The sequence below is a fragment of the Carassius carassius genome, chromosome 49 (genome assembly GCF_963082965.1).
Source record: "Carassius carassius chromosome 49, fCarCar2.1, whole genome shotgun sequence".
NCBI classification, from domain to species: Eukaryota; Metazoa; Chordata; class Actinopteri; order Cypriniformes; family Cyprinidae; genus Carassius; species Carassius carassius.
The window spans coordinates 1,325,984-1,902,699 of NC_081803.1; the positions used below are offsets into that span (position 1 = coordinate 1,325,984).

The window sequence follows — 576,716 nt, forward strand, 5'->3', positions numbered from 1 at the left end:
CAATTCTCACTATTAATTAGTTGCTTATTAGCATGACTATTATTAACGTATTGGCTGTTTATTAGTACTTATAAAGCACAAATTCTTCACGACCATATCCTACATCCCTAATCCTACCCAATAACGAAACTTAACAACTACCTTACTAACTATTAATAAGCAGCACATTAGAAGTTTATTGAGGAAAAGTTTGGAGTTAATAGTTTGTTAATAGCAAGAATTGTACCTTCAAATAAAGTGTGACCGTTTTCCCCTTTTTGTTGTGTTTTAGAGGAAGATTCAAGGCACTAACATCAAGTACTAACATCTCAGGCAAAAAAATAAAATAAAAGAAGACAGTTAAACTGTTCACAGTACTCAGCTAACTTTAAAACCATTTATTTGCAGTCCACTGACACATATGTGGTGCATTTTGTGGTTTAAAGACTGCCGCTTTCTTTAAATTAATTTTTACACAAGCCACCTTGTGTTTTGGGCTGAGAATGCTTTCAACAAAAGAAAGCTGGTGGTTGGTGATGGTGATAGATCAGTGAACACATTCTTGTTAAGCAATGACAAAGCAAGTTCATACCACTTTTGTATCATTTATGCAGCCCATGTGTAATTTTGTAGTCATTTCCTGAGGCAGTGTGTAATCATTTTGATACTTGCATATATTTTAAATATTTAGCACATCTGCCACCAGGTCCAAGTTGAACCTGAGGTCCAAGTCCATGGGAGGACAACATGCCAAAACAGGTTCTATAACACTTGTTGTCGAGACAACTTCACAAAACGTAGAAGTGTTTAAGAGTCATATGTTATTTTAGACTGTGGATGTAGAATTGTGGATTCTAACAAATGTATAATGACAAAATGCATTCAATTCTATGTGAATTTTCAATCAATAGTTTTGCATGTAGTCTATATGACACATTGTTTGGTAATATATATTCAATGCAGAATAACCCTCAAAAAGTTTTTGAACATGAAAACGCAAAATTAATTCTTCCTGGATTGTTAATAGCTTGCAGATGCCTACCTTATTATGGGTATTAGCATCATTACGGTCTGAATCACATTGGAGTATTGCCTTTGCACCAATGTGAACAATTTATTCTTTGTAACAATACAGTTTCATTGCTTTTTTGACAGGATTGGTGCAGAACAATGCCTGTATTGTATTCTCAGACAGGCAGGAGACCAATACTGAAATGGACCTCTTAAGCAAAACTGTTTAAAATAAATATTTACTATCACAAAATGTTTCCTTGAGTAACGGTCTTGCACTGTGGTTTAAGCAGGAGATGCTGTGAAGATACAAAGCTATCAAATGCACCCAGCCAAGGCCTGTCTGGAATTTCCTTTCCACTGTCATTATCCACTCAGGATGGGTGCTACAATAATGCTGAAACTGTGGCTTTAAGCATTGCTTCAAATGAGACAGGAAGTTCATAGACATTTCTGCACAGACCACTCTTGTGCATTGCCTTTAGTTTAGAGACATCAGGGGCCTGAGGCTATGTGATAAAACACATTGACACACAATGCCAGGATCTGTCTGTCTGTATCCCAACACTATGGACCAGTGTGTGGTGATGATAGGTTTGGAAGCACACAATAACTGTGGAAAGGTCATCCACTCTCGCTTGGCATTTGAATTCTAAACAACTGATAGCATGCTGAGCCTGAGATAGCTAAATGTGAGCAGAATATAGTTTTGTGTTTTGAAGTTTTAGTACTGGTTAAAATAAACTGTTGTACTGAAAAAAGGTTTAACAGTTTTATTTATTTATTTATTTATTTATTTATTTATTTATTTATTTATTTATTTATTTATTCATTCAGTGTAGCCAGGTGTTCAAACTAGGGGTGCGCCGATCACGAATCACTGATCGTTATGCGCTTCTCGTCAGTAAAGCCGGTTATCTAATCAGCGTTAAATTCCATCAGGTGCGTGATTTCACATAGAGCAGCAGTTACTACACAGAGCCATTGTTAACTGAGAAAATGCGCAAATCAACGTTCATTTTCAGTGTTTATTTGCATATTTTCTCAGTTAACAACGGCTCTGTGTAGTAACTGCTGCTCTATGTGAAATCACGCACCTGATGGAATTTAACGCTGATTAGAGAACCGGCTTTACTGACGAGATGCGCATTAACGATCGGCCGATCGTGATCGGCACATCCCTAGTTCAAACTAAATTTATTGTTGTGACACTTTATTCATACTTGAATGGTGCGTTTGAATTATTTTTGAAGATTGAAAACTAAAGTCCTAATTCATTTCAATTGCTGGGAAAAGAGCGACCACTAGATTATTTTCTGCTTTGGTAAATGGTGACAATGTTGAATTAATGTTGAATTAAATTTCTGATAACTATATGAATGTAATTTAAGAACAAATGGTTATTGGATATTATATTAAATATTATAAAACAAATCTTACCACAGTGATTCTTGGGAGAAAAAAAAAAAAAAAAAACGTCTTATTGGGTTCTGGATATACTTTTGAATTAAACGATAATCCTTGTTGTTCACAATACAGACAATGTGGTTGCACTTTATTTTACAGTATGTGCACTTACAGTGTACTTACCTAAGAAAATACTGGATAATATACGGTAACTACATGGGTTAGGATTAGGTTTCTGGTATATTCACGGTTATAACTTAGTTATTACCCAGTTGCTATATTTACTATAACATGTACATATTATGAACATGTAGAACAGGATTGTATAATAAAGTGCTAGCCACATTGTTGTGGGGCTTATTGAAAGTTAATTAATGTGGATATGCCATGCACATTTTAAATACTCTTGTGCCTGGTCACAGATCATACATCAATACTTTATTTCAGAATAATTCAGTTATTGTGCTATTGGCCTCAATGTGTGTGTGGGTGACATGTTTACCATCAATGTGAAATTACAAGCCATTAATTATGCAAAACTCTAAGCCATGTGTGACTTTCATTAGACTTCATGCAATATTGAAACTGACCTGTTTTTTTTTTATCTTTTTCAATAGCATAATCTTTCAGGATGGATGACGGACAATGCTACTACAATGAAACCATAGCCTTTTTCTACAATCGTAGTCAGAAGTATCTGGCCAAGGACTGGGACCCCGTAAGCAAGCTAGTAATGGGACTTGGGATTACAGTGTGTATTTTTATTATGCTAGCTAACTTGCTTGTGATGGTGGCCATCTACATCAACCGCCGATTTCACTTCCCAATCTACTATCTCATGGCTAACCTAGCAGCCGCGGACTTCTTTGCCGGACTTGCCTATTTCTACTTGATGTTCAACACGGGACCCAATACGAGGAGGCTAACGGTCAGCACGTGGTTGCTTCGCCAAGGCCTCATCGATACGAGCCTAACAGCCTCAGTTGCCAACTTGCTAGCTATAGCCATTGAGCGCCACATAACTGTGTTCCGCATGCAGCTCCATACCCGAATGAGCAATCGACGAGTAGTTGTAGTTATCGTCATCATCTGGACCATGTCTATCGTCATGGGAGCCATTCCTAGCGTGGGCTGGAACTGCATCTGTGCCATAGATACTTGCTCCAACATGGCTCCCCTATACAGCAACTCCTACTTGGGCTTCTGGGCGATCTTCAACCTGGTGACCTTCGTGGTCATGGTCGTTCTATATGCCCACATATTTATGTATGTACGTCAGCGAACCATGAGGATGTCCCGGCACAGCTCGGGTCAAAGGCGGAACAGGGACACTATGATGAGCTTGCTGAAAACAACTGTGATTGTATTGGGTAAGTTCTGCTTTCATTCAATGATTCAACAGTAAAGTCTCTCACGCTTGAATGTTCAAACATTGGAGTTGGAGTTTTGCTCCAACTTGCAAACTTGCCTGGAATATTATAATAAAGGCTCCAGAAAATAGTGAGGCTCCAGGAGCAGTTTTGGACACCCCGACTCTAGCACAATGGATTCCAACCTAGTTCCTTGAGGCCCTCAATACTGCATGATTTTGCATGATTTCACAGTCAAACACATCTGATTCAGGTCATCAGCTCATTAGTAGATACTGAAATGGGTGGCATGCTAAATGTAGTGTTGGGGGCTACAGGAACAAATTTGGGAACCACTGCTCCAGCATATAGATCGGGGTAGCCAACCCTGCTTCTAGAGGGTCACTATCCTGCAGATTTCAGTTTCAGCCCTGCTCCAGAAAAACACTTGTCAGTTGTTTTCAAGTAATCCCGAACACCTTTATTAGCTGGTTCAGTGTTTGATTTGGGTTGGAGCTAAACTCTGTGCGATAGTATCCCGCGAGGAGCAGGGTTGTACACCCATAATATAGATGACCTCAAAGCTAACAGACAAAAAAATTAAAATCACAAATTTGTATTTCTAATTTTGTTGGGTATAAATAGAAATAAAAGTGCTTTATTTTGTTATTTTGGGGCAAGCTATAAACTGAATCATTTGTTTTTTGTTTTACATACTGTCTGATTAGGTACTACATCTGATGCGCAACAAACTTATTATTACAAAGTTGATTCTATAAACTATAGTATTAAAGTGTAGTATGATTGTAATCCAGACATAATGCATCTGTCATGTTAGCTTTGTCATGTGACCTGCGGCATCAGTTGTGTCACTCGCTGACATTCACAAATCCTCTTCAGTGGGCTCATGGGAAAGTAAAGTGTTGATCAGATGCACACCCCAGCATTTTAACAGAAGCAGTGGGTCATCCAGGCACTTTGCACCTACTGTTTTATGAATACTACAAATTCAGACACACTACTTATTTCACATACTGTTTTTTACCTACTATATGCTAGGGAAGTAAGCATATTTGGATGCATTGGCAGTATGTGACATGTCCAGTTTAGGTCAATTCAGACACTATTCCACTTGCAGATATATTATATCTACATAAAAATAGCAAGCATATCCTTTATTACAATCGTGCAACCATAAGCAGATGGTTTTAAACCACAAGACTTGTTCAACAAACAAACTGTCCTCACTCATTTCTAATATTATTTGAAAATGGTGGGAAACCTCATGAAGGTCAATTCTCCTGACTATCAAATCTAAAAAAATAAAAAAATAAAAAAAAAACCTTAAACAAGCATTAATCCTTTTTTGGTCTACCGCAAGTATCTACATTGCGGATATGAACATCATGGAGCCAAATTGCTCATGTTCTCTGAGAATCTGTCCATTAATGATGTCAGTATGACATAGAAAATTTGCTCTAGGGATCAGTTTATTCTCTCCAATTCACCCATTGACATTTTGGTGAGATTTAATTTGTCCGCTTCCTGTCAAAGTCCTTCAACACTAGTACAAATTATGCACCAGGCTCCAAGCTGTGGTTCAAAACCACTAAAACGCCCTACATACATATATTATCAGATTTACCTAAATGCTACATAATAGGTTACCCTTCGCTCTGTTGTGCTAATTTCAAGTAGATGAACAATGAAGCCCTTCAGTAGTCTACAGCTGAGGGCCCGTCATAGTGGTCTTGCAGCCAGTTCCACTGTTCGCCTTGCACTGCTGGCACTGCATCAGTGTCATGCCTCACCGCCTCACCGGAACCCAGTCATGGTGCAGCATCCCGCTGCACAAGCACTGAGCGGGAAACAGTACTGTTCTTGTTCGGACTGGTCAGGGCTTGTCTTGAACCTCTAGAGAGAATGGAGAGCAAGGGGTCTGGATGAAAGCACGGTTTGTAGACTGTTATCTCACCCTGAAGATAAGAAAGAGATTCATTTAACTATTCTTAACGTAGTTGTTACTGTGTGTAATTACTGTTTAAATAGTATAATCCTGTTAAAATATATTAGAGTTCTAAAATGAGACCATAAATAGAACAGCATTTATTTTATTAATTTTTTCACAAATGAGTGTTGTGCATAGATTGTTGGGTCAAAAAAAAAAACATCTGATAAAATAACTCAGGTTCTGTTATGCAGATAATATTAATTCTCGTAAACCTTTGCTCTGGCCATCTTATTTGGCTTATTTTGATCACAACATTTCACAACTTCCACCTAAAATGTATAGAAGCAAACTAATGCAGCAGGAAGTGCTGTATGTTTTTTGGTTACTAAAAAACATAAGGGACAAAATATGACAAAAGACTGCTGAAAAAGTGAGCAGATGAGAAAACAAGATGTTTTAACAAGGTAATTTCAGTATTTGTTAGACATCAGCACATTTATTTCCCGGTGCTAGCTGCATGAGAGTTCGTTGTATTTCCAAAATTCTCTTTAGTGCACTGCTTGTCTAATTATAAATGATCAAATGTGTCACACCAGCTTGCCTGTTTTTCTGGTGAGATCTGGCAACGTTGATTTCCACTATCACATCAGACATTCAGGTTTCCTTGTACTAGTATCCACCAAAAAGAACTTACTAGGAAACAATGAGGATTTATCTCCTCACTCTTATAACTTCCACAATCTAAAAGGCATGACTCATTACTTGTTGAGAGTTACTCAAGGGCGTATGAAGTATATTAGAATAACACTGTTACAGTGATGATGCAGTCATTGGAACAGTTTCCGCTCCTCAAGAAAACAAGATATCAGGGCTCATGTAAAGCAGGGTGTTTCATTCAAAATACATTTAGCCAGTGTTGGATTTTTATTTCTCTGGTTTCTTATTTGCATTAATGGATCACTAGACAAATTCAGATATGCCAAAAAGGCATACATATAATTAAATAATAAATAAAAAGAAATAAATAATAAGAAAAATAATGAATTTGCAAGTCAGTGTTTCTGTTTTTTTACTCATGATGGTTTCATGAAGGCAGTGACCATCTTTAAAAATAAAAAGAGATTATAATAAGCTGTCCATTGCATTTCCAACAGCGTGCATCTATTGCATTAAAATATCTGTTGGATATACTGGCATCTCGCCTCTTGTGAATCTCAGAAACTGCCAAAATCGTAGTTCATGAGAAATATAAACATCACACCCAAGAAGCAGCGTTGTTTTGAAGGTTATGGAAGTATATCAGCATATCTTTTCATCAACCATTCGTTAAAATGGGACTAAATCAGATTTCTTCAGCTCTGTCAGATATAAAGACAAACAACTAACTGTGTTTGCAGATGATGGCTTTAACATCAGCTTTACATTCACCACACTAATTCAATCATGAATAAAATGAATACAATATAAGTTACTAGAACGTTTTATATTTGAGGGAAAACATAGACTTAATTGTGATTACATATAGATTTCATAAGAGGATTGCCACAGACTTCAGTGTGTAAATATCCGGTTAGAAATCTGGTCTGTGTGCTGATTCCCAGGAAAGACATAGGAAAAGCTGTTTAAATGAGGAGGGCTGAACAAATGACCATGCATTTGCCAAATCCTTCACTCCCAAATCTGCTGTTAACTATGCAAAGCATGCACTAAGCACTTCCACAGGTGTTGCCATCTCACTGATTTCCCATCAACCTCCTGCTACTGCTGCATGTTTTTGACCACAAACATTTGGCCATGTGTTGTCAAGTTTGCCAAAAAATAAAAAAATAAAAATAGCACTTGTTTTGCAGAGATAGCTTTTACTGGTGGGTGGTTAATGTTGATAGACACTGATTGTTTCTGCATTCTAAATGTTTCTAAACATTCTAAACGAATCTCATATGGGCCAAAGTTTGTCATGTGACAGTAAATCATACAGTGTTGTTGTAAGCAGCTGTAAATCACTACACAAATCAATATAATTGCTGACTAGTTGCTCAAATAACAATTATGTTTGAATTCTCAAAAACTGTGAATGCTAAAAGTCATCATCACTTTTAGTTTAGACAGAGTATCAGGTGTTATTTTAGTAAGTCTTCAGTGCTTTACTTAGCTGCACATCCGACACACAAAGAACATTGATTCAACAATAGAACTGTTTGTTGTTAATGACATTGTCAAGCAGGTGAAGTAATAGCTTCTGCTAATTAACCATTGCAAATTCAAATCATGGCATCTGGACATTTTGAATGATTTATTAAAAATACAAGTTTATAAAAGCCTTTAATATGTTCATGAATTGGACTACATTGGTCATGCTGTATGCTTGTTTTTACGTGCAGCCAATGAAAACAACACTTTTTTTTTCTTTTCTTCTTTCCCTCTCTTTTTTTTTCTCTCCTTGCTTTACTTTTTCACATGTCCCAACAAACCCCTACAATGAATCAGTGATAGTTTTTATTTTTGCAGTCACAGAGGTCATTCACAAAGAATGTATTTTTCTAAAAAAAAAAAAAACACTGAGAAGTATAGAACCTTAGCACTGTCTTTATATAACATTGTGTCATGTACTAGATGCCACAAAATATGCGAAATGCAAATCCAAAACATCCATTTAAGAGCATCTTTACATAGAAGACCAATGGAAAATAAGTGAAGTGGAATGGAAAAAACACTTTCTTTATGAACATCTCCTTACATTTCCAGCACCAATCGAACACACTCAGTAATAAATAATAGTCATTATCATGTTATTTCTTTTTGGGATATCGGTTCCAAAACGTGTAAACATACTGAATAATTGGCAAAAACAATCAATCGCTTGACTTCCACTTTCCAAAACAATCAAGGCATGCTTTCCTTTAGATATGGCCAATTCGTTGCTGGTGTCAAGGAAAGCCATTAAGTACTTCCTTGACAAATCCAACATTCACACGACTTGGCAAAGTTATTTTGCATCTGGACCTGAATCTGAACACCCCAGTCATCGTGCCTGATGGTGTTAATAAGCCTTTGCGCAAGTAATAAATTGAAATCCTGCTCTAAGACGAAGCAAAGCTTTGAGCAGCTGCCAATTTACCGGGACAACTGTTTTTTCAGCTTGAAAGTGGAAGAAAGCTTTAATGAATGGTAAGGGATGTCTTTACGGGTTTATACGTCCATACTAGGGCCGACCAAAATCATATTATCCAAATGTGTAGCTACATTTATGGGATTTTTTTTTTCACTTCCAAAACAAACTGATCTTCACTAACCTCTGTTTCAAATTAGTTTCGTTCTCACAGCTGAACCCACAGTGAAGTGCTTGTGATGAAAACTATCTTCATTTCAAGTATATTTTTATTTAGAGATTCGTTATTCCGAAGAACAATGAAGCTGAAGTGGCATTGAGTTTTCAAGTAAAACAAACAGACAGAACGTTTTGAGCAGGGGTCTTTGTGGTGCAAAGTACAATTTTGTCTGAGTCTCTGACTTCAAACGCAGTCTTCAGTCCCCCTCGCTCACGCCTCTAGGTTTGTTCAGAGAGAGCAAAACATGTGGCAAAGCTGTGCTGGAAAGAGCTTGGAGTTTATCTAACTGCTGAGAGCCTCCACATAGCTTTCTAGTGATGTCAACCATTCAAGAGCAGCTGCGTTTGACTAAAAGAAGAGTAGTGCTCCTACAATAGTTTTTTATTTTATTGTATGTTTTTTTTTTCCTGGAAAATAGCAACTGTAGCCAAAATGTTCTTTTTCAGTAAACAATTTTTGGTTGTCAAAGTCATGTTGGAATAGATTCATGAGAAAAGTAGAAGTTTGGCACAAAGAAAATACACTCTAAGGATTGTTTAAGCACATGGATGCAACCCTGCCATTCTGTTAGTAATGGGAAAGACACATATTGCTGCCTTATGAGATGCAGGCTCTTTCAAAACTTAGTGCACTTTCTATATAGGAAACTACATTCTAAGGAAGCATCCCCAAAAAAAGACCATAAAATGCTGTCTGTACATGCACTGAAGTGAGAGAATTTTTTTTTTGAAACTTAATACATTTTACAAATAATTACAAATAAATGGCAAGTAACACATTGAATTAATCATTAACTTTTGAAGTAGAAAGACCAAAATATTATTTTCTTTTAAAACATGCTCCAATAATATTTTTGCTTAACTTACAGTTTACAGACTTGACTTGCAACTGTTTATACAATATACAATTGGCATATTGCTAAGCTAATATTTTAAACTGTGTCCTACAAATATTAGCTAAAATAGACCAGTTTTGAATGAATTATGAATAGTTTCAAGTGTGGAATTAAATATTTTTAATCACCTCATCCCACATAAAAATGAAGTATTTTTCAAGTATTTAAGTATGCTTAAGTAGGCTTACACTCTATGTTGCAGTACTAGTAATGTACATGTAAGTGCACTAAATTGAAAGTATACTTTCAAGTGTACTTCAAGTATATGCATGCTGTAACAGTTTTGTACTGTAAGAGTAGTAAACTCTTGAGTGCACAACTAGTTTACAGAGACTGTCCTCCAAAAAAAAAAAAAAACACCCTATGGGTCATTGTGCAAGCACCTTATTACGGCCTATATTTACGTTTTAAAGTTTAGTGCACTTTAGCGGGGATAAAAATAATGACAGTGTCATGAAATGACGTATCCATTATGACATGTCGGTCATACCAATCAAAATGCATGTTTATTTAAAGGAGCATTGCGTAGGTTCTGAAATTTCTAACCGTTACTGACACCAGTGGCCGTTAGAGGAACTGCAGCCAGTCTCGTGCTCGTTCTCAGTGCGCACGCTCTTTTTTTTTTTTACTTACGAGGAGTGTCCGTGGGTGTCTGAATTGTGCTGGAGGCTGGTCGCTTCTTTCCATCTGCAGAGTCCATTTAAAAACACTATTGCCGCTGCTTACTATAATGGCTGGCGTGCCGTACGGTTGTGAGCTCAAGTAGACGAGAACGTGCATGATGTCACATTTTGTGAATTTTCGCGCCAATTCGGGCCCGACTCCTCCACACACAATTGAGCCTACAGGCTGATAGAGGCAACCGTGGTGGACAGTCGAGGTGTCATTCTTTTTTTTTACATCATGGTTGGCTCATACATGTACAAATGAAAACTCTATTTTAAAGATTTTTTTAAGTAAAAACCTCCACATAGCTCCTTTAAATACAGTTTGTGGGGTTTTTACATGGTCCAACCCAATCTCACGGCAATCTTTATATAATTTACTAGGTGGCTAATTCATTCGAATTCATATTAATGACTACACCTAATCCCGCCCCTAAACCTACCCTCATAGAAATCATGCAAAATCATGATTTACAGTGCATAGACATTCTGGGATCAAACCCATGATTACATGATTGCATACTGTCATATAACACCATGTCCTATCAACTGACCTATACGAAAACCTAAATATGGTGCATAATAAAGAGTACAAAGCATTAATATGAAAGTGTCCTGTTGCCGATAGGGGCGCAATTTTAAAATATGCTCTAATAGGTCATCTTTCAGGGATTTGGACAAAAGACCTATTAGGGCGTATTGGTTGCACTCTACCTGCTTGGTTCCTACATAAGTATTAAATGTCTATACTTGAAATATACTTTAATTGTTCTGTAAAGCCCTTTTCACACTGCGATTCCGGAAAATACATGGGTAATGTGTCCCGGGTCACCAGATTTTGAACTTTCACACTGCCAGTGATTTCCCGGAATATGTGCGTGCTTTCACACACAACCCACAAAGGTCCCGTAAAGACACGTGACATCAGAATGTTACGTGTAATGTACGAGTCGAAAACACTAGGCACGTTAACTTTCACTGAAGCTGGTGAACGATCTCGGCGTCAGCGTGGAAAGTGAAGAACTAACTGATCTCTGCTTCATTACAGTTTGCACATATTTTTTCGTCGCGAACGTTGATCTGCCTTCAAAACACCTGGTAAAAGAGTTGCATGGGAACATGCGTCATCGCTACGACACGGCATTCGTTCTGGCTTTTGTTCACACAGAGCTTGTTCTGGGATTGAACGTTGTTACTAGGTCAGTCAATCCCGGGGCGTGTTTGCATTCACACAGAAGGCGATCCGGCAATGTTCCTGCAATTTTCTGGGACCAACGTGCAGTGTGAAAGGGGCTTAAGTAAACTTACATGTATGCTATTGATTTAGCTATTATTTAAATACATTGAGCTTTGTAAGTAATATCTTTAATGGATTTTTGCTTGTATGTTTTAATTGTAATTGTTTACTGTTAAGATAGTTTGGAGAGTTCATGGGATTACTCTTAATACTTAATATCCACATTATAGAAAATGTTGAATAATCCTAATCTAAGGAGGATAGTTGTGTATTGTGAGGAACTCTCATGTTACCCAGACAGCAAGCAGTTTCTGCATAGAACCGGCCCACATCTGGCCCACATCTGTGAAATGGATTTCACGCGGGCCGGACCTGGGCCGAAACTGCTTGCTGTCTGGGTAGAGTTATTGAGCTAGACTGTGCCTGTTAAATCAGTACAGATTTAACTTGACACTGTCCTCCAGTACTCATGAGTCACCTCCCATGTTCTCTTGTTTTTAGGAGCTTTCATTGTGTGCTGGACGCCTGGTTTGGTGCTTCTCCTGCTGGACGTGGTCTGCTCCAACTGCAATGTCCTGACCTATGAGAAATTCTTCCTTCTTTTAGCCGAATTCAACTCTGCTATGAACCCTATCATATACTCCTACCGGGACAAGGAGATGAGCGTCACGTTCAAACAGATCCTGTGCTGTCAGCGGCAGGAGAATGTGAACGGTACAGCAGAGGGTTCGGACCGGTCTGCGTCCTCCATCAACCACCCGGTCCTGAGCAGCACGCACCATAAAGACCATTCAGTGGTCTGAGGCTCAGCACGGGCCGGGATCTTAGCATAAGCGAGAAGAGACTTTGAAAAAGGCATTTTCATCAGCAAAAGACTTGTGGTTATGAAGTTGTCTTCATAAAGTTTTGACATAATATTGAACTATTTAAAGGCTAATCCAAGAGGATTTAAGTTTAACAAAAAACGCCTTGTTCCCGAAACGCCTTAAGTATGGAAAAGTTGGATGAGTATTTTGGCTAGTTGTAATTTTTTGGCCAGATTGTTGTAAATCGAGGAGTTGCATGATTTTTAGTCTTGTACAGCAGGTGTTGAAGTGAAGGGGCGCAGTGAAGTGTCCGGTGAATCTGTCCTCAGTTTGCACTAGAAATAAAGAGTGCATGTAAGGGGCCGCTGGGAAATAACTTCAGTGAATTATGCAAAGTACTTGATTGTTTGCTTTTTGTTTTGTTTTGCACTGCAGGTTCATCCCTATGATACCCAGCTGCCACCAAAATGTACACCTAAAAAAAAATACACTACTGGTCAAAAGTATTTTTTTTTTTTGGTCTAATAAGTATCAAGACTGCATTCATTAAAAAATACAGTAAAGCAATAATGTTGATAAATTTGGGGAATTGTATGGAAACTGTGATACATTACCACTCAAAAAGAAAGATTAAGAGAGAGAGAAGAAATAAATACTTTATACTTAATTCAGCAAAGATGCTGACATTTTTTGTAATAAAACATATTTTAAATAAATGTTGTTCTTTTTAAACTTTTTTTTTTCAAAGAATGAATTTTCACACAAATATTAAGCAGCAAAAAATTGTGAGAGCAAACTTAATTTTCAGAATTTATAATAAGAAGAACTGTTATTAATAACTGAGCACCAATAGTAATTGATAACAACTGAGCAGCAAATCATCAAATCAGAATGATTTCTGAAGATCATGTGACATTGGAGACTGGAGGAATGATGCTGAAAATTCAGCTTTAATCACAGGAATAAATTACATTTTACAATATATTAAAAAAAAAAATACATTGTAATAACATTCATAATAGTACTGTTTTACTGTATTTTCTTTTTAAAAATGCAGCCTTGATAAGCATAGATTGAGAAAAAAAAAAAATGTTTTACAGGGATCAAGTCCCATGCATTCAATATTTTTTATCTTAAAGTCAACCTTTTTGTTGTTGTTGTTGTTGTTGTTGTTTAATGAATTATATTTAGTTTTCTGTAAAAGGTATTCTTTACACTTTTCGAAAACAAAATGATAGTACAAATGAAGATTCATTTTATGAAGGTCCAATTTGTGGCCACCTAATTGATTCATTAATTTAAGTGATGAATCATACCTAATGTCATGGTCTCAATCGAAATCAAATATCATCATGTTGAAATAATTTAAACATTTCTTATGACTCAACATGATGGAAATTAAATGATCAAAAACGTCTTTGCTTCACATACCACCATATATATGTATGCATGTATATAATGTGTATATATTCATATGTTAGTCAAAAAGGGAATGTTTGTTGTTTAAAGTTACACATTTGAACCAAGGTATAGCTATTTTTGAATATTTTTCTTCTTTAAAATCTATTCCAATCATACAAAATAACATTTTGGCCAAACATGAAAGGACTGGTGTTTTAGTACAGAAGCTTAACACTACATACAATGGCCCGATAAAGTATTTGAATATTTAATCTACTTTTAACAATAAATATGACACTTTTATGAACTCTTCTGTATCTGTACCTTGTTCCTTTGTGGACTGAAGGAGAACTTCAGTCATTCGCTAAAATAGCTTTGACACCAGTTGACAGAATTACCAAGAAAAAAATTCTCAAAAAAATAAATTCATATAGATTAAGTGTGGATTGTACATTTTCAAAAAGTGCAACTATAATGCTAACATCTGTGAAATGAACAGTTTCATATGATGAAGAGTGGAAGTTTTTGTACTCTATGACATGTTTATTCATGTTTGAAATAGCATTGTATGTAAAGAACATTAATCCACTTTAAAATGGCTGAAATCCAAAGATTTGCAAACAAATGGAGGAGTTTTGGTTGAGATGCTATATTTCTAAAACATATCAGTATTATCAGTAGTCTTACAAAAACATACTAACATTGCCATAAGTGTTACAGTGCAAACATGCATTGATTCAATGTGGACGTTTAAGTTCTTTAAGAACTGTTCATGTTATTTGTCTTACCAGGAAAACTACCTATTAAACCTTTTTTCTTTTCTTTTTTTTTTCGCATCATCCGAGCAGCAAATGTTCCAGCCTTGTTGCGAGTCTTGCACTGTTGCGAAAGCAAGTTTGAAGCAGTCCAGTGCTTCAGAGAAGACAGCTGTGCTTGACAGGTCATGGGCCGTAGGTTCATTCTGGGTTGAAAAACGACAATGTTTCCTTTTACATTTCAGCAAATGTGACCATTTCAGAAAGATACTTGATGAAGTCTGAAATCTGAAAACCTGCATGGTAACATTCACTTAACAATGTTAGTGAACCTTCTTTAATAAATCTGTAGTCAAATCCTCATCTCTGTGGTGTGTCATTTACCAAAGATGTATTTGATGTTTTTTATTTCAAATTGTAACGTTCATTTGTTGTTTTGCAAAGGAAAAATGTGTCCGTTACCTTGTAGTGTCATGGCTTACAGTTGACAGATATTTTCCAGAATTACAACAAAATGGAGTTTTCCACATTTCCTGCAAACCGGTAGGAAATCCTCGTGTTCAGAGCTAGCTGATGAGTGATGGGGATATTACTCCGTCCATGCTGATGTCACTAATCTACAAAAAAACAGACCCATTTTTGGCCGCTATAAGGAACGTGTGTTACATCTGTAAAACAATCATGAAAATGCCTGGTATATGAAACATATGGCCAAAGAGACTTCAGTTTTTGCTTGGACATGGCCAAGTCTATAAACCAGAGCAGCTGGGCTCAGAATTCATCTGTGTGTGTGTTACTCGTTAGTCGTGTGTGTGATAGCAGACATGCAGTTTCTCATGAAGCTGTGAGGGAGAGAAGTGAACAATGGGATCCAATTGTCTACAGTTACTAGAGGAAAAATTTGGTAATACTTTAGATTAGAGAACACTGTTCACTGTTAGCCTGTTGTTTATTAGCATGCATATTACGAGCATATTGGCTGTTTATTAGTACATGTAAAGCACATATTAATGCCTTATTCTGCATGAACGTATTTTAGATGCATTAATCCTCCTAACCCATACCTAAACATACCTTAACTAACTAAGTTTATTGAGGCAAAACTCAGATTTCATTTAATAGTGAATACATGTTCCCTAATCTAAAGGGATTTCTGATGTACTTTTGGGAAAAGGAAGCTTAAGTGTACTGAATGTGCATTTTTAGCATACTTCAAATCATACAAATAATATAATACATTAATTAAATAAATAAATAAATAAATATAATTTAAAAGTTTCAACTTTTTGTACGTGTCATTTCAACTTAAATTGCATTGAACCAGTTAAACAAATAAAAAAATAAAAAAATTAATAAATATAAAAAATCTAATTGAATTTCAGATTTAAAAAAAGATAACATTGTTCAACTTATTTTGATCAGTTAATGTAAAAACATAACTTGCTATGCTTTACTGTTACCGTTTTTTACAGTGTTCCAGTACATTTTAAATTATTGTTTAATATTTTGTACCACATTTTCATTAAAATGCAATTAAATTTGCATTCAAATATACTCTTATTATACTTCCCAACTTTTTTTAAAGTACGCTAAAATGCACTTTTTTAAAATTATATTATCAGCAATAGGGGTGTAACGGTACGTGTATTCGTACCGGACCGTTTCGGTACAGGGCTTTCGGTATGGTGCACATGTTTACCGAATGACCGAATGCAATATTTTGTGTGCGGAACATAGGTACATTTTCGTGTTTCCAAACGAACATATTAAGTGGCGGAAGTCTCCGCGTTCAGCGCAAATCCCGCCCTGCAGCTGATTCTAAAATAGGGCCGGTGACACACTTCTGCATGGCGTGAGCGTGGCGTTTCTGCTGCGTGTCAGTTGCGTGACGGCTGCCTCACGTTTTCTGTGTCTTTATACACCAGAATCGTGCCTGGCGCGGCGCTGGCGCGCTGCTCCTTTTGTAGGTGGCATAGAGGGAGACCGCTGACAGACCAGGATCTTGTCTTCACGACAACAATATCTATACTTCATGTTGAGCATAAATATAAAGCCTACTGATAAAGGACACTGTCAACAGTATTGACGGTGTTTGACAGGTGCAAGGTTTTCAAAAGGCATCACGTGAGTGTGAACATCACTACAACTAGGAAAAACGATTGTAACTCAATCGCAGCTCCTGTCGGCATTTAAACAGACCTTTGCTCTTAATTCTGATCGGTCCAACGCAATAACGAAATCTGAGCAGGTCTAAAAACTGAACCTGTTCATGCTGCACTTTACACTTTGGAAAAGTTATGTTATATATTTTTTTAAATATGAGCAGGCCTACAAGCTGGGATTGGTAATGCTGCACTGTAATCATAGTTATTTATTTATATTTTTCATTATATTTTATTATATGATATTGGTTTGAGACTGAGAGTATTTTATTTAGTGGAGAACTTTGCAGCAGTATTTTATTTCTTATTCTTTTTTTATTTTATCTATATATTATTAAGAATAATTTTAAAAAAGAGTGTAAACAAATTGTAAAAAAGAAGTGTATAGTAATAAACAACCTGCAGTTTAATGTTTGCATTTCTTTCACTTACTGTACCGAAAATGAACCAAACTGTGACTTTAAAACCGAGGTACGTACCGAACCGTGATTTTTGCGGACCGTTACACCCCTAATCAGAAATAATATGAATCTATGAAAAGATTCTTTATAATATTGATGGTACTATAGTCCTGCAAGAAATACAAATATAAGGCAGAGGCTGTAGCTCATCAAATAACTAGCCTTTCAAATATTGGTGCCTTTTTTAACTTGGACAAAAACGCATAAATGCATAATGTGATGTTCATTAAGTAAATCAGTAAGCTTTTACTACAAAATGCAAGGTATCCAAGTACTACTATTCTGAAATGTAGGAGTCCACGGCAAAACTAAGTTGTGCTCTCAAGTCCAAAATAAACAAATCAAAATGGGAACAGTCAAGCAACTGTCCACTTCCCAGGTTTATAATACTCCACCCTCTCACTCAAAGACCCTGTGTCAGACCCCAAAACAGCCCAAAAACTGGCTTGTGATGTTTTAGACAGAAACTGAAGGATAAGAGCACAGCTTTAGCAAAAGATGAGAAAATCACAAAGAGTATCTCATCCGTATCTCGGGTTGTTATTTTTAGACAGCAGTGAGATTAGATGACGATCAAAAGGAGACTCGCAGGTCATTGTGGTGTCCTGCTTTCTCCTGAGAAAATGACCCCATGAAGCTCATGTGTCTCCACTAGAATTTATAAGATCCCAATATCTCAACATTTCAAAAAGAATAAAATAAGAACTATTATATTATAGCTATACCAGCTTTTTTATTTAGGCGTCTAGTAGGGTGATCAGGAATTTGGTGTTTTTCACCAAGTTACACTGTAAAAAAAAAATATCTGTAAAAAAACAGATAATATACTGGCAGAAAATTACCAGGACATTTACCATTAAATTTACGGATACTTCCTTCAACATTAAAACGGAAAATTCTGTAGATTAACATTTTCTTCCGTACCATAAACAGAAAATCTGTTATGCAGAGATTTAAAAACAATTATAGCATTAGGCCTATCTTTTGTAGCAAATAAATCCAGCACAATATGTACAATTTGAACATGGTTTATTTTTACCTCATGTGAACATTCTTAAAAAATGTGTTCAGTAGCTTTTATTTGCCGGTGAAGACAAACATATTGTGACATCAATTAATTTAACAATGTGAAAAGCACCATTGGACATGTTTGTATTATAGAACACTTTTTAGTTTTCTATAGAACACAACATTATTTAAAAGCACAAAATGTGAATTCTGACATCAGTTACTCTCCCTCATACCGTTCCAAGTCCATTCGATTTCCATTCATCTTTGAAACACACATGAAGAGTATTTTTAATGAAATGCTTTATGTCCCTCCACTGACAGCCTAAGCAACTACCATTTCAAGGTCCAATACAGTATAGCAGTCAGATTTCATTAGTTTTCCAAAAATGAACAAAAGTCGAACAGGATTGGAATTAGATTTTTCATATGAGATCACGTTGAATATTATGGGTGAACTAAACCTAGTTAGATTAACTAACCTCTTATTCATGCTAAATTATCTGCATCTACAATTGACATAAAAAAAACCCTTCCTTGTACAGAATTTGAAAATAATGCCTGACATTTCAATGTTAAACTAAGAGAGCTATACAATCTCAATTAAGATAAGGGCTACAAGTGTTTATTTGCTTTTAGTATCTCTTGCCATGTGCCTGTTTGAAGAAACCACTTTTTTTTTCTTTTGCTGCATGTTCACTCCAAGTCCTAAATTGAGATAAAAAAAAAAAAAAAACTTGGAATCTAGAAATAGTTCATACACGAGTCTTGTATTGCTCTTATCTGTACGATCAAAACTGAAAGTGTAATTGAAGTTCTTTTCTGGGTTATCAGGAGAAAATGCCTCATAACGCGTATACGCATTAATCGACTTCAGAGGGTTAAAATGAAATTTTGACAGAGACTATCTCTGTGAATAATGGCGCCTGCTCAAGCACTGGTTTCGCGACGATTGTCGACTGAGCTTCTTGTACCCACAATGCAAAGCGTATTTAAAAAATACGGAGAAACGCCTGTAAAAAGCGTTAAATATGGACAATTGCTATAAATGATTATGGTATATTGCACTGTATTTTTATGGACTTTTTTCACAGTGTACATCACGAGGGTCAGAGAGAGTGTACGGTTTGAATAGAAATCACTGAAGCCCAAATTCACCCGCTCGGTGGCCTCTCCGGCTTCCAAACGTGCTGGCAGGAGCCACGGCTCGTGAATCCATTCGTCACTTGTTTTTCCTGGCCTGCTACTATTGGGACATCTGTGGTTTTGCCTCGCTTACTCCTTGAGGTTTCTATGACAGCTCAAAACTCATGGCAAAGACTATGTATTTCTAGGATTATCAGATGTGACTCGACATTCTGAGAAGATAAATGCTGGAATAGAGAAACAGTCCCACACACATTGAAAGTAAATCCTTCACCATCCCTCTTCATTAAATGCCAGCGTGATTTAATACTGTCTCAGCAAGTTCCTGTTTTGAATGCTCAGAGCAAAAAGCAGCTCAAATGCAGAGAAAGGTAGTGCCATAAATCAGGCTCCATGAGGTCATTTTAGTTCCTTTGATCTGATACTGCCCCCTGTCTGCTGCCCGAAATAAACCACAATTTTAAACTGAAAAACAAGTGTCCAGTAGACTATTCCTTTCTTAATAACCTCATTATATTATTACATTTAATCATATTTGATGTTGGCAGTTTCATTTATATATACTATGAATGTTGCTTTTTGAATGGTGGATTGGTGGATTTTTCCAACCAGAGAAAAAAAAAAAAAGTTTAATTTCAAGCAAGTCATATCCAGCATATATTCATATAGCTAATGAAACCACTATATTAACAGAGCTGCTTAAAATTGTGTAATAATACAATAATGGCATAATAATAACACAAAAATATCATGATACGTGTGCATAATAACAAATTGCCAAAGCATTTTCAGATAGTGAAGTGTTCAGCACACATGGTCACTGCTTAAGTACAGTTTATAGGACATAAAACATCTCATAATGTACCAGGATGTTTAGAGATTTTAGTCTATGCCGCTCTACCATGTAGAAAAAGGGAGGCCAGTTATGATATATTTAACATTTTTTGTCACTACATAGTTCCCATACTCCCCAACTTTCATAGGTTTTATTGTTTGTTGATATGAAATGTGAAAAATGATCATAACTGGTAGAGACTAATGGGACCATCGAACAGATAAATAAAAGTTGATTTTAAGAAGATCTCTTTGTCTCAATTTATGATAATACACAAATAGTAAGTACCGATTAAATCATCATGAATTGCTAGGCATGATTTTAAGAAATAAAAAAATAATAATGATAATAAAAAACACACTTCTGTACAATATTTTCTTATACATTGTTTCAGTCACTTCTACTTACTAATATAACTTAGAACACACAAAGAAACATATTATATTGGAATATTAATTAATGAGAAATTAACAAAATTATTAAATTGCAACATAAACTGATATACCACTTTGGAATAAGCTATTCTACTAAAATGTTTTACATTTAAATCAAACGATGACAATGCTATTCAGCTTGAAGAACTACAACATGGGCTTGGATTTACTTGTTTTAAAGAATGTAACTAAACCATAATCAGATGCATGGTACTGTTAAAATTACTCACAAAATAGATCCAAATGTGAAGAAAAGTAGAAAAAAAAATCATACTGTATGTCTCTGCTCGCAGAGATTTCATTCTACACCTTATTACTAGATGTAACCTGCAATCCTGATCCTGTTTATCCAGATCACCTCAAACCTTAATTAGCAATCATCTGAAGTCTGCTGTACATCTGTGTCACTGAAAGAAAACAGTTGAGATCCTTTAGACAGATGCAGGCAGTCATCTTCAAAGAGTTTGAGGGATCAGTATTCCTTAAGGTGTGTCAGCCTTTTCAATCGTTTTAGGCTTAGGTTACCTGCCTCAATGTTCTTCTGGGTTCTTTAGTTTTTGTGGGCACTTTGCTTTTTGGATACCTTAAAATGTTTTATCCTTCTTCAAGATTCATCAGCGCTCTTTGGGATTCTAATGGAGCTTTTATGTTCTTTGAATTGCATTTTTAGAGATCCTCAAGAGAGGCCAGATTGGAGCATCTGGTCATGCATTCTTTCTAGGATGCGGTGAATGCTGGCAAAACTAGGCCGGTCTGTGGGATGAGTGCTCCAACACAAACGCATGAGGTTGTACAGCTCCTGTGAGCAGTTTTCTGGACAGGCAAGCACATTTCCATCCCTTACGTAGTAGATGACCTCCTCATGGGCCATGCCATAGTAAGGCTGCATGCCGTATGAGAAGATTTCCCATAATACCACACCATAAGCCCACACATCTGACTCGCTGGTGTAGCGGTTGTAGAAGATAGATTCAGGTGGCATCCAGCGAATTGGGATAGCATCATTTTCACCAGCTTTATAGTAATCAGCTGCATAGATGTTGCGTGAGAGACCAAAATCTGCAATTTTTACGACCAAGTTTTCTGATACCAAACAGTTGCGAGTAGCTAGGTCACGGTGCACAAACTTGCGTTCTGACAAGTACGCCATTCCTGCCGCCACCTGCTTGGAAATGGAGAGCTGCTCCAGGCAGCTGAGGGCTGGGTAATGCTCAGGTTCCAATATGAGACTGCTGTTTGTCAAGGTGTCCCGACTTAGACTGGGCTGCTGAGTTGGAGAGCGCCGTCGCAGGAATTCATTCAAGTCCCCATAGGCCATGAATTCAAACATGAGACACATGGGCTTCCCCACCGCACAGACTCCTGCATGACAGATACACAAACGACAGCCTTAGTTACACTTCAAATAGTTGATACCTAACCAAATATATCCTTCTGTTATTCTAACACTGGGTTGTGGCATTGAATCTGGTTCTGGAATGTCACAGAGGGGACAGAGAGTCAAGCTATTTTAAGGCTTTTTTGATTGTTGTACCCTTGAGGAAAGGACATACATGTAATAGGAAGCAGATGTGGTTCATTTTAGGAAAGTCATCAAGCAGATGTATTCTAAAAGTCAGAGCCTTTGAAGGCATAGAGTTGAGATACATTACCAAGGAGACGGACGATGTTGGGGTGATCAAACTCAGCCATGAGTGCAGCTTCTCTTTGAAAGTCATTCTGCATATCAGCTGAAGCTTCCTCCTTCAACATTTTCACTGCCACCAGGGTGAACGGCTCCATCGGCAAAAGACCAGGGGCTCTAAATGATAGAAGTCACATTGGGAACTAGTAGCTACAGTTTGCTTGCATCACATTGCACATTAGTTAAAATTTGCTGATCCTGCTGAGGAATTTGTAGCAATATAAACTTGGAAGTTCAATCATTTATGACTCTTTAGGCTACCTTCTACCCTAAAAGGCTACTTTAGGCTACCGTAGGCTAATAGGCAAGCTGTACTTAACTCAAACCACATATCTCTGTACTGTACTCTGTCAAAAATTGGCAAACAGGTAATAAAGCTTTTCCAGATAGTTTAAATGGTGATGTCAAACTGTGGAAACAGATCCACAATGGCTCAAGAACCAGCTTAGAATGCCATTAAAATTGCACTTCCTGTGCTGAGGCTCCGGTGTGTTCCTGGAGAAGTAAACACTTTTCTAATGAGCATCTATAAATAACCTCCTGAGCAGGACTTGCTCACACGATAGTGTCTACAGGGAAGTTTCATACTGAATCACATCACATGTTTACTAGACCTATCCAAGATCCTATTTCAGGAGACAGCCATATGGTGTATACATTTTACCCACTGATGCACTTCCCATGGGTCTCAATATACCTGATATCAGGACCACATGGCTGTTTGGTCTGTATATGTCAAACCTTTGCATGCTGATTCATTGTCGTTTTATGTTGTCTCAAATCTAACTGGTGATTCACTAAAGAGTTTAGTCATCATTCACATAGTATAAAATTCACTCTGACAAAACAATACACAATAAATTGTGTGATGGACTATCCATATATACATACATTAGCACCACTGCTGTTACATTTGCTTGCATCATTTGCGATTTCTCACCTTGCCTGAAACACCCTACCGAAGGCCCCTTCTCCGATGTCACGGACATATTCAATGTTGTTACGTGGATATTCTAAACTGAGGAGCTTGGAGTTAAAAAGTAGAGGCAGCCGTTGGTACATGGGGTTGGGATGAAGTCTGTCCAACAAGAGCTCTGAGGGGAGGGTGGTCAGAGTAGGCGTCTCCAGCACCCTACTGAATATAGATGAACAGATTTTTTGTTTAGATGGATTTAGCTAATAATTTAGGTAATGCAACTTCCAAAGCAACTTCAAGTATACTTTTAGTGAGAGTTCCCAAAAGTAAGGCTGTTTAAAGCTAAGTTCACACTACAGGACTTTAAACGTCGGCAGATCGCTGTGCAGTTCAGACTACAATACTTGATTGTCTGTCTTGAAGTCGCTGTGGAGTTCACACTACACTACATAAATGATCCGCATCAGGGAGTCACACACTACACGAGCTGACAACAACTCTATCACCCAACGACTCTATACTGTCCCCAAACCACGTTTTGTCACAAAAACACACGCGAGACAAACGTGATGAACGCGAATTACACAAAACAACAAGTGAAATAGGAGTTGTTTATTTTAAAATGAACATCGGAAAGAAATTAGTGCTGCAAGCTGTTTGCATAATGAAAAAAATAGCTCAGTTTCTTGTGTCCAAACTTTTCTTAAAGCCGTGTTGCTGCTGCTGTTTTTGTAGCTCATCATGACGCCTACCACAACATGATGATAAGTCATCCAACCGATCCAAATATTAAGCATGATAGATATTTGTTCGCCATCTGTGAGACGTCTGCGATGCATCAGTGAGCCTCTTTGATGCATAGTTGAGTTGTTCACAGATAAAGATTTCCGATCGTTGATCACCCGCTGAACTAAACTTTGTATGATGATGTACCTCCAAGAGATGGGTCAGCCAACCCTGCTCCTAAAGCATTCCAGCAGATTTTAGTTCCAATCCTGGTTCAGTACACCCTCATTTTCAACTAATCCTGAACACCTTGATTTCAGGTTTGATTAGTGCTGGAGTTAAACTCTGCAGGATGGTAATCCCACCAGGAACAGGGTTGACCACCCCTGTACTAGAGTAATTTAGATTATGTGTCCTGCTAAAGTCAGATTTGGAATTGGGACTATGATTATTTAGGAATATTGTTTCCGGAACTGATGCTGATACCAAATGCACTCCCTGCTTGGTACATCTTGGTGCATCAAGGGTGCCCAATCATGTTCCTGAAAACCCACCTTTCTGCAAAGTTCAAGTCCAACCCTGATTAAACAACTGAACCAGCTAATTAAGATTGTCAAGAGCACTTGATAATTACAGACAGGTGTGTTTGAGCATGGTTGGAAGGAAACTCTACAGGCACCCCGTCCTACATCAGCCCTCATGGATCACACTTTCTAAAGGTTTGAGCCAACCTTTTACCAGTGCATGTAATTGTATTGAGAGACTATATGACTTAAATGAGACTTGACCATTTTTCACCTTTTCCTCTTTTGCCACATTTTCTTTCGTCTGTGGCACATAAGGATGAGTATGGAAAAGAAAGCCGCCCCAGCGAAGCCAGAAATTATTAAGATGATAACGCTCATTGAGTAGGCTGTAGACACAGGAGGAGGTGGGTAAAACTGGACTGGTTTTGTAATCGACGGGACAGTCTTTACAATCATAACTGAAAAAAAAAAAATAATAATAATAATGTTGGAGCAGATGATGTGGTAAAGATTTCGGACAAATCAGATATTCAGAATTCAGTTTCTGACAATCTAGTATTAGTTACTACAGTCAAAAATAATTTTCTCAGCATTGTTCTAATTGGTCTTATTTATTAGTCAGATGTAAATTTATATACCTTCTCCACATTTGGGCACCAGACAGTACTCCCAGCGTACATTAGGGTTTGTGGTGTAGCACCATGGCCTGTCACTCTCTCCTCCTGGGTTACGACAGTAGTTTTCTGCATTTCGCAACTCAGGAATCACATCTACAGAGAGTCTATGTTGATGGGGATCCTGAGTGGGGGAAAAAAGAGAACGGTCAACCAAGAAACTCCAACTCCTGTGGTTAAATTCAATATTCCCATTATCCCTGATATTTCCAGCTTTGAAACCCACTGCATACATTAAAAGTTTCCACACTGTTTTGAACAGAGACAAAATCTTCTCCATTCAAAACTTGATTTCAAAGGAAACCTCTGGAATTGCATATTTTGACTCTCTATTGTTTTTGCTGTAAATACATGTGTTTCCTGTGTACATATCTTTTTAAGGTCAGTATATGCTAGCATGCAGCATTTGCATTGTTTAGGGATATGTTATTGTTAAAATGTATATTTGTTCATTAATATTCAGTTTGAACATTTTTGTCCAATACTCTAACTTAGCAATGCCGTATATATTTACAACTTTTCAATTAAACATTTAAGTTTTGTGTTTGTACAAGGTCAAATTCCCCTCAAGAGCAAATTTGCATACACTAATATCATATATTTGTCAAATCTATTGTTATTTGCCACAATTGCCATAACCTTTATTACATAATGCAGCATGTCAAAGTTTTGACAATGGTTAATGCAGTTATCTAGAACAATAAATAGTTCCTTGTCTAGCTACTAGCTAACATTATTGTCCCTGCTTGTGTGGCCTAGGTGACATCATCATCTATGAATAAGAGGCAAAACTAGTTATTAACAATTATTTTGATAAAAAGATTTTGAAAATTAAACATTCTTCAGAAAAACATGCCATGATCAATCACACAAAATAAGAGTCTGAACATTTATTTGTCGATTTTGATTTGATGCAGACTTTCAAACAAACATGTACCTGCTGGTTCCATCGCTGACAGGGTATTGAAGATGCTGTCATGTTGTGAGTTCCTTGGTAAAATCTTCCTTTGTCATTGTAACATTTTGCTAAATAGCATATAAACTGTAAATGGTCAAATATACTGAAATGTGTGCTTTTATGATCATTATTGCAGTTTAATAATGATAATAATCATAAATATGCTCTGGAGTTCAAAGTTATGTTTGTAAACATGCATCTGTTTTTGCCAATTTAAAATAATGTAACAATGAATAATAATTAGTATTATTAAACCAATTTACTTCGTAATTATTAATTAATTAATTCATTCATTCATTCATTCATTTTCAGTACTTCACATGCGTGCATTAATAAATACATTTCTATAGTCAAATTCTTACTTACTTGTAACTTGGTCTTTATTGATATCTGTTTAACACACACACACACACACTAATTTATTCATTTTACTCATTAAGAGTATTTTTTTTTCAGGTTTCTTCAAGATAAACAAAGCATAACTGTCGCATTCCTGCAGTATAGAATTAACATTTCATTGCTGTTTCCCACTACATTTCGCCACTCCATGAGCAAGTCAATTGTTTGCAAACATGGCATGGAAACTTGTAGATGGGAACATTTACTCAGCTGCCCAACCTCTCCAACTGATGCTTCCTCACGTGCTTTGGCAATAAACCACCCTAATCTTGTCCATACAGGTTTTCCATCCTCACATTCCTCACGAGGCATTTCACATAAAACAAAGAAATACAAATCTACAGCATTGTCCTGCCAAGAACCATTGTGGCATTTTTTTTCCACTAATACTCGTTAGTTTTCACGGGATGGATACTTTATGAACATCATTGACAATCAGCTCCAAAATATCACAGGATTTTCATAACTAAACAAAGACTGAGCCAAATGGCACACAATGGGAAAATGTGCATCTATATAATAGCATGTCACTCTTACCGACATAAGGAACCACTGTACATGATGATGGGTCTGCATGTTGGCTGGGAAGAGAGGTGCATTCTGGGAGAGTGATGCTGTGTGGGAAGCCTCGATGAGATCTTTCCTCAGCAGAACGCCACTCCTTAAAACAGTACAGCTCTTTCACTGCGACACAGTGCTCCCTGTGACACAACAGCACAGAGTATAATATACAGTATACTGTATATATGCTATATGTTTATATATAGCATGGGTGGTTTAGTGGTTAAGGCTTAGGGCTAGCATTTGAAAACTTGCTGGTTTCTGGGTCGACCACCATTGTTTGCTCAAGTATGATGAGCAAACCTCAGGCTGCTCCACTACTGACTTGCTTTGGATGAAAGTATCGACTAAATTACTACTTACTAAATAGTGATATGGGTCTTTTTCTGTTTGTGGTGCCGTTTCTGTGCCTGAGGAAAATCTTGTCATACTATACTTAAAAAAGGAGACTACATTTGATTGTTTTTAAATTCTTAATTTTAAATTCACACTTTTTTTCATTATTTACACACTATGATAAAAAAAGCTCTGTGTCTGCCTCAGTATAAAACAATTTGGTATAATTAAAAAAAAATAATATATATATATTTTTTTATTTTTACATAATACAGTGTGACAACTATTACACTATTACAAGAACTAAAGTGATGTTTCCTGCTCAGTTAAGATATGCTTTTGCTGATGCAATGTTAGGAAGCTGAGAATGACTCACGTGTGTTGTTTTGGCTTCTTGTTTATTGCATATTTTCTGGTATAAAGGTATCCATTACCTGCAGATGGGTTTGGGTGCTGGTCCGAGTCCAGATGGGTTGCAGTCTTGGAAGGTGGCGTGACAGAGCAGTGATCTGGCGGCGGGCCTGCAGAATGAGCTCACCCCATCCAGCTCGCCCCATGCGCTCTGGGCCAGGTACTCCTGCGCATCCTCTGGGTTCGGTAGAGAGTAGTTGAAAAACACCAATGCAGCTCGATGGAGCACGTTTTGACACACGTCGCCTCTGTATGTACTGCAGTAGCCAGCGCTGCCTTTGTACAGTCTAAATAAGAATAGAAACTTGGTTGATCAGTTGTTGCTTATGTACAGTATGTACCTTTGTGAAAAAGTTGTGCACTAAACTGTACTAAACGTGCACTTGCAGTGGTTATTTTAGTATCATTGCTACACTGTTGTAGTTTTTATTAAAGGGGACATCAGATTAAATTTTCACTTTATTTTTTTTGTTTATTTTTATTTTTTTGGATTTAGTTATGTTTCCAGCATGCCTGCTAGCTCAGAAAAGCTAAAAAAAGAAAACACGCAGCCAGTTTGTGATGCGCTGTCTGAGTCTGAAAATGTTGTGACCCAGTGAGCTGTTTCATTCTGGAGCTGGTTTCTATGTAGATAGCTAACTATTTGAATAAGACCACCTCCAAGCCATACACATGCAATTCATGTGTCTTGTGTCGACGCCCCACTGAAGAAAGGGGTGGGGTGAGCAGTAGCTCATTATCATTTAAAGAGACATGCATCCAAACGAGTCGCTGTGGACAGAGCTGTTTTTAACGAGGTAAAGACGGTGTTTTACATGACCATTGAGGAATTTTAACCAAACTATGTTGCTGATGTTTCATGAAGACCCTTCACATACATACCAACTACTGGGAAATGAGCATCCCACGTCCCCTTTAAATAGATTTTATTTGTATATTTTCTGTTTTCATTTTAATTTAAGTTAAAGTTTCAGAAATGTGGTTTTGTTTTGTTTGTATAATAACCCCAGTGTAAAAGTAAAGGTAGAAAAAGGCCACTTAAGTGTATTTGCGATGTTTCTTTTCACAATTAAATGTACTTTTTAAAAAGTGCACTTTGTAATAATGTCCAATTAAATGATTTTCTTTAAAGTACATTTTAAATAATTATGTTTTAATATTTTTGTAATGCTTTAAAGTACACTTATTTGAATGTGTTGACTAAAATATTAAGTCACATGTAAAATTACTTGTTAGAATTTACATATAGTGTGTTATTCAAAAATATATATTAATATATTTTTTTAAGGTAATATATTTGAAATCTACTAAATTGCAATTTGTAATTATAAATATGTAAATACATAACTTACAGGTTTTATAAAAAACATTATTTAATCCATATTTCAACATACATATAAGTAATTTAATTAAATATAAAATGCACTTACAGAAGTTGGTACAGAAAGGACTATATTTCAAAGTATTCAAAAATGTACATCCTTCAGTGTAAATTTTTTGCTAATTTAATAGTATTCCAGAAAAATGCTGATGCTGATGCTGATGCTTACCCTCGCATACTGTGTTTATGACATTTTGGCTTTCATCGTTGACTTTTACTAAACAGAATGACTGTTTAGGACTCAAATCATATAAAGATGTCCCCTCAAGGCTTCCATACATGACTGTGTCTCATGAGTATGTGCTGGCTCATGTACACACGACACAACTGACAGGAAAAAAGTGCTGTTCTCACAATTAGTTCATCCTGTTTAACTTCGCTGTAATTGCATCCAGATGCTGAATCTGAACTGTCAGATAATAGCTTGGTTTATTTAAGTTCATGTGGAACTTAGACCATATGGCGTGTCTGGTTTTACAGCATTATCCAGCACACATGTATGTTTGCATTTATCATTTCACTCAACAGAGACATAATGATTCCATTTAAGTGGCTCTTCCCAGTGAAACGAGCATAAACGCACACTTTTGACAAACTTCTGACTGACGTCATGAGTAGCCAGCTTGAGTCATCAATACACTTTCACATCTGTTTTTCATTCGTTCTGTATTATTCAGGTTTCTTATTTTCTTATTTTCCTAGCTCTCAGTCCAAAGACGACGTCATATTAAGAGACAAGACTAGCAACGTGACACTGAATCTTAGCGTGGTGAATCTCACAAAAATATTTCATTACAAAATCCAAAATCAGATCATTCATTTATACTTTACATCAAGAAAGGACGTTTTACACATTATTATTTACATCGTAACTGTTAAGCACACTGATATTTAACATTATTTATATGTAAAATATGTATGTACAGAGCACCATTCACAAGTTTGGAGTTTAAATGTTTCTGAAAGAATACTCTTCTGCTCACCAAGGCTGCATGCATTTGAATAAACATACAATAAAAACAATGACAGGACATTTTTCAATGTTAAAAAAACCGCTTATTCATTCATTCATTCATTCATTCATTTATAAATAGAACGGTCAAAAGAAAAGCAATTAATCAATATTTTTTATTTATATTTTCTTTTGTAACAATTTCAATTTGATACATTTTTATTTATTTATTTATTTATTTATTTATTTTTTAATTATTTATTGTTATTTATTTATTTATTTGCATTACAGTGAGAATAAATTGAGGTAATGTGCTTAAATGTCATACAAATAAAATAAAATAAAATAAAATAAAATAATTTAAACATTTTCTTTGTGTACAAATTTTTATTTTTTATTTTGTATTTTATTTTTGCTGGGGGGGGGGGGGGGGGGTCCATTATGACCCAGACATCAGTTGGAAAGTCCAAAAGGTCATATTGTGTGTTGAAGTACCAGTTAATATGACATGAAATACATTCTTACCTCCATTCTATGGGGAAGTTACAGGATCCAGAGTCCACCGCCAGAAACAGACCCAAGAAGAGAGAAGAACACAAACAAAATCTGCTTAATGTCAGAGAGTAACACGTCCACCCTGCAGGCCTGACCATTCTTCTGTGACACAGTGTTTGTGACAAAGAGAGGAAGACACACACAGAACATGGGGGTCTTTCTGGAGATACAGCAGGTGTGAAGATTAACGGTCCCCCCTGATTTGAATGTGACAGGACTCAAGAAGCTAGTCCAGTCAGACACAACACGTTTGGACTCAATGTCTTTGTTTGGACGCCACCTCCATAAGAAACTAATAACAATCGATATATTTCAGCAATTATGCTACATTACATCTGACTTTGCAGAAAGGTGAATAAGAATCAGTTGTACCACAGAGCCATGTAATAGGGAATTTTTGGTATTTGTTGGTATTTTTGTATTTTTTTTAACTTTTGGTAAGAAAGAGATCAATACAGACATACATGATTCAGTTACTTCAATAATTAAGTGCCATATTGCCTAATGGTATTGTGCACATTCTCTACAAAGCCAAAGCGCCTCAAGACGGCATTTGGGGCATGTTTGCGCAGGGGTGTGTTTTAGGGCTTCAAGGAGGCAAAAGAACAGCTATGCAAACAGAAGGGAAGCTAACTGAAATACTGGCAGCAGAAAAACAGCTGCTGAAACTTAGAGAGCTGTCGCTTCGTATTTACACAAAGCAGCCAGAGAAGCATATGGCAGAAACAGTCAGTCACGGCAGGTGTGTGTTTACAAGACTTGTTTCATGGACCTTTATTAACAGAAGCATTTCAAATTGATTATGCGAAAACATTATATCTGGTAACATCACAGCCTTACAATAATACACTCCAGTGGTAACTCTGTGCTATGACATGTAAACGGAAACGAACAATGGTGTTTTAATGATACACTACTGTTTAAAAGTTTTGGGTCGGTATTATGTTTATATCTCTTATGTGCATTATTTGTTTCATCAAAAATATACTTAAAACAGAAATTGTGACTCCAAACTTTTGAATGGACATGTACACCATTGTACTTTAGAGAATCCCGTATTATGCCCAGTGTTTGGAATAACGCCATTTAAAAGAACGGCGTTAGGTAACGACGTTATTTTTTCAGTAACGGGGTAATCTAACTAATTACTTTTCCCGTCGTTATAACGCCGTTAACATTACTGGACGTTAAATGCTGTGCGTTACTATGCATTGATTTAATAAACTATGTAATCCGAACGCCCCCCTGGCTCACACAGTGAGTAAGGAGGTGGGTTAATAATGAGATAAGCGATTATGATTGGCTAAGGCAGAGTCATGTGCTTCATGGTAGCCAATCATAGCCAGTGTTTTTACGCCAGCGGCGCCAAACACACACACACGCACGCACGCAACAGCTAAAACAGAGATTCGCAGCAGCAGAGATTGCGAGTGAGGAGCAATCCGATGGAAAGTTGCCATTTTCAAGGTGTAGATATAAGCACTACTTCAAATTAATTGTGGTCAAAGGCAAGAACGTGCATGTAATGTGTACATGTAATGTGTGACACACGCATCTACACAGCTAGTGGCCAAAAACACTTTTCTTACAAAGATAATACTTGAATTGCAGGATAAAACTCTTGCTGTCTGTTGACGTGCAATAAATATTGAGAGTTATGTACGAACACCTCTGTCTGTTCTACTCATTTTAACTGACTTGTGAAAACTGCTTTTTTTTTCTTAACAGTAACGCAAATAGTTACTTTCCCTGGTAACGAGTTACTTTTATTATAGAGTAATTCAGCTACTTACTCAGTTACTTTTTGGAACAAGTAGTGACTAACTATAACTAATTACTTTTTTAAAGTAACGTTCCCAACAGTGATTATGACAATTAAGTTTAAGTTCAAAGGCTCAAAATCATGACAACCTTGTTTCTCTTTTTTATAATTTAAGTTTTTTTTTACAGTTGAGTATCAAAAACGTCAGTAACTATGATATTTTTTGAGAAATGATGGGACTTTTAGAGACTAAACTTTAGCTCTAAAGTAGGAAGCAGCACTCGAACTGACCTGAAATGGTTATCTTAGCTGTGGCTTTGACGGTGTTGGCTCCTCCGCTGTGCTGGTTAGTAGCCTGACAGGTGTAGAGAGCTGGGTTATGAACCACCACACGCAGAACAGACACAATGACTTCATCCACCAGCGTCTCCTCCACTGATGCGCCTGAAATCTACAGACAACATCAGCTGCATCCTCACATCCTTTAACCGTGGTAAAATCACTGGAATGCGTGGCCTCTGCATTTTATAAAATGACAATATGAACAACAGAAAAGACACAGTAGACTATATAGGAGTCTTACCATTCAAGTTTGGGGTCAGTAAGATGTTTTAAATACTTTTATTTAGTGATGACACATTCAATTTATTAAAAGTGACATCAAATGCTTAAATGGTTCAAATAAATTATGTTCTTCTGAACTTTCTGTTCATCAAAGAATCCTGAAAACCAATATGAAAACCAAAAAATATGAAGCAGCACAGCTATTTTAACATTGAATCTAGTCATAGATTTCTGAAGGATCATGGGACACTGAAGACTGGAGGAATGATGCTGACAATACAGCTTTACATCACAGAAATAAATTGCATTCTACAATATATTCAAATAGAAAGCAGTTATTTTAAATTATGAAAATAGTACACGTTATTACTTATTTTTGATCAAATAATTGCATCATTTGTTAGTATAAGAGACTTCTTTCCAAAAAAAATAAATGAATAAATAAATTAAATACCAACGTCAAACATTTGAATGTTTGAATCAAAAACAAATTTCTGGCAAATGATACAGCCATGCAATATAACAACTTGTAGTTAATATTGCTGCATTAATAGAGTTTCCAGTATATGCATTACGTTTATGTACAGAATAGAACAGAAAAGATTAGAAGTGATGGGTCAAATGCAAGTCACATGATTATTCCAACAATTATAACAAATCCCTCTATTGATGGTTCGGATGTGTTAAGATGTCTGCTATTCTGCTAATGTGATTTGTTGAGTTTATGAGACGATCATGAGAGCCTGCAGGAATGTCGATCACGGCTCTATATTTGACGAAGAGCTCATGCAGCTGATTTTAGAAGGCACTTCATCAGGCTGAAGAAAACGAATGAGCTGCAAGTCCTGCCAGAATGACACTCAGACGGCTCGTTTTAATCAAGCGTCTAATATCATCAGAGGTTAAAATTCATCATCATCATCAGCTATGACAGCTCAAACTGTTTATCACAGCAATGCTATATGTATAAAATGCCTTTATAAACTTTAACTATTCAGAATATTATTACTGAAAAGAGATGCAAAGTTAAAGGACATTGATTGATGGTACCTAAACTCTGCTAAAAGACAAATAATTATTGTATTAAAATATGATTGCTGTGCAAAGGAAACAGAGATTGCACAGCTTGTTCAGAAGCCTGTGAAATCTGAATCTTGGGTTCTCTTGGGTTTAAAGACTTACACGCTTGTTTTCAGACAATATCTTCATGTAAGACTGCTGATCACTTTGTTTCTGTCTACCAAAATCCACATCAAAAAATAATCCCAAATAATGATAAGGGGTGTTTTGAATTCTTTCCTTGATCTCAGTATGGCTTAAACGGCCCGAGGAATGATTGTAGTTTGAATCCTGATAATAGTGGCACAGACCGAAGCATCTGCAGAACGTCATTGTACTGGCAGCGCATTTGAGAAATGCTGTCTGTTCTGCTCTCTGGTCTGGTAAGATGACATGGAAGTACAAGTAATTTGCTCCGTAGAGCCAAAGCAAGCACAAAGTTGAGAGGTGAAGGGTGTAGATGAAGATGGGAAAGAGAGAGAAATATGAATGTAAGAGGATTTACCGTATTGCCGTTTTCAAGCCAAGTTATGGATGGGATTGGGTTGCCAGTGGCATTACACTCCAACCTAACCTCCGATCCGATCTGAACTTTCTTCTCCTTGGGAACTTTCAGTATCTTGGCAGGAGCTACAGGAGAGTCAATGACAAATTAAAAAAAAAAGGAAAATCTTTTAAAAATCGAGCTTTATTGTCTTAAAGCACATCAGGTGAATAGAAATGTAGCCGTTGTGCACATGTGGTTTTACAGTTTTGCATTTTGAATGTAATAAAAATGAGATGTGGTAAAGCTATCGACTTAAAGCTAATACAATTTAGCCTATTATAATAATACACTATCATTGGCTAATAAATACATAGGTTTATTTAAAATATATTTTGCATGTATTTTGTTCAAATATCAAGAATTGTTAAAGGATAGATAATTAGGTTTTGGGGAGTTGCATCACATTACATTGCACAATCTGAACTAATCTTGCCTTGTCATAAAAAAAGGTCAAATATTATTATATTTTAAATGACTACTTTTTGCACAACACATTTCTTTTCTGACAATTATATTAGGATGAAAGGATTTTTTTTTGTCTTATAGATAATGATAACAGATTTCATCAAACTAGCCATTAATTAAATGTTTTTTTTTTTTTTTGTATTTATTTAATTTGACTTAATTTTGATAAAGACTTTATGTCCCCTTATTAATTTTTAGAAATAAAATCAAATTTACTCATCATGAAAGAGGTCTATTTTTTTATTTAAGAGGTCTATCATGTATTTTTAACTAAATTAGTAGACAAAACTAAAGAAAGAAAGAAAGAAAGAAAGAAAGTCATTGCATTAGAAAACCTGAAAATTACAAGAATATTTGAGTGAGAATGAAAGCTATTTCATGGCAAACCTTGCACTTCAATAGTGACTGGTTTGGAGTACACGATTCCAAAACTGTTCCTGGCCACACAGCGATACTGTCCAGCGTCCTCTTTCTTGATGTTGTTAATTTTTAGGGAACCAGATTCCAAAACTGATATACGACTATTAACCTACAAGACACAAATGACCGCACAATGATTGATTCATTTTAAATCCTATTACAGTCTTACTAACAAAGACTGGAAAGAAAACTGAATGTTAAAGAAATACTCCGCCCTAAAATAAATAATAAATAATACTATATATATATATATAATACTAATAATAAATAAAACAGCGCAGCCTTGTGGCACGGAGGACGCAGAAGAGCATACAGCACGGTGATATGGAGTGACACAGAAGAGACTGTCGACAAAGGAATTATTGAATAAGGTTGTTATTTTTGTTTTCTTCACTTACAAAAAGTGTTCCCATCGCGTTATATAACCTAGATTGCATGTCTGATGGCAGATGGAGTATTCTGACGATTCATTTTCATACCTTTTCTGGACATTGACACTGTTATTTACTTGGCAGTCTATGGGACAGTCTCAAGCCTCCAGATTTGTATCCCAAAATTTTGTAATTGTGTTCCGAAGAAGAACGAAGCTTTCATAGGTTTGGAACGACATGGGGGTAAGTGATTCATGACAAAATTTTCATTTTAAGTTGGAGTATCCCTTTAATTAATAAATCAAGACGTTCAATTTACCTTCATCAGGTCATCTCCTTTAATCCAGGATATTTCGGGTTTGGGATATCCTGACGTTAAACATTGCAACACTGCTTTAGACTCCACAATCAATGTCATGTTAGTAGGATGTCTTCTGATTTGAGGCTCTGAAAAAACAAAAACAAAAAAAAGCAGTTCATTAGAGAGTGATTGATAGTATCTTAATTTGGATATTCTATTATAAAGTTCAAATTCACACTTCTTAGCCACTTCTGCCAAAAATGTGGATAATTAATAAATCAAGCGTTAAAAATGTAACAGAAAATTCATTTTCAAACTTTGAAAATGAAAAGCAATCAAGTTGCATGAACAAAAACACTGTGAAAACAGATTGCATTCTCAATGCTCATAGTTGTGATATAATATCCTGGTGACTGTCTGTGAGTTATAAGAGCACATATGTGAACATACTCATCTTCAGCTGTAAAGCTCCACAGCTCTTGGCCGGTTCTCCAATCCCATTGCTAGCAACACAACAGTATTCCCCATTGTCTGAATCCTTTACATTGGGAATGATCAGCATTTGGCAATTTTCTTGTATAATGTACCTGGAATCGTAATTCCTGCATTCAAAAAGTAGATGTTGAACATACTTCACAAACCATACTGGTAACCTGAACGCAGTCTGAGACATTACTGACTACATAGGTGAAGCGGTTTGGTTTTTTTCATGGATGACATAAGAATCAGGTTAATGTAGAAATTTCAAACCGTATTGGGTAGTTATTCCGTGTCCATGTAATATCAGCTTGAGGGTACGAATCAACCTCACAGATGAAAGTAGCATTATGATCCAAAGAGGTGTCCACTGTCTCAAGCAGTGTTGTGATTCTGGGTGCTGAAATAGAGAGGGGAAAAAACATATTTTCATCCTCAGATCATAATAAAAATGTTAAGTTACTGCATACAACGAGGTACTTTTTATTCACCGTTCAGTAATCGTGTTATGTAATATAGATAGACTTACAAGGAATGCTGTTTAGCATTTGACCCTGAATAATTATAAATCAGACATTGTAACGGTTGTGAAACTACTTTTTCACAACAAAATATTTAACATTCTGAGTGCTGCTCAGCACACCGCAGACAGCTGAGGGTCATGACGGGAGGACATGTTTGGAAATAACTGTTAGAATGCAGTGCTGCCAACACTGGCCTGATGTTATCCCATGAATAAATCCAGCTGATAAGAAACACATCCCTCCCATGTCTGATGGCAGACTGGATTTTATGTATCATTACTCAAAAACAACAACAAAAAAAAAGGTCACATGGTAACATGAACCATGATAAACCATTTTTTTGCATGTTTGTCATGTTAATTCCATGTTTTTGGTGATGTTCTTAACATGATAAAACCATGTTTGATTGTTTTGTTGTTGTTATTTGCTTTTTAGTTGTGTATCATGTTAATTCCATGCTATTGGTGATGTGCTTACATGATAAAACCATGTTTTGTGTTTTTTTTTTTTACTGTTTGTTTGTTTGTTTATATATATAATATACACATAATATATATATATATATATATATATATACATTTATTTTAATAATATATATATATATATATATATATATATATATATATATATATGTATATATATATATATATATATATATATATATATATATATATATATATGTCCTAAGATAGATAGATATTTATTTATTTATTTATTTTATTATTATTATTATTAAGTGTACCATGGTAAAACTCTCTTAATTTTGATAGATGTATCTTGTTGAATATGTAGAAAAAAAAGGCATTCATTCTTTCATTAAAACAAGAATTTAAATCCTTATTATTTTGCTTTTCCAGTAAATGTATCATCATTTAAGAATGTTTAGTCATTTGTACTGGAAAATAAGAAAAATACTAAGTTAGAAAATCTTATATATATATATATATATATAATAATTTTTCTTTTGGGGATTGTGATATGGTAATACCATGGTATTCTAAACTTCAGTAAGATGGTAACACCATAGTATAATAGGTAGCATGGTTTCACTGAATTCTAAGAACCCTTATTTTGAACAAAATCTTAAGCAGATAGAAAAGTCAATTCCATAATACATTGTTCCCTTTCAGTCAGTCACTCTCGATGCCACGTCGGTGACTGATGCAAAATATCGTTCTGCTCAACCGTGTCTGCTGTGAACTACGAGTTCAGCACGCTCTCGGAAGCTTCATGTGTTGGTGAGACGGCGCTTCAGCGGCAGTCGTTCCTGTGTCGAGTGGATTGCACTCTTCAGGCTGCACTACCCCTGTCATGTTGCAAGTGGCCAATTCCCCTGTGCGCCTCAGCACTAAAAGAGCATTTACTAAAGAGCAAATTTCTCTAAAAGAACTTCAATGGTGCGTCTTTATAAAGACGATGGATCGTCCTTATAAGGATGCTGTTTCACCCGTGCGTTTCTGGGTGCGGTCGTTACCTGGCAACGGGTGATGGTCATGATCGCTGCTTCAGGTGTCTGGGCGTCGAGCACGCTGAGGTGGCTTTCGTGGATGAGTCATGTTCTCACTGCGGGAAGATGACCATCTCGGAGCTGCGAACCAGCCTCTGCTACCTTCAGGGGGCGGAGTCCCATTGCCGCGATCTGGGGCTCGTTCTGGCAGCTGACAGACGAGCGCCACTTCCGGCAGTAGCGTGGGTTGTTTGAGGATTACAGTGGTGGCAAACCTTGCAGGGAACCAACCCTTTGGGGACCATCACGAATGGCGACTCCATCCCCTGATGGTCCACCTCTCGACACGGACACCCTGGCACACAGCTGGCAGCGGGGCCTACGCAAGTATGTGTTTCTTCTCACACAGACACAGACAAAGTCTGGGAGGACGAGGAGCAAGTCTTGCTAGTGGTGCCGTATTGACCCACTCGGACCTGGTTCCCTGAACTAGTGCTCCTCATGACAGCCCCTTCTTGGCTGATTCCTCTGAGGTAGGATCTACTGACTACTGAGCCGGTATCCTCCTGTGTTCTCACCTCAAACAGGTAGTGGTACTGAGAGGCCCCGGTTAGTGTCGGCTTGCTTAAACTGCTCCAGAGTGTCCATACCGTAGACCCTGTTGAGATCCTCAATCACCCTAAGCAGCTGGACGCGGCAGAACGTCCGGCGTTAGACCTTCATGATGAATCCATGAGAACCATGGGAGGCTGGGTTCCATATTGAGACCTAAGCGGTACTTGTATGTGTATAGTCCACAGTATAGCCTTAGAGCCTGTGTTTCCCCTGCAGACTTCTGCCTTCCCAAGAGGTTTTTAATCCACCGACGTGGCATCGAGAGTGACCGACTGAAATGGAAAGTCTCGGTTACGTATGGTAACCCTCTTTCCCTGAAGGAAGGAATGGAGATGCCATGTCCCATGGCCATGGTTGCTGTACCGCCGCTGAGCTGCCGGGTCTCCGGCTCGGCTCCTCAGCGAAAACCTGGTATGCATTGCACCCGCTGCCTTCTTATACTCATGCTGTGATCAGCGGCAGCTGAATGCAATAATTGCATGCCAATGTGCATTGGCTCATTTAGTTTACACTCGACGTAGATTGGTCTATCGAAGCGATATCCCATTTTGCGTCGGTCACGACGTGGCGTTTCCATAGCCTCCTTCAGGGAACGAGGGTTACCATACGTAACCAAGACGTTTTATGGCTTATAACTGCTTCTCAGTAAACAGATCCTTCAGTAGGGCTTTCGGAAGCAATGTTGATTATAAATGTGATCAGTTAATTAGCCTTATACTTACAAAGATACCTAATATCAAAATCAACATTTGCATGTACTGTATATGTGTTGGAGTACTGCGTTGTTAGCTTAGCAACATGCTAATATCAGACACTCTTGTGCCAAGTCTCTTCATGAGTAGTGCTATTTGTATGCCAAATGGAGTAGCAGCCTATCTAGGGTGCTGTAGTCATTTATAAGGTCCTGTTTCATTTCATGCTGCCTTTTTATGCCACTAGGCAGCTCAGGTTTTTGGAACAGAATCAATGTAATATTTAGTCTTATTTTAATAACAGCAAGATAAGCCCTTTGTTATTAATTTGCAAAAGACATTTCAAGCAAACTTGATGTGTATGTGTCTGAATAATGCACATTTTGGGTTCTGAAATGTCTGCTATTAAAGTTAAGAGTGTTAAGAATCATTCAAACAGCATTTAACATCCACTTTAAAATTTGAGTTGCAGTTTGTTGAACTCCCTGTTTGTCTGTCTCATGATAAATATTTTAACTGGAGTTTAATTGTGTAGTCTGGCACTCTTATGTCAAGACCCACCAATTCCAGGAAGTTCTCATCTTTTCCTTTCTTTTGCAATCACACTTGAATTGTTTAAGATATTTCTTTAAATATTAGTTTTGTTAACACGCTCAAATTTCCCCCCCCCCCCCAAAAAAAAAGGTTTTCCAAATTTCTCCTTTTAGAACTGTAAGCATCTCTCTTTTCATTTAATATTTTTTATTTTATTTTAGCTTTTTCAATTGACAAAAACAATGTTTAATAGCTTTAGTTAAAAATAACTTAGCTTAATTCTGGGTTTTACTGGTTAACATTAGCCCTGCTGGAAGATAGCCTAGCTATACCATCTGGTCCTAAAAAATACTTTCTACATTTATGAAAATTCAATAAAATATTCAATGAACGATGATAAACAATTCAATAATATTATTAGTAAACAACATATGCACTAAACAGAGCTGTTTCAAGGTCACTAACATTATATTTAAGTGTATACTAATAATATTAATAGCATTGATTGCCATTGAATACTTTATGGAGTTTTCATCATTGGAGTTTTTTTTTGTTTTGGTGGGTGGGGGTGGGGGGTGGGGGGGGTTAGATGGTATATTTACATCATCTTTCAGCAGGAGCTAAAAGGGCCTTGCTAACCAGGATTTGTCAGGAGGGAATGCAAAGCTCTTGTCTTTTTAAGGTCTTTTATCTGTCTTGTATGCAGATGAGTAATAGCAGTAAAGCTGGAGCCTCATTAATTTAGAGAATGACTGAGCAGACCTCTTTTGCTGTCGGCTGTGTTTTCTCACGGGGATGCATTAGCACTCCACCTGCCAATTTCCAAAGTGTGAATCAACGGATATATCACCTGTTCCTCGCAACAGCTTCCAAGGCCATCATCATGCTGACCTGTTAGCCATAACTCATCTTACGATGCTGCTCAGAGTTTTATGTAACAGATTCACTCTTCAATTTGATGTAAACAAGATGTTGGACAAGTATTCTTTTGTCCAAATATTCGGAAAAGTGTGACATTCATTTGTTTTGCTAATTGCATTCACTTTGATATCTAATGCTGTGACATTAAGACATTTTTAAGTGTGACTCAAGTGCCCAAATATGTTTGGTCACTGTATTTATTTTTTTATTTATAGAAAAAGCCCCCCAAAAATGTGCATTCCACAGCTCATAGACAGCCCGATGATGTGTAAAACAGCTTCTGATGCTATTAATTTGATTGAGGTAGGGTGTATGTTAATATCAAATTCATACCTTACCATCTGATCGCATACCATTTTGGCAAAACCTATTATGAGTGAGTTTCATCTGGTTTTGTTCCAGCATCCAAAATGCACACTGGATATGGAGTAGCAACACTCCCAAATCTAACATACAATTAATGTAACCTGGGTCATAGGTTTTCAAGATGAAGCATGTCAGTGTTGGCATTCTGCCTTAATTCTGTCAAGATACAGATGCATTTAGGCCAAAATATCACAGAGTTTGATTAGAGGAAATTTTTTTTCTTTTTTTAGACTACATATCCAACTACGCAGAGTTACTTTATTTAGCAATTCACCCTTCGCCAGGAGTTTGATTGACAGGTGATGTGACCAATCATAATGCAGAAAATGCCATTTTGTAAGACAGGAAAAGTGGATTAGCATCGGTGGACTTGAACATAAAAAAAATGGTGTGAATTCGTGCTGTAACTAGTAAAGAGGAAGAAATGATTGATTATGCATCACTGTCATGGGAATTATGCAAATGTTTTACCCAGTGACACAAAACGTGTATGTAAAATAATATATATTTATATTTTCTATCGAGAATTCAAAATACAGAACTATGGCAAGGGACATATCGTTAGAAATGGCACTTTAATGTTAGATTTTGCATTTATGTTTAAGTTTTGTGAGACATAAATCATTATTGCTGCTAACAGATTGCTCATGATAATGTTTAGTAAAACAGATTTTTATATACGAGTTTATAAATAGAACCAAAATGTGTTTCTGCCTATATTAAAAATACAGATTCTATATCTGGAATTATACCTTTATCCAAATATTCAAGCCTTCCATATGTATCTAAGATGTTACCTTGTGTATCACGTCATACTCAAACAATCTAAATCAATATTTGCCATCTTAACCTCTTGGATTTTCTATAAATCATTTCAAGGTATTGCTGAGTTTGTTACAACAATTGATTTTAGCGTACTGTACTAATGACCTCACACATTATTTTAAGATGTCGATTAGTGACTGCAGGAGTGTATCTCAGGAGAAACTGTTGGCATACAGTGTATCTTCTCTATCTTGAGCTCTTTGGAGGCTTACGCAGGCTCCCAAAATCATCATAAGCATTTCCAGTTGGACGGTACTGAGGCTCAAAGCTCTGAGGTCACAGCTATGCTTTTCGGTTCTCCAAAAATCATATGTCACAAATTACAGTTTGGGCTTGACGTGACCTCACAGTTTAAATCATAAAGACACAAATCAAAACCCATCTGTCAGCGATTCTGAGACTGATACTGTAAAGCATTGTCAATATTCTACAAATGTTATCTTTATGCAAATGTTTTTCTCAAACAGTAAAGAAAACCAGACTGTAATAAATGATTATTCACTGTGGGTGCAAAGAAAATGTGAGAAAAAAATAATAATTATTTGACCAGGTTTGAAAATTATAGGTTAGCATTTGAGCATGGTATGGTGTGCATATTGTGGAACATGCTGGAAGTTTCCGTCCTCTGCTTTAATCTATGATGACATGAAGTATTTATTATGTGTCACCATTGATACTATTATTACAAAGCAGCACATGTCAGAAACAGCTCCTTTCACAACAGACTTTTGACACTTCATCCGTTATTGCCATGAATAAAACAGATATCTCATGTAGCGCTTTCTTAATGTTTATGTGCATTTCACATTTTGCTGAATTATGTCATTCGTTTCACACCTGCTTTTCTAAAAATTTTAATAATAGACTGTTTAATAGCAGGTTCAATTGTGCCAACTTAACCCATGTATTGTGACAATGGACTGTATGTTCTTCAATAGAGGTGGAAATGTTAGTTTTTTTATTTTTTATTTGCTTTGCTTTGTTGTGCTTTGTTTTGTTTTGCTTTGCTTGGTTTTGTTTTGCTTTGCTTTGTTTTGTTTTGCTTTGTTTTGTTTGATTTTGTTTTGCTTTGCTTGGTTTTGTTTGGTTTTGTTTTGCTTTGCTTTGCTGTTTAGCTGTTTTTTGTTGTTGTTGTTGTTGTTGTTGTTGTTTTTTAGCACATACCTTACCTAGCTAAAATACTTTGTGCATCTAAAGCACTCCTTTCCCAGTTTTAAAAGTGAAATAAAAAAATATCTTTTGTCGTTGTTGTTGCGTTTTAAGCAGAATACAAAGCAAAATAAATTTTATTCTGTAAAATAAGTATAATGAACTATGCAAAAAGCAACATCCCCAGCATGTTTTATAATACCCCCAAATCAAACACTTATAATTCACATTATCATGTCTTGTCGATAAAGGATGATAACATTACTAATACACTCTATTACACATTATTTTGTCAATATTAGAACTAGAGTGAAGATGCACTTGAGTTTTACAACTTCTTAATGACAAAAAGTTGCCATTTTTAGAAAAAACTTCATAATCCATGTTATCCAGCTTGATTTGAGAATGTTCCAAAAGAGCATCTTCAATAGAATCAACAATCTGGCCTTAGATACATCTCACTAACCTAGAAAAATTTCAGAATGTTAAATGGCATTACCATTTTTAGTTCTATATTTCCATTTTTAATTAAAAACAAAGCATTTTCGATGAATTCACACTGTGAAACTGTAATTCACCAGATCCGCAATAATAATATTAATAATATTGTCCTAATGATCCTCAGTTCACCATGTGGCTAATGCTTGCACAACACAATCAGAAGCCGCGACTCACCTCTCTGGAGCCCTTCACTCAGGCTGAAATACGCCAGAAAAACTATCAGTGGAATGTTTCTGAGCACCTTCATGTTCACCTCAGAATGTTCTGCTTTGAATCAGCTTTAAAATCCATCGGTCAGCCTCATGTCGAAGCTGTGAGATGCAGTCGCAGCAGATAGTAGTGTGTGTGTGTGTGTGTGTGTGTGTGTGTGTGTGTTTGCTGCAGACAGGCCCTGCGATCTGTGCACTCAGATCAAGACAGACAGGGCCAGCTGCTGGATACGCTTACAGTGAGATGAAGGGGACGAGACGCAGAAAGTGTCTAGAAAATACCAACAGTGCCATTTTTATAGAAGGGAACACAATGTGCACACTTAAAGGGTGTTGTTTAGGATCAGCAGTGTGTATATTTCCACAGAACATGTATTCCCAAAATTCAGAGCTCATGATTTAGCATGAAATTTATGATTTACGCCATGAAGGGAATTGTGTACACTGTGAAATGAATGGATAAATAAAATTATAAAAAGATTTTTCAAAGTAACAAATAAAACCGATTATTGTATGTTTTACAAGAAGATACTATTTCAGTTTTTCCACTTCAAAATGTAATGTCTAATGTGTTATTTGCTGTTTCTCTGTAACTGTGAGATTTACTAGTATTTTTTGAGTGGAAATTTTTACTTTTTTATTAATTAATTTATTTTTAGTTTTGAAAATAAACACCTGTCACAGAGCCTGTGCTAATATCAGTAGCGACATTCAATGTAAAACTTACATGTTCACAGATGATTATTTATTAAACCTGTTTCAGTGGTATTTGCATATTCACACAGCTCATTTGGGATTCATGTTGTGAACCCACTTTAACTGCTCCACTGCATATATATATATATATATATATATATATATATATATATATATATATATATATATATATGTGTGTGTGTGTGTGTGTGTGTGTGTTTATTTATTATTTTTAATTTTTTTTAAAGTCAGTTATGTGTTTCTCTATGTGAGTTAGACGTCACTCAGAAACGCTCGCCAGCCCTCCCTCACTCATAGCAATAGCATGACAGTCACAGCCTTTGCATTCAAGTCTCCTTTGCATGGAATGACCCACCTGTTGTTCACTGGCCTGTATGCACTGATTTATTTTAAGCTGGAGAGTGACATTTCCTAAAGTGACTGTTTATGTCCGCATCCTCTGTGCTTTTGCCTTGTATTGTTAATTGCAGTAGTACATTTTATTCTGAATATGCATTATGCATAAGACAGTGTTCATAGTCAGCGTGTACATTCCACCTAGCGTGAGTGCTAACGCTAAAGCTAACGAGCCACACGGTGAGCTATATGAGGCTGTTAGCGAACTTCAGAATTCACAACCTGATGGACTGTTTATTGTCGCAGGAATCTCAAGACAGTTCTCCCAAAATTCCATCAGTATCTGGACTTTGCAATGAGAGGAGCAAACGTGCAAACATTCCCAGTGCGTCCCACCTCGGCTACTCAAATCACATCTCTGTTATGCTGATCCCAGCATACAGACCACTCATCAGACGCACAGACCCGCTCTGAAGCAGGTTAAACCTGGCAACCAGGCACCATCTCTGCTCTTCAGGACTGTTTTGAGCACATTGACGGGCAAATGTTTAGGGAGGCTGCAACAACAGATGACTCTATAAACATTTACATTACATTACATTTACATTTATTTATTTAGCAGACGCTTTTATCCAAAGCGACTTACAAATGAGGACAGTGGAAGCAACAAAAACAACAAAGAGCAATGATATATAAGTGCTATAACAAGTCTCAGTTAGGTTAACACAGTACACGTAGCAAGGGCTTTTATATAATATAATAAATAAAAAGAAAACAGATAGAATAAAAAAGAATAGAGCAAGGTAGTGTTAGAGGTCTTTACACACACACACACACACACACAAAATTGCATAATAAATGAAAACAAAATAGAAAAAGATTAGAAAGGTAGTTAGATTTTTTTTTTTAATTATAGAATTAGAATAGTGAGTGTTAAAGTTAGAGGGTCAAATAAAATTGGAAGAGATGGGTTTTAAGCCGATTCTTGAAGATGGCTTAGGACTGCTCGGATTGAGTTGGGGAGGTCATTCCACCAGGAGGGAACATTTAATTTAAAAGTCCATAAAAGTGACTTTGTGCTTCTTTGGGATGGCACTATCGAGCAATGTTCACTTGCAGAACGCAAGCTTTTAGAGGACACATAAGTCTGAAGTAACAAATTTAGGTAAATGGGTGCATAGCCAGTGGTAGTTTTGTAGGCAAACATCAATGCCTTGAATTTTATCCGAGCAGCTATTGGAAACCAGTGCAAATTGATAAACAAAGGTGTGACGTGTATTCTTTTTGGCTCATTAAAAATTAATCTTGCTGCCGCGTTCTGAATTAATTGTAAAGGTTTGATAGAACTGGCTGGAAGACCTGCCAAGAGGGCACTGCAATATTCCAACCTGGACAGAACAAGAGCATGAACAAGGAGTTGTGCAGCATGTTCCGAAAGAAAGGGCTTGATCTTATTGATGTTGAATAAAGCAAATCTGCAGGATCGGACAGTTTTAGCAATGTGGTCTGAGAAAGTCAGCTGATCATCAATCATAACTCCAAGGCTTCTAGCTGTTTTTGAAGTAGTTATGGTTGATGTGCCTAACTTGATGGTGAAATAGTGATGAAACGATGGGTTTGCTGGAATCACAAGCAGTTCTGTCTTGGCAATGTTGAGTTGGATCACCAGGATGAAATGTGAGGTAGAGTTGAGTGTCATCAGCATAGCAGTGGAATGAAAAGCCATGTTTCTGAATGACAGAACTTAATGATGCCATGTAGACAGAGAAGAGAAGTGGTCCAAGAACTGAGCCCTGAGGCACCCCAGTAGTTAGATGTTGTGACTTGGACACCTCACCTCTCTAAGTTACTTTGAAGGACCTATCTGATAGGTAAGACTCAAACCATTGTAGTGTGGTTCCTGAGATGCCTTTTGCCAGTAGGGTTGATAGGAGGATCTGGTGGTTAACCGTGTCAAAAGCAGTGGACAGATCAAGAAGGATAAGTACTGAAGATTTGGATTCTGCTCTTGCTAGTCTTAGAGCTTCAACAACTGAGAGCAAGGCAGTCTCAGTTGAATGTCCACTTCTGAAGCCAGATTGGTTGCTGTCAAGGAGGTTGTTGTGTGTGAGAAATGTAGAGACTTGGTTGAACACAGCTCGTTCCAGTGTTTTTGCAATGAAAGGAAGAAGGGAAACTGGTCTGTAGTTCTATAAAAGAGATGAGTTGAGGGTGGGTTTCTTAAGTAGTGGAGTTATACAAGCCTGTCTAAATGATGAGGGAAAAACACCAGTGTGGAGGGATGTGTTGATGCTGTGAGTGAGTGCAGGTACAACTGCAGGAGAAATGGCTTGAAGGAGATAAGATGGAATAGGATCAAGCGGGCAAGTAGTAGGGTGATTAGAAAGGATGAGTTTTGAGACTTCTGCCTCGGAGAGTGAAGAGAAGGATGTAAATGAGTGTATGTTTGCTGGTGATATGAGCTTGACTGATTGTGGTGTGGAAAATTGTGTACTAATGTGTTTAATTTTATTAATGAAAAATGTGGCAACGTCTACAGCTATTAAAGATGAAGTAGGAGGGGGAGGAGGAGGACAAAGAAGTGAGGAAAATGTTTTAAAAAGCATGCAAGAGTTAATTTTCTAATGGTAGTATGTCATTTTAGCAGTGGAGACATTAGCAGAGAAGGAAGATAGGAGTGACTGATACACATTAAGGTCAGTAGTATTTTTGGATTTGCGCCACACCCTTTCAGTAGCTCTGAGCTTAGAATGGTGTTTGCATAGAACATTAGATAACCAAGGGGCAGAAGGGGTGTTACGGGCTGACCTGGAGGATAAGGGTCAAACAAAAAAATAAATAAACTTGTAGGAATATACAGCAACAGTGACCGGCTACATCAGCAAGTGTATCGCCAACGTCACTGACTCCAAGACCATCACACGCTCTAACCAAAAGCCATGGATGACCGCGGAAGTATGCACGCTGCTGAAGACCAGCGACTCTTCCCTCAGAACAGGTGACAAAGCTGCTCTAAGTACAGCGAGGTCCAAAGTGTCCAGAGCCATCAGAAAGGCAAAACGTGCACACGCTCAGAGAATCAACATTCACTTCAGCGACAGCGGAGACAACCCGGCACATGTGGCAGGGCATCCAGGCCATCGCTGACTACAAGCAAACACCATCTGCCTGAGACAATGATGCCTCCCTCCCAGATGCACTGAACCACTACGCACGCTTCGAGGCACAGAGCAACACGGCGGAGAGGAAGATCACCACCCCTCCCAAAGACCAAGTACTGCGTCTCTCCACGGATGATGTGAGAGTTAACCCACGTAAGGATACTGGTCTAGACAACATTCCAGGGGGAGTACTCAGTGGATGCGCAGACCAGCTAGCAGATGTCTTCAGCACCATTGTCCCTACGTGTCTCAAGACTTCTACCATCATCCTTATGCCGAAGTGTCCTGCCTCAATGACTATCGGCCTGTCACACTCACACCCATCATCATTAAGTGCTTTAAGAGGCTGGTCATGAGGCACATCAAGTCTCTGCTGTCCCCCACACTGGACCCCCTTCAGTTTGCGTACCGCCCCAAACGCTCTACTGATGACACCATCACCACCTCACTCCATCTGGCTCTCACCCACCTAGAAAATAAAGACAGTTATGTAAGAATGCTGTTCATAGATTTCAGTTCATCATTCAACATGATCATTCCTCAGAACCTTATTGGTAGGCAGACACTGCTGGGGCTGAACCCCTCCTTTTGGATCCTGGACTTCCTGCCTGAAGCCCATTTCACACTGCGATTCCGGAAAATACACGGGTAATGATTTTGCACTTTCACACTGCCAGTGATTACCCTGAATCTATGCGTGCATTCACACACAACCCGTAAAGGTCCCGTAAAGAAACGTGACATCAGGATGTGATGTGTAATGTACGACTCGAAAATGCTAGGCACGTTAACTTTCACTTAAGCTAGCGAACGATCTCAGGTTCAGCGTGGAAAGTGAGAAACTATCTGATCTCTGCTTCATTACAGTTTGCAGATAAATATATATTTTTATTTTTTTTGCAAATGTTAATCTTCCTTCAACACACCTCGTAAAAAAGTTGCGAGATAACGTGCCTCATCATACGACACACTAGTTCTGGCTTTTGTTCGCACAGCGCTCGTTCTGGGACTGAACCTGGCAATGTTACTAGGTCCCCGACCCAGGATCAATCCCTGGACATGTTTGCTTTCACACAGAAGGCGACCCGGCAATGTTCCTGCAATTTTCTGGGTCCAACGTTCTGTGTGAAAGGAGCAAAAGAGACCTCACACAGTCCGGATTAGGAATAGCCTCTCCAGTACGATTATACTGAGCACTGGGGCCCCCCAGGGCTGTGTGCTCAGTCCACTGCTGTTCACTCTGCTGACTCACGACTGTGCAGCCATGCACAGCTCAAAACACATCATCAAAATTCGCAGATGACATGACTGTTGTCTCATCAGCACTGGAGATGAGTCAGCATACAGAGAGGAGGTGTACCAATTTACAGTTTGGTGCAAAGTCAATAACCTGTCCCTGAATATGATCGTCAAGAACACCAAATTCCTTGGTGTTCACCTAGCGGAGAACCTTACCTGGTCTCTCAACACCAGCACTGTAGCAAAAAAAGCGTAGCAGCGTCTGTACTTCCTATGAAAGCTGAGGAAAGCACATCTCCCACCACCCATCCTCACCACTTTCTAAAAAAGTACTATTGAGAGCATCCTGAACAGCTGTATCACTGTCTGGTTTGGTAACTGCACCTCTGCAGATCACAAGACCCTGCAGCGGATAGTGAGGACAGCTGAGAAGATCATCAGGGTCCCTTTTCCCTCTATTTCAGATATTTACACCACATGCTGTACTCATAAAGCCATCAGCATTGTGGGGGCGACCCCACACACCCCTTTCATAAACTTTTCACCCTCCTACCATCTGGTACAGAAGTATTCGGGCCCTCACAGTCAGATTACATGACAGCCAAGCCATCAGACTCTTCAGCTCCAGATGACTGAGGGGTTGAGAACTCATTCACACACTGGACTGATCTGAACCACTTTCACACACATCCCAATCTATTAGCTACCTCCGCACAAACAATTCTGCACATTTTTGCTTTCTCTACTGTTCTCTCAGTATTGCACACATGCATTTTATGTAGTCCTGTGTAGTCTGAGTAAAACGTTAACAGTTCTATTTGATAGTTTTTTTTACGTCTTTTTAAGTCTTCTTAGTTCTAATTTAACCTTTACTTAGCCTTTTAAATATAATTTAATTATGTCCAGTTTAGTTCTTTGCAGTCATGTGTTCTGTGTTTTTTGTCTATGTAGCACCTTGGTCCTGAAGAAACACGGTCTCGTTTCACTCTATACTAACTCTATAGAGCTGGAATAACAATAAAGCTACTCTGTCTCTCTTACTGACTCTTATATGAAGAGAAATCTTATTATCACTTCTGAAATAACATTTGTTTTGACAGTTTTTGGTGGTGTTAGAACTGAGAATGCACTAAAGTACATGCGTCATTGAATCTATATTTTACTACGCTGTCTTAGACCTATGCTGACTTAAAACATCTGGTGATAAGATTACAAAAGGTAGTGTAGGGAATGTTTTTTTCCTTTTTTTTTTTTAAGGCACAAGTACTGTTTATTCCCATTGTTTATGTCCAGCAGTTTAGACTCTTTTTTTTTCATAAAGATTGTCTATAATATAGAATTTGTATTTATAAATTCTAAAGTCTGAGACCACACTAAACATTAAAACTTGAAAATAAATCAAATCTTTCAGGATTCTGCAAATTGAAAAACAAAAGACAAAATGAAGAAGGGATATTTCGATTCTGCAAGTATTTGAATTAGAAGTCAATAATTAAATGAAAGCAGAATTGTGACAGATTCCTTTGCTTCCATGAAGCACGTCAGATAAACAAAGTCTCTTATGATCTGTATTTACATAATCAAAAATACATAGAAAAACAGTAATATTGTTACAATTTGAAATAACTGTTTTCTATGTGAATATATTGTGAATAGTAAATTATTCCTGTTATGTGCAGCTGTATTTTCATCATTATTACTCCAGTCGTCAGTGTCACATGATCTTCAGAAATCATTCATATATTCTGATTTGCTCATCTAGATACATTTCTGATTATTATCAGTTTTTTAAAAAAAAGAAAGAAAGAAAAGAAAACATCCTTGTGCAGCTGAGGTTCATGAAATGAAGTTTATTGTAAGGGCAAAGTTAGGGAGGCTGAAGACAGCTGAGATTCCTCAGATGTTCTGTTCGTAACCCTAACAGTGTCACCCAGAGTTTTGGCAGACATTGAGATATTACAGCCAGTGATCGGCCAGTGAACACTCTGCAGTAAACCACGAGTGAGGCACACAGTGTTTCAGTGCTACACACCTCAGTCTGACTCCAAACATACCAATCAAAAATCCAAATCTATGAAGGTCTACCTGTCCACATGTGAGTCACTGAATTCTAGAAATACAAACACTGCTACACAGTGCCTTCATTTTCACGCATCTTCGTGTTACTTAGGCCACACTGCCATCTGTTGTAAAGTTAGAGAAGAGCCTCAACACCATGAGCCAGGCGTTCCTGTTTAGCAAGCCTGAAGATTTCAAAAGGCATCCCAAACTATCATGAACCCACTCTGGGTTGCACAACTGTTTTGTCTTTGTACATTTTAGCAGCTGCATGTGCGAAAAGAATGCACTGTAATATAATGTAGCACATCTCTAATTCATTTACAAGCATTGCTAAACAGAGATGGGCACAAATACGTCAAAACGTATTTTGCTACAAATTACAAATACTTGCTCGTCAAATGTATTTAATTAAAATACAAATAATTTGTAAATCTGAAAATACAACAATATGCACAAGCAATCATTTGAAGTGCCAGAGACAGTGTCATTACATTTAGCAAAACTTGAGTTAGATGCACACATAAGAGAACGAAAATTGCTTTCCCCTCCTTGAAAAACATATAAACAACATATTCTTTAACCCAAACACTAGAGAATATATCCAACATACTGATCCACATTCCTTTGAATTTCAAGCTTGTCTATGCTTTATTTTTTCATGTGTCTTTTTTGTTCCTTTATCGTTTGTTTATCAGCGTGTCACAGATTAAGATGTCCTGCGACACAAGAGGATGCCTTAAGCTATTTCACTGTCAACAATAGAGATTAATGGGTTTTTTTTTTTTTTTTTTTCAGTTGGAAGATGTAACAATGGATTAATTAAAGGGATAGTTCACCCAAAAAATGGTAGGAAAGACTATTGAGAGTACAGTAGATTACTCCATGTGACTCCAGTGGTTTAACTTTAATTTTATTAAGCGATGCAAGTTCTTTGTTTGCACACACACACACACACACACACAAAAAACCTTCAGAGCACTACAACACATTTGTGTTGTTCACACGATAGAAGACACAACACAGAGTACTACGACATTTGTGTTTGGATAAGATTTGTGTAAATAAAGTGATAAATTAAGTTTTTTTTTTTTCAAAAGCACTCCTCTTCATAAAATGTAGGTTGAACCACTGGAATCACATGGAGGGCTTTAATGATGGCTTTCCGTTATGGGTTTTGAATGTGTAAGTTGCATGGCTGAGTGTAGAGGACAGAAAGCTCCCGGATTTCATCAAAAATATCTTCATTCATGTTCTGAAGATGAACAAAGGTCAAAGAGGAGAGGAACGACACAAGGTAATGAACTACAGAAGTGTATTTTTTGGGGTGAACTTGTCACAGTCACGGACTTTCTGTTCCTTTTGTGTTATCCCTACTTGGTCATGTTCCGTTCCTCATTTTGTTAATTGATTAATCCCCACCTGTTTCCATTCCCCTGATTACTTTCCTTGTTTAAAAACCCTGTCTGTTCAGTTCCTTTTATCTGCTATTGATGTTAATGTGAAGTTAAATTCTAATATTTGAAGATTTGTGTTGGTTGTGCCCTTTTTCTCCCGTGATCATTAAAATAACTCTTTAGAGATATATTCTTCCTCGTGTGTTTGATTTACACACCCAGCTCGTATTACAGATCTATCCCTTTAAGAGTCCAGCAGGATGTCATCTGATTCATTTGCATCCAGCCAAACACTGGGATAGGCTATAGTTGGCAGTATAACACAGGTGAAGAGAGACATTGTATTATCTGAGCATAAAATGGCCTACTTGATTAAATATTTATTTCAAATACTGTCTCTCAAAGCATTCAATTTCATTGAATTATTTATTTGAAAGGGGAAAAAAAAAGTGAAAGTGACGTGACATTCAGCCAAGTATGGTGACCCATACTCAGAATTCGTGCTCTGCATTTAACCCATCCGAAGTGCACACACACACACACACACACACACACACACAGGGCAGCCATTTATGCTGCAAGCCCGGGGAGCAGTTGGGGGTTCGATGCCTTGCTCAAGGGCACTTCAGTCATGGTATTACCAGCCCAAGATTCGAACCCACAACCCTACAGTTAGGAGTCAAACTCTCTAACCACTAGGCCACAACTTCCCCTTTGTTCTGCAAAATACAAATTACACAACAGTCAAAAAAAATTCAACATGTATTTTAAATGCATTTCATTCAAATCTTGCTCATCTCTGTGGCTAAACCTCAAACATGGTGGGAATGTGGAAAAAAAAGAGATTTCAAAACGTGTAAACTGTGACTGGCTCTTTAAATGGCTGGACAAAGATTGAGGGTCAAAGTGCACTTGTGTTTGTCATTCTTTCTGAATATTGCAGCTTTTGGGAGAGTTACTATCACAAACACACACACACACACACATTTGAATTATTTAATACTCTTTGTATATCAGCAATACTTTTATTATATTGTTTTATTTATTTATTTTATATTAATTTTCTTATTTTTATTTATTTTATAATATTACGTTTCTATAAAAAAAATGATAACATTGCTTGAAAATTATAATAAATATTTATTGAGCATCAAATCAGCATATTAGCATGATTTTCTGAAGATCATGTGACACTGAAGACTAGAGGAATGATGCTGAAAATACAGCTTTGATCACAGGAATAAATTACATTTTACAATACACTAAAATATAAAAAAAGTTATTTTACAAATATTTACAATTACAAGCATTCACAATATTACTTTATATCCTATCAAATAAATGTAGCCGTGGTGAGAAGACTAATATTACCAACCTCCAAAACTTTTAGGACTTTATGAATATATTTCACTAGCATTAATATTGACTGCAGAAATGTTACTCTAATGGAAACCTCAGCAGATATGTCGCTCTGCGAGTAATTTTGTAAGATTTGTCAAAGCTGTCTAATGAATGAGTGTGCAACAGACTTCAAACTCAAACAAATCATAACTCAAAACATTCTGGAAAACTACAAGTGACATCAAAGATACTGCGTCACTCAAAATGCAAAACTTCCTTCCTGTTCCCCCGACACATTCATACCTGTGGGTGTGTTCTTACATTCATTGCATTGCTAGGCATTCCCAGAATGCACTTAGAAGAGGTGAGTGGATCAAGTTACGGCACAACATTGGTATAATCACCAGAAAAACACCTGACAAGTGCTCAAGCTCCTCATTCAGTCCCGGGCTCCTATTATCTGACCTGACGCTGCTGAAGCCACGGCTCGGGAAGAGTTATGTGACCTCTTCCTGGTAAAGTCCACTGACACTGGATCTAAACAGACAGCAGGTGAGCGAACCGAGGGGGTTTATATGCTGCTACAGTCTTGTGTTTAAAGTGTTACTGTAAATCAAGCTTGTTGATGTAAGTATATGTTTCTATCAGCTGCCCCATGAAAAAGTGACTTGTATGTGCTCTGGATGTTTTGAATCTAGCAGGTGCATGTATTATGGAGTTACCAACTAAATAAGGAAGTAGGAACATATGTTATGATTATAGGCAAGCGTCTTTAAATCTTAATATAAAATAAGTTCTGTACCTCACTGAACACACAACTGTTGATTTAATTTCCACCGTGATTTCTCTTGAGACTTTGTTGTGCCAGTGTTTGTTTGACTGCATTAGTTCATGTACTCAGCATACAGTAGCACTGCTTATTTACATACAGATGCACATCTTTTGTCAGTCAAAATCCTTTCAGCGCTGTGTTTGCAGCGGAGCAGGATTTGTATCTGTGGTTTTCAGAGAGCATGCTCCGACTTGAATAACCACCGCTCCCTCTAATGAACTCAGCATTTCAGCTCTGATGGAGTGAGGAAAGTGAAAGTACAGCTCAAGCAGACCTAAACACACAAGACCGGCAGGTTCTTTTTTATTATTATTACCGGCCACAGGCTTTAGTGTTAAGAGCAGAGCATTTTGCAAGGGTCTGTGCTAATAACACATTAACGTGGAGCATTTCATCTGCCTTCAGTCAAATACCAGAGACTATTAATACAGACAGAAACGTGTTTGAACAGTTGGGACTCATCTGAATTAATATCCTGAGAGAGAAACAGCAGTCATGACTTGAATGTATTTGGGGCATGAGTGTCAGTTATTAAATGCTGTAGGTTTTTATTATTATTTATTTATTAATTTTATGCGTTTCTTCGTAGATTGGGTTGGTTTGTTGAAATGAATGCTGGCCAGACAACTTCTGTTGTTCAGATTGGTGCTGGAAGATCTTGTTCCAGGTCAGTATTCATTTACGTTTTAATGTGCTATATTTAGACATTTAATTTGAATTATTATAAATGATTATTATATTATTATAAAATATTATTTATTTATTTTGAATATATGTGTTATATCATGTGGCATGTTATAATTATTACATAAAGTATGAGACTACATTAAATATCTAAGATTCAAAATCTGTTTTAAACCTGGAAAGGAATCTTAAAGTTAAACAGTTCTAGAAACATAGTTTATATATATATATATATATATATATATATATTATTGTAAAATAATCATAATAATGATATAGAAGCATTTCCACTATGGCCTTCTTAGATACTACTTTGCCTCTTATAATCATTATTATTTAAGTTTAAGTAAGTTATTGTTATCATCATCATCATCGTTTTCACTGTCATCATTTACACAGAAAAGAAGGTTCACTGCAAAATTAAATTCTTAGCTTAGAAGTGAAACACATAAATATAGAAAATATTATATATTTAATTGTGTGATATGTCTCTTTCTGATTTTTTTTTTCACTGATTTCAAAGGGCTCAATTTTTTTCTTTACTGAACACCTACAACTACTTTCTTAAAGACAAAGCCCACCTGCATCTCGCTGTCCACGAGGTAAAGCATCATTCTTGTATGTTTCTGGATGATAAAACATTTAATGAATACATGCGATTAATCTAATGAGTAATCGACTGCAGTGAGTGATTATAATTGGCTAAATATATAGCATTATGCTGCCCTCTGCTGGCACACTACAGGACATCAGCCCTGAAAGAACCTGTCACGTCTGCTTTCACAGAATGCAGGCAAAGTGACATTTGAAGGCATTCTTGTCATTTCCTGGGGAGTCAAGAGACCCATTCAGCTACAAATACAAGATGAGAAACCGATTTTTACAAATGAGTCTTCGGTCAAGTCACCAGACCCCATCAGTCCACTTGGAAACAAAAGGTAAGTGTTTGTTTTTACTGTGGATTTTGCTGTAATGCAGGAAATGGAAAAGTATTTTCTGCCTATATATATATATATATATAGAGAGAGAGAGAGAGAGAGAGAGAGCTATTGTGTGATAAATACAACATAATCTCTTAATGACAGCATCTATGGTATGAAAGTCATTCAACCTCCACCTCGGTTTATAAAAACAAAACACACACACACAAATGTGTTTACTGGAATGCACTTGCTGTACCAATGGACGTATGTGGCAAAAGACATTCCAGAGGGTTTGAAGAAGCCACGAAACCAGATGATCCTGTGTTGATTTACTTCCTTTTAAACTAAACTTGGAGTGGGGCATCTTATAGATGCCATTTAATATCTTTTAAGTTGAATTCATCTTTCACTTACATTATAAATGTACTATTTGCCAGTCAGGAAAAGGTGGATGTGGAGAGAGGGCCGTTCTAGAAAGAATTTGATTGGACGACGTGATGGAGTGTGGATGATAAGTCAACAATGGTTTTGTTTTCCAGGAAGACAATGACAATACACTTTAAAATACCTGCTAAAATGTTACTCATTTGACCTCGCAGCTAATTGCACTGAAGGCTTCAACCCTTGATTCCATGAACACATCTCATGGCGCAGCTGAGAAAGTGGCCTTTTGAGGCAAAAATGATGTTGCACCTTCTTGATAATAAATACAGTCTACACGGAAACAGTTGATTACACAATGATGCATTACATCTTCATTTATTTGGCGGTAGATCATGTTTATTATAACTATTTTGAGAGGAATTCGGTTCTCCTTCACTCTCAAAAATAGAAGTGCGTGCAAGAAGAACCGATAAAAGAGGTTTTTGCAGCAATGCCATATAAGATCCCTTCTGATGGTTACCCAAAGATATCATTATTTGATGATGATGATTATTATTATTGTGGATGTTGAAGGTTCGTTATGCAACCATAAAAGCTGGCAAAGAACCTTCATTTTTCAGTGTTGATCATTAATTTAGTAGGTACAAGCATGGCAGTCTCTTGTCAACACTTATAATGCACATACGGTTGCATTTTCTATTTCCTTTTTTTTTTTCCCACAAAAACTAAAGGACATTATTTTCTGTGTTGATCGATGTTCCCGTAGGGGTATGACACGATGGGGAGAGTTCGACGATCTCCATCATATTGATGAACTAGAGGAGGCTGAATCCACGGACCCTGAAGATCCTCCTAAAGGTTCGGTTTCTTTGGTGCAGTCAGTATTTGATGGAGTTAGTGCTCTGGCAACACATGTGGCGGCCTTGCACCTCTAATCAACACAATTCTACCTTGCTCTTCAAGGCTACATCGGTTACGAGAGCAAGACGTTAAGACCTTCCAGATCTTTGCCGATGGGTGAAGAAAGTTCAAATCTGATCCGTACCATGAGTGATGCCTCGCTGGTGAAGATGAGGGTGAAGAGTAAAAAGACGGTAGAATGTCAGAGGAACAGAAACCATCGCTTCTCCATCAACGGCCACTTCTACAACTACAAGGTCCCACATGTCAAGCTTAAAGCCTAATGTAAATGATCGATAATTATTATGAAGGCGTGACAGGCATTGTGGAATACAAGAAATATAGTTAATAATAATAAACGAATCTGAAAGAGTTCTACTTATAAATGTGTAATTATTGACATGAGACGCTGCACTGCCATCTATCGATTTGATTTACCATGAATGTCTCAATTGAGTAATTGATTTTTTTTTTTTTTTTTTTTTACTATCACTGCTCAGGATTCACTGCTTCTACTTTTACACTGTTGCCGTGGGTTGTTTTCAGCATGTGAAAAAAGAGAAAACACAACAGGTTTTGTTTTTGCAGATCTGGCAACCCTGACCACAGGTCAAATCATTTCAACACGGCAAAATAATGCACCATGTAAAATTACATCATTTTGTACGGGAACCTATTAGAAATGTGATTTCAGGGTTATGTAAGACAAAACAAGCTCTTTAAATTTCCCCCACTAATCATCATTAATTAACCCTCATGTTCAAACTTACATTCTTGGGATACAAAAGGGGATACTTTGCTGGTCATTTTTTTTTCATACAACAAATACAGCTATAATGGATGGACTTATTATATTAGTTTTATGAGTCATTTTTTTAGTTTGTTTTATAGTCGTTTTGTTTTTGCAGACATCTGTTTTCATACCGTCATTTGGCGCAACCACAAATGTGCACATTAGCAGCGAGATGACAACACAAGAGGTCGTTACACAGCTGCTTCAGAAGTTTAAAGTAGGTCTTATTCATTTCACTTCAATGCGTAAGTCCTTTAAGGATTATTTAAGTCTGTTCTCCTCGTCGATCATTTCCACCCTCAATTCTGAGAGAAAAATTCACTTTTTTTATGCAGATAGAAAACAGTCCACATGAATTTGCCCTCTACTGCATTCATCAGATTGGAGGTATGTCGAATTATCGATTCAGATTTATGAATTTCACCCATAGCTTAATTCAGTTCTGATTGTAGAAGTAGTTTCATTTCCAAACATAAGACCCCTTTTTGTTTTGCATGCATTGTGCCATCGTTGTTCCAAGTTTCTCCATCCTAGAAGTTTACAGAGCCACATTTCTGACCATTACATCTGTTGTTCACAGAGAAGCGACGGCTGAGCAGTTCAGACCTGCCACTGTGGGAGCGTCTTCTACAGGGACCATCAACCAGCATCATGAAGATGTTCCTCATGGATGCAGACGAACAGGAAATCAGCCTTGATGTGAGTCTAGCTCTTCAGACATTACAGAAATGTGTCTCCTACTCAAAGAAAACTAAATGAATGCCCCACTTCCACTGATTTGATTAGGTAGCTCAGTACCTCAATTTAGAGATGCCCATTCTGAAGGTAATTCTGCAGAAGCTGGAGGAGCAAGAGAACCAAGAAGTACAAAGAATAATCGCAAAGTAAGTCTAAAGTATTATTAAGGCAATTAATGCATTTGTTTTATTATAATGACATAAATGCCTTTTATACTTCTGAAGAAATGTGTTACATGAAAGGCTTTGATGTATTTGATCACATATAGATATCAAAAGGAACGGAGTGTCTTGTTGCAATGCTTGATAAAAAAGATGCCGGTTAAAACTGAGACAACTGTATAAATGAAGACTTGGCAACGGGAAACTGTTGTGACATCATCCACAGAGTAAACAGAGAACTGGAAACTGAGCCTTCAGGACGAGAAGCCAGAATCAGGATCGTGACATCCTCATATAGGACTTTTTTGTTTGTTTTGTTTTTACAATTAAGATTGACTGTTAAGTTTGTGGTAATGACGATGTATATAATGTAAAATAGTTTTCACATGAATGTAATGACACTATTTATCAAGTGAGGAAACCAAATAAACTACTGATATTTGATTTGCAGTTTGTTTGTGGATTAACGGTTGCTCTATGGCTGTACTGTGGTTTACTTTCTCAAGGTTTTATTCTTGGAAAAGTTTCAGTTTACATAAGTTCCACCTTCCTTACTGTAGCAGTCTGGAAAACATCTGTCAACGGGAGAGTCGAAACTCAAAAACATTGAATTAAATTAAATTTACTAATTAAATTAAATTAAATTTACTAATTAAATTAAATTAACTAATTTATGCATTTAGCAGACGCTTTTCATCCAAAACGACGTGCATTCAGGCTATCAATTTTTACCTATCATGTGTTCCCGGGGATTCGAACCCCCAACCTTGCGAGCTACAGGAACACATAACATAATTATGTATAATTATCATCACATAATTCGCTTTTGAAAAGTCTTATGTATAAATAATGATCTCACTTTACTATAGAATTTATTAATTTATTTAAAAAAAAATCAAATAAATTAATCATTAATAATAATCATTATCAAAATAAAATAAATTTCAAATCGAGTTCTTTTCTCCTTCAATTTTTTTTTTTTTTTAAATTAAATAATTCCATTTTGGATAAAATTAATATCAGAAAAAAAAGAAGAAAAAAAAAAGATAAAGAATATGTGGTCCGCTATCCAAAAGTACAAAACTGTCACAACTTGGAGTCCATGTGAAATTCAAGCAGATCTTCTGCAGGACATCTTCTGCACCTCATGGTCATCGGTCGTTGGGTTGAGGCTCACCTCAAACTTACATGCCAGTTGCTAATTAAAAAATGTTAAAAAGTACAGTAATGGTAGATAAGTAATACAGTAATGGTACATTGGCTACAATTAAATAGAAATCAAGTATAAAGAAAAGAAAAGAAAAGAAAAGAAAAGAAAAGAAAAGAAAAGAAAAGAAAAGAAAATGTACCTTTTTGGCCATGCCACAAGCCTTAATAATTGTATCGTCTGATTTGCTGCATTTTGTCTTTCCAAGAGTGGCCTCTATTTTGTAGTTCATCTTATTTGTCACCTGGACACAAAGGTTTCTTGTCGTTTAATGTGGATTAATACACATGACAACACTTTATTTTAAGCCCCAACTCTCACTATTAATTAGTCGCTTATTAGCATGCATGTTCCTAGCATATTAACAGTTTATTAGTTCTTATCAAGCACACATTAATGCCTTATTCTGTATCACCATATTCTAGATCCTTTAACCCTACACCTAAACTAAACAACTAACTATAACTAATCAGCGCATTAGGAGTTTATTGAGGAAAAACTAAAGTGTTACCATACACAAACAACATACTCATGAAACCTGTACCTGAGTGCTGGCATATGTGACATTGAGGAGTTTGAAGTATTTCTTAGCTTTGGATTTGGAGTTGAAGACCTCGACAGCTTCTTCAGCAGCCTCCTGCACATCTTCCCTCTCAGGACTGGCGAGAGTCCAGCCGCCGAGCAGCTCCACATTTCCTGCGAGACGTGGACCGAGACGATCAGAGACAGACTCCAAGAAACCCACTGAGCTCATGAGAGACGAGGACATCTCACCCACAAATGCACGCTGCTATGATAATACTAATACTTGCATTTATTTATTTATGTATTCACATTTTACCATTTCCAACTACAGCAGGCTTTTCTGTGAAGCACCATGCACTTGAATTAGTAGTTGGTGCAAAACACAAAGATAATAAACAATAATTAAGTAATATAAAAGAAGTAGCTATATCAACAGTTCAACAGAGTCTCTTTAAAATATTACAATGCACACAGACACACGATATACAACACAACACAATATAATAAGAACAATAAGAGCTTACTTGCTACAATGATGTCTTCCTGCACGGGCTGCTCAGCACTGCTGAAGTGAAACACGGAGAGAGAGGACACGAGGAGCAGCAAGCAGACCTCCATGACTCTCGGCTGTGTGATCTCTGAGAGAATGAGCTGAGCTCGTGGATGTGGAGACGGCTGTAAATCTGCTCCGTCTGACGCCCTTCCCTCCAGCGAGGGTGGAGTGAGGGAGGGAGAGTCCACTCAGACGCTGAGTCACGGGGAAAAACATGATTTAAGTCTCTCTCTCTCTCTCTCTCTGTGTGTGTGTGTTTAGTGTGTTTTAGGACAGAAAACGAGGAAACAAAGGGTAATCTGTTTACGCCGTAAGTACATAGGCAGCTTTCAGTGTGTAATTTGACTTCCTGTCCCTTACAGGTGAAGATCACAACGAGCTTAACTACACTTGAGGACAAACGTCACTGCTTATATTACTGCTCATGTGTATTTGATAAACGTGTCACTTCTTTGTTGGACAAAATTATATAGATTCCATAGTTTATTATAATTATTTATTTATTGTATTTTTAGTTATGTTGTATTTTTTTATGTTTGTGTTTTATTTATTTAATTATTTATTTAAAAGATAGTATAAAAGAGAAACAATTATTTTGCATTGGTCCTATCAATTTTATGTGATTTATTTGCAGTTGTTTATTTGGAATACAACTCGTTCATGTCCTCTGGGTGAATTAATTGGTGAATAATGTGAAACATTAAAGCAAATATCAATATTCATTAAAAAAAATACATATTCCTAATGAATTTTTAATTTATATATATATATATATATATATATATATATATATATATATATATATATATATATATATATATATATATATTATCACATGTCATTTCAATATTAAAAAAAGAATATATTTGGACATGGTATGATATATTGACATGATTTATTGATAATAAATTTGCATGTATTTACAGTATATGGTCGGACCTTATAGGTGCAAACCATTTTTTTTCAAACAATTTGACATTTCTGTGCCAAAGTGCAATAAATAAACATCATACATAGGTTATTTATAAGAATATCAATGTAAATTGAACCTAAAATGACGTTGAAATTGATTTCCGAATGAGAAATATTTGCTTATATATTGTCAAGTATAATGTCCTGTTTTCTTAATAAATAAAAAAATAACAATTGACATAAGCTGTTTTTATTCTAAACACTATAATGATTCTTTAAACACTATCCAAACCCTAACCACCCCCCCCCCCCCCCCAAAAAAAAACCTGTTTTGCTGGTGCCAGGAGCATAATCAGTTGTTTATCCTGAACAGTGACGTCCTGATAGCTCTCACTAAGGCCACATTTAAAAACAATCCATCTAGAACATGTGATACACAAAGGACACCCTCTCTGTGTAACAAAAGTCCAGACAAAACAACCAGCCCTGTCACAGAAAGCCCATGCTGACAGATGAGATTCTTCAACAAAATATCATCAGTGCTCTTTAAAATACAAGGCTGTTCATACTCTCTTGCCTTGTTTACGATGAACTATATTTTTTAGTAGCAGTGTGACAGTTCAGTCATCTCATCTGGCCTTAGGTCATGTCTGTGTATGACTACATTTCAGACCAGTGTTGACATCTTAGCCTTTGTAATTACAACATGTGACGTACTATGGTATTACAGTATATTAAGTAACTGTTTGTATCGTATTTGATCATATTACACATTAAAAAACAAATGGTTACAAATGAGCACTTATCAGGCCCAAGGATTTTACTCTGTCATGGAAATATCAGGGTGTAAATGAGGGTGTAAACACATCCTCTCATCAAGTATCAGATGATTACAGTCTCTTTTAAGGACTATAATAACCTCAGTTCATCTTCTCATATTGGTCTACACAGTCACAGTGCTAAACTAAGCCCAACAGGCCTCAGTGCTGTTCAAAAGCCCTTCTGCTCGATGAGATTCCTTAAGGACTCGAACTCTTAAACCCGCCCGACATACGCCGCCCGCATGTGTATTAGGTTAGTGAGAAACTAAAAGTTTAAAAGAGGGACAATCAAGTGCTGTATTTATCAATATTATCTGTCTGCAATACCGGAAGCCGCACTTTCAGGAACACATTTGAAGGACCACATTTCTAGGACCGTAGTTTTTGGACACAACGCCACCTACCGAGTCAGAGAGCAGCAGTCCCAGGAACGCATTTCCAGGACCCTAGATTTGGAGGACCGAAAAAAGTGCCACCAAAGGCAGTTTTTTCACCCAGTTTTAACTACGTAAGAGTTTTAGAGGTTTTAAAATGTTTATTTCACCCAAAAACTACTTTCTTTATTGCAATTAAACCTTCTTAGAAAAAACTTCATGGACAACATCTTCACTGACTCCTAAGAAAGAGAAAGAGAGAGACGTGAATGAAATAAGGATCATTTAGTTGAACATGTTCTCCTCTCTAATTTTACATTATATATTTAAAAGATCGTAGTGACCACAGAGCGCACACGCATATACAATACAAAAATAATTATACAAATCGTCATACCAATTAATGTTTATACTGTTATTGCACACTGTTCAAAGATTTTGAAAATATTTATTTTTATGTTGTGGGAACAAATGTTCTTGAAAAATTAATGTCAATAAAGCCCATCTGAACTGAGAAAAATAATAATAGAGATGCAAGAAATCTGAATAAAAATTGTATTATTATTGATATTATTGACATGACTTTTCCTGCCCTTTAAACATTTAAAGCACACATTGTGATGCATGCAGCAGCACTACACCTGGACTCTCTCTCCTCTTTTCTCAGTTGTTTCTCTATCACCCTATTAAATTCTTCCACTTCACTGAAATAGTAAATGGAGAACATAATCACTGCTGGGTTAACATAAATAGTGTTATAACGCTTAAAAACAGGATAGATTGGACATTGTGTAAAAACAGAGGCCATTTTCATTTCCACAGATCTGGCGAGGCAGGCCCTATAATCAACAAAAGGTAATATTAGTTATAGATGAAACATCAGCTGCTCTCCTCTTTATCACATGTCTTGTATATGAAATGCAGATTACGGGCAATCATATTTCATTGAAATATTTAATTATGCAATATATTATTCACCACAATATCATGCCCAGTCTTCTCAGTCCAGCTCCCAGGATCGATTTTCTGAGCAAGATCTCTACGCAATAACAAAAAATACAAATAAAAAATACAAATAATTTTAAACAGATAGACAACAAGTGAGACATTAGGTGTACAGGCTGTAGGAACGTGCTACAGTTTATTGTGCTGTCACCAAGTCAACACTGTCACGACTCGGGTATGATCTGCCCCCCCCCCCCCTTTTTTTCTACTGGTTTATTTTTTTTTTTTTTTCTATTCATTTTTCTATCTTTTTATTATTTTCGTTTCCATTTTTTCCCTCTCTTTGATTTGAATCTATTTTCTCTGGTATTTCTTGCCTTCGCTCTAGCGCCGGCTGATCCCGCTCTGCAATCAGGGCTGTGGCTCGTCTGACGCACCTGTTCCCTCTATCTCATTACACACCCTATTTATTCTGCTTGATTTCTCTACTCTTCGTCAGTGTGTTCTGTGATGTATGGCGTTTTGGCTTCGGCTCCGTCCTGTTCCTCCTGTCTGGTCTGTGCACTCTATTACTTGTCTGCCCAGTTGGTTTAACGTGTGCTTTGCCTCGGAGCCTTTAGGACTGTTCTTCTGGTTCCCGACCCTGCCTGTCTTTGACCCTGTTGCTGCTCACCGCTCTCAGCCCTGTCTGCACCTCGCTTGACCCCCCACCCCCACCCCACGTCTGCTCGACTACTCTCCTGTCTGCCATCTCATACTCTTTGCCCTTTCTGCTCCTGGCGCTTTCGGAGGCAGAGCGCACGACACACTCGCCGTGCTGTTGAAAGTCAAGACTGAGTTTTTTCCCGTATTGTTTTTTTTTTTTTTTTCTGGACATTAGGCCTTTGCCTCCCCTCTGATAATAAAAAAGTACTATTTTTCAGCCTCATCTGCTCTAGGGTCCTTACCTGTCCTGACACCACACACTGACCCAAGAATGAACCCAGCGTATGTCTCATGCTGGGCCGGCATGACATGGAACTGTCCTCCACTCGTCACTCTGTGGACTCCTTGGCGGCTCAAATCGTTGAATTGGTGGGTCGACTCGATTGCCTCTCCACCTCCTGGGCCTCTCCCGTCCACTTTCTCCTCTGAGCCGAGAGTGAATAACCACCCCATGTATGCTGGTGAGCCTACTAATTGTAAATCATTCCTTATTCAGTGCGAGGTGGTGTTTTCTCTACAACCTAGGACCTATGCATCAGAAGTCTCCAAGGTGGCCTACGTAATCTCACAGGTAGAGCACGGGACTTGGGTACCGCTGTGTGGGAATCGCAGGCCAGGTACTGTTCTGATTTCAGCTCTTTTATGGTTGAGATGATTAAGACTTTTGATAAGCCTGTTTTTGGCAAGGAGGCGTCACGACTGTTAGCTCGTCTCCAACAGGGCAGACATTCGGTGGCTGATTAATCCGTGCAGTTTCGCACCCTGGCCGCTACTTGCAGATGGAACACTGAGGCCCTTATCGCTTGGTGTCCTTATCGCCGACGATTTCGAGCAGACTTCGAGCCGAGTCCCTCTATCCCAGAGTGCCGAGGAGTATGAGCCGATGCAGGTTGAACGCTTGTGCCTCACACCCAAGGAGAAACAGCGCCGCTTATTGGAGGGCCTCTACCTGTATTGCACGGCTCAAGGACACCAAGCTCACTCCTGTCCTGCAAAGGCTATTCATTCACCTTAGAAAGTTAATTTGAGTGGTACTGCCATTTCCCCCACTCACAGGTCACGCACTCATCTTCCTGTGTCTCTGTTCACTAAACACTCTTTGTTTAAGGCTTCAGCACTCGTTGACTCCAGGGCAGAGGGCATCTTCATTGATGAGGAGTGGGCGCACGCTCAGTAGATTCCCATCCAACCCCTGCACTCACCTATAGTCGCTCATGGACTCAACGGCCAGCCACTCATGCAGATTTCCCGTATCACTGATTCAGTGAGTGTTCTTACCTCCGGGAATCACCAGGAGGACCTCAAGTTCCTAGTCTGTAGATCTCCGTCTGCTCCTTTGGTTTTGGGTCATCCCTGGCTCGATGTCATGGGCCGAACATCAACTGGACAGACAATTTAGTTTTGTCATTGAGTCAGTATTGCCACACACATTGCCTTTTATTGTCACGATCGGTGTTACAGAGAACACAGGAGAGAGAACCAAGTGCAGGTATGTGACTTTATTAAAGGGCAAATCCAAAGGGTTAAACAGTCCAGGCAGGGTCAAAACCGGTAAATCCAAACATAACATAAACAAGAAGGCAAGGCAAGGGCAAGAACTGACGGACATGAATTAACATTTAACATTAAACAAGGACTCCGTAACACAGACTCAGACAGACCGGGTATAAATACACAGAAGGATAAAGGGGAAACAGGAGACAGGTGGGGAACAATCAATTAACTAAACAAGGAGGAAGGTGACCAAATAAGGGAACAGGAAGTGATAAGGTGACAGACACCGTGAGAAAGGAGGACATCTAGTGGAAACCCAGGGACACAACCCAGACACTGTGACAGAACCCCCCCTCTACGGAGCGGCTCCCAGACGCTCCACGACAGACACAAAACAGACCAGGAGGGAGGCGGACAGGTGGAGGCTCAGGGGGAGGGACGGAGGGCCAGAAAAGAAAAACATGGGGAACAGGCACCAGAATGAAACACAACACGGAAAGACCAGGAGGGAGGAGGACCGGAGGAGGTTCAGGGGGAGGGACAGAGGGCCAGACTAACAGAAAGGGACAGGGACAGACATTAACACAAAAACAAAAGGAAAAAACAACATGAAGCCCCCCAGGGCGGAGCAGAAGACCACCATGTCCGTGTGGTCGGAGCAGAAGCCCCCCAGGGCGGAGCAGAAGACCACCACACCCTTGTGGTCAAGGCCAGAGTCCTCCAGGGTGGAGCAGATGACCACCACGCCCCTGTGGTCGATGCCGGAGTCCAACAGGGCGGAGCAGCAGACCACCCAGTGACTTGACTTGACTCTGAAAGTTCAACGGTGACTGGCCCTGACTCTGGAAGGTCATCGGTGACTGGCCCTGACTCTGGAAGGTCATCGGTGACTGGCCCTGACTCCGGAGGACCAGCGGTGACTGGCCCTGACTCCGGAGGATCAGCGGTGACTGGCCCTGACTCTGGAGGATCAGCGGTGACTAGCCCTGACTCTGGAGGATCAGTGGTGACAAGCCCTGACTCTGGAGAGGTCACTGGCACCTGACTCGACTCTGGAGAGTTCACTGGCCCCTGACTCGCCTCTGGAGGGTCAACTGGAACCTGACTCGACTCTGGATTGCCTGTGGAGACTTGAGACGCCTCGGCTTCGGGCACCGCCTCTGGAACGGACTCGGGCACTGCCTCGGTCACGGCCTCGGGAGCAGTCTCGGACACCGCATCGGGAATGGCCTCCACCTCGGCATCGGGCACCGCCTCGGCCTCCGGAACAGCATCGGGCACCGCCTCGGCCTCCGGAACAGCATCGGGCACCGCCTCGGCATAGGGCACCGCCTCGGCCTCCGGAACAGCATCGGGCACCGTCTCGGCATCGGGCACCGCCTCGGCCTCCGGAACAGCATCGGGCACCGCCTCGGCATCGGGCACCGCCTCGGCCTCCGGAACAGCATCGGGCACCGCCTCGGCATCGGGCACCGCCTCGGCCTCCGGAACAGCATCGGGCACCGCCTCGGCCTCCGGAACAGCATCGGGCACCGCCTCGGCCTCCGAAACAGCATCGTGCACCGCCTCGGCCTCCGGAACAGCATCGGGCACCGCCTCGGCCTCCGGAACAGCCTCGGCCTCCGGAACAGCATCGGGCACCGCCTCGGCCTCCGGAACAGCATCGGGCACCGCCTCGGCATCGGGCACCGCCTCGGCCTCCGGAACAGCATCGGGCACCGCGTCGGCCTCCAGAACAGCATCGGGCACCGCCTCGGCCTCCGGAACAGCATCGGGCACCGCCTCGGTCTCCGGAACAGCATCGGGCACCGCCTCGGTCTCCGGAACAGCCTCGGGCACCGCCTCGGGAACGTCCTCTGGGCTTTGAGGAACGGTAGACGCCTGTCTCCTTCTCCTCCGCCCTCTATGTTGGCGAGTCGGTGACACCTTGTCTGAAGACTCAGGTGTTGAGTCAGCCATCTTGTGCTGTGGCTCCAAGCTGGCGGCCATCTTGTGCTGTGGCGCTGGGCTGGCGGCCATCTTGTGCTGTGGCGCTGGGCTGGCGGCCATCTTGTGCTGTGGCTCTGGGCTGGCAGCCATCTTGTGCTGTGGCTCTGGGCTGGCAGCCATCTTGTGCTGTGGCGCTGGCTCAGCAGCCATGACGTTAACCGTCTTGGGAATCTCTAGGATCTTGGACAGCGTAGCGAAATAATCCAAGAATGAGTCAGCGGCCCTCTTGGGCGTTGGCGCTGAGCTGGCGGCCATCTTGCACCGTGGCACTGGACTCGTGATCGCCTTGGGTTGTGGTGCTGTGTTGGCGTCCATCCTGCCTCGTGGCGCTGGACTAGCGGCCATCATGGGCAGTGACTGTGGCGGACGTGCGCTTCCTCTCTCCTCTCCTCTCCGTCCGCCATGGTGAGACGGTGGCTCTAATCCATCCCACACGAGCCCCGGGTCGAAGGGCGGCCCTGGTTGAGAGCGGTGCTGAGTATCCTCTCGACCCCTCCCTCCTCGGTGACCTCCTCTGGTTCCCCGGAAAACCACCAGGCGAGTTCCTTCAAATCCACTCCTCTCCCGCACTGTGGCTGGGGAGGAGACATAAGCCGACATACCGCTGGCTCTTGGTGTGACGGAGTCCTTCTGTCACGATCGGTGTTACAGAGAACACAGGAGAGAGAACCAAGTGCAGGTATGTGACTTTATTAAAGGGCAAATCCAAAGGGTTAAACAGTCCAGGCAGGGTCAAAACCGGTAAATCCAAACATAACATAAACAAGAAGGCAAGGCAAGGCAAGGGCAGGAAGTGACGGACATGAATTAACATTTAACATTAAACAAGGACTCCGTAACACAGACTCAGACAGACCGGGTATAAATACACAGAAGGATAAAGGGGAAACAGGAGACAGGTGGGGAACAATCAATTAACTAAACAAGGAGGAAGGTGACCAAATAAGGGAACAGGAAGTGATAAGGTGACAGACACCGTGAGAAAGGAGGACATCTAGTGGAAACCCAGGGACACAACCCAGACACTGTGACATTTATCTCCTCCCTCTCCGGTCTCTGTTTCTGTTTCCCTACAGGAGGAGAAAGTGGATCTTTCTCGGGTTCTGGCTTGTTACCACGATCTGCGGGCAGTCTTCAGCAGGTCCCGGGCTGTATCTCTTCCTCCCCACCGACCGTATGATCGTGCCATCGATCTCCTTCCTGGTACTTCTCTGCCTCGCGGATGGTTGTACGCTCTCTCCGCGCCTGAGCGCGAAGCGATGGAGAGGTATTTACGTGATTCTCTGTCAGCCGGTATTATTCGTCCCTCTTCTTCTCCGGCTGGAGCGGGGTTCTTTTTCGTGAAGAAGAAGGATGGCTCTCTGCGCCCCTGCATAGACTAGCGAGGGCTGAATGACATCTCGGTACCCTCTACCGTTGATGTCATCGGCCTTCGATCTCCTGCAGGGGGCCACGTTTTTTTACGAAATTGGATCTTCGCAATGCCTACCATTTGGTACGGATCAGAGAGGGGGACGAATGGAAGACCAAGTTTAACACGCCTCGTGGGCACTTTGAATATCGGGTTCTTCCCTTCAGCTTTTCCAATGCTCCAGTGGTCTTTCAAGCACTTGTCAACGAAGTGCTGAGGGACATGATCGAGTTCATATTCGTTTATTTGGATGACATCCTAATCTTCTTCTTTTCAGGATCATGTCCAGCACGTTCGACAAGTGTTCGACAAGAATCAGCTGTTTGTTAAGGCGGAGAAGTGCGAGTTCCACGTTCAGTCAGTTTCGTTCTTGGGACACATCATCCAGGTGGGGGTATTCGCATGGACCCTGCGAAGGTGAGGGCCGTCTCCGAATGGCCGACACCTGATTCCCATTAGGCGTTACAGCGGTTCCTGGGTTTTGCCAATTTTTATCGGCGATTCATCAGGAACTTTGGGCAGGTGGCGGCCCCTCTGACAGCGCTAACCTCCACCAAAGTCAATTTCACTTGGTCATCGGAAGCTCGTACGGCGTTCAATGACTTAAAACACAGATTCACTTCAGCCCCTATCCTGGTAACTCCAGATCCCTCCCGGCAGTTCGTGGTGGAGGTGGATGCGTCAGAGGTCGGTGTCAGAGCCGTGCTCTCTCAGGTATCCTTCTTTGATAATAAACTGCATCTTTGTGCCTTTTTTTCACACCGTATTTCTCCCGCAGAACGAAACTACGACATCGGTGATTGTGAGTTGTTGGCGTTTCGACTGGCTTTAAGGGGAGTGGCATCACTGGCTGGAGGGGGCGGCTGTTCCATTTCTGGTGTGGATTGACCACAAGAACCTGGAGTACATCCGGTCTGCACGCCAACTTAACGCCAGACAGGCTTGGTGGACGCTCTTCTTCGGGCGCTTTGACTTCACTCTCTCTTACCGACCCAGGTCCAAGAACGTTTAACCAGATGCGCTGTCACGTCTTTTCGCTTCTCCAGGCGATCCGCCCCCCGACACTATAATTTCTTCGGGATGAGTGCTGGGGGCGCTTACCTGGGGAATCGAGAAGCTCATCAGACGGGCGCAGGGGGGAGTCGGGGTGCCTGCGGGGTGTCCCACGGGTCTGCTCTTCGTGCCCGAGTCGGTCCGCTCCGCCGTTCTCCAGTGGGGCCACTCCTCCAGGATCATGTGCAATCCAGGAGAGAGGAGGTCGCTGGCTGCCATCCGCCAGCGGTTTTGGTGGCCCGCCATGGCGGAGGACGTACGCAGGTTCGTGGGGGCGTGTTCGGTCTTTGCTCAAAATAGGTCGTCTAATTCTCCTCCCGCTGGTCTGTTAATGCCGCTTCCTGTCCCATCCTGCCCCTGGTCCCATATTGCCCTGGATTTCGTGGTTGGACTCCCTCCATCCAGTGGCAATACGGCGATTCTCACTGTGGTGGATCGCTTTTCCAAAGCGCCAAACCAGGATCTCGGTCGGATGCTTCGCTGCCTGGCATCCCATAACCCCTCCTCCTGGAGTCATCAACTGACGTGGGCAGAATATGCTCACAACTCATTACCGGTGTCATCTACAACTTATGTCCCTGTTCATGTGTTGTCTAGGTTATCAGCCCCCTCTGTTTTCTTCCCAAGGCACCGAGGCAGCTGTCCAGCTTTGCCCTCTCTCTGATAATAAAGTACTATTTTTCAGCCTCATCTGCTCTTGGGTCCTTACCTGTCCTGACAAACACAAGCTTACCAGTCATGCAACAGATTTGTGAAATGAATCAGAGGCTAATAAATGATGGCTATATGCATTCAAAGCTATTTAGCAGATCACGAATGCTATGTTGACTTTCCATTGAAATGCATCACAATTGTTTTAATATTGAACATATAAGAATTGATTCACATTTGATACTCACAATCTGATTGTCATCCATCTTCGCTGGTCCTCTAATTCAGTAGCCGGCGTTGTCACTAAAAACCTAGGGTCCTAGAAATGCGTTCCTAGAAATGCGTTCCTAGGAATGCGGTCCTGAAAAATGCAGCCTCCAGTTTTGCAGGAAGATGCTACTCGTATTGTCCACTGTCTATGTATGGTATTTATGAATGTGCATGTACAAATATTTCCCCAGCAGCTGGCAGCATCTTTGATTCCATTTATTGTGTCTATTAAAAAAATAAAATAAAATAAACACATTTGTGATCTGTAGTTAATATGAGGTTTAAACTGAAAATAGTGACTGAGAGGACAGATGGAGAGAGCACAGCCTACCTTCAGAGCTGATATATTCTATATATTCCACCATCTATCTGATTGAGATTAAAAAAAATAATAATAAAAAAAAAAAAATTGTCAAATTATTATGCATGGAAAGTCATTTACATTAAATTAACCCTGAAAAAACTAAATTTAAAAAGGGCTAAACAAGGCTGTAGATGTTGTAAAGACAACAAATAAATAAATAAAATAAAATAAACCTGAAGGGCTTCAGTAGTAATAAAATAAATAAAAATAAATAAATAAATAAATAAATAAACATTTGCTTTACATATACATTTATTCACAAAACAAATAATAATACAAAATTAAAATAACAAATAAAATCAAACAAAACTATGGTTACCTCCTGACTCGTGTTGGAATAATTTCAGTTCGATTCGCGAAGCAATTTAATGAACCGATTCAGTGATTCCTGAATCAGACGTCTCTAGGAACGAACCGTCCGTTGTCAGACCGGTGAGGAGGAGAGAGAAATGAGGTGAGAAGAGAAGACTGTGTGTGTCAATACTGCAGTCTTCTGATTTAGTGTGAGAACAGGACAGGTTTAGGTGTATTTTTTTTTTTTTGTGAATGTTGTTATCTTGGCAAATAAATGCAGTCTTTTGCCTTGAGCAGTGAATTAGCTGATGAGCTAGTTAGCCGCAAAGCTAATGCTAATTTCGTCAGAACATCCCTCGCTAGACAAGATGTCCGATTATAATACTGGTTTATGTATTCATTTCAATGTAAAATCAGAATTGCAGTGCAGTTATGCAAGACTTAAAACATACCATGTGAAATATCCCGACAGCTTGCATCACATTATAATTTAATGCAATGCTTTTATATTTAATGTCTTTTTTTTGTTATATAATAATATATATATATATATATATATATATATATATATATTGCCCGTTTGTTTTCAGGTCGTATATGTAAGTATATGTTTATATAGAAGTCTGCTGCTAACATTATTATGAATGTTTGATCTGTTCATGTCTTTATTGAAGATGTGCAAACATGATGTGTTAATTCACAGGTTTAAACTCTTATTTTAAGAGCACTGTCTGCTATCATAACCACATGAAACAGTCTCACATTGAGTGTGTGTCTGTGTGTTCCAGCAGATCAGGCTGTGGACCTGTCCATGGAAGAGGCCAGCGATGAGGGGCTTTTACTCCAAGCTGGACTCCTCATCTTCTCTGAACCTGGCCGTGGAGACTGAGAAAGCTCAGGCCCTGCTCCAGACCTTCAGCACTGCCTCTTTGTTAGCCAGCGCGGGCCTGGGAGCTTTCTGCTTCCTCGTCGACCCCTTTCTGATGCTCCCCTTCATCCAGCACCTGTGGCTCAGGGCTGTGCTCGATAACGCAGTCCACTGCATCATTGGACTCTGGTCATGGGCCATCGTCATTGGTTTGAGGAAGAAAAGTGACTTCTATGAAGTCGTCTTGGCCGGGTTTCTGGCTTCTATTATTGACCTGGACCACTTCTTCATGGCTGGATCATTGTCACTCAAAGTGAGGCCTTTTGTTTCTTTTATTAGCGTTTGAAAATGGATAACTGCACTTTTTTGCCATTTATTTCAGCAACTTAACACTTAACAGATAATGAAGCAATAAGCCAATACTGCTGTGGAAAGGCAAAGAGGAGTAGCTACACATCTGGTCAAAATTTAGTTAAGTCCTAAAATGGGCTTTGCGACATCTGTTCTGATTGTGACAAAGTCTCCTGGTTAATTTTGTCCCATTTCAGAGAAAGGAGAGTGTCAAAATTGCAGTAACTACAAAATCCAAACTAATACCAAGGCAAACCGCAGTAAGTGAAGTTACTGCTTTCTGGCTGTGTTTTCCTGTTACCCCCAATTTCCACCAGATGCGTAACGGCTGCGGAACGGCTCCGCTGCGTGACAGCTCCGTGTTCCGTCGTCCGTCAATACCCACCAGGTCCGTATTTGTTGCGGAACGGCTGCGGTCATGACTGACAGCTGACGTCACGATGCCCCATGTAATCTCGCGAATTCTGGTGTGATCGCGCGATATGTAGTTTCTATAAACAGAACTACCAAACCAGGAACAGTTTTCCATCCGAAGGAATATAGGATATAACTCTTTTCTTTTCTCTTTTCATTTCTTCATCCATCGTGTCAACGGGGTTAAAACCTCAACAAGCCTGTCTCCGCCCATTATGACGTTTTCAAGGTGTAGTTTAGGGAAATATGAGCGCGGTGTATTTTATTTTGAAAATTAAACGGATCTTTTATTTTATTTCTGGCTGTTCTGTTTTGTCACTCGACTTCCTGTCCTGCGTACTCTGCCCTGTAGTGCTGCAGAGCGCTCCGGTATCCGGCAAAAATAGAAGCTCTGCGTATCTGCTACGGAGGGCTGCGGATCGCCGGAGTCGGAACGCAGCTGTACCGCATTCAGTGGAAATACACTCATTGACTTTAATGGAAACCTATTGACTCCGCCGCCGTGCCGGAGCCGTAACGCAGCCATTACGCATCTGGTTGAAATTGGGGGTTAGACACCACAGGTACTTTGCAATCTGCCTTGGTATCCCGCGGCCAAATGATGGTTGAACTCATGTTTAAATGCAAATATCCAAAGACGGGTAAGGTAGATAAGTTAAAAAGCTTACTACGGAGTAATTTTAACATACACAACATGCAAACATCAATGAAACTATTATAGTTATTAAAAACAATCAACATGTAGTAAGAAACAAAAAGAAAGCTGAATGAACTAGTCTTTTATTAATATGATTAAGTTTGTAGATACTGCACTTTGCTTTTGCAATAGTATTTTAGTTGTGTAAGGTCATCAAAAGGTAGAGGGCAGTATCTGTATTTTAGTGGTCAAAGGTCACATCAATGGTCATGGTTTTTATCTAAAAAAAAATGTTAATCCTAAAAAGGCTTTAAATTAATGCATTGCCACTAATCTACCCACAACATGTTTGACTGGCTGATGTAAAAACTAAAGGTATTTTTTTCAGTTTGCGTAGTTACTGCACTTTGCCTTTGTAGGGCAGTATAGAGACATTAATTATGGTAATACAATATATTTGTTAGTATTTCTATGACTTCAGACAGATTGCAGGGTTTGACCAGTTTAATCCCATTGTTATTAGACACTCTTGCTTGCAGGATAAAATGATCATGGACAACAGCAAGTAATGCATTTATGCAATGGCATCAGTAACTCACTCTGAGGAGGCTGTCATGTATTGATCAGTGCAACATGCGGCTTTAACCTAGTTTGTGTCCTTATGTTGACGCAGGATGCTGTGAATCTGCCGCACAGGCCTCCGCTGCACTGCTCCACCCTGATCCCAGCGCTCTGCTTCTCCCTGCGCCTCCTCATGTGGGCCTGCCGGCTCAAGGACTCCTGGTGCTCGCTGCCCTGGATGCTGTTCATCTCGTTGGCGTCGCACCACATCCGGGACGGCATTCGGCACGGTCTCTGGGTGTGTCCGTTTGGAAACACGGCACCCATCTCTTACTGGCTGTACGTCACCATCACAGCCACTCTGCCTCACCTGTGCTCGGTGCTCATGTATCTGACCGGCACCAGAGACATGATCTCCACCAAACACGGAGTCGCCATCGACGTCTGAAACACTGGCTTGAGCGTGGATGTTTGTTTATTTTCCTCTCTTAATTTTTCCCAGCATTTCTCTTCGCCTCGTCGCCATTCCAACATAACTCGTCCTTCTTCCCCGAGAGATGTTTGATACTTTTAACTACTGTGGTCATTCAGGTATCAGTGTGAAATCAGGTTGTATTTACTGTGAAGACTGTGAGTATTTTAATATGAATGATGTAGATTAGGGTTGGGCGATTTAAAAAACCAAAATACATCTATTTTGCAGCCTTTTTGTACAATATGCTGTATATATTTGATATATAAATCCATTACAAAGCAAAAAGAGTAATTATAGTAGAATTTAAATATTTGCTGATTTGGATTTAGATTCTCAGTGCTGGCAAGTAGATGTTATTTAATTTTTCTGAATATCTAATAATCTATTAATATGCATCAATTTAACAATGTAAAGCAGGGGTCCGAACCGGTTCAAGGAACGAAAACGAAAACCGGAAACGAACGAAATTTTGACAAGAACAGAACCAGAAACAGAAACGAAATCAAATTTTATAGTTCCGAACAGAATCGAAAATTTGAAATGGCCGATAACCGGTTAATAACGTTATTTTATCGATTTATCCATTTAATATTTGAAATTTGCTGTCAGCCAATCACGAATTCCAGTAGACTCCGGCGTATGCAAATATGACGCTGAAGCCAATGAGTGAAAAGTCTGCTCAGCTGTGAACCAGGGATGCAAATTAACTTTTTTTTGTCCACCGGCCATTTCAAAATCTACCAGCCACTCAATGTTTTTACCAGCCACTTACTTGTTTTTAACCGACAATGTGTAACTGCAATGTGATGCTCAAAAATGCTGCCTATCTAGGCAGCTTACTAGGTTTTGAAACAGCCGACTCTTGCTGAAGTAGCTCATTCTCTCAACTGCGTAGCCCAACCGGATGATACACTGCACTGTTTTCGTACGCTTTAATAATGTTGTATTTAATTCCAAAGGAAAGGATTCGCCAGTATTTGTATGTGTAAGTGTATTTTTTTTTGTGGTTCAGGGAACACGTGGGGAAAAGTCCCCTGTTCAACACTGTATCACTGAAAGAAATCTCGGCTCGCAAACGTTTACACCATCGACAAACGAACGCACAGCGTTTTTAATACATCGTTTTTTTACGCATCTCGTCACGCCAGAGCTGCCATTAAGTGTTTCTGTAAAAAAACGGACAAAACTCCTGATAAGATATTAATAATAATATGATTCCTACTAATAAAAACTTTAAAACACACTAAAGATTAATGAGCTGCTGGATTTATGAATATTAATCAGGTTTTGTGTGTTCGCTCGAACTTGATTTGCTGAAATCAAAACATGGACGATGATAGGTGAGCGCCAGCCAATGAGATTGCCGTTTGCGCATTAACTCCACCCACTACCGGAAAACCCAGCTGTTCTTAAAAGCTTAAGTCTTCCATAGGAACGCCGTTATTTTGACATGAAAATACAACAAATAATATTGTTTAAATGTAGCACGTCAATCCCCTCTCTCTCTTTCTCTATGTGAGTGTGAGAGAAAGCGACGGTTATTTGTGCGCCTTAACACTAGAGTTCACGGTACATTAAACAGGTGCGTTGCGGATCCATTGAGGAAAAAAAGGCACAGATCGTCTTGACAGAGAGTCGTAGAGTGTTCGCGAGTGAAAAAAAAATCTGTGCTAAACTTGGCCTACAACTAACACACTGGCGAGTAAAATCAGAGAATTTATTAGCCATTGGCTAATATTAGACATAATTTAGTAGCCAGAAGGAAGATTTAGTTGCATATGAGACTGATTTACTCGCAATGTAGAGGGTTGACTTACTAGCCACAGAGCTAACTTCTGAAAAAGTACTTGAAGACTGAAAATAAAATGCATCCCCCGGACAGCAGTTATTAGACCCGCGACCGATAATACTGTTTGTTAGTTTGCTTATTATGCCATTAAAAACAATAAGATAAACACAAACTGTCCATATAATCTAAAATGTTGCAGAATGCTGGAGGAAAATGAACGGGGTCTGACAGAGACGTGACAGTATGCAGAAACTTGTGCACGATAACAAATTCAACTCTTCACGCGATCTTGTATATCATGAGCATGTGCTATAAAACGTTCTGTAAATAACCAACAATATCACTCCGCCAGCGGCACTAACTTCAGCTGCAAACACTGTACTGGGAACAACGCCGCTGTTTCGAGCCTGGTTTACACCACCTTTCTCCACAGAGCTGCTTCGGATGATATTATGCTATTTTTATTTACCTGCCACGGTGGCCGGTAGGTGAAGCGAGTTTACACGCCACAACACGGGTGCTAATTTCCATCCCTGCTGTGAACTCATCATAGGCAAGTCTCAATGACAATGCACCGCCTTCAGGGCCGGATTAAGACCAAATTAGGCCTGATGACGCAGCGCAAAAAGGGCCTTTTTTTCTCGGCGTTGGTGCATGTGCATTCGACACTCAAGCGCCAGCACGCTTAGCCTTTCCTGTCCAACTGAGGACCGCAGCTCTCCTTTGATTATTCCCAACTTTGAGAAGCTCCGCTCGCCGGGGGCATTGGACATCACCATGCACAGATAGATGCGCTAACCAATTTCGACATTTGGAAACGTCTGAGAAATATTCAGCGATGACAAAAGCTCGTTCAAGCTCTGCTGATTCATTCACAGTCACTGGTTTCTGAGTGTGCATGAATGCAGCAAACTGTATCAGCTCATTTTGACCGATTAATAATCAGTTAAATGGTTTAAAAAGTCATTTATTTATTTTCAGTAAATCATCAAAATGATGATCGCAATCTTATAATGTTTTTTTTTTTCTTTTAACAATGCAGCAAACATTTTTAAACATCTTAAAAATACTTTGTCTTTAAAGTGTTGATAATTTATTTATTTATTTATTTTTTTTAAGTAGCTTGCATTTGGCCAAAATCTAGAGATGATGATGCTGTAGCCTATCGGCTGTGACTAAGCGTTAGATCTCTATTTTGTCCTTTTCTTTTTGAGTAAAGAAAATGCTATACTTTATTATTATATTATTATTATTATTATTATTAGTAGGCAAATAATATTGTTTTTAAAAAATAACGTTATTAACCGGTATTTCTTCCACCCGAACCGGTTTCGGAATGGTAATAATATCAGAGGAACGCAGAATAGAAACGTTAAAATATCGATTCTGCACAGAGTGAACCGATTGAATTTTTTTTTCCGTTTTCAAGCCCTGATGTAAAGTAATAAACAGCATTTACCTGCCTTTATTCAAGCACCATACAAAGATGTCAATGAGCAATTTCAATGAACAAAACATGCTAATCTATAATTGTGAATTAACCCACATTAGCAAAATTTTGGGGCAAAAAAAGTCAGTTGTCAGTAGTGTCGCGATGCAGCTCAGTTATCGCGAAAGAGTCACATGACCTACTATTCCTATTAAAATGACTGGAGTTCACTCGTGAAAATTTGTATATATAAATATATATACAAATGCTTGCAGATTGTGAAACTATTATAAGTAACGTAATAGCTCAATAAAAAGTGCTTTTAAATCTAGTTCTATCATTTATTTCGCCAGCTAAATAGATGTTGGATATTATCGCCCAGCCCTAGTTTAGATGGTCTGGAATCACTCTTACTAACCCTACTTAAAAGCTTCAGCGATGTGGTGGCTTATTTAGCTTATACTTGTCTGATGCTAAGGAAGGAAGCCACAGACACAAGGTTGGATTCATGATGTGTCATGACGTGTGGTGTGTCCAGGAATAGGCTTTGAGAATGGATGCGTTGAAGGTCGTTGTGTTTGTGAGAGATCACCGTAGGGAAACTGGAAGGACCGTTTTCTCTCTGTAATGTATTTAAGCAGCAGAAAACACTGGTAGACCTAGTTTAACTGGGAAAAGTCTTTATTATAAACCTTTTAAAATGGTACAGAAAACGGAAATGCTTTTTATTGTTGCATAATATTATTGCTGCCTTTTATGCCACAGGCTTTGGAATAACTGTTAATATGAATTCATTTCATAACCACTCTGAATTTTACAAATGTTTAAATTAGAACTGTCTTTATCTCTCTTTGTGTACACTGCAGTTTAACTTCTTTGTAATTAATCAAGGTTCAACCTGGAAATGTCCTCCTAGATGTAGATGAGTTTGTTTCTTCATCAGATTTGGAGAAATGTAGCATTGCATCACTTGTTCACCAGTGGATGCTCTGCAGTGAATGGGTGCCATCAAAACAGCTGCTAAAAACATCACAATAATCCACACCATTTATTATTATTTATTATATATATATATATATATTTTTTTTTTTTTACTTTAAATGTCACTTCTGGCTAAGTCCGTAATCCATAATAATTGAAAAAAAGTCCATCTCCTTTTTTCTCATACTTCAAAATCCACTCACAAGTTTTGGCTTGGTCTGTGCAGATTTCTCTCCTGAATTAGATGAGATGTTGACTTCACTGGAGGAAGCATTGTTATGTTTAGGTTATGGACTCTTATGGACCTGTCTTTATGATGGATTTGTTTCAGGCAGCACTTTTGCTTCTCAAGACATTAATTGATAGGCTGGAGTGGTGTGGGTTACTTGTGGATTATTGTGATGTTTTCATCAGCTGTTTAGACTCTCATTCTGACGGCACCCATTCACTGCAGAGGATCCATTGGTGAGACACTGATGCAATGCTACATTTCTCCAAATCTGTTCAGAGGAAGAAACAATCTACATCTCGGATGGCCTGAGGGTGAGGACATTTTCACCCATTTTGGGGTGAACTACTCTTCCTTATATATAAGACTAAATACTCACTTTGGCTTTTCTCCAGGTCTAATTAAATCAGATATTGTTCAATATTAGTGTTTACAGTACAATATGTAGTTGATTAAGCATTGTGTATGTACTTATTTCTTTGTTATTTTATTCAGTATCGTACAGGGATAATATGTATTTTCATCTTTGTTGCCTCATTTTGTCTAGATTCACTGTTTCAGTACTGTTTGTTAAATGCTTACATGGGCACAATTTAATTTCCATTATAAACGCTGAAAATATTTTAATGTTGTTCTGTGTTTTCAAACTTTTGACTGGTGATGCATAATTATTATTATATTGTATTTATTTATTTTTTGGTCAAGCGCCGAGTTTAAACTGCAGCAGGAAGCCCTGAATTACAGCGGTTTGAAACTTGTGTGTACTGATATGGTTATTTTGAGAAGAAGTGATAGAATTGTGCATTTATTAATCTTTATGGTAATAAGGGAATGTTAAGTTCTATATCTGTGCTTAAATCAGTTGTAGAGGCCTTTTCAAACCTGCAGAGGGAGCTGTAGACCAACTCCAGCCATGGCCCTGGCCTTCACAGATTCATTTCGTTTTTTGTTAATTATGTACTGTTGTAAATATTGATTTTGTTTATATGCTTTTTTTGCACATAATTTCGATATGTCAATAATGTGGTGTTGATGCATCGTCAAGAAATGACTGAAAGCGTTATTTATTTCTGCAAACTGTCACCAGTCACACTAAAGATGCAGATGCACACTTCTGTGATTGATAAAAATTAAAAGTAAAATATTTTAGTTTAATTAGTGGACTTTAACAGGTTTTTTATGTTCCCTCAAACCTTTTAGACAATAAATAAACAAATAAAAATACTTGCAGACAATCAGTCTTCGTTCTTTTTTTTATTCCACTGTCCAGATGGCCAAAACTAACCTGATGCAGCCACTGACATTGTTCGAAACCTCATGATCCACATCTTGATCTGCAGCAGAAATGATTCAGATGAACATGTAAATATTAGGATTATGTGATCTGAAGTCAATATGACGTGTAAATCCCCCGACTACAAATGAACCCACTCAAATATTGGAGGAATATGTTTTCACCGGAGCCTTGGCCGAGTAACAGTGCTTTAGCTGAAGAACTTCAACTAGCAACTAAAGCCCTGGCCTGATTTTCATGATTAAATATTTGTCAATCGCTACGAGTGATTGGAAGCGAGTTGCTGAATTTTCCACTAAACAAACTTACAAACTCAGTGAACATTTCTGTCGTTTTCTTCAGATAAAATAACTTTTATTTCACAAAAATATAGACGGAAGAATAATGAAACAGCTTATATTGTACAGAAAAAAATATATATATATATATATATTATATACATTTACTGTGGACGCCTGTGTTCACCTTTCCCTTATATTTGACAGGCAACAGTAGTCCAATGTTACAAATACATCTGGATTTGACATCATGCATGCAGCATTATAAAAAATGCAAAGAGAAAACGGGAACTACACACATTTTTCTCCAAGAACCTGTCCTGCTTGACGTATAAAGTCTCTCCATCCTGCCAGTAACAGATGATTGCTGATCGATTGGCTTGTTTGCTTTGCTTGGCTTTTCTGGAATCATGCATCAGTTTCCTTCAGCGCCAGATTGAATTTCTCTGATGCAAGACTTGATGGTCAGTGCTGAGTGACTTTAACACACGCCAGGCCAATAACAACCCAGATGAATCACACGATAAGAGGTCTAAAAATAAACACTATCCGCCGTAAGAAGATACTTCCAGCATGTCACAGTGTTCAGGTGCTTTGCTGAAGCGCTTCTCAACTGGTCGTGACCCAAACATGCTGAATGAGACAAATTGGATGCAACACATCAAAACAATTCTGCATATTGCAATCACAAGATGCCAGCAAATTAGATGCCAAATGCATGGCACATGAGATATACATATATATCCTGTGTTCAAAGTCAGCAAGTTTTAGTCTAATGCAACAACATTAAAGTAGCATTTTTGGGAAGAAGAAAATCCTTTCCAGGTTAAAATGACGGGAACACAACATGTCGGACGTCCCAAGTAAAATCTGGGTCCTGAAGCAAAACCAGCTGAGAACCAGCGATTTACTGGATGTTGCTGATCATCAGGTCAATCAAATCCTAAACGCAGCCTAAATTAACAGACCAACCAAATCTACTTATTCTCCACACGCAGGACAACTTTAATCAAAGCAGGGAAAGGAGAGCCATTATATGACCAAGAGTACAGTCTCAAATATGACTGACTGACAAAACAAAACCAAACCCTTTTTTGGAAATGAATTATGCATAAATGATTCACTGTTCCATCATAATCTATCTTAAAGTGAAGGATCATCAGAGCATCAATCCCATAGGCCATGAATACTACAAAAAACAGAAACAGGCAAAACGTTAAGGCACATGAACGGCAGAGGATATGAGCAAATGGTGCAAAACTGCAAGAAATGTAACATCTGGCATAAAAAAATAACATCTGCCAGATATTCAATGAATTATAAAGATTATCAAGAATGATCACAGTGACATCTTTGTAAAAATTGTCCATTATTTTTAGTTGCACTTTTGGTCTTTATAAACATCACTGTTATCAAAAATAAACCCAAATGAATATTTAATTTGGTGCCAAAGCCAGAATAGGAATTTGCATTTTTTGAATTCGACTGAAAAAAAAGAAGAAAGAAAAACATGGAAACTTTTTTTTTTCTTTACAGTTTTGAATTGAGTTTATAGCTCACAATTTAGACTTTTCTTCTCACAATTTAGAATCGAGATACTTTATGCATTTAGAATTCCAAGATAGACACTAAAGCAATAAGCCCCAAGAAGCCGTGGTTTACAGTGGATTTATAACAGCTAAGAGACGTTCTTAGGCACGACGCGATCCGGAATGGTTATACTATATATGTACTATATATGTATATGAAGGTATACGAAACAAAACAAAGCAAATAAAATGTAATGATATTAATAAAAACATTATTCTTCGGCCAAACAATGTAGCTCCTCAGAAACGGTTGTGGTTGCAATAAAGTGGTTGCCGAGCAAAAACAGACGTAAACAAAGGTGTGTGTTTGTTGAGTAATTTACAACAGCTTCGAACGCGGCTCAGCCAATCAGAATCAAGGACTGGACCTATCCATTTTATAATAAGAATTGCAAACTCACACTTAAAAAAAAAAAAAAAGTGAGATATCTTTAATTCTGAGACGTGGGAATTATGAGATAAAAACTCGCAATTACCGCTTTTCTTTTTTTTTTTTTTGTACAATTGTGAAAATGTAAACTCAGAATTGTGAGAAAAAGGAATTGTGAGATATAAAATTAGAACTGTGAGAAAAAGTCAGAATTGCGGAAAAAAAAAACTGAATTGCGAGATTAAAAAAAAAATCACAATTACTGTTTTCATTTTTTTTATCCCACAGATAAAAAACAAAAAACAAAACAAAAAAGCATCCATAGATTCATATTCCAGACTTGATGATAACCACTCTAGGTCTCTCTTTGGACACCGGTGCTTATTTTTGTTGGTGTGTACCTATAGAAAAGGTATGCATACTAAAATCTTATAATTCAATAAAATCATATATTTTAAAAGAACTACAAAAACGCATGCACTGAGCTTTATGTCACTGGAGAGCAACGTACAACAGAACAGTATGCTGTATACAAACTATCATACAATATAACTGCATAAATGTATAACAATCTCATTTTATAAATGAGCATCAATAGAATTTTATATTGTGAATATCTATTAGCTTCAACAAAGAAACTATCAGCTTTAATCACCTTACAAATGTGTATATGTGACACCGTAAGACTGATTTACATTCATGTCTCGATTCAATGCAGACAACATGCCAAAAAAGTCAAGAGAAATGAAATGCATTTATTGCATTGAAGTCCAGTTTTGTTTAACGCCAGAAAGTTGCGTGTTTGTAACCCTCGCTGGCGTTTACGGTCAAGACATGAACTCTGAAGCTGAAGTCACGATGAAATGCATTTTACGGGAGTTTATTTCTGAGAACCTGATGCTTTAGATGCTACATCTGGCTGGAAACTAACCAGACGAAGCCAGTCAACTGCAGATGTTTCCACCTGTTATGAGCGCAGAGAAGAAATCTTGCTTTGTCTCTCCACAGAAAGAACACCGCGTCCATCGCCGGAGCGCCAAAGATAGCAGCTGTCTGAAGGTTACGTACGGATTGAGGCCTGAAAACACCACTTTCTCCATAATGCCCCGTATGCTGCGCACATCCGGCCAAATGCTGAGCCTTTTCACAGCACTGTTCGTGTCAGAAGTGGAGTCCAGTGGAGTGCGGGGAATATTGGGAAGAGAGAGTAATGCAAAAACATGTTTTTCATTGTCCAAGACTTTGCTGTGAGCAGAGAAAAGTAAAGGAGGAAGGAAATCCTTGTGTTTCTTCCATTGCATTGTGCTACATTGGAGACTGTACATGTTCACAGTTCTTGCCATTTAGAGCCCATCCTCTGAGAGGCTGAGAGGAGAGGTGGATTGTGGGTAATGGAGTCTGTCAGTGGTGATGATTCCCTAAACTGATGCCCTATGAGGGCCGAACTGAAGACATCCTTCTTCTCAAACCTAAGTTAGAGGTAAACAACAAAATGAAACACTTTTAAAGCAACAATTGTGTAAACAATGTTTTATATATACATACACACACACACACACACACACATACACACACACACATATATATATTCATTTATTATTCATTTAAGAAATTCAGATGTATGTATTTTAGAATAGTATGTGTGTGTGTGAAATAAATTACATTTTGCAATATATTCACATGGAAAACAGTTATTTTATATTGTAATAATATTTCACAATATTACTGTTTTTACTGTATTTTTGGTCAAATAAATGCAGCATTAAGGAGCATAAGAGACTTCTTTCAGAAACATAAAAAAATTGTACTGACCCCAAACATTTGAACGGTCATGTATTTTGTTGTATATTTTGTATTTGCTTTGAATATGATATGTTATACTGTCCTAAAACTTGTTTAAATAATACTAATAACAATAATAATAAATAAAACAATAAAAAAAAACAACAGTTCATGCCTTAATAAAAAGTTTATAATATCTTCTTCACACACACACAAAAATGAACTATTTGGAATGACATGAGTGTGAGTAAATAATGACAATGTTCATTTTCATTCAACTATTAATTATTACATCATGTGGAGAGTTAGGAAGATTGCAGGCTAATATAGAGCAGGCGTCTCATATAAATCATTGTGTTTACATCTTGAGTCACAAATTCAGATCTAAAGATGAGTGAAAAGTCATAAAGTTCAAAGCGAACAGATGCTGTTTATGTCTATGCCTTCAGTTTTTTTTTTTTTTTTAGTTTTTTTTTTTTGCTACAGCAGTCGAAACTCATATAATGTAGACTAGAAGCTAGCTATTACTGTAAAAGGATCATGTGTTTTTTTCCTAATCAATAATGGCAAATAACTAACTCGGACATACTGGTCCATTTCTACATGCGTTCACTATGATAATGTGGACTCTTTAGCTGCTATCGGCGTTAACATGACATGAATCGATATTTGAAACTCTTAATGTGAAGTTATTTGTGTTATAATAAAAATAGGTGTCTGTTTTAAACTTGACCAAGGTAGGAAGCTAGTGAAACACAGAAACAGAAGGATTTGTATTGACTTGTTTGTAAATGACTGTCTCCGTGGACGTTTCTTGCACCAGTCCTGCGGTCTATCTGCAGACCACATTAAACTACGGTTCATACAGAGTGCGCTATTTTAAAAGCAGTGACACAACACCAACATAAACAAGACATTCGCCTGCTGACGATAGTTTACAAACAATACAACATCTCGAGTCGCTAATATTACTTACTCCGAATTATCGGATTAAGCTGTTTCTTGCTCAGAGCCGCAAGATGCAAAACAGGAGTGACTATTTTATTCCATACACACCCGAAACAATCATTTAGGACATTCACTCGCACATTAATGTGCTGTTCTTACTCTCACAATGTGCAGTGTGTTTGTGACCTTTTGATGGTTTCCATTCAGAATGGACTTCTAAGGAAAAGTCTAGTAGTCTAGTTGGTTTTGTTGACTGCATTTTTGACTGAGTTTGTTTTCTGTGCAGTAAAAATAGAGGACGGCCAACCAATGGTATATTCAAAGTATCAACATAGTAACCATAAATGGATCGTTTAGCATGCTTTCTCCTCCAGACTGTTTAAACTGAGATGGGCCAATCACTGAAACAGCAGACGGAGGCCTGTGTCAGCTTACTTTAGATCGCTATGGACTTCATCTTCACCATGGAAGCCAGTTCTTCTTTCTTCACATTTTCCTGTTTTCTCTGTCTGACCCTATGACGGGAACAATTGAGATCGAATAACAGATTGTCTTGTGTCTCTGTCTAATTGTTGCAACCTGTTTGTATGGATTTAGGAATGAAATATAGATAAGTGTACATAAAGCATAATTTCTACCATAGAAGTGTGATGATGGTTAATAACACAGACACCATGACCGCTGCAAACAGACCCAACAAAATCAACAGTCCGAGGCTTCCAGTCTGGTGTAACGATGAATCTGAAGCAAAAACAAAACACAAACTGAAACAAAATGAAACACAAAACAAATTACAAACACACAAACAAATATAAAAAAACACAAACAAATAAATCAAAATAATTATAAAAAACACAGCAACAAAAATAAACAAAACACAAAAAATAAAACCGTACAACACAAAACACAAATAATTAAAACAAAAAAAATAACGAAACAAAAGAAATAAACAAAAAAAAAAACCACCACACAAATAAACAAAACAACACAAAATAGAAACAAAGACAAATTAACAAACACAAACAAAAGACAAATAAACAAAGCACAAAAAGAGATAAAAAATAACAAAATAACAACAAAATGCAAAAAATAAAATAATAAAACAATACAATACAAATAAAACAAAACAAGGCAGAAAAATACACATTGAAAAACACAGCACACACACACACACAAAAAAGAAAGAAAATTTGAAATTAGTTGGTGATTTTTTTTTTTTGGGGGGAAATATTACTATATAGCACTAAAAGTTAATTCATTTGAATTGCTTTTTGTCAATTTTTATTTCATTTATGCCATCTTAAGCAGATAATGCTCAAGAAATGAAGACGTTCCTTTGTGAGCAAAAGCTTTTAGAGTAGAGTCAGCTGTACAAACTTAATTCTTGATCTGATAAATATGACTCTTGCATCATACAGTGCAGTTCACATGCTAGATGAGGGGTTTTAAATAAATGGCCTGGAAACAGTTAGCTAATGAAGAGCAGACCGAGTCATGCTGGTCTGCCACATGACTGCATTAGAGAAGACTGGCACGCTTTGATTGGTCAGAGCCCGATGATGGGGCGAAAACTCCGCCCACCACAAACAAGACCAAACCATCCAGAAAACGTTTAGGGGGTAAAAAAAAAGCTCTGGCTAAGATCTCAAAAGCGTCTGATACCATGTGTTTAATCTGAATGTGTATAACGATCCCTGCCAAAACCTCTCAGTTACTATGAGTGAAAAGATAAAGCTGTCAAACAGAGAAACAACGTTGCAGTTTAAACAAAATTCTCCAAATACCTGGAGACTTGTCTGTGGTCCTCACTGGAAATGAGTTGAAAAATGGAAAGCTAAAATCCACCGGTTCCTCTGTTGGCTCTTTCAAAGGCTCTAAAATTGCAAAACAAATATAATTATATATATTTATACAGCTTCTGAATTATTCATGACCAGCTCTGCTCAAAAGGCATGTCAGAATAAGTCATGTCAGTTTTCCCTTTGACAATCCAAAGCCTGTTTTAAACTTAATCACTTAGCACATGGATGGGTGATTTCACTAGACTGGTTTATTTTAAACAGCCTCATGGTGTGATAAATTATTGTTTAAAAGTAGAAATATTGGAATATTTAACACTTTAATAATTACTTTTTACAGTAAGGGTCCATTCGTTACCGTTAGATAACATTAACTAAAAATGCATCTAAAGCATTTATTCATCTTAGTTAATGTCGACATTTACTAATTTACTAATTATTAATTATTAAGATCAAAAGTTGTATATTTTCATATTATGTATTAGACTCAGGCAAACATCAAAAATGAACAGTTGTATTATATATTAACTAACATTTACAAAGATTAATAAATACTGCAACAAATGTATGGCTCATTGTTTATAATGTTAGTTAATGCATTAACTAGTGTTAACTAATGAAACCTTACTGAAATATTCAATCTAGTGTCTCCACAATCACACTTTAGTTCAGGGACACATTTTCACTATTAAAAAACTTAACTATGAATTCACCTCAATAAACTCCTAATTTGCTGCTTATTATTAGTAAGTAATGAGTTGTTAAGTTTAAGTGTGGTGTGGATCAATAGATCTAAAATACAGTCATGCAGAACAAGGCATTAATATGTGCTTTATAAGTACCAATAAACAACCAATATGCTAGTAATATGCATGATAATAAGCAACTTTTTAATAGTAAGAATTGGTCCCTAAACTGTTACCATCTGAACAAATATGAGCTAAATGCAAAAATGCATGCATAATTATTATAACACAAACTGAAAAGATTTGTACACATACAAACATAACTTTTAAGTCTATTTCTGGTCATTTCATGCCTGCCACTGTTGCATAAAACTGACTGCATATTTAAATGACACTGGTTATGTTTGTCAGTGAGAGTGAACGTGTGCGTGTGCGTGCGTGTGTGTGTGTGTGAGTGTGTGTGTGTGTGTGTGTGTGTGTGTGTGTGTGTGTGTTCACTGACCGATCCACGGCTGGGCCTCCACCACATGACTCCACTCACTCCACTGGCTGTGGTTGATCAGGGCGTCCTGGGCTCTGATCTGGATCTGATGCAGGTGACCCACTAGAGCATCCATGATCTTCAGGCTTGTGTTCTCTTCTGTCTCCAGCTGAGGACAGATCAACACTTAACAGAGGACAGCGCTGTACAGACCGATTCAGAGATACATATTTACATACATACATATATGTATATATACAGCATATTAAATCATGCTAGATAACCAGACCATAAGGCCATAAGGTCAAGCGCAAGGTTGGGGGTTCGATTCCCCGGGAACACATGATATGATATGATATGGTATGTAAAAATTCATAGCCTGAATGCACTGTAAGTCGCTTTGGATAAAAGCGTCTGCTAAATGCATTAAAAAAATAATAAACAAAAGTGTATTTTTTCAAATGTATTATTTTTTTCAGCATCATTCCTCCAGTCTTCAGTGTCACATGATTCTTCAGAAATCATTCTAATATACTGATTTGCTGCTCAACAAACATTTCTGATTGTTATCAATGTTGAAAACAGTTGTGCTGCTTCATATTTTTTTCATGGAAACTGATACATTTTTTCAGTATTCTTTGATTAATATAAAGATTAAAGAACAGCGTTTATTTGAAACAGAAATCTTTTGTAACATTATAAATGTCTTCACTGTCACTTTTGATCAATGTTATGTTTCCTTGCTGAATAAAAGCATAAATTTCTTTAAAACACACACACACACACACACACACACACACACACAGATAGATCTGGAGACAGCCAACATCTGGTTGTCTGATGAAAGGCCAAGCATCCTGATGAAAGCAGATAAGATCAGCCCATGCAGAGATGACTGTGGGGCTCTGAGATAAGACAACACTGTGTGTGTGTGTGTGTGTGTGTGTGTGTGTGTGTGTGTGTGTGTGTATGCGCGTGCGCATGCGCTGAGAGGGCTGGACTACAGAACTGTTTATTGAAGACTCATATGAAATGAGGGTTGTATGTAGGGATGCGCGGTATACCAGTACTGCAAAAATACTGGTATATATTATATTTAAAACGCTACAATATCATAATTTTGCTCAATTCGGTATTTGATTCACTGCAGTTTCGAAGTTTATTCTAGTTAAATTCTACACGCCCGCAGTTAATCAAAAAAGAAGGCAGTAGGAGTGAAATATGGCATTACTTTGTCTACAGAGGTTATGAAAAAGGTAAGCTACAGACGTGAATGCCCCACTATGCAAACGCTGTTTGAAATCATGCGTAGCAACGGGAGGCAACACTTCAAATCTGACTAAGCATTTGTATCTAGCTCATCCTGACTTATTCAGAGATCGACAGATGAGTCCATCATTCAACTGATTTAATTTAGACTTTTATTCACAACACTGATCAGCGCACATAGCCTACTTATAAGATACGGTAAACACGAAAGCTCAGATGTGCTTGCATGACACGCTAGAACCAATGAATGAAATTAAAGTTTAGGTCTCATATTTTTTGCACTTTTAAACATTAATATATTAATTGAATTTGAATGAATAAAGAGATTAGTAATATCAATTTTACTATTAGTGATATTAAAATAAATGGCATATTACTATTACTGCCGCTGTGGCAACCTCTAGGAATCAGCCGGGAGAGAGAGAGAGAGAGAGAGAGAGAGAGAGAGTAATAGTAGTAATATGAATATCACTAATTGTAGGAGCCATTATGGGTAAGGTAAAGGTTTTTTCCACTGGGTGGTGCTGTGGCTATTTTTAATTAGAGCACCTGAGTAACAAGTGTGTGTGTTGGTATTTGGGAAGCACAGTTTTTGAGCGCACTGCAGAGTAACTCGCAAGGAGGATTCTAGTTGTATGCGAACCGTAAATTATGGCTTTGTCAATGTCAATGTCAATGTCACCTTTATTTATATAGCGCTTTAAACAAAATACATTGCGTCAAAGCAACTGAACAACATTCATTAGGAAAACAGTGTCAATAATGAAAAAATGATAGTTAAAGGCAGTTCATCATTGGATTCAGTTATGTCATCTCTGTTCAGTTAAATAGTGTCTGTGCATTTATTTGCAATCAAGTCAACGATATCGCTGTAGATGAAGTGTCCCCAACTAAGCAAGCCAGAGGCGACAGCGGCAAGGAACCGAAACTCCATCGGTGACAGAATGGAGAAAAAAACCTTGGGAGAAACCAGGCTCAGTTGGGGGGCCAGTTCTCCTCTGACCAGACGAAACCAGTAGTTCAATTCCAGGCTGCAGCAAAGTCAGATTGTGCAGAAGAATCATCTGTTTCCTGTGGTCTTGTCCTGGTGCTCCTCTGAGACAAGGTCTTTACAGGGGATCTGTATCTGGGGCTCTAGTTGTCCTGGTCTCCGCTGTCTTTCAGGGATGTAGAGGTCCTTTCTAGGTTCTGATCCACGATCTGGTCTGGATACGTACTGGATCCGGGTGACTGCAGTGACCCTCTGATCTGGACTCAGACTGGATCTGGTGGCCACGGTGACCTCGGAACAAGAGAGAAACAGACAAATATTAGCGTAGATGCCATTCTTCTAATGATGTAGCAAGTACATAGGTTGTTATGGGAAGTGTTTCCGGTTCCGGTTTACCTAATTAATGCAGCCTAAAAATCCTTTAACGGATTTGGATAATAAAAGCATATTAGTATGTTATGTGTATGCCAGGTTAAAGAGATGGGTCTTTAATCTAGATTTAAACTGCAAGAGTGTGTCTGCCTCCCGAACAATGTTAGGTAGGTTATTCCAGAGTTTGGGCGCCAAATAGGAAAAGGATCTGCCGCCTGCAGTTGATTTTGATATTCTAGGTATTATCAAATTGCCTGAGTTTTGAGAACGTAGCGGACGTAGAGGATTATAATGTAAAAGGAGCTCATTCAAATACTGAGGTGCTAAACCATTCAGGGCTTTATAAGTAATAAGCAATATTTTAAAATCTATGCGATGCTTGATAGGGAGCCAGTGCAGTGTTGACAGGACCGGGCTAATATGGTCATACTTCCTGGTTCTAGTAAGAACTCTTGCTGCTGCATTTTGGACTAGCTGTAGTTTGTTTACTAAGCGTGCAGAACAACCACCCAATAAAGCATTACAATAATCTAACCTTGAGGTCATAAATGCATGGATTAACATTTCTGCATTTGACATTGAGAGCATAGGCCGTAATTTAGATATATTTTTGAGATGGAAAAATGCAGTTTTACAAATGCTAGAAACGTGGCTTTCTAAGGAAAGATTGCGATCAAGTAGCACACCTAGGTTCCTAACTGATGATGAAGAATTGACAGAGCAACCATCAAGTCTTAGACAGTGTTCCAGGTTATTACAAGCAGAGTTTTTAGGTCCTATAATTAACACCTCTGTTTTTTCAGAATTTAGCAGTAAGAAATTACTCGTCATCCAGTTTTTTATATCGACTATGCAATCCATTAGTTTTTCAAATTGGTGTGTTTCACCGGGCTGCGAAGAAATATAGAGCTGAGTATCATCAGCATAACAGTGAAAACTAACACCATGTTTCCCGATGATATCTCCCAAGGGTAACATATAAAGCGTGAAGAGTAGCGGCCCTAGTACTGAGCCTTGAGGTACTCCATACTGCACTTGTGATCGATAGGATACATCTTCATTCACTGCTACGAACTGATGGCGGTCATATAAGTACGATTTAAACCATGCTAATGCACTTCCACTGATGCCAACAAAGTATTTAAGTCTATGCAAAAGAATGTTGTGGTCAATTGTGTCAAACGCAGCACTAAGATCCAATAAAACTAATAGAGAAATACACCCACGATCAGATGATAAGAGCAGATCATTTGTAACTCTAAGAAGAGCAGTCTCAGTACTATGATACGGTCTAAATCCTGACTGGAAATCCTCACATATACCATTTTTCTCTAAGAAGGAATATAATTGTGTGGATACCACCTTTTCTAGTATCTTGGACAGAAAAGGGAGATTCGAGATTGGTCTATAATTAACTAGTTCTTTGGGGTCAAGTTGTGGTTTTTTGATGAGAGGCTTAATAACAGCCAGTTTGAAGGTTTTGGGGACATGTCCTAATGACAATGAGGAATTAATAATAGTCAGAAGAGGATCTATGACCTCTGGAAGCACCTCTTTCAGGAGCTTAGATGGTATAGGGTCTAACATACATGTTGTTGGTTTAGATGATTTAACAAGTTTATACAATTCTTCCTCTCCTATAGTAGAGAATGAGTGGAACTGTTCCTCAGGGGATCTATAGTGCACTGTCTGATGTGATACTGTAGCTGACGGCTGAATGGTTGCAATTTTATCTCTAATAGTATTGATTTTAGAAGTAAAGTAGTTCATAAAGTCATTACTGCTGTGGTGTTGGGAAATGTCAACACTTGTTGAGGCTTTATTTTTCGTTAATTTAGCCACTGTATTGAATAAATACCTGGGGTTATGTTTGTTTTCTTCTAAAAGAGAAGAAAAGTAATCGGATCTAGCAGTTTTTAATGCTTTTCTGTAGGATATGTTACTTTCCCGCCAAGCAATACGAAATACCTCTAGTTTTGTTTTCCTCCAGCTGCGCTCCATTTTTCGGGCTGCTCTCTTTAGGGTGCGAGTATGCTCATTATACCATGGTGTCAAACTGTTTTCCTTAACCTTCCTTAAGCATAAAGGAGCAACTTTTTTTTAAAGTGCTAGAAAAGAGAGAGTCCATAGTTTCTGTTACATCATCAAGTTGTTCTGAGGTTTTGGATATGCTAAGGAATTTGGATACATCAGGAAGATAACTTAAAAAGCAGTCTTTTGTGTTAGAAGTGATGGTTCTTCCATACTTGTAACAAGAAGTAGAATTTACAATTTTGGCTATATGAATTTTGCAAAGAACTAAATAATGATCTGAGATATCATCACTTGGCTTAATAATTTCAACACCATCAACATCAATTCCATGTGACAGTATTAAATCTAGAGTATGATTTCGACAATGAGTAGGTCCTGAAACGTGTTGTCTAACACCAATAGAGTTCAGAATGTCTATAAATGCTGATCCCAATGCATCGTTTTCATTATCAACATGGATATTAAAATCACCAACTATTAAAACTTTATCTGCAGCCAGAACTAACTTGGATGTAAAATCACCAAACTCTTTAATAAAGTCTGTATGGTGCCCTGGTGGCCTGTATACAGTAGCCAGTACAAACATAACAGGGGATTTATCATTAACATTTGTTTCTTTGGATAATGTTATATGAAGTACCATTACTTCAAATGAGTTATACTCGAAGCCTGCCCTCTGAGAAATCCTGAAAACGTTGTTATAAATTGAAGCAACACCTCCACCTTTGCCTTTTAGACGCGGCTCATGTTTATAACAGTAATCTTGGGGGGTGGACTCATTTAAAATAATGTAATCATCAGGTTTTAGCCAGGTTTCTGTCAAACAGAGTACATCTATATTATGATCAGTGATCATATTATTTACAAAAAGTGTTTTCGTAGAAAGGGATCTGATATTCAATAAGCCAAGCTTTATCATTTGTTTATCCATATTGCTTCTGTTTTTTATTTGTTGAACCTCAATTAAATTGTTAATCTTAACTTGGTTTGGACGTTTTTTGTTTTTTCTAGTTCGGGGAACAGACACAGTCTCTATAGTGTGATATCTAGGTGAAAAAGTCTCTATGAGCTGAGAATTAACTGACCTCTGTGACGGGAGGCAGCTAGCAGACGGTCGGTTTAGCCAGTCTGTCTGCTTCCTGACCTGGGCCCCAGTTAGTCAAGTATAAACACTAAGACTATTTGCCATATTTCTAGAGAGAAGAGTGGCGCCACCCCAGGAGGGATGAAGACCATCTCTTTTCAACAGGTCAGGTCTGCCCCAAAAGCTCGTCCAATTGTCTATGAAACCTATGTTATTCTGTGGGCACCACTTAGACATCCAGCCATTGAGTGATGACAATCTGCTATGCATCTCATCACCACGGTAAGCAGGGAGGGGACCAGAGCATATTACAGTGTCTGACATCGTGCTTGCAAGTTCACACACCTCTTTAATGTTATTTTTAGTGATCTCCGACTGGCGAAGTCGAACATCATTAGCGCCGGCATGAATAACAATCTTACTGTATTTACGTTTAGCATTAGCCAGCACTTTTAAATTTGCCAAGATATCAGGCGCTCTGGCTCCCGGTAAACATTTGACTATGGTGGCTGGTGTCTCTATATTCACGTTCCGTACAATAGAATCACCAATAACTAGAGCACTTTCATCAGGTTTCTCAGTGGGTGCATCACTGAGTGGGGAGAACCTGTTTAATGTTTTGATCGGAACAGAAAAGCGGTGTTTTGACCCACGACTACGCTGCCTCACCGTCACCCAGTTGCCCTGCTGCTGGGGCTCTGTTTCCGGAACCGAACAATGTACAGGAATCCCTGAGCTAGACGCATCCAAAGCCGTATCTAGAGCCCTAACATTCTTACTGTCCTCAATTAAAGTTTGGATGCGTGTCTCTAATTCTGAAATCTTCTCTGTCAGCCTAACTATTTCCCTGCATTTATCACATGTGAATCCCTCATCAGCGACAGAGATAGATAAACTGTACATGTGGCAAGAGGTGCAAGAAACAATGATAGGAGAAGCCATTACTCACCGTGCTTGATGAAAATTCTTACTGCGGTTGTTTGATGAACTTGTGAAAAACTGGAGTGAGGGAGAGGAGAAAAGAAAACAGCGATAGGTTCGAATGAAAACGCTAATGACAAGCTAACGAGTGCTAACGCTTTGCAGGTGTACTGCACTCACGTAAATAAAATAAAAGTGAACGATCAAAGTTAATCTGATAAGATTGATCGATAATATCAGAAATATGGTGTGAATTAAGTTATATTTTACCACTTTAAAAAACAGAGAGTGATAGTAAGATAAAGATTCTAGAGAAAAAAATAAAATAAAAACAGCTACACGGAGCTACAATTTGCTACAGAAGGCCAACAGGAAGTAGAGAAAACACTGTCCAACAGCGACACCCGCAGGCAGTCCTTTGTGTGTACATGTGTACAAAAAGAGGACACAAGAAGTTTGAGATCATGTTTAATGGAGCTCAAGTAATAAAGAAAGACATTTGTTATGCATCTACATCCGTCTGCATGGTGTAAAGCCATTACACTAATATTAATGTTAGAATAACACTTTACAATTAAGCAAAATCAAAATTGAACCTGTTCCCTCTTGGTTTTTTTTGCTTGTTACATTGACAGGTTTTTTTTTTTTTTTGCACCATGTGATAAAGAGTAAAGACTGACAAGATATGAAGATATTAAACTATTTTAATAGTATCTTTTCAAAATTTAACCTTCTGTATTTTCCCTGGTAGTTTTTTTTTGTCTGTAAACATTTTGATACTTTTGGTTTGTACATTTGGTTCAGCAGAGTTTCAAGCATTGTTTTATTTTTTTTTTTTATAAAATTGTTTCAATTCATTTCACTTTTGAGGCTGGTTATTGGTCACATGTGGTATCGATTTAGTATCGATACCGAGGTATTAGATTCTGGTATCGTACCGAAGCCAAAATTGTGGTATAGAGCCATCCCTAGTTGTATGTTGGTTGCAAACCGAGAGAATGACCCTTTCCTCATACAGTGAAAGTCAAAAGGGGTCCAATGTGGTTTTAGACCACATTACATTTCATTATATGGACAAAAAAAAAAAAAAAAGTCACAGAGGTTTTACATAATGTTGGCAAACCAACTGTTGCTTGTAGCCGTTGTCTTTTTTCAGTAACCATAGACTTACTACTTTGGAAGTCAGTGGCTACTAGCAACTGTTGGGTTTCAACATTCTACCACTCACCACATCACTACCACTACACACACACACACACACACACACACATCCTATCTGATTAAGAACTAATTATTGACACTGATTGCTTATAAAATGTTCTTACCCTTGACCAGTAGTTGGAGCCGATCGGCCGGTAGCGCAGTAAGAATGTCAAGGGGAAAGCGTGCATGACTTCAACCGGCCAGGATGAAGGACAACTCCACTGGACCAGTAACTGAGTGGGCTGACCCTCCACCTGATGAACTTGGACGTCCTCGGGAGGATCTGGCTTCACTTGAACCACAAAAATACTGACATCAATTCTTATTACCGTGTTTTCCGGACTATAAGTTGCACTTTTTTTCATAGTTTGGCTGGTCCTGTGACTTATAGTCAGGTGCGATTTATTTATCAAAATTAACTTGACATGAACCGAGAGAAATGAACCAAGAGAAATGAACCAATAGAAAACATTACCGTCTCCAGCCGCGAGAGGGCGCTCTATGCTGCTCAGTGCTCCTGTAGTCTACACTGAAGACATAGAGCGCCCTCTCGCGGCTGTAGACGGTAATGTTTTCTATTGGTTCTTGGTTCTAAATAAATGCGACTTATAGTCCAGTGTGACTTATATATATATATATTTTTTTTTTCTTCATCATGATGTATTTTTGGACTGATACGACTTATTCTCAGGTGCGATTTATAATTCGAAAAATACGGTACATAAAACTGATTATAGAATCGGATTTTCGAACTAAATGCTACTCTAAAAGAGTCGAAGAAATCTTTAAGAAAGCTTTACAACCCACCCCCCCCCACCATTATAATATAAATCAAAATATATGAAATGAGTCAATGAATGTGCCAATGATATGCAGGCATATAATCTCACAGAGTTCATGAGCATCTATCTGGAGGATGGTGGAGTTGGATCCCAGCGGGTTGATTTCGGTGATGTTCACCAGGAACTTTGAGGTCCAGAATGGTGGGTTAGTAATCATACATTCATTCACCCCGATCTGCTCCTGCTCGCAGGGCTCCATATCTATGCCCTTACCACTGCAGAAAACAACAGAAGAATAGTGAAGGAGACAGACAGGTAAATAAATAACACATTTATTTACATTTACATAAATTACAATGCAAAACAACAGTTTTGTAAGTGAATATATTTCAAAATGTTAAATATTTCCAATTCATTTGTCTGTGTTCAAAGCTGAATTCTCAGCATCATTACTCCAGTCTTCAATGTCACATGATCCTTCAGAAATCAGTCGAATATGCTGATTATGAATGTCTGACTATTAGCAATGGTGAAATATTTACATCTTTTTTGTGGACATATTCAATATTTTTTGTATATATATATATATATATTAGGATTCTTTAATGAATAAACTGTTTAACATGTTCAACAAGTGCATCATATTCAAACCTTCAAGATATCTTTACTGTGACTTTTGACCAATTTAACATGTTTGCAGTATTAAAATATTAATTTCTGACTGTGCAAAATCTTACTGACCCCCTGTAGTGTACATACCAAAAATTAAATAAAATGCTAACATTTTGCATTAATGTCAAATTTACATTATTAACTATATTAGTTAACATATACAATACTTACAATACTTAAACAGCATTTATTAATCTTAGTTAATGTTAAATGCACAGCGCCGACCTCAAACATCATCAGCTCAGAACTGCTTCTGTGTAACTGTTGGCACAAGCTACATTAAAGAGATTATTATGTTTTGAATATGGATATTTTTCTTACAAAAATGCATTGCATTCGCTATAGAAAGCCTTTGTTCACCCCCTGGAGCCCGTGTAAGATGGATGGATGCTTTTTATTTAACTTCTTTTGGACTGATGCATGCAGCACCCGCTGATTTTTTTTTATATAACTCTGACTAGATTCATCTGAATGAACAAAGTCCTATAGACCTAGGATGACTTGAGGGTGAGTAATTTATGGGCTAATTTTCACTTTTGGGCAAACCAAACATTTTAAGTTCAATTGTTACTACATGCTGTCAAATATATTGTTCATTGTTAGTCCATGTTAGTTTATGCAATAACTAATGTTAACAAATGAAACATTATTGTAAAATAAAAAAAAAATATTTTTTATAGATAGATAGATTTTAATTGAAATTTAATAATATTATTATACACTAAACAAGACAAGACCGCACCTGTAGGAGGTTCTGTATAATGTGGGCAGGTGTGTTGTCTTAGTTTGTACCCAGGAGCAGTAGATGTTCATATGATTCGGCATACGACAAGAAACTCTGACAAAATGAGGTGGATCTAAAAGAAGAAGAAGACAAAAAAATATCTCATGATAACTTTAGACACAATACACTTTATCTATGAACATCCAAACAGACAGACTGCATAAGACAGCTCAAGTGCTGCCTTCAAGGACGTGAGGGTCTGTCACACAGTAGACTAAATTATACATACACACTAGATGCAGCAATCTTAACACTTCCTATCAGGAAACTGTGGAGCTGTGATTCGGGGACTTCCTGTTAGAGGAAGTGCCCTGAGTTAAACAGCAAGGGCGTACAACTACACACTTTCTTCATCCCTTAGGGCACAAAGAGCTTCACTTTTTTCCAGAATTTCCAGCACTACTTTGGAGGCATCGAGCAGTAACATTTCAGATGTTTAAACCGATGCCAATGAGTGTCCTTCTTTAAAGCATGACAAAAGATCATAAAACATAAGTATATAAAACATACTTTAAATCAAAATATATATATATTTTATATTAGACACTCTGACACTTTCCCAAAGAAGCACCATTTTAGAGGTCTCAAGCACACATATACACTTCCTGGATGTGATCCGAGATGAAGTTTGTAATGAGTCAAGAGCATGAATCAAAGATTATCAGACCAGATCTGTTATGTTTATGTTGCTACAACACTTTCAATTTTTTAAGCCAAGAATGTTCTTAAGATGCTGTTTTCAATCAGAAGCAATAGAACTTAGTCGTGGTAGATGCCATATAACATTTCAGTTCAATTCGTCGCACGGTGTTAGGGTTAGGAAGGAATGTCCTGGTTCAATACAAATTGAGATCAGCCAAGAGCATTTGTAGGGTAAACAAGTAAATAAGCATTATTAAAAGCATAATTAAATACATAAAAAAAAATTTAAGTACAAAAAAAATTAATACAATTATAAATAAAAAGATATGTAGACAAACAACCAAATAAATATATATATATATATATATATATATATATATATATATATATATATATATATATATATATATATATATATATATATTTATATATTTATTTATTTATTTTTTGGGCTAAGTGATGGACAGACAAGGTACAATAGTACATTGTCACACTTTATTTTAAGGTCCAGTTCTCCCTATTTACAAACCATTAACTATGACTTTTGCTTCAATAAACTAATAAATTTGCTGCTCATTAATAGTTGGTAAGTAGCTGTTAAGTTCAGGTAAAGGGTATTGGATTAAAGGATTTAAAATATGGTCATGCAGAATAAGTAATTAAAATGTGCTTTATAAGTACTTATAAACAGCCGGTGTGCTAGTAATATGCATGCTAATAAACAACTGGTTAATAGTGAGAATTAGTCCTTCTACTAAAGTGCTTCAATTACATCTATTCATTGCGGCCTATTTTTAATAAGCATTACATTAACTATGGCATCTACTTTAAGGCAATTCTTTAAACCCTTACCCTTAGTTTATCAAATGAACCACATTGTGAATCAAAAAAATGAAATAAGGGAGTCTTGTATCATTGAAGCTGACTTACATCCCAGGCGTAGTTTGATGGACTGCAGTAAAGTTCCTCGTTCATCATGGCAGCTGTAGTTGCCTTCCATCGAGTGTGTGGTGCTCAGTAGCGTAAGCGAGCCCTTGTGTGTTTGCCACAGCGGTACTGAGCTCCCATTGAACCGCCATTCCACTGGAGACCTGCCGAACCCATCCAAAACTCAGAGTCAACATCTCCGTCAAGAACCTTCACCTGCTTTCCTCACAAACCTGCGCTAATCAAAGATAGACCTACAAAATACCTCTAACCGCTATCAGCACCAACTAAACCTGCGTATCGTGTGTTGTGCAAATCTTATTTTTGGCACTGGGATTCTCTTGGATAGTGTCTTTACTGGCATGAAATGTGCATTTATTTGAAACACAAGGCTTGCCAAAATCTGAGGCTGGGGAGTCAAGCCCCCCTTACCCACAGTAAATAGCCTCGATGTGTCCAAACCCTATAAGGACTGGCCCCGTGCCCCTACAGAGGGTGGTTAAGCACACTATTACCACTCCTTCCAGGAAAGCTTAGCTCTGGAGTCTAATGGAGCTCTAGCAAGGCTTAATATAGACTGGAGAACGTACCCGCCGTGAGCGCCTCCGCATATGAGTGTGACCGTGGAGCCCAATCCACTGAACTGGACGTCTGAAACTGAAAGCAGGAGACATGTGATTTCATCAAGTGATTATATTATTTCATATGACTGTCATTACCAATCAAAATGTGTTTTTTATATAAATGCAATGTGTGGACTTTTTAAACCGATCTCACGGTAACTCGTACATATTTTACTAGGTGGCTAATTTGTACAAAATACCATACCTAACCCCACCCCTAAACCTACCCCTCACAGATATAATGCAAAATTATGATTTATAGTGCATATACATTACATTTTATGAGCATGTGCGTTCTCTCAGATCCGACCCATGATAGCATGATTACATACCGTCATATCGCAATGCAATAAAACAATAACAAGAAAATGTCCTGTTGCCGATGGGGGTGCAATTGTAGTATACGCTCTGATGGTTCGTATTTCAGGGATTTTGACAAACGACCAATATGGGCGTATTGTTAGAGGACAGGTTAAACACATGCAATTTATTTATTTATTTGGCCATTTAGGTTTTGAAAAATGTATACATGTATCAATTAATTATTTATGCACAAGTCTCAACTGAAATATAGTCCAAGTGAAATATCACAATAACAGTGTACAAACATAATCATGTAAAAACACCTTTACACATGTACGATTGAGACCAAAAAATGGTGGTGAAAGTGTATTTTTTGGCATAGATTGAAAAAATATATTCTAATTATGTTTAGATATATATAATTACATGGTAATTATACAGTATACAATTGCATATACCGCAAAGACTGACATAAACGCAGACTAATATAGATTTGTTTTCCCTTCGAAAAGAAAGTAAATGTGCTACAAAATACTACAATAAAATATATCCAGTAAATAATTAACTAAAATCTACAATATACAATATACTTGACCATGGACCACAAAACCAGTCTTAAGTGTAAATGTTTCAAAATTGAGATTTATAGATAAATTGAAAGCTGAATAAATAAGCTTTCCATTGATGTAACTATTAGGATCGGACAATATTTGGCCGAGATACAACAATTTGAAAATATGGAAAGTTATCCAAATGAATTCTTAGCAATGCATATTACTAATCAGAAATTAAGTTTTGATATATTAACAGTAGGCAATTTACAAAATACATTCATGGAACATACGTGTGCAAAGAATCATGGGTGAGAAAAGTGTCCATCAGTTGTACCCTTCTAAATCCTTAATTGAAATGACAAGCTTTGAGCACGTCGCTGCATACATGATTGTTCTCACTACAAAGTGCCCTTAAGAGGCAAATTTATCCCATTTGGAACGCAGTGAAAATCTGTGGTTGTTGACATCAAAAGACAGTCAGGCATGTTCTTGGCCAGAATGAGTTGGAAAAGTGGGCCAGACTTTGTGCTGATATCTAATAGTAAGGCTGAAACTATAATGCAAGTATTTTGCAATGTGAGCTTGACTGCATTTCAATGACTTTAAAATATATGCAGCTTGACAAGCTCCGGTTTAAAGAGTTGCTTCCTCAAAACTGCTGCACCGCTTCCTCCGCTCATCATTATACAGCTTGCAGCGACTCTATAGCAAGAATCAAGGTGTTTACATTACTGTGCTTTTCTGCCTAGTCAGGTTTCAGTATTTATATCAGACATTTACTGCCAAGAGTTAAACAAAGAGCAAACACACACACGCACAGAGTCACACACACAGAGTGGCGTCGATCCAGTGTCCAGGGTCTAACTGCGCTCAAGAAACGCTTGTTCTCAATGTCGGCTTTCAGGAAATATTGGCAAAAGCATTTTATTTGAAATCCCACCACATTTCTCAAATTTCTCCCTCCCTGGCCAGCAAAATCGCAGCCATAACACACACAGAGCTGCATGCATTAATTGAGCAATCCATACGCAGGGCAATGGAGAACTGGGGACTTTAAACAGAGATGCTTATTGTTCCACAAAACAAAGCCATGGCTATGTTCCTGCTTTGGATTCAAATCTAATTTTGTCACATGATAAAACTTTTGCTATCTGCTCTAGTGGTTCTGTATAATACCATCCTGTTTTGTCAACAAAGAAATGCTACAAAGACTTGTGATGAGGTCCATATGCTGGAACACAAATCCAAATACTAACGGCAACAACATTTGAATGCTAATGTGGTTTTATGCTATCGGTTTACTGTATTTTTGTAGTTTGATGTCTGTGGATAGAGTAAAATGAACTTTTTTAAAGCATTTTTACACGTGTATGTGTTGAATAGGATATCTAAACCAATGCCTTTCGCTGACAACTAAGTATTTTCACTGAATCATTAATTCAAGAGATCATTCACAATCACAGATTCATTCAACAAGGAAATTAGTCTTTATGAATGAGACATTGACTATCATTTCTATTTCCTATTTCTATTATTTTGTTCAAATTAATATATTTTCGGTGAAACCTCTATAAATTACATGTTATTTTTGCTTTGGCTGTTTTGTTTTCTTCCGATTTGTGGGATAATCATGATCTCAATTTTCATTTGGGGCCATTTCGTCCAAAGAGGCAAGGGAGGCAGTGTCTTCTCAAAAAACTGGAATAAATAATAAATAGTAATAATAAATAGTACAAATGAAAAATATGCAAATCTTAAAAAATATGAGATTAAAAAGCAGCTCTCCAGAGATGGAGGAAGGTTACATTAGAGAAGACAATGCCTCCATCGCGCTACGATTGGGTAATGCGATAAATCCTGCCTCTTGTTTGTTTTTGCATTTTGGGTTTGTATAAACTTTTGCATTTTGGCAGTTCATTTACACCACAAAGGTGTTTTGGTGGCCTGAAATGCTAACTTTTGAAAACGGGCAAACAATACCATTATCGTCTCTGTGTAATCCTGAAATTGTGAAAATGGTGACGTTGCCACCTACTGGCCTGGCATGAATAATACAATGTTTTTTTGTTGTATTTGTGGATCCATGTGAACAGGGGTCATTTTGACAACTTTGTCTGTAAGCAAAACATTTCAAAAACACAAAGGAAAAAAATCTGTTTTAGTACAATTGTTGTGGTGTCAACGTACATTTAGATATCATCGCCTTATTACATGTATATGGCACACAAAAGTGGAAACATTTCAGGAGTTTCGAAATCGTCATCGAAGCGTGACACTGAAATGAAACTAACTATGATTGGTTGTTTGACATGTCAGTCAAATGGCCTCATGGGTGGGCCTTGGCCAATGAAAGCTGCCATGGATTCCAGAAAAAAAAAAAACTCAGTCTGAAGGTCTGGCTATGTGAGACTACTTCAAAATAAAACTTGAAAAGACCTGAAACCATGATGTATTTGGGTCTTAGTGATCAATCAGCTTGGTGAATTCAAAGGTACCTCTCGATTTCCGTGAGCAATTTTTACTGAAATTTGATGACTGATGACCTAAAATTTATTTGACTCTTAAAATGAACAGCTAAACATCAGCTCACAAATAAGATATATCGTTTAAATTGTTACTTGAGTTCGTATTGCCTTGAGTTCTTATTTTGGAATAAATGTAAAACTGCTTGAAAACACTTAGGGTCGGGTGCATGGTCCAAAAGAGTTGTACCTATTCTCTTAATGAGTTGTACCTATTCTCTTAATGAGTCATGGGTGTGATTTGGACATAACGTGCAATAAGCCAATCAGAGTCTCATCTCACTTTCCCTTTAAAGGCCAGTTGCGCACTCGCCATGGCAGATTCATATTTACATGGTGGGATTTGCAAGAATGCTTCTCCAGAGAGGAAAGGAACCCTCTACGGGGCACAATAATAGAGCTGAAACAACGAATCGATCTAATCGATTAAAATCGATTATTAAAATAGTTGTCAACTAATTTAGTCATCGATTCGTTGCTAAATAACTTTTATTTGCCGTAAGCGGCTCATTTCGTGCATATTTCAAATCTGCGGTGACCAAAGTGTGGCAGTAATGAGCCACCGGAGGTTTTACTCAGCCAGTACAACAGGAGAAGTAGCGAATAGCCAATAGCTGGCCTTGTTTTATGTCACGTGCTTCCCGAACAGCGTCTCTGCAGCATTCAGCGTGATGTGGGAGTACTTTACATTGAGCCTTTAAAAAAAGAAGAGTAACCTGTAAACTCTGCACTACTGCACTGTTTAAGGGGACGTTCACATATCGCGTCTTTTGCGCGCTCAAGTTCGTTATTTCCAACACCGCACCGCATCGAGTTAAAAACATCTCAACTTTTCAGAATGCAGCAACCGCACCGCGGGTCATGTGACAAGAACTAACCAATCAGCTTCATCCTTTCCCGTAACAACGTTAAAAGCTCAGTCAAGATGAAAGGAACAGCTGATCATAGTTGTATATGGATTTCCATTTTGAAATAAATTTAGTAGCAGAGCTACTGCAAGCGATTTTTTGAGCTGCAAATCCATTTATCCTTTGCTGAAATTTCCGCGTCTTCAAGGAGAGAGCACGTCATGGTTGCTTAGCAAAGGCAGACGCCTCAGGGGCGCTTCTGCGCGAGCGCTTTGGAAAGAAGGAGAAAGCGGTGCGCCTAGCGTTTTCCACACGTTTTTAGGCGCGATTTGTGAACGGCCCCTAAGACTTTCATTTGTGCAGATTCTCCAGTACAATGTTGTTTGCAAATGTTTAGTCATAAAAGCTGATAACATTGCTTTTTAACAGTTAACATTTAAAGCTTTACAAACATGTTCTGTGATCAGTTTGTCGTTTACCAGTTCAAAATTCAGTCGTGCAGCCTAATTATGACTGAATGAGAGGTAAATGTAGATATTTGAAATGCACTTTTTTTCTAAGTATTATTCACTGCTCTTTTTCACACAGCAGGTTTTTTGTGTGTGTCCTATTTTTTTTTCTGGACAACCTTCTGATGGATTTTACTTTAAATTGTGAGTTCCATTCAGGTTTCATGCCATTGGCACTTTTTTTGAAGGATTGTTTACAATTTCACAGCAAAAGCTATAAAGCTGTTTCCCAGTAAATAATAAAATACAATGCACTGCAATTTTATTCTGTTTTATCCTTATTCTTCGTGAAAATATGTTCTGAAAGATTCCTTAATAAGCTTTGTTCGGGATGTTAAACTACTTTAGGAGCTCTAAGGACTGGCATGGTGAAAACGTTATTTGAAATCTTGTGAAATTTGCTAGAGTATGGGTCAGTGTTCTGATTGCAGAAGAGTTCGACAAAGGATTACTAACACAATAAAACAACTCCAGGTATATTTTTGATGAGGATATGACAGTGCAAAATGGTTAAAATCTCTTAAATCTATGCTGAATGATAAAGGCCATTTATTAATAATTTACTTGGGGGAAAAATGGAAAAAACTAAAATATAAGTACATAAACCGATTAATCGATTAATCGTAAAAATAATCGACAGATTAATCGATTATCAAAATAATCGTTAGTTGCAGCCCTACACAATAATAATATTTTACATAGTAATCATTTCATTTTTAATATTTGGCATTTGTGTGCGCTGCTGTATGTCCCTGTTTGAGTGTACGTACGTTGTTCACCTGCCTATAGGCACATATTACTAACATGCTCTTCAATTGACAAAAACAAATACATATTGCGCCAGACTTTAGACCAGGTTTCTGTTGGTCAAATGCGCAGTCTATTTCAGTTGCCTCAAAATACTAACTATGGTTGGTTGTTTGACATGTAATGTCCGCGCAAATGGGCGGAAATGCATTTGATATTTAAACAACCTGGCACAGAATGTGAAACTGAAAACTGCATCGTGCTGAAAAGAGTAAAAGACATTTGTGTCACGTCTGGCCTCATGGTGTATAATAGGGCCCCGTATGCGAGTTGAAAACTTGATGAGATACTTCTTTTTTTCTTTGCTTTTTCCTGGTATGGATTAAAATGAACCTTGCACATGCTAAATCTGGTGTAGTCGCTTGGTATATTTTCATTCTGCTTTGTCTAAACAAAGACATGCTACAGAGACTTTGAAAAGTTCCATATGCTAAAACACAAATCCAAATACTAGCAACAACAACATTGCTAACATGGCCAACTTTCCTGAAGCACTTTGGCCCAAATAAATGCAGATCATACCTTCATTGGTCCATATCTCTGACTGGACGTGGTCAGAGAACAGGATGATGATTCCAGTGACTATTAGATCGCCAAGGCATGACACTAAACTGGGCATCTGTAAGGGAGAATAAAACAAGAGTAACTCAAGGGGAAGTCCCATTTTAAGAGTTAATGAGTATCATTCAGTGTTAACGGTCCACCTGCTTAGCAACCAGCCAGGTTGTGAAGCAACATGATAATTCACCGCTCTAATTTGGATATAGGCAAACAAGACACCATGGGGATACATGCTTGATCATCGGATATTTCTGTATACACTGAAGTCTGGGAAGTTATTTTGCAAGTCCATCCGCATTCATTAACTGTTGAGGACATTCTGGGTTATGACGTCAACTGAAAAAGATCTGAAATATGGCCTCAGGGAGCCTTAAAAAAACAAACTGCAAACATTTTAAACAAATCCTGTAACTGAAAGGATTTATCTGTAATACAGTAGGTGTAGAAAAGAATCACATGTTGGTATACAGTATGCATCTGTCTCTACTACATCTAGACTTTGCAATATTTGCCACTATTCTCTGCAGAACTGCTCAAGTACAGTTCAATTTGCTGGTAAGTGTTTGTGGACTGCAGTCTTCCAAGTCATTCCACAGATTTTCTGTGGGGTCTGGGCTCTCTTTTCTGACATGTTGGAGTTATATCTTTCACTTGGATGTTATAAGATGCACTGAGTAAATACAGCTGGATGAGAAAAAAATCTAAGCCACAAAATGTGATTATTTAAGGGGGTGATTCTTTTGTATACCCACTGTATGTGCGGCTGGAATCTGGCCAGCAGGCATCATTTTATGAGAAACGGATATTTGTCATTTTATGAAAAGCCTGATGAAAAGCAAAGTAAATGCAGCAAACATCTTCACGAATCAAGACCCTTAGTCACTAAACCTCACAACAAGACTAGGAGAGTTCATTAATGGTGGAAAAGTATTGCCAAATGAAAAAGATAAAATGAAAGTGAGAGTTATGAACATTAAATAATAGAACTGCAAGTCCAGTTCTTCTTCTCCTTCTTCTTAAATTTTAAATAAATCACAATGCTAGAAGTTTTTCAAACTTTTTATTGAAGGATCGGTTGGCTTTAACTTTAAGGATTTTTCTGTCTTGAATGTGACATTTATCCATCTTACAAACATTTAAAACATCATTGTCATAACTCCTTACTACCAACAACATTACAGTGAAAAAATAATGGTGCTGAAATTTAAAGCAACACTATTTGGTGTAAGAATTAAAATACAGTTACAGTACACATTGTTCCTCAAAGTTGACCTCAATGCTTATTTTTTTACTTCACAGCATCACCTTCCCATATTTAGCCCCAGACAGAACATAATTTTGTTAATGAAATAACACGGTCTTAATGACTCACACGTAATGACACATCAACTGCTGTCAGGTTGGACAAGTGCTGTGCTAAACCACAATGTGTGGTGATTTACACATAATCAAAGCAAAAGGACAGCTTTCTATAACTGTATTTTTTAAACTGCAAAACTATCATACTCTTTTAAAAAGAGGCGCACAAAGACAAAGGTAATACAAATAGCATTTAATAGTAATACAAGATGATGAAGATTCATGCAAAACACAGGACAAAACAAGAAGCATTCACAACTTATAACTAACAGCTAACTGAACTGAAAGGAGAACTTAAGTAGGGTGAGATAACGAGGAACAGACAGGTGAGGAGGGTAACTAATCAAACACAGGTGAACTGAATGAACTAATCAAAGGCTACAGAAACTAAATGAAAAAAAAAAGAAGTCCACGACTGTGACAGTACTCCCAAAATATTGATGATGTTTCAATAATTAACACACATTTAACCCTTACGTAGTTAAGCCCTAGGTTTGTCCTTTATCATTATCGTTATCAGACACGGTGCATGAAAGACTCCTTAAGCATCTAGAGATGTGCGTTTCTTCACGTATAGAGGCACTGCTCAGAGAAATGCTCAGGAGTTTGTCAGTATTCCTGGCAGCTGGAACCCATAACTGAGTAGCCTGATTGTAGAAGATTATGTGTAGAATAACCAGGAGACACATATTTCAGTCAAAACGACACCTATAATTATCAATCCTCCACAGTAAATCAGTTTTCAGAGAGGAAAAATAAGTCTACAATCTACAGAGCAGTGAGAGCATGCTGGATTTCTATTTCCATTTGGTTTTGCCATCATTATTATCTGAAATCTCTCGGTAATTGGGAACATAGGAATGTGCCTCACTGCATCTGATAATGTCTGAAGCGTTTGGCTTCTCAAAACCACAGGCTGGAGTTGTTACCGTCACTTTTTATGCTACTTTATAGCAGGGCTGCACCGATCCATAATGTTTTTCGCTCACTATTGATCTGAAACACAGGCTAATAATCTCGTAAAAGTCTCATAACGCGAGTTGCAACTTTAATCACACAGTATGTGATAAATCCTGTACATTTAAGTCTTCGAGGTCCAATCCTGAGGGCAGCAGTGGTTATTCTTTTATTTGACGTAGTTTGTTATACGGATGGCCTCTATGTTCTCCACTCTCAAGAAGCTGTCAGATTCAGCAGCGAGGTGCAGCTTCTTTCACGTTCAGTAAAGAGCTTCTACGTGTTATCATCAAGCTTTTCCTAGAGTCATGTGTTTTTCTGCTGGTCTGGTAAAGGCCACTGACCTTAAAACCACTTAAAGTCTGTATGTGTTTTTAAACTGTGTTTGGACAGTGTGAACAGTGTGAAGCGGTTGTTTCAGGGATAAATATTGGTTAATACTAATGTTATTTTTATTTTTTTTAATGTTGGTATTGGTAAACAACAGTATAAACCTGTACAGTTTTGCCAATTTTTTTTTTTGTTGTAAGGATGGATTTTAACAAAACTGAATTCAAGGTTCCTATCCTAATAAAACAATAAAATTCACTAGTATTGAAGAGAAGATCTTCGGGAAATAGCACATGATAACAGTCCCCAATGAACAAAAAACTGAAAGTATGGGATTCTTAGAATAATAAATGATGTTGTATCTGTTATCATCTGTTATATCGAAAACATAGTAAAATTAAAAGTCATTCATAATTGGAGTCAGATTTAATTATACATAGAGTCAGAATAAATTTAGAAACCAAAATTGTATTTAATTAGTATGATTTTTGCAGAAGCACCAAAAGTCGTATGCAGGATATATTTAACCAGATCATTGGATTCAGTCGTTGGGCCAGTGTGTAGACCTTACACGGTCAACACTAAGTAAAACAACTTAATATCAGGCCTTAATTTCAATTCAATGCTAAATACACACACACACACACACAAAAATTATATTATATGCCAATACAATACTGCAATTACAATACTATAACACAGCATTTCATCTTTAACTTATGTTATTCGATCCTGCTGTAAGACGTGTTTGCCTTCCGAACCTCTCACAAAGCAGATGCACCTGCGGTTCTTTGTGACGGAGCCAAAAGAGCAGAGTTATAATTCCAGCTTCATCAGCCCCCACCAAACCCAATGCTTCGACTTTTCCTCAACCACAGAAATGCACCTTCTCCATGTCAAACCCACAGCGTGAAAAACCCAGAGCTAAACGCTGACCACAAGCCAGTGGTAAATTATATATCAGAGCAATACCCTTATATATTATTTAGTCTGTGGCCTGTTGTTGTTCAGGACGACTGGCTCGAACGCAACAGAACGATGGTGCATCTGGTGAAGATAAACATAGAGCTGATAATCTATTTTAAAAACAGCCCCTTCGTACCCATAAATCCCCTTCAGCGTTTCCCAACAATACAGCCAGTATGACAGTGCTATTGCTATTTAATAGTCTTTAAATAAAGAAATACAACATTTACTACTGGACATTTGTGAGAAATTGATACAAATTCCTGTTGTGTGTAAACCTTAGGCTATTATTATTATTATTATGTGTTTTATTATTATTTGATTACAATAACATTAGCAATATATGAATATTTAAAAACTAGTGACTGCTGACTAATAACATGCAACATTAATCATGCATGTAACCATTGTCTTTGCATTAAGTGCAGTTACAATACATATATAATAATAATGAATACTATGAATATCCTGCAGCAAAACTTCTACAGTGAAAGACTATCATTCAAAGTTTCACATTTTGTTTATATGGCATTACAAGACCGTATTACAAATTGGTACCAAATGTTGCTAAAATTACCATTTATGAAAATGTGATGGTTTCTGAGAATTTTGTCCAACCACGAGTTTTCATATATGGATATTCGGCGCCAGAACAAACACACACACACACACACACACACAAACGCACATATGCCAACCAGGTGTTGTGTTTGCATATTTGAGCGATTGAAAAGAAATTAAAATTTACGACTCTCTGACTCTGAAACCTAATGCTGAGGCGGCAGCAAACTAGCTTTTGAGTGTTAGTTAAGTATTATTTATATCCTATTGTAGTATTTATTTATATTTTTAATCCAGTTTTATTTGTATATTTTCATTTAGTTGAACTTAGTTGAGCAATTTTATGTGTTTTTAAATATATATATATATATATATATATATATATATATATTTTTTTTTTTTATTTAGCTTGTTCTTGTTTCATTTTTTTTAGTACTTCAAATTGAACTCATCTTATTTAATTTAGTTGATAAGACAACGTTTTCTGTGTTTTTTTTAGTACTTCAAATTGAACTCATCTTATTTAATTTAGTTGATAAGACAACGTTTTCTGTGTTTTGTTGTCGACATGTAAGTTTTTTTTTTAATCTAATACGTATATTTCATTTTATATCAGCTTTATTATAATTAATGAAAATGAGGTTCACGTTTTGAATGTATCAATAGTTTGCTAAGGTACAGCAGTTTACTCAGTTTTAGGGATGTAACGATGACCTGTTTGACGATAGATCAAGATAAAATTCCCTTACCTTTGAATTATCATTAAAACTGTATTAGATTACCACAATTTGAACAACTCGCGATAAATAAATACTGTCCAGCATAAATTACAGTTTTCAGTAACAGTCTCACTTGCGCACAGCATGCAGAGGAGTTTCGTTTTGAGTCAAAACAGGGCGGAAAAGCTGGGAGGTTTTAAAAGAGTGCTAAGGGAATTATACAAATGAAAACATGAATAAATTAATTATACGAATGTACCTCTGAAAGTTCTGACTGTCTTCAGAAACGATTCGAAGGCATTTTGTTTTTATCTTCGCTCCATGATGTAATACCTAAAGAAAGTGTTCTTAATCGCAGTGCTGCTTTTCCATAAGCGCCACCTGCTGTCAGAGAGTGGATTTACAGAGACTTATATTTACATTTAGTCTTTGAGCAGCTTCTGTCTGGCCAAAGAAGGGACCGAATTTGCATGCCATCCTGTCAATTTTGACCAGTTGATGCATGAAAAACAAGCTTATATGGATTCTACACATTTAAACAATTCAGATAAGTTATCTAGAATTATTTATGGAGCAGCTAAAATACATATAATAATTTACTAAGCAATTATCATTTTGACTTCTTTTTTATTTAAAGGCTGAAATGTGTGGTTCACCTTTTTATTAAACTTTTCCAAAGCTTTATTTGAACATTTACATTAGATATCTCAACATGCTATTAAACTGTTGTCAGTCAAGTTGTGATTTAAAATCCGGACATCATTGCTAATGATATTGTTTTAGTGACTATGCAAACAAAAAGTGATTTTATTTGTTGTTTGTTGATTTTTAAATATAAAACTAGGTGAAGTGATTCATGTGTCTGTACTTTTTTAACATCTCCAGCACATTTTAACAATACCACGATAATACTGATAACCGTGATCATTTTGGTCAGTATAATCGTGATAAGAGATGTTCATACCGTTAGATCCTTATTAAGTTCCTAAGATAGAGTCTAGTGTTAGATAGTGTAAACAACATAATCAGTATTGTCATTAATGGATGTAAACCAAAGGAAAAGACTGTTGCTAACAAACAAATGATAGTTTGGCATCAGTGTTAAAACAGCTTCACATTATGCAACACTGGAGTTAAAAAAAGCTGTGTTGTAGCTCAACAAGCATAAACAAACTCCATTTTGAATTGTATATAATAAAAACCCATCCCATTTTGACTTGTCTGGTATTTTATGCTGTCGATTTTCACATTACTGCATTTGTTGTCATCTTGTGTCACTAACTGTGATAATATAGTGGTAAGCCCTTTAGTTTTCAGTCACTAATCGTTTTGCGGGAAAGACAATGGAGAAGAAGAGAAAATGAGAGGCTAAGGAAGGTAAGGGGAACTTGGGGGACGCAAGTTGTCTCAAAGTAGGAAAGAGAGCAGAGAAAGTGCGAAGGAATGTGCAAGTCTCGCCAACATTTTATGTTTGTTTGTTTTTTCCCCTGAACTTCAGCATTTGCTCATTTACCTGCCAATAGTGAGGCCAACTCTTGAAGTGCTGTGATAACAAGTGATAAGAGTCCTATAAAAGACGTTTTCTGATATAATATAGTTTTCAGTGTCAGCTGAGCTCCAACAATTGTATCTCTATCAACTTCACAAGCTTATAAGCCATTACCAATGTTTGTATATGGAAAATTGAATTGAATAGGCATTGTTGATAAAAGGCGTAGAATAAAAGACATCCTGTGGCCTTGTTCCTTGCTTTAATAAGAATAATACCTTCTTGAAGAACTTTTGGTATGCAAACATTTCACAGCATCTTCTGAACACAGATCCAGGAAACAAGATTGTTTGTCTTTCTTTCCAGCACTAATTATTAAGATCCATTCAGAGCCATGCATGTCTGAGCAGAGTTTGCAAAGATGACTCATGAAGTAGCATGCAGTCTTTTTACGAGGAAAAATGCTGAAAATAGACAGTGTTCCCTCTTTGGCACATTCCAACTCATCCAACACGCTTGAATGGAAAGCAGACAGCCTGACAAATGGAAACGCTCACGTGAGGAATGCGATGCATATTTGCCCTGGTTTTGATGAATTCTTCTGTGACAGTAGTTTCCTATCCCACATGCATGCACAGGCACTCCACCATGAGCATTTTAGACTAAATAAATAATCAGTGTGAGAAACGTTTCTCTATTTGTCACTTTGCAAAGGGCAGTAGGACAGAAGAATGACCCTATGACGTTATGTTGACAGAGCTGATGGTGCACTGGACAAAAGTTAATGAACAGGAAAATAAAATGTGTTTGAACTTTAACACTTGAGCTGGCAGCATCTCACTTTGGCATCAGCTGCTTGATGGAAACTGAAAATAGATTAACAGAAAACAAATGTAGTTGTTCTTAATGCCTTTAAAGTTTACTATTATGAATTTGCATATAAAAAGACAGTATTTGTGTAATATAAGTCAATGCTAATATATAAAGAACTTTGTCTACCAAAATCAACCAACAAATGCATGAAACTAATATGCAGAACAGAATATATATATACTGTGTGTATATATGTGTGTACATACACACAACAGTCTTCATGGCTGTATGTGAACGTCTCTTAAAATATCAGATAATGTGACCTTTAAATGTCAAGGGAAGGTCAGTTGAGGCTGTACATGTGGTCTAACTGCCCAAAAACTCTCTTAAGTGAAAGAAAAATATGTTTTTACTTCATACGTTATAATTACACCACATTTTTTTTTGTCTTTCTTTTTTTATGTGAAACTTATATGAAGGTTTCATTTCTAAGAACTTGGCATGTGTTTTTTAGACTAGATTTTTTCCTTATTTTCCAATGACCCATCGCTATCCAACCATCAAAAGTAAACAACATACAGTTAGACTACAATAGAATACTATATTAGTTGGCAGATTAATCATTTCGTATTAAATTATTATTAATACACTACTTCCTCGTGACTTTAATGCAGTGGCACTTGTGAATAGCTGAACAATGTCTAAACATATTGTCAGTGCATTGTGTTGGCCAAGCTTAGCTTCTTGGCATGTAACTGAAAAAAGATCAAAGAAGCCAAAGAAAATATATAAATAAATGAAATGCATAAAAATAAACATTTCTGCAATGTCTTGCTAACGTAGTTTGACAAAACTCTTCTTACTAGCCATTTAGGTAAGTTTTGAAAAGAATAAAAAAAAAAAAAAAAGGTTTGATTTCCTATTTGTGTCCGAGTCAAAGTCTGAGATGATTGCATGTGTTTTCCCAGAGTTGCCTGTGGTGCAAGGACACTGCAGGTCTCCAGAAAAAGAAAGAGAGCGGTTCAAGCACATCTTCGCAACAAGAGACGAGTTTCAAGGGATTCAAGGAAAATAAAGCTGCAAGTAATCTTCCCTGTTGTTTGGATGGGCAGAGTTTGCTAAACAGTCCAGGATGTGGATAGACCGGGGACCGTGGCTTGTGCTCTCTCTTCATAATCTGATCGCAGACCACACAGGGCCCTTTAGATAAAGGTGTGGTTTACAGATAATAGACTGGCAGGGCTTGCAGAAACTGAGCCCGAATATACAGCATTAATCTAGGAGAACAAGTAGGGGTCTACTGAAACGTTGCCCATTTTAAGAAAGGGTTTTCGTCTCAAGATATGGACTTTGTCCAGATGTAAACCCTAGATACAAGATGAAGTCTAGTTGGGCTGGTTGTTTTCAGTCTTATAAAGACACTCTGGAATTTCTGTGTCTAGAGGAACAACACTGAAATCCAACCTGTCCTCCAACCAATACGCTCGTATAGGTCGTTTGTCCAAATCCCAGAAATACGACCCATCAGAGCGTATACTACAATTGCGCCCCTATCGTCAAAAGGTCGTTTTCATATTAATTTTTTGTATTCTTTTATTTGCCCTCTGATTTGCGTTTTGTATAGCTCAGTTGGTAGATTATTGCGTTATACCTTGATATGTAATCATGCTATCATGGGTTCGATCCCAGGGAACGGACGTGCACGAAAATGTATATGCTCAATAAATCATAATTTAGCATGATTTCTGTGAGGGTTAGGTTTAGGGGTGGGGTTAGGTGTGGTCATTCGAATGAATAAGCCACCTAGTAAAATATGTAGGAAATACTTTGAGATCGGTTTAAAAAGTCCACACATTGCATTTAAATAAACTTGCATTTTGATTGGTAATGACGTTATATGTCATTTCATGACGACAGACACAACGCGATAATGTCATTATTTTTACGCTCGCTAGAGGGCGCTTAACTTTAAAACGTAAATATAGGTCGTAATAAGGTGCTTGCACAAACTACCTATATAGTCGTTTTTTGTTGGAGGACAGGCTCCTGAAATCATGTTGTGTGCTCTGCCAGCCTGCCTAAGGCGAAAACTCAAGGACTCTAACTTCTTCTGGATCTGGAAGAAAAACCTGATGTAACTTTGACTATTACAAATCAGGCAGTCAATCTCCTTTTGGATTTCACTGTACTGTATATGCAGGAGAGATCATCAAAACACCAAAACTCACGTGGACTGTTCATATTGGATTAACCTGTGTAAAAAAAAAAGTAATGGAAACTTCAATGACTATTCCTTTAAGGAGATTATTCTGTTCGTATTTACTTACCTTCACGTAATTCCAAACCTTTTGCAGTTTATTTATTCCATGAAACACAAAGGATGTATTTTTTAAGAATACTCTGCCCGTTCTTTTAAATGGAACACTGTTTGTTTATTTGCTTTACTTTTGTTTTTAAAGAAGACAGTTTGACGCAAGCTTTTCAGAGAGATGGAAAGTTAAAGACGATGCAGCGCAGATTCTGACTATATTGGATCCAACAGTAATATCGCACACATAAGTTTGAGTAAACATGCTTTTACCACTATTTACCACATTGTCTGTCCACGACCGTTTGATATAAACTGAGTAGTATTTATACGTTTTTTAACCCAAATGACCCATATTGTTTTCAGAGTACGTTATAGCAGCTTAAATCTGTTATTTTATTTTGAATGCAGCCTGTCTATAAAATCAGACCGTTCTCAAGAGAGGCTCAAAAACAGGATAGAAAATAACTTGATACTTCTAAATGATGATGTTTTTGATGTAAAAATCTAGCTAATGACATAAGTTGACCTTAGAGAACATTATTAAAAATGCATTTCATGACCCATTTAATAAGGTTTGGAATGGTGACTGATGAAAAAAATACAAATCTTCTGGTGAACTAATCCTTTAAGGTTTAGCTCAGGCAAAAAGAATCTGGCAAACCGGGTAGACCAGATAGAATCCAAAACAATTATGGTTGTAGGATTAGTAATAATAATAATAATAATGCAGTCAGTATCCATAAATACATCAACCTTTCTGGAAGACTCAAGTGTCTCTAAAGAAGTGCAGCAGTAAATGTAGCCTGGGTAATGGCACAGAAAGCAGATAAACAAGCGAGCCGATGCATATTTGGAGTTGCCCACCCCCACCCTCCATGATATCCTTCTATATGAAGCAAGCTGATGATCTAAGAAGTCAAAGAAAGAAAACGGCATCTGTTTGCGGACTTCTCGCAGTCAACGTTTGTGCAGCTTGACAGATACAGCTAAAAGTCTTCGCAAAAGAGGCAAATTACGAGCGTTTTTGGACCTGGCTTTGAAAACAGACATCAATTTGGCGTGAAACTGGGATAAGGCTGCGGAGCAGTGCTCTCCACAAGAGCTATCATAGCCACTCAAGCCTGGAATTTCCTCAGGCACTGGCCAGAATAAGATGGCTACCAGATGCCAGCTATTCACTGAGTTTCTGGCTGGCTTCCCGGGGGAATTGCAGCCTCAGCCAGTTGTGCTTGAAGGTAGACTGTGCGTGAACACTTACCCTCATTTTACTCAATACAGGATTAAACAAAGAGGACAAAAGCGTCCTCAGCTGATTGATTGCCTTGTTCTGCAGTTCCAAACATGGCCTGAAGACTTGATTACAACTTATTATGGCACAAACTTTCTCTTGGAAGCAGTAGCAGATCATAGAAGTCATGAACTGAAGCATTCTCGTGAAGAACACCAGTCATTTACCTCCAACAAGAGGTTTCCGTATACCGCAATCATGAGTCATGATTACAAGCAAACTTGGAAACGTTCATTGACCCAACAACCTCAGCACCGTGTGAAAGCTCTTCGAAAGCAAACGCTCAAGGAATTAGAAGATCTCTCCGCAGATGGACCACATCGACATTGACAGCTCAACAGCAGCCTGGCTTGCCTGGCATTTCAAATGGCGCCACAGTCCCGCTGCATGTAATTATGGAGGCCGTACGAGCCAAAGCTCACTTCGAAAAGCTACCACATCATGAACGGCGCAAAACTCCACAAGGCCAACATGTCATTTCAGCAAACGAGCGAAAGCGAATAAATGTCAGACGACACTAAGCCCAGACCAACAGCCTGTTTCTTGAGTCCTGTATCTTGCTTGAGGAATATGGGACAGGATCCGCAGGGTCTAGTGTCTGGTTTCAATGTCCAATCAGCACCAAGTGAGTCATGGGAGTATAAACCCTAGAAGTGAACTGTCAAGTGCTCTGAATAGCTTGTTGAACGATCTCCGGTGTCGTTCATCAAGCGAGTGACAGTCTCAGACCGGTTGGAAATTGACACAACTCCCTGCAGAGCTGATACTGTTTGACCTGCTGCATGTGATGAAGAAAAGGTCTCACGGACAACTGAAGATGATCCGTCGGTAAAAGGTTTGCCAAGCATCAAACAGCATGACAGCTAGAGTATCGGATTTTGCCTGCAGGTATATGTATTTGTATATGGTTCTCAAACAGAGGGTAGCGCTCCAGAAGATAAAGTACTTCCTTTGTGCCTATGACTCACACCTGCTGGGAAACGGCACACATATTCTGTTACCACTGTTCCAACATGCTTGGCTCATAGAGAGCCAGTCTTCGGCATGAGAGGGGGGGGAGAAAGAATGCACAGCATCCAGACACAAGCACTGCCGCACAATCAAACCTTCTGCAAACAGAACTTTGTTTGACTATCCTTATTGCTAGTAGTCATATGTCTACCAAGCATTTACTTCCTCAAACAGATTACAACATTTGAAACTCCTTATTTTTAATCATTATAGAACTGATTTTTTTTCTTCCCACTTTAAGTAGAAAAAATGACTGCTAGCAAACTTTTTGCATTGCCAAGTCCAATGTGTCTAGTTTTTACATCAACTACAACAAAAACAACAAAAACATGCTATTACAAAACTCTACTTGCAGGCTGATTAAAGCTTTATTCCAGGGCATAAAACAAAGTTTCAAGACATTTAAGTTCCACTCTTTTGGAAAGACAAAAAAGATGTGCGCATATTTAGAAGATTCTGTCTGTTTTATTGCCTTTTGCATGGTAAATGCGAAAATTAAACATATTAGATGACTTTATGTAAGCAGAGTGTCTCCAGATACCATTTTGGGGAAAAGATCTGCGTCTCGTTAAAAACCATTTAGGCTTTATATAAAATGGAGAAAGATGAAATACACTATAAAATGTGCGGCTAGTGGACAACAAACTAAATGGAGCGTGTTGGGCATATTTTAACCGCTAAATGTTTTACAGAGTTGATTGTCCTAACAAAATCCCAACTATTAAATTAAAGACTTTTGTTTTCAACCAAAAAAGAATCCAAAAATGACTGAAAGATTTGCGAGAATGAACCCCATAACTAAAGATGGGCAGTTTGAGACATTCAGTCCTTGGCAGCTTTAAAATCATCTTTAAAGTTCACTCCCGCTATACACATTCAAAACATCTTTCATTTTTGCAAAATGGACAGAAATTGTTGTTGACTCTTGCCCTCAGTGATGTATACAAATTTGCACAGACGAAAAACAAAACTGTAAATTTGTGAAATATTACTACAATTTAAAATAACTGTCTTCTATTTGAATATATTTTAAAATGCAATTTATTCCTGTGATGCGCAGCTGTATTTTCAGCATCATTCCTCCAGTCTTCAGTGTCACATGATCTTCAGAAATCATTCTAATATTCTGATTTGCTGCACAGGAAACATTTTTGATTATGATCAATGTAGAAAACAGTTGTGCTACTTATTAGTCTCGTGGAAACAATGATACATTTAATATTTTACATATAGAAAAATCTGAACACATCATGCAATTGAAATGCCAGATGGAAATGTTTTCAGGTGACCATAGAGCACATATGCAAAAACCAATGTATGATGTCATTCTGTGGTTTCCAAGGACAGAGCATGTGCATCATTTCATTAGAGAAAAACTTAATGTGTTCTGACAGAACAAAAAAAGTGAATTTGATATTCAAAACACAAGAATAAATGCACTTTTTGCACAACGTGCGGTGTCCTGCATTGCACCAACTGGACATCAAAGACCAGGACAAGGGCGCTCTATTTCAGTATAATTACGGCATTTCCCAACTGCAGGGCTTCATTAGGCCTTGACACTTTCAACTGACAAACAAATCCCTAACGAACTTGAACTCTTCTGCAATGACTCACCTTGTCCTCACATTACAGTTTAATGGAAAATGAGAAAAACTAAAGCTTCACGCTGCATAATTAGTTACCCGGTAACTATCTAGTGTATATATATATATATTTTTTTTTCACAAGGAACCTAAGTTTGAGCAAATACATATGAAAACATTTAGGCAGCCTAGGCACAATGTATGAAATCCCTAATAAGGCCTCAAGCAAGCGAAGTCTTGGAGCACACAAGAGCCAAAACACCGTCAGTGTGCCAGCGAGATAGTCGACCACGTCCCCTTCGCTGAGGCCCTTTTCACCCGACAGAACAAAGAGCACTCAAGTTTAATTTGAAATTGATTACAGCCACTCATAATGCGTGCTGAAATATACGTTGGAAATGATTGTGCTGAATGAGGAACAGAACTTGGCGGGTCGAAAAACCAGAGAGGATTCAGTTAGAGAGAGGTGAGAGGGACTGGAACCACGCATTCCACCAAACTAACTTTGCAGGACTATTGCTTTCCTACAATTTGGAGGCTTTTGTTTTTCTCACGTTCGCATTCCGCTTCTACATTCAGTACCTGAGGCAGATGTTCTGCATGTATGGTTCAGCTTCTTGAGATGATGGTGTTCCTAATACATGGATGAAGCAAGGCCAGATGTGGAAATTAAGAGTGGTTTGTATTTAATGAGTTTTTCCAAGAGTAATCTATACATTTTGGACTGTGCAACCAGTGTACAGATGATCCAAGGTTACACTACGCAAAGCGATTCAGCACAAATGACTGGAGACACTGACTGTTCACAAACTATTTAAAAACAAAGACCTGTCCAGAAGATTAGAAGCACCGTCTGTCTTATTCTGCCTTATGTACAGACGTACAAATAATTCTATTCAAACTGACAAGCTGCTCTGCTTATGAAAGCACACTGGAGTAAAGTATCAGATGTGCTAAAACATTAGTCTAATTTAAATGCAGACTCAAAACTCATCTGTTTAGCTGTGCATTTATTAAATGAGCACTGTGCAATGTCTGACCTGATTGCACTATATTTTTTGTATAATCATTTTCTGTTCTTAAAATTAATTTTAAACCTTTTAAATCAAATTTTAAATCATTTTCAACGTTTTTAAATTCCTTGTTTTATTGTCGTGATTTTTATTTTTATTATTATTATTTTCTTTTCTTTTATGTAATAACTTTGAATTACCATTGTGTATGAAATGTGCTATATAAATAAACTTGCCTTTCCTTGCCTAAAGAAGCGTAAGAGAAACGGGACAATCGTAAGACAAAAAATTTAACATCAGTAACTTTTTGTAATACATTTTGCATAAGTTATTTGTCTTGCTTGTTTATGTTGTCTCATTTAACATTTAAACTCTTAAATCTTAAAATATGTCCATTAGACAAAATGCAATCTGAACTCGGATGGTTGTATAAAAAAAAATAATAATAATAATAATTGCGAAAAAGAATTACAGAAGTTTAAGTTTACTGTATATAAGGATGTAAACCTATTTTTAAGTGTACAATAGATATGATAATACATGGATATTTTGGAATTTAAAATTGCTAAAAATAAATAAATAATAATAATAATACTAATCAAGGCCATATGTCTGAGTTATGTTCCAAATTTGAAGTTGATATCACAAAAAAATAGGTTTCTGTGAAATTAGCCACCCAAACTCGATCATAATTTTTTTTTTTTTGCCTTTTCCTGTCACATATTTTGAAATTTCTCTCACGTGATTATTTCTATCACATAATAAACACCAAATATGGACCATTGTAGACATTTTCAACAATGTGTTTTGTCAAGATTTAGAAAACATTTTTGGGAACACTTTAGAATAGGGAACACAATATTCACTATTAACTAAGAGTTTTCCCAAACTCTCAATTTACTGCTTATTAATAATTAGCAAGGTATTTGTTAAGTTTAGGTGTGGGGTGGATTAAGGGATCTAAAATACAGTCATGCAGAATTAGGCATTATATGTGCTTTATAAGTACCAGTAAACAGCCAATATGCTAGTAATATGAATGCTAATAAGCAACTAATTAATAGCTCAAATATGGTCCTAAAAGTAAAGTGTTACTAAAGTTTTGATTATAAAATAGTGAAGCACATTTTGTAATATGGCACTTGACACTGCCCACTAGTAGGAGGAGCCGCTGAAATAATTAAAAAGTATCATTCCATGGTAAAGCAATGTCTGATTTCAAAACTCAGGATGAATTTAATGTAGCATTAGCCTTTATGTACGTTTATAGTTATGTATAACCGCACGTTTTACATTTAATTGAAAGGTAACGACTGCTAATATGAGTGAAAAAGCAGAAACTGTTTCACAATAGTCCATGCTCTCTTCTACAGTGCAGAAGGGATTTAGTCATGTGACACTGGGACAGTTAATGAGCACAACATTGCCCTGTGCACAGCATACTATTGTCAATGAAGTAACTTCTTCATATTTGGTTAAATTATTGATCAAGATGATTACTTAGATAAACATAAATGTTAAAAAATAGATTAAAAGTATAATGCAAGAAAAACAACTTTTTAAGACTTAATATTTAAAAATGTTAAAAATACAGATTTATTTTCCTGTCAATTTCCTAGTTTTTAACAGCTGCAGGATAAACATATTGAATGTAGTAGCCTACACAAATTACTGTATGCGTTCCTCTAATCCACAATCCTATTACTGTGCATTAAACATCATCACGTATTTAACAGCTACCAAGTGACGTTACACGACGATTCTTCAGTTTTTCAAATGTGAAGACTTAAAACATGTAGTTTTTTAACATGAGAAACTGTTAATCTTCTCTACAGCGGGCACATTTCCAAGCGCAGATCCCAGAGCGCAGTTATATGATCCTCCTCGGGTCGCCAAAACTTTTCTCTCACTTTCACTATAATGCAATTTCAAATTCAATAGACATTTTTTCCGCAAAGTGCAACTTTTCAAGTGTTTCTTGTCAAGGCTTACCTTACTTTTCTTCAAACATTACACGAGCATTTTGACGCGGTACCTCTCCATTGCCTTGGCTGCGCTTCACCTTCGTAGTAAAGTCAGAGGCTCGAGCTGCGCCTTCCCCTCCGCGGCACCCATTGGAGGAGAGCTCTGTCAGTCCTCACGCGCTCGCGCCAGCATTTCCTGTCACAGAACAACCCTGGGGCGTTCCCAGTGGCATTTTACCATTCTTTACGCACTGTTTTTGGAGTATGCAGTAGTATAGCTATATGTCACCAATAAAACGTTGCTGTAGTCACCACAAATCAAAACAAATAACAGACATATAACTTATTTCCACACACCTGGCAGGTTCTTTTACACTTTGTGATCCTATATTAATTATATTATTTTTTTTATAGCTCTTGTAGTAATTTCTGGCTTTTGACAACATTTGTACATATTATAATTGTAAAATGTATAAGCTTTTGGGTCAAAAGAGCAATTACTGTGTGTGTGTGTGTGTGTGTGTGTGTGTGTGTGTGTGTGTGTGTGTGTGTGAGTGAGTGAGTGAGTGAGTGAGTGAGTGTGATTTGCCACCATGGAAGCAACACTACATGATGAGTGTGGGGTTTCTTTTATATATTAACATAAGGATGTGTTTGGGTCTATGAGGTGTGATCATAATTTAGCATTTTAGATACACGTTTGTATATTGTCTCACATGCCTTGGCTTGTACTCAAGATCTCGCTGGCATAATTTCTCACAAGAGACAATCATAAAAGCAAGATAAAGTTAAGTCATCCAGTGTGTATCCTTTTTTAGCCGTCAAAACGTCTGGTCAGGATTTGTTTTACACAACGCACTTTCACAATATTGCAGAAATTTTATTATGATGTTATCACACCCCCCTTGCAAAGTTCATTTTATTTTGTTTCATATTACGAGTAGGTTACCTTCAGTTAAGCTTGAATAAAGTTAGATTAAATGTTTTTATGTCATTACTCTTGTATTTTTATATCCTTTTTTAAGCTGCAGAGAGTCAGAAAACATGCTTCCTGTCTGAGTCGTGTGTATGAACTTGTTCAGTCAGTCTGTCTGTACATAAAGCTTCTCCATTCACAAAGTTGAAGGAATGTGGATAATTACTTTAGTGTATTGTTTGGCAGTTGTCATAAATTGCCTGTTGTTTACACAGATTTGCTATTGTAAGCTGTTTGTTATTCAGTTATTCACGTGGTTTCATTTTGGTGCTTTCTCTGTTTTTGTAGCATGTCCAGATTATGCTATTTTCAATTCAAAATAAAAACATGCCACAAGCTTTGTAGCTCGTTGTTGTTGTGATAAAAATGTTACATTGTCATCTTCTCCAAAACTTTCTATTGTACATTAATATATTTGGCCGACGCTTTCAAGGCTGCATTCAAGGTACACTTCTTTTTTTATCAGTTCTTTCTTTCCCTGGGAATCAAACCCATGACCTTGGCATTGCTAGCGTTATGCTCTTGTTTGAGTGACATTTCAATTTCAGGTGTGGTTTCTAAAATGTGAAACTTTTGACGAAGGCATAACTTGTATTCTTAAGGCATTTCTCAGAGATGTCACTGCAGTAACAATAATGCTGTTTTGATGACGGTGCTTAATTTAATCTAACAAGCTGTTGTGCCAGCAACACCCAGATGTGATAAAGAGTTGTCATATCCTGTTAAATGTCATTTGCTTTATTCTCTGTGCAGATCTGTTTCATCATATCAGCATTTGGCGTTTGTCTGATGTCACACTCTGTAGCATCAGGTATGCTAATGGCCTTTAAGTTTTTAAAAGTTTTATATTAAAGTAATAGTTTACCCAAAAATTATTGCTGAGAATGTCCTTGCCCTCGGGCCATCCGAGATGTAGATGAGTTTGTTTCGGAGTTTGTTGTAGTTTTGGAGAAATGTTGCATTTGCTCACCAGTGGATCCTTCTGCAGTGAATGGGTGCCGTCAGTTTAAAGTTAAAAACATCTTACTGGTGGATTTGTTTTTTATACAAACACACAGCTTTTGGCTTCTCAAGATGTTTACTGATGGACTGGGGTGGATTATTGTGATGTTTTTAATAACTGTTTGGACTCTCATTCTGACGGCACCCATTCACTGCAGAGGATCCACTGGTGTACAAGTGATGCAATGCTACATTTCTCCAAATCTGATGAACAAACACATTCACAACTTGGATACCCTGAGGGTGAATACATATTCAGAAAAGTTTAACTTTAAAGGTGAACTATTCCTCAGAAAATGAGACATCCTCCTAATCAATTAACAAAACAAGAACAGGAAGACCAAATAAGGAACGAGACAGTTCATTAACGTAACAGTTCGCCCCCTCCCGGAACGCTGCGTCCTCGCACTGCAAGAGGAATACCAGCGGCGGGAGGGTGGAGGTTCTGGAGGCGTGCGTGGGGCAGGCAAGGGGCAGGCGAAGTGGGAGCAAGGAGGTAGGAACCAGGGCGGAGTGGATGGAGGGAGGAGCCCGGAGCCAGATGGTCCTCCAGAGACCAGCCAGGATGGAGAACCATGGTGGAGTCGACGGCGGGAGGAGCCATGGTGGAGAAGGGGCCGACGACACCAGGGGGCCGACAGGCGGAGACTGCACTAGTGGGTGAGGAGCCCAAGATGGAGCAGCGCAGCCGCAGAGCCAGGGTGAAGCCAAAGATCCGGAGGGCCTAGGTGGAGCAGAAGGCTCAGGCGACCAAGGCGGAGGCGGGGCCCTGGAAGACCGCTGCAGAGCCGGAATGACTGAGGATGATGGTGGAACCAGAGGGAAGGAGTAGCCTGACAGAGCCGGAGGGATGGAGTGACGAGGTGTAGCCAGAGGAATGGAGTCGACAACTGACCAAGATGTCAATGTCAATGTCACCTTTATTTATATAGCGCTTTAAACAAAATACATTGCGTCAAAGCAACTGAACAACATTCATTAGGAAAACAGTGTCAATAATGCAAAAATGATAGTTAAAGGCAGTTCATCATTGGATTCAGTTATGTCATCTCTGTTCAGTTAAATAGTGTCTGTGCATTTATTTGCAATCAAGTCAACGATATCGCTGTAGATGGAGCTGGAGGGACGAGGGAGCCCGGTGGAGCAGGTGGGATGCCAGGCCACGGTGGAGACGAGGGAGCTAAGAGCCAAGGCGGAGCCGCTGGGTCGAAGGACCGAGGAGGAGTCCAGGGCTCGGAGGCTGGGACAGGGATTTCACACGCCAAGGCGGAGCTGGAGACTGGCAGTCCAGTGGCGAACCATCGCGCCCAGATGGTGTGGACTGAGGGTGAGCTGCGGGACTGACTGGCACCAGCAGAGATGATGTCGAGGAACTGGCTGGTCTAGGAGGAGGAGAGAGGGAGGAAACACAGGAGGATCAGGGCTGGACAGAACCAGCGGAAGTGGAGCAAAGGAGGTGGGAGAGGGAGGCTGGGAGGGAACACAGGGGACACAGCAAATTCAGGGCTGGGTGGAACCAGCGGAGAAACAGCAAATTCAAGGATTACCTCCATAGGCCAGCCTATAAGATCCATAAGTTGCTCCATATCATTTCCCGAGACCGAAAACAGCTCACCCTCAGTCGCAGAAGAGTGAGCAGGGCTTTCCTCCACGCCCTCGATCTCCACTAAAACTCCCACGACGCACGGTGTTGCCGGCTCACACACCTGGTCAGTCGCGCTCTCGAGGTCCTGCGCCCTGTCGGTGATAGGGCTCTGCGGCTGCGGTGGGCTCTGGCTCAGTGCAGCGTGATGGCGGCTGGCTGGTCTCTGGGTCGGGAGTGGGGCTGGAGATTTCCTCTTCGGCGGTGCTGATGGTCCATGAAGATCCATTTTTCTCCAGCACCCACTCCACGAAAGCGACGAAATCCTCTCGGGGACCGTTCGCTGGGAGGCGTGCCTTACATTACTCGCTCAGGCCGGTGTAGTAGAAGTTGGAGAGTGAACGGTCGGGGAAGTGAGTAAGGCAAGCCAGATCTAGAAAGTCCCTGGCATGGTCCTCCAGCGAACGGTCCAGTTGCTCCAGGCATAGGAGACGGACTGCTGGAATCACCATTCAGGGAGAGGGAAGAAAACAAAAACCAAAAAGAAAGAAAAACGCCGCTAACTAAACTGTTTTGGTCCGTGATTCTGTTACAAGTAGGGTGTATGCTAACGAAAGCATAAAGAGCTTGAGGAGGATCTGGATCAAATGAGGAGTTTACTGGAAAACGAAGGAGATTACAGACTATATACAACACATTAACATCATAACTTCACAATACTACATCAGGTTAACAGTAACAGCATTACAACAGCATTTACAATCACGGACGAGGAAGAACTGAACAGACCGGGTATTTAAACACACAGGAGGTAATGAGGGAACTGGAGACAGGTGGGGAATAATCAATTAACAAAACAAGAACAGGAAGAAGACCAAATAAGGAAACAGAAAGTTCATTAACGTAACAGGAACAAGATATTTGGAGTTCGTTGCTGGATGCATTATACAGTCTAATGGCTATCCTTATAGAAAAAAAAGCTTTTGCAAAAAAAACAAAAACAAATTCAGTGAAGAGCTTTAATCGCGATGAACACACAAAACACTGATTGTTAAAAAATACTAGGGCGTGTCCTTATTATTTTCAAAAGTACAGTCAATAAGACAATAAGATAAAATTATATGAGTAGCTCATAGTGTGTCATTCTTCTAAATAAACTGGTGTTACACCACTTATTATTAAAGTGTTCACGTCTCAATTTATTCCAAGAAAGTCCCTCCTCCTCAAGCAAATATTTTTGTTTTCCCGTTTCAAAAGTACAGTGGCAGAAACCGCTGGTGGATAATAATCATCTAAAACCTTTAATCTGTGAAACCACGGAGTGGAGGAGAAGTGGATGAATATTCCCCTGTTTTAAACACTCTGGAACATGTTTCGTCTTGACATTCGAAGCAGCCGCACAGTTGATTTTTTAAGAGATATATATGGAGTGGTTTCTTCAAAATGTAGATGATGCTATTTTGTCTTAAACTTGTCCTGTACTGCATTTCAGAAGTTACATTTGAAGTCTGTAATCTTAGCAAGAGAACCAGATGCAGCAGATGTCCCGCCACATCAACATCCCCACAAATATGTTACCCAGTATATATTAATCTTCAACGATGTTGTGTTCTTTAACTGAAAACCCAGACATCACAAAGCTGTTGGCTGATCATACATTACAAATCATAGCACAGAATAACACAACACACAGCAGTTAGGCTTCTTTAAAATAATATCAGAATCTGCAGTCAAGACTAATTCATTTTGGCCTAGTCAAAATACTTTCCAATCAAATTCAGTTACATTTACAGAGAAGACTTGTGGTGTTGGTTTAATAGTTTCTATTTTCTGAATCTGAGGGGTTTTCTTTGGCAGTGCTGGAAGTGAAAGGTCTAAACAGCTGTTTGGTGACATCTTCTGGACTTACTTTATAAAACACTAGATTAACATTGGAGCGAACCTGAAGTTCCATTTCTTACAGTGGATTGTAGGTGAAGTGTTCAACAAATCCAGCACTGTTTTCTATGTTTCTAGTCTGTTTTAAAGGGATAGTTCACCCAAAATTACATTACCATTCTATATTGTGAATATAGTTAAAGCTAAATGGTATAACACACAACAGGATTTTAGGAGAGGAACGTTTAAAACAGAAAAAAAGAAGAAGATTTCAGAAAATTAGGGAGAAGCAGTAAATTCTTTTTTTTCTGTCATTGTGTGAATATGTAATCATGTAACCCATAAAATAAATAAATAATTAAAAATAAAATAAAATAAAATAATAATAATAAAACCTAACTGTAATCTGATTTTATTAAATTAAAAAATGTTATATATATTTTTTCTGTTAATAATACAAATTACATAAACATCAGATAAAAAAAATTCGATGTAAAATAAGTTTACAGGATTAGGTTAACAGGACTGCAGTTTTAATAAAATTTTATTATTTTATTTTATATTTTATTTTACTATATATATATATATATATTTATTTTTATTTATTTATTTATTTTATTTATTCATTTATTCATTTATTTAACTTAATTTTAATTTACTGTAATTTATTAATATTTTTCTTGCTCGAACTATCTGCTGAGGACAGATACAGCTACTCTTCTTGATACCATACATTTTCTAGGAGATAAATATTTTTTGATAAGGCATCTCGAGTGTGTGTCCAGCAGGTGTCAGTCTCTGTCTAGAGAATGTGATGAAGCAGATTTTATTAGGTACTAACTTAGACATGTTTGGATATAGGAGACAGTGTAACTGGGAAAGTAAAATTTAACTGTGTCTGCTTCAAGTGAGTGGCACGCAGTTATATGAGTGAGGACAAGTGAGTAAAACACACAGCTAATAAAGAACAACAAGCCATGCCTGAAAACATTCTTACAATGCAGTCATTTATCAGAGATTGATTACGTAAAATTAGACCAACCATGAAATTATAGTGACTTTAGTGACATTGAGGTTCAGATCTGAAAATGTCTTGGATAATACTGTATAATAATGATCACCATGATATTCTCAAGTGCAGATGCCCTTAAAAAAAGGAGGATATGCCAAGTATTAAGAAGCCCTGTGTGGATAGTTCTGCATATGACTTATTTATTCATTCATTTATTGCAATTTTTGTATTTGCTTATTTTGTTTTTACATGTAGCTATTATATTACAATAATGCAAATGGGAAGTATCTTTGGACGCCACTGTACATGTAACCACATGTAAGCAAGTAAATACATAGATACGTACATAAAGTCACAGATGAGCACATTCATTTGAAGTTCTGATGTGTTGAGCCATAATTATGGGGTGTCTTTTTAAATGTCTGAAATTAAAAGGTGAAGAGCTGTGTCTCACTAACTTCTCTAATGGCCTCATCAGCTGTTATTTGCTGCATAATGGGCCAGCAATCAAAGTTGATCAAGCACTCTGCCTCGTCTGTCATATAATTGCATGGTATATTATCCGTTTTAAGGCATTGTCTGATATTACTGATGGTTCACTTCCTCTGCAATCATTCTAACTGAACTTTCTCAGGAAAAGTTCACCTAAAATATGAAATTATGCCATTATTTACTCACCTCCTAGTGATGTCATACCCACTTGCTAATTTTATTTTCCATACTGGTGCACGTTACATTTGGTTTGGACATGCAGTGTTTCCACCATACTCTCTGCATGCGTCTTTGGCACTTGAGAGACGTGAACTGTCATTGTATTGGCGGAAATAAACCATGTGACCATTCTTTAAAACAGTACTGGTCCATCGGATGAGACCAGGGAGACTGAGCCTCCTCAAAAATGTTTTCACTAACAAAACATAACATAACATAACATAACATAACATAACAAAACAAAACAAAACAAAACAAAACATAACATAACATAACATAACATAACATAACATAACATAACATAACATAACATAACATAACAAAACTAAACTAAACTAAACTAAACTAAACTAAACTAAACTAAACATAACATAACATAACATAACATAACATAACATAACAAAACAAAACATACCATAACTTAACATAACATAACATAACATAACAAAACATAACAAAACAAAACATAACATAACATAACATAACATAACATAACATAACAAAACAAAACAAAACAAAACAAAACAAAACATACATACCATACCATAACATAACATAACATAACATAACATAACATAACATAACATAACATAACATAACATAACATAACATACCATAACATAACATAACATAACATAACATAACATAACATAACAAAACAAAACAAAACAAACCATAACATAACATAACATAACATAACATAACATAACATAACATAAAAAAACAAAACAAAACAAACCATAACATAACATAACAAAACAAAACAAAACAAAACAAAACAAAACAAAACAAAACAAAACAAAACAAAACATAACATAACATAACATAACATAACAAAACAAAAAAAAATAAAGAATAAAAGACTAGCCTTCCCTGAAATATAAAATCACCTGCAATTGCTTTGAATCTTATTTTCTATCCAAACAGCATGAGTTTGAAAAAATATGCGGGTGAATAAATAGTGACATAATTTTGAGTGTCGGATTATCTGTTCCTTTAAAATCCCAGACAGTTCCTTCAGATTCGTTGAGGTCCATGTACTTCCACAGAAGCGAGTAGTAGTTGTACACCTGTCACTTCGGCGGGAATCTGAACATGGTCACAGTGTGTTTTCTGTTAGACTGGCTCGTATGTGCCAACACGTGTGGTTTGGGGTTTGAGTGTGGCTGCTAGTATTTGTGTCTTGGCCCTGACACTGACCGTGAATCAGGAACACCTTAAACTTTACAGAAGAGTGCAATATCCTCCCGACAGCGGCTCTTTTTATGCCAAGTCATAAAAGTGCCAGTCGTGGCGCGCCTGGACGGGGAGAGTCTTTGAAGACTGTCACGGGACACCCGGCGGCCTTCTCTGAGGGCCCTCGAGCACCGTCTCCGCTCTGATGCCAAGTACAGACATCACAGTCTTGAGCCGGGCCGTTCTGGCAGGACTGGGAATGCCAAACGCACTTCATTCTGATGGAGTGGACTGTCAGTCAGTCTCGGTGAGACGAAAGCAAGGAAACTGTTCACATCTGCCTCTGGCTGGCCGAGCTGAAATCCAGCCGGTCACTTGGCCAAGAATGAAATTAATTAGCGCCTTCCCACCTTAACCCAGGCCCCCTCCTTCCCCGGCCCAGACTTGGCACTCAACTCCAGACATACAAGGGGAGCCACCTTCATCCGCATTGGGAAAGAACCAATTCATCGAACTCTGCTTCTGCTGTTGGGAGGTGCGGGAGTCAGAAGAAGATGAACAGGGCCCTTCTCAGCTGTCCCGGGACGTCTGTGGGGGCCAGGATCATCTGTCAGGGCAGTCGTGGGGTTCTCCTCTCTCTGCTGCTGATTACACAGCCAGAGTCACACTTGATGTGCATCAGATGTGCTCTAAATGAACGTTTGAGAGAGCTCCACCTAGTCATGTCGAAGTGATCATGTTTAGAAGATGAGCGCACATGAACATGACATATTTACAAAGTACAACTATGGATTTTCCTGATTCCAGGATTTGAGGAATGTCCATCAAATAATCTTGGTCGGGGCAGATGAAGAATAGCCATAAATTTTGCATGAAAAAGTAAAATAAATTGCCATTAAAATAAATAAATAAATAAAATAAATAAAAAGAATTCACAAAAACACAATAATAGTTCAAAAAAGTACAGTTAGTTCTGAGAAAATATCTATAATCATTTGTTGAAGATAAGACTGTGTTTGATATTTCATTATGTAATGCCACAGAGATTTGTAAGTGTGTTGTGATCATCTGAAGGCAGCACATACAGTACGAGCTCTCTTATTAAAGTTCCTGCAAGCCACTTAATATATTCTGGGTTATGACTGATGCATACTGCACACAGTACCAGTTTCAAAAGATTTAAAACATGCACAAAATATGCTACAAAAACAGTCAAATGAAGATCTACAATTAGAAGAAGAATAACACCCCCACTAAAAACCCAGCACAGGACGAGAAATATATCCAACAGTCGGCTCTGCATGAAAAGAGGTTTATGAGGTTTACCTGCTGCTCGTCATCTGCCAGATCAAAGTCTCCAGCAGTCAAGCATTCAAGAATCCACTAACTTTGCAACAATGACAAAAGCACACAAGGTGCACCACTTCAGACAATAATTTATGCAAAATCTACCATATTTGGGACAGGCCTGTTGCGTTTGAAACATTTCCAGTTTCAGACAGGCAGTACGCCTACAACAAATCTTATTTTGATATATCTACTTGTATGTCTATAAGAGAGAGAGAGAGATCAAATTCAAAGTGATTAGACTTTGATTAAAAAGGCAGTAACTGAAATGTACAATTTTAGTTGCTTTAAACTTCTATTGCTGATCCGTGACTCTAAATGTCAACTTTTGCTGCCAACAAACTTGCTGAACTCATCCAAACCATATTAAAATGGAGATTTATTTAACATTTATTCTAAGTAAATATCATATCTATTCCACGAGTAGATAGGCCACGCAGTGCTGAGCAGGAAATATTAAAGATCAGCCTTGAGATTATACCTGGATATTGAGATTGTATCTGCGTCAGGATTCCCAAGCCTACTGGAAACGGAGGGAGGGGCCAAACTGAATTTGCCCTGCAGTTATTACGTGTCATTCATATAGTTAGTGCCTCTGAAAGGTCGATGTTGTCATTAGACGGGCCGAGGTGCAGACAGGCATGCAATGGTCTATTGATTTTCTCAAATGCGCTGTCGGAGGCTTAAACTTTAGGCCTGACAGACGATGTCAAAATAGCAGACTGGAAGCCTAAGTACATTCAGCATTTGACGCAGGAATAACAGATTGAAAAATGTGTTCAATTTAAAAGAAGATTCAGCATTGCGATCATGATATTGCATTTTAAGGCAGCATATGTTTTGTGTACATTAATATAATGCTGTAGATAGAGATGCATGTTTTGGCTACACTTTAGTTTTTTAAATTCGATTGTCTCTATAAGTAACTTTGAAACTACAAGTCAACTAACTCTCATCAGTATTAGTAAACTGTTAAGTTAGGGTTAAGGTTAGTAGAATAATTTAACATATACAGTACTTGCGAAATTACAACAGGATTTTATTCAACATTTTTTATTTATTTATTTATTATGTTGTTGTTGTATCTTAAAATTCTAGTTACAGTCTTTTTGTTCCTTGTTTCCTTTTCCTTGTATTAAATTATAAATTGTAGATTTTGAAATAATTTTAATTTACAAAAACACAGGCAAAACTGTTTACTGAGAGGAAACTTGTTTGTTTTCTTTGATTTTACGTCGCTGTTTTGATTCCCATTATTTTGTACAGTTGTGCCGATTATTGAAGATTGTTGATCTTATGTAATTTGTAAACAACTGTAATACAAACAACAACGATTGTTTGGCTTTGATAATTTCTTTGATTTGGCTTTGTATATCTATATTGTTTGTAAACTATTCTAACTGCATCCACTAATACATGAGACACATTGGTAATTGCTTCTGTCTCAATGTTATATCTCACTTTAATGTTGCACTTTACATCAGTCAATAAAAAAAAGATGTTTGTTTTTAATACCTTTCATCAAAAATGTAGTTGGATCACACTTCTTTGGTATTGATTGCTTGGTTTCTCAAAGAAGTTCCCTCGTTCTCAAGAGTGATCTTGGCCTTCAGCCTCCGACATCCATTTTTCACAATCCAGTCAATTCCAGATAAATAAAATAAAACGTCCCACACTATTCTTAACCACCAGATTTCCAGATTCACGAACCAGTTACGAATTCAGTTTCATGTTAACAGAGTATAATGCATATACTATATAACATCCGTTGTGTTTTGAGTAAACATGAATAGATAATAATTAAAAGGATTACGATATGTGTTGCTCCTTGTAAATACGTGCCTCATTGGAATTCATTTGCTTCAGTAGTTGCAAAATTGATGAAAACCTAAATCATTTTTTATTCACTTCACAGACATTTTGATTCAACTCATTTACAACAAATCAGTGCTATTTCATCTGTCAATAAAGATGCCAACAGCGAGCCCCAGGAGCACCAGCTGAGTCAAAGACGTGCTTCTGTGCAAACCGACCGGAGTGCTTAAAAGAGCCAAAAAAAACTCCCTAATGTCCCAGGCTGGCAGCTGTCCATCAGAGAACTCCGATCTAGCCTCCATAACTATCCAAGCCTCTCTCGCTTCCCCTGAACGCTAACGGCCTTTGCACGACCAATCAGTCATCGTAATGCCTGGCTAGACGGCCGTTGGAGACCACAAGCCTGCGAGCCATTGATTTTCCTGTAAGTTACTCCTCTCCCTCACCAGCTAATAAGGGTTCTTGAGTCTAGACTTTAGAAGACTTTAAGCGAAGGGTAAGTCAACAGTGTGCCTCCGGGTGTACAGTCAGAGAGATTGATGCTTGAAAGAGATTTAAGGTTCTTCCAGACTTACTGTAGTAACTCTCATCTCAGTCATTCATGGACACACTTAAAGGAAATATGAAAGAAATGATAAAAAGGAAATGTTATTTTCTCTTAACACAATGGACTGGACTGGACAACTAGCTTTCTGTTTTGTCGTACAGAGAGTCTGTTCTAATCCAAATTGTGAGATATAAATTCGCAATTATGAAAAAAATTATCAAAATTGTGTGACGCAATTTTCAGAAAGATAAGGATGACCTGTGAGATACAAACACTGAGACATAAATGTATAATTGTGAGAATGCTGGAACTATGTTATAATCTCGCAAATCTATGAAAGTTTGATTTTTTTAATATAAACAATTAAAAGTCTAAATTGTCTGATTAAACCTGTGTGATTCCTAAGATTTGGGAAACAATGAACTCATAATCACGAGATATAAAAGAGTTGCGAGAAATTTCTCCATTGCAAATCTAAGAAAAAGTTTGTATTGCGAGATATAAATATATTGCAAGAAATAGACTTGACATTCGGAGAAAAAACATTGGTAGTGGAAGATTATTATTATTATTTTTTTATATATAAAATAATTCACAACTCTGTTGTCTCGCGAATCTTAAAAAAAAGGCTTTATGGTGAGATGTTAACTCAAAATTGCGAGAGAGAAAAAAGTCAAAACTATTATAAACTCGCACTATGAATTATGTTATAATCTATATGTTAAGTACAGTATATGCTATAACAAAAGGTCTAAAAAGTTAGATTAGCTGTAAACTTGCTATTCTAAGAAAAAAGGCAGAATTGTGAGCAATACTTATTTAAAAAGCATAATTGTTTACCCGAATTTGCGAGAAGTAAACTGGGAATTGTGAGTCAGGTTTCTCAATGTTTTTTTTTTTTTTTACTAATTGTTTTCTTATATAAAAGCAGCTTTCAGTTATCTTTTGACTCTTGTTGTGTAAAGTTTGATGAGACTCTACAGTTTCATGGGATCTTTCTTTAGTCACTATGGTAACAGGCGATAGCCATGAATAGAATTTGCAGACAGGAGCTGGCAGGACATATTTGGTTCCTCACAAAATAACTCTTGAAATGTAGTGCACAACTGTTATTTTAATTGCCTAATGGTGCTTTTTGTCATTTTAGACAAAGGTAAGTCCCGGGTGTGAAGTAAATGATAAAAATTTTCTTTTTTTGTGGTTAATTGTTACTTACACAGAATGGTATTGGCAAGTGTGCACAAACATAAAATACAGTCCACAAAAAAGATATGAAGAACAATGTAACAAGCCATTTATAGAAGTGCTTGGAACAGTCGGAAGGGTGGCTTATATCAGATCAGCGCTTCTCGACTGGAGGATCGTGACCCAAAATGGTCAGTTCTGTTGAAAACAATGATGAAAGTTTGTTAATGTTGGAAAAATAAAATAAAATTGGTTGCAAAGTCATATAGCCTCACTCACAAAATTCTGTACGTTTTGCTTGCATCCACTGATGGCTGCGTTTAGGAGTAGACCTTCATGCTTACTGTCATAAAAAAAAAAATGTTTTATGGACTATATTGTAAAGATTTTGGTTATTGTGTTGGATTGCCACTTGATGTCCAAATATAAAACAAGCAATGTACAGCATTCAGTGATAGACATGAACAAAAAGACAGACTGCTTCTACTCATTGTGAAATGGTCACATTTAATGAACAACTTCTCATTTTATATACATCTATAAAAAGATCCCAGATACAGGTTACAAGAATCTAAAGCTAATACATACATTATTAAATAATAAACTTTTCTCATGTTAAAGATACATATCATAGTTTACAAAATATGATCAAGGAAAATTAAGCAATTATGAAGGTTTGAAGAAAAAAAAGGTCGGGGGGCAAACCATAAAAAAAAAAAAAAATCTATGGTTCCAAAATTATATTTTATTCAATGATAACCAAAACAAAGCCACAAATATTTCTTGAAGAAGGTACTATTAAACTGTGATATTGACTAGAAAAGTCTGCAAAAACAGATGGTGAAAGGCAAAAAGGCAAAGAATAAAAAGATGTTTCCGAATGGTGCTCCATCTTCACATGGTTTGACACGACACGCTGATCTTCCTGTTACAAAAGGCGGTCCAGAACAGTCCAAACCAATTTGTTATTTACAGTTCCAACTTCTCTGTGTTCAGGGGCCAAAAAAATAAAAAATAAGAAAAAGAGGTAAACAAAAAGAATACAACAGATATCAAATGATGGCCTTCAAAATCAATGTGTTGCTCCTCAGTCTTTGAAGCTTGTGAAGATTTCGTACTGCCAGTTTCAATCGCTTACAGACACAGGCTTGGGGAAGCTAGGGATCATGGGAAAGAAGAAAAAAAAGTCCAAGTCTTTGGCATGATGAGTTAGCTGTATGTCGTGGAAATCGATGTTACACACAATGAGCCTTGTCTGCCCTTGGAACAGTTTGAATGATCGAAGTAGGGTGAAAAATCTTGAGACAAACAAAAATGAGGGGGATGCATTTCGTTTTGTTTGTTTTCTTCTTGTGCTGCCAGGCAGGTGAGTCTCGTCCCTCAAATCTTTTGCTCCCCTGGGGTTCGGTTCCCCTGTCTGTGTCTGGTCTCCATCAGCTGTCATCGTCAGAGATGTCGAAATTTTATTGTTCTTTTGTCTTCCTTTTGTAAATGTCAGCGTTTATTAATCTTTCTAGGTCTGTTTTCTTTCGCGAGAAAAAGAACTTGAATTAAATTATCAATGCACGATATCTATTAACATGTGCAAAATAGAAAAAGAAGACTCCTCTTTTTCCCTCCACAGCAATGAAGCTTACACATCTGAAAAAAAGAAGAAAAGAAAATACATGTTAGATTTGTGCTATCATACATATCTTTACTTCAAAGGGAAAATATATCTTGCAATTCTTTTTTAATGATAACCGTAGTATCCTCCGAAGTATTTTGTGTTACTATTTAATAATAATAATAATAATTTTTTATAATAAAATAATTAGTAATCAAGATAATAATAATAATAATAATTATTATTATTAGTAATCAAGATAATAATAATATTATTATTATTAATAATAATAATAATAATAATAATTATTATTATTATTATTGGTATTATTATTATTATCTTGATTACTAATTATTTTATTATAAAAAATATTGTTATTTTTGTAAAAAATATTATTATTATTATTATTATTATTATTATTATCTTGATTACTAATTATTTTATTATAAAAAATTATTGTTATTATTATAAAAAATACTATTATTATTATTAAAGTAAAATTTAATAAAATAAAAGGTGTAAAATACAGTAAAATAGTTGTAAGCATCATCTAAATAATAAAAATAAAAAAACTTATTAAAAAGCTGAATGTTTAAAGGAAATCAAATCATAAATATTTACGTTTTGACAGAAATTACTCTGTATTCTCTTCTCCGCTAAATAATGATAAATCTTAGTGTGAACAAAGTTTAATTTTAGCACCTGATTTTTAACAAACTGATTTTTTTGCATTCTGACATCCCTGCATGACAATTAAGCACATTTCCCCCCAAACTCAACAATATTGCACATTATAGACATGTTTTTTGTGTTTTTATTAATTTTTATTAATCCCAGTAGGGGTTTTCTTTTTATTCTCATTATCAAAGTAATGGTATATAACATTTATTTATTTATTTGTTTCTTTCTTTCTTTGCTATAATAGTACAAAATCAGAATGGCCGTAAAGTAGGCTTCATTTTATTTACACAAAATAGTTTCATATTTCTTAATGATTTTAGGGTGAAGAACCACCTGGACATACAGTTGACAGGTTTTGTGCGAATCACCCATATATATCTTCTGAATCCTGGGACGGCTGCCAGATTTATTCACCATGATAGTGTAACTTCAAATAAATGGCACAGTCGACTCCTTAAACCAATTTGAAAACATTCCCCAACAGTGCACTTTTATACAGCGGTCTGCCTACTATAGCATAAATTACCAACACAGTACTGCAAATGAGAACAAACAGGGGGCAATGAGAACAGTATCCAAGATGTAATTGGTAAGCAGCCACCCATGATGTTGCCTTTAATTTTGTCTTGGCCTGTTACGTACTGACCAATTAAATCTCGATCAGTGTGGAGGAATAAGGTGAAGATATTTCAGCGTGTACGTGGCCGTCTCGGGAGGACGAACACATCCTACCCTTGAGGCACTATCATACACTTCCTCCTGCCTTCCAGCTCCATGCATGAGCTTGCTTTAATTAGAGATAGGCTCGTTATGCCGTGTTGCTGAGTTGGAGATAACAGGAGTGCTGTAAACATATGCCCCGAGTGCTAATGAATCTCAGGATTGTTCCTCTCCTGCTCTCTGACTCGTGCAGGGGATCGATGAGGGTTATGTGGCTGTAAGCACCAGTAACCGGGTCCATCCCTCAGTTTCTCAGGGGTTCTGGGTGGATTGTGTCTAATGAGCCGATGGTCTCTAGTTGGGTGTCCTGAATTGTAACACACTGTCAACAATCTCTAAGAATGGAAGCCACACTGAAATGGTGTCTTAGAGTGTCCATTTCACACAATTACCAGAAAACCCAATAGTTTTGAAAGTGAAACTCTTCCAGTATTCTGCCAATATCTAGTCCATTAGGTGTAGTACTTATGACTGTCAAGAGCGATACAAAATCACATTTTAGAAGTACTGTGAGCACTTGGAGGATGCATAAGTCTGAGCGGGGTTAAGACCACCACCTCCAAGACTCAAACCCAGACCAATACCAGACCCTCTAAGACCAAGAGCAATACCAAACATGTGAGACTACGATCAATACCAGACTCCTTAAGTACTAGAACAGTACCAGATCACTTTAATACCTACATCACCACCACACCCCCGTTTACCCAGACCAGACCTCATAAGATCCGGATCAATACCAGAACCATTAAAGCCCAAAATATACTTCCCTTGTTGGCGTTCTGCTCGGGCACGCAGGCTGTTTACATGATTGCATTTTTGTCATCAGTTTTGTCTGATGATATCTGCGCACATCGTCCTAGTTTTTATGTCCACATGTTCTTGTGTACAGACAGCGGCACATGTGGGAGTGATTTGAGCCCTTGAAAAGAACGGTCAACAAGATGGAGCTTTAAGAGCCAGACCACAGGCCCTAAACTAATACCAGCCAACTGTGATCCAGACAAATACCACAACCCTAAGGTCCAAACCTAGACAAATACCAGACCCACTTAGATCCAGATCAATACCAGAACCACTAAGATCCAGACCTACACTAAGACTAGACCTCTCAAGGCCTGCATCTAGACTAAGGGTGCATTTACATGACACAGCTTTCTACCAAAAAAAAAAAGAAAATATTCCCCTAAGGATTGGGACACCACTACTATGCCATCACACGTCATCATTCATTGTCTAGCTCTTACAATACACACATATACTGGTGTGCTGGTGTGCATTAGGGCCTATTATTATATATTATCTAATTTTGTTCTGTATTAATGAGCTGCTTACTGACACACACACATATCGGAAATCACGCAGTTCACACATCAAGGAGAAAATAATCTTGTCAACGCTGCCCCACGACTTTTATTAAATACAGTTTAAATACTGAATCGTTACATTATATTTTCCAGCGACGAGAGGATACAATTGCTGTTTTTAAGTAAACTCACTCTAAAAAGATAAACGCACAGACGCGAATACACGCAACTTCCCTCTCTCTCTCTTTCTCGAATAGGCAATATTTGAGAAAATGGTTTAGCGATATCTAATTATTCTACGACAGTTATCGCCCTGATCAGACATATGCTGTGGCACTATCATGCAGTCTGTAATATAAAGTTAGCAAATATTAGCGATTTTTTTGCAAACATTTCTTTGAGTAACATGACCATTAATATGAACTCACAATTGAATGTAACATAAAACAAATTATTACTTTTCGCTAAAATCTTTATTTATGCCAAAAAAGCTTACATTTATGTGTCTTTTTGTTCGCTGTAGCAGCCATGTTGCCGAGATAATTCATACCCCTTTGTTTGAAGTGTGGTCCCGAAAAATCTTCGTTTGAAGGGCTATCTGGCCCTTCCCCTTCCCCTCCAACAGAAAGTAGAATCGAGACACCCCTACCACTTCACGTGAACGCGCGAAACTGAGCGGTAGGGGAAAGGGGAAGGGCTAAGGGGTAGAATTGGGATTGGGCCTTAATAACCACTATTAGTATCTTGGAAAGAAACTTAAGACAGTTGTGTCTTGTCTCAGACCCAGATCCTGACTAGAGATGCGGTCACATTTACCTTTATAAAAATGCAGTCATTTCAATAGGAAACGACTGGGAATTTCGGATGAGGGTGAAAGATTTCCCCATGCAGATTTCACAACGGGCTCAAGTTGGTCTTGTTGATTCGTCATGTTGTCCAACAGACATCGGCCTGGTTGAAAATGATTATAGTTTGAGCTGTGCTTCATGCCTTAATACACTATTGACAATGAAACTTTTTGTCTGCAAACCTTTGCCAAAGGTGACCACGATTCAAGAGTTATATAACATTTATATGTTTTGGTGAACTTTGGTTACCCACTGAGTTACAATATCTCTTCAGTAAACAATGTGCATATTAGTTAGGTATTGCTGTCGCAAGTGTATTGTGAGCTTGAATTGTACAAAATTAGGAAAAGTGTAGTCTAGCTGCATGAATAAAGTATGATTTATAAATGCTACTTCAGAGATTGTGCTCATGCATTGCTCACTGTTCATACCTAATGCATTGTTTCACTGAAAACTCATGATCCTTTCTCACATAAGAAGAGTGAATGAGATGCATGGAAATAGCATTGCAGTGAGGTCACGCACCACATGATGGACAGCAGGACGCAGGCCAGGAGGAGGTGGGTTGACCAGAGGAGGGTGGAGCAGGCCGCTGTGGGTTCACCCACTCGTGGTGCGGCTGAAGGCGGTCCAGGGGTGGTTTCTGCCAGGGGAGAAGAAAATGGTCATTATTTTAAGTATTTTAACAGGGACGGGTTTGTACATCCATAGTTCAGGTACTAAATATAGATGAATGACATGAAATTAAATGCTATTATCTATTAATTTTTTTCAAAATATTAAAATGCTATTCATACATTCAATGAGTTGAATACAACAAGCATGCTTTTAAATTTATTATCATTTTTTATTTCTATAAAGTAAAAAAAAAAAGTCAAGTGGTGCGACCAACTACAACACCCTACATATCCTCATGACTATGTGTTAAGGTCAATGTCTTTTAAAATATTGAATAGTTTGACATTTCTTTTATCACTAGGCGAGGTAAATTCAAGGTAATTAAATGTCATGTGGTGCAACCATGGCAATGCATCCACAAAAAAAAAAAAAACATTTATCCACTACTAATTCTGAACCTTTAGGATTCTTAGTAATAATTAAGATACAGTATATAAATTAATATATTTTCATAGTGTAAGAAATTTATTGTATTACTTTTTTACTTTGACTATTCCACTTTTGCTTGATGGTGTATAGACATTAAATGGTAAAACAATACTAAAAGTTAATGAATAAAAAAAAAAATTAAATGGATAGATGTTGGAAAACTTTAATAACATGTAATTAATATTCACTCACCCTTAACAGAACACACACACACACACACACACACACACACACACACACACACACACACACACACACACACACACACACACACAAATAATCATCATTGTCTACATCGGCTGGCCTTTGCTTAACTATTGAAACAGATTTTAAACCAAGAGTCAAGAGTCTGGTTACATGAGAAATTAATTGCAATAAAATAAACTTTATATCTGTAACTCTGCTCTGTTCTGCTGTTTTAACCCGGAGAAAAGACAGAAGAGACTTTTGACACACGGATTTCGAAACTAGCGTGCGATTCTGCTGACTTTTTGGTTCATTCCTCCGTTCCAAGTATAGTGTGGATTAAATACGCTGAGAGCATGGAGGGATAGAAACTCTAGACCGTCTGCTGGATCAAACCGAGCAGGGCAGCCGTCACTAGAAATTACTTCTAATAACAGTCATCAAGTTGTCAGTGCTATTTATAATAAAACATGTAGATAGGCTATAATTGGGTTTTCAAGTCAAGATTCTCTTTGTCCACCCCAAAAGGACCACAGTATAGGTACTCTTAAATCCCAAATGGGACGCAGTGAAACTAATATTGCCATCAGAGCTTGAACTTTAAATATTGTTGTGCCAATGAATCACAGAAAACACAAACATAAAGGAGTTTGTAATCATACATGTGCAAAAGCATACTAAAATGAATGACTGTTGATCTGCACTTTCTGCAGACTGGGTTAATTAACACTATGGAATCCCAAAAATGTATGTGACTTTTTTTTTTTTTTTTTTAGTTTTGTTTATATTAGTCATGCCTGATGATGAAATTTTTATTTATTCATTTTAACTAGAGAAATACTTCACACTGGTTATTGTAGCATGGTAAAAACCAAAATGTTTTTCTTCTTATTCAAATTAATTATAAATTATATAGTCTAGCAAATGTTACACACTCCCCCAAAAAAAAAAAAAATGATATATATATATATATATATCATCTGATAATCACTGATGGGTTCTACACTGCAAAATAAATATATTTTTACATTGTATCTGCACTTTATTTTTTAAATATGCACTTTATTTTATTTTTTATTTTTTGCAACACCCATAATGTTAATGATGTGACTTTGAAGGCTTCTGTAATTGAGGAGATAAGAAGTGCGATCCGAAAGCCATTTACTTCTATCATATGATAAAAAAAATTAAATTAAATAAAAAATAGCATAATTTTATTCCAGAAACTTATATGGATGGTGAAAAGTGGATGTAGAATGGATTGTACAAGCAGGGCCGGCCCGAGGCATAAGCGAACTAAGCGGCTGCTTGGGGCCCCCTGGCCACCAGGGGGCCCCCTAATCGTTTTTTTTTTTTTTACAATTAAATAACTTAAACAAGTGATATAAATTAATGAATATGAATGAATGAAGGAATAATTCAAGAAAATAAAAATTTGTCGACAACTGCTGCTGTGCCTGAGTTTGAGTCATGCGCATACACACTAGACACCTCACGATGGCTGTCACGACAACTCGCGCAGGCGCGGGCGCACACGCGGAATTGCACGTCACTCGTCACGAATCTAGCCACCTGCCATGTCACAAAAAAGGACGTATCCCTCAGGTGCCGAAAAAAGAAAAAAGAAAAGGACCGAGGAGGAGAAAAAAGAGCGAGATAAAGGTATGTTTGCATGATTATTTACAGTATGTTTTGTGCAGCAGCAGCACAAATTGTGCTCACGTTACTTGAGGTAACGTGAGCAGCTAGCTAGTCATGACTCATGATATTTATAAGCCATCACCAGAGCTAAATCCCCGCCATCAACAGTGAAATGTTATTAATATACATTTATCTATCTAGGTAGCAGCTAGGTGTGTATTTCACATTGATAGATATCTGTTTAAGTTGGAGAAAACACTGATGCCAGCTTAACCAGCTTGGCATGAGTGAATGTTCCAGCTTCATAGGCAATGCACGTGCGCTCTCTGCTCTAAGATCTTTGTGAGAGATGCGGTATTTATCTTTATGAAAAAAATATACCAAAACCATGTTGGTGGGTGGGGAGGGAGACTTCAATTAATATGGTGGCGATTGATGTAATGTTAGCAGTGCTATCCTTATAATTATAGGCTGCAGTGTAGTAGATCACCATGTTAAGTTTTCACCATACTGCAATTATGCCTCATTTGGCAAATAACATATGAAATGTTAGGTGTGTTGTGGAATTGCTTGTTGTGTAAGTAATGATGGCAAAATAAACTCATTCTGCTCGATCAACTATGCATTTATGAAATGCTATTTTTTTTCCCCAGGAACACTGTTGAAGTATTTTGGAGCACAACCAACCCTACCTGCCCCTAATGTTTCATCAAGTGTCAGAGCCTCCTCAGGTGATGATACAGCAGGTGAGGTTTTTCTTGATGGCAAATGGTTACATAGCCTGTTAAAGGACAATTACGGGGTAATTAACACATTAACACGTTCCCTGGAATGCGTTTTCATGATAATCGAATGTAAAGATTTTTATCTCTAAAAACAGATGATCTTATAACGCTAGTATATGGGGCACAGAGTAAGTAAAAGTAAATCGCTAGTTAATACCACTAACAAAGCTCAAAATAGCCTCACACTAACACGGTAGCATAATGAGGGTCCCTACATGCAAACCGAAGTATTGAGAACTTTGTAAGTGTACAGACAGTTTAATAAGAAGATACTTTATAAAGACTTTAAACGATACTTTATACTTACTATGTGCCCCATATACTAGCGTTATAAGCTAATCTGTTTTTAGAGATAAAACTCTTTACATTTGACCATGTGTTAATTACCCCTAGGTTCATTTTTCACTGGAATTGTCCTTTAATATGACATGACACATTTAGCTTTTTTTTATTTATTTGTTTGTTTGTTTATTTTATCATTGCTGGTTCATCCACTGCAGAGTTACATGCGACTGAAAGCGTTGTTGTGTTGTCTGGTGTGACATTTTGTCTAAAATTAACATCACGAGCAAGCTTCTACAATCAACCAACATGCAGCTTGATGTAGCGGTTAACCTTGTAAAAAAGAACAAAGGCGAACTGATCAGTTACCGAAAAACAGGCTTCTGTGATGCACAGACATCTGCTAAAGAAATTTGTGAGCGGATGAACACAGAAGCAGTGCTGAAAGAGAAGCGATTGCGTTCTACAAAAAGGCACTTTGCCTATGAGGCTGCAGATGAGCCAATAGTGGATGCTATGAAGAGGCTGGAAGTGTCATTTTTTAATGCTGTAGTGGACTGTAGCATTCTGTCATTGGAGGATAGATTTAAGTCTCTAAGTGAGGTTAAAGAGAACTTTGGAGTGCTGCTCAATTTTAGGGAGCTAGATCGAAAGGTCCAGAGGGAGCAATGTGAGCTTCTTGGGGAAAAACTCTCTTGTGGAGAGGAGGCTGATATTGATGGTAGCGCACTGGCAGTAGAGATAGAGAGTCTTCCTGAACTTCCCCAAACTATGATGACTGCCTTTGAGCTTCTCACATTCCTCTCACAAAATGAGATGTGTGAGCTTTACCCAAATCTTTGGGTAGCTCTCAGGATAGCCTGCACTCTGCCTGTGTCAGTTGCCTCAGCAGAGAGGAGCTTTTCCAAGCTCAAATTGATAAAAACATACTTGAGATCATCAATGGCCCAGGAAAGACTAAGTGGACTTGCAGTCATTAGTATTAATAACAAAGTTGGCCAAGCAATACCATACAATGATGTCATCAGTGACTTTGCCTCCAGAAAAGCAAGAAAGGAACGATTTTGAGGTCATTGTTGTACAGTTGTGAGGTGTCATTGTTGAACCCTTGCTGTTCTTATGTTTGCTTTCATTATTTAAGGATCTTTTTTTTTGTAACATTCTATTTTTTATTATATTGATGTCTATTTTGGTTTTATTTAAAAGATTGCACATTTAATGCACATTTGTAAATAGTTTATTTAATGTTTTGTGACAGATTGTATTCAGAAGTTTTAATAAAAGAGTGGAATATTTTAAGTATCGTTTTTTTTATTTATTTTGTATTATAACCTCACTGTATACGTTTATAATATTCGCTATAACATTATAGCGTGACATTTGTGTCAATAATCTAGCACAGGTGACTCTGTGTGGTGGGAGGGGGGCCCCCAAATCAAATTCTGCTTAGGGCCCCCAAGAGGCTCGGGCCGGCACTGTGTACAAGACAACTCTCGGTTCTCAGGAGGCTTTGTGACTGGAAGCCGAAGGTTAAAAGTTACCAACACAATCTTAGTCTATTTGATTTTGTTTTCTGCTGGATCAATGGACTGAAGAACTGAGCAGAATTTGACCAGGAGCATGTGCTGAGAAGGTAAACAGGGTTGATTTGAGTTCATACTGACTGAACGGACTAAACAAGGCTTTTGCTGGTGTCAGAATAAATATGGCATCTCCTTTTTTCATTTTCATCCATTAACTTAACAGTTAACCTGATATCAATTGCTTATTAACCTCAGAGTGCATCAACTATTCATTTGTTGTCGTAGCTCTCTGACAGCAGAGGGCAGTGTGACCTTGAGATGCAGGGCTACAGACACTGTCTGCTCATTATCAGCCACTATTATTGTTTTATAAGAGAACAGAGATCACGGGGGGGCAGACAGGACCACCATTACAGTGAATAGGAGAGTAGGTGTGCGTACGGTTGGCAGCTCATGCATACCTGGGATAATGTCGCTCTCTGTGGTGGAGGTGATGGGCTTGGGTTCCTCCATCCAGGGGGTGGCATGGACCGCCACGCTCCAGTCGCTCCAGGTTCCGATCTCCATGTCCTTGGCCGCCAGTTGGATGATGTACTCTTTCCCTGCGTAGGCGTCTGTAATGGTGTGGGAGGTGCTGTCAGAGAGCTCCACCTGTCAATCAATAACAAGAGAGCCAATCAGGGATATGGAACTTATGGGAACGATGCGTGCTGCTGAGATGATTACATACGAGATGCACGCCATGAAGGATGTTTCATTAGAGGTGTTTGTGGTGAAAGGGCTGATCAGCAGTTTGTGGGTGAGTGAGGGGGCCATAGCTTACAGGAAATGATAGGTACAGGGGTGGCTTGAGTTTATGATGCAGGCTGGATTTGAACATCTTATATATACACACACACATAGCAATTTTATTAATATTGAAATTATTACATTATAATAATACATACAACATTTTTATCATTTTTTTGTTATTGCTGTACTAATTTATACATTTTATATAGAATGTTTATTTTTATATAACAATAGTTATGATACAATTTATTATTATTATCACCATTTCTTACCACTGTATTTACCACTTAACATTTGTATAATGCCACTTTATAATTAGATTAACATTTCAGTTAAAATAAAACAGTTTAGCAAAAATGATAATCTCATAGAAAATGCAACATGCCAGAGTCCTCTAGTTTGTTGATAATCCACTTCCTCTTTGTGTGCTGCAGTGGATTTGCACACACCTGAGGACCACCTGCGGACTCTTTGGTGCCTGTGGGTATTGAGGGTCACTTGACCACAACAGAGGAGGGGGCACAAAGAGGCTGGGAAGTCCCGTGCATGTCTTGGCTGCTTTGAGGAGGGGGAAATTTGACTAATGCACTGCAGCTGAGGCCTGTGGAGGGAGATGAGTGATGGTAGAGACGGCCCAGCGTCCATGACTCATCCCGCGCATCCATCACTGGCCTGTCCTGCACTGCTGAAGCTCCGGTCTGGAACTCAAGATCATGTGTGGCGCAGTCGCTCAATCTGTGCTTTTCTTGCTCTTTATCTGTCACACAGCAGGACTGCAGAAAATTCAGCTTTCTTTTTCAATTTATGAGTGGGAATGTGAATTGAATTGGCCTTGACCCACATAATGCTGAATTGCATTTTTTATTTTTTATGTAATAGTCACATGACAGAAAGACGTTTCGTGAGTCCAACACAAATGTTGTGACAGAATGTGACTAATTTGCATTATTTCGACTAATATGTTTTCTCTGATTGTCACCTGATAAGACTTAGTAGTTAACTTGTTGTCAAAGCAAATAAAACTGCCATTAAAAGGGGCTTTCATTTATCAGAGCAATGCAAAATACACATAATTACATAACATAATTATATAGAAATATGTAATGGTACCAGATATTGTGTGTTAACAAAAAAATAATTAGATATAAAAGAAAAAGAATACTGCTGTATATTTATAAACATTATTTCTTCAAATGTAAAATAATTAACTTTCATTTTATGGACCATGGCATTAGAACACTTTTTTATTTCCACCTTCAACTGTTTTCTAACTGCACTTAAAACTAATTCAAATTCAGGAATTCAGTTCAAATGTAAAGGCGTTCTCAATTTAATTCTGAATGGTGCACAGACCTCTCGCACACATATGCCGCTAGAAGAGAAGAACAGTGGTGGCAGAATTACTTCTCCAACAAAGCGAGATCCTAGTGCACTATACAAAGTGCAAAGCATATTTTCTGAAGAATTTATTATTACCCCCAAGTGCATCTGTACAACACAGAGAAAGAGTGAGCAGGAAAACTGGAGTGTGTATGCTGTGAGATTTAGAGAATACCTAATCTACACCTGAGCTGCTCACAACAAAGACCAAAGAGCTGTTTCTCTTTTTCAGTGAATTTCCACTAGCAGCGTCTGCAAGTCTTTCTATCTAGTGTATGTAGACAAACGCTGCATGTGTGGTGGTTAGTCTCCGCATTTACATTTTAATTGAACTTTATCTTTCATAATTGGAAAAGACAGCATTGCTCATTTCCCCAAGGCTCCTCAAAACCCACAAAACAAAAGCGGCATCCTTTTCATTTCAGATTCAACCGCATTCTCTGCGCTTTCCCCATAGCCACTGAGCACCTGGGCTGTGAAGTGTTTGATTCAATTACTATCAAATTACAGTATTTCGACCATCTATTGCACTATATTTTGAGCTGAAATAAAATAAAATGGCTTTGAATTGTAAATGTGTGCTTTTCGATTTCTCAGCTGGTGTGACTGCTTTGGAATGGACGTTATTGGAGAAAGATCGGTATAGATCGAGGCTCATTGGAAATACGTGCCTCTACCTACATCTCTGCAAATCTTAAAATAATCAAATAAACAAAAACGCATCCATACGCACAAATCACTGCAGTTTCCAGTTGAAATTAACACTAGAGACAGTTAAAGTTTGACAACTTGTATGCCTTTTCACAGAAAGTATGATTTACAGGGCCAGAGTTTCAAACAATTTTTTCGACATTATGACTTAAAAACTATTTTAACATGCATGATATGAGATTTGATAACTAGACTTTTTAACATCATCATATGGCCATGTATTGAACATGCATTTTAGCACCATTCACTGGACATTTCACTTTGAAAAGGCTGTGAAACATGCGATAAGGTATATGATATGGGTTGGAAATGTGTCTAGTAACAGTCATTATCTTTGCAGTTTAGTTTGTTCACTGATTTTATTTACAAGCTAGTTTAAAACTATGAGGACATGGATGGGCCAAATCAGATTGGCTGCAGCCATTCAGAGAAAGGTCAATGGACATTTAATGTTTGGTTCCACCTGCAATTCTGTTCCACAAACCATTTCCCAATTGCTACACTTTTGTGAAAGCTGTCAAAACCCGAGAACCGGGGTGGGAGTCAAAATGTCCTTTGCAAGCCCTGTAATTTGAGGATACATACTGTAAACCCTCAAATAAAACACTACCATCAGTTAGAAATAACTAGCTGGTGGAAACCCCTAGCCAAAAATGAGCCTTAAAAGCTAGAAATTTGAGCATCAGCTTCCTGTTTATCTCCTTATGGATCAGGTAACATTGCAGTGTTCCGAGAGAAACAGGGAGGAAGACAGATAAAAAAGAAATGAGACAGACAAGACAGTATGCATCTGATGTCTGAGACATATTATTAGAGAGAGCTATTTATACAGCCGTATCATTATGTACCAAACACGCTCTGACCCTCACACATGGATACGCCTCGACAATCCCGGCGCCTCGCTGCATTCTGGGCTTCGTTCAGTACGGCCAAAGCCCATAAATAAGATTAGGCATAAGTCGTGTCATTGGAAAAGCAAGGAGAGGATTTCTGTCCTACATCGCATATTGCAGTGAGTGAAACAATGAAATAGCTGCACACAATATCACTGAGTCCTCATGAGACAAGATAAAAGAGTCTTTCCATGTAAATCTGAGCTTGATCGGTTTCTATTTCTGTAGTGTTATGCTGAGTAGCCCCCCCCCCCCCACGATGAGATTTCACTGGTCCCAAAACCCAGCTACATATAACTGTATAGTGAACAGTAAAGTCAAAATGACATAAAAATTGCAACATTTACTTTCATAATACGTTTCTTGTCTTATTGCTAATTATTTGTGAACTGCATGTCATGATGACTGTGATTTATTTTTTTGACTTTCTTTACTAACTACAACTATATATATATATACATATATATATATATATATATATATATATATATATATATATATATAGTTGTAGTCAGAAAAGAAAGTAAAAAAGTCATGTTGCTTTGGCAACTAATTGAAATAAAGAGTAAAATACAAAACAATACATATTAAAATTAAGATATGTATATGATTATTAAAAAAAAATACAGAAGAAAATGAGGAAATGACTAAAAACGTATTACTAAAACCAAATTTAAAATGAAAACCTAATTCGAAATTTTAATAAATACTACACTATAATACAAACAATAATATAATGACACTGCATTATTAGGTGATTAATATATTACAAATATGGTTGCAATTATTTATTAGAACATGGAACTGATTATAATGCTTCATAAATGCTTTATAATAGATTAATTACACATTTATAATACATTATATATAAAACTATTACAATATAGAATAGCCATTATTACATATATATTTAGGATATTAAAGATGCTTAGTATACAAATATTAAATACTTATATTATTATGAACCATATAGTAAACAAGAAAAAAAAATGATTGATTGCGTTTCAGCATATTTTAGACCTTCTTTGTGCTAAGTCACTACACCTATGCTGACATATGTTTATATAAAGTGAAAGTGAAGTGACATTCAGCCAAGTATGGTGACCCATACTCAGAATTTGTGCTCTGCATTTAACCCATCCGAAATGCACACACACAGAGCAGTGAACACACACACACACTGTGAGCACACACCCGGAGCAGTGGGCAGCCATTTATGCTGCGGCGCCCGGGGAGCAGTTGGGGGTTCAATGCCTTGCTCAAGGGCACCTAAGTCGTGGTATTGAAGGTGGAGAGAGAACTGTACATGCACTCCCCCACCCACAATTCCTGCCGGCCCGGGACTCGAACTCACAACCTTTCGATTGGGAGTCAGACTCTCTAACCATTAGGCCACGACTTCCCCCTCATAAGCTCTCTAAAGCTAAAGCTAAAGACTAAAGCTCTCATAAGCAATTCCGACAAAGATACAGAAAATAACTCAAGATCTCTAACTTGCATGTAGACAACTGAGCAGCAAATGGAGCTGCCAGGCTCCCAGCGGTCACTGTTGGCTGATTACTGTCACCATGCTGTGATATATTCTAAGTTCTGCCCACCTCCCTGCATTCATGCCTCCAGCCCAGCTGTGCTTAAAGCTGACGGCAGTGGAGTGCGGCTCACCCCACCTGATGCCTGCTTGACCAAACATGAAAGGGCATAAACAGCTTCTGTTAATAATGTAGCAGTGAAAGCGGACTAGGCCAAAGAGATGTAAGCAGGATTTTGCACAGTATTCTTTCAAAGTGCTTTCAGTATATTGCAGACACTTTGACTGAATGGAATCGGCTGCAAAAGGGAGTTTACAGTGGACATACGGAAGGCCAGGGTGGGATACTAGCTTCTTCTCTCATTCTTTTAACTCGTTCATCTCATGTTTGCTGTGATTTCTTCAGATATTTGTTTCCAACTCAGTTACTAAAATTTGAAACCCTGACGTTGCAGAATCTTTGAGATTTTAAACTAGAAGGTGTATTCAGTATTTAGTACATTAGTATGCACTCTAAATACTTAAACCTTAATTAGAGATGTATTTGAAAAAGATATCAAATCTCCATGTACTTGGATTAACATAAACAGACTAATAACTTCATATGATGCATATTTATCAGTCATACATGAAAGGTGTAACATTTCTGTAATAGTACTAATAACTAATAACACACAGTGTTCTTGTGGCTCAAGTTGTAGAGCATTGCGTTAGCAGCGCAAGGTTGTGGGTTCAATTCCCAGGGAGCACATGTTAGGTAAAAATGTTAGCCTGAATGCACTGTAAGTCGCTTTGGATAAAAGCATCTGCTAAATGCATAAATGTAATGTAATAAACATTGAAAGTTTACATATAATTAAGAAATCCAATTTATCTTTAAGTAATTTCAACTAACCGAAGACTGGTTGTTCCATGGCTAGCCATATTTAATCCGTTTATACTGAATAAATGTAATTGTTTTCACAATGAAGATTTATGCTGATTTGAAGCAATTTCAGTAAATGCATTTTTAAAATGTGATTGTTTAAATGATCAAATAGATGCAAACATTTAATAAACTATGCCATGATTTTTTTTTTTTCTGTTGAATGCAAATCTTATTTATTTATTTTTTGGGATGTTTCTTTTATTTTATTTTATGACAAATTTGCATATACCTCCCCTGTGCAATCTAAATGATCATATATTTAAATACATACAGTTCATAATAAAACATTTATGTTTTTGAGATATAATCACAACAATAAATATTTTATGTGTGTGGCCCAAAATATTAATGTAGCGCCAGATTTAAGTCTTTAAAGTCTATACAATTGGCCTTTATGATGAGATTCAAGGGTTCTCTGTAGCAAGTTCACACTCACAAAAACATGCTCTTAAACATGCTATAAACTCCATAGCACCAGCTCAAATAAATACATAAATACATAAAAAATCACTTCCATTTCCTGAACTAAAACCTAGTGTGCTGCACTTTAATTTCTGCTTTTTTACCTTTAAAAGCTGCACTCTTGAAAAGGAAATGTGTGTCTGTATCTGGACTCTTTAGCTCTGCATTTGCAGGACTAATTTCATTAGCACTAACAACTTCCCTCATTTTGTCAGCTCGCTTTTCTTTTTTCTTGATGTGTCCGTTCCTATCAGTACAGGAAGTCTAGCAGAACAGGAAATGTTAGCATCACAGATCATTGACCACTAATTTCAGCTGATGGCTGAAATTAGTCCCATCTTCAGCAAACGACGGCTCATATCACTGAGAGTGCAAACAAACAGAGTTAATTCTCCAAGTAACTGATTCAGAACTTGCGGTTGGCCAAGTATGCACATTAACCTGAATTGCTTGGAATGATGGTTTGAAATACACACAGAGGGAAGTGTTTGCATTGTTCCCAGAATAAACACACACAGATGCGGACTGCATTTTCGAGGAACAAATGGGAATAAACTAACCAACTGATTAAAGTCATTCCTTAAATATTTTTTCTGCTGGGTCTGAACACAAAGACTATGAAGTTGTCTATAGGATTTAATCTGTAAAAAAAGAATTAGCAAAGAATTAGGAGATGGCAGGCGAAAAGCTAAAAAAAGCAGTTAAGACTAGCTCAATAAAAGAAGTGCTAATGTGGTCCAATTGAGTTTAATCCCTGAGTAAACACACGCTTCTCTCAGAGGTTTAAATCCACAATTCCAAGTTGCAAAATTCAGGCAAAATACCAACGCAGAGTCTCATTTGTCTCTGCTATTCATGCAACATGAGCACTTATGAAATATGCAAGAGATCTGAATAGCCCCTCAGTAAATAAATAATTGATATTCTCCCCCGAATGGGCAGAAGAAGACAGACAAAAAATAATGACTCTGTTTAATAGATTCTAATGTCTGTTTACTCTGTGTCCAGTGTGTTTTATGCAGTGCTTTTTGGTTTGTTTTGTTTTACATTTTAACTCAATTAAAATTTCTTTTCTTCTAAATTAATGCATTTGAAAGACCACTTGATATATTTTGTAATCTGTTCTCATATCTGTAAATAGCTACAAGCAAATGGGAAGGTTATTTTAAATTTGTATTCCAGTAAAAAATTACCAATTGCTTCGAAATTGTACTGAATTAAAGGAATAACTCACCCAAAAATGAACTTTTTCCGAACATGTACTCACCCTCAGGTCATCCAAGATGTAGATGAGTTTGTTTCTTCATCAGATTTGGAGAAATGTAGTGGATCCTCTGCAGTGAATGGGTGCCGTCAGAATGAGAGTCCAAACAGCTGATAAAAACATCACAGTAATCCACAAGTAACCCACACCACTCCAGACCACCTGTTAATTACATGTGAAGTGAAAAACTGCCAGTTTGTAAGAAATAAATCCATCATCAAGACTTTTGTGTTGCTTCCGACTAAAATATGAGTCCTCTATCCATATATCATTGCTTTTTTCAATGAAAAGCTGTTTTGTCTGAATCAGGAGAGAAATCTGCATAGATCAAGCCCTGTTTACGAGTCCAGTTTAAAACAAATATGTGAGTGGATTTTGATGTCATAGGAAAACAGGAGATTTACTTTTTCACTGGAGGAAGTTTAATTGGCTCAAACTCTAGTTAAATGGTCACTTCTGGTTATGATTTGAGTCAATAATCCAGAATAAAATCATCTTAATGATTTATGTTTTTCACTTCACAAGACATTAACTGATGGACTGAAGTGGAGTGGATTACTTGTGTATTATTGTGATGTTTTTATCAGCTGTCATTCTGACGGCACCCATTCACTGCAGAGGATCCATTGGTGAGCAAGTAATGCAATGCTACATTTCTCCAAATCTGTTCCCATGAAGAAACAAATGCATCTAAATTTTGGATGTCCTGAGGGTGAGTAAATTTTCAGCAAATTTCAGCTTCAAAAAAAAAAAAAAAAACAAGTTCTAATGTCTGTATATTTTGTGGCTCTTTTTCTATTTCATTATCCAAGACATTTTCATGTATTTTCGCTCTAAATTATTTTCACTATAAGCTTAATTAAAATAATTGTATCTATATAAATTAATACAATTGAAAGACAGCATGCCAAATTGAGAAAAAACTAAAACAATTTTATTTGTGACAACATAAGGATAAGCAAATGATTACAGAATTTGGGACCCGTCCCTTTAACTTGACAGTATTGTTACAGTTACAGTTATTGGGTTACTCCTCAAGCCTGGATAAAGCCTGCTCTTGATAATTCACAGAGTATAACGATCTCTTGATCTATAAATTGCATGTGATAGCTCCAGCTTTCAAGTTCACCTCGGCATTAAATGCTACGCAATAGCACCTTCCTCATCTGTTGAGCTATATCAGCGGGGACATTATAAATTCATCCCATTTCTAAAAGTTGCAAAAAGCTGCTCAAAGCAACAGCGCTCAGAGCCTCCGCTCATTGTGTATTATATCTACAGTCTGTATTTTCATCTTAGTATCAGAGAAGACTGTTGAAAACCGCTTTACCTACACCGTGTGAGAAGGGGAGGCCCGGAGGAATGGGAGATTTCTACATTCTTGAGAGATTACATAAGGGAGGGCATGGTGACCCCTTTCTTCTCTCAGTATCCTGTCCCATTTAACCGTAACACCCTGTCTTGACTTAAGGCTTTTGGTGTGGAAATCACGGCTTTAAGGGGATGTTGTTTTTTCTTTTATCGGGGCCTTAATTTCTTGGACTTTTTACTTGCCGTTGTGTATCCAAGGACAATTCCATATAAGAATCCTAGGAAGAAGGAAGGCAACTTTTATTTAACTTTTTTTTCATATTTAGGATCAGTGGTTCTCAATTGGTGGCTCAAATAGAACATCAAATGTTCTGATATGGTCAGAATAGGGTATCTCATACTGTGAGTTAATTTTGAGACAACATTATAAGAAATAATGTCACATTTTAGAATTCAAGTTCACAGTTATGACAAAGTCAAATTGTGAGATTTAAATACACAGTGTAGGATATAAAGCTGCAATTAGAAAATATAAAATCACATTTTAGGATATAACGTATTTATCAGATTTAAAGTCAGACAACAATAAATCACAGGCTGGTTGCAATCTTAACACAGAGGATAAGTTTATGCAACTGGCCCCACATTATGAGATATAAAGTCATAATTACAAGATAATCAACTCACACTGACTGAAGGACATAAAGCCAGGATTATAAGACAAAGTCACATTGTAGCATATAAAGGCACAGTTACGAGATATATAATTGTTTTGTAGTGTCTTATGAGGTATATAGCCATATTGTAGAATATAAAGTCACAACTGTGAGATAAATCACATTTTTATAAAGTCGCAGTTACGATATATAGTTATATGGCAAGAAATCACATTATGAGATATAACATAATTTTAAGAGATATGAAGTCACACAATGAGACATCACATTGTGAGATAACTATATAAAGTCAATCACATTTTAGAGAAAATAAGTAATAAAGTTACAATTGCATGAAATGGACTTTCATGGAAAATACTTCCCATGTCTTCCATTGTTGTTAGAAGCCAAATTTGACAATTTCCCTATGCAGTGTATGTCATGTTAACAACTTTGAATAATTATGGGTTGCCACTTGATTTCCAATAAAGAAACCTGGTCCTGAAGCAAAACCACTTGAGAAGGACTTCTTTAGACAAACACGAGTCCCATACCCATGCACAGGAACATTAGCATACTTAAGGCTACAGTAGATAAGAAAACTCTCATTTGAGTATATAGTGCCGCATACTCCTCCTCGCCCTACCGTCAGCGAATATGAATACGCCCAGTTGGAGAGCATGTCTACTGTTGTGGAAAGAAAAAGCAATTTAAGTGCCACTTCCAAAATTCACATTTGACTTTCTACTGATGGTATAAAAGAAGCGGGCCAGTGCAGACTCTGTCACTCAAGCTAATGAGAGCTCAGTCCCCCTTCTGTGGGATCGCTTCTGCTGACCAACAGCTTTAATAGATAACTGTTCGTGGTTCCTGACCCCCTTTGACGCCCAGCCAACATCAGTGCAATTAATATCAAAGGTAGTGGAAAAACCTTGGCGCTTATCACAGAGAACTGACTGTGTGAAACTACAGGAATTCCTTCAGCGCTCCTGTTTTAAGTGCGTGAACCGCTTTATGCTATTTAAGAGGAACCCACGCAAGCTGGCACTAATGAGATGTGTCTCATAAATGGATTGAATATCAACAAAGAAGATGGGTCACATTAGAAAAATATATGCACGTAAACATCCACTGGAAGCAAAAAATATATAATATATATTATAAAATACAAGCTGAAGTAGTGAGTAGATCACTTGATTTTCATATGTAACACCGTCAAACACTGATCTGACTGGATTTTCATTGAGGTGGCATGGTGTGAATGTGAAATAGATAAAGCAGTCTCATGAGATAAAGTATGCTACTGTATGTGAAATCAGAATCTTTAGTGGAATCTATTGGATTAGAACAATTTTGGTCAGAACATTTAGTAATAAGTAATAATAACTCAAAATGCCCATCAGAGAGCTATATTTTGCCTACTGCTCACATAACAGTTTCATTACAGTCTCAGTCTTTGTGTCATTACATTAACAGTTGTTTTGGGATGTTTTCATTAGAGCGAATGAATGAATGAATGACTGAATGAATGACTGAATGAATGAATGAATGAATCATTGACCAGAAGATAGTTATAAATAGAAGATGCATTAAACATTCTATGGTTTTATTGCATTTTAAGTTATGTAAAAAATTGTGTAAATGTTGATGTCAGTTCATTTTATTACTGACTAATTGTTTATATATCAAAATGCATTTTAAGACTAAATTACTAAGGGTTGTTAAATTATTGTGATAATCCATGATACACTTCTTTTGAAATCATTATTAGTTTTGTGCATAACAATGCGATTAATCACGCATATAATAATCATATATATTCACAGGTGCATCTCAATAAATTAGAATGTTTTTTCAGTAATTCAACTCAAATTGTGAAACTCATGTATTAAATAAATTCAATACACACAGACTGAAGTAGTTTAAGTCTTTGGTTCTTTTAATTGTGATGATTTTGGCTCATATTTAACAAAAAAAAATCACCAATATCTCAACATTATTAGAATGTTACATAATTAGAATACTTCATAAGACCAATATATATATATATGGAGGTGATCAGTTTGTGGCACTGCTGAGGTGGTATGGAAGCACAGGTTTCTTTGACAGTGTCCTTCAGCTCATCTGCATTGTTTGGTCTCTTGTTTCTCATTTTCCTCTTGACAATAGCCCATAGATTCTCTCTGGGGTTCAGGTCTGGTGAGTTCCCTTTCAAGGGAACTTCGAACTGTGTCCTATAGGGGTTGCTATGGGGAACACCTCGTCGTGACCCGTGTCTGAAGCATACATTGAAAAAACACCAACTTGCTGGCCGGCGGCAGCCTCTGACGTCACTACCGACTATAAACAGGCAGCAGGAGAACACGTCATTCTCTTCTTCGTCTTCACTGACTGTTCTGTTTGAAGCATGCATCTGAAAGAAATGGTAAGAGCGATCTTTCTCTGTCTATCATGGTGACTACTAGCGAGCGTTTAGACAATGCGTGCATCCGTGTCTGTGTTATTTGATACATGATGACACACACGATCTTTGCGTTATTTGTTTGGGTGAAGAGCACGTACGCGATGTCTTTGAGGAGGCAATCGGCGTGCATTGTGAGGGTTTTTTCAATGAAAAAGCTCAGCTCTCATTCGTCTCTCTTTCCGAGGAAAAAAGGCAGCCATCTGCTTCCTGCGGTTCAGGACCCGCCGCTGTTGAGGCACGGAGGAGAATGAGCTTGTGAGAATAACAAGTGTATCTGGCTGAATGGTTTAGAGAGGGACTTTCCCTTTCGAGCTCGTCGGCGGCGGACGAGAGAGAGCCTCAGGAGGATGATGTTATATCTTTAACACTTTCTGATACTGAGGTTAGTGCTCTGCTCTTCCACAGACTGTGGAAATGTAACACTGGACTTTGGCTATGAGCTTCTCCACCCTTCATCCAGACTCTAGGACCTTGGTTTCCAAATAAAAATACAAATCTTGATCTCATCTGAATAAAGGACTTTGGACCACTGGGCAACAATCCAGTTCTTCTTCTCCTTAGCCCAGGTAAGACACCTCTGATGTTGTCTGTGGTACAGGAGTGGCTTAACAAGAGGAATATGACAACTGTAGCCAAATTCCTTGACACGTCTGTGTGTGGAGGCTCTCGATGCCTTGACCCCAGCCTCAGTCCATTCCTTGTGAAGTTCACTCAAACTCTTGAAATGATTTCACTTGACAATCCTTATAAGGCTGCGTTTCTCTCAGTTTGTTGTGCATCTTTTCCTTCCACACTTTTTCCTTTCACTCAACTTTCTGTTAACATGCTTGGATAAAGCACTCTGTGAACAGCCAGCTTTTTTGGTAATGAATGTTTGTGGCTTACCCTCCTTGTGAAGAGTCAATGATTGTCTTCTGGAAAACTGTCAGATCAGCAGTCTTCCCCATGATTGTGTAGCCTAGTGAACCAAACTGAGAGACCATTTTGATGGCTCTGGAAACCTTTGCAGGTGTTTTGAGTTTGCTGATTGGCTAAAAATTTTAAACCCTAAAATGTTAACTAAAATTTAAATGGTAAACATAATTATTATTAGACGAGTAACTACTGATATTATCTATTATAAATTAATAACTTTTTTTTTTTTTTAAATGACAGTTAGAGCCCTAGTATTAATAAATTATATTACAAATAAAATAATTGAAGCGGTGGTTTATATCACATTTCCTTCAAACAAATAATGTCTCTTTCTATGTCCCACACAAACTGATCCAGTGCTCCAGACAGATGCTCCCCTCGCTGTGCAGAGTCAGATCATAAGACACTAGTCCTTAGGGGGTTGAGACACTGAATAAGGCGTGTGAATACACAAACTTTTATCTATTGACATCTCAAGGATGCCCCTGCTGATCCAAGAATCAATATGGGTGGCAGAGCCAAGGTGCATTTTTCAATTTCTACGCTCCAAGCATCAAGAAACAACTTACAGCGCCCAGAGGAAAAATAACCTTAGAGCTGAACAAACTACTTCATCATAGTGTTCAAGCTGTCAGAGGTGAATGTTAATGTCTAATGCACTATAATGCAATAGGAGAGACATGCAAGGGATGACTAAAGAGCTTTAAGCTTTAATTCTGCCATTGGCTCATGTTTGAATCGTTGACATGCAAGCATTTGATGAATCTGTAATATAGGTAACATCTTGTTTATGAGTTTTGCAGGACTTTCGTTTATTATTAATGATCATATCGATTCCTTAACCTAAGGCCTACAATGAACCCCATATAAAAGAAAAATCAAAAGTGAAATATATCTAAATTTTTCTCCTGGACAGAAATTAGATTAATGAAGAGCAAATCAAATATTTTTTTTCAGTGTAACACTGAAAGAGCTGGATGAGTTTTACACACAATAATAATAATAATAATAATAATAGTGTTTATTAATATATTAAAAAAAAAAAGTTTTTTGAAGAGGTGGTTTCATGGTGTTGTTGATTTCTTTAAGAGAAGAGGAGAGGCTGTTTGTGGGGAGAGAATAATGGTTTTCGACGCAAATGTATTAAATGCAGCATTGAGGAGGAACGCCTCGAGAGTCAGATCCATCAGCACTTACTCATGTGTGTACTTGAATGTGTGTCCATTTGCACACTAGTGGCATCACCATCCTGATGACAGATAATGATGCGTAATATCACTTGTCTCCGAAATAATCAGAAGTCCAGCATCTCTGATGACAGGCCTGCAATGGGGCAATTACAACCAATGAGATGAGCATCTGTTCAGCGGAGCCCGGAGCATCACATGCATTTGAGGATCTGTGTGACACACAATCCATCTCCACTGAGAGCGAGCATCACGACTCAACTGAGCCAGACCTGGGGGGATCAACAAATCCATCTACACCTGCAGTGTAATTATGCTTAATACATTAAAAAAATAAATAAATAAATTGATGAGATAGTTAAAAGGTGTAAAGATGCGTTTTGAGGTATGGAAAGTCAAGTGTGAATACAGTGGACTGAATTTCAGAGAGCACACACTTAAATATATTAGCCAAACTTCAGATTTTGAGTTTGAAGCCACTGATCTGAGAAATTTGTGAAGAAATAGACTAACTGCTAGTCATCGGTGTGTTCAATCCGATTTTATGGGAAGGTGGCAATTTTGTATAAATACATAAGATGTGATAATATTTTTCAGGAAAAAAAAGTAAGCACGAAGGTCCACTCCTTAACCTAATCATCAGTGTGACATAAGCAGATCACACAAATTCATACACACTAGCCACCACTTTCCCAAAATGTAATATTGTTATGAAATGTCATTGCATTGGTCTGTCTGCATGTTACAGAAAAGAAAGAAAGAAAGAAAGAAAGAAAGAAAGAAAGAAAGAAAGAAAGAAAGAAAGAAAGAGAATAAGTGAATCAATTAATATTTTTATATTTTATTTAATAATATAAAAAACTAAAGAATGGGCCTGCATATTAGATATTACATACAGTATATACATTGCACGCACACACACACACACACACACACACACACACACACACACACACATTTACATATATATATACTTTTTATTTATTACAGTTCAATAGTATCTTATAGTTAAGATTAAATGGTTTCTTAATTTCTACAAGCAAATGCATCCCATTGTTGGTAAGCCAATGTTTTCATCAATTTGTTGCTATGGGCCAGATGTTCAGTGGTTATTTCTGATAATGCTTGCACAAAATGAGCAGCAGGATGTGGGAGATGTGTAAATGTTTGTCTGGTGTGTGTGTGTGTGTGTGTGGAACAGACGGGGTCTGGCTTGGGGTGGAGCACGGGACTTTTATGAAAGATAGTTGAATACCCCTTTTTCTCCCTCTAATGTCTATTACCATGCTAACGGTACTGCAATGCCGGTGCTATTGATTAATCTAAGTGTGGCTGGAGGACGAGAGTCTCTTTTGGCAGATGCACAAAAGGCCATTAAACGTGGGGCAGCCGGGGGGAGCCGGGGAACGCAGTGCGTCAGGACAAGGGAGAGAGAAATCAAGGGGTGCATGAATGAAAGAAGGGAATTGTGGAGAAATAAGCACATGGTAAACGAGACAGCGAAAATGGCTGCTCTTTCTGCATAAGAATAAATTTGACTATTGTAAAGTGGTTTGAAATTGTGTGAAAAACACAAAGCAGGCTTACAGGAAAAGTAACTTCAAAATTTTGAACAGTAGAGCACATATGTAATATATTTAAATAACATATAAATTGCCTTTTATGGTAATGAGAAATAGGCTCGATCTTAACAGTTCCAAAAGTAAACTCTGTTTACTTTAACAAAATATAATTTCTTACCATCTTCTTTTGAATCTGCTCTGAAAAATAACCAGGACAGTTTTCATGAGATCCACTCATCTTTTATTCTTTTTTTAAAATTCTTAACTCGAATATGAAAACTGGCAGAAAGGTTCAAGGCTGAGAGCTACACTTAAGAGCGCATTAAGAAGTGATTCAAACTGCATTCAACAACTCTGTTGTGATATCAATTTCAAGTGAGAACTGCAAAAACAAATGCCAGTTTTCAACAAATCAAACATAGGAAATACAAAAAAGCTCAGCAGAAGTCAATGTTTCCGTTGACATGAAATAAACCTCAGTGATAGAAATGTGTGTGTGTCTTTTAGGGAACACATCCAGGCATTGTAAACTCTGAATTCTGATGAGATCCATAAATAAGAAGGGAATTGGTGGCTGCGGCCGATGGGACCGTGAGAAGGGACAGGTCATGATAGCTTTCAAACAAAACGCCGCACCACAGCGTGACTGAGCATACTTTCATAAGACTTACACATCTCCGAGTCTCCAAACACCCCCCATCCTGCTGGTTAATTTGCTGTAAGCTGCCTCTCTGCTATTAACCAAGCCCTGAGCTGCTGTCAGATACAGCGAGATCTCGGCTAGGTGATTGGGAAGTTCATAATGGCTCGTGCACATATGCACACCCAAGTGCACAAAACTGCAAGGCAGGCATCTGATTTCCCCCGGCGTAAAGCAATGACTCACTGCCGTTTGATATCTGCAGCACGGACAGCCGTGGATGATATCATTACTATGACTGCTAACTGATATCACACGCTAATGGCTAATGGGTCATATGAAACACAGTCTATTAGTCAATAAATCAGCATAAGTGCACTGTTATTCGAACCTGTCTTTCCATAAAAAAAAAGAACAACAAAGGAAAAATAAGAACAAGGCAATTATTGCACCACTCTGTTGTGTATGCTTGCAGTTTCTTCATGAAATTAGATATTAAAGACATTTTTTGTAAAACGTGAAGAAAATTTAGCAAGATTGCAATTTATATGTAAATATAAACAAAAACTTTTGAAATAAGCAGGAAGATATAAAAAGGAGTGTGCTGTTTGCACTCAAGGACACATGCATATTGCAGAGTGAAAGCAAGCAATGTTTTGTTCACAAGAAACCAGTCTGATACAAGGAGCGTTCCAGAGGGAACTAGTTTGCTGGGTTTGCCAACATTTGCAAGGACTATGGCTTCAAATCTTTGAAAGATATGTATGATTTTGCTTTAGCAGCAAGCAATCAAGATTTTTTTGGTAATGTCTACAAATTCATAGCAAGTTATTAATTATGAATTGTCAGAAATGCCAGTTTAGACACCGTTCAAGTTTTGGGTTGGTAAGATTTGTAAAAATGCTTCTCTTATGTTCACCATGGATGCATTTATTGGATCAAAAACGCAGTAAAAACAGTAATATTGTGACATGTGTCAACTGTTTTCTATGTTAATATATTGTAAAACATGTTAATCCTGTGATCAAATCTGCATTTTCAGCATCATTACTCCTGTCTTCAGTGTCACATGATCCTTCAGACAGTTTTGCTGAATCATATTTTTTGTGGAAACGGATATACTCTGTTTTAAGGAGTCAGCACAACATCTGCACATTACTGAACTTCCCATTCTAAAAAACAGTAACCAAAATACTTGTAATGCTCCATCCACACCAACAGGTGTCAATATGAAGACAAAAAAATCAGGACAAGACAAGGAAATAAATAACATGTCACTCTTTTAAAGAAGGGTATTATGGCATCTACTAGCAGAGGCCACCAAGACTATCAACCAACAAAACAAGTGACACTTGGCTAGAATAATATATGATGTAGACCAGACTTTATGCTCATTCAAATTTCATTATTTCTGAAACCTATTCCATTTTGGCACCGTACACTCCTGCTGCAACTTCAATCTTGTCCGTCATTGTGATTACCCAAAGCAACAGTAAGCCAAACCCCATTAGATCTACAGTCACATATCAGTCACCTGAAACTGGATGGTGCTCTATGAAACCTGGCCTCTAACACAGTACATTCATTCTGTGCAGTGACTCTCAGAAGCCCCCACTGGTCAAAAGGAGATTGTTTCTCATTTGGCTGAGTGGCACCACAGCGGCTTGTTAAAGCTTAAGTTTAAATACATCATTTCTGGGAATGAAAGGGGCGAAGAAGAAAAATGGCCCACATCATAATTTTTTCACCTCCGCACCCCCAGCCACCTTTCTTTTTTTCACACTCCATGCTGCTGCTTTCCTGGACAAAAGACAGAGCGTGAAACATTTGTAGTCATTTCACAGCTGTCTCGTGTCTTTTGGCTTCTCCCATATTTCAATCCATCATTCACATCTCTCTCCAGAATAATATGCAATTAACAGGATTTCACCTGTTCTTTAAATGCACGTTCTAATGGAATGCATGCACAACCTTAATATTGCAACAATTCTTTGTTATCTTTAACCCAAGGGGACATTAACAAACATCTGCACTTTTTAGTCTGAGGTATTTACACACAAAACCTGCAAAAAAGGCATTTAGCCCCTGCTGATTTATGATGTAACTACACCATTTTGTAAGTAAAAAATAATAATATATGTATATATATATATATATATATATATATATATATATGTTTTTTTTTTAAATCAATTAATCTTTCGATAATTTTTTCAGTTAGTCGATTATTCTAAGGATTGCTGAATAGAGCATGCTATCAACAGCTCTGTTTGAATTCACCCACTCAAAATACTGATATTTACAGTATAGATATATTCCCACTTTAAAATAAACATCTAATATTTTCATCCTCACATCTTTGAGGCAATGAAAAGCTTCAAAGATCATCGCTCAGCAGGTGTGAATGTATGCATATCTTTCTTATAATGACCCCACACTTCCATTGCTCTTTGAGTCATCTGTTAAATGTCAGGGCTTTTTAAAGCTCTGCTGCACCATGTGTCTCTTCAGCTCAGCTCCATCAATTACAGCTGAGCAGAAACATTGATCCATTGAATTTCTCAGTCCAGTCATTTATCTGAAGCCGCTCCACAAAAATGACATTTCTACTTTATAATCATGTATATGTCAATGTGAGGCCACACATTTTGGATTCAAAGTTATTTCTAATCATAAGTTTCAATAGATAGATCAAAATGTAACTATTAATTATGGTACAGGTTTAATGTTTTGTAAATAGAATTAGCTTTTCTGATCTTGAAATATAGCTCTGATATTTTAAAAGGATAGTTCATATAAAACTGAAAATTCTGTCATCTATTCCTCACCCGCATGTCATTACATGCATTTCTTTCTTCTCTCAAACATCAAAATAGGTATTTTGAAAAATGTTACACTTATTTTTTTCAATAGTGCACTTTAGATATTCTTAAGTACATGCAATAACATGTCAACTAATTAATTAATCAACTAATAGTGTTCCTGTAGCTCAATTGGTAGAGCATTGCGCTATCAAGGTTGGGGGTTCGATTCCCCGGGAACACATGAAAGGTAAAAATTGATAGCCTGAATGCACTGTAAGTCGCTTTGGATAAAAGTGTCTGCTAAATGCATAAATTTAAATTTAATTTCATTTAACTAATTCTCATTAATGTGCAACTACAGCTCAGCTTACTCTCATTAGACTATTAGTAGAGTACTGTATATTGTGGACTGTTAGGGTTAGTAGGATGCACTTGCAAAGTGATCAGATGAATGTGTTTTTGGGATCATCAAAAGTGTTGGCATATTAGTCGGATAGTCTGCTAATATTCTAATGACTGCTAGTTGACATGAATTCGCAAAGTTTCTTACGGTTAGTAGAATGCCTAAAGTGGAACATCTAAATAAAGTGTTGCCAAAAAGTGGTTTCGTCTAGACAAAGTTTGGACCCCAATGACTTACATTATATAAATGAAAACCATTAAAAATGCTCTTCAACATATATTTTGTGTTCCGCTGAAGAAGGTCTTGCAGGTTTGGAACAACATGAGGTGACTAAGTGATAATTTTTTTTGGGGAGAACTGTTCTCTTAAAATAATGAACATTTCCAGTAAGCATCCAAAACAGGTCTTAATTTAGAGGGTTCACTGTGTTCTTTTAATGCGCTAGTTCCGAATAGATGGTTGACTAGTTTTTTGTAAATTTTTTATAGACAGTTCTGGGAACACCGTAATTGGAGATAGGTTAGGTTTGTATACCTGCACCTCGATACAACTGGAATCAACGTTTTTTATATTACAAAAGTGATTTATTTAGCATGTCCACTTCTTAAATCTAGGGACATTGTCGGCTAGCCACAAGTGCTTGATTGTTTCCATGCCAAATTTTGCCATCAGATCCCAGGCAGCTTTGAGGCATCCATTGCTCAGCAAGGACTGCTCCAGCTGCCATACCCTTATTCCTCAGCAGAATGAATGGCTTCCCTACACCACGCTCCCCGTGCTGAGCTGGCTCTTTCATCTCTCTGAAGCCCTCTCACCGTGATACGCTACGTGAGTGCACATATGAGGCGCAGCTGAAACTCGCCCTGGCGGAAGACTGATGAGGTTTCCACCTTGTCGTGGTGGAGCTCAATATGGTCTTAGCTGCAAGCTGATATGAGCTGGCGTTTTGGCAAATATGAATTGTTTCAGACGAGTAGTGGTCTCAGAGAACTCAAATAGGATTCATACGGCACTGAGTAATAGTTGTTTTGGAAATTTAGTTGGATTCTTTGTAAGGAGGGAGGAGAAGTGTGGCACATAACACTGGTGTTTGCATGTACATTGATTGACAACTTTAAGTTTAGTTGCTTTACTTGCTTACTGGAAAGACATCCTTTTCAGTGCGCACATTCCTTTTTATGCAAATTAGCCTCATTATAAAATGCAACCTATTCACAAAACTGGTGCTACTTTATCTGCCTCGCGCAGTTAACATCAGGATGAAATGAAAATTTATTTTGTAAATGACTGTTATAGATGTCATTGTGAATGATTCTACATATATGCACTCTCTTAATCGACACTGTAATGTTTACCGTATTTTCCGGACTATAAGTCGCACTTTTTTTCATAGTTTGGTTGGTCCTGCGACTTATAGTCAGGTGCGACTTATTAATCAAATTGAATTTGACATGAACCGAGAGAAATGAACCAAGAGAAAACATTACCGTCTACAGCCACGAGAGGGCGCTCAATTCTGCTCAATGCTCCTGTAGTCTACACTGAGCAGCATAGAGCGCCCTCTCGCGGCTGTAGACGGTAATGTTTTCACTTGGTGCATGGTTCTAAATAAATGCGACTTATAGTCCAGTGCGACTTATATATGTTTTTTCCCTCGTCATGACATATTTTTGGACTGATGCGACTTATACTCAGGTTGGACTTATAGTCCAAAAAATATGGTAATTACAATGTTATAACTCAATCTTCCAACAGATTTCTCTCTAGTAACGTAAGGAGAAGTTATCCAATCATTATGGTCTGCTTAAACCCCACCCCTCCACAACTGACTGCAAGCTCACGTTTGTTTATAATGCCACGCCCACATCTCAAAATCCAATCAACAAACAGTGAATAGAACCAAGTCCCCTCCTTACTTTTTTTTCCCTTTTTTATACATCAGAAGACATCTGTTTCAATACATTTTTTTTCACAGTATTGATAAAATTATATGAGCTGTGCATTCTCAATCTCCATTCAATCAAGTTCCAGTATTATGAAAAAAAAAAGTCTAATTTCAAAAATTTCGAATAGATTTGTAGTCCTGAAACACTTCATTTTCTTAGTGCCAGGCAGTAACTAGATTATAGAGTGAGATGTGCTCATCTACTTAAAGAGCTTAATGGAAATAAACATGACACAACATCTACTTTCAACCTTGATATGTAAGACAAATAAATACAATAATCCCAAGGCGCTACTTAAGATATATTCTCTGACTGACTGGCTGGTGCTCTCTCATTCTGTAGTATGGCAGTGTATATGAGCTGAGACTATGGGATATAAATCACCCATTTTCAACTGTCCAAAACTCTGACTGACGTCTTGGTGTGCAAATCAGTTTCTAAAGAACACGTCTAGTCTCATTCTGTAGAGCTGAGGGACACAATTGGACTCATGTGGAGAGCTGACAATGGAACCAAATCACAGTCGCCCTCTTTGCCCCCCTATATTCTTGTAGAAAATGAGACACGGTTGCAAACACTATTCTGAAGTCTGCAGAAAAGACTATCATAGTCTGGTTTCCAGAATATGCTATGTTTTGTGCAATAGGAAGTTTGATTTGTTGGCTTTATCCCCGCCGGGATGCTGAGTCATAGAAAAATGGCTTGTTGAAGTAGCAGGAGCTTGTTAGTTGACCAGCAAGACAATGCTGTTTGATCAACTTCGTCAAAAACACCTAGCTGGTTGGGTGCTCTGCATAAATATTAAAGATGCAACGGAGATGACAAGAAGCTATAAAAGCGGTGATCCACACTTACGTGCTGCCACTGGTCTCGGATGAGTGGCCGGTAGCGCAGGAAGTACTTCAGCGGGAAGGTTTCCACGTCGGGCCACGTACTAGGACTGTTCCAGGTCACCTCTAGTCTCCGTGCATTGTTGGCTACGGGTTTAGCCACCACCTTCTCAGGGGGGTCAGGTTTCACTGTTGGACCAAAGAGATCTCGATGTAAACCCATGACCAATTGCAGATATCATATTCTAAGTAAATTAATCCCCCCAAATTAATTCTTTCATCAGAATTACATTTCTTTCTTCTGTGGAAAACAGAATTGCAGAACTGCATCCACACATGGCCATCTTCAAATGGGCCACGTCAAAACACGTCTGATGTAATTGACATAAAATGGTATTTCTTTTCATGTATCTCATAACAGAATCTGGTGTGTCTGAATATGAAAAAAAAAATAATAATAATAAGAAAGGTTTAGTCTGGTTCTTGCACGAAAATATAGTATTGCTTAATAAGTAATATAGTATTGAAAATAATATGGAAACGTACTGTAATACTACTACAATTGATAGGGTAACTAATAGATCTCATCACACTTTCCCTATGTGATTAATGACAGTACATTAAGACATTTGTTTTGTATTTCATGTTTTCTAAATTCTATGTTTAAATATGCAAATGATACATTACAATATTAAGTATTCACTAATTTGCATACAATTCCAGAACAGAAATATGAACAGTTTCATGAACAGTAAACAGTTTCAAAATTAATTAAATTATTATTATTTATATCATTATTATTATACATATTAGTTAAAGGTTTTCTGCATAAAATAAATAAAAATAAAATGGAATGAATAAATGAATGAATGAAATCACTAACTTCAAAGGAATAAAATCTTATATATATTAGACAAATACGGGATAAAGATATAAATTCATATATAGATATAGGAGAAAAACTGTGAAGTTGTATGTATGTAAGTGCTTCTGAAGTAGCGATTTCATGCTAATATGAAGAAAATGGCATTTAAAATATGTATTGTAATTAGGGCTGCACGATTATGACAAAAATCATAATTGTTGATAATTCCCTTGAAATTGTAATTGCGATTATTAATTACGATTATCACAATTTACATTGAATAATGTTTATACCATTGTTTGATGCAACTGCATGCTGTATTTTAATCTGAAAATAAACAAGCTGAAAACACTTTAACTGAAAAACTTTGTGCTTTTCTAGAGTATTAAGCCTCAAATGTCAACTATGCATCGGATTGGTTTCTTCTTTAAATTATTAAAAGGTAAATTGTATTATAATGTTATACTAAAACTTATATTAAAATAATGGGGAAAACTGTTAAGATAACATGTAGAAAGAAGAAAAAAAACACATTTTAAGCACACCGAATAACATAAGTGGACTTTGAACGATTAATTACCGCTTTGAACAATTATGTAATTGTGGCATCCATAACTGCAATCGCAATTAGACATTTGATGAATTGTGCAGCCCTAATAGTAATTAAAATATTCAGATGCAAATAGAGAATGTTATAAAATTACATTTTAATGTGTATTTTTGGGTGTTTTGTTTAAGCTAATTTGAAAGAAGACGTTATTTAAACAAAATCTCAAAAACTGACAGGTGCATGAAAAGGTGCATGGGTTTTCTCAAAGAGGATTGGGAAGCTTAATTTTTAAGGTTCTTTGTCTTTTTGGAGTTTGAAGCTTAAATTCATTCGAAGCTTGCTTTCACTATATGGAAAAGAGCAACTTGAACATTCTTCTAAAATTCTCATTTAGTTTTTTTCAAAAACAACCCCCCCCCTCAAATATATGAGAATATTTCACGCGTTCCAATTTTTTTTTTTATAAAAAAACAATACAAACATACTGATAAAGAAAATTATTTTTGCAGTGTAGCTGAAATATATATATATATATATATATATATATATATATATATATATATATATATATATCCTTTAATTTTTTGCATTTAGTTCTCATGTATTTTGAAGTTGTGGTTAACATCTAATAGTCTGCATGCTTTAGTTTCAATGTAAGGCAGGTACTTTCATCAATATGTTCCCTACTTGTCACTAAAATGTATGCTAATCACAAGTAGATATTTTTTCAAAATAAAATCAAATAGCTATCACATATGAAATGCATTTTTTTTTCTAAAGGAATCCATTTTCCTTAAAATATACACTAGAAACAGAGGGACAATATTTTGTTGTCAATCCAGTGATCCAGATTGCATTAGCATTTTTATTACTATCAAGCACACATGTAGCCATGCATGTAAGCATCCTATTTAGTTGCCAGAAGCCACTTCAACAATACCTCCTCCATCAATCAGACGATATATGTTGGAAATATTTTCCTCAATTCTGTTTGCCAGCATAGGTGTTGTTCTTTCAGAACAGGAGATGATAGTAGCTTACCAGAGTGTCTGATAAATATGAGCTAGATGTTTTGGTGAGGTCTATTTGCTCAAACCCAGTATATCATACAAGGCTAATAATGAATAGGAATGTTCTAAATGACTCTGCGTATGAGCTGGTTTGTTTACATGCATGGAGAAAGTGTGGTCACTTCCTGTTTGTTGTTGGCGGCTGTACTGCGTTTGAGCTCCGTCACTATATTCTTTTCATTGACTATTTTTAACTCAAAAATCAATTGTATACATCATCGTTTCCGTTTATATAACGTGTGAATATATCCTCTATTGTATTCTACAACAAAAACAATCAGAGCGCCTCGCTATCACTAGTTTTATTTTGATCTCCCGGGTCCGCTATTAGCTTTTAGCCCGTTAGCATCAGCGGCGTGGTTGCAGCTAACTGCGCTAACATTGCTAATACTCTATTCACACACATTACCACTGCTGTACTCACTGTTACTTGCTTTAATGGCGGATGAATGTCTCCACTCTGTGCAGCTCGAGCTCGAGGCCGTGGGAAAGCAGATTCGCGACCTGGAGGTGAGGCAGGCCCAGCTGAGAGAGCGGAGAACCGCGCTGGAATCATCCCGGGCTGACGCTCACAAGTCCGGGGTAAGTATACAGCGATCTGTTAACAGTCCCACCACGTCTACTCCGTGTGTTTCTCTGCACAGGCCCGGTGCACCCAGGACGCGATCTTCTCAGATGTCCTTCACTGCGACGCCGGGACACCACGGACCCTGGGTGCATCCACAGCGGAGGATGCGAGCCGGGTCCCGGGCGACGACTTCTCCCCCTCCTGCCTTCGACATCTCCATCCGGAACCGCTTCGCTCCCCTCCGCGAGACAGGACGCGACGCTGTGATCATCGGAGACTCCATCGTCCGACACGTAAGTGCTACGTTAGCCGAAGGTAAAGTGCACACTCATTGTTTAGCTGGTGCTCGTGTTCTCGATGTTTCTGCGCAGATACCCGCGATCCTGAAGGTCGACGAGAGCCCCAGAGCGGTCGTGCTTCACGCCGGGGTTAACGACACCACGCTGCGGCAGACGGAGAGGCTGAAGAGGGACTTCAGCAGCCTGATCGAGACGGTTCGCAGCACGACGCCCGCGGCGACGATCGTCGTGTCAGGACCACTGCCCACGTATCGACGAGGACACGAAAGGTTCAGTAGACTTTTTGCTTTAAATGAATGGTTGTTGTCATGGTGTAAAGAACAGAAACTGCTATTTGTTAATAACTGGAATCTTTTCTGGGAGCTTCCTAGGCTGTTTCGCGCTGATGGATTACACCCCAGCAGAATCGGAGCGGAGCTGCTCTCTGACAACATCTCCAGGACACTTCGCTCCATGTGACTAGTAAGACAATTCTCTAATAACTATTATGATGAGTTTTGTTCCACCTGCTTAAATGATAAAAGTACTTGTGCTGTAAAAACTATTAAGACTGTGTCTGTTCCCCGAATAGTGAGGTCAAAATATAATGTAGGATCTAGAAAAAATCTTATCGTAATTAAACCAGAAAACTGTAAAGTAAATGAACAAAAACAATTTTTAAAGTTTGGGCTCATAAATATTAGATCACTCACACCCAAAGCAGTTATTGTAAATGAAATGATCACAGAAAATAGTTTTGATGTACTCTGCTTGACTGAAACCTGGCTAAAACCAAATGATTATTTTGGTCTAAATGAGTCTACTCCACCAAACTACTGTTATAAGCATGAGCCCCGTCAGACTGGTCGTGGAGGAGGTGTTGCAACAATATATAGTGATATTCTCAATGTTACCCAGAAAACAGGATACAGGTTTAACTCTTTTGAAATACTTCTGCTAAATGTTACACTGTCAGACATGCAAAAGAAATCTAATGTATCTCTTGCTCTGGCTACTGTGTATAGACCACCAGGGCCGTATACAGAATTTCTAAAAGAATTTGCAGATTTCCTCTCAGACCTTCTAGTTACAGTTGATAAGGCGCTAATCATGGGAGATTTTAATATTCACGTTGATAATGCAAATGATACATTAGGACTTGCGTTTACTGACCTAATAAACTCCTTTGGAGTCAAGCAAAATGTCACCGCGCCCACTCATCGTTTTAATCATACACTAGATCTAATTATATCGCATGGAATCGATCTTACTGCTATAGATATTGTACCCCAATGTGATGATATTACAGACCATTTCCTTGTATCGTGCATGCTGCGTATAACTGATATTAACTATATGTCTCAGCGTTACCGTCTGGGCAGAACTATTGTTCCAGCCACCAAAGACAGATTCGCAAATAACCTGCCTGATCTATCTCAACTGCTATTTGTACCCAAAAATACACATGAATTAGACGAAATTACTGACAACATGGGCACTATTTTCTCTAATACATTAGAAGCTGTTGCCCCCATCAAATTGAAAAAGGTTAGAGAAAAACGTACTGTGCCATGGTATAACAGTAATACTCACTCTCTCAAGAAAGTAACTCGTAGTCTTGAACGCAAATGGAGAAAAACTAACTTGGAAGTTTTTAAAATTGCATGGAAAAACAGTATGTCCAGCTATAGACAGGCTCTAAAAACTGCTAGGGCAGAGCATATCCACAAACTCATTGAAAATAACCAAAACAATCCAAGGTTTTTATTTAGCACAGTGGCTAAATTAACAAATTACCAGACGCCACCTGATTCAAATATTCCACCAACGTTAAATAGTAATGACTTTATGAATTTCTTCACTGATAAAATAGATAACATTAGAAATACAATAGCGAATGTAGATTCTACAGCGTCTAACACTTCAGTTTCATCCATCGCACCCAAAAATAAACTGCAGTGCTTTACAAATATAGGACAGGAAGAGCTAAATAAACTTATCACTGTATCTAAACCAACAACATGTTTATTAGATCCTGTACCCACTAAATTACTAAAAGAGCTGTTACCTGTAGCCGAAGAACCGCTTCTCAATATCATTAACTCGTCGTTATCTTTAGGTCACGTCCCAAAACCATTCAAGCTGGCGGTTATCAAGCCTCTTATTAAGAAACCAAAACTAGATCCTAGTGTACTGGCAAATTATAGGCCTATTTCAAATCTTCCATTTATGTCTAAAATTTTAGAAAAAGTTGTGTCTGCTCAATTGAGCACCTTCCTGCATAAAAATGATCTGTATGAAGAAATTCAGTCAGGTTTTAGGCCCCACCATAGCACAGAAACTGCACTTGTTAAAATTACAAATGACCTGCTTCTTGCGTCAGATCAAGGCTGCATCTCATTTCTAGTCTTACTTGATCTTAGTGCTGCGTTCGACACCATAGATCATGACATACTCATAGATCGATTACAAAACTATACAGGTATTCAAGGGCAGGCTCTAAGATGGTTTAGATCCTACCTGTCCGATCGCTACCATTTTGTTTACTTAAATGGGGTGTCATCTCATTTATCATCAGTAAAATATGGAGTGCCACAAGGATCCGTCCTAGGTCCCCTTCTATTTTCAATATACATGTTGCCCCTTGGTAATATTATTAGAAAATACGGAATTAGCTTCCACTGTTATGCTGATGATACTCAGCTATATATTTCAACGAGACCAGATGAAACTTCCCAATTATCTAAGCTAACAGAGTGTGTTAAAAATGTAAAAGATTGGATGACAAATAATTTTCTCCAATTAAATTCGGATAAGACAGAGATATTAATTATTGGACCAAAAAACACCACACAGAATCTTGTAGATTACAATCTGCAACTAGACGGATGTACTGTTACTTCCTCTACAGTCAGAAATCTGGGTGTTATATTAGACAGCAATTTGTCTTTTGAAAATCATATTTCCAATGTTACAAAAACCGCATTCTTCCATCTTAGAAACATTGCCAAGCTACGAAACATGTTATCTGTTTCTGATGCAGAAAAGCTAGTTCATGCTTTCATGACCTCTAGACTGGACTATTGTAATGGACTTCTAGGTGGTTGTCCTGCTTCGTCAATAAACAAGCTACAGGTAGTCCAAAATGCAGCAGCTAGAGTCCTTACCAGGTCAAGAAAATATGATCATATTACCCCAATTTTACAGTCTCTGCACTGGCTACCTATTAAGTTCCGTATCAGTTACAAATTATCATTACTTACCTATAAGGCCCTAAATGGTTTAGCTCCTGCGTACCTAACTAGCCTTCTACCACGCTACAACCCATCACGCACCCTAAGGTCACAAAACGCTGGACTTTTGGTAGTTCCTAGGATAGCAAAGTCCACTAAAGGAGGTAGAGCTTTTTCACATTTGGCTCCCAAACTCTGGAATAGCCTTCCTGATAATGTTCGGGGTTCAGACACACTCTCTCTGTTTAAATCTAGATTAAAAACGCATCTCTTTCGCCAAGCATTCGAATAATGTATCTCTTAAATTGTGAGTGTAGTTGCATCTGCATTTTTATTCTTTAGCTTGGGTTAAACTAATTTTACTTTGTTGGATCAGCAGCTATGCTAATGATGTCTCTATTTTGTTTCTATGTTTTGCCACGGGATTTACATCCCGTGGTAACTCGGATTTACACAAGCTCCAGTCTGGATCCAGAACACCTGAGAAGAGATGATGCTGACCCTCAGAGGACCCCAGATGATCCTAACCTTGAATCAACAAACAGAACTAACAATTATTGCTACATGTGTGACTGCATCCTATAATTACTATTAATTAATAATATTGATAGTTCATCATCTAGCTGACTACGTCTTGTATTATTATTATTATTTTTATTTTTCTAAAATCTTGTCAAACGTGCACAAACTACTAGCTACTACTAAATATTGTAGAAACATAATTTTCTGTAAAGTTGCTTTGTAATGATTTGTATTGTTAAAAGCGCTATACAAATAAACTTGAATTGAATTGAATTGAATTGAATTGAAAGTAAGATAAGCTATTTAAAGCTATTTGTGAGTGAAAGTGGAGTTTAAATGAAAATCCTACACCAATTTGTTGTGTAGTATATAAACTGTACCTATCGAGGACTCCTCGAAGCTGATGGCGTTGGAAGCTCGACCCAGGGAGTTCACTGCCGTGACGTTGACCCGGTAAGGAAAGCTGGAGAAAAGTTCGGGAAACTTCACATGACATCTGTTCTTATGAACTTCATCCCTCATCACCTCCAAGGGCCTCTGGTTGTGTCTGAAGAAAGATAAAAGATTTATCTTCTGAAGCATCGAGACATAAGTAGTTCACTTTTTGTAAGAGAAAATTTGAAATAAATTCTTGTAATTAGATTAATTTTCATTTTAAAATAAACATAATCAGATTTTTGTTGACTATATGATTACATATTATTCACACAATAGCAGTAAATTACTCATAATTTATTGATTCTCTCTAAGTCGTATTTTTCATCTTTTAAATTTTCCTCTCTGAAATAACCTACTGTTCATATATATATATATATATATATATATATATAGAGAGAGAGAGAGAGAGAGAGAGAGAGAGAGAGAGAGATAGAGAGAGAGAGAGAGAGATGCAAGAGTATCATATTTAAATTGATGTGTTAATCCAGTCAGGTCAAACGTAATCTAAAAGCAGAGGTGGAAAGAGTACAAAAATATTCTACTCAAGTAAAAGTACCATTACATTAATGAAATTTTACTTAAGTACAAGTAAAAGTACCAGTCTAAAAATCAACTCAAGTAAAAGTAAAAAGTAGCTCATTTAAAATTTACTCAGAGTAAAAATTACTTAGTTACATTTTAACAGTGGGAGGGAGTCAAAAATGGGACAGGCCAAGGGTGTCAAACTCAGTTCCTGGAGGGCCACAGTCCTGCACAGTTTAGATATAACCCTAATTAAACACACCTGATCCAGCTAATCTAATCATTTAGGTTTATTTGAAAACTACATGATATGTGTGCTGGAGCAGGGTTAAAACTAAACTCTGCAGGGCTATGGCCCTCCAGGAACTGAGTTTGACACCCCTGGGATAGGTCTATTAATCTCAAACTAGTTGTTTTTAATTAAAGGAATCAGTTATTTAGAATAATAAAACATTTGGGCTGTTACCAGGCAAATCAGTATCAACAAACTCATCTTTTAATGCAGAGGAAATGCAGAAGATTCATTGGAAGTGGCATTTAGATCTATTACACTAGTGCAGGACAAGAATGCATTTAACCTGCAGTTACAAATGCATGAATAATGTTTTGATATACAAAACATAAAATGTTGAATACTCATTTGAAATTATAAGAAATTAATTATTTAAAAAAATCAAAAGATACTTTAAATGTGATATTAAAATGGCCAGTATGTGTCAGCAAGTCACTGTTAATAAGTGAGTCATTGCGATTGAACCGAATCATTTAAACGGTTGATTCATTCAGGAACGAAACACTGTCACGTTGCTCAGAGACGCAAAACTGTGCTTTGGTGGCTGTGTTTGGAATTATTTTCTGTTTTAGAAATAGAGCTAAAAAAGGCAATATGGTGTCTAAAACGCAAGTCTCTTAATTAACTTGTTTACTGAACTGTTATATATATATGTATGTATGTATATATTCATGATGATTTTTGGAGGAAAAGACGGCATTCTTTGTGTGATTTTGATTTAATGTATGAAATTATATAAATATGTGAATTTTCTGCCCCTATATCTTCAATTTTGTGATCATTCTAAACATAGGCGCCGATTTATGTTTTTCTCCGTGGGTGCTCAAGGGCGCAAGCCATTTAAAAAATAAAAAAATAGACTAGGCTATTAAAAAAATATTGCATTTCAGAACCTTAGGCTAATGGACAGCGGCCGATACAAACAAACACAACAGCGTCACTTCTCAAAAATACAAACAGGATTGGAGATGAAAAGTTTAACTGACACGTAACCGCTAATGCGTTCAGCTTCTTGGGAAATTAATGTTTTGTAAATATTGATTAAAAGACTATTGCGAAAGGACAGCGTTTCCATTAACCGATTGTTGCGACTAAAATAATGAGTTTCTGGGAATGTCTACCTCATTTATGTTTCGAGGTTTCTTTTGATAGTGGCATGGCTTTTCTTTGAGGTTTCGAATCCATTATTCATATAGGCTAAAAAAATATTTTTTTATTTTATGTATTTAACAAAGAACTTGTATTCTGTCCAAAAGTAGGCTACTTTTGTGTCCATTAGTTTTTCCTCTTTTAAACCGTATATAGGCCTATACTTGAGCAGAAAAATGTTCCCATTTAAACCCTGTTACGAACTTTAAGGAGTCTAGGGAATGTACCGTAACATTTACATATTAACGTACTGCTGGGTATGAAATGAGGTGGAAGAACATGACAGACAAAACTTTGAAAGAGAAAAAATACTGGACGTTTATTCACAAAAAGCCAAAGCCACTAGATCCAGTAAAATAATGTCGATATATCAATATTAATAGGTTTGGCTTTTTTTATAACAAATCTGTCCATTTTAGTCTGATTAATGATTAGTGATTACGGAAAGCAGTAAATGATTACATACTCGCACGGCACTGTAAAGTGGGGGATGGGACGTTTTCAGAAACGCTGTGATTGGTGGATAGGATATGGAACATGCATGCGACTGGTTATGTCACTGTCACTGACAACAACATAACCAATCACAGTGTGGCAGACGCTTCATAGCGCCAACTGCAATGTTTAATTTTAAATAAATGTAGCCTACTGGCAGTCTGGCACTGGCACACGTGGGTGCTCATTTTCCGTGGGTGCTCGGTATTTTCCGTGGGTGCTCCACGGTATCGGCGCCTATGATTCTAAATGCATTTTAGGAGACTGAATCACACAGTGAAAGAACGCACTATAAGCGCGCACATCATTAAAACAAAAAATATGATATTATCGCAGATGATATATATAGCACACTCCTCACCACTGTCTTTTTGGCTAATTTGTGCAAAACCTCTTGCTAAAATGTCAAAGCTTCATTTTAACCACCAATGCAACGATGCAATTATTTAGCTTACCTCTACATTCTTGCGAAGGGTTGATGTCTTGTCGAGATTTTATAAGCTGCTAGTTTGGTCTTCCTAGGCAAGTACAGCTTACACTGCATAATAGAGCATACATATGGCCAGGGGTTCACTTCATTTCCTTCGAGTTCAACTTCAGAATATGACGGGGTTTCGTTTTCAGCGGTGTCTGCACCACTAACGCCTGTTTTGACCGTCTGCATCTTTCTTGTGATTTTAGCCCGAGTTTGCCCTCCTGCCCATTATTTACTGACGTAGTTTCCAGGGAGCGATTTTTTTTTTTGTTTTTTTGTTTTTTACTCAGTAATTAATGTGTTTTAAAATGTAGCGAAGTACAATACTTTAAACAAAATATACTTAAGTAAAAGTAAAATTACAGATTTAAAAAAATACTTTAAAAAGTATTAGTACACAAAAAAGCTACTCAATTACAGTAACGCGAGTAAATGTAATTCGTTACTTTCCACCTCTGTCTAAAAGTAATCAAAATGTAGTCAGATTTTATTCCCTAAAATATGTAATGTAAAGGATTACATTTCAAACTTCAATTTTTGTCATGTAATTTTGAAACAGTAATGGTCTATAATTTTGTAAGTGATTTACCCAGCACTGGTTATTGTTGTATTGAATAAATGTCATTGCTGGATGAAACAAGCAAACATTATTATTCCATTTGATGTTCACCATGTGACATGAGAACAGCAGATATGTTAAATTAGGGGCTGGCATTTGCTTGCCCCTAGGGTATATCTTGGCCGAGGCCTTGTAGCTGACCTTTAAACCTCCTGATATCAGCTCTGCACATGCATTGCAAAATTCATTTATTGGGTTTTGATGAAGCTTTATTGAGGTTATAATTCAAAAGCCTTGCAGCATATGTTGATACATAAATCACTTTTCATGTAGATAATGTCTAGTCCTGACACAATGCTCTAGAATAATGACCCCAACTGAACAATACAAAACTTATGGATTATTAATTATTATAAAGTTAAGAATAGAGGTTAATCAAAGTCAAAGCTATTTGATTAAAGTTAACTATGTATATATATATAATTTTTTACATTTAGTCATTTAGCAGACTCTTTTATCCAACGCGAGGACAACAGAAGCAATCAATTGTAGCAGTAAAATAACTAAAAACTACGGTGGCCGGGAAAGCTCAACGCGCAGCAATTTAAGAAAACACATGCAAATTGAAAAAACATCAGCAAATAAAATAAAAAAAACATCCTCACAACACATGCATATAAAGAAACGCGCTGCAAATCCTTCACAACACATGCAAATTAAGAAACTCTGCATATCCTCACAACACATGCAAATTAACAAATGCGCTGCAAATAGCACTGACCACAATGGAAATGTTTCAAGGAGACCCCAAAAAGTGTCGGACCTGGCTGGGATTTTCAAGATCATATTTGTGAAAAAAAAAAAAAAAACACCTCACATTTTGACGGATTATTAGGATTTAAAATAACTTTTCTATTTTAATACATTTTAAAAATGTAACTGATGGAAAGCTGTCAAATAGACTTTTTAGAAATCATTCTACTACGTTGATTTACTACTGCTTGTAATGGGTGTGGTTATGACGCAACGTACGAATGCGGGTCACGTAACTTCCGCTTAGATTAGTTTAAATGCGGTATGGTGCGACACGGGAGAGAGGTACATGGCAGAGGTGGAAAGAGTACAAAAATATTCTACTCAAGTAAAAGTACCATTACATTAATTAAATTTTACTGAACTACAAGTAAAAGTACCAGTCTAAAAATCAACTCAAGTAAAAGTAAAAAGTAGCTCATTTAAAATTTACTGAGAGTAAAAATTACTTAGTTACATTTTAACAGTGGGAGGGAGTCAAAAATGGGACAGGCCAAGGGTGTCAAACTCAGTTCCTGGAGGGCCACAGTCCTGCACAGTTTAGATATAACCCTAATTAAACACACCTGATCCAGCTAATCTAATCATTTAGGTTTATTTGAAAACTACATGATATGTGTGCTGGAGCAGGGTTAGAACTAAACTCTGCAGGGCTACGACCCTCCAGGAACTGAGTTTGACAGCCCTGGGATAGGCCTATTAATTTCAAACTAGTGGTTTTTAATTAAAGGAATCAGTTATTTAGAATAATAAAACATTTGGGCTGTTACCAGGCAAATCAGTATCAACAAACTCATCTTTTAATGCAGAGGAAATGCAGAAGATTCATTGGAAGTGGCATTTAGATGTATTACACTGTTTAGTGCAGGACAAGAAATCATTTAACCTGCAGTTACAAATGCATGAATAATGTTTTGATATACAAGACATAAAATGTTGAATACTCATTTGAAATGATAAGAAATGAATTATTAAAAAAAAATCAAAAGATACTTTAAATGTGAAATTAAAATGGCCAGTATGTGTCAGCCATATATATGATATCTATGGTGTCAGCAAGTCACTGTTAATAAGTGAGTCATTGCGATTGAACCGAATCATTTAAACGGTTGATTCATTCAGGAACGAAACACTGTCACGTTGCTCAGAGACGCAAAACTGTGCTTTGGTGGCTGTGTTTGGAATTATTTTCTGTTGTAGAAATAGAGCTAAAAAAGGCAATATGGTGTCTAAAACGCAATTCTCTTAATTAACTTGTTTACTGAACTGTTATATATATGTATGTATATATTCATGATGATTTTTGGAGGAAAAGACGGCATTCTTTGTGTGATTTTGATTTAATATATGAAATTATATAAATATGTGAATTTTCTGCCCCTATATCTTCAATTGTGTGATCATTCTAAATGCATTTTAGGAGACTGAATCACACAGTGAAAGAACGCACTATAAATGCGCATGCACATCATTAAAACAAAAAATATGATATTATCGCAGACGATATATATAGCACACTCCTCACCACTGTCTTTTTGGCTAATTTGTGCAAAACCTCTTGCTAAAATGTCAAAGCTTCATTTTAACCACCAATGCAACGATGCAATTATTTAGCGTACCTCTACATTCTTGCGAAGGTTGATGTCTTGTCGAGATTTTATAAACTGCTAGTTTGGTCTTCCTAGTCAAGTACAGCTTACACTGCATAATAGAGCATAAATATGGCCAGGGGTTCACTTCATTTCCTCCGAGTTCAACTTCAGAATATGACGGGGTTTTGTTTTCAGCGATGTCTGCACCACTAACGCCTGTTTTGTCCGTCTGCATCTTTCTAGTGATTGTAGCGCCAGTTTGCCCTCCTGCCCATTATTTACTGACGTAGTTTCCAGGGAGCGATTTTTTTTTTTTTCTTACTCAGTAATTAATGTGTTTTAAAATGTAGCGAAGTACAATACTTTAAACAAAATATACATAAGTAAAAGTAAAATTACAGATTTAACAAATTACTTTAAAAAGTATTAGTACACAAAAAAGCTACTCAATTACAGTAACGCGAGTAAATGTAATTCGTTACTTTCCACCTCTGGTACATGGTGGTTTGGTGCTGTACTGCGTGAGCGTCTTTGCACTGCAGTTTGAATTCTCCTTTCGTCCGGATCTGTGCTGCTGATGGTTACTAGCAACAAACTTGGCATTGCAGTTATTGATTTGGAGCTGTACGTCTCTTATCGTCTTTCTGCTGTTCGTATTGTTGACGATATCCGGGTAGGTCGTTTGATTTATTATGTGCTATAAATAGTGTGTATTTGCCCATAAGTATGCGATTTGTTTTATGGTAGGGACGAACTTGGCAGCACAGTTGCTTTATTGGTGTTAGGAGGCATTTCATATAGGAAACATTGTGAAGGTAATGTAGTTTTTTTTAACAAAAATGTAAAGTTACAAGCAATATGTCTAAATGTAATGTGTAGTTTTTTTTATAGTGTATGAGATGTATTTAAATTTGTAATTGTGTCTTTAGCAGATCTACCTGGGAGCTAATATAGAAGGCCACTGTTGTTCCCGGTATTGGATATTATAATTTGTTACATTTTTTTTTGTTTTTGTTATTTTTCGTTTCGTTTTCATTTGAACATTGTTTATTTTGGGGTTATTTGATTTATTTGATTCTGTTATGTGAATTACTTTGTTTTTGTTTATGATGGATTTTATGTGATATTGTATATTTTATTTGTTTTGTTAATCTGGGGGCCTTGTATCTGGCGGAGCAGTATTCTAGCTACCAGTGTGTGCGGTGTGATGCAGTGATAACACTAGTGGTCGATTTGTTTGATGGTATATTACGTTGTGGCACAGGTTTTATTGTTGTATTAGAACTAGCTGAAACTGCTACGTCCAGTTCCAGGGCTTATATTCTAGCTTAGCCATTTCGGTCCCCGGTTTGTCCTCCTGTTTTGGGTTTTTGTCTGTTTGTTATTTTGCATTTAGTTTTTGTTTGTTGTATAGATGTAGGGTTTATTTACTTTTTTTCCCTTTTTCTTTTATGAATAAAAGGACCATATACTACACCAAGGCCTAGACATTTATTCATTTAATTGAATAGCCTGAGTGGGTTTACTGCCCTTTATTGGGTATTTCGGAGTGGGTGTATCGGCCCCTGTTACATACTAAAGAAACATTTTTGTTTATTATTTACAAAAGCTGCGCTGCTTAATACTTCTGTGAGTAGAAAGTTCAAAATACGTTTAGGCAGCATTTTCACTTTTGGTGAATGTGTGATACAATTAACATTTTGGCCAGGCCAAGTACAAATCTGAACCGGTTCAGCAGAAAAAATAAATAAAAATAAAAATGTAAAATATTTTAAGCAAACCTTGGCTGGGATGTCTCCAATCAAGCCAAACCTTGCTTATCTTCCAAGATGAGATTGGATGAGGACATGGTTATATGGCCATAAGCGTGATTCATATGAATTACAGGTTAAATAAATAACAATATCATATTTCATGTGCTCCGAATATCCGTTTATATACCTTTAGAAATTGAATTTGTGTATTCAACTAATAATATGCTGGATATTAAAATTTGTATTCTGTCAAAGTGATCACGTTAGTGTTTGTAAGTACCAGCGTGGATTCAGAAGTTTCCATTTTATGACTGATGAGAATAAAGCTACACTTTGGTTGTCCAGACAGATGTGTATAGATGAGGAGATTGGGATTGAGAGAAAGAGAAAGAGAGATGGAGCTCTAGTAGGTTTATTCCTCAGGGGCTTTCGACTGAGAGTCCACTTATACTGCCTTGAGTTCCAGCACTCAGAGTCAGACAGGCCTAATCAGCTCTCAGCAGACAGCGTCTGACCACATAGATCACTGATTCAGATGAGCTCGGTGTGTCTTAAAGCCTCCGCCGAACACGAGAGGGCATGACATGACAGACAGAAGTTGAACGGGAAGCGAGGGTTGACAGACGGAATTGCAAACAAGGGGAAAGGCAGACAGGAAAAAATCTTACTGAACATCGATTTCGAAGTCCGTTGGGATGTATGTGGCATGCTGAAGGTGCCAACTGCAGTAGAAGCCTTTGGGATAGGTGTTTGATCGACACGTCACCTGCGGTTCCTTTGGAGGAACTGTGAAGAAAGCAGAAGGGTGGAAATGTAAGTACTTTGTCAGCAACAACACCTTCGGAAATCCATCAGCAGCCCAAAATACAGGTCCCCATGAGGCTTTTTTTATGATATCCCCTGCTTCTTTGGCTGTGTAACCCCTTGAGCCTCCCTTATTTCAAGCATCAAGTGGGAAAGGAAATGTAATAACCGCCCATGCCCTCCTTTCAGATTAGAGTCCTTTTTTACAACACCACTGGACCATGCCTAACGCTGCCAGAACTGAAACTGATGACTTGGACCGGCTGGCAGGGTTACACATAATATTACCACTTCTCATGTGTTCCTGTGTGTGAAATGGAGAGTGATTTAAGTTCCGTTGGCTGCCGAGCACCGCCTTCTCCTTCCTCATCTCCATCGGCTCCCGGGGGCCTGACAAACAAGAGCCCACAAGAAACAAAACCACTTCTAAAGATCACCCTGGGCTCCCCTTTGAGCTTTGATTGCGCTAAACACCGCACTAAGCTGGCAGCTTTTACATACGTTCTCTCCTTACGTGATTGCGATGAGACTGGCTTTGAGATTTTTGATCGAGATTTCGGCAAAGTATCTGTGCACTTGTGGGAACGTGCGGTTCTCCTAAGGCCTGAAATAATAGCACAGCCTAAAGAACATTTGAAAGTGACTTTAAGCCCTTTCTGAACCATGTAAGTAGTGGTGCTTGCTAAGGTAAGCACCATTATCAAGGGAAGTCGTGGCCTAATGGTTAGAGAGTCGGACTCCCAATCGAAAGGTTGTGAGTTCGAGTCCCGGGCCGGCAGGAATTGTGGGTGGGGGGAGTGCATGTACAGTTCTCTCTCCACCTTCAATACCACGACTTAGGTGCCCTTGAGCAAGGCATCGAACCCCCAACTGCTCCCCGGGCGCCGCAGCATAAATGGCTGCCCACTGCTCTGGGTGTGTGCTCACAGTGTGTGTGTGTGTTCACTGCTCTGTGTGTGTACATTTCGGATGGGTTAAATGCAGAGCACAAATTCTGAGTATGGGTCACCATACTTGGCTGAATGTCACTTCACTATTCACTATTCACTTCACTATCACTATTATTAAGGCAAATAACCTAACCTATGTCAAACTACGGTATACAACTGACTCTTTTTGTGTAACACACATGACTGATGTCTCAAATTATATTCAATTATTTTAGACAATTGACTTGGTGGACAATAAAACAAAAAGGGACCCAAATATAGAAACTAAAATTGACAGAGTTGATGGTCAGCTCTTTTGATTTGGGCCAATCAGCAACCACCAAGAACACCCTAGCAACCAGATATTTTTGTATTTTATAAAAAAAAAAAAAAAAAAAAAAAATTTATTGCAGTGGTTTAAGAATTGAAAAAACAAGTGAAAAAACAAACAAATATAATAATAATAATAATAAAGCCAGTGATATACGACAAATCATACTTGCATTCTAAATAGATTGAGAAAACAATCCCTAACATCATATGCAGTTTTTCTTTTAAGTTAAATAAATCATGTTGATATATTTTTCCAATAAAAACAAGACGAAGAATATTATTTTATAAGTGCAGAAACAAGAATTACCTAATAGTCCATCCTTTAATAACCTCTTACACTGACCTCTCCACACTTTTACTTTAAGTCTTCTTCCTTAAGTCTTTCAATTCATTGGTCAACAATGAAAAATCAATTATGAATTGAGTTTTACTCTTTTGCTAGGAATTAAACAAGAATAATGACAAAAAATCGGGTAACTGCAAACCACACATTGCTAGACTAAAATTAGCAGTGTGAGAAAACAGGATGCAGGAGATAGGAGAACACTTGTTAGAGGAGAGGAGGAGAGCAGAGCATGATGTGTTTGACCTGACATTCCATCCATGAGCTACGAGCTCAGAGTTTAGACAGTATCTCCTAAGGAGGTGCATTCCTCCATATAGTTGGGCCTGCAGGAGGCCTTCCTCAACCTCAGACCAAAAGGGCATGCTGACAGCTCATGGACCCACATCCCCATTTGTACTAACAACACCTGAAACCTTCCCTTTCACTTCCCCACCCTTCCCAAAATAAAGTGCATGGCCATCCTCACAGTGGAAGATCTCAGGGACATTCTCCAAAAGATGAAAGTGGCAAAACAAAAGAAAGTTGCTTTTCTGAGAGAATTAGCAACCTAGCAACACCTCTATTGTTTCCTTTATGCCCCCCCCCTTTTTTCTAGGACAGAATGTTGCAGAAGTGACAAAAGAAATATCTCAGTGTCCTTCCTTACGAGTGATTTCATCTACGCTACCAGTGCCAAAAGAACAGCTTTAGACAGAGATGTGGAGAAGCTAAACAAAAGTGTCACTTTCATTACACGCATTGTAGGAAATGAAAGGGAAATTTATTTAAAATGCTTAGTTAGAAGGGCTGAATCTCATATAGAAAGTTCTAAGTTATATTTCAATGGAGAATAGGAATAATATAAATAATAATAAGTATATATATATATATATATATATATATATATATAGGTCCTTCTAAAAAAATTTGCATAATGTGATAAAGTTCATTATTTTCCATAATGTAATGATAAAAATTTAACTTTCATATATTTTAGATTCATTGCACACCAACTGAAATATTTCAGGTCTTTTATTGTTTTAATACTGATGATTTTGGCATACAGCTCATGAAAACCCAAAATTCCTATCTCAAAAAATTAGCATATCATGAAAAGGTTCTCTAAACGAGCTATTAACCTAATCATCTGAATCAACTAATTAACTCTAAACACCTGCAAAAGATTCCTGAGGCTTTTAAAAACTCCCAGCCTGGTTCATTACTCAAAACCGCAATCATGGGTAAGACTGCCGACCAGAAGGCCATCATTGACACCCTCAAGCGAGAGGGTAAGACACAGAAAGACATTTCTGAACGAATAGGCTGTTCCCAGAGTGCTGTATCAAGGCACCTCAGTGGGAAGTCTGTGGGAAGGAAAAAGTGTGGCAAAAAACGCTGCACAACGAGAAAAGGTGACCGGACCCTGAGGAAGATTGTGGAGAAGGACCAATTCCAGACCTTGGGGGACCTGCGGAAGCAGTGGACTGAGTCTGGAGTAGAAACATACAGAGCCAGCGTGCACAGGCATGTGCAGGAAATGGGCTACAGGTGCCGCATTCCCCAGGTCAAGCCACTTTAGGCTACAGAGAAGCAGCACTGGACTGTTGCTCAGTGGTCCAAAGTACTTTTTTTGGATGAAAGCAAATTTTGCATGTCATTCTGAAATCAAGGTGCCAGAGTCTGGGGAGAAGGAAATGCCAAAATGCCTGAAGTCCAGTGTCAAGTACCCACAGTCAGTGATGGTCTGGGGTGCCATGTCAGCTGCTGGTGTTGGTCCACTGTGTTTTATCAAGGGCAGGGTCAATGCAGCTAGCTATCAGGAGATTTTGGAGCACTTCATGCTTCCATCTGCTGAAAAGCTTTATGGAGATGAAGATTTCGTTTTTCAGCACGACCTGGCACCTGCTCACAGTGCCAAAACCACTGGTAAATGGTTTACTGACCATGGTATTACTGTGCTCAATTTGCCTGCCAACTCTCCTGACCTGAACCCCATAGAGAATCTGTGGGATATTGTGAAGAGAAAGTTGAGAGACGCAAGACCCAACACTCTGGATGAGCTTAAGGCCGCTATCGAAGCATCCTGGGCCTCCATAACACCTCAGCAGTGCCACAGGCTGATTGCCTCCATGCCACGCCGCATTGAAGCAGTCATTTCTACAAAAGGATTCCCGACCAAGTATTGAGTGCATAACTGAACATAATTATTTGAAGGTTGCCTTTTTTTGTATTAAAAACACTTTTCTTTTATTGGTCGGATGAAATATGCTAATTTTTTGAGATAGGAATTTTGGGTTTTCATGAGCTGTATGCCAAAATCATCAGTATTAAAACAATAAAAGACCTGAAATATTTCAGTTGGTGTGCAATGAATCTAAAATATATGAAAGTTTAATTTTTATCATTACATTATGGAAAATAATGAACTTTATCACAATATGCAAATTTTTTGAGAAGGACCTGTATATATATATATATATATATATATAAGATGACGAGTTTTTAATATATAATAAACTAATAAAGATGATACACTAAATAAAAACACACTGCTTTACGTAAAAGCAACAACATGGGACTGTTTGCCTCATTGATGTGAAACTCAAAAAGTGATAAGATTGCTGACCTGACCATATGGTCACCAAGACCTCACTTTATGTAGCCACAACCCTTCAGAGTGCTGTCACATCATATCCAGGCCTAGCAAATGATACCTTCCAAACTCTTGGTACAAAAAGAGAAACTTCAGTACTATTTGTAATAAAAGCTGATAATTGCAGAAGTCAATGAAGAGGTGCAATTTAGCTGTCAGACAAAGTACACTTAATGGTGAAAAAAAAGTCCTTCTCAGCCTTCCGGAGTCCTGTTTTTCTATATTGATGCAATTTAAATATAACATGCGAAAACATTTGCCTTTGACCTTGGCTGCTTATTCTTTAACCCCACTTTAAATCTGAATTCTACTTGTCACTCAAGGTGCTGAAAGCATCATGCGTGATTTTGACAGTCTACGACCCTAGAGACATCAGGTAAACTCTTTACGCATGTTTAACAAATCCAGCTGGTCATAAAAAATACAAAAAAATAAAAACTAAATAAGGCTGCACTATTGGCCCCCTGTGTTGCTGGCTGTCTGCTCCCTAATCTGTGGCCATTAAAAGGCTAGCATAATGAAAGACGTGGATTCAGGGGTCAGTTGACAAACGTCAAGCCACCAGCCCAAATGAAAGGCAAGTAAGTGAATCCCAGGCGACCAAAACTATCATCACTAACTGCTGATCTGTTAAAGCTGGGTCGGAGCCCCCCTCCATAACACTTCTGGAATGTGGACTATGTACTCGGCAATTGAAAGCAGCGGTGAGAGCGGTGCTGCCGGGAGGGGAATGGGGATCAAATTGCATGGACAGGCTCTACCTGCTACATTTTAAACATATTCTGGTTCACTGGGCTGCATAATCTAAATGAATCATGATACCTGGTCCACACAGGTATTTATGAGTTGGTTTTTATATGAATTTTTAAGAATCTTCTTTGGGCATTATATTACAGTATAATAACTATGTTATAAATCAATTATTACCACATTTGTTGTTTATCTATACATGTTATACTACAGTGTATACTATAACTCTTTATTTTCTATTATTTAGTTATCCTAAACTGTGCTTTTAATATTGCAGCTTGTCTAGAAGAACGGTTTTAGGGGGTGGGGTCTTCAAACGGCAAAACCATCATCATAAATTAGTCACAGTGCTTGTCCTGTACAAAAAGTGCCTGGCTGGCATCTTTTCAAAGAACAGCTTTGCTCTCTCTGTGCATGCATGCAAATTCATCTTATGCCTTGGATCCTAATCGAAAATCCAATAAAAAAGCCCCATAAATCCTCGACAGAGGTACGTGAATTGGAGTGAGGGTGATTCTGGCCTATAGTATACCACTGCTATAGACCAACTAAATGAATTGTTTTCTCACAAGAGCCAATAAATCATCAATCTCCCTTTTGAGTATGTAAATCTTTCCCCCTTTCAAGAACAAAAAAGACGACACTTTACTCATGCTGTTTTTTGTCGATAAAAACATTTCTCCTCTCAACCATATGTTTCGGTCCACCGTAGAGACAAACCGAGCTGAGTTAATGGGACAGGAAAAGCCGGTCAGCAATCTTTGGCAAAACAATTTCAAAATGTTGCATGAGCGAAATCCACCTTTGTATGGTGACAATAAATCTAAGAGTTAAATACTGTGCAGAGTTAACAGTCCATGGCGTAAACAATCTGTTTTAACAGTAAAAGCTGTCAAAAAAACAACAACAACAAAACTAAACACATGGGATACACTTTGTTTTTATAAATCCTGGTCTCAATGGCTTTGACAGGGTAGGTGATGTTGTTTTCACTCAACGTGTTTGGTCAAGGTGGCCTAGTAACGTAAACCAGCTCTCGATAGCTTCAGATAACTAAAATTACACTTCTTACCTATAAAAATAATAATTTAGCATGACTTGTTCCCATCTCTTTAAAGTCTATATGTAGTATTTAATGAATACATTTGCTACAGGTTAAATGTATATCAACATACAATTAGTTTAATATGTAGCACCCCCACCCCCGCTTTTCAAACAGGTTGCTATAATTGTCTCTTGCTAACAGCTAAGCTGTGTGATGCTGCTAAAACCAACAGGCAAAGCTTAAGAGACTGGTTAGAGCTTTCCCAGAAATCCACATCACATCTGGGTCTACATTATCACCGGTCATGCCTTTTAGCCCTTGGTGACCAAAACAACCAGTCTAAGATTGAGATCCACTTCATGTCTAAGATTCACTTCAGTGAAATTGCTCTGAAAATACTCCTAAATTCTATGAGGTAAACTTCAATGGTACCGAAGATGTACATATGCAGTGACTAGAGCTGAGGCCATTTGTAGAGGGGCGAATAACCTTAAGGCAGTAATTTTATATTGAAGCTATTAGTGTGCATTGGAAAAAAAATAGCAGTTCTATTTCCACAGGCCCTCTCCTGCACTGTCCCTTAACCATCCAATTATTATCGAGACAAAGGGATGTTTGAGAGATTTTGAGGATGTTAAATGTTCTGGTCACTCCCGAGGGAATTCCTTGGATAGGGTTTGGTTCTGTAACCTAGTTTAGTGAGTGAATCCCAACTTGGGATACAGGATTACTTCACATCGTAGTATAAGAAAATGGATGCAAGTTGGAGTTGACAAAGAAGACTGGTCTGTCCTGTGTCCACATCTTTGCATTTGCAAGGCATGCACACTAAATATTTTTCAGCAATTGAATTTTACCAGTCAACATTTTAGACCTAAAAGAAGTCTGCTGTAATCATGGTTTACAGTCTTCTGGTGGGCGTTATTCAAAATGTAATCATTGTGCTCCTGAAGGCAATTTTTCTGCAGAGTTGATCTCCAACACACTTACCTGATTAGCTGGTTCAGGTGTGTTTAATTAAGATTAGAACTAAACTCTACTGAAAGTTGGACCTCCAGTAGCAGGAATAGACACCCCTGCTTAAATTGACTAATGTATTACTTCTATTGAACACAGCAGGGGAATTTATGAGCTATAGGCTGATCACTGAGGTACTACTTGGGCTGTCAAGCTTCAAAATGACCCCAAAAGAATGCAAAAAATATCATATAAATAATGAATACATTGTCTAAAGCCATATGATAGCTGTCTGTCAGGAACAAACAGAAATCTAAGACATTATGCACTGCAAACCTTGGCAAATATTTTCAATAAATCAGTTTATCCAGTATTTTCAGAGAAGTAGCCTGATTGATTTGTTCATGAACCAAACAGATTCTCGAGATCAGCTCGCTGACTTGTTCCAGATACAGTGTTTAATAGCCAACAGGATGAGAAGACTATCAGTGAATATTAACTTCTTTTTTTCATCACACAAAGTTATCGTATTATAAGTTTGTATGACAAGTTATTATTTTACAGTACATTAGTTATTTTAACTGTTCTTTATAATACTTATGATGATTTTGGGTTTCTTAAACTTGAAGGTTAGAGTCTATTGAGATCCACGGGACTAGACTTGTAAATATTTTTGTCTCTTCCACCCATTCAGTCACAAAGTTGAAATAAAATCACAAAGAACCCAATGCTTCAGACAAATATCTGATGGGAACAGGGAGGGGGTAAGTCATCAGGGAGTGTTAGCCTCTCAAGTGGGCCATCATGAGGGGCTAATTTGACAAAAATGCAGTGAGGAAGACTGATGAATTCTGAGCATATGGTTGAAAAACAAAGATGGGGCTGATGGAGGAAGGAGGGGTGGAACTGCCCTTTTAGACAACAGCATAGAAGAAGTAAAACCTGAACTGAGCAGTGTTTGGGTGGACTTAGAGCCACTGTGGACACCCATGAGAAAGGTGTCTCTTTCTGGGAGCTATCCTTTGCTCTACCTTAACAATACCCTGAAATCCAAGACAACTGTAACTTACTTTATATGTGAATGTGTGTGTACGAGGAATTTGTTTTTATGACAGAAGTTTCCGCAGTGCAACAGAATGAGAGTGACAAAAATAAATAAATAAATAAATAAATTGAACAAATAAATAAGGAATAACAATAAACAAATTTACAATTGTATGTGCAGGTATATTACAAATGACAGTTTTGTATGTACAGGTAAATTATGTGTAAATTTTAAGTAATAAATAAGTGTATAAATAGTGTTGTATGTTCCACAGTTATTGTAAAGGGTTCATTAGATGGATTGCCTGAGGGAAGAAACTGCTTCTGTGTCTGGTGATTCTGGTGCTCAGAGCTCTGTAGCGATGACCAGATGGTAACAGTTTAAAGAGGGAGTGTGCTGGATGTGAGGGGTCCAGAGTGATTTTACTGGCCCTTTTGCTCACTCTAGATGAGTACAGTTCTTGGAAAGAAGGCAGGGTTGTACCGATGATTCACTCAGCCGTCCGGACTACCCTCTGTAGTCTTCTGAGGTCAGATTTGGTAGCTGAGCTGAACCAGACAGTTCCTGAAGTGCAGAGGACCGATTCAATGATGGCATAGTAGAACTGTTTCAGCAGCTCCTGTGGCAGGTTGAAATTCAACAGCTGGCGAAGGAAGTACAACCTCTGCTGGGGCTTTTTAACAATGAAGTCTATGTGAATGTCCACTTCAGGTCCTGGGAGATGGTGGTTCCCAGGAACCTGAATGACTCCACAGCTGTCCATGATGGTGAGTTAGGGGAGAGCAGGGGGGTTTCTCTTGAAGTCCACAATCATCTCCACAGTTTTGAGCGTGTTGAGCTCCAGATTGTTAAGACTGCACCAGACAGCCAGCTCCTTAACCTCCTGTCTGTAAGAAGACTCGTCACTGTCCTGAATGAGGCCGATAAGTGTGGTGTCGTCTGCAAACTTCAGGAGCTTGACAGAGGGGCCTTTAGAGGTGTAGAGGGAGAAGAGCACTGGGGAGAGAACACAGCCCTGAGGAGCTCCGGTCCTGATCATTCTCATTAAGCGAGAACACTGGGAAATGTGTTTGCACTTACATTTATTAACAAGTCAAATGCCAAACTTTGATGGCTCTGTGTCCAAAAAAACTAAACAAAAACAAAAAACACCCAAAACATATTATATAAAAGCATGAAAGTTAACACTAATGAGAAGCCCTAAAATTCTCTATTTAGTGTTTAAGGTCGCTTTATAATTATAGTCAAAGGTAAAATCAAAGAAATATTACATATGCACTTAACAAATTCCCGTTAGGTAAAAAAAATTGCTTACACCAGCACAGTTTCATTGGTGTCCCAGCTTGGCCAGCCTGGTTTTCAGATGCTTTGGCTGGTCTCCTAATCTGACAAACTGGTTATCAAGTCTAGATAAACTCCCAAATTGGCTAAGTTATTATTCAAAATGTTTTACTGATTGGCCAGCTGGTCTGTCTAAAACCCATCTAAAACCATCAAAATAAGCCAGCCGAACCAGTTGACCAGGATGAGGGAGCTAAGATTTACTTATTTTTAATTTTATTTATTTATTTATTTATTTAAGCAGGGAGAGAGGAAAGCATCAGGTTGTAACTCACAGACCATATCATATGTTTTTTATGTTTATGAACGGCTGTGAAGAGCTGGGAAGTTTGGTCCCATCTACAGTAAGATGGGTGATGGTGGACAGCCAGTGTAATATTCTATAGAGAGGCAGGGGATAAATGGTGTTCATTGTGTGGATGGAGCTCCCTGTCATTCCACAGTCATGCTAATGGCTCTAATCTGACAGTGGGCTGTGGCAGTCGGCTCTCTGCTCCTTGCCTTTTCCTGATGCCCCCCCCCCACCCCCCACCCCCAGCCCTTCACATTCCTGTCCCCCGTGTCATTCACAAGGAATGGCCGGTATTACATGCCTGTTTGTTCCCTTTGTCATACAGCCTTCCCAGCTATTAAGGTTTGAGTCAGGGGAGGCAGTGGTTGGGGGTTAACGACTGAGAAAAGAGGTTGTTGTGAGGGGGAGGATGGTGGGTTTCTGCCTGAGACCACTAAGCTCAAACGCTGGCCTACATTCACTCTACCCCTGCTGATCACTAGCCATTGTTTCTGATCAATCAGGAATTTGCTCATGCAGTTCAACATGTAAGCTAGAAGCTAGTGGTGGAAGGGAGGGCAAACTGCAGAACGTTGAGTTTGATCCATTGAAAATGACACCAGAGATTTTTCTTAGTCTCACTTTGGCCATAGGGTAATGAACCTACAGATTTTTAGCAACCTTGGTCTGCAGTAGACACCACAGATATGTACAGTATGGCTACAGCCTCCGCTTTATGCGAGCAGCCTGAGCATTTGAGTTGAAAATTGGTACGCCAAGACAATCTAAAGCCATGTGGGTCGAGCAGGGATGAGAGTGTATCAGCTTAAAAAACCAATTGGAATTAAACACCTCATGGGTGCTTCAGGAACCCATGGATATGCAGGATTGTTTTCATCCTGTTGTGGTCCATCAGTCAGGTAGACAATTAAGAGGGTTGCTAAAAGTTTAAGAAGTATCTTCAGTGAGGTGAGGTGAAATAATGGAATATAATACAGTATGCATGTCAGGAAAGTCATTTTGCAAAAAAAAAAGTATTAACCCAATGACACTATAGTATTTGTAGACAGCTCAGTTCCTGTTTGGCAAATTGAATCCTGGCACAGTTTTGGTCTCCAGACTTACCACTTGTGTTTAATTAGCGAGTGGGAGGATTAATCCAAAATACCAGTCTAGGCTTTGGCAATAGATTCAAGGCTTTAAATGCATGGCATAATTTATCTCTATTTTTTTGGGGGGGGGGGGGGGGGGGGGTTTGGGGGGAGTGAGAAAGGTGTCATTTCAGGCAATCAGTTCTGGGTGGGCAGTTCTTACGGATGCTGGGACATGAATGAATTGCAAACCCCTTGCTTGCATTTGTCAGTAAGATTACTGACACAAGCATGGCATGACAGTTTCATTTATCAATCTGTTAGATGAACACTGCTCCCCAAAGATGGAATGCCTAAATTTCACCAAGAATTTCAACAGGCCTGACTGCTCCAGGGCTTTTGACCTGTGGGGTAGAGATTCTATTACTACAAGGGCAACCCCAGAGTTATGGTTTGCCTAAGAAAAAACAGCTTCAACCGAGAAACACTTGCCAGATGAAAAGTAATACAAGGGTTAAAAAAATGGGTGGAAATGGTTCTAATGGGGGCAGCAGGAGCACAAAGTGCTCTCTAATTACAGTCTAATTTTCTTTGAGAGGAAAATGACAGGTTAAGTTGAATGGTTTCCCTTAATATTTACCATTTTCTTGACATTTTCCTCCAGTGTTCTTGTGAAAATATCAGGCAGATTAACATTTCTGATAGGTAAGCCAAGAATCCTTGCAGGAATCACATTGGGGACTTAATTTCTATACCGCAACGACAGCATAAACGATCCCTCTGCTTATAATTAGATATCGGGACTCTGTTGTTACTTTGGAACACGCTCAGGCCAAGTGAAAATTAGTCACAGTTCAACAGATGTCTGTAATTTCTGTAAAAAGGATATGAAGTTAAGTAAAGGTTTTCAAGCCAGCTTCAAACCCAACGTAAACATTCTGTCCCACAAAGGCCCAAAAGCAGAGGACGCTGTGCTTAGTCTTCATTCCCGATCACAAAGAACTCTGGGGTTCGTCCCAAATGACAAATCACACACTGCCGGGAGACAGTGGCTATTTGGGAATGTGTACCAGGGTTGCTCTGGGTGCTCCAGACATAGGAAAGAAGGAATTCCATTGAATCATTAGACCATGAATAGACTTCAGAGAGTTTTTTCCCCACCACAGCCTCCTTGCACCCAAACTTCCCATTGAGCTAAACACCCTTTCTTCCATAAACCTTGTACACTCAGAAATAAGCTGGTCCCTGTTTTTGCAGGAAAATTGCATTTTGTAAGACTAATGCAAATTGAAATGCTTTTAAGTAATGGACATATGCACAACTGAAGTAACCACAAAAATGATTGAACATGTTATTACAGTAAATAGTAATTCCAGAGGCATTCATACGGTGAACATAAAATGTAGGGAACATGCTAAAGACATTAATAATGGATTATGGCATCTTTTATCTGTATTCTAGGCATGTTATCCTCACAAATACAGGCATTCTCATCCTGATGAGCCCAAGAGACTGCCAGGGATCTCAAGGAGGAGATGATGTTTTAGAAAATTCCAAAAAGTTTGTTGACACAAAACCTCACAAAAAAAAAATAAAAAAAATCTGTTCTGTCTCTGCATTAAAATTGTAGTGCAATATGGTATGCACTGTTACTTGTGCATATTAGAGCATATAAGTTGGATTTTTATATTTATTTAATTATGAATGTTATAGACTAAAATCGATATTGTATCTGTTGCATTTAGCAATATGGAAACTTGGAAGTTGTGCTTATATAAGACGTATATAAGCACAATTACTGGCATTTAATGCTTCAACCAACAGCTCATTATCTGTATGCATGCTCCAATGCATTTCACTATATATGTACATTGAATGTTGCCTCAGCCTGCACAAAACTCAGGACTGTCTGGATCAGCAAGGCAGTATGCAATTTGGACAAAATATGCAATTCTCATTAGGGTCTGGTGTTATGGGCTAGCCAGACCCACAATCTCTGTCTCAATTAATGGCATTGACATCCACAATGAGAAATGAGAACAAATCACCTGGGCTCTCCAGACAAGTTGGCTTCTATCTCCGGAGAGTCGGACAGATTCACTTGCAGACATCTGGTCCATTTACAAATTGGAAAATGCAATTTAAGGAAGAAAAAAAAAAAAAAAAAAAAAAAAAAAAAAATTACTTAAAAAATAAACATCAAGAGAGAATTCTGTGCAGACTGAAGATTCTGCAGGAATCAAACTGAATTCCCTGCTGCACTTCTGTGTGTCTGGCACATAATTAATACTGTTTACCAGAAGCAAATGAGGGAAGTAGGGGACAGTAGGAAACCATCTATCAAATACAAGCTTGTTATTTTAAACTAAATTTAGCTTCTTTTATTAATTGTTGCATTGCTGTTTCAAATCCCCTGTCCTCATGTAACAAGAGCTGCCTTTAATCCGAGAGTAAATAAAAACAGCCTCAACATAAAGCTGGGCCATAAAGTTTTAAAGTAATCAGGCTCTGGAGAGAAGACTAAACCATCTGTAACATCATAATTTTAGTTTTATAGATTTTCACAATATTTGCCAATATGATTTTTGTCCATGCACATTTTTTAAGCCGTTAAGAAAAAAAAACAGTCTGGGGGAAAAAGGGACCCTATTTACTTGCTTTATAATGAATGAATGAATGAAAGGGGGCCTCCTTGCTCTCAGCGATTATTTAATATCAGTTTAATTTTAGATTTTGACCAGCAGTGTTCCATTCATTTATGCGGTGCCCTATCGCCCTTTCTACATAACATCCAAATAAATCTAATTACATGACATGACTGTCATATACAGTCTCCTTCCATTCTTGCTTGATACAAAAAATATTTGTCCATGTAAAATGTCCATCTTGTTGAGTTTTCACTAAACGCAGTCAGTTATGTCTTTAGTGGAAATAAACAGTTTGAAATGTAATCGAATGTTAGTCAGTATCTATGCATTCCATCATAAATCTGCTGCTGTCTGTCATCATCTGTTAATCCAGGGGTTTTCAAACTTTTTTGACAGCCGAAACCCCTTTGACCGAAATTATGTACTTGAAGTACCCCCTGAGATTTGAAGTAAATATTTCAATTAGTCAATGGCACATTCGCATGTTTAAGTTTTCGCATGTTCTAAAAATTTAAGTTTTAGTAGTATTTACATAGCTATTGTTATTATTACACTCAAAAAATTAATATTAATGTAATTTACAGTGTAATTACACACACACACACACACACACACACACACACACACACACATACATACATACATATATACATATATATATATATATATATATATATGTGTGTGTGTGTGTTAATACAGGGAAACCCTGTGTTAATCAAACAACAAAAGAAAATGAGAAAATTATTTACTGCTCTTTACTGAATGTTGTACAACTTTATGAATTAATTTAGGTTTAATTTATGGTGAAGTCTGTGAACTGCTTTATTTTTTACATTTGATTACTGTAATCAATTTATGTAGTATGCCTTTATAAGCTAAATTGTTAAATTGTTAAAATAGTTTATTTTATGGATACACAAACAGCACCCCCCATCAATCAATCAATCAAATAAGGAAGATATCACATAAGTGTTTCATCACGGTAATAACAGTCAAAAACACAATAGAAATGCCTTAAAAATGTTGATATACTCACATTATTGTCAGTGAGATACATTTCCCATCACAAATGTTCCTTATTAACTATTCTTTTAAGTACACTCACTACAACTGCTACAACTTCAAGTTATGTAGCCCTCAGGCTATGTATATTACTTCATTGATATTTATTGGTCTTATGCGGTTCATAAAAGATCAGACTAACAACAACAGAGCTGTTTTATTTTCCAGTCCTAAAATGTTTATTCTTGAATGAAACAACTAGAATCAGCTTCAGAGAAGTGGAACACCTTAGAAAAACAGCCTATTATTTGTTTTTGCACAAGATCACAAAAATAAAAAGGAGGAAAGGTTGACTTCCATTCCGGTGTTGTTGTGTCTCTGAATGGATTGGGTCTTGTGGGGGGATTACGTTGCTCCCCATAATGACTGTGTGTAATAATTAATGGGATTAGGAGATTACATAGCATTTCTGCCAATCTGTGCCCAGGGCAGTACTCTAGACTTATCTGATGGCATGATCTCAGCACTGTGTTCCTATGTGCTAGAGCAATGTCTTATTGTGGGCAACAGGCACAGTGTTCAGATACAAGAAACTCAATGCTGACAGATTGGAAATAAGTGATAAGCGATTCATCAGAAATCACTGCTCATTTTTTATTTTTATTTTTTTGTCATGATGTGTTACTGGAAAAAAATGTAACTTCATTAATTAAACACATTATGCTAAAAGATCATTTGCATTGGGTCAGATTGTGTTTTATTAATGGAGCAGCTAATCAGCTAATTAGAAGGTGTTGATTATCAATATGATGCAATTCAAAATATTTTGGACAGCTGCAATAAGGGAAGTTTACAATAACTAAGGACATGTGAATAGCCAAGATGAGTGCATCAACTGGAAACCCATTCAGTACTAATTTGAATGAAAGTTCACGGTTCTATACAAATTAGGCTGATCATCGAAGCACTTGACCCCATTTAAAATTGTGTGAATTATTTGAGCTGTGAACTTCTAAAATATCTAAATACTCTCTGATTTAGGACTTCTGAACTTAGTTATTCATTTTGACGGCGTTCATTTCGGTTTACATTGTGCATTGTGGTAGGCTAATCGTTAAAAGTCTACCAAATTAATAAAATAACTCATTATTTCCAATAATAACACATCTTGGCACAATTAAATACGTTATTACTGACAGTCTTTAAATAATGCAGAGGGCTCTCAAATGTAAACCCCAGAGAATATGTTAAAAAAAGAAGTCAAACAAATACAGCTATGAAAATGTTAGCTTGTCATAGTGTTAAGCGCTAACATGCTAATAGGCAGATAACGGGAGGAATAAAGTCTGTCTGAAAGCAATAAATGTAGCCGGACATCACTTAAATGAACGAGGCACAAAGGGAATTGAGGCACAAAGGGGACCTCACCACATTTCTTCTGTTACTTCTCCACACACATAAAAGCAAATTATCAGTGTGTTACTATTCTAATTTCGGTGAGGCAATGGAGGGAGAGTAAAGAAAGAATCAAAAGACGCTGCGCTATGGATAGGGATGGAATGTGACAATGCTAATCATTGCGTGCAAAGCTACACGAACCACAATTCCACCTGACAATTGGAAGACTTTTTGCTTTCAAAAACTCCCACTAGAGTCTCTAGTGTGAAAATCAGTCCCACATTCCTTTAGTTGGATACGTTTTTCTTGGTTTGTCAAGCAAAAATATTGTTTAAGCAACCTCAAACATGCAATAAGTGCATGTTTAAAATATCTTAATCACAAATCATAATTTGTGTGTACAACCCGAATTCCGGAAAAGTTGGGACATTTTTTAAATTTTAATAAAATGAAAACTAAAGGAATTTCAAATCACATGAGCCAATATTTTATTCACAATAGAACATAGATAATGTAGCAAATGTTTAAACTGAGAAATTTTACACTTTTATCCACTTAATTAGCTCATTTAAAATTTAATGCCTGCTACAGGTCTCAAAAAAGTTGGCACGGGGGCAACAAATGGCTAAAAAAGCAAGCAGTTTGGAAAAGATTCAGCTGGGTGAACATCTAGTGATTAATTAAGTTAATTGATATCAGGTCTGTAACATGATTAGCTATAAAAGCTTTGTCTTAGAGAAGCAGAGTCTCTCAGAAGTAAAGATGGGCAGAGGCTCTCCAATCTGTGAAAGACTGCGTAAAAAAATTGTGGAAAACTTTAAAAACAATGTTCCTCAACGTCAAATTGCAAAGGCTTTGCAAATCTCATCATCTACAGTGCATAACATCATCAAAAGATTCAGAGAAACTGGAGAAATCTCTGTGCGTAAGGGACAAGGCCGGAGACCTTTATTGGATGCCCGTGGTCTTCGGGCTCTCAGACGACACTGCATCACTCATCGGCATGATTGTGTCAATGACATTACTAAATGGGCCCAGGAATACTTTCAGAAACTACTGTCGGTAAACACAATCCGCCGTGCCATCAGCAGATGCCAACTAAAGCTATATCATGCAAAAAGGAAGCCATATGTGAACATGGTCCAGAAGCGCCGTCGTGTCCTGTGGGCCAAGGCTCATTTAAAATGGACTATTTCAAAGTGGAATAGTGTTTTATGGTCAGACGAGTCCAAATTTGACATTCTTTTTGGAAATCACGGACGCCGTGTCCTCCGGGCTAAAGAGGAGGGAGACCTTCCAGCACGTTATCAGCATTCAGTTCAAAAGCCAGCATCTCTGATGGTATGGGGGTGCATAAGTGCATACGGTATGGGCAGCTTGCATGTTTTGGAAGGCTCTGTGAATGCTGAAAGGTATATAAAGGTTTTAGAGCAACATATGCTTCCCTCCAAACAACGTCTATTTCAGGGAAGGCCTTGTTTATTTCAGCAGGACAATGCAAAACCACATACTGCAGCTATAACAACAGCATGGCTTCGTCGTAGAAGAGTCCGGGTGCTAACCTGGCCTGCCTGCAGTCCAGATCTTTCACCTATAGAGAACATTTGGCGCATCATTAAACGAAAAATACGTCAAAGACGACCACGAACTCTTCAGCAGCTGGAAATCTATATAAGGCAAGAATGGGACCAAATTCCAACAGCAAAACTCCAGCAACTCATAGCCTCAATGCCCAGACGTCTTCAAACTGTTTTGAAAAGAAAAGGAGATGCTACACCATGGTAAACATGCCCCGTCCCAACTATTTTGAGACCTGTAGCAGAAATCAAAATAGAAATGAGCTCATTTTGTGCATAAAATTGTAAACTTTCTCAGTTTAAACATTTGCTATGTTATCTATGTTCTATTGTGAATAAAATATTGGCTCATGTGATTTGAAAGTCTTTTAGTTTTCATTTTATTAAAATTTAAAAAACGTCCCAACTTTTCCGGAATTCGGGTTGTAAAAGAATACAAATATTTGGTGTTATACTGTCACTAGTGGTCTTTTCAGCTAAAAAATTGCAATGAATTGCATGTATAGGTACATGTTTTGGAGTAGGTAGAGATACAGTATATTTTTCCAATGAGACCAGATTTGATATTTAGCAAAAGAAACAGCAAGAAAAAGGTCGACTGAAAGACAAAACACTCCTCTAAAAGAAACAAAAGTTGTTTTTTTGAAGGCTTCACAGTTGGAATGTACAGAAAGATACAGTGAATATATGGTGCCACATCAATGGCACCATATATTCAAAGAGCAGCAAACAGAAAGAAAATGAGGTACGAGACCAGAGGTAGTTGATCCCAAACATGCCGGAGAACCTCTACATGGAGCGTACTGATCTGATAGGATGAAATCATGAATGATGTCCCACAAAGCCGGATTTATTCACTCGCTGTTCTTCCATTGAAGTGGCTCCTCTGGCTGCTCCTCTTTTCTTCTGACACTAAGAGACAGCCACTGACTGAAGCCTTTCAGCACACATCACCATGCATTTGTGGAGCATAATCAAAGCACATGAATGTGTGCTACAGCTGTAATCGCCAAGATTTCTTCAAGCATTGAGTCTGAAAGGACAGGTTTTACCACATAGTTGGTTACAATGACCACAAATGTTTTGGAAAAGTGTAAGACTTGGAACTTTAGAGATCTGCATGAAATGATTCATGTAAAAAGATTTTAATAAACCATTTATTTTTATGTTTTCTAAGGTCACTGTAGCCACTGTTGGCTGATTTTCCATGCGAAGCACAGAAAAGTCAAGGTTTGGTTTTACATGGATTGGTTTAATTGAAAATGCTTGTGTCCTCATGTGACCTAACAGTATTCAGAACAACAAATACTTTGGCTTGCCAGTTCATTTGCTAAGAAAATCTTGGTCCCTTGTCATTATACTAATTAAGTCATCCCGGTTTTAAATTAAAGATTAATTTAAGGCCTTAAATTGATCATTGATAAAATACAGCATGAACCATTGGGAATTTATGAGTCATCTTTCATGCAGATGTTTCAATACTGTTGTTCATCTCAAAAATAGTCTGTTTCTGTATTCTGGGTTATTGCTGTGAGTGGGGTTACATGAGATCTTGAAAACAGACAGACGCTTCTAATGAAATATTCATCATGCATGCGAATGTATGCTTACCACATGTGTGTGCATCAAATAAAGAGCCCAGTACAGACTTTGAAGATATATACAAGTGCACAAAATGTAACAAAGTGCGTATAATAAAGCAAGACTACCAAAAAGTCTTAATCAGTACTTGTGACTTATTAAAAAACAAAATAAATTTGCAAGAGCAGCAAAAAATAATAAAATATAAAGACTTGTAAGAGTACATAATATATTATCTTATATATAAAGTATATAATATACTGTAACGACTTAGAGTATATAATACACTCACTGGCCACTTTATTTAGATACACCTTGCTAGTACCAGGTTGGACCCTCTTTTGCCTTTAGAACTGCCTTAATTCTTTGTGGCATTGATTCAACAAGATGTTGGAAAAATTCCTCAGAGATGTTGGTCTATATTCACATGATAGCATCATACAGCTGCTGCAGATTTGTCGGCTGCACATTCATGATGCTAATCTCCCGTTCCACCACATCCCAAAACTGCTCTATTGGATTGAGATCTGGTGACTGTGGAGGCCATTTGAGTAAAGTGAACTCATTGTCATGTTCAAGATTCCAGTCTTGAGCTTTGTGACGCCGGTGTGGTCTTCTGCTGCTGTAGCCTGTCTGCTTCAGGGTTCAACGTGTTGTGCGTTCAGAGATGGTATTCTGCATACCTTGGTTGTATCAAGTGGCTATTTGAGTGACTGTTGCCTTTCTATCATCTCTATCATCATCTCTATCATCTAACCAGTCTCCTCTGACCACTGACATCAACAAGGTATTTTCGTCCACACAACTGGCACTCACTGCATATTTTCTCTTTTTCGGACCACTCTCTGTAAACCCTAGAGATAGTTGTGTGTGAAAATCCCAGTAGATCAGCAGTTTTTGAAATACTCAGACCAGTCCGTCTTGCACCAACAACCATTCCACGTTCAAAGTCCCTTAAATCCTCTTTCTTCCCCATTCTGATGCTCGGTTTGAACTTCAGCAAGTCGTCTTCACCACATCTAGATGGCTAAATGCATTGAGTTGCTGCCATGTGATTGGCTGATTAGCAATTTATGTTACCAAGCAGTTGAACAGGGGTAAGGCTGTAAGCTAACACAACAGTTTCAGGTTTATCGACAATTACATATTATGTGATTCAGTGGTGAAGAATTATTGAGATCGCAATTCTGTTTTATTACATCGAGCAACTACTTAACCCCGGGAACCATTCCATAATAGATGATACTGTCACTCCAGATGAACAGATTTTGCTAAATAGCATTTACCAAGGTCAGCTACCGATGAATGCTTGCATGTGTGTGTGCTTTGTGTTTTGCATGATGATGTCATCAACATGATCAATACTAGAACGACTTCTTCACTCCTCCATTGTCAAGGGTCTATTGCCATTTCCCTAATCACTGACATTATGAGCATGCCGAACAATTTCCCCATTAAAGCACCATCAAGGGTCTATTGAGAAAACAATCCGACCACATAATCATCACTCCTCTGCTAGATCACTGCCAAACCCAAATGAGAAACAGAATATACTGAACAGTAAGAGCTTATATCTGAATAAACATGAGTCTGAGCAATATGATTTGTAATTAGGTTAAACTGAGAAATATTTGCTTATTTAATGGCCATGTGTTTTTGAATTAGACATAATTAGTATGTCAGCGCTTCCCAGAGAACTGATTTTCACATTAAAAGTCATTTAATTGTAAAATACTACTAGATGCCTCACCTCAATGTATCCTAAAAGAGGCAAGGTTCATCAAACCAGATGCATTTCTGACTTTCTACTTTGTAACCATATGTATGTGTAGGAAAACTAATATTTAAAATGTATGGAACAGACATATATATACAGTACTCTTTCTTTACACATCAACGTTAAAGTAGTAGGGTGAGTAAATGATAAGAAAATTGTCATTTGTCAAGTTATGCTCTATTCTTAGCTCTTAATATCACACAGAACTGCAAGTAAACAGGCAATCTGAGCAACATTAAAACTTTCACATTTAGCGACTAGCAATTACATCTTTACAGTCTGAGAAACTCATTCAATCTTTTATTTCTAAACTTGTCATTTACTTGTCAAACCCTCTTTTTAGCCTACAAACTTTAAAATGAACTCAATCTTTATTTAAGAATGTAGTTAATTCACAAACCCATGAAATCACAGAACTAAATTGGGATCAAACAGAGGACAGTCAAAGCAATTTGCGATAAAATCTTAGTGAAGTTCCAGTCGATTTGACTGACTTTCTAAATTGTCACCAAGTGCCGACAACACTGCATTGACTGGTCATTCTCACCAATTACTCTCTCCGTCAATATCAAATTGTGTGGCATGTTAAGATCTCCTGCATTCAAAACAGATGCTCCTTTTCTGGATTTTTATGCAATATAATAAATAAACTAAACTTGTTTCCACTTACACTAACAGGATTTTTTAAGTCTGGTAAACAAAGACTCCATTTCAAGGTCCCTGCCTTATAATTGCCTTCATAATGAACTTTCACATAATGAATATTCATTCACTGCTTCACACTCACGGTCTTCTTTGCTACAAGGCCACTAATTGAATTGCTCGTGTGCAGAGGACAGCCGACTGCAGACTGCTCTTCATTTTTTTTCTCCTTCACATAATTATGTTCTCGGCTGCCAATCAAACCTGCCAGTTCTGTTTGTTTAGACTGAGTCAATTTGTATCTCGTGTAACCTCATAGATCTAATTTACAGTTAGCTGTATTGAATATACAACCGAAATTTCGAGTAATTAAAAGTGCACACACACACACACACACACACACACACACACACACACACACACACACACACACACACACACACACACACACACACACACACACATAACATTCACAGTTTCAAATAAAACTGATCCATCACTGCCCTGTATGTGCTTTTCTTGCACACTGAACTTTACCACACAGCGACGCATTGATGGATTTATTGAAAGCAACTAATCAAATCTCCTGCTGAGTCACTTGTGAATATCACAAAGCGTGCAGAGTGTGCTTGCACTGGAGTTATGGAATCAATACGACGAGATGACAGAATATAAAACCTTGCAATGTTAGTTTTCCAAAGCTCTTTTTTAATAAATGAGACAAAAGAGAGGTGTATGCATGTTTATGGGAGCTGGGGATGTATATATATATATATATATATATATATATATATATATATATAATAAAAAAATAAAATAAAATACAATTAAAATACAAATAAATTAAATAAGATTTAATAAAATAATTAAATAAAAATAAATTTAATTAAATTAAATAAAAAAAAATCTATAAAGTGAAATAAAATAAAATAATAAATTTTGTGTTGATTCCAGAATGAGGACACAAGGGTCTCAAGACATGTTTTTCTATGCTGAACTATCTGAATGCAGCAAAATGACTGCTGTGGACTGCATGTCAGTGATAGGCTTATGTTAAATAAATAAATAACAATATATAGACTTTTAAAGTTATTTTGTAATGTCTATTGCCTTGTTTTTGTCTGCAACAATAATGCAATATTTTTCAATTGTCTGCTAATTGATAAGCAGCTCATTTGTAAAAACAAAAAAAAACATAAAAAAAAAGTTGACATCCCTTGTTTTAAATTATTATTATTATGAAAATTTTATAGCCTAATTGAGAGCCTTGTAGCAATTACAATAGTTCAGCTTGTCTTCTCTGAAAGAAATTAGTCTTGCTCTTGTTTGGTGGTTCATTTGAGCACATGCTCTGTGGATACGGTGTGATTTCAGATAGATCACTTACATGTTGGCTCAGTCATGCGCTGCTTATCATCATTTATCATCTTTCATCCAGACCTGATTTGACTTCCATGCTGGTTTATGAGGTTGGATCATATGGAGCCAGACAGACGCAGGAAACGTCTAACTGCTTATTACTGCTTGTTCTGAGATGCATACTGGTGTTTAGCATGAACAATAACAAGCTGAAGATGTTTAAGTACAGAGTGGGATGTTGGGGTAATTCTCTCAAAATGTTGAAGAGGGTGTCTGTACTTTGAATTCTGCGTTTTAAGAGCTCGGCTCAATCTGAGCCCTCATTTTGGGCATCGAGTAGAAGCAACTCATCAGAATCTTGCGTCAGTCTTGCATTAAATCTTTCCCATGAACATATAAAGTGAGCTTGTATACGGCTGTTTCTCAGAAGAGAGGGAACTCTAACCTCATGCCGTTACTGTACACAAATTAGAGACACATTCTTTCCACATTTTGCAACCGTCTACCAATAATTTCTTTGGAAATCTAACTCCAACAAAGTAACCCAGACCTGTAAGGTTAAACCACAGAATGTGCAAATCTAGCCACTAGGCATGAAAGTCTTGACATAGGACAAACATCAAACATCAAGTTAAGCTCTTCCTGCACTTAAAATTGTGCATAGATGCATACAGTATATACAATTGCATTGTTCCAAAACCTGGAACCATCTTTACCAAAATGGAACTTCAAATGAATGTGTGCTCCTCATATGACCGGATTAACAAGAACAGAGAGTTTTTAAGGCCACAATTCAGTAAACAAGAATAATTCATGCTAGGAAATCAAAAGTTGACTGGCGAGCCTCTTTAAGAGCAGAACATAATCAGAGCAAGCCAGTGCCAATACAGCTTATGTTAACAGCCATTCTATGGCATGTAGTGTAATTTTTCTAATTGCTTAGAGTTTTAATAATTCACAGTATGAGGCCAGCACTGCCCTCATTACAACTGAAGTGAAGCACAATACTGGAGATATACACCATTATTCCTACATTATTTATACACTTGGCTAAGAACCTAATCATAATGAACACTGTTTATTTTTCATCTCTAAATGAAGTGTAGTGATTACTAGGTTATCATTTTGACGATGGCCCTTGGAAATTATTTAAATCCAGACTTAGGGTTTGTAGAGACTATATGTGTTGAACTGAATCATATCCAGTGCATGATTAATCTTTTGTAGGTGAATGAGGTGTTGTATAGTGAGTCACTAGAGTGTGACACTGCATTCCATTATTCCATTTCTGATGAGGCAGTGAGTTGAGACGAGAGAGATTCCCAGTGGAAATGCACCAAAATCATTTTTCCTTTTGGAAAAGCAATTACGCTAAGAGACTTAGCTGCCACACCTGTACATTTTTTTTTTTTTTTGGTGGGAAGTAATTGTAAATTATTCATAACATAGTAATTGAATTATTCATAATTTAATCCAGCTGTTCTCCATAATCAGTGAAAGGGGAAACCATTTTTTGTACTTTTCTGCAAACAGAGAACCTCTGAACCTTTAGCTGTTATCTGTTAGCTTTAAGGTCATCTAGTATATGTACAGGGCTTGACATTAACCTTTTTTGCTCACTAGCCAATGTGGCTAGTGGTTTTCCAAGGTTACTAGCCACACAGCATTTTTACTAGCCACATTTTTGTTGTTGTGAATATACTCTCATATCATATACCAGCCATTCTCGACCTGACTTCCACTTTTCATTGAAAAGTATTTTGTTTTTCTATGTCACTTCTTCACTTCTTTTTGGTTTCATCGTCCAGTTTTCTTTTGTGTGTTGTCTGCTCACCGGGTTTTGTTACACCTTTTATATGTCACCACATAGCTCCACCGGCGGCCAACGACGTAACACCAGCAGGGCAGCAAGCTGTCTCTTCGTTTCTGTCACTACCACGCAAGCACAAGGCAACACAGTGTCCATTAGTGATGCGCGGGTTCCGCGGGTAAAGAAATTGTCTCTTTATTTGCGAGGTGGGTCTTTAACAACAAAACCAAAAAAATCCATATATGTTGTAGTGTTGGGCGATATGGTCATTTTTCAAATCAGATCAGATCGACGACACACGATATTATCGTGCATGGGTGGAGCAAGAGAGAAACTCTTTGTTCTTGTCATAGCATAACTATTTGGTGTTTTAAACCCCGCAGGTGTGCGAGAGAGAGCCTATGGAATCACCAATAATCTAAAAAATATATACTTTCAAACATACTGATAAACTAACGTTAAATATAAAATACTGTATTTAAAACAACAATTTCATATATAGTCAGACGCAATTGTCATATTGCGCATCCTGTGACAAATTTGCCGCATCTGCACATGGAAGTTATCAGTCTAAATGTTCTGCAAGATCAGTCAACAGTGAAAATCAATAGTAGATTTAATTTAAAGTACAAGTTTAACAATATTAGTTTAACACTAATTTTTGGCATAAACAAACACGTTAAATATAAAGTAGGCCATTTTCAAAACAGGTAAGTTCATAAATTTGGAGTAAAGTTGAATTGAATTGATGCATCAGTCATACAGCGCTTGGGACCGCGCACCTCATGACGAGCTCAACGCAACGCCTCAGAAACAAGAATGAGACGCATTCTAACATAACTGTGGCATTAAACTCAGTTAGTGAGGGCTCGTTTAAAATATTGTACATATATAGGCCATTCAGATTACTTGTTAAAGTGCAATGAAATAACTTATATCTGCAGACGATGTACGTCTGTTTGAGGATGGAGACTTCACCGGCTACAGTTTCTAATCCTCATGTGTGTGTGAAATGCGGTGCTGAAGTGAAATAGCTGGGCAGTTTAATAGCTTAATTATAATAGGCCACCTCATAACCTGTGGATCGGGTTGGGGCGGGTAAGGAAATATGACTTTATTTGCAGGGCGGGCTGGGGCGGGCCAAATAATTTCATAAAAGATGGACCCCCGGGTTGGAAAAATCCTCGACCCCGCGCATCACTAGTGTGCATGTAATACTCATGGGAGTTGTAGTGTCGTAGTGTCACAGTGCAATATGGCTTGTATCAGATGTCTTTTAAAAGTCACTACAATTCTTCAACCCACCAAAGTTGCTAGTTGTTTATTGTCTTTAAAGACAGCGCTGGAGTTATTTAGACCTTCCATATATTATTATCAAACTTACTCCTCACATGCTTTACAGCTGTTTAATTCCTGATTTGAGGAGATGGCACACCCAAGGCATGTGCCATACTGCAGGGAATAGGAAATGAATGCTGGCACTTGTATCTTGCTCAGAGTGAGATGGTTCCTCTGTTGAGGCCACATTCTGTTGTCAATTTCAGATGCAAGCAGGTGTAGTGTGTTCAGGCTCTTTCTGAAATTCTTAATTATTCAGAGCCAAAATGTTGATGAGAGGCAGTCTCAAAGAGCATATGATCGAGGTAGACTCGGCTGAATAATTAAAAGGTTTTTGAGTTATTGGGTTTAAGGTTCTCCTGGGTGTGAGAGAGGTTATCCCATGCCCATTCATCATAGCTGAATAAGCTGCAATTCCAAACTACTGAACAACAGTCTTTCTTAAGTGGGGAACAAATAATATACTTTTTGTGATACTGAAAGGAAGAAGGTAAGTACAGGTTGGGTGTTAGTTAGGCTAGGTTCGGTATGAAGTGGGGTCAAATCTAAGTAAATAGCTTTGTGGCTGTAGGGTGGGTTAGATTAGGTTAGGTTAAGTGTGTGTGTAGGGTAGGGTTCATTGGTAGGTGGGGGATTTGATTCAGTTAGGTTAAGTAGGGTCAGTAGGTGGGTAGGTAGACATTGTAAGGGGTTAGAATTGGAAGGTGATTTAGTGGGTGGTGGTTTTATGTGGAACAGGTAGGTAGATATGTATGTTAGGTAAGATGTAAGTGTGTAGAATAGTTGTGAGCACAAGTAGGTTAGGTAGGTGTATGCTTGTGGTTATGCTATGTATGGTCAGTGAGTGAAAAGGATAGGTATAGGAATTAGAAAGGGGTAGAGCAGATAGGTGATTTAGTTAGCAAAAGGGTGGTTCAGTGGTTAATGAAGATAAATAGGTAAGTTAAGTAATTTAGGTTATGTTAGTTTAGGTAGGTAAATGTGTGTATGGTAGGTGTGTCGACAGGAAGGGTAAGTGAGATCAGCTGGATAGACCTGTGGGTAAGGTGAGTTAGTTAGGTAGGTAGGTAAAAGGGTTATTTAATAGGTGTTTTAATATATATATATATATATATATATATATATATATATATATATATATATATATATATATATATATATATATATATATATATATAAAACGTTATCAGCTTTGCTTTTCACCAACATGTATGAGCTGTAGCATATTTATTTGGATTTCCCGGATGTTCAGCTATGACAGGTGTCTAGGGTATCTGAACCTTCCACTACATATAAACAAACACACACACATAACCCCAACCGGAGTGTGATGGCATGCATGTGTGTGGGCTGTCTTTTGAAGTTAAGCCTTCACAGATAAACAGCTTCAGCAGGTTTTCAGCGTGATGAGCTAACTCAATGTGGGACACACACCGTGTTGACGGTGGATGGAAAAAAGCGAGCACCCACCACTTAGTATTCCGATCGAGCCAAGATCAATAGTGATATGTTATTCTGCAATAAAACAACCTCATCCGAAAGAAGCTGCTCTTGTGTTTTGTCATGTTTGATTTATTTTATCTAGCCGGAGTACTTCTGCGTGGGCTCTGAGAGGCTGAGTTCTTCTTGTTTGTTTGGACAAAAAGAGGGTTTTAGTCCATGGGCTCCCATTGTTACTCTGTTAAGATTACGCAGACCCTACACAGTTGCTAATCTGACATGGTTCATCTTGGTGGCAGATGGGGTCCGTTATGTAATGTTTAAAGCTCAGCTACTGTTTTCGAGCCAGTCCTGGAAATGTTCTGATGGGTTGAGTGGATGCAGATGTTTTGGTGGAGGGTTTGCAGATGGTTGTCAAATCCTTTTTGTCACATTTTACGTCAGCTATGTCTTCTACAATGGATTATTCGATGAATTTCTATAAACTTTTTCCTCACTTCATTTTGCCGCAATTCCTCACTTCAATCAAAACTCTGATTAAAAACATAGATTCTGATTTTCAAGGTATAGAGAAATCTCCAGTTGCTATGGCCATGTTTGGTCTGCACTGACATTGTCTACTTCAGCTATAAATAACAACACTATTATGTTACTACAGAACAAGGTTATGCCTGAGGAAATTAACCACAAAAAAATGTAAATTACTTATTGATTTTCTTGCTTTCCAGACCCACATCCATCTTAGTTTTGAAAATATGTTTGACAGTAACCATATTCAAGCTGAATAACGTGGAAAAGCTTAGCTAGAAATTACCAATGGTCTGGAATGGGTAAGTATTTACCAATATGTTATTTTTCCCTTTTCTTATTGCATCTGTCTTTCTCTTCGAGAACACACAGACAGTATGTAAAGAATGGGGGAAATTTGATTAAAGAGAAAATCCTGGAGAAAGCTTGTAAATTACAGCTATCCTTCCTCCCAAAGGATGAGACAAGCTGCTAAACAGCATAAATCTGCTGGAGTGAACTTCAGCATGTCACGTCTCTATAATTCTCTTTCCTTTCCCCCTCACTTCTGTGCAGTATAGCTGATCAGCATGGATGATGTCAGCAGCAAATCTGATTATGAAATGTTCTCCATTTATCCAGAAACTTAAATGATTTAGTCATATGTTTCTAGAGGATCATAGCAATGGAATTCAGGTCAAATGTTATAATATATTTATGTTTTCTGAAAAAATGTATTTGAAAAATTCAATAATATCTACACCTTTCGTAAATATCTTTAATTAACATTATCATTCTAAAATAATTATCTATTAATAATAATTAACGTTTTCTGTAACATTATGGACAATACAATAGACAGTTTACAAATGTTTATTTCAGAGGAAGTTTGTAGAGGGAATTGGAGGTATGCAAGACCTTTACAAGAGAAGGAAATCTTTGCCTCTCATGCTGGTGAGTCTTGTCTAGTTTAGTCTCACAGTGCTTTTCTCTGCAGCTCTGATGTAATTGCTGTATTCTACATTTGGCAAACCCGTTCTCCACAATCCCAGAGGAACCCAATGGTAAACAAAATATCAATCACAGACAATAAAGCTGGCAATGGAAAGGAGCTCAGCCTTAACAAAACTAAAACAAGAACTGGGGACATCTCTCATAGAAATTAAGCAAAAAAAAAAAAAAAAAAAAAAAAAAAAAACATTTTTGACCAAAGCAATGATCAGAAGTGGCCAGCCCATGGAATTTCAGGCATTTTAATAGGGCATGTAGTTGAAAGCAATTTTCTTTTCACCGTCCCTTGGCCATGTTTCATGCAAATGACACAGAATTGGCCTAATAGTCAACATTTTAGTTGAGCACAAATATGCAAGCATGTGAAAAATGTAAACTGCATATGGCACTACATAAGGTGAGCCAGGCATTTAATTTTCATTTTGCTGAAATGCAATATTTTAAACATATGATTATTAGGATGTTAAAACAGCTTTTTTTTGTCAAATTCTCATGCAATTCTATCATTTGTCTTAGATTATAGTGTAGTTACTCAGTTTTTAAAGTTAACTATATTGATAACTATATTAATGCCACATCAGTGGACAATGGCATTCTGTCTGCAACTTTAAATGCTCAAGTTCTTCAAAGTCTTGTGAACTCTGATTGGCTGTCATTGTTTTTAACACTTCTTCAGCTGGAAAACATCTTTCTAAAGGTTCTTACAACAATATTAGTTCTGTGTCTGTGTAGAATTCAATTGTGTGACTTTACCATTATAGTTATGATTATTATTGTTATAGTTTCAGTTATCAACCTTGATGCAAACAGGCCTTGATATTATTATTATTATTATTATATGATTAATTAATTGTATGGAGGGTAAGTACTTAACACAAGGTATTATCAAAAGTGGAGTAAAGTTAAAATGGTATCTTTCCCAGGTTTAACGGCACACTGTTGCTGTGGCAAGTAGTTTAAAGCTATTGTCTGCAGTAAAGTATAAAAGTTTCATTGTTATGGAATCATAGGCACTCAAGTTAAGCAGTGATGACCTTGACATATGTCTTCTCTCCAGCTTCTTCCCTGACAACCACCACAAAGCAGCCCAACATGAGCTTGCTATCTCTGACAACGGCACAGCTCGCTTCTCCTTGCATGCTTTGTGGTCCTGCCTGAACCCTCAGGAAAGCAGCTCTATCCCAGGGCAGACAAAGCATGCCAGTTTAATGGTTGTCTCTTGTATCTCACAGCTAAATGGAGACAGACCATAAGCAACAAAAAAAGCCATGCAAGCAGAGAAAAGGATGGTGCAAGTTTTGAACTTTGCAAGGGGTAACATATATATACAGTACAGAACAAAAGTTTGGACACACCTTCTCATTCAAAGAGTTTTCTTTATTTTCATGAAAATTGTAGATTCACACTGAAGGCATTAAAACTATGAATGAACACATGTGGAATTATATATGGAATTATATACATAACAAAAAAGTGTGAAACAAATGAAAATATGTCATATTGTAGGTTCTTCAAAGTAGCCACCTTTTGCTTTGATTACTGCTTTGCACACTCTTGGCATTCTCTTGATGAGCTTCAAGAGGTAGTCACCTGAAATGGTCTTCCAACAGTCTTGAAGGAGTTCCCCGAGAGATGCTTAGCACTTGTTGGCCCTTTTGCCTTCTGTCTGTGGTCCAGCTCACCCCTAAACCATCTCAATTGTCTGGCATTCCTTTCTGTAAAATGTTTTGCTTTAGTTGTTATCTTGGCATATCACTGAAGGCCAACACTGCCTGTTTCTTCATCTTTTAAAAGATAACTTCTTGGCAGGTAGTCATTATTTTTGTGCAATGGCAAGCAGGATTTGACCTGTCAGCAATTTCAACCCATTGACACATTTGGTGCACATGAGGGAATTGGGATTGGGTAATTTCCAGAAAGATTAAGTGAAATACCAACATTTAAGCATTTAAGAGGTAAGCTTCTATTAGTAAACTTCTCTATGCTTATGCATCATATTTCCTGCCAACCAATAATGGAAACGAGGACCATATTAATCTTACTGAGTGTTTCAAGACAGCGTTATGAAAATGTGATAGATGAGGTCATTACTTATCCCAAAATCAAGGGGGTGCATGTACCCAGAGATTGCAAAAGTTAGAATCTAATACACTGTGCAATATAACTTCAAGAAAATCTAGTCATATTTGAGCAGCTTAGTTGTAGATCTTGTTAAAGGTTTTTAAAGATTTTTCACTTTTACTTAATTTAATGCAACCGTTTGCGGGGCAAGAATGTGGAATGGGTTATTTTTCCCGAGGTCTTGTACTGAGAAAGGGTACAAGACCAACAAAAGAACACCATAGTCCCTTGGCACATATAAAGCAAACTTAAAACATGGGTCCTTCAGACAATACTTTTTCAGACAATACAATTTGTATTGGTCATCATCTAATTTGAGTTACTAATATTTTATATTAGACAAATTGCTGAAATAGTTTCATGTTTAAGCAAAACGTACTGGATATATATAGCTCTTTTCCAATCATTTAGTTTTCATCAACCTTACCACAATCAACTGCAAACTCAGGATATTTTTTTCAGCACAATGCCCACATCTCAAAATCAAAAGCTGATGGATAGAACCCACTCTTTTTTCTTTTGAGACAGGCTGTTACATTGAAATATATGTTATAATACAGATTAAAAGATTTGTCACTAATTAAATTTCAATGTGACTTTAACATAAAAAAAGGGGCTCTTGCTATTTGCAGGTAAGATGCCCACAAAGACGAGCCCAAGGGCCTTTCAGAAACTCGATTCCATCCTGACTATTTCGAGTTGTGGTGCTATAATTAATGCAAATATGCTTGAGAAGTTAAGCCATGTTGCTTATGTGGGTGATATAGGTTTGAGTTCAGTTAACCGATTCCACTCCTCTTCTCTCTTTGAAGATTTTTTTTTTTAAATTCCCTCTTTCCAGCTACAAGTTCACACTAAAACCAGAAATTCTGCCCAGCGTAACAGAGTCATGGACAATAAGAACATATTTGATATGTGCACACTGGGGGTGAGGCTACCTAGTACGATGCTGAAGAAAAACTGCAACTGGACCCAGCTATCTTGAATCATCCGTGGGCACAAACAAAACCATAATTATCAAGGAAACCATAACTTATTTCTTATGGTTTCTCTGTGAAAGTTATGACAGACCACTAAACACTGTTTAGAGGAACTACAGGAATGCTTGTAAATGGCCAGACTTGATTCTTCCCCTCTAATTCATGGCAAGCGTTCCTGTCACAGATAGGCAGAGTGTTTGACGTACTTGCGGAGGGGCCTCTCCCTGTCTGTGGGCTTGAGACCATGCCATTCTCATTCAGGCACTTAGCTGCAGAACTTATCTTGTTAGCTGAGCCGGCGTGCCCGTGACCCAGCCGCTGTGAGAGATAAACTGTGGCCACACGCCACCAGCCACCAGCCCACAATCTGTTTTTGTGCAGCTAAAAGTCATAAAATGAAATACTGTTTGCACCTTCAATCGGTCAAGGAATTTTAAGACGGGCCCATCTGCTAAACTGTGCTGAGCCTTTGAAAAGAAAGCTGATCACAAAAGGGTCACAGGAGATGCATTTAGGATGTTACCATACCAGGTGTAAATGGCAATCTGTCTCGGCTGATCACTTGTGTTTAGATCACCTGGAACAGATGTTAATTCCAGAAGTAAACATCGGAGACATGTGTGGGATTAATGTCTTAAAGGGATTTCAATTCTGTCATGATTTACTCAACACTGCATCTTTCCCAACCTTGTATGAAAATGATTCAGGCTTGGAACGACATTGGCTAAGTAAACTATCCCTTTAACTAAAGTCTTAATTTGCTCTCCATTTCACCTTAGGTTTGCAGATATAGAATAGGAAACTAAGTAAAAATTTGTTGTAGTTTATGCCAAGAAGATCTGTAAGTCATGCTCTTTGAAATGTTGCATTATTAAAGCATGTAAAAAATAATTCCTTCAGAGGAATTAGACCGTTTTTTTATTAATCATGTGATCTTATTTACATTTTGATCAGTTGTTTTTTAGGAACCAATGACGTATGCAGAGCTGGGTGATGAAGCACATTACTCATGGTCTCATAAGAGGTCTCATCTCCATTTTTCCCCTCTTCATTCATTCATTTGATAAGTCAGTGAAATTGCTGTCAGGCTGTGTTACGGGTAACATCTTGTCACATAATATTGATTATGGTGCTTTGCAGCGTAGCAGTTCATAATTTAGCTTTTATGAATTGATACGAGAGTTGAGGAAAAGGATCTAAGTGCAAGTCACACAGACCACATCTCCAAACTTGTTCTGCATCTTCATGAAGTGCACACTCTACTAGTACATACTTGATGTTTGATATAGAGCTTTATAAGAGATTGTCAATGTTTATTATGTTTATAATGTTTATTATGATAAATCGACCAGAAACTGTTATTTTTGAGCCCTGGAAATGATACCAGTCTTTTTACAGTACCGGTAGTACATTTTCAGTTTAGTACTCAACTGCTGTCTCATTTACAACACTACTTCTTCTGAATGCTCTTTGTTTTTTTATTGTTTTTTTTAGAGTGATTGAATATCCAAGTAGTTTTTTTGGGCAGGCCACTCAGAAGTCCTACCAAATTACCCTAATGTGTTGCACACACCTGGACATCTACTGTCTTCTCTCCAATCGTGCTGTGTGTCCTCATAAAAAAGATCTAGCGTGACAAATTAATCCAGTTGACACATATATAAGACATAAAACTTGCACCCCGGTGACTCCCACACAGACAGAAGCAGCTGTTTGCTGGAGAAGACAAGATTTGGGATCTGGGGCCGGACGAGAACAGAGGAGCGGTCAGGGTCAAACAATGACGTTTGTTGTTAATAATTAGACCCTTCAAATACTCAAAGAAGACATCCAAACAAGAGGTTACTGGCCTCTAGCAAGTGGCGGAAATGAGCGCAGTGCTTGTTTAGAAAAAGAAGTGTCGGGGTAAACACTGCAGGGCTATTATTTCTAGGAAGGATGTAGTGAATATGAGGAAGAAGAAATCGGGATAAACAGACACTACTTACGTCCGACGCGGAGATTGATCTGATCCCGCCGCTGGCCGTCGGGGTTCTGGAAGCAGCTGTACAGGCCGTTGCTACTCATGTTCACTTCCATCAAGATGAGCCGTGGTCCTTCTTCCCGCCGACGGGCCTTCACGTCCGTACCGTTCACCTTCCATGTTACCGAGGCGTCGTTGTCCAGCAAGCCGCACTGCATAGTGACATCATTTCCTATCCTTTCATACTGAATCCTGGCACCTGGGGAAATGTAACAGATGGTCAAATTCAATTACAATACTTACTTTATTTTTCCTAAGGTGAAAAATTCAGCAGCTCTTGAGGCGCAATTTCACACACACACACACACACACACACACACACACACACACACACACACACACACACACACACACACACACACACACAAACACACACACACACATATATATATATATATATATATATATATATATATATATGTACTAGTTTTTCAACAAACATCGTAAATGCATGGCATTCATCAACTGCTCTCAGACCACAAACTTGTAGAACACTCAACATCACTACTTTTTTACTTCACACCCTATTTAATGAAATCATAGCCTTTTAATGCTTAATAATCACATCCTCCACCTTATTTTTCACATTAGGATGGCTGCAGCCATTTGTAAATTTAATGTGTCTGGTGATTTTAGCTGTACAAAACTACTCATTATGCTGCAAACTGGTATATATATATCATTTTTTTTTGTTGTTGTTTTAACCATATTATTTTAACGTATTGTCTTGATTACAAACACACAGATTTGTATTACATACAGTTTTGCGGTTTATTGCATATCGATATCCTTGTCATTATTTCCATATTGCGGCTAATGGAAAGAAAAATCTCACACATTCACAGAAAGCAGCTTACTTTTGCGTTGCAAATGAAGGTGGAGAGGCAGTATCATGATTCCCCCTATTTTAAAATGTAATAAAATATGAATACTTACTTTACAGTTTTAGACCATTTTAGACTTTAGAAATGTTCCCTCGCCCCAATTTTTTTTCACACGCATCTACTTTGAGTTGTGAAATGCTCACACTGTCGAGCTATGCAGCATACTTTTAAGACAAATACAGAATTCATTGTTGTATTCCATTGTGCTGCTTCTCCATTGTTTTTTTATATAAACATGCTCTAGAAGGACACTCTTGACCTTTGTGTCTCTGTGTCACATCTTTTGAACTGTTTTGCATATAACACACTAAAACAAATGTGGTGCTCAAGTTCACGTCTCAAGACCATTTCCCTTCCCCATTCCACAGCCCACATCTCACAGTTTTCAATGCAACAACACTGAAATGGCCCATAACTCTGATTCAGCCATTCTTTAATCGTCAACACTCCCACTCCAACTGGTATTTAGACATTTTGGTGGTGTTAATGTTCGCTCATCTTAAAAAGGATCATTCCTACATGACTTGAAGGCAGTTTGTGATCGGGGGTGTGGAGAACGAGATTCTCTTGGAAGTTTATTTTTGTTTTTATCACATTGGATTTTATGAGATTAAAAAAAAAAAAAGAATTGGCTGTGAATATCAAATCAAATATCGAATACAATTGGGTGTGGTTTGCCTGTGATGAGAAAATAACAAGGCTGTTTATTTTCCTACTTATAATCAGTTACACAATCATTACAGTAATTTCAACGAAAAAAAAGGAAGATGTGGTTGTTTTCTTACAGAATCTTTTTTACACCCTAAGGCATGCAAATAATATATAAAATACATTTCTTCATGTCGCAACCACGAGTAATGCCCTATAGATGTTTTCCATCATACGACAGCTGCGACAATGAAAGAAACATAAGAAAAAGTAGGTTCAGAATGCACAAACAGGCAAACAAACAAAACCCAGAGAACACATCAATGCTCCTCTTTGACTTTTATTATGGTGTCGTGACTCCCACAGCCACAGAGGTCGGAAAATGCAATTTGTCTTTCTTCCCCTGACCTGACTAACTACCCCTGTACCTTAATCCACACGCTCTGGGCAAACCAAATCCATGAATTTTACATTTACTCTGATGTCAAAGACTCACGGTGTTAAGTAGAATAGAAAGCGGAAGTCTGTTGTGTTCAAAAGAGGAGAATGGCAACAGTGGCAACTCAAATAAACACAGATATGCCAATTAGGATGTATCCAGTTCAGAAAACATGACATGCAGTTATCAATTTGGCTGCAGTTTTTCTACAGAAAACTAGTTTCTAACTATCTTTGAGATAGAAACACTGTTGATGCACAGAAAAACTTCCCCTGCCGATAGTATCCTATAAGTATTTTTATAATGCAATCTATCATTTTATAATGACAGAATGAAAGTAGAATATATTTTTGAATAAGTTCTGTATCACTTTTATTCATTTTAGCTCAAAGAAAATTGCAGGTCTCCTTGTACTGTGTGAGCTAACTTGAATGTCTGCTGATTTCATCATCCTGACGATCACTCTATAGATTTTTTTTTTCTACTTTAAAATTCAGGGTAATTATATTCTATTTGCTTTATCTAACATGTAATGTATTGCATGCAATCTTTTTTTTAATATTCAGCACATCTCCCCCTACACACTATAATTTCTTTGAACCAACTTAATTGTGTCTATTGACTAAACATAATTATCAAACTCAAACACATGTTAGATATCAAAAAAAGAATACTTGCAATGAGTTTAACTTCCTGAATTCAGGCTGAACTTGTGCTGTTATGGATCATCAAATAAAACCATTTCTTGTACCCTGCCTGCTTATCTGTTGAGACGGTGGGCAGGCGGCGATAGAGCACGTAAACGCTGGTGCATTGGCACAACACAACAAAGCCCAGGAACAATTGCTCATATCTGTTACCTTTTGATAGCTCAGAATTCCTAATTCCCATTATGTAATTAGAAGGTGCTTATTTTATGGCCCTATCAGATCTTAGGTTTGCTTTCTAAATATGGAATGAATTTAGTTTTGAAGTTTAAAGGTCCCATTAAGAATAGGATGGAAGGAAAATATGGTTGAAGTTTAAAAAAGTAGACAAACTGACACTTGATAATGTAGATGTAAACTGGCTGCAGAGGTTAGTGGAAGCGTCATGTAGAGATGAGAGGAGAGGGACTTTACACCCACATGGAAGTGCTAAAGGTTTATGAGCAGGACATATGCAGTGTTGCTTGTGGAGGGAATTCTAGACCAGCCAACAGAGGACTGGGTGGACAACTAGAACTCCTGGCTTGATGAGGAACAGCTGTCCTTCCGAAACATGCAGCAAAATCACAAAGCAGCTAATTGGCTCTGCAAACAGAAGCTGTCTGTTTAAGTGAGTGTCATTTGTTCTCAAACTCTCAGAGAAAAGACAGTACATGACAGTAGAGTACACATCTATAGCCTTATTACTAGCAGAAATAATATTGTTTTGTGAAAATACCAAATGTTTCATGCCAGGCATTGCCTTCTAAATAAAACCCCAGCAAACCTAAAGTACTGTCAAGTTTGGGATACTAGTGCCCAGAATGGGATGCTGGTATGCTGCTGTCCCAAGAGGATTCTTAAATTAACTGGCAAACCTTACCCAATGTTCCCTCAATTTTTTTTCTTGATGAGCAAAACTTTTCTCTAGTAACTTGTATGATTTGACCTTTGAATTAACTCAATAAGGCACATTTTATGTTACCTGAGATTTGTATTTTTTTAAAGTGCTGTGTTAGCAAGCAAAAAAATATATATATTAATAATAATAATAATAATAATAATATATAGTTCTTCCTTGAACTAGCAACCTTATCGTGGTGGAAGGGTATGAGTACCGAAATGATCCTAAGAGCTAGTTTTGTTGTCAGGGGCTATATGCCCCCGGTAGGGTCTCCCAAGGCAAACGGGTCCTAGGTGACGGGTCAGACTAAGAGCGGTTCAGAAGCCCTTTATGAATTCTTTAAAAACGAGGAGCTTGACGTCGTCCGGCATGGCACAGCCGGGGGCCCCACCCTGGAGCCAGGCCCGGGGCGGGGGCTCGAATGTGAGAGCCTGGTGGTCCCCTCATGGGGCCCGGCCGGGCTTAGCCCAAAAGAGCAACGTGGGGCTGACCTCCCGTGGACCCACCATCTGTGGGAGGAATTGTAAGGGGCTGTTGCATTGTGGAATGGGCAGCGGTTGAAGGCAGGGGCCACGACGACCCGATCTTTGGACACACAAACTGGAATGTGGAATGTCGCCTCATTGGCGGGGAAAGATCTTGAGCTTGTGTGGGAGGTTGAGAGGTACTGACTGGAGATAGTCGGGCTTACCTCAATGCACAGCTCGGGTTCTGGAACCACGCACCTTGAGAGAGGCTGGACTCTCTACAAATCTGGGGTTGCCCAAGGTGAGAGGCGGCGGGTTGGTATGGGGTTGCTCATAGCTCCCCAGCTCAGTCGCCATGTGTCGGAGTTTACCCTGGTGAATGAAAGGGTCGCTCTACTGGGTGACTTCAACTCTCACGTGTGCAGCAACAGTACCACCTGGAGGGGTGTGATTGGGAAGAATGGCCCCCCTGATCTGAACCCGAGTGGTGTTCTGTTATTGGACTTCTGTGCAAGTCACATTTTGTAAATAATGAACACCATGTTCAAGCATAAGGGTGTCCATCAGTGCACATGGCACCAGGACACCCTAGGCCGGAGGTCGATGATCAACTTTGTGGTCATTTTGTCTGACCTCTGGCCATATGTCTTGGACACACTGGGGTAAAGAGAGGGGCGGATCTGTTAACTGATCACCATCTGGTGGTGAGTTGGATCCGATGGCATGGGAGGAAGCTGGACAGACTTGGCTGACCCAAATGTTTTGTGAGGATCTGTTGAGAATGTTTGGCTGAGCCCCCTGTCAGAGAGATTTTCAACTCCCACCTCTGGCAGAGCTTCGACCAGATTCTGACGGAGCCTGGAGACATTGAGTCTGAGTGGACCATGTTCTCCACCTCCATTGTCAATGTGGCCACTCAAGAGTGTGTGGCCGTAAGGTCTCCGCTGTCTGTCGAGGCGGTAATCCCCGAAATCAATGTTGGACACTGGAAGCAACACTGGACCAGATATATACCCTTGCCTGGGTGCTGGGGGGTTCATGGGAGTTTGCCCAACGAATCCACATGTGTTTTGTGGATTTGGAGAATGTGATTTCGACTGTGTCTGTAAGTCAGACTTGTTCCCGGTACATGTTGGACTCCGGAAGGGCTGCCCTTTATTACCGGTCCTGTTCATTATTTTTATGGACAGGATTTCTAGGCGCAGCAAGGGGGCGGAGGGTGTCTGGTTTGGGGAACACTTGATTTTGTCTCTGCTTTTGGCAGATGAAGTTTTCATGTTGGCTTCATCAGGCCAGGACCTTCAGCGTGCACTGGGACGGTTTTCAGCTGAGTGTGAAGCGGCTGGGATGAGAATCAGCACCTTCAAGTCTGAGACCATGGTTCTCAGCTGCAGAAAAAGGTGGCTTGTCCCCTTCAGGTTGGTGGAGAGCTCCTGCTTCAAGTGGAGGAGTTCAAGTATCTTGGGGTCTTGTTCACAAGTGAGGGAAGGATGGAGCGGGAGATTGACAGGGGAATAGGTGCAGCTTCAGAATCAGAATCAGAATCAGAATCAGAATCAGAATGAGCTTTATTGCCAGGTATGTTCACACATACGAGGAATTTGTTTTCGTGACAGAGCTCCGCAGTGCAACATAACAGCGACAGAACAAAAAACACAATAAGGAATAAAAAATACAAAAAAATACAAATAGGTGGGTAAGGATTGACAATATACAAATTGACAATGTATGGCAGGTATATTAAAAAGAGCATTTATGTATGTACATGTATATTATGTGGAAAAATTGTAACTGTACGCTAAGTATGTGTGTTTGGATAAATAAGTGTATGTGTATATAAATATAAATATAAGTAGTATAGTGTCTTCCATGTATGTACATGTATATTATGTGCAAAAGATTTACGTGTACGCTAAGTATGTGTGTTGGATAAAAAGTGTAGTGTATATAAATATAAATAGTGTAGTGTGTCCCACAGTTATTATCAGCTGTTCATAAGATGGATTGCCTGAGGGAAGAAACTGTTCCTGTGTCTGGTCGTTCTGGTGCTCAGTGCTCTGTAGCGTCGACCAGATGGCAACAGTTCAAAGAGGGAGTGTGCTGGATGTGAGGGGTCCAGAGTGATTTTAACAGCCCTTTTGCTCACTCTGGATAAGTACAGTTCTTGAATAGATGGGAGGGTTTGTACCGATAATTTGCTCAGCAGTCCGGACTACCCTCTGTATTCTTCTGAGGTCCGATTTAGAAGCTGAGCTGAACCAGACAGTTACTGAAGTGCAGAGGATGGATTCGATGATGGTGGAGTAGAACTGTTTCAGCAGATCCTGTGGCAGGTTAAACTTCCTCAGCTGGCGAAGGAAGTACAACCTCTGCTGGGCCTTTTTCACAATGGAGTCAATGTGAATGTCCCACTTCAGGTCCTGAGAGATAGTGGTGCCCAGGAACCTGAATGACTCCACTGCAGTCACAGTGCTGTTCATGATGGTGAGTGGGGGGAGTGCAGGGGGGTTTCTCCTGAAGTCCACGATCATCTCCACTGTTTTGAGCGTGTTAAGCTCCAGGTTGTTGAGACTGCACCAGACAGCCAGTTCTTTAACCTCCTGTCTGTAAGCAGACTCGTCACCGTCCTGAATGAGGCCGATGAGTGTGGTGTCATCTGCAAACTTCAGGAGCTTGACAGAGGGGTCCTTAGATGTGCAGTCATTAGTGTACAGGGAGAAGAGCAGTGGGGAGAGAACACAGCCCTGGGGAGCTCCGGTGCTGATTGTACGGGTGCTGGATGTGTATTTTCCCAGCCTCACTAGCTGCTGCCTGTCTGTCAGGAAGCTGTTGATCCACTGACAGACGGAGGTGGGCACGGAGAGCTGAGTTAGTTTGGGCAGGAGGAGGTTTGGGATGATCGTGTTGAAGGCAGAGCTGAAGTCCACAAACAGGATCCTCACATAGGTCCCCGGTCTGTCTAGGTGTTGCAGAACATAATGCAGTCCGATGTTTACTGCATCGTCCACAGACCTGTTTGCTCTGTAGGCAAACTGAAGAGGATCCAGCAAGGGTCCAGTGATGTCCTTCAGGTGGGCCAGCACCAGTTTTTCAAATGACTTCATGACTACAGACGTTAGAGCCACAGGCCTGTAGTCATTTAGTCCTGTAATTTTGGATTTCTTTGGGATGGGGATGATGGTGGAGCGTTTGAAGCATGAAGGGACTTCGCACAGCTCCAGCGATCTGTTGAAGATCTTTGTGAAGATGGGGGCCAGCTGGTCAGCACAGGATTTCAGACAGGCTGGTGTAACACAATCTGGGCCTGGTGCTTTTTTCCTTTTCTGCTTCCTGAAGACCTGGCGCACCGCATCCTCGCTGATCTGTATTGCAGGTGTGGGGGAGAGGGGGGATGCAGGAGTTGTGAATGGTGAGAGCGCTTGATTGGAGAGGTGTTCAGGGTGGGTTGCAGGAGTTGTGAGTGGTGTGAACAGTTGTTTGGAGAGGCATTCAGGGTTGGTTGCAGGAGTTGTGAATGGTGAGAGCGGTTGATTGGAGAGGTGATCAGGATGGGTTGCAGGAGCTGTTAATGGTGTGAACGGTTGTGTGGAGAGGCATTCAGGGTTGGTTGCAGGAGCTGTGAATGGTGTGAACGTTTGTTTGGAGAGGCATTCAGGGTTGGTTGCAGGAGTTGTTATTGGTGTGAACGGTTGTGTGGAGAGGTGTTCAGGGCAGGTGATGGGTGTTCTTTCAAACCTGCAGTAAAACTCGTTCAGATCGTCTGCCAGTCGTTGATTTTCCACAGTGCTGGGGGGTGGTGTCTTGTAATTGGTGATCTTCTTTAGGCTCTTCCACACTGATGCGGAGTCGTTCGAAGTGAACTGAGTCCTTATTTTTTCAGAATAATTCCTCTTTGCCACTTTGATCTCCTTTTCCAGTGTGTATTTAGCCTGTTTTTACAAGACATTGTCCCCCTTCACGTAAGCATCTTCTTTGGCCTGACGGAGCTGTCTGAGTTTTGCAGTGAACCACGGTTTGTCATTGTTGTAATTTAGTTGAGTCTTGGTAGGAATACACATATCCTCACAGAAACTGATATATGATGTTACGGTCTCTGTGAGTTCGTCCAGATCGGTGGCAGCAGCTTCAAAAACACTCCAATCAGTGAGGTCAAAACAAGATTGTAAATCCTGCTCTGCTTCATTAGTCCATCTTTTTACAGTCCTTAATACAGGTTTAGCTGATTTTAGTTTCTGCCTGTAGGTCGGTATAAGATGAACCAGAAGGTGATCAGAACGTCCCAAGGCTGCTCGTGGAACAGAGTGAAATGCATCCTTTATTGTTGTGTAACAGTGATCCAATATATTACTGTCTCTTGTGGGACAAGTAACATGCTGTCTGTATTTTGGCAGTTCACGGGAGAGATTGGCTTTATTAAAGTCCCCAAGAATGATTAAAACAGAGTCTGGGTGTTGTTGTTCTGTCTCTGTGATCTGCTCAGCGAGTTTCTGTAAAGCTGAGCTCACGTGCGCTTGAGGAGGGATGTAAACACTAACCAGAATGAACGAATGAAACTCCCGCTGCGAATAGAACGGCTTGCAGTTAATGAAGAGCATTTCGAGATTTGAGCAGCACGTCTTCTTTAACACAGTTACATCTGTACACCACCGTTCATTGATGTAAAAGCATGTCCCGCCGCCGCGCGATTTCCCCGTTGATTCTGCGTCGCGATCCGCTCTAAACAGCTGAAAGTCCGGCAGATGGAGCGGGCTGTCCGGTATGGCGTCATTCAGCCAAGTTTCCGTGAAACACAGAGCAGCAGAGTGGGAGAAATCTTTATTTGTCCGAGAGAGCAGAAGCAGTTCGTCCGTTTTGTTGGGTAGAGAGCGGAGATTTGCCAGATGGATGCTAGGCAACGGCGTTCAAAATCCGCGTTTTCTGAGTCTCACGAGCGCTCCCGCTCGCTTTCCCCGCCTGCGCGTCCTCTTGAAGCGTGTGATCAGGGCAGCCGCTCCGCCGACAAGAATGTCCAGCAAAACATCAGAATAGTCGAAAACCGGTGAAATATCGGGAGATGTGTTTTGCCGAATATCCAGCAATTCGTCCCTGGTGAAACTGATTGCAGGAATATAACTAAAGACAGGACAAACTAACAAAAACACAAAAACAACTGCAGAGCACGTCACGGAGGCAGCCATCCTGTATCGGCGCCACTTCTGCAGTGATGCGGTCAATGTACCTGTCTGTTCTGGTATTTATTGTCTGCAGCCATGGGTCCCCACTTTATATTAAGTGGCCTTAAATATTATGTACTAGCATATAAATGAATCATTTGGTACAATGAACTTATTGTGTAAATACATGCTCTTTGTACTAATATTATAAAATTACTGCATGTAATTACATCTGTAATTAATTTCTGTTATTACATTTGTAACTACACTGTTGACCTATTTCTTACATCTTAACCCACCCTTAAATCTACCCATTCCACCAAATCTGTCCATAACCAGCAAATGTGTTTTGCAGTACAATATGAACAAAATGAGTACATTGTAAGTATATAGTAGTTAAGACCACTAAATATAAAGTGGGACCTTTGATTACTACTACATTCAGCGCACATCATTCTTTTTCTATGAAACCTGTAAACTGCATTTAATGGTTCTAACTCTATACCGACATCAAAACGATAGTTTGCTCAAGCATTGCAATTATTTTGCATTGACTAGAATACAAGCAAATGGCTTTCCTAAATCATTTATTTATTTATTTTGCATGTGTCCTGTGCACGGCATATTATACTTCTGAGTGGCCATAATGTAAAAAGTGGGTACGCACGCAGATTTGAGGGAACGTTGACTTCCCCAGCCAGTTTTACAAGCTCCAAACCATCATTGGCCAGCTTAAAAAGATGTCTAGTGCAGCCATTATTCAAAAATGCCAAGTAATAAGGGGTTTTGAGTGAGTGATTCTTAAAATTTGATCCCCCAATTATGAATATTTGTTTCCATCCTTGATTTTGTTGCATTAGCATGTGTTCAGAGCTGTCAGAGTTTACAAGGACTCATCGCACAGTAGCCATGCCTCGAGGCTGTGGGTGGGTTGGGCAGAACTGCGGCATATGGAAGTTTTCCCTCCCTGGCTGATATTGTATTGTAACACAGAGTGGTTTTCACACAAACAAAGGTCATGAAATGGTACATAGTCGGGAAAGGTCAATAGGATTAGAAAGTACCAGATTGATATTACATGGATCAGACAGCTTCATCATTGGGCTCCTGGGCTTAGATGCTCTACATTGGGAATGTGAGTTTCGGCTACTTGGTTTATTTTCTTACACTTGTCAGGGGGGATGCTAGCTTACTCATAGCCACTGGCGCTGATCCTCATTTTCTCTCTCCTCCCAGACCTCCCGTGATGCACCACATGCTTCAAAGACTTTAGTTTAAGACCAACACTCTTTCCACAAGTTTGGCTTTAGCTTGTGACCTACGAAAAAACCCTATTGGATGTTTACTAAGCATACTAAATAAAATTAATTATTATATAATGTAATTATTGCTCAAAGCATGTTCAAAGCCAATGGTCGATCCTGTCCCACAATTTACTGAATTACTGCTTTTTGATTTCACTGTAAAATTGCTGCTTTACGCCCACCAGTTGATTTTCATATCAATATTATATATTTTTTAATCCCCAATTGCATTTTGTTGCATTTCTTGATAACAAATCATCACAAAGAATATTAAAATGAATTCAGAAATGTTGTTATGTGTTACTGCAATATAAAACTAGAAGAACTGTATATTATTATCATTACTTATTAAACATTGGTCATATTCTTCTGCTTAGTATCATGTCTAACAATGCCCTTCAACTGTAGTCAAATCACTATATCTGTTCCAGGGATTGTGCAAAGCTTGGTTTTGTACAGCTATGATTTATTTGTAACATTTACATAATGTCTCTTTGTATAACATTTATATAATAACTTTAATAGTGAGAAGGAAACTTAGTAGGACATAATGATGTGGGCAATGTACTGCCCTGTGCAGGTGTGTGTTAATAAACAAATGATTCATAGCACTAAAATAGTCATATTACCAGATTCCTTGTATCATTCTATTTTTTTTTTTTTCAAATAATGGCTTGCTATTTTCCCAATTCATTGCACAATGGAACTTTTGATAAAAACTCAGTCTCACTTTGTTTCCCCCAGACACATGAGGAGCCAGCCAGAGGAGATGAAACAGGATGTACAACTCAACAGCCCCTTGTGATGGAGAGCAGCATGAGGCAACGCTCCAATGCAAATCGGCACCAGAGGAGATTAAAGCACCCTATCCCACTCCCACCTAAAGGCCTAATACACAAAGGCAACCTTGATTGAACTGGATCCTAATCTCAGAAATGCACTCCACAGCAACAGCACCCCCCTCTTAATTTGCTAATACACAGTTACATACAACCTTAGCATTCCTAAAGTCTAGCTGCTGCTGACAGGCTGTGCAGATATATGGATTTGGATTCGCTGTGTTCATGCCATTGATTTGGTGCAAGGTTGGGAATTTCAGGAATCACATATGTAATATAAGACGGCCTATCAAGTGGGTAGATTGTGTATCTCAGAATCTGACCTACACTTTTAGAGCATGGCTCTGGCAGCATCAGACTCTTGCAGCAACTGGTTCATTCAGAATGTTACCATGGTGGTTGTGATGCTATGCTGTGATTATCGTGATTGCAAAGTATGCAGTGAGCTGGTCTCGTCTTTCATTGTGTCCCAACCAAATGGGTGTTTCCAGTGTCAGGTATTTATGCTTTAATGCAAAAGCCACTTAGAACATACTTAATGCTTAATGCTGCGTTTTAAGTTTATCTCTCCTCATCTACTTCCAATCATAGAGGCATTCCAATGACTAATGGAGGTGCCAATGATGTACAGGTAAACCATTTACATGATGCGTAGAAGATGATGTTTGAGTTGCCACTCTTCCAATTTAGACAGTATTGGAAGTTACTATCGACACAACTCAAACAAACATTTGTGTTTACATAGGAGAGTTATGTAGAGAGTTTTACAAACTTTAAAAACATATTTGCAAAAATAAAAAAAACAAATAAAAGGATGGATGGATGGCCAATGGATGCATTTGATTTGCAATCAGTTTCCAAGTTGGAAGTCCAAGTTTAAGTGAGGTTTTTCTGTTGTTCAGTGGCTGTCTTTGTATGGATTTTGTACCAGTGAGATTGTGAAGCAGTGGTCCATCTAAAGGCAAATCACTAATAGCAAGCGGATGGCAAATATCATTAGTGGCAGATTGTAGCTTGAGAAATGTAAAATAATTTTGTCAGGGAACTCCTATATAACCTCTGTAAAGATCATAGCTTATCCTTTTAGAAGTAGAACACAATAAAACACACCTATACTGCTGTGTAGCTAAGATTTCAGAGGGATGGATTTTCCTTCAAGCCAAAAATAAGCACAGTGTACAGTAAAATAATATCTGTTTACAAACCAGGTTTCATTCATATTTGAAGGTTGACCATGGGCCATGATATCCCAGAGTCCAATGTTCACTGGTAACAAGCCAGATCAAAAAGCATTAAAAATTAACTGACAGTCTTCAGGTATGTCACTGAGGCCTTCTTGTGGTGCCACTGGGATGTTATCAAGTCCTCTAGCTTATAAATATTTGCATACTCGGACTAACAACTGATGCGGCACAAAAAAATAAAGTGTGGCAGAAATAAACTGATTGTAAAATCTAGTTTCGAGAGCACTTTGTTGCCTGGCGACTCTGAAATTATTTTCTAATCCATTCTTTGTATGAAGTAAATGGCGTGAACCTGCTGCATTGGCCCCAGGCCCCTGGAGAAAGCATGCTGTTATACCCAGATTACTTGCACATTTACTCCAGCACTCTACCTTGGCTCTGCTTTAAATGAGGGAATTGCATTGCCTTGCTGGTGGAATGTAAACATCCCGTGGCAGGCCTGTGTCTGCGGCCCCCTGTCTTCATCAGAAGGCGGGATGGAAATCTGCCTGCTCTACTTCTCCCTCTCGAACTACATCTCCACCAGCACACATGTCCTCCAGCACTGATCACAGATGAGCCGTGCAAAATGAAGAGCAAACATACCTGGATGTCATTACAAAGCACTCCCATCGTTTACAGAAAGTGCACTGAGGCCTAAAACCAACAATCGCTCCTTCCCTGTTCCCATTCCCCTTGCAGGGTGGCAGCAGGAGGGAGAGGGAGCTCCGTTAGGGGTCAAAGAAAATAATTTTTTATGTCTTTTTTGACAACCACTCAGAGCGCCAACAATGCTGGGCGTAATCTGTCTTCATTTGCTCAGCCGTTGTTATCGTTTCCCCCAATCAATCCCAATGCAAAGGGTCTTTTGAGATGTTAATGGGTTTATGTCGAAAGGGGAAATTCTTTTGACTGGAATTAGATGACTTGGTGCAAAGCAAGTATTGTGATTTGAAAATGTTGCTATGTTGAAGGGAACACATAGCATTTCTGAGAGAATACCAGTGTCCTAGCCAAAGTCACACTTTAAGATCATTTATCATGTCAGGCCTAGGCATGTCTCCAAAAGAAAGATAAATCATACTTCTAATGAGAAAAATCACTTTGACCAGGGTTTACAAGATCTCTCTGGATCAGAGGATGAAATGGCCTCCGGTGAACTGCAATCAAGAATATTCCTATGTATACCCATAAAACAAGGCACAACAAGGGATGACAAACAAAACATTTTCAAAGAAGATCAGACACTAGGTTGTGTGAACAACAACTACTTCACTAGTCAACCTTAAGGACAATCTGTATAATTAGGCTGATTTAGGGTCATGTTTATTCATTCAGAAGTGAAGGAATTCCTTTATTCTTTTACACTAGTTATTCCTTTACACAAGCTCCAATCTGGATCCAGAACACCTGAGAAGAGATGATGCTGACCCTCAGAGGACCCCAGATGATGCTAAGCCTGAATCAACAACAGAACTAACAAATATTGCTACAAGTGTGACTGCATCATATAATAATTATTAATTATTAATAATATTAATAATATTCATCATCTGGCTGACTAAGACTTGTATAAATTTTTCTACAAATCCTGTCATACGTGCACAAACTGACAGTCACCACTTATAAGCTATTACTAAATATTGTAGAAACATAATTTTCTGTAAAGTTGCTTTGTAACGATTTGTATTGTAAAAAGCGCTATACAAATAAACTTGAATTGAATGGAATTGAAAGTGAATGGGCAATATAACCAAATTCCTTTATCACACTGAGGGGGTCTACTGATTGTGAGTTTACAACTTATCTGTGATCAAAACCTTATACCTTCACTATAGCATCTCTACTACAGGTTTCTTTAGAGAGAGCAATTGAGATAACAGGGCTTGGGTTAGTGACTGTACACAGGAAACTGCAGCTATTTGCTGCGAGATGCTCTCGTTTGCGAAGGGTACACAATCTGGCAGGCCAACCGGCTCTTCTCTGATAAGCCTGCTTTGTATTCCACAGTATTACTCCCCAAGAGAACACCTTTCATAACACCATCTTATGCTCTTGTGTTTTCTTGTGCTTCTCCCTTATCTGTTCTACCTCCTTTCCCATCTACTCTTCCTCTGTTGTATCCATCTCTTTCATTCCTGGCTCCTAACAGCCCCCACTAAACTCACACCCTGGGTTGGAGCCTTTCACTTCAGGGCGAGCAAAAGCTGCTGTGACTTCATCCAAATTCTCTTGTTACCTCAGGGTAATCCCAGTGTGTTTGCCCTGCTTAGTGGCCTTTCTTGGTCCCACTGGTGGCACGCTGCTCTCCAGACACTGCCACTTGCGAGGAAAACATGCAAGTCTTGTTTGGATAAAACTGTAGGATAATCTGTCAGTAAAACCTGAAAGGGAGGGTCTGTTCATGAGTGTCACTGGAATAACAGATCAGTTTGAAGAAAAGAATATTTGAGTGGTTCCTCCAGCTACTAGGGACATAATACCAGAGAATATTTCCAGTGGTTTAAGGTCTTTGTAGAGCAAGGTTGTCAAACCTAGTTCCTGGAGGGCCCCAGCCTTTTCAGAGTTTTGTTCAAACCCTGCTCTAACACACATTCAAATTAGCCTGAAGGATTTGATTGGATGGATTAGTTGAATCTAAACTCTGCAGTGCTGTGGTCCTCCAGGAACTAAGTTGTAGAGGCAGAACATGTGATGGATTGTGCCGACCTGCGATTGAGTGTTAGATGTTCTCTTGGATGATCTTGCAGCCACCGACCACGTCATCAATAACACATGAATAGTTACCCTGAGTTTTAAATTCCTCATGTTTCTGGTCTGATCTTGATGGGTTGTGAATGTGAGGGCATTGCAGTTTTCACCTTGCCTTTTCTGTGCATCGTGAGCTGATAAATTTAAGGAGGACCAAGTGCAGGGCTTTCCGATTTAGGACCTGGAAGACCAGCGTCCTGCAGAGTTTAGCTCTAATTTTCACCAACATTGGTCTAAAGAGAAGCTGAAAACCACACTTGAGTAGAAGTACAGAATTACTAAATTACTTTACTACAAGTTACAAGTCACTGATTAAAAAATGACTTTGAGTATCTGACTTTACCAGTACCCAAGTATGTTTATGTTTTATGTCTTTTATGTATAGGGTGGTGTTGGCGCAGTGGGTAAGACACATGCCTTTGGTGTGAGAGACCCGGGTTTGAATCCACTGTGAGACACCAATGTGTCCCTGAGCAAGACACTTAATCCCTAGTTGCTCCAGAGGCGTGTGACCTCTGACATATACAGAGGTGGGTAGTAACGAGTTACATTTACTTGAGTAATTTTTTGGGGTAACTAATAATTTTCGGAGTATATTTAAAGATGGGTACTTTATACTCTTACTTGAGTAAATTTTTGGGGAAAAATCTGTACTTTTACTTCGTTACTGTGGGCGACGCTCCTCTCGTTACTTTATCTTAATGCAATAAATGTTATAAATGCTTCAGTTTATTCCAAACGCGCCGTCTACTTTTCTCTGGGCAATGAGCGATGCCCATTCGCGAATGATTCATTCTTTTGAGTCAATTCTGTTCAAAGGCTTGATCAAACCAATTGGCAAACGAGTGAATTGGTTCATGAATCAGTTTGAATGAGTCGTTCAGTTCGCACGCGCTGAGCGTCTGAAGTGGTTCACTCGGAGTTGTTATGTTTAAGAACAGAAAGAGCGTTGAAAACGTGGCTGGAACTGCACTGAATTGAAATCTGCAAAGGCTATTATTCTTTATTAGATGTACACCGCGTGTGCTGTCTACTGTTTAACAGGTAATAACTTGGGCTACAATCGATTACAGTACACGATACCACTGTGACATTAGTTTGTTGTACGTGTGTGGCTTATAACAGAGGGGAGTCAAGTTGAATGCAGCTTCCAAAAGACAAAAAATAGCCGATTAAGATTTTATTAATTTTAATACAATCACACCGGTGCGAGTACATTCAGCAAGTCATATTATCAGCTGCTAAATTCAGATCTGTGATCGCTTGCTGGCGCTGAGCCAGAGATAGAAGCGTTTATACAGCGCTGCGCATTATAACCAATCACACATGATTCTTTTGAGCTTATTAAAGCATTGGCCAAACAGAGGCGTTCAGATGAGTCATCGCCAAAATGCCGGTGCTTCCTTCACTCGCTCACTGACTGAATACCTCTTTCTGGCGAATTCTCTCATCTGAAACAACAAAGTGCAGATGTGTGTACGAATCTTTAATTAAGATATTGATTTCACAGTGTTAACAGTTTCAGTGATTTTAATGGGAGTTTCTGAGAGTGATTGAAATGTAGACTGTCAGTGAAAATTATCTTTAATAATGTAAATGTTATTTGCTCTCTTTCTGAACAATGAAAGATTAGTAGCAATATTTATATCACATTAACTTTCAATGTTAAATTCACATTTAATATAAAGTCAGTCGTATTAAAAATATGTTATGGCATGACACCTATATCTGTTACTTAAGTAAACAGACAGGGTTTTATAATAAATAACATAAATTGGAGTAAAGGCTGATGAAATATATACATTTATACACGCACACATACATTACATATATTTATCTATATATCTAAATAAAAATAGGCTTAGTATATATGACCCAAAGTAACTAGTAACTAACTACTTGAGTAGATTTTTTATCCGATACTCTTTTACTCTTACTCAAGTAACTATTCAAGACTAGTACTTTTACTTTTACTTGAGTAAATATTTCTAGAAGTACTTTTACTTTTACTTGAGTACAGTTTTTGGGTACTCTACCCACCTCTGGACATATATAGCAATTGTAAGTCGCTTTGGATAAAAGCGTCAGTTAAATGAAAAAATGAAAATGAATAAAATGTATTTACTGAATGTATGCTTAAAGATGCATAAGTCTTTAAAACCTGCTGTAAAAGACGTGCCAGTGAAAAACATGAAAGTTGATTTGTAAAGACAACCATCACGTTTATTTTATATAATCTAAATAAAACCCGAACACCTCAAAATTCCAATAAATCAAGGTCAACACAACTGCCTCTTAAATGGCTAAAGACATTCAAGTCTCAGTGAAGTACATGTGCTCAAAAAGGGCATAAGTAAAACAGTATCCTTAAATAAAAAAGTTCAATTAAATATGACAGATAAATTAATTAATTTGAAGTAAAATTCAAAGCCTTCTTGCACTAGACGTATTGGTTTTGGCTTCATCACTGGCTGCAATAGTGTCTTCATGGAACACTAGCAGTACACAAGCTTTCACATAAAGAAGCCTTGTTGGCAAGTTTCAGTGTGTATGGGCAAAATGCACAGGATATAGTAAATTTATTGTCTGTACATAGCAAGATTGGTTATTTTGTAGCAGAAATAAACTGCTGCAGACAAAGTTAGGTGACATGCAAAATGAAAAGAGTAATTGCATGACTCATTACAAATGTATTGGAGTAAAAAGTATACATACCTTTTTAAACAATTTATTGAAGTAGAGAGTAAAAGTTGCTAATATCTTTGATTCTCTGTAAAACTACAAAGTAGGCAAAAAGATACTCAAGTACAGTAATTAATTACATTTACTCAAAATACTTTTCACCACTTCCTGACACACTTGCCCGTAGGTTTCTATTAATCTTAAGAAGTGTTGCATTGTGGTTTGCCACAACTTTACAAATTCAACAAAGTGCATACTATTTATTTAATTCTTAGAGACATTGATTGGCTGGCTCACGTGTGTTGAATTGGGGTTAAACCTAAACCCTGCAGAAGAGTGGCAACACATTGGTCACATTTTATAATAAGCACCAGGGACATCAAAAACTTATAACTAGGGGGAAATGTCCTTCACATTTTCAGAAATGTTAGCTTCTCTCTTCTTTTTGGCTAAATAATCAATACATTTTAAGTTTTGTTTTGAGCTTCTTTTTTAACGGCCACAAGACACACAGGAAATTAAAACTTATTCCAAGTATTAGTTTTTTGAAACAACCATTCCACTCCAATGATTGCTACAATCTGAGCACACACTCAGAAACTTGGAATCAAAGAGAGCAATCTATCAGTAGATTTACCGCCACTGCCCCACATGCAAACAGAGACATTAAATCATGTACATCATTCATGGTGATATTAAAACGTAATTATCTTTGCACAATTTATCAAAGTATACTTTATTCCCATACTAAATTGCAGGTCAAGGAGCGGAAGCTCAGATTGACGGCATGTTTAAACAACACAGGTGTTTTTTATGCATCTTCTGATGTGCTAATTCAAGCAACATTCATTAATTGTGATGACATTCATAAATACAACATATTAATATGCACTTGACATGGAATGTGACCTTCAAAGGCTCATTTAGAAGCTGCTAATTGTGTATACTTAGTGAAGGCCATATCATCTGTAAGCCTGGATGACAGCTATTGACCTCTAAAATTGTGCTTTTCTATTGCACATTGTAAAAAGGTTTTGCATCAGTATCGTAGCACTGAAAAATGCTGGTGAGAGCTGGTAATAAAGGTTAATACTAACAACTGTGAATTTCCTGAACCAACTGCTTCAACAAATACCTTCTCCGAGAGTATGTGCAGATGGAGACATTGAAGATTAATGCCCAGACTTTTCCGCTTGACATATGTGGGCTCTCTGGACCTTTGCGTATGCCAATACCCTCCTTTCAAGTTAGGCCTCACGCAAACACAATGCTAGCTTCACTTTGATGAAGTAGTATATGGCTAGATTGAAATAAAATGTTGAGGTAAATATGAGGACTGTTCTTTAGTATCTTTAGAGGAGAACACACCAATAACTGAGTTACAAAGACAGTGAGGGTGTATTGTACAATTATGAACACAGCATTCGATGAGTTTCTATGCTTGTGGGTGTAGTGAATGGGACATATATATGTATATATGTATATATATATATATATATATATATATATATATATATATATATATATATATATATATATACGCTTGACTATATCACTTAGACTATATCACTTTTGAAATTCAAACACATTTTCTTCATAGAAAAAGTGTATTCAAGTCATATGTATGAAACTAATTTGTAATGTATTTTTGATTAAATTTAGGCAATCAAGGCAATACAATGCATTGTGTCAATGACACATTAGCACACCTGCATATACTTTCAGAATCAGCTTTGCAAGAATGCTCAAAGTTTACAGCCCATGCACAATCTGCAAGGTGCAACCAACATTTTATTCTCCAATGAATCCACTTGTTAGCAGCTTTTATCCTCACTGGACCACAAATAGCATTTTTTTTTTTTCTTAATAATGCATTATAAGACGATTAAAAGTCTAGCACTTTCATCGAGTTTAGCATCGAGTAATGCCTGTCTCGCATAACTAATTTGATGTTATACTTGGGAAACAGAGCGCAAAGCTCAAAGTCATTTGGGGAATGTTTTTGTCACCATCAACATCTTTTGAAGGATTAATGAAGGGCAGAAATAGTACGTTTCACCAGACGGATCACAAATGCTTCCTTTAATGTGTTCAGCTTAATGAGCTGATAGAGAGTCAACAGCAGAGACGGAAGAAAAGAAAACGTGTGAAAACAGAAGTGACACTTAGAGTCACTCACAGGGTATTTTCTGCTATTTTCCCATTTGGTTTGATTGTTAGTTTTCCACTAACAAAAAAATTAAGTTATTATATAATTTTAATTTGTATGCACCACTACATACAGTTCACAGTAATAGAAACAGTAACATCAATTATTAAATAATAATAACATACTATTGTTCACTGTTAAAGTTAATTTAGGTATCTTTCATTGAAAAAAAGTAGTTTTTTTAAGTTGTAAAAAATAAGCATTTAACAATATCAATCAATTGATCGATTGATCAATGCAGTGAAAATAAAACAAATTCTAACCTATTAAACCTTATTGTAAAATGTTACCAACAATTAACACTCTTATTTTAGTCAAATATCAAACTTTAGGAAATGTATGGAACAAACTGAAAGTGTATTCAAAATCGTATAAGGTTACGTATGTAACCCTGGTTCCTCGAGGGAACGAGACGCTGCGTCGAGAACGTTTGGGGAACGCGTCCAGCGTGACGTCTCTGAATAATGTGTATAATCAGTCCAAAGGAAGGGCGAGACGTCATAGGCGGGTGACGTCAGAGACCAGGAAGCATAAAAGCATGAGCGGCGAAGCCGGTATCAGCCTCAAAGGATGAAGCAAGCGGCGGCCAGAGATGCCGGAAGTGTGGCACTGCGACGCAGCGTCTCGTTCCCTCGAGGAACCAGGGTTACATACGTAACCTTATACGTTCCTCTTCAGGAACTCGAACTGCGTCGAGAACGTTTGGGGAACGAGAATGCCCACGCCGCCAGACTTTCAAATCTCTGCCTAGTGTGGAAGAGCACAGCTAAAGCAAGAGAAGGAGCCTGACAGAACTCGGGGACAACCCGTCCAATGGCCAAACTCCAGAAGGAGTGAGTCTTGACTCCCAGGAGAGGGGAGATCAGAGAACTTGAGGCTTAGGATTACATCCTGATCACCGCTTAGCATAAGCTTCTTCTGTCCGGAGGCCTCAGCCTCAGCGCACCAAGGAGGAAACATGTAACCAGAGGGTTGCTGCCCACTGACAGGCCACCGAGAGGGGCGCGGTAGGCCACCATGGCCGCCACGTAGACCTTCAGGGTGGAGTGGGCCAACCCTGCGGAGAGCCTGCAGGAACTCCAGCACTGTACCATACGGGCAGTTAACTGGGTCGAGCTGGCGGTCTCCGCACCAAGAAGTGAAAAGCTTCCACTTCAAGGCATACAGTTTCCTCATTGAGGGAGCTCTGGATTGGAGAACGGTCTTACAACCTCGGTTGAGAGACCGGAAGCTAAGAGGTGTGCCTCCTCAGAGACAGCACCTACAGCCTCTAAGCTCCATGCAGGGGCGCACCCCCGCCTGCGAGAGGAGATCTCTTCTGACGGGAACCTCCCATGGAGTGCCGTCAAAAAGAGAAATCAGGCCCAGGAACCATACCCGGCCTGTCCAGAATGGGGCTACTAACAGCAGCCGGACTCCGTCCCGGCGCACTCTCTCCAGAACTCCCGAGAGCAGAGCAATCAGGGGAAAAATGTACAGATGAAGCCTCGGCCATGTCTGTACCATGGCGTCCAGCCCCAGTGGAGCTGGATGAGTCAGAGGAAGCCAGAGGGGACAGTGCGATGTCTCTCGAGTCGCAAACAGATCCACCCGAGTCTGGCCAACATCTCTAACTCTGCTTCATCACCTCAGTGTGAAGCTGCCATTCCCCGGGCCTCGTCCCCTGCCTCAACAGGATGTCTGCTCCCATATTAAGATGCCCAGGAATGTGAACTGCTCTGAGTGAGAGGAATTTGTCCTGGGCCCACACAAGGATCTGGTACGCTAGTTGTATAAACGGCGTGAGTGCAGACCTCCTTGGTGGTTGATGTTAGAGACCACCGCTGTTGCTGTCGGTGCGCACCAACACATGGTGACCTCTTAGGTCTGGGAGAAAATAACGAAGTACACGAAGCACGGCCAGCATCTTCAGGCAGTTGAAGTGCCATGTCAGATGGCGACCACTCCACAGACCACGGGCAGGGTGGCCACTCATGGTCGCACCCCAGCCGGTGAGGGACGCGTCCGTCGCTAGCATCATGCGGCGACAAGGAGCTCCCAGCACCGGGCCCTGGGACAAGAACCAAGGCTTCCTCCACATATCCAAGGCACGTAGGCAGCGCCGCGTGACCTTTAGCATGTGAAGTGGGTTTCCCCTCAGGGAGAACCCCTTGGTCTTGAGCCGCCACTGTAGGGGTCTCATGTACAGCAGGCCAATAGTATTCACGTTGGACGCAGCTGCCATCACACCCAGCAATCTCTGTGACTGCTTGACAGTGAGTGACCAGCCTTCTCTCACTCTCGCGACTGCAGTGAGGATCGACTCGATCCGAGCAGGTGACATACGTGCCTGCATGGTGGTCGAATCCCACACCATGCCCATATAAGTGGTTCTCTGAACTGGATAAAGCACACTTTTCTTGGCGTTAAGTCTTAACCCCAGCTCTTTCATGTGAGCGAGAACGACACCTCGGTGCCGAACCCTCATCTGCTCAGATTGAGCTGATATCAACCAATCGTCAATGTGGTTGAGTTGTGAAAGTGTGGGGTGAGAGTGCAAGGCCAGTGGAAGATCCGTATTGGTAGGCTTTTGCCCCCAAAAGCAAACCTCAGGAACTTCCAATGAAGAAGGATGGAGATAAGTGCATCTTTTGATAGATCGTGACACACCAGTCCTTGGACTTGGCCTGTGCAGGCGTGCTAAACTTCAGTCCCCTGACTGAGAGGTTCAAAAGCACAGATAGAAAAGGACACAACACCTCATCCTTCCTTTAGAACAGTGAAGTACCGGCTGTAGGACCCGGACTCTGCAACCCAAGGAGGGACCACCTCGATGGTATCCGTCCTCAGAGAGAGTCTACTTCTGTTCCATTACCAGAGCCTGCTTGGGGCCCACCAGAACTGGATTCTGTGGCCTCTCACTACAGTGTGCAGGACCCACTGAGACGCATTTGGCAGTAGTTTTCACACTGCAATATAGTCTACTAAGGGAATCAGCCTCTCAAGACTGATCTCTGGTTGCATCAGAGCAATTAGCTTGGTGCCCTGAAGCGGCGCACCTGCAGGAGATGGTCGAACTAGCTGCTCTGGAAAGCTCCCAAGAGGTCGCGAGCCTCTTAGCACCGCTACGGTTCCGGGCGGTAACTGAGAGAAGCGCTCGCTGGAGACCACTGCGCCCTGGAACACCGGCAGGGTTGGCAGATCGATCTCCTGAGGGCACTGAGGGGAGACGGGGCACCGTGTAATGCGGTGTACACCGCTCTTCCCCAGAGGGGCCTGCCCTCTGAGGTCCTGAGCTGCAGCATCAGGACTCTCGTAGCTGAAGTCTCCTAAAAACGACGGTCCTCAGACCCACCTCGTCTGCTAGGAAGACTAGACCAGAGCCTGTTCGGGGCAGGACCCCGTGAAGTACATTGGCAGGGGCTCCCACACCACCATGTGACCTCCTAAGGGAACCAGTCTCACGAGACTGGCCTCTGGTGCGCCTAGAGCCACTAGCTCGGTGCCCTGAAGCGGTGGACCGGCAGGGGACGACCGTACTAGCTGCTCTAGAGACCCCCGTAGAGGTAGCGAGCCTCTCAGCACCGCTACGTTTCTCCTCAGAGAAAGATGGATTCGCGAGAAACGCCAGTGAAAGCTCTCTCCTCAAAGAGAGCCTTCTGAGAGTGAAGCTAAGGCTCGCATCGCAGCCGTCAACTCCCTCGAGAGCTGACACTGCGTGCTTCACTCTCAAGCAGACAACACACGAGCTGCGTGTGTCCCCACCTTTTTTTTTTTTTTTTGGCAGGGAAAACTCACAGCCTGAACGCTGCCTGCTCTCGCCCAAAACTTCTCTTGATTGAAGCTTTGACAATGGAGTTTATCAGTGGACAAACGACACTAAATAATACTCACAAACAGATAGCGACTGACACACACAGAGCGCTTGCTGAAGACACAAGGCTGATACCGGCTTCGCCGCTCATGCTTTTATGCTTCCTGGTCTCTGACGTCACCCGCCTATGACGTCTCGCCCTTCCTTTGGACTGATTAAACACATTATTCAGAGACGTCACGCTGGACGCGTTCCCCAAACGTTCTCGACGCAGCTCGAGTTCCTGAAGAGGAAATAAAGACTTACACATATTTGCCTAATTTTGTATCCAACAAAATCGCCTTGATTATAAATACATCTGATTTCAATTGGACTCTGTTGCAGTTTATTTTGGGCGGGGAAAAAAAAAATCACACCAACCAATTGAACAAATCTCTAACATCATAAAGGCTTGGGCCCACATCAAGAGCTGTGGAGTGAAATTGCTTTCAGTCTGATCTGCTTACAAACATGACTTGTAGCCTACAGTGTCACCTTTAATAATGGATGACTATTGAAATGAATATTGAACATACCACCGAGGTGTTGTTCCTTTGTTTTCCATCCGCAGACAGAATGAGTGGAACTATACTTGTTAAAACTGTTCAACTAAGCAGGGGCATTAAACATTCAGGAAATCAAAATCACAGCATGATTCGCATCATGATGCACAGCTTGAGTTACTGCTCAAGTCTTTGCCAGAGGTGACTTATATTTAAAATATGCACTGTACTAATCTAATTATGCACAACACCATCAAAAGTCCACATAGACTATTTTTTGACAGACTAAATCCCATGAAAAAATAAATAAAATAAAACACAATCAGTGTAAAATACATTAATTGCATGATTGCACAACAAATTGTGGATGATATTAAATTAAGTAGTCAAAAACAGCTAGTTTAATTCGATTAATTTAAATAAACTCCAGAAAGTCATGTAAAATTAAAATGGTCCAAGAAACCATTTTTCACCATCCTGATATAATGTGATTTTATTTAGTTTATATACAGTTTCTAGCTAAATTGTACTTAATGGTTTTCATTTACTCTACTGTCTGCTTGTTATCTAGTCTGATACATTTTTCATTTATTAATTTATTTATTATTATTTTTTAATCAGCTAGGCTGTATGAATTTGCTATGGGTTAAGCTTACACCAGGGCATTTTTAAGCCTTGATTCATTTTTCCATACGAGACATAAAAATGTTGTGCTAAGTGTGATATAGTTTGCTAGCTAATGAATCTCAGTTCCATGTGTTTTGCCGCAATGACTGCATTAACAGTGGTAAAGCCTCTTTTATATGTTTGCCGGCATGATATCTCGATTTCAACAGTTTTGTATAATTTGAGCTATTAATTTAGTGTGATTATATATTTAAAAAAAATATAGGCCTATACGTAATAAAAAAAATACCTACAGTAGATGGAAATTCTGAAATAAGAAATGTCTTTGTTTTTGCCAATCAGCAGTCATTGAACCCACTTAACTGGCAGCAGATGTTTTATTTATTTATTTATTTATTTATTTTTTCGCAAAAGCGATATACAGTATGAGATTAATTTAAAGTAATCAGCATTTCATATAACTTACTCAATTAACCCCTTTTTAATAATAGCATATTAATAAAAAATCTGACTCGAAAAATAAGAAATTATTGATAGAAGTGTAATGCATGCATTGTTCTTCAGGACAGTAAGAGCTGTCACACTGATGGTTTCCACAGTCAGTGTTGGTAACATAATGCTCTGAAGAATGAAGAAAGCATTAAGGCAGATCGCACGGGCTGGAGGAAGAGAGAGAGATAGAGTAAATGCGTCAGTAAGAATAAAATGGTCTAGCTGTCCCAGAGAGCTTGCTGGATCGATACACCCCAGAGGATAAGCAGCCAGCCTGCACTGTTTTAGATAATAAGTCCCCATCACCTGAAATCAAACACTGAAACACTGAACATGAGATCCACTCAGGACTTCAGGAGACTGCACTCCACACTCAACTCATCCTGGGATCGCATTACACCAGGTCAAGATTTATCTCTATTAGGACTCTTAAACCTGCGGGTTACTGGTGTTCTCTCTGGTTTGCTTGTGTTGTCATGTTCTCAGGAAATGCTTCATTTGCATTTGAGTTTGAATCATAGAAGAGAGTTTTTCTAAGTGAGTAATAGCACTAAATGGAGTGCAAGTCGAGGCTTTTGTGTAGAATATGCAAGTTATCATACGTTTCCTTTTGTTTTAAAGTTTACCATTAAAAATAAAGGTTATTTACTGACAATGATGGTTCCACGAAGAACCTCTATTGAACAAAACGTTCTTTATAGTGCAAAAATAAATAAATAAATAATAATTAAAAAAACAGTGATTGGTTAGCTGGTCCAGTGCGTGTTGTGATTTGGCTTCACTCTGTGCCTGGTCGGGAAATGTCATGTCCTTTACCATAGCTGCCTGTGAGCTTCAATGTAAATATTGCATCAAAATCAAATCAATTTAAGCACGATTTAAACCCATATGATAAGTTCTAAGTTCTTCTGCCTTGGGAAAGCAAGCGTGTCTCGTACATAGTGATAACACTCATTACCTTCTCTAATCCAGCTCAGCCAGGTCTTGTCCCATTCGTCGTTATTAGTGATATCACAAATCCCAGAAAATATGCGTAGTAGTCCAAACGAGTCATTCGTTGTAGTTTTTTAAAAGTGATTTCTGTTAAATAAAATATCTCCTTCTGAAGTGGACTTTGAGCTTTGTAACTTTGCAGATCTGTTTTATTCTCAAACAGCAATATTACAGCTAAAGTTGAAAAAACTAAAGTTAAAAAAAAGTGCAAAAGCATAATAGAACCCCTTGAAATAAATAAATAAATCCCCGTAAGGAAGAATCCATGAACAGAGGGTGCTGAAGGAAAGGAGCCTCTGCTCTGGCAGAAAGATGGACATTTCATTAACCTTCAAGTCATTAAGGTCATGGAAGAGCAACAGACCCAAACAGACCAAGACGATGTGGCACAGCTGGAGCTGTGTGCAGACGTTAAGAGGCCCTGTTCTATAAAGCACGGACAGAGAGCTTGAGGAAACAGGTAATGAGTTGAAGACAGGTCAAGCTGTCTAAAAGTGAGCTGGGATGGGGATGGTCACATAGTCAGGAGGATCCAGGAGTAAACTGTGTCCCGGGGTAGAATATCTATATAAATATTTCCTATTAGCATCACCAATCCTGTGGACACATTTTTTTTTTTTTTTGCATATATAGAAATCAAATTCATTATAACAGTATAAATGCCTTTACTGTTTCTGTGTGCTTGTTGATTAAATTTTGTTCACATGAAATGTGGAGGCTGGTTGACCAGCACTATGTCCCTTATAAAGCTTATTGACCAAGAAGGTCTTGCTGATTAACTGTAACTATCGTTTAGTTTCGCTTATTGTAGAAATGCTTATAGTGGCTGAGCTGAACTGGCTTTCTTCAGCTGCTAGAGGTGTTGCCTGTGTCTCAGAAATCTCTTTAGCCCAACGAGCATGTTTAAGGCAGCAGTATCCATCCAGGGTGCTGTAGTTTGGAAATCCAATTCCACCTTCCGTTGAACCAATTTCCTACCTTGAATCACTTTTGCCAGTTTGGCTGAAAAGGTTACAGACAGAGCATGAGGGTGTTTTTCTTACTGTGATAGCTAACAGAGAGTACAGAGAATATCACAGCAAATCAATTGCAGCAAATCTTAAAGAGCTCCACTTCCTGTGCAGCAGTTTATATCTGCTACAAAATAAGTGATATCGCCAATTACAGGTCACTGAAAGTACTATATCTTGTGTGTTTTGCACTTACCCAGATTTGTAAACAAGGTTACTTTAAGTGAATGTGAGTTCCTTTGCAATGGCAATGAGGCTGAAACCAGGTCATCCAGTGCAAGAAGTCTTTGACATTTTCTTTTTCATTTTTTTTTTCACTATTATCATGTATTCTTATCCTGTTATTATTGTAAAAGTTCAATTAACAAACAAACAAACTGATAAATATAATTAGCGCGATTGCTCTCGTCACAAATATATATATATATATATATATATATATACATTAGAGGGATAGCGATTGACGATATTGACGATAACCGTGATATTCAAAGCAACAATTATCAATATCATGCTAATTTTGTGTGTGACGATATACCGATATTAGCGATAACCGTGATATTTAAAACAAACAGTTCTCTTATGATAACACCACATGTAAATAATCCACCGCCAGTACCTGGTTGAGTTCCCTGGTGGCAGTATCGTGCATTAACACTGACACCTGTCACACAAAAAGAAGAAGCTACTCCGAGGAGAGCCGTGTTAATCAGAGTAAGCTGTCATTATTTTACTGGTCATAGACTGGGAAACATATTATTTAAACTGTTAACAGCGGTTCTAAACATTAATGCACTGTGAACTAACATGAATAATGAATGACTGTTTTTATTAACATGAACAAAGATGAATAAATTGTGTAATAAATGTATTGTTCATTGTTCATTGACTTTAGTTTACATTAAAGTTAACAAAATGACATCGTATTGTAAAATGTTACCATTGATATTTATTCATCATACTGCTGAACTTGACAGTATTTTCTCTCTTGTTATTTCATAGGAGCTTTAAAGAAGATGGAGAAAGCCAGAGTCTTGTGACCTGCGTTTATCAGTATCCTTATGTTCGTTGAGTGAAAAATTAAAACTCAATAAAGTAAAAAGTAATTTGACTGATATCACCCCCCGCCCAAGCTTTCTATAGATATCATGAGATATATATAGTACATATATATATATATATATATATATATACACTCACACACACACATACACACACACACACACACACATATAATTTCTGTAAAACCACCTGACATCTGACAATCTGCATATTTTAAAGTGGTGATCTGAGTTCAACAGCAGAAAAAACACTCAAATGTGAGCAGGGCAAAGGAAAGTTAATCATGCAATTACAAAAACGCATGTGGAAAATGTCTGCATGGCTAGAGGTTGAAAAATACCTGGTAGATTATTAAAGACACTGGGGATTGAATTTAAAGAATCCCTTTTAATACTCACTTTCTGGCATCCTGGGACCTGTTTATAAATGTTTTGTTAGGGTTGTCTGGGTATGTGTGTATGCAGTGAAGCAGTAATGCACTTAAAGAATATGAGATCAGAAGGTTTAAGCGGATTTGCACCTTAAAGGCAACACAGTCTCTCTCCAACTCGTCACATATTGATGCTTGGTCCAGGACACTTTGGTGTCATTTCTCGACATCCAGCATCCTCCATTGCTTTAAATAAGGAACCTTAGCGTCAATATGCCAACGCAAAAGGCTTATCATCATGAATAAATTAGATATTGGGGAAAAATATTGCCATTATTGCATATATGTTGGGGTGTGATTTTTCAATGTAAACAGTCACACCATTTTTATTTATATTACACTATTTACACATTTATGAGCAGGTAACCCTATCCCAAACAGAAGGCAAGAGGGACGCCGCCAAATTATTTCCAGTGTGGAAAATTGAAACAATTTCAAACACTGCATGTGTACCTTCACTCACCATTTTACTTACACAATACAGATGCCAGATTTTATTTCACTAGTTGCATCTGTTATAGGCATTTAATTTCCCACTAATTCCCGCAATAGGGAAATAACAGTGGAAAGCCATCCATCCAAACCAGAAATATATTGCTCATGTCCTCCACATTAGTTTCTATTTACAAACAAAAACATCTGTGTGTAATTGTGGGTGATTTGAACAGCTGTCTGGATAGGCCATGAAGTAGCCTTTGGAGATGCACTGATGTGCTGTTATACATAATGTTTTTAGGGAGAAAGAAACATCACAGAGGCAGGATGGAGTGAAGACTATTGGAGCATAATTCTGCATTACTCAGAATAATATTTTTTTATTTTTATTTCTCTCTTTAATGCAGACTGCTAAATTTTTCATTGTAAAGATTTTAACCATACTGTTTGCAGGCCATTATGCACAATATGAAAGTGATTATATTCACTTTATTTTACTTTTTAAATATAAATAATTATAAAACTATAAACTATAGGTGTATAATTTAATTATGTTTCTTTTTTTTTAGTCAATTTAGTTTGTTCTGTTGTGATGCCACTCTGCGGCAGGGATTGGAAAACTCATGAAGACAAGGAAAGCTGGATGTAGCAAACAATGGAAAAATCATGTAAGGAAATCGTTATCTGCTATTGCTCTTGGGGTTGAACAATTATTCGTTTTCCAACAGGGTGATGACCCAAAACATTGGGCAAAAGCTGCTAGTGTGGTTTACTGGAAAACCAGTGAAAGTCCAGACTTCAGTCCAATTAAGCATGTGAAATGACTAAAAGACTGCTGCTCTCAAACCTTCTTGATGGCAGCTAAGCAAATTTGCCAAAAGGAACGGGCAAACATTTCAACGCCAAGATGTGCAATGCTGTATAGAGACTCACTGAAGGAAGCTGCCAAGAGTTTATAGGGAGTCGGGGAATAATGAACAGAGTAGAGTTAATAATCTACATCTAAAAAAGCAATAGCAATAAGACACAAGTTGGGAGATATTTCTTCATGCTCTCTGAAAAAACTGAGCAGTTTAGTGCCTTTTATAACCAAGCAAGTCATGGCTAGGCACAGCTGCTTGCTAGTAATAGTGCTGAGTAAATAGGAAATCTAGGAAGTCTTTATTTAGCAAGTTAGTTTTAATCATTTAATTATTTATTCGATCGATCATCTATCTATCATCTAAATTTAGGAAGCAACTATATAATATTTTTATTTGTATTTTATTTGTTTTTGGTGTAATTTTTGTATATTTGGAAGCTTAACATTAGTAATTATAATTAAAATTAATCTGCATATAAGAAAAAAGACCAAGAGAAGCAGAAGCCATATATATATATATATATATATATATATATATATATATATATATATATATACAGTACAGAACAGAACAAAAGTTTGGACACACTTTCTCATTCAAAGAGTTTTCTTAATTTTCATGACTATGAAAATTGTAGATTCACACTGAAGGCATCAAAACTATGAATTAACACATGTGGAATTATATATGGAATTATATAAATAAAAAAAAAGTATGTAATATTCTAGGTTCTTCAAAGTAGCCACCTTTTGCTTTGATTACTGCTTTGCACACTCTTGGCATTCTCTTGATAAGCTTCAAGAGGTAGTCACCTGAAATGGTCTTCCAACAGTCTTGAAGGAGTTCCCAGAGAGATGCTTAGCACTTGTTGGCCCTTTTGCCTTCTGTCTGCGGTCCAGCTCACCCCTAAACCATCTCGATTGGGTTCAGGTCCAGTGACTGTGGAGGCCAGGTCATCTGGCGCAGCACCCCATCACTCTCCTTCTTGCTCAAATAGCCCTTGATGCCTTCAGTGTGACTCTACAATTTTCATAGTCATGAAAATAGAGAAAACTCTTTGAATGAGAAGGTGTGTCCAAACTTTTGGTCTCTACTGTATATATATATATATATATATATATATATATATGGCTTCTGCTTCTCTTGGTCTTTTTTCTTATATGCAGATTAATTTTAATTATAATTACTAATGTTAAGCTTCCAAATATACAAAAATTACACCAAAAACAAATAAAATACAAATAAAAAATTAAATAGTTGCTTCCTAAATTTAGATGATAGATAGATGATCGATCGAATAAATAATTAAATGATTAAAACTAACTTGCTAAATAAAGACTTCCTAGATTTCCTATTTACTCAGCACTATTACTAGCAAGCAGCATAACTAGATACATTTGACATATTTTAAGTATTCAGAAAATCGTTTACAGAATACTGTAAAAATGAAACCCAATTATCTCTTGGAATAACTCCTGATCTCACGAAGTTGAAATAATATCTCTCTTGTCAAGCGCTGTTCACTATACTGAACAAGAACACTATGCATGAACTCACGCAAATCGAGAGTTCAACTCTGCCTCGCCAATTAGATTAATTTAGACAAAGCAGAACTCTGAAACTGCAATGCATTGTGCAACTCCATTAAGACTTCCAGCCCAGTGCCCAAATCCATATTAAGAACTGCACTGACCTCCATGAGTAAACACTCCCCATTAGCAAGCACACAAAATCCTAGAATGGCTATGCTATTTGGCTCATGACCAAGAGGATGGACACTTAAGCTCTGTTCCAAAACCTAGTGAGTGGCCTACCAAAATGGTACTTTAAGCATTTTAGATGTGCTCCAGACACAAAGAAAAATAGTAGGGGGCATAATTTTAGACTAACAGCTTAATTTTGGCTAAATTGTAAGGTAGTATTACTTGCAGAGTACATCAAAAACAATGCTACAAGCTCACTGAGAGAGAGAAATGCATTTTAACTTTTTTTTTTTTACACATTACGGTATCAAGCTGTTATCTTGGCAACATGTTAATACGAAATGCAGCTAATTTCACATTTTAAAATGTCTTAAGCTTGAATGTTTATTTTTTATTTATTTATTAAAGGAAAATATTCTATGTGACCTCATACTTATGGACTGTCACATATCTGTGGTGGTGAAGAGTGTGGAACGAGGAACAAGGAGACACAGAGAACACATCCACATGATTTTAATCAGATTATCCACCACAAGGGAACCAGGAAGACACACACAGCTGATGACATGAACAAGTAGAAGCGACAAATACAAACTGAACAGACTGGGGTGTATAAGGTAGGGAATCAACTAATAATCAGTAACACCTGGAAACAACAAACAGTCAAAAACATGGGAAAACTTGAGTAACAGAGCACATGGGGAGCAAAAACAAAAAACAAAACATGGAACAGATTCTGACATGGACACTGGATAAAGAACACAAACGGGATTCATAAAAACAAGGCCCCAAGGGTACAGAGATGAAAACAGACAGGAAGTAAAGGCATAACTTCCTGTCTCCCACAGAAATAAGACTACAAGATTATAGTTAATATAAAAGTGTCATATGATAAATGATGATTCACAGACTATTTTCTGATCTGATTGTCTTAATTTATATTTAATTTTTTATCATTCATATTTCACCCCCAAATCTGATGAATAATATTTATTATCTCATTATTATTTATTAAAAACATACTTTGTTTCTGGACATGCCCTTGATGGGATTCAAGCGATTTATTGCCTAATTTCTACAGTTTAATGAAAGGAGGATAACACTGGAACTACGGAAGGGAAGTACACGGCCTGCATCTGTAGCTTTACACGAAACAGCTGTTTCCTCAGCGCTCTGTGTAGCCATGCCAATTTTATGCTTTCCGTGTTGGGATTTCCGTGGAGAACATCTTAAGCATTGATTGAAGCTGGGAAAAGGAACTTTATTGACAGAGGAAGTTTGAATGATTTATACACTGTTGAGAGAGGTTTATTTTTGCACATCTTCCGAGGTAAACAGTCCTCTACATGTTTAACAAGCAAATGGTAAGGCTGAAGCTAATTTTCCTGCATAGGTCTTTATCGTCTGACACCCAATGTAAGCTGTGTTTAGTTTAAATCTTTGAAGTGGTGCTAGAGCACCTTGAAAATTGCAGTGAAAGAGATATGTATTCCGAAGGGTGCTGACAGTTCATGCACGTGGCTTCTTTGACGTGCTTGAAAATCGCCACCGCATTCACTTTTATTGTCTCTTCAACCTTGCTGATCCAAGGTATAAGCATGCGAGATGGCTTACACTTTTGAAGAAAACATAAATGCACGATTGCACCACAAAAACCCATGTAAACTCTCTAGGGAGGCAATACGCACACACTCTCACACCTCTAACAAAGCCAAAGTTGTTGATGAAATTCACACTGGTTTTCTCTCTTTAGGGAGGACATCTAGTAGACAGCTTCCAAATTATTTGTCCATTACCAAAGAAATCCCTCATCCATAATCGCAGATTACCACATTTTCTTATTATTTTTTTTATAACACACTTTAAAATGCAAACATCTGAAATCATAAATTTTCCTTAGATTTGTGTGCCAACTTTATAATCCAGCAGGTCTGGACATGAGATACATCACTCAGCAATGCACACAATGTCATTCATCCCACATTGCTATCCTCGATAACGATTCGTCATCAAACAGGGTATTGTGAGGCCCTTTAGGCCACTAGAGACAAACAAGTGATAGATTGAATTCAACAGCCTCTCCACACTGAGACGGATTGGAAGTGACCAGGACAATGGAAGTTCTGAAATATATTTGCTCTTATTCTCACTTAAGGTCTCCTGAATAATTAAACTGTCAGAGATGGGCTTGTCTGGACTCAATCTCACTGACATAAACTGATGACGTAAAGCAAGGCCTGTCTGTCAGATGGAGGGATGGGTTGTGTTCTGAGTTTAATTCTAAAAATATCCCTCAAATTAGTCATCATTTCTGTTCAAAAGGATACTGTTTACATTTCAACCGTTCATTTCTATTACTGTTATGTGCAAAACATTAAAATCTAATGTTTAATGAGGAAAAACACTGAATATGATATAGGTGGCCATATGGCTTTCTTACTTTAATGGGTCATTAACAAATTAAATAAGGTGCCAGAAATTAAAGGTGTAAGATTTTAAAGGAAAAATAAACAAATAAATAAAATAAAAAATTATATCATCATGCGTGTTCCAACTCATTATAGCAAAATAATCAAAGAAATGTCTTTTATATATAAATGAAACTATTTCCAGGTACTTAACACTATATTAACATTCCATTTACATAAAATCTTGCAAAAAACTGTACCAGATGTATACTGACACTGCATGTGTTGTCATTTTGTCAGTTTACATGCTCATAAATTGCAGTCCATATTCCCAATGTTATGTGCAGAGCTGGCCCAAGGCATAAGCGAACTAAGTGGCTGCTTAGGGCCCCCAAGGCCTTCAGGGGGCCCCCAAGAGTACATGAAATGTCAACTTCCCTATCTGTCGGTCACTATGAGTTATGTCGAACGACATATGGGGTCTCACTTGGGAGGCCAATCATCTCTGAATTTCAAGAGAAAACACCAATGAAAATTGGCTAGTGGATTAACATACCTGAGCCACTCCCCGGGCCAACGGGTATAAATAGGGCGACCGGTGCATCCACTCATTAGATTTTTGCTTCAGAGCCGAGTAGTTGATGAGAGCAGTCACTACAAAGCCAAGTCATCTTTGTTTTGAGGAGCTGTTCCTGGTTGGTGTGACGGCGCGGTACAGCGGTGTCCCTGTGACGGCGATTCCCCTGGGCGCTTCGGCTAAAAGAGACAGTTTCTAAAAGAGCAAATCACGGACGATTCGTGTCTTTTTCAAGATGCCGTTTCGTCCGTGTCCTTCTGGATGCGGTCGTTTATTGTCTTCGGTTGACGGTCACGAGCGTTGTCTGCAGTGTCTGGGCGTCCAACACGCTGAGGCTGCGCTCGTGGATGATTCATGCGTCTACTGTGGCCGTATGAACATGGCAGCGCTGCGATCGCATCTCTCACTCCTCAAGGGGAGTGCAGCAGACCCCTCTGCCGCCACCCGTCCCGGTTTCTCTGGCTCGAGCAGAGGACAGCCGGCTGGCGCTCTGGGAGATCTGAGGGTTACAGTGAGAGCTTCTCCGCCGGGCCACACCCCATGGACCTCTCTCTCCTCACTGAGAAGACCCCCGGAGATGCCCGGTCAGAGTAGTGCTTACTTTCCTGCAAGAAAGGTTGGAGCGTGGGCTGTCATCCTCCACCCTGAAAGTGTATGTGGCTGCCATTGCAGCCCATCACGATGCAGTGGACGGCCGGTCCCTGGGGAGGCATGACCTGATCTTTAGGTTCCTGAGGGGTGCCAGAAGGTTACATCCTCCTAGGACACCCCTGATTCCCTCCTGAGACCTCTCTATTGTCATGGCGGGACTTCGGAGGGGTCCCTTTGAGCCGCTGGATTCAGTCGAGCTTAAGTTCCTGTCTCTCAAGACTGCGCTTCTGATCGCGCTCACTTCCATCAAGAGGGTCGGGGACCTCCAAGCATTTTCGGTAAGTGAAGAGTGCCTTGTGTTCAGGCCGGCCTACTCTCACGTTGTCCTGAGACCCTGGCCTGGATACGTTCCCAAGGTTCCCACCACTCCCTTCCGAGACCAGGCAAGCCATGCCCCCTAGGGGTGAGGGCCCACTCCACACGGAGTGTGGCCTCCTCCTATGCGCTGGCGCACGGCGCCTCTCCGGCAGACATCTGTCGAGCTGCGGGCTGGGCGACACCTAACACCTTTGCGAGGTTTTACAACTGTGTAGAGCCAGTTTCTTCCCATGTGTTGGGTAACAGGTAATTGATCGGGAGGGCTGGCTCGGTGTCAAGCTTGCTGCGCCATTCCCCCTAACACGGGGATGTGAGCGCCTTTCTTCTCCCAGTACAGTTCCCCGGTTGGCGTACCCTGGTCGAGCATCTTCCAGCACCCTCGGCAGTTAGACTTGGCATAGCAGTCTGTCGCCAGGCCCAGTACTGGCGTTAGCATGTTGCCGGGACACGTTCTCAGCTCCTCAGCGTAAAACCTAATGAGTGGATGCACCTGTCGCCCTATTTATACCCGTTGGCACGGGGAGTGGCTCAGGTATGTTAATCCACTTGCCAATTTTCATTGGCGTTTTCTCTTAAATTCAGAGATGATTGGCCTCCCAAGTGAGACCACATATGTCGTTCGACATAACGTCTCCGTTCCCTCCATCAGAGAACAAGGGTTACATACGTAACTGAGACGTTATTTATTGTATTTATTTATTTATTTATTTTGTGATATATTGTGTCAATGGACAATGGTAACCATACAAAAATGCAATATTAAATAATTAATATAATAATTGCATAATAATTGCATAATGGGGTGGTGTTGGCGCAGTGGATAAGACACATGCCTTTGGTCTGAGAGACCCGGGTTCGAATCCACTGTGAGGCACCAATGTGTCCCTGAGCAAGACACTTAACCCCTAGTTGCTCCAGAGGCGTGTGACTTCTGATATATATAGCAATTGTAAGTCGCTTAGGATAAAAGCGTCAGCTAAATGAATAAATGTAATGTAAATGTAATAATGGCAAACGCAAGTGTAAAAAATGATGTGAGTGAATCAGCTGAACTATAATAAATCAGACTACAGCTCTAGAACACAGGAGGACATAAAGACATATACAGGTGCTTCTCAATAAATTAGAATGTTGAGGAAAAGTTCATTAATTTCAGTAATTCAACTCAAACTGTGAAACTCATGTATTAAATAAATTCAGTGCACAGAGACTGAAGTAGTTTAAGTCTTTGGTTCTTTTACTTGTGATGATTTTGGCTCACATTTAACAAAAATCCACCAATTCACAATCTCAACAAATTAGAATATGATGACATGCCAATTAGCTAATCAACTCAAAACACTTGCAAAGGTTTCCTGAGCCTTCAAAATGGTCTCTGACAATCATTGACACCCTTCACAAGGAGTGTAAGTCACAAAAATTAATTGCCAATAAGCTGGCTGTTCACAGAGTGCTGTATCCAAGCATGTTAACAGAAAGTTGAGTAGAAGAAAAAAGTGTTTAAGAAAAAGATGCACAACCAACCGAGAGAACCGCAGCCTTATGAGGATTGTCAAGCAAAATTGATTCAAAAATTTTAGAGAACTTCACAAGGCATGAACTGAGGCTGGGGTCAAGGTATCAAGAGCAAACACACACAGACGTGCCAAGGAATTTGGCTACAGTTGTCATATTCCTCTTGTTAAGCCACTCCTGTACCACAGTCAGAGGCGTCTTACCTGGGCTAAGGAGAAGAAGAAATGGACTCTGAACATTGGTGCTAAGTCCTTTTTTCAGATGAGAGCAAGTTTTGTATTTCATTTGGAAACCAAGGTCCTAGAGTCTGGAGGAAGGGTGGAGAAGCTCATAGCCCAAGTTGCTTGAAGTCCAGTGTTAAGTTTCCACAGTCTGTGATGATTTGAGGTGCAATGCCATCTGCTGGTGTTGGTCCAATGTGTTTTTTGAAAACCAAAGTCACTGCACCCGTTTACCAAGACATCTTGGAGCACTTCATGCTTCCTTCTGCTGACCAACTTTTTGAAGATGATGATTACATTTTCCAGCAGGATTGGCACCTGCCCACACTGCCAAAAGCACCAAAAGCTGGTTAAATGACCATTGTGTTGGTGTGCTTGACTGGCCAGCAAACTCACCAGGCCTGAACCCCAGTCAGAATCTATGGGCTATTGTCAAGAGGAAAATGAGAAACAAGAGACCAAAAACAGATGAGCTGAAGGCCATGGTCAAAGAATCCTGGGCTTCATACCACCTCAGCAGTGCCACAAACTGATCACCTCCATGGCACGCCGAACTGACGCAGTAATTAAAGCAAAAGGAGCCCTTACCAAGTATTAAGTAAATGTACTGTAAATGAACATACTTTCTAGAAGGCCAACAATTCACTAAATGTTTTTATTTAATTATTATTTTTTTATTGGTTTTATGAAGTATTCTAATTTGTTGAGATTGTGAATTGGTGGATTTTTGTTAAATGTGAGCCAAAATCATCACAATTAAAAGAACCAAAGACTTAAACTACTTCAGTCTGTGTGCATGTATTTTTTTTAATACATGAGTTTCACAATTTGAGTTGAATTACTGAAATAAATGAACTTTTCCTTGACATTCTAATTTATTGAAAAAGCACCTGTAACACTGGACACTCGAGACAAGGAAACATAAATCCACAACACTGACAATAATATAATATGATATGATATGATATGATATGATATGATATGATATATGATATATGATATTTTAGCTAGATTTAGATGAAAGTTTTCATCATGTGGTTTTATATTTTTGTAATAAAACAATTCTGTTTCACAAAATTGGTACTGATAACAGCTTAATATTATTTCCCTTAGCCTACCTTTGGGGTCTTTGCTAATATATTCCAATATCATTATGCCTCAGTTAGCTAATTATAGATAAAGAGTTATTGTATTTTATGTATAGATGGCTTGCTGCTGTGTGTGATAATTTATGTTGTTAAAATAATAAATCTCTTCTGAAGAATTTTTTTTTTTGCTACTTTTCAGTACACCACATTAAGTATGCCACTTATTCCTGTAAGACTTTGAATGTTTAAGTGCAAATTAACACCTGACCACTCTTGTGGGTTTGCTACTGTTACAATTAAAAATCATAGAAGGGTAAATCGTTGGTATGATGCAAGCAAAACAGCTGCAACAAATACAATTGGTAATGTGTGTGTTGGATTTATAGTGTGCAAATATTCAAGCACTGACAATAAAATTCTGCTCAGGGTCCCATAAAGGCTTGGGCCAGCCATTATTATGTGTTAGAGGCTCACTGAATATATATATATTCTTTGACATTGACTCAGATGCAAAGTGTCTATTTGCAAATTACTTTCATCAATATTGTTTTCAAGTAGAGTATATAGTTCATGCTGATTTAACTACTAAATATATTTGAATGTACTCAAAATATGCATGAGCTAAATGTCCAAACAATAAAGTGTCCAATGTCAGTAGTTATTGTGTACACCAGGGATAGGCAACTTCAATCCTGGAGGGCCACTATCTTGCAGAGTTTAGCTTCAGCCCTCATAAAAACTCACTTGCCTGTATCTAGTAATCCTGAAAGCACTGATTGCCTTGTTCAGGTGTGTTTAATTAGGGTTGGAGCTAAACTCTGCAGGACAGTGGCCCTCCAGGACCGAAGTTGCCTATCCCTGGTGTACAGCATCTGCAAACCCATGCACATTTCAAATTAATTTTTTAACTCTTTATGTCCTGTATGATTTTATGTTACATAATTAAACTATGTACAAAATTAAATACAATTTGATATGGGATGCATGATGTACGAGAAGAACGTGGAAAGTCAAAAGTGAACCGCACTTTAGTTCTCTGTGTGCCACTATGTCTTGTGCAAACTATGCATTACATAAATTTCACATGTGCACTTCATTATCAGCAGTAGTGCACATGTACACAATGAAGCAGACTGTTTACTGTTAATTATCTTGGATAAACATCTTGGTTCAGCCAGTCAGATATTAGGTTTAGGCTCTTGCTATGTTTCATTCAACTTGGTAAGTAGAAATTGTCTTTAAAGAATACAATTTAAAACCACTTAAAATGAAACTTGGAACTTGAAAACTTTGTAAGATATGTGGGCGCACAGCACCAATAAATAAGCTCCAACACTGTATGAATATTACACCTACTTAGCAAATGTTTGTGGAGACATGTGGGCTAAACAGTGCAAATAATCCACTATCTTTAGAATCATAGACCTAAAGAACATATGCTAACATTATATAGCATTGTTTATCCTGTGTAATTAGGATGGCGATGGGCTTCTTTGTTTTAAGTTGAACACCTGCAAAGCTAACAATAGCATGCCATTCATGAGCATCAAGTTATAATAATAATAATAATAATAATAATAATAATAATAATAATAATAATAATAATAATAATAATAAAAACACACACAGAGATAAAAAAACTAAAAAAATTAAAATAATAATAATAAAGTAAAAATACTTGAAAAAGTGGCATGATATTAGATTTATGATTAGTAAATGAATGGCAGAATACAAATAAAGACTGTTTGCACTTGTCTTGGTTAATTTTAAACATATTCATAAACAATTACATCTACCCTAGTGATGCATTAAGCACAAATCTTGTGTGAGTATGTCTGTGTACTGTAATACATTTTTTTTTTTTTGGTCCATCTGTACATCAGTCTGTCTGTATACTAGCATTCATTGAGGCCACTTTAAAGTGTGTGTGTGTGTGTGTGTGTGTGTTTGAACAAAAGGCTTGACTGTCATTGCATGGTTTGTGTTTGTGATGACTGCCGTCTAGATTAAACACGATCAGCTGACCAATCAGAACACATGTGGAAACAGATAAGCAGCTCTGCTGATAGATGACGTGGTGATGTCATCCCACCATGACATCATCGTATCAGTGCAGCTGCTCTGCCAATGAAACACATGCCAGTGACTAGGCATTATAGCGATGTAATCAGCTTTAGTGAGAGCCTTGCTTCAACAAAACGTGGGCCACGGCAGGGGTGTGGGGGGATGAAAACAGCATGAGACATACAAGAAGATGCTTTATCACCCTCAAACAGTGTTCCCAACTGAAGCTACAGTACATCTGCAGTTTTGGCTGGTGGAGAGTCAACAAACCTTCTTTAGTAAGTAGTCAATTAGACAATTTTATTGAAAATTATTTAAAATGCAATATAAAGTACAAATTAGTCCCTCTGGAAAAACACAGATGTTCTAGACCATGAGTGCCCAATCCTGCTATTAGAGGGCCAACGTCCTGCAGGTTTTTGCTCTAACACACCTGCCTAAAGGACCTTAACTAGCTGGTTCTGGTGGGTTTAATTAGGGTTGGAGATAAACTGGGTGCTTCTCAAATGGCAGGCTGCATCCTTCCTAGTTCAGTCCTTCAGAGTCTTGTAGGCTAGAGACATCCTCTTCATTAAACGCTAGAATGAGACACTCTAGTAAATGCACGTGGTTACGTCACATATGTGAACCTGGACCACAAAACCAGTCTTCAGTTGCACAGAGATTTTTGTAGCAATAGCCAAAACATATTGTATGGATAAAAATTATAGATTTTTCTTTTATGCCAAAAATCATTAGGATATTAAGTAGAGATCATGTTCCATGAAGATATTTTGTAAATTCCCTACCATAAATATATCAAAACTGAATTTTGATCAGTAATATGCATTGCAATATTTTTAGCTGATTTTTGCATCCGCAGATTCCAGATTTTCAAAAAGTTGTATTTCAGCCAAATATTGTCCTATCCTAACAGACCATACATCAATGGAAAGCTTATTCATTCATTTATTCATAAATCTTAATTTAGAAAAAGTGACACTTGGGAGGTCACATATATGTTCCTATCCTCACCGTCACAGCATAAAAAACAAACAAACAAAAAAAAAAACCTTTGTATTACAAAACTTTATATTATTTTGCCTTCTATTAATGCAATACAATGAATCAGTCATCTAGTCTCCCCCTGGCTTAAATGATTGTCAGTTTAGCAATTAGTGAGTAATTTACACCAAAACAAAAGATAACCTCTATACTTACTTCTCATAATAAATTCAGAGAAGCTCTGTACTGATCCGTATTTCGTCAACTTATTTTCATTAAATGGAACGGTTACAAAGGATTGTGGGTGATTCAAGGTCACGGACGATACATCCCATGCATCCTTCAAATTCAGCTGAAGGAAGGACACAAAACGAAGGCTGGCTTCCAAGGATCCTTCTGATTGAGATGACCTTCACCGACATTTGATGACATAGCTGCCGAGATATGCAGCCTTCGTAGGATGCAGCCTTCCATTTGAGAAGCACTCTCTGTAGGATGTTAGCATCCAAAAGCAGTTCTGAACACACCTAGTCTGGATCAAAGTCACAATGGGGGTAGTTTGGACATACAAGCTTTCAGTTATGAGAAAAAGTCTTTAATATCTACAGTATACCTCATCCCATTCTCATCCCACCCTCATTTTTTGGTTATAAGCTATATCTGAAGGTTCAGCGGGACCATGTTCATCAACAGTCGAAAAGTAAGGTTGGTTTGCAGTTATTGCAGCCCTTCCAATTTTTATTTTTTATTTTTTATTTTTTTACCCAAAGCTAAAGTCAAGTTGTTTACTTTGAATCAAAGTATGCTTTGAATCCATTGATTTCAAAGTGGATGGTGCATCATAAGGACATAGGACATTGGGGTGCCAAATTTTGCTCCTAAAGTGCCACTATCCATAAAGGCTCTAGCTCCAATACACTTGCCAGGAAGTTATCCATAAAGCCTAAATTATCTGGTTAACTGGGGTTAGAGATAAACTCTGCTAGAAGGTTGCCATCCAGGAGCATAACTAAACATGATTGAGACAGAGGGAAAAATGCTAATGTATGCTAACTTGTGATCTTGTGTCATGCAACCAAAAGTTGAGAAACACTTTTGCTGCAATGTACTCTGACATAGTTCATCCATTTAGCCGTTCCTTCTTCATTTTAAACTGTCTCACAATTTCTAAACCTTAAAATGTATTGTATGCATTCCTTTCCATCAAACACTTTCTCCAGTGTGCAAGCACCATGAAATATTTTCTGATTGGCTGTGATTGTGTAGGCGTTGCATAGCATTTTGCCTTCACCGTGGACAGACAAATTACTTGCTGAAGGAAATTTGAGTTGCACCTGGTTAGGAAAGCGTGTAATATGTTGTAGAATCCAGCTTAAATAATAACTCAGAAAATGACAATAGCTTTAAAGTAGTAGCTTCTGACGAAACAAGAATGTCTCTATAGCATTTCCATTTCACTGTCTCACAAAATGACACTGAATTGGAATGGAGAAACAACATAGCTGCTTATTCACCCAAGCATGAGAGAACCCATCACAGCCAGCAAGATAACATGTCTGGTCTAAACTTAAACACATTCATACACACTCCGAGGATCGCTTTGTTCTGGAGCTCTAGTTTTTGACTCAGTGACAGGCTAGTCCCTGTGTCTCCGGGCAGCTAGGCCATGCGTTAAGCAACATTCACCCAAAAACACACACACATTCACACACCCCTCCCCACAGTCAGGTGATACTGACCCTCCGCTCACAATGTGACTTCTCTGTTACACTCCGACAGACAGATTGAAGGAGGGACACAAAGATAATGACAAGTCAAAAGAAAGAAGACAGGACACATAACTAGAAAAGATCAAACTGATTCCTAAAAAATAAATAATTAGCTGATCTCATTATGTGTCCTTCCGGTTTAAACACATACAACGAAGACCCGCAACAGATGGAGGAAGTATCCAAAATGCGGACTTACCTTGCTGGCTGCGCCTCTGGGCATAAACCACCACCACGGCTGCAAGCACCACACAGCAGAAGGACGTCACAATGTTGGCCATCTGCGGAGACACACACAGAGGTAGATCGTGAGGCTTATGGCCTGCCCGAGAGAAACTGGGTGGCACCGATACCAAAACAGCATGAGGACAGTTTCCTCCTTCCCTCTCTCTCTCTCTCTCTCTCTCTCTCTCTCTCTCACTCTCTCTCTCTCTCACACACACACACACACACTTGCTTGTTTTCTTTCTTCTAGTGTCTCTGCCTCCTGATTCCCCGCCCCACTTCTCTCTATCTCTGTCTCTCTCTCTTCCCTACTTTACAGCATCTCATCAGTAGAATAAATGTCCTCAGGGACTGATATTCTCTCTGCCCAACTGGCTGCGGGATAGACAGACCTAGATGAGAAATAGGAAGAAGGAAAGACAATGCCAGACTGTTGGGATCCAGGATTGACCAACATAAAGTCCTTCATAGTCTCTCACCATCTGGACTTCTATCTCTCTTTTTTTCTCTCTCTCTTTCTCACAACCAAACTCAGGGGAAATTTTTTTTGATAAACGATTGGTATTTCAAAACTCCTTGTAGGCCTTACATGTTTAATATGTCTTCCGTATGTGACACACACATTTCAATACCTGACAGGTAGTTTCCAAGCTAACATAATTTTGTTATATGAACGTTCGGTAATACTTTAGAATTGGTAACACCTATTAGTTGCTTATTAGCATGCATATTACTAGATTATTAGCCATGTATTAGTGCTAATTAAGAACATATTAATGCCTTATTCTACTTTACCTTATTCTACATCCCTAATCCTACCCAATACCTAAACCTAACAACTATCTTACTAACTATTAATAAGCAGCAATTTAAGAATTTATTGAGAGAAATGTCGTAGTTAATAATTAACAAGTGTTACCTATTCTAAAGTGTTACCGAACGTTCTCCAAAATATTCATAGTTGGTTCTGGTAACATAAAAAATGTCCAGTTTGCTTGATGTTAGAGGAATGTTTTAAAAAGGTATGATGGTCCCCAAATGTTCTTTCAACTTAATTTTGATTTAAAATTCTACATTTTTGGAATGTTGATTCGTAACATTCCAAGACATAGTTGGGCTCTTGACCCTTGACTTTTGTTGAGTTGCAGGTGTTTTCAGAGAATATTTGTGCGTTGATAAAGCAGATTGTCATGTCTGTTTTAATAACGGACAAATGACTGCATTAAAGTAGCTTAAGTAACTGCATTTTCTGTTGTTTTCCTTTCTTGTAAAATTAAAATGTTATGTGAGAAGAAAGAAAAACTCAAATGTGGGAAAAAAAGAATATTTTGTAATACTTCAGTGATTTATCTAAAACTGTCCAATGGTGACAATAAAAATAAATTAAATAATAATAATAATAATAATAATAATAATAATAATAAATGGCAGCAGTGCATGCTGGGAGCCATGAATGTGTTTTGTACGCTGGCATGAAGTATGTCACAACAAGAAAGTTGTAGTTTGTGTTCTTATTTCTATTTCTTTCAGTGCTTGTCTTTCAGAATGTTTCAGGAACATCATACTAACCTTTAAATAACATTCTAATAACATTAAGGAAACTGGAAAATTGTATGTTATTGGAATGTTACAAATCAACATTCCTAGAATGTTGAATTTTAAATCAAAATTAAGTTGAAAGAAAGGTTGAGGAACATCATGCCCTTTTAAAAATGTTCCTCTAATGTCAAGAAAACTGGTTTTTTTTTTTCTCAATGTTACCAGAACCAACACTGAATATTTGGAGAACGTTCTTATAAAAAAATTCGGTAAGCTGGATTAGTTCCAAACTCAATGTTTGAGCCAATATTGTTGGCCACTCAAAGAAACAGCCTGACTGCACACAACCTTATATCACTGAAATATGTGTCTTGATCAATCATAACTGTTTCTGTGACAGCCCTAGATTTTGAACAGCAAACAGCCTACATTTCTACACTTCTAACCAATCAGAAGTACTCTAGGCCTGTCAATCATTTTGAGAGTTCATGGATTTTTGAGAGACACTGAGTTGGTTTTGTCTTTGGAGGGCAACGTTTTGGAGAGAGGGCATCACTAATAATCACTTTAATGGAGTACCAGTTTCGTTTAAATGTGCAGTGTGCAATTTGTGTGTAAATGGATTTGCAAACAAAAAATAAGTACCATTTGCATAAGTACCAAGTTTCAAAAACTCCCTTGCCTGCTGGTTGTTGGAGAACGTGTGGCAGAAGCTTGGTTTTGGAAGAATTGGTGTGTTGAGTTCAAAATAATATCTCTGATGAAAGACTTTCATATCTTAAAAAAATCTTAGCACAGTTTGAGACATTGCTAAAATGAGAATATGGAAAAACCTGAAAACTTAAAATCTGATCTCCACTTAATCTAATTTACGTTAAGGAGAAATAATTGAAATGTTAAAAGGATTTCTTTAGTGATTTTATTTCCTATGGGAAGATTCGGAGTGAAACATTTGAAATCTAATCCAAAAACAACACATTGTAGGGTCACGAAATCAATTTGTCTTCCTAAGCACACCAGAGTGTAAAACATTAAAAAGAGTCCACGGTTATAACAAACACAAAGATTCATCAAAACGAGGAAGGGAAAATTCATAAGCAGACAATATTTTATTTTGTTTTATTTATTAATTTTTTTTATGGATGAATGCACACATAAAGCCACAGATGGAATACAAGCATTCGTTGTACACTCATTTGTTAATTGTCTCCCATGATCCCAACAACAGTTATTCATTAAAGTTAAACAGGAAATTATAATACGTCCCATTATCAGGATGGTTAACTTACTAAGAGGAAATGTATACTCACTTCATTTATATATTTAGCATCACAATCACCATCTTGCTAATTGTAAAGAACCTAACTCACTAGCTCACAGCAAAAGTTCTTGTTTGTTTTTTCTGGCAAGAACGTCCTCGTCTTGGCTGGCGTCGAAGACGTAAGTGGGAGTGATGTGCATATAATATTTTCACAATAACTTTATTGATGTGGGTGTTTAATATTGTGGATATTTAGCTTTTGTCAGCTACTTATTAGGTTCTGATTCATTGGACTGAATACTTAGGGTGTCTTTTATCAACACACTGCATTTACCCAGCATTTGTCACTCACTAAGCACAAGGTTCATATACATACAAGTGTTAAGATGAGAGAGCAAACTATTTTCTTTGTTTGATCAATGTCGCAGACTAAAGTCAATATTGTACATTCTTGCTGAATAACGTCCTTGCATTTGTTTGTCTCTTCGTGTCGTTCATCAAAAATCCATCATAAACATTGCATGAGGTCATCATTTACATACAGATGACATTAAACCCTTTGAAATCAAGCATATGTCTGGATTTTACTCAAATCGCATTGCACACCACATTATCTTTATAGGGTAGAGCTGATAAATCTTTCACATTCAATTAATTGTAGCTTTGTAAGTATATCCAAATTTAAAGCATATCCAAAATTACTTTTCAATATTCCAGTTATCACAGCTTATAAAACCAAAGCTTTACTCTATTTCATTGAGATTCCTAAGTAAAGCAAATAAATGCTTTCGTCTGTTGACTGACACTTCATATTTATTCCAGCACTCAAAAAAAAGAAAAAAAAATGGACTGACAGGAGTGACATTAAAATTGTATCTCTATGTCAGTTCTTCAAAAACACTCCTCTTTCTGGCGGTCATAAGTAGTATTTAGTCCATCAAACTAGAGAACAATGCATTTGATATCTGACAGCTCAGGGTCCTTTTCTTAATGACATCCCATGGCACTGCAGATTTTATAATAATGATGCTCAATGAAACTCATTTTGCTCGCTTTATCTTCTGTCTTATTTATTTATTAATTCCTTATTTATGGCCATTGCTGCTGAATAGATGCATTTCGCTCACTGGTTAATTAAAATATATAATTCATCGTTGGTGCCAAATAATTTTTTGCACCCGTCTCAGGTTCCTTGTGATGTCCTGTAAAATTAGCATTTTAATTGGAAAGCCTGAACTGAATCACAAAAACTACTCACAAGGAAGTTATGAAGTATCACAAAATAGTACCAGCCAGGAAAATCCCACCACACCTTTGAGTGACAGATTGACGGAAATCGCAAATAAATTTTATTATCTTTTTTTTTTTTTTTCCAGAAAAATCTCTCAACTTGCTAAAGCATCCAACAATATGAATCAATGTGGCCTAAAGGATATGGAGATTGGTCTACACACTGAATACAAATAGTATTCAGTGGACTCTGAAAATCTTCAGTAGCATATCAATGCTTTCTAGCAGCGAAAACTGTCTCCCTAGAGTTGCAAAAACGAGACATAACACATTTAGCCTAAATAGCTCAGCATTACATGTATGAAGTAAAATTTGTAGCCCAGCATTAACAAGTGTTACACTGGCAAATCAGTTTCAAAATCCCAATATCACTTCTGATACACTGGAAACAAATTAAAAGGATTTTTCCATTTGAAAATGAATGAATGAATGAATGAATGAATGAATGAAATTAATATAATTTGAACTTACCAACCTTAATGCCATTTTTACTTATGAAGTTAAAACCAGATGCTGCATTAAAGCATCTCTTAATGTCTTAATCATAGTCATGAGGCGAGAAAGGATTGTGAAACTAGACTAATGACACAGCTTTAAGAATGTTAATTGCCAAATAAAACGAATGAAATGAAAATCATTCCAAATATATCATTAATATTCAATATGCAGCCCTAAATGTGACCGTACATCCAAAAATCTAAATAAATTTTCCACAAAGGCTAAAGTTTTCTTACTGATACACACACAAACTCTGAGGTCATATCCTGTAATTAAAGATTTGCATGCAAGACCCCTCCTGACACTAATTCACTCCATCAATCCAGTCGTATCAGAGATTTCTCAGATTAGCACCCATGCAATAGCACACTCGGCACACGGCCATGCACACATACAGCCAATAGCCCTGACATTTCAACCCATCACATCACCCATAATCGCATGCAAAATACAGTGTCAATCCTGTCAAAGCCTGGGGGGGCGGGCAGTGATCTTCAGGCTGCTGTGCTGGTGTTATTTTAAAAACAGGCCAATGAACAATACTGGATCAGTGCTTTAAGCGCTTTGCTACACACATCCAGTTTAGTTGGCTGGCATCTGTGTTCAGTGGAAATGTGCATAGAGGAGCGTGTTTATATGAAGGTATGGGAGAGATGAAGGTATAATCATTTATTATATCTTAGTGAGAATAAACAAATAATATACTAATAAATATGTTTCACTGCTCATTATTATTAGAAAAACTTCTGTCCATTGTGTGACCAAAGTTATGTGGCAAAATCAACACAAAAAACAGGAAATGATATCATAGAGGGACCCCTGCAAACCCTTCTGAGTGTGTGAATTGCAATGCATGTGAATGCAATGTAACATTTCATATGGTGTGATATCATCAATGATTTGAATAGTTTTTTTTATATATTATTTATCTTGTAAACTTTTTTAGTATTAGTGTTCTGCTTGCTGAATATATTCAAAGCACACTTTTTGCAATTTATTTACGGACCCAATGTGTTCGCCATGCCAAGTTAGCACAGCTGTATTTTTAAGCATGCAGCATAAAGAGTTTATCATGCATATGGCACCTTTAACAATTTTATGATAAAATAGTGCAGATGGACCTATGCAATGAATATTCATCTCTCAATGCCATTAAGTGCTTTATGACTATATAACCCAATGTGAATACACAGGCCATCATCGGAATCAGTTTATAGGCTGTAATGTGTGATTTTTCACTGTTTTTCTCTGCCATTACTCGTCTGCATGGCATGTATCAGTCCTTGTGCAAATGTAAGTAAAAGGTCCCACTGCAAACAGTGTGCTGCTGGTATTTACCTAGAATCCCACTTTGCAGTAAATATGTAGCTCATATGTTAAATGAGTTATTGAAGAGAGACTCATCTAGCTGTAAACAGAGCTCTATGTAGGAGCTAAAAACACTATTTACTTTTTTTTTTTTTCACAAGGACCTAAAAATGCAGCACCCATGAATAGACCCTTCCTGCTTTGGGGCTCCTTACCCTGGCCACCCTGTGTGCTAACCACACTGAACCAACTGGGACATTACAGGGAGACTAAATAAGAAAACACCCTATAGTGGAATGCACACAGGATGGTTTTACCCTCTGTAAGAGGTTTGTGTGTGTGTGCACTGACTGTGTGCGTTTGTGAAGTACTGGATAAGGATAGTGTTGTTTACATCATTTAACCAACGGATAAACAAAAGAGCAAGTGTTAAGTTACTAGTATACTCAGTACTTCAAATATATTTTAAGGGGTGAATTAAGATTCCGAGAAGCGAAAAGGCAGATTTTATTGGAGATTTAGACACATTCAGTATTACTGAATCATGAAGTTTGGAAATCTCAGTCTTACCCTTTGAAGCAGATGGACCTGAATGACTAAAATGTACCTTGGCGGCCACCAAGTGGACTGGCTATAAAAAGAATTTTGATATCATCAAGTGAAGTCATAAACTCCCATCTCATTTTTGGGAATGAATATGTTCTGCAGGCATTACTCTTGCTAATGTCTGTGGGCCCAAAACACATCAGTCTTTAGAAAGTCTTCACTGAGCAGGAGCGGTACGGGGTCTCTTGACAGTGACTCAGTGATCTGTGACTTGTGATGTAATTATCCTTTTTCCAATGGTTTACTGGCCTAAAGAGGACATCAGTCATGCAGAGCCCTGGCTAATGGTCTAGGACACTCTGTTTCTCTCTTTCTCTCCTCAGAATCAGAGACAAAGACAGAACTTTCAATCTTCAAAGGCTTCTGGAAGATACATGGATCGCAACTCATTAACTTCCAACTGACTGTCCAATGAAAAAGCAGAATGCGTTCTATTGCTCTTCCCGTCCATGGCACCTCATTCTTCTGATTGGATGGTATTTATACTTAACCACAGCACCCACAGTCACAAGTGAAAAAGGTTAATTTGTCAATGTAACAAAGGCTATAAATAAAAATAACAGTGCTTGGAAGGGAAACAGATGTTTGACAGTGACAGCCATTCAGATAGTTTGGGTTCAAAGGTTCCAGCTGGCAATTGGCGGGCGGAATGCCCTGTGGTGGTATAAGGGTTTGTCTCTGCCACCTCTGTGCAAAAGCAACATATGTGCCTCAGACAAACTGCTGAAACTGAAGCCAACTGTTTACTATGCTCTTCTGATGTGAGACACTGAGCAAGAAATGTGAAAAGTACAAAATGTAAGGATCTCTTGAGCTTTAAAGAGAAGACAAGGAAGATAGAAGAGAGCATCAAGAGACTTGAAAGGTGGTTAGCCCTGAAGCCAGAGCGTTTTTCTGCCCACTCGCAAAATAATTATTTGCCTCCATTTGTGAGTCCTTCAAACCAAAATACCACAGTTGTACTGTCCTTCTCAGATCATTTCTGTCCATGGGCCTGGCAGATGTCAACCGTGAAACCTCACCACTTACTCAGTTCTCACGCAGTGTACCGCAGCTCTCTTTTTTGTTCAGAGGACCAAGGAGGCCAGAAACCGCCAACGAGTTAAATTTGAGTGTAGGTACAATTTAAAGAGAAATAAATTTCCAATTGTATGTAGGCTGGGGAGGTTGAAGATCTGATCTGGGAGCTTAAAGGTTGAAAGATGAAACTCTACATGGTTCTGTTATCACCGTGTCCATAACATCAAACTTAACTCTTGGTTACTTTTTAAAGATGAGGGTATGTCACACAACATGGCCTTTATATATTTGCAATTTTCTGCAAGGCACAGATGACTTTGCGCAAAAACATAATAGAGTTTGTTTGGAAACAACCACCCTATCAGAAAAGACCTACAACTTATATCTATGCTGCGACCCATCAGCTGAGAATGCTAAAAAAAATTAAGAACATTAGTGTGGATGCTGTAGTGTCAGGTGTACCAGGATGTACTAGAATCTGTTTGGTGAACTCTCTCCTTTCACACCTTCATGTTCACTACCCAGAGGCTGTTGTCCAACATCTAGCGGAAATCATTGGAAATTTGCCCAGGGGCCTTGTATGAGCTGTAAGGCAGGGCCCTGGTGAGGTGCTCCTCTCATAACTACTCTGACAGAGTCGTTAGGATTCCATTCCCAGCTTGCTTCTCCTCTCAGTGCTCATTAGCCATTCAATCAATTAAACCCAGTCTACACTCACATCGTCTTTCCTTGCCAGGTACCTAAATTACACATGTGGGAGAATATTACAATGAAGGGGTTGTTCACTTCCCTGCACTCTAAAAAGGTTTTTTAGATTCATGAGATGAAGGAAAGGTGAGTGGATGCAATGAAATGAGTGGAATCAATAAAAGTTGCAGCGGTTTCTACTAAGACTTGATGAAAGTTCAGTAAAACCATCAAAAGAGTTGGTCAAATGATAACTCAGACAAAGGCCATGACCAAAATGATGCCCTTCATGTGACCTGACAACAATGGTTGTTTCCGTGTGTGTCAATGGGGTCATAAAGACCACTGGGCATCCCAATTGGTAATTTGTGGCTCAAATGGGTGCCTACCAGTGTCTCTGTTACATGTTTGGTGCACCCACAATGTGCTCTTTTGTGAAGATTGAACTGGTGCGAACATTGTTGTGTGAAGTCAAATGAGAACCGCATGAGCCTAGGTCACATAGGAGGTGGCCTAATGGTTAGAGATTTGTACTTGCAACCCAAATGTTGTGGATTTGAGTATCAGGTCCTGCAGGAATTGTAGGTGGGGGGAGTGAATGTACAGCACTTTATCTACCCTCAATACCACGACTGAGGTGAGACACTTGAGCATGGCACTGAACCCCCAACTGCTCCCTGGGCAATGCAGCACAAGGCTGCCCACTGCTCTGGGTGTGTGTGTGTGTGTGTGTGTTGTCCACACATCACTTCACTTTCATTTGGTAAAGTTTGCTGATGTAAAGTAAATACAAATTGTTTTTCAAGCCATTGTGTATGGTCTTTGCGGACAGTAATTGAACAATGCATTGAGCTTCATTTCCAATTTCAAGATCACAAACAACATCCTACTTGTTCAACACAATTACACCACCAACCTGGGAATCGGTGTATGTGCACTTCTTGCTCTGACAGTCTATCGATTTGTGCTGAAAGAGACACTGAGTGCAACTGCTCTGGGTCTTTTCATCTTGATGGGTAACTACTGACTCGACATTACATAGATATTCATCAGAAACCTCTTCGCTGTGCTGGACTGTACAGTAGAGTGAACTACCGAGTCTGCCGTCAGTTAAACTGTTGCCATAATAAACAATGGATTTGAAGCATGCTAGAAATGTATTGTGCCGTCTTGCTTCTGGAAGACAGGAGGCCACAGAGCAGGAATATTCTGAAAGTAAAGGCCATTTCGGCACAAAGTAACCTTAAATTCAGTCACTGAAACATATTAGAAGTTGATTCAGTAGACACTGACAGTTCTTCCTCTAAGAAAAAGAGACCCAGATCGTGTCTTGCAGTCCTCCTGTCCCTTTCAGTCAGTCATGCTGCATAATAACCTCCCTTTTTTTGAGTACCAAGCCTTCCCAAGTGACAGGTGTTTGACTTAATATACCCACTCCAGCTGAGCTCCGGCTACCCAGAGTGCAATTGACAATTACATTTCACACTTATTGGAGAAGGCCTGTCTGAAAAACTTAGAATTAGGTTATTGATCCGCTAACTCTTATTGTCAAGCCGGTGGTGTAGTCTGCCATTTATTAACGGCCATATCATAGAATGGAACACTACATAACACCACCAAAATTGGAAATGACAACATGCATCAGAAAAGTGAGATCATCAATTTTTATATTTTCTTCCCACAGCTCTGTTGAGTTTTGAGGAGTGTCAGTCCACTTCTGTGATCTTGTTCTGCCATGTATATTACAACTGAACTTAGACAAGGCACCTATCATGTTTGCATTCAACCAGTGGGATGCAACTCAGCAAAATCTATAATTGCTAATAGCATGCTAATAGGGAGGGATAATGAAGTTTATTTCTGGGGCCACTTCTGTGCATCTATTGACTACGTTCGGCAGGGATAGCCATGCTAGCTAATCCTTACACCACCTCCCCTCGGCTGCCTTCAGTGTGTAGATTAATAAATAATTAGCTTCAGTGAGTTATTGATCTTTTGTGCTCTCTCATGTTACTCAGAAAGGTCTTCTTCAGAATAGGAAAATTAGAGCGAGTGAAAGTCTAAGCATTTCAAACAGGAGGGATATTAGCATTTTGATGGTTTGAGGTTAAGGATTAGCCTTTCCTTAGGGGAAATCCAAAAGTCATAGATTAGGTATCTCTTATATCATTCATCGCAAAAGACTGATGCTTAAGGCACAACATGTTCGATGCACAGAATAACTTATTTCTAAGTAATACTTTTTAAATGCCTTTTTTTGATGCAATTACCAACCATGCGGAAATGACATTGATTACAAGGTATGTAAATATTATAATAACCGAACAGCTCTGTTATATTTGTTTACCCTGATTGTCTAACATGTCAGCCATTACTGACAGAAAGCCAAGAATATCTGAATAAACCTTTTCCCCTATTTCTTACTGTTTGCTCAGTAATAAACACCACACACAAGCAGAACTGGTGCTGTCATGTTGAGCAAAATCAGCTCACAGTGCATTAGCTGCTCTATCGGAGAGAGTATCGATTCTTCCGAACATGGTTTACAGCTACAGAGAGGGGACGAGTGGAGGGGGAGAGGAAATGCATGCATTTTGCTTCATATCCTGGCTTAAAGCCGGTGACTTGGCTTGCCTGTATTGCATAACTATAAACATTTGTAAACAAAGTTTCTGTGAGTGCAGAACTATGTAGAAAACCATTTTTTGTTTTTTTTTGTTTTGATTGGCTGTTTGATACCATATATACAGCTATCTTAAAAAAATATATTTATACATTAGATTTAGTTACTCAAAGTCATAACATGGCTCAAGTACAAATAGCAAATAGTACAAATAGCTAGGGTTGTAAAGGATGCCAAAATAAACTTTCTTAACAGCCAATATCTGATTAAAAATGTGCACACAGATATGTTAAATCTCAAATCTGAGACTTATTTTCAATAAGATTTTTTTTTTTTTTTTTTAGTAAACACCCAAAACTCGACTGTATGTCTGTAAGTACGCAGTGTAATGCACATTAAGTGATATGCTAAGAAAGGAAATGAATTAATCACAACTCTGCTCTCTCATGCAGACATCACACTGAAACACACGTTATTGCCAAGCATGCCTTCAGCATGCAGGCCATTTTACTAAAGTAATGTGACTAATATCCTAGTGCAACATAATATTCAAAGAGTTAAAAGGAGGTTGGTACTTAAATGTATCCATGGGGAATTTATTGGATTTATTTATTTATTTATTTGGAATAGTGTGACCTAAAGAATTTGTGTTATTGTTGACTTAAGTCTAAAACTTAAGCAGAATTTTAAATTTATTAAAGGCGCAATATGTAATTTTTCTGCTTTAAAAATAGCAGATATCACTATATCTATGTTATATATATTTTTTAGTTGTGTACTTACATTATCCTGACAGTTTCCACGAACTTTCAAATCCGGAGAAAATTATAGTTTAATTAGAAGACACGGCACGTTTCTTTATTTCCGTTTTGTCGCCCGTCTATGGCGTCATATAAACTTTGACCCCTCTAGTTTATCTAACTTCCTGCGGAACCGCCAAATACAAAGGTGAACAGAAGCAAAGACGAGACGAAGAAGAAAAAGTAGTAGCTAGCATTGAGGGAGACTATTATATTTTATATGGCCGGCAGCCATATCACCCTGGAGCCCAAGACCGGTTTCCCACTGAAGCTAAGCAGGGCTGAGCCTGGTCAGTACCTGGATGGGAGACCTCCTGAGAAAACTAGGTTGCTGCTGGAAGAGGTGCTAGTGAGGCCAGCAGGGGGTGCTCACCCTGTGGTCTGTGTGGGTCCTAGCGCCCCAGTGTAGTGATGGGGACAATATACTGTCAACAAGCACCGTCCTTCGGATGAGACGTTAAACCGAGGTCCTGACTCTCTGTGGTCATTAAAAATCCCAGGATGTCTTTCGAAAAGAGTAGAGGTGTGACCTCGGCATCCTGGCTAAATTCGCCCATTGGCCTCTGACCATCATGGCCTCCTAACAATCCCCATATCTGCTGATTGGCTTCATCACTCTGTCTCCTCTCCACCAGTAAGCTGGTGTGTGGTGGGCGTTCTGGCGCACTATGGCTGCCGTCGCATCATCCAGGTGGATGCTGCACACTGGTGGTGGATGAGGAGATACCCCCAGACTATGTAAAGCGCTTTGAGTGCCTAGAAAAGCGCTATATAAATGTAATGAATTATTATTATTATTATTATTATTATATTTATATTGTTTATATTAGTTTTTATACCTCAATCAATAACTTAGTTATAGATCATGATTATGCTTTGCCTGCACGTTCTGTGAAGCGCAAACGTACAGGTGAAATAAATGACCTGAAAAGGTTTTGGGACAAGAGAAGAAACGAGACACGGGTAAATATTGGAGTTGCATTTCCAAGATAGAGAGAGCTTTGTGACAAGCTGAAACTACAGAGAGATGCTTGCATTCCAATAAAAAGGTATGCATCCATTCAGCTAACTATATCTATCCGTATATTTTGTGAAACGATGATGTCTTGTGTAAAACGCAGATGGACTAGCTCTCACGTAGAGTATAATGTAAATCTACATGTGTTCTATATCTAGCTGGATAAAGTAGCTTCAAATGCAGTTCACTATCTTGTTCGATATCATAGTATAAACGTAATTATAATTATTAACGAAAGGCAACCGTGTTTTTTTAACATATATTACTACTAGCTAGATGGAATATTGATTTGATAGGGGTCTGATAATTCATATATCTCTCCGTTCGAAAATACGTGATTGTCAAAATACTAAGGCCGGCGACACACTGGCTGCGTGGCATCTCTGCTGCGTGCCAGAAGCGTGGCGGCTGCCTCGCGTTTTCTGTGTCTTTACCATAGGTCTTTACACATCAGAACCGTGCCTGACACGGCGCGGCGCGCTGCTGGTGCTGTAGGTTACATAGAGGGAGACCGCTGACAGACCAGGCTCTTGTCTTCACGACAACAATATCTATACTTCATGTTGAACATTATTATAAAGCCTACTGATAAAGGACACCGTCAACAGTATTGACGGCAAAATAGACTATGTTTGACAGGTGCAATATTTGAAAATCGATAATTATTTATTTATTTATTTTTTACATTACATTTATATCTGAATTTATGTCAACCTATAGACTTTCAAACATCAAAATGTCATTAATATGTATTTGTGTACAAAATTACATATAAACATATTTTCCTATTATATTTTGCCTGGAAACGCTTCCAACACGCTTGCGTGTCGCGTGAAAAATAGGCGTCGGTTCTATTTCTAGCATGCACACGTTTTCTGCGTCTCACGCAGGCAGTCTGCAAGCTCTAACCTATTAACATGGGAGCCGAATTAAAAACGGACACGCCACGCGGCTGAGATGCTTGCGCCACGCATCCAGTGTGTCGCCGGCCTCAGTTAAAATGAGTGAGGAATGTGGGGGAGCGACAGAGCGCGTGTTCCAATGAACAACAACTCCCATGAGCCTACGCTCTTTCCCGACGTCATCAAAGTACGTCTTATGTTATTATTTTGATTGAGTGACCCCTGGTGGCCAAAAATCCCATACTGTACGTTTAAAGTAATATTATTAAAATAAATTTACAAATATTATAAATAGTACTAAAATATGTGTTTTAACAAAGCAAAGATAGGTTGATTTTGCTCTCATGTTGGCTATGTCTGTGTAGACAATAAACAAAGCACATTTTACAGAACACTTTTTGTATTTATTGCGAACTCCATATATACAGCTATCTTGATAAATAAATAAATAATAATAAAAAAAAATCCTCAAGCTTGCTAAAGCTAGTCTATTAAAATCAGTGCTTTTTGATGCTTAAGACTGCATATAATGTCAAGTTACCTACAGGTTGGTTCATTTTGAAACTGAATTGTTGTGGTTTTGAATGCTATGGATAAAATATCAGTATTTAATATCTGTTTGATAACATTAGAAAATAGTGTTATCACATAAGGCATTACAGATGGAGAAGAATATTTTTTTAAAGAGGGATTTGTGAGTAACTCAGTCTTCAATTACTCTTTCACCAACTTCCCGAGGGACATTGGGCAAAGTATGACATCAATTTCAACACAGTTAGAACTATCTACAACATTAAGTTTTAACCACACATCTCTCACGAAGTGTTGATTGAGATCAGATGTAAGCCTAAATGATGAGGAATTTAAATGACATTTTAATCAATTTGAGATTAATCTGTCCCTGTTCCATTTACTTAGCGGTATTCCATAATCCACTACGGAAGATTAGCATACAACTCATTAAGCAGCCAAATAAGTCATTTTTTCCCTGTATAACAACTAATGTACAGTCTAATTATGCAAAAGGAACTGATTTTAGTTCTCAATTGCTGCTTTAAAAAGTGATATTTGTTTAATCACAAGGAAAATTCTCACTTGTGTGAACTGTGAGTGGACTATAAAGGTGGAACCGTCAACTTTCCTCCGTGCATTTAGAATAAAGGCAGGCGAAGCCAATCGAGATCCAGATTTCATGGCTGCTTTTGAGGGATTAGACAGCAAGCCCCTGCCTTTTGCATCCTTGCCTTTCAGACAAACAAATCCCTTGATCTTTTTTAGATCATGTCGCGCACCATTCATCATTCTGACAAGTTTCAGAGAAAGGTCTCCACTCGCAAAGTTTCTTTTGTTAAATGGAAGATTATATTGGAGAAGGCACAATAATGGCCTTTACTATGTACACCAAATTAAGATCCTGTGAGCTGTCTGCCTGTCAAAAAAAAACCCCCAAATGATTTTCTGCTATTGGCACATGAGTCATTTTGTAATTTGTACAAATCAGTTCAATGTGCTGCAACGGTACACAGCTTTGCATGAATTAAACTTGCCCTGAAATAGCCTGATTGTTTATAAGATGGCTTTTGGTTTAAAGTCAACATGAAATACTGTTTGCAAACCATTTTAACTGAGGGAAATCAAGGCATGAAATGGGACAAATGTTGGGCGGGACTACCAGAATGGAGCCAGATGGTTGGAGGAGAGGGGTTCCAAATCGAGAGATTCGCAACATCTTCCAAAAAGTGATGCATTTAGAGGAGGACACTATTTTGATGAGATATTATGAAGAATTTTAGTTTGAATAATGAATAAGTCAGTGATAATAATAGGTATTGATTGTGCAATTGTAATACACTTTGAATCTTAAAATTATGTATACTCTATAGTGTACTTTTAGATAAAATAATATTAATGAAATAAAATAAAATGAAATAAAATGTATAATTATATATATAGTGTAGATAACATAATATTAATGAAATAAAATATTAAATATTATGTAAGTGCATTTTAAAGTGTGCTTTGTAATAATGCCAGTTTTTTAAAATTGTTTTAATCTTGTGACATATTTTAATTTACACTAATGCACAAGTTAAGTACTTCATTATAATTTTAACTGTACTGTGATTTAATATTACATTTAAATTGAAATATAAATTCATTTAAAAAATATTTCAAATGTACTAATTGCTAATTCATCAGTGCAAATGTGTTATCACAAATATATTTGAATGAAAGAGAAAAGAGTTTCAGTAGAAATTACATTAAATATAGTTTAGTTTGCCTGTCAGTACATTCAAAAGTACAATATTCACATACAAAATAAGTAATTATGTAATTACATATAACAATTTATTTAAGTCTTATTTTAGTGGGTCAAAACACTCCTAAGTTAAATTATATTAAGTATATTATTTTAAAATGTATTAGTTTCATAATAAGTACTCATTTTAGAAGAATGCAACTTCTGAAGGAAATTATGCAATATGATGCAAAACGGATGCAAATTTTGTATTTTTATCGTTTACATCAAAGTAATAACCCAGTATGCGGCCCAGTAAAGTGTTTTTATAGATGTGCCTTGGTGAATGAATGTCCCTTTGTTGCATTATTAAATAACTTTTTGAGTTATGACCTTTACTCTCACATGGGGCTTGGTTTACACTCAGGCTTATTAGAGGACAGCCCATGGGTGATATGAGACCCATGATACATAGAGAGCATCATCGAAAAAAACAGTAAGGGAGGCAACCACTGCCAAGACAGCACTCAGAGAGACTGATGCTAAATCCGGTTTCATATTATCATTACACATCCCAGGCACGGATGAAAGGGAACCCTCCTTTAAATGGGAGTGAGATGGATCCTTTGCCATAAAGGACCACTTGGTACCAGAGACAAGGAAAGCAATTACAGGTTTACAGCGTGATGTTCCGCAAGTCATTGTAAGTTAATGCTGGGGAGGGAAGGAAGATGACCTGCGACGGAAGGTACTGTAGCATGTGATGGGAGAGCGCAAGAATGGAGTTTACAGCCACACTGGGCCGGCCTCCCATGTCTGTGCTTTCTAGATTTACAAAACAACCAAAGAGCCTGTGGCTAGACCACTCTTTCCCAGCCCTAGCAAAATGGTAAGCGTTAAATAAATGTATGTAACAAAGGAGCATGGGAAGCAGTGGATTAAAGACATGAGGGACATTAATTAATTTAAGACATGAACAGCCCACAAACTTCAGCCGGGACTGAGAGTCTGGAAAAATAACTGCAGGGGATTAGCTGTGAAAAAAAGGCAACCGTTTGACCAAACTAATTAAGTTAAAAGTGTGTGTGTGTGTGTGGGGGGGGGGGGGGGATAAATTACTAAATTGAGAGCCATTCAATCAATTCGAGCAAAGAATTCATGGGGTGTTCTTGAAAAGCAATATTATTTGCCTGAGCTTTTTCACACACGAACAGAAAATAAATAAATAAAATACAAATCTATTGCTTCAAAAATGTCAAGATTGCGTGTGCAGTCTGAAGAGAGAGAGAGAGGGCACTGATATTTCACGCTAATGTCAGCAAACCGAGTCCCCGTTATTTTAGAAGTAGAATAAAAAGTTTTATAATATGGCAAAGACAATCTAGTTTGCGGAAAATATATTGGCTTTCCTACACTTAAATTGTCTTGTTTCTCTTCCAAGCAAGCACATGACAATAGCAAGGCAACATTAGCATTTTTCACAAGGAAGCGATGAGCATTAAAAACCTCCCAATAATGAATATGGTGTCACAATGGAGCAGCTTGTTGTATAGCTTTATGGCATATTAATACGCCATAAAGCTAAAAGAAAGGCTTACACTGAAATATGCTTTTAAAACTGAATAACACTCATTGCATATTGTTAATATGTCCCATACTGTAATCATTGTTTTCAAGAAAGAAAAGATAGAAAGAAGATAGAACAAAGATTAAAAAAAGCAAAGAAAAAAAGCAAAGACAAAACAAAGTATTACTCTTACTATTCAGTGTTTTATGTAGAACATCAGAGGCTAATATGGTATATTTATCTTCCCATGTCCCAAATCTTGTTACATGAGGTCATTATAGCATTCCAAGTAATGGCATTCATTTCTTTATCCATTAAAACTAAATATTATCCATTTATATGTATGTTTTTGTTCAGTTATCTTCTTTGGTTTCATTAAATGCTATGGGAAATTGTATCGAAACCACAACAACACACACTGAGCCCAGATGTCTTCTAATGTATTATTTCTGGCAACCCGAGGCCATGTTCTGTAGTTTAATCTAGGATCATTTGAGATATCACTGTAGAAGAGGAGTAAAAAAATGTCAAATTAAAGTAAGCGGCATGCAACAAAATGACTTTTCTTTGAGCATTGTCTTGACGCTCTGTCAGAGAGGCAAATCAAATCACAAGCCAGATGAAGCCTGCTCATGAGTTTTCACCAATGACTATTTGAGCTGTGCTTACAGTAGATAATTAGTCAACTTAGCAGCACAATAGTGTTACGTAGGACAGAAACAGGATGTAAATGCAATAACGCTCTTTATTAGTACTCAGCACAATGGTCAGAAACACTGAACAAAGACGGCTGTCTGCACAGCAGAACAGACGGGCGGACACAACGCAGGGTGGAAACTGTAACGCAGGGACCTCGGTGGACAACTGGTGAAGGTGCTCAGTCCAGTGATGATCCCTTGTGAATGGTACTCCGGTCCAGTGCAGTAAACCCTCGTGGCAGTGCTCGGTGATTCAGTGCAGAGCATAGAATCCAGGAATGAACACGACAACGACACTGGGAATCCAATCCAACGAACAGACACAGGAACAGGTACAGGAAACACACCGGGAAGCACAACGATCTGACAACATGAGACACTGGTTACTGAACTTATAAAGGGAACAAACAATTGAATCCAGCTGGCACTACTGATCACCGCTGATCAGTGACCACGCCCACAGACAACAGCACACTAGACGAGAAAGAGACAGTGAATTCATGAACCGTGACAAATAGTGCATTAGCATCTACCGCCACATAATTACCAAGACAACCTGACTATGAAACCCATTAACACTCCAAAAAATCCTTCATCATATTAAAAGAAAAAAAAAAAACAGCTTTATGCAATTAAAAATGACAACACACCATCTGCATTTCACAACATTATAGCTTACAAACTAAATATCTGGCCCTGAAACTGAAAGGCAGAAGATTCAAACTCCAGAAGGATCGATCGAAGGATCGCCATGATGTCCTTGATCAAGAAACTCAGGACTCATTGTCTCTGTATTATTTCACGGCAGCTAGCCTTTATCTCTCATCACATTCAAGTACAACAGCTAAAACATCTATTTATTTTAACTGCACAAGAATGCAGATGTTCAAGAACCGGATAGGAACCTGTTCTCAATTCCCATTTGATTACTAATTGCTAAATGTATATATCTTAGCTGACAATGAGGATGGTCCACTTTACACACACACACACACACACACACACACACACACACATATATATATATATATATATATATATATATACTGGGATGAAAACAACTTGGCCTCTCTCATCTCCTGCACTTTGCTCCATGAGCCCATGCATCTGGACTGCCATTGTATTAACACACAGTCTTTACCATACAACAGCCATCTGGAGCTTTCGCCTGAGCATAATTGACACGCTCATTAAGAAGTAGTCACAGAGAACATTCTGGAAAGGAGAGCCATGGAACCAATGGCAGCGCTGTGTTTGGTAGGAAATAGGCAGCCGTCCATTCATGCCCCATGCCAGAGAAATCCACAAGCAACCCATCTGGACTAAACTATTCCGCTGTGCAGCGATAGCCTTCAAACTTCATTCGTTTAACCACCACAATTTGCTGGCTTGTTAAAATGTATTGGGGTATTTTGCGGTACAGAGATAATGCAGAATATTCCACAATAACTGCCTGTGTTGAATTGGAAATTGACAAGGCATACCTGGCATGCGTGACATGGCAATCGACACATTAGCCCTGAATTATGGAATGGGATGCACAGAATATTTGCAGATATAAACAGCCACATGCATGCAGCTGGCACAAATTAAGAGGAAACAACAAATGCAAGGTTTCTGAGAATAAGAACTAGGGAGAATTCCTCTAGAACAGCACAGAGCACTCAACCCTTACGGAGAGCTTGAAAGATAGGCTGAAGAAATGCATACAAGATCTTGCGAGCATCAGAAAGCGAAAGTCTAAGACAACCATAGATCAGATTTAGCATCTTGTGCATTGCCTGGATACACATTTTCTCGCAGATGCATTAGACTGATTGATGGTACTTTCTTCTCTGGGCTTGCATTCTTTTGAACTTAATGGCATACAACTACTCCATTTGTGTACAAAACAGAATAAAATCCCCTTTCATGCAGCTGTCTTGTTTTACAGTAGCTTTGAAGGTAGACTTACACCAATGCACAAAACAACAGACAGGATATGTGAAGTATATCCATTTTCCAAATGCAAAAATAACTTTTGACCTACACCTTTAACCTTTTCTTCAAAGGATGAAAACCCACAACTGTCAACATTAAGGGTAATGTGTTTTTTTTTGGCAGCTTCTCTCAACAATATAAGCTTTGACTTTGAAATATCTCTGATCCCAAATCTATGCTCTTAGCACTCATAGGCAATGGGAATCCAGATGTTTTGTTTGTGATAATGTGACTTTAATTACCGTCCCTGAAGTGTGATAGTTTAAACCGTGTGTCAGTCTACCCTGCTTACCCCACCTATTTTACAGTTGAGTGGGTCAGCTGTACATCTCAAACTAAGTAGCCTGTCAGGTAGTAAGCCAATCAAGAACACCTAAACCAAATGCTGCTTTTCCCTCTAAAAAAAAAAAAAGAGCCCTTGCCAATCTTGGTCAAAGCTGGTCGAAAAGCAGTGCACCTCACCTTATCTTTAGGCATTTTCTTGTTGTTTGATATTAAACATGTCTTCTATACAGAGGCTTGATCTGATAACTCTGATCCTTGGACCCGGTGTAGTTTGTGGACAGAACTCAGATAAAAGAATGTCCAGTGCCTTAAACAATAAAACCTGTATCTCTGAAAGCTGTGAAACGACTTGCCTTTAGTATAGCCCAGAAGTGATCAATCTTCCTGTCGAGTTTACTCGCAACCTTAATTAAACACATTGAACCAGCTAAATGACCTTATGCTTCCACTGAGATTCTGAAGTGTGCATCAAATGGATGCTTTTCTATCCTATGAGCAGGGCCAGAGAAAGCGATTGCTTGGGCCATCAAAAGCTAACAAAAAGTTCACTTTTCACCCCATTTCAGCTGCCCTGCCCATGAGGCCAGGTAAGGAGAATTTGAATAAATTAATAATAATATAAAATATAAAATAATAATAATAATAATAATAAATGTGTAATGTACAACAGCATGTGACTGTCGCAGTATTCTAATATTTCTGCCTTGTTAACCCTTAAAACGTCTGCAAAAAGGTGTCCCACCAAGAGCAGGACTGGATGCTCCTGGTCTCACTATCTGTCTTTCAAGGTAGGATAAAGGTATCATGATGCCCTTGGGCCTGATGGTGCAAGTGGACAGCTAATATTGTATGTGCCCAGGACCCATAATGGTCATGCTGCAATTTATATGCCAAGGACTGTGTGCCCCCTTTAGATGTCCCTGGTAGTTTGAGGGGACGGGACAATAAATTGGCCTATAATGTAATCCTATTCAACAAGTGACATCAACAAGTGATTTTTAAATGCGTTCTGTAATTTTATTCAGATTCCATCACTTTGTTCTTTGACATATCGTGACATATTGAGATATATATTACATGCTTCTAAGTAAATGGCTTAAAACAGAGTAGCACATATTTACAGGACAAATATTCCTAAACTGTATTAATCCTGATCGCTCACACAGGTTGGGTCCGTGTCCTCATAAGCTAAGCTCAATTATATTCCTTTCCCAATATGGTTCTACTTCTGGAGGAATTATTGTTGTGGATATGTCATTCCACTTTTGGCCGCCTTTGTGCTAACCTTATCCCTTGGATTTCCTCCACCGAATTTGGCCCTAACTGAGACCTTTTCCAGAAATGAATTCAGCTGAAGGGCCTGATGACCTTTTACAATAGAGCGAGCCATGAGACATTAAAACCAGGCATCTGGTGGAAAGGGTACAGCTTTCGCGCATTCTGGGTTCTTGTGATTACGCCGATATACTCCATATTACAACAACGCCAATAAGTGACATTTCTGGTTGGATGTGATGCCAAATCACAAAACATGGCAAACTGAACCGAATAATTTAGAGACAAGGTGTTATTTTTCAATTTCATATGAAATTTTACATTTTCTCTATGCTTTAGTGGCGAAAAAATCCACTTGTTTATTCTTGGTTGTGGAGTGTTGTAGCTTTTCTAACTCTCAAGAATGGTCCACCTTGTACGGATGAGGGAAAGTCTCTGGCACATTTAAGTAGAATTGTTCCAAAGACTGTTTAATTGATTTCACATTTTGTTATTTTCAGGGATTTAATCATTTGAAGGGGGTGGCTGAATAAAACATAATCATTATTGCACATTTAAACCAGCAGAGACATATTATGTTTCTTATCTATCTACTTGCTTGAATAGTATCCAAGCATATTTACCATATTAGCTACTGAATAGAACAAAATAAACTAGTTTAGCCCAAGGGGTAAGGTATTGGGAGGCTAGCTGATTCTTTTTTTATTTTTATTTTTTTATTTTTTGTAAAGCCATATATGTCGCCAATATTTCATTACATTATAATAGATATTTTGCCAATAATCAGTTTTATTTGGAGAGCTCTATAAGTGTGAAATGTGACACTTAAATGTGACTGCCTTTTCCTATTGTAATTCACCTGTGAGTGATTTGCCAATGAAAAAAGATAGCAGCAAGCAGGTTGTGTATTTCCAGTGGGTCGAGAGTAGCTGTCATCAAGATGAATGGGGAATGTACTAGAAAGATTTCTCCAGGTATGATAAACCTCCTTGGTTTAACCCTGTTCCTATTATCAACTCCCAACTTTTGATTCATGCCAACCCTAATGCAAATGCGATGTAAAAGAACTGCTGATGAACAAAAGTGGATTGCTAAACTGAACAGCATTTTTCACGAGCTAGCTCATTCTTGATTTGAAGGAGCTGTCGTCCCCTATCTGGTTGACAGACATGTGTGTCAGACTTGTTTACTGGTTGGCGCGTGGAGCTGTCCTAACGGCTGATGCTGTTGAGCCAAGGCAGGCGTCCAGTGTCTGTGGACCCTACAGTAGGAGGGATATCTTAATCATGTAGGCACAAAATCGAAATCAAGGCTTTAACTGAGGGGGTCATTACATAAGGATGGCTTAACTTTATGTTGCTGCATAGTTTGTTATGCTTTTTATTACTACATTCTACTAATAGTGTTGCAGACAATATTAGTAGAATGTATTCGCAATCTGACTTGTATAAATAAGCAATTGGTACTTTCAACTTCATGTCAAATGACAACTGGCAGAATGAAGGATCTCAGAGCTATCCTGTTTAAATGATGAAAAATGGTCATAAAAACATAGATAAGTTAACTTTGTATCATAGACTCAAAAGCTGATTGCATTGCAACACCAAATTTTTCTTACACCTTGTCCCACACCAACTCATCTACACGGCAGATCATATCATGTCTGCAGGGCTATACAGTTTTTACAGTGTCTTGGAATCGATTATTGATAGTGTCAGTTATGTTTTATCTGACAGCAAGGCTTTTCCTCCTCAGGATGTGGAGAGAGGGGAGCGTTAAGAGGGTCTGAAAGGGGATGGTGGCCACTCAGGCGGAACAGGAAATAGATGTATTGAGCAGGTCAGAATTGGCTGTATTTGAAGTTCTGGTGGCAGAGGCGGAGCTATGACTGGAATAAACATGAATAAAGCAATGGGGGACAGTGGTCATATTGAGGTTCACAGAAAAAGAAATATATGGAAATACACTTGGAATAGAAAGATAAAAGGGTAATGAATTTAGGGTATTGTGCTGACATCTCAGTGCTGGATAAAAAAAAAATAAGGATAGACCTGTCCTTTTGATAAATAATATGCATTTATTTGGTTAAAAAAATCAGTTGAATGACTAATTATTCATTGGGGATATAATTGAATGATTCCGTTTAAAGATTACTACAAAGGATTATTTTTGTACTTAAGGTGGAAAAAAGCAGATGTGTGTGTCCGTGTGTGTCCGTGTGTGTCCGTGTGTGTGGTCTGGGTTGTTTATGAGGACACATTTATATAATGACATGGTTATGACAATGTTATTACAATACAAAGGTGGTTTATGAGGACACTACCTATTTCCCCCCAATTAAAAAGGCTTTTTTTAAGGCATAAAGTTTAGGGCAATAGGGCGATAGAAAATACAATTTGTACAGTATAAAAACCATTACGCCTGTGGATAGTTTTAATTAAAAAGGGTTTCCTACCGTCATTATGCTGAGTGTTTCAGTTTCTCCTTTCCATACTTCAACAAGTCTCCATCTCATGTCTAGCTATCATGCTACTGTTACTCTTTGCTTCACAGGCAAACACACATAGCCCTTTACTCACATGCATACAGTCAAATTATTTGCACACACACAAACAGCCATCCTAACGTCCATCTACATCAGGCCCTCCACGCGTGTTCAGATCTGCTGCAGAGTTCGCGGGCAGCCTCTCAAGTTTAATGACGCGTAGCAACAGGATGGAGAGAGGATGAGGGGGTTAGGGCACTAATGTCCAAACACATCGCCAGAGGATAAGAGACTTCCAGACAAAGGACATCAGAGAAAGCCTCTCTTTCCCCAAGCACATTTCTGACCTCTCATATCCTCAAAGAAACCCATTCACAACTTTTTCTGCTGTGATTCCAGTTCTCTAAATAGAAGACAGATATGATGGATACAACCAAAATGCTGATGGCAAGGTATAAATTGTCTTTTCAAATGCATTGTCTTCCATATCCATCATACTTTTGAGATTTGTCCTTTGCTGTCAGAGAAGGCTCAGATATCATGATGATGCGGTTTCCTGCAGTACAGCACATATATATTTAAACTTGAATATTGCAAATCACTCTTAACCACATGACTGAAATGGTCAAATCCATCAGTATTCAAATATCCATGCCAACTAGCTTGTCAGCATAACCTGATTCTTTGGTTATTAATGCAACAATTGCAAGATTATTTCCCATAACTCTTCATGTTCAGTCAAGGGAAATGCCATATTTTTTGTATTATCTTTAATACGCCTCTTTAATGGCTCCTTATATTATTGAAGTCCTTGCTAGAATTTGGCTAATTTTGTAATGTTCAGCATGATTACCTAAATATAATCAGAGCATGTCGAAAAGTGAGTGATGACCAAAGCTATTACGCATTCACACTGCAACTTAATGTTTTGTGTTTCACAAGGGAAAGTTGTTTCAGCGGGGAGAATGTCAAGTTATACTTGACTGGATAACAGTGTGTCATTTCACTCTGTTGTTAACCTGATGGTGTTCAACACACTTATGACTACTTATTAGAGGAGGAGAGTGACACACACACAGAGACAGAGAGAGAGAGAAAGATAGAGAGAGCATTGGAAAGGAAAACAAATAGCGGAGTGAGACTTCAGCCCTTAGGGAGCAGCACTTAAGTAATTAATGTTTGAAATTGCTTAAGTTCAGCACGGAGACTCCCGAGAGAGCCAGTATCAGTCATGCACATGCACACACATGTAAACCACACAGAGAGCATGTGAGAAAAGAGGAAACCAGTTCTATTTCTCATCTGTTAGATTTCCATTATCCACTTCTTTTCTTGCAGTACACTTTAATTGACAAACGCACTGATGAAATGTACTGTATCTAAAGTGAACTGTTCGTTCATTGGATGATGGGAAAATTTGTTTGACAAATTGTGTCAGGTGTGATAGATCATGTTGATAAACTGTATCTAACTGATCTCTTCTGATCATTTCTGAAGACCTTAGGGTTGAAATGTTGTGATTTTAATAAACTTCATTTTTGAGAGCATTTCTTTATTGACAGTGAAGTGCTCCATGTGATCGAGCATCTGCCCAAAGTTTGTGGATGTGTGCATATTACACTTTCCAGACAAATAGACATGTCAGGAAAAAACTTGATTCATACACTATTTATATTGGTTAATATTTTAATATATATTCATTTTTGGGTTAACTATTTTCCAGGATTGTTTATTATTGCTTTATAAATGAATAATTTTACAATTATTATATGCGCAATGCATTTTTTTTTACACTAATAATGATCATACTAAACCAAACAGTCTAACTAAACAGTAAACTAAAAGTCATCAAATTTTATGTTAAGAAATTACCTAAAGAAATTTGAAATTTTGTGACTACATTTTACTAGTTAGTTCACTAACTAGTAGAAGCAAAGGGAGCTGAAAAGACAAGTCTCTTGAATGCTGCCCTAAATCTGGTCAGACAGTAAAATTTCCTCACTCAAACCTGCTCAAATAATCATTGTCAAAATTACACACAGCAAGAAAAATCCATTTAATTTGGTCATTTAATTGGTTTCTGTTAAAGGTTTAATGAACACTCTAAAGTCTTGTCTGCATCATCAAGAGCTTTAGTGAAACCCCTGGCTGTAGTCTTTGAACCCTCTCGTATGAGACTGAAGGGACTCTTCAAACTGTCAGTGGTAAAGCACATGTCTTACTGTGCCTAAACCTTGCCGTAATGGATTTCTTTCACATGTTCAGCGTAAGCATGGCCACTAAGCTAGATGCAGCCACCAGCCAGAAGTGCCTGAAACCCGACTCTTCTCTCACTGTCCCTTCTCTTAGATAAATTGAGGTGGAACGTCTATTGGAGCAATGTCAGTTTAGGATGCCAGCTCATTTTTCAGTGGAACTGAGAATCAGACAGTGACTGAATTTTAAGAGTGTAGATAAATGCATTCTCTTAGGACAAGACATACGATTCCTGTCCTGAGGGGAAAAAAAGGATGGCAAAAAGGAACTTTTAAGTAGATCGAAAGGATGTGTGTTATTATTGAATAAGACTCTATCTATTTGTTTTACTTAATGCTAATTAAAATATACAAATAAACATAAATAAACATAAGGGCTTTCATTCCAAATTTGAATACCCTTATACAACAGTTTGATTATGTTGTGGCCTAGCAGCTACAATAAATGAGCTGTGGTGTTCTTGTAGGTGTCACAAGGTCAAACATTTCCTAAATTCGTAGCCCATTTTATTTCCTGTCATTTTGCTTCTATATGCTTAAAAAAAGGCCATTAAGTATTTAATACTTAGATTTAGCAAATGCAGACTACAGTTCCATCCCTGGTACAACACAATTTCCTGTATTTATCAAGTAACCCCAGGCACCTTTATTAGCTGGTTCAGGTGTATTTGATTGAGGTTGGAGCTGAAATCTGCTGGACGGTAGCTCTCCAGAAGCAGGGTGGTAGACCACCAAACCAATGGCTGCGGTCTTTAGAGGTCTTGTTAGTGCACCCACCTTGCATGCTTGTTGACGTTGAGTTGAGTCCCACTTGGAGTGGAATGGGACCAGTTAAACTGGTGCCGGCATCTAGTTGAAAGTGAGGTTTAAGAGGGGAGGGGGTTAGTATAACAGAGGCCAGCTAAGAGCTAGTCTAAACTAGACTTTAGAGTCATTGACACGTACTTCTTATGCCAGTTGACATTGCTTTGAATACCACTCGAAATGGTGCCAGTAGGATCTGATAAATTGTGATCCAGATGGGAGTGAGGTTTAGGGAGGTGTGTACAATAGCTAGTAAGACCTGTGCTGGTAAACCTCACATATCTGAACTCAAAGAGCACACTAACTGATGCTAAAGGCAGCGGTCTTTAGAGTCCTTGTTAGCATGCCTGCCTTCCATGCCAGTTGACACAGATCCCACTGGGAGCAGTGGGTGTAGGACCTTGCCTTTTCAAACTCACAGCCATAATGCCAGTGTTGTGGGAGGTTGCCAAAACATTGCAATTGTCCTATGGGTATTTTTCAGCATGTTGCAATGCAGCTGCAAGGGTGTTTGGATGGTTGCTAGGTGTACTGGCAAAAGGCAAAAGAGTTCAGTCCACCTGCGAATATTGATTTATTTCTAACCATGACTCCTGTCCCTCCTTAAATGAGACTTTCTTTTGCTAATTTCATCATCCGCCAAGCAAAAATCGTGAACTTCTTTTTGACAAATGAGGTATCATGCCATGTCTGCAACACAAACATTTCAGAATTGATGTGTCATATCTTATAAGTTGGAGGTTTCCTCAAACACCTTCTCTATGTATGAGCAAAGAAAAAGTCCTGTTTGTCCTCAGCAAGCACTACTAAAACTATTAGATTTTATCATCTCAACTACATATCCACTGAAAGGTGACAAGATTAAACCTTATATGCAGCCTCTTTTTGAATTTCATCAAATCTTCTGTAGATGACATGACATGTTGTGCGAATGCTGTTTTGCAATTTTTGTACTGCCCTTGTGGCTGTAAATCACGGAATCGGAAAAGGGAGGCTACAGTTTTTCTCCAGCTGTTCTCCTGTAGGAAGGTGTCAGAGCTCACACATGGCAAGAATCAAACGAAATGGAGACAGAGCGAGAGAAAGAATGAGAGTGAAAGAGGGAAAGCGAAACTGGAGAAAGCAAATCACTCAAGAGGTCCAGCAGACACCAGAGAGTCCAGCTCAGACGCTCAGAGTAAATGACTTCCTTGTGAGCTCTCCTCTCTGGTATGTATTTTTAGAAAATAATGCGTAGGATCACGTTACTGCTGCTCATGTTGTTTATGATGTGCCGAGCTGGACAATAGGAAGAGCGCGGAGAAAGAATCCGCAAAGGAAGCATGTTCGGAATGGTCAATTAATGGGAGTGACTGTTTTCAAAGTTGATTCTACTACATGTTTCCACATTTACATTACTCATTGCATTTTCAGTACATTGAATAACAAAATATTCACATTATTTTATGTAATGCAATTACGTTAATACATTTTAAAGCATATGTTTCAAAACACTTTTAGGGGTCACCAGATCAATACAGGACCATCATGTAGAACTTGATTACGTACAATGTACTAATAAACTTTAGGTAGCTTTAAACCTATTTCAGTCCTTGAATTGATATTTCCTTTTCACAACCAAAGGGAAATAAAATGACTGTAGTCTAGACCTGTGGAGAGAGGGGACGATTCTGATCAATAAATGTAAAGCGTTTCGAATCCCCCACAGCCAGAGGACACGCGACTGCCGAGACTCCACTGGATATCATTATAGCAAGACGTAGAGGTTGAGGGTTGAGACAGAGCAAGACCCGTGACGTGGGCAAGAGATGGATTTTTATTGACAAATTACAGTTCTGAGGGGTTTCATTTTTGTATTGTTTTGGAAGCAGCAATCATTAAATGTTGTACTGCTATAGTAGTAGTAGTAGTTGTAAATTTGTATATGATAAATTAGAATTACATCTATCATTATTACTATTATTATTATTTTTAATCGTATTATATTATAAAACATTTTACATTTTTATATTAGCAGTTTTTGCAGCAAAAATGCCATATCTATTTTACTGATTTCTAAATCCGACTATCATACACATGGTATAGGCAGCTGGCTGGCATGCAGAGAGTGGATGGCATGCTAGTCAAGCAATTATTAACATTACTGAAGATCTGGTGAAGCACTGGGGATCCTACATTTGCCAGGACATCCCTTGGGAATTGGCAGCAACCGTTATCAAGGGAATGGGATCATTGTGTAAAGGAATAGACTGAGATAATGGAAATGGTAGTGAGTGCTTTTCCTCTTTCCTTTCTCTCTCTCTCTCTCTCTCTCTCTCTCTTTCTCTCTCTCTCTCTCTCTCTCTCTCTCTCTCTCTCTCTCTATATATATATATATATATATATATATATATATCTGGTGTCTGGTTTCATTTCTCATTGGAGGAGCAGACCTACTGACGTCGGCCGCATTGATCTCAGGGTGCTGGTGAAAAAAAACCAAAACAAAAAAACACACATACACAATGTACTCAAATCAAATCTCTTTTACTTGCTATACATCTATAGTGGCCATTGTGGAAGTTATCTGATATATATATATATATATATATATATATATATAAATAATAATAATAATAATATTGTTTAAAAAAAAAGTTAAAAAGAAAATTACAATTTAAAAAACAATTTACTGTGTGATTTCTGTGTGAATATATTTGTAATTTAATTTAATTGTAAAAATTGTAATTTATTCCTGTGATATAAAGCTGAATTTTCCATTTGTTTCTACCAATACATATAGTATTTACACATAATTGTAGAAATACTACAATTGTGTTAAATACCCAATTTCAAAAGCACAATTAAAATGATGTGATTCTCTATTTAAAAAGGATAAAATGGAGTGTGTTCTCTAGTGTGTTTTCTCTCTCTCCTCCACCTTGACAAGTCACGAGGGCTCAGGACACAACAGCACTACCTCGCTGGTTTTAATTGCAATCAATTAAAAAAAAACTTTCCAAGCGTGAAATACGAAGGCTGACACAGGACATTCAGAAGCAGGCCGAGGTGATGAGCCGCGCAGCTTTGATTAAAATCAATATCAAACTCCAGCAGGAGCGTGCTTACAGACAGACCTGACCTTGCGCCTGTAATATTAACTGACAAAAGAAGAAACGCAGGATCGTTTGGCTGTTGGGCGGATAGATGGGCAAAGAGAGGGATGCAGAAAGACAAAGTGCCTCCTTGACACCCTAACCAATGCCTCCGAATGCTGCTTTATTATTTAAATTCTTGTCGCGTTGATATTCATCTCCAGTTCTCCATCCCGCCGCAGTCTGGCCCTCAGTAATCAGAGTTTTAAAATTGTTACCATTTTCCTTGATGATTCGCAATGTGACCGCGGTTAGTATTAATACAGGTCGTGGAATAATAAACAGCCTGTCAGCACAAATAGACTGGCATGTCTGACTAACATTTGGTTATTCAGTTTATCTACAGTGAACCAGCTTCGACTGGAGGACAGAGGTCATGTGTTACCTGTTATTTAAAGGGCAATGGCTCTGCCCACAACGGCAAAATCACAGCCATCCACTTACAGTAGCTGAAGAAACATCTAAAAAATTATTATTATTATTATTATTTCTAATGGGATAATGGCACAGGTCTCGAGATGCTCAAACATGATGACAAATAGGCCACTGCAGCTTTATAGAAAACAAGACAATATGAACCAAATAATATGATACAATTCCTGAAATTTGTTTCAAACAGGGGCTTGCTTAAATTGTTGTGCTCAAGTAGTTATGTGTATTTACATATTTAAAATTATAATGTATAAATGAAAGTTGAAAGTACAAACTCTGTTATTTACAAATAAAGCACTGATATATAACAGAAGACTGCTGTGTTAGAACCATCAAATCAAGTAATAATAATAATAATAATAATAATAATAATTAAAAATAAAGAAAAATAGATTAATATGAAAAAGAGTTCATAATAAATGTTATTTTATTACTAGACATACATATACATTCTCATATGCATGATAAACATTGTCTTTACATCTTCACAATTCCATATTTATATCATTTCATGCTTCTCCTTAAACTTGAATCCAATGTTTTTGGATTGTGGTGAAATAAAATAAATTATTATTAGTCAAATTATTCTGAATAGCCTTTTACTTTAAATATATATTTAGAAGAAAAAGAAAAATCACAAAATACTGTTTTTAAATATTAAATTGTCATACTGAATTGTATTTTATTACTGAATGTGTTATTAACATTCTCGTATCTTCGCCATAAAAAATAATAATACAAATATAATAATAATACTACTACTACTACTAATAATAATAATAATAATAATAATAATAACAACAATCTCCTAAATTGTGGTGAAGCTTTCTAAGCTGGCTCACTGTTTGATCAAATACCGGCAGCAGCAAAATGATAAAAGAGAGCAGCGTGTAATTTACAGATGCATATATAGTTCATTATCTTGACAGAATTTTTGTGACTGTACAGGACATACAGTAGCAACCTGTAAACGTGCAGACAGTTATTCATCGTTTTACAACACCAAAAACAACACTGATCATCCAATCAGAATTTCCTTTTTCTATTGCAGAAACTATCCATTGTTATTAATATATATATATATATATATATATATATATATATATATATATATATATATATATATATATATATATATATATTCAGCAATATAGACCTTTCAGCCAGAATTTTCCCATCCTTATCCGCTCCGGCCTAAAACACTTTTAAGCTTGAATCTCAGATGCACTTTTCCTATGTCTAAAGCATGTAAGTGCTCAATAGATCTGATATCATACAATGACATTTTCTGCTTATCGCAGAAGCTCTGATGTGGCGTGAGTGATTCTTACCCCACTAAAGAGCCTGAGAGACGACCACGGCCTTCAGAAGATTAGTGAGCACTTTTAAATGTGAGACAGGGACAGTGCATTATCAATGACAGTGCATTACTGTAGCATGGCTGTGTACAACAGCAGACTTACAACTGTTAGCATACTGCAGAGCAGATGGTACGAAAGACTACTCAAATGGTCAACGCAGCATGGCCACACAAGACTGATGATGCATGTTTAAATAAATCCAACCGTATTTGCATTATTTCCAGGAGGTATAGTTAGCTCTTTATTTATGTGTGATGGACTGCAGTGCATATAGGATCTATCGTTGTAATGGAGCCTCAATATTCATAACTTCACACATTTGTCATTACTCATGCTCATACATTGTTAATGCAAAGCCTGAACTATACTCTTTATTTAAAGTGTGATTGTTAATAGTGAGTGCTTTTTATTCAATAATTGATTTAATTCATGATTTGTTTTCTAATTATATATACTTTGTTTTGTTTTGTTGTTTCATTTTCTTTTCTTTCGTTCTGTTTTTATTTACAAATTGATAAATAAAATAATTCTGCTTAACTATTATTATTATTAGTAGTAGTAGTAGTTGTTGTTGTTACTTTAATAAAAACATTAAGGCTGGCTTTATTATTGCATTGTTAAATGTATTTATTTTATTTTTATTATTATTATTATTATTATTATTATTATTATTATTATTATTATTATTATTATTATTATTATTTTTATTTATTTTTTTCACATTGATCTTCAAAAGTAAAACAAAATAAATAAATAAATAAGCCTTGTTCTTTTGAGCATGTTGGAAATAGGGATAGGGTTGTGCTGAAATTGTGATGTAAAGTAGAAAAGCTGGATACAATCAAACAAGCTTTGAATATCCAAGTTGCAGCACAGTGTATGAAGAGGGTTTCAGACAAAATATGTCTCCTTTTCCTCTGATACTCTCGTCCCCCAGCACGACTAGCAACTACAAAGACCCCCGGCGAACTTTGCTGTGGCATTTGGGACAATTAGTCATGGCGGCGGGAAAAGTGCCTTAACTGAGTTTTGCTAAAGCGAGGGAGACAAGAGCAGGAGGATGGATTACACCATGTATCAGCACTCGGGACAGAAGGCCTATCAGGCTCAGGATGTTGTAGATTACATGCTAGAACACCGTAAACCAACAGAGCCAGATGGAGTCACGCAGGCAGTAAAAACGGTCCAGCAGACTTTCCCAGCTTACAACAACTAGCCATTTTCTCAACTAGACATTTTTCTCAATAAATTCTTAATTTGCTGCTTATTAATAGTTAGTAAAGTAGTTGTTAGGTTTAGGTATTGGGTACGATTAGGGATGTAGAATAAGGTCAAGTAGAATAAGGCATTAATATGTTCTTAATTAACACTAATACATGGCTAATAATTTAGTAATATGCATGCTAATAAGCAACTAATAGGTGTTACCTATTCTAAAGTGTTACCGAATATCCAAACATTATGTCACAAATTATCTGCTGACTTTCGTTGTAACAACCCTGCTGAAATAAAACTTCTGAAATGTACAGAAAAGTTCCTAGCTAGTGTCCTAGCTGTTGTTTAGCTGGTCAACCAGCTGATCTCCCAGCCTGAGAATGATCCATGACACTCTCATGGCAATTTTACATTTTAGCAAATTGGTGGCCATTTCACATGAAAGTGGGCAATCTGAATTGTATTTTCACGTTTATTTTTTCTTTAAATTCTAAACATATCTATACATTTCTGTATGATGTAATTTGCATAAAAACCAGAGGTGCATTTCCCTAAATTAACTAGCTAAATTAATTAAACAACTCTGTCATTTAAACCACAATAAAGGACACCACAACACAAGGCAGATTATTATAGTCTATTTACACAAAGCAACAGAAATTAAATTTAATTGAATTGAAATTGAATTTAAATTTAAATGAAGTATGTATTAGTAGAAAGCTTTACTCCTGTAGGCTATACTTTATATTCATTAGTCTATATGTATATATGTATGCATCTGATAACAATATTTTTGCTCCCAATCATTTAGTTTTGTTTGATATCGTATTCACCATTGGTTCCCAGAAATACCAAACTGTGTTCTTTACAACCAAATTTTGACCATGAATTGGTTAAAGACCACTGGATGGCAGACCAGCTAACCTTATCATAATCTACAACCATGAATCCAACACAACCATCTCAAAAATGTGTACAAATGCCACCAAGCCTTACCCAGCCCAGAAAACACATGTTTAGCGTCATAAACACAGAGCGAGCACACAGAGCAGCCCTGGTGGCAGCCGGCCGTCACTGTCATTCCTCTCATTTCAGAAACGCAATACTCCGTCTAAGTGCTTTCATCACTTGCCAAGGCAACAGACATAGAAACACAGCCAAACAAATGTGAGCACGACATCACTTGATGTTGGCTTGTAGACAACCATGTAACGACAATCTTCCTCTCACCACCAGCTTTAAATATCAACACTGTCTGGTGGTCTGTGAACGAAACCACCCAGCAGATTTAAATTTATGTTAATGGAATCATATATTGAGAGCATGTTTTGGAAATATGTTGGCATACTTATCTTTCAGAAGACATAAGCTCTAAGGGCTTGCTCTTAACAAACAAGCTCTGAGCTCCTTTTACATTATAATCCTCTACGTCCGCTACGTTCTCAAAACTCAGGCAATTTGATAATACCTAGAATATCAAAATCAACTGCGGGCGGCAGATCCTTTTCCTATTTGGCACCTAAACTCCGGAATAACCTACCTAACATTGTTCGGGAGGCAGACACACTCTTGCAGTTTAAATCTAGATTAAAGACCCATCTCTTTAACCTGGTATACACATAACATACTAATATGCTTTTATTATCCAAATCCGTTAAAGGATTTTTAGGCTGCATTAATTAGGTAAACCGGAACCGGAAACACTTCCCATAACACCCTATGTACTTGCTACATCATTAGAAGAATGGCATCTACGCTAATATTTGTCTGTTTCTCTCTTGTTCCGAGGTCACCGTGGCCACCAGATCCAGTCTGTGTCCAGATCAGAGGGTCACTGCAGTCACCCAGATCCAGTATGTATCCAGACCAGATGCTGGATCAGCACCTAGAAAGGACCTCTACATCCCTGAAAGACAGCGGAGACCAGGACAACTAGAGCCCCAGATACAGATCCCCTGTAAAGACCTTGTCTCACAGGAGCACCAGGACAAGACCACAGGAAACAGATGATTCTTCTGCACAATCTGACTTTGCTGCAGCCTGGAATTGAACTACTGGTTTCGTCTGGTCCGAGGAGAACTGGCCCCCCAACTGAGCCTGGTTTCTCCCAAGGTTTTTTTCTCCATTCTGTCACCGATGGAGTTTCGGTTCCTTGCCGCTGTCGCCTCTGGCTTGCTTAGTTGGGGACACTTCATCTACAGCGATATCGTTGACTTGATTGCAAATAAATGCACAGACACTATTTAATTGAACAGAGATGACATAACTGAATTCAATAATGAACTGCCTTTAACTATCATTTTTTCATTATTGACACTGTTTTCCTAATGAATGTTGTTCAGTTGCTTTGACGCAATGTATTTTGTTTAAAGCGCTATATAAATAAAGGTGACTTTGACTTTGACTTTAAGGGTTTGTCTTACCTAGCAACTTGGGATGGGTGGTATGACCCAAATGATGTTGCAGGGAGGGGCCATGGTGGGGGATTATTGACAAAACCATATAATTAAAAAGCCCCAAACTCTTATAGATTAACAAACAAATTAAGATGTATATGCAAATTAATATATACGATGCATGATGATGCAGTGGCTATGGTGTTTTAATGATTGCCATGGTATATATATATATATATATATATATATATATATATATATATATATTGTCTACCAGGCACTAATAGTCTACCTGAAAAGCGATAGTCTCTCAACAAGACACATGGTTTTATGTATTGATCATATCTGTATCACAGACATTTAATACATAACATGACCCAACATGTCAGCCTATTGCTATTACACACACCATCACCCAAGGCCACATAATCAATAATAGAAGGAACATGAGATCAGTTGGCTCCATGTATGACCTGTGCAAGGCTGAACACAAGCAGACAGGACAACAGTGTGAACATAAAGAGTGCTCTGATCCAGACACATGCAAGTGATCTGGTCAGCAGTCGCCCCACTGTGAGGCCAGAGAAGGTCATCTGGACATGTAATTGATAGCCAACGCCGATCTGCCCTGCGCAAGACATCCCTGTTCGGCAAGTTTATGAGATCCCCTGATTTAATAGGAACATTTACAGGGTGATGCAATGTCAGTTAGGTCACGGCTGCTGAGCCGAACCGGTGGGAATCAATTAATGAGAATACAGGTAGATGCCAAGTCTCTGATCAGCAGAGATTATGCAGCAGCGGTGGGTGAAAAATGCTATTGCGCTAAACATCTGTGCACTGAGGGATTCCGGGGGCAATTGACCTTTGCTGTATTTTAACTCAGTAATTTTTTTTTTTTACTGAGATTAAAGTTTTAAGATCTTTCAGCAAGAAGCCTGATGAAGCAAAACGATTTCAAAGTTGGGCAGTTTTTGATCGGAAATGGTTTGGTTTTGATGCTATGTGATACATACCTAATACATTGTCAGACTGATGTCTCACAGCCGATATTAGTTGCTTTGATGATTCGCTTCCAATAAGACAGACTTTTCTATACAGTACACTCTTTTTGTTTGACATTTTAGTTAGCCGCCGCAAACCGTGACATCAAAGAAGCAAAATTTCCAAGCATTATTTCTAGTTTGTCACATCATATTTATATGATTAATTTACTGGGAAGTTAAAGGGGTATTTCAGGTTCAATATACATTAAGAAGCCCGATGAACAGAATGTTTGATATGATGTTAATAATGATGAAAAATAAATTCTTGTCAAGAAACAATGGGGCCATTTTTTAGGAGATTTAACAACAGACATGAAAGTATTGGTGATTGATGTAGGTTCAAATTAATTTTAGTCATGATATTTGGCAACATATTTCCCCTTTGCTTAATTTTGCTTTCCAAACATATAGGAAGTAGATCTGGGAAGAAACTTTAATGGGAAGCTAATGGGCCTGTTCGATGGTATTAAGTGACACCTTTTCAGACAAAACTATTTAGCTGCTCATCTCTGTCGCCTCTTATTCTCTTCTTCATTAACTTCTCTGTCGTTCTTTGTGCAAGCTAAATAAGCCTGTTCTCTTTCCCCCATTCTTCTCTACAGTTTCACCTCAATGTTTAATTGCTCCCTGTGAAATTGAGGTGAAATGTGAGTGTCAGAGATCTAATTGGGTGGAGACGGAAAAATGCCCAAATTGGCCCCAAACTTACGCTGCTAGCCACATTATTTTGCCAATGTAACTAATCTCAATCTTATTTAAAATGCTAATGAGAAAGCTAATACTGATCTTCAGTTACAGCTCTATCCCAGCGCCTGCACTTTAATTACATTGGCACCATGACAAAGAGTCTGATAGGTTCACTTTCAATATGACCATTTTGACTATATGCCATTACGCTTTCAGTGATATATGTGCATTGCCATTATATGCCGCAATAAATGGCAGTTTTTAGTCTGTTTCTGTAGTTGTGCTACTGGCTTGTTTTTTGATTGGTCAGTGTTTACAAGGACAGCAAAATGTGAGGCTGTCTGCAATGTCCTTCATCTAGACAAAGCATTCACCACCCACTATATGGTCGACGCAACAAATGAAGACTCAGAAAGTGGAGGATATGCTCAGTAAGGGGATTTTAAGGGCATATGAGAGGTAGGCACAGGACGTGCCCATGCAAGATCATTACAAAGTGCATTAAAATGCTATTTAATCTGCCAGAGCTGCATTCTCTAAAGTGGTATTCATTGGTCAACCCCAAATCTACACTCGCACCTCAGACTGACGTCAGAGCTTTGAAAGCTGGTGGAAATAAATAAATACACAACACAAAATATGTTACATTGTAATGTAATGTTTAGCATGGAATATGTTCTAAAAATCTTTGTGTGTGTGTGTGTGTGTGTGTGTAAAGTTATTTCCAAGTTAAAAAAAAAACACAAAAAAAAACATGAAAGTTTTATATATAAGCAGTATGTGCGTTTTATATATATAAAATTAAATAGGTTAATTATTACACAATGAAATTACATAAGCAACCTTAAAAACCACATTAATGTCATTTTTTTTTTTTTTTTTTTTATAAACATGAGCAAAAAGCTAATTAAATCTTTACCATCAACCATGCCATATTTTTAAATGCAAAATTATGTTACAATTCTAAACATTCACATACAATTTTATTTTAAATCATCATTCAATTTATTAAAAATTAAAGGGATAGTTCAAATGTCTTTAACCAAACATTTGCTGTTAGCCATTGACTTCCATATTATATGAAGAAAGTAAATGGGTACCGTCAACTGTTTGGTTACCAACATTCTTCAACATTCTACATTTTATGTGTGACGGAAGAAAGAAACTCCTGTAGGTTTATAATGGCTTGAGGGCGAGTAAATGACAGAATTTTCATTTTAAACATTATTATTATTATTATTATTATTATCTAATAAAACTGAAAATTATATAAATTTTACTTATTGTGCCAATAACTGTAAAATCAGAAGAAATCTAGGACAAGACAAATATCACACGCATTAACATCATGTAGGATGCATCTTGCATATTCCAGTTTGCGGTGTGACCTAATCGGCGTCTTTTTTCCCTGTATGCACTCTTTTGACTTCCTCTTATCAATGTGGGCATATCTCCATGACTCATTTTCTTCTCATTAACACAATTCTCCTCCCAAACCACCATCCTCAGCCAGCATAAAATGTCAGTAAACAACTAATTTATCATAGTTTGTCAGCACTGCCTCCTGCTCTGCTGAGAACATCTAACCTTGCTTCAAGAGTTCACATGTGATGTGGAAAGTGATAAACAGGTTTGGCTTCCGTCGGTAACAGGTTGCTGCATTTGTAGATGCAGTTGGAGTTCAAGGCTTCCTCTTTGACACAGCAGCAGAGAAAATGGAGATTGAGGTTTTGGGAGCAACACTAAAGTAATCAGCACTTTATGTTGAAGTTTAAGGTTGTAATTAGGGTTGCCAACCATTCTGTATATCATTCAGTATTTAAGGGAACATAATTGCATTCTGGATTAAATCCAAATCGACACAGTTTGTCCAGTTAAAAAGCATTTGAATTAGTTTCACATTCAAGTGTTTAAGTTAAAAATTACAGATAAACCTGAAGAGAAAAATGATAGAATAGATTTGTTGCTGTTATTGAAATGCAGGGGTAAAAATGAGTATGTTTAACTGTGAGTCTGTTGATCTATAAATATTTATATTAAATATAGTTGAATATTAAATTAAATCTTGTCATTTATGCAGATAGCAAACTAAAGTGATAGTAGTTGACATTGCAGTATGACATAATATATATATATATATATATATATATATATATATATATATATATATATATATATATATTACAACAGATGCAATAAAGCTGTATGTCAGTAAGACAATCATTGTGATGAAATCTCATATGTTTTATGTTTTAGCACTTAGTTCAGTCTAGTTCTTTGTTTTTTTTTCCTACACATATCACTTATTTTCTCAAACTATCCCTTTAATTTTAATATCAAACTATCCAGATTTCATGAACATGTTACTATGCAAACTCAATCTATAGCTAAGAAAATCCATATGTGATTTATATTTCAACAGTTGTAGGTTTATACATCCGATTACATCATGCACCAAAATTTGATATCAAACACATCTCCGAAGGCTGTTTCAAAGGTTGACAAAATCCCTCAATCCCATCTTCAAAACCATATTGATGTCTCTCCAGGACCTTGGAGGTGAAGCAAACTTAAGTGTAAAGTCCCCTGTCTGCCCCTCCTCTGTCTCTCATCCTCCATACTCGTGTCGTAATGTGCTGCTGTGGCAAGTGGGGCGGGGCCGAGGGACGTGGGAACAAGGAGTGAGGCCGGCAATGATTGGGCAAATCAGTGGCACCTGCGGCCCACCGCCGGTCTCGAGTCCCACGTAGGAGATGGAAGGATATAAAACTGGAGCGACGACAGTGAAGGACGAGAGAGGACCAGGCCTGGGCATTAGTTGTGTTTTGGTTTTTATTTGAGCGCACCAGTCGTCCGTGAGGGGCTGGTGCGCTGTTTTGTGTTTATTTTGGATTATTAAAATGTTATTTGATTGTCCGCCGGTTCCCGCCTCCTTCTTCCGGATGAATATGAAGGTTTAATTCATTACAGCTGCCTTAATGTTAACCAGGATAAACTTGCCATTTGCATGCCCTCGACTTTGTTCACAGCCATTTTTGGAAGTGAAGTGTTGAGCAGGGGTGTCCAAACTCAGTCCTGGAGTGGCAGTGTCCTGCAGAGTTTAGCTCCAACTTGCCTCAACACACCTGCCTGGAAGCAGTGTTGTGCCAGTTCATACTTAAAAAGAACTAGCTCAAAGTTCAGTTCACACAGATGATAATGAACTAGTTCATGTTCATTTGTTAAATTCATACAAAACGAAATTCACTTTAAAGAAAGGCTTTCTATAACAACTTCAACTGTCAAAATCATGTCTGACCCGCTCCATGTCTCATATTGCGCATCCTATCTTACTCAGTCGTGCTGTTCACTTTTCATAAATCAACATAAATGGAAAAAAAATAACATAATATTTTAACAAATATGAAACACGCTTTTTTTAATGGATACAACAGTATAGTATGCCTACATAGCCTACCCTCTATTTGTACAAATTTCTGCACATTAATTTAATTCTGAATTTTGCACACACAAGTTGAAAGGCATTTGTTCAAATCAAGTTCACGGATAATTGTGCGTGCATTTCTTAGCCTAATCGTTATGATACTAAAATCCTAACAAATAGGCTATGCTATGTACAAAAAATCAGATGAGCCCATAATATGAACGGTTAAGCATTTTCCTCCCATAGAAAACCATTATAAGAACGCTTAATGCAGATTAGAATGTCCCCTTATTATGTCGAAATAACGAGATATCGATACTAGGCTACTGTGTCCACCGTGGTCTCCTTTTTGATCAGCGGAAACGATTTTTGCTTTTGCCAAGGCAAAATGGTTTTGGTCTTAAGACCAGATTTAAAATGTGGACGCTACTTGTTTTTAAGTTGGTGTACATTTATTGTTTTGATAGAGAATGAAAAAGGCACTACAAAACAAGCAAGAAACAAAGAAATTAGGTTTAAGTAAGGTTTATGAAAAAATAAACATTGAAGATAGATAGATAGATAGATAGATAGATAGATAGATAGATAGATAGATAGATAGATAGATAGATAGATAGATAGATAGATAGATAGATAGATAGATAGATAGATTTTTGCTTGTTTGGGATCTGACTGTCCAGCGTATTTGAAAAAGTTAATCAAACTTTCCTGTCTTTTTTACATTTTCCCCTGCGTGAAACGATCGAGGCTAACAGCAATCTCAACTAGTACAACAAGCGCACAAGTCATGTGTCACAAACATTAAACACTACACAAACAGTATTTTTTTTTTTCATTTAGGCAATTAATTTTAGTGACACAGGAGGTGCCGGATCCAATGTCGGAGGTGACGGAACATGTTCCGGCTCAAATTAAGCCCTGGTAAAAACTGCGTTTTCAAATGAGCGTGAACGTGAACTGCGCGTGCTGTTCATTCCTGTCAGAGTGAGCGCCGCTCTCGTTCACGTTCATTGTATGAAAAGTGATTCGTTCAGTTCAGCGTTCGGCGAAAATATGAACGCGTTCAGTGAACGTCGTTCAGTGAACGTCGTTCATTGAACGCGTTCATGCACAACACTGCCTGGAAGTTTCTAGTATGCCTAGGAAGATGTTGATTAGCTGCTTCATGGACTATATGACTCACAACTGATTTCAGGAAGAGTTAGTACACTACCAACACTCTGAATGTAAAAATACATACTTTCTACATATGCAACATATTTTTGCCTACAATTTTTTTCTTTAGAATTTGTTATTGTTATTATTATTATTATGTATTTATTTATTTTTATTAATTGAAAGTGCAACATAACACAATATATATATATATACACACACACATACACACACACCTGCTCTAAAATGCCAACACTACGGAGCTAAACAAAGATGAGGGCATGTAAATGGTAAGTTATTTATGTATAGATAGATAGATAGATAGATAGATAGATAGATAGATAGATAGATAGATAGATAGATAGATAGATAGATAGATAGATAGATAGATAGATAGATTTTAACCTCACAATCTGTCTGAGGACAGCTGCTTTTATGATTTTAAAGCAATGCAAATTGGACAGACATCATGTGGGATGCATCTTGCATATTCTAGTTTGTGGATTGATCTAATCATCTAATCATCTTCCCACATGCGCTCTTTTGACTTTCTATCCTGATCTAAAGACTGTTCTGTAAGACAGACCGCTGTCTGCTTTTCAGAATCAGCCTTCAGACTGAACATGTACCTGTGATGACTTCAAATGCTGCCTATGTAGAGAGTTTACTAGGTTTTGAAACAAAGCCTGCATCTGAGCATTACCTTATCAAATCAGCTGAGGGACTGGAAGAAAAAAAATCTTTGATAGAACATTTGTTAGTCTTAATTAGTCTGATCACTTTTGCATCATAACTTGCACGTGTTGAATGTGCGCTTGATTACCTGAGAACCCAAGACGTTGAGTGAAGAAAATCAAGCTCTTGCTGTTGATTGTTACTACAGGCTTTTCAGATGAAGTGCACTAACCAACTGTTCATGTTGTGATTCCTTGTTCATATACGGTGTATGTGAGCCATTTCCCAACAAGGCTCATTTTTCACTAGCTCTGCATGGCCAGACTTTCGCTGCCATCAAGTCATATTGGAAAGATCATATTCATGAGCTGATTGAACATGAATACCATCGAAATGTTGCAATTATCAGATGGAAATCCAGGATTTTACAGGATCTATTAATATTTCTGAAGCAAAGTATTGGTATTAACAAAGATACAATTATTAGTTAACTGATGCAATGTTGGTGCACATTTTATATTTTGCTGGATACGATCAAGGTACACTATGAATGAAAGAAGGAAGAAACAAATCTTACCGTCTTATTATCATAGTCTTTTTAAATGACACCAGAATGTATTTTGTGAACACATTTTATGAAAGCTGTTGGGGTTGTAAATAAATGAATAAATCAATAACCAACACATTTGGTTTTGGTCTTAAGACCAGATTTTAAATGTGAACGCTACTTGTTTTCAAGTTGGTGTACATTTATTGTTTTGATAGAGAATGAAAAAGGCACTACAAAACAAGCAAGAAACAAAGAAATTAGGTTTTAGTAAGGTTTATGAAAAAATAAACATTGAAGATAGATAGATAGATAGATAGATAGATAGATAGATAGATAGATAGATAGATAGATAGATAGATAGATAGACAGATAGATAGATAGATGTTTGTTCTATGAAATGAATATGAAATGTCTAACATTTCTAAGAGTATTTTATTATGTATTTTAATAATTTTATTATTATTATTTTTTAAGTCCGCTTCTAAAGGTTTTCCCAAGGTTTAAATATGCGCTGCTCTCTCTCTCTCTCTCTCTCTCTCTCTCTCTCTGTCTATCTCTCAGGTAAACTACATGCTGATATATTTTCTACAACACCAGCACCTAAGCTGACAAAGCGCTTAAATTACACACGCTTTAATGCAGTTTTATTTACAGCCACCATTAGCGCATTTGTTCCTCACTATCTTCACCACTTGTTATTTAATCAGGATGTCTTACTATTTTGGGAGATATACAAAATATACAAAAAATGTTTTGCAAGACAGCTAGTACATTCAGCCCAGATTCGCACCGTCACCTGAGTTTGTCAAACCTGCTGATTTTTGGAAACAAGAAATCAGTAGGAATATGTGGGGAAACTATCTGTGAGATAAGTGTTACAGTTTGTGTCATAATTAACGAAAGTCTTAAGGAAACTTCCTCCCTATGGAGTGAAGGAGGAATGATTATGACTGTAGAGATGGAGGCCATTTCTCAAAGCACATGAACTGCTTTTAATCATACTGCCCTACTTCATTATGATGATTAAAATGAGATGAAACAGTAAATAATCATTTAGTTTGTTCAGTGCAAAGTTTGAAGAGGCTAAGAATCAATAGAAACAGACAGTGAAAGACATAATAACTATTTTAAAAGTTGATCAAAACTGATCTTAGTTCTGACCAGCTACTTTAGCACATTTTTTAATTATTAAATTGCATCAAGTATATAAAAAATGGTTTATAAAAAAGCATTAAATATGGAAGTGTGTGCAGTTGCCATACTGTATTAAAGCTTTAATCAGGATAAAACCGTAATTTACAAATAGGTGGGTCTGGACACCTCTAATACTAAAACACACACTATGAATGGTGACTGCATAAAGCAAAAGCCAAATCCCAGATATTTTGGCCAGTTTAGAAATCCCGGCCGGGCGCATATTCTATTCTGTTCATTATATTGTTTCTATTTGTCTCTATTAGTAATCAATTTATACCGAACAGCATAGTTTATTTTTATTATGCTTACATTATTTCCCCTCACACTTGATTCATTTGTACATTCAACTCTACTCATTTTACATTTAAATTGATATTTCCAATTTCTGGTTTTTCAAAAATTCCTGAAACCTACCTTTTTATTACTTTTTTACAACCCGAATTCCGGAAAAGTTGGGACGTTTTTTAAATTTTAATAAAATGAAAACTAAAGGAATTTCAAATCACATGAGCCAATATTTTATTCACAATAGAACATAGATAACGTAGCAAATGTTTAAACTGAGAAATTTTACACTTTTATCCACTTAATTAGCTCATTTAAAATTTAATGCCTGCTACAGGTCTCAAAAAAGTTGGCACGGGGGCAACAAATGGCCAAAAAAGCAAGCAGTTTTGAAAAGATTCAGCTGGGAGAACATCTAGTGATTAATTAAGTTAATTGATATCAGGTCTGTAACATGATTAGCTATAAAAGCTTTGTCTTAGAGAAGCAGAGTCTCTCAGAAGTTAAGATGGGCAGAGGCTCTCCAATCTGTGAAAGACTGCGTAAAAAAATTGTGGAAAACTTTAAAAACAATGTTCCTCAACGTCAAATTGCAAAGGCTTTGCAAATCTCATCATCTACAGTGCATAACATCATCAAAAGATTCAGAGAAACTGGAGAAATCTCTGTGCGTAAGGGACAAGGCCGGAGACCTTTATTGGATGCCCGTGGTCTTCGGGCTCTCAGACGACACTGCATCACTCATCGGCATGATTGTGTCAATGACATTACTAAATGGGCCCAGGAATACTTTCAGAAACCACTGTCGGTAAACACAATCCGCCGTGCCATCAGCAGATGCCAACTAAAGCTCTATCATGCAAAACGGAAGCCATATGTGAACATGGTCCAGAAGCGCCGTCGTGTCCTGTGGGCCAAGGCTCATTTAAAATGGACTATTTCAAAGTGGAATAGTGTTTTATGGTCAGACGAGTCCAAATTTGACATTCTTGTTGGAAATCACGGACGCCGTGTCCTCCGGGCTAAAGAGGAGGGAGACCTTCCAGCATGTTATCAGCGTTCAGTTCAAAAGCCAGCATCTCTGATGGTATGGGGGTGCATAAGTGCATACGGTATGGGCAGCTTGCATGTTTTGGAAGGCTCTGTGAATGCTGAAAGGTATATAAAGGTTTTAGAGCAACATATGCTTCCCTCCAAACAACGTCTATTTCAGGGAAGGCCTTGTTTATTTCAGCAGGACAATGCAAAACCACATACTGCAGCTATAACAACAGCATGGCTTCGTCGTAGAAGAGTCCGCGTGCTAACCTGGCCTGCCTGCAGTCCAGATCTTTCACCTATAGAGAACATTTGGCGCATCATTAAACGAAAAATACGTCAAAGACGACCACGAACTCTTCAGCAGCTGGAAATCTATATAAGGCAAGAATGGGACCAAATTCCAACAGCAAAACTCCAGCAACTCATAGCCTCAATGCCCAGACGTCTTCAAACTGTTTTGAAAAGAAAAGGAGATGCTACACCATGGTAAACATGCCCCGTCCCAACTATTTTGAGACCTGTAGCAGAAATCAAAATAGAAATGAGCTCATTTTGTGCATAAAATTGTAAACTTTCTCAGTTTAAACATTTGCTATGTTATCTATGTTCTATTGTGAATAAAATATTGGCTCATGTGATTTGAAAGTCTTTTAGTTTTCATTTTATTAAAATTTAAAAAACGTCCCAACTTTTCCGGAATTCGGGTTGTATTTCTATTGGAATAAAGCTTGAGATAACAGATTTCCATGCAAATAAGTTTGAACACACTTGAATGAGTTTGTTTCTCATGATCTTAACAGCCTTCTGATCCAAAAGCTTATGCCTGAATGTCCGAAATAAATTTTGTAGAAAAATATGCCTGCATTTCTTTACAAAATTAACATTTGAATGAATGAAAATAATCAAAAAAATTTTGGTTGCTAAGTATTTTCCATATCTGCATTTTGTTGTCATAGTTTTCCCTTTACTACTATTCTAAAATTTGTAGAATAGTAATAAAAAAGACTGAGTGTGACCAAGACAAAGTATATGTTTCACTGGACTAAACTGAACTCATAAAAAAAATAATAATGATAATAATAATAATAAATATAGCTGCAAGCAGCAATTACGGGGCCAAGCACTCCACCGGCAAATTTAGGAGGTATAGCATGACTTGAAGGACCACACCAAATGCAACAGTGTGCAATTACAGCAATTTAGAATGATTGTAATTGAAATGGCTGAAAAATCATAAATAAAACAATTAGTCATATGATTAAATGGCTTATCAAGTTTGACCAATAGGTGTCGCTGTTATCAAATCAATTTGGTGTACTCTGTGTGACTTGTCAATGACACACACAAAGTTTGGTGTCAATATACCAAAGCATTACAGAGATACAGCCTCAAGTGTCATTTTGGCATGATGCCTCAAATTTGTCGCTGTGGTATGCAAAACCGGTTTTGTCTATCGACACAAAATCCATAACATTTTGTTATCACAGTCTGAAGATGATCTGATCTGAATTTGGTGAAAATCGGACCAACAGTTGATGAGGAGTTTGAAAAAGTAGATTTTCAACATAAATCAAAATGGCGGACCGGAAGTTCAGCTTAATGTGGCAAATTTGTTATCTATGTTGTCGGCATAAGCCAGGGAATATTTTGAGACCACTTTCATTCCAATAGACTAATGCATTAAAAAGTTATTAGCATTTTTAAAGAGTAATTATTCATGGTTAATGAATGATTTATTACTCTTGACCAATAGGTGGCACTGGTATCAAATTTATGTGGCATGGTCAGTGTGACGTGACAATGACACATACAAAGGTTGGTGCAAATATGTCAAAGCTTTGCAGAGATACAGACTCACATGCATTTTGGCACCCTTCCAGCAAATTTGTTGATGTGCTAAATGAGAACCATTTCATATATCGACGCGAAATCCATAACTTTTTGCCAGCATCGTCTGAAAATTATCTGCCTCAAATTTGGTGAGAATCAGACTAACGGTCTAGGAGGAGTTAAAAAAAAGTAGATTTTCAACATTAATCAAAATGGTGGACAGGAAGTATGGCCAATTTTCGCATAATTGGTATCGATGTTCTCGGCATGACCCAAAAAAATATAGGGAAACCATTTTCATTTCAATAGTCTAATTTATTCAAGAGTTATTAGCATTTTTTTGATATTTCATTATAACTTTTGACCACAAGGTGGCGCTTCCACCAAACTTTTTGGGTACCTTCAGGGCATGGAGCCGAATATTTTTGTAATTATTTTCATAACGATACGATGATGCATTAAAAAAATACAGCATTTTAAAACATAATTCAAAATGGCCGACGCCTAAAATGGCTGAGACGGGAAAATTGGATATCATTCGACGCAACATGACTCACTGAATCTAAGAGACCAGTTGTGTGATTTTTGGCCAAACCATTCAGAAGTTATAAGCCAAAATATGCATTCTTCATATCTCCTGACCACTAGGTGGTGCTGCATCGAAACACTGCAGGTAGTCTCAGTTCATGCTTATGATACACACCAAGTTTGGTCTCAATATGCCAAACCGTTGCCGAGATATAGCCTCACATGCTTTTAGTCAAATTTGTTCACGTGTCATTCGACAACGGTTGGACAAATCAACTTGAATTCCATAAATTTTTGCCAGCATGGTCTGAAGATGATCTGAGCAAATTTTTCTTGAAAATCGGACTAACCGTCTAGGACGAGTTCGAAAAAGTAGGTTTAATGAACAATAAAATATAGCAAAAAAACGAAACCTTGCGATTGAATTTGATTGAATTTCGGTTTTCATTCGACTTGGCATGTACCAAGGATTAACAGGAAAAAGTATTTTACTTTTCTGGCTTACGGTTCAAAAGTTATTGGCTTAGAAACATTTAATCTTTGGACAAGTGGTGGCGCTAGAGAGTTGGAGTGAGAGTCTCTAAACGTGCTGTGGTTAATGTTGATATTGTCCTCTATGGCCCCTAATAATAATCATTACAGAACGACAAAGCTAGAGACTGTTCATGCAGTGCAATTCATTATCACACAATCGTGTGGAGTGTCAATAGCTGTTCTATTGGACACACAACAAAGAATAAGATTTAACATATATCCTGGCATCCTGTCAATAATGCATATACAGTACATACTATATATGCAATATTAAAATTCATTTACAGTATGTAGACATTTTTTTTTTGTATTTTTAAAAACCACACTTACCGTGTGCGTTTGCTATGTTAGTCAGTCAAACCCCTAATGAGCAAACAGCAGGGGGTCCTCATTTTGAAAATATCGTCAGCTGATGATGTCAGGGAGCTCAGCATGACATTTCACTGTAATCACAGTCCAATTATTTCTAAAAACGCAGCAAAGACAGACTCAAAGTAAATGACTTTCTTTTAGCGTTCGCCATCTGGCGAAGAGATATAATCATTTGGTGTTCATTAAGTAGGCAGTTAAGCCACCTGGACACCCGGCTCACTCCAGTCCTTACATGACCAACATATCGGCTGCACTGTATATCAGCCATGTGTTGTGTTTTGATGGCATTGATTTGTCTCAGGCCTGACGATTCAAACTCCATTGCTTTCAGAACAATAGAATTTCAGTAATTATCTGTGAATCTTTGTAATGCATGCAACTGGAACATTAAATGACTATGATGGAACCATTAAGCAAACAGCAAAAGCATTGTAAACTGTAATTACCTGTAATTAACATTAACTTGGAAGTCTTTTTCTTCTTCTTCTTTCCTTAAATAAGTCATTGCATATTTTATTTTATTTTATTGTATTGCTAAAATTGCAACGTTTTACATTTTAATGCAAAATTATTACCTTTGATGAAGGGGAACATTATTTTATTTTATTTTATTTTATTTTATTTATAAACCTCAACAATGCCATTTGTTTGTCATTTGTATTCATTTATTGATTGACATACAGTACTGTACATCATCAATATGTTGCTTTTGATGGCATTGATTTTACTTGTGTCAGACAAGTGGAAATCCATTGCTTTCAAAGTATTAATAATAATAAATAATAATAAAGTACATTAAGTAAATTACATGATTATGTTGGAACTACTAAGCAAACATCTAGATAGATAGATAGATAGATAGATAGATAGATAGATAGATAGATAGATAGATAGATAGATCTATGAACAATAACCTTGTTAACCTCAAAAGATCAAGGACAATTTAATTCCTCTTGAGGTGACCCCTTCAGAAGGTCATTCAAGGAATCCAGGCAATTTTCCAAAGCAGTCGTGACTATTAAGCCACATTAAAGAAATGAAAGTATTTCTCTTGAAGGAAACAGCTCCTTGATGGAGACACTAGCAGCTGCGGGCAGCAGGGAGCACATCTAATTCAGTATGCTTAGTGAAAACAATCATATCACACCCAGACTGCTAGGATTACAGGGCAGATCGAGTCCACCTGCAGGGTTTCACAGCACTGTTAATAAAGCCACCGGTTTCTATTGAAAGCCTTTTAAACATTATAAATCTAATCATGCTTGCATGTGACAATACAAGTTAACTTGGCATGTTAAGTTAAGAATAAGAAAAGAAGATTATTTTTAATGGATTTCACAATATCTTATCATACTGGTTTGCCGATTGAAAAGCTGCTGAGCGAAAGGGTAGACTTATGCGATATTAAACAGTATTTTCTCGTCATTAAGACACTTTAATAGTGTGGTTCATTGTTAAGATGCATAGTTGTACTTGAGCTGCCTTTTAAAGTCACAATTTGCAACCTTGTTGTGGAGGAAACTAAATGTAATGCGCGGTAGTTCTGTATGTAATGCTTGGCAGTAATGGCAAAATCAAATCAAAAATGATACATGGAAATTTATGTCGTTCAAAAGGCTGCATTCAATGATCAAAAATACAGTAAAAACCATAATATTGTGAAATATTTTTTACAATTCAAATGAACTGTTTTCTAAATGAATATATTGTAAATTGTAATTTATTCCTGTGATGCAAAGCTGAATTTTCATCATCATTACTCCAGTCTTCAGTGTCATGTGATATGTATATATATAAATTTTTATTTATTTATTTATTTATTTATTTTTCAGGATTCTTTGAGGAAAATAAAGTTTATTCAATTTGGAACTTGACTGATGTAGCTCAAATTCTAAATTCGGATTAGACTGAGCAAAGTTTGAAGACATTGTAAAATAACCGACAAATGCATACCATCAACTGAAACCTATATTAATACAGTAAGTCATATCCACAAACAATCTCAAGTCTGCTTTAAGTTGATCTTCCTTATAACAATGTCACCTTCATCTTGACTTGTTTGACACACGTCAACTTCTTTATTTTATCATTTCTCCAAATTTCAGTTTCACATGCCCATATTAGTTCACTATCCCATCAACAGGTTATGAAAGAGGTACAAGATGTTGAATTTGCAAGAGGATCTAGGCAGCTTTTGCAGGATGTTCAGGACTAAGGCATTGCAAATGTGGCGCGTCCAAGGACCCTCAACCTTGAAAATCTGCCAGGGTTCATGGTAGCCCATGCCCAGGCGGAAACAGAGAAATGAACCCTGGCATTTTCCCCAGTCCACTCCAATCAGAGGCCAAATGGGGAATGGTAATGCAATGAATGTTTCCCAGTCAACACAACACCTCCCTCCTCATCCGAATTCTGCAAGTCCCTTCCCTCATAACTTAATAACTTAATAACTACCTTAATAACCGAGTGTGCTTGCTATCAAAAGCAGTGGCACTAATAATGCAGACATGCCATAAAAAGCCAAGGGGATGGAAGGAAATTGGGCAAATAACTCTACCCCAGAGCACTAACGCGATTTGCAATGCACACACTAAGAAGAGGTCCATCTGTGATGGTTTTCCAAGTGAAGGAGGCTGGCCACTCTGACGGCATGATTTATTTATTCATTTCCCTTTCTCGTTTAATGGAAATATAAAAGCCTGCATTGATTAGAGTTTAAGGATCAGCAGTTAATAGATTAAAAGCTTGCGACATGGCCAGAGAAGAGCTCCAGCATTTTTCTGGGTTGCTCTTTGCTTGGAGGTATTCAAGGGTTGTTATCTGGGTTACTATCTTCTGGTCGTCATGTATTTTGCACTGTGCCTGGAGGTACGAGTTACCCTTGTGCTCTGACCTTGGACCACCTTTCCGGCCTTAAATCTTTATCAACTGGTGCAAAAGCGACAGAGGTGGTCGGTAAATGACACTCGAAAGCCCAGAAAACAAATTTACCTCCAAGGCGATGGCAAAAGTGTCAACTCACTGACCTATTGAAGACATGCTGGTGATCTTATGGCCTTCAGCCTGTAAATAACCATGTATACTCAGTGTTTACTTTGACAAGGGTCAAGATGTGCCTCTAAATAGAGTTTGAGATGGAGGAGCTGGATCTGGTGTCATAACACCCCATGAAAATCTCATCGTCACCGAATAGGAAGGGAAAGTTAAGCTACATGCTTGCGTTAAATGGGTTAGTTCTGATCCAAGTAGCTATATAGCCTGATTGGTTAATAGAAGACGCTTTGTGGAAAGGGTTAAATGAAAGAATAATAGATTTAATGCAGCCAGGGGATTAATTCGTTTCAAACAGAGACAAGACTTCTTTGGGAGGGAGGGGCATCAGGGTTGGGTGGAGTCAATGCATTTGAATGTCCATAACAGGAGGGATACTTTGATCCGAGGTTGACTTGGAGCCTCGAAGGTGTCAGTGAACAAATATACAGATGTATTTACAACCCCTACATGTGTTCAGCCCTCCTACGGACATGAAAATGAGTTGAGACATGGGGTATCCATGCAACATGCAGACGGATTCATCTAAAGCATATAGCACATCATTTCCACATCCAGGCAGAAACAATAGAATTAAATCAGAGCAGCAAGGTGCAAATACACATTTATAATTAAAATAAATTTGTATGCACTACAGTATGTTCTAAACTCATTATCATGATTACTATGTTTCTGTAAGTTTAACCTGAATTGCTTAGTCACTCAATTCAACCTTTTTGCTGTAGATGTTTTCAAGCTTAGATGTGCAGATTATTTTTAATGTAACGCGTTTGAAATGTAGCTGGCTGTGATGACAGCAACACTTGCAAACTGTGTTCCTATCGGTCCTCACATTGTGATTTCATTCTGCTATACAGCCATCAGAAAACACTGTCATTTCATTTTTTTAAATCCTAAAGCTGAACATGTAAACACTACGGTTTAAGGCCAAAATTTACTTCAGTATTGGTGCGAATGGTTAGCGTATTGGTGCGAATGGCTAGTATACTAGCATACTGGCTATTTATAAGTATGTAAAGCACATATTAATGGCATATTATGCATGACCATATTTTAGATCCCTTAATCCAGCCCCATAGCTAAACTTTACATTGTGAATTTTTTGTTTTTTTTTAATCAAAGAAATGGTTTAAAAAATGAGATTGCGTACAATACAAAGCTGATGACAAAGTTTGTGTGTCACACATCTTTAATAGCCTTGGTAAAAACCTAAATATGATCTAGGTTTGCTGCCTTGTAAAAGTACGAGTATTTCCATCAGGAAATGCAAATGTATTACATATTGTCTCTCTCTGTATAAAAGTGATATAAATATTCATTTCCACATTAAGACCCATGCAGAACTCAAGTCTTCTCGCATTTAAATGTATTGTAATGAATACTAATACAGTGCATGGGGTTGGCGGCATTCACATTCTCCATATCAAATGGTGGCAACATAACATTAGTTTGCTCAGTGAAGGGCTAAATTGGAAGAGTCAAGAAAATATCAGAACTGCTCATCTCGAAAATTCTTATTTACTGCATAAGAGACTCAGGCTTCAAATTCACACACAAATGAAATGATAAATAAATCAATCAAATGTAATTGAATAAGCAACGAATTACCAACATATCACAACAAGTTTTAACAACTCAGTTCATAAAGATTACAGACTATTTCATCACAGTGTGGTCCTGGCTCTGTAAATGAAAACAGCAGCATGAAGTGGGGAGCGTTTTCCTGGCGGATTCCTCAAGCACCAGCTTCTAATTTGTAGAATTTGTGTATTTTGGGGAAGAACGCATCGGCAGCCCCCGTTGTCTATGATCAGCCGGCACTCTGACATTTGTTTAAGGATGTTTATCCAAGGGGTAAGTATGTTAAGGGAAATATTATGTTGGTGTTATTTTACTTTTCTTCTGTTTGAGTCATAAACACAGCTCTAGGGGCAAGACGAAGAGATTAGAGTGAAAAACGCGAGCATGGGGTCTCGAATCACACCCCTTGAGACGAATCCGTACCGTGATCCCAGACTTAAAGACATCCTGCTTTATTTGCCAATAGGAGTGTATTAATTAAACAATGCCTAAAGTAGCATGTGCGCCACAATTTAGCTCTTTTATTGAGCCTGCAACATTTTATTTACATCCATATGAGCATCCGGACTGGCGCGTGTTGCTCTTTTACTGCGTTTGTGTGGACGGAGTCAAACTAAAACCAGGTGCCAAGCTACAGGCTGCTCAGATGACAGCGAGAGCCCCTTTACTGAAGGCTTTACAAACTGAAACATTGCACAGAGAAAGCAGAGACCCTCATTTAAAAAGAAAAATAGGTGTCCAGCAGCCATTCAGTCACCGCTCTCAATAAGGCATGACACAGGGTGTCATTAAGGCAGTGTCAACCCTGCCAGAGTTAAGCTGACCCCCCTTTGAGCTAATGTGAGGAGGGCAGAGTCATTAAAACCAAAGAGAAAGAGGTTTTCCCCCTTAACATGTCCCTGTGTTATAGATAAAGAGTTTTAGCCCACCACATCCCAATAAGTCAAAAAGACCAGTAAATATGTAAAATTGGGGTGAATCTCATGAAACCTGTCAAGAACATGTCCAGGTCATAATTTGACGAGCAATCAAAAGAAAGTGATAAGAAAGGATACCTTGCTTAATGAAAATGGACATTTTGCTTTGGGACATGGTGCTAATAAAAACAAATAAATAAATAAATAAATACTGCCAAATTGCATAAAAATACAAAATTAAAAGCTATACCCAAAATGATGTATAATATTTGTAATATTTATTTTAAATACAATATTTGTCAATATTTGTTTTTACATTTATATTTCTTACTTTTAGATTTAAATAAAACAAAACTTAAAAAAAATATTGCAAAATGCAAAATTAAAAATGAAAATATTATATATATATATATATATATATATATATATATATATATATATATATATATATATATATATATATAAATAAATAATACTAATTATAGTTTTTTTTTCATAAAAAATATTTTTTGAGAAACATTTCCATGAGATGTACACCTACAATGAAAGCTGAAGAGAAAGATAAATAAAGTACAGGCAAGATACAACCCCAGCCAAAGAACAAGATGAGATGAGGAGATTTCCGCTAAAACTAATCAATCAGGTCCTGATAATGGCTTCCATGCAGGAGTGTTGACACTGGGTCAGCTCTTCCCTTGACCTGCACCTGCAGGGCAGCGGCTACAGAAAAGGCACAGATAACAGAAGCCGGGGCTAATTGTCTGCCTAGTGTCAGGGTATTTCAAAGCCTCTCCACTTTCACTTGGTCGCCGGTCTTTCTCTCCCATTCCTCCGTCTCCCGATCCTCACCCCCATCTCCCTCTCTCCGATGAACTGGCCACTTTGTTTGCCTCCTCTTCCTGGAGCGAGGCTGTGTGAATCACATTTCTTGCATGGTGCACGGCTGTCTAACAACGCTAGCTCGCATCCTTCTAACACGTGCATAACAGGCAGCGGAGAGCCGGGAGACGCTGTGGCTACGTGAACACTGACACCAGGTTCAACCTCAAGCAAACAGGAAATAATCCATTAGGTGCATTAGGTGATCATCAGTTGTTGATCCCAACAGCTTCCAAAATAGGAGCTCCAAAAAAATATATCTTTGCATGTCCCTCGAAGCACAAAATCAAATGGCATCGCATGCAACAAAACATGCCCATTAAAAATGACTGACAGTCATAAAGAAGAGATAGAATCAAGGTACTTACTTAAAAGTGATTGCTTCCGTCTCTTGTCGTATCTTTCTCTGCTCCTTAATGCCTGTGTCTTGCCCTCTATAGCTGCACACAGATGTGAAAGTGTGTGTGTGTGTGTGTTTGGGTAGATCAGAGAAGCTCCAGTACAGAAAGTTGCTGTTCTGTATGCAAAAGCGTGTAGTGTGTGTGTGTGTGTGTCTCTCAAGCAAAGGCTCGCACTGCACTGGCTGAAGGGAAACCAAAGCACTTTTAAACTCGCACTGGCTCCCCATGTGACCAGCTCACAGCAGCCAGTGAGGAATATATTAGTGTGGCTTCCTCTGTCCACATGCACCCCCTAGCCACTGTTGCAGGAAGTGTGCGCTGCCAGAGACATGCCCACGGTGACATATGCTTGCAATACTCTGGGCACTATTAACAAAAACACAAATGCAACCACCCAAAGAGAAATTTCTGTTGCTCAGAGTTTGCTCTTTTATAGCTATACATCTAGTTATGCCTTATTTAAGTGGGCACTTGTTCTCAGATGTTTTCTTAAAGTTTGGCAAAAATTAGACATTTGGAACAACGTGATTAAATTTTTTTTGCAGACTGAGCAAAATTTAATACATTGTTGATATCTCTGAATTTAATTGTATTATTATTATTATTATTATTATTATTATTAATACTTTTTTTTAATCTCCTTTTATTAAAATTATTGTCTAGGAGAAACAATTGAGACACAAAATGGATCTCATTAGCCATATTCCCTTCCTCTTAACACTCATTAGAATATTTTTTAACATAAGTTTGTGGTTATTTCAATTCTCCTGACTGGTTTTGGGGTTGTTATGATGAATTGCTTGCTGGAGGCATATAAAAGTGTCTCCTGAAAGAATAAATATTGATGATTGTAAAGGTTTGTAAGATAATGTTTTTTTTATTTTATTTTTATTTTGACGTTTCTACAAATGTTTATATACAAATTAAAAATCAAAGGGTGCTTGAAATTGAAAAAAAAATAACTAAAAACAAACAACAAATATAACAAACAACACACAGAAAAAACAGTGCACACTAAACTTAACAAACAATGCACAGCAAACATAAAAACAACAGATATAAGATTCAACACATAAAATGCGACAATCAACAAACAACAAAACAAACATAAAACAACACATCCTAACATAAATATAAAAAAATTGTACACACTAAACACACCAAACAGCAGATGGCAAACATAACATACAAAAATAAATCTAAACAACAAACCATATTCAACACAATAAATGTCACACATAAAATGCAACATTCAACAAACAAACATACCATAAAATATACGCTGCCTGTATAATAAACAGTGCACACCAAACACTACAGACAATGCATAAAAACAAACAAACAAAACAAAAAACACCATTAAGTACACCAAACATAACAGCAAACCACATGTTCAATAATCAATAACCAGTTAGAGTACTTGAAATGCAAAAATTAACACACATCAAATATTAACACAATGCACAACTCGTAACTCAATTCCTTTATCTGTCTATCTCCAATTTTCTTTTTTAAGCACATCCGAAGTAAAGCTCATCACCACTTTATGCCCCTTCCTCTCTCTCTCTCTCCCGGGCTCTTGCTTTTATGCAAATGTGCTTTCTGAAACAATGGCGAGAAACTTACACATGGCGTACATTTACAAATCAATACTCAGAGCTCAGCAGGGCTCTGCATTAAACATGAGCTGCTCCACAGAAAAGCAAAGTCACTACTAGCCCTCCTATCAGTCTGCTCACTGCTCAGCCAGTGGGGGAGACCACCCACAATGCACTGCAGGAACACACAGACACAAAGATGAGCTGGCATCGACAGTGATACTGCTAAGTGATTACAGAAATGGCTTTCAATTCAGTAGCTCAAATACTCAAATACCATAAAAAAAGAACAAATACCATTAAGTCATTAATGAACATTATACAGTACAATGCATACCAGATCAGTAGTTATATATTCATATATGGATGGGTATGAAAAATTCAGAGTTAAACTTTTATGAAAACTATTTGAATTTAAATGATCTTGTGATCATTTATGCACTGTATATTACTGTATTTTTAAAAGAAAATGGTGTTTGACCATGCAAAAGTCATAGCCACCAAGTTGCTAATCCCACTCTTACCTCTAAACCTCACCATAACTACTTCTTAAAAAAATAATAATAATAATTAAATAAACATGACAGACATGTAGAATCGCAATAATTTATTTATTGCAAAAAGATTAGAAGCAGTACCAAAAGTAATCCAAATGACGATGCACTGCAGCCGTAGTCTTCTCTGGTAAAACACTTTTGTATCAGGTGAAGCAGAATGTATGTTTTTAATTGCTGAAAATATTAGATTATGATCACAAATCCCAAACTTCTACTACTACTTCTTTTTCTTTTTCTTCTTTTTTAGTTTTATGGTGAGCTACAGATCCCGATCCACTCGGAGAAGGTGCGCATTTCTCATTAAAAACACCTCACCAGAAACACAGCATCTAGCAAACTGTGATGAAGCAGGTGAGAACCAATAGCCTCTTTCAGTCAGTAATACCAGTAAATTGCCGTAAAATTACCGGAACGACTTTACCGGTAAATTCAAAAATGCAGTTCACACAGTCAACAACATTCCGTCTTTTTTCCGGAAAAGCACCATTCACACATCCATTCCAAAATACCGGTTAATTCTGTGACGTCAATAACCTCTAAACAGCTGCGCTTGTATTTTTAAACATGGAGGTTAATACGTGATCAGTATTTCTGTTGATGGTTTCATTTTTGTTTCAAACTTTAGTATTCATGCAACAGCTTTTGTTACAGAGACATCGTATTAGACGACTGGTTTAAATAATTATACTCACCATTAATAAAACACCCGATGCTGTCGGGAGCTGACCAATTTAGTGAAAATTGTCTTGAAAGGATTAATAGCACAATGAAGTTGCGATTGTAAAATGCAGTCTGTAAGACGCGCGACAATTTCGTCAATACGCCAGTATTGTACGTTTCGTTGTCTGTGCAAACGTAAGTATATGTACACTTTGCAGAACCACACTTTACATAAAATATCGATGAGATCACTTTGAAATAAAAGTTCCTAATTGGCATCTATAGTTCCACGATGACCTTTTAACATACATGGAACCTTTGCAAACTTATTTCACACACACACGCACGCACGCACATACACACACACACACACACACACACACACACACACACACACACACAAACACAAACACACACACACACACACACATATTATATATATATACATGTTTCACAGTATAATTGTTTCCTTAGCACACAATAAAATTATGTTACATTTTTCCCCTTACAAAATAATTAAATAATTAATGGTATTTGAACAAGATAATCACAGAGTATTGTATATTAAAGTACCACACACTATATAATCATCTAAGGTAATTCCTGAACCAGGCACATAACTTTATTTCTAAAGTTATGAAGTGTTACCATTATTTTTATTGGTTTCTATCTGCAAAGGCTTTGGTTTAAAGTTAAAGGCGTTCTCACTGATTAGTTCAAACACTGTTGTGTGTTAATGTGTGTGTTTTGAAACTATCTCCCTCAATCAAACCGCATCTGTTCAATCAAATACAGTTTTTTGTTTGTCCAGCTTTAGATATAAACTTTCAGGATTTGCTAATTATACCACGTTTTTGAGAAATAACAAAAGAGTGAGACATAATAATCATGATAGGTTTTGTAAACTTGGCGATTACCTGGATGAAATTGCAATGCTTGCAAGGCAGCACTGAAATGACATTTCTTCAATATTCTGTTTTGGGTTTGTTCTAAACCTCTGACCCAAACTAATAAACCTCAGCGGTTAGGTTCATCCAAATCATTTAACATGCAAACTGTTCAAACTTTGTTTTGCAAATAATTTCAGCCTTTTTCAATTGCTATTTAAAATGTAACTAACAGCAGTGAAACTTTTTTAAAAGCTAGTCTTATAAAAGCTCCCAGAGGAACCCTGAAGACGCAGAAAGTAACTATGAAAGTTTTTACCTTCTCCACTGTGATTGTAAGTGCTGGTTTGAATAATCCTACTTTTATGCGAGTCTCATCATAGCATGTTGTATTTACGATATGAAAATGCTAATATGAGTGAGAAATCCCGTAGAGACTCGTCTCTGGTTCATGGACACTGAATGGAGTGAAAACTATGAGGCTGTTTCTCAGAACAAACTTCTGAGAGGAGTAAGATCACAGGCAGACGTTCCCCGAGGCATGTTTCAGATGACTGGAATGGTCAGTGAATATGATGTGTGTTTACCAAAGAGGAGATTACTTTTAAAGAAAAATACAATTAAAATACATCCTAATTACTAGTTAATAATTACGTGTAGTTTTGAAAATTAAATTAAATTAAATTAAATTAAATTAAATTAAATTAAATTAAATTAAATTAAATTAAATTAAATTAAATTAAATTAAATTAAATTAAATTCTGTATTTAGGGACAAAACACCTCTCAGTCTATTATACAATTTATGAGCAAATAATTTTTCAATTTTATAAACACTGCCAATGTTTATCTGACAATAATAATAATAATAATAATAATTATTTTAAAACCTGAACACTTAGGTATTTATTTATTTATTTTTATTGTATTGTAGTCTTGTGGTTATGTACATTATGTATGTATTTATGTAGGTATAAACCATTAATCATTTTAACTTCCCTTTATGAAATTACAGGTGCATCTCAAAAAAAAAAAAAAAAAAAAAAAAAGAATATCACAGAAAAGGCCTTTTTTTTGTAATTTAATTTTAAAAAGTAAACTTTCCTATTTTCTAGATTCATTGCACACAAACTGAAATATTTCAAGAGTTTTCTTGTTTTAATTGTTATGCTTATCATTTACATCTTAGGAAAATGTAAAATTCAGTATCTGAACAAATTAAATGTTTTTGTTTTATTTTGTGACTGGTATTTCAGATGTAAGGCTTTACAAGGGTGTATTAAATGCCAATGCCAATGTCATGTCATGCGATCTTCAAGTGTGATTTAAGACATTTCTTACTTGCATTGTCATTGACATTTAGTCTCTTCTAAATCCACATCGCCAACACTGAATGAACTATGACACTTCGCGAAAACACATCACTACTAAAGTTAAAAAACCTCTCATTTTGACAGCAGTCACTTTTATAGTATGCGTTATGTCAAAGTGAACGCTTTGAACTTTTCCCTAAAAGGCTTGTGTAATCACACAGGGCACATCACACCTCATTTCAGTTCATGTTGTCGGCTTGTTATGACAAGAGCATCATCCAGCTAACACACTTGGCCGTTATCCACAACTTTGATAAGGTGCACCTTAATACGTTCAAACCCTCGCTGGTGTTTCAGCAGTGTTGCATCATCAAAAATCTTCACCACAAGAGAAAACAATAGCTTTTTGCATGTAGTTCAAGAACTTTGCAGACTGGCATGTTAAATACAGCATCCACTGAGAGTTTGTCTGGTTTGTCTAGCTCAGGGACCTCTAACCTGAGGGCTACTAGTCGTGTGGTGCACTTTATCAGTTATGTCAAATGGATTTTGCAGACATATATTCTGACTATAAACAGTTACCTGTATTGATGCATGACAGGTCTTTTCAGAGTTTCAGAACGACTCAAACCCAGCACACCGCTCTGCAAGCTTAGGGAACTATTGATGCCTGAGATTGTGTGTGGATACAGGTCAATTAAATGAATTAATACAGCAAAGCAGATCACGAAATGTATATATATATATATATATATATATATATATATATATATGGTGGCTTGTTAGGGAAATCTGACAAGCAACTTTGTTTCTTTATTTATGTTTGCCGTATTTTCCAATGCATTGAAGGAGACTCAGTCTGCTCATAGTTAATAGTCAACCAGTGCAATAATATAAAAGTACTGCAGTGTAATTTTGCCAAATATTCCATCTCTCCAATCGTATTCTACTCATCGGTGACTGGACATGGGCTTTGTTCTCACTTTTGTTGCAGTTTGCTGATTTTTGTAAAATAGCTTCTGTTTTTGTTTATTCGATGTAGGAGAGATAATAATCATAAAAAATATATTGGACTTGTTTTGGGCTTGTTTTTGAAGCTGTGGATGCTTATTTGTCTCGCGAGAGTTGGCAACAGTGGGGAAGAGCGCGTCAGTCAGCACGGGCTTTGCGGTTTACGGTCACTGGACTTGATGCTCAGAATGGAGATGAAGATCGCAAAATAAAGGATTGGATTTGGGTCTGTTTTTCACAGTCGTATGGATTCGTAAGATTTGGATTGCAGCGCACAAATAAAATTGTTTCATTTTGTAATTATGTTGTGTTTTTTGTGTATTTTATAGTTCTGTTGTCAGTAACAGCACATCGGAGAAAATGCCCTTTGTGGCCCATGGCAAACAAGAAACATTACATGACAAGTAAAGGTTAAAAGATTGCAGACATTTTACTTAAACCCCTGGTTTCACAGACAAGGCTTAGGCCTAGTCCTAGTCTCTAAATCTGAGCTGTTTCAGCTGAAAGAATCTTGCACTGACAGATCTTTAAAACGTCTCAGTGCCTATGTTTTGTCTAAAGATGAACACCAGTAATAAATGTCCTAATTTAACTATTTTAATATTATATACAGTACAGACCAAAAGTTTGGAAACATTACTATTTTTAATGTTTTTGAAAGAAGTTTCTTCTGCTCATCAAGCCTGCATTTATTTGATCAAAAATGCAGAAAAAACAGTAATATTGTGAAATATTATTACAACTTAAAATAATAGTTTTCTATTTGAATATACTTTAAAAAAAATAATTTATTCCTGTGATGCAAAGCTGAATTTTCAGCATCATTACTCCAGCCTTCAGTGTCACATGTAACATCCAGTCTATCACATGATCATTTAGAAATCATTCTAATATTCTGATTTATTATGAGTGTTGGAAACAGTTCTGCTGTCTAATATATTTGATGAATAAAAGGTTAAAAAGAACTGCATTTATTCAAAATATATAAAAAAAAATATAATATATATTCTAATAATATATTTTCTTTACTATCACTTTTTATCAATTTAACACATCCTTGCTGAATCAAAGTATTGATTTTATAAAAAAAAAAAGAAAGAAAAAAAAAATACTGACCCCAAATTACTGACCAGTAGTGTATATTGTTATTACAAAATACTGATATTTTAAAAACATAGCTTCTTTTTTCATCAAATTATCCTAAAAAAGTATCACATTATCAAAGTTGGAAACAGTTCTGCTGCTTAATATTTTTTCAGAACATGAATCATCATATTAGAATGATTTCTAAAGGATCATGTGATAATGATCCTAAAAATTCAGCTTTGCATCACAGAAATAAATGATAATTTAAAGTATAATAAATTTAAAAACAATTATTTTAAATTGTAATAATATATCACAATATTACTGTTTTTTTCTGTATTTTTGATCAAATAAATGCAGACTTGATGTGCAGAAGAAACTTCTTTCGAAAACATTAAAAATAGTAATGTTTCCAAACTTTTGGTCTGTAATGTATATATATATATATATATATATATATATATATATATATAATTAAAATAGTTAAATTAGGAAATCATTTTCTATCTATCCATTCCTTTCCATCCATCCACACATATATAAGCACAGTTTCTGAAGGATCATGATATGAAAGACTAAAGTAATGATGCTGAAAATTCAGCTTTGTATAGCAGGTAAAAATATATTTTAAAACATTGAAATAGAAAACAGTTGTTTTGTTGATATTTCACAATATTACTCTTCATATTATATAGAAATAATAAATAAAATCAAAAATCAAAATGCAACCTCGGTGAGAAACTTATTTTAGAAACATATAAAATAAAATAAAATGAATGAAAGAATCCTACTTTTTTTCATCAAAGGCAAAACCAATATTAAGTATAACATGATTTGCGGGTCAAAAGATACATCTTAATATATAAGTGGCCGTAACAGACTATCCAGGGCAGTTCGAGACCTCTAGCTTAGTTGCTGTGTTAGGTATGTGAAAGTCTGGCTAGACTTTGAACAATGAAGTAAACAGTGAAACTCATTACCCAGCCTTGAATCTGACAGTATTCTCTTCTGTCATAAGACTAGAACAAAACATGCATCATATATTAATATAGTGATGACTGATGGGTAATCTCAGCACTGGTGTGGGCAACAATGCATTCATTCTCAGGGGAAAAACAGCTTTATCTAAATAACAGGCCATTTTTAGTGACCTTGGATCAAGATGAAAACTTTTAGATACACTATCTACAGAATGAGGCAGTTCATCTTACTTTGAGGCCTGTTTCCCAGACAAAGATTACATGAAAACTCAGAGGAAAAAAAGTGTTTAATGGATAGACACCAATGGCAGGGCATAATTTAGTCACGGATTAGGTTTTATCCATAAACAGGACTTTATCCAACTTCCTTTTTATGTGAGCCATATTATGACCGAAGGCTAGAACAGACTTGCCTGAATATGGCTGGGCACACGTCCACTTCACCTTGATTCCCTGCACCATCTGGTGATGGCTCAATAACTTCTGGCTATGAATTGAGTGAGCATTACAAATTCCAATCTAGTTATACAGAGCTGGGTACTGAAGGCATTTTTACAGGAAGAATATTATCAAATACCTTATGAATATCTTTCATGTGCATCAGAACCATCCAAAATGGTTTAGGAATGTCCAGTTTGAGCGAAATAATTTGCTTCATAAACCACTAGTCCATCTGTGCCATCTGAAAGCTTTAAGGAGATTGTTAGATAACAAGCTTTTGAATTTTCTAAAGAAAATGGGTTGATCTTGAATGGGTTGAACTTTTTACCATGTTATTTGCTTTCAAAGATGGAAGTCATGCCATTTTTCTATTCAAAGAATCCTAAAAAAAAATGCATTAAAAAAGTTAACAAAGACTAATGTATAGTGTTTTACAAAAATAAAAATAAAATGACAATTTCACATTTGATTCAGTGTGTTACTTGCGGTTTTCTTTGTAATTATTTGTGAAATTTAATCAGTTCTTGAGTTCCTGAATATATTTATATCTAAGTAAAAAATATTAAACAGCACAGTTTTCAGTATTGATAAACATGTTTGAGCAGCAAATCAGCATATTAGAATGATTTCTGAAGGATCATGTGACACTGAAGAATGCTTCTGAAAATTCTTGCTATTACCGAAATAAATGTACAAATATACTGAAATAGATAAAAACCTGTTTTAAAAACTGGATTGGGTTGATATTAATCACTTCATAGTATCATTTTAAATGTTTTAAAATCAGGTGCAGTTACTGTTTCCTTATATTTAAAAAAAAGTAAAAAAAACAAATCACATTTAAAGCATCTTTACCTTTCTGTACTATTATAAAAGGCAAGACACTGGAGAAATCTCACATCCAAACTCACCGAAAAGCTTCTCTTGGCATCCAAGCGGTCTGTATATGACAGACACTGCTCTTGTTCATTCCAAGGAGAGCTCAGAAACAACAACGATTAATAACAACTAAACCCCACTCATACAATGTCAGACAGAGACAATGATGTTTTACCCAGTGGAAATAACTCAAAATTATGTTTATGCACTGTGTCCTTGGATGATGAGAGAGAAAGATTAATGTATGCAAATGTCATCATAAATTTATTGACTTTCTGGCTTCCAGGTAAGTGTGTTTACAACGTGACAGGTTTGATTCCAAATGTTAACCTTTCCATCCAGATAAGGACAGTTCATACAAAGGAGAGCAAAATGTCAGGTTTTAGATATGTGACTTATTCAGTTGGCATTCTACAAACATTGTGTTGAAGTTTATTTGACTAATTCTAAAAAGTAGATTGCTTTTTGGATGTAATAGCTATTTTATTACACATTTACAACATCTCAAGATGTACATTCAGGAGATTTGCATTCAGTTAAGTCAGCCATTGTGATTTGTTAAGTTTTATATATATATATATATATATATATATATATATATATATATATATGGACACAATTACATTATTACACAATTACAATTACAAAAACATTATTACATGTGTTATTATTATTATACTGTTTCATTAGCCGACATCCTTCCACTAGAAGATATATTCTATAGCTTATAAGCTAAAGTTAACTGGTAATCTTTATAGATGAGTGACAGCAGCTCTAGGTAAATAGGTGTTTAAGGGTTTAAAATGTTATTGGGTAACAAACTATTTCTCTCTGCATGATGAAGGTAAGACCCAATAAAATAATAATGAAGGGAAAACTAAATGCATGAATGAATGTAAATACACATGTAAATGTTCTATGATCGTTTGATTGTGAAGGGTAGAAACACTGACAATATAGACTGTGTAAATCACATGCTGGCCCTCAAACTGATTTCTCATATTTCATCTTATGAGAATGTAACAGCCAAAACAACACTTGTTCACATCCTAAGTAAAATTTTTGTAGCATGGAAGTAATTATCAAATAAAAATGTTCTCATGACATAAGCACAGTTACAGCTCATGTAGCCTGTAGTCTAACCACAATATAAACTATGTCTATACTTCACAATGCTAACCTCAAAAATCATTTAAAACTCTTTTAAATTTAAAAAATAACTAAACAACAAATTTTAATATATCTTTCCCTTTACCAAAAACATATTAAACAGCACTTTATTTCAACATTTATTCTCCTGGTCTATCCCTATGCAAAGCATAATGGGAACTAGAAATCCACTGCCCAGATTCAGTCAATGCAACACAAATGATGCATGTATGCCCAACTTAACTTCAATGGTTTAAGTAAACATATTACAATTGTAATTTGATTTAATTTATTTAAATTGAGTGCAAATGACAACTGAATAAAAACTAAAAAATTATGTTATTTTAGATTATGGTCAAAATAAGAGGCCAGACAAACTGATGAATGTGTATTTAGCTCCATTAACAAGCTAGGATGAACAGCAATAGTACCACCAAACATTTAACACCTGCTAGGTGTCGACTTCATAAAAAAAGTGTAAGCATCACACTGGTTTCCTCGACAAATTGGAATGTTTTTCTTTGGAGTGGATTTTTGCTGAACCTAAGTTCTGTGACCAACAAAAGATTTAGATTCTTACACATTTGGTACAAGATCATCTTTACAAATGAACACAACTTTTCTGATTACTGAAACCTAAATAAAAAGCAAAAAGCTAAATTTAAACGTAAAGGTGATAACAAATTACACCATGGTCACATGACTTGAAAGTTTTAAGACTACAGAAGTGTTTTAATAGCAAGTGGCTAAATGGGTCTACAGAATTTGTTGGGGACATTAAATGTCATCACGCTGAAGAAGAGAACTCATCTACTCATTTGTCGCTTTCACAGCCTCAAAATGTTTACAACTCGTTTACTGTCTTTCCAACCTGTTTGTGTCCACATTATGTCAGAGATGCACGCTTATGATCAAAAAAAAAAAATGCAATTTATATATATATACATATATTATTAGGGATATATTTTCCTGTGTATTCCTAGTTGGACTAATTAGTTCAAAGCATGGGTAATAAAATGGTTCCGTATAGTCTGTAAAACTGTGAAAAGATGGCTGTAAAACCGCTAAATGTGGAAGTTGCATAATCAGGTGGATTTCTAGATAAAACAATCACTTATGCGATCCTGTGGTGAGCGCAACCAGACCAAGGGTTAGTGATGAAACTTTAGACAGAGCAATAACTTTCGAACCAGTCACGGGACACAAAGGATGGCCTAAATACACATATGGTGGTGCGGCAAGGTCTGTTTTCCATTTGTGCTGCGTACATGTACTGTATGGTTTTATAATCTGCAAATCATTTATGTGAGTGTACAGACATATTATGAAACATCACACCACTTTTTACGTGAAGACCTTTGAAGAAAATTCAGAGAGTTTCTTGCTTGCGATATGTCTGAACGTGGTGATATCTTTTTCTTGATCTGCTTTAGTGGTTAATTTCACTGATAATATTCGGCTGCGGTTGTGATGGGAAAGAATCAAGTTTTGTGGAGTATTTTAATAGCACTGAGCACATCTCGAAAAGCTGCTGTAAAAGATTAAATTCTTGTTAACATCGAATATGAAATAAATCTTTGTCAGGGGTGTTAACACTGAACAGAATTGCTTAAGGACAAACTTCTGTCTGTTTGCTAAAGGCAATTAATGCCCTCTGATGGCTAATCCTTTGGCAATTAAGTTTCCAATTAGAATGGTAATAATACTTAACTGTACATGCTGCACTCATTGGCAAAGAAAAAAAAGGAACTGTCCCACAACTTTAACAAAATATTACATTTTTTGTAAGATGTAATTTGACAATTAGAAGGTTTGCTGAGGTGATTTTTGGGGGTACTAGGGTATTCTGACCTTTTGCTTTCTCTGGAATTGCAACACAGTTGCTTAGGTGCTCTGGTAGTTGATAGGGTGTTGGTAATGTGTGGTTAGATTTTTCTGGGTGACTGTTAGGGTGTAGAAAGATCTTCTGGGTAAGTGCTAGCATTTACAAAGTTGCTGTATTGCTTGCTGGTTTGCAAGAGTAGTTGTTATCAGAGATGTATAAAGTACTAGAGACCCAGACTTGAGTAAAAGTACAAGTGCTCTATCAAAAAAATGACTTGAGTAGAAGTTGAAGTGCTCTTTAAGCACCACACTTAAGTAGAAGTACTAAAGTATTCAACATTTTTTGTACTTAAGTATTGCAAGTAGTCTATTTGAAAATTTACTAAAGTATTGAAAGTAAAAGTACAAGTATTGTGTTATGTAGTTATTAAAGAAAGTAGTCAAAAGTTTGAACATATTGTTTTTACTATTTCAAATGATTAACCTAAAGGACAATCACAATTCCTTTGACTGTAACTTTTTGTAAACAAAAAAAAACAGATTAAAGGGTTGGTTCGCCCAATTTGCTAAATTATGTCATTAATAACTTACCCTCATGTTGTTTCAAACCCGTAAGACCTCCGTTTATTTTTGGAACACAGTTTAAGATATTTTAGATTTAGTCCGAGAGCTCTCAGTCCCTCCATTGAAGCTGTGTGTACGGTATACTGTCCATGTCCAGAAAGGTAAGAAAAACATTATCAAAGTAGTCAATGTGACATCAGAGGGTCAGTTAGAATTTTTTGAAGCATCGAAAATACATTTTGGTCCAAAAATAGCAAAAACTACGACTTTATTCAGCATTGTCTTCTCTTCCGTGTCTGTTGTGAGAGAGTTCAAAACAAAGCAGTTTGTGATATCCGGTTCGCGAACGAATCATTCGATGTAACCGGATCTTTTTGAAACAGTTCACCAAATCGAACTGAATCGTTTTAAACGGTTCGCGTCTCTAATACGCATTAATCCACAAATGACTTAAGCTGTTAACTTTTTTAATGTGGCTGACACTCCCTCTGAGTTAAAACAAACCAATACCCCGGAGTAATTCATTTACTCAAACAGTAAACTGACTGAACTGATGTGAAGAGAGAACTGAAGATGAACACCGAGCCGAGCCAGATAACGAACAACAGACTGACTCGTTCACGAGTCAAGAACACTGATCTATATATATAACTTATATTATAGATCAGTGGTCAAGAACCGTTTCTGTCAGATGTGTCCGATTCGAGAACCGAGGAGCTGATGATACTGCGCATGTGTGATTCAGCGTGAAAGCAAACCGACACACAGAGCTTCTGAACCGAACTGATTCTTTTGGTGATTGATTCTGAACTGATTCTGTGCTAATGTTGTGAGCGCGGGTAAGCCGAAGGCTTGCAGTCAACGCCAATGATGCCATTACGTCGAGGGCAAAAGAACCGGTGAACTGTTTTCTTCAACTGGTTTATTGAATCGAACTGTCAGAAAGAACTACTGGTGATTCGAAAACCGATGCAACCGGTTCTTTACTCGTGAACGAGTCATTATCTGGCTCGGCTCGGTGTTCATCTCTCTCTTCACAGCAGTTCAGTCAGCACGCACAGTCTTCTTAATCACTTGATTCGCTCAATGATGTGCCAGCTTCATCAAACCTGCCATCTACAGTTCTGTTTGTAATGGAATGATTCGTAACATTTTTATAATTGTAACGAGTAACGATGCAGCACATAAAAAAATATCGGAGTAAAAGTATTAAACTCATCGAAAATATGTACTGAAGTAAAAGTGGAAGTAGGAGAAAAAAATAATACTCTAGTAAAGTACAGATACCGCCTTTTAGTACTTAAGTACAGTAGTGAAGTAGTTCTACTTCGTTACTATACATCTCTGGTTGTTATAGTATCTATTGGGTCATTATGGTATTCAGGGTGGTCGCTTGTGTATTGTTTGGTGGGTAGGTTTTCTGGGTAGCTGGTAATTTGTTACCAGGGTGAATCTAGGCCAGGTATGTCCAATGATCTTTAGATCCAACCCCAATTAAACATGTGAACCAGGGGTCGGATCCACAAAAATCTTAAGACATAAGTTAAGAATTTTCTTAAGCTAAATTCCAAGAAGGTCATGAGAATGTTCCTAAGTGTAATTCTTGAAAAGTTATTACAGTAAATATGTTCTTAAGAAAGAAGAAAATGTCTTTATCAGCTCTTGCTGAAAACTCATTGATTAACTAAATGAAAGCACTTCAACTGGTGTCTTTTTGCAATTCCTGCAGGTAACCATAATGATCATAATAAGAGAGCACACTATTTTAATCAAAACCAGCTTGAGGGGCACTCAGCTTCACGTTTTCATTGTGTCGAGTTTTTGAATAATTTATTCTAAAGAGCCTGCCTCAACATGGAGCAATTGGTTTCATTCATTTGTGTGTGGTCTTTTTGCACTCTCACTACAGTGAACGAGTCCGATGTAGATGTAATATGTAGCTATTGTTATGTTGTAATGCTTAGTTAAATAACCCAATAAATAAAATAGCCCAATAAATGTATTAAATAATTCTTACCCTTGGGCAATTAAGACAAGTCTAAGGCCATCCTAACTTTAAGAAGTTATTTATGAAGATTTGTTGAGAAGATTGTTTTCAAGATTTGTCTTCAATTTTGCCTGTGAATAACCTAAAAAAATAAAATAAAAGAGCTAGTGTGTTAGCACGGCAGTTGGTCACTAGGGTGTTGATGATGGTGGATAAGATTTTAAGGGTGGTTGTCAGGCATTGGTAAAGAGTTACTAGGTCATCATTAGGTTGTCTGGGTTTCTCTTGTGTTGCAATGATTTTGTCTGTAGTGTTTACTGATGCATTACTAAATAATTGCTAGCATACATTTATTTACATTTATTTATTTATTCATTTAGCAGACGTATTTATCCAAAGCGACTTACAAATGAGGACAGTGGAAGCAATCAAAAACAACAAAAAGAGTAATGATATATAAGTGCTGTAAAAAAATTCTCAGTTAGGTTAACACAGTACACGTAGCATGGGCTTTTAAATAATATAATAAATAAAAAGAAAAACAGATAAAAAATAAAAAAAGTATAGAGCAAGTCTTTACACACACACAAACACACAGACACATACACATACACATAGACAATTGCATAATAAATGAAAAGAAAATAGAATACAAAAAGAAAGGTAGTTAGATTTTTTTTAAGAATAGAATAGAGTAGTGTAGTGAGTTTTAAAGTTAAAGGGTAAAATAAAGATGGAAGAGATGGGTTCTCTTACGAGAGCTCTCTCGTACTGCGTCTTAGCTAAGACGTTACGGGAAAAGTCTCTTTTCACGAAATACTGAAGCAAAAAATTATCCTTAATTTTGTATTTTTGTAAAGCGCATTTGCAGCAGTACACAGCCATAGGCGAGACGGCTCGCTCGCTCACTGGCTTGTTCTGCGGCAACTGCACAGCCTATCGAGCGCAGGCTGATGCAACATCAGACCAATAAGGGCGCTTCGCGCCCTTCTTGCCACTTCCCGCCGAAACGGGTGTGGCCCAACCTATAAAAGGAGCTCGAAAAGGCTGACTCACCTGATTTTTCATCTCTTCAGCGAAGCTCACGCATCGCTGGATCACGAGGAAGCAAGCGCCGTCTGGAAGAGCATATCAGCAGGACGAGCCATCCTGAAGCCGCTGGCACCGCCGCCTTCCACTGCCGTTCCTGCTGCGCTATCCGGCGCCCATATCCTTTATAATCCTTGTTCTGTGATACTCTGTGTGTGTGTTCGCCCTGCGACGCACATTCACAAAAGAGCTGCGTCTTTTTAAAGATGCCTTCGTGCGGCTCGTGCAGAACCCCGCTCAGCGAAGGAGATCGTCATGTCATCTGCGTCTCCTGTCTGGGTGAAGACCATGCAGCGCTCGCGCTCGCTGATGGCGGATGTCCTCATTGCGAGCTGATGCCTATGGTGACTCTGAGGACTCGCCTGGCATCCTTCTCGAAGCCTGCATCATCCGCTGCGCCGCAGCGCCGTAAGAAGCGCCGCTCGCAGCGCCTACCAGAACCGCCTCCAGCTCGGCCGAGCTCGCCGGTTCCCTCCGCTTCGCCGGTCTCCCCTGCATCGCTTCCCGATGCTCAGTGTCCGCTGCTTGCCGACGCGTCATCGGAGGAAGTGGATCTCAGGCCCGCGTCGGAGGAAGAAGACACGTGCTCTCTGCTTGCTTCGGGCAGTGAGGGTTGGACGAGCTCCGTGGATCTCGCGCCAGCTGCTCAGAGGCCCAGCAGACGGGGGGATATCGATAAGGAGCTGATGCGTGTACTCTCGTTGGCCGCGGCGAGCCTCGGCCTCGAGTGGTCTGCACCAGCGCCCCCTTCGCGTTCCCGGCTGGATGGTAGCTATCTTCCGGATGAGCGCTCTTCCTCAAGCTCAAAACACGCCCCTTTTCTTCCTGAGCTTCACGAAGAAGTGGCGAAGGCTTGGGACGCTCCATTCTCGGCGAGAATCCGCTCATCTGTTTCGCCAGCATTCTCCACACTGGACGGTGCTAAGAACAGAGGCTACCTGTCACTTCCGCCGGTGGAACAGGCTATAGCAGCGCACCTTTGCCCGCCCTCTGCTGGACGGCGGACTAAGGCGGCGTTGCCATCCAAAGCCTGCCGCATGACGTCATCGCTGCTCACACGTATATTCTCTGCTGCTGGGCAGGCTGCGTCTGCGTTACACACCATGGCGACGCTACAGATTTTCCAGGGCGATCTTCTCCGCAAGCTGGATGAGATGGGACCTGAAGCGATCTGTCTCGCGGATCTGAGGAGTGCTTCGGATCTCTCCCTCCGCGCTACTAAGTCCGCTGCACAGGCCATGGGACGGGTTATGGCTTCCGCTACGGTGGCTGAGAGGCATTTGTGGCTGACGCTTTCTGACATCAAGGAGTCTGAGCGCGCTGAGTTTCTTGACGCTCCGCTAACTCCTGCCGGCCTCTTTGGATCTTCCGTCAACGAGTTTGTGGAGAGATTCGCCGAGGACCAGAAAGCTTCACAGGCGTTCAAGCACTTCTTGCCGAAGCGCTCCAGTTCTGCAGCTAGCCGCTCTAGACCGGCCCCACAGAGCTCTCAGTCACGCCCACCGCCTCCTGCTGCGCCATCACGACAGCGTCAGCAACGCAGCTCGGGACCCCGTTCTCGCTCTTCGAGCCGTCGCCCCGCACCGCGGGAGCCGCGGCAGAGGATTGCGGTGAAGCCAGAAGCCCCGAAAGCATCCTAGCACTGCTGGGAAAGCGCCGGTGTTCGAGTTCCGCTGCGGCCGAGCTCTCACCCAAGCGCGCCGCTGTTGCAGTTCCAAGAGTTGCGACTGCCTCAGTGTCTTCTGCAATGCGCAAGCCTGCACGAGTGCCCGCTTGCCTGCACACAAAAGCCGTTATCACGGCTACCCAGATGTTTCACAAAAACAGCGTTTTTTCTGGTGTCCCGGCCACGGCCGATGGTGCTATAAATGTTGTGACGATGCCCACTCCTCAGTGCCCATCTCCACATGTAAGCACAGCCCTACACACAGGGCCTGCGCTCATAATGTCGACTCAAGTCGGTCGCGCACACTACCTAGTAAACGTGCCCACCCCTCAGTGCCCACAATTACTATGTCACACGCGTCATGCGGTTTCTGTAAAAACGAAACCCGTGCACGCTCGTCCGGCCACGGCCGATGGTGCTTTAAATGCAGTGACGATGCCCACTACCCAGTGCCCATCCCCGCATGTAAGCACAGCCCTGCACACAGGGCTGGCGCACATAAGATCGACACAGATCGGTCGAGCGCGCCGCATAGTAAACGTGCCCACTTCCCAGTGCCCACATACACTATGTCACTTACGGCGCGGGGCTTCTGTAAAAACGAGGCCCGTGCACGTACATTCTGCACAGGCAGACGGCGAGTTGGAAGTGGTAAAAGTGCACACATGCAGCCCACGGTTACTCGCAGATATATTGAGTCCCACGGGACCCGCTCAGCCTCCCTCCAGTCGGTTAAGCGCCGGAACGGGGTCGAGGATGAGCGATCTGCCCGCTGTGATCAGCGCGCTCCCCGCCTCAGATGCGCAGCACACTCGAGCGCCGCCGTTGCCCAGTCAACAGAGCGCGTGTCACATCCAGCCCTTAGCCATTCATGCAGATGCATGGTCAGCGCTTCCAGGGGTTTCGGATTGGGTGCTAGGCATTATAAAGAGAGGCTACTCGCTACAGTTTTCTCGACGCCCACCGCGCTTCTCAGCACGCGTCGAAACTACGGTCAAAACAGAAGTAGCACACATACTTCGGGCCGAAATATCGAAACAGTTGAGCAAAGGGGCTGTAGAGCCTGTGTCTCAAGCTCAAAGCGAGGGGGGGCTGTACAGCAGATACTTTCTGGTGCCCAAGAGAGACGGGGGTCTCAGGCCCATACTGGATCTAAGGCAGCTGAACAAGGCATTGATGAAACGCAGTTTCAAAATGCTCACGACCAGGAAGCTCCTCGCGCAGATTCGCGGAGGGGACTGGTTCATGTCAATAGATCTGAAGGACGCGTATTTTCAAATACAGATAGCGTCAAACCACAGGCGGTTTTTAAGATTCGCCTTCGAGGGCCAGGCATACCAGTTTGCAGTCCTGCCATTCGGCTTGTCCGTAGCTCCTCGTACGTTTACGAGGTGCATGGATGCAGCGCTCGCTCCTCTCAGACTCAGAGGCATACGAGTGCTGAATTATTTGGACGACTGGCTGGTTCTGGCCCAATCACGAGCGGAGCTCGTGGACCACAGGGCTGTTTTACTCGATCACCTCGAGAAGCTCGGCCTCAGTGTCAATTGGGCGAAGAGTTCGCTGAACCCCAGTCAGACGATCCTGTTTCTGGGTATAGTTCTGAACTCGTGTTCCATGACGGCGCGACTGTCACCACAGCGCACGATGGGCATTCAGCGCGCAGCGAGTTCTTTCCGCTGCGGCGCGACTGTGTCGCTCAAACACTGTCAAAGGATGCTGGGTCTCATGGCCTCAGCATCTCCGGTTCTGCGGCTGGGCCTGCTCCGCATGCGCCCCCTGCAGTTCTGGCTGAAGGCTCGGGTGCCGCGCAGAGCGTGGGCGTCTGGCCGGCTGCATTTCAAGGTCGATCAGAGCTGTGTTGCGGCTCTAGCACCTTGGACAGCGAACGGCTGGTACCGATCAGGTGTAAGCCTGGGGACTTCCCCGAGTGTGAAAATGGTGTCGACAGAAGCCTCCACTTCGGGATGGGGAGCGCTGCTCGAAGGCAGACCGTCCTTTGGCCTATGGTCAGAACGGGAAAAGCTCCATCATATCAACTGCCTGGAAATGCTGGCAGTGGAGAATGCGCTGACGCGCTTTTGTCCCCATATCAAGGATCACCACGTCGTAGTCCGTTCGGACAACATGTCCGTGGTGTCCTACATAAATCGCCAGGGCGGTCTCGGGTCCCGAAACCTGTACAGGCTGACGGAACGCCTCCTGATTTGGGCTCAACGCAACGTGCGCTCGCTGAGAGCGGTGCATGTGCCTGGACTGCAGAATCTGGGTCCAGACAGGCTGTCCAGAGGCAATGTCCCTACGGGCGAATGGTCTCTACACCCGCAAACAGTTCGGCTGTTGTGGGAGAGATTTGGCATGGCGGAGGTGGACCTCTTTGCGTCCCACGAAAACGCTCACTGCCCCGCATTCTTTTCCAAGAACGAAAGCGCGCTGTCACGGAAATGGCCGTGCTGCCCGCTTTATGCGTTCCCTCCTGTCTCCCTCCTTCCGCAGGTGATAGAACGGGTGAGAGAAACGAGATGTTCAATACTGCTTGTGGCACCTCTTTGGAAGAACCAACCATGGTTCCCAGATTTGATGCAATTAGCAGATGTCGCCCCATGGCCGGTACCGTTGAGGAGAGATCTCCTCTCGCAGGCCAGGGGCTCGATTTGGCACCCTCAACCAGAGTTGTGGTCCCTCCATGTATGGGTACTCAACGGTTACCCGCTGATCTCGCAGTGGGAGTGCTAAATACCATCACTCAGGCTAGAGCTCCGTCGACACGACGTCTGTATGCCTCGAAGTGGTCGGTGTTCTCCAGCTGGTGCACAGCTCGAGGTTATTCACCCCTTAGTTGTGAGGTGACGGAGGTCCTCTCCTTCCTACAGGAGCTGTTGGATAAGGGCAGAGCCCCATCCACGCTCAAAGTTTATGTGGCGGCCATCGCGGCGTTTTCTGAAACGGCGTCCGGTCAGTCAATAGGAAGGAACGATTTAGTCATCCGGTTCCTCAGAGGAGCTAGGAGGCTGAATCCTCAGGTTATTGCCCTGTCTGCCCTGCCGGTGTCAGGGGAGGATGGAGACTCGAGTCTTCTTTGCCCTGTCAGGGTTTTAAGAGCTTATGTGTCTCGCTCTGCTGCCTTTCGGCAGACGGAGCAGCTATTTGTCTCATTCGGTGGACGTTCCAAAGGAATGGCTGTTTCGAGACAGACTCTATCCAGATGGATAGTTGACGCCATAGTGTTAGCTTACGCTTCCAGGGGCCTTCAGTGCCCGTTGGGCGTCAGAGCACACTCCACAAGAGGCGTCGCCTCATCGTGGGCGTGGTCTACTGGGATCTCCTTGCAGGATATATGTATGGCGGCGGGTTGGGCCTCGCCGTCTACATTTATCAGGTTCTATAACCTGGAGGTTCCCGCCTTGCAAGCAAGGCTGTTGTCGGTATAGAAGAATCAGGGCCCTGAGGGGAATTCTGAATTCATGAGCGCTAGGCGCTGCCGACTGTTATATGGGCAGTATTGCGTAAGACCCGCATTGCCACATTGGTCAGGCCTTGCCTCGGCTGTGTGATGTCATATTGCCGCATCTACGGATGCTGCTAGATATGGGACGGAGGGTTTTTCCCCCTTTTTTCTGTCCCGGACTCTCTGTGAGTCCCTCAGGTGACTGTGCACTGTAAATCCTGGGCGTTGCTTCAGGTTTATCGGTGTGTGATCCCTGCGCGCACGGCGTTTTACATCGGGTTCCCGTAGCGTCTTAGCTAAGACGCAGTATGAGAGAGCTCTCGTAAGAGAACGTACTCGGTTACTAAACGTAACCTCGGTTCTCTCTAGAAGAGCGAACGAGTACTGCGTTCTCTGCCGTGCGTACGATTCACTCTGGTTCGCTTCAGCGATTAAATAAATCAGGTGAGTCAGCCTTTTCGAGCTCCTTTTATAGGTTGGGCCACACCCGTTTCGGCGGGAAGTGGCAAGAAGGGCGCGAAGCGCCCTTATTGGTCTGATGTTGCATCAGCCTGCGCTCGATAGGCTGTGCAGTTGCCGCAGAACAAGCCAGTGAGCGAGCGAGCCGTCTCGCCTATGGCTGTGTACTGCTGCAAATGCGCTTTACAAAAATACAAAATTAAGGATAATTTTTTGCTTCAGTATTTCGTGAAAAGAGACTTTTCCCGTAGCGTCTTAGCTAAGACGCAGTACTCGTTCGCTCTTCTAGAGAGAACCGAGGTTACGTTTAGTAACCGAGTACGTTTTAAGCCGATTCTTGAAGATGGCTAAGGACTCAGCTGTCCGGATCGAGTTGGGGAGGTCATTCCACCAGGAGGTTAACATTTAATTTAAAAGTCCGTAAAAGTGACTTTGTGCTTCTTTGGGATGGCACAATCAAGCGACGTTCACTTGCAGAACGCAAGCTTTTAGAGGGCACATAAGTCTGAAGTAACAAATTTAGGTAAATGGGTGCAGAGCCAGTGGTAGTTTTGCAGGCAAACATCAATGCCTTGAATTTTATGCGAGCAGCTATTGGAAGCCAGTGCAAGGTGTGACGTCTATTCTTTTTGGCTCGTTAAAAAATAATCTTGCTGCCGCATTCTGAATTAATTGTAAAGGTTTGATAGAGGTTAATGATAATAAGGTTTGATGAATGGTCGAAGCAGAACTGTGAACACTCGAGAGCAAGTTGACTGTATGTCTGCAACACTAGCAGTAATGCTGCTAGAGTGTTTAGTTGTTGTTGTTTATTCTCTTTTTTAAAAAGTGCACTCTGAACATTTCATTACATCATTCATGCTCCTTAAGATTCTGTAGGTCATTACACCCCGGAAGGTCCCTGCTCCCTAATTGGTTTTCTCCTTTGTTTTAATTGCATGACTTCATCTCAGACAGCCAAAAAGGGAGAATTTTCAGACCTATTTGCTGTCAACGTGATAAAAGCACACAACTTCACGCTTGGCTGTTTGAAATAAATGGAATACATTAGCTGGAACTGTTCTTCTGTTGGTTACACACTAACCAGTCTGCATAATTTTTCCCCAGGATGAACCAGGATCTCGGAGGGTCATTGCATGCAAACAATGAAAAATATATTAGAACCGGAAGTGGACAGAGGAATATATGAAGAGGCTTAGTGGAATACAAATATATTTCAGCAACTTCACACATTCTGAGGCATGAGTCTTGTGAAAGGAAGACGGACAAGAAAGAGAGTTGTGTCTGAAAATATTTAAAGTTTGGTCTGAGATAAAACGCAGGGCTAACCTCAACAGAAAATCAGGGGGTTGACAGGCGGGAGAGATAAATGCATGCAAACTACTCTTGAAGATCAGATCTACCAGAGACTTGAGTTAGACAGACTTTATTAGCAGACTGACTTCCCTTCCTACAGAGCATATGAATCCAAACGCAGAGTTCTTTGATTTGAATTTGTCTTATGAATGTCAATGTTTGGGTAGCTATGACTAAATACAATGAGGTTGTTTTGGAGCAGGTTTGTGCATCATTGAGAATTGAGTTGAGATTGCGTTCTACATTTCAGTTCAGTTCTAGATATTGAAGACCTCAATTAATACAATGATGCTTTGGCTGCGGGTGGCAAGGACAAGGGTCACGATCCTACACATGCACATATTAAAAGTCACACCAAACCCTCAATAAGAGGCATGTACTATCATCTGTTAGTCATGTTATATGAGTAAAACCATGTGTGCAGTATTGGTCGTACAAAAGGAACTCATGGGGAAGATCATTATTTGGAAAAAAAAAGGGCTCTCTAATTTTTCAATTAAACTAAGTGTAGGGTTAGAGGCTGTTGTGAGCATTTTTGGCTGGGAAAGTAAGGCCAGTCTCTTGCCAGGTTCATCTGTGGCCAGTTCATATGTGCTCTGGAATTAACTGAAATGTAGAGTTTTGTAGGTTTTGACGCCTCAAAACATGATGAGTGACAGAGTAAATCGATCTTAATATATATAAACTGCATGAATATTTAATTAAAATGCTCTGTGGATATAGTCAAAAAGCAAAGTCATTCACTCGAGTAGCTATTCTCTTTCACATCAATGGATATTGAGGTCAGAGATTTATAAATCCTTTTCTTTCTTTTTTTTTTTTTTAAGGAAGAAAAGACATCCCATCTGGATGCTATTTATTGATGAAGAAAGCATTTTTCATATATGTTCAGGCTTAAGTGCAGACAGTTGGCACCTCAAATCTTTTTAAACATAATTCCATGGCTTAGAAAGTACTCTGTTGTAAGACTGCCATGATCTCTTTTTTTTTTTTTTTTAATTCAAGGGAAATGCTTTAAGAAATAAGAGGATGCAGAAATATAAGGAGATTTATTCAATTTGAAAGTGGCCATACATCTTCCTTTTTCTAGGTCCATAACAAACAATGTCCTTGGGTCTAAACTTCTGTTTTCAATAACTTTAAGAAGATAATATAATAGACATGCACTGAAAAAATGAATAAAGACCTAAGAATGGCCATTTTTTTCTTAAATTAAAACATAGACTCCATGGAACAGACTGTTAAGAAGCCATTGAAAGTACAGTCACCTGTATTTGAATAAGAAAAATAACCTTGAACCACTTCATGGACTCACAGTTTAATATCATGCACTATTTATGGGGATCGTGTCATTACACACATATGTTGTAGTCACAAATAGCCAGGTGTTCTAGATAGGGCAACAGTGAGTTAATACAGAATGACAGAGCATGTAGGCCTAAATGCATTTTTAATTCTCAGTATGGTCACATTAATCTGCACGCTGCTACTTGAGTGAATCATGGGGGTCTGTCATTTTTTAAAAATATACAGTATCATAAAGTGTTTTTTTTTTTTTTTACAAAATGTAATCAATATTTTTGTTATTTTTATTATTTTAAAAAAGACTCTAGAGTAGACATTGTGCACGGAACCTATTGTGCATTCTGTGCAATGATTGTAATCAGCTGAATAATTCCTGAATTCAAACGAATTGTTGGCCTGTGATTTACTTGATTTTGAAATAAAATGTGAGGCTTGTGGCAGAATGTGAGGTTACATATCAGCTCTGAAACTTGTAAAACTATGCATACAATATGGATATTGTTTTTATTATTGCAAGGTTACACTGTGGTCATGTTCTAAAATCAAATCATTTTGCCTATTGTATTCATGGGAAAAAAGAAAGTGGAAAATGGAAAGTGCTGAGACAGTAGGCTACGTGGTCAAATAAAAGCTAAATAATTAAATGCATATATTATTTTTAATAAACTGACACAATTAAATCACTGTCATTAACCCTTGCTTTTTTTCAATAATGAAAATTCAATCAAATTCAATATATTGCATTTATGTAGTATAAATAAAAATCTCTTTTTGAAGGTCTTTTGGTTTTTATTTCTCTTGCTATTGTCACATTTTATAAAATTTTATACAAGCACACAGCAAAAGAACAAATTGTCAGAGAAAGAACAGAACAGAGTGAAACAGCACAGAAGGTGAAGGTACTTACTGACCATTTTCATTGTGACTCCAGCGCATTTCTCTGATGGATAAAGGCATGTAAGTTCCTTCGGCCTTTATAGAGTTCCTCAGTAGCTTCATTCTCCACAGGAGATGTTTCTTTTTTTTTTTTTCTCAGCAGGCTGGATGGCACTTTCTGGGTTTTGAGCCTATTGGTTGATAAATTCAGTCATTAATATATGTGTGTGTGTATGTGTGTGTGTGTGTGTGTGTGCTTTTAGACCTATGTGGGTAAAGCTTGTATGTGTCATGTTCAACTTGATTTTGACTTCACAAAACATGAAAGTACTGTTTGACATAAAAAGAAAAACATTAATCACTTTTCTTTATTATTATTATTACAGTGTAAACTTATAACAGTTCTATATTCAGAAATATTCAAATATTAAAGACTATTCCCTGAATATTCAAATAGCATAGCATAAAAAAAAATAAATGTCAAGGAGCAGCTCCACATATTTCACTGTATTTGAGTATTATGGTTTGTTATTCAGCAGCCACTAGAGATAAAAACACTACTACCCGGTCTACATTCATTGGCTCTTCTACATGGTAGAAAATACATTTTGCTTCGGGGCATTCACACATGTACATAATTGCCTTAAGGAACAACAGATTTTTGTGTGCGTGTTAAGGATTAGGCAATCATGGGAGGTGCCTTTTTGTAGTGCCTGCTTATAACGCTGGCCTCTCTTGGCCTTTGAAAAACAGCCTACTGTGTTTAAAATCCCATTTTTTGCTTTTTAACATTCAGTCGGGCTGCTATGAAGAAGCACAACCAATCAGAGAGCAGCACAACATAGTCAAACCAAGGATTTTTCTTGGAACACAATTAACCAAAGATTATTCTTCGTCTAAACCATGCTGTATAGTTGTTTCATTCTGTTTGAAGCCATTATTCATTGCTGAGTGAATTACCAATGTGGCCCAGTGTTAGGAACAATTATAAATCAAACTGTTATCTCCTTCCAAATTAATTTACATGTGTTTCCACTCATACAAGGTGAACAGATATCTTGAAAACCTCCTCCGGTCTGTTCTGGGGCACCGTAAAATCACTGCAGTTTTCTTTGTGCAGAGACCTCCAAGTTTGCAACGTAAAGATAATAAAATAGTTCCTCTTGAGATGACGAAAAGCCTTTCGATTTTAAGAGGCCAACAGGTTTACTGTGCAGTTCTGAATAATAAAATACAGCAGCTTTATGTTCGCACTGAGGAACCGGGTAACTTGCAAGAAACAGATGTGTGTGTGTTATCAAAATATTCCAGATAAACAAAGATGCTAATTAAGTCTCGAGAACAAAACAATGGGTTTCTAGAGGCATCTACGGGAGAGAGTGCAGAATTCAAGGAAGAAAATATTTACATACTACTTATTTCCTGTTTAAATCCACATGGAAATAAACGGAAAACTCTTGGCACACTTATTGGGCTCTGGCACTCCAACTATAAAGCACCACCAACTGAACAAAGGTCACAGATTCATCAGCTCAATTTTATTTATTTGTTTCTTCATATTTAGTTGGTCAAGTTGAGTACATGAAAAGCTATTTGCCAAGTTGAATGGCTGCCATCTTACTGTTGTCAAGTGTTCACCAAAATCTCAGCACTCTGCTGAATTGTTTCCACGTGGAGGACCGACCAATGATAGACCTGGATATGAATCTTCGCTCCACTTCCAAAGAAGAAATAAAAAAGCTGTCTGGAAGACCAAGTGTGGGAAAACACCTGGCAGCAGGCATCAATAGATTCAGGAGAAGGAGCAGAATGGAATGGAGTACAGGCTACATGGACAAGCCTCCTACTATAGCAGATGTTCAGACAGACGTGTCAGAACTGAAGAACAGTCCAGCTCATGTTCCTCCCCAGCAAGGTTTTCACCAGGATGAAACCGGAAATGAAGAGCAAGCAGGATTCTGAGCTAGAAGATCATATCCACTCCAGAAATCCACTCTGCATACTATTATTGAGCAGTCTACATCATTTGCAGTCAAGACAGGCGTTAGGCAAGGGTGTCTTCTGTCAATCTTCACCCCTGCAGCTGACAATAACGAAGACAACCACAGCGTTACGGTTGGTTGTTGTGAGTGAAGCATGTGACAAAGGAGAATTAATAATCTTTAACAGATAAACCCACAGGAAAACCTCAGGAAACTAAAAGACTTAAGGAGAACTGAGGGTTTATGTGCAAGATCCAAACAAAGGAACTAATGAGATAATCAAACAATAGTTGAACAGAATGATTAATTAAACAGACTGGGGGAAACTAGGACAGACAGGGCAGAACCAAAAACACACAGAGAACATATCTTACATGTTACACACCAATGAACCAAAGGGAATACAGTGGACCCTCACCCAGAAGCTGAAAGACTTAACTTTTAACCTTTTATTGTCGCACATGGATTACAGTCACATACTGTATACATACATATAATGAACAATACAAAACATCAGTATTAAATTAAACATCATACATAATAATAATAATAATAATAATTAGTCTAAAATGCTCCTTCTTTCTATTGGAATTGAGCAGGGCAATAACACATGGTACAAATTAGCATCTTATTCTATTTGTCTTAGCTAAGGGGACTTTAAAAAGAACCCTGAAGGCAAAGTTTGAAATGCGTTTTGAAGAGAATGAGATTAATCAGATATAATTTGATTGCTTCCCTAAGCACCTGAGCAGTAAATATGCCTGACAGCCCTGGGAATGTCCTACTCCTAGCACTTTGCTGCAGTTATTAACAACTTTTGCATGTGCATTTATTTATTTATTTTATTGATTGATTTTACTTTCAGAGAAGCAAACCAACAAATAAATAAACAATGCAAGCCTTATAAAAACAGTAATTAATATATTGTCAATATTACATATGGTTAACTTACTCCGATCTCAGTGTCACACCGGACTGAGACTATTCAACACAAATGTCAAATTGGTACTGCTATACTCCTGGAGAACAGAATCCTGGAGACACACCAAGAACCTGGACCATAGGCTGCAAATCTTCACCAACATTTGCTTGCAACAAATCCTATTTGTTAGATGTCCTGAGTCTATTTAAAATCAGGATGTCTGGCATCGCACCAACCAGAAGACCATTGTAAACACCACCAAGTAGACTGGGCAAACCAGTATTGCATGCCATTCTTTAAAATGGAACTCCAAGAGAAAAGGCTGAGCTCTAACCTGGAGAAGAATCATGCAAGCAGAGACCATCAATCTATCTTAGAGGAAGTTACAGCAGGCAGCTCAAGAAAGAGATGGAGATTTGTAGTCAAAGCCTTATGTCCCAACTGGGAACAAGGGGATACCATAAACAAGATAAGCTACATGTTCACTAAAATTGGCTCAGATCATCTTAAGCCAAAGAACATAAAAGTCACAGAATAGAAACTGTTAATCAACACTACTCCTAAATTAAGCCACAAAATTACCACAAAAAATAACACATGGAGATATGTTGGTCATGTGTAAAAAAAAAAGTGCTGCAAACTCTATATTCTGATGGGACACGTCAATTCATTCGGTTTGACAGTCACAGTGCATAGGTAACATGGGCTGTATTTATGTGCACTATATAGGGGGTGACTTCAGACTCAGTTTACATTAATGCCAAAAGGATATATTTAATTATTTATTGATAAATTACTGTTTTCTGAGTCAGTGTCGGCTGCTTCAACAGTTGTTGTGAACCTGTGAACTTTTATCGCTGTGGTGGGTAGCAGCTTTGAGTAAAGCTGCAGATGTCAGACTACATCCTTGACACCACCCAGCTTTAGGAGGCACTCATGCCATATAAACAGAGCAGGACAGAGCCAATGGTAAGCCACGGTTGTCACAAACAAGACTAGAGCAATTCACTGTAAAGGTCAAGTGTAATAACAGTCATTTTGGTCATTGACCCAAACGATTTGCATACCATGTTGGACACAAGCTGTCTGCTCCTTGCATAAAAACAGATCTGTTGGCATTGCCAGTGATACTGCCAACGTGATGGACAGTTTAAGCCTGTAATTACTTCACTAGTTATCATTTTGTTGTTACAGTTTGTGGGGGCTGGGGGGTTAGTGGGCTTAAACTTCGCCTGTAATTTTACGAAAGCAAAATAAGTTGGCCGCAAAGACTCATGAAACAACACAAATAAAGCAATAAAGCTTTGCTTTCTATGAATCATAATGCCATTTCGATTTGCTTTGACAATATCCTGTTGACAAAATCCACTGTTATTTATATTACACTTCCTCTGTAGACAATAACCCGCTATGACCTTTTTCTTTTCAGGTTTATTTACATGCTCAAATGTCAGCTTTACAGGCAGGTGGAAAATGGAACGACTGAGAGTATTGTGTGCAGTTGCTTTTAGTTTGTGCAACTTGCCATCTCTTCACCGTGCAGGCAAAAAGAGGCAGAATGTGCCCCGTTGGAGTTCAGAGTCTTTGATCCATAATATATTTTTATTATTTGTATGTGACACAAGAGAACAAAAAGATTTGTTTAGGTATATGACAAACCTTCTGTGTTCTCAGCTTGGCTTTCTCATGAATATTATGATCACAGTTTTACTTTAAAGTCAACATCAAATACTAATCATAATAATAATAATAATAATAATAATAATAATAATAATAATAATAATAATAATCTATTTGCTTTATCAATGCACATTTCTGATCTTATTATGCATGATTCATTAGTGCACATTATTTTAAATAAACAAAACTACTTTCTATTAGCCATGTTGGCTATTGGTTAATGTTAACCAGTAGCCAAATATGGCAGAGTAAAACGGGCTGGAATGCCATTTAATGCTCATTTTAAGTAGTAGATGTTATTGACAACCTTTTTTTGGGTGTGTTTTGACTAATACATTTTTGCATTAATGACACCTAATTAGCTTTTCAAATATCTGCAACCAGGCAAAATATTCCAATCATGTACTCGCTTGATAAGGATACTGAAAATCTTTCCAAAAAGAAAAAAAAAAATAATAATGTTCCCACTCAACTCAGAACTTACCCTTGATGAAAACGTCCAAGTGATTCTGTAAATAATTGGCTGGTTAAATGTCCACGCATGAATTATGTTAATTACTGATAAATGAATCATGGAAATGAGACTACAACACCACTTGAGGTCTGAAGCATGAACTGACTTTGATGGAGTGCCATCATCACCAAATATCAACCATTAGCATTAATACTGGCGCTCATCAGCAGCTCATCTGGGAGGCCTGTCGCGCTGCGACTTAAATCCAAATGTTAATGCTTGTTTTTTTTTATGCATGTGGGCAACTTATTTATTCTCAGAGGACTGTGTGTCCTAAATTTAAAGCCTATTTGCCTCTTGATGACTGTCGATTTCAAACAACTTTTAAAGGTTAAACACATTTTGAATGTGTTTTCTTTTTGTTTACTCAGTCATCTGCTACTGACATTATGATAAACTGTAGATTTGGAACACTACAAATTTTCTTAAATGACAAAATGTCCTTTCTCTGGGAACTCGACAGATAAAAATGTGCCAGACTCTGCAGCAACTCTCAAAAACAGATGACAGCTTTCACCCTTATTCTATTTTTCAGAGGCTCTGAACTCAGAATCGATGTTCGTAGGACAGTCTAATAAGAAAAATTTGCTGCAGTGACTTTTATCCTGGACCACCAAAATGCTGAAATGACATTCTATATATATATTGTTTGAGTCCCAACATCCAAACCTAAGCATCCTACAACAATACAAAAAAATTCTGAAATATATATAAAAAATATATAAAAAAGTGGTGATTAAATATTAAATATTAAAACTTCACAACAATGTAATTACCAATTAGCTAATCAAATGGTGTATTACAGTGTTTGTACAACAGTATAACATAAAAAAAAAAAAAAATATATATATATATATATATATATATATATATATATATATATATATATATATATCTTGCAAGCACTACTAGCAAAGAATCGGCAGGATTAATAAGCTCCGCTGTCTGCCGCTTCTCTCCTGTTGAAGATGAACTGAGCTCTCGTTGCTGCTTGTCGGTGCAGAACAGAAGGATGAAAGGGGCGTTTCAGTGCCGCCAACACATTCAAACAAATATTAAAGCGTAATAATCTCATTTTTGACCCATTAACAAAAATACGAAAAATCCAGCAAAATTTTTGTTTTTCGTTTCTTAAACAAAACAAAAAAACGAAAATCAAACTGTTTCTCATTTATCTTTATTTCTTTTCAAATGAAAAATAAAATGACCAAAAGATACACGGACCGAACAGCATGTATTCATCACTGCAAGAACATCTTTATTTCAGAATTATCAATTTTCTTAAACTACCCAATAAACTCTAAAATTTAAGCAATTTAAAAAAAAAATTTGTGAGTCTGGGGTTTGTTTTCGAGCATAATATGGCCTAATCATTAATGCATAAAGTGCTATTTACTTTTCTTCATGACTCATTTACATTAAGCATACAGTACCAGCCCTTTGTGGTCATGGAGGCAAAATTAATTTGCCATACTTGCGTTACTTTAGTTAATTTGTCCATCCCTGCAGAAGAAAAGATGCACAAGATCTGTTTTGATTTTGGGGAAGTTGCTAAACTTGTGCAAACAGTGAGGCACATTCACCTTTTTGATTATCATATTAATTAATCTTGCTTACCTAGTCATGTAATTTAAACATTTGAAGCTTCCATCCAGAAAGGCAGTCATCTGATTTAATTAAGTTAAGTTAAATTAAGTCAGATATAGAAAGCTTATTTGGCGGATGGTTTAGCAAGGCAGGACATCTTGGTCGATCATTGCAGCTTCATTAGGTTTATTTGTACAAAAGATCTTGCAGTCATTAATGCAATATAATATGATTAGGTCAAAGAGTAAACAAATACAACTCGCAGTGAGGAAACATCAATCACAACTGTTTCTTGCAGACTGTACTGGATTTTGAAAATTACAAAGTAAAATTCTGGCTAGTTCTTAAACGGCTAATCAAGACTAATCCAGCATTGACATTTGCAGATACTGCTTCCAGTAGATCAATGTATGATGAAGATTTCCACAGAATTTAGAGGAGTTTTGTTCCAAACCTATATGACTTCCTTTTTTCTAACACAAAAGGTACTTATAGTATATATATATATATATATATATTTTTTTTTTTATGTTTTTGTTTTTTTGTTTTTTAGCTGAAAGGGGTCATATGATTATTTTTTGTATTTGGTGTAATGAAATGTGTTAATGCGGTTTAAGGTTCAGAAAATACATTATTTTCCACACACTGTACATTACTGTTACTGTCACACACCTGGACTCGTTTTGTGTGTTTTTGCCCCTGTGACCCAGTTTCTGTCTTCCGTGTTCGGTTTTGATTAGTTCCCAGGTGTGTCTATTCTATTGCCCCATGTGTTCCATGTCCCGGTTAATTTAGTCATGCCATCCACCTGTGTTTTCCCAATTATCATTTGTACTTAAGCCTTGTCCTTTCAGTTCTGTTTTGTCGGGTCTACTCGTCTACTCGTCTACTCGTTACGTGTCAACTTGTCTACTTGTCACCTGTTACTTGCCACTTGCCATTTGCCACCTGTTATTTTGCTACTTACCTTGCCTATGTTTGAGTTAATAAATCCTTGTTTCGTTTATCCCTCGGCTCCGTGTTCCTTCCAGCAGCGTAAGCCCGTGACAGAAGACCCGACCTAAAAAGTTATAAACTGCGTGTTTTCCCTCCGTTTTTTTTTCGTTTTTTCACTGTCTTTTTCTTTCCGTAGTGTGTCATGGATCCCCTCTATCGCCCCGAATACCTCCTCCTCCTGCTGGAGCAGGAGGGACTGTCTCTCGAGGACCATACCAGACGGTTTCTCTGGATAGCTAATGCCACCAGCTACCCGGACCACGCGCGTTGTCGCCCGACCAGCGTTGTCGCCCGAAGATGGTCCTCGGGAGGATTTCGCCGCCTTCATAGAGTGGAATCTGGTGAGAAATGGGTCACCTCTCACGGTCGGCCCAATGGAGGATCTCGCCAGGTCCACTCTGGACCCAGAGCCCAGCCTACAATCTCCCCACGGTACGAGGCATAAGCCCGAGCCCACCGATGACGGAGAGCCAGAGAGCAACCCGTCAGACCAGGTGCGAGAGCCGGCGACACTGCCCACCACGAGGGAGCATAATGTGGAGCGCCAAATGGGTCAAAATGAGGGGGTTTCCAATGCACCTATGCCAGATCCTCCTTTAAGCCCAGGACGGGCTCCTGATCCTCCTGTAAGCCCAGGACGGGCTCCTGATCCTCTGTTAAGCCCAGGAAGGGCTCCTGATTCCCCGTTAAGCCCAGGAAGGGCTCCTGATTCCCCGTTAAGCCCAGGACGGGCTCCTGTTCCCCCGTTAAGCCCAGGACGGGCTCCTGATCCTCCGTTAAGCCCAGGACGGGCTCCTGATCCCCCGTTAAGCCCAGGACGGGCTCCTGATCCCCCGTTAAGCCCAGGACGGGCTCCTGATCCTCCTTTAAGCCCAGGACGGGCTCCTGATCCTCCTTTAAGCCCAGGACGGGCTCCTGAACCCCCGTTAAGCCCAGGACGGGCTCCTGATCCTCCGTTAAGCCCAGGACGGGCTCCTGATCCTCCGTTAAGCCCAGGAAGGGCTCCAGCCCCAGAGCTTACTCCAATGCCTGCTCCTCCAAAATTCCCACCCTCCCACCCACTCCTGCCTCCTCCTCCGCTGTCGTCTGGCTGCCCCTCTGCTCGCCCTCAGCCTACCATCATTGTGGTGCGAGCTCAGCGGGACCGCCATCCTCCAGCGACGCCTTGGTCGGCGTCTCCCTCACCTCCGCCTCCAGCCTCTGAGGCCTGGACTCCGCCTCGGCCCGTTGACCCGTCGGCTCCACCATGGCTCCTAGCTCCTTCCTCTCCGCCGTGGCCCGGCAGTCCGCAGGCTCTGCCTGGCTCCCTCGTCCCTCCGGCTCCGCCTTGGTCTGGCGTCGTCCATCCTATGCCTCGGGACTCCACTCCTCCGGCTTCGCCTCATCCCTCCGTCCCTCCGGCTCCGTCAGGCTCCTTCATCCCCTCGGCTACACCTCAGTCCTCGGTCACTCTGGCCTCACCGCGGCCTTCCGGATCCACATCGCCGCGTCAGTCACCAGAGCCATCTGTTCCGCCTAGGACCTCCGGCTCCTCCCCGTCACCCTGGCTCTTCGGCTCTCCGTCTCCGCCTCGGGCTCCTCCTCCACTTGCTCCGTTGCCGTGGGTCGAGTCCCTGGAGCCAGTGACCATTCCTCCTCCATGGCTCCTTCCACCATCGGCCCCACCTTGGGCCGTTATGGCTGTGGCCTGGGTCCTGCTGGGTACCTCCTGCTTCACATCCTTCCTGTCTCCTCCCTGGCTCCTCCCTCCGTCATCTCCTCCCTGGCTCCTTTCTCTGTGGTCCCTGTCTGCTGGCCTCCCTTTGTTGTTTCTACGGTGCGAGGACGCACCTACCGGGAGGGGGGAGTACTGTCACACACCTGGACTCGTTTTGTGTGTTTTTGCTCCTGTGACCCAGTTTCTGTCTTCCGTGTTCGGTTTTGATTAGTTCCCAGGTGTGTCTATTCTATTGCCCCATGTGTTCCATGTCCCGGTTAATTTAGTCATGCCATCCACCTGTGTTTTCCCAATTATCGTTTGTACTTAAGCCTTGTCCTTTCAGTTCTGTTTTGTCGGGTCTACTCGTCTACTCGTTACGTGTCAACTTGTCTACTTGTCACCTGTTACTTGCCACTTGCCATTTGCCACCTGTTATTTTGCTACTTACCTTGCCTATGTTTGAGTTAATAAATCCTTGTTTCGTTTATCCTTCGGCTCCGTGTTCCTTCCAGCAGCGTAAGCCGTGACAGTTACTCCTACACAGCAAAATTGCAAGTGTTAATTCAACTCTAGCAGAGTCAAAATCAAGTCCGAAAAAGTGTGCATATTGTCCAACCGTGGTCCAGTCAAGGTGCCTTTGTTTTGCAGAACAGGGGTACAACGACGCTACTCACTGATAAACCACCAAAGTACGATGCATTGTTGTTGAAACAAACTATCTAGTCACGACTGTTTTTCCGAACATGGTCGCATCTCCATCGTTTGAACCACATTAGTTCAACAACATCGGGCCATTGTTAATGATGTCACATGCATGTGATGGAGGAATAACTTTTGCTATTTAAATGTTTAGACATCTCTAAGATGCTGCTGTATTGAATATGGCACCTAATGACTAATTTACAATTTTTGTTCCATGTAATTTTGCTTTATTTGATGTTTGATTCATCGCGGGTTCCCTCTTATGTTATACTCCGGGGTTCCCTTAGGTATTTGTGCACATGTACACTCTTCAAAAACAGCACTTTTAGAGCATGCGGAAAAATACATAAATGAAAATGCATTTATATTTGCATAGAATGGAAAATAGAGATTGTATTGCATGTTAGCTTGGTTTTTATTTTAATTTTTTTTTTTAACCATTTGTACAAATTGTGCACAAAATGAGTGACAGCTAAATATTCTGTTGGTCACTACAATTTGGTTATTCAAAATCACTGTATGTTGAATGATTTTTAAAAAAGTCACACAAAGGACACAAAAAGGGGTGAATTTAGTGAAATGGGGGCCCCAGGAAAATATAGGAATGGGGCCCTATGCATTTGCACACATTTACTGTACCTACTGTAGATCAACCTTCAGGTTGCTTTTTTGCCATGGTGCTTGCTTCTGCACAGTGGTGCCACATCGTTGTATCCAATGTTACTACATGTTTTATGTACATGTTCTAATGGGATTATTTAGCAGACACTTGTTGTAGACCACGAAATAGCATTTGATTTACCATTGAGATACAAGTTTTAACAAATATGAATATACATTATAAAATGATAAACCTCACAATTAAACCTTTAAACCATTTTTTTTTTTTAGAAAAGGGATGAGTCAGAAGTATAAATTATTCTATTATTAAAATGGATTTATGTGGGTGAATTTTCGCATTGAAAAAACTGCAGACTGGATTATTGAAAATACACATTAATTCTTTGCCAGTAGGAGGTGCTTTTAGAACTTCCGAAATATAGTGGTTTCCCTGGTAACGGCTGTAAACAAAGCAGCACTCAGTTCATAAATGATACTTTTTATCAGGTAAAATGAAAATGTGATTGAAACTTTTCTATAGACAGTCAGTTCCCTTCAGAGGTTCATCCATATAAAAACTTGAATTAGTAACTTGAAACTTGAAACTTGTTCAAAATTTACCTTAAATTAATCCCCCCCCCCTCCCCCCAAGTTTCAAAGACAAGGCTTAAGCTTGTCCCAAAATGCATGTTTGAGCTGTAGCAACTGAAAATATCTTGCTCTGACATATCTTAAAATATGTTCTGTAAATGTTGCTTAAATATCTTAATTTAACTAAGACCTAGTTCTTGCTTAAGATAAGCCCTGTTTCTGGAATCGGGCCTTCAAGTTTTTAATACTTATGGACATTGACAAATATGGATGTTTAATGCAATATATGTTTATTATTATTGAAACCATAGTTAACATAGAGCATGAAGAGTAGACATCTTTCCTGTTTACATTTTCACACAACAGGGCAGCTCACTTCTTCTGAGCATGCAAAATGTACATGTATTATTTATTATTACATTTGTTTGCCTCTCTGTGCCACATACTGTATTTTGATGCAGCTAAATTCTCAAAACGGTTTTCATTTATATATTTTACTGTTTCTGTTGTCAGACAATGGGATGAAAATGAAATGGTGACTGAAACGTGACCCATTAAGACTATATATCCAGCTCTCCCTTCCAAGATGTTAATTTGCACAAAAATCCTGATTTATAATCATCACGTCTACTGATAAAATCAAATAGGCTACATATGGGATAAAGACAATAGCTGTGATATAGGCTACACTTGCATGTAAAATTAGGGAATCAAAATATCTGTGTTTTAACTGAAAGTACAGCTCCTTTCACCCGCTCACTGAATAGAGCAGATGCAGAGAGAGAGGTGTGTGCGCACGCTGGGAAAGAGAGACCTCGTGCTCATGCGGCAGTCAGCCTCAGATGCATAATATTTAAATTTGCTACAAGCAGGATACACAAGAAGCACGTTCAACTCAGACACGCAAATGGTTTTCGTGGTAATAAACATTGTAAACAGCAACCGTTCGCGTGTCCGTGTTTAATGCGCATTTCGTATATGACAAGCATTTTAGTGGGCCCTTGGCTTTTGGGGGCCAGTAAAAATAAAGAAATAAAAACAACAGAAAAACTACAAATAATAGTAATTTGCAGCATTATTTACATGACCACCATTTACAACCCTCTATGCACACTTTGGGAATATAGTTTCCTTTCAGTTGGTTATAATCAACGTCACATCGGTGACTGATGAATTGAGATCTCGTTTGGAGAGACGATTTACTTTGAGTTTTAACTAAACAGGCCAATGGACATTCTGACAGGTTAACTCTGAGTTCTTTTTTTATATTTTATTACCATTTTCTAAACTATAGCAAATAAATTTTGATAATGTGAGAATGAATACATTTTGGTTTGACTTTGGGTTGACATATATATATATATGTGTGTGTGTGTGTGTGTGTGTGTGTGTGTGTGTGTGTGTGTGTAAGGGAAACAGGTCAATTTAGCTCAAAGGGAATCATTTAAGAATTTAAAGAGAATTTGAACAGAATCACTGTTTCACGACTTATCACTGAGATGGCCAGGGATTCATTGAACAAGCCGTATTACATAAACTCTGCAATGGATAATGATATACAAAGTATAGTGAAAACACTATTAATTAGCACAGTAACAAGATCAGCAGTTTAAAACATTCACTTGTAAGCACAAAACACAAGATACTTCTCTTTCCAATATGAATAAGGCTTTATTAGATAATTCTAAGACATATAAACTAATCTAACACATAAGCACACGCACTCAGACATTCATACAAGTTGCAGGAAGAGAGAAAGTTAGGAAAGAATGAGTTTAAGAGAATGAAAATGTGAAATCCCAAGTTTACAGCAATACGTGAAATTGCATAGAAATGGACAACCATCAATCACTTAATTAACCCTCGCATTGAGTTCCTCAATGAGGTCAAAATTATAAAAGATACACCAGTACAGATCAGAGTCTAGAGGTATGTTACTTGCATTGCCTGTGCAAAGGGGGTTCCCTTTGTTGTAGTTGGAAAGGGGGTTTCCCAAAGTTGCTGATTGGCTGGAAGTTCAATATATATATATATATATATATATATATATATATATATATATTACAGTGAAGACTATTCAGTGGTATTTTACATTTATTTTTTTTGTTTTCTGTACACGGACATCCACAAGCTTGAAAAAAAACTTAAACATTCTGTAAACAGCACAAATAAATAAACAGAGCGAACATACAAATTAAACCATTTCCAACAGGGCCCACTGGTACTACCTGCACCGGGGCCCCGCAAACCCCAGCTACGGCCCTGGAGCTGAGCGATAACATTGTTCTACTCCTGCAAATACTTTTGTGTGTGACGATGAGTTCAGCGTGCTCTAGCTTAATTTTTTTTTTTTTGGTGGACAGTGCTTCAGAAGTGGTCATTCCTGTGTCGAGTGGGTTGCAAACTTCATGCTGCAAGCGGCAGTTTCCCCTGTGCATCTCAGCATGTAAAAGAGCATTTCCCTGAAAGAGCCAATTTCTGCAAAAGAGTGCACAAGTGTGACTTTGTAAAGATGACAGATCGTTTTTTTAAAGATGCCGTTCCACCCTCGCAGTTCTGTGCATTAAGTCATGTTCCCATTGCGAAAAGATGACCATCTTTTACTTTTACTCCACTACATTTTCTAATTAAAATATATACTTTTACTCCGATACATTTCCCCAACAAGTACACAAGTATATTTGTTACTTACTACAAAATAGTCAGAAGAACACAGACTGCAGGAAAGCAGGTTTGATGAATCTGTGGTCTGGCTTTAGCAATTTAGACTCCTAAAAAACACCTTTGCTCATGCACAAACAGACATGATTCGCGAATCATTCATTTCCCACTCAAGTCGAGGCTGGGGTGTGCGATACAGCATTGTCTGCAATAATATGGTAGAAGGTGTTGTAATGATGTGCAATCTGATGTTATCATGTAGGCTATATCACTAAATCATACACAGAGTACACTCACATTGATTTATTAGTCTATTAAAACTTGAAGTTCTCTAAAACTTCCAGGTATACGGCTGTGTTGACCTTGAACCTCAGAAAACACAGTGGACAAACACCAGCAGATGACATGGCACCCCAAACCATCACTGACTGTGGAAACTTTACACTGGACCTCAAGCGACGTGGATTTTGTGCCTCTCCTCTCTTCAACCAGACTCTGGGACCATGATATCCAAAGGAAATGCAAAATTTCCTTTCATCAGAGAACATAACTTTGAACCACTCAGCAGCAGTCCAGTCCTTTTTGAAGGGAGACGCTTCTGATGCTGTCTGTTATTCAAGAGTGGCTTGACACAAGGAATACGACAGCTGAAACCCATGTCTTGCATACGTCTGTGCATAGTGGTTATTGAAGCACTGACTCCAGCTGCAGTCCACTCTTTGTGAATCTCCCCCACATCTTTTAACGGGTTTTGTTTCACAATCCTCTCCAGGGTACGGTTATCCCTATTGCTTGTACACTTTTTTCTACTACATCTTTTCCGTCCCTTCGCCTCTCTATTAATGTGCTTGGACACAGAGCTCTGTGAACAGCCAGCCTCTTTTGCAATGACCTTTTGTGTCTTGCCCTCTTTGTGCAAGGTATCTTTTCAAGGTCATCTTTTGGACAACTGTCAAGTCAGCAGTCTTACCCACGAGTGTGTAGCCTACAGAACTAGACTGAGAGATAATTTAAAGGCTTTGTGGGTGTTTTGAGTTAATTAGCTGATTAGAGTGTGGCACCAGGGGTCTTCAATATTGAACCTTTTCACAATATTCTAATTTTCTGAGATACTGAATTTGGGATTTTCCTTAGTTGTCAATCAAAATTATTTTCCATTTTCCATTTACTTTTACTTTTACTTCCAATACTTAAGTACATTTAAGATTAATGTTTTTTTTTTTTTAAATATATACTTTTTTTACTTAAGTACAATAAATATCACATACTTTAAGACTTTTACTCAAGTAATATTCTAAACGGTGACTTCAACTTCTACTGGTAAGATATCTGTACTTTTACTTGAGTATGACTTTCAGGTACACACCACTGATAGTTATCAAATGCATTTTAAATAATTGCTAAAAGCTTCATTTGGCAAAAAAAAAAAAAAAAAAAAACTTTTCACACGCACACACACACACATGCACACACACACACACACACACACACACACACACACACACACACACACACACACACACTATATATATATATATATATATATATATATATATATATATATATATATATATATATATTTATTTTGATGACTATGAAAATTGTAGAGTCACACTGAAGGCATCAAGGGCTATTTGACCAAGAAGGAGAGTGATGGGGTGCTGCGCCAGATGACCTGGCCTCCACAGTCACTGGACCTGAACCCAATCGAGATGGTTTAGGGGTGAGCTGGACCACAGACAGAAGGCAAAAGGGAAAACAAGTGCTAAGCATCTCTCGGGGAACTCCTTCAAGACTGTTGGAAGACCATTTCAGGTGACTAGCTCTTGAAGCTCATCAAGAGAATGCCAAGAGTGTGCAAAGCAGTAATCAAAGCAAAAGGTGGCTACTTTGAAGAACTAAGAATAAGACATATTTTCGGTTGTTTCACCCTTTTTTTGTGATATATATATATATATATACATATATAATTCCACATGTGTTAATTCATAGTTTTGATTCCTTCAGTGTGAATCTACAAGTTTCATTGTCATGAAAATAAAATAAATTTATATTATTGTGTATTATCAGCACTGACATTTTTTACTGACTTTAAATGACACACCAAGTGCTGTCAAACCATTTCACCTCAGAATAATAATGAGTGGAGGTCAATTTTGAGCGATCACATCACCAAATATCAAATGCAGATGTGGTACAAGTTCAGGTAATCACACATTTTTAGAGAGGTTTTCTGCATGAATGCACAAAAATACCAGACGATGCAGATGATGGACATTCAGAAAGAAAGTTTACAAATCATCTGAAATGGGCTTAGACAAGCACAGCTGGAAGGCAATTCATTCTTGGCTTTTGAATATTTAACAAATAATCACATCTGCAAATATTCACAACAGAGCTTGCATTAACACACTCAGACATGAGAGGATTTTCAAATGCAATTAGGTACTTCAACTAATAGAGAACACTAGGCCAGAATTATAGTAATACATCTAAATATGTAAGTGATAAAAGTGTTGCCATGGTGCAAACATGCACAGGAGAAAGCTACATTTACATTAAATACATTTATGTATATACTGTATTTATGCTTACTATTTTAAACAGATATTAGGGAGGAGATGGATATATTTCAAAAGCTCAAGCTCTCACACATACTGTCCAAGCTTTAAATATTTAAAATTCTGTGCTATAGAGCATCTCGTCCTTGAACCATAAGTTGCTTTTCCAGAGGAATATAGAAATCTCTTATTCCAGTAACCCAGCAAAAATACCAACTTTGAAAACATCTAATAATTTTTTACATCTCTTTTCTTCATTTTGAAGAGGAATGAAAACATCAGATTTAAGTTACAGTGGGGAATTTTTTTTACTTAACCTCCTGCTGATTTTGAAAGTTTGCCTACTAACAAAAATAATGAAGGGTCTGTCATTTTTATGATAGGATTATTTTAACATATTGAGAAAAAAAACATTATATAAAGGTTATAAATTGATTTGCATTTCAGTGCATGAAATCAGTATTTGATCCCCAAGCAAAACATGACTTAGTACTTGTTGCAGAAACCCTTGCTGGCAAGCACAGAGGTAAGATGTTTTTTGTAGTTGGTCACCAGGTTTGCACACATCTCAGGAGGGATTTTGATCCACTCCCCTTTACAGATCCTCTCCAAACCCTTAAGGTTTCTTGGCTGTTGTTTGGCAATAAGTTTCAGCTCCCTTCACAGATTTTCTATAGGATTGAGGTCTGGAGACTGGCTAGGCCCCTCCATGCCCTTAAAGACTTATCCATGACTCATCTTCAGTGTCTGGGTGAGGTAAGGAGGTTCTCATCCAAGATTTTACTGTCCATTTGACCCTCAATGTGGTGAAGTCATCATGACCCTTCACCCTTAGCAGCCCAAAGAATAATGTTTCCACCTCCATACTTGACTGTAGGGATGGTGTTCTTGTAGTTATATTCAGGATTTATCTCCCTTAAAACACGTAGGGTCCAGTTAATGCCACACAGCTCATTTTTGGTCTCATCTAACCACAGCACTTTCTCCCAAGCCTTCTATGAATCATTTAGATGTTCTTTGGCAAACTTTAAATGTGCCTTTGCATGTGGAAGGCATGGGAACCTTACGAGCACTGCAGGATTTTAGTTAATTGCGGTGTTCTGTGTTCCCATGTAGTTCTGGTCTGATCCCTCATGTTTCCCATGAACATCCTTACCCCATGAGGCGAGATCTTGCATGGAGCTCCAGACCAAGGCCGATTGATGGTTGTTTTGTATTTCTTCCATTTCCGAATAATCGCACCAACAGTTTGTCTCATTCTCAACAATTGTTCAGATCTCAGCCTTGTTCAGATCTACAGTCTTGTGTCTAACATCCTTTGACAGCTCTTTGGTTCTGCCCATGGTGGTGGGAGAGGTTGGAATGGAAGATACAGATTGTGTGGACAGGTGTCTTAATCACCTGATGAGCTGATATTAGGAGTAACTTCTTAAAGTGGCAGTATTAAACTGTTTTCCACAGAATTCTTACTGGTTTGTAGGGGATCAAATACTTATTTCACTCACTGAAACGCAAATCAATCTCTAACCTTTATAAAACAAAAAAAAAATTCTGGATATTTTGGTTTGTCTTGTGTCTCTATCCATTAAAATAATCCTACCATAAACATTTTAGAAACTTTGTTTCTTTGTAAATTGGCAAATTTACAAAATCTGCTGGGCATCAAACAAATATTTTCCCCACTGTATGTCATGTTAAGAAAAAGTTCAGAGAGACTCAATTTGCAGCTTAGTTTTAGTAAATTATTATTTTGGACTTGTGAAGAAAGTTTGAGTTATGAAAGTTACAGCATTTTATTTTACTTCATTCTTTTTATCTCGAAAGATAAAGGGCAAACTTATTCCATGTGGCATAGATGCTATAAGAGATATCACTACATCACTGACACACTTCACCCTTTACAATGTTCATGTTGTGTTGCTTTGCAGCTTTTTACTCCTGGATATAAGCTGTATATAACATCCAGGTGAAAGAAATAACACCAACATGTCAGAAAAAAATTAAATGAAATCACCCCCTTGTGTCAGTATTTTGTTGAACCAGAGATGTCTCCTTGATCAAACACACCTGATTCAACTCATCAGCTCATCAGTGAAGACTCCAAGACCTCAAATATGTGTGTGTGTGTGTGTGTGTGTGTGTGTGTGTGTGTGTGTGTGTGTGTGTGTGTGTGTGTGTGTGTGTGTCAGATAAGAGAGACACCAAAACCGTGCAGTGTTGCGGTTCTCCAGGACCAGGATTGGGAAACACAGTCATCAGGTCATGAAAAGTTCGACACACACTTGTGGTCATCATGCACACTCGAACACTAGGCCAAATACAGGAAAGACGTCAAATAAGTAATCAAGTGGTCAAGTGCAAAGATGGCAAGTGTGGGTATTTGGACAGTGCAACAGTTTAAGAAACAACAAATGCTGTACAAATTATAACTGCAAGAATGTTTGATAAAAGATACAAACTATCACAGACTTACTGCTGCAAATGTCTGCCTCCGCAGCTTTCTGTTTTCTCCATTTCTGAAGGAATACCTCTCCAGAAACACCACTGGACTGACTGCTTCCTTTACGTCTTTTCAGCTCAAAATAAAAATACAAATAATAAAAAATAAAAAGGGGAGAGAAAATAAAATAGAATTATATACAGAATGTTAATAATGATCTGTGAGCAAAATATTTAGATATAAACTGATATGAATGAACTGCAAGATGAAAAAATACATTTATTATTATTCATTTATTTTTAATTTGTTTTATTTTTTTGGGGATTTACAATAAAAGGTATTAAAAGCATGGTACAGAACATATGATTACTGTGATATCTGTCATATAAAAGCACATAAAAACACTAACATTACAGTGATACAAACATAGCTGGTTTAGTGATTATTCTATTGTTGTATCGATTACTAATATATCATAGTAAAACTACAGTTACTGTGGTAAAAACATGGAAAATGTCCTGTTTACTGTGTTTTAACTTCACATTTCATTTATTACAATTGTAAGTGTCGTGATTACCATGATTTTACTACAAATACAACTTACATCATTGAACCTGAAATTAATATAAAACGGATCGAAGGTCTATGGCACGTCACGTGACAGACAGAGTTTAATCACACTAATTTGCAGCTGTGTTCATTTATTTAAACACAATGAAACTCAAAGACAGCCGCGGATGACCGATATAAAACAGCGATTAAACATATGGCGCTAATCTGATTAATAAAGAAGACAGAATACATTTTATAAAAGGCATTGAAAGAGCGTTTTTACGACTACTCACCCAAACTGTTGAACTGATAGCAAGTATCACGATGTGTGCTGAATGAGACTTCTTGAACGTGATTTCATAGCGATAAACATCTCATGCCCTCGCGTCGAAATTCTGACGCCAAAAGTTTCCCACTGAAAGCAATGAAGGTCGTAGTGCATCGATATTTCGACACCGAGAGGCACATTTGGCGTCATAAAAGTGACGTTAGAGGCGCTTGACCATGCTTCGGTTTTTGACGCCTTTGGAGTGAGAATGGGTTGGTCTACGTCACTATGCGGTTTCAGTAACCGCAGTTAGTGTTGAAGCAGTCATGTCAGGGAGATGCTGTGTGTATCTAGGAGAAAGCAAAAGTACTTTATTTGACCTTCCAAAAGTAGATGCATTTAGGAATCTTTAAGATTATTTCCAACAGAACAGCAACACATTTTATAGACGACCGTTTCTTGAATTTAGGAGAGGAGGTCATTCTGATTTTGCTAAAACAATCTGGCGCTTCTGAATCAGCTACTGTAAGTATGTTTTGTTATTAAAGTATTTGCTATTCACTGTTCAAATGCGGAGTTTTGTTCATCGTGTGTGTGTGTGTGTGTGTGTGTGTGTGTGTTTGTGTGCGTGTGTGTGAGAGAGTGAGAGGGTCACACAGTGGAGTCAGCTGTCTTAACCGTCCGTGGCTTGTGTACTGCTGTCACGCTGTCTAGTCTCTGTTTCCCTGGGTGTCCACTAGTGGGCTCACTTCCCCTTAGGCACTTCACCGTAGGCACTAGAATCCCTCTAGTCTTGTCCTGTCATCACAGTAATTGCACTCCTGTTAATTGCACCAGGTGCATTCACTTAATTGTCATTAGCCTCCCTATAAATACCTGTCTTTCAATGTTGTCTGTATGGAGTCCTTACCCTTCGTGTATCCAGCATTCTCGTCCCCCGAGATTCTTCCTGGTCTGCTCGTCCTCCGAGTCCTCTCGTTTTCCGAGTTCCCTTTCCTGTCCCTTTCCTTTGTTTGTTTTGTTTTGGACTGATTGTTTGGTTTTGACCTTGGCTTGTTGACTACGATTTGGATTATCCCTCATTAAAGACCTCTGCAATTGGATCTCTCTATCTCCCTGTGTCTCTCTGGTGCACGATCGTCACAACTGCAAACACACACATCACTGTGTCTGTCACGTGACTCTGTTCCTCTTTCAGGCTTGAACTGATGGGAAACTAAGGATATTATTAACTGCCTTTACATTTATTTTGAAAGATGAAGCTTGAGATTATGGAAAGGGGAGTTACATTTCCGACGAGTGCTTGCGGTACTTGGCCAATCACAATGCACTGGGTCAGTTGGCCAATCAGAGCAGACTGTGCTTGTCAGAAGGAGGGACTTTGTAGAAAAGGACATGTTTGAGAGACACATAGAGGACCTACAATAATCTACAGTATTTGAAAAAATAAGTATTTTTTTTTACATTAAAGCATGTCAACATTCTGTTACACTAAATACACAAAATAATGATCTTTAAAAAAAAAAAAAAAAAAACATCATGTTCAACAACATGACCCCTTTTGATTTTATATATTTATTTGTATATTCTTTTTATCATTATTATTATTATTATTCTGAAACATTTTGTTGTGTTGCATACTGTTTCACACACTATTCTTTTATAAACAATAGGCAGTATACACTGTATACTGGGCAGTAGGCAGTAAGCAATATTTTGAACACAGCCATAAACTAAAGGCTGTAATTAAAGAAAAAAGTGGTTCATCTTAATACTGACACAAGGGGGTCAAAACATAAAACATATGTTAAGGATAAAACATAAGATGCAACCATCTTCATTTCAGTTTCCCAAGCCACTAAAATGTGATAATTTAAAGGGGGTGAATATTTTTGATCCCCACTGTCTCTTTAGGGGAAAAAATGCACCTGGTAGAGAAAATGATTGAAACGAAAGGAATAGCCTATCATGGCACAAGTAAAATGCATTTATAATCTCAGATGATCCCCAGAAAGTTCTATAACTGTATAATAACCACACACATAATTAACTGTCACATGTATCCAAGGAGTTCAATCCAATAGTGAACCCACACTTAATTCATAAGAATGGCACCACTATGTTTATTATCAGAGTCAGATATGTGCCACCTTTGTTTGTGTCTAAATAACAGCCGAAAAGGTCACAGAGCCTATAATTGCAGACTGAAAAAGCCTTCAGCTGTAAACTGCCGCTCAGATTGGATTATGCATTATTGTGTCATTGCCATTTGAACATATACTAGAGCCTGAGGGAAAGATAATGCTTTAATGCCTTGATAGCACAGCAAATTCAGCCAATTAAATTTGAGACAAAATAATATTGAGATAATAGTGTTCATTTTGTTTTAATAAGATGTGGAATTAGGGTCGCTTATTGATAAAAAGGCAATCAAATGAATTACATAACATAACATTAATCACAACTAATCACACATTTCAATAACATGATATGCTGAGAAAAGTCACCTAATGATGTCATTCAAAGACATTCTGTGTCATTTCATGTGAAAGTACAATTTGCTGTGTAGTGCTGCTACATAAGGTATTTATTAAAATATATGAACTATAATGTGGAATGTATTTATTTTGGTTTTAATATAAACAGTAGTAGTTATATCTGCTGTCCATGGTACTGAAAAATGTCGAAGTAGAATTAAATATTTGTCTGCGACTGCATCTCAGTAACAGAAACAAAAGATGAGCGTTCTGACAGTTCACAGACAGAGATAAATCTACAAAGCATTTTCACACCAGTCAAAATCAACCGAACACTGTAAACAATATTGAGATTTCCACAAGAACCAAGTGAGCTTACATTCAGAAACTCTTTGAAACAATCCAAATGTGGAAATAGGGATTTCCTACAGCTCCGTGTGAAAGAAGGTAAGCAGGAGTATGTGTACCACAGGAAGTATTTAAAGCAGATTCAAGATTTTGCTTTGTTAAACCTGTAAAACGGAAATTAGGACTTTAAAAAAGTGGCTGTAAAAATATGTTACAGCATAACATATATATATATATAATATATATATCATAATATATATTTCATAATGCTGTTATTTTGACATTTTTATTCATCAAATAATCAAGGAATATAAGAATAAAAAAATGTCTCTTTATTTTCATCCATTTTTCTCAAATCACTCAATTCATCAAATTGCTATTAAACTAAAAGTTGATTGCCTTTAAGTGATCCCCACAGCCCAAAACTGTCAAACATACATTGCTAGGCCATTGCCTATAAGCAGCATAAGAAATACTGACTTAAAAATATGCATCCAAAGTGCAGCATCATTACCTATTGGCTGAAATTATTCCAGTTCAACTATTAACAACAAAGAAGACATTAACTGAATGTAACGCAATCCATTTGGTCTTAATCAAAATGGGTGAGTGCAAGGTTGACTTTGAAAGCTAACACATACACCCCAAACTCATTTACCATTAGCTGTTGATAATTAGCTGCTGCGTAAAGTGGTGTGTTTGCTGGGTAAATAAAGTGTGCCATTTGCATAAGCCACCTCTCCCTCTGTCAAAGTCATTTAGCAGGTCAGCTAAGCAGTTAATGGTTTGCAAACATTTATATAAACGTCCTGGTTTCGCACTGCTGGGAGTCAAAGTACATTTATCTGAACTTGGCATATTCGTGTAAAGATCTAGTCAGCAAATATGTTTGGATTTCAGAGCTCCAGATATTAAGTTTCACTTTATGTTTTGAGACTAGATGCTGACAGAAGAAAATATCCCACTGCAGGTGTCCGTGCATGCCAAAACATCTCATTTTGAAGAGCCTCACATGTCAATCTAGAGGATGGTGTTTAAATTTATATATATATATATATACACTGATTCTATCATAAGTTGGACAGGTACTTGGTTGTATCCATCGGTTGATAATTGCATGGAGGCAGATCTAAATCTGAACTTGCAGTTGTCTGTAAGAAGTTTGGCATGTGCCATCACTGAGAAAATATCAATCAATAAATCAATTAATCAATCAATCATCGTTTCACATGAACCCTGACTTGGCAGTTTGAAAAATTATGAGATCAAATCAAATCAAATAAAAAGTATGAATAAATAATTTACATTAAGATTAAATAAAAAAAGATATGGTAAATTTATATTTCTATAATTTAATTTATAGATTTATAAATAATTTCTATAATTTCTATAATTTCAAAAATGATTTATAAATAAATATAACCATATATAGGATAAATAGCGGCATGAGACATGACTATGTATAATTAAGTAAAGCTAAGTTGTCACAATCAAGTATGTGTTCTTACTGAAATATCACTAACTAGTCAAATAAGTCAAATTTACTTTAATGCCAATCTTTAAAGATTTCAAAGCAAAGCAAATGTGAACATTTCTAGAATTATACTTAAAAGGCCTTTTACTTGCTAATAAAATATAAACTATCAATCAGATGACAGAAGGCATGTAGCAGATTGTGTAAAAGAGGCTTTTCAGATCATGTTGATCATTTAGAGGCTTTAGAAATCAGCGTAGCAAATGTGATACAATGTGGTTAATAATGTGAAATAATCCTTTAAACATTTTGTCTGATTTACACTCTGTTCAATATTTGTTCCATTAACATTCCATGCCTCAAGTGTTACGGCATATCAAATTACTTTTAACATATTAGGTTTTAATTCATCTAATTATATTAAGACCAAAAGTATCAGCACCTTGGAGCCTTTTTTCAGAGGAGATAAATTAACATCTTTTCAATTGTTTCTCATGACTATAGAAGGCCTGTTCAATGTTAACCTTAACCCTGACAGCTAAATTACATTTAATGAGATTTTCAAAAAGGTACCTGAATCTTAATTTCAAATAAGTCTCATTTCAAAGTAACATTGTTCTAAACACTTTGTAATTCTTTTCTTAGAGCACCAAAGGCCCTTTTATGTGATTCGCGTCCATCATTCACCGTTTTGTCTTCCACAAGGAAAGCACTGCAGACAACATCACGAAGACAGCGATTGTATGAGGTAGAAAAGGAAGGGGACAGTAGTATGAATTTTTAGGAATGATTTGAATCCAGTTTATGATTCAATCTACAAGTAGATCTGTGGATATTTGGGTTTATCACAAATCAATTTGATTAACGATTCAGGGTTTTAATTTATTTATTTACTTACATTTTATATATATATACATATTCACACTAAAAACTATTTGATTCTATTTAAATCACAAAAAATAAAGTATTATAATCTGAGTTAGATACTTCTGTGTGATAGTAAAAATAAAGAAAATATGCGGTATAACATGCATTTCATTCCATTTTTACAGCATTGTACAACATCTTTGAATTTGAATGTTAGCCACATGGCACAAACATTAATTATGTACTGATTGACCTTTCAGCCTTTAAATTCAATAAGCATCTCCACATGTTCAAGCAACAGCAAAGACTCTCTCTTTCTGATTCAGAAACTCTCAAAGAAAAACATGCAAATATAAAGATCATGCAAGACTATGACTAGAGGAGATCATAAACAAAAAAAGAGATTGTGAAAGCATATTTTATTATTTCTGGATGTCTAGAAACCATCAACTTCATCTACAGTGTATTTGAAAGAGGAATGTGAGCCAGTTCGGGTGACCAAGATGTGGGAAATATTGATATTCCGATACATATTGATATTGAATTTTTTTGAATCGATACAATATTGAGTTCACGCACATCAAAATCCTACATGTCTGCGCCTCCTGTCACTCGGCTCATTCCGTCCAGTTGAAACATTCCTTTTCATTTTTGGCAAACAAAGTGCTGAACCACAGAGGTTTACAGTTTTAATTAAAAAATACATCACTTAATTAATCATATTGCCCTAGAGGAGTGATTATATTATCAATATACCATGACACCAAACGCCTTAAAATATTAAATTGTAATAGCAGTTTTCAAACTTCTTAATGCCAAAGAACCCCAAATATGATGATCCACTTGCATTATGACCATAAATGGGTCAATGACAAAAAAAGGATCAAATTGAAAAAGAAAAAGGATGAAACTGAAATGACGATAAGGATAATTATCATCAATAAATATATTCCTGTATGAGACACAGTATGAAAGAGAGCAGCACAGTTACTGTTTAAGAGTAATACTATTACTTAGTAAAACTAAGAAATGAGTTTCATATGCAAATAATCGCTGTTTCTGTAACCACTGTATTTTTGTTTCCCATGTGTTCTTTCTATTTTCTTTTTTTTTTTCATGCTTTCTTGTTCTTGTATATATATAATTAGATAAAAGGTTTAAAATGTCATTTACAATGGTCTTTTTCATCTCAAAATAGTTTGATATGGAGATAAAAGGAAAGAAACACTCTACAAAGCATGTACTGTACATTGATTGTTAGAAATTATTAAACGACAAAATATAATAAGCTAGCCAGGGGAAAAATGGCAAGACCTGTCTGAGATCACCAGTTCCAACGAGATTCTGACTAGCTGAACTCTAAACAACTTCATTCAGGATATGCAGATGTTTATCATGTATATATATTTATAACTGATATTTCCTACATGACACACTACAGCAAAATATAGAAATAACTTAAACCATTTTTTGTTTGTGAAAATACTAGTGGCCTAAAACTTTTGTACAGTATGTATATATATATATATATATATCTTCCAAAAACAAACAAAAAAAACCTTTTAGGAAGTTTAACCCCTTGCGGTTTAAATGTAAAAAGCAGCTGTGATTGGTTGCTACATGTCAATGTGACAGGTCCTTCCCAATTAAGTGGGAGGTAAAAAGGATTTTTATTTTTCTCTCAAAAGCTTGAAGTCGAAGTCAACACAGCAGTTTGGACTTCATAAATTTTCTGTTGCTGGAAACTTGTTCAAGACATGAAAAATCTTTTTAAAACACAGAATTTCTTGTTTATGCGGTGGTAGCTCATGAAAAAAATGTCAGTCAATGTTACTTTTGGGAGTAAGAGAATGTCTTTGTTCTGTTTTCCTGTTTTCCTTCTTTCCATTCTTTGTGATACATCAGCTTCTCCAGTAGTTCCATTGTCATGAGCTTGTTTCGGACATGCTTGGGTACGGCAAGTTCTTGGTGTCTCTTTGATCTTCCATACACTTAAATATTCTTCTGAAGAGTAGAAACTGGCTAAATGTGAAAAGGGAAATTTTTTCTCCTATTCTCACCGTCTTTATTCTTTCATTCTCTCTCCTTTCATCAGTGTCAGTCTGACAGGATGTTCTAGCTTTAATGCGTCAGTCCTTTCCAGAAGACCAAATAAAATATTTAAAGTTATTGTCCCAGTTTCAGGCACAGTTAAGGCCTCCTATTAGGGCCAAATGTGGGCAAGGTTGTTTGATCACGGCCCATTTGTGGTCACAGAGACTTTTGCTGGACTGAGCTCTTCTGACATGTTTAAATATATAAATTGTGCTGCCAGGACAGTGTTGGCCACCGTTAGTTAGGGGCTATTACAATCAGTCAATTGGATCAGCGCTTCCAACTCCTCAAAGACTGATGAGCCGACATCATTACCGGCATGAAAAACTTCAGCTGCTGCCACTGCAGACTGGTGTGACAGACTGCCAAATTGTATTATTTATTTCCTAAACAAATAAGCACAAATAGACCAGAAAGAATGATTCAATTTTGATGGATAGCTTGGAACTTTGAAAAACTGATAGCACAAAATTTTAGTCATTTATGTTGTGGATGTAGAAGGTGAATTGTGTCATTTCTGCACACCTAACATCATCAACAGAATTGCATCTCACATAGCCAGACTTCTTACTTGTGGCGTAAATAATGATCCAAATTTCAGATTATTCTACCCAAGAAATCCCCACTTAGAAAGATACCACCTGGCCAGATGTTTCCTTAATACATGCCATTTAGCTGCGTTATAAGGATAGTTGAGACATTTTTTTTTTATTATTATTATTTGTTATTAAAATTTGCTCAGGCCATCCACAATGTAGGTCACTATTTTCTTGAGCAAATTAAATGAACACTAAATTAATACCAGAGGCTCCTGATGATATATTGAGTTCTTTTGATGTTAAAAGATTGATCTGGACAAAATAAAAGAACATTATTTAAAACATTACCACCTGTAATCCAGAGCCTCAGACAAACAGTCGGGAGTGATGTCAGGTTAAAAAACAAATCATTCGTTTGAGCCAGATCTTTTTGGTGAACTAGTTGAACCATTTTACCAAATCGAACTGAATCCTCTGAAACAGTCTGCAGGTAAATCAGCACAGAAGTTACTTAATCAAAACTCAGTCACTTAGATTCGAAATGAACCAAAGTATGGCATATATATTTATCTATCTATCTATATATCTATCTATCTATCTACAGTATATATATATCTATATATCTACAGTATATATATATATATATATATATATATATATATATATATATATATATATATATATATATATATATATATATATATATATATATCTATATATATATATATATATATATATATATACAGTACTCTACAATTTTCAAAGTCATGAAAATAAAGAAAACTCTTTGAATGAGAAGGTGTGTCCAAACTTTTGGTCTGTACTGTATATATATATATATATATATATATACAGCGCTTCCGTTCCTCCAACATTTACTGAACTGAGAAACCAGTCAGACTCAGGCCAAGGACGAATGAATGATATGCACAAGAAAGAAGGGAAGAAATATGAAGTTTTTTATGGTTTCTCGTGGTTTATGTAAAAAGGTGAGCTAAGACTTGTTTATTCACTTTATATGCTTTAAACATGTAAAACCACATCCACTTTTAACATAATTATTGTGAGCTTTCATATAATTGGATACTGTATGTGATATGTCATTGCATGACTATGTAAACAAACTAAATTGAACCAGTTCATTAAAATTAAATGTCCAAAAGAACCAGTTCGCAGAAAATTGTGTTTCCACATTGCTTGAGGCTCTGAATTGCAGGAAATAATGTTGTAAAAATGTTTAGTTTCTTGCACAGACCGTTTGTTTTGCTTCATAAGGCCTCTGTATATATTATGGATGCACAGAGATAACCGCCAAGTGCATCCAGAATTTTCGGTTTCAATCCAGGATTTACATTTCAGTGCATCCCATATATTTATGTATCATCAGGAGTCAAAGGTATTAATTTTATGTTCCTTGATGTGTTTTATTTTATTTATATATATATATATATATATATATTTTTTTTTTTTTTTTTATTATTATTATTATTATTATTATTATTCAGCCACTGACTTTTATGAATCCCCAAGGACCAGGGTTTCAGCTAAAAATCTTCTTTACTGTTCTACTGAAGAAAAAAGGTCACCTACATTTTGGATGGCCTGAGGGTGAGTAAATGATCAGCAAATGGGCATTTTTGGGTGAACTATTCCTTTAATCTGAAACAAGTGAAAAGAACCGAACTCAAAGTGGCGCAAGAGAACACTTGTAGAGAAATCTATAAATGTAGAAGAAATGTGCAAAGACTTTTCAAAAGTCATTTGACATTTGACGCAGACATAAAGCAGAATATAGAGTTCTGTTTAATGGACTATGTGAAAACACACCACAAACCAATTTATCAACACTGTATTTCGCAATATAGGCACAAAATACTGGTGCAAACCACTCATTGTTTGAAAAAAGACATATGGAGTACTTGGTTCAACACAAAGTGACAGAATCCAGAAGATTTAAGTTTGAAACTACATTTGGAGGTAAATATGGTCTTTCTCCTTATGCAAATGAGATTTCACCACGATTTTATAATAATTCTTGAAGGGACACTTACAATAATTACTTTACAATTCATGGTAGCTGTTAAAAGAAATATTGAATATAATTACTGTGTTGCACAGCAGAAACACTGTTAGCGTGACACGAGAATGCTGCTTCTCTTACCCCGATGTGAACCAGTACTTTTGCACATTAAACTGAGATAAGAGGACGCATTTTAAAAGCAATAAATTACACTCAGCCACTTTGACATAAAACACAGTAAATTACAGAGATTTGTGTTTTGTGTTTATTTGCATAGATTTATATTGCACAGCAGGGTGTTTTGCAGTCTTCCACGGTTTTGACAGAGCGAGACGAGCTGATAGATATGAATGAACACACAGATACACAGATAACTGAATCTGACTCTCAGCATTGTAATATGGTTTCCAATTCATTTTCATTACTTTACAGCCTGCAAGAATGTATGTGTAAAATTAATTACTTGGGGTAGCCAAGAGTGTCTGTGGATTTGGTGAATTTTTATGCCACTAATAATTGCCCGGATCTATAATTTGCATATAAAAATAAAGACATAATTGTAAGCCTCGGGTCAGGAAATGAAAGGATGGCTCCCACTAATTTATTTATATGGAGCCACTTAAAAAATTAATGATCAGAGAGCTGAAGGAAAATAACTGTACATTTTTTGGTGTGCATTATGAAATTACCAGCCACCCATTCAGTTCAACAGATATTTTCAGCTACTAGGGATATACAAATTAAATTCATCTCCTGTAATACATGTTGTGTTCTGGCATGAGAGGAGTTTGATCAGAGCTGATAAGAGTACAAGAAAAGACAAATCAAGCACAAACAAATGAGGAAAAATGTCCAGTTTTATCTTTTTCAATGAGATTAAATCTTGAGTGAAATCTCTATGATGCACATAAGCAGGTTTTTGATTAGAGATCAAACAATCCGAGAAAATATTATTTATTAGTGATGCTTCCTAAGGCTCAGAATTTAATATCGTCCAATATTTATGGGCTTATATCATAGAGACTCGAGGGTGGGTTTTTCTGCCTTGGGGTAGTACGTAACAGCTTAATAAACACCCAGAACATCCAATTGCCTAGCAATGCCCTGATAACTGCCCAGAACACCTTAGCAAAAGTCTGGCAAAAACCTAACAACTTTTTTGGAAAGTGCCCTAGCAAATATCAACAACAGCCTAGCAAAATGTCGGAAGTTTTGCACAGTCAAGCAACTCTTACATTTTTTCCAATTTATTATTATTTTAATAATGTACTAAAATGTAAATTATTCAACTAGACTAGCATTTGCATCTTAATTACACTATACAGACCGATCGGTGTGTGACACCAAAGTACCGTGAGAGTGATTCAAAAGCACAAGGAGTCGTCTGCTCTCTAAAGCTCTTGCGGTACTTTGATGTCACACACCGATCAGTCTGATGGTGATGATCTGCTTCAAGTCGAACAAGCCTAATGATTCAATGAACCATTCAAAAAGAACCATTTACTTCACTCCTGATGAATCAGTTATAGTTCATAATGCTATGTTCATAAAGTTATGACAATTATGTCATCAGTTCTACTCAGCCATCAGTCATTGAGTCTGTACTGTGCACTTCAATAACTGTCTGGTTTGGTTCAGCCACAAAATCAGGCATCAAAAGACTACAAAGAACTGTTTGGACTGCTGAAAGGATTATTGGTGCTCCCCTGCCCACCCTTCATGAACTGTATACATCCAGAGTGAGGGAAAGGGCTCAGAAAATCACTCTGGATCCCTCACGTCAAAGTTACCCCATCTTTGAAATTTTGCATCTGGCCGGCGCTTCAGAGCCGCAAATACCAGGACAGTCAGGCACAAGAACAGTTTCTTCCCCCAGGCAATCTACCTCATGAACAGTTAAATGTTCCCCACTTATGCAATAAAAATATGCAATATCCTTATATTTATTTGTTACCCCTTCATCCTAGTACATCCCTGCATTTTACGTAATCCTATTCCATTATCATATATAGCACAATTGTTTATACACTTATTTACTTGCGAGTATTTTTTTGTCTGTGTGTTGTTGTCTCTGTGTACTGGAAGCTTATGTCACTAAAACAAATTCCTTGTTATGAGCAATCATACTTGGCAATAAAGCTCTTTCTGATTCTGATTCTGATAATTTACTCACATGGTCCAAGAGTATATGTAATACAGTTTATCAAACAAAAAATATTTCTTGCTGAACCTACTTTGTGTAATCTCTGTTTGATGCTTTTCACAACAATGACTTTAAATTAGTGTGATTTCTCCAGTAATTATATATATATATATATATATATATATATATATATATATATATATATATATATATATTATATATATATAAACATATTTTAGATTGCATTGATTAACCCATCACTGTGTCAATAAATAAATAAGTAAATAAATAAATGCAAATGCAAATGTAAATGTATTATTGTATAAACCACAAACTCCTAGGTTAAAATAACCCAGCATGTGTTCTGTCCAATATTTACCCAGCGCTGGGTTTCCAAATGGGTTTCCAGAAATAGTTGTTTTTAACCCAGCATTGTTTTAGAGTGTAGCTTCAGTATAAATAAAGTATATATTGCACTTTTCTGATGTGTTCATGATTTCAGCACACCTCACTTGATGAATGAACGATCTCATCTCTATTTTTTTTTTTTTTTCTGCACAAAGTTCATTTGCATAAATAGAAAAAAGTGTGGGTGGCCTGCTTCCTCCAAAGGAACTATAAAATTAAATGCCATCAAATGTATTATCAGCTGTGTAATTACATTTGTGGGTAATTCATTTTCAAGCTGACAGTGTTCTACTATGTATAATTACAATTAGGGGACAATTTGCAGGCAGAGAAAAAAATAGTTAATTAGCAGTATGTCAAAGAAGTGTAAAATATGGAAGCAACAAGAATCTTTGTTAAGAAGAACGCTGGACAAAATTCACTTCATTGCTTTACAACATTTACCACACAGCAAAAGCATTGTAGTAGGTTATCCAAGTATTTTATGAAAATGCACATGTATATCTTAACTAAAATATAAACAGAAATAGTCAGTGTAGTATGGTTGTATGCTATTCCTAACTATTGACACAGAATACAAGAGGTGTTACTTATGAGATTTTTACTTGAAAAAGGCTTCATTAACTTGGACCTTTCCTAAAAAGAACTGTGAAATCTGTCACCAATAAACTGCTATATTTACAGAAAAATTTAGTAACAAATCTTAGGATTTCTTACATTATTCGTGCCTCATATGCAAAACGTCTCAGAAGTAGACTTAATGGGAGGTCCGTTAAGAGTGGTGGTTTGGCAAAGCCAGACCTTTCATCCTTTTTTAACCGATAAAGCTTACCAAAGTCCTATAATTTGTTACCACTGAAATTTAGTGAATGTAGTCCTCAAGGCGGGTTTCCTTTTTTTATGCTGTCATTAAAAAAAAGCCAGACTCTGTGTGTGTGTGTGTGTGTGTGTGTGTTCTAGCATGATCTGTTTCCCACTCTTCATGCAACAGGCATGTTCACCAAACCACACAGGTCTTCAGTTCTAACTGTAACATAGTCTGCCAAGGAAACCACTGCCCAAACCAATACAAAGTATATCCAAAACTGACAGTTAAAGCGAGAAGGGTCTGGCTGCAGACTTGCACTTGCACTCTCAGACACTTGTGCTGTCTTGTTGTTGACTCAACGTATATACAGACCAGAAAATATTGTAGACTTGTAGACAGTTTATTCTATATGGAAAAATGCTTAACGCAAAACTTTGCATGTTGCGTTTACTCTGGGCTCACCTGCGTGCCTGTTTATATTTTAACAATATAGAGAAGCATATTGAGTTTGGCCTTTACCATCTTAGTCCATTATGCCACATTTTGCGGTATGTGAGGAAAATACTATATACATATTCATTAAAATAATGAACTGTATATTTAATTTGATATTTGAATAGCATCTTAATACATTAAGCCATGTTAAGTGTTTGTTTTTCTACGCTTAGTGAGAGACTTTGTGCATTGCGTTCATATTCTGGTGTTCTGTGGCCATGGATTTGCCAGTCTTGTCTTTTTCTTGCAGGACCCTGTACATTATAGCACTAAATTAGGTTTAATCATTTAATCACCACCACAGCGTCTTGTCTCCATTGGCAACACGCACGATTTGTGTTGATTGCAAGTGACGTCACAGGTAGCGGAGAGTGCAAATAGCGATTGCAAGTGATGTTGTAATTTAGTTTCTTTTTTCTTGTCTTCGCCACCTGGCTACTGTTATAAGATGTTTGGAAATTCAAACAAAAAGTAATCAAAACAATTCAACAAAAAGTAAATAAAGACTGCAAGTGATGTCACTAGCGGAAGTGCAAGTGTCTGAGAGTGCAAGTCTGAGAGTGCAAGTGCAAGTCTGCAAGCTGAGCTTTGAGACACATCAAGTGTTCTCTTGACAGAACACTAAAATAATTTCATTTAAGCTTGACCACATTTCAACTTTTGTGAAGACAACACAAATTAGTTTTAATTAACCAAGCAGATTACAAACAAAATTCACTCAAACCACTTTTTGACTAAATGTCCAATCATTTAGACAGAAACAGACTTATTCACTAATGAATTAATTGTTATAAAATAATTTAAGATGCTTCAAATATCTGTTTTTATAGTAAAATTTTCATCAAATTACCCCTGATGACTCCATTTCCAGACAATCTTTTACCCTTAAAAAATGTAATCATTATATACAATGATTTGTTCTTGAGACCTTGAAAAAAAAAAATCCTTGTGTCACAACATTAAAACCACTGAGAGCTGAAGTGAATAACACTGATTACAAGGCACCTCGGTTACACCTGTGAAGGGGTGGGATATTTTAGGCAACAAGTAAACAGTCAGTTCTTAAAATTCATGTGTTGGAAGCAGAAAAAATGGTCAAGCAAAAAGGTATGAGTGAATTTGACTAGGGCCAATCTGTGATGGCTAGATGACTGGGTCAAAGTATCTCCAAACGGCAAGTTTTGTGGAATTATTCCAGTATATAGTGGTTATACCTGGTTATAACAGAAGTGGTGCAGCCAGTGAACGGGGATCAGGGTCACTGATGGAGATGGGGAGCCAAGACTAGCCCGTCTGGTCCGATCACACAGATGAGCTATTATAGCTGAACTGCATCAACATCTGTGGAGCCTCAGACTGGTCAGAGTGATCATGATGACCTCTTGTCCACCACAAAAGAGTCTACATTGAGCACATGAGCATCAGAATTGGACTACAGAACAATGGAAGGAGGTTGCCTGGTGTGATGAATCACATTTTCTTTTAGATCAGGTGGATGATCTTTATCTTTATCAGTGTATTGCTCTTAATAATGTTCTGCTATAAAACTTTGGGTCCTGCATTCATGTGTATGTTATTTTACTCGTACCACCTACCTAAAGATTGTTGCAGACCACTTACACCACTTCACGATAATTGTGTTCCCTGATGGCACAGGTTTTTCATTTAGGGGTGGAAAAAATGAATAAACAGCTTTTATATTCGATTTCTATACAGGGACAGAAATGAAACTCCCGTTTATGCTGATTGGTCAGCCAAAGATCAAACTGGTCTCCACTTCTTCTTCCTCAAGTGGCTGCTGCAGTTTTATGGATTCTTAATGCATGTATTGCAACTACATTTCTTCTTTTCTAATTAGACAACCAGATCAACCCGTGAGGCAGAACTTAGGACTTTCTTCTGTTTAGACATAAATTTACCTATGCGTTGCATTAGTTGGCAGGGTTTGATGGCTGTCACTCATATACTATCCTAGTTGCCCAGTAAGTAAAAATAAATAAATGAATAAATTAAATAAGTAAGTAAATAAATAAATAAATAAATAAGGGTTAGTTCACCCAAAAATGAAAATTAACCCATAATTTACTCACCCTCATGGCATCTCAAGTGTATATGTCTTTTTTCTTTTAGATGAATTGAATTGGAGTTATATTAAAAAATGCCCTGGCTCTTTAAAGCTGTACAATGGCAGTGAATGGGTGTTATTATTCAATGGCACAAAAGATGTCCAATAAAGCGCATCCATACATAATATAAAAGTATCCCATACAGCTCCGGGGGGTTGGTAAAGGCCTTCTGAAAGTGTAAGAAAAATATACATATTTACAGCTTTATAAACCACAATCTCTAGCTTCTGCTTACTGCCACACTCTCATTCACAATAACACTGTTCCAGCACACTCTGTTTATTTTATTTGTATCTTTAATCTATTGTATTTATTTGTGTTGTTGCTTGTAGTTAGATGTTCTTATTTTCTTTATTTTTATTTGACAGTATAGTCCTTTTTTCCCCGCTAAACATAGACCATGCCGAAACCATGACTCTAAACCATGATACAAACTGAACCATGAGAAATTTGAACCGTTACACCCCTAATATTGACCGCATTTAATGAGAATTGTTTTTATTTATTTATTGTTTAATGTTGTTGAATACTTCAATGGCTACTAAGAAAACTAAATCACTGTTTCAACCTTTCAATCAAAGGTTGTGCCATACCATACAGAATGGTATGATAAAAAAAAAAAAACTCCATACACTATACCTTTCAGAGACTAAATAAGTAATTCATTCCATAAATCATCTTTAGGCAAAGAAAGAACATCTTCAATTTGTATAGTGCTGTGTCTTTTTTTTCCTACCTACAGTAGAAGCTTGGTTATCTCTTCTAAGAATGTCTAAGAATGTAATACATCAATCTGCATTATTTTATTGTCTGCGCTTGCACAAAACATTAACACATACAAATCTGTGGGGTTTAGTTAGACATGTCAAAGGAGTGGCTTTGATGTCAAGAGATGACTTTGATATGCACAATCCCTAAAAGTTTATATTATTCCCTACGAACACAAATCTCTTGACTTTGGGTCTCCACAAACATCGCCTTTGTACATTCTGCCTCCCATTTATCTAGAGATAAGACCACAAAAAACTCCTCCGGTCTTCAAACGTTCATCTGCAGACTTCAAAGAGACTGGTGCCAGAGATGTGCTAAAGGTAGACTGATCTTCAAAGTGTAGAACACGCCTTTTGTAGTGTGTGTACTTTGTTAACTGATATGAAGAATCGTTGTTACTGTCATGAGGACCTGTCATCAGTAAAAAAAAAGGAAGTCAGATGTCACTAATCTCAGATGCCTCGTAGTTTTTTTAATTATTGATTCTAAACCACAGATAACCTCAGAATTGCCTCCGTAGGATTACATTTGTTCACATTAAGTGAGCTTTAGACCTATTTGCATGACACCACGAGCTTAAGTTTCTTAAAATTACCTAATAAAGCCCAATTTGGCAAAAGAACAGTAAAAAAACAACAACACTACAGTACATTTATATATACAACAATAATATTTCCTGTATTCATGTACCACAATATTTACAGTACAAGGCAAAGGTGTGACAGTGGGGTGAAGGAAAGGCTGGAAACAAATGCGAGTTAACAGTTTTTAATGAAAATAAACAAACACGAAGGGACAATGATGCTGGGAAGACGACAATCCAAGATGGTGGTGAGGAGATGAGGAACCCGGATGATGGCGGTGAGAAGGCAGCAGGAGAGGATGGCACAGGAACTGCGGGGAATAGAGCCGAAGGTAAGTGTTTGTAGCTGAGTGGAAGTGCGTAGAGTGGATGAGGTTCTGGGAAAACACGGACATCCAACGCAGACAACACTGAAGCCGACAAACAGGGTAAACGATATTAAACAACGATCTCACAAACACAAGACGTGAGACAAGCCAATATATAGCGGATGAGTAATGAGTGACAGCTGCTGCTGATGACAGTTAATGGAGACGCCCACAAACTAATCAGTGCAGACGCGAAACACACAGACTTCACCACAAAGTGCAAACACCCAGAGATCACGGTTTACCAACCGTGACAGTACCCAGTCGTTCGCTCATTGGCTTGTTCGCTTCGCGCCCTTCTTGCCACTTCCCGCCGAAACGGGTGTGGCTCAACCTATAAAAGGAGCTCGAAAAGGCTGACTCACCTGATTTATTTCATCGCCGAAGCGAACCAGAGTGAATCGTACGCACGGCAGAGAACGCAGTACTCGTTCGCTCTTCTAGAGAGAACCGAGGTTACGTTTAGTAACCGAGTACGTTCTCTTACGAGAGCTCTCTCGTACTGCGTCTTAGCTAAGACGCTACGGGAACCCGATGTAAAACGCCGTGCACGCAGGGATCACACACCAATAAACCTGAAGCAACGCCCAGGATTTACAGTGCACAGTCACCTGAGGGACTCACAGAGAGTCCGGGACAGAAAAGGGGGAAAGCCCTCCGTCCCATATCTAGCAGCATCCGTAGATGCGGCAATATGACATCACACAGCCGAGGCAAGGCCTGACCAATGTGGCAATGCGGGTCTTACGCAATACTGCCCATATAACAGTCGGCAGCGCATAGCGCTCATGAACTCAGAATTCCCCTCAGGGCCCCGATTCTTCTATACCGACAGCAGCCTTGCTTGCAAAGCGGGAACCTCCAGGTTATAGAACCTGATAAATGTAGATGGCGAGGCCCAACCCGCCGCCATACATATATCCTGCAAGGAGATCCCAGTAGACCACGCCCACGACGAGGCGACGCCTCTTGTGGAGTGTGCTCTGACGCCCAACGGGCACTGAAGGCCCCTGGAAGCGTAAGCTAACGCTATGGCGTCAACTATCCATCTGGATAGAGTCTGTCTCAAAACAGCCATTCCCTTGGAACGTCCACTGAACGAGACAAATAGCTGCTCCGTCTGCCGAAAGGACAGGGCAAAGAAGACTCGAGTCTCCATCCTCCCCTGACACCGGCAGGGCAGACAGGGCAATAATCTGAGCCCGAAACGGTGTGTTGAGGGATTTCGGCACATAACCGTGCCTAGGTTTGAGTATGACCCTTGAGTCATTGGGCCCAAACTCCAAGCACGACTGGCTCACCGAGAGCGCGTGCAAATCACCCACACGCTTCACAGAAGCGAGAGCCAACAAGAATACTGTCTTGAACGACAGATGCTGAAGGCTAACCGATTGGATAGGCTCAAAAGGGGGACCCTTCAAGGCCTCCAAAACCGCCGCGAGGTCCCACATAGGGACTGACGGAGGTCTGGGAGGATTTAGCCTCCTAGCTCCTCTGAGGAACCGGATGACTAAATCGTTCCTTCCTATTGACTGACCGGACGCCGTTTCAGAAAACGCCGCGATGGCCGCCACATAAACTTTGAGCGTGGATGGGGCTCTGCCCTTATCCAACAGCTCCTGTAGGAAGGAGAGGACCTCCGTCACCTCACAACTAAGGGGTGAATAACCTCGAGCTGTGCACCAGCTGGAGAACACCGACCACTTCGAGCCATACAGACGTCGTGTCGACGGAGCTCTAGCCTGAGTGATGGTATTTAGCACTCCCACTGCGAGATCAGCGGGTAACCGTTGAGTGCCCATACATGGAGGGACCACAACTCCGGTTGAGGGTGCCAAATCGAGCCCTTGGCCTGCGAGAGGAGATCTCTCCTCAACGGTACCGGCCATGGGGCGACATCTGCTAATTGCATCAAATCTGGGAACCATGGATGGTTCTTCCAAAGAGTGAGCGTTTTCGTGGGACGCAAAGAGGTCCACCTCCGCCATGCCAAATCTCTCTCACAACAGCCAGACTGTTTGCGGGTGTAGAGACCATTCGCCCGTAGGGACATTGCCTCTGGACAGCCTGTCTGGACCCAGATTCTGCAGTCCAGGCACATGCACTGCTCTCAGCGAGCGCACGTTGCGTTGAGCCCAAATCAGGAGGCGTTCCGTCAGCCTGCACAGGTTTCGGGACCCGAGACCGCCCTGGCGATTTATGTAGGACACCATGGACATGTTGTCCGAACGGGCTACGACGTGGTGATCCTTGATATGGGGACAAAAGCGCGTCAGCGCGTTCTCCACCGCCAGCATTTCCAGGCAGTTGATATGATGGAGCTTTTCCCGTTCTGACCATAGGCCAAAGGACGATCTGCCTTCGAGCAGCGCTCCTCATCCCGAAGTGGAGGCGTCCGTCGACACCATTTTCACACTCGGGGAAGTCCCCAGGCTTACACCTGATCGGTACCAGCCGTTCGCTGTCCAATCTGCTAGAGCCGCAAAACACCGCTCTGATCGACCTTGAAATGCAGCCGGCCAGACGCCTTTGAGCTTGAGACACAGGCTCTACAGCCCCTTTGCTCAACAGTTTTGATATTTCGGCCCGAAGTATGTGTGCTACTTCTGTTTTGACCGTAGTTTCGACGCGCGCTGAAAAACGCGGTGGGCGTCGAGAAAACTGTATCGAGTAGCCTCTCTTTATAATGCCTAGCACCCAATCCGAAACCCCTGGAAGCGCTGACCATGCATCCGCATGAATGGCTAAGGGCTGGATGCGACACGCGCTCTTTTGACTGGGCAACGGCGGCGCTCGAGTGTGCTGCGCATCTGAGGCAGGAGCGCGCTGATCACAGCGGGCAGATCGCTCATCCTCGACCCCGTTCCGGCGCTTAACCGACTGGAGGGAGGCTGAGCGGGTCCCGTGGGACTCGATATATCTGCGAGTAACCGTGTGCTGCATGTGTGCACTTTTACCACTTTCAACTCGCCGTCTGCCTTTGCATAATGTACGTGCACGGGCCTCGTTTTTACAGAAGCCCCGCGCCGTAAGTGACATAGTGTATGTGGGCACTGGGAAGTGGGCACGTTTACTATGCGGCGCGCTCGACCGATCTGTGTCGATCCTGTGTGCAGGGCTGTGCTTACATGCGGGGATGGGCACTGGGTAGTGGGCATCGTCACTGCATTTAAAGCACCATCGGCCGTGGCCGGACGAGCGTGCATGGGTTTCGTTTTTACAGAAACCACATGACGCGTGTGACATAGTAATTGTGGGCACTGAGGGGTGGGCACGTTTACTAGGTAGTGTGCGCGACCGACTTGAGTCGACATTATGGGCGCAGGCCCTGTGTGTAGGGCTGTGCTTACATGTGGAGATGGGCACTGAGGAGTGGGCATCGTCACAACATTTATAGCACCATCGGCCATGGCCGGAACACCAGAAAAAACACTCTTTTTGTGAAACATCTGGGTAGCCGTGATAACGGCTTTTGTGTGCAGGCAAGCGGGCACTCGTGCAGGCTTGCGCATTGCAGAAGACACTGAGGCAGTCACAACTCTTGGAACTGCAACAGCGGCGCGCTTGGGTGAGAGCTCGGCGGCAGCGGAACTCGAACACCGACGCTTTCCCAGCAGTGCTAGGATGCTTTCGGGGCTTCTGGCTTCACCGCAATCCTCTGCCGCGGCTCCCGCGGCGCGGGGCGACGGCTCGAAGAGCGAGAACGGGGTCCCGAGCTGCGTTGCTGACGCTGTCGTGATGGCGCAGCAGGAGGCGGTGGGCGTGACTGAGAGCTCTGTGGGGCCGGTCTAGAGCGGCTAGCTGCAGAACTGGAGCGCTTCGGCAAGAAGTGCTTGAACGCCTGTGAAGCTTTCTGGTCCTCGGCGAATCTCTCCACAAACTCGTTGACGGAAGATCCAAAGAGGCCGGCAGAAGTTAGCGGAGCGTCAAGAAACGCAGCGCGCTCAGACTCCTTGATGTCAGAAAGCGTCAGCCACAAATGCCTCTCAGCCTCTTGTATGCAGGAGGTAGTTTGAGGCGGACTGTCACCAGACTAATGATCTTGGTGATAGTAAACGGGCCAATAAATTTGGGAGCTAATTTATTAGAAACGGAACGCAGAGGAATGTTACTAGTAGAAAGCCACACCTTTTGACCCACGATGTAAACGGGAGGCTTTGACCGGTGGCAATCGGCCTTAGCCTTAGTGTGCTCCCTCATCTGGAGCAGAGTCTCGCGGGCTCTGGTCCAGGTGCGGTGGCACCTCTGGACAAACGCGTGAGCGGAGGGAACTGCGACTTCAGATTCCAGACTGGGAAAAACTGGTGGCTGGTACCCTACACTACACTGAAACGGAGAAAGGCCCGTTGCTGACACTGGCAAAGAATTGTGGGCGTACTCCACCATAGAGAGTTGTTGACTACAGGAAGAAGGATTTTTGGAGACCAAACATCGCAACGTCCTCTCTAAATCTTGGTTGGCTCGCTCAGACTGTCCGTTACTTTGGGGATGATAACCCGAAGACAAGCTAACTAACGCTCCTAGCAATTTGCAAAACTCTTTCCAAAATTTGGATATGAACTGAGATCTCCTGTCAGAAACCACGTCTACCGGGAGGCCATGAAGCCGAAAGACGTGATCTAGGACAGTGACCACTGTCTCCTTGGCTGTAGGTAATTTGGGCAAGGGAATGAAATGTGCCGCCTTCGAGAAGCGGTCCACTACGGTCAAAATGACCGTCATGCCATTAGAGGGCGGTAACAAAATCTAGAGCGATGTGGGACCAGGGTCTCGAAGGGACAGACAGCGGTTGAAGAAGCCCATCAGGAGGTCGGTTAGATGATTTACCCCTGGCGCAAACTGAAACTGAAAGAAGCCAAAACAAAATCGCTGATGTCACAAGCCATACGTGGCCACCAGAATCGTTGTCTAACCAACCCATTAGTTCTACTTATCCCTGCGTGACAAGCTACATTAGAACAATGACTCCACTGGACAACCTCGGACCTTAACTCCTCCGGCACAAATAAACGGTTCGTTGGACAACCGGACGGAGGCATTACCCCTTGTAAGGTCGTCTTGACCTTCGACTCAACCTCCCATACGAGTGCTGAGACCACTATCTTCTCAGGTAAAATACACTCGGGAGTCACCGGGCAGGCAGAGGGATTAAAAAGACGTGATAAAGATTCGGGTTTGACATTCTTGGAACCCGGGAGGTACCATAAAGTAAACTCAAAACGACCGAAAAAAAGTGCCCACCGAGCCTGCCTGGAATTGAGACTCTTGGCAGTTCTAATGTACTCTAAATTCTTATGACCGGTCCAAACAATAAAAGGAACCCCTGAACCTTCCAGCCAGTGACACCACTCCTCTAATGCTAATTTGACGGCCAACAACTCTCTATTGCCAATGTCATAATTATGTTCAGCAGGAGATAGTCGATGAGAGAAAAACGCGCAAGGATGTACCTTATCGTCCGAAGCAGCACGTTGGGACAACACTGCTCTTACCCCCACCTCTGACGCGTCGACCTCCACCACGAACTGCTGTGTGGGATCAGGGGCCACAAGGATGGGAGCCGAAACGAAGCGGCTCTTGAGGTTAGCGAACGCACCACCTGAACGGAGTACTGGGGGAGGTCAAGGCTGTCAGAGGTGAGGCTAGTTGGCTGAAATTGCGAATGAAACGCCGATAGAAATTGGCGAACCCCATAAACCGCTGTAGGGCCTTACAGGAATCTGGGGATGGCCAATCTATCACAGCCTTATCCTTGTCAGGGTCCATACGTATTCCCTCGGACGAGACGATATATCCTAGGAAGGGAACAGACTGTGCATGGAATACGCATTTCTCCACCTTGACAAAAAGCCCATTCTCAAGTAACCTCTGGAGCACTCGTCTGACGTGTTGAACGTGATCCTGGAGAGATGAAGAAAAAAATCAGTATGTCATCCAGGTAAACATATATAAACTGATCTACCATATCTCTCAACACATCATTAACGAGCACTTGGAAAACCCCGGGCGAGTTGGAGAGCCCGAACGGCATCACCAAGTATTCAAAGTGCCACCAAGTATTAAAGGCATTTATGTTTGGTTAACCAGGGGTGACCTAACACAATGGGAGCAACAGAGGAGTCAATGAGAAAAAAGGATATGGTTTCGCGATGGTTTCCAGACGTGAGCAGTGTGATGGGTTCAGTATGGTGAGTGACGTGAGGCAGTTCCTGGCCGTTGAGTGCAGTGACATGGATGGGGAGAGACACAGGAAGGACAGGAATGTTCAAGTGATGTGCAAGTGAAGAATCAATCAAATTACCTTCAGCCCCGGAGTCCAGAAGGGCGTGACATTCGTGAGATTGATTCCACCACCGCAGTTTCACCGGAAGGAGGGTCGATGATGTAGTTGAGGACTTCCCAGCGGAGATCCCACCCGATAGTAGCCTCAAGTTTACTACCGGGCTGGCTCTTTTACTGGGCATGAATAGATGTTATGAGCTGAGCCTCCGCAGTATAAGCACAGTCCTTGGGACCTCCGCCGTTCCCTTTCCCTCCGGGACAGCCGAGCTCTACCCACCTGCATGGGCTCGTGATCGTCAACAACCGACCGTGTTCTCTCGACTCGAGCGCCCACTGACAGGAGAGATGGTAGGGCGTGTTGGACTGGGCTGGCGACCCAGGCGGTTAATCCGCGTGTCCACTCGTAGAGCCAAGTCTATGAGTCCGTTGAGTGTGGGGGGCAGCTCGAGGAGGCAGATCTCCTTTTGAACAAGGTCGGATAACCCATGCAGGAATCGATCCCACTGCGCGGCCTCGTTCCATTGGCACGCGGCCGCCAGGGTGCGGAACTCGATGGAATAGTCTGTTACCGAAGATGAGCCTTGACGGAGTTCAGAGAGTTGATGAGCGGCTTCCCTGCCGGCCGCGGCAAGGTCGAATACCCTTCTCATTTCCTCTGAGAGGGTGTGGAACGAGGCACAACACGGATGTTGATTCACCCACACTGCCGTCCCTCATAGGGCGGCCTTGCCCGACAGTAACGTGAGGGTGAACGCCACCCTTGATTCCTCGGTGGCGAAAGTGCAGGGCTGTAGAGCAAAATGCATTGAACACTTGGTTAGGAAAGTTCTGCAAAATGCTGGCTCACCAGAATAGTTTCCAGGCGCCGGAAGTCGCGGCTCTGGCCGGAAGGGATCCTGGGGGGTCTCCCGGGGGACGGGCGGCGCAGGCGGTGCGATGGGCGCAGTGGGAGATGTGAGCTGATGGATCTGCTGGGTGAGCTCGGACACCTGTGCAACCAGCGCTTGGACAGCGCATCCGGTGTTCGAGATGCTCTCCTGCTGCTGATCCATTCGTTTAACGCTGTGGGGCATGAAGTCCGTGAGGGTGTTGGTGCTCGCTGCTTCCATGACTGGTGAGATCGTTCTGTGACGGTGGGGTGAAGGAATGGCTGGAAACAAATGCAAGTTAACAGTTTTTAATTAAAATAAACAAACAAACACGAAGGGACAATGATGCTGGGAAGACGACAATCCAAGATGGTGGTGAGGAGATGAGGAATCCGGATGATGGCGGTGAGAAGGCAGCAGGAGAGGATGGCACAGGAACTGCGGGGAATATAGCCGAAGATAAGTGTTTGTAGCTGAGTGGAAGTGCGTAGAGTGGATGAGGTTCTGGGAAAACACGGACATCCAACGCAGACAACACTGAAGCCGACAAACAGGGTAAATGACATTAAACAACGATCTCACAAACACAATACGTGAGACGAGCCAATATATAGGGGATGAGTAATGAGTGACAGCTTCTGCTGATGACAATTAACGGAGACGCCCACAAACTAATCAGTGCAGACGCGAAACACACAGACTTCACCACAAAGTGCAAACACCCAGAGATCACGGTTTACTAACCGTGACAAAAGGTCCAAAATAATGCTAATGTTTAGCTTTTTTGTGTATTTTGTTGCACTTGTGGATATAAATTGTCTTTACCTGCAATACAGACATTCACAAGCTGAAAGGTTGATGCTGAAATTGTTTTTCCTATAGTGTACTGTCTCCCTCTGTATCTGATTTAATGACACATCTTATTGAAATGAACCTTCCTTTAGCCTCGTTTGTTTTTTAGTTGCATTTTGGATGGTAGCAAACAACTTTGTGTTATTTCAATTAACATTCTAAACCTTAATCCTGTCAGCTTCCTCTAACATCTGTACAAATAAAACTATCTTTTTAATTTAATTTTTCTTCTTTATTTCAAATGAGTGTCCGATGTGGAACATCCTCCATAATTATTTTATTTATTTTTTGTGTGTTTGTTCTGTTCAAATATAGCAACCGAAATTGGCTTTTAAAAATCTTGAGAAAATATGCACTTAAGTAAAAAGTGTTACAACTAGCCCCATCAGTCTTACTTACATTTTCTAAAATACAGCAGAAAATCCATTGAAAAGCATTCATGACTCATCTCTCACAAATACATGTCTATGGATCTTTACTATCAGGAACGATACAAAAGCAGCTTTATTGCAACCGTTGGATATTTCTGGTTGAGAGTACAGCAGGTGACCTTTGGAGCAGCACAGACAGCTGCGTTGAGGTTTTTTACTCTATATGTTGAGATCATTAATCAAGTGCTGAATTATGGTCTATATTATGAACTTGAAAATGATGCATATCACATTAAATGTCATTTAAATTCATATTTTTATGCTGACATGCTCTTAGGCACAGGTCATTAATCTGGCGACTATTGTAGGTCATTAGTTATCAGACCACAAATTTAACAAGGCATCCTGTTTTGCTGAAAGTCACAGGTTTCTCAGTTTACCGGTATCATTCACATTACTATCAGCCATATGGCTTCAAGTTTTGCCTAATGCAGGAAAACACACACTTGCAATTTCTTCTCACAGAGGGAAAATGTGTGATCTTTGCCTATGGGGAGAATTAATGAAAGCATTTGCTGTACAGTCTGGTTTAACATTATATAAACAGTCTGAAATATTAATGTCACTTCAGGTGATTTAAAGTAATTTTTCATTCAGGCATATGAGATATGGTGTTATTCAGTTAAATTTGTATCTGTGCTTTGTTTTCTTTGCTGTATTGTGATGATGGTTGAAACCATTCTTTCTCATTCTTTTCTAACATCCTATGCTCTGGTGATGTTGCAAGAGAAAGCCGAGCCTACACAAGTATTGCTATAGATTTGCTAGGTTAAATGCCAGCTCCCCAATTATCAAAAACCAAAAATACAAACTTTATAATAAAATAATGATTGCACATGGTATTCAAAAATATATAGCTCATTTGACCAGAAAGAAACAGAGAGGGTTAAGGTTTTGGAAATTGACCTTTTACCTTGTTGTCTGGCAGGAGAGAGCATTGACTTGTATGATTTTCAGTGAATTGAGGTAGGGAGGTGCTGTAAATTGAATAGATTTATACATGCAACAGTATCACTCTAAAAAACGCTGGGTTGTTTTTTCAACCCAAATGCTGGGTTGAGACCGTTGGGTAGGACGTTGGGTTGTTTTAACCCAAGTTTGGGTTGAAAATTGGTCTCGATCATAACCCAGCGGTGCTGGGTTGAGAATGCGGACGTGAAAGAGAGCACGCACGTCACGTTAACATCGGACGACGCCAGTGCAAGCAGCCGCCATTTTCTCAGTGTGAAAGAAGCTAGAAACAAGTGAAAGACATTTTGGTAAGTAAAGATTCAAAATGTAAAGTTTTCATTCATTGTTTATGTCCGATACTGTTTTGAGGTTTCATGAAAGGCGGAAATAAAAGAGCTTATATTGAAAAATACGTGAATGGGGTTTTCGCCTCAGAAATGGAGATCTTAACGGCCTCTTTTACTGAATGGAAGAGGTAGCATTATTTTTAATATAAAAAGTATTTTTATATTTTTTTTACTAAGACTAAAATAATGTTTTTGTAGATGTTGAAAGCAATTATTTTGAGACTGATGTGAGTTATTTTGAGAAAATGAATGTTTCTTTTGTGTCCTGCCTGTCTACTTCACATTTTGATGCAACATCAGTGTGATTATGTGCTCATATTTCATGAAAACCATTGTCTGTGTTTTTCATTGCAGAACTCAAACCAACTTTGGAGTTGTCTGATTTGGAGGGTCATCATTCTTATTCTTCCCTTTTAAAGAAATTGTTCACACAAAAAATCATTTACTTGCCCTCATGACATTACAAATTTATAAGACTTTTGTCTGTCTTTACAACACAAATGAATATATTTTTAATTTTCTCATTATTTTTTGTTAATCATTTATAGTCTAGATCAGTATTTCCAAACCTCGTAAATAGAGTTATTGTAGAAGTAATCCATTCCGATATTTATATATAAATAAATCTTAAATTATATGAAAGCAAACATGTATGTTCAAAAGAAAATATTGGTCTCCCAGACTAGCAATGGAGGAAAAAAAAGAGAATATTAAATATATTTATTTGTGTTCCAATAATAAACACAGTTTGTATGGGCCTGGAACAACATGGGGGAGAGTAAATTATGACCACTTTCATTTTTTTTGGTGAACTAACACTTTGAAGAGCAGCCACAAATTTGTGAAGTATGTGAATGTCATGTCTGTTTTAATGTTTCAGGAAAGAAGTAGCTTTCTGAAAGCAATATATTTATTCAAACAATATGACATGCCCTCACACTAGTGCTGCCATTATAGCATTCTGGAGCGCTGTGGTAGACACAGACATTAAACAACCACACAAAGTGTTGAAATTTTAAAACTGTCTCAGGTTACGTATGTAACCATAGTTCCCTGACTAGGGAACGAGACACTGCGTCCTCTAGGGGCCGCTTTGGGGAACACCTCGTCGTGACCCGTGTCTGAAGCATACATTGAAAAAACACCAACTTGTTGGAGACGTCACTACCGGCGGTACTATAAATAAGCACCGGGAGAGCACGTCACTAACTTCTTTGTCTGAAGCTTGCGTCCGAAGCATGGCAGGGAGCTAGAGGACACAGTGTCTCGTTCCCTACTCAGGGAACTATGGTTACATACGTAACCTGAGACAGTTCCCTTTCGAGGGAACTTCGAACTGCGTCCTCTAAGGGCCGCTTTGGGGAACAGTATACCCACGCCGCCATTCTGAGGGGAGTGCAGGCCAGAATCATGGCGAGCACTAACTAACAACTCTACCATTTCCATGGGAGTTGCCCCTGGGACGTTTAGACGGCTGTCTGTGACAGTACCCCTTACGGCCAAAAGGCCTAAGCTACATACCCAACTTAATTGTTAGAGCCTCGGCCCAGGGTAGAGCTGAAGGCTTGGAATCATGAAAGATTCCTTTAAAGGGTTACGGCTTAGAACCTAGCATTTCTACCAAGTCTTGCCTGTCACACAGGGGCTACCGCTAGCTTACGCATAAGCTTGCTGAAAGAGCTGTCTCTACAGTTCTCTAGTAGCAACACCCTGTTTAGATAGGTATCCGAGGATACATAGGTGGAGTGGCGCCCAAGATGAATGGGGCTTTTACCAACTCAAGAAAGGGCACGAAGCAACTGCGCGAAGCCCTCACCATATAGGATTTTAGAAAGAACGCAGAATACTAGCATGCGAACTTACCACAGTGTGGATTTCAGAAAGTGTACAAAGATTCACGTGCACACTTACCATAGCATGGATTTTCAAATACTGTTCTAAGGAGGGGCTCTTGTGGCACTCTGATAGAGCAGCTCATAGATGGAATGTTGCATCTCAAAACAGTATGATTGAGAGTCATCAACTCGATCTATGGAAACAATACTGGAGCACTCTGGGAAAAAAAACATAGAACTCAGTCTCATATGAGAGGAGAACTCCGAGCTCAGAGTAGCGCGCTCATAGGCGACCCTTTTTTTTTTTGGAAAAAAGGGGAGCGCTGCTAAATTACCACGAGAATCATCCAAATAGCCCCTCATGTTGAGGGAAACAATGCTGGAGGTGTATAAACAAATACACACTGGTTGAATGGAGCCCAAGGAACCAAGGTCTAATCATCTCAAGAAAGGGAACGAAGCGGAGCGCGTAACCCTTATCGTACAAGATTTCAGAAAGTTTGCAAAGTCTTGCGTGCAAACTTACCACTTGTGGATTTTTAGAAAGTGCGCAAAGTGTTCACGTGCACACTGACCACCATGTGGTTTTGAGAAAGTACACAAAGCTTAGCGTGTGTACTTAAAGGTTCCCAAGCATCGCAGAGGTGCTGAATCTCACGGGAGAGGCAAACTCAATTTTACAAACCTCGGGTGATCTCAGCCGCCTAATACCGGAACATGAAGCCGGATGGCTGGTGCTGGGGAGTGTTTAGTAAACACTGTAACTGAGCACTGCAAAGGAAACTCACAGAGTTTATTAGTAGACACGTAACCACCAGCAATTAAATGCACATAAGTATATACAGAGAGGGTTACATTTACTCACCCACCCTCCTGCGCTGGAGCCCCGCTCAAGGGGCGCCTCCTTTTAGTCTGGACCATCAGTCAGGTGGTTGCTATGAACATAGAACCATAAAAACATTATAGGTCCAGCATAGGAGACTGTTATGCGAGAGGTTTCCACCTAACCTCGATCAGGTGGAGAGCTGGTGGTTACAGGGGATTTAGGAAGGGGAGGATAAAAGCAGAAGTTAACCCTCTGAAGTCGATTAATGCATATACGCGTTAAGAGGCTATTTTCTCCTGATAACCTCTTAGACTCCAGAGGGTTAAAAATCCCCAAAGGGAATGAGTAGATACCTTGGTATCACTCCGATTCGGACGAGAACACTGCCTCGTCTAGATCATACCCCTTAGGTTCTGCTTACCTCCTCGTGACCCACGATTCCTCTTACCCCTGCCCGCAGGTGGGGGAGGAACGCGAGTTGCGACACTAGCCTTCTGTGCCCGTCTTTGATCCTCAGATCGAGACAGGCCAGGACCCCTATGTTGTTCGGGCTCAGACCTGGACCTTCGTGGAACGAAGGATCTGAAAGCAGCAGAGTGCGCCTTCGTCTCCCTGATCTTCTCAAATCGCAGTCTCAACGGAAATACCGAAAAGTTCAGAAGGTGAAAAACCTGAACATCGAGAAGAAAGCATTTTCTTTCCTCCCGATGTCTGCCAGGTTCATCCACAGACGTCTCTCCGCTGCCACCATGGCCGCCATAGTCCTGCCCATGGCGGAGGCGCCCTGCTTGGTAGCACGGAGAGAGATCCGTGGTGCGGCGCAGCTCAGCTACCAGATCAGAAAAAGGCCCCTGCCTCTATCCAGGTCTTTTAGCAGATTAGTCTGATATGCTTGAAGCACCAGCATTGTGCTGTAGTAAAGCCACAGCCTGACCTGCTACTGCATATGCCTTGCCATTTAAGCGAGATGATTTTCTGAAGGGGCTTAAATGGCAAGGAGGGAGATTAAGAGAGGAAGTTTCCCCCACAGAAAGAAAAAATGTTCACAGATAAAAATTATTTCTAAAAAAATGTTGCTCTTTCCAAAGGGGGCATTCCCTCATAGCTGTTTGGCGCATCACCTTGATGTCGGCAGATTACTTTAATGCCGAAACCGATGGATGCGAGAAGAAAACGGCATCTTTCATTTCTTTTTAATCTCTGTATGGAGATCATGCAGAAATAAAAGGCTCACCTGAGCTGGAGGGTTATGGTCAAAAGGTAATTGTCGCTCAATAACCTCAACAGCTCTACATATGCAGGGCAGGAGAATTGAGAAGGCTCAGCCTCAGCTTTTTTCACCATCCTCAAATATCTCCCAGCAGAGGAGATATTTGCACACATCGTCTAAACGCTTGCTAGTTGTCGCCATGATAAACAGAGAAAGATCGCCCTTACCGGTTCTTTCAGATGCACGTTTCAAACAAAACGGTCAGTGAAGATGAAGAAGATAGTGACGTGCTCTCCCAGTGCTTAGTTATAGTCACGCCAGTAGTGACGTCGGAGGCTGTCGCCGGCCAACAAGTTGGTGTTTTTTCAATGTATGCTTCAGACACGGGTCACGACGAGGTGTTCCCCAAAGCGGCCCCTAGAGGACGCAGTTCGAAGTTCCCTCGAAAGGGAACTGATTATTTACCTATCCTTACTGATGTGAATACACATATATCAGAAAATGGATAGAGTCTAATTAAATGTTTTCTTTTTTCAAATGTTTTTTTTTTTTTTAGGCCACTGGTGAAGAACAGGCGGTGACTGGGATGAATGCTGGTCAAAGAAGAGAACCTCCTTTCCCCTAAACTGTGGCAGCAGTGGTTTTAAAGGAGGACGCTGCCCTGGATGATGTAGATGTCACATGCTGTGCTGATGGGGCTTCTTCATGACTACATCAATTATGCTAAAGAGATCATGAGAATTGACTGTGATGTTAAATGCTTGTTCTGTTTTGTTTAGTAGAAGAGTTTACACTCTTATCATTCATACACATGCTCACATTCTTTCACACACACATGCGTCTGTTAAATGTTATAATATCAATGTTAATGTTGTGGTTTATTTGTGTACCGTCATGCCAGAATAGTTTGTAAAGAACTAAACTAATAGTACAATTATTGTATAATAGTGTTTTATACAATATATAAAATTTACTAAAAAAAATTACAATTTGATCTTAAAAGTTATATTCAACAAACCTCTGTAGCTGTTTATTCCGTACTTTTCTGCATTTACATGCATGCTACTTTTTGACTGTTTCTCTTGTTTTTAATACATATGTACCTTTTGATTATTATTATTATTATTTGATTTTAAAGTGATTTTAAAATGAACAAGATTTGTAAGTTTAATTCCTAGCTCAATTTGGGTTCATTTTAGCCTAGCAATGTAGTAACTTTAAACCATAAAAAGCAACCCAGCAGGCTGGGTTAAACATAAAAAAACGACTTGTTGGGTCAAAATAACCCAGCGTTGGGTTCATCCCTTTTTGACCGCTGGATTGCCAAAATAAACCAAATTGGGTTGTTTTCAATTCAGCAGTTTTTAGAGTGTATATGTTTTGTATATAATAATATTCAAAGGTATGAAATATTCACAATTTTGCTTTTAACTTTAAAATGCTTGCATTTTTGTGTACTGTATAATGTGTTGATGTGTAAATTGTTGTTGTATTGATAAAAAAAAAAAAATATGTATATATATATATATATATATATATATATATATATATATATATATATACTTTCATGTACCATAAAGTACCAGAGTACCACAAGTACCAGAATTAGGTCCAATTGCCTTTCAATTCTTAAAATATCAGAAAACCGAGGTGGTATTTGATCAAGGCCAGACTGCAATCCAAATCACAGATTGTTTCCTTTGATCCACAGCAGTCTGTGTCCTCTATTATGTTTTAATGGCTTTTGTTTCTGCTTTTGCGCTATAATCATTTTATTCGCAGTCCACAGGTTGCCCAGAGTTCATTCACTGACCATTTAATCCATACTGTGCACAAAAAAAAAAATAATAATAATTATAATAAATATATGTTGAGAGTTAATTGGAATCACCAGTTGTATTCTGATTGCTAAACAACTTCCTGAGTGTTAACAAAGTAAAAAAAAAAAAAAAAGTATTAAAACATTTGCTACAACAAGTCCTTTAGAAGGGTTTGAGACTTTTGTAATGGTTGTAGCATCAGATGATTGTATTTTTGTTTTGTTTTTGTTTTTAGTGCACTGTCCTTTTTAATGGTATCACTCATTAAATCCTTAATGTATTTTTTTATTCATGACTCAGACGTTACATTTGACATTTGTGATGAAATGAGCTCAGAATGATTTTTTAGAGACATGTTGCAATGGCTTGGCAGCAGTAGGCTGCTATATGACCTGACCTTCTACAGCAGGAGGGAATATGAGACAGGTCAAAAGAGCACTTTGATACAGTCAATGTGAATTATGCCTTATGTAGGTCAGAGTAATTATGGTGATATTACCAATTTCTTATTAGCTTAAAGCTATTTGAATCAAAGTTGGGAAAGGTTGCTGTGTCCTTGCACCGACATATTGGTATTACATGCCATGCAGGGCTCTTACCTGAATTTTCTTGACTTATTTATAGTAGAAAGTGCCTGAGTGCTCTAATGTTATACTAAGTAGGTGGTTTTATAAGATGCTTTTATCTAGAGTGCTTACCATACCCGTATTAGATATAATGATCCTTAAACAGCCTGGGGTTAAGTGGTTTGATCAAGGCTAAAAAATCTGGGGTACACATATGTGGCGAGTGGGGTGGGGCCGAGGGACGTGGGAACACGAGTGAGGCCGGCAGTGATTGGGCAAATCAGTGGCACCTGCGGCCCACCGCCGGTCTCGAGTCCCACGTAGGAGATGGAAGGATATAAAACTGGAGCGACGACAGTGAAGGACGAGAGAGGACCAGGCCTGGGCTTTTAGTTGTGTGTTGATTTTTATTTGCGCGCACCAGTCATCCGTGAGGGGCTGGTGCGCTGTTTTGTGTTTGTTTTGTAATTAAAGTTTAATTTTGATTGTCCGCCGGTTCCCGCCTCCTTCTTCCCGACAATTACAAAGGATATCATTACAACATACATTTAACATTAACAATGACATTCGGGGCTGTATGAAGAATATTAGCATGATGTTAGTAGTATACGTAAGTGTTCATGCACAAGTCATGGCTGTCATATAATCTTTTAATATTACACTGATTTATACAGTATAAACACATGGGGCCCTATTTTAACGATCTAAATGCAAAGTGTAAAGCGCACGGCGCAGGTGCACTCTGGGCGTGACCAAATCCACTTTTGCTATTTTAATGACGGAAAAATTGTTGGCGCGCCCGGGTGCATGGTCTAAACGGCGCATGGTCTTCCATATTCTCTTAATGAGTAATGGGTGTTTTTTGGGCGTTACGTGCAATAAACCAATCAGAGTCTCATCTTCCATTACCTTTAAGAGCCAGTTATGCTCGTGCCATGACAGATTTGCTATTTACACAGTGGAATTTGCCAAGCGCAAAGACAGAAAGCATCTCCGAGATGATATATATTTAACCTACAAAAAAAATCACAATTTTTTATATTTGGCATGTTTGTATGCTGCTATGCATCCCTGTGTTTCATAAGCATCGTGTACGCTCTTTAAATAACAAAGAAAAAAACATTGCACCAGACTTTAGACCAGGTTTGAGCTGGTCTATGGCGCAGTCTATTTTCAGCTCCTTAAAATAGTATTGCGCCAGCAATGCACCTGAACACACCTCTTTTTTTAGACCAGCACGCCCATGGGTGCAAAAATGAGCGCAAATGCATTTGCTAATTAAACAACGTGGCACTGCATGGGAAAATGTGAATGGCGCCGGACTGAAACTGCCTTGCAAACTCACCAGTCCTGATCCCCATAGAGAATCTACGGGGTATTGTCAAGAGGAAAATGAGAAACAAGAGACCAAAAAATGCAGATTAGCTGAAGGCCACTGTCAAAGAAACCTGGGCTTCCAGACCACCTCAGCAGTGCCACAAACTAATCACGTCCATGCCATGCCGAACTGAGGCAGTAATTAACGCAAAAGGAGCCCCTACCAAGTATTTAGTACATGTATACAATAAATTAACATAATTCCAGAAGGACAACAATACACTAATGTTTTTTTTTTTATTTTGTTTTTGTTTTTTGATCTTATCATGTATTATAATTTGTTGAGATTTTTGTTAAATGTGAGCCTAAATCATCACAATTAAAATAACAGCACAGACTGTGGACACTAAACACTGGACTTCAAGCAAATTGGGCTATGAGCTTCTTCGCCATTCCTCCAGACTCTAGGATCTTTTTCTTCCACACTTTTTCCTTCCAGTCAACTTTATGTTAACATGCTTGGATACAGCACTCTGTGAACAGCCAGCATCTTTGGCAATGAATGTTTGTGGCTTACCCTCCTTGTGAAGGGTGTCAATGATTGTCTTCTGGACAACTGTCAGATCAGCAGTCTTCCCCATGATTGTGTAGCCTAGTGAACCAAACTGAGAGACGATTTTGAAGGCTCAGGGAATCTTTGAGTTAAGCTGTGTCAGAAATTGTCCTATAGCCCCTCAAAGTTAAGTCACTTTTAATTAAATAGTGCTTTTTACAAAACAAATAGCGTTAAACAGCTTAACAGTATTAAACAGGAAAATAGTGTGTCAATAATGCAAGAGTAAAACAATAGTAAACAACGTTTTCATCAAAGTCATTCATCATTGATTCAGTGATGTCATAGAGCTCAGTTCAGTTCAAATAGAATCTGTGTAATCAAGTTGACAATATTGCCAGAAATTAAGTATCTACAACCAAGCAAGCTAGAGGTGATAGTCACAAGCAACCAAAACTCCATCGGTGACAGAAATGAAAAAAAAAAAAACTTGGTAAAAACAAGGCTTATTCTTGTTGTTCCAATCCTGTGTGAGTTGTTTTCTTATGTTGAACATAAAATAAAATATTTTGAAGATTGCTGGTAATCAAACAGTTGGTGGTTCCCATTGACTTACATAGTGGGGGGGGGGGTAATGGGAACCACCAACTATTTGATTACCAGCTTTGATTATCTGTCAAAGTCTCTAACTCTCCATGACTTCCCCTATTTAGCAAGATTTTTAGCAAAATTTTTAAATGTATAAAATGTTTAATAAGGAGCCAGTGCAGTGTTGACAGTTTTGTTTGTTTGTTTTCATAATTTAGCAGTAGGGAATTACTAATCATCAATTTATTATTTTTTTATATCAATTATCTATTAGTTTTGCAAGTTGAAATGCTTCATCGGACCGCAAAGAAATATAGACCTGAGTATCATCAACATAATGAAAGCTAACACCAAGTTTCTTGATTATATCTCCCAAGGGTAACATGTCTAAAGCTATGGTCCTAGTGCTGACCCTTGTGGTACTCCATACTGCACTTCTGATCAATATGATACGAATTAATAATGGTCAGATAAGTATGATTTGAACCATGCCAGTCTCATTATTATGATACAGTCTAAATCCTGACTGGAAATTCTCATATATACCATTTTTCTCTAAGAAGTAACAAACTGTGAGGATACTACCTATTGTAGTATATTTGGCAGAAAATGGAGATTTGAGGTCAGTCTGCAATTAACTAATTCTTCAGGACCAAGTGTGTGTTTTTTTATTATTTATTATTATTATTATTATTATTAATGAGAGGCTTAATGACAGCCAGTTTGAAGGTTTTGGGGACATATCCTATTGGTAATAACAAATTAATATACAGAAGAGGATCTATGACTTCTGGAAGCAAATATTTTAGCTGCTTAGATGGTATAGGCTCTAAAATACATGTTGTTGGTTTAGATGATTTAACAAGTTTATACAATTCTTTCTGTCCTATAGTAGAGATTGAGTGGAACTGTTCCTCAGGGGGTCTATAGTGCACTGTCTGATATGATACTTTAGCTGATGGCTGCATGGTTATAATGATTTCAAATAATTATTAAATATCAATACATGTTGTTGTTTTTTATTATCAATTTGGACATTGTACGGAATAAATACCTGTGATTGTGTTTGTTTTTTTCTAAAAGAGACAAAATGTAATCAGATATAGCCATTTTAAGGCTTTTCTGTAGAAGGAAGTACTTTCCCTTCATGCAATATGAAATACTTCTAGTTTTGTTTTCTTATAGTTCTGCTTTTTGCACACACACAGCAGTGAGTAGTGAACAAACACACATGCACATAAACCGTGAACACACACCTAGTGCAGTGGGCAGCCATTTTTGCTGTTGTACCCAGGAGTTCAGTGCCTTGCTCAAGGGTCTCACCTTAGTCATGGTATTGAAGATTGAAGAGAGTGTTGTACATTCACTCCCCCTACCTACAATCCCTGCCAGTCTAGATACTTAAACCCGTGACCTTTGGGTTACAAGTCTGACTCTTTATACATTAGGCCACAACTGCCCTAATTCCAGATTTCTTGTGGGGAGAAGTCTATACTGTAGATAGCAGTGTAGCAAGTCTTCAGCAGTGATGTTAGCTTGTTGATCTACAAAGTATCTTAACTTTATTACTCTAGATAATATTAAATGAAGCACCATTACTTCAAACTAATTATATGTGAAACCCAACATCTCAGAAATACTGAAAATATTACTATAAATTATAGTAACACCTCCCCTTTTACCTTTTGGATGCGGTTAATATTCTAACATACAGGCTAATAGAATTTTAACACATTGTGCTAATGTGACAAATTCGTTTGATAGATAATAGAAATATGGTGAGAATTAAGTTATATTTTAGCAGTTTAAACAACAGAGACTAATGGTAATACAAATATAGTAAAATGGAGACAAAGCTACACAGAGCTACAACTGCAAACCAATTATTAGCATGGCAGAGCTCACTAGGTTCAGTCCTAGTCATTCACTATTCCCTGTATAGTTGATATGATATACTGAAGTCCACTGTAAGAGAAAGGAGTATGCAATTTTGGACAATTTTGTAAATATTATGTACCTGAAGTGGGCTTAGGAGCTGTCACATAAACATTTGTCACTAAAACAGTTTCATTCAGATTTCACCAAAACCCGCTTCAAAACACCTGCCTGGATGTTTGTAGTAATTTTGATGACCTTGATTAGCTGCTTCATGTGTGTTTAATTAGGGTTGGAGCTGAACTCTACAGGACATTGGTCCTCCAGGAACTGTATTTACCACCCCTAGACAAGATTCTATCAGGGTGGATACTGTGCAAAGATTGTACACAACAACAATAATAAATAAATAAGTAAATAAATAAATTAATAAATAAAAGTAGAAGTTAAAAAGCACAAATAAAATGAAAGAGAAGTATTTTGTTTAATAATTTTGAATCATTATCTTTATACAAGAGGAATTGTATGAACTATGTTGTGTGACATACACAGAAAGATTTTGTTGAGGGTGGAAAGCAAAAGAAAATGCAATGGTTCAGAGGTCAAAAACATCCATCCAGTGCATGTTTACATGGAACAACAATTGAAAACCAGCACAATAAACCACAAAAACACATTGTAATTAAATGGCCCTTGAACAATGAGATGTGATACAGAGGCCATAAACATATTTCAGATAGATTACAGGAATGTCAGGGATCTGCAAGAAATGGGACCCAAATGCAGAATGAGCAGTCAAGGGTATTTTATTAACAAAACAGACTGGAACAGCTGGGGGAATTTGCAGTGAAACGGATCAAACAGATGGGCAGGGCAGACAATACGGGCAGGAGGGATGACCACAGAGAGAGTCCAAAATGACCACGGGCTTGAGCACAGAGGAGGCAGCTCCAGAGGAAGGGCCAGGCAGACACAGGAAACCCGTAGCTTCAAGAGAAACTCAAATGTCACCAGTCTAGTCGCCAGGTAGAGACTCACGAGACTTGACACGTGAGAGAGTTGAGCTGCTTCCAGGCAGTGGGGTTCAGTGGCCAGGAAATCTGAGTGGGGGCAAGACAGGACAATACACAAAACAAGACTAGACTCAAAATGACACACAGACAATAGAAAACAAAGAGTGAACAAAAGGCAAAATAACCAAAACTATCCAAAGAAATCAACCAGTTTAAAACAAAAAGCCAGGATCCAAAAAGGAACTGCACTCTCAAACTGAGTAAATGAAACCCTAAACCAAAAAGAGAAAAACAAAAACTAGATTAGGATGTGCACAATCAAAAAACAAGAACTAGATAAAACTAAAAAAGCCCAAAAAAGGAACCAAGGATATAGACTAACTAGACAAGAGATCAAAAACAACTTGAGCAAGATCAAAAGGATAAATTCTGGCCCAAGAAGCAGGTAAACACCAAAAACGAACCAGCAGAGACACAAGGAAAGAGAACCCGATATATAGAGCAGTACACATGAGGATCAGGTGAAAACGATCAAGCAGACAAGGGCTAAACAAGGGGGCATGACCAGGGGTAACAAGGGGGTGGGACAAGGGGAGCACGTGGCAGACACGAACAAAGACAGAACCATGTGCTTAGACACAAAACAAACAAAGAAACATGGAACAGAGACAAGATGGACAGGATTGTCAGGGCAGGATCCTGACAAGGAATGTGTGTTGAGTTAGCAAACCCTTAATCTTCCTATGTAAAACTGGCAAACTAAACTGCTTAAAATGTGTTGCCGTGGACTGTAAAAGTTAAATAAATAAATCAATTATTGGTATTGATATAGAATTAGAACATACTACAATTAATTTTAAAGCCACTGTTTGTGATACCTATTCATCACTTGTCTACAAAAACAACTGGATATTTGGTTGTTTTTGTCTGCAATTTCTGATATGTGATTAATTAATTAGCAAATTATATAATTAATTTGATTAAAAAAAAATGACTCCACAATACGTACAAAATCACAAATCCACTACCTTGTAAGAACATCAATAATTATTTACAAAGAATTTGACATTTTATAATGAAATTCCAATTATATTGATTAATTTGCAGTGTTTTGATAGTGACCGCTAACATGGATTTTTATGTAAAAAAAAAAAAAAAAGAAAAAGAAAAAATCACTTTGACTTACAAGGAACCATATCTCTCAACCTCGGAGATCATAAAAAGTCTGTCTTAAAGGTTCTTCGAAAAATGCAGTTAACTTAAAGTACATTATTTTTAAATAGCACTTGTGTAAAAACAATTTCCCCAAAATAACAATTAAGCCTTAAAAAAACTAACCTTACTTTTTTAAAAAGGTTTAACAGAAAGGTATCAATGAAGATTAGTTTAGTTGTTCAGGCTGAATTAATTACAGGGGGTTGCTAATTACAGGTTTAGAACAAACCCTTACCAGAATGTTGAGAAAGATCAATACCCTTACAGGCACAGTAATTAAGGTGGCACATTCTACCTACACTTTAGTTTAAGTAAAAAAAAAACGGGCCCTCTGATCAATTGATCTCTACACTTCGATCAATTTCACCCACAGCTCTTACAATCACTAGGATCTTGTTGTAGTAGCAGCCCGAGTCCAGTGAGATCAATGGAGCTGAGCCAAGCAGGCACACTCCTGGTACCTGTCTCTCTGATTGGCATCTGATGATTTTGCTCCAACCTGCTGATCTTTTCTGATAGTGTGGGTCTTATCGATACCCACCAGTCTTAGATTTCAGTAATTATGCAGTCTTGCCTGATTGATCAACCAGTGAGGCCTCATTCTGAAGAGTCAAACACCTTTAGACCAAATATCTCAGCTGTACCGAGGAGTGAAAGAAACAGTTGCTGTCACAAACTGTCAGCTGGTACTTTTATTAGTGGTGCTTGATACATTATGAATGCTGGCACCTCAGATTGTGCAGCCTGTTGAAGTAAAGTGTACTATTATATTCTAAGTTAATTGTTTTTCACCTGGTAGATGATAAACAAGAGACAAATGCTTAGACTTTAGCCATACATCAAGACCAGGATATAATAGAGACTTGGTGGTGAGGCCTTCTGATTTTGGCCATTAAGCAACCTCCCAGACCACTCTAGCAACCACATAGCAACATGCTAAAAACAGCTCAGAATACTTGAGTAACTTCATAGGAACACCTTGACAATCACCTACAACATTTTAGCTTTGAGACTGCATTCATGTCCGAAAACATGAGTTGGTATCAACACACATAGAAACATGGTTAAATTAATGAACTACTAAGTGTTGTTTAATATTCTCACTGAAAACCACAGCGGTAAAGCACTGCCATAGAAACCTTAGCAATCAAATAGCAACCTGACACGCCCTGACAACCACACAGAATAATGTAGCAATCACATAGTAACATCAACATTACTTTTTATTTGTTAAAAAATTGTATGTACAGCACACACAAGAGAAATCATGCAGAATTTACAAGTAATGTGGTCCAAACCTACACACTGTTTCTCAAGATACCATATGTTGCCTTTCAAATTCACTTCTCATTTTATAGAGCTTGACATTTGCTCCATTATGAAATCATATCTTTGTCATTTCCAACCCATAGTTCCATAATGAGGGCCAAATCCTTGACTACAATGACTCCTCAAACTCTTACGAAACCGAATGTTTGCAATATCTCATTCAGCGGTCATTTACTTGGTATTTTGAAGACTCCAAGAGCTGTGAATGCTGAGATTAAAGGTTTTTGTTTCAGTGAACACAGAACACACACACAAAAAAAACTTTCTCAAAAAGTTTGCAAGAAAGGTTTTGAATACTCTACATAAACAAAACAGCTGCCTGCATTTCCATTGTTTGGGGCTAAATAAAGTATGAAAGAATGAATGAGAACCCTACAAGGATACGCTCAAATCCCAGAGCCTTGTGTATGTGTCTGGCGTGAATGGTCAAGCTTACACTTACGGTTTCGATTCCATTTTTATTCTCATGAATGCTGCAACACAGCATGGTACATAAAGCCACCGTTGTCTTTTTATAAAGCAAACCTCCACCTCAGTCTAGAAAAGTCAGCAAGCATGCTGGGTAAATGACTAAATTAGGGAAGCTGACAGCCCAATCCACTGCACCTTAAACACTGGGTTTTTGTGTGAGTGGCAAGGACAGGCAGAGATAAGCTAAGCCAACAATGAGGACTGTTGTTGTTATTGCTGTTTCAGAGTTTGCTGTAACTGTAGGAGAGAAGATAGGAGAGAAATATAGTGCCAAATAAGCAGTGGAGAGCTGCCTGATCCACAAAGTTACCTTAACCTGACCTTGCTTAAAAAGTTTATCTGACTGTATTTGTTTTATGGCTAATCCAGATTTTACAACGTCACAAAGGAGCACATATGTGACATCATCTGGTTGGTGATAAAACAGCTGGAAAATCTTATGGACTTACACTGAAGGAGGGACCCAAGCCCTAGCAACCAACCAGGACACCCTTTCAATCAAAGTTTAATCACCTTAGCAACACAACAGCAATACCCTGGCAACCCCCAATAATACTCTATCAACATGCTAAAATGCATAGCAATTTCCACGCAACCAAACAGCAGTAAGCTAAAACTCACCTTAAAAGCATAGCACTGCTTTAGCAAGTATGTTCCAATAAATGAGAAATTCCCCAGCAACTATGAAGTAGTAAGTTAACCTTACTCAGAAAACCTTAGCAGTTAAGCACTGCACTAGAAATCCTGACAACACATCAGAAATCTGTATTTTTCTTACCCAGCCCTTGAAGCCATAATTCACTCAGAAAAGCTTCCATTAGCAACAAAACAGCATTTCCTTAGCAACAATGACAAACTTTCAGCTGAAGTTCCACTCACAACATGCTAGCAACCCTGAATCATGGTGGCAGCTTTCACACAGACAGCATCATCCAGAAAATTAAAAAATCTAGTCTAATGACTGCAATAACTGTGTAGTTGGAGAAAATTCGAACCACATTCTATTATGATCGATGAAGATATTTATTTGCAGCTGTGACTGATTATATTTCATTTATAGCTGTTACTAGCATTGATTATAAATTACACATATAAAAGCAATATTTTTTCAGTATGAATATTGATTGAGTGCATAAAAAGAATTTTGACTGAATATTCTAAATACCATCATGACAAGGAGCATTAATGTCAAGCGGTGATTAAGATTTGTCTTGGTATTTGTGAGCTGGTGAACTGACGTCTGAAATCCTGCTCTGCCTCTGGCCTCATTACCACCACATGCTTTTAAGATGTGCAAATCTTGCGCACTCTCTCTCAAAATTAATTTTCCCCTGGCGGTCCAGTGGCTGTTTCCCAATCAGGTGTCTTCTTTAAATGCTTACTAAGAGGAAGTATTCATCATCTGGGAAAAGATAGAAGGTGAAGAGAGAGGAGATAGAAGAGGGAGGAGAACAAAGAGCATTTTAGAAGTTCTCAGCCCACTGTTCTGGCAAAAAGAGCAGCATTCTTCATAGACACAGGAATATGGGAGGTTATTTGCATGAACGGAGACATGTCCATGCCCTAGGTGAAAGACTGAATTTTGTCTGGCTGAAGATATGACAGGAAATAATAGATGATGGGGAATGGGAGAGAAGGAACTATATATTTTAGTGCAGTTTTTCTTTAATGCAAACATTGTTCACTGCACACGTCTTTGAGAACGTTTTAAGTGGATTTCAATGTATTTTTGGATTTGTTCGAAAATAAAACACTTGCACATGTGTCATTCCAGAACAGCACATGCAAAACAATTACAATTACTCCCTGACAGAAGCTTTGAGAAGATCTTGACAGCAGGATCGTGGCAATCTTTTGCGTGTACTGTTGTGATGTCTCTCGCTTGCAAAATGTAATAAATGCTTTGGATTTACTCACAAGGCATGTTATTCTGGCTTTCCCTTTTAAGGGATTTTCTCATCCTTCCAAAAGTCAGTGACTACTATCAACTGTTTGGTTACCAAAATTCTACAAAATATCTTTGTTTGTGCTCAACAGATTCGAATTAATTATATATATATCAATAATTATATATATATGAATTTGATCTATATAATTTAATGAAAAAATCTAAATCAATTTGTCAATTAGTTTGCTTCATGATCCAAATTACTCAACCTTAGGACAGCCTCAATATGTTGTTTACTAATCTCCAAAATCAAACAATCGTTGATTTGATGTTTTGTGCAGATAGCAGCTAACAAGTTGCCCACTTCATTCTGTGCTGGAAATGTTGAGCACTTTCTAGGAATTAATTATTCAGCATCTGACACATGAAAAAATAAGAAACATGTTGTTTCATCTGCATGTAATTTCTGTAAATTAATGCAGGTTGTCTCAGCTTGTGCACACAGATGATGGGAAAATGACTGAGACATACTGTAATGATTAGAACTTGAACGTAAGTTCATCAGAGGAAGGACTTGAAACATTAGGGCATTTCTTTAGAAAGAAACTTTAGGAAAACAGGTGCAAAACCTTTAACTCTTTTCCTGCCAGCATTTTTGACTATTTTAATGATGACTTTCTGGGCCTTGAAAGTGTCAGTTGCGTTGTTGTCTGTGCAGGGTCAGAAAGCTCTTGGGTTTAATTAAAAATATTTTAAAATGTGTTCTGGAGATGAAGAAATGTCTTACAGTTTTGAGATGACATGAAGCTGAATAATTAATAACAGAATTTTCATTTTTGAGTGAACTATCCATTAAAGAACATATATATATATATATATATATATATATATATATATATATATATATATATATATATTTTTTTTTTTTTTTTTTTTTTTTAAGGAGCAAAAAAAAAAAACTAAAAAAGAAGAGGCGTAAAACTATTTTTAGCTACAGTACATTCCATATTCAGGGTTTTTCTGTTATTAAATTTTCTGCCTGCTGATGTAAATTTATTTATATTCACCTCACATGTGCCTCTTTTATGAAGATCTGTAATGTGCTACACAGAAGATTATCTGTTCAGGGTGACTGAAGCCTTGTACTGTGCAACCAGCAGATGTTGTGCAAGGCTTTAGATGTGCATGCACACAACCGTCTTCCAGAGACCAGATAAGATTTAAGCGAGTGAGCTATCGAATGAGCCACCGGACAGAACAGCACAGCACAGACCACCCAGCTGGTGCAATAGAACCTGTAGATGGATCTTCAACTGGGATTTTATACTTTAAAGCTCTAGAGGAAGTCAAACATTGATGTTTTAATCTGCAACAGCAAAAAGATGAGGAGAAATATATAATGTAATATTACTTGTCTTTTTAAACACATCACCACCCTTAACTTTGCAGGAATAAATTATATTTCGAAATAGGTTTTAGAAACCTGTTATTTAAAATTTTAACAATATTTCACAGTATTACTGTTTTTAACGTATTTTTGAGCAAATAAATGCAGCCTTGGTGAGCAAAAGAGACTTCTTTCAAAACCATTAAAATATCTTGAGGGAGAGTAAATGATGAAATTATTATTTTTTTTTTTGGGGGGGGGGGGGGGGTTAAGTTTGATGCAGATTGTGTGTCTGAGAGTGAGAGAGAGAAATATTCAGCAAGAAACAAAAATTGATTGAAAGCCCTCCAAATATAAAAATTTGATACTGCAATACGTATGAGTAGGAACAAAGAGAGCAGAACCACGAAGCCACTATCATTCCCAATATCATTTGATGATGAAATATTAAGGGCCACTGCAAAATAATTGAAAGTGAGCTGCTTTTTGGTGGGAGCTGTATTGACAGAAATATGCAATTATAAAAAGCTATAAACAAACAAAAGAAAGGGCATGCTTGGCTAGTCTACATTGATCTCAATTTAATCTGTATGGTACAAATATCTCGATCTGCCACATGGGATCAGAAAGAGATAGAGGTAACAAACAAGCAAAGATGAATCTATTAAATAAATAATGAGTATTGCATTGAAGAACATGGGAGAACAATTCTTTAAGAAAGAGCATTCCAGGTACTATTTCAGATTGTGAAAGGCTGTATAGGGCAACGTTTCCCACCCCTGTTCCTGTTCAAACACTACACATTTTTTAACTCTTCCTAATCAAACACACCAGACTCAACTCAACAAAGACTCCAAGACCTGAAATGTGTGAGTCAGATAAATATCCAAAATATGAACTGTTGTTGCATCTCCAGGATATCACATCTCACTTGTGAATGTGGCCTCTTATTTACATTCTGTGTTTTTTTTTCCAGGTTTTTAGAATGTTCTTGTTTTATTTATTTGGTTATTCATCATGTGCATGTGTTTCACAAGGTGCGTATTATTTACCCTTAAAAAATGTTTTATATTTTAATTTAAATTTATTATAAACCAACATAATTGTATGGTTGTCACACTTTTTAATTTTCACGATCATTTTCACAAAATTGCTAACTTGGCCAGCACATTTCGCCATTATTATTATTATTATTGTTATTTTGGAAATCACACCACATGACAGTTTACAACCTTGCTTTGTCATAAATAGAATAAAAAAAAGGGATTAATTTTTAGGTTCGGAAAGATGGTTCTCTCTATGATTTCCTTTTTCTTTTCTTTTCTTTTTTTCATTTTTTCTTCATTTCAACAAGTTGGTTATACCACATGAATTTGTTGGTTGAATTGCTTTTTTATAAATAACTCCATACAAAAATAAGCATCATGTCAGTGAATGGTCATGGAAGCCTTGGTTTATTTCTGGGAATATTTATCAAACATGCGTTCTGTAAGCTAATAAATAATTGATTAGCAAAAGACAGGCTTAGGCATTTCCTTTGTTAGCTAAAGACTGCAAAGTACAAAACACTCAGCGTTTTAGAACACCAATTTGCTTCCTTTGTTCTGCTTGCAAAGGCCTCATTAACAAACTAATCCACCCACTGAGCACTCTTTAAAATGAAACGTAACCTCACGTCCTTCATCTATTCATGTAAAATCATGAAGATAGTCAACCACTTTTTTTCTCAAACCGAATACAGATGTCTGAGCCAACTTAATAAAATACAAGTCATTCCCTCACATAACTGCCCTTTTGCATGAAGGCATTTCTGTGCATTTAATGAAGTGTGTGTTTTTCATTTAACAAAGTGACTTTATTGGCCAGGTTTTCATGGCTCCCTTGTCACAGATCAGTTGTATGACCATATGAGAGCTTCTTTTAATTTTTTCTCAATGGTATTTATATATTTTTAGTTTCCTTTCTAAAGCCTTCAAACCACTGCACTTTCATTTTCAAACAACAGGTAGCCTTAGTGTATTTAATATACATGTATTTTTCAATTATTATAACTATGATCAGTATTTTAATTATACTGTAGGTCCATGTTCATCTATTTTGAATAAAACAGAACCTGTGGAGTTTACTACTAAGCATATTGGAACATTTACATATCAGCATTCTCTGGGAGTAAGCTAGCTACAAATGTATGAAGCCTTAAGAGATTAGGTTATCATCATTATGTTGCTTTCTGGCTGCTGTGTTGCAACACTTTCAAAGCCAAATGTCCAGCAATGGGTGTTAAAAGAATGTTCAGTTTTATCTGAAACACATGACCATGAGTCTGGCAATGTTTGGTTGTTGTATGTATCACAGCATTTAGGAAAGATCTGGAGAGTGGCACTAAAAGGTTAGTTCTATAACAATAAAAAAAGGTGCACAAAACCCTACCCTAAACATAACTGATAGTGTTATAAGCAAATGTAAGATGAAAACATATTTGCTGAAGCAACCATTCTAGCTTGCCGCTTTCGCCTCTGGCTTGCTTAATTGGGGACACTTCATTCCCAGCGATATTGTTTACTTGATTGCACAGATACTATTTAAGCTGAACTGAGCTGGATGATGACATCACTGAATTCAATGATGAACTGTGTTTACTATTGTCATTTTGCATTATTGACACACTATTTTCTTAATTAATACTGTACAGTTGCTTTGACACTATCTGTATTGTTAAAAGGGCTGTATATAAATAAAGGTGACTTGACTACAAGATGTGAGTCTATATTGTTGTGACTGTGCTAATGCAGTGCTATACAAGGTGTGCTACCAAGCAATTTCACCTTTATCTTTCAATACCATGGCATGTGACCTGACGGGGCTGGGTCTTTCCATTGGCCAGTGAAGTAATATAAGCATTTCTTTACTTTTTGAATGCACAAATGTTATATTAACACAGAGATATTTTGGTTTTCACCATCATTTGGATGAATATTTAACATCAAACTGTATACATCACAAAGTTTTAATCATGGTATCACAAACATTTGTTTTCATAAGGTGAGGCGCAATGTAAACAAACAACGCTTCACACAATATCATTCATGTGGCATCTTTATTTTTATGTCAGTGCTTTCAGACATATTTACTTTGCATTGGTTAGTTCACCAGTAGTGGTATGTAACATATTTTGTTTACCTACGAATTCAATTAGTTAGCTTACCTACTGTTAACAGGAAGCTAAAACTAATTTACCTATCTGAACAATTTCACATGTCTGCATTTTTATTCTTAGTTTTTCTGTACAGTACATTGGTTCCACTTGTGGTGTTGAAAGTGCTATATAAATAAAGTTGAGTTGAGTACTTATGCTTATGCAAAGAGCCGCAGCTCTGACGTGAGTACGAAATTAAGTTATCTTTCTTGTCTTGAATAGAGATTCTTCTGGAAAGCCTTAAGAGAGTTTCTTTGGATTAAAGGGTTCCTGTTTACGTCTGGTTAGCCAGTAAATGGTTTGGCCTTCTCATCAACACGTGTTCCCGTAGCCCACGCTCTCTAGTAAACAATGTCAGCTGTGCTCATGACACGGTGAAAGAAGGCTGAAAGTTTCATAAACACATTCTAAGAATGTCAAGTCTCAAAGCACTTCTAATGAGCAAATATTTACTATAATTAACTAATTCAACTACATAGCAACAAACAGACGGCAGTCGTAAGTGTTCACACACTGCAAGAACCCTTACAGCCCTCAGAAACTTGGCCAGCACATTTCTGTATGAAGTCCTCACTTTAAGTGATTAATAATGTTTGATAGCTATCCATAATGTTGATGTGTGTAACTCTAGAGTCTTTCATAATTATGTGGAGGGAAGCAGCTGTGAAGGACAACACAGATGACTTGGCCCGAGCATTACTTTAGACACTTTGAACCCATACACTGTTGTAAATTACTAATTTGGAGAGGGCAGCATAATAAACATAGAACAAACAATACAATTACCAAACTGAATTCATCTTTGGAAGCAGATTGCTGTGTTTGCAATACAGTAAATGGTGCATTCACGTTCTCTTGGGAGGTTCATATTTACGAGTTGAGAAGTCAGGGGTGTGTTTTTCAAAAGCATTGTTAGCTAACTATGGTCGCAAGTTTCAATGAACCTAGGTCACTTAGTCTCTGATGGTATGTTACGTTCCCTGTGCTCATGAATAAAAAAGGTTGGTAGCATTCGTTCTGTATTTCCAACTGAGCAGCTGCCATCGAGATCAGTGCTAAAATGCTAATGTTATCTACCTCCATGTATTATAGTCCTCTTTGGTATTGACTAAAATTCGAGCTCATGTAAAGAGTCACAGAGACAAAAAAGAATAATTCTTACAAAAGGTATGTTTTATGTTACAAGTGAATTTATATGTCACATTTGGTCGGAGTAGATGCTGCTTTTAATTTATAAACAAATAAAACAACCTAGGTCAAAGCGTTAGCCTGTCAAGCTTGCAGAATTGACTTATCAGCTTCCTACAAACGTCTCACACATCTGGACGGTCCAATTAAATTGTTTAAAGATGGTATGAACACAAACAACATGATGATGTTCTTGTATGCTTGCTAACAGTTGTGGATTCCACTGTTTACTGCCATAATACCAATGCTGGTGAATGGTTTGCATCAGTGAACTGCTAGCTGAAGTCTTTGCCTAAATATAAGTAGTTTTTATTAGCCTTGAAATTTGATGATTTCTCTAAAAGTTAGATGATAACCAGTGCATGTTTCCTGTTAATGATGTAGTGATATCATGTTTGCCCTAGAGCCAGATGTTTTCAAAGAGATGAGGATGAATGAGGGTCTAGCTTCTAGAACATGAAGTATGCAGACACTAGAGTCATTCCTGTCATGCAAAACAGTCTTCATTATAAATGTCTCAAAATCTCTCTTGGAAAAAAAAATGTTTACTGGACATAGATGGCCTTTTAGTCTTGTTAGCTTGGTCTGTTAGACTTGTTTTGCAGGGGTTGTAGGTACATGGCCAAACTGGAAGACCATCTTAATCCAGCTAAGGGCAGCAAACATGCTTAAACTGGTTTAGCCATTGGTGGGTTAAGATGACTTATCAGTCTAATCAGCTGAAAAGTCCCTAAACCCCTAAAAACCTACCAACAGACCAGCCTGACCAGTTTGGGAGACCAGTCAAGATCAGTTTAGGCCTTTTTTTTTTTTTTTACAAGAAATAGTATCCACATTTTGAAAAATGTTTAAAAATACCATTCTTGACTTCGAGTTGACACTGCCATGCAACCAAACTGTTAATCCCTCATTCTTTAGCTCTTTATTTCCATGCTGTTCATTTCCATGTAATTATAAAAATAATAAATAAAGTTCTGATAATAAAGTCCAGGTGCCTGAGTTAAACCAGAGTATACTTCTGACATCTCTTTTTACACAAATACTCCCTTAAATCACATCAAATGCATACAGTACATATTTTCAATTACAGAGTTCAAAAGGTACTACATAACAGAAATGATCCTGTAAATGACAGGAAATAGTTTGAGTGGCTACAGGACTAGGCCTACAACTTTTCTTGGAAATGTCCTGCTCAAGTTGCACACCTAAATGGGCAAATGAGGTGCATGTGTGCAAGACTGTGGATATTAAATGTAACATTAACCTGCTCTATTTAAAGATGTCTATCAATGCAAGCAAGTGTCATTTGGTCAGTACTTGTCTTTTGAATATCTATGGATTGTGCTGAAAGGTGCTCCACGCATTCTGTTTATTATTATTTACAAGCCTCCAAAATACTCTCCAGCCTTTGTTGAAGAGGTCACAGAAATGTTATCAATGATTTCCTCAGAGTTTGACTGTTTTGCTGTTGCAGGGGATTTTAATATTCACATAGATAATGCAGAAAACAAAACTACAAATGAAATGATAACGTTTCTAAACACTTTTGACTTGACTCAGCATGTGCATGGACCCACACACAAAGGTGCACACACTCTAGACTTAATCATCAGTAGGGGTCTAAACATTTCATCCATTGTTATTAAGGGCATAGCACTATCTGATCACTTCTGTATTTTCTTTGATATTTTGATGTCTGAATCTAGATCGGTCTCTGTCAGAAGGAGATGCATTAACGAGAACACAAGTGTACTATTTATGGAAGCTATATCTTTAACACCAAGCATTTCTGCAGACTCTGTTGATATTCTCCTTGATTCCTTCAACTCAAAAGTTAAGAATGTTATTGATGATATTGCTCCAATAATAGTCAGTAAGAAAACAAACAGACAGAAATCAGTTTGGAGAAGATCAATGGCTGATCAGACTTTGAAAACACAAGGCAGAAAGGCAGAGCGGATGTGGCGGAAGACAAAACTTGAAATTCACTATAGCATCTATAAAGACAGCCTTCATGCTTTTAATGTGAAACTAGCCACAGCTAGACAGAATTTCTTCTCAAACCTTTTAAACAGTAACTTAAACAACACTCATACCCTTTTTGCCACTGTTGAGAGACTGACAACCCCCCCAAGTCAGATTCCCAGTGAAATGCTCTCAGACAGCAAATGCAATGAGTTTGCATCCTTCTTTTCTGAGAAGATCATCAATATCAGGAAGGCGATTAGCACATCCTCAAGAAATGCAGAGGTCAGACAGATAAGGCCACAATATCAAAAAGATACTATGTCTATTTTTGAAGCAATTGATAGCAAAATTCTGGAAGACCTAGTGCAGCACCTAATATCGTCAACCTGCTATTTTGACACACTTCCCACATCTTTTTTTTTCAAAAGACTGCTTAGAAGCAGATCTTTTAGAAGTGGTGAATGCCTCACTTCTTTCTGGGACATTTCCAAACTTCTTAAAAACTGCAGTTGTTAAGCCCCTCCTGAAAAAGAGCAATCTTGATAACACCATTTTGAGCAATTTTAGACCAATATCTAATCTAATTTAAAAAACATTGCAAGAATTAGATGTTTTTGTTTCCAGCCAAGACTTGGAGAAACTTGTTCATGCCTTTATCACCAGCAGGGTGGACTATTGTAATGGGCTCCTCACCGGCCTTCCCAAAAAGACCATTAGACAGCTGCAGCTCATCCAGAACGCTGCTGACATGATTCTGACTAGAACCAGAAAATCTGAGCATATCACACCAGTCCTCAGGTCCTTACACTGGCTTCCAGTTACATTTAGGATTGATTTTAAAGTACTTTTACTCATATATAAGTCACTAAATGACCTAGGACCGAAATATATTTCAGATATGTTCACTGAATATAAGCCTAACAGACCACTCAGATCATTAGGATAGAGTCAGTTAGAAATACCAAGGGTTCACACAAAACAAGGGGAGTCCGCTTTTAGTTACTATGCCGCCCGTAGTTGAAATCAGCTTCCAGAAGAGATCAGATGTGCTAAAACAATAGTCACATTTAAATCTAGACTTAAAACTCATCTGTTTAGCTGTGCATTTATTGAATGAGCACTGTGCAATGTACGAACTGATTGCACTATATTTTCACTGTTTGTTTTATTTTATTTTATGTAAAATCATTTTCTAACTGTTTTAAATTAATTTTAAATAATTTAATTTTTTTTATAATTTTAAAAGTTTTAAAATTGCTTGTTTTATTCTTGTTATTATTTTTCTTCTTTATTATTTTACTTTCTTTTATGTAAAGCACTTTGAATTACCATTGTGTACGAAATGTGCTATATAAGTAAACTTGCTTTGCCTTGCCTTGTCTTGCTTTGCCTTGCCTTGCCTTGCAAGCAGTGAGGATGACATCCCATCAGTCTCTCCGAGCACTGAATCAGAATGGTGATTATTCTGAAGACAAATGTGGCAAGACTATGGCTTGATTTACATCTTGGAGAACATTTAACGTATATGACTGCGTAGGGTTTTTCTTCAGATATGTTGTGCTCAATTAAATATTACATTTGCCGTGACACTCCTGTCTATTCAGTCATCTTGATACATATTTAAAGATGGCATGAAATCAAAATTCACTTAATTTACTTTCTCAGTAGATTCACATGGGTGAACTCTTTCATATATTCAAATCAGCAGCACTCAGGATAAGCTTAATTATTCAACTGTATTAGAAATGTTTTCATGGTATGCAACTTCACAAATTACAAGGCTCAATTTTCAATAAAAGGATTCTTGTCGTTGTATGTGTGTTCTGTGTTCTGGCAATTTTAGTAAGGCTTAGAATAGACAATGTTACATTATAACTTACATTGTTATTACATTATTATGACACTATTACATTATTGTATTTGTAGTTATGTTGTGTTAGTTTCATTCAGACAGAGCCGTTGAAGTGTTCATTAAATAATAGGTAATATGTAGAATTAGGTATCTATCTATCTATCTATCTATCTATCTATCTATCTATCTATCTATATATATATATATATATATATAGTACAGACCAAAAGTTTGGACACAGTTTTCTTTATTTTCATGACTGAATTAACACATGTGGAATTATATAACAAAAAAGTGTGAAACAACTGAAAATATGTCATATTCTAGGTTCTTCAAAGTAGCCACCTTTTGCTTTGATTACTGCTTTGCACACTCTTGGCATTCTCTTGATGAGCTCCAAGAGGTAGTCACCTGAAATGGTCTTCCAACAGTCTTGAAGGAGTTCCCCGAGAGATGCTTAGCACTTGTTGGCCCTTTTGCCTTCTGTCTGTGGTCCAGCTCACCCCTAAACCATCTCGATTGGGTTCAGGTCCGGTGACTGTGGAGGCCAGGTCATCTGGCGCAGCACCCCATCACTCTCCTTCTTGGTCAAATAGCTCTTGATGCCTTCAGTGTGACTCTACAATTTTCATAGTCATGAAAATAAAGAAAACTCTTTGAATGAGAAGGTGTGTCCAAACTTTTGGTCTGTACTGTATATATAAATATATATATTTTTGTAATATTGTTGACAGTGTAAACCATCCCTAGATGCCAGACTGTGCTAATATTTAATTTAATACAAAAAAGTGTAGATGTTGAACTCTCAAGGTCTCTGGTAAAGGTTTATTCATCCCAATGAAGTAACATCTCCCCTGTTTGCTGTCCTCCTGTCTTACGTATGTCATTCGTTTGAAGGAATTTGTTTCCAAAGTTTGGAAACTTTTGCCCAGATTGGATGAAATTTGAATCTCATTGGGCAATAAATGTGTCAACCAAGTCTATCCCTTCTGAATACTTATAACCATGCTCTACAAGAACATCACGGGAAGTTCTCAGAGGACTCTGTGGAGCTCTTAGGATGTCTTCTTGTAATGCTGACAGTTTGCACTAGTCCCTCACAAATTTTCATTAGGATGGCTCCTTTGGGAAGCTCCGTGGACTAGATATCTGGCAGTGTCGTGATTTAGTTATTTTCATAGTGCAGATGCTGGAATATCAAGGTCTCTGGTAAAGGTTGATTCATCCCAACTGAATAACATTTCCTCTGTTTGCAGTCCCACCATCTCACTCGTCTTGCTAAGTGTATTCCGGATTGTCCTTTTGGAGTCTGTGAACACACAAGCCACTAAATTCACATTCCCGGAGGTCACTACAGAGCAAGGTTTAAGTCACTTAAAGAATAATGGAAGTGTCATATTATTTTTCAGGTGATCATACATGGTCACATTTACCACTATCAAATTTTTTAAATTAAATTAAAAATAAAAAGACAAAATCAGTATAAATAATTGGTTAACTACAATTCAAACTTGCCTGAGATGTTCCCAGTACAGTTATCAACAGTACTATTTCCTGCAGTTTCTTCAGAACTGCATTGAAAAAATGTCCCAAAATCAATTGCAGAGATTCTCAAGTGACAAGAGTTGGTGTAACATTAGAAAATCAGACACTAAAATATTCGGAAATATGTACATACGTTGTGATGTTGACCATCTGCTATAGTTGCATCTGACTCCATGGAGTTACAGTCATCTTTGTGTTTTACAAAAACAAAGTGAACCTAAAGGGACAGGAAATTTTTTATATTATTCGGGTTATGCTGACCTGCATACATTAATTGTGAGGCTGAAAAAACCTTAATAAACTGTGAAAATAATAATTAATAAATAAATCAAAGCAAAAACAAAATAACAGTAATTGTTACAATCTTTGTATTGACTCAAAGTAATAACTTAAGCATATAAACTGGCTGTTTTAAAAGTGTTATTCTATTATATTCTTTTTTTTAATGTGAATAAGCAACTAATTAATAGTGAATATTATTAAATAATCTAAATTTTTACATTGATTGTAATAGTAGGCATAATTAATAACAACATACAGTAGTACAATGATGCTGATGATACTCAGCTCTATATTTCTTCGCAGCCCGGTGAAACACACCAATTTGAAAAACTAATGGATTGCATAGTCGATATAAAAAACTGGATGACGAGTAATTTCTTACTGCTAAATTCTGAAAAAACAGAGGTGTTAATTATAGGACCTAAAAACTCTGCTTGTAATAACCTGGAACACTGTCTAAGACTTGATGGTTGCTCTGTCAATTCTTCATCATCAGTTAGGAACCTAGGTGTGCTACTTGATCGCAATCTTTCCTTAGAAAGCCACGTTTCTAGCATTTGTAAAACTGCATTTTTCCATCTCAAAAATATATCTAAATTACGGCCTATGCTCTCAATGTCAAATGCAGAAATGTTAATCCATGCATTTATGACCTCAAGGTTAGATTATTGTAATGCTTTATTGGGTGGTTGTTCTGCACGCTTAGTAAACAAACTACAGCTAGTCCAAAATGCAGCAGCAAGAGTTCTTACTAGAACCAGGAAGTATGACCATATTAGCCCGGTCCTGTCAACACTGCACTGGCTCCCTATCAAGCATCGCATAGGTTTTAAAATATTGCTTATTACTTATAAAGCCCTGAATGGTTTAGCACCTAAGTATTTGAATGAGCTCCTTTTACATTATAATCCTCTACGTCCGCTACGTTCTCAAAACTCGGGCAATTTGATAATACCTAGAATATCAAAATCAACTGCAGGCGGCAGATCCTTTTCCTATTTGGCGCCCAAACTCTGGAATAACCTACCTAACATTGTTCGGGAGGCAGACACACTCTTGCAGTTTAAATCTAGATTAAAGACCCATCTCTTTAACCTGGCATACACATAACATACTAATATGCTTTTATTATCCAAATCCGTTAAAGGATTTTTAGGCTGCATTAATTAGGTAAACCGGAACCGGAAACACTTCCCATAACAACCTATGTACTTGCTACATCATTAGAAGAATGGCATCTACGCTAATATTTGTCTGTTTCTCTCTTGTTCCGAGGTCACCGTGGCCACCAGATCCAGTCTGTGTCCAGATCAGAGGGTCACTGCAGTCACCCGGATCCAGTACGTATCCAGACCAGACAGTGGATCAGCACCTAGAAAGGACCTCTACATCCCTGAAAGACAGCGGAGACCAGGACAACTAGAGCCCCAGATACAGATCCCCTGTAAAGACCTTGTCTCAGAGGAGCACCAGGACAAGACCACAGGAAACAGATGATTCTTCTGCACAATCTGACTTTGCTGCAGCCTGGAATTGAACTACTGGTTTCGTCTGGTCAGAGGAGAACTGGCCCCCCAACTGAGCCTGGTTTCTCCCAAGGTTTTTTTCTCCATTCTGTCACCGATGGAGTTTCGGTTCCTTGCCGCTGTCGCCTCTGGCTTGCTTAGTTGGGGACACTTCATCTACAGCGATATCGTTGACTTGATTGCAAATAAATGCACAGACACTATTTAACTGAACAGAGATGACATAACTGAATCCAATGATGAACTGCCTTTAACTCTCATTTTTGCATTATTGACACTGTTTTCCTAATGAATGTTGTTCAGTTGCTTTGACGCAATGTATTTTGTTTAAAGCGCTATATAAATAAAGGTGACATTGACATTGACATACAATGAGTAAAATAAGCAACCTGGTCTCATAAAAATACATAACTCTGTGTACTTTTTGTGAATCAGCGTTTTTACATTTTGCACGTTTTGCCGCAGTTTCAAAGAGAAATGTCAAATGAGTGGCGCTAAAACAGGGGTTCAATACGTGAACCCTGGCACTTTTTAAACAGGTTGATATATGTACGTATTGCTATCTTTTTATTATGTTGCTTCTGGTACGTATTGCAGTGGTTAATAATTCAAATATCCGTGGACTATTGCTAAAAGTTAATGCTCTATCCCAGTCATGGGCAAACTCAGTCCTGGTGTGCCGGTGTCCCTGCAGAGTTTAGTTCCAACCCTGAAAAAACTTTTTTTGTTTGATCAGGGTGGAGCTAAACTCTGCAGGAATACGGGCCTTCCAGGACCATGCCTGTCAAACATCTATTGTGTTGGAAATATGCCCTACACCAAACCCAGCTCTAAACCTACACGATAGTGTTAACAAATGTAAAGCTGATATAAAAATGCATTCGTTGATACAACCGTGCAATTTCAACTTCCTTATATGCAGATTTTAACTTGTTTGTCGAACCGTGGTTACACAGGATTCAAAACATAGCTCTTCACCTCTCAAGTTCGTCTCCGTACTCCGTGAGCTACCGAACAAACCTACCGTCTATGAAAACCTATATAATATGAAACTGGATATGTTCAAAAGCATCAGTTTTCAAATCTACCAGCATACTAATATTGTTTTGAAGTCATAACATAATATTTTCAAGTGTGGAGGCGGAGGCGTGGTTTAGCGAAGTCTGCAGCGGGAGAGAGAATTGGGAGACGAACGGTGAGTGAGCAAGCTGAACGGAAATAATCAACACCTGTCTCTTGTTTCAGTAATTGGCATGGAGAGAGTATTTAATGCCAGGAGAAGCAGGTGTAGAGAGAGAGAGCCACTGCTGATGAGTGTTTGATCAGAAGCTGCGCGTACCAGAGTGCCGTCCGAGTTTTCTGTCTACGGTGCGAGAGGCACCGTCTTTCTTTTATGTTTTGTGAAATTAAAATTGTCAGCAGTAAAGCCGACCCCTCATCCTCTTCCTTTCAACCCCTGAACTCCTCTACATCAAGTAATTGTGATTTATTAATTGAAACTCTGTAAAGTTGTTTGAAAAGGAATAAAAGGTGTTGGAGTTTTACTGCCTCTAGTGTTTATTTATTTTGGAATCTGCAGTGATATGTACTTATTGGGACGTATTTCGCTTCTCACCAAAAATGCCCCAGGTGCGATTATGCCATGAGACCAGGTAGAAAATAAGGCATTATAAATGCTTTCATACAGACTACCTTCATTTGTTTAAATAGGCTAAACCTTTAAATTAACAGATTGATTTTTGCTCATGCTCCATAGCTACTGTATACTGGTATATGTCCACTTGCCCTTACAGTGGAATTTTGAATTCACTTGTCTTCATCAAATGAAGGGATCTCGTCTGTCCCAAATCTTACCTAGGTGAAGGTTAAAGTTCACATGTTTCCCACCACTATAAGTCGATTTTTACAAGAAGCTGCCAGGCTATGACAAGGGCCAGGGGCCACAGTTGAAGAACAGTTTTATGAGCAATGTGTTCCTTGTTACAGCCTTGAAAAGTGCATATAAAAAGCTAATGCTGTTACAGGGTGTAATGTTAATATTGAAGGATTCAATTCTGAAGTGGTATTTCAAAATGATTGGGATGACAGTAATAATACTTACGAATTCCAGCAATCGACTCGCTATGTGAACTGTTCCTCTGTAATTCCTTCTAACCTCTCTGTTTGACTTATTGCACTCCCAATTGTGTTTGATTAGCTTTGTACTCTTGCAAAGTGGAAAAAAAGCTTGGCTTAGCAGCTTGAGGTGACAGGCTGTATATATTAATGGCCATGATTAGTTATTAGTACTTGCTCCCACATTAGCGACAGCAGGCCAGGAGCGTCTACGCTACAGGAGCCTCCAGTATGGGGGCCCCTGCCAGAAGAATTTCTCGGGACATCTGTAGGAGCTCTTGTGAAGCCTTTAAATCAAGACTGTTGGATACCAGCTGTACTGTTGCAATAAAGCTACCAGCAAGCAGTTCGCTTCAGTCAAACTGAGCTCAGAGACAAAGAGATGAAAGTCAACTGTAACAACCCCGAACAGGCAAATGAAAGGATCTTGACAGCCCGGGTGGCGACAGGCATCCCCTTCCAGTTTTGGTCATGGGTTGGCTTTGGTCCACCTTCACGGGCAGGTTAATTTTCATCAGAAAACCACTTCACTCAACAGTCCTGGGGTTGATACGTGGAGCTCAAGAATTCAATGGCATGACTTTGGCTTTGACTTTTGACATACCCCAGTGTTGTTATTGATATATTATATACAACTTTGACAGCCATTTCCCCCCGGAACGCGACTGGGCTAATTTTGATGGTGATCGTTTTGAGTACCAGTTGAACTGTTTCTGTTACGCAGACATGGCAACCATAAAAATCCAAGATGGCAAAATAATGAAAGAATACCCAAAGTCAAAGGATTTTTTTTTTTTTTTATGGGTTTTTGGTTATGATTGACATAAGGTCAGCTCAAGAGGTTCAAAATCCTCAATGTGTTTATAATCGCACTCTTGCAAACTATTCTAACTCAGATTTTCAGAAAAGAAAGAACGTTAATACTGTTGCCATGGAAACCCATAATTCCAAACAGCTCTGAGAAGACCATTTAGTTTTTTGATCTAGTATTACAGTAATCACGGAATAAACATATCTTTAACCCCCCCCCCCCCATTTTAATTAAGAATTTTAAAGTATGCTCATCATTGAATAGGTGTACATGTATGCACTTTATTTATTTATTTATTTATTTATTTATTTATTTATTTATTTATATTTTAAGATAAACCAATAGATCCAGATGGGGAAAAATGTATTTGTTGTTGTTAAAAATAAATAAAATGTAGACAATAAATTGAGATGAATCACATTGTTTTATCAAATTTAATTCATAAGTTTAGAAAAAAAAGGCAGCATATAAACAAACTAAATATTTTTATATTGATTTTTTTCGGACTATCCTCATGGACTGTTTATTTCCAAGGCATATGTGTATGGCTGGCTTGACAAACAACTGATTTGCACCAATTGAATATGCAGCTACGCAATGTGATGGGGAATATATTTGACTTAATAAAAGTGTTTTAGAGACTCTCACCGCATCACATCAGAAGCAAGGTTGTTTATTTCAGCCTGTCCTCAAATCATGTCATGCAGACATGAAAGTTGTAATTTCATGTAATGCTGTGTACATCAGAATGTATTCCAGTGAATGTTGCTTGAGTCCAAGGAGGAAGCTATGAATGAATACACTTCCCAACATGAAATTTTGCTTCTAAGGTTGCAGCTAAAAATAATGTTGACTTTCAGATGATGTCTATCTGGCCTGTCTCCAAATGATGAGAACCTGCAACAGCATATGCCTCCCACCACCATATGCTTCACTTCAAGGAATGGGTCCAAAGATGAAACATCATGAAAATAACTACTTTGTTTGAAGAGTGCTTGTATGCCACATAAGCCAAATGAGCCAAAACCGCATGGTAATTTTACTAAATTGTTTCACTTTGTGCTCTACTAGGAGGGGTCAGGAAGGTTGGCTGATCACTAGCGCCACTACTTTTGAACGTCTACAAACCTAAACCTTTTCAAATACACAGATTGTGTGCAATGATAAAAAAGTAGCAAAGTTGCTTTACTGGCCGTCTTCTATTTCCTCTTACTGTGTTTGGAGGTCTGGTCTGGGTTTATGAGTCCTGGCCTTTGACACCATTAACAAGACCTTGTTGCCCTTTGCCCTCACAGAGGGCTTTAGCACATGCGATTAAGGTGCAGGCACATGGTCATCTAGAGGTCCTTACCATCATCCTCCTGGTACACATGGCTGCAAACCATCATGATGAGGAAGCAGCATTCCACCTACAACAAAACAGAAAATAATCAGTCAATGGGATGGAGGGGGAAAATGATAGGAAAGAATACAAAATATCTGCCACTATAAAATATTAACACTGACTGATGCTAAAACTACTGCAGAGTGTCGTTCAAGAGATTTAATGACATGGCTGCCAGATGCTGTCTATTGTGCCATGTATTTGTCAGCTGTCTTCAGAATTGCAGGTTCTGAAAATAATATGTGCTATGTAAATATATGTCTATAGATTTTCAACTTGATTACTTGAATGGAAGCTGATTGCAGTATTTCCTTGCACAGTGTACCAAATGAAAGAACTAAACAATTATCAATTATAATAATCACTTATCGGCTATTAAAATGTTCATCTAATAAGGGCTCTGTTTTGATTGTCTATTAAATTATTTTACAGTGTGTTTCATTAAAAGTAGACATTAAAAGAGCAGTTTGTCCAAAAATGAAACCTTATATATATATATATATATATATATATATATATATATATATATATATATATATATATATATATATATAAAATGTCAGTGAATCATCTGTCACAGCCACCTCTATGAACAAAGTCACCTGTACCCACTCACACCCGATCCCAGTCACTGGACTACTGATCACCCGCAATTGCAACCACTAATCAAATCAGCTACAAAGCCAGTTCCTTGATTCCATTTCTGTGACAATTCTCCAGGGATATCCATCCTCAGCCTTCAGCTAAGACCCATTGAACTTTAGCTCAATATTCAAGATTCTCACCTGCCATTGGCTCCTCACAATCCATGCAAGTCTGTCAATAAATCACCTTCTTAATCTTCTGTCCTGTTGTTTCTGGCTCGATTTGTGACAGAAGACTGGACCAACACAGACGCTTCTATGGATCCCCGGTCTTCCGCTCCTGCGGACTTACTGCAGGGGCTCGTCAACACTCTTCATGCCTCTCTCATGCCACCACCCAGCCTTCAGTCTGCCTCTGCCAGTTCCATGGCTATGCCTGCTCCATACGTAGGGGAACCAGCTGAATGTGGTGGCTCCTTCAAGTGATGCTGCATATAGAGATGCAGCTGGAGAAATTCAGAACAGAGCACACCAAGGTATCATTCCTGATTTCTCTCCTTTCTGGCCATGCATTGTTATGGGTGAAAGCAATATGGAATGCCAACAGCATCATAATTTACTCCTATGAGCCTTTCACTAACCACTTCAAAGAGGTGTTTGGCTCCACTACAGGAGAGCTCTCTGTTTCAGACCAGTTACTGTGGCTGCGTCAGGGTGCCTCTTCCACCAATTACTGCACCGTGCAGTTCCGAACAAGTCTGTCTCCCCGGCCAGCTGTCCCCCAGTACCAGAGCCCACGCAAGAGGATTCCACTCAACTCTCTCATGAGGAACTCTCTCGCTGACTTGCGGCAGGACTCTGCCTCTATTGCGCCACTACTGATCACTAGAGGCTTTAATGTTAATGTTATCTGTATGCACCGGGGTCTGAGAGTAACGCAATTTCGATTCTCTGTATGTATGTACTGTACATGTGGAAATTGACAATAAAGTAGACTTGAACTTGAACTTGAACTACATTAGGGCCTGCCCCGTCAACCCCCACGTCCTGCGGTGAGTACCATTCAGCTAGACCCAGAAATGTCCAAGCTTTCAGTGATTTCAGGGCAACTATTCACCCCAGCATGTTATGTTACAGTCTCAGCCCTGGTCGACTCGGCATCCTAGGCCTCCTAAGTTGTCTTCAGCTGCCATCATGCCCAGGAGTTCCGAGTCGAATCTATCCAAGGAAACTCCCCAAGGGTAGAGTTTACCCGCTGTCCATCCCGGAGTGCAAGGCTATGGAGGAGTACATCAAGGAGGCTCTATACCAGGGATTTGTGACTTTATATATACTGAACAAAATTATAAATGCAAAATTTTTTGTTTTTGCCCCCATTTTTCATGAGCTGAACTCAAAGATCTAAGACTTTTTGTACACAAAAGGCATATTTTTCCTCAAATATTGTTCACAAATCTGTTAGTGAGCACTTCTCCTTTGCTAAGATAATCCATCCACCTCACAGGTGTTGCATATCAAGATGCTGATTAGACCGAATGGTTATTGCACAGGTGTGCCTTAGGGTGGCCACAATAAAAGGCCACTCTAAAATGTGCAGTTTTATTGTATTTGGGGTCCGAAAACCAGTCAGTATCTGGTGTGAACACCATTTGCCTTATGCAGTGCAACACCTCTCCTTTGCATCGGGTTGATCGGGTTGTTGATTGTGGCCTGTGGAATGTTGGTCCACTCCTCTTCAATGGCTGTATGAAGTTGTTGGATATTGTCAAGAAATGGAAGCATCAGCGCTCAAGTTCTACTAGAAAGACTTAATGCCACGTCACGTGTTACACTTAGATCTAGCCAATTGGCACTCAACACAAAGAATATAAAAGCCCTCTACTCACCCTTCATTGTGTTTGCAGATACTGCCGTGACGTTTCTTGGGCAAACTGTTGTGTGACCTATTGCCTGACTTTCCCTGGGTTACTTAGTTAAGTTCGTCTCCTGCAAACTATTCGAGCTTGTTGGCATTGCTCTGGTGTCGCGGTGAATGTTTCCGGCCGTTTGGTAATGTTGGATGATATACAGGTTTCGGAGTATTCTCGCCAGAGGAATCTGAAACATTCTGTTTCATTCTGAGTTCTGTGTGCTTTCCAGGGTTGCCAGGTTTTATCAAAACCACCAATTGCTATTCAAAACTAGCCCAATCGCGTCCGTAAAGGGGTTCCCCGGTAAAATTACATTCCAGCTACTAAATATCACATTATTGGGGTCACTTCAACCCGCGGACATGAATAGCAACCTGCAGCAAAAGTGTTAAAATAGCCGAATTTTGCTGGTAAAAATACACGGACTTGGCAATGCCGGTGCTTTCTGAGCTGTCGTGTCGGCGCTGCTTGGGTCCCAATAGTTCTCAATAGTTCATCTGTACGATCACGTGAACCTGCACGCCTAAAATCTCTGCAGGCCTGCAGATGGAAACAATGCTGCCGGTTTCCTTCGGCATCTCGCCTTCATCACTTATATCAGCTTACACCATTATAAGTATTATTTTTGTTTTATGCACTTGTGGAGCTTGGGCATACATTTTATTATCTGCAAGGTTATTTACTCACAAGTTCAAGATAAAGCACTGGGCATTGCATGATTGTTTAACTAGCAGACTAGCACTGCATAATTAAGATGTTGATCAAGCTAACACATTCAGTGTTTGGAACAACTTTCTTCTAAGGAGGCATTTTAAGGCTCATTATTAAAGGTTTACAATCTCTTATACTGATAAAGATTGTTGCTCGCATTATTCATTTCTGTAAAATATGCTATGTCTAGCACACTCTAAGGGTATTTTTTGTCTTAATCATATGCTTTTGGTTATTCAGTCATTGCTTCATTTAGGTCTTTAGTGGAAGTGACATGACATACAGCCAAGTATGGTGACCCATACTCAGGATTTGTGCTCTGCATTTAACCCATCCAAAGTGCGCACACACAGCAGTGAACACACACCCAGAGCAGTGGGCAGCCATTTATGCTGCGGCGCCCGGGGAGCAGTTGGGGGTTCGGTGCCTTGCTCAAGGGCAGCTAAGTCATGTTATTGCCAGCCCAAGGCTTGAACCCACAACTCTAGGGTTAGGTGTCAAACTCTCTAACCACTAGGCCACGTCTTCTCTATATATACAACAATTCCAAGTCTTAAGTCCTGTTGCGTAGACCATTTCTGCACCAGCATGCTCTGAATAAGAGCATGAATGTAAACGGACATGTTTTCTTGCTATGCTCAAACACTAAAGTTTTCCCAATACACAACAAATTGACTAACTAATCATTTCATCATACTTTCGTCTAATCTGTCATTATTTTACTATTTTTAGGATATATTTAAGGCAATTACCTCTAGCTTAGCTATGTGACATTACTTTGCTCTATTAAATAACTAGCTGGTTCTCTTTCTGTGTGGTGAACATTAAAGTATTCCATCTTGGAATTTGCACTTGTCAAGGTCTTTCTACAGTCAGATGTTTTATGTACTTCCTATCTATAGATGACTTCCTCTCTGGATTTCCTCGTTAACTTCGTCAGTGTTTGGACTTGGAGGTTGTAATTGCTACTATGTTAATTTAGTTTGTGCCCTGTGACTTTAATATCCTGGACAATGTATGCGCACTCATAACATCTGCTTTAAAGTTCTGAAAAAATCTTTGAGTAAGGGCATTCTTTATGCTTTTACAGGATTCAATAGCTATTGAAGTTTAATTGGCTAGTAAGGCACCATTGTTAAATGTAAAGCATTTTTATCCTTCTGCAAGGGTATTACATCAATATTTATTTTTTCTATCTTTGTCTTAGTCCATACATTACTAATATTTCTTTAACTTGTATTTCATGCAATCTGGTTTCTTTGAAGGTTCACTCGTCAGGTTTCTATGGTTAAATGGAGTCTATCGAGCTTTTGTGGGAGTTAAGCCAGAGAATAGTTCCTCTTCAGGAACTCGGGCTGCGTCGAACAACGCTTTGGGGAACGCGTTTAGCGTGAGCGACTCTGAATATCGTGTGTAATCAGTCCAATGGCAGAGCGTGATGTCACAGGGGGGGTGACATAAGCGACCAGGAAGCCATAAAAGCACGTGCCGCACAGCTGGCGTCTTTCAGCAAGCGCTCTGTGTGTCAATGTCACTTGTTTGTCTTGTGAGTCTTATTTACTGATGTCTGTCCAGTTAGAGCTCCAAGTCATGCCGAAGAGCAAGGCTAAATCCAAGCATACTGATGGTGATTCCAAATCACGTTATAGGTTTAGTGTTCCTTCCTGCCCGCAAAATATAACGGGTGGGGATACACACAGTTTATGCGTGGTTTGCCTGGGAGCGAAGCAGGCTGAGTCGGCTCTCGAGGGGGCCGACTGTTTCCACTGTGAGCGTATGTTGGTGCGGCTGCTTCGTTCCCGGAGGGCCCTCTTCGAGGAGGGGGCCTTCGCCAGCGTTCCCCTCGGTGCTGGTCCCGCTTCTGCCGAGGCAGAACGGCGGCTGCACTCGTGGGGTTCGGAAGTGGATTTGGTGGAGGGAATGGAGACGGGCCAGTCCCTATCTCCTTCCACTTCCGCCGAAGCACGCTCTGCGGTTCCTTCCACCCAGGGAGAGGGATCGACGCTCCGCCTCTCGTCCTCCGAGGAGGTCGATGTGGAGTCGGTCGACAGGGATTCGCCACCCCATTCGCCGCAATATGAGGAGCTCTTGGAGGTGATAACTCGCACTGTGGCAAAATTAAGCATTGAGCATCGTCTCTGAAGGCCCCGGCATTGCCCTCAAAGCCACTCAGAACAACATCGACTTTGGTGGGCAAAGGGTATGCGGCTGCCGGTCAGGCTGGTGTGTGTCTGCACACCATTGCGGTGTTACAGGCGTACCAAGCCGAACTGCTTAATGAGCTAGATGAGCGAGAGGAGATCAAGTCCCATGATATATCAGAACTAAGAAGGACCGCTGATCTCTCCCTCCGCGCCACCAAGGAGACCGCCCGAGCGATTGGGTGGTCCATGGCAGCTATGGTGGCCGCGGAGAGGCACTTATGGTTGACCCTGTCTGATATGAAAGAGCGGGACAGGGTCTGCCTCATGGACGCCCCGATTCAGCCGACTGGCCTGTTCGGCGACGCAGTCAATTCTGTCGTCGACAGGTTTCAGGAGGCCTGCAAACAAGCGGCGGCGTTCCATAAGTTCCTCCTTCGTCGCTCTCTCGGGGCATCTGAGCGGGAGATGCCCCAGCCGCACCCTAGCTCCTCATATCGCGAGGACCAGAAACAGAAACCTCTCGGCCGAGGTCTTCTAATGGCTCGGCATCGAGATGTCTTTCTCGCACATTTGGGTTTGAGACTGAATGCCAAGAAGAGTGTACTTTCTCCGGTTCAGAGGACCACCTATCTAGGCGTAGTATGGGAAACGACCGTGATGCAGGCATGATTGTCCCCTGCTCGTCTCGAGTCGATCCTCATCTCAGTCGAGAGAGTCAGAGAAGGCCAGTCACTTACTGTCAAACAATTTCAGAGATTGTTGGGTCTGATGGCAGCTGCGTCCAGCATGATACCTCTTGGCCTGCTGTACATGAGACCCCTACAGTGGTGGCTCAAGACCAAGGGATTTTCCCCGAAGAGCAATCTACTTCGCACTATCAAGGTCACGCTGTGCTGCGTCCGTGCCTTAGACATGTGGAAGACACCTTGGTTCTTGAATCAGGGCCCGGTGCTGGGAGCTCCTTGTCACCGTATAATACTAGCGACGGACGCATCACTCACCGGCTGGGGTGCAGTCATGAGTGGCCACCCTTCCCGTGGTCTGTGCAGCAGTCACCATCTAACATGGCATATCAATTGTCTAGAAATGCTAGCAGTTTATCGTGCACTGAAGCACTTCCTCCCAGACCTAAGGGGTCACCATGTGTTGGTGCGCACCGACAACACATCGGTGGTCTCTTACATCAACCACCAGGGAGGTCTGCGTTCGCGCCTTTTGTACAAGCTTGCGCACCAGATCCTGGTGTGGTCCCAGAGCAAACTCCTCTCATTAAGAGCAGTATATATTCCTGGGAAACTAAATATGGGAGCAGACATACTGTCGAGGCAGGGGCCGAGGCCCGGGGAATGGAGACTTCACCCAGAGGTGGTGAAGCAGATATGGAGAGTGTTTGGCAGGGCTCAAGTAGACCTTTTTGCGACTCAAGAGACATCACAATGTCCCCTTTGGTTCTCTCTAGTTCATCCAGCTCCTCTGGGACTGGACGCTATGGTACAGACCTGGCCGAGGCTTCTTCTGTATGCCTTTCCCCCTATTGCTCTGCTCCCGGGAGTTCTGGCGAGAGTACGCCGGGACGGGGTCCGTCTGTTATTAGTAGCCCCATTCTGGCCGGGCCGAGTATGGTTCGCAGACCTGGTCTCGCTCCTCGACCGCTCTCCATGGGAGATACCGATCAGGACAGACCTACTCTCACAGGCGCAGGGCACGATAATTCACCCTCGCCCGGAGTTGTGGAAGCTGTGGGTGTGGCCCCTGAGGGGGCACAACTATTAGCAGCTGGTCTCTCAACCGAGGTTGTTGAGACCCTCCACCAATCCAGAGCTCCCTCAATGAGGAAACTGTACACCCTGAGGTGGAAACTCTTCACCTCACTGTGCAGAGACCACCAGCTAGACCCAGCAAACTGCCCAGTTGGTACAGTTCTGGAGTTTCCACAGGCCAGGCTCTCTGCAGGGTTGACCCACTCCACGGTGAAGGTTTACGTGGCGGCCATTGTGGCCTACCACGCCCTTCTCGATGGCCAGTCTTTGGGAAGACACCCCCTAGTTACGAGTTTCCTCTGCGGTCCGCTGAGGCTGAGACCTCCAGTACGGTCCCGTATTCTCCCGTGGGACTTGGTTGTGTTGTTAGAGGCAATGTGCAAACCCCCGTTTGAACCCATTCAGGATATTTCAGACAGACATCTTACACTTAATACCCCCTTTCTGTTGGCTATCACCTCTCTGTGGAGAGTTGGAGATCTTCAGGCCCTCCCTGTGGCCCCCACTTATCTTGAGTTTGCACCTGGCATGACCAAAGCGTTCATATACCCTCGAGCGGGATATGTTCCTAAGGTTCCCTCTGTTACACCACGACCTGTAGTGCTGCAGGCCTTCTGTCCTTCTCCCTTTCGGGAGCCAAGGCTCACTCTACTCGGGGTATGGCGGCCTCCAAGGCCTTCCTAGCAGGTGTATCCATGCTGGACATCTGCAATGCTGCGGGGTTGTCCACGCCTTCTACGTTTGTTAAATTCAATGGCCTATACATGCCAGTCACTCCAGGTGCTTCTGTCCTCTCGTCCTAAGCTGTGCTCTTCGGATACACACTAGGCAGGGGTTTGGTAGTCTGGCGGCATTGGTACTCGTTCCCCAAAGCGTTGTTCGACGCAGCTCGAATTCCTGAAGAGGAACGTCTCTAGGTTACGTCCTAGTTCCTCGAGGGAACGAGACGCTGCGTCTCGGAGCCATACCCCCGGTAGCCCTGCCGGTGCTTGCTGGTACTCGAAGCTGATGCCAGCTGCGTGGCACGTGCTTTTATAGATTCCTGGTCGCTTACGTCACCCCGCCTGTGATGTCACACTCTTCCTTTGGATTGATTACACACGATATTCAGAGTCGCTCACGCTAGGCGCGTTCCCCAAAGCATTGTTCGACGCAGCGTTACATAAATACCCTAGAGACGTTCTGTTTTACAGTTCTGATATTTATGCTTATGTTTTTTTAAGCTTCCTGCATAAAATGTAATTACTTTATTTGATCATTTTACCAACTTTGGCATTTCATTGCAATGCAATTATTTAGATTCCATGGCTGCAGATGCAGAGAACTGTGACTCTCACCTCATCTTTTACACAGCTCACTCTTTGGACTGGCGCTATTATGAATGCAGGCTCTATCAAGCTGATGGATACGTGGTCCTATTACATTTGAGTTCTAGGCAAGATTCAGCTCAATGCTCCGCATGCATCTTGAAGTCCACATGAACCGGAAATTGCTGCCGACTTTATTTCAGTTTAGTGACATATATTTCCAGCTGAAATGGAATATTGAATAGAGGGCATGGTTTTGTTTGTGCTCCTGGTCTCTGTCTCTCACTCATAGCAAACTAACGGCTGGAGGGCCGTGTTTAAGGTTATTCTGCCCACGCTGTCAAACTGACGTCATCAGAAAATGAATGTATTACAGAGCGGAAGAAAATTTTCAGATTTTGATTAAAGATTACGAAGTCAAACAATTGTATTAATTGTCTACATCAAGACTAGCAATGTGCGCTAGTAAGTAAAGTCAATTTTGATTTCATGCGGACTTTAAGCTATAATCAAGGCTTGTTTGTTTGTGCATCTACTGGTGTTGGTTCATTCTGTCCCTCATACCTATTGACTTCGGTCTTACTTGGCAGTTGTGGCCTTCACATTACACGGACTATTGTGGCACTTTGTATAACTCTTTTTTTTCTTTTAAGTTTGTCCATTACTGTTTTGAAATTCAGCCTAACATGGCCTTCACATATCACAGCCTGTCAGGGTCTTCCCTTAACATTGAGTTTCTCTTCTTTTTATGGTCATGCTGATCTGGCCATTGTCTATTTTTGGGGGGAATCAGTTTCCTCTGTGGGTTCTCACATGGAGTTCTATCAAGCATGCACAGGATTCTAGCCTAAAGAATGTTTATGTGTCCATGTATATGCTCTTGAGTTTTGTTTTTTTTCTCCATTCTGTCACCGATGGAGTTTCGGTTCCTTGCCGCTGTCGCCTCTGGCTTGCTTAGTTGGGGACACTTCATCTACAGCGATATCGTTGACTTGATTGCAAATAAATGCACAGACACTATTTAACTGAACAGAGATGACATAACTGAATCCAATGATGAACTGCCTTTAACTATCATTTTTGCATTATTGACACTGTTTTCCTAAAGAATGTTGTTCAGTTGCTTTGACGCAATGTATTTTGTTTAAAGCGCTATATAAATAAAGGTGACATTGACATTAAGTCGCTGTTAAAACCCTAATTCTAATTGTAACGTGTTTAAGGTTATTTCATAATGTTGAACAAATAGATTCTTAAAACACCACTATGCCTTCATTTTAGAAGTGAGTGTGACCAGTGCCAGTGCAGACAGCATGTAATAATTGGCCCAAGCTCGACTGGCCCTCGGCTCAGCTATCCAGGCCGAGTGTGAGTGTGTGGTCCGCAGCTCGCTCTCACGCATGTGTTTGTTATGCGGCTCTAAAGCACTTGCACTGATTCCTGTTTACCGTAACTGGCCCAAGTCAGGCTGTAGAGTCCAAGCCACTTCTGGCAATGACTCGGCTTGGTTCAGTCATAGATGGTCACATTTAATAATATAACAATAAATAACATAAAACTGTTTTAAACTTGGCTTAAGATCTTTACAGTATCTTATGCTAATTACATGTTGTGAATTTGTCAAAAACTAATTATCTGCTATATTTCTTATTTCTTAATGTATGTAAAAGTGAGGTAGTTGTTTTCAAATAACCTCAACTAAATGCATTAGCTAGTTTCAGCTATTTTTGTGATGAGAATGTACTGTAGTCATATACACGTTTGTCTGAGATCATATCTCTGTCCTGCTTTTACAGATGCTAAATATAAGCAGACTATACATGTACAGATGCTCATCTCTGTCAAAACACACGTGACTACAACACAAACTTAGCATCAGTTCATCACTTTACTTAGTACTTCACTCTGGATGTAAAGACACAGGAGGAACTGATTATTTCTCTTAACATGCGAAACATTTATTTTAATATTTATATGTTTTGTAGACACCAATAGAAGCTGAAGGAATGACAGACATTACTCTTACACATGTGAACACTGAGCAGTGGTTGGAGTCCAAGACAGTTAAATCATCTTTATTATACTTCTGACTGAACTAGGAAGGAACATTAGAGACAATGAGAAAGTAAGTTCAAGTAAAATATCATTTTCCTCATCTGTAAGTCGCTTTGGATAAAAGTGTCTGCTAAATGAATAAATGTAAATGTAATGTCAATGTAAAATGTTGGCATTGAGCATTTCACCATGTTATTTTCGGCAGTAACTGCAGGGAATATTAACTGAAGAGACCTGATTAACAGCAAGCTTTGGATATACTGAATGTGTATTTTTCAAGCATTTTATTGCAGGGTTCACTTATTTTTCTGCATAGCAATGACTGGTGAAAAGTGTTTATTAATTTACTTCAATGTATAGTTAACCAGAATTCTGTCTGTTACGTTTGACCAAACCTCTGACTTTTGTTTTTCTGCAGAGCTAAAAAAAAAATGAAAAATGCTGGTAATCAAACCTAGCAAGTTTGTCAGTTATGGACAGTACGAAGGGGACAAAATTATTTTCATATTTTGGGTGAACTCTCTGTTTAATTGGCATGCTTCACACTAAATATTAGTCATGCTGGGCACAGCCACATATTGTGCTGCCATTGCAGTCAGTGCTGTAAATAGGTATATTGCTACAACATAAATTTAATGTAGTTCACAATGACGCATTACATTAGACCTTTACTAATAGATACTTGTATATTATTTGCTCTTTATAGGTGTAGAAATAAAAGCTCCCAAACAAAGATGTCACCAGATTAAGATGTGGAAAGACATGTTACACCATCGAAACCATAAATACTGAGCAGTTTGAAAATGGGCAACATCCGAGGAAAAGTACCCATAGTTTCACTTAAATTGTCCATCCGATGAATAAATAAAAGTACAAACTGGTTTTAATTTTAAAACTGTGCCATTTACTAAGTTTTGGTGTATCTTTACAATAAGGTATCATTAGTTAACATTTACAAATGTTGAAATTAACATTAAAAAACAATGATCAATACATTTGACTGTTAAATAACAACATATGTTCTTTGTTGTTTCATGTAAGCTCTGATCCATTAAATAAAGTCAACAGGCACAACTTTTGTTCTTAACAATGTATTAGTAAATGTTGAAATTAACTAGGTTGATATGTTAACTAAGGTTAATGTTAAGTATTTTTCAGTGAGTGATAGCACCCTGTCTTGAGGCCAGCATGAGTGAGGGCCTATAGCTGACACAGAATACATTGGGTAGCATATTCCAACTGGATGTATGCTAGCAGGCTGCCTGCTCATAGGGGTAATAGCACACGCATCCAGTCCATCGAGTAGAATGGCGCAGAAAGCGGATTGACACCGAGCAGGTCCTTACTGGCCCGAAGGGGCAAGTACCCGGTAGGACACGGGCTCTACATGGAGATAATAATATCTCGCAAATGTGTTAGGTGTCGCCCAGCCCGCAGCTCTACAAATGTATGTTAGCGAGGCGCCATGCACCAGCGCCCAGGAGGAAGCTACACTCCTAGTTGAATGAGCTCTCACCCCTAGAGGGCATGGCAGATCTTGAGCCTGATAAGCCAGGACAATAGCATCCACTATCCAGTGGGATAACCTCTGCTTGGAGACAGCCTTTCCCTTCTACTGGCCTCCGTAACAAACAAAGAGCTGGTCTGAGGTCCTAAGGCACTGAGTTCTGTCCACGTAAGTGTGGAGCGCACGTACTGGACAGAGCAGCACCAGGGCTGGGTCTGCCTCCTCCAGGGGCAGCACTTGCAAATTCACCACCTGATCCCTAAAAGGAGTGGTGGGAACTTTGGGCATGTACCCAGGCCGGGTCTCAAGATAACATCAGAGTTGGCTGGCCCAAATTCCAGGCATGCTTCGTCAACTTAAAATGCCTGCAGGTCCATGACCCTCTTCACCCAAGCCAAAGCCGTCAGGAGCACAGTTTTCAATGATAGAAACTTTAGCTCTACTGAGAGCAAGGGTTCGAAGGGAGCCCTCTGCAGTGCCGATAGAACCACTGCGAGGTCCCAAGAGGGAACTTGCTGAGGGTGAGGCGGATTTAGCCTCCTGGCCTCTCTCAGGAACCTGATGATCAGACCATACTTCTCAAGAGACTTACCTTCAACAGGGTCATGGTGAGCCGAAATGGCGGACACATAGACATTCAGGGTGAAAGGAGCCTTCATTCCAACCCTTCCTGAAGAAAGGAAAACACTGACCCATTTCCGTGGGTCCTCACAATGTGAAGAACACCAAGTGATGAAGAGGTTCCACTTCAAAGCATAGGCGTGTCTGGTGGACATGGCTCTAGCTGAAATGATGGTAGCAACCACCTGAGGTGGCAAGGTACCTAAACCTTATGTGACCCGTCCAGAACCCACACATGTAGGTTCCAAATCCAATCAGGACGTGGGTGCCAGAGGGTCCCCCGTCTCTGGGAAAGAAGGTATTTCTTCAGAGGAATTGGCCTGGAAGGGGCTGTCGCTTGGAGTATAAGTTCAGGGAAGCAGGTCCGGCTAGACCAAAAAGGAGCAACCATGAGGACCTGCTTCTCGTCCTCCCAGATCTTGCACAATGTCAGTGCCAGAAGGCTCACTGGGGGAAACACATACTTGTGCAGGCCCAGCGGCCAGCTGTGTGCCAGCGCGTCCATGCCAAGGGTGCCCTTGGTCAAGGAGTAAAACAACTGGCAGTGGAAATTTTTTGGAGAAGCAAACAGGCCTACCTGAGCATCTCCGAAGCGTTCCCAAATCAGCTGAACCGACTGGGGGTGGAGTCTCCATTCCCTGGGACTAGACTGCTGCCGTGAGAGCTCGTAGGTTGCAAGATTGAGCCTGCCTGGGATGTGAATGGCACGAAGCGACCTCAGATGCTTCTGACTCCACAAGAGCTGAGTGTCATCAGCATAACAGTGAAAGCTAACACAGTGTTTCTTGATGATATCTCCAAAGGGTAACATGTAAAGCGTGAAGAGTAACGACCCTAGTACGGAGCCTTGAGGTACTCCATACTGCACTTGTAATCGATATGTTACCTCTTCATTCACTGCTACAAATTGATGGCGGTCATAGAAGTATGATTTAAACCATGCTAATGCACTTTCATCAATGCCAACAAAGGAGATCTCTTCTGACGGGAACCTCCCATGGAGTGCCGTCAAAAAGAGAAATCAGGCCTCGGAACCATACCCGGCCCGGCCAGAACGGGGCTACTAACAGCAGCCGGACTCTGTCCCTGCACACTTTCTCCAGAACTCCTAAGAGCAGAGCAATCGGGGGGAAAATATACAGATGTATCCTCGGCCATGTCTGTACCATGGCGTTCAGCCCCAGTGGAGTTGGGTGAGTCAGAGGAAGCCAGAGGGGACAGTGCGATGCCTCTCGAGTCGCAAACAGATCCACCCAAGTCTGGCCAACCTCTCCAACTCTGCTTCATCACCTCAGTGTGAAGCCGCCATTCCCCGGGCCTAGGCCCCTGACTCAACAGGTTGTCTGTTCCCATGTTAAGATGCCCAGGAATGTGGAACACTCTCAGCGAGAGGAGTTCACCCTAGGACCACATAAGGATGTGGTACGCTAGTTTGTATAAACGGCGTGAGCGCAGAACTCCTAGGTGGTTGATATAAGAGACCACTGCTGTGTTGTCTGTGCGCAGCAACAGTTAGTGACCTCTTAGGTCTGGGAGAAAGTAATGCAGTGCTCGAAGCACGGCCAGCATCTTCAGGCAGATAATATGCAATGTCGGAAGGCGGCTACTCCACAGACCACGGGCAGGGTGGCCACTCATGACTGCACCCCAGCCAGTGAGGGATGCATCCGTCACTAGCATTACACAGCGACAAGGAGCTCCCAGCCCTGAGACAAGAACCAAGGTTTTCTCCTCATGTCTAAGGCACGTAGGCACTGCCGCGTGACCTTTTGCATGCAAAGTGTGTTTCCCCTCAGGGAGAACCCCTTGCTCTTGAGCCACCACTGTAGGGGTCTCATGTACAGCAGGCAAATAGCATTCACGTTGGACGCAGCTGCCATCAGACCCAGCAATCTCAGAGACTGCTTGACAGTGAATGACCGACCTTCTCTCACTCACGCGACTGCAGTGAGGATCGACTCGATCTGAGCAGGTGACATACGTGCCTGCAATGTGCTCGAATCCCACACCATGCCCAGATAAGTGGTTCTCTGTACTGGAGAAAGCACACTTTTCTTGGCATTAAGTCTTAACCACAGCTCTTTCATGTGAGCGAGAATGACACCTCGATTCCAAACCATCATCTGCTCTGATTGAGCTAATATAAACCAATCGTCAATGTGGTTGAGTCGTGAAAGTGTGGGGTGGAGTGCAAGGCCAGAGGAAGATCCGTATTGGTAGGCTTTTGCCCCCAAAAGCAAACCTCAGGAACTTCCGAGGAAGAAGGATGGAGATAAGTGCATCTTTTTGATACATGGTGACACATCAGTCCTCGGACTTGGTCTGTGCAAGCATGCTGAACTTCAGTCCGCTGACTGAGCTGTTCAAAAAGCGCAGATCTAAAAAAGGACACAACACCTCATCCTTCCTCGGAACGGTGAAGTACCAGCTGTAGGACCCGGACTCTGCAACCCGAGAAGGGGCCACCTCAATGGCCTCCATCCTCAGAGAGAGTCTACTTCTGTTCCATTACCAGAGCCTGCTTGAGGCCCACCAGAACTGGATTCTGTGGCCTCTCACTACAGTGTCCAGGACGCAATGGGACACATTTGGCAGTAGTTTTCACTCCACTTGCCAGAGACCGCTGCGCCCTGGAACACTGGCAGGGTTGGCAGATCGATCTGCTGAGGGCACCGAGGAGAGACGGTCACCATGTAATGCAGTGTACACCACTCTTCCCCAGAGGGGCCTGCCCTCCGAGATCCTGAGCCCCAGCATCAGGACTCTCATAGCTGAAGTCTCCTAAAAACGACGGTCTTCAGACCCACGTCGTCTGCTAGGAAGACTAGACCAGAGCCTGCTTGGGGCAGGACCCCTTGAAGCACACTTGACAGGGGCTCCCACACCACCATGTGACCTCCTAAGGGAACCAGTCTCGCTAGACTGGCCTCTGATGCGCAGAGCCACTAGCTCGGTGCCCTGAAGCAGTGGACTGGCAGGGGACGACCGTACTAGCTACTCTAGAGACCTCCGTAGAGGTAGCGAGCCACTTAGCACTGCTACATTTCCGGGTGGTAGCTGAGAGAAGCACTCGCCGGAGATCGCTGTGCCCTGGACGCCCTGAGCGATCTCCTGAGGGTACTGAAGAGAAACGGACACTGTGTAAAGGATTTAGCTGATTAGCACTATCCCCTGCTGATAGATGTCGTAAATACACCATCTGGCAACACAAATATTAATTTTCCATTGAGCTGTGTGAGCTACAAACATGTATTGCACATTATAGTTTTGTGGACTTTGTTGTGGCTCCATAGTGCTATCATAACTCGGTTTGGACTGTTTATTTAAGCCTCCTGGGCAGTCAGATGAAGCAGCATTAGTTCACCAAATGGTGTAAGATTTGAGGGAGACCATGGCAGATTGAGGAAGTGTACCCAAACCTTTATCCATTATTCCCCTCTCCAGTAAAGCCTTTTTTATGAGTCAAATACAAATCATGTCATGAATCCTCTCATTAACAGTGCAGCTGTTCAATAAAGACAGACTACACATCCTTAGTGACCTATCTGTATAATTGTTAATCAGAGGAGTCAGGTCTGAAGAGCTGCTCTATAATTTAGCAGATAACACAGCTGAAGTCAGCAGGGGAATAAAGGAACAAATAATTAAGGTGAAATAATTGTTCTAAGTTTTCCAGCAGCTGTGGCCTTATTTACAGACTGATTCAAAGGGTAAAGTCCTCACACCAGCCTTAATTTCTAACAATAAACAAGCCATTTGTAAACATTTTTTTTTTTGTAAACATTGTAAGCAGTTTTGTGACTGCTTTTTAGAGGGATTAGAAGATTAAGGCCCAAAATAGTATTGGATTTTTTTTTCTTGGCCTGGCATGCTGTTTCACAGTAAAAAAAAAAAAGAATATCAAAAACAATAGACGCCCGAGCTGATGAGTGCTTGTGTGAGGGGGTAAGGAGATATGGGTAACACTTTATTTTGATGGTCCATTTTGAACATTCTTTTAAAAATAACTAAAGTTTCAGCTACATGTCTACTAACTCACATTAGAGTATTAGTAGAGTTTCTGCTAAATATGTTAACTCTTTATTGTGTCCCAACGGACATTCTACTGACTATAAGTAACTATTCACATACATGTCAACGTATTCTAATGCTTACTCTACCAGCCTACTAGTGCTCTACTAACACTCTAATGAGTGGGTCATGTCTACATGATGGGGCAGTTGTGGCCTAATGGTGCATTTGGATGGATTTGCTGCAAAGCACAAATTCAGAATATGGGTCACCACAATTGGCCACATGTCACTTCACTTTAATGTGGCAGTTGGCAAAATATCAAATCCTCTAAGCCTACCTAATAGTGGTAACAAAATCAAAAGTGATATAAAAACATTTTCCCTGATGAAACTGTGCTATATGAACTTACATATATGTGAGTTTGAGAAGTTCTGTCAAACCATACTTTCACGAGATTCATACTGGAGCGATTCACCTTCCAAATGCAATGGCATATTGCGTGAGCTACTGAGTGAACCTACTGAGTTTGAAAACCCAAATTAAGGTAAATATGTGGCACAGATGTTGAAGAGTATCAGTTTTCAAATCTTGCAGCATGTTAAAATTGTTTTGAAGTCATAACATAACTGTGTGAAAATTAGACATTTTAAATATAAACTAATGTCAGCCCTAGTGTCAGTTGCTAGTGTGCTTCGTTAACAATATAAAATTATCTGGCCCCCGTCACACTTATCTCCATAAAACTCAACGTGAATTTCATGTGTGCCGGATCTGGGTCGAAACTGCTTCCTGTCTGGGAAGTAAACTTGCGTGGATGGCAGCTACACTAACAAGTATGCATCCTGTAGTGCACCTCTTGAGCACTAGCTGGCCTCAGGTACATTCACACCCCTAGCTCACTCCCATCTGCCTTGCCTTGCCTTACCTTTACTTTATGGCCTCTGTTACATGAGTTTCCACTGTTGGAAACTAACTAGCTAAATGAAGTGGCAGAAAAAGATAGACTATGTTTTTAAGAAACATAGCATTAGTTCAGCTTTTAGTTCAAGATATTTGTTCAACTAGTAGTGATGTAGCAAGTCAAAACCATTACTGAGTAGCAAGAGGGTGAGTTTAATGTAAACAGCCATTTAACAACAAATTAGAAAACACTAATACCTTAGCAACTGTCTATTAAAAACCTACCACCGCACAGTGCCCTATAGAACATTGTCATCAGTTTAGCAAGTACTTGGCAAATACTGTTGTTTCAACAACCTGAGGGGCAAGTTTTGCATGAGCAAGCATATTTTTGACAGAAAAAAAATCATTTTATTAGGTTAGATGATTCTTTTCTTTAATTCTTTGGGGTGTATTTAGTGTAAATTGCTGTGCTCAAGTTTGATGTTCTAGCATAAATTGTTGCAGCGTGAATGATAGAGACCCCCAAAAACATCATACTGTAACTACGCTGAGGAATAAATAAATGCATTTTAGTTTTATTATTTAAACCATAAATTGATTGCTGTTTAAAAGTAGCTTCCCAACTTAAGGTCACATTTACATTTGAGAAATATTGTGGGCAAAGTAATATTGTGAGATTGGGTGTTGAGGGAAAAGTTGAGAAGTTCTCAAAGCAGGTTTTGCCCATATTCAAGCTGGTCACACACATTTGCGACCAATAAAAAAAGCTGCTTGGTTTTCTCAGTGTAGCAATGCAGTGTAGCAATGCATTAAGCAATTGACCATAGATAGTGGGCCTTTTTTTCTCAGTGATCGCACTTTTACAAAAATGCTCTGCAATTTTACCTATCTTTGATTGTACGGCTGACAGTCGGTAGTTACCACGATGGACTAACCCTCCATTTAGTCACATCGTCTAAAGGGTTTTTCGCAACAGAGAAACACTTCTATTGCCAGAAATACCCATTTTTTGGTATGTTCGTCCTGCTGGAACTTGGGATGATTTTAGTTATAGAAACTTCTTTTGTGCAGGGCTAATTTAGCTCAGACTTCAGAGTAGGGTCTAACCCAGATCAATAGAAAATACCAGTAACAAAGATTATTGTTGATTGGCTGAACTCTGGCAATATGAAACACAGGAGCCCACTATTTTTTAATATAGTTGTGTAAGTACACATTTACATATACTTACTCTACAAACTTGCTCCACAAGTCCACTCCACAAGGAGTTCTTATTCAAACAGACTTACATGTCTTACTACAGTGAGCTAGTCCATTGGGCCATGCACAATTACCTCTGTGGCAATGAGCAGACACTCTCATAGGCTCCAGAACAACCCAAATATGCAACGTGATCTCATGAGAATACGTGTGTATTTTTATGTTAAATTTGGTTCTACCACACATACATTTACTTACGTTTTCATGCACATAAAAACGTACAACTTTGACGTATTTATAGCAGTAAAACGTACAAATACTTACGTGTTAACAGCTAAAAAAACGTAAATATTCTAACGTAAAGTGTGAATGTATATGAATTCCCATGTATTAATATTAAAATTGTGGCTTTAATGATTTAAATCTGTTGTATTTAATTGTCATATCAATACATGTTTTTATTGAATTTATTGAATTTATTGAAAGCAGTTTACTCATCTATCTAGGAAATAACATTTCTGTGCATGCTGCAAACTCATTTCGGGGGATTACACAATGTTAAACGAGACTACACTTTGAAACCTTAAAATTAATACAATTTATGTAATTGTTTAACCATTTTGTAATATTTTGCTGTGCGATTTTCTCCTATCCAATGACTGACAATACAACCTTAGATACACAAAAGCACAGCATAAAATTACAAATCACATCCATTTTATTTGTTTGCTGTACTCCATATCTTTAGAATCCAGATGTTTGCAAGAGACATATCTAAATTCAGCCCTTTATCAATCGATCTTCATCTTCATTCTCAGCAACAGCGACCGTCACAGTCAAAGCCCGAGCTCGTTATGATTCGAATTTGAAAATAGCGCAAGTGTGCCACCCTCGAGAAACGTCACGACATGGTTTACGGCACTGATATCGAACGTTTATTGGTTCTCACCTAATTCGTCACAGATTGCGACATGTCGTGTTTCACTTGATAGACATTTGAAATCAGTACTGCGCCAGTACCTTCACGGAGAGAAGACAGATACATAATTTCACGGATTAATGAATTAAATTCTGCTCTGTACCCTATAAAAACTATTACTGTACCTCCAGAGAGGACTGCGACTGGAACTCATTATCATTTGAACTACTTTTGGTACCACTTTTGATATTTTCGCAAAAAATAAATGATTAACGTTACATTTGTTTGTCTGTTATTTGTTAATTTATAACAGTAACGTTATGTAGTTTTAAGAAATGGTTATGTGTAGGTTTAGGGGTAGGTGTAGGATTAATGTTAGTGGCTCAAAATAACGTTTTAATGTTATATTTTTATTAAAATTGTGTTTTATTATGTTTTATTCTTTTAATATTCTGTATAAAATGGGTAGGTTTAGGTTCGGGTGGGGTATAGGGATCTTACATTTATCAAAAAAAAAATTATAAAAAGGGAAAATATACATAAATATTTTTAAAAAATTAATCAGATACGCATTGAAAAGTAGCTTCATGAGCAAATTTCTATGAATAACTGACTGGTCAGAGAACACGTTCTATCTGTACGTATTTGAGGTTGTTTTTACGTAAATTTAGATACGTATTGAACCTTTAATTACGTCCAGATAATACGTAAACGACACTGTAAATACGTAAAGGCACATACGTATTGGAGAGTTTTAATTTACGTCTAAATATGTACGTTTTGATTGTGAGATAAGGCTGAAATATGCCACATATGACACTGCGATCAGCTCTGGGATCAATCACGCACACAGTGGGTGCTGAACTAGATATTGAGAGAATATTGGAGTAGCTTATCACGGAGGATTTTGGGTCCGGCAGGGCTAGAAAAGTAATTTATTATTGAAAATGAGAGGAACAAATCTACCAGTTCGTTTAAGGGATGTTCAGAATTCTTCAGTGAGTAGTATATAATGTTAATTTATGTTCGGAGTCAGTATTAGAAGCAGTTTCATTGGGCATAGACATGGTTCAAATAAATCACATTTGCCTGTTGTATAATTGTGAAGTCGTCTGCAATGGGACTCTTAAAACGTCTTGAATAAAGTTTTTGCGATGTTTCCAGACACTGAATTTAAAATAAATAAATGCCAGTGTATTTTATGATTCCAACGGGATGATTTAGTTATTAAATCTTAATTCTGTCTCCAAACAGATCAGAATGCATGACTTGAATGGACCCCACTCTGCACATTGAGCCTGTGCTTCAATATACCACACTAATGTATAATTTACACTATGATGAATGAGCCTAAATTCATTGCTGGAAGTCTGTGTTGAACAACAACAAAACAGCAGTTGGTCTGGAGAAAAGTAATTAGGCATGTTTAGCAGCAGACATTTGAACTGAGTAAATATGACTCCCTGTACACCGCTCACACTAATTATTTCAATTCCGAGCAAGTGCTTTTCCCCTACTGTATTCTTCCCCCATGCATAATACAGCAGCACACTACACTTAAGTGAATCAGCCCAGGTTAATACCATCTCTGTCTGAATCTTTATCAGGTCAAGCTGCTTCATTCCAGCAGCTGCAAAATCTACATAAACTATTTGCAATAAAACTGTATAAAAGCATTTACATTTCTAAAAATCGGCCCCATAATTCTGTGTACTGTGTATTAATATGCTTACTTATGTTTCCACTGTTAGCTTAGCAACATGCTAAAATCAAATTGGATTCAATTGTGAGTCAAGTAAGATACTGTCACATGAAAATAACATTTCAAATCAGTTATTTGTTAAGATTTGGTGTATTTAGGATGAATGTTATAATTCTTGAATGAATAGTTCAACATAGTGCAGTGGAATGGAACAGAATGCAGACGTCTCAGTGTGGGAACATTCAGTGATTCTTATCAGTCTAAAAATGAAGCACTTATGGTGTGAAACACTGTAAAACAGAGACAACTGTGTGCTCTAAAAAAAAATAAAAAAAATAAGTTTGTTCTGGGTCAACTGGATTTGGCAGCATTGCATTTATCATTCCTTATTGAAGAAGACCCCATAATAGCTCAGTTAAAAAAATATCAAAGATGGTTTACATGTGTGTTTTACCGAAAAGTATCAGTACATTAAAAGTAGTTCAAGTAAAAACTGAACCAAAAATCATGTGTACTGTCTATTTTGATGCTTATTTGATTGTCCAGTTAGCTCAACAAGATCAAATTGGATTAAATTGTGGGTCAAGTCTGTCTCGTCTGTCACATTACAAGCTTTTACACAGTTGCAAGACACTGAAAAAATTGTGATATCCTGTCTACGCTGGACGCAAGTATTATTATTATTATTATTATTATTATTATAAATAGCATTATGCAAAAAGCAAGTTGAATACATGATAATCAGTGATGCTCTCTACACTGGTTTACTGTGTTGAGCTTGACACTAGACGAATGCCCTGTTCTATACTTAAAAAAAAAAAAACATGGATATGGAGTAATCACTTTGATTCATCCACTTTAGACAGCCTCAAGCTGTTGCAGTGCACGATGTAACATGTAATGCAGCAGCCAAAGCGGCCATCTGACACATATGTCCTTAAACCAAAAATCCTTAGACAGCGCAGATGGAATGTGAGAAAGTTTTCTATGTGAATGGCCCCTTAGATGCCATTAATAACTATCCACACCCATCTAAAAAACTCTTATTACACTTTCACGAGGTCCAAACTTTTGCTAGACAAGCACTGCTAGACATGCTATCATGTTGTTGAATCCAGTGTTGTCAGGTTTTCCGTAGAGAAATAAGCAACCCAGTAAAAAAACAAAAACAGAAAAAAAAACAAATCAAGCCCAAAATAACCCAACCCTAGGGATGTTGGGGCTAGACATACACATGTAAATCAGTCATAATAGTGTGCTCCCTATGTAACACACACTGAATAACAATAAATAAATAAATAAATGGTATTTAATGTTTCACGCTATATGCACCAAACCAAATCTCCAGGTTCTCATATGAGAACAAGGCTGAAAAAATTATGTGCAACCCTGCTTATGAGGACATAACCCATGTCCCCATTTTTTAAAATGCTTATAAACCATACAGAATTTTTTTTTTTTTGAGAAAGTAAAAATGCACAAAGTTTTCCTATAGAAACATGTGGTTGTTTCTATATAGGGATGACTACAAGAAAATTAAAGACCAGATTAGCAGAGCATAAAAATGCGATTAGAGTTTGCAACCCATTATACCCTATGGCCCTATACTATAGAGATGCGAATCATGGTAATCCAAGTACATTAAAAATTACTGGCATTGAACATATCCCGAAATCAATCAGGGGAGGAGATAGGACTAATAGGCTGTTACAGAGAGAGTCTTTCTGGATTTATGCATTGAAAGCAACTACATTTCCAGGCTTAAACGGAGAGTTAGACTTTGTACCATTTCTTTATTTATTAATTATTAATTATTATTTTTTTTTATACCTCTCTCTTTGAGTTGCTTTACACAGAGTGACCAGGTGTTTCTAATTTGATTAATTAGCTGCTGATAAATGAACTGAGACATTGTTTGTAATACACACCCTGATGAAGGCATGTAGCCGCAACGCGTAGGTGTTCCCCTCACCAATTTTTAAAAAAGCAAGCCAAGAATGTAATAAAGGCTTTTTAATTTTTTCACTGAGATATTCGAGTGCCTTGGAGTTCTTGTCTTCAGAGATTTATTATCCCACAACCAAAGAGCACCGAGACTTTATACCCCATGCAGCACTTTTGTTTTTGCATTACTTTGCACAAAGTTTTGTGTTAGGGTTAGGGTTAGGTGTAGGGTTGGTGTAGGGCCATAGAATATACAGTTTGTACAGTATAAGAACCATTACGCCTATGGGATGTCCCCACTTTTCACAAAAGCAAATGTAATATAGCCTATTATAAATATATATATATATATATATATATATATATATATATATATATATATATATATATATGTGTGTGTGTGTGTGTGTGTGTGTGTGTGTGTGTGTGTGTGTGTGTGTGTGTGTGTTTAAGCTTCCTTATACTATTATTGTGCTTTTCTTGTAAACGTAAAGTGAAAGATCATGAAAACATTAGTACATCCTGTGGAAAACAATACAAAATTAAAATGTTATGCTAATATCTAATATCCACAGATCATTTCAGCCGAAATAAACATTCCCAGGAGTTGCGGCATTTGAAGCAGGACCATTAGCCTAATTGAAAACAACTGTAACACAGCTGCCAATGGAACTCATGAATTCTAATGAAACCTAATTGCAATAATAGAATATTACTAGTAATTCAAGAAATTTCCACTTTTACTAAAGTTTTCATATTTTAACACCTAAACAGAGAATAAGAAGGGTTATTTCAGATGAACATTGACTGTGTTTTTCAATTTTTAAAAGCATTCAAACATCATTATGTATTAAATGAATGGTTCACCCAAAACTGAAAATTCTGTTGTCATTCATCTTCATTATTTACCTATTTACAGTTATGTAGCATATTAAGCATATTATGGAAGTCAATGGCTTCCAGCAACTGTTTGGTTAACCACATTCTTCAAAATATCTCCTTTTGTGATCAACAGAAGAAACAAACTCAGATTTGGAAACTACTAACTCTAAATATGTAAATAATGAAGGTGAATGATGACAGAATTTGTATGGAAGTCAATGGTCTACCGTCAACTGATAACTTCAAAATATCTTCTTTTGCATTCAGCAGAAGAAACAAACTCATACAGGTTTGGAGCAACATGAAGCTGAGACAGTTTTCGTTTTGGGGTGAAGCATCCCTTTAATTCAATTCTCTTTTGGGTTTATGAGGTAATGCAGTGCTGAGCACACTGTTTCCTGAGAATGGATGATCTGACTGTGATTTGACAGCATTAAAGCTATTTTTCTGGCATGGTACGTCATCAAGAAACTGAACCGAGGGTCATCTGCTGAAGAAAGCCTGATGTCTGGTGTATGGCAGCAGGTTGATGAATACATTTGCATATATGGAAAAAATGAAATGCGTTCAAGCTGTTAAAAGGTGCCGGGTCATGAAATGTCTCACTGTTAGTGATGCTTTATTTTGTTGGAGACTTTGAAAATTGAGAAATGTTCCCAAAACTATTCAGTTTTATTCTCAGTAAAGAGAATAGATACTGTAAATAAATGCACTATTTACAGACAAGTTCAACAGTTTTTAGTGTTGTATCCTGACATGAAATACTTGATTCTGATTGGTCAGTCTCTGCATTCAGTAATTTTGGATAATGAATGCTAAACTGTATAAATGGTTGTTGACCCTGCCAAATGTTTTCTTGCAAAGTTGTGCTATTTTCATGTCTCTCATATATCTCTCTTGTAACATTACAATATTGTAGTCTCAAATCAATATTTCATGTACATTTATTTTATTTATTAGCACACTGAACCGTGTAATAAACAGGGTAATTTACAGTCAGCAAGTAATTCTTGCAAAATATTCACTTTCAAGTTAAAGCAAGGCTCTGTTAGGGTTTTGTAATTAAATGATTTGTAGTAAAAACAATAAGATACTCAAAACCTTGCTATATTTTGAATATTTTAGCTAACAAAGAATAACCTTTGTGTAAAGATGACATATTCACACCCACAATTATAAACCACAATGTATAAAAATGGTCTAAATATGAATGAAACATCAGGAAGGGAAGGTGTCTTTGTCAACGAGATCTTCCATATTAAAATAACCAAAAACCTAAATGAAAAAAAACACCTGCTGTCCTTATTACCGATTCATTTTTCTTAATATTGGACTACGACCCATGATTTATTGTGCATGGGTGAGTATTTTAATAAAAACCTGGAGTGGATGTGAGTGTTCCACATATATCAGCCATCTCCATTCAGATAGGAGGCATCCTCTGGGCACCTGCAGATTTCTATTACATATTGCAAGCTCACAACTCAGGACCGGTTTTATATGCCATGTTTGTGTTCTTTGAGAAACTGACGGAATCCAAATGGGCTTTTTTAAGAAGGAAGAGTAGACCCAGGTATTCTGTTTATCTGTTGAGCAATGGGAGTTTTAAATAGGTTTATAGAACTGAAATTGGATGGCATCTCATCTCTTTTCCAGTTTTGTTTCCATTGTTGTCAGGCAGAACTGAAAATCTGCCTTGGAGAAAATCTATTAGTAAATGATTTACTCTGCATTAATGTTAGGGATTATAGAAAATATTAAAACTATCATTCATAGTGTACTTTAAACTGAGAACGCAATCAGGTCTTATGGCAGTTCTTTGAGTCAAATTATTTGATGAGCAATTTTTTATTATTTAATTTTATTTATTTATTTATTTATTTATTTATGTATTATATATATATATATATATATATATATATATATATATATATATATATATATATATATATATATATATATATATATATATATATATATTGGATTGATTCCTAATATCTATAGAGTGCAGCTTCGTAAAAATACTTTATGAGGTTGAGAGGTAGACAAATGTAATGTATTGCAATAAATTACTTATACTACGTAGCAATGCAAGTAAAAAAAAATAAAAAAAAATAAACAAAAAAACACTGACTACTGATGAGTTGAGCAATTGCACTTGCATGCAAAATGTCATGATTTCAATATCTCAAGGTTGAAGAGTTATGGTGTGTTCAATTCGTCCTTGAAAGTCTCATTTCCCAGTAGGAACTTTTAATTAGATTAAATTGCATTTTATCACTCAAATCTGGGCAACAAAACTGAGTGCCAATCTCAGAGCCGGTCACCATTAACAAAGCTTATTGTGGATTTAAAAACTTAATATCCAAAGTCATGGTAAAAATTCTTTCCAGCTAATGGTTTGCAGAGCAGACCAGGTGGTCACCCTAATTAGAGTGTCTAAAATTAATTAGAAACTTTATTTAAATTGTTCTTTTTTAGACAAAACAGTTAAGCACCATTAAGCATAACATCATCTGTTGGATCTGTTGGAATTCAGTGAAATGTAAGTCAAATAAATAACTTGCATCAGTAACACTTTAGTTTAGGGACCAATTCTCACTATTAACTATCAGCATGCCTATTATTAACAAATTGACTAATTGATAATTAGTACTTATATAAAGCAAATATCTGCATATTCTACATCCCTTAACCAATACCTAAACTTAGCAACCACCTTACTAACTATTAATAAGCAGCTAATTAGGAGTTTATGAAGGCAAAATTAGTTAATGGATTGTTAATAGGGAAAATTGAACCTTAAAAAAAAGTGTGACATGTGACAAGGGTCTTTTAGACTTGCATTCTCAGACTTGCACTCTCAGACATTTCTAGCTTCCACTAATGACATCACTTGCAGTCTTTGTTATTTTGTTCAATTTATTGATTACTTTTTGACTGAATCTCTCAACATTTTACAATAGTAGCCAGGTGGTGAAGACAAGAAAAAATAAACAAAATTACAATTGCAATCTTCACATACACTCTCCAAATCATGCATGTTACCAGTGGAGACAAGACGCTGTAGTACTATAACATACAGGGTCCTGCAAGAAAAAGATAAGACCCGGAAATCCGCGGCCACAGAACAGCAGAATATGAAAGCAATGCACAAAATCACTCATTAAGCATTTTACTCCTTTAGAAATAACTTAATATGGCTTAATGTATTAAGATAGACATACATTAAGTGCAATTAAAAGATCGAATTTGATTTATATTTATTATTTAATGTACTACAAGGCAAAAAGATGGCCATGAACACAATGTGCAAACTTTAACTCGTCCTCCCATATAGTAAAACACTTAATGTGGCATAATAACTGACTAAGATTATGAAGACAATTCAGTAGACTATATGTCTTTTTGTTGACTAAAAGTATATATGGACCAACAAATATGAATGTATATAATGAAATGCATTAAATTATATTAAAAGCATCAACTCCGTACAGGCAAGCAGACGAGCCCAGAATGCAATGTGTTAACATTTTCCTCCCATAGAAAATCATTATAAATAAAACCCGTAATGTAGCTTAATGGACAAAGACAGGGATATAAAAGAGCTGTAGACTGCTTATTCTATATGGAAAAATGCTCAACGGGATACTTTGCGTGTTGCATTTATTCTGGGCTCACCTGCTTGTCTGTACATATTAGTTATGTATTTTAATAATGAAGAGGAGCATATTGAGTTTGCCCTTTATCATCTTAGTCCATTATGCCAAATTATGTCACGTTTTGCTGTATGGGAGGAAAATGCTATAGGCTATACATATTATATTTATAAACTGTATATTGAATTTTATATTTTAATAGCATTTTAATACATTGAACCATAACCATATAAGTGTTTCTGTTTTTTTTTTTTTTTACGGGAGGAAAGCTTTGCACATTGCGTTCATATTCTACTGTTGTATGGCAACAGATTTGCGGCTCTTGTTTTTTTCTTCTACGGATGACTTGCAGGACCCTGTACATTATAGTACTAAATTAGTTTTAATCATTTAAGCACCACAGCATCTTGTCTCCATTGGCAACACGCACGATTTGTGTCGATTGCAAGTGACGTCGCATGTAGCAGAGAGTTCAAGTGGCGATTGCAAGTGACTTCGTAATTTAATAAATTTTTTCTTGTCTTCACAACCTGGCTACTGTTGTAAAATGTGTATAAATTTAATCAAAAAGTAATCAATACATAGAAAAAAAAAAAAAAAAAAAGACTGCAAGTGATGTCACAAGTGTCTGAGAGTGCAAGTGCAAGTCTGCAGCCAAACCCTCTTGGTGACTCTTTCATCCACTTTTACAGTACGTGAGCATTTTAGTCAGGGGGAACGTTCACAGACATATGCAATGGAAATCAGTGCGGCTGAACCCGAAGGCAGTTTTCTCTGGTCTGCACTCTGTCCTCATGTACCATGGTACATACTAATGACAATATCTCTGAACCCCTCCACCTACAGCAGGACTGCAAATGAAACTCATTGATCTGAATCTAAAATAGAGGTCAAACTGCAACTCCGCTTCAGAAATCTGTATCACTCTCTCAAAACCATGGTGATAAAGCACTTTTTGAAACCCAATAAAACCTCAGATGTCTTTGACATTTAATACTGTGTGCTGTAGTCTTTAATATGGTGTACATAAAATAGCACATCAAAATTCAGGGTAAATTGGGCTCAGGAGAGAAATGAATCATAATTTGTTGAGCGTGAAGGGACCATGCCCGTCTCAACAGTGGCTGCAGCTCCCTCGAGCTGGGAAATTCAGACCTCCCACTTGAAAAAAGATGACGACTGAACAGGGTCTTGGCTCCAAGCTCCGCTTACACCTTCTCAGATTGAAACCTTTTTTAGTGCTGGAATTTTAGTTTTGTCTGCATTGTAGATAATATAATGTAATATTTTAAAGTTAATGTATTATAATTATTGGCTTTAAGTTGTAATACAGATAATCAAGTGTTCTGGCTGCTGATTTCAAAGTAATGTTTAAATTAAATTAAATTAAATTTTTTATTAAATTAATGAAGTCCCTTAATTTATTATTTTTCTTCTTCTTCTTCTTCTTCTTCCTCTTCTTCTTCTTTTTTGGAAAATATAAATTACTTCATTAGGGTTGAAACATTTGGGCAGTGTTAATGTCATGGTTCTGCCTTCATGTCCTGATTTTTCTCTAGTCTTGTGGCAGGATCATGACAGGCCCGTGTTTTGTGTACAAGCACATGGCCTTGTCTTTGGGCCATGTGCTTGTGTTGTCTCGTTTCCTTGCCCCGCCCCCCTTGTTACCCTAGTTTTGTCATCATTGATTTACCTGTTCCACCTGTTGTGTCCATTAGTAGCCTCCCTTTATAACCTTGTGTGTTTCTCTGTCCCTTTGTCGGTTCATTGTCAATCATTGTCTAATATTGTCAAATACTGTCTACATTGCGTGTCAACCTGTGTGAGATCTGTCTGTGAGTAAGTCTATTGAAAGTCTTGTCTAAGTAGTAGTGTGATCCTGTTTTTGTTATAGTGTAGTTTGTCAAGTGATAGTCTAGTTTATCTCTCGTCAGTCTTGCCCTTGTTTTGCCCCCTCGTGGGTTTTGTTTTCCTGTTTTGTATAATAAACCGTGTTGCTGTGACATCTGTCTGCATTTGAGTTCATCCCCGCACCTTACCCTGACAGAATGAACCGAACAAGAAGGAACTCAGCAGACAGGGGGTCCTCCGAACTCCAGCGACAACTGGAGTTCCGCAAGCAATGCTGGCTGTCATCCCCTACTGACAAGAAGAGGGTCACCCTCCCATACTCGTCCGAGGGTGAGTGGATCCTGCGGAACTATGCCCAACTATGGGAGAGTATCTCCCAGGAGGAGCCGCAGGTCTCCCCCTCGAGGTCCCCACCTTCGGCCAAGCTGCCAGTGATCCCAGAGGGTCGTCTCCTGGCCGTTGCAACACTGGGGGATCAGGCACATCCCTCCTCGAGTCCTGAGGCACCTCCCACGCCTGTTAATCTTCGTGGTAAACGAGGGAGACGGACTTCGTGGGGTTCTTCGTCGGAGTCCTCCTCGGCTGAGTCCGCGCTGTCTGAGACTGCCCGTCCAACGCAAGTCACAGATCCCGCTGAGCTTCTCCAACCGGCCACATGTCCGGCTCTGTCTTCCACACCGCGACCTAAGAGGAGGAGAAAGGGAGCCTCTCGCCCTTCATCTCTGCCGGTCCCAGAGCCCGCTACTGCAAGTGCTCTCCCAGGTGTTGTCCCAGAGCCCGCTACTGCAAGTGCTGTCCCAGAGCCCGCTACTGTAAGCGCTGTCCCAGGTGCTGTCCCAGAGCCCGCTATCGTGAGTACCGCCGAGAGAGTCGCGGCCGATTCAGCTGCTGAATTGTCAATCATTGTCTAATATTGTCAAATACTGTCTACATTGCGTGTCAACCTGTGTGAGATCTGTCTGTGAGTAAGTCTTGTCTAAGTAGTAGTGTGATCCTGTCTTTGTTATAGTGTAGTTTGTCAAGTGATAGTCTAGTTTATCTCTCGTCAGTCTTGCCCTTGTTTTGCCCCCTCGTGGGTTTTGTTTTCCTGTTTTGTATAATAAACTGTGTTGCTGTGACATCTGTCTGCATTTGAGTTCATCCCCGCACCTTACCCTGACAGTTAAAGTTACAAAATATTATTACAATTTAACTGTTTTAATATAACATTTATATATGTATAAATAAAAAAATATATATAGGCATATTTCAAATATTGCCTAAAGAAACGCTAAATATTCCCATTTAAACTCATATGGCACAAGAGTAAGAAATGTATGACCTTTGATTTTCCATGAATAATTAGTAAAGTTTGGAAGTGTAATGTATGACTATATTGTATGAGTATTTTATAAATGAAAGTGCAAAGGGGGAAATAGAGACTTTACAGTCAATGACTCAAACCTTAAAACTGTCATAATGGTGGCCATGCCTGTGTGCTCCACATGTAAAAATGAGCTAACCACAGTTCTCATGATGGGCCTCACATATTAGGGATCTTAGTGGTGTAAAGAGGAAGACGAGGCCACCCTGTAACTTTCAGAGAAACCACACAACACACTTTCAGTTAAAGGACCACAGCATTCACAGACCAATTGCTTATAAGTAGTCAATGTGTTACACAGAACCACTGCCTTTACAGCCTCCTCTCACAGTTGCTGTGTTTAATTAGGCTATTTGCTGAAACACCCATTGCCTTTCTACACTTTATCATTTACATTTTTTACACTTTATGGAGATCAATGATTGTTTCGTAAGAAACGAGTGACCCATGAATAGCCTTTTGAATGGGCTTCTGAGCTTTCATTTTTGTACTTTCAAAGCAGGTATTAATATTAACAGCAGGTATTGTTTTCACAAACAATTTATTTTGTGAAACAGAGTTTTTTTTTCATCTGCTCAAGTATGTTATAAATGAATGCATGTATTGATAGGACAAGCTGGAATAGGTATGGTTCCATGCAGGATATTTAAATTCCATGGAATCTTTCCATTGCACAAAAACGTTCTTTATAGTGGGGAAAAAAGTTCAGATTATTAAAATGTTCTTATTACTAAGAATAGTTCTCTTAGAACTGTTCATTTGAAGATTATTTGTGGAGCTCAAAAATCTTTCAAAAACTCCCTTTATTTTTAAGAGTGTAGGATTTGTTCAGATGTGAGTAACAATGTAGGCAATGCCTATTTCCGCAAGTGCCACTTATTAAGACAAACATTCCATAAATAATAGAAAAAAGCTTCATCAGACTATCATTTAAACAAAACATGTTGTTGTCAAATCACTCTCATTTAGTTTGACACACAAGTATGGAAAGTATGAAACGCAAACTATCAACTCTAATTGCAAGCTTCCAAGCTTGTTCCTGTCCAGCAAAGCTTTTTTTAAGTTCAAGTGCTCATTTGGGTCTCAGTATTTTAACAACACTGTGCTTTTCCAGTAAAAAGGGATCCCTGCGTTTTGGTTTAAATTTCAATTTTAATGTGTCAGTGTAGCCTTTTATCTGTCTGCTTCCCTGCTCTTTGAAGTCTAACATGTTTATTTGGAAAGTTTTGGATAGCTGAACTTTCAAATGGGCATGTATTTTCTGTTTATACTGTAGCATGGTGAAAACTGTAAAAAAAAAAAAAAAAATTGTGCTTCTTCCAATTGCTCAGTTTTCTCAGCAATGCAGTCAGATAATTTATGGTTAGTGAGTGAAATAACATTTTCTATCTTTTATGATAATTCATATCATATGAGCAGATCTTTAAGTAATAACACATTTTAATTAAGTGTTAGTGTGCACATTTAATTTTTTTAAATGAAGAAAATATAAGAAAATTTTATATTAAAATATAAAACTATAATTTTTGTTTGGAATGTACACTCTCTCTGTATATATATGTATATATATATATGTATATATATATATATATATATATATACACACAGTACAGACCAAAAGTTTGGACACACCTTAGTCACTCTGAAGGCATCAAGGGCTATTTGACCAAGAAGGAGAGTGATGCAGTGCTGCGCCGGAAGACCTGGCCTCCACAGTCACTGGACCTGAGCCCAATTAAGATGGTTTAGGGGTGAGCTAGACCACAGACAGAAGGCAAAAGGGCCAACAAGTGCTAAGCATCTCTCGGGGAACTCCTTCAAGACTGTTGGAAGACCATTTCAGGTGACTACCTCTTGAAGCTCATCAAGAGAATGCCAAGAGTGTGCAAAGCAGTAATCAAAGCAAAAGGTGGCTACTTTGAAGAACCTAGAATATGACATATTTTCAGTTGTTTCACACTTTTTTTGTTATGAATATAATTCCATATATAATTCCATTATTCATTCCAGTGTTCATTCATAGTTTTGATGCCTTCAGTGTGAATTTACAATTTTCATAGTCATGAAAATAAAGAAAACTCTTTGAATGAGAAAGTGTGTCCAAACTTTTGGTCTGTACTGTATATATATATATATATATATATATATATATATATATATATATATATACACCTTTTTTTCATTAATTAAATTTTAATTTTATCAATTTAATTTTAAGTATTTTGGGTTAATGTATTATGTAATTTATATGTATAAATGATTTCAAATATAATAATTAATTATGTTTATGTAATACAGATTTTACATGTCCATTTAATCATTTAGCAGATGTTTTCATCCAAAGCAATTTACAAATGAGGAGAACAATAGAAACAATCAGACCAACAAGAAAGCAACAGTATGTAAGTGATTTGACAAGTCTCAGTTCAAGAATAAATAAGAATATAATAAATATGTTAATGGGGCATCGTTCACTTGCAGAGCACAAGGTTCTGGAGGACACATAGGCCTGAACTAGTAAGTTTAGGTATAGTGGTGAAGAGCCAGTGGTTGTATTGTAGGTAAACATGAATACCTTGAATTTAATGCAAGTGGCTATTGGCAGCCAGTTAAAACTGAGAGAGGTGTGAAATGGACTTTTTTCAGCTTGCTGAAGACCATTCTCCCTGCATTCTGGATAAGTTTGCAGAGGCTTTATATTATATGCCGGAAGACACACCAAGAGCATTGCATTACAATAGTCCAGCTGGGATGGTGCAAAGGCTTGGAGAAGTAGTTGTGTGGCCTGCTCTGATAGAAAGGGTCTAATCTTCTTAATGTTGTATAAGGCAAATCTGCAGGATGGGACCATTGTAGCAATATGGTCTATGAAGCTTAACTGATCATAAATCACAACTCCAAGTTCCTGGCTATCCTGGGGGGTATTCCAGAAAGCAGGTTATGTGACATACCCGGGTATGTTTAAGAGTAAGTTAGCGGATAACCTCAAATTTCGGTAACTTTCAGTGTATGTTAGTAGTCATAGCAACTCACTCTCTGAAATTAAACTGCTCAGGAGCATGTAATGTTCCAGAGTTAGCATCACAGATTATGATAACATTATATAATATTATTATATGTAATATAGCCTATTTTATATATATATATATATATATATATATATATTACATTTACATTTATTCATTTAGCAGACGCTTTTATCCAAAGCGACTTACAGATGAGGACAGTGGAAGCAATCAAAAACAACAAAAAGAGCAATGATATATAAGTGCTATAACAAGTCTCAGTTAGGTTAACACAATACACCTAGCATGGGATTTTAAATAATATAATATAAAGAAAACAGATAGAATAAAAAAATAATAGAGCAAGCTAGTGTTAGAGGTCTTTACACATACAGACACACACATACAATTGCATAATTAATGAAAAGAAAATAGAATATAAAAAGATTAGAAAGGTAGTTAGATTTATTTTAAAGAATAGAATTAGAATAGTGAGTGTTAAAGTTAGAGGGTCAAATAAAGATGGAAGAGATGTGTTTTAAGCCAATTCTTGAAGATGGCTAAGGACTCAGCTGTCTGGATAGAGTTGGGGAGGTCATTCCACCAGGAGGGAACATTTAATTTAAAAGTCCGTAAAAGTGACTTTGTGCTTCTTTGGGATGGCACAATCAAGCGACGTTCACTTGCAGAATGCAAGCTTCTAGAGGGCACATAAGTCTGAAGTAACAAATTTAGGTAAATGGGTGGAGAGCCAGTGGTAATTTTGTAGGGCAAACATCAATGCCTTGAATTTTATACGAGCAGCTATCGGAAGCCAGTGCAAATTGATAAACAGAGGTGTGACGTGTATTCTTTTTGGCTCATTAAAAATTAATCTTGCTGCCGCGTTCTGAATTAATTGTAACGGTTTGATAGAATTGGCTGGAAGACCTGCCAAGAGGGCACTGCAATATTCCAACCTGGACAGAACAAGAGCATGAACAAGGAGTTGTGCAGCATGTTCCGAAAGAAAGGGCTTGATCTTCTTGATGTTGAATAAAGTAAATCTGCAGGATCGGACAGTTTTAGCAATGTGGTCTGAGAAAGTCAGCTGATCATCAATCATAACTCCAAGGCTTCTAGCTGTTTTTGAAGGAGTTATGGTTGATGTGCCTAACATGATGGTGAAATTGTGATGAAACAATGGGTTTGCTGGAATCACAAGCAGTTCTGTCTTGGCAAGGTTGAGTTGAAGGTGATGCTCCATCATCCAAGAAGAAATGTCTGTTAGACAAGCTGAGATGCGAATAGCTACCGTCGGATCATCAGGATGGAATGATAGGTAGAGTTGAGTGTCATCAGCATAGCAGTGGTATGAAAAGCCATGTTTCTGAATGACAGAACCCAATGATGCCATGTAGACAGAGAAGAGAAGTGTTCCAAGAACTGAGCCCTGAGGCACCCCAGTAGTTAGAAGTTGTGACTTGGACACCTCACCTCTCCAAGATACTTTGAAGGACCTATCTGATAGGTAAGACTCAAACCATTGAAGTGTGGTTCCTGAGATGCCTTTTGCCAGTAGGGTTGATAGGAGGATCTGGTAGTTAACCGTGTCAAAAGCAGCGGACAGATCAAGCAGGATAAGTACTGAAGATTTGGATTCCGCTCTTGCCAGTCTTAGAGCTTCAACAACTGAGAGCAAGGCAGTCTGCTATATTGGTTGCTGTCAAGGTGTTGTGTGTGAGAAATGTAGAGACTTGGTTGAACACAGCTCGTTCAAGTGTTATATGTGTGTATATATACATATATATATATATATATATATATATACATATATATTTATACAAGTGTTATATATATATATATATGTGTGTGTGTGTGTGTGTGTGTGTGTGTGTGTGTGTGTGCTAATGAGGAAGCGCTAATATAAGTACTAAATAAGGTAATTCTAAGGCTAATATATTATTCTTATATGACTATTTATTTTATTGGCATATATAAGAGTTATCTATAAATTATGTTTTAAGAGGTATGTATAAATTATAAAACACTATGACAAGGTAATATTTAACATATATATTCATATATTTTATTTATTACATGTTATATCACACATGGAGTGGCATTTTCTATAACGTCTTAATTCTAAATCAAAATACATATCTGATATGACTTAATGTACACTGTAAAAAATATCTACTTGGTTCTACTTAAAATCATAAGTTAAGCAGCTGCCTCAAAATTTCAAGTAGAAACAAAATGGATTAATGAATTGTTTCAACTCATTATTTTGAGTCTTGTTAGGCTGTGAATTGCCTTCTGCAAGTCAACATGACTATACAATTATTGTTGTTTCAACTTTGCTATGCAAGTTCAAAATAAAAGTGAACTCATTAATGAGCATTCTGTTCACTTATCCCCATTAGTGGGTTCAACTTAGTAATTTCAATTAAGTAATGTCTTTGAATTAGGGTATCAAGTTAAGATGATCTCAAATAATGTCTTGTTTTAACATAATAAAAATAAAAACACACAAATTTGAGTACAAAACTTTTTTTTTTTTTATTAAAACCAATGTTAAGCCAATACAAGCTATACATAAACACTTAAATCATGCAATCATCTCAAACTTGTAATCAATATTTTTTTCGGTACCAAACTTCAGTTGGGTGTGGGTCACATAATGAGGCTAAGATAAATAGAAGGGTTGTGTGTGAGCTTACACTATGAGGGGGTATCCCAAGCAGACTACACAAGTATTTCTCAGTGTGTGTATAGAAGCTGGATGATGGGAAGTGTTTCCTGCAGTTGTCTACACTGCCTGTTGTCAACCAAGAAGTTGGTCATGGTGAATGGTGAATGTAGGCTAGATAGACCAATAGACAAAAAAAAAAAAGAAAGAAAAAAAAAAGCCTGTCATCTAATTGTTTATAATTGTTATTGGTGTGTGACCTAATGAGGTTAAGTTGACTGATGATTACTGCAGGAACCATCTCACCTTCTATATGTGCGTGCACACCCCTCTGCTTGTCATATGCCCATTAGGTCACCCAAAGCTGTACTGAACACCATTCATATTCACCTAATAGAAAACACATTCCTTTAAAAGCATTAGCTTTTTTCCTTGCACAACACTGAAATATTGAAAAGGTTTTAAATGTAAACATTTTAAAAACCTTTTAACATTAATCTCACAGATCCAGCTGACTTATACCAAAAGCTGTGCTGAACCCCAAACACAAACAAACTAAAACTTCAGACTGCAGCTGGTTGTTTTCAAATTTTTTAAACTTGAACACAGTATACTATACTTTGATCCCATTATTTGAACAATATTCAGCATTAAATGTATTCAGTCCAACAAAAGTAAACGCATCAAGTCCAACAAAAAAAAAATCAGGGCTCCTCTCCTGTTTGCTTAAGTGCTTTTGGTATGCATGTCAACAGAAACAAATGAAACAAATTAATTCCAATCCTATTCTCGGGTGGGGCATGGTTTACAAATTATACCTCAGGAGCTTGTTTCGGATACCGTGGACTCTGGCAGAGGCTTGATCTGGTTTGATCTTCATCACTACCCTCTGAAGGAACTCAAAGGAATACTTCATGGCTCGTGGATACTCAAGGTTAACGCAGTAGATGATCCCCAAAAGCATGGCAAAGCTGGATGGCACATCCTTGAAGTTGTGAAGCACAACAGTCTCCTCAACCACAACTGTCACATTGAAGACCTCACGTGGAAAGGCATCCTGGTTGTCACCTTCATAGCCTATCAACAGGCCAAGTTGCATCCCCTCCATGGCTGCAGCCAGAGTCTCACCATGGGCCTTGAAAACCAGAAAAAAAAATAGTGTGAAGTGTATCACAATCTAATCCAATCTCTGTGTTAAAGGTTGTGTGTGTGTGTGTGTGTGTGTGGTGTATTGAGGTGAGTGGGGTGTGTGTGTGCGTGTGCGCGTGCGCAAGTGTATATGTGGGTGGGTGTGTTCGTATATGGGCTGTTATGCATGACAGGAAAAAGGTCTTACGTCACACATCCTGATGATGTCTGATGGCTCTTCTCTTAGGTAGTGTGGCAGACCCAGCAGAGCAGCAATCCTTCTCCTTACGTTTGTGTCCTACAAGACAAAAATAAGCAGTGTTGAGATTTTATTGCAAACATCTGGTGCCCAATTTTACAATTCTCAGCTCGTCTACTCACGTCTTTCTTCAGACAGTCCAGAATGGTTTTCAGTGCAGGCTTCTTTGCCGACTTGGTCGCAGCTTCGTACACTTCCAGCAGTCTTGGTGCCAGGTCATCAAGTCCATTGAGGAACGACTCGAGAAGGTCTATGCTTACGACTCTTTTGAACTCTGCCCGAACCTGAGGAGACAAAAAGGTTAAGAAATTAGAGAAAAGATTTTCAAAGCATAGAGTAACAATTTAGTAAGCTAAGGTTGTCTGTTGCCAAAGCCTTTCATCCACTCAGTAATACTAAACACAATCCTCTCACTTATCTGTATGCACATTCACGCCACCATTCGTACTAAAAAAACACATTTCTGAACGGACCACAGTACAGTATCAGACATCTCTCTAGTACTTCCTGGAGGGAAGCTCATACATTAATATCCAGTCATTGGATTAAGTGATTAATCTTAGGCTGAGTGTTGTCTATTGTTATACCTGTCTCTCACAGAACATGGCCGGCCATCTAGCTATGACATCCCCAATGAGAGGTTGATCCCCTATGATCTCCTTTCTGCGCTTGGAGAACGTGGCAGACATCAGCTCATCTATCTGCTGGTTATCTGGGTCTTTTTTCAGCACTTCCACCTGAATTGGATTGCACAAGCACAAAGGACACATACTAAGACAAAATAGTAGGCTTCACAGACACAAAAGCAAAGTCTAGGTAGTTAGTATAATATAGGCAGGTATGTATGCAGTAATATTAGTAATATTGATGTGCATGTGTGTGTGTATGATGTACCTCCATCATCCTCCGCTTTTCCTCCATGTCTTCATCACTCAGTCCTTCAGGGGGATCTGGACAGTAGTGGACCTCGCCCTTCTTTGACTTCTTCATACGTGGTCCCTTGGCTTCTTCTCCTTTTCTTTTGTTGACCCTCACCTCTGGTCATCCAGCTGCACTTAACTTCTGTTGATAGTTTCCGAGCTTAAACTTCAGGCTGTGGAACCAGCCTTACCAACCCTTTCCAGACCCTGGCTCTTTTAGACTGGGATGCTTCTCCACAAGCGCTTTGGCAACATTCTCATAGTGTTGCCTCTCAGGATAATGACTAATCTTTGACATGCTGTCTGCAAGTGTGTCCAGGATATCAGTTTTCATACCTTTAGGAATCACCAGCACAGATCCATCTTTTGCATATCTTCCATTTGCTTCTTGCAGCGTGAGTTCAACATCATGTGAGAACTCTGGAATCGGGAAGGGCTCAGGCCAGTGCTGGGAGTCAGATTCCCCACTACTGAGAGATGGAAGGCTGGCTGTATCCAATGTGGAATCCGAACAAGCTGCATCAGTTGTGAATAACACTTTCAATGTTGCTCTCTCCTCAGGAAGGTCTCGGATGTCGGTCAAATTGGTCAGCTGATCCTTGAACGCAGGGTCCTCAAATTGTAAAATAAATCCACCTCTCAGGCCAAGGTTTGCACGCAACACCTGGCACAGTGCATCAACACTGGGGGGGGTGATTTCGATGGAAAGGCGCCTGATATCAGTCTCAGAGAGGACAACTCGCAGCAGCATTGTGGATCACTTCGGCCTGAAATTTGAGAAGAAAAAAGGTTTAATTCATTGTATATATACAAACAAATGGTTACTACTGAAAAGATTTGGAAAACACTTCAAGAGGGTTAATTCTTTTGGATCAGGCTGTTAAATTATATTTTGCAGGACACCCAACACCTGGGTTGCTCCTAGAGAGATTTGGGAAACATTGCAAGAGGGTAAATTCTTCTACATAAGGGTAGAAAAACACAAACTTACAGCAGCCTTAATTCAGCAAGAATGTTCTAGGAGTGGTTAACAGGCGACCCTGGACAAGGTATGACACAAGTGGAATGTAGTCATTGAGATCCTCTGGTTTCACCAAGAGACACTCAGCAGGACTTTTCTTCACAAGATGGTAACTCCTCAAATGCTCCACATAGTAAGTCGAAAAAGGTTCAATGAAGAAACAAACATGACCAGCCAGCACAATGCATATTTCCAAAATCCTTCCGAAGTTGGGTAGTCCACTTGTACTTCCAACAGAAAGTATCATTCCCTTTGAATACTGCGTTCCATTTAAGAAGACATTAGGGTTTAGTCCAACTGTTTCAACATCACTGAATCTATTCAAGATTGCTAGTCTAAGACCACCATCTAAGACTCCCAGGCACACATCAGTCACTTTTGCTGTCTCAATCTCAGGCTTGAAAATGCTGGGCATTTCAAGATAATATGCCAGCATAAGTTGGTGTCTTGAGGCAAGGGTAAGCAGAATGTTTTTAAAGTTATTGGCATCATGCACTACCTTCTTAAAGAAAGAATGCTTAGCCTCAAACCTGATTGTCCAACACTCTATTAGGGATCCAAATCTTTGAATAAGGCAAGGATAATGTTCAATAAAGTGATGTTTGGGGCGCAATTTGTAATCCGGGAAAGCTGTCAGTAATAACTGTCTATGATCCGATATTTTGGACTGCAAATAACACAATGAGTCTTCAGTGTGATGTGGAGTCGCTAAGAGCTCAACCAAGTCTTTCAGCTCAAGGATTACTTCCCATGTTTGATCCCCTTCTGGAACACGGTGGCCGATGATGAGGGTAAGGAAACGCACAAGACTCCAATTTTCATGGCCGTTACCACCTACAGTTCCACTCTTTTGAAAAGTTGAAAGAATTTTCTGAGGACAATTTGTCTTATCAGAGAATTTAAAAGGGAGGCTCTGTATTTCACTATTAAGCTCTTCTAATGTGAAATACTTCTTTGAAATCAAATCTGCAAGGCACAGACTTAGTTCTACAGGCACAATCCCTTCCAGCACATCGTGTAAAAAATCAGGTGGAAAGCCTGTGCATGTGTGAAAACCTGTCAGGCTGTTGAGAGGGCAGTCTCGTTTCACACCATCAACAGATGCAAGGTCCGTCTGCTTCAAGACATTTACAGCTTCATCAAATGATTCTGGTGACCTTAAAACAAAGTTCCCAGTTCTAACATCACACGTTTGTATGTCTTGACGACTAGCTAGACAAAACCTACAAAACTTATCAACATTGAACTCTTGGAATCCACCTAAGGAATGTGCTGCCAAGTTGTCAGCAGCAACGAACAAGATGGTGCCTTTAACATTACACCCTAGTATCTCTACAAACTCACCTACTGTTTCGAGACATTTAATATCTTCAATCAGTGGCTTCAAAACACGATCATAACCATAAATCCTGACATGCTCAGCCTTGCACAGTAAAGCAAGGTATATTGATGACAATGCTGACTTGTATCTAGAGGGTAAATTGCCAATAACCCAATACACACCACAGACTTTATGTTTTTTTTTTTTGATGTGCCCAAGGGATTGCAGATTTCAAAGTCGTCAATATACAAAGTAATAGCTACAGTTAGTTCTTGACCTGAGAGGATTCCATTCGATTTATAGAAGTCACCATCCAGAAAAGACTTGTAGTAGCCAGACTGTTCAACAGGTTTGTTTTTCCCCAGTGCTTGCAGTACCTCTTCTTTTTTAAGAAGATCTGAAAGTAACTTTAGAATAGGGATATAGATAACAGTATGAAACTTTTCTTGTCTGTTCAAAAGATATTCGACAGGTTCAATAACACTAAAGTTCTTTTTGTAATATAACTGTCTTTTGTAGTCTGTGCCTAAAGATCCTTCTCTTGAAAGGAAATTAAGTGGGTTAGCACTTTGAAATAGTTCAGTCAAGGATGTCAAACATTCCTCAGATGTGCAATTATGCTTCTCCAAAACATTCTCAATTGACTCCCTAGTTATTTGTCCAGCACATTTTCCAATATCAAACAAATCATCCACAATTTCTTGAATCGCAGACTTTGACACATGAAGGACGGCTTGCAGTCGAAGGAAAAGGGATGCAATTCTGCGCTCAACTGACTTCTGTGTAGGCTGAGAGTCAGGTTCAGTCACTGAAACATCTGGTGACTCTAAATCAAAGTTATCCTGTTCATCATTGACAGAAGCTTGACTTTGACAATGAATAATAAGTTCAGGTTTGAAATTATTGAATGTAGAAGACTGATGATTTCGGCTTCTGTGAGCAGTAAAAGTCGAGGCTACTCTAGATGTAAAACAGCACCCCACAAATGGGCAATTCACAGTCTCTCTTTTTATCAAATGTCTCTTTAAATGAATAAAATAATGTTTGATATTGGTTGGCGATGAAAAAGTACAAAGTTCACAACGAAGTTTAGCAACGGGACTGGTTCCTTGTTTGTTGTCCGTCAAATGTTTTAAAAGTTCAACATGGGATTGAAAGACGGTAAGACAATTCGGGTAAATACAACTAAAACCTGTTCTTCCACGTCCATGCTTGTCCTTGTAATGATTCACTATAGTCTTTTGAATGTACGAGGAAAAATTGCAAAACTTACAAGTCCACTTCATCAAATGAGTAGCTGAGCCTGGTAAATCATAAAACACCTGAAACACACAATACAGAAGAAAAGTTTTAGCTGTTAAGTGATGTGAATTGCAAAAATGAACAAGAGCACATTTCTAGGTAAGTCTAACTAACAAATTGGATATATGAATTGTTGGATTGCTCTTTAGCACTAGCTAACGCGACTGATGTTATGTAATAAGAAACAATAATGAGCTAGCAGCAACCGAGCGGCTGCTAATAATCTAGCACTAAGTTAGTTCGTTAGTATTGCCGCCATGATCGACAGGCAGCTAACATTACTCAGCTCACACTGGCAAGCGGACCCCAGCAAGAACAACCGCCTCAGTGGTTCTCCAAAATTATTTTGCAGCCCTGGGCATGAACATACACAACCGTTCAAAAGTTTGTGGTCAGTAAGATTTTTTATGTTTTTAAAAGATGTATCTTCTGTTCACCAATGCTGCATTTATTTGATTTAAAATACAAACAAAAACAGTCCTATTGTGAAATATTATTTCAATTTAAAACAGCTGTTTTCTATTTTAATACATTTTAAACTGTAATTTATTCCTGTGATCAAAGCTGAATTTTCAGCATCATTACGCCAGTCTTCAGTGTCACATGACCCTTCAGAAATCAGTACAATATGATGATTTGATGCTTAAGAAATATTAATTATTATAATCAATGTTGAAAACAGTTGTGTAAAATTTTTCTTCACAATTCTTTGATGAATAGAAAGTTCAAAAGAACAGCATTTATTTAAAATATAATATTTTCTAACATTATAAATGTCTATACTGTAACCTTTAATCATTTTCACATCCTTGATGAATAAAAGTATTGATTTATTTTATTTCTTTGAAGACTTAACTGCTAGCAAACGTGTTCTAGTTAACGTTAACGGTCGCTGAAATCTGCCTCGCTTAAATGACATCACAGTTGTTGCACACATGGTTGCACATAATCAAAAGGTAACAAAAGCTAACGTTAATCACGTTATTGGCTTCATCAACGCACATTCTTAATATCTACAAAACACGAACACATACCAATAGCGAACTTGTCCACGCCAACACGACTCGTCTTGTCTGACGGAAAAATGAGGCACCCAGCCGATTGAAGTTTGATTGCTTGCTTGCTGGCGCGTAAACTTGTTCGTCTCGAGGCCTGGCTTCGTCGGTAGTCCCCCGCACATGCGCAAAGAGCTGTCCTCCACTCAATCTGATCAGTTTAACTCATCCTTGATGAATAAAAGTATTGATTTGTTTTATTTATTTCCCCCAAAAATAAAATAAAAATTCTTCCTGACCCCAAACTTTTGAACGGTAGTGTTTAATATTACAAAAGCTTTAGATTTCAGATAAATGCTGTTCTTTTGAACTTTCTATTCATCAAAGAATTTTGAAAAACAACTGTTTTCAACATTGATAATAATAATGAATGTTTCTTGAGCATCAAATCATCATATTATACAGATTTCTGAAGGGTCATGTGACACTGAAGACTGGAGTAATGATGCTGAAAATTCAGCTTTGATAAATAAATTACAGTTTAAAATATATTACAATACAAAACAGCTGTTTTAAATTGGAATAATATTTCACAATATTACTGTTTTTGTTTGAATTTGTAATCAAATAAATGCAGCCTTGGTGAGCAGAAGATACTTCTTTTAAAAACATTAAATTTGACTGACCCCAAACTTTTGAACGGTAAATTATTGTATTTGGCCTTGACATACGGTCTATCAGAAATGGTGTTTTCTACAACAATTTACAATGAAAACTGGTATCGTCTCAGATAAAGCTTTAAGCGTCTCTGACTGAACTAAAAGACTGAACTGCTAGCAAACGTGTTGGAATAGAAAACGTTAACGGTCGCTGAAATGTACCTCGCTTAAATGACATCACAGTTGTTGCACATATCACGTTATTGGCTTCATCAACGCACATTCTTAATATCTAACGGTACAAAACACGTACACTTACCAATAGCGAACTTGTCCACGCCAACACGACTCGTCTTGTCTGACGGAAAAATGAGGCACCCAGCTGATTGAAGTTTGTTTGCTTGCTTGCGCGTAAACTTGTTCGTCTCGAGGCCTGGCTTCGTCGGTAGTCCCCCGCACATGCGCAAAGAGCTGTCCTCCACTCAATCGCAACACACCAAACACTTGTACCCCACTAAATTTAAAATGGCAAGTTCATTCAATCACCTGGAATTTGTGATTCATTGAAGTAACTTATGAACCTAAATTGGAAGATTGAAAACTCAAACAATTGAGTTGAAATTTCATAACACATTATTTTATGTCTGAGTTAATGATATATATAAGTTATCATAACTTTTTGATCAGATCATTTTTTACAGTGTATAATTAGCATAAAACAAACAATAAAATTCACATTCTCAAGGATTAAAGATCAAATGGAAAAAAAATTAAAATGATTGCACAGCCATCAGTTAGGTGGCGATATGCACTAAGCATGTAAACAACTAATGAACAAAAGAAGAAGAAAGAAACAGCTTGGCGTGCTTTTTCTTAGCGTCCGTTTCTATAGTGACTCTTCGATTCATCGCTCTGTTGAGAATGTCTTGAGTCTTAACCAGGAACATACTCTGAGTTGAATGAACTTACTCCTGGATGCGTTTTTGGAACCACATACCTCGAGTAAGCAAGGTTTGGGGTTAATCAACCGAGATTTCAGGGTTTAGTTCACGGTAAGTTAAACTTGTTTTCTGGAATACACCTCTGGAAGGAGTTATGGTTTACAAACCTAGTTGTATAGAGAATTTGTGATGAAGTGCTGGGTTGACTGAGACCACAAGCAGTTCTGTCTTAGCAAAACTGAGTTGAAGGCGGTGGTCCTTTATCCAGCCAGAGATGTCTGTTAGACCGACTGCAATGCAATCAGCTACCATCAGATCATCTGGTTGGAATAAGAAGTAGAGTTGAGTGTCATCAGTATAACAGTGATAGGAAAAACCATGTTTCTGAATGACAGATCCTAATGGTGACATGTCGACAGAGATGATAATTGGTCCAAGCACTTAGGCTTGAGGAACCCCAGTAAAAAAGGTTTGTGACTTAGAAACCTCACTGCTCCAAGAATTCCTGAAGGAACTACCTGAGAGGTAAGACTTGAACCAATAGAGTACAATTCCTGAGATGGCCATCTTCATACAGATTGACAGGAGGATCTGGTGGTTAACTGTGTCCAAAGCAGCAGACAGATCCAGTTGTTCTGTGCGAGATATATAGAGTTGGTTGAACTCAAATAGCTCAATTAACTGAAGAAGGGATACTGTCTGTAGTTTTCGAAAATGCTGGATTTAGAGAGGGTTTCTTAATCAGTAAGGTTATGCGAGCCTGCTTAAATACTGTGGGAAATGTACCAATGTGAAGAGAGGTTTTGATAATGTGAGTGAGTGCAGGTATAACTGAAGAAGAAATGGCCCAAAAGAGGTGAGTGGGGATCAGAGGTGTCAAGTAACGGAGTACAAATACTTCTTTACCTTACTTAAGTAGAAATTTGGGGTATCTATATTTTTCTTGAGTAATTATTTTTCAGCCGACTTTTTACTTCTACTCCTTACATTTTCACGCAAGTATCTGTCCTTTCTACTCCTTACATTTTAAAAATAGGTTCGTTACTGCTATTTCATTTCGGCTTGTTTTCATTCCGGCTTGTTATCATTCGAAAAAAAAAAACCTATCCAGATAAATCGTGCCATCCGGATGGAGTGAATTTGATTGTGGTTGGATGAGAAGTATAAACATATACCATTCCGACACCCTATTGGTTTGTACGCGATCCATCGCACCTACACATGACATGACACAAATCACATCACACTCCAGCAAGGACATAGCCAGTTTTGGGTTCGTTTATCAAAAATATATTTCTTAAAAGTAAGGTTGGGTATTGAACCGTTATCCGATCGCCTCAGAGTAAGTCCCCTTAAATTTCATATGAAACCGGCGTCTCCTCTCCGTCTTTCAGCGCGCTCTTCAATCCGCAGACCGCGGCTGAGCAGCACAAGCACACTTAAACACAAAGAGAGGACACAAGGTATGTGTTTATCGATAGATTGTTAGAATATCTGTATCTGTGCAGTTCTTTGTCATAAATACAGTTTACAAAATGTCACGATGGAGCAATCGGTTTCGCTGTTAACCGCTCATCACAGCACAGCTTAACACATATGAACGAACATACACTTTAATTACACTCATTTAAATATACTTAATTTAATCATACATACTTTATACATACACTACTGTGCAAAAGTCTTAGGAACGTTTGTATTTTCACTTAAAAGAATGGTGTTCGGCCAGTTATTTATATATTTTGCTGTAGTGTGTCAGTATAAAATATCACTTTACATTTCCAAACATTCATTTTTGTCAGACTTGCTTGTGCATTCAAAATCGAACTAGATTATTATTAAAATGAATGGCAAACTGATTTTTCCGACTGACACACTACAGCAAAATATATAAATAACTGTCTTAAAACCCTTTTTTGGGGTGAAAATACGAATGTGCCTAAAGACTTTTTAACCGTACTGTATTTTAAAAATGACATTGTTGCTACTTTATAAAGAATGACCATACAGTAATTCACAGAACTGATTAAAGACAGTGACAGACAGCACTCATCTTAACTTGTTAAATTATTGTCTGTAAGCAGACTCGTCACCGTCCTGGATGAGACTGATGACTGAGCAGTGGGGAGTGAACACATCCCTGAGGAGCTCATCCACAGACCTGTTTGCTCGGTAAGCAAACTGCAGGAGTTTTCAGACAGGCTGGTTTTACACCATCTCTGCCTTGTGCCTAAATCACACGCAATTACTTTTACCGACCCTGTTGAAATCTACTTTCTAGTTGTTTATCGTTCCCCAGGTCAACTGGGAAACTTCTTGGAGAAGATAGATGTGTCATTCATAAACTTCCCTGAGGACCAGTGTTGGGCAGTAAAGCATGACTTAGTAACGCGTTACTGTAATTGATTACTTTTTTTAGTAACAGAGCAATTCAACGCGTTATCATTTTCAAAATTGTAATTTTAGTATAATTACAGGCGAGATGTGTTTGACTCATCCCCCCTCACCAACATAGACAACACTGTGGCTGCAGTGGAGTCATTCAGACTTCTGGGAACCACCATCTCTCAGGACCTGAAGTTAAAAAAAACCCAACAAAGGTTGTACTTCCTTCACCAGCTGAGGAAGTTTAACCTGCCACAGGATCTGCTGAAACAGTTCTACTCAGCCGTCACGGAGTCTGTCTTGTGTCAGGTTTGGTTCAGCCACAAAATCAGACATTAGAAGACTACAGAGAACGGTTTGGACTGCTGAAAGGATTATTGGTACTCCCCTGCCCATCCTTCAAGAAATGTATACATCCAGAGGAAAAAGGGAAAAGGGCTCAGAAAATCACTCTGGATATCTCACATCCAAGTTATCCCCTTTTTTAACTTTTGCCATCTGGCCGGCGCTTCAGAGCCATAAAAACCAGGATAGCCAGGCACAAGAACAGTTTCTTTCCCCAGGCAATCCACCTCATGAACGCTTAAATGTTCCACTCTCAAATTTATTTGTTACCACCTCTATCCTAGTACATCCATGCATCTCACTCTTTTATTTTCCATTTTATATCTATAGCACAAATGTTCATACAATTTATTTATTGTTTTGTTTTATTTTTCAATATTGGTCTATTTATATTTACATATGTAAATATATATGTACATATGTAATGCAATCTGTAATCCTGGACTGTGACCAGCTGGTGGAATGACCTCCCAATCTCAATTCGTACAGCTGAGTCTTTACTCATTTTCAAGAAACATCTAAAGACTCATCTTTTTCGCATGCACTTAACCAACTAGCACTAGCACTTTTTCCTTTTCTTGTCTTTTCATTTATAAAAAAAAAAGAAAAAGGCTATGCGTTCTATACTAGACTAACTGAGACTTGTCATGGCACTTGTATACTGTTGTTGTTCTCTTGTTGATCTGACTGCTTCTATTTATCGGGTGCCGTTTGTAAAGCTGCTCATGCTGAAAATAACAGCAACATTTTGTCACATTTAGCTTCAAACAATGTTTAAAAATCTGGTATGAATTTTTGACGGTCACTTTTTAGCACATTTACAACAATATTTGTCAACTTAGAGATATTTTAAATAGTTAAATATAAATATTAAATGTTACACCTAAATGTTAAATGTTAAATCTAAATGCTAAATCTAAATCTAAATGTTAAATCTAAATCTAAATGTTAAATCTAAATGTTAAATCTAAATGTAAATATAAAATCTAAATGTTAAATCTAAATGTTAAATATAAATGTTAAATATAAATATAAATATAAATGTTAAATATAAATATAAATCTAAATGTTAAATCTAAATCTAAATGTTCAATCTAAATGTTAAATCTAAATCTAAATCTAAATTTTGAATCGAAATGTTTCGGTTGAAACTAAATATTTAGCTAATATGCAAATTCAAAGTGCCGGAAGTGCCAAAATAAAAGCTTGATGAGGTCAGTGTGTGTTTATAGCATTGTGTTAAATAAGGAACGAATAAAAATCATCTCATCCGAGGAAAATGACTCTTGGACATGGATTATATTGATAATGACTACCTAAAATAATAAACACGTTTGGAGAAACTGTATTTGAAGAGTACGCTAGTGTATGTAGATATTAATGTTAGGGAACAATGTGAGTGATGTGTACGTTTAGTAGGAAAACATGTGATCCACACTCCGGAACAGAAGAGGGCGGTATTGCACCAATAAGCTGGATGCCAACCTCCGTTAAACTGGAAAGAAGACGAATATGACGGCTTGCTGTGAGTTACAATGGTGAGAATATTTTTTTTTTTCACGAAATAATTATTTAAATTTAAGAGTACAAGTTATTTTCATACAGTGTTATTGATGTTGGAGTTAATAATCTATTAAATCTAAGGTGTAAAGTCAGCAACATTTAAGCAAAAGGTGTAAAGACGCTATCCTCCGGTTTCACAGGCAAGACTAATTGAGCCATGGCCTGATCCTGGCTTAATCTAAACCCTGTTTGTTACTTACATAATATAGCATATTTGTGATTGTGCTGTAAAAACACGTTTTATAATAAATAACTAACAGGGGAGCTCCATTAAGTACACGACTCAGAAGTGGATTTACATAAACCATATATACGTCTTGAAGACTATTACTAAATGTCTATCATCTGACAAGATAGTCTTTGATAAGTTTTGCAGGTGAGCACATTTAACAGACATGAAACAGGCATCTGAGTTCACTCATTGTTGTCAACACTGCTTTAGATGAGTGTAAGTCATGTTATCAAACAAATCTACATACAGTAACTAAACACAGGTTATCTATTTGATTTGTCCATTTGCAATATTGATAATGTTAGGAACATTTGTGTTGGATAAAAAGCGAGTTACATAATTTACTAACTCAACATGCAGATGCAGTATATCACAGATAAATTACAGAGGAGACTGACTCTTGTCTGGATGTTACAGGAACAGATTATGTTTATCTGCTGTAGAGTGACTGATGAAGAAATGCTGCCATCAAAGGATTTGTACACTAGAAAAATAAATGAAACATTTTAATTAGTGTAATTTCAAAGAGTTATAACAGCACTTTTCTTATTGTTGAATTCTGTGCATTTGCTGCAGATCTTTTGTGGTGGAGCAGGACCTGCAAGGAAAGGGGGAAAAAAGGAAATACCTGAAACAAAAGAATAAAGTAATGACTTTTTGTATTGTGTGTGTGTGTGTGTGTGTGTGTGTGTGTGTGTGTGTGTGTGTGTGTGTGTGTATTTGTGTAGGTTATGAAAATGTCTGCAGACTGGTGTGTGCAGTGCACTGAGGAAGGAGAAGTCCACTGCAGCATCCGGAAATGGTCCAGAGATATGGATGAGATGCTCCATCACTCCAGCTCTTACTGTCTCATCAGGACCAGATGCTGCTGTGGTCTCTTCCTCATCGGTGGCCCCAGAGCAGCGAGAGCATATAGAGAAAGACCAAAAGACACAGAGGATTTGATTTTGGTAAAGTTTGTTCTGCTGGTTTCTGTTTATACAATGAAGGCTGACTTTCAGAAGCTTCAAAAAGCATCATCAAAAAATGTGATGGAGCTTTTATCTGAAGTCATTGACAGTGCTCTTATTACAGGGGCCTACAATCCTCTGATCCACCTGGAGAAAAGAGCCGTGCTCACAGACATACTGCTGGTTTTGAACCAGTTCAGTGGTTTAGCCCACTACAAAAATAATAAATTAATGCATGTACTTGTAAACTATGTGTAAATGTTTTAAAGGTAGTGGTGCTCGTGGAGAGCAGGCACACGATTGTTTGGAGCAGACACAGCAGCAGTCAGATTGTCCTGCACGTGTTCTTCTGCTCTCGCTTCAAGGTTGTGTGGTTGAGAGAGCCGACATCATGGTCTTCCTCATCCTGTTGCTCAACGACATCCCCGTTGAGAAGAGTGAGACTGTGAAGCACAGCCAGGCAGCAGAATCAGAACAGCTGTGTTGAGATGATAGTATGATGTGGGGTTCACCATCTGTAAATACATGATTGTTAGAACAGTAAGTTTGAATGAAGCTTTGTTTCATGTGCTGTTGACTTGTACAAGTATGTATTTATTGTGATGCTAACATTTATACATTCTTTTAATAATTTAAACATGTTTCTTGTTGTCAGTAAATAAAATATAAATATTTTATCTATTCGTGTATTAATTGCTTGACTGAAAACTGATGCATTCACATCAACTGCATTAGTGTATATTCATGTATAGCTATGTCACGACAGAAAATACATTTTGCTTCTTTTACTAAAATGTAATTTTAAGGAAAAAAATGTATATAATTATTGGTTGGCATTTATCATTATTATTGCATGTAAGTGTTGGGGTGGGCAAAGGATGCAGTTCATTATGGGGTAATCTTCATTTTTGAGTAGTAATACTTACATTTTTAGAGTATAAAATCATCAGTCTTCTCCAAAGGTGAGATCTTCGAGCAGCTAGCTGTTCGTCGTGTGCAGACATTGCAGAGTCGCTGAGAGAAACTGTACTGGACTGTGGAGTTAGTGATGCTGTGAAGTGGTAGTGTACCTGTATCTCTTTTTATTATTATTGCCAAACTTATAACATAAAAGATCAGGGTAAGACGGTTGTTTTTAACAATAACAATCAAAACGCCATAAAACATTAAATATAAATGTAACGTGTTTATCATATGAGATCCTATACAAGAAAAAAAAAATCACATAAAATAATTGAAATAATATTATAGAGATAACGATTTGGGGTTTTCTAATTCTATAAAAAAAAAATAACATTAGTGGAGTTAAAAATATAAAAACTACAGGAGCATTGAGCAGCAAAGAGCGCCCTCTCGTGGCTGTAGACGGTCATGTTTTCTCTTGGTTCATGTCAAATTAATTTTGATAAGTCGCAGGACCAGCCAAACTATGAAAAAAGGGCGACTTATAGTCCGGAAAATACGGTATTCATTATCACAATAATACATGTCCAAGAGTCAATTTCCCCGGATGAGATGATTTTTATTCGTTAGAGAAAAAAACTTAGTGTTTATCCTCCAAGGATAAACACTAAGTTAGACCGCCGCAATGCCTATCATCTCATCCGCATTCATGAGGGCGATGAGTGGAAGACAGCCTTCAATACCCCCACGGGACACTATGAATACCTGGTCCTTCCCTTCGGGCTTACTAACGCTCCTGCTGTCTTCCAGGGCATGGTCAATAGCGTGTTGGGAGACATGATTAATCGATTTGTCTTTGTGTACCTCAACGATATTCTCCTCTTCTCTCCATCCCTTCAGGTACACACTCAGCACGTGTGTCAGGTCCTCCAACGGCTGCTGGAGAACCAGCTTTATGTCAAAGCGGAGAAGTGCGAGTTCCACACCAAGTCAGTCTCGTTCCTGGGTTTTATAGTCTCAGAGGAGGAGATTAGGCCGGATCAGGCAAAGGTTGAGGCTGTCGCCAAGTGGCCGGTCCCCAACTCCAGGAAGGCTCTGCAGCGTTTCTTGGGCTTCGCCAACTTCTACCGGTGATTCATCAGGAACTTTGGCCAGGTAGCTGCACCCTTGACAGCGCTCACCTCCATCAAGGTACCGTTCACCTGGAATGCTCGGGCTCAGGAGGCCTTTGATAATTTAAAGTCCCGATTTATCTCTGCTCCTGTTCTCTCCATTCCAGATCCTGAACAGCAATTCATTGTTGAGGTGGAGGCGTCTGAAGTTGGGGTAGGCACAGTTTTGTCCCAATTCTCCAGTAAGGATGGGAAGGTGCACCCCTGTGCATATTTTTTCCCATCGCCTTAACCCTGCGGAATGAAATTACGACATTGTCAACCGTAAGCTGCTGACGGTGAGGTTGGCCCTGGGTGAATGGCGTCACTGGTTGGAGGGGTCGGCGCTGCCCTTCTTGGTCTGGACGGATCACAAGAATTTAGAATATGTCCGTTCAGCCAAGAGGCTTAGTCCGCGCCAGTCTCGCTGGGCACTCTGGCACTTTAAACCCGATACCCTATCCCGTCAGTTCAAGCGATCAGGAGAGGTGGCCCCTGCGGAGACAATTCTCCCTGAGGGGGTGGTGGTAGGGGTCCTTTCCTGGGACGTCAAGCAACGGGTAGAGGAGTACAGACGAGGGGAGGATATACCAGTTGAGCGACCGGCGGGTCGGTTGTTCATCCCGGCTGGTCCGGAGGTCCTTCAGTGGGGTCATGAGTCTAGGATTGCCTGCCATCCAGGAGTCGGGAGATCTTTGGCTGCCATCCGCCCAAGATTCTGGTGGCCCACCATGGACCAGGATGTCAGGCAGTTTGTATTGGCTTGCTCTGTTTGTGCCCAAAACAAGGTCTCTAATTGTCCTCCCATCGGTTTACTTCAACCCCTGCCCATTCCCTCATGTCCCTGGTCACACATTGCCCTAGATGTTGTCTCTGGCTTGCCCCCTTCGAGAGGTTACACTGTTATTCTCACAGTGGTGGATTGCTTCTCTAAGGTGGTTCATTTTGTGCCCCTACCTAAACTCCCCTATGCCAAGGAGACAGCCCAACTGGTAATTGACCATGTCTTCCGGATCCATGGTCTTCCTGTAGATGTGGTCTTTTATAGGGGTCCCCAGTTGGTATCCCTCTTTTGGCAAGAATTTTGTCGACAGACTGGGGCCTCTACAAGTCTGTTGTCAGGTTTTCATCCCCAGACCAACGGCCAGTTTGAGCGAGCCAATCAGGATCTCGAATGAGTTCTCTGTTGCCTGGCATTCCGCAATCCTGCCTCTTGGAGCCAACAGCTCACTTGGATTAAGTATTCCCATAATACTCTTCCAGTGGCATCCACAGGTTTGTCACCCTTTGAATGTTATGTTGGTTAGCTACCCCCTTTATTTTCTTCTCAGGAACCTAATGCTGCAGTGCCGTCTACTCTAGCCTTTGTCCGGAGATGTCGTAGTGTCTGGAAGAAGGCTAGAAAGGCCCTGGTCCAGGCCTCAAGATGGACTAAGACACCAGCTGATCGTCACCGGATTCCGGCGCCACGTTATGTCTGTGGTCAGAAGGTATGGCTGTCTACCAAGGACCTGCCTCTCAAGGCTGTCTTTCACAAATTAGCACCCAGGTTTCACTGGTGGGTTTTAATCACAAAAGTCCTTAATCCAGCTGCGATACGGCTCAAGTTGCCCTCCTCTCTTGGTCGGGTGCACCCTGTTTTTCATGTATCCAGGGTTAAGCCTGTTTTCAGGTCTTCCCTTAATACCAACATTCATTCATCCCCTGCCCCCCCTCCCACTCTATTCAATTCAATTCAATTCAAGTTTATTTGTATAGCGCTTTTTACAATACAAATCCTTACAAAGCAACTTTACAGAAAATTATGTTTCTACAATATTTAGTAATAGCTTATAAGTGGTGACTGTCAGTTTGTGCACTTGTGACAGGATTTGTAGAAAAATTAATACAAGACATAGTCAGCCAGATGATGAACATTATTAATATTATTAATAATTATTATATGATGCAGTCACACTTGTAGCAATATTTGTTAGTTCTGTTTGTTGATTCATGGTTAGCATCATCTGGGGTCCTCTGAGAGTCAGCATCATCTCTTCTCATGTGTTCTGGATCCAGACTGGAGCTTGTGTAAATCCTAGTTACCACGGGATTTACATAGAAACAAATAGAGACATAGCATAGCTGCTGATCCAACAAAGTAAAATTAATTAGTTTAACCCAAGCTAAAGAATAAAAATGCACATTTGATCAGTTGCAACTACACTCACAATTTAAGATACATTATTTGAATGCTTGGCAAAAGAGATGTGTTTTTAATCTAGATTTAAACAGAGAGAGTGTGTCTGAACCCCGAACATTATCAGGAAGGCTATTCCAGAGTTTGGGAGCCAAATGTGAAAAAGCTCTACCTCCTTTAGTGGACTTTGCTGTCCTAGGAACTACCGAAAGTCCAGCGTTTTGTGACCTTAGGGAGCACGATGGATTGTAGCGTGGTAGAAAGCTAGTTAGGTATGCAGGAGCTAAACCATTTAGGGCCTTATAGGTAAGTAATGATAATTTGTAACTGATACGGAACTTAATAGGTAGCCAGTGCAGAGACTGTAAAATTGGGGTAATATGATAATATTTTCTTGACCTGGTAAGGACTCTAGCTGCTGCATTTTGGACTACATGTAACTTGATTATTGAAGAAGCAGGACAACCACTTAGAAGTGCATTACAATAGTCCAGTCTAGAGGTCATGATTGCATGAACTAGCTTTTCTGCATCAGAAACAGACAACATGTTTCGTAGCTTGGCAATGTTTCTAAGATGGAAGAATGCAGTTTTTGTAACATGGGAAACATGATTTTCAAAAGACAAGTAGCTGTCTAATATAACAGATTTTTGACTGTAGAGGAAGTAACAGTACATCCGTCTAGTTGCAGATTGTAATCTACAAGATTCTGTGTAGTGTTTTTTGGTCCAATAATTAATATCTCTGTCTTATCGAATTTAATTGGAGAAAATTATTGGTCATCCAATCTTTTATTTAATTGGAGAAAATATAGATATATAGCTGAGTATCATCAGCATAACAGTGGAAGCTAATTCCGTATTTTCTAATAATATTAACAAGGGGCAACATGTAGTATATTGAAAATAGAAGGGGACCTAGGACGGATCCTTGTGGCACTCCATAATTTACTAATGATAAATGAGATGACTCCCCATTTAAGTAAACAAAATGGTAGCGCTCGGACAAGTACAACCCGAATTCCGGAAAAGTTGGGACGTTTTTTAAATTTTAATAAAATGAAAACTAAAAGACTTTCAAATCACATGAGCCAATATTTTATTCACAATAGAACATAGATAACATAGCAAATGTTTAAACTGAGAAAGTTTACAATTTTATGCACAAAATGAGCTCATTTCAATTTTGATTTCTGCTACAGGTCTCAAAATAGTTGGGACGGGGCATGTTTACCATGGTGTAGCATCTCCTTTTCTTTTCAAAACAGTTTGAAGACGTCTGGGCATTGAGGCTATGAGTTGCTGGAGTTTTGCTGTTGGAATTTGGTCCCATTCTTGCCTTATATAGACTTCCAGCTGCTGAAGAGTTCGTGGTTGTCTTTGACGTATTTTTCGTTTAATGATGCGCAAAATGTTCTCTATAGGTGAAAGATCTGGACTGCAGGCAGGCCAGGTTAGCACCCGGACTCTTCTACGACGAAGCCATGCTGTTGTTATAGCTGCAGTATGTGGTTTTGCATTGTCCTGCTGAAATAAACAAGGCCTTCCCTGAAATAGACGTTGTTTGGAGGGAAGCATATTTTGCTCTAAAACCTTTATATACCTTTCAGCATTCACAGAGCCTTCCAAAACATGCAAGCTGCCCATACCGTATGCAATTATGCACCCCCATACCATCAGAGATGCTGGCTTTTGAACTGAACGCTGATAACATGCTGGAAGGTCTCCCTCCTCTTTAGCCCGGAGGACACGGCGTCCGTGATTTCCAACAAGAATGTCAAATTTGGACTCGTCTGACCATAAAACACTATTCCACTTTGAAATAGTCCATTTTAAATGAGCCTTGGCCCACAGGACATGACGGCGCTTCTGGACCATGTTCACATATGGCTTCCTTTTTGCATGATAGAGCTTTAGTTGGCATCTGCTGATGGCACGGCGGATTGTGTTTACCGACAGTGGTTTCTGAAAGTATTCCTGGGCCCATTTAGTAATGTCATTGACACAATCATGCCGATGAGTGATGCAGTGTCGTCTGAGAGCCCGAAGACCACGGGCATCCAATAAAGGTCTCCGGCCTTGTCCCTTACGCACAGAGATTTCTCCAGTTTCTCTGAATCTTTTGATGATGTTATGCACTGTAGATGATGAGATTTGCAAAGCCTTTGCAATTTGACGTTGAGGAACATTGTTTTTAAAGTTTTCCACAATTTTTTTATGCAGTCTTTCACAGATTGGAGAGCCTCTGCCCATCTTTACTTCTGAGAGACTCTGCTTCTCTAAGACAAAGCTTTTATAGCTAATCATGTTACAGACCTGATATCAATTAACTTAATTAATCACTAGATGTTCTCCCAGCTGAATCTTTTCAAAACTGCTTGCTTTTTTAGCCATTTGTTGCCCCCGTGCCAACTTTTTTGAGACCTGTAGCAGGCATTAAATTTTAAATGAGCTAATTAAGTGGATAAAAGTGTAAAATTTCTCAGTTTAAACATTTGCTACGTTATCTATGTTCTATTGTGAATAAAATATTGGCTCATGTGATTTGAAATTCCTTTAGTTTTCATTTTATTAAAATTTAAAAAACGTCCCAACTTTTCCGGAATTCGGGTTGTAGGATCTAAACCATCTTAGAGCCTGCCCTTGAATACCTGTATAGTTTTGTAATCGATCTATTAGTATGTCATGATCTATGGTGTCGAACGCAGCACTAAGATCAAGTAAAACTAGAAATGAGATGCAGCCTTGATCTGTTGCAAGAAGCAGGTCATTTGTAATTTTAACAATTGCAGTTTCTGTGCTATGGTGGGGCCTGAAACCTGACTGAAATTCTTCATTCAGATCATTTTTGTGCAGGAAGGTGCTCAATTGAGCAGACACAACTTTTTCTAAAATTTTTGACATAAATGGAAGATTTGAAATAGGCCTATAATTTGAGAAGCGGTTCTTCGGCAACAGGTAACAACTCTTTCAGTAATTTAGTGGGTACAGGATCTAATAAACATGTTGTTGGTTTAGATACAGTGATACGTTTATGTAGCTCTTCCTGTCCTATATTTGTAAAGCACTGCAGTTTATCTTTGGGTGCGATGGATGAAACTGAAGTGTTAGACGCTGTAGAATCTACATTCGCTATTGTATTTCTAATGTTATCTATTTTATCAGTGAAGAAATTCATAAATTCATTACTATTAAACGTTGGTGGAATATTTGAATCAGGTGGCATCTGGTAATTTGTTAATTTAGCCACTGTACTAAATAAAAACCTTGGATTGTTTTGGTTATTTTCGATGAGTTTGTGTATATAGTCTGCCCTAGCAGTTTTTAGAGCCTGTCTATAGCTGGACATACTGTTTTTCCATGCAATTCTAAAAACTTCCAAGTTAGTTTTTCTCCATTTGCGTTCAAGACTACGAGTTACTTTCTCGAGAGAGAGTGAGTATTACTGTTATACCATGGCACAGTACGTTTTTCTCTAACCTTTTTCAATTTGATGGGGGCAACAGCTTCTAATGTATTAGAGGAAATAGTGCCCATGTTGTCAGTCATTTCGTCTAATTCATGTGTATTTTTGGGTACAAATAGCAGTTGAGATAGATCAGGCAGGTTATTTGCGAATCTGTCGTTGGTGACTGGAACAATAGTTCTGCCCAAACATACCTAAACTAACTAGTTCAATATTATGTGCCCTCGAGAAGTTTGCACTCTGCAAGTGAACGACGCCTTGTGGTGCCATCCCAAAGAGGTTCGAAATCACTCTCACAGACCTTTTCCTGGACTATGCCCAACTGGTGGACTGACCTCCCAATCTCAATTGAGTCTTTACTCATTTTCAAAAAACATCTAAAGACTCATCTTTTTCTCCAGCATTTAACCAACTAATACTAGCACTTACCTTTTCTTTTCTTGTCTATCATTCTTAAAAAAAAAAAAAAAAAAAAAACAACCAACCTGGCTACGTGTTCTGGCTACTAAACTAACTGAGACTTGTCATGACACTTATATACTGTTGTTGATCTCTTTTTGGTCTGATTGCTTTTATTGTTCTCATTTGTAAGTCGCTTTGGATAAAAGCGTCTGCTAAATAATTAAATGTAAATGATTGGGTATAAAAAGAGCCTCTCAGATGGGCAGAGGATCAGCAATTCCCCTAATGCTGTGGCGAAAAATTGTGGAGCAATATCAGAAAGGAGTTTCTAAGAAAAAAATTGCAAAGAGTTTGAATATCTCGTTTGTAGATAAATATTTCAGCATAAAATATATGTAACATTCGCAAAACAAAGCTTTCTCCTTAGTCAACCTATATCAGATACTGAAACTTTGATGAAAAAATTACATATTAACATGATCGCCCACATTTACTTATCAACACCTTCTCTATATTCAACTTGACAGCTACACCACATTGCACATTTGAAAACATTAGCAACTCATAACAGAGGTGAATTTAGTCTTAAAGGCACAGCCAAAAAGTCAAAGTCAAAGTCACCTTTATTTATATAGCGCTTTAAACAAAATACATTGCGTCAAAGCAACTGAACAACATTCATTAGGAAAACAGTGTCAATAATGCAAAAATGATAGTTAAAGGCAGTTCATCATTGGATTCAGTTATGTCATCTCTGTTCAGTTAAATAGTGTCTGTGCATTTTTTTTTAATCAAGTCAACGATATCGCTGTAGATTAAGTGTCCCCAACTAAGCAAGCCAGAGGCGACAGCGGCAAGGAACCGAAACTCCATCGGTGACACAATGGAGAAAAAAACCTTGGGAGAAACCAGGCTCAGTTGGGGGGCCAGTTCTCCTCTGACCAGACGAAACCAGTATTTCAATTCCAGGCTGCAGCAAAGTCAGATTGTGCAGAAGAATCATCTGTTTCCTGTGGTCTTGTCCTGGTGCTCCTCTGAGACAAGGTCTTTACAGGGGATCTGTATCTGGGGCTCTAGTTGTCCTGGTCTCCGCTGTCTTTCAGGGATGTAGAGGTCCTTTCTAGGTGCTGATCCACCATCTGGTCTGGATACGTACTGGATCCGGGTGACTGCAGTGACCCTCTGATCTGGACACAGACTGGATCTGGTGGCCACGGTGACCTCGGAACAAGAGAGAAACAGACAAATATTAGCGTAGATGCCATTCTTCTAATGATGTAGCAAGTACATAGGTTGTTATGGGAAGTGTTTCCGGTTCCGGTTTACCTAATTAATGCAGCCTAAAAATCCTTTAACGGATTTGGATAATAAAAGCATATTAGTATGTTATGTGTATGCCAGGTTAAAGAGATGGGTCTTTAATCTAGATTTAAACTGCAAGAGTGTGTCTGCCTCCCGAACAATGTTAGGTAGGTTATTCCAGAGTTTGGGCGCCAAATAGGAAAAGGATCTGCCGCCTGCAGTTGATTTTGATATTCTAGGTATTATCAAATTGCCTGAGTTTTGAGAACGTAGCGGACGTAGAGGATTATAATGTAAAAGGAGCTCATTCAAATACTGAGGTGCTAAACCATTCAGGGCTTTATAAGTAATAAGCAATATTTTAAAATCTATGCGATGCTTGATAGGGAGCCAGTGCAGTGTTGACAGGACCGGGCTGATATGGTCATACTACTTGGTTCTAGTAAGAACTCTTGCTGCTGCATTTTGGACTAGCTGTAGTTTGTTTACTAGGCGTGCAGAACAACCACCCAATAAAGCATTACAATAATCTTGGTAAACCACGTTTACATAGAAACGTGGCTTTCTAAGGAAAGATTGTGATCAAATAGCACACCTAGGTTCCTAACTGATGACGAAGAATTGACAGAGCAACCATCAAGTCTTAGACAGTGTTCTAGGTTATTACAAGTGGAGTTTTTAGGTCCTATAATTAACACCTCTGTTTTTTTCAGAATTTAGCAGTAAGAAATTACTCGTCATCCAGTTTTTTATATCGACTATGCAATCCATTAGTTTTTCAAATTGGTGTGTTTCACCGGGCTGCGAAGAAATATAGAGCTGAGTATCATCAGCATAACAGTGAAAGCTAACACCATGTTTCCTGATGATATCTCCCAAGGGTAACTTATAAAGCGTGAAGAGTAGCGGCCCTAGTACTGAGCCTTGAGGTACTCCATACTGCGCTTGTGATCGATAGGATACATCTTCATTCACTGCTACGAACTGATCGTGGTCATATAAGTACGATTTAAACCATGCTAATGCACTTCCACTGATGCCAACAAAGTGTTCAAGTCTATGCAAAAGAATGTTGTGGTCAATTGTGTCAAACGCAGCACTAAGATCCAATAAAACTAATAGAGAGATACACCCACGATCAGATGATAAGAGCAGATCATTTGTAACTCTAAGGAGAGCAGTCTCAGTACTATGATACGGTCTAAATCCTGACTGGAAATCCTCACATATACCATTTTTCTCTAAGAAGGAATATAATTGTGTGGATACCACCTTTTCTAGTATCTTGGACAGAAAAGGGAGATTCGAGATTGGTCTATAATTAACTAGTTCTTTGGGGTCAAGTTGTGGTTTTTTGACGAGAGCCTTAATAACAGCCAGTTTGAAGGTTTTGGGGACATATCCTAATGACAATGAGGAATTAATAATAGTCAGAAGAGGATCTATGACTTCTGGAAGCACCTCTTTTCGGAGCTTAGATGGTATAGGGTCTAACATACATGTTGTTGGTTTAGATGATTTAACAAGTTTATACAAATCTTCCTCTCCTATGGTAGAGAATGAGTGGAATTGTTCCTCAGGGGGTCTATAGTGCACTGTCTGATGTGATACTGTAGCTGACGGCTGAATGGTTGCAATTTTATCTCTAATAGTATCGATTTTAGAAGTAAAGTACTTCATAAAGTCATTACTGCTGTGGTGTTGGGAAATGTCAACACTTGTTGAGGCTTTATTTTTCGTTAATTTAGCCACTGTATTGAATAAATACCTGGGGTTATGTTTGTTTTCTTCTAAAAGAGAAGAAAAGTAATCGGATCTAGCAGTTTTTAATGCTTTTCTGTAGGATATGTTACTTTCCCGCCAAGCAATACGAAATGCAATATATGAAGCACCATTACTGCAGCCAGAACTAACTCGGATGTAAAATCCCCAAACTCTTTAATAAAGTCTGTATGGTGCCCTGGTGGCCTGTATACAGTAGCCAGTACAAACATAACAGGGGATTTATCATTAACATTTGTTTCTTTGGATAATGTTATATGAAGTACCATTACTTCAAACGAGTTATACTTGTAGCCTGCCCTCTGAGAAATCCTGAAAATGTTGTTATAAATTGAAGCAACACCTCCACCTTTGCCTTTTAGGCGTGGCTCATGTTTATAACAGTAATCTTGGGGGGTGGACTCATTTAAAATAATGTAATCATCAGGTTTTAGCCAGGTTTCTGTCAAACAGAGTACATCTATATTATGATCAGTGATCATATTATTTACAAAAAGTGTTTTCGTAGAAAGGGATCTGATATTCAATAAGCCAAGCTTTATCATTTGTTTATTCGTATTGCTTCTGTTTTTTATTTGTTGAACCTCAATTAAATTGTTAATCTTAAATTGGTTTGGACGTATTTGGTTTTTTCTAGTTCGAGGAACAGACACAGTCTCTATAGTGTGATATCTAGGTGAAAAAGTCTCTATGTGCTGAGAATTAACTGACCTCTGTGACGGGAGGCAGCTAGCAGACGGTCGGTTTAGCCAGTCTGTCTGCTTCCTGACCTGGGCCCCAGTTAGTCAAGTATAAACACTAAGACTATTTGCCATATTTCTAGAGAGAAGAGTGGCGCCACCCCAGGAGGGATGAAGACCATCTCTTTTAAACAGGTCAGGTCTGGCCCAAAAGTTCGTCCAATTGTCTATGAAACCTATGTTATTCTGTGGGCACCACTTAGACATCCAGCCATTGAGTGATGACAATCTGCTATGCATCTCATCACCACGGTAAGCAGGGAGGGGACCAGAGCATATTACAGTGTTTGACATCGTGCTTGCAAGTTCACAAACCTCTTTAATGTTATTTTTAGTGATCTCCGACTGGCGAAGTCGAACATCATTAGCGCCGGCATGAATAACAATCTTACTGTATTTACGTTTAGCATTAGCCAGCACTTTTAAATTTGCCAAGATGTCAGGCGCTCTGGCTCCCGGTAAACATTTGACTATGGTGGCTGGTGTCTCTATATTCATGTTCTGTACAATAGAATCACCAATAACTAGAGCACTTTCATCAGGTTTCTCAGTGGGTGCATCACTGAGTGGGGAGAACCTGTTTAATGTTTTGATCGGAACAGAAGAGCGGTGTTTTGACCCACGACTACGCTGCCTCACCGTCACCCAGTTGCCCTGCTGCAGGGGCTCTGTTTCCGGAACCGAACAATGTACAGGAATCCCTGAGCTAGACGCATCCAAAGCCGTATCTAGAGCCCTAACATTCTTACTGTCTTACTGTCCTACTGTTTGGATGCGTGTCTCTAATTCTGAAATCTTCTCTGTCAGCCTAACTATTTCCCTGCATTTATCACATGTGAATCCCTCATCAGCGACAGAGATAGATAAACTGTACATGTGGCAAGAGGTGCAAGTAACAATGACGGGAGAAGCCATTACTCACCGTGCTTGATGAAATATTCTTACTGCGGTTGTTTGATGAACTTGTGAAAACAAACAGTCACAAAAATTGCGTAGAAAATGGTCCTTGTTCTCTTGTTGGTCTGATTGCTTCTATTGCTCTCATTTGTAAGTCACTTTGGATAAAAGCATCTGCTAAATTATTAAATGTAAATGATTGGGTATAAAAAGAGCCTTTCAGAGTGGCAGTGTCTCTCAGAAGTCAAAATGGGGAGAGGATCACCAATTCCCCCAATGCGGTGGCGAAGAATAGTGGAGCAATATCAGAAAGAAGTTTCTCAGAGAAAGGGTCAAGGCCGGAAAACCATACTGGATGCCCATGATTTATGGGCCCTTAGACGGCACTGCATCACAAACAGGAATGCTAATGAAATGGAAATCACAACATGGGCTCAGGAATACTTCCATAAAAAACATTGTCGGTGAACACAATCCACCCGTGACATTTGCCGTTGCCGGCTAAAACTCTATAGGTCAAAAAAGAGGCCATATCTAAACATGATCCAGAAGCACAGGCATTTTCTCTTGGCCAAGGCTCATTTAAAATGGACTGTGGCAAAGTGGAAAACTGTTCTATGGTCAGACGAATCAAAATTTGAAGTTCTTTTTGGAAAACTGGGACACCATGTCATCCGGACTAAAGAGGACAAGGACAACCCAAGTTGTTTTCAGCGCTCAGTTCAGAAGCCTGTATCTCTGATGGTATGGGTTGCATGAGTGCGTTTGGCATGGGCAGCTTACACATCTGGAAAGGCACCATCAATGCTGAAAGGAAAATCCAAGTTCTAGAACAACATATGCTCCCATCCAGACGTCATCTCTTTCAGGGAAGACCTTGCATTTTCCAACATGACAATGCCAGACCGCATACTGCATCAATTACAACATCATGGCTGCATAGAAGAAGGATCTGGGTAGTGAAATGTCCAGCCTGCAGTCCAGATCTTTCACCCATAGATAACATTTGGCACCTCATAAAGAGGAAGATGCGACAAAGAAGACCTAAGACAGTTGAGCAACTAGAAGCCTGTATTAGACAAGAATGGGACAACATTCCTATTCCTAAACTTGAGCAACATGTCTTCTCAGTCTCCAGATGTTTGCAGAATGTTTTAAAAAGGGGGATGCCACATGGTGGTAAACATGGCCTTGTCCCAACTTTTTTTAGATGTGTTGATGCCATGTAATTTAAAATCAACTTATTTTTCCATTAAAATGATACATTTTCTCAGTTTAAACATTTGATATCATCTATGTTGTATTCTGAATAAAATATAGAAATTTCAAACTTCCACATAATTGCATTCTGTTTTTATTCACAATTTGTACAGTTTCTCAACTTTTTTGGAATCGGGTTTGAATATAAATAAATCAATAAAACTGGAAAAACATGAACATTATGTAATTAATCCGTAAGACAATGGGAAGTCCCCACTATGTAAATACATGTGTTTCTGTAGGCTATCTTTGTGGGGGAAAAAAAATCTCTAAATGATGCTGGAAAACATGTCTATATGGGCAGTAAATGACTAACTTTGATTGAGCTCAGGCAAATCTCTGGGATATAGTCTGAGTTGATGGATTAAATAGATGTTTCAAAGGGGGGCAGTCCATTTTCAGCATGCATTATTTATTCATATTTTAAATATTGTCTGTTGCTGTTGAGTCTCTATAATTAATATTTATATTCCTTACCAAAGTGGCATAAATTAGTTTGACTCACCTTGGTAGGTAAAACAACCAATTATTCATAAACAATGCTTCAAATGCAAGATCATGCTCATAATAAAACACATTATTTTTCAAATACTGTACATAGTTGTAGGTCCTCTATGCCCGCCTCTCTCAAACACATAGTTTTCTACAAAGTCCCTCCTTCAGACAAGCACAGTCTGCTCTGATTGGCCAGCTGACCCAGTGCATTGTGATCGTCGGAAATGTAACGCCCCTTTTCATAATTAGAAACACAAAGCATCTCCCTGACATGGCTGCTTCAATACTAACTGCGGTTACAGAAGCTATGCCTTATTTTTTGTGTGAACATTTGGGCATTAGGGGGGCTTAAATATCTTATCTTTGTTAAAGAATTTCTCTTTAGTTTTGAGATTTTGCAACATCAGGGATCTTATCTATGCACAATCAGTTTGTAAATCTCCAAAGAGAAAGGAAACGTGAAATTTCATCATATGACCCCTTTAATGCTTGGGTGTTGTGTGTGGTCGCTAAGGATTTGCTTCCTAGCTCAAGTTAAAAAGTCCTCATCCAAGCCTCTAATATATTGTAGTTACTAAATGTGGTTTGGAATTTTTTCACCTTTTTTTATTTCATAACTTAAATGTGCAAATTAAATGTATGCATCATATGTTATGTCAAATTCAAAAATGCAATAATTAAATTTAATTAAAATAATGAACTGAAACCATCAATATGTGCAAGTCACTGTAACCGATTCATTTAAAATGGCTGATTCATTCAGAAACTAAGGAAGTCTTTGTTTTGTAAACTATAAATTCAATATCATATTTGCAACTGATATTCAAGAAAGAAAAATATTATTACTAATGTGATCTTGCATAAAACATCTCTCAAGTTATAAATAAATAAATTCATACATTGTTGTGCCCATATCTTGAATTTGGGGGCATTTATTTCTGACCCTGGCCAGAGAGAAAAATCGGTAGCAAACTTATGCTAAACCTTGAGCTCTTTTTTATTATTTCATGTCAACATTCAATACATGAGGTTAAAATTTAAATATGTCGTAGTTTGCGAAGAGAAAAAACATTTTTAGATCATTTGAGATCTCAACTTGAAAAGATTTGACTTGAGGCTGGACAGTTGACCCCTTTGCTAAAGTACAAAACCGACTTCAATTCCTGCTCCTTTGCCCCCTATGGCTTGCTGTCTTACTGTTCTGTTGTTCTGAACTGCATTACATTTGCAAACTCTTTCATCATAATCGTCAATAGCACTGGAAGCTGCTACAATAGACAGTCGATCAAAAGCAGTTCACTCAGCAGTTCAGGATTATGGTTACATCAAACCAAACCTCTATACACCATATAGCACACACTCAAGTTTGGATGATGTCAGATGAATTAAATGAAGCAAATCCTTCATTGCAGTCCTTCTCAACTTTTTTGACTCAAATTCCCTTACTGTCCAACACTAAATGTATTGATTTCAATGCCTAAAACTGTGGGTTTCTGACAGTCCTACAGTAGTTCACTGTATGGTGTTCATCAAATTTACAAGACAACGTATTATTTCAGAAAAGTGCAGTTAAAGACATGCTCTCAGTTCACAATAGGAAGCATAAGCAAATTTAATTAAATGCCATGTCTAACTTCACAGGCTCATGGGATTGTTGTTTGGCCTTTGAAAAAGTGTTTTGATCCAGCAATTTCCATAGAGATTTAAGAAGCAGACAATAATGTCACTGTGATTGGTTTGATATAACAGAAGGCCTTATGGGACAGTCTGCTTGACAAACTTCCAAAGGCAATCCCTTTTCCACATGTGTCTGTTCATCTCAAATGCTCTGCCTTTGCATTCCTGTAGAATGCAGAAATACATCTTTATGAGCATATACTATTGCCAGTAAATCCCAGGCCTCTCTGTGAAACAGCCAGATCTTGAAGGTTGCATGCCCTGACGGTCTCAATTGACAATAAAGTCTATTTAGAGAGTAATGGAGAAAAAGAGATCTCGTTTGTAGATAAATAATTCAGCATAAAATATAAGTAACATTCGCAAAACAAAGCTTTCTCCTTAGTCAACTTAAAGGCACAGCCAAAAAAAAAAAAAAAACACCTTTTGCACAGATATTGCGTAGAAAATGGTTGCATGAAACTAAATCACAGCTGGGTTTGGTGCAAGAAACCTTCACTAAAATAATTAACAAATGAGTAACTCTTTACAATAAGGTCCCATTTTTTTAAAGTTAGTTAATTCATTAACTAACATTAACTAGCAATGAGCAATACCTTTGTTACAATATTTATTAATATTTAATAATATTACAACTGTTCATTGTAAGTTTAATGTCCATTAAATAATATGGTAACACATTTTATATGAAGCCCGCATTTATAATATAAGTGTATTCACAAGGCATTATAATGAATGGCTAATGTTTTATAAAAAGCCTTATACTGTAATATGTTGCATCATCTCCTGACTAATCATAACAACAGTTTTAATGCATTATAATATTTACTTGATTGTTGTTACAACTTTTGAGATTATGATGATTTATAATACACAATGAACCATTACAATGGATTACATTTCCCATTGTTATAATGTACTATAAGTCTCATATCTTGCTACTTTACTTAAAGAAGACAAAGACCACTTATAAATAAAAACAACAATGGCAAACACTTATATTTATAATTATAATAATAAAATATTCTTAAACAGCCATAAGATCATATACCTGATCAAATGAATGTGCTGTATGGCTCATTTGATTTTAACCAAATTTAATGCAATATTAGTAAGATGTGACTTATCTTAAATAAATAATGTAAAGATATGAGACTTATAATATATTATAAATTAAGTGGATTTAAAATGGTGTTCATTACCAACCAATAAACATGAACCAACCAATGAAAATATGACACGTGTAACAAAGGAACCAATGAGAACAAGACATGTGAATTAGACAGGATCACATGAAGGAGTCAGGGAAACACATGACAGGACAGGAACCAAAGCTACAGCAAATTACAAAAAAAGAAAAAAAAAAAGACATGGACAAAATCATTTAAATAACACACAACTGACAACATATCACAATTTTGACTTCATAACTCACAATGAAAAAAAACAAACAAACCAGATTTGCAAGTAATAACCTCACAATTACCTTTATTGTCATTATTATTGGATAGATTGACAAGAAAAACTTATTTGAACAAAGCGTAATGTTATGATTGACCAGTCAGAATGAAAATGTTCCTTCTAGTGTCACAAAAAGTCCAGAAAGTATATATAGTAAAGAAAAAACAGACGAGCATCGGCTTCAAGGAGTTGACGACCTTTGATCTGACAATTCTGATGTGGTTAAAATGTGGGGTGGGTGGGCGTTTCAGTCGGGCTGGAGTGTAGGTGGTGCAGGAGCTCTATGGAGGAAATCCCCAAGCTGCCCGAGTGTAATATACCTCTCAAACTTCATGGTGGGTGGTGACATCACATCTATCACATCTTGTAATTTATACCTGACACTTGCATCCTCTTCCTGACAGCTACAGTCTTGAAGAAATATGCATGGATGTGCTGGAATCACATCGGATATCACCACCAAGACACACTAAGAAGTTAGGACATGGTGAATGCATTAGCAGGGAACAGGAAGCAAAAACAAGCTATTTGCTTTTGAGCACTCAGAGGAAGGGCGATACCTTAACAAATACGATTCAGCTGAAGCCTTGAAATACAGATGTGTGTTCATTCTCATTCCACAAATACAAATCCCCTGTCAGCCTCATGTTTTGCTCAGAGGTGCTCATGCTGTTATGTCTCAATAAATATGTCCTTCTCATTTTTAAAGACAGGCGTTGTGATTTTTATCCATTGTACAAGCACTTATCTTGCTTATGCTTGATTTCTCCCAAATGCATACTTCGATGAAAGAATCTGGCAGAAGTACAAGACGGGTCTTCATTAATGTTATGTTTTTAAGAGAACAATGTGAAACATCAAGTGTTGTTACACTCAAAGATGTGATCAATATCACCACAAGTTATTAATTTTGTGTTTCTGTATGTGCGAGAGAGGGCATTCTCTTGGCGCTTTTAACGTAGATGGTAAAATATGCTTTATGGTCTTTGCAAATATTCATTGATATTTGCAATTTTATGTCAAGAGTTATTGATCATTCAAAGTATGGTTGAATACAGAATCGAGTACTCTTTGTTTTATAATGAAAGCTTGTCCATTCAGCAGTTGCCATCATATTCCCAAGGTAAATGCAATACAAAACAGTAATATTGTAAAATGTCTGTTTCCTATTTTATTATATTTTAAAATGTCATTTATTCCTGTGATCAAAGCTGAATTATCAGCATCATTTCTCCAGTCTCAGTCTGAGAGGCTAGGATGCATTGACAGGTATTTTTGAATGATCCATAAATGGTCCACACTTTATTACATTTTCTATATCTGAAGCAAACTGTCAAATTTACTCACACTATTAACCAGGAGAGGGAATCTGACATGTGTTCCCATTTAAAGTTCTCCTACTATCTTCCATTATGACTTTTGACATGATACAGACTTTTCCAACATTCATTAATTCTTATCTGTCTTTCTGCTTTCTCTCCCTCCACATTTGATCTTTCACATCACTCTCTTCACATTTAATGCAAACCCCCCGGTGCACAATACGTGAATCCAACTCAAATGCCATTTTGCTGTTCTGCCTTTTACAAGCTATTGTAGTTGATGGGCAGATTGTGGAAATGAATATGGTACATACATTTCATGCAAATGAAGGTAGTAAGCAACTCCATTTTGTGTGCAGTATGATAAATTGGGCCCAATTATGAGATTGCCGCATAATGGCATCCCATAATCCTGTTCAGTTTTTCTCTCTCCCTCCACATTTTGCTCGGATGGAGAGAAATTATATATATATAAATAAATAATTTCTTTTTTTTTTTTCTATTTAGAGCAGACGGTTGAACTCCATTGTGATCTCTTACACACAGTTAATGTGAGGTACCACAGGGGTGGTGAATGAGCCAGCTGTAATTGTCTGTGATAAGCTTGGCTTGTGAATGGAAACCCACGCTCTCCCACCAAAATTGAGTCTGACTTGGGCCTGAGCCTTGAACCTGTCGAACCATTTAGTATGTTCCCTGTCAAACGGTATCTGCTGTGATCGACGGCATCATTCTTAGAGTCTGATGAAGCCAGGAGAAGGGAATATATGAATGATGATGAGAGTGACCAGTAACTGGTTTTCAGGGAGCAACATCTGTGGCTGCCATGCAATGATGGACGGGGTGTTGCTCACCATGCAAACAGAGAGGAGTTGACTTCTCTCCAGCTATGAGGTAGACTGCATAGGTTATGTAGATGTTAGACTTAAAGATGTACAGAGTGCTGATAATTTTATAACATGACATTTATGTGCTAGTTATAACATTCTGCAAGATAAATATTTGTTTTGAAAAAGAGAGAGAAGGACAAGGTTTCAGTTTTTTTTTTTTAAATCTTAAAGCACCTTTATCCATTGACAGCTGTTAAATACATTGTTTTTGCAAACAACATGCTGTATGAATATTATTACTGTATGAATCTTATTATAGAAATTTGTAAACACTTTACTGGCCAAAAAAAACTGTTTCTTAACCCATTTAAGAAACACTGTATATTTGTACTTTGTAATAATTTATTACATTTTATAAACTAAAATAATAAAATAAAAGATATCAATAACATTTTGTCATGCTTTAAAGTACACTTATTTTGATGTACTAAGCAAATGTAAAGTACTTGATAATATATTTAAGTGTACAGTGTTATTTGATATTACATTTTATGTTTATTTATTTTAAATGCATTAAATTCAAACTTTATAATTGTGTGTTATTACAAATACATTTTAACTGCACAATATTCACAATAAATAAAAATAAAACACAATAAATTATGAATTCCCAGTTAAGTGGGTTATTCCCCAGATTCTAAACATCTGACAGAAAATACAGACACAGTAGACAATTTAGCCTGTTTTGTATGCCTAAACTGTATTTTATCTGACAAGCCTCTGTAGAATCGCTGTATAAATGGAGGTGAGAATTAGCCATACTAGAATTTACATTTAAATCTAATGTTTTTGTTCAGACCACCAAGGAAACCAAATGCAAGTTTTAAATGCAATTTTTAAAAACTGGGATTAAATCCTGATACGAATTGAAAACACACACATGCCAACTGCCATTCTTAGCATTTCATTTTCTTTTGTGCCTTTGTCTGAAAAACACCCATAAAGGGGGTGGGGGTGATAAGAAACACTTAATTAAATTAGTACTAATGGTAAATGGTCTTATTTCACACTGCTGTAACAGATAAAATACTTAAAAATGTTCAGTACAGTGACAATGTAGTTTTGTCTGCTGCTAAATTCAAAAGCTGAGACTTGGAAAAGTGTTCTAACCAGAGGAGCAAGTAAATTGTCCATATGAAATACTCAAACAAATTGGTTTAAAGCTGTTGCTGAAAATCCTGCAATGGAGCAGAGCAAGTAAACCATAAAAGCATACACTTAACTAAGGCAATAAACAGGATTTTTATTGAAATATGATGTGTAGAAACATATGTTTTATTAAAGGTGCCATGTGCAAAAATTGAGCTAAAAATATTCAAAAAATTACCTACACGCATCAAAAGTATGAGAAGAAATAAGGGCAATGATGTCATTAAAAAAATGTAAAGTTATAGTGCTGCAGAGATATCAACCTTAATTAGCAGTAGCATTACTAGCCCCGGCCCGACAGGTGTCGTAATACCAGTTTCAGCCATGGGAGGCGGTATGCGGGCAACATAACCACCAGCCAACCTGCAATACACGAATAACTTGCACAGCTTGTGGGCGTAATCTAACCTGATGTCAATCAAGCGGAAGGATGGTTGAAGCCCTTGGCAAGAGACCACCACCCGCTACAGGGAAACAACAGCGCTCGGAAACACAAATCAAATCCGATAAGAAAAGGAGCCGAACCAGAATAAACATCGGCACTGCTTTCAATCGCTGGAGACAACTGATGGACCTGAAAGAAATGAGGTTCAACACCGAACTTGCAACATTTCTTTTGGATTGGTAAGTTAGATGCTGTTAGTATTTCGCTAGAAGTTTGTTTTATATGTTTGTGTATTTTTTTTCGGGAAGTTATAACATAGAAATGTATCGAAGGCTGTTCTATAAACGTGCTAATGTTAGCGATGGCTAACCGTAGCTGCGTTTGATAATTAGCTAGCTATAACTTACCCATATTTTTATATCATAAGTAACCTGCTCTGTCTAGTCTGTTGGTCTCCGTGTCCTCTTTGCTTCGTGGTTTTTCTGTACGTGAAAAAATTGATGTGTGGCGTGAAAGCGTGTGATAAGAGTCAATTGCGTGTGTCTCACGGTGAATGCTTGAGAGTTGGCAGCTCTGGTTACGTTGGTTGGCGCTAGCTTGATCAACATCAGCTGTCTGATGTTGACCAATGATGTTGACAGAATGCTGTCTGTCAAATTAATTTAATTCCAATAATGTGTATATACAACTCAATGTAATATGAACAAAACGAATATGAACATATTCACTGGTAAAGGTGAAGGGGAGTAGCTTGAAGATGTCATGTTTCAAAATCACTTGACATCACCAAACGTTCCTCTGGAGGCAAAACGTCCTCTTATAGCAGCGGTTCTCAATTCTAGTCCTCGCGCCCCACTGCTCTGCATATTTTGCACGCTTCTCTTTGTTAACACACCTGATTCAGATAATCAGCTCGTTAGAAATGAACTCCGTGCATGAACTGTTTTTCAAATGTTCATTGCTTCCTACTCTCTGAGCAGGGGAAATCTGTTGAAGTTTACCTCACATCGAAACATTCATTAACTGATTTGTGCTGTGCAGCGTCTTTAAACATGGACAACTGTGACATCATATACCTCTGTAAATCAATCCAATTTAAATTCACGCCTTGCACACTTCAATGCACTTTGATTGGAACATATAGCTATGTTCGCTTCGAACTGGAATCATGGCTGAATATCCTGTGATGTCAACTTCGCAGGGCACTTATGTTCGAATAGAACAAATGTCTGAAGCTCTAAGAGAAACGTTCAAAATGTGCAGAGCAGTGGGGCGCGAGGTCTGCAATTGAGAACCGCTGTCTTATAGGCTTCGGCTATGCTCTAGTGTTGTTGTGAAGGTAGAGACGGAGCATAGAGACTATGCTGTTTCTCGTTTGTTACTCTAGAGTAGACCAATTCACTTTATTGAGGCATACTGCCCCCATCTGGTATGGAATGTGGAGTATGACTTGATTTTTTTGCCAGATATGACAGATGGCACCTTTAAGCAAGATTCTCAGATGCAGAGGAGAGTCTGAATGGCCTGAGATTGTGCTTGTACTCTTTGAAATTGAACATGAACAACTGAAGGTTGTGTCTTCAATAGTACTATTGGGACAGACTTCATCAATTGGAGATGTGGCTTATTTTTCTTTCTCATTCGAGTTAATCTAACACGGTTTTGCCAGCGCATACCCTCTTTCTAATTAAAGGCATTTATGTTTTATATTAAATTATGTATTTACACTTATAGATCAATTTTTCTTGCCAAAGTTCGACATATAATAGATGTCTTTGGAGACAGCCACTATCTTGAGTCCCATTATGGATTCTTCCACAAAAATACATCAAAAAATGAACTGTAATATAAAACTGTGAGGAGAACACTTGGAATTTACACCCCTCGGTTGCACGTGGTTGGAAGTATTTCACTGACAACTGACCAGGCCAGATGTCACCAACAAGATGAATGTTTTGTCGGGGCAGCCTGAGAGATTTTTCTTAATGCTGTCCGTGGACTCTTTAAAAATATATAAATCTGTATCTTTGAAAAACACCAACAATAGACAGGGATGCCCCAATCTTCTCTTGAAATACTGTTCAAAAAGAGTCTTTCCACTAATAAATATCAAGAAGGAATTTGTTTCTTTCTCAGCACGTAGGGAATGTGTTCCCCAGGAGGTTGACAGGGAGAAAGCTTTTTTAACGCCAACCATCCATGGAGGGAGTTAATGACACTTGACAAGCCCTGGTTGAAATGATTTCCTATTTTGTGTTTGGGGTTGAAAGTTTCGAATAGTTGTTGGGAGGGACTATATAAAAACTATGCTACATGAAGGAATTGGTCGGGGATTCTTCTTCCCCTTGGGGGAAGATGTGATAAAAAAAAAAACAGATTCTACACTCGTTTAAGACTTTTAAGATTTTCCAGTGGACATGCTGCAAATCAGTGAAAACGTGCACGACATGCCACCGGCACTCACACTTTTGATGCTACACTTGCAAGGAGTGTTCAATTGGAAACGCTAGGTCAAAAGCAAATCATTATGGTGTGAGGGGACGTGGGTATGTTTACCACAAGCACAGTGTGATGATTGGGTATTAAATCAGATCTTGCTTCTGGAGTTAATGAATATTTTTCATCTGATTAACACCTTGTTTCGGCCTCCACAGAAAAGCTGCCTGGGGAGATTTCCATACAGATTTAGTGTTTATTCCTCCTTAGAAGCTTTTAAGCAGTCACGCTATAGTATTGAATTGTCAAACGTATACAAATGCATGCATCTGGAGCAGTTGGATCCGCCTGGGGTCAACAGCACTCTTAAGACATGATGTAAAATGTATACAACTGTTTTTGAAACGTATTAAAATAACTGTATTTTGGAACAAATCTCAAGAGATCTGATTATTATAACCTTTAACCACAAAGCAATTTCACCAGATCATGAGAAACCCTCGCAAACTTTTTTTTTTTTGGCAGATAATGTCAGACAAAAGTCTATAGATTCAGCAGAATGTTGCAGCATTGTTTCCATATGAACATTAAACTTACCATAATACAGGTTCATCTCAATAAATTAGAATGTCATGGAAAAGTTCATTTATTTCAGTAATTCAACTCAAATAATTCAACTCAAATTGTGAAACTTGTGTATTAAATTCAATGTATACAGACAGTAGTAGTTTAAATCTTTGCTTCTTTTAATTGTGATGATTTTGGCTCACATTTAACAAAAACCCACCACCCTCAACAAATTAGAATACTTCATAAGACCAATAAAAAAAATAAACAAATTAGTGAATCATTGGCCTTCTGGAAAGTATCTTTGTTTACTGTACATGTACTCAATACTTGGTAGAGCCCCCTTTTGCTTTAATTACTGCCTCAATTCGGTATGGCATGGAGGTGATCAGTTTGTGGCACTGCTGAGGTGGTATGGAAGCCCAGGTTTCTTTGACAGTGGCCTTCATCTCATCTGCATTTTTGGTATCTTGTTTCTCATTTTCCTCTTGACAATACCCATAGATTCTCTATGGACTTCAGGTCTGGTGAGTTTGCTGGACAGTCTAGCACACCATGGTCAGGTCATTTATCCAACTTTTGGTGATTTTGGCAAAGTGGGCTAGAGCCCTGCATGGGCCTCAAATCTAGGCCCGAGCCCGGCCCGAGCCCGGCCCGAGCCCGGCCCTGGCCCGAGACGCTCAGGCCCTAGCCCGACCCGTGTCCGACAGCTCATCAGAATTATCAGCCTGAGTCCCACACAAGCCCGTTTTTTTATTTATTTATTTATTTTATTACACAGCAGAAGCCTGCCCTATTTGCAACAATTAAAAAAGGGGTCCATTTTGTGTTATGTTTCTTTTCATTTCTTTATCAAGTTAATTTAGAAAAATGTTTGGAGCATTTTTTTTTTTAATGAAGATTTACGTTAATCAGCCGAGCCGACAGCGAGTAGCCTAAAACATATTTAATCAATTAAGCCTCTCATATTAATGCTAATACTTTACTTGGCTACAATAATATTCATAGATATAAAACACTTCAAGCATATCACACAGACAGTTAGTTTAATATATGTTTATTTATTAAACCACAGTGAGTAAAAAAACAAAACAAATTGAAATACTGAGGCAGGCTCGCAACAGCGCTCGCAAACGAAATGAGAAATAGCCTACAATCTAAACAAATCAAATTAATTAAAAACAAACTTGCAGGTTATCTTACCTCAAAAAATGCACCACAGAACATGTCCATTCTTTTTTCCATTAGTTTCCAACAGTTAAACGAAAATAAAGTCCAGTCAAATGAAAAGTTAGAACAGTCTCTTACATAGCATCGTGGAGAAAAAGAATAGCATCCAGAGTGGAAGGTTTTAACCCAGTCCTCATCTCTTCTATCACTCTTCCCGCTGCGCTAAAGACACGTTCGCTGCTGCTGCTGGCGGGACACTAAACACAGAGTGAGCCAGTCTTGACAGTTGCGGTATCAGGGTCTAGTGCTGTTTCCACCATAGCAGTACATCTCGTCCATCACCTTCCATGTTGTGATTGAGGCGCATGTATTGCTGTACTTCATCATCGTCATCCTCGTCCTGCTCCACAATGTTTTCAAACTCGGCCAGCGCTCTCTTCTTTCCTGCGTGGCCCGCAACAATAGGTGCAGACACAGAAATGCTCGCCGCTGCATGAATAATCATTTTATAATTATTAGTTGGCCAACTAAGCTATGATTAATACATTAATTTAGAGGCCTATAATAGCTACTAAGTGGATATAAGTGAAGTATAATCGTGGGTCGCGCTGACGGAAAAGCGTGCGTTTCATTATCAGATTATGAAAATTATGAGGTTATGAAATGTCTATGTTTGTTTTTCTATCGTCGACGTCAACTTCTCATTTTTTTTTATTAATGTCTAAAAATATTAATAGAAGGATAACCCAAAAAAGGCCCGAAGCCCGGCCCTAGGGGCATAAATAAGTCGGGGCCCATAGGGCTCGGGCTGAAATGCAGGGCTTTAATGTGGGCAGGTGCCAAGTCTGGCTGGAAAATGACATCAGCATCTTCAAAAAGCTGGTTAGCAGAAGGAAGCATGAAGTGCTCCAAAATTTCTTGGTAAATGGGTGCAGTGACTTCAGTTTTCAAAAAACACAATGGACCAACACCAGCAGATGAAATTGGACCCCTTAGCCCAGGTAAGATGCCTCTGACGTAGTCTGTGGCTCAGCAAATTCCTTGACATTCCTTAGAGTTACAAATTATCTGCTCTTATCATCTGATCGTGGGTGTATCTCTCTATTAGTTTTATTGGATCTTAGTGCTGCGTTTGACACAATTGAACACAACATTCTTTTGCATAGACTTGAACACTTTGTTGGCATCAGTGGAAGTGCATTAGCATGGTTTAAATCGTACTTATATGACCGCCATCAGTTCGTAGCAGTGAATGAAGATGTATCCTATCGATCACAAGTGCAGTATGGAGTACCTCAAGGCTCAGTACTAGGGCCGCTACTCTTCACGCTTTATATGTTACCCTTGGGAGATATCATCAGGAAACATGGTGTTAGCTTTCACTGTTATGCTGATGATACTCAGCTCTATATTTCTTCGCAGCCCGGTGAAACACACCAATTTGAAAAACTAATGGATTGCATAGTCGATATAAAAAACTGGATGACGAGTAATTTCTTACTGCTAAATTCTGAAAAAACAGAGGTGTTAATTATAGGACCTAAAAACTCTGCTTGTAATAAACTAGAACACTGTCTAAGACTTGATGGTTGCTCTGTCAATTCTTCGTCATCAGTTGGGAACCTAGGTGTGCTATTTGATCGCAATCTTTCCTTAGAAAGCCACGTTTCTAGCATTTGTAAAACTGCATTTTTCCATCTCAAAAATATATCTAAATTACGGCCTATGCTCTCAATTTCAAATGCAGAAATGTTAATCCATGCATTTATGACCTAAAGGTTAGATTATTGTATTGCTTTATTGGGTGGTTGTTCTGCACGCTTAGTAAACAAACTACAGCTAGTCCAAAATGCAGCAGCAAGAGTTCTTACTAGAACCAGGAAGTATGACCATATTAGCCCGGTCCTGTCAACACTGCACTGGCTCCCTATCAAACATCGCATAGATTTTAAAATATTGCTTATTACCTATAAAGCCCTGAATGGTTTAGCACCTCAGTATTTGAATGAGCTCCTATTACATTATAATCCTCTACGTCCGCTACGTTCTCAAAACTCAGGCAATTTGATAATACCTAGAATATCAAAATCAACTGCAGGCGGTAGATCCTTTTCCTATTTGGCGCCCAAACTCTGGAATAACCTACCTAACATTGTTCGGGAGGCAGACACACTCTTGCAGTTTAAATCTAGATTAAAGACCCATCTCTTTAACCTGGCATACACATAACATACTAATATGCTTTTATTATCCAAATCCGTTAATGGATTTTTAGGCTGCATTAATTAGGTAAACCGGAACCGGAAACACTTCCCATAACACCCTATGTACTTGCTACATCATTAGAAGAATGGCATCTACGCTAATATTTGTCTGTTTCTCTCTTGTTCCGAGGTCAACGTGGCCACCAGATCCAGTCTGTGTCCAGATCAGAGGGTCACTGCAGTCACCCGGATCCAGTACGTATCCAGACCAGATGCTGGATCAGCACCTAGAAAGGACCTCTACATCCCTGAAAGACAGTGGAGACCAGGACAACTAGAGCCCCAGATACCGATCCCCTGTAAAGACCTTGTCTCAGAGGAGCACCAGGACAAGACCACAGGAAACAGATGATTCTTCTGCACAATCTGACTTTGCTGCAGCCTGGAATTGAACTACTGGTTTCGTCTGGTCAGAGGAGAACTGGCCCCCCAACTGAGCCTGGTTTCTCCCAAGGTTTTTTTCTCCATTCTGTCACCGATGGAGTTTCGGTTCCTTGCCGCTGTCGCCTCTGGCTTGCTTAGTTGGGGACAATTCATCTACAGCGATATCGTTGACTTGATTGCAAATAAATGCACAGACACTATTTAACTGAACAGAGATGACATAACTGAATCCAATGATGAACTGCCTTTAACTATCATTTTTGCATTATTGACACTGTTTTCCTAATGAATGTTGTTCAGTTGCTTTGACGCAATGTATTTTGTTTAAAGCGCTATATAAATAAAGGTGACATTGACATTGACATGTCTGTGTGTGGTGGCTCTTGATGCCTTGACCCCAGCCTTAGTCCATTCTTTGTGAAACTCACTCAAATTCTTGAATCGATTTTGCTTGACAATCCTCATAAGGCTGAGGTTCTCTCTGTTGGTTGTGCATCTTTTTCTTCCACACTTTTTCCTTCTACTCAACTTTCTGTTAACATGCTTGGATACAGCACTCTGTGAACAGCCAGCTTCTTTTGTAATAATTTTTTGCTTACCCTCCTTGTGAAGGGTGTCAATAGCCAAAAGCAAACATGCTAGTGCGTGCCAGGGCCAGTATCGTTTCCACTTTCACTTCAGGTGCTTGATCATGCCTCGTCGGTGCTTCCTCTGGGCCTATGTCCTGGGGTTTTGGCCCTACGAAAACCTTGGGCCAAAGTGGGCCAGCTGGGGCAAGAGGAGTGTTTATAAACAAGGGCGGAGTTTCTCCATGTCTGGAGACCATCAGCACAGCGGATCATTTCAGAAAGCTAACAGCTATAACACCAGCATTAAAGACTTGTTTAAATAAGTTGAGCTCAAAACTATCTCTTAGTCAGCAACGAGTGTTTGAAATAACTTGATACAATGTGGATTATAATCACCATACAAGGCCTCAGCCCCTGCCTCGACAGGATGTCTGCTCCATAATAAGAAGTCAAGGAATGTGAACTGCTCTCAAGCTAGAGGAGTTTGCCATAGGTTTTCACAAGGATCTGATGTGTCTGCTTGTAAAGGGGGCACAAACGCAGAGCTCCCTGGTGGTTGATTTAAGAGACCGCCGCTGTGTCACTGGTGTGCACAGGCACATGGCAGCCTCTTAGGTCCAGGAAAACATCTTTCAACTTTGCTAGAAACACAGCCAGCACCTCCAGGCAGTTAAAATGCCACATCAGATGGTGGCCACTCTATGGACCGGGGGCTGAGCGGCCACTCATGACCGCTCCTCAACCGGTGATGGTTATGTCTGTTGCTAGCATACACGGCGACAATGAGCTCCCAGCACCAGGCCTTGCATTTAGTCTAAACCCCAACTCTTTCTTGTGAGCGAGAATGATATCTCAATGACGGACCACTGTTTGCTCTGAATGAGCTAATATCAACAAATATCGATGTAGTTGAGTATGCAGATGCCCTAGAGTCGCAGAGGAGCCAGAACAACATCAACACACTAGGTGAAACTGTGGGGTGAGAGTGCAAGGCTGAAAAGAAAAACCTGATATTGGTATGCTTTGCCCTCAAAGCGAACCTCAGGAACTTCCTGTAATGAGGAAGGATAGATATATGGAGTATGCGTCATATAGATCAATCAAGACAAAATCCTCAGACCTGATCTGAGACATGATTTGAGTGAGCATCCTGAACTTCAGTCGCATGACTGAGCAGTTCAACTGACACAGATCTAAAATGGGATGCAACCTTCCATCCTTTCTCGGAACAATGAAGTACCGGCTGTAGAACCTGGATTCTCTTTTGTGAAAAGGGACCACCTCGATGGCCTCCTTCCCAGAAGCCTGTTCGGGACCCACCAAAGTGGGGATAATTCCATTGAACTGAGGCAGAGGAGAACAGACCGGATTGTGTAGCCTCATTCTATAGTGTGCAGGACCCACTAAGACACATTTGGCAGTAGTTTCCACACTGCCAAATAGTTCACTTAAGGGAATCAGCTTCTGGAGACTGACCTCTGGTGTTACCAGACCAGCAGGGGATGACCATACTAGCTCCTCTAGAGACCTCTGTGGAGGTAACAAGCCTCTTAGTACTGCTACGTTTCTGGGCGGTAACTGAGAAAAGTGCACACCAGAGACAGCTGCACCCCTGAACACTGGCAGGGTTTGCAGACTGATCTCCTGAGGGCACTGAAGAGAGACAGGCACCATGTAATGTGGTGTACACCGCTCTTCCCCAGAGGTGCCTGCCCTCTGAGGTTCTGAGCCACATCATCAGGACTCTCATAGCTGAAGTCTCCTATTGAAAATGACGACCCACATCGTCTGCTAAGAAGAGTAGACCAGAGCCTGCTTGGGGCAGGACCCAATGAAGCATGCTTGGCAGGGGCTCCCACACCACCAGGTGATCTCCTAGGGCAGTGATTCCCAAACCTGTCCTGGAGTACCCCCAACACTGCACGTTTTCTTTGTCTCCCTAATTAAAAACATCTGATTCAACCACTGTCCTAGGGGAACCAGTCTCACGAGACTGGCCTCTGGTGCACTTAGAGCAGCTAACTTGGTTCCCTGAAGTGGCGGACTGTCGGGGGAGGGCTTTACTAATTGCTCTAGAGACCTCTGTAGAGGTAGCGAGTCTCTTAGTACTTTTATGTTTCCAGGCGGTAACTGACAGAAGTGCTCGCCGGAGCCCACTGTGCCCTGAAACCGGCAGGGTTGGCAGACCGATTTCCTGAGGGCAGTGAGGAAAGACGGGCACTGTGTAATGCAGTGTACATTGCTGTTACCCAGAGGGAGCTGGCCCTCAAGAATTCCTAGACCTTAGGCATCTAGACATTTAAGATGAAGACTATCCAGCGAGTATGACGATCTGCAGAACCACCTTTCGATAAAAGCCTTCAGCCTGGGAATGCCACTCTGACTCTAGACTCTGTGAAGTATGAGAAGTGATGGCCCCAAAAATAAGTAGCTGGAACTCAGTCGCTGCCTGCCTCAGCAGCAGTGAGACCAGGATCGCAAGATCATAGGCCCGGACACACTCCCTCGAGAGCTGACTCTGTGTGCTTCGCTCTCAAACAGACAAAACACAAACTGTGTGTGTCCCCACCAACATTTTTTTTTTTAATTCACGGGCAAGGAACGACACACAGCCTGAACGCTGCCTGCTCTTGCCCAAAACTTCTCTTGACTGAAGCTTTGACAAAATGGAGCTTATCTGTGAACAAACAACAATAAATAAGACTTACAAACAGATAGCGACTGACACTCACAATAGTGGGCAGCCATTTCTGCTGCTGCGCCAAGGAAGCAGTTGGGGGTTATTCCCATTATGTAGCATTTATTCATGCATGCCTCTTTTTTTTCATTAAACTAATGTAATGTATATGATATGATCCAGTGAACTATAGTTTAATAATAATAATAAAACAAGTTTTAAAAACATATATGAACATTTGCTGATGGTGTTCTGTGTCAAACTATTTATGAAAATTAAGATTTAAAATCAAGAAAATAATTCAATAAAGAAATTACCGACATTCAGCATGGCATTTTGGTCTATTTTAGAATTGTTCTATGTTAATAGTGTAAATATTATAGCTCTTTTCCTATTTTATATATAAATAAGACTGAACACACTGGGCTTCTCTGTCATTTGATAAATAACTACTGTCATGATAAAAAAACGTCTCAGGTTACGAATGTAACCTTGGTTCCCTGAGTAGGGAACGAGGCACTGCGTCCTCTAGGGGTCGCTATGGGGAACACCTCGTCGTGACCCGTGTCTGAAGCATACAATGAAAAAAGGCCAACGCGTTGGCTGGCGACAGCCTCTGACGTCACTACCGGCGTGAGCACGTCAATATCTTCTTCGTCTGAAGCTTGCGTCCGAAGCATGGCTTAGGAAGCTAGAGGACGCAGTGTCTCATTCCCTACTCAGGGAACCAAGGTTACATTCGTATCCTGAGACGTTCCCTTTCAAGGGATTTTCAAACTGCGTCCTCTAGGGGTCGCTATGGGGAACAGTATACCCACGCCGCCATGCTGAGGGGAGTGCATGCCAGAACCATGGCAAACACTAAGTACCAACTCTACCATTTCCATGGGAGTTGCCCCTGGGACGTTTAGATGGCTGTCCGTGACATTATCCCTTACGGCCAGAGGCCTAGGCTACAAACCCAACTTACCTCTTCGGCCTCGACCCAGGGTAGAGCTCAAGGCTTGGAATCAAAAAGGATTCCTATCAAGGGATATGGCTAAGAACCCAGTATTTATACAAGGTCTCGCCTGTGACACAGGGTTAACAGCTTGCTCACGTAACAAACTCTGATCAAGCCTCTCACAAATGAAATGGTGCATCTCAAAACAGTATGTTTGAGAGTCATCAACCCAATCTGAGTGCTATGGGGGAAAAAACTGAGAACTCTGTCTCATATGAGAGGAGAACTCCGAATTTAGAGTAGCGCGCTCATAGGCGACCCTCCTTGGAAAAGGGGAGTGCTGCTAACTACCACGAGAAACACCCAGATATGCCCTCAACATTGAGGGAGCTCTGGATTGGAAAAGGTCTTAAAAACCTCGGTTGAGAGACCGGAAGCTACAAGTTGTGCCTTCTCAGAGATCACACCTACAGCCTCTAAGCTCCATGCTGGGGCGCACCCTCCGCCTGCAAGAGGAGATCTCTCCTGACAGGAACCTCCCATGGAGTACCGTCAAAAGAGAGAAATCAGGCCCAGGAATCGTACCTGGCCAGAACGGGGCTACTAACAGCAGCCGAACACCGTCCCGGCGCACTCTCTCAAGAACTCCCGGGTGCAGAGCAATCGGGGGAAAAACCGTACAGATGAAGCCTCGGCCATGTCTGTACAATGGCGTCCAGCCCCATTGGAGCTGGATGAGTCAGAGGAAGCCAGAGGGGACAGCGCGATGCTCTCTTGAGTCGCAACAGATCCACCTGAGTCTGGCCAACCCCTACAACTCTGCTTCATCACCTCAATGTGAAGCCGCCATTCCCCGGGCCTCGGCCCCTGCCTCAACAGGATGTCTGTTCCCATATTAAGATGCCCAGGAATGTGACTGCTCTCTGCGAGAGGAGTTCTCCCTGGGACCACCGTTGAGGGACTTAAGCGGCCAGGAGGCCCCGTAGGGTGACCTGGCCGGACATCCATGAAATTCTCTGCAGTGCTGAGCCAGTTTTGATGATCAGCGAGGCTCCCGCAGAATCCTGTGACCTCGGCCGCCTAATACCGGAGCACTGTAAAGGAAATTCAGTTTTTTTGTTTTTTGTTTTTTTTTTAGTCGACACATAACCAGCAATTTAATACACAAGTATATACAGAAAGGGTAACAATTTTACTTACTCACCCTCCTGTATCGGAGCCCCCCTCAAGGGGCGCCTCCTTTTAGTCCGGACCATCAGTAAGGTGGTTGTACTGTGAACATAAAACCATCCAAAACATCATAAGTCCAGCATAGGAGACTGTTATGCAAGAAATTCCCCACCTAACCTCAATTAGGTGGAGAGCTGGTGGTTACAGGGGAATTGGGCAAAGGAGGATAAAAAACAGAAGTTAAAAAACACCCAAGGGAATGAGTAGCTACATTAGGTATCGCTCCGATTCGGACGAGAACGCTGCCTCGTTTGAATCACATGCTGCTTACCTCCTCGTGACCCACAATTCCTCTTACCCTTACCTGTCAGTTTGGAGAGGAGCACGAGCCTCAACACTAGCCTTCTGCGCCTGTCTTTGGTCCTCAGATCGAGACGGGCCAGGACCCCTATATTGTTCGGGCTCGGACCTGGACCTTTGTGGAATGAAGGATTTAAAGGCAGCTGAGCGCGCCCTTGCCTCCCTGAACTTCTCAACCACTGTCTCAACGGAGGTACCGAAAAGTTCGGAAGGCGAGACCAGAGCATCGAGAAGAAAGCCCCTTTCTTTCCTCCCGATGTCTGCCAGGTTCACCCACAGATGTCTCTCCGTTACCACCATGGCCACCATAGACCTACCCATGGCGGAGGCGGCCTGCTTGGTAGCACGAAGAGAGAGGTCTGTGGTGCGGCCTCTTCCATTCTTTCTCAATTTCTGCATATAAATCAGGCAAGAATGGAGGGCTCACCTGGGCTGGAGGGCTATGGTCAGACAAATAACGCTCGTTGAGACGACCTCGCGGCGTCACTTTGCTGGCACGCTTCCATGGCAAGTCCAACTTTGCCGTGAAGATCCATAACCTCTAACAGCTCCACATACGCAGCGCAGGAGGATTGAGGAGACTCAGCCTCAGCTTCTTCGCCACCCTCAAACATCTCCTGCTCTTCCTGGGCAGAACCCAGCAGAGCACAAACTTCAGTATCAGAAAGGGTTAATGACAACACATCTTCCTCCTCAAGTTCACTCTCTTCTGCCGCCAAAGAGCGCGAAAGGGAAAGTCCCTCTCTAAACTCCTCAGCGAGCTCCATCTGCGATCCCCACGAGCTCATTCTCCTCCGTGCCTCAGCAGCGGCTGGTCCTGAACCGCGGGAATCAGACGTCCGTCCCTCTTTCCTCGAAAAGAGAGACAGACGAGAGCGGAGCTTTTTCATAGAAAAACGCTCGCAGTGCACGCAGATCGCCCCCTCAAGGACATCGCGTGCATGCTCTTCACCCAAACAAGAGACGCAAAGACTGTGTGTGTCATCAAGTGTCAAATAACACCGACACGGAAGTACACACTGTCTAAACGCCTTACTAGTGGATGCCATGATAAACAGAGAAAGATCGCTCTTACCGTGGTCGTTCTCTCAGAATGCATGCTTCAAACAAAACAGTCAATGAAGATGAAGAAGATAATGATGTGCTCTCCGGGCGCTTATTTATAGTCGCGCCGGTAGTGACGTCAGAGGCTTTTCATTGTATGCTTCAGACACGGGTCACGACGAGGTGTTCCCCATAGCGACCCCTAGAGGCAGTTCGAAGTTCCCTTGAAAGGGAAGTAATGTTCACAAACAAATTTGTTCATTGCCTACTTTACGTGGGCAGTAAAACCATTAATTTTGCTAGACAAATATAACTGTTTTATAAATAAGACATAATCTATAATGAGCCTCATTTACAAAGGAGTTGTGCTTCTGCTGAAAGGACTGATTTAATTTAAACATTCATGGTTTTTCAGAACATTTATCTGATTAAACTAGATTGCAGGGGTTTCTGTGACTTTTGTACTGAAATATCCCAATATATACATTTGTTCTAATATGTCACTGAAGAAAAAAAAGTCTGGATTGTCTAAATAATTTCATTTGTGGTTGAACTGTTCTTAAGCTTTGATCTTATTACATCATGAAAAACAAACTATAAGAAAACTATGTAAATCAAGGGTGAAAATTACACCGCTTGTTGGCTCTTGAGTTCGGCAAGGACATTCTAGTACAAACCGTATTGGTCATAAGTTAATGAACTGTCATATTCAGAAGTGTTTTGACCCCATTAGTCAATGCATATATTATGTTGAGAAAGCAATAAAGTGAATTGTTCAGAAGAGGCCATTTGCAGCTAGTTCAGTGAAATATTAATAAACTATATCACTGCTTAAAACTCTGAGTCACTGAAAGCAACTTTGCTTCTTTCTATCAAAAATTGTCGATATCTGGCACCTCCTTTGCGGTGGCATTCCATTTTTTTTTTCACTTCATTAGATTTGATTAGTGAAAATTATGAAGTCTATGCGGATGTCCTGCACTGGGGGTCCACATTTCAACACACTGATTCTCAGAAGCTCGATCTACAGGAAAGAAAAGCAAATGTGTAGAGAATCATAACTAAAATAGTCTTCAACAGAACCGTTTGCACCCGGGGTGGCTAGTTAGTATTATTAGCATCAAAGCTGCTTTGCAACTCCTAGAACAAAGGTGCAGAGACTGAAAGACCCATGAGAGCAATGTGACATTTCTCCTCATTTCGCTGGAAACTTCACCACGGTATCTAGGTCATTGGGGTTCATCATAGTTTTAATAACTTGCCAGAAAAAAAAAGAAAAAAAATCACATGTAGGATGAAATTACTCATGTTAAGGACTTTAAAGTCTGAAGGTTGGTCCCAAAAGGCTGCACGGCTTCAGAGGCCCAAACTGTGCACCTGCGTTTGAGACACTTTTTCCCTAAAATGATTGATTCCCAATATCCTTCAGTTGGACATGCTTTGAATTTGCAGCTGCTGAGGAAAATGTGATTGTGTTCTGAAAACAGTATTGGATTCATTAGTGGAGTGTATATGGAATCAATCGTTCAGCTCCCAAAGGAATGAAATCGTATGTTTTGTGTTGCAATTTAATGTGTTTAGAGAAGTTAATGGAAAACCCCAAAATAAGTTTTCTGCAGATGCCTCGGTATGATGACAATCTTAGCATGCAGTGCTTGCGTTTTAATTTGTACAATATAATATATGGAAAAACACTGGAACATAAACAACTAATGCGTCATACCGTGCAATAAGATAAGGGCTGAATTTTGCTTGCCAATGAGAAAATATTGAGTGAACAACAAAAACAACCACATTTCTCACACGTGTTAACCACTGCTTACAATTCAAATTCATCATGCCGCCTCTGCCTGTCAGAATAACGGCCACTAAAGTCGTCCTTTCAAAGTCAGCCTTCAACAAAAACAATGAAGGGGGACAGAGCAAATTCAGACACCCAATGAAAAGACCATCTTTGACGCCTCGAACAATGGATGGTCTTGTTTTTATGTAAGGTCTGAGAGCAATTTTCTCTCTCTTTTTACTCTCTGCTCCACTTGAAAGTGTTATTTGTTTCTTGAATCTCCCACAAAACTTTGATAGGAATGTTTTATGAGTCAGTGAAGGGTAGCATGCGGCCATGTGCCACACATGTCCCCTCGCTTGAGTTTATTTGCACATGCCATTTTATAATTGAGATAGTGGGAACTGCACAAAATGCAACTAGCTGATGGTAAATGTAGTTTGGAGTTTTGAATGCCAAAGTGGATGTAAAGGTAATGAATATCATATTTTAGGTAAACCAAACAAAACAATTAATTAGTTGTGATTGCTAGTCTTCTGGTTGCAAGGTTTTCATTTTAAGGAAGTAAAAAAATACAATAAGTATAAACTTTTGTTTGTGTTTTTAAAGGTGCAGTCACATTTAAACCAAATCGTTCATTGTTCAACTTTTTCTTAAATTGATTTTTTTTAAACTGCCAAAATCCAGTCATTTCTATAGGAATCTAAGCAATCAGGAATTTTGCATCAGGGTAAAATATTTCCACGAGCAGATTTCACAATGGGTTCGAGTTTTTCACATGGTTTTTCACACCAACACAAAGCTGCTTGATTTGAAATTGACATCATGATAATAAGAAAGGACAAAGCACCATTTTTCCTGCAAAATTTCACTAAAATATTGTTATTTCTGCCTGTCATTATAGATTTATTATATATCATCATAGAGACTTTGGGGTTACACGTTATTTTACAGTATGTGTATTTATATAGTACTTTTCCAAGAAAGTACTGGGTAGTATAACGCAACAACATGGGTTAAGGTTATGTTTAGAGGTAGGTTTAGGGTTAGTACCTAGTAATTGTAATTGCTATAATAAGTACATAATATGTACATATAGAACAAGACAGTAAAATAAAATGCTACTGACTTGGAAGTGGGGAAACACCTTAGCAATTCCCCAATAAACACCCAGAACACCTTAGAAACTGCAATAAACTGATTGTATATCAATCAGAACACCTTAGCAAATGTATTTACATTTTCTGGAAACCACCTAATTAGCAATAATAATTGGCCAAAACAACTGTATAGCAACACCCTAGTAACTGGCCTGGGGTGCGTTTTCCAAAATCAACTATGGTCACAAGTTCCATCGCTACCAATATAATTAAATGGAACTTATGACCATAGTTAGCTAAAGATACTTTTGGGAAATGCACCCCAAAACAACCCCATAGCAACACTCCATTAACCACCCAGAACAACTTCATAGTGTCACGACTACCTACCTCAAAGTAGCAAGACCACACAGCTTGTTAAGTTAAATTCAAAATAATTTATTAATACATTAAATTATACAATGAAATCATAATTTGAATCAATAAATGTACTAAGTCAGTAATTGAGAAGCAAGAGAAAATTAATCAGAAGTGTAGTGCAGATCAGTAAAGTGTAAACTAAGTGTAATGCAACAAAGCAAAAAGGAGTAGAATGGTGCTGCCACCAGCCTGGGGGCCAGAGCAAAGCAGAGAACAGAACAACTGGCAGGAGATGTTTTTAAACAGTCCCGTCAATCAACTACTGTCAGATGGCCTAAACATATTCTGTCCATGGTGGAGTGAGCACACCCAGCACAACAAAGCCGGGCATGAGATCACTGCCCCCAAAAAACAGAGACCCCTATGGGACTCTTTAAAACTACATTCTACTAATTACACCATTTTCCATAATCAATACTAAGAACAAAAACAAATCTATTAAAAAACTACACCCAAAACGTTATCGTACTCCTTGATGTGCCTAATAGACAAGTTATAAGGCTGTAGAAAAAGAGCCCAGCGCATAAGGCGCTGGTTAGTATTTTGAAGAGAAGAGAGGAAAGTAAGCGGATTGTGATCAGAGAAGACCAGCACAGGGTTTAGCCCACCACCAACATAAACCTCAAAATTTTGGATTGCCCAAATAAGGGCCAACACTCCAGCAACCACCCAGAAGAGCTGCACAACAACACTCCAGCAACCACCCAGAACAACCACAGAACAACACTCCAGGCAACCACCCAGAACAACCGCAGAGCAACACTCCAGCAACCACCCAGAACAACTGCACAGCAACACTCCAGCAACCACCCAGAACAACTACAGAGCAACACTCCAGGAAACCACCCAGAACAACTGCAGAGCAACACTCCAACAATCACCCAGAACAACTGCAGAGCAACACTCCAACAACCACCCAGAACAACCACAGAGCAACACTCCAGCAACCACACAGAACAACTGCACAGCAACACTCCAGCAACCACCCAGAACAACTGCAGAGCAACACTCCAGCAACCACCCAGAACAACAGCATAGCAACACTCCAGCAACCACCCAGAACAACCACAGAGCAACACTCCAGCAACCACCCAGAACAACTGCACAGCAACACTCCAGCAACCACCCAGAACAACCACAGAGCAAAACTCCAGAAACCACCCAGAACAACCACAGAGCAACACTCCAGGCAACCACCCAGAATGACCGCAGAGCAACACTCCAACAACCACCCAGAACAACTGCACAGCAACACTCCAGCAATCAACCAGAACAACTGCACAGCAACACTCCAGCAATCACCCAGAACAACTCCACAGCAACACTCCAGCAACCACCCAGAACAACTGCAGAGCAACACTCCAGCAACCACCCAGAACAACTGCACAGCAACATTCCAGAAACCACCCAGAATAACTGCATACACTCTAAAAAACGCTGGGTTGTTTTTTCAAACCAAATGCTGGGTTGAGGCCTCTGGATAGGATTTTGGGATGTTTTAACCCAAGTTTGGGTTAAAAAATTTTCTCCGTTTTAATAAGAACGCGGACGTGAAGGAGAGCACACACGTCACGTCAAGATCGTACGTGTCCAGTGCGAGCAGCCGCCATTTTCTCAGCGTGAAAGAAGCGAGAAGCGAGTGAAAGACTATGGTAAGTAAATATTCAAAATGTAAAGTTATCATTTATTTTTTACCCGGTTGTATGAAAGGCGAAAGGTTTTATGAAAGGCGGAAACAAAGAAGCTTAACGTTATATTACAAAAAAAAAAACGGTTTTCGCCTCAGACACGGAGGTCTTAACGGCATCATTTAACGTTACTGAATGGAAGAGGTAATTTTAATATAACTTCAGTGAATGTATTTTGTCATATTTACATAAGATTTTACACTATCTGTACTTTTTGAGGCGTTAATAGACGGTTATGGTCACGGTTACACTCATGTTTATTTGTCTTTTTTTTCGCGGTTAAACTGAATGTATGTTTGTCTCCTAAAGGAAACGACATTGTGTACTAAAGACTAGCATAATTATTTTGAGGCTGTTGAAGTGGTAACTGTTAAAAATATGCTTTACATGTAATATTTCAGACTTGTCCAGCTCGTGTCTTCATTGTGTCAGCGCCGTGCGCCGAGAGTTAAGACACAGAAGCTGTTTGTGTGGGAGTTTCAGACTGTGAGGAGGAGGATGTGTTCTTCTGAAGAGAGGGACAGACGGGTTTAAGAAGAGTAAACTTCAGAAAAACAACGTTATCTTTATTTTTACTAAGACTAAAACAATGTTTGTTTTTGTAGATGTTGAAATCCAGAGACAAGATAACTTCATTCTTTTGAGACTGATGTGATTTATTTATTTTTTATTTTTTTGAAAATTCATGTTTCTGTTGTGTCCTCCCTGTTTAATTCACATTTTGATGCAACAATAGTGTGATCACATGTTTATATTTTATTGAAACCATTGATGTCCCTCTTTGCAGAACTCAAACTAACTGGACTTAACGGGACAGAAGTCTGCTTGTGTGAGGAGGTGGTTTTCTCAGCTTCTTCAGAAGAGAGGGAAAGACAGTTTAAGGCAAGTAAACTTCATAATTTCATGTTATCAGTTGTTGTTGTTTTTTACTAAGAGTAAAATAATGTTTGTTTTTTGTTTTTGTAGATGTTAAAAGCCAGAGACATGGGAGAGCATAATTCTTTTGAGATTTTATGTAAGTTATTTTTAGAAAATAGATGTTTCTGTTGTCTCCTGACGGTTTACTTCACATTTCGATGCAACAACAGATTACGTGCTCATTTCATTAAAACCATTGATGTCTGTGTTTTTCATTGCAGAACTCAAACCAACTTTGGAGTTGTCTGATTTGGAGAGTCATCATTCTTGGTCTTCCCTCTTAAAGGTAAAGTTCACACGAAAAATCATTTACTTGCCCTCATGCCATTCCAAACCTATAAGACTTGAATATATTAAAATGAATATATTTTTAATTTTCTCATAATTTTGTTAATCCATTTATAGTCTAGATAATCAGTATTTTAAAGCCTCATAAATACAGAGTTATTGTAGAAGTAATTCATTCCGATATTTATATATGAATAAATCTTAAATTATATGATAGCAAACAAGTATGTTCCAAATAAAATACTGGTCTCCCAGACTAGCAATGGAGGACACAAATTAAGAGAATATTAAATATATTCATTTGTTTTCCAGAAATGAGCAGAGTTTGTGTGGGTCTGGAACAACATGAGGAAGAGTAAATTATGACCATTTTCATTATTTGGTGAACTAACCGTTTGAAGAGCAGCCACCTAGGTACATGAACATTTTGTGAGGTATGTGAATTAGGGGTGTGCACGGATAGTCGAACATTCGAATATTTGTTCTGCTCTAATTATTCGATAAGTAAAAATGATATTCGAATTTCGCAAAAAAAAAAAAAAAGTTCACAATAAAACCTAATTTGGTCACTTTCTGTGATTCTCCACGACATATTTGAAGATGTATGCAAGCAAAAAATAATTAATGAATAAGGGGCTGGTCACATATCGCGCCTAAAAACGCATGGAAAACGCTAGGCGCGCCGCTTTCTCCTTTTTTCCAAGGCGCTCGGGCAGAAGCGCTCCTTGGGCGTCTGCCAATGACGCACTCTCTCCATGAAGACACAGAAATTTCAGCAAAGGATATATGGATATGCAGCACAAAAAAATCGCTTTTGGTAGCTCTGCTACTAAATTTATTTCAAAATGGCAATCCATATACAGGTATGATCAGCTGTTCCTTCATCTTGGCTGAGCTTACAATGTTGTTACAGGAAAGGATGAAGCTGAATGTTTAGTTCTTGTCACATGACCTGCGGTGCGCTTGCGGCATTTAGAAAAGTTGAGATGTTTTTAACTCGATGCAGTGCGGACGCGCCTGGAAAAAACGGGCGCGTCGCACCACGAGCGCATCGCGACCGCGTCGCTTCCATTATGAGCGCGCATTGGAAATAACGAACTTGAGCGCGCAAAAGAAACGATAAATGAACGGCCCCTAAGAAATGCGGTCTTCTACAGTACTTCAAATATGTCGTGGAGAATCATAGAAAGTAACCGAATTCAAGAACATTGTTGCGGCATCTCTCAAGCAACGAATAAACACCGCTAACTTGGAGAATGCAGTGAAAACTCCTCTTCTCACGTCTGCCCTAGACCCTCGACACAAACATCTCAGAGAAGAAGTAAAAAAAAAACTTTTTCCTTAATGCGCGTGGTGCGGATGCAGTCGCCATCACCAATGATGAAGAGGATGCGGCAATGCCCACTCGTCGGAAAAGGCTGAGCCAGTTCTTCAGCGATGATTACAGAGAGTCTAGCCGAGACGAGTGGGAACAGTTCTTGCTGTAGCCATGTATTCCACCAGATGAGGATCCCATTCAGTGGTGAAACCAAAACACGAAGCGCTTCACAAAACTTATTCACTTAGAACACCGTTATTTGTGAGTCCCGCCAACATCTGTGCCGTCAGAGCACGTTTTCTCCGCGGCCGGCCTTATTGTTAACAGACTAAGGAGCCGACTTTGCCCCGATCATGTTTACATGCCCATATTTCTTAACAAGAACATGTAAAACAATAGGCAAAAAAGATTTACAAAACACGATGTGTGATGTTCAAGCTTATTGTGTGTAAGCTTGTTCAAAATGACGGAAACAATAAATGTAGCTGAAAAATAACGTCTGTCTCATTAAACTTAATTTAAATAAACAAATATTCGAATATTAGTTTTTTTGTGAGCTCAAATATTCGAATGTGATATTTGCGGAAAACGCCCATCCCTAATGTGAATGTCATGTCTGTTTTAATGTTTCAGTAAAGAAGCTTTCTGAAAGCAGTATATTTATTCAAACAATATTATGTGCCCTCACACTAGTGCTGCCATTATAGCATTCTGGAGCTCTGTGGTGGACTGAGACATTAAACAACCTCACAAAGTGTTGAAACTTTAACACAGATTATTTACCTATCCTTACGGATGTGAATACACCTCTACCTGAAAATGGATAATTTAATTAAATGTTTTATTTTTTCAAATATGTTTCTCTTTCTAGGCCACTGATGAAGAACAGGCGGTGACTGGATGAATGCTGGTCAAAGAAGAGAACGTCCTTTCCCCTAAACTGATGCAGCAGTGGTTTTAAAGGAGGACGCTGCCCTGGATGATGTAGAAGATGTCACATGCTGTGCTGATGGGGCTTCTTCATGACTACATCAATTATGCTAAAGAGATCATGAAATTTGACATTGATGCTTGATCTGTATTCATGGACTATGAAACAAACTGTAAGTGCATCATTTGTAAAAACAATGTTAAATGCTTTTTCTGTGTTGTTTAGTAGAAGAGTTTACACTCTGTCATTCATACACATGCTCACATTCTTTCACACACACACACACACACACACACACACACACATGTCTGTTAAATGTTATAATATCAGAGTTAATGTTGTGATTTATGTGTGTACTGTGTACTATCATGCCAGAATATTTGGTAAAGACCCTAACTAATTGTAAATTTATTTTTTAATAGTGTTTTCGTATATTTTTATACAATATATACAATTGAACAAAGTGCAATTTGATCTTAAGTTATATTCAACGAATGTTCTGTCAGGTGCAGAGACAGAAGATCCAAATGCAAAAGGTAGCAAAAGTCACTGTCCTTTATTATATAACAAAAACAGCCGAAGGCAGATGGCATAAAAATGGAACAAAAAACACTCTCCTTAAATTTGACAGAAAAGCCTCTGCCGGGAGGGGCAGCGCCGAACAAAAATACTTGCAATAAGGACTTGCACAGGAGTAGGGCTACTTAAATGGAGAGAAACTCCAGATGAGGCACTTCCCGGCTGGGAACAGGAGACAGGGCACACTAAGGCGAACGCTGTTACACAAGACAGGACAAGACAGGGTTATGGTTGACAGGCATACAAAGGGATAGCTCACACAATTATGCGACCCAGGACAGAGAGAACAAATGCCAGAAATAGACCGAGTAATTAGACAAGACAAGACACAGGTGTGAGCGCCAAGCAGCGAAAGCGCTGATTGCGATGATCAACAGGTGAAGACAGAGCGCAAACAGGTGTGCACGCACTGGAGTGTGCGAGAGGAGAGAGAGAGGAACAACCCAGATCCTGACAGTACCCCTCCCTCAACGAGCGGCACCCGGCGCTCCCAAGGGAAGGGCCCAGCGACCCCGGTAGAAGTCCTCGATGAGCGAGCGGTCCAGGATGTCCCGAGCCAGAATCCACTGCCTCTCCTCAGGATCGTAGCCCTGCCAGTCCACCAAGAACTGATGGCCACACCCCCGAGGACGAAAATCAAGTAGCTTGTGAACTCTGTAAAGGGACTCCACCTCGTCAAGAGGAGGAGGGGGAAGGGTGGGATGGGTGGGGGCGCGAATGACAGGTTTGACACAGGATACGTGAAATACAGGATGTACCCGACGTAACTGATAACTTTAGTTTGACTGCTACTGGACTAAGAATTTTCAAAATGGTAAAAGGACCGACAAAACGGGGCATAAGTTTCTTAGAGCCCTCGTGAATAGGCAGATTCCGGGTGGAAAGCCACACCTTTTGCCCACAAACATAACAAGGGGCTTTAACCCGACGACGATTAGCTGCTCTACAAGTGTGCGCTCTAGTAGAACATAATGCAGATCTTACCCTCCTCCAAGTGCACCTACACCTTAAAATAAAAGCCTGCATGGAAGGCACGGAAGTTTCAGGCTCCTGGGAAGTAAAGAGCTGAGGTTTGTAACCGAGGCAGCCTTCAAAAGGGGATAACCCAGTGGCAGACGAGGGCAGGGAATTATGGGCATATTCGGCCCAGGACAGCTGATCGCACCAGGAAGCAGGGTTCCGAGAGGTCAAGCTGTGCAACATACGTCCGAGGATCTGATTGGTTAGTTCGGCCTGCCTGTTGGTCTGAGGATGGAATCCTGACGACAGACTGGGGGAAGCCCCAATCAGTCGGCAGAATTCACTCCAGAACAGAGAGGCGAATTGAGGTCCTCTGTCCGACACAACGTCCGAGGGTAGACCGTGAAACTTAAATACTTGATCTACCATTATCTGAGCGGTCTCTCGGGCAGACGGTAGCTTAGGAAGCGGAATAAAATGCGTGGCCTTAGAAAAACGATCGACCACAGTAAGTATAACCGTGTTGCCGGCGGATGACGGAAGACCGGTGACGAAATCTATAGCTATGTGCGACAAGGGGCGTGACGGGATGGGGAGGGGTCGGAGGAGACCTGCAGGCGGGGTGTTGCTATACTTTGTCTGAGCGCAGAAAGGACAAGAAGCTATGAACCGGCGTATGTCACACACTCTAGTGGGCAACCAAAATCTCTGAAGAATAGCGGCTAAAGTACCCATAACCCCGGGATGAGAGACTAATTTAGAGGCGTGACCCCACTGGAGAACGGAAGAGCGTGCCGTCTCAGGAACAAATAACTTTCCCGTCGGGCCCCGAGGGGGCCTGTCAATGAGTGAAAGAGCTCTCCTCACAGTCTGTTCCACTCCCCAGATGACAGCTCCGACCACGCAGTGCTGAGGTATAATAGCCTCCCTGGTCGAAGCCTCCTCTGTGGAGCCGAACTGCCGTGAGAGGGCATCGGCTTTAAGGTTCTTAGACCCTGGCCTAAACGAAATTGAAAAATTAAAATGACCAAAAAATAATGCCCAGCGGGCCTGACGAGCGATAAGTCTCTTGGCGGAACGGATGTACTCAAGGTTACGATGGTCAGTCCAAACGACAAACGGAACATTGGTTCCCTCTAACCAGTGTCGCCACTCCCCCAAAGCTAGCCGAATCGCCAAAAGCTCCCGATTACCCACATCATAATTGCGCTCAGCCGGTCATCAGTCATCTAGGGAAGTCCGTTGCGATAGAATAGCCCCAACTCCCACGTCGGAAGCGTCAACCTCGACTAAAAATTGTCTTTCAGGGTCCGGGGTGACTAAGATAGGCGCGGAGGTGAATAATTTCTTGAGTCGATCATAAGCCTCTTGCTTATGACCAAACAAATTGAGACTTAGTCGAGGTGAGGGCTGATAGAGGAGCAGCCACTTGACTAAAGTTAGGTATGAATCGTCTGTAAAAATTAGCAAAACATAAAAAACGCTGGAGCGCAACTCGGGATTCGGGAACGGGCCAATCGAGAACTGCCCGCACTTTCTCGGGATCCATGCCGATGCCCTCAGCAGAGACCACCGATCCCAGGAAAGTGACCGATCGAGAGTGGAACACACACTTCTCAGACTTGACAAAAAATACGGTTCTCGAGTAATCGTTGTAAAACCCGGCGAACGTGTTGAACATGAACTTCGAGTGAGGGCGAGAAAATGAGAATGTCGTCCAGGTACACGAATACAAAGACGTTTAACATGTCCCGCAAGACATCATTGACCAATGCCTGATATACAGCGGGGGCGTTGACCAGCCCGAACGGGAGAATGCGATATTCAAAGTGACCCATGGGGGTGTTAAACGCGGTCTTCCATTCGTCCCCCTGCTTAATGCGGACAAGATGGTATGCGTTACGTAAATCTAACTTTGTGAAGATCTTTGCACCCTGCAAGATCTCAAAAGCTGCCGACATAAGGGGCAAAGGATAGCGGTTCTTGATCGTTATGTCGTTCAACCCTCGATAATCAATACAAGGACGCAACGACCCGTCCTTCTTCACAAAGAAGAAACCTGCACCAGCAGGAGAGGAGGAGGGGACAATAATCCCTGAGTCAAGAGATTCGGAGAGGTATCGCTCTAAAGCCTCTCGTTCGGGCGCCGAGAGGGAATACAATCTACCGCTGGGGGGCGTAGTGCCGGGGAGGAGGTCAATGCTACAGTCATAAGGACGGTGAGGCGGAAGGGATACAGCCCGGGAGCGACTGAAAACCACCCGCAAACCATGGTACTCCTCCGGGACTCCAGTCAGATCACCAGACTCCTCCTGAAAAACAGAAGCAGAAGAGGGGACAGGGATAGCAGACATTAAACAATTAACATGACAAGAAAGACTCCAAGACAAAACGGTTCCCTTGACCCAGTCAATATGAGGATTATGCTGGACTAGCCAGGGATGTCCTAACACAATGGGGGTATAGGGGGACTGAAAAATTAAAAAAGAAATAGTCTCTTGATGGTTTCCTGAGGTAGTGAGACTCACCGGACCGGTGACACGGTGAACCCTAGACAGTGCACTACCATCCAGGGCAAAGACGGTGGTGTTACCCCTCAGATCCGCCAGAGGGATGTTGTGTTCTTGTGCCCATCTCTCATCAATAAAGTTCCCCTCCAATCCTGAGTCGATCAATGCGGGACATGTCACAGAGGAACCCGCCCAACGAAGAACTGCTGGCAGGGTGGTCCGGAACTCCACATTCAAACCCTCCAGAAAACATGCGACCAAGGCAGGCTCGTTCCATTCACATGTGGTGGAAAGGGTGCGAAACTCTATGGCGAAATCGGCCACTGTTCTCCTCCCCTGGCGGATAGTGGTGAGAAGGGGCGAAGCTTCGCGTCCAAAAACTCAAACCGGTGGCAACAGGGAGACCCAGCCTCCCAGACGGAGGTCCCCACTCCCGAGCGCGCCCTGTCAGCAGTGAAATGACATAGGCGATGCGGGCACGGTCCTCCGCATAAGTCTGTGGCTGCAGGGACAAAGCCACCTCACACTGCGTTAGAAAGGCTCTACATTCGGTCGGCTCACCGGCGTAACATGGGGGATTGTTCACACGGGGTTCAGGAAGAGATGGGCGACTTGGAACGACTGGTGCTTTCTGGTAAGCATGAAGAAGGCGAGACGACAGATCATTAACTTGTGCAGCCAAACTCTCCACTGCGCCCCTAGCAGCAGATAACTCCTCTTCGTGACGGCCCAGCATAACTCCCTGGATTTCAACAGCATAGAAAAAACGACTCCCCCTTCACTGGATCCATCGTGGTCGGATTATTCTGTCAGGTGCAGAGACAGAAGATCCAAACGCAAAAGGTAGCAAAAGTCACTGTCCTTTATTATATAACAAAAACAGCCGAAGGCAGATGGCATAAAATGGAACAAAAAACACTCTCCTTAAACTTGACAGAAGAGCCTCTCCCGGGAGGGGCAGCGCCGAACAAAAATACTTGCAATAAGGACTTGCACAGGAGTAGGGCTACTTGAGTGGAGAGAAACTCCAGATGAGGCACTTCCCAGCTGGGAACAGGAGACAGGGCACACTAAGGCGAACGCTGTTACACAAGACAGGACAAGACAGGGTTATGGTTGACAGGCATACAAAGGCATAGCTCACACAATAATCCGACCCAGGACAGAGAGAACAAACGTCAGAAATAGACAGAGTAATTAGACAAGACAAGACACAGGTGTGAGCGCCAAGCAGCGAAAGCGCTGATTGTGATGATCAACAGGTGAAGACAGAGCGCAAACAGGTGTGCGCGCACTGGAGGGTGAGAGAGGAGAGAGAGAGAGAGAGAGAAACAACCCAGATCCTGACATGTTCAATGCTTTATGAACTGTAGCTGTTAATGACATCCTTTTCTGCATTTTTTCTTACCTGTTACTTTTTGACTTTACTCTTGTTTTTAATAAATATTTTCCTTTTGATAATTATTATTTGTGTGTAAAAGTGATATTTAAAATGAACATTATTTGTAGGTTTAATGCCTAGCTCAATTTGGGTTCATTTTAACGTAGCATGCATTGTTTCCCACATCCTTACACTCAATTGGTGGCGGCACTCTGAGAGTTAATTTTCTGCCAGCAGGAGGCGCTAAGAGCGGGAGAGGTACGTAGGTTTCTCAGGTAACTGCTGCAAAGCGGCACTCAGCTCACAAACGCTGCCTCATCAAGCATTACATGCGAAATGAATTTGAACATTTTCTAAATATAGTAGTTTTCCTTCTGAAATACAGTGATAAAAATCACCCGCTCTGGTTTTTGAAACCCTGCAATGTAGTCATTTTAAACCATAAAAAAGGCAACCCAATTGGTTGGGTTAAAATAACCCAGCGTTGGGTTCGTCCCTTTTTGACCCAGCGCTGGGTTGCCAAAATAACCCAAATTGGGTTGTTTTCAACCCAGCAGTTTTTATAGCAACTCCCCAGTAACCACCCTGAACAACTTGATAGCAACAGCCCAGCAACTGACAGAAAACAACCCCATAGCAACACCCCAGCAACCATCCCAACCACCCCATCCAGAACATCCCAACTGCAAATAATATCAAGATTCACTCAAACACACCTTAAGGCTCGTTCACACGAAGAAAGATTACCAAACAATAACTATGTTAGTGTCCACACCAACAGACTTTAATATTGTGTTTATTATAGGCACAAGTTGTAATTCTTTCATCTGTCTCTTTAAATGCTCAACCTCGTTAATTTTGAATCATTTCTGATAAGCTGTCAATGTTTTTATTATTCATAAAGTGAAAAACAAAATCTGAATGTGATTTCAACAATTTATCTGAATCATTATCGTTATAGTTAAGACATAATCAGAATTTAAAATCATTATTAGAATGTTACAGTTTTTGTCGTTAGTGTGAACTGACCTCAAATTTAGTTTTACATTGACTTTTTAGTTTTACATTGCGTCTAGGGTTTCATTCAGCATTTAAACGTCCCATTAGTTCATTAAGACATCAGCACGAAACAGGCTTTTTTTTCTTTCTTTTTTTTACTGTAGTTCTTCGTAAAAAACACATCTGTAAGTCACTTGAGTAATAAAGCACAGCTCACAAAAGAAAATGAAAGACAACCCTGTTATTGTCATCGTTCATGAATTAGACCCTGCTATGAAGGGGTTTAATAAATGATAAGTTCTAATATATCTTCTCTCTGTGACATCGGGCATTCACAGACAAACCTCCTTGGAGAAGCTGCAATAGATTCTGTATTTCCTTTTGATTAATGTGGTCTTCCTATGAGGTCAAATTGGAGCCATCATTTATAGAAAAACACCTTGTCAATGCCGGCAGCCGTAAGATAAATCATGGTATTAAACATTAAGGATGTTTGGAATACTGAGGAGGAGCCTACATTTAACTACCTTATCTTTAAAAAACGAGCATAACAAGGTCAAGAAACCTACAGTAGCAGTAGTACAGTCAAGAAAATATTTAGAAGACATTTGTATTTAAGGTTTGTTCTTTTTCTAGTTGCATATATTGTTTAAATACAACATGGAATATGACAGTCTGTAATTAAAATATAGGATCTGATTGGATCATGAAAAATGGGTGTTACCTAAATGGACCATTGAAGTATTAACATGTTTTTGCAAGACACCTTGAAAAGGTAAGGAGTATGTATTCTTCAATTGAACGGGTTTTTCAGTAAAAAGGAACAGTTCTGCATTAGATCCAAAGATAAGTTAAATATAGGTTACGTAACAAACCTTGAAAATGAAGTTGAAACATCCTAGGATGAAGAGAACTCCCAAGGATGTTACATTCTGTTTTGAACTGCAGAACTCTTTTTGATATATTTATTCCAATGATAATCATCATATTCTTGACATATTATAGCCTACATATTAGATATTCTATACACTGTAAAAAATAAATAGAAAAAAAACATCCGTAAAATAAAATAAAAAGTACTGGCAGCTTGTAACACAGGACATTATTCTTTAGTTTTATGGACATTTCCATTAAATTATACCGTGCATTGTGCCCTATTTTTACAGAATTATTGTGTGTGTGTGTGTGTGTGTGTGTGTGTGTGTGTGTGTGTGTGTGAGTGTACAAATGAAGCAGAGTTAGTTGACAGGAGAAACTGTATAATTGATGCTTTCTGCAGTTTTTCATGGAGATCTAATTTGACCTTTGGGTCCATGAGATGATTTTTATATTTTTTTTTTCTTTTTCTATAGATTTATTTTTTTTTCTATTGATTTTTCTATTGACGAAAAAAAACAAAAAACGGTTGATCTTGCTTTGTTTTTTTGTTGTTGTTTGTTTGTTTTTTTACTCTTTTCACACAATTGTGAGTTTATATCATAAGAATTTTACAATTTCATGTTGCATTACAGTCAGAATTAAGAGATATAAACTTGCAATCCTGAGGAAAAAAATCGGAATTTCAATATTACTTTATATCTCAGAATTGCTAGTTCATATCTCACAGTTCTGACATTACAATACACAATTGCAACTTTATATCAACTGCGAGTTATAAAGTCAAAGCTGTGAGATATAAACTTGCAAGAATTTAACTTAACTTGCGATTTAACTTGCAAATGCGAGTTTGTCACAATTCTGGGGGAGAAAAAAGTGTAAATTTGCAATTTTGAGAAAAAAAAAATAATTGTGAGATTAAAGAATTGTGAGATTAAAAGTTACTCTTACCTTTTTATTTTTTTTTTATAAATTGACAGAAATGGGCTTCCATAGTTTAATGTGCAATAATCAACATGCAGAAATAATTATTAATATGTGTATACTCACATATTATTATGTTTTGCTAGATTTTTTTTAGGCCATCACATTTGAACTTTGATTGAAAGCAGTATAAAGGTAAAGTATCTTTTTTTTTTTTTTTTTTTTTTTTTTTAATCTTACATGAAATCAACAAAATATGGATATTTTCAGTATTTTATCCAAATTAAAAATACTATTACTGGAGAAAGTCTCACACGAGCATCATTCAAAAGAAACACAAAAACCATGGTGTTTGTATCTCTTTACAAAAATCTTCAATGAAATCTTCGAAATCTTCAATGGCCCCTTCTGGAAAGGAGTAAATAATTTGTAGCTCCTCCTTTTGATGTTCTATCTGCAGTCAGGTCAGTTTTTTAACATCATAAACTGATATGAGCACTGGGAAAGACACAGCGGGTTGAAATTGAATTATGGGGTGATTAAAGCTGGTATTTTGCTCCCATACAGCAGTAGCTGTCAGTCTTCCCACACCTTTCACTCACAATGTATCTGGAGGCTTTTAGATCATCTAACAAATCTCCTCAGGAGGACATCTCTTAACTCTAGGTGAGCTAGCCCAAGGTACTCCTCTTGAAGCCTGACTCGGCCCTCCTGAGCCCATCTAATGGTTTTCGTGTCCACAATGACCCTGCAAGAATGCTAACCCTCCCCTAGCGCTGACTTTATTAGCTTGAGCTCTCATGTGTCAGTAGGAGGACAACTATATAACACGCAATGGTCCCTTGGACATTTTGGAGTCAGATCCTGCTGGCTCTGGCTGGGATCATAGGACAAGCTTTTAAATGTTTATAGGCCCAGACCACATATGTGAGAGAGGAGAAGTCACTTTCACCAGCACCAGTATGAATGATATATCCATGTTGCACAGCAGTAGCATCTAGTCTGGTGCGCTGCTTTAAAATACTTAATAAAAGCATTTCACGGTTCGATTGCAGACTACAGAATAAATCAGTGTGACAAGTCTCTTTAATACCAATCATGATTGGTGGGGGGGGGGACTCCTGTGTCTGGTTTCCATCAATCTTCTTTTGGAATGTTGATGACCAAATCTACACTAATGTAACTTTTTTACACCACAGTTAAACAAATAAAATACCAGTGTGGGAAGGATAGACAGGTGCATTGTGGGATATGAGCTCTGCAAATCTTCAGAAAACAGTATAGGAAAGTCTTCTAAAGTTTAGCAATTTCATATTAATAGAGGAAAGTTCATCCAGTCAGATTGTAAATGAGACTACCCAGCCATTTCATAACATCCAGAATAATGTAGAAATATATCCCTAAATCCGTCATTTGGAAGGAGGAATATTGTTTCACAATAGATTCTTCTGTTCTGGGTTGCAGATGTTCCATTTAAAGTAGTTAATCTGCAGTCAAGGTAGTCTTTTCTTTCTTTTTTTTAAACAATGAAAACAAAAACTTGCTAAACAAAATAGTATACCGTAAACCAAACTTTTAATGCCACACAATCAGATTTAGGTTTAGGATTGGTGCATGTATTAATAAATAAATAAACAAAACTTTTAAAAATACACTACCATTCAAATGTTTGAGGTTCATATATATATATATATACAGTACAGACCAAAAATTGGGACACACCTTCTCATTCAAAGAGTTTTCTTTATTTTCATGACTATGAAAATTGTAGATTCACACTGAAGGCATCAAAACTATGAAATAACACATGTGGAATTATGTATGGAATTATATACATAACAAAAAAGTGTGAAACAACTGAAAATATGTCATATTCTAGGTTCTTCAAAGTAGCCACCTTTTGCTTTGATTACTGCTTTGCACACTCTTGGCATTCTCTTGATGAGCTTCAAGAGGTAGTCACCTGAAATGGTCTTCCAACAGTCTTGAAGGAGTTCCCCGAGAGATGCTTAGCACTTGTTGGCCCTTTTGCCTTCTGTCTGCGGTCCAGCTCACCCCTAAACCATCTCGATTGGGTTCAGGTCCAGTGACTGTGGAGGCCAGGTCATCTGGCGCAGCACCCCATCACTCTCCTTCTTGGTCAAATAGCCCTTGATGCCTTCAGTCTTCAATTTTCATAGTCATGAAATTAAAGAAAACTCTTTGAATGAGAAGGTGTGTCCAAACTTTTGGTCTGTACTGTATATATATATATATATATATATATATATATATATATATATATATATATATATATATATATATATAAATATATATATATAGATATATATATATATATATATATATATATATATATATATATATATATATATACATATATATATATATATATACATAATAACTTTCATCTTATATAAAAAATAACTGAATATTAATACAATAAAGCAAGACTATCTTGCATTGCAGCCTGTCTGAGAGACATTTCTAGCTGGATTAAGGACCATCACCTTCTGCTCAACCTACTTAAGACAGAACTGCTTGTGGTTCCAGCTAACCCATCATTTCATCATAACTACTCTATACAGCTGGGTTCATCAACCATAACTCCTTCCAGGACAGCCAGAAACGAGGCCGTTTGGAGTGATTGGAAATCAGCGACATCTGCGACACTCACCGGTCTTGAGTCCCATGGAGGAGGTGGAAGGATATAAAATGGGAACGAAGACAGTGAAGGACGAGAGAGGAACAGGCCTGGGTTTTAGTTGTGTTTGGTTTTTATTTGTGCGCGTCAGTCCTACATGAGGGGCTGACGCGCTGTTTTGTGTTTATTTTGTTATTAAAATCTTATTTGATTGTCCGCCGGTTCCCGCCTCCTTCTTCCCATGAAAGAACTGCGTTACAACCATATTGCTACAACGAACCGATCCTGCAGGTTTGCCTTATACAACATTAGGAAGATTAGACCCTACCTGTCAGAGCAAGCCACACAACTTCTTGTCCAAGCTCTTGTTCTCTCCAGACTGGACTATTGTAATGCTCTCTTGGTGGGCCTTCCTGCATGTTTTATCAAGCATCTGCAACTGATCCAGAATGTTACTCCTCTCCTCATCAGGTTACACTGGGGTACTGATGCTTGCCTGCAAGATGACCACTGGGACTGCACCAATATACCTAAACTCACTAGTTCAAACGTATGCGCCTTCCAGAAGCTTGCGTTCAAGTGCAAGTGAACGGTGCCTTGTGGTGCCATCCCAAAGAGGTTCAAAATCACTCTCACAGACCTTTTCCTGGACTTTGAGTAGCTGGTGGAATGACCTCCCAATCTCAATTTGAACAGCTGACTCTTTAGTCATTTTCAAAAAACATCTAAATACACATGTTTTTTTAACTAATACTAGCACTTACCTTTACTTTTTCTTTTCAAAAAGTCACTTTGGAAAAAAGTGTCTGCTAAATGATTAAATGTAACTGTAAATGTAGAAGACCGGATCGTTAAATGATGATGGCTGAGGATAAGCTGTGTTGTTTGCGGCAGGCCGATCAGAGTTTGGAGCAGTATGTGGAGATTTCATTGAGCTAGTCAACCAGCTGAGCTGGCTCAACGCCACTCTTGGTGCATGCTTTGTGCTGGGACTGGACGACAAGATCATCTGCTATGATCTTCCTGTCTCTGATTCCTGTCTTCTGTCTCCCAATCCTCGTCATTCAGCCCCCTCAGAATCACGCCATGTCTCGCCAGCTCACCTCATGCCAGGAAATCCCACATACTGCACCAACAGCTCAGAATGCCTGTTTAAACCCCAATAACCTACGTATCCTCCAATGCTCCACACTCATCCTCAGCCAGGAAAGCCAGCCAGCCACTCGTCAGCCGGCAGCTCCCGAGTCAAGTCAGCCAGCAGTTAATGTGGCAAGCCTGTCAGACGTTAATGTGGCAAGCCCACTGGATGTTAATGTGGCAAGCCTGCCAGCCTCAGAGCTCACTCTAGTGCTGCCAGTGTTGGGAGTAATGGCGTTTAAGTATAACGGCGTTACTAATGGAGTTTGATTTTCAGTAACAGAGTAATCTAATTAATTACTTTTCCTATCGTTGCAACGCTGTTATCTTTACTGAGAATGTAAAGTGTCGCGTTACTACAATTTGGTTGAATAAAGCGCGAGGTGTCATGCTTTGGCTAGTGGCTGAACATCAGCTGCCTGACACCGTTGCAAATCTGATGATAATTGGCTGGGTGGGCGGTGCCCTGCTCACACTGTCTCACTGCACGCTCTGACAACCACTAAACACAAGACGGCATCAGTGATAATGGCGTTCTCGAACTGGAAGTACCGGAAATTAAAGGCAAGAATGTTTCTGTAACATGCCCAGGAAAAAAGACTTTATCCACGTCTGCCTCAAGCAACTCAAATCGTATGAACCACCTCACATCAACACATGCTAACATGTTACTGTACTAAATATTTAATGCTGTGTTCAAACCAGACGCGACTTGTGCGAATCAATCGCGCTATTCGCGCGTAGTTTGACGCTTGAACATTTTGAGTTCATACACTTCATTCGTGCGTGAAATTAACTTCACAACAGACGCGAATTCAGGTCATAGGGGGGCTTCTGCCAGTTGAATGCACACAGCATTTTCAACCACCATTTTTATTCAGATAATTTTCTAAATATTACTGTTATCATGTCATGGAATGTAGTTTTAAAAGTATTTCATGCGAGAATGTAGCTGTTTTAAACTCAAATATGCGGTTTATTTATATATGGTGGGAACGCACCATTGCGTTGGATAGTGTTCTGTTTATTGTGCAATTAATTTAGGCCTAATATACAGTTACAGAGATTTGCACTAATGACCAGGTTTCCCTTTGGTTCTTTTTACCCAAGTTTAAATTTGTTTGTCTTAATTTTTATACTTGAATTTTATTTTCAATATTTATTTTTTATATGTTTTTATTTCTATGCATATCATATGGCAAGCTGCAATCTATTGAGTTCAAATAAATACAACATTTTCTAAAATACTTGTTTTTTTTTTTTTATTTAAAAAAATGTTTTTATTCTTCAATCAGTTAACATAAACATCTTATATATTAAAGATGTTATACGACGTAATAGCGTTATAGAACATAAAAAATAACGTCACAGTTACTTTGCTGAGTAACTAATTACTTTTACAATGTGGTAACTCAGTTACATTTTGGGAGAAGTAATTTGTAACTGTAACTAATTATTTTTTTCAAGTAAGATGACCAACACTGGTGCCCACTCCTCGTAAGCACCTTCCAAAGCACCCTCCAGTGTCTGCTCCTCGAAAGCATCTTCCAGAGCACCCACAAGTGCCTGCTCCTCCACAGTGCCCTCAAGTGCCCGCTCCTCCAGATCTCGCTCAAGTGTCAGTTCCAGCCCCAGAGCTCACTCCAGCGTCGGCCCAGGCCCCGGAGTTCTTAGAGGGCTCCCGATACCCAGTTCAGCTCAGGATGGGCTCCTGTTCCCGAGTTAAGCACAGGATGGGCTCCTGTTCCTGAGTTGAGCCCAGGGAGGGCCCCTGTTTCCCCGTTAAGCCCAGGGAAGGCTCCAGATCCCCCGTCAAGCCCAGGGAAGGCTCCAGATCCCCATCAAGCCCAGAAAGGGCTCCAGATCCCTCGTCAAGCCCAGGGAGTGCCCACACCCCCGCCCCTTCAGATGTTATGTAGCGTGAGGACACGCCTTCCAGAGGGGGGGGCGTTATGTCAGACTCTGTCAGAGAGGGTATAGTGTGGGTTGTCTCCAAAAATTTGATTGATGAGGGTCATAAAAGCCATCTGTTCTGGACACCTGTTTGTACAACCCCTCCCCTCTCTGTACAACCAGTGACCTTAATATGAACTTATGAACCCAAGGAGGAATTTCGGAGGGAGGGAGAAGTGTTGGGAAGCTATGTGCTTTTTTAAACTCTGAAAAGGGCGAAATCATGAAAATGGTGTAAGGGAAGATTTTATTAAGGTTTTAAGTACACAATGCATTTCAAGAAAAAGGTTATAAACACATAGCAGCAATGGACACAATGTAATGATCGTTTTCGTAGTTGGAAAAGTGTAAAAACGTTGTTAAAGTTGTTACAAATGAAATAAAACTAGGTTACTGGTTATTTATCTAAAACAACTAAACGAGTCAAAACTATCAGACATGTTTTCGTTAAGCAACACGTGAAAAAGATGTGAGATCTTGTAGCATTACAATTTAAAAATGGTGTTTTGTTACTAGAAAAGAAAGAAAATTAGGTAATAGAGTTTTAGCATTTGTACCTTACCTCAAACTGAAAAAAAGAAATGAATGTAAAGAAACGATACAAACCAGAAAAGTAGGAGTTTTGTCACGATGTTAGAGAAAAGTTAAAACAAAAGAAAAAAGATGGTAGGCATTACGCGGATCTAAAATAAAATACACCAGACCCCGTCTTTAAAACAACAGCACAAGATACTTGTCAAAACTATGTTGTACTTTACCACTAACTAAAATTTTACTGACAAGAGTTAAACAAAAGAAAAAAAAAGATCTCACAGCAAAGTGTTATGACGTCTCCGGTAACGTTAGCTCGACTCAAAAAAAAAAAAAAAAAAGAAGCGAACGTAAAGCAATGTTATAAACCAAGAAAGTAGGCGTTTGTCACGTCGGGTGAAAAGTTAAAACAAAAGAAAAAAAAGGTAACTTAGGCATTTACGCGGATCTAAAAGAAAATACATCGGACCCGTCTTTAAAACACCAGCACAAGATACTTGTCAAAACTATGCTGTACTTTACCACTAACTACAATTTTTAAAATCTAGACTGTTAAACGAAAGAAAATAAAAAGATCCTCCGGCAGAGTTGCGAAGGCTTTCTGTAAAACAACCTCCAGGCACCGATGAACAGTTAGAATGCGGCTTGGGAATGCTCCGGAAATAAACCACGCCTCCAGCGCTAGAGAGGGCCGGGCAGGAGGCGTGATAGCAGCATTAAATAGATTTAAATGTTACAATAATTAAACTAAGTAGTTTTTAATAAATAGACATCAGTCCTTAATTAGTGAAAACTTTATAGCCGTTTAAACATATGGTCAATTTTTACTTTTTAAATGATGTAGGTCTATACGATTTTTATTTACTTTTAGGCTAGTCTTAAAAAAAAAAAAAAAAAAAAAAAACATAGTTGAAAAAGCGTTATTTGTTTTTAATGTGTTAAGTTAATTACTTTAATCTATGACTAGTCTAAATCTAGACTATCTCCGTCGATAGATCTTTTATTTTTGTCAAGCTTAATTTCTCAAGCTATGTCAATTAACACACACACACACACACACACACACACACACTTTCCTTCTGTCAAGCTTGTGTCACGTTATCTAGTAAATAAACCAGACGTCAACTCAAGCACCGAAACGCGAATGTGACCGCTGTCTGTGTGATTCCTGGCGCGTGCATATCAGTTTGACATCTAACGGATTTTGAAATGCTTGTAACTGGCTTGTGAAACTAACTAATTTCAAAGGGAGTTTTATATATATATATATATATATATATATATATATATATATATATATATAGGATTTTTATTTTAATTACATTTATCATTTTTTCACAAGGTGATTTTTTAAACACAAATGCACACAGGTCATACAAACAAGCGTAGTCTACCTTGCTTTTTTCAAGCCTCAATACAAACACACACACACACACACACACACACACACACACACACACACACACACACACACTTTCCTTCTCCCATGCTTATTCTGTGAATAATTTCTATAGCCACATCTTTATTTAACAAAATCTAAAATGAGATCTGATTTATTGCTATATTAAATGCTTCTGTAAGTTGTAATCTTTCGTTGTCATATCTTTTACATTTTATTAAAATAGGTTCAACTGTTTCACAATATCACATTTAACACAAAGTCCAGACACATGTATTTCATCTTATAAATAATGACTGATTAAGTGCAATGTGTCCAATTCTATGGCGAGATCTTCTCTTCTATTCCCAAAAATTCTCCTTTCATTTCCAACTGGTCTTTGAATATTATATAAATGCTGGCCTTTATTCTAACCAACCCATTTAATTTGACACGTATCTTTTTATTTTTATTTATTTTTTAACTAGACCTTTTATTTCTAATTTACTCATTGGAGTATTAAATAAGATGTCTGACATTTTAATGCTTTTATCTGGTCCACTACTTTCATTAACTTCATTACCTATATGTGTGGGTATCCATACAAAATAAATCTTTGTTTTTGCTTGTATTCTGAACAAACTCTGTAAAATGCCTGACAAAATGCCTGATGAATGAAGCTTCACCACTCTTTAAACTTGATAGTACTGAAAATGAGTCTGAACATATGACTACTTTAGGTATATTAATGTGTTCAACCCCACTGAAGAGCCAAAAATATGACAATCATTTCTGTAGTATAAACAGATGGATGATTAGATGTTCTTTCTGGTATTCTATACCTAACCCTTGGAACATAGGCCTATATAGCTGCTGCTGCTGGTGCTGCTGTATGGACTGTTTCAGGATCTTTAGATACATCTATGTATATGAGTTACTTTAAAACTAGATTAGCCTATATGCTCTTTATTTTTAATCTAAACAAAAGTCATTGATGTTTTATTTTATTTTAATAAGCCACTCACACTTACTTTAGTAGCCTTAATCATTGAATATGTCTTTTATTTTGTTAATATTAACTTCTGGCACGAAATTCTAGATTCATAAATGTATGTTTTTCAAAATTCCCCCACGTTTAGTGGCGTTTAAAGAGGAATTTGTGATGTATTTTGGAGACGTTAAAAGGAATGAAAAGTCCCAAAGCAAGACTTTTGTATTCTTCATTAGAGGATTTTGGTTTCTTAATATGAAAATCTGTTACTCCCCACTACATTTTCTTTATCATTATATTTTTATTTTTATTAAGTGTTGTTTTATTTATTTTACATTTATTTTGTTTTATGATGTACAGAGTGTGAACAAAAATTGAGTGTAATCTCAGACCGTATTTGTAAATCTACCAGTAATGGGCGTCTTTATGTTTTTAATGTTTAAAGCATCGAATAAAAAATAAAAAACACACACTAACACTTCCCCAACCACCCTAATAACGTTGGTCGCAAAGGTTTAAATGTATGTTAAAAGAATTAAACAAAGTAATGTTTTTAATAACAACACATCAGTTCTCATTTGATTAAAACATTCTACCTGGTTTTAATATTAGACCAATGTTTTACTTTAAAATTAGGTTAACCTATACGATTTAATTTTTTCATCTCAACAAAATTCCTCAAAAAAGTGTTGTTTTATTTAATTTTAATAAGTCACTCACACATACTTTAGTAGTCTAAACCCTTGAATACGTCTTTTATGTTGTCAATATTAACTTCTATCATTGCTATATCATTGCTATATCAATTAAAACATACGTTTAGGCAAACACAAATATTAAACAGGAATGAATGTGATATGTCAAGATGGGCTTTTCTTGCCAAAGAAACTTTTACAACATTACAGGAAAGGGTAAATATTTCATCTCTAGTAGTGCGTAGAAAAGCGTCTGGTGTCTTTGTGTTTACTTTTACGACCATGTCAGCGAAGACTGTAAAACATCTAAAGGTTTTTGGGGGTTTGCAACTCAATTGTAATCTAATTAGTTTTCCGGGGTTCTGGTGTTGTAAATGGTGTGCTGCAGGTCAGCTAAAGGCTATTCAGTGATCAAAGGGTGACAATTTCAACTTTATAAGGTCTGTGATCGCAAGCTTAGCTGAAAGTTCATCTACTGGTCAAAAGGCTGTGAAATCTTTTAACAAGACAGATCATATAGGAAAATGTAGTTTAATTCGAATTAATTTAGTTTATTTTAGTTACATTTATAATTTTTAGAAACCCCCTTGAGCTTTCAACCTCAACATAGACGTACTGAGAATGCAAACAAGTACACACACACACACACACACACACACACACACACACACACACACACACACACACACGCACGCACGCACGGACGCACACACGCACGCACGCACGGACGCACACACACACACACACAGATACAAATGTAAACATACAGAAAACATGAACATGTAACCAAACAAATACAAATATACACTCAAACAGGTACAAAAATACACAAACAAACAAATAGGTCACAAACACGAAAATACCTATATTAGATTGAAAATGAGTTGCCATAAGTTTTCTTTGAAACCAAAAGTGTTTGTTGCTACAAATGTCTCACAGAACTTTATACCATAGATTAGACATCCTTTCTCACTTTCCAAATGGTGTTGTTAACCATGATGTTTAAAATAGTTTAAAAAAGTATTATTTTTTAGCTTTCATGTCAGCACTCAAATGTTTTTAGCAAAAGTCCAGAGAAAGCTGAAAATAGATGCGTAAAGAAAAAAATTTAAGAGTTTTATGTAAGAGACTAAATGCTTTAGGTTGTTTAAAACAATTGAGTTTATGCATTTCTCTTGAATGTGTGTACGGTAACTGTTGCATACATGAAGCAGAAGAAATACATGAACGCATTGTGGTTGATGTTAAACAATAAAAAATATATTATTTATATATCATAACTTACTTTCTTTTCAAAACACAATATACATTCTTATGACTTTTTTTAACTGCGAACAACCGGTTTGGTTGGAAAATAAAAAAAGAAATAAAAACATATTAGGTTTCTTAGTTAGAATGCTTATAGTTTGATTCACATATATAAGCTAAAACATTTTTCTTTCAAACCACGCGGTTTTCACACAAAATCCTCACAAAACTACCAACAAGGACCTTAAGTTTTTGTTTTAACGTTTAGCTGTAACTGAGACCTTGGGAGAATTATTTTACGCACAGTTTTGGGGAGGTTACTATGAACTTTGCAATAGGTTATAGATCACAAATGACCCTATTTAAAATCTAAAAGGTTGTGCAACTATATAAATTTCTTTAAAAAAAGTAATGTAACTGAAAACATTTGATTACATGTTTTATGACTTGTAATGTTTTCAACCGTTAATCTTTTGAAACATGTAAACAGGACGGGTTAACATTAGAGCGCTCAACAGCTAATGACCGTCAGACTTTTCAAAATCCTTCATCACTTAAATTAGGATTGTGATCATTTCATTTTAAAGCACAACCACCACAAAATCAGATTTGCTTGGAGATTAAATACATAGAGTAGTTAGAGTTAGTTAAGGTGGTTTACGAAATATATCAATTAAATCTGTACGTGTGTGAAAAAATATTCAGATGTAACATTTTCATAATTAACCGCAATTTAATTATTTTTTCTGTGACTGTAACTGATTACATTTTATTTTTGTAATCAAATGATATAATTTAGCTATATGTAACTAGTTGACCCCTAACACTGATTATGCATTCTGACAATAATAGATTGTGAAAGTGTTCATTATCCTCTTTAACTTTAAAAATGCGGACAGTGTCGCTTAACACTAGTTTGGCAAACAAGGGTTTGCTCTTAAAACAACCCCCAGACCCCGACATGAAAGCACCGTAACAAGTATAGCCATTGCAGAAATTTATTATAGAGATGTAGTAAGATAAACTCTGGATGCACGATTGACCGACTTATGACATGTTTACCATATTATTACAAGGGCCTGCTTACCTAGTTTTATGATGAAATATGTCTGTAAAATAAACAAGCATACACACAATCTCCAGAACGGGTTCTGATGATGGGGGTTCATCATTTCCTGATGAAGACAGACTGGATATTCAGACCACAGCAGCAGGACACGATTGTCTTTTTCTAAAGATAAAGACAATTATTTGGTTTCAGGACACACGAATCCTAATGGTTCACAAGATAACATAACAACGGTTGCTCCATTACAGCATAGCCAACCCTATCTTAACCTGTTTTAGCACATGTACAATATATCGTATTATTCTTGAATATAGTCGTTTAGTCTAAATATGTGTTAACAGTTATTTATTGTTATTATATGAATTATATGTTTTTGTTTTACAAAGGGGTTCAATTTAATACATTTAACTAATACCTCATTCAAGCTATGTAGATCTTCAGGTTGGGGATCTACAATACCCATCATACACCTTTGCAAAGATTTCTACACTGTTTGTGAAGTATACGCTCCTTCCATGTTGTGATGTTACAAATCTCTTTTTTGTGATCTGTTATAGCAATGCAAAGTCCGATTCACTTCTGAAAAATGATTCATTTGGACAGTTTGGTTCAATGATCCGATTCATAGAGCCCTTAAGTCATTTTCGCAGTTATGTCAGTACACATTTTTCTCTTCTAACAACTCAAGAGTCATTTTATTTCCGTGAATCATCTAAATAAATTTATTGTGTGAACACATATTGGTGTTTATTATCATCTGTTCATTTAAGTTAATGCTGAATCATCTAAATAAAGTTAACTGTGTGAACACATATTGGTGGTTATTGTCTTTTGTTCATTTAAGTTAGCGATGTTTGTGTTCGCAGTTTTAGGCACAGTGCCTCTGTCGTTTGTTTAGCGTAAACATCAGTTTTAGTCAGTTACAAAGGTGTCAGGCATTAAGTTTTTGTATTTTTAACTAACCTTATTATGACAGAGTTACAGGTTTCGGGTGTTTTTGGTGAGTGTAAGCGGTGAAAACTTAAATATGACCGTCGAGTAACGTTAGCTACTCAAACGAAGACAAATTGTGTAAGTGTTCATTAAGATGCCAAAATGAAAATAAGCGTACAAATATCCATAATGACAATAAGTACAATATACCCTAAAGACACAATAGCCCCTGCTAAGTACACCTAAAATTTGCTAGAGTGGTGAGATATTTACGTTTACATTTATTCATTTAGAAGACGCTTTTATCCAAAGCGACTTACAGATGAGGACGGTGGAAGCAATCAAAACAACAAAAAGAGCAATGATATATAAGTGTTATAACAAGTCTCAGTTAGGTTAACACAGTACACGAAGCATGGGCTTTTAAATAATATAATAAATAAAAAGAAAACAGATTGAATAAAAAAGGATAGAGCAAGTTAGAGAACTTTACACACACACATATAAATAGATATAAACCGCAATGTTCTCTTACGAGAGCTCTCTCGTACTGCGTCTTAGCTAAGACGCTACGGGAAAAGTCTCTTTTCACGAAATACTGAAGCAAAAAATTATCCTTAATTTTGTGTTTTTGTAAAGCGCATTTGCAGCAGTACACAGCCATAGGCGAGACGGCTCGTTCGCTCATTGGCTTGTTCTGCGGCAACTGCACAGCCTATCAAGCGGAGGCTGATGCAACATCAGACCAATAAGGGCGCTTCGCGACCTTCTTGCCACTTCCCGCCGAAACGGGTGTTGCCCAACCTATAAAAGGAGCTCGAAAAGGCTGACTCACCTGATTTTTCATCTCTTCAGCGAAGCTCACGCATCGCTGGATCACGAGGAAGCAAGCGCCGTCTGGAAGAGCATATCAGCAGGACGAGCCATCCTGAAGCCGCTGGCATTGCCGCCTTCCACTGCCATTCCTGCTGCGCTATCCGGCGCCCATATCCTTTACATCCTTATTCTGTTATATCCTGTGTGTCGCACATTCACAAAAGAGCTGCGTCTTTTTAAAGATGCCCTCGTGCGGCTCGTGCAGAGCCCCGCTCAGCAAAGGAGATCGTCACGTCATCTGCGTCTCCTGTCTGGGTGAGGACCATGCAGCGCTCGCGCTCGCTGACGGCGGATGCCCTCATTGCGAGTTAATGCCTATGGTGACTCTGAGGACTCGCCTGGCATCCTTCTCGAAGCCTGCATCATCCGCTGCGCCGCAGCGCCGTAAGAAGCGCCGCTCGCAGCGCCTACCAGAACCGCCTACCAGAACCGCCTCCAGCTCGGCCGAGCTCGCCGGTTCCCTCCGCTTCGACGGCCTCCCCTGCATCGCTTCCCAATGCTCAGCGTCCGCTGCTTGCCGACGCGTCATCTGAGGAAGTGGATCTCAGGCCCGCGTCGGAGGAAGAAGACACGTGCTCTCTGCTTGCTTCGGCAGTGAGGGTTGGGCGAGCTCCGTGGATCTCGCGCCCGCTGCTCAGAGGCCCAGCAGACGGGGGGATATCGATAAGGAGCTGATGCGTGTACTCTCGCTGGCCGCGGCGAGCCTCGGCCTCGAGTGGTCTGCACCAGCGCCCCCTTCACGTTCCCGGCTGGATGGTAGCTATCTTCCGGATGAGCGCTCTTCCTCAAGCTCAAAGCACGCCCCTTTTCTTCCTGAGCTTCACGAAGAAGTGGCAAAAGCTTGGGACGCTCCATTCTCGGCGAGAATCCGCTCATCTGTTTCGCCAGCATTCTTCTCGCTGTTGCAGTTCCAAGAGTTGTGACTGCCTCAGTGTCTTCTGCAATGCGCAAGCCTGCACGAGTGCCCGCTTGCCTGCACACAAAAGCCGTTATCACGGCTACCCAGATGTTTCACAAAAAGAGTGTTTTTTCTGGTGTTCCAGCCACGGCCGATGGTGCTATAAATGTTGTGACGATGCCCACTCCTCAGTGCACATCTCCACATGTAAGGACAGCCCTGCACACAGGGCCTGCGCCCATAATGTCGACTCAAGTCGGTCGCGCAGACTGCATAGTAAACGTGCCCACCCCTCAGTGCCCACAATTACTATGTCACACGCGTCATGTGGTTTCTGTAAAAACGAAACCCGTGCACGCTCGTCCGGCCACGGCCGATGGTGCTATAAATGCAGTGACGATGCCCACTACCCAGTGCCCATGTCCACATGTAAGCACAGCCCTGCACTCAGGGCTAGCGCACATAAGATCGACACAGATCGGTCGAGCGCGCCGCATAGTAAACGTGCCCACTTCCCAGTGCCCACATACACTATGTCACATACGGCGCGGGGCTTCTGTAAAAACGAGGCCCGTGCACGTACACTCTGCACAGGCAGACAGCGAGTTGAAAGTGGTAAAAGTGCACCCATGCAGCCCACGGTTACTCGCAGATATATCGAGTCCCATGGGACCCGCTCAGCCTCCCCCCAGTCGGTTAAGCGCCGGAACGGGGTCAAGGAAGAGCGATCTGCCCGCTGTGATCAGCGCGCTCCCCGCCTCAGATGCGCAGCACACTCGAGCGCCGGCGTTGCCCAGTCAACAGAGCTCGTTTCGCATCCAGCCCTTAGCCATTCATGCAGATGCATGGTCAGCGCTTCCAGGGGTTTCTGATTGGGTGCTAGGCATTATAAAGAGAGGCTACTCGCTACAGTTTTCTCGACGCCCGCCGCGCTTTTCAGCGCGCGTTGAAACTACGGTCAAAACAGTAGCACACATACTTCGGGCCGAAATATCAAAACTGTTGAGCAAAGGGGCTGTAGAGCCTGTGTCTCAAGCTCAAAGCGAGGGGGGGCTGTACAGCAGATACTTTCTGGTGCCCAAGAGAGACGGGGGTCTCAGGCCCATACTGGATCTAAGACAGCTGAACAAGGCATTGATGAAACGCAGTTTCAAAATGCTCACGACCAGGAAGCTCATCGCGCAGATTCGCAGAGGGGACTGGTTCATGTCAATAGATCTGAAGGACGAGTATTTTCAAATACAGATAGCGTCAAACCACAGGCGATATTTGAGATTCGCCTTCGAGGGCCAGGCATACCAGTTTACAGTCCTGCCATTCGGCTTGTCCGTAGCTCCTCGTACGTTTACGAGGTGCATGGATGCAGCGCTCGCTCCTCTCAGACTCAGAGGCATACGAGTGCTGAATTATTTGGACGACTGGCTGGTTCTGGCCCGATCACGAGCTGAGCTCGTGGACCACAGGGCCGTTTTACTCGATCACCTCGAGAAGCTCGGCCTCAGTGTCAATTGGGCGAAGAGTTCGCTGAACCCCAGTCATATGATCCTATTTCTGGGTATAGTTCTGAACTCGTGTTCCATGACGGCGCGGCTGTCACCACAGCGCGCGATGGGCATTCAGCGCGCAGCGAGTTCTTTCCGCTGCGGCGCAACCGTGTCGCTCAAACACTGTCAAAAGATGCTGGGTCTCATGGCCTCAGCATCTCCGGTTCTGCGGCTGGGCCTGCATCGCATGCGCCCCCTGCAGTTTTGGCTGAAGGCTCGGGTGCCGCGCAGAGCGTGGGCGTCTGGCCGGCTGCATTTCAAGGTCGATCAGAGCTGTGTTGCGGCTCTAGCACCTTGGACAGCGAACGGCTGGTACCGATCAGGTGTAAGCCTAGGGACTTCCCCGAGTGGGAAAATGGTGTTGACGGACGCCTCCACTTCGGGATGGGGGGCGCTGCTCGAAGGCAGACCGTCCTTTGGCCTATGGTCAGAACGGGAAAAGCTCCATCATATCAACTGCCTGGAAATGCTGGCAGTGGAGAACGCGCTGATGCCCTTTTGTCCCCATATCAAGGATCACCACGTCGTAGTCCGTTCGGACAACATGTCCGTGGTGTACTACATAAATCGCCAGGGCGGTCTCGGGTCCCGAAACCTGTGCAGGCTGACGGAACGCCTCCTGGTTTGGGCTCAGCGCAACGTGCGCTCGCTGAGAGCAGTGCATGTGCCTGGACTGCAGAATCTGGGTCCAGACAGGCTGTCCAGAGGCAATGTTCCTGCGGGCGAATGGTCTCTACACCCGCAAACAGTCCGGCTGTTGTGGGAGAGATTTGGCATGGCGGAGGTGGACCTCTTTGCGTCCCACGAAAACGCTCACTGCCCCGCGTTCTTTTCCAAGAACGAAAGCGCGCTGTCACGGAGATGGCCGTGCTGCCCGCTTGATGCGTTCCCTCCCGTCTCCCTCCTTCCACAGGTGATAGAATGGGTGAGAGAAACGAGATGTTCAATACTGCTTTGGAAGAACCAACCATGGTTCCCAGATTTGATGCAGTTAGCAGATGTCGCCACGTGGCCGGTACCGTTGAGGAGGGACCTCCTCTCGCAGGCCAGGGGCTCGATTTGGCACCCTCAACCGGAGTTGTGGTCCCTCCATGTGTGGGCACTCAACGGTTACCCGCTGATCTCGCAGTGGGAGTGCTAAATACCATCACTCAGGCTAGAGCTCCGTCAACACGACGTCTGTATGCCTCGAAGTGGTCGGTGTTCTCCAGCTGGTGCACAGCTCGAGGTTATTCACCCCTTAGTTGTGAGGTGACGGAGGTCCTCTCCTTCCTACAGGAGCTGTTGGATAAGGGCAGAGCCCCATCCACGCTCAAAGTTTATGTGGCGGCCATCGCGGCGTTTTCTGAAACGGCGTTCGGTCAGTCAATAGGAAGGAACGATTTAGTCATCCGGTTCCTCAGAGGAGCTAGGAGGCTGAATCCTCCCAGACCTCCGTCAGTCCCTATGTGGGACCTCGCGGCGGTTTTGGAGGCCTTGAAGGGTCCCCTTTTGAGCCTATCCAATCGGTTAGCCTTCAGCATCTGTCGTTCAAGACAGAATTCTTGTTGGCTCTCGCTTCTGTGAAGCGTGTGGGTGATTTGCACGCGCTCTCGGTGAGCCAGTCGTGCTTGGAGTTTGGGCCCAATGACTCAAGAGTCATACTCAAACCTAGGCACGGTTATGTGCCGAAATCCCTCAACACACCGTTTCGGGCTCAGGTTATTGCCCTGTCTGCCCTGCCGGTGTCAGGGGAGGATGGAGACTCGAGTCTTCTTTGCCCTGTCAGGGTTTTAAGAGCTTATGTGTCTCGCTCTGCTGCCTTTCGGCAGACGGAACAGCTGTTTGTCTCGTTCGGTGGACGTTCCAAGGGAATGGCTCTTTCGAGACAGACTCTATCCAGATGGATAGTTGACGCCATAGCGTTAGCTTACGCTTCCAGGGGCCTTCAGTGCCCGTTGGGCATCAGAGCACACTCCACAAGAGGCGTCGCCTCGTCGTGGGCGTGGTCTACTGGGATCTCCTTGCAGGATATATGTATGGCGGCAGGTTGGGCCTCGCCGTCTACATTTATCAGGTTCTATAACCTGGAGGTTCCCGCCTTGCAAGCAAGGCTGCTGTCGGTATAGTCGAATCAGGGCCCTGAGGGGAATTCTGAGTTCACGAGCGCTATGCGCTGCCGACTGTTATATGGGCAGTATTGCGTAAGACCCGCATTGCCACATTGGTCAGGCCTTGCCTCGACTGTGTGATGTCATATTGCCGCATCTACGGATGCTGCTAGATATGGGACGGAGGGCTTTCCCCCTTTCTGTCCTGGACTCTCTGGGAGTCCCTCAGGTGACTGTGCACTGTAAATCCTGGGCGTTGCTTCAGGTTTATTGGTGTGTGATCCCTGCGCGCACGGCGTTTTACATTGGGTTCCCGTAGCGTCTTAGCTAAGAGGCAGTACGAGAGAGCTCTCGTAAGAGAATGTACTCGGTTACTAAACGTAACCTCGGTTCTCTCTAGAAGAGCGAACGAGTACTGCGTTCTCTGCCATGTGTACGATTCACTCTGGTTCGCTTCGGCGATGAAATAAATCAGGTGAGTCAGCCTTTTCGAGCTTTTATAGGTTGGGCCACACCCGTTTCGGCGGGAAGTGGCAAGAAGGGTGCGAAGCGCCCTTATTGGTCTGATGTTGCATCAGCCTCCGCTCGATAGGCTGTGCAGTTGCCGCAGAACAAGCCAATGAGCGAACGAGCCGTCTCGCCTATGGCTGTGTACTGCTGCAAATGCGCTTTACAAAAATACAAAATTAAGGATAATTTTTTGCTTCAGTATTTCGTGAAAAGAGACTTTTTTCGTTCGCTCTTCTAGAGAGAACCGAGGTTACGTTTAGTAACCAAGTACGTTTTTCATAGCGTTACACTTTGAAACCAGAACGATATGTTTCCATGATTTTGTTAGCTCTTTCTGTTTGAATCTGTTTACCGTAGTTTTCACCATCCTAATTGCAATGGTTTGGTCTTACGCTTAGGGCCTTATACGACTCGTTTTCCCAGTTTTTTGGTCTCGTGTAAGTGGGTCTCTTTGTTCATACAAAGCAATATTTCTGTGAATTTGGGTATTAAAATATTGCTTTAAACATCGTCTTCATTCGAGACGTTTACTTAACATCATTATATTATCCTAGTTTATATCAGATATAAGATATGTTGCTTATTATTATTGAATTGTTAACAAACAAACAAAAAAGTTTCTGAACTCAGAGAACAGAATAGCGAGTGAAGTGGATCAATCTTTTATTTCAACACTATATTGTTGAATATACATCGATGTAGTGAAGAAAATGATCAAATTGTCATTAAAACAAATATGACATTACAGGCAATCTAACCAGAATAGAAAATCTCTGCAGATTAACGTTTTATGCTCCAATATAAAATCAACCAACGATGCTACAATTTCACAGGTCATAGAACCATAATTTTTGGAAGCCAACAGCACACATTGATCTGCTACAGATGTACACAGATAGAGAACGTCATTAACGTCCATCTCATCTTCACATTCAGACATCACTTCCAGAATTTATATTGTATACAATGTATATTTCAGACTTCTTACAAGTTTCATTTGGTTACTGAGATTTTTTCCCGCTAGCTATCGCCCGTAAAATCGTGATTTGGGTCGCATTCCGCCGTGATGATCTTTTGCATCAGACCGATCATCTGTCCTCTGTAGTGTAGTTTAAAAACAGGGTCGATAATGTCTTTTACAGAACAAGTGTTTCCCGCGGCGCATTCCAGTTTTTTCGACCTCAACAGCGCCGCTCCATTTACCCTCCATGGGTCTTTGTGCAACGTCAGACGACTTTTTCAGAATTCGATTCTTTCCAAGGCATAAACTTTGCCCCTAATCGATATAGAACTTTGTCGCCGAATGCGGATGTACTGTTTTAATTCACGATGAATTTCCGGTTTATAGATTTATTGTATAGTTTATTGTTCACAGCAGGCAACTGTAGCGTAGTAGTCTTTGTTGGTTTTAGTGATTGGACCCACCCTCAACGCCCTTGTATGATGTACACGATGTGGGGGATCGTCATCAGGAAGTCATAAACATTGGTCACGCCCAAGATGGCTCCGCCCAAGATGATCAAGATGATCGCACAAGATGATCACTCGAGTCGGCCGTGATATTTTGTTTGTTTGTTAACAATTCAATAATAATAAGCAACATATCTTATATCTGATATAAACTAGGATAATATAATGATGTTAAGTAAACGTCTCGAATGAAGACGATGTTTAAAGCAATATTTTAATACCCAAATTCACAGAAATATTGCTTTGTATGAACAAAGAGACCCACTTACACGAGACCAAAAAACTGGGAAAACGAGTCGTATAAGGCCCTAAGCGTAAGACCAAACCATTGCAATTAGGATGGTGAAAACTACGGTAAACAGATTCAAACAGAAAGAGCTAACAAAATCATGGAAACATATCGTTCTGGTTTCAAAGTGTAACGATATGAAAAACATTGCGGTTTATATCTATTTATATGTGTGTGTGTAAAGTTCTCTAACTTGCTCTATCCTTTTTTATTCAATCTGTTTTCTTTTTATTTATTATATTATTTAAAAGCCCATGCTTCATGTACTGTGTTAACCTAACTGAGACTTGTTATAACACTTATATATCATTGCTCTTTTTGTTGTTTTGATTGCTTCCACTGTCCTCATCTGTAAGTCGCTTTGGATAAAAGCGTCTTCTAAATGAATAAATGTAAACGTAAATATCTCACCACTCTAGCAAATTTTAGGTGTACTTAGCAGGGGCTATTGTGTCTTTAGGGTATATTGTACTTATTGTCATTATGGATATTTGTACGCTTATTTTCATTTTGGCATCTTAATGAACACTTACAAAATTTGTCTTCGTTTGAGTAGCTAACGTTACTCGACGGTCACATTTAAGTTTTCACCGCTTACACTCACCAAAAACACCCGAAACCTGTAACTCTGTCATAATAAGGTTAGTTAAAAATACAAAAACTTAATGCCTGACACCTTTGTAACTGACTAAAAACTGATGTTTAAGCTAAACAAACGACAGAGGCACTGTGCCTAAAACTGCAAACACAAACATCGCTAACTTAAATGAACAAAAGACAATAACCACCAATATGTGTTCACACAGTTAACTTTATTTAGATGATTCAGCATTAACTTAAATGAACAGATGATAATAAACACCAATATGTGTTCACACAATAAATTTATTTAGATGATTCACGGAAATAAAATGACTCTTGAGTTGTTAGAAGATAAAAATGTGTACTGACATAACTGCGAAAATGACTTAAGGGCTCTATGAATCGGATCATTGAACCAAACTGTCCAAATGAATCATTTTTCAGAAGTGAATCGGACTTTACATTGCTAAAACAGATCACAAAAAAGAGATTTGTAACATCACAACATGGAAGGAGTGTATACTTCACAAACAGTGTAGAAATCTTTGCAAAGGTGTATGATGGGTATTGTAGTTCCCTGACCTAAAGATCTACATAGCTTGAATGAGGTATTAGTTAAATGTATTAAATTGAACCCCTTTGTAAAACAAAAACATATAATTCATATAATAACAATAAATAACTGTTAACACATATTTAGACTAAACGACTATATTCAAGAATAATACGATATATTGTACATGTGCTAAAACAGGTTAAAATAGGGTTGGCTATGCTGTAATGGAGCAACCGTTGTTATGTTATCTTGTGAACCATTAGGATTCGTGTGTCCTGAAACCAAATAATTGTCTCTATCTTTAGAAAAAGACAATCGTGTCCTGCTGCTGTGGTCTGAATATCCAGTCTGTCTTCATCAGGAAATGATGAACCCCCATCATTAGAACCCGTTCTGGAGATTGTGTGTATGCTTGTTTATTTTACAGACATATTTCATCATAAAACTAGGTAAGCAGGGCCTTGTAATAATATGGTAAACATGTCATAAGTCGGTCAATCGTGCATCCAGAGTTTATCTTACTACATCTCTATAATAAATTTCTGCAGTGGCTATACTTGTTACGGTGCTTTCAAGTCGGGGTCTGGGGGTTGTTTTAAGAGCAAACCCTTGTTTGCCAAACTAGTGTTAAGCGACACTGTCCGCATTTTTAAAGTTAAAGAGGATAATGAACACTTTCACAATCTATTATTGTCAGAATGCATAATCAGTGTTAAGGGTCAACTAGTTACATATAGCTAAATTATATCATTTGATTACAAAAATAAAATGTAATCAGTTACAGTCACAGAAAAAATAATTAAATTCCGGTTAATTATGAAAATGTTACATCTGAATATTTTTTCACACACGTACAGATTTAATTGATATATTTCGTAAACCACCTTAACTAACTCTAACTACTCTATGCATTTAATCTCCAAGCAAATCTGATTTTGTGGTGGTAAAGTCTGACGGTCATTAGCTGTTGAGCGCTCTAATGTTAACCCGTCCTGTTTACATGTTTCAAAAGATTAACGGTTGATAAGTCATAAAACATGTAATCAAATGTTTTCAGTTACATTACTTTTTTTAAAGAAATTTATATAGTTGCACAACCTTTTAGATTTTAAATAGGGTCATTTGTGATCTATAACCTATTGCAAAGTTCATAGTAACCTCCCCAAAACTGTGCGTAAAATAATTCTCCCAAGGTCTCAGTTACAGCTAAACGTTAAAACAAAAACTTAAGGTCCTTGTTGGTAGTTTTGTGAGGATTTTGTGTGAAAACCGCGTGGTTTGAAAGAAAAATGTTTTAGCTTATATATGTGAATCAAACTATAAGCATTCTAACTAAGAAACCTAATATGTTTTTATTTCTTTTTTTATTTTCCAACCAAACCGGTTGTTCGCAGTTAAAAAAAGTCATAAGAATGTATATTGTGTTTTGAAAAGAAAGTAAGTTATGATATATAAATAATATATTTTTTATTGTTTAACATCAACCACAATGCGTTCATGTATTTCTTCTGCTTCATGTATGCAACAGTTACCGTACACACATTCAAGAGAAATGCATAAACTCAATTGTTTTAAACAACCTAAAGCATTTAGTCTCTTACATAAAACTCTTAAATTTTTATCTTTACGCATCTATTTTCAGCTTTCTCTGGACTTTTGCTAAAAACATTTGAGTGCTGACATGAAAGCTAAAAAATAATACTTTTTTAAACTATTTTAAACATCATGGTTAACAACACCATTTGGAAAGTGAGAAAGGATGTCTAATCTATGGTATAAAGTTCTGTGAGACATTTGTAGCAACAAACACTTTTGGTTTCAAAGAAAACTTATGGCAACTCATTTTCAATCTAATATAGGTATTTTCGTGTTTGTGACCTATTTGTTTGTTTGTGTATTTTTGTACCTGTTTGAGTGTATATTTGTATTTGTTTGGTTACATGTTCATGTTTTCTGTATGTTTACATTTGTATCTCTGTGTGTGTGTGTGTGTGTGTGTGTGTGTGTGTGTGTGTGTGTGTGTGTGTGTGCGTCCGTGCGTGCGTGCGTGCGTGCGTGTGTGTGTGTGTGTGTGTGTACTTGTTTGCATTCTCAGTACGTCTATGTTGAGGTTGAAAGCTCTAGGGGTTTTATAAAAATTATAAATGTAACTAAAATAAACTAAATTAATTCGAATTAAACTACATTTTCCTATATGATCTGTCTTGTTAAAAGATTTCACATCCTTTTGACCAGTAGATGAACTTTCAGCTAAGCTTGCGATCACAGACCTTATAAAGTTGAAATTGTCACCCTTTGATCACTGAATAGCCTTTAGCTGACCTGCAGCACACCATTTACAACACCAGAACCCCGGAAAACTAATTAGATTACAATTGAGTTGCAAACCCCCAAAAACCTTTAGATGTTTTACAGTCTTCGCTGACATGGTCGTAAAAGTAAACACAAAGACACCAGACGCTTTTCTACGCACTACTAGAGATGAAATATTTACCCTTTCCTGTAATGTTGTAAAAGTTTCTTTGGCAAGAAAAGCCCATCTTGACATATCACATTCATTCCTGTTTAATATTTGTGTTTGCCTAAACGTATGTTTTAATTGATATAGCAATGATAGAAGTTAATATTGACAACATAAAAGACGTATTCAAGGGTTTAGACTACTAAAGTATGTGTGAGTGACTTATTAAAATTAAATAAAACAACACTTTTTTGAGGAATTTTGTTGAGATGAAAAAATTAAATCTAATCATCCGTCTGTTTATACTACAGAAATGATTGTCATATTTTTGGCTCTTCAGTGGGGTTGAACACATTAATATACCTAAAGTAGTCATATGTTCAGACTCATTTTCAGTACTATCAAGTTTAAAGAGTGGTGAAGCTTCATTCATCAGGCATTTTGTCAGGCATTTTACAGAGTTTGTTCAGAATACAAGCAAAAACAAAGATTTATTTTGTATGGATACCCACACATATAGGTAATGAAGTTAATGAAAGTAGTGGACCAGATAAAAGCATTAAAATGTCAGACATCTTATTTAATACTCCAATGAGTAAATTAGAAATAAAAGGTCGAGTTAAAAAATAAATAAAAATAAAAAGATACGTGTCAAATTAAATGGGTTGGTTAGAATAAAGGCCAGCATTTATATAATATTCAAAGACCAGTTGGAAATGAAAGGAGAATTTTTGGGAATAGAAGAGAAGATCTCGCCATAGAATTGGACACATTGCACTTAATCAGTCATTATTTATAAGATGAAATACATGTGTCTGGACTTTGTGTTAAATGTGATATTGTGAAACAGTTGAACCTATTTTAATAAAATGTAAAAGATATGACAACGAAAGATTACAACTTACAAAAGCATTTAATATAGCAATAAATCAGATCTCATTTTAGATTTTGTTAAATAAAGATGTGGCTATAGAAATGTTTCACAGAATAAGCATGGGAGAAGGAAAGTGTGTGTGTGTGTGTGTGTGTGTGTATTGAGGCTTGAAAAAAGCAAGGTAGACTACGCTTGTTTGTATGACCTGTGTGCATTTGCGTTTAAAAAATCACCTTGTGAAAAAATGATAAATGTAATTAAAATAAAAATCTCAATATAAAAAAAAAATATATATATATATATATAAAACACCCTTTGAAATTAGTTAGTTTCACAAGCCAGTTACAAGCATTTCAAAATCCGTTAGATGTTTTTACAACCGCTTGATGTCAAACTGATATGCACGCGCCAGGAATCACACAGACAGCGGTCACATTCGCGTTTCGGTGCTTGAGTTGACGTCTGGTTTATTTACTAGATAACGCGACACAAGCTTGACAGAAGGAAAGTGTGTGTGTGTGTGTGTGTGTGTGTGTGTGTGTTAATTGACATAGCTTGAGAAATTAAGCTTGACATAAATAAAAGATCTATCGACGGAGATAGTCTAGATTTAGACTAGTCATAGATTAAAGTAATTAACTTAACACATTAAAAACAAATAAAGCTTTTTCAACTGTTTTTTTTTTATTTTTTTATTTTTTAAGACTAGCCTAAAAGTAAATAAAAAATCGTATAGGCCTACATCATTTAAAAAGTAAAAATTGACCATATGTTTAAACGGCTATAAAGTTTTCACTAATTAAGGACTGATGTCTATTTATTAAAAACTACTTAGTTTAATTATTGTAACATTTAAATCTATTTAATGCTGCTATCACACCTCCTGCCCGGCCCTCTCTAGCGCTGGAGGCGTGGTTTATTTCCGGAGCATTCCCAAGCCGCATTCTAACTGTTCATCGGTGCCTGGAGGTTGTTTTACGGAAGGCTTTGCAACTCTGCCGGAGGATCTTTTTATTTTCTTTCGTTTAACAGTCTAGATTTTAAAAATTGTAGTTAGTGGTAAAGTACAGCATAGTTTTGACAAGTATCTTGTGCTGGTGTTTTAAAGACAGGTCCGATGTATTTTCTTTGAGATCAGCGTAAATGCCTACCATCTTTTTTCTTTTGTTTTAACTTTTCTCTAACATCGTGACAAAACTCCTACTTTTCTGGGGTGCGTTCTCCGAAACTACCTTAACGCTACGTCGTTCTTAAGTTGTACCTTAAGAAGTACCTTATCGTTAATACGTGGTTTCCGAAACCTTCTTAGTTAAGTATACCTTCTGTAAGTCATGCGTTCGTAAGGTTGGTCTGGAGCGCTCTTAGCTATACCTTATCGCTGCTGACGGTTCATACCGCTAGTGGCCACCACTACGCAAAAAGATTTTACATTGCAGTTTAATTACACATAGAAAATTTTATATGTACATTTAATATAAAATCTGATTTAGTAATAAAATTACATTTGTACTTTACTTGTACATTTGTATTTGTACTTTACACATAAAATACTTAAGTTGTTATAGCCTACACCCAGTGTATGGAAGTGTTTCCATTAATAAAGTTTCCATACACTAATGGTTGTTAGCTTTTTTAATTACTATCCTAAGGCACATCAGCTGGCGAACCATTTGACAGAAAAGGCTTAGGAGTCTATGTAAAGAAAGATGAGTTTACACAAACTTTATAGCTATGGCAGCGAGTACTTGTTTTAAATCAAAGACGGCGGCGTCCGCGGAGCCAGTTAGTGTATGTCAACTACTTTATAAGAGAACATTTTAGTCCACTGACTACCATGTCAGAAGAGACCATTGTAAAAAAAAATTCGCCTGCCACGGGAGCAAATTCTGCAGCTCTTGCATCTTGTTGGCCCAGATTTGTCAAGACAAACTCGACGGAGCTACCCCTCAGCCCCGAAATTCAGCTGCTGGCGGCTCTTCGTTTTTATGCCGTGGGGAGTTTTCTGGAGGTTGTTGGGGATGGATATGGGCTGAGTAAGACCTCAGTGTGGCTGGGCGATCTCTTTTTGCGGACTTTTTTCCCCGACATAGTGAATGTCAGTATGTCTCATGTTTGCGCTTTTATTGAAGAAATCATCCAATTACACAAATGAGCGATTTATGACAATAATGTGATACGGCTGGTGGATAATCAGCATACGTTGTGGAGAACATTAACACACTTATGGCCGTGAGGGTTTGGGATTGTACACTTGCTAAATTATAAACACATACTCATATTTATTTCTGCATGTACTTATTTCAATAAGCCCCGATAAATGCAGTTTGTACTATTTCTAAAATGCTTCTTTATAAAGAACATTGTTTTCTCAATACTTTACCTATACCGCTGTGAAGGAAAGAGCGCACAATCGATCATCGAGGCGTCGATATCAACCTATTCAGCACCTCCACCATGGACAGTAACTGCTAAGGTCGAACTTAAGAAGGTTTACCTTAAGCAACATCCTAAGGTATAGTTCGGAGCACACACGTAGCAAAGGTATACCTGTAGTTAAGGTGTACCTTTTGAGTATTCGTAGCGCGCTAAGAGACAACGTTATCGGAGAACGCACCCCTGGTTTGTAGCGTTTCTTTACATTCGTTTCTTTTTTTCAGTTTGAGGTAAGGTACAAATGCTAAAACTCTATTACCTAGTTTTCTTTCTTTTCTAGCTGGTAACAAAACACCATTTTTAATTTGTAATGCTACAAGCTCTCACATCTTTTTCACGTGTTGCTTAACGAAAACATGTCTGATAGTTTGATAGTGTCTGATAGTGACTCGTTTAGTTGTTTTAGATAAATAACCAGTAACCTAGTTTTATTTCATTTGTAACAACTTTAACAACGTTTTTACACTTTTCCAACTACGAAAACGATCATTACATTGTTTCCATTGCTGCTATGTGTTTATAACCTTTTTCTTGAAATGCATTGTGTACTTTAAACCTTAATAAAATCTTCCCTTACACCATTTTCATGATTTCGCCCTTTTCAGAGTTTAAAAAAGCACATAGCTTCCCAACACTTCTCCCTCCCTCCGAAATTCCTCCTTGGGTTCATAAGTTCATATTAAAGTCACTGGCTGTACAGGGAGGGGAGGGGGTGTACAAACAGGTGTCTAGAACAGATGGCTTTTATGACCCTCATCAATCAAATTTTTGGAGACAACCCACACTATATCCTCTCTTCTGTCTTGTGCTTCCCTTCCTCCATGTCCATATATGAATTTCCTGTTCCTGCCTTTGTTTAGTTCTAATCATTAGGTTATTAGTCTCTAGCTGTGTGTCTTTATCTATTTTAATCCTCATTAAGTTCTAGTAATTAAGACCTGTGATTCCCTGTCTTTGGGGTCTTGTCTTCCTGTCATCCTGTGTTCCCAGCGTTCCCTATGTGTTTGGAGTAATAAAGTCTGTGTTATTTGAAGAAATCCTTGTCTCCCTGCTCAAGAGAAGTGTGACAAATACTCTGCAAGCTATAATAACACAACACTAACTGCATCTGCACAATTTACAATGAGCATAATTTACATTTTATTACATATTCACAAACAAAACCACTATTTCAACTAATTTTGCACCTGGTTAAACTGGATTTTGTTTAATTACTGAATAAGATGCACATTTTTTAATTGAAATTGAAGTGTCTTATTGAATTTGACCTTCAGTCTCCTTAAGAAAAACGAAACCAATGATGACCTTATAATGACCTTCCCATGATGAAAATCACTCCAGTTCCCATTACTTTGTGGTTGTGTTTAATAACCCTCCCTATAGGAGTCTCTCTCTTCCTCCCTCTCTCTTCTTCAGCATTTATCACACACGTCAGAGTGTTTAACTTGGTACCTAGACTTAAATCCAGCCTGTGCCATCTTAAATGGTCCACCTAATAGTTTCCTACAGTTGAGTGATTATATGACCTCTTGCCTCCTTCCTCGGCTTTTAATCTAGAGAATGACACTGCAAAGCAGAGATGAGCTCTGAGCCTCGGCCCACCTGCATTTAGAGTTGTTGCCGGTGCGATTACAAGCATAGATGGATATCGATGGCAGGCATAGATTTGTACACTCTATGGGTTCATGTCTCTGCCAAAGTTAGGAGACTATTGAATAAATCCTACTAATATTTCTAATGAATGCAGTAATGGCTGAATACCTGTAAAAGGAAGGTTTAGTCATTAATTAAAATACTGTCATCATTTAATCACTCTCATGTCATTTCGAACCCATCAGACTTGGTTATTCTTGAAAACACAAATGAAGATACTTTTAATGAAACCTGAGAGGTTTCTGTCTTCCCATTAAAAGTTCAGGTAGCCAAAATATAGAAGATCCAAAAAGCCTATGAAGCAGTCATTAACCCTTTAACACGTACAATCACATCAGTGTGATCAGTCTTGGCTGGACGTGAAGCATACGACCAGTGTGATTAGAACTGTCTGTGTGTCACATCATCAACTGCTGAATTTAAATATGCTTTTGTGCTTTGGCTGGCACAGAGCCAGATCGGACGCGCTGATCGCTTGTCATATTATCACAGATATACCGTGTATTCAACCATATAATGCTTATTTTCATACATTTCAATACACATATGTACTAGCAAAACCATACATTTACAGTTTGTAAAATACATGCTGATGTCTATAGAAATGGCAAAAATTATCCTTTCAAATATATTCTGACTACATGTTTTTATTGATATCATATACAGGTTCTCCCAGTTTACTGGAGACCTACTTTAAAATGTTTTGGAATGAGAGGATGAATTTGCATGTTATAATTCCCACAGCTCGGATTCAGCTTGAACTAACATGAGGGCACCCATCACCCATTATAGATAAATTTACACAATCGATATAAAAGTGTTTGAACTTCCAAATATATTTACTTGCACATATTTCATAATCAGATTATCAGATATTTCATAATAGTGAGCATGTTTGTGAATATTTTGAATAAAACAGGAAATACGAAATAAAAATAAAAGGGATCCATGTGTCATACAGATCTATTGTGGCTGCATTGTGTCACATGACACGCTTGACACATCGCCATGGAAACAATAAAGCGGTACATTCTAAAATGATGCCTAATAAAAACTCATGTCGGGGGCTCAGCTAGAATATTTTAAACTCACATGCGAAAGCGTTAAATAAATTAGTATGAGTAAATGTGAGTAAATGATAACAGAATGTTAAATATTCTGTGAACAATCTCTTTAAAAGAATGTGTTAAGGAATTATGTTAAGTGTGTATCTATGTATGTATCAAATCAGTCAGTAGTAAAATCAGTATGCAGGATTAAACATTAATTTATAATAATAAAAATGTAAATTTAATTAAATAAAGTACTAAAACTAAAAGCAGTACCAGAAATACTTCAAATGCTATGATATATAAATAATTTACATTTAAAATATTTGTAACTTTTGTTTTATCTCAAGATGATTTAGATAAAAATGTAAATAATAATTATTATTATTTTAAATTATAATTATAATGAAGAAGACATTTTGCATGCGTACATGCATATATATACACATTTGACATGAGGACAAAAAAAAAATAAAATAAAAAAATAAAAATAAAACCCTCTAAATAGTAAGACTTAAGAATAAATAATGTGTATGAATCTGGAACAGTTGATTGATTTATGTACAGATCTGTGCTTTTTTTTTACTCTATATAGAACTGTATAGATAAAGAGATATATGTATTCACATAATATTGAGAAGCCAATAATTAAAGATTTCAGAAATTAATTACAGAACGCAAGTAATGATTCATGTGTTAGCTGTTTAAGCTGGAGATGGCATGGGGGAAAACCTGTTTTTATGCCTAGATGTTCTAGTGCACAGAATTCTGTAGCATCTGCCTGAGGGTAGAAGTGTAAACAGGTTGTGTCCGGGGTGAGATGGGTCTTCGATGATATTACCTGCCTGTTTCTTCACTCTGGAGCAGTACAATTCCTGAAGATTGGGCAGGCGCACTCCAATGATCTTTTCTGCTTTTAATGCAATGGGGTAGTGCCACTAATATCTAAAGCACTAAACATGATCAACTCGAGCTATTTTATGATTATTGCTGCTGCGGTTGTTTTAAATATTACAGTAGATACAATATAGCTTTATTAATACAGCATATTTCATTTAAAAGCACGTTGAAATTGTTTACAAATAGAATTCAGACATAGTGTGAAATATAACATGTAAACATTAAAAAATTAAAAGTCAGCTAAAGCAAACTAAATAGATAAATAGTAGGTGACGGGCCTGAAAACACATTATATGCATGAGAAAAGAAAATTGCCTAGAGACAGATGAGTCCAATAAAGTCCCCAAAAAATGCCAAATTACAAACAAAGTGCGCTAGGTACCTCTTAAAAGTGCTCTTACTTGGCACCAGATGAACTGCTGAAGGGTGAAAAATTGGAGACATCGGAGGCAAATATTAATAATGTTTCTGGATCAAAATCAGTTTTTGGAATAAGATAAGAAAAGCTGTCAGTCAAATTTGGTCTTGTACTTTTAAAGGCACAGCAAATTTTACTTGTGAAACTGTCTCAGGTTATGTATGTAACCATGGCCCCTTAGAAAGGAACGAGACACTGCATCCTCTCGAGGTTGCTATGTGGAACACCTTCAGCATGACCAGTGTGTGAAGTATACATCTAAACACGACAATAATATTGGCCGGTGTCAGCCTTTGACGTCATTATCCAGCGCAGTATAAAAGGGTGCCGGGAGAACACGTCATCCGTTCCTTACGTCTGTAGCATGCCAAGGGAAATAGAGGATACAGTGTCCTGTTTCCTTCTCAGGGAACTATGGCACTATGGAATACATAACCTGAGAAGTTCCCTGCCGAAGGGAATTTTGGACTAGAGGATAAGAGGAATGGTATACCCAAGTTGCCATGCTGAGGGACGTGCATGCCAAAAATAGGGGCAACTAATCAGGGAGGCAGCAAGCAACAAAACTGCCTGATGTCGCTGTTACAGAGCTCAAAGAGTGGAAGGCTCGAACCTTAGCTAAGAGAGAGGAACCCAGCTCGACCACAGCGATCAATAGCTTGGGGACAAAGTACAAAGCGCTCAATTAAGGACTCATATTATCAGCCCAGCACTGGCAAGCTCATAAAAGCCCCTACCACAGTGAGGGGAGCACAGCCATGTCTAGGGAGCAGACTGACCGCAAATGGGACATCAGAAATGGAATCCAGCTTAAAAGGGGAACACACATTTCAACAGGGAACAACAGGGTCCCAGAATAGAGGCAACTTACCAAGAAGGCGACAAGGATGGGCCTAACAACTCAGTATTGTTGCATATGGAGTTCTCGGGAGCTTTGTTCTTGGATCTTAAACTGAGGCAGGCCCTCAAAGCACATATTGGGAGCAATAGGCATTTCTCAGCTCGACTAGAAGGCAGCGCTAGATTAGAAGGGTCAGTCTAGCAGAGAGCATGGGTCCAGTTTAACCAAACCTGAAGAGAACCTGTAGAAACAACGGAAGCCGAAGCTCTCAGGAAGATTTTCCACAGAAACACATCTCACTCATACCTTAGAGAACACAGTGTACTCAAGTCCACTACTCAGAGGGGCGATTCACTGGTTCAACCATAAGGGCAGTGTGACAGAGAGGTCCCGTGGGTCTGACCTTCTATCGAACTGCAGAGTTGTGCTTCTGTTGACCTCAGAAGACTACAGAGGGTAGTCCGGACTGCTGGGCGAATCATCGGTACAACCCTCCCTTCTATTCAAGAACTGTACTTATCCAGAGTGAGCAAAAGGGCTGGCAATATCACTCTGGACCCCTTACATCCAGCACACTTCCTCTGTGAACTGTTGCCATCTGGTCATCGCTACAGAGCTCTGAGCACCAGAATGACCAGACACAGGAACAGTTTCTTCCCTCAGGCAACCCATCTAATGAACAGCTGATAATAACTGTGGAACACACTACACTATTTATACACACATACACTTATTTATCTAACACACATATTTAGTCTACACTTTTTTACACAAATTTGCACATAATATACCAGTACATACAAAACAGCCTATTAACAGCCTCCCATGTGCATACCTGCACATACAATTGTCAATTTGTATATTGTTATTCTCTGACTCGAGCTCTCATCAGCATCACCCTTGAAACCGAGCAGGCACACCTGCACCTGCTCATCACGGGCTGAGCGGCCTCTATTGTTCCCGAAGAGAGCAGTGTGTGACCGCCAGCCCCGCCATGAAGGGAGATCACGGACCCACACAGCACAGCGCACGAAAAGAGAGGAGAGTGAGAGAGAAGCCAAGCACCGAACACCAAATAGCCTCACATTAGTCCTTTTTCCCCATCACCTCATCAATAAAAATCCACCCTTCGGGGAACTTACCTGCATCCTTGTGTCATGTGCTTCTTCACCCCATCACAATATGGGGTTTCCAGAAGGAAATCACTGATTGAGAAAATTTGCCCATCAGATGATTTCCATGTTCTGCCCATCAACCACGAATTGCATGCAATGGGCAGACAATTCTCACCGCAACAGCAGCATGCATTCAGCTCCCGTGGGAGCTAAACACTCTCTGCCCACGTGATAGATTTCCTCAGAAATCTAGCGAGAATGGAAACCGCTGCTGCAAATGCATCGCTATCCCCACTAGAGGTGAACGCACTAATGCAAACACTATACAAACTACCCCCTCAGTAGTCCCACAAATCCAACACGATAAGCACAAGGCGTCTCTTCGTGAGTCGAGCGCATTCAATTCATGCTTATCACACACAAGAAATAAGCAATGAATGTAGAGCATATTCAACTCCCTCAAGAGATGAACAAGCTTGCTCTTCAGCAAAGCCTCTGGCGAAAGAACAAGCACTCCTAATCATGCTTAGTGTATAGGTAACATAAACAAATGGTCATTGAAGACGAAGAAGAGGATGACATGTTCTCCCTGTGCCCTTTTATACTGTGATCATGACCTGGGAAATGACGTCATAGGCTGTCCTGTCAAGTGTTATTGTCGTGTTTGATACATGCTTCAGACAACGGTTACGCTGAAGGCGTTCCCCATAGCGACCTATCAGAAGGGAACTGACACATTTAGCAGTCAAATACAAACAAATAAATAAATAAATACATTTTTAAAATATTTTATCAGTCAGGAATTGACTGAATCATGGCAAGGGGTTTTTATTTTACCAGAATAGAGGGGTAGCTGGAGAGAAATGAAAAAATAAAATAAATGTATTACATTTTGATAAAATGAAGATATTCTATCTCTCTCTCTCTCTCTCTCTCTCTCTCTCTCTCTCTCTTTTAAGGACAGCACATAAGCAAAACCTGTTTCAACCCATCAACAGAACTTTGATTATTCCTCCTTAAAAAAGTGTAAAAATACAAGTAGGTTTGCAACTAGTCTGTGGAAAGGAAATGTGGTTTTAGGATGGAAACGACAACACCTTTTCTCCATCTTTGTGTTCACTACATTAGTGGTGGTCGAAGGTGTTCACAAACAGGTGGTTGGAGGAGACTGAAATATGTTTGACTGTTTTTAATCCGCTGAGCTAGAGAATGTATTGAGGAGTTGTTCTAGAAACATATCCTATTTGGTGAAATTATGCAGCAGATTGCAGATTGATTTTCATAGTCTGGTTTCAGAGATCCTGTTCCAACAATTGGTCTTTCACAGTTGAACAGCCAATAAGTCAAACTCTCTAATGCACATACTGTAGTTACATATTTACACCATTAGGAATCAGAGATACCATGACTTGTTTTGGCCAGTTTAACACCATCTCTATCACATCTCTGACCTTGTGATATTTCCCAACTCATTTAATCTCCTAATGTGTCATGCTTTAACCTTGACCCTATCAAAAGATCAGTTAATCTACTGCTATATTCTTCCTAATAACACCCTTTTCTACCCAGTGCAGCACCCTAAATCACCCATAGTCGAGGTGACATTGATGCTGGATATATATTGGATTGATCCATTTAAGAGCTATAAAAGAGATTTTGGCCAATGGCCAGTGTGAAGGGGTTTTGAGAAGTCAATTTGAACAATTTGCAGAGGCCACGTCTTTCCCACTTTGGCAAATCAAAGCAGGGGTGACATACTGTGATAGTTTATGATCGCTTCTGAACACTGAGCCGCAGGTTGATGAATTCTGGGATCTTTCATTTCATGGTGTTAATAACACATAACTGTCAACACTGTACTTGTTTGCAACAGAAGTGGAACTGGATATAATATTTATATATAATAAACTCACACTGGAGGACATCTCACACAAGCTTAGAGAAAAACTCTGGCTCTTATTTCGCAAAAAGAATTAAAATGAATAAATAAATAAATAAAATAAACAACTATAACAATGTTATTGTTGTTTATTTCATTTATTTATTCATTTTAATTTTCTAGCGGAATATGAGCCAGAGTTTTTCTCCAAGTTTGTGTGAGATGTCCTCGAGTCACACTAAATACACAAATCCATAGTTTCATAGTATATAACTTCTGTATTATATTGCCTTGGAAAGCCATTTTAATGAAATATGTGCCCTGATATCTGTAGTGCTAAACATGATCAACTCATTCAACTTTTGATCTCCAGCCTTGACAGTTCAAACTATTACAGCCTCAGTAGATTCTATTTTGCTTTTGTTTATATTACAAACCTTCTGTTGACTTTGAGGCCAGAATGCATCGTTTATACTGTGAGCAACAAGAGCAATATACAGCACTTGTATGCTGGTTGGTTTTGCTTCTGAGACTTCTGATAAGTAAATGACCTACGGACAAAGGCAAATACTGACTTTTTGATGTATGTTATACTCAAATTGAATTTACATTTTAGGAAATATGCTGTAGTCTGAGTATCTAGTGTAGTTAGATAGATTGAAGAGCATATGTGATAGACAAGGCACGCTAAGCGCTGTTATTTGCATATAATGACTCTCTCGTGTCTGGGATCTGCAGGTATGTTCTGTGTTAATACTCTAATAAGCAAGAGCAGCTGTCATTTTCAGCCTCTGTTAGTAGCAAGTGCTTTGTTCTCTATTTGTTTATTGTTGTGTGTGATTAATCAGGCTGTTTACCGGTTACCTTGTTCTTTATATTGATCATTCTACATTCGTTGAGTCACTCCAGGTGATTTGTACTTAGTGATGGCGCAGTGGATGAGATCCATGCCTTTGGTGTGAGAGACCCGGGTTTGAATCCACTGTGAAACACCAATGTGTCTCTGAGCAAGACACTTAATCCCTACTTGCTCCAGAGGCATGCGACCTCTGACATATATACCAATTGTAAGTCGCTCTGGATAAAAGCGTCAGCTAAATGAATAATGTGAATAATGTTGAGGCTGCGTTTCAGATTTTGAGTAACATTGAATCATCACATAGAATTTAGCTTCCTTTAAGGTGCAAGTTTCTAAGTATGTTAGAATGGAGCTCAGAAAATATTTACATGGCAAAATTCATAGAGATGGACAAGCTTTTAAAGGAATAGTTCACCCATCAGTTCCTCACCAGTGGATGCTCTGCAATGAATGGGTGCCATCAGAATGAGAGTCCAAACATCTGATAAAAACATCACAATAACCCACAAGTAATCCATCAGTTAATGTCATGAGAAGCCAAAAACTGTGTTTGTAAGAAACAAATCCATCAAGACATTGAACTTAACTTCAAACCATACTTCTAGACAAAAATTTAGTCTATAATCCATAATAACACTTCCTTCAGTGAAACATATTTGTTTAGAGCTGTTTTTGGACTGGTTTGTTTTGTAACCAGTGCTTGATCTGTGCAGATTTCTATATTGATTCAGACCAGACCACTTTTTCACTGGAAGAAGCATTAATATGGATAGAGGACTTATTTTAGCAACAGTTTTAAGTTAATAGTGTCTTAATGATGGATTTGTTTCTTACAAACATGCAGCTTTTGGCTTCACAAGATGTTAACTGATGGACTAGAGTGGATTACTTGTGGATTATTTTGATGTTTTCACCAACTGTTTGGACTCTCATTCTGACGGCACCTATTCACTCCAAATGATCCACTGGTGAGCAAGTGATGAAATGCTATATTTCTCCAAATCTGTTTTCACGGATAAATTTAATATTCAAGTCTTGGAAACCTAAAAGTTACCTATAACTCAAGTTTCTATAAACCCAGAATTAAAAGTTTTCTTGGTTTAACAATTTCAAGCCTGAAAAGCTCATATATGCTGACATTATCTTTTATGAAAGACTTTAAACTGCTGCATTTAAAAATTGGTTAATTCAGTACAGATTTAATAATCAATAAGATTTTTAAAGCTAATTAGTATATGACCAACAAGATTTCTTTGCGTTTATTTGCAAAATGTTTGTGTCAATCCTTGATGGCAATCAATATCTCGAAAATAAGTTTGACATGAAATTGAACAATGTTATATGTTCAAGTACAAACATTGGGTGTATAAACATGCCTGAAGCTGCCATTTAAGACAGCAAAATGTTACTGCTTTTTGATATTAAAAAAATGCAGCTTGTTTTACAGCCTGATGGCTGCCATCAATCAAATAAATATCCCAACTCTCAGAAAGGTAGAGCAGCCCTCAGGGAATTTCATCCAGAAATGGTGTGTTTGGATCGAACGTCCATTACAATATTTCTCTTTCATTGCCTCAGGTGTCATCTCAGACATCAATGTATGACTGCAAAAGACAGAAATTACATCTACTGTGTACACAAATAAAAAAAGTGACAGATTACATTAGATTAGAATTTGAAATTCCTACCATTTAAACTGATATCTTTCAAAGATGTTTAAATGTAAAATGGTTTTATAAATTACATTTTGATTACATTTGACCCTTTTTCTGACATGCGAAGAGATGAAATATTGCCTTTATAAAGACATTAACTTGAAAAGAACCAAAGACCTTTGTGAAATGCAGAAAATATGAGTTTTTCCAGGCAAAACCCACCATCAATGTTCTAGAACATCACATGTTGTTACCAGGGAGTTGCATATTTACTGCCCCAAGACACAAACGGTGCAGAAGAGTTACACGCTTAAGTTTATGGTTAAGGATTTGAACCGTGTATGTTATGACAGATGTGTCTCTTATGATTCCATTAGTGTCTTCCAGTTTTAAGTTCTCATGAATTTGATGTTGTAGCCTACATCCTGGGACAATTTCAGCCCACACACTCCCATTTCATTCCGTTCTTTCATCTTCTTCTATCACTTGAGAATGCTCATTTCCAAGTTAGTCAAAATGGTCCATAGCCTCTGGATATGTACGTGTGTAGACAGAGAAAGAGACATGATCTAGGATTTTAGAATAAAATTATATTTTTTTCACATTTTCATGTATATATATATATATATATATGTATATATATATGCATATATATATATATATATATATATATATATATATATATATATATATATATATATGTATATATATATATATATATATATATATGTGTGTGTGTATGTATATATATATATATATATATATATATATATATATATATATATATATATATATATATTAGTGCTGGGCAAGTTAAAGTTATAATCACGTCTGTGTGTGGAGGCTCTTGATGCCTTGACCCCAGCTTCAGTCCATTTCTGGTGAAGTTCACCAGTTTTGCTTGACAATCCTCATAAGGCTGTGGTTCTCTCGGTTGGTTGTGCATCTTTTCCTTTCCTTCCACTCAACTTTGTTAACATGCTTGGATACAGCACTCTGTGAACAGCCAGCATCTTTGGCAATGAACGTTTGTGGCTTACCTTCCTTGTGAAGGGTGTTAATGATTGTCTTCTGGACAACTGTCAGATCAGCAGTCTTCCCCATGATTGTGTACCCTAGTGAACCAAACTGAGAGACAGTTTTGAAGGTTCAGGAAACCTTTGCAGGTGTTTTGAGTTAATTAGATGATTGGCATTTCACTATATTCTAATTTGTTGAGATCGTGAATTGGTGGATTTTTGTTAAATGTGAGCCAAAATCATCACAATTAAAAGAACCGAAGACTAAAACTACTTCAGTCTGTTTGCAATGAATTTATTTAATACACAACTTTCACAATTTGAGTTGAATTACTGAAATAAATGAACTTTTCCATGACATTCTAATTCATTGAGGAACACCTGTATACACACAGTGAATAACTATTACCCGTATTCTATAGAAATCTAAAAACCACTATTACAGAGTTCAGCTGCAACTCTCCACACCCATAAATCACTGCAGATTTTTAAATTAAGCCTCAGTATACTCAAAAACTTCTGAAGGCTGATTTGTTAAATATATATATATAGGTATTTTATGCAATAATAACAAAAATGAAATTACTAGAATTACTAAAACTAAGACAAATGAAAACTAAGTAAACCTATTTAAGAATAATAATATGAATGACAAATGCACTTAAAATTACTAAAACCAACATGCAAATGGAAATGAAAGAGAAAACTGAAAATATACTAATCTGACATAGATATATACTTTTCAATACAATGCATTATTATTTATGGTAAGGAAGTCTGTTCTTTTTATCACAGAACACACAGGAAGGTCTGGAACTGATGGTGGTTTAGAAAGGTCTGGTGTTTACAGTCTTACGACAACACACCACACGCATTTCATGCGCATACCTTCTGCTCGGCTTTTAATTACCAGTATGGCACCCTCCATGTGCGCTGGCTCAGACCTCTGACCATCTGTGGCACCAACGAAGGGACTAGACCAATGAGCCCCTTTTAACACTGCATCCAGTCGACACTAGAGTTAGCGCTCACACCGCACTTACATTGTTTCGTATCAATGGAGTGCTCGCAGTTTGCATAATCTAATATTAAATTCAAATATGAGATTAATCCTTGTATTCAGATCTGATGTTCATCCCACTATATATTGAGAATCAAAGCAGTGAATCTTTAAATCCGCTCAAACCTGAGAAAAGAAAAATCACAGCTTCACTACAGACCATGTGCATATGCAACACTGTCTTCTCTTTTCATAATACTATGTTTTGACCTACTTCTACCTTAGTGCATGATTGTAGAATAATGCATTACGACATTTGAATCACATAACCAGCTTCACATACTGTATGTGGCTTTTCTGACATAGTAAACTTGCTCGGTAGCACACCTTGTACAGCATTGCACTTGCCCTGGTAAGAGTTATGAATCATGAATCATATTGTGAATCATGAGTCACAATAAAGCAGCTCAAAGAAGGACTTTCATTTCATGAAAAAATAAAAAATAAAAAATAAAAATAATAATAATAACAATAATTGTCTGAGAATGAGAGATTAATTATCATTATATTATAATAATAATTAATAATAAAAAAATATTTTATAATATATAATTATAATAAAATAATTATAATAATGAACTTTTGTAATATCAAATTATTAAGACAGGACTATGCAATCTATTTAAATACAGAAATTAAAATTAAGAAATAAATGGAGCCATTCACATTTGCTTTTTGTGATTGATTTCAAATTATCATCAAAGTTCAAGATATTTCACTTACAGGCTAAACAAATTAATGGTAATAAATAATTAATCAAAAGTAACACTACTTTTTGCAGCTTTAAAATTTAGAATTAATTGTGGTTTGGGAAAAATTTTAACGTTAATTGCTACAAAATAAATAAATGAATAAAAAAAAAAATATATATATATATATATATATATATATATATATATATATATATATATATATATATATAATATTAATTATCATGTTTTATGCTCCACCACAGGGTTTTTAACCTGCAAGATCAAGATGGAACTTTTCTGTTGTGAAAATGTCAAAGGAATGCTAAGATAAATACGACCGAAAAAATAATAATAAAATAAATAAATAAATAATAGTGTTAAAAATGATAAATTAATTAAATGTATATAAAATTAAATGCATATACAAATAACAATTAGAAGATCTAAAATTCATTACATTTCATTCATTCATTCATGTGGAACAAAACATGAAAGACATGGTAATAAGAGTAGAAAATGCATGTGGTGATGTTATGCAATTTGAAACATCCTCTCCACAGCCTTTCATCAAAGTTTTGAACACTTCATGAGGTTTTAGCATTTTAATGACTAAAATAATCCCACATTAAACCCAAACCACAAATTTTCCTTTTTCTAGAGTACCAATTCCCAAATTATCTCATAGGGGTTCACTGTAACAACTCTTTGCCTTTAACCAGGCTCACACACACACACACACACACACACACACACACACACTGTTGTCAGAATTCCACTGGGCTGAATTTGATCCAAAAACATTCTGACACACAATTAATTTCATGTGGTCTTACTTCACAGACAGCCCCCCTAATTATACGTCAGTTCCACAATTACACGCTTTGCAATGGTGAGTGGCTGAAGGACAGGATTGCTAGTTGCTACACATATGTCAGTGAGGGTGAACCCAATCCCTTTCCCCTGGGAAAATGTTGGCCCTTGGTTGCATGTGTTTTGCAAGGATGCATTAAGCTTACTTCAGTCACACAGACAGATGTGAACAAACAAGTAATCCTCAACGCCAGCTATGAACCAGCTCCCTTACTGTGAGCTGAAGCGCTTGCACAGGGAAGCCAAGTGCTCATAAATGCACCACACGATAACCACACAAGATCTAATGTTTTAGTGAGAGTTGTACTTTGTGGAAATGGTATTTTGCTTGCATTTATAGAATTTCAATCCTGTTCCTTTTCCATAAATTGCAGATTTGAGCAAAATTACTATAACCTTGATGTTATGCTCCAAGAGAAATGAATGCGGTGTTAATTTGAGGAAAGAGGATGTTCCAAACCTGACAACCACTTTTAAGATTATCACTGCGTATTCAAAGCATGGAAGGACTTCACTGGCAGAGAATAATAGTTGGCTAAAAAATGAAAGTGAATGATTGGGAACGTCAGTCACTAAAGAATTGTGTCCAGATAACACAAAAAGTTCTGCAGCAAAGTGAGTCAAACCTCAATATCCACCTTAAAGAGCCTGTTTCCTCAAAAACTTACTACAAAAGAATTCACTAAGCCAACATTCATAAAAGAGCCACAACAGCTAAAATGTTAATCACAGACACCAATACTAAAATGTGGGGGGAAAATGGTGTGATGATTATAAACAGTGACAGGTATAAAACCTGGAAAATTCCCTCCTCTGACATCTCTGAAATAACAGAACAAGATGTTCTGACTCAGCTGGAGGCTTTTATGTTAGTCTTTTTATGTTGTATAACTTGTATGTTAATAAAGTTCAGTTTAAAACATGAGGGTAAGTAAATGATGACAGAATATAAATTTTTGCATTTGACTGCCAAATATTGTTGCACACCACCACAATATTCACAGAAGTTGGTGTAGGATTTACACTCGGCTAAAGGATTATTAGGAACACCTGTTCAATTTCTCATTAATGCAATTATCTAATCAACCAATCCCATGGCAGTTGCTTAAATGCATTTAGGGGTGTGGTCCTGGTCAAGACAGTCTCCTGAAATCCAACCTGAATGTCAGAATGAGAAAGAGCGGTGATGTAAGCAATTTAGGGTGTGGCATGGTTGTTGGTGCCAGAAGGGCAGGTCTGAGTATTTCACATCTGCTCAATTACTGGGATTTCCACACACAACCATTTCTAAGGTTTACAAAGAATGGTGTGAAAAGGGAAAAACATCCAGTACGCGGCAGTCCTGTGGGCGAAAATGCCTTGTTGATGCTAGAGGTCAGAGGAAAATGGGCCAACTGATTTAAGCTGATAGAAGAGCAACTTTAACTGAAATAACCACTCGTTACAACCGAGGTATGCAGCAAAGCATTTGTGAAGCCACAACACGCACAGCCTTGAGGCGGATGGGCTACAACAGCAGAAGACCCCACCGGGTACCACTCATCTCCACTACAAATAGGAAAAAGAGGCTACAATTTGCACGAGCTCACCAAAATTGGACAGTTGAAGACTGGAAAAATGTTGCCTGGTCTGATGAGTCTCGATTTCTGTTGAGACATTCAGATGGTAGAGTCAGAATTTAGCGTAAACAGAATGAGAACATGGATCCATCATGCCTTGTAACCACTGTGCAGGCTGGTGGTGGTGGTGTAATGGTGTGGGGGATGTTTTCTTGGCACACTTTAGGTCCTTAAGTGCCAATTGGGCATCGTTTAAATGCCACGGCCTACCTGAGCATTGTTTCTGACCATGTCCATCCCTTTATGACCACCATGATCCCATCCTCTGATGGCTACTTCCAGCAGGATAATGCACAGTGATCACAAAGCTTAGATCATTTCAAATTGGTTTCTTGAACATGACAATGAGTTCACTGTACTAAAATGGCCCCCACAGTCACCAGATCTCAACCCATCAGAGCATCTTTGGGATGTGGTGGAACGGGAGCTTCGTGCCCTGGATGTGCATCCCACAAATCTCCATCAACTGCAAGATGCTATCCTATCAATATGGGCCATCATTTCTAAAGAATGCTTTCAGCACCTTGTTGAATTAATGCCACGTAGAATTAAGGCAGTTCTGAAGGCGAAAGGGGGTCAAACACAGTATTAGTATGGTGTTCCTAATAATCCTTTAGGTGAGTGTACTTTGGAACTACTTGCACTTAGAAATTGCTAGCAAATTTAAGTAAATAAATAAAAATAAGAAACAAAGTATCATATTTTTAAAAATACTACATTTTTAAGTAGAAAGGCTGAAATTTTCATGTTAAACATACTTCAGTCATTTATTTCATTCACAACTTGATTGTACATTATTTATGAAAAAAAAATATATATATATATTTATCAGCAGAGATTGTTTTATTATTGGTTGATTTATTATAACTGCACCTATATTGACATATGGTCAAAAAGCATATACATGTGCATCTCAATAAATTAGAATGTCGTGGAAAAGTTCATTTATTTCAGTAATTAAACTCAAATTGTGAAACTTGCGTATTAAATAAATTCAATACACACAGACTGAAGTAGTTTTTAAGTCTTTGGTTCTTTTAATTGTGATGATTTTGGCTCACATTTAAGAAAAACTCACCATCTCAACAAATTTGAATACTTCATAAGACCCCACCCCCCCAAAAAAAAAACAATTTAGTGAATTGTTGGCCTCCTGGAATGTATGTTTATTTACTGTACATGTACTCAATACTTGGCAGTAGCTCCTTTTGTTTTAAGTATTGCCTCAATTCGTTGTGGCATGGAGGTGGTCGGTTTGTGGCACTGCTGAGGTGGTCTGGAAGCCCAGGTTTCTTTGACAGTGGCCTTCAGCTCATCTGCATTTTTTGGTAATTTGTTTCTTATTATCCTCTTGACAATAGCCCATAAATTCTCTATAGGGTTCAGGTCTGGTGAGTTTGCTGGCTAGTCAAGCACACCAACACCATGGTCATTTAACCAACTTTTGGTGCTTTTGGCAGTGTGGGCAGGTACCAAATCCTGCTGGAAAATGATTTCAGCATCTTCAAAAAGCTGGTCAGCTGAAGGAAGCATGAAGTACTCCAAAATTTCTTGGTAAACGGGTGCAAAAAACCCAATGGACCAACACCAGCAGATGACATTGCACCCCAAATCATCACATACTGGGGAAACTTAAAGGGTTAGTTCACCCAAATATTCAAATTTTGTCATTAATGACTCACCCTCATGTCCTTCCAAACCCATAAGGCCTCCGTTCATCTTCGGAACACAATTTAAGATATTTTAGATTTAGTCCGAGAGCTTTCTGTCCCTCCATTGAAAACGTATGTACGGTATACTGTCCATGTCCAGAAAGGTATTAAAAACATCAAAGTAGTCCATGTGACATCAGAGGGTCAGCTAGAATTTTCTGATGGATTCTCATGGAGTGCTTCACTTTTCCCCTCATTGTTGGATAAATAGCTCATGAACACTGAACTTGCCTTTATTAATTAAAACAAAGATTTTTCTTGTGTTGACTGTGCAAATGCTCTGTGTGATACATTATGCTAGCATGAAGCCTGTATAAGCCTCAGGACTGGGTTGGACCTTTTCCTCTTTAAAATTAATAGTTTTAGTAGCATATTTGAGGGAGTGACATAAAGGTGCATCTAAATTAATTAGAATATTTCAGTAATTCAACTCAAATTCTGAAACTTTTATTAAATAAATTCTCTGCACACAGACTTTTAATTGTGATGATTTTGCCTCACATTTAACAAAAACTCACCAATTCACTCAATCATCTCAACAAATTAGAATATGGTGACATCCCAATCAGCTAATCAACTCAAAACACCTGCAAATGTTTCCTGAGCCTTTAAAATGCTTTCTCAGTTTGGTTCACTAGGCTACATAATCATGGTGAAGACTGCTGATCTGACAGTTGTCCAGAAGACAATCATTAACACCCTACACAAGGAGGGCAAGCCACAAACGTTCATTGCCAAATAACCTGGGTGTTCACAGAGTGTTGTAACCGAGAATGGTTGACAAAGTTGAACGGAAGGAAAAAATGTGGAAGAAAAAGATTCACAACCAACTGAGAAAACTGCAGCCTTATGAGGATTGTCAAGCAAAATCGATTCAAGAATTTGAGTGAACTTCACAAGGAATGGACTGAGGCTGGGGTCAAGGCATCGAGAGCCTCCACACACAGACGTGTCAAGATATTTGGCTACAGTTGTCGTATTCCTTTTGATGAGCCACTCACGAATCACAGACTATGTCAGAGGCATCTTACCTGGGCTAAGGAGAAGAAGAACTGGACTGTTGCCCAGTGGTCCAAAGTCCTCTTTTCAGATGAGAGCAAGTTTTTTTATTTTATTTGGAAACCAAGGTCCTAGAGTCTGGATGAAGGGTGGAGAAGCTCCTAGACCAAGTTGCTTGTAGTCCAGTGTTAAAGGGTTAGTTCACCATAGTTACGTTACAAATTCGGCTCGTGAAGGACACCAACCCATACTGCCATCTCAGCGTTTCCACAATCAACAGACAGTTGATCCATATTAAATCAATGTGTGTGGTGGTTGGTGAATAGAGCTATTTTTGTTTGTGACAATTGTACTGACCAAACAGAAAAAAAAAAAAAAAGATAAGCTTTCACGCACATGAAGTGCAAGAGTAACCCTAATTATACTTGCACAGAACATATTTTATTGCTACAAACAAGGGCATAATGGGGTTGGTGGAGACTTGACTTTACATAAAAGGCCCTTTGCATGGTGCAGTGAGGCTAATAAAGACAGAAGAGAAACCTTTGGTGCTATTTGTCTGGTGCTATATGAAGTCTCTGGGCTTGTAAAACGTAGAGTCAATAAAGCAGCGCACAACACTCATGATGTGAATTTTATGGTAAAAGCTTTTGGAACGTTCCCACTCCGCTTAAGCTGGTGATATCACCTTACTTTAGATAAACAGGATTGAGTGTTGGAATAAGACAAAGAACAGACAACAGATGGGGAAACCGCACTGTGTGCAAGTAAAAAAAAAAAGGGGCCAAAAAACAAGCACTAATCTTTGTGTGATGGCTAAGGCCACACTTGTAGTATGAATTGGGCTAGTTTATTTTGTTGTAGACTTCCAATTCATTTCTTTTGTAGGAGAAATTGATTTTTGTTTAAGGGATTAATT

General features: G+C 38.6%; 8 protein-coding genes and 1 long non-coding RNA gene across 13 annotated transcripts; 4 read left to right on the forward strand and 5 right to left on the reverse strand.

Annotated features, from left to right (window-relative positions):
• Nucleotides 1-2,972: 2,972 nt before the first annotated feature.
• On the forward strand, nucleotides 2,973-13,590 carry LOC132132553 (lysophosphatidic acid receptor 1-A-like). The gene is made up of 2 exons (XM_059544972.1): nucleotides 2,973-3,767; nucleotides 12,325-13,590. The coding sequence occupies exons 1-2, from the start codon at nucleotides 3,029-3,031 to the stop codon at nucleotides 12,624-12,626; spliced, it is 1,041 nt and encodes a 346-aa protein (XP_059400955.1). The 5' UTR covers nucleotides 2,973-3,028; the 3' UTR covers nucleotides 12,627-13,590.
• A 7,814-nt stretch (nucleotides 13,591-21,404) lies between these two features.
• LOC132132775 (muscle, skeletal receptor tyrosine protein kinase-like) lies at nucleotides 21,405-44,796 on the reverse strand. Its single transcript, XM_059545299.1, has 17 exons — nucleotides 44,626-44,796; nucleotides 37,151-37,277; nucleotides 36,851-37,002; nucleotides 36,419-36,546; nucleotides 35,696-35,837; nucleotides 34,802-34,926; nucleotides 32,965-33,124; nucleotides 30,882-30,888; nucleotides 28,047-28,310; nucleotides 27,253-27,416; nucleotides 26,683-26,706; nucleotides 26,296-26,384; nucleotides 25,323-25,482; nucleotides 24,956-25,142; nucleotides 23,456-23,650; nucleotides 22,484-22,632; nucleotides 21,405-22,193 (listed from the first exon to the last, which is right to left on the reverse strand). The coding sequence occupies exons 1-17, from the start codon at nucleotides 44,696-44,698 to the stop codon at nucleotides 21,508-21,510; spliced, it is 2,832 nt and encodes a 943-aa protein (XP_059401282.1). The 5' UTR covers nucleotides 44,699-44,796; the 3' UTR covers nucleotides 21,405-21,507.
• Nucleotides 44,797-53,333: 8,537 nt separating this feature from the next.
• Nucleotides 53,334-60,768, forward strand: LOC132132760 (ras association domain-containing protein 6-like). The gene is made up of 12 exons (XM_059545283.1): nucleotides 53,334-53,468; nucleotides 55,248-55,461; nucleotides 56,331-56,408; nucleotides 56,949-57,027; nucleotides 57,212-57,363; nucleotides 58,499-58,590; nucleotides 58,696-58,889; nucleotides 59,541-59,642; nucleotides 59,761-59,812; nucleotides 60,006-60,124; nucleotides 60,212-60,309; nucleotides 60,432-60,768. The coding sequence occupies exons 3-12, from the start codon at nucleotides 56,350-56,352 to the stop codon at nucleotides 60,505-60,507; spliced, it is 1,023 nt and encodes a 340-aa protein (XP_059401266.1). The 5' UTR covers nucleotides 53,334-53,468; nucleotides 55,248-55,461; nucleotides 56,331-56,349; the 3' UTR covers nucleotides 60,508-60,768.
• Nucleotides 60,769-61,307: 539 nt separating this feature from the next.
• Nucleotides 61,308-62,790, reverse strand: LOC132132463 (L-cystatin-like). The gene is made up of 4 exons (XM_059544841.1): nucleotides 62,581-62,790; nucleotides 62,076-62,227; nucleotides 61,674-61,775; nucleotides 61,308-61,522 (listed from the first exon to the last, which is right to left on the reverse strand). Exons 1-4 carry the CDS (start codon nucleotides 62,672-62,674, stop codon nucleotides 61,436-61,438), a joined length of 435 nt encoding a protein of 144 aa, XP_059400824.1. The 5' UTR covers nucleotides 62,675-62,790; the 3' UTR covers nucleotides 61,308-61,435.
• Nucleotides 62,791-73,980: 11,190 nt separating this feature from the next.
• Nucleotides 73,981-77,410, forward strand: LOC132132261 (transmembrane protein 267-like). Of its 2 annotated transcripts, none has more exons than XM_059544630.1 (4): nucleotides 73,981-74,052; nucleotides 74,684-75,073; nucleotides 76,836-77,192; nucleotides 77,226-77,410. In XM_059544630.1, the coding sequence occupies exons 2-3, from the start codon at nucleotides 74,720-74,722 to the stop codon at nucleotides 77,169-77,171; spliced, it is 690 nt and encodes a 229-aa protein (XP_059400613.1). In that variant the 5' UTR covers nucleotides 73,981-74,052; nucleotides 74,684-74,719; the 3' UTR covers nucleotides 77,172-77,192; nucleotides 77,226-77,410. The 2 variants fall into 2 exon arrangements, with proteins under 2 accessions (XP_059400613.1, XP_059400614.1); XM_059544631.1 differs by having other exon boundaries at nucleotides 73,988-74,052; nucleotides 74,681-75,073.
• Nucleotides 77,411-85,621: 8,211 nt separating this feature from the next.
• Nucleotides 85,622-125,769, reverse strand: LOC132132428 (ciliary neurotrophic factor receptor subunit alpha-like). The gene is made up of 12 exons (XM_059544796.1): nucleotides 125,657-125,769; nucleotides 109,223-109,319; nucleotides 103,125-103,191; nucleotides 102,538-102,698; nucleotides 100,924-101,038; nucleotides 99,618-99,784; nucleotides 98,850-99,019; nucleotides 90,875-91,022; nucleotides 89,672-89,761; nucleotides 88,526-88,628; nucleotides 88,323-88,402; nucleotides 85,622-86,626 (listed from the first exon to the last, which is right to left on the reverse strand). The coding sequence occupies exons 2-11, from the start codon at nucleotides 109,317-109,319 to the stop codon at nucleotides 88,324-88,326; spliced, it is 1,197 nt and encodes a 398-aa protein (XP_059400779.1). The 5' UTR covers nucleotides 125,657-125,769; the 3' UTR covers nucleotides 85,622-86,626; nucleotide 88,323.
• A 13,571-nt stretch (nucleotides 125,770-139,340) lies between these two features.
• On the reverse strand, nucleotides 139,341-322,133 carry LOC132132415 (ciliary neurotrophic factor receptor subunit alpha-like). Of its 2 annotated transcripts, XM_059544779.1 has the most exons (9): nucleotides 321,912-322,133; nucleotides 266,088-266,169; nucleotides 222,120-222,353; nucleotides 188,065-188,182; nucleotides 179,688-179,854; nucleotides 172,247-172,410; nucleotides 150,007-150,196; nucleotides 144,547-144,664; nucleotides 139,341-140,500 (listed from the first exon to the last, which is right to left on the reverse strand). In XM_059544779.1, coding segments are annotated over exons 2-9 (1,074 nt in total). In that variant the 5' UTR covers nucleotides 321,912-322,133; the 3' UTR covers nucleotides 139,341-140,499. The 2 variants fall into 2 exon arrangements, with proteins under 2 accessions (XP_059400762.1, XP_059400763.1); XM_059544780.1 differs by lacking the exon at nucleotides 321,912-322,133 and having other exon boundaries at nucleotides 266,088-266,282.
• A 44,893-nt stretch (nucleotides 322,134-367,026) lies between these two features.
• LOC132132281 (uncharacterized) lies at nucleotides 367,027-522,266 on the forward strand. Of its 3 annotated transcripts, none has more exons than XR_009429024.1 (4): nucleotides 367,027-367,105; nucleotides 519,402-519,629; nucleotides 519,754-519,818; nucleotides 522,010-522,266. It is a non-coding gene; the product is annotated as an uncharacterized LOC132132281 (long non-coding RNA). The 3 variants fall into 3 exon arrangements; XR_009429023.1 differs by lacking the exon at nucleotides 367,027-367,105 and adding an exon at nucleotides 519,166-519,265; XR_009429025.1 differs by lacking the exons at nucleotides 367,027-367,105; nucleotides 519,402-519,629 and adding an exon at nucleotides 519,174-519,265.
• On the reverse strand, nucleotides 465,300-466,991 carry LOC132132271 (uncharacterized). Its single transcript, XM_059544645.1, has 5 exons — nucleotides 466,840-466,991; nucleotides 466,533-466,682; nucleotides 466,068-466,229; nucleotides 465,895-465,984; nucleotides 465,300-465,693 (listed from the first exon to the last, which is right to left on the reverse strand). The coding sequence occupies exons 1-5, from the start codon at nucleotides 466,933-466,935 to the stop codon at nucleotides 465,364-465,366; spliced, it is 828 nt and encodes a 275-aa protein (XP_059400628.1). The 5' UTR covers nucleotides 466,936-466,991; the 3' UTR covers nucleotides 465,300-465,363.
• Nucleotides 522,267-576,716: the final 54,450 nt, after the last annotated feature.

Coding starts and splice junctions, on each gene's coding strand:
- LOC132132553 (XM_059544972.1), top strand. CDS start 3,029: ATGGATGACGGACAATGCTACTACAATGAAACCATAGCCTTTTTCTAC. Junction 3,768..12,324: donor AACAACTGTGATTGTATTGG/GTAAGTTCTGCT, acceptor TCTTGTTTTTAG/GAGCTTTCATTGTGTGCTGG.
- LOC132132775 (XM_059545299.1), bottom strand. CDS start 44,698: ATGAAGGTGCTCAGAAACATTCCACTGATAGTTTTTCTGGCGTATTTC. Junction 26,707..27,252: donor TACAGTGGTTCCTTATGTCG/GTAAGAGTGACA, acceptor TGTGTTAAACAG/ATATCAATAAAGACCAAGTT. Junction 22,194..22,483: donor CAACATCGTCCGTCTCCTTG/GTAATGTATCTC, acceptor TCTGTCATGCAG/GAGTCTGTGCGGTGGGGAAG.
- LOC132132760 (XM_059545283.1), top strand. CDS start 56,350: ATGAATGCTGGCCAGACAACTTCTGTTGTTCAGATTGGTGCTGGAAGA. Junction 59,643..59,760: donor AGCTGCTTCAGAAGTTTAAA/GTAGGTCTTATT, acceptor TTTTTTATGCAG/ATAGAAAACAGTCCACATGA. Junction 60,125..60,211: donor AACAGGAAATCAGCCTTGAT/GTGAGTCTAGCT, acceptor TGATTTGATTAG/GTAGCTCAGTACCTCAATTT.
- LOC132132463 (XM_059544841.1), bottom strand. CDS start 62,674: ATGGAGGTCTGCTTGCTGCTCCTCGTGTCCTCTCTCTCCGTGTTTCAC. Junction 61,776..62,075: donor TCACATATGCCAGCACTCAG/GTACAGGTTTCA, acceptor CTTTGTGTCCAG/GTGACAAATAAGATGAACTA. Junction 61,523..61,673: donor CTTGTGGCATGGCCAAAAAG/GTACATTTTCTT, acceptor TTTTTTAATTAG/CAACTGGCATGTAAGTTTGA.
- LOC132132261 (XM_059544630.1), top strand. CDS start 74,720: ATGAGGGGCTTTTACTCCAAGCTGGACTCCTCATCTTCTCTGAACCTG. Junction 75,074..76,835: donor CTGGATCATTGTCACTCAAA/GTGAGGCCTTTT, acceptor ATGTTGACGCAG/GATGCTGTGAATCTGCCGCA.
- LOC132132428 (XM_059544796.1), bottom strand. CDS start 109,319: ATGCCCAGTTTAGTGTCATGCCTTGGCGATCTAATAGTCACTGGAATC. Junction 101,039..102,537: donor CATCAAACTACGCCTGGGAT/GTAAGTCAGCTT, acceptor TTCTTCTTTTAG/ATCCACCTCATTTTGTCAGA. Junction 89,762..90,874: donor GGAGGCCCAGCCGTGGATCG/GTCAGTGAACAC, acceptor TTGCAATTTTAG/AGCCTTTGAAAGAGCCAACA.
- LOC132132415 (XM_059544779.1), bottom strand. CDS start 266,169: ATGGCCAACATTGTGACGTCCTTCTGCTGTGTGGTGCTTGCAGCCGTG. Junction 222,354..266,087: donor CCAGAGGCGCAGCCAGCAAG/GTAAGTCCGCAT, acceptor ACATTTCCCCAG/GTGCCAGGATTCAGTATGAA. Junction 179,855..188,064: donor GACTTCGAAATCGATGTTCA/GTAAGATTTTTT, acceptor ATCTTTCTTCAG/ACACAACCAGAGGCCCTTGG.
- LOC132132271 (XM_059544645.1), bottom strand. CDS start 466,935: ATGAAGAAGTCAAAGAAGGGCGAGGTCCACTACTGTCCAGATCCCCCT. Junction 466,230..466,532: donor CCATGTTCTGTGAGAGACAG/GTATAACAATAG, acceptor TTGTCTCCTCAG/GTTCGGGCAGAGTTCAAAAG. Junction 465,694..465,894: donor ACATCATCAGGATGTGTGAC/GTAAGACCTTTT, acceptor CTGGTTTTCAAG/GCCCATGGTGAGACTCTGGC.